Below are 508,892 nucleotides of genomic sequence, written 5' to 3' on the forward strand. Positions count from 1 at the left end.
TTTTGGGGGAGAACGGAGGTGTGGAAGTGTTTGTTAACTGCCTCTCTAGTTTTTTCTCCCCGCTGCAATTCCTGGGATTGGCTCTTGAGCTGGGCAGTGTCGTCATGAGGCTCATGCATGGCTGTGACTAGAGGTGGCCCGGTGCGTCTACTATCTGTACTGTCTCTGCCTGAGCCTGCCAGCCCCTCCTCACGTGAGCAAAACGAGACCACTTTCCAGTCATCTTCACCTCTGTGTAATACGTCTGGGATTCACGTGGACATGGCTTCCCTGAAAAGCCCTGCACAATGGACCTTGTGAGACTATCTGGCCCTACTGAGTATCCAGGGCCTGTTAGGAGTTTATCACAACTGGGGAAGGCTGTGATTTGTTTATTTAAAGATACTTTATTTATTTGAGAGTGAGAGAGGAGGGGGTCTAAAATCTAATAATGGAAGAGAGTGCCAGCAATGGTTCAGGAGAAGAAGCACCAGATATCAGTATCGGTAAAAAGACTGGGCTGGGCAAAGCTGAGGGCAAGCCATTGTGCCAAGCAGCCTGGAGATGGAGGAAGGAAGCAAGCAGTCCAGTTTCACCTTTTGGGTCTAATTCTTAGCTGCTGCCCAGGTGACAAAGGTGAGAAAGCAAGGATCAAAACTTACTAAGGCTGGGATTCTTTTTTTTTTTCGAAGATCATATATGAGTCTTTATTATTTTTTTTTTTTACTGTGTTATGGTAGTCACCAAACAGTACATCATTAGTTTTTGATGTAGTGTTCCATGATGCATTGTTTGCGTGTAACACCCCGTGCTCCATGCAATCCTTAATACCCATCACCAGGCTCACCCATCCCTCTACCTCTCCCCCCTCTAAAACCCTGTTTGTTTCCCAGAGTCCATAGTCTGTCATGGTTTGTCTCCCACTCCGATTTTCTCTGCTTCATTTTTCCCTTCCTTCTCCTAATGTCCTCCACGCTATTCCTTATGTTCCACAAACAAGTGAAACCATATGATAACTGACCTTCTCTGTGGGACTTATTTCACTCAGCAGAATCTCCTCCAGTCCCATCCATGTTGATGGAAAAGCTGGGTATTCATCCTTTCCGATGGCGGAGTACTATTCCATTGCATATATGGACCACATCTTCTGTATCTATTCGTCTGTTGAAGGGCATCTCAGCTCTTTTCACACTTTGGTTATTGTGGCCACTGGTGCTATGAACATTGGGGTACAGATGGCCCTTCTTTTCACTACATCTATACCTTTGGGGTAAATACCCAGTAGTGCAATTGCTGGGTCATAGGGTAGCTCTATTTTTAATTTCTTGAGGAAACTCCACACTGTTTTCCAAAGTGCCGCACCAACTTGCATTCCCACCAACAGTGTAAGAGGGTTCCCCTTTCTCCACAACTTCTCCAACATTGTTTCTTGCCTTGTCGATTTTTGCCATCCCAATGATGTAAGGTTTCTCAATGTGATTTTGATTTGAATCTCCCTGATGGCTAGTGATGATGAACATCTTTTCATGTGTCTGTTAGCCATTTGTATGTCTTCTTTGGGGAAGTGTCTGCTCATGTCTTCTGCCCATTTCTTATGTATTTGGGTGTTGAGTTTGAGTTCTTTATAGATCTTGGATATCAGCCCTTTGTCTGTAGTGTCGTTTGTGAATACCTTCTCCCATTCTGTGGGTTGCCTCTTTGTTTTGTTGACTGTTTCCTTTGCTGTGCAGCTCTTTATCTTGATGAAGTCCCAAAAGTTCATTTTTGCTTTTGTTTCCCTTGTAAGGCTGGGAAATTCTATTGTGAAAATTAGGTCCCTTTTCCTCACAAACCGTAACTCTTGCTAATGCATTTGGAATTGTTTGAAGGAGGTTAGAAAAAACAAGATTCTACAGTGAACCAAATTCCTGGGAGGTGTCAGATGTTCTGAAAGAGTGCTGCTCAGGAAAACGAATGTAATTCTGATGACCTGCAGTATCTTCTTGTGATTAAAGTGACACATGCTTTTCAGAGGTGGGTGACGGGTCTTGTCCATCTGTGTGTTAACTTAAGTGCTGGATCTCATGCGGAGTTTGGAGCACCTGCTAGCAAAGCAGGACCAGCCAATATAGCTGTGATGCGGTTTCTCAAAACGGAGGCTTCTGGTGCCACTGGTAACTGCAAAACTTGACTGAAAGTTCCTTCCTCAAGCCTGAAAATGTGTTTTTCTTACCAGACCAAAACATGAAAAGGGGAGAGGGGGAGAGCCTGCAAGATATTTAGGATGAAAATATTCCTTCCTAAGTAACTAGCAACTTGGAATTGTCACAGAAGGGAGCAATCCTGGTGTGTGGACAGCTTATACCTTTGGGAGCAGAAACTTAATTTTGTCTATTCACTGGAGACAACTCAAACTTAGGAAATAACACAAGTTTTGAGACTTTTATTTACAAGTAAATGAAGAATGTCTTCTGTGAACGCTAACTTGGGGACACAAAGAGCAATATAAAGAAGTAGTTGCCTGCTCCACAGTGGTATGTGAAAGGAGTCCTTGCCACTGATTTTTTTTTTTTAAACAATGATTTTTGTCATTAAAAAGGGGAAAAAAAAAAGCCACGTGTTTTCTTCATGTTGCACATGTGAAAGAATTCAAAATAAAAAGGACTTTTCAAAACTCTAGTCTCTAGTCAATGTGTGAGGTGACCAGATGTCACTTTCATTGGGTGACAGCCCCTGCTCCCCAAGAGCAACAGCCTCCCAGCAGGTGACTTAATACTCATCAAGAGTATCTGCCCGAGGAATGGAGAGACCCCGATCCTTCAGAGCTTGAACTTTCAGCTTCTCGGCTTCCAGCTTGGTCTGCTGTTCTACCCTTTGTTCTTCTAGGATTTCTTCAATAGACACTTGCTGGAGGGGTGTGTCACTCTCCTTTTCCAAGTCCTACAAAAGAAGCAGGGTTGAAAACCCTCAACTGACGACCGAGAATAGAAAACATTACAGACCTTTATGCAAATGGATTCCTGGGTCGGGCTTGGGTTATTTTTCATAATTGTGACAGGGCTGAAATAGCCTTCTCCTGGGGACAGAGTGGCTGCCAGGAGTGGCTGGCAACACCACCCAGAACATATACTTATGTGAATTTGGTAACAGGGAGAAGTATCAGTGTGTCTCATAAACTTTAAGTTACCTGAAGTCCTACATTACTCAAGGATTGTTTTTCTTAAACAATAATCAAATATATACATAAAAACAGCTCTTTCCCCAACCCCAAAGGATCCAAGAGAGAAGTTACTGAGACCAAGATGGCTTTATATAAGTTTTATATTTTTATGTTATCAAAATCAGCTTAATTTCTGGCAGTTGTGGCTAAGGAGGTAGAGAACACTGATTCAAAGCATCCCCCACCCAAAGACAAAAAACTGCCCCTCTGTTCCATTCACTAGGAGTCTTTAAATTATAATGCAAGATTCTTTGCCCCTCTAATGGTAGCAAATATACTAGAGAAAACCTCAGTAAACCAATTAGGTTACTAAACCAGTTTGGCTCCAATATATGTCTCTATATTTTGGTTTGAAAAAAATTTTTTTTTCTCTTATTCTAACAATACATGCTCACTGTATGAAATTTAGAAAATGGACAAACAGAAAAAAACATTTTTAATTACCCATAATTCCAGTATGGAACAATATTTTGGTGAATAGCCTTCTAATTTTCCCATGTATATACTGACTTAAAAAAAATCCTACAATGCAAATATTAACTGTAATTTTTTCACTTACTCTGGCATAATATGCTTCTTAATGTAGGCTCCACACCCAGTGTAGAGCCCAATGTGGGGCTCAAACTCACAACGCTGACATCAACAGCTGAGCTGAGATCAAGAGTTGGATGCTCAACCGACTAAGCCACCCAGGTGCCCCTATTCTTAATATTTTTAGATCTGAACACCTTACAAATTATCTGGTAGCTAATCTTATAATGCAGAACCTTGCTATAAAAGGATCTCACTATCTAGCTTCAACTTATTCTCCTTAAAATGAACATACCGGTACTCTTCTTGTTTCTGTAAAATGGAAAGATTATATATACAGGATATTCTTATTTATCTTCCTCTATGATTTTCAATTATAAAATTCTGGGAAGGCATCAACGTACACACAAACCTTCCAGGCACCGCAGCCTACCGCTGGGTACTAAGACGCTGTGTGCTGCCAAGGCCTAAGAACCCACAGGCAGGGACGTCAGGGGGAAGGTTTTCACCAGAGAGGTTGGAATGAAAGCCACACAAATTACATAAACAAGTCCTGCCTTGGCTGAAATGTTAGCTGAACCAGGCGAAATATATCTAATCAAGCATAATCCACCCTCACAATCCATGGGTAGCAGCTGAAAGGAAGATAATGTTCTTAGCGTGGTGTACTGCCTAGTTTTCAATATGTTACTCATCAAGCTAGTCATGTGGTTCTCATGATGCCAATTCCCAACACTCAGTCTTATTACTCAAGGCTGTGTGCATCACCATCCTTGAGGCAGAATCCAGGGACTTCCTAAACAACAGATGTTTACAGCCCTTAATTGGTTTCTGGGTATGAGTTTCTCTAGGGCTGATACTTAATTTCATCACACTGACCATTTTTCATACAGCTGTATAAGCACTCCTGAACCACAAGGCTTTAGTGGTTCCACTGTAAAAATTCTGCAGTATCCAAACCATTAACAGACACGAGTATTTTCTCCACAAACTTTTTCTTTCCCAAGACCAAGTGCAAGTTCCCTCCTTCTCCTCATCTACATGTGTACCATGTAGATGAGGGCCCATGTGTGTTGACGCAATGGCACACACAGCATTTTTGTGGTGTCCACGACTATAAAAGTGAAGCAGAGTATGTGTAAATATTTTAATTTAAATCTTTTCTCCTGAGAGCAAAGTCATGTTTCCTCTTTGAAAATTAAATTGAGAAAAGCATAAACAAAGGAAAAAATAATCACTCCTACTCCTACTATCCAGAGATGGGTCAGCCCTTCTTCATATACTGGCAGGGCACTTTACAGTCATTTGCTCACAGCGCTCCCCACACCTCATGGTACCACAGTGCTGTGTTTCAGTCTCTGTGTATTACAATGAGATGACAACTTCTACCGCTGAAACATGCAAAAAATGATCTACTGAACCAAAAATATCCATTGCAAAAACACTTTAAAAATTAGAAAAAAATATTTCCTCCATTTCATAGCAGCACGTAGCAATGCTGTTACTGACAGTATTGATTCGTCATTGTTAGTGTTTCAGCTAGAGGTCTCCAGGCCAACCGGACCCTGGCAGATTATCTCCTTACTTTCTCAAACAACTTAATGTTAAAGGTCACTACAGACCAAACCACTCCACTCCAAAGACTTCTGTAAACCTGACTTAAGATGCAGTTAGATATCGAGAAACTATACCGGAAACTTTACAAACAAGACAGAAAAGGATAAAAGCAAACACCAAAATTTTTTAGTTTGATACTCCTGGCAAACCCAATAATCAGAAGCAAAGCCAAAGGTTTTAATAAGGTATTTTTCTTTTTAAGTAAATATTTTATGTAAAACATGAAATCAAGTTTTATCTTCTTTTAAAAATGTTTGAGAATCATTATACTGTACACCTGTAACTAACATAACACTGTATGCTGGGGCGCCTGGCTGACTCAGCAGGAGGAGCATGCGATTCTTGATCTCGGGGTTGAGTCTGAGCCCCACGTTGGGTGTAGAAATTACTTGAAAATAAAATCTTAAACAACAACAAAAAAACTATTGTATATTAACTAACTGGAACTAAACTAAAAACCTAAAAAGCCCCCCACCCCAAAAAAGTCAGAGCACTTCTATTAGCTATATAATTTTCTAATAGTTTGTGTGTGTGTGTGTGTATGCCTAAATAAATGTATATGTGTATATGCATGGTTATGTATGTACACACACACACACACATGCACACGCCCCTAAACACTTTAGAAGACTTAACTTTTCACCTGCCAACTGGTCTCCCTGGCATACTGAGGTATCCTCTTTGGTTGTGAGCTAAGGCTCCAAGTGAGGCTGAGCTCCATTCTCAGGAGTTAACAGAAAGGCTTCTCCTACAGCCCCCTTCTTTCCTTCCCCTTCCCCCTTTAAAAAACAGGACATCACGATGTATATCCAATGTGTCTTTCCTCCAAGCATTGCTCATTAGCTCTATGTCATGAAAACCTACTTATAACCAATTGTTTAAATGACTGCAAAATATTCCAGTGTGTATAAATCATACTTTATTGAATTATTCATCTCTTGTTTGGTATTAAGTTTTTCAACTTTCTACTACTAAAGACAGAAAAAATAATATATTGATGAACATGTTTGTACAGTATGCTACTTCTATATCAGGTAAAATCAATGATACTTTGCTGCTAATGGGATCAAAATGTTTAAAATGCCAAGAGGTGGGGCGCCTGGGTGGCTCAGTGGGTTAAGCCGCTGCCTTCGGCTCAGGTCATGATCTCAGGGTCCTGGGATCAAGTCCCGCATCAGGCTCTCTGCTCGGCAGGAAGCCTGCTTCCTCCTCTCTCTCTCTCTCTCTGTCTCTGCCTGCCTCTCTACTTGTGATCTCTCTCTGTCAAATAAATAAATAAATAAATAAAAATAAATAAAATCTTAAAAAAATAAAATAAAATAAAATGCCAAGAGGCACTGAAACAAAGTTAATTATTCTCTGTAGTTTTCCTTTTATACCTGTAGCTTTCCTAAACTGATGTGGTAGTTTCTGTGAGAAGCTGGGTGCCATGTGGAAAATATATTTTTTCCTTCTTGAAAAGACAAAAAGAATCCTGACTAGTATGATTATCAAGACCCACAGCAGCTTAACGGTTTTCACTTACTATTTCTCCTAGTAGGACAACATTTTCTCCTCTGACCACAAAAATCCCTCGAGGAATATCACCGTATTTTTTGCCCACATGAATACGCTCCACAGTCTGATGTAGCACTAAATTAGCTATAAGTGCACAGGGAAGAAACAAAGATATTTAGTTCAAATTATCGGGTAAAGGTCCATAACTCAAATAATCAGTTATTTTGAGTAGAAAAGATTTCGCTGAACATGATTTCCAAACTTTCTAATTCTGGGAAAAGCTAAAATTTTAAATAGTCCTCCCCTGTTTTATTAAGACACACCACTTGTGAGACTTCTAAACAACTGTAAAAAGAGAATATTGGGGATTATGTTTCACTAATGCATGAATGATGGTGGAAATCAGTTACAAAAATTAAATTCCTTTACATCAGTGAGATTGTGAATACTGACATGACTAGAAGAAAATATAAAAGGGAAGGGCACCTGGAAGACTCTAGAACCTAAATAACTGCAGAGATGGAAACTTTTTTTTTTAGACAAAAAGCAGTTTTTCTATGTTGCGTGGTTATGTATATATGATGATTTACCAAAGATTTAACTTTGTTTCAGTACTTAGGATTCACATAATCCAGTGCAGGTATCCAGCGATTATGATACACAAAAACCTCTTTTTTTTACCTTGTCAGATAACAATACCTGGTAATCTGACAATAAAGTCAGGATTTGCTACTTTTCCCCCAAAGGACAAACTTGACTTAAGATTCAGAACCCCAGTCGTTTAAGAATAATTATTTTTCTTTTATAAATCGGTACTATTTGTCTTGTTTGAAGAAAACCAAGTATCTATGCTATCTTCTGTAATTCCTCTAGGCATTTCAATTATGTTGAAATCCACTAGCAGATGTCCAACAAATGTTGATATGAACTGAGAAGTTCCTTGAAACAAGCAAATCTAGATCTCTATATAGAAAAATGCCAGATGCAAAACAAAGACTGAGATTCTCTGAGTCTGATGTATCCCTAAAGTGTAAAATCTTGAGCTTAAAGTTGGGACCCCAAAAATGCTTTAGGAAATGCCTTCTACCCAAGTTTCACTGGACAGGGAGGGATCACCTTCAGTGCAGGAACTGCTTTCAAGAGTAGTCGCACCCAAGCCAATGTATAAAAGAGCAGCTTTTTCAGTGGGCTGAGTTTATGTCTATCATTTGGCTCCCTCTACTGGGGAGAATTAAAAAAGTCCAAAACACTAATCATATGTTCTAGTGAAAACCAGTTTTAGAAATACAAGCTTGTAAATATTAGCTTTTGAATCACCTAATCATAAAACAAAAAACAATGATGTAATGACTCCAAACAGTATTCCATTATGCCAGACACTTGAAAAATTTGAAGATAAATAAATTTCAACATGACATAACGCAAACATACAAAAGCAGCTCTTCACTACAGAGAGGTCTGTAACTAGTACATACCAAATTGATCAATGCTTCTTAAAAAACCTATGAGCGTCCTTCCATCTCGAAGCAGGACCAAATGCTTTTCTGGGGAGAGGAAAAAAAATATTTAAAAAGTGAGAACTGTTAGCTTCAGGGAGTTTACAGGATTAAAAATAAAACAAAGTTAATAGCAGGTTAAGCTCTACCACTTCTTCCAAAGTATTTAAGGCACAGTTTACTGGGAAATTAGAGGGAGGACCAAGGCATCCTGTGGTTTAGATGATAAGATTCCTGTGGTGGCAGAGTGGGCAAAGGACTGGGTGAGCAGCCTGGAAGCCTGACTCCCAGCTCTAGATGTTGATGTTGGCAGTTAAACCCTCCCAGTGTCATGTCAGTTTCTATATACACAAATTGAGAACTTTAGTCTAGATGACCTATATGATCTTAATATTAGAATTATTTTCCTCTCAACTTATAGAAGAGCTTCCATTTCACACTTTGGGAGCAGGGAAGGTTTTAAATAAAAACAATGCCTCCAACAGGTAAATGAGGATGCTGATAGTAGGTTAGAGCAAAAATTCAATTAATATTTATTGAGAGCAATGTGCTGGTCTGGGGCTTAGATATACAGTAGAGAAGAAGGCTCAGAAAGTCACCAACCATATCAACTTACATTCCTGGTGGAGAAAGGCGAACAAGTAAACACACACACACAAATACACACACACACAAGAACGACCTACTGTGATTAGTACAATGGAATAATAAACAAGACAGCAGGATAACATGAAGAGGAGAAGGAAGGTAGCTACAGAAGAGAAGGTGACTAGGGGAAAACTCTCCGAAGAGGAGTCTTTGAGCTGACACTGAAGAATGACAATAAGCCAGTTGCAAGAATAGCTAGCAAAATTCATTCATTAATTTCTTTAATGCTATGCATAAAGTACTTTCTAGAAACATAACAGAGAAATAAGACAGTGATTCTTCCCTGAAGGAATTTATAATCTTCTTTGCACTATAATTAAATACAACAAGAAAGCAAATCTTAATTATATGTAAGGGAAATTATCTAGCTGGTGGAGGTATCTGAGCTGAGCCTTAAAAGACAATTTTTGGCTCTGGGATGAATGATGGGGAAAGAGAAAGGGGAATCTGTAATTTAGGAAGCAGAGGGAAAAAAGGCAGGTATGTATCCATATGTTTGGCTAAAAGGTGGGGGTGTAAAGGGAAGTCACAGGATATGAAGTCCCCAAAGTACCAGAAGCAGGTTCAATTTGGATTATACTTCACAAGAAAACACTGAAGACTGAACTGGCAGAAAAGGGAGAGCAGAATGTGAGACACGAAGAGGAAACCTACACTAAGGCCAATGAGAAGGGAGAGTTGAGAGAACTAAGACTGTGTAGTTCTACTGTTTTTAAAAAATATATTTATCTTAGAAAAAGAGAGGACATGCACACTCACAGGGGGAGGGGCAGAGAGAGAGGGAGAGAGAGAATCCTCAAGCAGACCACACCGAATGCAAACAACGGGATTTCATCCTAGGACCCTGAGCTGAAACCAAGAGTTGGACTTTAAACGACTAAGTCACCCAGATGACCTAAGACTGTGTAGTTCTAAGTGATGGGAATCTGCAAAGGTGGGGTGTGACTGTGTGTGTGTGTGGGGGGGGAGGGTGCTGAAGAAATGAGTAAAGGACATGCAGGAATTTTTTTTAAAGATTTCTGATTTATTGGAGAGAGAGCAAGACCTTGTGCCAGTGCGCAAATGTGGGGGCGTATACTGTAGAAGGAGAGAGAAATTCTAAGCAGACTCTGCATTGAGCCCAATGTGGCTCTATCTCGTGACCCTGAGATCATGCTCGGAGCTGAAACCAAGAGTCAGATGCTTAACTGACTGCACGACCTAGGCGCCCCCACATGTAGGAATTTTGAGTCATCATGTCAGGGTGGATGATGTACCAGAAGTTGGCAATAAAAGAAGCTTAAGGTGGAAGATTATTAGCTATTTGTGATTCTGAAGTGCTGATCAGGTCACTGCCAACAAGCAGTTGGAAATTTAAGACTGGAATGTCAAAGAGGTCAGAATGAAAGCAATTTTGGATAAGTCCACGAAGAGGTGATATAATTATTAAAGTCCATGAAGCTCTCCTAGAGATTTAAAGAAAGAAGCATGGAGTACCTGGGTGGCTCAGTTGGTTGAGTGGTTGGCTCTTGATTTTACCTCACATCATGATCTCGGGGTCCTGGGATTGAGCTTCATGCTCAGACGTGAGTCTGCTTGGGATTCTCTCTCTCCCTCTGCCCCCACCCTATACATGCTCTCTTAAATAAATATATCTTAAAAAAAGAGGCAGACCAAAGTTAGGACCCAAGGAGCCACCTATTTTAGGGAACAGTGAGCAGGATAGGTGAGAAAATCAGCAAGTCCAGTGCTGCAGAAGTCAAGAAAGCAGAATTATGAATCCAGTGTTACTAGTATCACAATATTGCAGAGGACAGGGAAGAACCCATAAGAATGCATCAAACTGCTGCGTTTGAAGAATGCAGCTTCAGCAGTGTGATGACAACAAAACTCAGACTGCGGGAGAACAGAGGAGGTCTACTGCAGATGGTCAGGAAGTAGAGTCAAAATGGAGAGGATTCAAAAGGTTTGGTGGTAAAGATATGAAAACGGGATAGGAGTTTGATGAGGAGACATAACTGAAAAAAGTACGAGACGGATGGACAAGAATGAGGGGAAGGATCCAGGGAGAGAGAGACGATATGAGAGAAAAAGGGCATTAATGGAAGAAATAGTGGGAAGAAAGAGTAATAAAGGACATAGACTGAAAGGGAGGAATACTTCCTACTCAGATGAGAGGATGGGTGAATATGCAGAAAGATTGAGAAGAGGAAATAGTTTGTGTGGCTGGGGGGACCACGAAGGGTGCATAAGAAATGGTTTCAAACTTTTCAGTAAAGGAGGCTTGGAGTCTACAAAGAAGTGGTTAGAGGTTTTGAGAATAAAAATTATTTTTAGTAGACTGGCAGAATTTATTAGGGGCCGCACATAGTTCAGATACATAAAATGAGAGGTGGGGGCAAAAACGGCATCCATAGATGACTAAAAGTGAAGATTTCATAACATATTACAGATGGGGCGCCTGGGTGGCTCAATGGGTTAAAGCCTCTGCCTTTGGCTCAGGTCATGATCTCAGGGTCCTTGGGCTCTCTGCTCAGCAGGGAGCCTGCTTCCTCCTCTCTCTCTGCCTGCCTCTCTGCCTACTTGTGATCTCTGTCGGTCAAATAAATAAATAAATAAAATCTTAAAAAAACAACAACCATATTACAGATGGGCTTGTGCAATTGTTATTCATATACAAATATAGTCCAATTCACATTACATTTTCTTTCAATAGCAAAATCATTAATTTGGATTTAAAGAATGATTTCAGACAATGAGAAAAAGAGAATATGATCACAGACTCGCTTTTTATTATTACTATTATTTTTAAAGATTTTATGTATTTGACACAGAGACAGACCGTACAAGCAGGGGGAGCATCAGGGAGAGGGGAAAGCAGACTTCCTGCATAGCAGGGCGCCAGATGTGGGACTTGATCCCAAGACCCTGAGATCATAACCGGAGCCAAAGGCAGCCGCTTAACCAACTGGGCCACCCAGGTGCCCACTTTTTATTATTTTTTAGAGGATTTTAAGTAATCCCTACACCCAAGGGCTGAACTCACAACGCAGAGATCAAGAGTCCTGCATGCCCTGCTGTGTGATCCAGCCAGGTGCCCCACGGGACTCACTTTTTAAATTTGTAGACATAGTAACTGTGATTGTTGTAACTTGTTTGGAACTGTGTAAACCATTCTGCAGCAATTAGAAGTTAATGAGACAGATCACAGGATTAAAAGGATTAGAAAATGTTGCTCGAGGAATAATTCACAGATGAGAGTTTAGAAAAAGGAAAGACAGGAGTCTTTCTTTCGTACAGGACTGAACGCTTCTTCAGGACAATGACCAGGAAAAAGGGAGGTCTTCTTAGTACAAGTAAAAGAAAACTGTCGAACAGAAAAATAGGTTTGAAGTGATTCAGCCTTTCCAGAAAAGTCAGTATCTTTGTCTGGCAGTGATCTCTATCATCATAACCTAAAAGTGCTAAAGACTGCATCGCAAATGGCTACATGGCATAAAACCTATGTTTACTGCCAATTAAGTCCAAAAGCTGTTATCTGAAAATTTTCGTTCCTTAATGAACCATTTCTTTAAGTATTCTCATTCATCCACGAGTAACAACCAGGTACGTCGATATATTGCAGGTGGGAGATAGTGGACGTGGGGAGGGGCAACTCTCAAGTTTGAGTATTAGCAGCCGCGTCCCTCCAAAGCAGGAATGAATTCTACAGCTTGTGGCTTATCGGCCCGGGGACCGGTGGAGGCTGCGAGACGCAGGATAGAGGTAGTCGGCTAGAAGGTAGGCAAACGGAAGTGTCTTGTGGCTCTTCTCTCACGTGGAGGATGTCAAAGCCGAACACCCTGAAGTGTGCTAAAAACAGCCCCCCGCCCGCCCCAGACTCAATTCTACAAGCTCCTCCTGAACAGGTACCCGCCCAGGAGGAAGGATCTCACCCCAGACTTCATCCAGAGGAGATGAGCTACTCACTGTCGATGTCCTCTATGAGGCTGGCGGTGCCAGGCATATAGTTCATTTTGAGCTGAGATAAGGCTGCAGTGTACAGCGGCGGTGGGCCAGCGCGTCCAACACCTCCTTTCTCAGACCACAGTCGCCGCCTGGGCGGGACCGGGACAGGAACCCGGACCGGGAGCAGCACTTCTGCCCCGGCTTTCAGCAGCCGGGGCCTGCCGGAAATGCCTCCATCTTATTCCCACCCACTTCCGGTATCACGTGCCCATCCTCAGGAAGAGGCGGGGCTGTCGTGCGGTCCCGGGACACCCATTCCCCATCCCTGATAAAAAGGGAAGAGGAATCTAGATTGACTAGATGGTAAGGAAAACGTGTTCTCCCTTTTAAGAAACACGGTGCTCCCGCGCGTCTTCTTGTTTCCCAGACCTCCGAGTCACGGAACTCCGTCCTTCAGCCGAAGGGGCGGGACCGGGCTTGGGATTGGCTGTTGTTGTCCGACCCCTTTCCCTGCTGTCCAGTTCCTTTCCTTGGCTGGCGCCTGCGCTGAGAGCTGGTCGTGGGGGGGCGGGAAGCGCTACGGGGCAGTAGAGCCCATGTCGGCCTTGAGGCGCTCGGGCTACGGCCCCAGTGACGGTCCTTCGTATGGCCGCTTCTACGGGCCGGGAGGTGGAGATGTGCCCATGCACCCACCTCCGCCCTTGTATCCTCCTCGCCCCGAACCTCCCCAGCCTCCCATTTCCTGGCGGGTGCGCGGGGGCGGCCCTGCTGAGACCACCTGGCCGGGAGAAGGCGCAGGAGGCGATGGCTACTATGCCTCTGCGGGCGCCTGGTCAGAAACGGGTCGAGCTGGAGGAAACCACCAGGTAAGCTTTGCGCTGTCTATCCCGGGGGGTTCCGATAAGGGGAGTGTTTGGAGGGTGAGGGCCATGGGGATTGATAAACCTCCAGAGTTCGTAATGGATCGGGTTTCACATTTGTTTTCCTTATGCGGGGTTGGAGAGACGGACTGGATTTGTGGCTGGAGGGGATATGCTTGTGTTCTCTTCGTGTCTTCTTTTCTGCTTCGACCCTAATAAATGGGTCTGTTACTATTAAAAAAGGAAGAAAGATCCTGCGCTGACTTGCTAAGCTAAGTAGCAAGCTGCGGAATCTCTCGCCTTGGATTGAGGTTGGGCTGGAGTGACCCGGCCAAGCTTTTTGAGCTCTAACAATTTATCCTGCGTGGCTCATATGGCCGGCTCTCCCCGAGAAGGGAGGTGGCTGCAGCCCCCGCTGTCACTCAGCAACCCCTCCCTACGGGAAGGAACCGAGAAGGAAGAGGAGGGATCGGGCATTTAGCCCTTTGCCCCTAATGCTCTGCCCAGGATTGAATCACCAATGCTCACCTTTACTTGGATTGTTAAATTACGTTGCGGCTGCAACGTAATTGTCATTACAGCCTCCCTATTTTATGATTTAATAGTTGGCTCTGAGAGGTTAACTCACTTGGTCAGCAGAGATACCCCTGGCTTTTTGAAGGTCCACTTTTATTGCCACTTCGTTTTTTAGGAAAGACCTACATTAGTGTCTGTTTTTGCTAACTGAAAGAAATCTGAAGAGGAGTTTTTCTTTTAGTAAAAAGGTGAAAAGCGAAATTAGCTTCAGCGTTTGCTTTGCAGCAAGCAGTTGTAGAGGCGGTGCGCAACTGGGCAGTGAGAGTGGCGCCGCCACGCTCCTTCCCTGGGTACTGCGCTCAGCATCTCAGCATCACAGTGCTTTGAACTGTGTCTGTGAGCCTCGGCGCTTTATTTCTATTTATTTTGTGCATCCATTGGCAAGATATGTCCTAAGGTAGCAGAAAAGTCTAAGGAAGATTATTTTGGAGGCCTGGGAATGCTAAAACATTTCACATGAAAATTAATGGTAATTGCTTTTTTCCTTTTATGCCATTTTGGCTTACAAAAGATTTCATAGGGGAATGTTTTGCTTTCAGATAGCAGGGGAAACCTGTACACTTGGACTTATAACATTTTATTTCTTGACTTCCTGCCAGAACTGTACTTTTCTTTTGTTAATTCAATGTTCCGAGTAGTGAATTATTATACAATCGAAGTGGGGGCGGCATACCTCTCTTTCCGTTCAGCAATTTTAATATCCTCATGGGTTGAAAATGTAGTAGGGAGATACCCATGTACATTGCTGGTGGGGATGTAAAATGGTTCAGTGCTTTGGAAGATAGTTTGGCAGTACCTTAGAACGTTACACACACACAAACACACACACAAATATAACCCTTCTTCATAATTAATCTCTAACTACATGTAATATACTAGCTCTGTGTTGAGTTAGTATATTACTCAGCAAGTTTGCTTTTAGATATATACCCAAGAGAACCAAAACATGTCTACATAAAAACTTGCATGTTTTTATGAACAAGCATGTTCATGGCAACATTGTTCAAAGTAGCCAAAAAAGTGGAAATAACCCAAATGGCCATCAGTTGATGAATAGATAAAATATGGTACATTGATGCAATGAAATTATTTAGCTGTAGGAAGGAAATGAAGTATTGAAACATTCTACAAAATGGATGAACCTTGAAAACATCATGCTACATGAACAAAGATAGAAAGATCCCATACTGTATGAGTCCATTTATGTGAAATGTCCAGAATAGTGGTTGCCAGGGGCTGGGGGACTGGGGACTTTGAGATGATGGTAAAGTGTATGGGGTTTGTTTTTGGGGTGATGAGAATATTCTGGAATTAGATAGTGATGATGATTGCACAACTTTGAATGTACTGAAAACCTTTGAATTGTACACTTTAAAGGGGTGGTTTTGGGGCACCTGGGTTGCTCAGTCAGTTAGGTGTCTGACTCTTGATTTCAGCTCAGGTTCTGTTCTCAGGATCCTGAGATCGAGCCCTACCTCAGACTCTGCTCTCAGTGTGGAGTCTGCATGTCCCTCTCCCTCTGCTCCTCCCCCTGCTCGCATTCTCGTCTCTCTCTTTCAAATGAATAAATAAAAATAAAATCTAAAAAAAAAAAGGGATGGGTTTTATGCTAGGATAGTCTTTTAAACTATCTTTAAACATATCTTTTAAACAATTATATGAGAAACAACATGTATTGAGAGATTAATTGTGAAGAAGGGTTATATTTGTGTGTGTAAATCTGGAATAACTGGGCTGTGGAACTTTTATTCCATGGTAGATTAGAGTGACAAAATGCTTGGCCTATAAGTAGGCAAACTATACCAAAGATCAATGGGAGGGAAAGAGGAAAGGAATGATATACTGATGTCTTCTACTTGGACTTGCAGTATTCTTAAAACAAGAGTGTGTTTTCTGGGCAAGATTAGAGAAGTTAAGTTTTTAGACTCCTGTAGGGTGTTGTAAGATATGGTTAGAGTATAGGTGTGCACATTGTGTGGGTGGGTGGTGGTGCTCGAGTAGGAGTGATTGGAGATAAAGCTGGAATGTGTTACGAGCATTTGTAAACCATTTCAAGATTTTATCTTTCAGGTTAGTGTTTCTGAAACTTGAAAAGTATAGGATGGCAATTTCTTATGCAGCAATAGAAAATTAATATTTATTAATTATATTTATTGCATGTCATAAATTGCATTTATTGCATGCATAAAATTAATGCATGTCACAAATGTGTTTTCCAAATTCATTGTCTTCTAGCTTCATATGGTTTTGACATAATAGATTTGACATTTTTATATAATCAAATGTGTCAAACTAAAAAAAAAAAAAAGCATAGGAGATTTTTAGAACCTTACTACCCAAAAAGTGTGGTCCTTGGACCAGAAACTTCAGTGTGCCCTGGAAGTTGTTTGAAATGCAGAATCTCTCCTGCTCAGACTTAATGCTTCAGTTGAGTAAGATCCCAGGTGACTCATCTGCATGTTCATGTTTGAGAAACTCTGCTCTGTAGAACTGAATCGATTAAGGTGAAATTGCTCTGAACCACTACGAAGACTTAACTCTATGTTAACATATTTAAACATGGCAGGGGAAGAAAATGGAAATCTAACTCTCCCTGTTTTCTTTCTTTTCTTACCCTGTTAGCTATATTCACAGCACCGTACTTTGGTCCCTCAATTAGCAGCATCTGCATCACTTAGGAGCTTGTTGGAAACCATGTGTCTCAGGCCCTGTTCCTGCCCTCCAAAATCAGAATGTATATTTTAACAAGATTTAACAGTGCATGTTTAACAAGATCTCTAAGTGATCTACATGTTAACCACAAAAGTGCAAATAATAGCCGGCAGGGATCATTGGGGGCCATCTTGGATGATTACAGTGGGAAGGACTGGGGAAAAAGAGAGCTCAGTTATGCTCAGAATAGTTCAGAAGAGAGGTAAAGGCAAGCATTTGAACAATGTCTGAATATATACAGGTTTTTTTCAACATTTTACTATAAAAATTTTCAAGCATATAGAACAGTTGAAAGAACTACACAGTGAATACCTGTGTAGCTACCACCTAAATTGTGTAATTAGCATTTATTATATTTGCTTCATCACATCTATCTTACTTTTTTTTTTTACATCTTTTTTAAGTTAAATTTTTTTTTTACATTAATCTGTATACCCAACGTGGGGCTGAAACTCACAACACCAAGATCAAGAAGTCACATGCTCTTCCAACTGAACCAGCCATACACCCTTATCTGTCTTACTTTCTGAATGCATTTCAAAACAAGCTGCTTAGATTTGAAAGACATTTTTAAAGGTATATATCAGTTGGAAGTGAGGGAAGCCAGAGAAACATAAGGTGATTCTGAGGTTTTAGTATTTCCTAGGAATAAATGTTTCATAATAATAAAAAGGAAGAGGAACAGGTTTTTATGGGAAGATGTAATTTAGTTTTGTACCAGAAGAACTAGTGATTGGTGAATAGAGGAACTTAAAAAGATAGAAATACTTGGTAAGGATTTATATACTACCTTTATTTCATTTCTGTTAGAAGGCAGTTACTCACTGTGGTCACTATGTGCCAAGCTCTGGATGGAAAGTATGTGATTGATTAGAGAGAAGTTTGTGATTTTTCTCTTTTTGTTTTTTGATGCCAGATTTTAGTCTGTGGTATCTGGGAGTTGTCGTCTATAGGAACAAAACAAGAGATTGAGGTCAGATGGGTGATGGGAGATGGAGATAGTGATTTGAGAGTCATCAAATATAAGTGTATGTGAATTATCAAACTGGGTAATGTTCCCACAGGAGATCTTTGAGAGTCTATCAGAGGTGACAAAGAAAGAGGATTCAGAAGGAGACAATAAGAGAGAATACTTGGAAAGATAGTAGGGAAATCAGGAAAGTCATGCAATACAAACCAACCAAGGACACAGTTATTTTGAGCGTAAGTGATACAAGAACTGAAAAGACGCTGTTGGATTTGGCAGTTGAAAGGGTCTTGTTGATTTTCGTTTTGGGAGTTTAAAATAGTGGGAGGTTTGGGTGCCAAGACAACCAGTATAAACCATACTTCCAGAAGTTAGTAAATGAGAAATTGGTTACTTGACTGTGAACCAGGATTGGGGGAAGAATTTTTTGGATTAGATGATTTGAATATGTTTGTAAGCAGAAGAGAGTAAGAAGAAAGATGGGAACAAAATGATGGAATGTCACTTGTGGAGAGAGGGACGAAGTGAGGAAGAGCTGGCAAACCTTTTTCCAAGTTAGAGCTGGGGGAATCATTTTGGAGGTGGAGGGGAGGGACATTGAAGGAGTTTATAACTTTTTTTTTTTTTTTTAAGATTTTTTTAAAATTTATTTGACAGACAGATCACAAGTAGGCAGAGAGGCAGGCAGAGAGAGACAGGAGGAGGAGGCAGGCTCCCTGCTGAGCAGAGAGCCCGATGCGGGACTCGATCCCAGGACCCTGAGATCATGACCTGAGCCGAAGGCAGAGGCTTTAACCACTGAGCCACCCGGGCGCCCAGGAGTTTATAATTCTTGGTGTCCTTGGCAAAGTAGGAGGCTAGGTCATCTGAGAGGAGAGGAAGTGGAATAGCGTAAACTGGGAACTTGATATGATAAATGTTTGAAACTAGTGCTGGGGGAAGTGGGAAATTGTAAAGAAGCATGGGAAAGACCCAAATGAGACTGAAAATAAAAACTTGGGCTGGGGGCACTTGGGTGACTCAGTGGGTTAAGCCTCTGCCTTCAGCTCAGGTCATTATCTTAGGGTCCTGGGATCGATCCCCGAATCGGGGTCTCTGCTCAGCAGGGAGCCTGCTTCCCCCTCTCTCTCTCTGCCTGCCTCTCTGCCTACTTGTGATCTCTCTCTCTGTCAAATAAATAAGATCTTTAAAAAAACAAAACAAAACAAAAAACTTGGGCTGATGGCCAACCTAGGACATAAAGTGCTTTTGTAGTGATTTGGGCATTATAGATAAAAATAATTTTTAATGTATTTTTCTAATATTTTTTGTCTAATTCTTATGAACAAGGTAAACAAATTTGTAAATGGAATTTAGTAGCAGCACTAGTCAGATTCCTCTGCTGTTAGATTTATTTGGGTTAGGGTTATTCTTTGGAGTTATGTTCTTGAGTTACTTTGTAAATTTAATCATGTATGTACTTCCACAAAACTAGTTCTAAGGTATATATGAGAGAAGTTGACTCTAGCCTTCATTTGAGATTTAGGTATTTCTTCTCAAAAAGGAAGTAGATGAATTTGTTATCTTCTTGCATAATTTTGATCAAATTTCCAGTGCAACAAGAACTTAAATTCACATTAATTACTCCTTCTTGTGAAAACCTTTTCTCATCTTTGTCTGCTTTACATCATCTTTTAGCACCTTTGTCTAGTTTCAGACAACAAATAAAAAGTTTGGAAAGAGTTCAGCACGTGATAACATTGGCAACTTGGTTTATAAAACAGATTCGACTTCAGATAGCTTCCTGTGAAACCAAATGCTGTTTCATAGAATTATGTCATTCATGTTAGGAGAGCCTTGAGCTGTAGACTTTCATTATACTGGGGATATTTTTAGATTTGTTCCATTTTGTCCAAAGGAGAGGAAAAAAAGAATCGAAGACAATCTTTTTGTTAAGACTTAATAAAATTAATAATTACTGCCACTTCATTGAAGACATTCTCCCACCCAAGTACTAAGCAGTCCCAGCCCTGCTTACCTTCTGAGATCAGACGAGATCTGGCGTGTTCAGGGTGGTATGGCTGTAGACAACAATCTGTTTTTCATTTTTAAAAATTATGATATATTACATTCTATAAATTGTATCTTTTTAAAGGTATAGTTCTCTGAGTTTTGACAAATGCATATAGTCATTAACCACTACCATAATCAAGGTATAGATAATGACCCATCTTTTAAAAAAAAGATTCCTAGGATAAGATGGAAGATACCATTTTCATTCATTTCTAAACCCTATTAAAATTACAGAAAAGTAACTGTCATTTGTTGTTTAAAGTATCATCTCATTTGCATAATGTGTATATATGTATGTATACACATATAAATTGTATTCTGTATTTTGAATGAGTTTCAATCAGTAACAGTCCTTTTTATTGCTTAAATGATTTCATATAATGTGAATGGGCGTTCCTTCTTGGCTTCTGAATCCTTTTGACATAACCCATTGATTTTTGACAGCTTCCTTGATTTCTGGTACAAGATGTGCCAGGCTTATTTTGTGTATATTCTGTCCCAGACATATAATCACCCATTCCTTTAAGAAAACCTTTTTTTTTTTTTTTTAATGGAAGATTATATTTAGAAGCATATGTCAGGATCCAGACAGGAAAACAGAGCCTATTCTAGTTCTTTTAAAAGAGAGATTCGGGGGTACCTGGGAGGCTCAGTCAGTTAAGCATCTGACTCTTGATTTTAGCTCAGGTCATGATCTCAGGGTCCTGGGATCGAACACACATCAAGCTCTGTGCTCAATGGGGAGCCTGCTTCTCCCCCACCCCCCACCCCCCGCCCCGCCAAAATAAATAAATAAATCCCTTAAAAAATAAATAAAAGAGAGAATTTGTTTTAGGAAATTAGTGAAATGAACATTGGAGATCTCAAAAGGCATAAAGAGAAAGTGGAAGTACCACAGAAAGAGGATAACTAGGAAACATCTATAGTTCCTAGGGCTGGGAAGTAAAGAGAAGAGGTTGGGCTATTAAAACCTGCAAACTTGGGAGAATGGCCTGGTGGAGCTTGAACCGAGGAGAAAGTGCTTTCTAGCTGGCACAGGTCTCTCTGAGGGAATTCCAGAAAACCAGAAGAATCTGGTGATTGCCACTAACTGCCACCCCCAGGTTGAAGGGTGTTGTTAGGCTGACAATGACAGAAACAGCAAATAAGCAAACTGGAAGGAGTCTGGTCCTTCTCTCCTCCTCTAACCTAGTGCCTCCGATTGGCAGAACTGAAGAGTAAGCAAGCCTCAAAGGAGAAATGTTTGGACTGCCAATCCTGCATGACAGAGCCAGTTATGAAATGCTGTGTTTAGAGTTGAGAGATAGTAGTTTCATAAGTCATAGAGAAGTTAAATTTGAGTGCTAGATATACTGATTGAGGTTGTGTTACCACTGCTTCTAGACCTTTCAATGGACAGTTAATGAAATAGGTTTTTTAAATTAAAAACATTTTCTTAAGATTTTACTTTTAAGTAATTTCTACTCAGTTTGGGGCTTGAGCTTACAACCCCGAGATCAAGAGTTGCATGCTTGGGTGGCTTAGTAGTTAGGCATCTCCCTTTGGCTCAGGTCATGATCCCAGGGTCCTGGGATCGAGCCCCACATTGGGCTCCCCGCTCTGCGGGAAGCCTGCTTCTCCCTTTCCCCCACCCCCTGCTTGTGTTCCCTCTCTCGCTGTGTCTCTCTCTGTCAAATAAATAAATAAAATCTTAAAAAAAAAAAAGTTGCATGCTCTGCTGACTGAGCCAGCCAGGTGCCCTGAAATAGGTTTTTGTTTGTTTGTTTGTTTGTTTGTTTGTTTTCAGATAGAAAAAGAAATGAGTTCATATTTATATTAATTCAAATTTAACATTACAGATTATTTTTACTTCTTTGTATTTATTACTTTTCTCTTGTATAGAATATCTTGGTTACTAACAGTGTTAGGATAATTACAAATACTTGCACAATCCTACAATAATATATACAACAAGGCCAAAATAATGCCAGATTCTAGTTCTGGCATGACAGCATAAGGAGCTCTGTGGACCCAGTCCCCAGTGAAACTGGTGAAAATTATTTTTAAAAAACAACCAGTTGAAGTCTCTGTAAATGGTTTTAGGGTATATAGCAAATTAATAAATATTTATTCTATAAAGTTACTCAAACTCAGTGAGAACAGTGAGAGTCTGTGCCAAGACCTGCTCCATTTCTCCCTTCTCTCAGAGCAGTGAGACAAACTCCATTCCAGACTGCTGTAGCCAAGAAAACAGGGCTCCCTCTTCTCCCAGCTCCCAGTCAGAGGGTTATCATCCTGGGAGAGGCAGCACATCAACATTTCTCATCTTGCCCCCAGCTATTGTTGATGAGATCAAATTCCAGGCAAGAGTGGTTAAGTAATGCTGGTTCCCTTCTCTGCCCGGTACCTACTTGGGAATGGAGGCTTTACTTTGGGCAGGGCACTGTGGAGAATACTAGAGTTCTGATCACCCTTACTCCCGCTTATAAGGCAAGCTGAGAAGCCCTGAGGCTACTGCCCTTTCCTCCACAGGTGCTCAGCTCTTAGAGCAGGCTGTATCTTAGAGAAGTATACTATTGTCCCCAACACAGCTGCAGAGGGTGGCTCAGACATTTTATCTGGAGGCAGAAGCAGGTGGTAAAACATGTAGCTCCTGATCTTTTCCCAAAGGAGTTGTCTTTATTTGCAACAGAGTGTGGTGTGGAGAAGTTGAAGCCTAAGGATGTTCTCAAACTGTGGCGATTGTTGTGAAAGGCAACTGGGAGGAGATTACTATTCATTAGACATCTGGTCTAAACTGTAGACCGCCTAGTTTGCTAGAGAAAGCCAGGGAAAGAGATAGCTGGGAGAAGCCCTTTGGGGCTAGAACAATTCTTAAACACTGCCTTTGAGACCTGTCTCTTTCCAAATTTTGGTTGGGTCAGTTTGTGGAACAATTTTTATCCCAGGGTGTGGAGCTTTAACAGCTAGGTGTGGTGAAGGAAAGAAATACACACACATACATACACTCATTAAAGAAATTAAAATGTTACCGTAGAAAGTGTCCACCTAAGGCAAAAGAAAGCGGTAAAAGGAGAATAGAGGAACAAAAACAGATAAGAGATAAAGAAAACAAAAAGATCCAACTATATGCTGTTGTGAGATAATAGAAAAAATATACATATTGGTCTCTGTCCTGGGCTTCAGGCACATAGCTCCTGAAACCCTTGTAAATTCTGAATGAAAATAGCACTAGGAGTATTTTTGTTCTAATATTTGGTCTGTGACCACAGTTCCTGACACGGGGCTCCTAAACCCATTGGAATTTCCTGGGTGATAGAACTATTTTTTGTTCTAATGAGGTATCTCTGGGTGTTCTCTTGGGTGGCTCCTGGATGGGGCTGGTCACCAGAAAGGCCAGCCCATGATTAGATGTTTGGAGTTTTCAGTCTTGGTCCTCATTTTCCAGAGAAGGATTTTCCATAAAAAATCCAAACACAGTGGGGTTCAGAGAGCTTCCAGTTTGGCGAACATATCCACGTTCTGGAAGGGTGGTGTACCTTGACTCAATGGGGACAGAAGCTTCTGCACTTGGGGTTCTCCCAGACCTTGCCTGCCCTATGTATCTCTTTCATCTGGCTGTTCATCTATATCTTTTATCATATCCTTTAATAAACTGGTAATCGTAAATATTTCCCTGAGCTGTGTGAGATGTACTAGCAAATAATCAAGGGGAAAGAGGCATGGAACCCTACGCTTTGCAGCCTAGTGAGACATAAATTGTGGGTAACCTGGAGACCACGGGAACTGTTCCTTGCAGTTGGTGTCTGAAGTGGTGGGGGCACTCTCATGGGACTGAGCCACTAACTTGTGGGATCTGATGCTATTTACAAGTAGATAGTTTAATTGTAGGACAGCCAGCTGGTGTTGCAGAATTGCTTGGCATGGGGAAAAAAATCTCACATCTGGTATCAGAAGTGTTGTGAATGTGGTAATAGCAGGGGAGTAAAGGAAAAACATAGGAGCAGTAGGTTTTTCTTTCTCAGCTGTCTGTGGGAGATACACTTCAGATTTAAAGACACAAATGGCTTAATAAAAAGAGGAAAAAGAAATATGCAAACAGTAACTAGAAGAAAACTGTAGTGGCTATACAGTATCCAACAAGTAAACTTTAAAACAAAAGGTGTTACTTTGGATAAAGTGGGACATGATAAAAAGGGCGATCTATTAGGAAGATGTAATAACTATAAAAATATCTACCTAATAATAAAATACCAAAATAAATTAAGGAAAAACTTAAATAAAAGGAGAAAATAGACAGTTCAATAATAATAAAGACTTCAATACTTCATTTTCAGTAGTGGGTAGAACAACTAGGTGTAAGATCAACAAGGAAAGAGAATATGTGAATAACCCTGTGAACCAATTAGACCTAACAGACATCTACAGAACACTCCACCCAACAATAGACTCTACATTCTTCTCAAGTACCCATGGAACAGTCTCAAGATAAACCATATGCTAGCTATAAAACATTAATATGCAAAGACAGAAATAATACAAAGTATGTTCTCCAACCATAATGTAAAGACATTGGATTTTAATAGCAGGAAAGACCTTGGGAAACTCACGTCTATGTGGAATTAAATAAAACACTCTTTTAATATTTTATAAAGATTTTATTTTTAAGTAATCTCTATATGCAACATGGGGCTCAAACTTACAACCCCAAGATCCAGAGTTGCACACTCTGCCAACGAAGCCAGTCAGGTGTCCTTTTAATAAAACACTCCTAAATAACCAGCAGGTCAAAGAAGAAATCAAGGGGTGCCTGGATGGCTCAGTGGGTTAAAACCTCTGCTTTTGGCTCGGGTCATGATCCCAGCGTCCTGGGATCGAGTCTCCCACATCAGGCTCTCTGCTCAGCAGGGAGCCTGCTTCCTCCTCTCTGCCTGTTTCTCTGCCTACTTGTGATCTCTGTCTGTCAAATAAATAAATAAAATCTTTTTTTTAAAAAAGAAGGAATCAAAAGGGAAACTAAAAAATACTTTGAGATAAAGGAAAATGAAGATAGAGTATGCCGAAACTCTTAAGATATAGCTAGTACTGCTTGGAAGGAAACTTATAGCTATAAATGCCTATATTAAGAAAGAATAATGATTTCAGGGCCCCCGGGGAGCTCAGTTGGTTAAGTGCCTGACCCTTAGTTTTGACTCATGATCTCAGGGTGGTGAGATTGAGCCCCACTCATGTGGGCTCAGTGTGGAGTCTGCTAGTCCTTCTCCCTCTGCTCCCCCCACCCCAATAAAGAAATAAAATCTTAAAAAAAAAAAAAAAGAATAATGATTTCAAATCCATAGCCTAAGCTTCCATCTTCACACTGAAAAAAGAAGAGCAAAGGAAAACTCAAGCAAGCAGAAGGGAGGAAATAGTAAAAATAAGAGTGGTGGGGCACCTGGCTGGCATCTGGAAGGGTAGAAATTAATGTAGGAGAGAACAGAAAAACAGTAGAGGAAATCAATGCAGGGAAAGGCTGGTTCTTTGAAAAGATCAACACAATTGAAGACTCTTTAGCTAGATGGACTCTGGAGAAAAGAGGGAGCAATTACTAGAATCAGAAATGAAAGAGGGAACATTACTATGGATCTTACAGAAATAAGATCATAATGGAATACTGTGGATGATTATATGCTAATAAATTAGATAACTTAGGAGAAGTTGGACAGATTTCTAGAAAGATACAAAATACCAAAACTAACTCAAGAAAGAAATAGGAGATCTGAATAGACCTATAACAAATAAAGAAATCGAATTGGTAATAAACAAAACAAAACCAAAACTACCCACAAAGAAAGTCTGAGCGCAGGTGGGCTACTGAATTCTACCAAACATTTAAAGAACTGATACACCAATTCTTCACAAATACTTCTTAAAAAAAAAAAAAAGGTTTTATTTATTCATTTGACAGAAAGCACAAAGAAGGGGAGCAGCGGAGGGAGAAGGAGAGGCAGGCGCTCTGCGCAGAGCCCAATGTGGGGCTTGATCCCAGGACTCTGGGATCATTACCTGAGCTGAAGGCAGACACCCAACTGACTAAGCCACCCAGCCATCCCTTTTTTTTTTTTTTAAGATTTTTATTTATTTGTCAGAGAGAGGCCAGAAGCATAGAGAGCTGCAGGCAGAACAGGCAGAGCAGGCAGAGGGAGAAGCAGGCTCCCTGCTGATCAAGGAGCCCGATGTGGGATTCAATCCCAGCACCCTGGGATCATGACCTGGGCCGAAGGCAGATGCCTAACCCACTGAGCCAGCCACCCGGGCGTTTCCCTTCCCCACCACGTTTTTTTTTTTTTAGTAGGATTTTATTTTTATTTGTTTGAGAGAGATAGATAGAAGGTGAGAGACCATGAGCAGGGAAGAGAGGGAGAAGCAGACTCCCTGCTGAGCAGGAAACTGATGCCAGACTTGATCCCAGAACTCTGGGATCATGATATGAGCTATTGGCAGATGCTTAACCGACTGAGCCACCCAGGTGCCCCTAGAGTAGCCTTTTTTTTTTTTTTTTTTTTTAAAGATTTTATTTATTTATTTGACAGAGAGAGATCACAAGCAGGCAGAGAGGCAGGCAGAGAGAGAGGAGGAAGCAGTTTCCCTGCTGAGCAGAGAGCCCGATGCGGGGCTCGATCCCAGGACCCTGAGATCATGACCTGAGCCGAAGGCAGCGGCTTAACCCACTGAGCCACCCAGGCGCCCCTTTTTTTTTTTTTTTAAGATTTTATTTATTTATTTGAGAGAGAGCACAGAGGGAGCATGAGAGGGAGAAGCAGCCTCCACGCTGAGCGGAGAGACTGATGTGGGGCTTGATCTCAGGGCTTTGACACCAATACCTGGGCTGAAGGCAGACACTTAACCTACTGAGCCATCCAGGTGCCCCACAAGTATTTCCAAGAAATAGAGAACAGTTCTAAACTCATTCTGTGAAGCCATTTATTACCCTGATACCAAAACCAGACAAAGGCCTCACAAAAAAAGAAAATGGGCCAATATCTCTCATGAATATGGATGCACATGTCCTCAAAACAAAAACAAAAACAAAAAAAAGTAAACTAAATCCAGCAACATATAAAAAGAATTGTATACCATGATCAAGTGGGATTGATCCCAAGAATGCAAAGTTGGTTTAACATCTAAAAATCAATGTAATATACCATATAAGTCAAAAAATAAAACCTCTATGATTATTTCAGTAGATGTAGAAAAAGCATTTGACAAAATCCAATACTCTTTCTTTTTTTTTTTTTTTAAGATTTTATTTATTTATTTGACAGACAGAGATCACAAGTAGGTAGAGAGGCAGGCAGAGAGAGAGGAAGGGAAGCAGGCTCCCTGCTGAGCAGAGAGCCCGATGCAGGACTCGATCCCAGGACCCTGAGATCATGACCTGAGCCGAAGGCAGCGGCTTAACCCACTGAGCCACCCAGGCGCCCTCCAATACTCTTTCTTGATAAAAATCACTCTAGGAATGCAAGGAAATTTCTCCAATCTGATAAAGGGCATCTATAAAACACGCACAGCCAGCCACATATTTATGTAAGACCGGATGCTTTTCCCTAAGTTCAGGAAAAAGACCAGGATATCTTCCCTTGCCACTACTAGTCAACATTGTCTGGAAGTTCTTGCTAGGGCAATTGTGCAAGAAAAAGACATATGTAACCTATGTCTATATGGAATAGAATTGAGAGTCCAGAAATAAATTCATGTGTCTGTGGTCAAGTGATTTTTGGCAAAGATGCCAAGACCATATAATAAAGGGACAGAATAGTCTACAGCACAAAATACAATACCATGACAACTAGATAGCCATATACAATCGATAAAGTTGAACTCTCACACCATATGTAAGAGCTCAAAACGGCTCATAGACATAAATTGAAGAGCTAAAACTATGAAACTCTTAGAAGAAACAAGGAGTATATCTTCATTACTTTGGATTTGGCAGTGGTTATGTTACGTTTTTAGGGATTTAAAAATATTATTTCTCTAATTATGCAAAATATTTACAAGGCATATTTAAGGGAAGTCTACCTTGAGTCCCTGTCTCACAATGTTGTTTTTAACTTTTTTTTTTTTTTAAGATTTTATTTATTTATTTGAGAAAGAGTGAGAGAGCACAAGCAGGGGAAGCTGCAGGCAAAGGGAGAGGGAGAAGCAGGCTTCCTGCTGAGCAAGGAGAATGATGTGGGGCTCCATCCCAGGACCATAGGATCATGACCTGAGCCAAAGGCAGATGCTTAACCAACTGAGCCACCCAAGCACCCCATTTTTTAATTTTTTAAAAAAGAACTTTTTATATTATAAACTTTTAATTATATGTAAAAGTAGGGAGACTAGTATAATAAAACTCCCAGATAACTATCACTCACCTTCAGCAATTACTGGGTAGGTTATTGTTAATCTTATTGATTTATATGGTAGTATTTAAATATTTATTTAGGAGAGTCTTAAGGGCAGGTTTGTGTTGTAATGGGGATTATCTACTTGTCTAGGAGAAGTAGAGAAAAGATTGTAAGTTCAGGAATGAAATTCTTTAGAAGGTAAGAGGTCATGTTGTCCACAGCTATTTGGAGGGATTGGTCATTATTTAATAGGGCCAAAGGCACTTCATGCTTTCTGGGAAGACAATGGCAAATAGGGTGCCTTTGATTTAGTAAGTTGGAAGATGGAGTTTCTGTCTGATTGCTTCTCCTCTTTTTTTTTTCCCCCTAAGTGAAATATGTGATAAAGTTGTCAGTTGAAAAATGAGGGGTAGACTAAAAGAATATTGGAGATCTGGGGGTAGGGGTAAGAGTGAAATAGTTGTTCTGGAGAGTGAGAGGACCATCCATCCTAAGGAAGTGTTACAGTTGCTAGGCAGTGCTGTGTCTACTTGAGATTTGTGGTCTCTAATTGAGAAAGAAACCAGAGGGCTCTAGTGTTTCTCTCCACCAGTATTTAGAGGAAGTGCAGATGGGAAGTCAGTGGGCAGTTGGGTTTAAATTGGGTTGGGTTTTTGCAGGGTGAGTGAATTGGAGGGAAGCAGTGGCAAGGGATTAGGTGTTGGAAAACTGAGTTAAGGAAGGAAGTGAGAACATGGATGGGGTGAGGGATAGTAGGGTGAAGAAGTAGTGAAAATGTGGAGTACCAAGGAGAGTCAGTCAGTAACAGAGAACAGAAACCGGGGTAGTTCTAGGAGATTTAGGTATTCATTCACTACTGCTGGGGTGAGTCAGCTCTTCATTTTTCATGTCTTCAACTCTTGTCTTTTCATTTCTACTACTCAAGATTCAGATTCTTGGTAGGGAGAAATCAGTTAGTCAAATGTTTACCCTTTAACCAGGGAAAGGAAGGGAGGTCATTAACTGGGGGCATCTACCTGCTTGAGAAATTTAATGAAGATCTGAAGTTCGCCTGTAAAATTTTTTAAAACTTACTATTCTTTAGTTTCTATATTATGTAAATGAGATGTTACTTGCCCAACTTGTATAATATTATATGGAATAATTATGTGCTTTGAAAATAAAGCAGTATGAAACTGATAAGTAGTCCAGTTAAGCTAAGATGGTGATAATTAAACTCTCAGTGATTACAACTGCCAATGAATTTCTTTAGGAAACAGTTTGAAAGTTGCCTCCTTAGCGCAGTAGGCAGCGCGTCAGTCTCATAATCTGAAGGTCCTGAGGAAACAGTTTGAAGGTTTTGTTTAAGCTTAAAACTAAAACTAAAAGTTCAAAGCAAAATAACTTACAGGATAACAAATGTATACATTAAACTAGACTCTAAAAAGTTTTGAGTAGGGGCACCTGGGTGGCTCAGTCATTAAGCGTCTGCCTTCTGCTCAGGTCATGATCCCAGGGTCCTGGGATCAAGTCCCGCATCCGGCTCCCTGCTCAGCAGGAAGCCTGCTTCTCCCTCTTCCACTCTCCCTGCTTGTATTCCCTCTCTCACTGTCTCTCTCTCTCTGTGTCAAATAAATAAAAAACCTTAAAAAAAAAAGTTTTGAGTTGATCTAGTCTCTTGGAGTTTATTGGCTTATTGCAAATCATTGCATCAACTCTTGAGTTGGAGTGCAAACCTGTAGAGATTAGCGTTATAGCTAGATTTTCTTCTTGGAGTGGTAATTGTTCTTTATCAACTCCTGATACTTGGGTTAGTTGTAGGCTGCCAGCAGAAACATAGCCATAAACAGAAAGTAAAGGAATATGAAAAAACTAGTGTGACATGGGGCACCTGAATGGCTTAGTCGCTTGAGCAGCTGACTGCTTTTGGCTCAGGTCATGATCCCAGGGTCCTGGGATTGAGCCCAGTGTTGGGCTCCCTGCTCAGTGGGGAGCCTGCTTCTCCCTTTCCCTTTGTCTCCTGGCTCATGCTCTCACTCTCTATCTCAAATAAATAAATAAAATCTTAAAAAAAAAACCCAAAACTAGTGTGACAGGCAAAAGCATATTGGAGATTTATGAGTTTGAAGTAAAGTTTAGTAGTGATATTTTCAAGCTCCCAAGTTGTTGAGATAGGCAAGTATTGCTCTTAACAGTGGCAAAGAACTATAATCTTGTTGCACGAATTAAATTGGTAGTGATGGGGTTGGTGATTGGAGAGAGATAAAGAAATCCAGGTATCGGGGCACCTGGGTGGTGCAGTGGGTTAAGCCTATGCCTTTTTGGCTCAGGTCAGGATCAAGCCCCGCATCGGGCTCTCTGCTCGGCGGGGAACCTGCTTCCCCCCACCCTCCCTGCCTGCCTCTCTGCCTATTTGTGATCTCTCTCTCTCTGTCAAATAAATAAATAAAATCTTTAAAAAAAAAAAGAACGTTGTTTGTGTTTCTAAGTATATTCTACTGTATCTCCTTTAAAAAAAAAAAAGAAAGAAATCCAGGTATCTGGTTTTGCTAATTATGTTGGCATAGTAGAATTTTATATGTCATTTGGTATCATGATGCATAAGAACAGGCTTTTAGTACATAGTCAATAATTGCTTTTTTCTAGGGCATGTGATTTACCATATAGTATTTCTGGGTCAATTTGTTAATGAGAATTTAATAATGAGTGATTTTTATAGTAGGGTTCTATTGCTTTTTGTCTCTTGCTTTTTTTTTTTTTTTTAATAATTATAACTGCCTCTATCAACTTTTCTTTATGATACAAGAAATTATTAAAAGTGATTTTTTTCCCCCTTAGGACCAACCACCGTATTCTAGCTACAATTCTAACTATTGGAATTCTCCTGCACGACCTAGGGCTCCATACCCAAGTACATATCCTGTAAGACCGGAAATGCAAGGCCAGGTATGATAAAATTGACAGACTTCCTGAATTTTTTCTTTAAAGATTTAATTTGTTTTAGAGAGAGAGCAAGCACAAGCAGGGGGAGGAGTAGAAGGGAAGGGAGAGGGAGGGAGAAAGATTCTCAAGTAGGCTCAGGGTTGAGCTCAGAGCCTGACCTGGGGCTCGATCTCAGGACCCTGAGATCATGATCTGAGCTGAAACCAAGAGTTGGGCATTCAATCTACTGAGTCACCCAGGTGCCCCCTGAATTTTTTCTTAATGTATTGATTTATTTTCAATAATCTGTGAAAGATTATTTCAATAATCTGTGAGAATCTCTGAGGAGATTTCATAGTAGCAGTGTGTGGAGTTTTTTTATTTAATAGACTCTCTTAATGTTTTTGGCTCAGAAGTAAGGAAATATCTAGGCAAATATATCTATAGCAAAGGTAGCTTGAGGAATAATAGATTATTTCTTAGGACCTGGAAACAATAAGCATACAATGTACTTACGTTTTTAAGTTTGACCTTTTTTTTGGAAATATAATTGACATGTAACATTATATTAGTTTCAGGTATATAATGTAATGATTTGATATTTGTATATATTGTGAGATCATAATTAAGTCTATTTAATATCTGTCACCACATATAGTTACGATTTTTTTCTTCTGATGAGAACTTTTATGATTTATCTTGTTAGGAACTTTCAAATATGCAATACAGTATTAACTATAGTCACTATGCTGTATATTACATCCTCTTGACTTACTTATTTTATAGCTAGAAGTTTGTACCTTTTGACCTCCTTCACCCATTTGTACCCCTAGCCCTGCCTCTAGCAACCATTAGTGTATTCTCTGAATGTAGGATTTTTTTTTAAGATTCCACACGTAAGTGAGATTGTATGAGATTTGTCTTTCTCTGTCTTGACTTATTTCCCTCTATGTTGTCGCAACTGCAAGAATTGGTTTTTTTATGGTTGAATAATAGTAAATTGTTTATGTATACACAACATTTTATTTATTCATCTATCGATAGGCACTTAGGTTGCTTCCATGTCTTGGCTATTGTAAATAATGGTGCAGTGAACATGGGGATGCAGATGGATACCTTTTCGAGTTAGCGTTTTTGTTTTCTTTGGACGTATTTTAAGTAGTCGCATTGCTGGATCATTCTGTTTTTAATTTTTTGAGGAACCTCCAAACTGTTTTCTTTCCATAGTGGCTGTACCAATTTACATTACCACTAGCAATGCAGAAGGGATTTTCTTCATATCCTCACCAACACTTGTTATTTCTTGTCTTTTCGATATGAGCCATCTTTACAAGTATGCGGTGATATCTTGATGTGGTTTGACTTATATTTCCCTGATGATAAGTGTTGTTGAGCACCTTTCATGTATCTGTTGGCTATCTGTATGTCTTTGGAAAAGTGTCTATTCAGGTTGTCTGCCTATGTTCTAGTAAGATTGTTTTTTTTTTTTGTTTTTTTTTTTTTTTGCTATTGAGTTTTTTGAGTTCTTTATATATTTTAGATACTAGCTCCTTATCAAATATAGGATTTGAAAATATTTTCTTCCATTTAGTAGGTTGCCTTTTCATTCTGTTGGTGGTTTCTTTTGCTGTACAGAAGTTTTTAGTTTGATGTAGTTTTCCTTGTTATTTTTATTTTTGTTCCTTTCCTTTTAGTGTCAAATAAATGTACTCTTACGACAAATACTTAATTTTAAATACTACAAGTATACTGAAACAGTACAGAAAATTTGTCTTTTTATCCACTACCTAGCTTTGTCAGTTTTTCAGTTTGCTATATTTGTTTCAGATTTTTTTTTTTTTTTTGAGATTTTATTTATTTCTTTGACAGAGAGACACAGTGAGAGAAGGAACACAAGCAGGGGGAGTGGGAGAGGGAGAAGCAGGCTTCTCCCTGAGCTGGGAGCCCGACAAGGAGCTTGATCCCAGGACCCTGGGATCATGACCTGAGCTAAAGGCAGGTGATTAAGTAACTGAGCCACCAAAGGACCTGTTGTTTCAGATTTTTAAAAATAAGCAAAAAAAAAAAAACAGTTGAAGCCACATATAACACTTCTTTTATATTAATTTTCTCCTATGTGTTTTTATGCTGGTACTCCTTGTATGTGCATTTACATAATATTATTTACCATGTTTTTAAACTTGGTATGAGTGGTTTCATACTAGCATTCTCCTGCAGCTTGCTTTTTTACTCAACATTGTTTTTCACTTTTTTGTTGTATACATTTGAGGCAAGAACTTCCCTGGGGTATGGAATTTTGGGGTTTTTGTATGTATGCTTATTAAATATAGCCAAATTATTTTTCCACAATACCATTGTGGAAGTGAGGAATGTTTACAAAGTGACCCATAATCTGGCAACCTTAGTAAGGCAATAATTGTCAGAATTGCATATTTTCTTCCATTTTTTTCTGTCTAGAGTCTGTATTTCTATATGCAAATAATTTTTTTATTGTTTTTTTTTAAAGATTTTATTTTTAAGTGATCTCTTCACCCCATTTGGGGTGCCAGCTCACAACCCCAAGATCAAGAGTCGCACACTCTTCTGACTGAGCCAGCCAGGTGCCCCTGAAAATAATTTTTAAGAACATGATTGTAGTATATTCACATTTTTAAAAAAGTAAACTTTTGGGGTGCCTGGGTGGCTCAGTGGGTTAAAGCCTCTGCCTTGGGCTCGGATCAAGGTCTCAGGGTCCTGGATCGAGCCCCACATCAGGCTCTCCACTCAGCGGGGAGCATGCTTTCCCCTTCTTTCTCTGCCTGCCTCTCTGCCTATTTGTGATCTCTGTCAAATAAATAAATAAAATCTTTAAAAAAAAATAAACTTTTTACCCAATGTGGGGCTTGAACTTACAACCCTACGATCAACAGTCACATGCTCCACTGACTGAGCCAGCCAGGCGCCCCTGTAGTATATACAATTTTAAAGCAGCTACATTTAAAGCAGCTTTCAAAGATCTTGAATTTTATATACAGGTCAGAATTCTCTGTAAACTCATGTTCTCTGCAGAATTAAATTTTCAGATCACCATAAAGTTTACTAATGTAATTCTCCTGATAGTTTTCAGGTAGTCAAATACTATATTCAAATTCTGTTCTAATTTTCTGGTGGTATGGAGCCTGAAATGATGAAAATAAGTTTCTTGATGGGGCTGAGTAATTAATTCATTAAAAAAATCATGTTCCCGGGGTGCCTGGGTGGCTCAGTGGGTTAAAGCCTCTGCTTTTGGCTCAGGTCATGATCCCAGGGTCCTGGGATCGAGCCCCTCATCGGGCTCTCTGCTCTGTGGAGAGCCTGCTTCCTCCTCTCTCTCCCTGCCTGCCTCTCTTGCCTACTTGTAACCTCTGTCTGTCAAATAAATAAAATCCTTAAAAAAAAAAATCATGTTCCCTTTTTTCGCATTAATTTGGTGATACATTCCTTTAAGACTGATTTTGGGGGCGCCTGGGTGGCTCAGTGGGTTAAAGCCTCTGCCTTCAGCTCAGGTCATGATCCCAGGGTCCTGGGATCGAGCCCCACATCGGGCTCTCTGCTCAATGGCGAGCCTGCTTCCCCTTCTCTCTCTGCCTGCCTCTCTGCCTACTTGTGATTTCTCTCTCTGTCAAATAAATAAAGAAAATCTTTAAAAAAAAAAAAAAAAAAAAAAAAAAAAAGACTGATTTTGAACTAGAGGAGTTTATTAAAGTTAGAGCAAGCTTTACTTATGTGCTTAAAGAAAACATAAAAACAGTTGATTTTTCATAATGATTCTGGGTACTTGAACTTTTGGATAAGGTTGATAGGAGATTGTGGAATGCAAAATAAAGAAAAAAAAACATGTCACCGTGTAACACAAACTTCCATTTTACTTGTGTCATTTGCATTCCTGTGACTGAAATTGAGAAGCAGGCATTGTTATTAATGTGATATGCTTGTGGTTTGGCCATATTTCATAAAATTCATCCTTTAAATGTACAGTTCCGTTGTTTTTAGTCTATTCACAAGGTTGTGCAGCTATCATCACTGTCTATTCCAGAACATTTTCATCACCCCAATTAGAAACTATATACCTATCACACCATTTTTCTTTGCCCCTAGCCCCTGGCAACCTTTAATATACTTATTATCTCTACGGATTTGCCTATTCTGGTCATGCCACATAAAATCATATAATATTTGAAATCTATGACTGGCTTCTTTCTTGAAGCATAATGTTCATCCATATTGTGGCAACGTATTGATATTTCATTCCTTTCTGCGGCCAGAGACTATCTATTCTGTGGATCTACCACATTTATTTTAGCCATTCATCAGTTGATCGAAATTTGAGGGTTCCCCCCCACTTTTTGGCTGTTATGAATAATGCTGTTATAAACATTTGTGTGCTCATTTTTATGCAGACATAAGTTTTTTCAGATCTCTTCGTTATATATGTAGGAGTAGAGATGCTGGGTCATATGGTAGCTCTGCTGTGTTTAACAATTTGAGGAACTGGCAAAGTTCTCACAGAGAACTGAAGTGTTTTTTTTTTTTAAGATTTTTATTTATTTGAAAGAGAGCAAGGGAGAGACAGAGCACAAGCATGGGGAGGGACGGAGGGTGAGAGAGAAGCAGGCTCCCTGCTTGGCAGGGAGCCTGATGTGGGGCTTGATCCTAGGACCCTGGGATCATGACCTGAGCTGAAGGCAGAGGCTTAGCCAACTGAGCCACCCAGGCCCCCTAAAAACTGAAGATAGCATTCTGAATTGAGAAACCATGACACAAAAAGCCATTGGTCAGAACCTTTGACACTTTTTTCATTTAATTTGAAGGGGAACTGAGTTGTAAAGTACAGCCTCTTAAGAACTGTGGTCAGGAATTTCAGTGAGACAAAAATTGGGGTAGTTCTCTAAATAGAGATACAGCATGAGGAAGCAACCTATGGGTGATCATAGATTTAGCAATTTCAAAAATGAGTATTAGAGAAATTCGAGTTGATATCAACTGCTTATAATTTTGAACTCTTGGAGTACTTACTTGGTGAGACTTTCCATGTTTTTCATGAGAAGCATAACAACAGGGAGAGTGGCAGGCAGAGGGAGAGGGAGAAACAGACTCCCTGCTGAGCAGGGAGCCCGATGGGGGCTCCATCCCAGGACCCTGGGATCATAACCTGAGCCAAAGGCAGATGCTCAACTGGCCGAGCCACCCAGATGTCCCAGGAGTTCACATTTTCATTAGTTACTGATCTTTTTCCTTCCCAAAGTTTTCAAAATTGCATATTAAGTCAGGGCATTTCAGTTCTTCTATTCAGTCATCTTTTTTCCTATCAATTCTGCTTTTTAACAGAGTTTGAATTCTTATACAAATGGAGTATATGGCTCACCATACCCCCCCGGTCCTGCACCAAATACTGCCTCATACTCTGGGGCTTATTACACACCGGCATATACTCAGACCAGTTACTCCCCGGAGGTTCCAAGCACTTACCGTTCACCTGGCAATAGCCCGGCACCAGTCTCTCGTTGGCTGTATCCTCAGCAGGACTGCCAGACTGAAGCAGCCCCTCTCAGGGGGCAGGTTCCAGGATATCCTGCTTCACAGGTGAGCAGTTTTCTGTTGGGTTTTTATTTTTAATATTCTGTGAGTGAGGGGCACCTGGGTGGCTCAGTTGGTTAAGTGTCCGACTCTTGGTCATGAGTTCGAGCCCTGCATTGGGCTCCACACCAAGTGTGGTGAAAAAAAAAAAATTTTTTTTTTTTTTTTTGGAAAAAAATTCTGTGAGTGATACCCATATTTATTTTTCTCTCTGCTTTAAGGGGAGTTCTAATACATCTTTATTTATGCTTCCTTATAGCATATGGGTCCACTTAGTTGTAATGTCATGGGACAGACTTTATGCTGTGCTTTAACCTTTGAATTTTAAGCTTTCTCTTTATGAGTTTGATGGTCACTAAATCTGCCCCATGTATCTTTGGAACCAAGTTTTTTGGGGGGTTGGAGAAGTGACTACAACTGATTAGAAATGCTACAACTTAGCTTAGTAGCAGCTACAGTATACTTGGTTAAGCAGAGAGGAGGCATCGAAGTCTGTTTATACTAGAATATTTTCATTACTTTTAAGTGTTTTTGGCAGTGACCAGCATATTTCCTTCCTCTCAATCTAGAACCCTGGAATGACCCTGCCTCATTATCCTTATGGGGATGGTAATCGTAGCCTTCCACAACCAGGACCAACTGTACGGCCACAGGAGGACTCATGGGCTTCTCCTGGTACTTATGGAATGGGAACCCGTTACCCCTGGCCTTCAGCTGCTCCCTCAGCACCACCTGGGAATCTCTATATGAGTGAGAGTCCTTCACCATGGCCTAGCAACAGCTCTCCACAGTCACCTCCTTCACCATCACCCCATCAGCCCAAGGTAGGAGACCTTCTAAACATTCTTTTGACATTTGGGTAATTGAGAGAACACAGCATGGAAATTTTCCACACTGGTGTGTGTTAAATGGGGACTAATTGCAAAACGTTGGTGATTAATACCTATAACTTTATGTAGCCCAGTTTCTTCTTTCCTTTTAATAAACTTTATTTTTTAGAGCAGTTTTAGGTTCACCTCTTTTTTGTAAAAGCCAGAAAAATGCTCATTTATTGTTTGTTGTACTGTTAGCTGAAATTAAACAAAATAAAAAAATGTATTTTATTACCTCAATCTGTAGACAGAAGACGATACCAATGTGAAATTGTATAAACCATAGACTTGAACATCATTTGCCTGTGGCTAGGTTCCATTTTAAAATCTCTCTTATGGTTTTAACTCTTTAGGGGAAAAACGATCTAACTCCTCCTTATTAAGTCACTGTGGATTGTGAGGTGGGAAGGATAGATTATGAGGTATTCATAATGATGGGTGCTTCAGGGTAGATTCCAGCCATTGCACTTAGGAATGCTCTGCCTTTTACTGGACAGCGCACTCCTTTTATCTTTATAGGGTTGTGTTTTTTTCTCAAATGATTTAAGAGGGGGGTCCAGTTTTATTAGTGGGGAATCTTTTCATGTACCTTCATGGTCAGGTGAAAGATGTGGGCTAACAAATCTGATGTTGATGGATTCCCATTAAAACAGCTCTTTTCCCCTCTTTGCTCTCCCACTCCAAGGATTCCTCATACCCCTATAGCCAATCAGATCAAGGCATGAACCGGCACAACTTTCCTTGCAATGTCCATCAGTATGAGTCCTCGGGAACAATGAACAATGATAATTCAGATCTTTTGGATTCCCAAGTCCAGTATAGTGCTGAGCCTCAGCGGTATGGTAATGCCGTCAGTGAACACCCCGGCAATCAAGATGAAAGTGATAATCTTCCTGAAGAGTGTTTATCTTCAGATGAAGGTACTCCACCAAGTATTAAAAAAATTATACATGTGCTGGAGAAGGTCCAATATCTTGAGCAAGAAGTAGAAGAGTTTGTAGGGAAAAAGACAGACAAAGCATACTGGCTTCTGGAAGAAATGCTAACCAAGGAACTTTTGGAACTGGATTCAGTTGAAACTGGTGGCCAGGACTCTGTCCGGCAGGCCAGGAAAGAGGCTGTTTGTAAAATCCAGGCCATACTGGAAAAACTGGAAAAAAAAGGATTATGAAGGATTTAGAACAAAGGGGAAGCCTGTTACTAACTTGACCAAAGAACTCTTGATTTTGGTTAAAACCCTCTTTTTGAAATGATTGTTGGTGACAAGAAGCAATACATTCCAACTTTCCTTTGATTAAAACTTGAAAAACTGGTAAAGGACTTGAAAGAACATTTTAGTTATGAGTTGTTTTCAGTTTTCAGACCAATGAATGTAATAGGAAACTGTGGAGTTACCATTATTGCCAAGTAGACTCACTCCTTAAGAAATTTGTGGATATCTACAAGCTGCTTCTTATCAGCAGGAGGGAAACATGCTTTATGTAACAGGCTTATCAAAAATCTACCAGATGAGACTGGATATAATCTGAGGCCAACAGGCTCTGTTTTTTTTTTTAACCACCTGGATTACTTGTCACATTTTTGTACATTGTGACTGCTTTCAGCATACACTTCATGTGTAAATTACAGCTTGGGACTTTAGCCTTCTTGGACTTCTGTTTTGTTTTGTTATTTGCAGTTCACAAATATAGTATTATTCTCTACTTCTTGGTACGTTTTGTAGTAATATGTTTAATTATTCAAGAGACTATATTGACAGCCAGATAGTATGGCAGTTCTGAATGAATTTATATCTTTTCACCACTTGAACATATTGCTGTGTGTAGTGAGTTCTTGAGGTAAATTGTTTCTTTTTTTGTATAGATCGTTAAGGTGGAGTTTTACCACTTCTACTTTTCATGTTAATAGTGGAAGGCGAATTGGGAGATGGCAAGGGCAAAGGAATGAAATGCTTATGGCCATTTTCTTTTTTGCTTTTTTATTGTTTTTGGATAAAAATCCACCTTTATCTCGAAATTTCCTTCCCCCACCCCTTAATTATCTTTTCACTGCTGCTGCTTCCATGTAAAGCATTACGATAGATACAGATGAAAAATTAAAGCCACAGTGAGAAGAAATAACTGCAAAAGTAATAAATGTGACGATTTGGAAATGTGCTTCTCTATCTAAAATAATTAGCTTCACCATCAAGACCCCTACGAGCAGACTTCAGCTCAGTTTATATTCAGAAACAATGAGGGTAATAAAGGATTCATGCTCAGGGAATGAAAATCAGCCATAGAGTGGGAAATTTTCTTCTTTTAAAGGTAGATTTGATGTTTACCTTTATTTCCCTAGGATAAATTGTTTTATAAAAAAGATATTTATTACCATTAATAATGGTCATTTCAGAGCCAGATTTAAGAAACGGATATTGAAAGGGTCTTTGGTGGGCTTGCTTGGGTAGCTCTTTGCTGTGGTGTGGAAGAGATGAGGTAAATGACTTGCTTTTTCTATCTAAGTGAGTTCTAGTATACAGTATCTGTTATTGGGAAAACAGCTGTTTCTTAATAAGATGTCCAAGTGATAACTGTTTTTTCTAGACTGTCTGGCCTATTAGTGATAATAAATCTGTCAGCTATCTCCTTTTTTTTTTTTTTTTTGGTTCAGTAGGCACCATGTCCAGCATGGAAGCCCAAGGTGGAGCTTGAGCTTCCAACCCTGAGATCAAGACCTGAGCTAAAATCCAGGAGTCGGCTGCCCAACCAGCCGAGCCACCCAAGGCACCCCCATCCCCTCTCCTTTTAAACAAAACCAGACAAACACATGATGAGAAAAAATGGAGTAAAAATATTGGCTGGGTCTTATGGGTGGGATGAGTGACTTTATGAGATAATATGGTGACAGTTTTATTCTAAGATTTTTATTTTTGGCCTAATACAGGAATGTTAAAAAAAGGCTTTCCATGAAAATTAGAAAATTGTACTTGAAACTAAAAATTTAGAAGGGGGAGAACCTTAAAGCCAGCTTAAAGGAAACCTGTGAGACAGTGACTCAGTGACTAATTCAGGAGAGAACACTATTATTTAACTGAGGGCCCAAGCTACCAATTTCCACAAACTCTTGATTTTCACACACACACACACACACACACACGCAAACACACACACTGCAAATAAATGTGTATGTTTGCTAGCAGCTTTTTTTCTTGAATTTTGAGATTTTAGACCTCCCGAAGAGTTATAAAATTAGTAGTTTCTGTATGCTCTTCACTGAACTTCCCCTTATGTTAATATCTTCTAGAACCATAGAACAATTGTCAAATTAAGAAATTAGCCTTGATACAATACTAGAGTTAACTAGAGAATTTTAAAAGTAGAGATTTTCTTGTTTTTTTCACTGATGTCCTTTTACTGTTCCAAGATCCCATGCAGAATTCTACTTTGCATTTAGTTGTCATGTCTCCATAGTGTCCTCCCAGTCTGTGACAGTGTATCATGACACCTGATGTCATAATGCGTTTCTGGTGTTGTTAACCTTAATTGCTATCTAAGGTGGTATCTGCTAGGATTCTCTACTGTAAAATTCCTACATTTTTCTTCGTAATGACTAAATATTTGCTGAAGATACTTTGAGACTATGCAAATGTTTCTGCTTAAACTACTGCCCACTTATTTTCATGTCCACTGCCAGATCTTGCTTGTGTCAGTTACTGCTGTGGTGTTTTAATGGTGATTTTCTGTTTCTCTCATTTCTTCTACATTTACTAGTTGGAATTCTTCTGTAAGGAAGAGTTAACACATTTGGATTTATATTTTTAATAAGATATTCAGGTTAAGTACAAACTTAGAACTTAAAGATGTAAACCATGTTAAAATGATTCCATATACCACTATCAAAGAAAGGAAAGCTTTGGTAACTTGTTTCAGAAAATATAATGAGCTTCAGAAGGAGAATAGTATTTATCATTTGGGAGTTTGGTTCAATATTTGACCTGGTGTTGACTCCAGACTGAATTCAAAATTTTCTTGGAGTTTCACATCTGGACTTTCTAAAAGTATCTAAATTTATATTACTTTGAGGATAGTTTTTGTCAAAGTCTTGAATAAAGTTACCCAGACCCAGCATGTTAAATACAGCTATGTCTTCTTTATAATAAACCATTATTGTTTCAGCATAAATGTTTAGACAAATATGCCCTAATGAAGTATATGGATGGTGGGTTATGCTTGTCTCTACATTGTTGGTATGGAATTCTTCTAAATGCTTTCAAAAATAGGGTTTTGAAAACAGTTCTTTAGTGGTTACTGTAATACCGTTAAAGGTAGACAGACTTAAAGTTGAAGACTGTAGATTAAATTGTCATTTACAAAAAAGATTTTGGGGAGAGGGATAGTTGATGACTGGGATTTTTCTTTTTCATCCTTTTTTTTTTCCTACTTAAGTTATAACCTTAAAAACTGAAATAATTCTATGGAAGTTATAAGGGTAAAGAGTCAATTCTGTGACGAAGGCCATGCTCCTGCTCCCAGTCCCTTGTTTTCTTCTAAAAAAGCAAGCGCTTTCAATGGAGTTTTTAACAAATTCTCTCCATATTTTTGTGTTGTCCTATTGTTTTTTTAGTTGCTATATCACTTATTTCTGCTCTAATCTTTATTATTTGCTTCCTTGTGCTGCTTTTAGGTTTTGTTTGTTGTTTTTTTCCTTAGCTTCTTTAGGTGTTAGCTCCATATTTACAATTTTTATTTTTGTTTTAAACTTTTTTTTTTTTTTTTAAGTAATCTCTACACCCAGTGTGCGGCTTGAACTTAGAACTCCAAGATCGAGAGTTGCACACTCTACCAACTGAGCCTTTCCATATTTTTTAATGACACAATTGTATTGCTTCTTTTATTTATCCGTTTTTAGGTCATTTCTACTAATTTTCTATTATAGAAGCTGAAGGTTTAGGTTTATCTCTCTGTTCTTACCATACAAACATTAGTCCTCATCCCCCAAAACTCAAAATCCCCACCCCCAAATGTAGTTATATGATGATTTTGTTTTATGTTTGTTTTATATGATGATGTTTTATGGCCATGTAAATGCTAACCAGAGCTGTCATGTTGTAAACTGTGATTACTTTTCCTTTCCTGAACAACTCCTTTTTTCCCCTGCAGTTAATCATTTGTCTTATTTATTGAGTTTGCTCATGAGTACTTATAATTTGACCTCAAACCCTCCATCATTTGTGTAAATCATACAAGATGTTCAGACAGACATTTTACCAATTTCATACTCCTGGAGAAGTCTACCCTGGAGCGTTCTGACCAGATAACTGGTATGTTCTGATTGCTTATTATCATTCTGGGATCTTCTACTTATCTTGGGGATTCTTTTTGCTTCTCCTTTTGGTTTCCTGTTTTCTGTACTTTATGTCCTTCTCTTAATTTATTCCCTCAGTTTGGTGGAATGTGTTCTCCAGTAGCTCCTGCAAAAGGGTGCAGGAGAAATAGTTTTTTTTATATCTTACATATTTGAAAATGTTTTCATGATCCTTTGTATAAAACCCTTCCCTGTGGAAGCTTGTATGATATTTTTGTCCCCGGTGTTCTGAAATTTCCCAACAGTGTAGCTTTGGTGTGGGTCTGTTTTTGTGCATTTTACTGGGAACATTTCATTCTGGAAACTCGTACCCCAAGTCCTATGACATTGTCTTGATTTTGTTAATTTTCCGTGTCCATCACCCTCATCTGTTAACTCTTTCTAGAATTTTTGCTGTTTCTGTTATAGACCTCTTAGACTGGTTCCTTTTTTTTTTTTTTTTTTTTTTTTTAAGGGAGAGAGGGAGAGAGCACGGGGTGGGACAGAGGGAGAGAGAGAGAAGCTTAAACAGGCTCCATGCTCAGTGCAGAGCCGGGCACAGGGCTCAGTCTCAAGATTCTGAGAGCATGACCTGAGCCAAAATCAAGAGTCAGATGCTTAATCCAGTAAGCCACCCAGGCACCCCTAGACTGGTTCTTTGATTCACTTTTCTTTTTTACTTTTTGCCTTTCTGCTGTATTTTGTGGGAGGTTTATTCCCCTTTATCTTTTAAATCTTCATTAAATTTTACATTTCTACTATATATTTTTAAATTTTAAGAATTTTTTGGTTCTCTGTTTTCCTTTTGTGGTTGTAGCATCTTACATCTTCTTCCATCTCTGAGGACCTTTAATGATAATTTCTCGGTGTTTCCTTTTTTATGGAATAATGGATTCCCTCCATAACTGCTTTTTGCTTTCTTTTTTGATCTCCATCTCTATCAGGTTAGAGATATTTTCTCAGATGTCTGTTAGTTCTTGGTTGTGTTTTCCAGTATTTTACTAGAGACCCAAAATTGTTTCTAGAAGATACTTCCTCACTATTTCGTTTTTTTTCATAATCTTTGTCAGAAGGGAATAGCTCTTTTAAATCTGAAATTAGGAAGGGAGGATTATCTGAATAATTTTCATTCGTGTGTAAACGGGAGGTTTTATACTCCCATGTAGCTTTTCTCACCAGGAATAGTGGGCACATTTGTTGTCATGAAATGTGAGGCAGAGGAGGTACCAGCTCTGAGAGGGAGGGTTTAGGGGTTTCTGGGATCAGCACACATTTTCTGTCTGCCAACTCTTAAATATCCTTTTTTTGCAATATATACTTTGTCTTCATTGGCTAATGTTAAACGTAATATTGGCTGATAGATTATAGGACTCCTAGTTATATTTGGATTTCAGATAAATAACAAATCATTTTTTAAATGATTATGTTCCAAATATTGTATGGGCCATACCAATGTTACAAATAACTGTTTTCCTGAAATTCAGATTTACTGGAGGTACTGTATTTTTTGAAGTTCTGAGATAATGGTAGATTCCCATGTAGTTTAAAGAAAATGCACAGCTTTCATGTACTCTTCACCTGGTTTCCGGCAATGGTAATATTTTGCAAAACTTAACTGCAGTGTCACAGCCAGCATATTGACACTGTTACAGTCACGAAACAGAACAGTTCCACCACCACATTTATTCTTACTATTGACCTTCCACAGGCACACCTACTTCTCCTTTCCTGTAACATTAACCCTGTGGCAATCACTGATCTGTTTTCCATTTCCAAATTTTGCCATTTTGAGAATGTTATATAAGTAGAATTGTGCAGTATTGTAACCATTAGAGATTGGCCTTTTTTCCCTCAGGATACTTCTCTTGAGATTAATTCAAGTGGTTTCACTCAGTTGTTCTTTTTTATTGCTAAGTAGTAGTCTGTGATATAGATGTATCACAGTTTAACCTCACCTACTGAAGACATCTGAGTTGTTTCCTGTTTGGGGCTATTATGAATAAAGCTGCTATGTACAGTCATGTACAGGTTTTTGTGTGGACGTGGTTTTCATTTCTTTGGGGAAATATACCCAGGAATGCAGCTCTGGGCCATAGTGTAGTTGCATGTTTAATCTTGTAGGAAATTACCAGACTTTTCTAGAGTGGCTGTACCATTTTACATTCGCACCAGCATGGATGAATTTCTCTGCCAGTATTTGATGGTGTCACTATTTTTTATTTTAGGCATTCTGATAGATGTATAGTGATACCTCATTGTGGTTTAATTTGCATTTCCTTAATAGTTAATTATGTTGAACATCTTTGCATGTGCTTATTTGCCACCTGTGTATTCTCTCCCATGAAATGGCTATGTGTCTCTTTGCTCATTTTAGGGGGATTTATTTTAATAAGCTTCTTATTTTAGAATAGATTTACAGAAAACTTAGGATGCTAGCGTTCCTTGATACTCTACGTTCTGTTAAAACTTGAAATTAGTATTGTACCTTTGACACAATTAATGGACCGATAAACATAGGTTCTCATTAACTAAAATGCATACTTTTTTCAGATTTCCTTCGTTTTTACCTAACATCCTTTTCCTTTTCCAGGATCCCATTCAGAATACCACATTACATTTAGTCATCATATCTTTTTTTTTTTCTTTTTAAAGATTTTATTTATTTATTTGACAGAGAGAGATCACAAGTAGACGGAGAGGCAGGCAGAGAGAGAGGGAAGCAGGCTCCCCGCCGAGCAGAGAGCCCGATGCGGGACTCGATCCCAGGACCCCGAGATCATGACCTGAGCCAAAGGCAGCGGCTTAACCCACTGAGCCACCCAGGCGCCCCTAGTCATCATATCTTTTTAGGAGCCTCTTGGCTGTGACCGTTTCTCAGACTTTCCTTGTTTTCGATGACCATGACCATCTTGAGGAACACTATCAGATATTTTGTAGACTGGGATTTGTCTCATGTTTTTCTCATATACATTGGGGCTCTGGGTCTTTGGGAGGAAGACTGCAGAGGTTAAGTGTCCGTCTCATCATGTATCAAATAACTTACACTGTTGATGTTAACCTTAATCACCTGGCTGAGGTAGGGTTTGTTAGGTTTCTCCACCATAAAATTAACATTCTTTTCCCCTTTTTCATACTGTTCTCTTTTGGAAGGAAGTCATTATACATAGTGCCATGCTTAAGGACTAGGGAGTTACCCTCCACCTCTTCTCAATTTATCTACATAAATTATTTGGAATTTCCTTGCAAGGGGTATTTTGTCTGTTCTCCCATTTGTTTGTTTAATCCATTTCTATCAGTATGGATTTATAGATATTTATTTTATACTTTGTGTTATGATCTAATACTGCCTTAATTATTTTGTTGCTCAGATTGTCTTGCTTTGGCCATTTGGGAGCTCTCTCAGTTGTGTCCTTTTAACATACCTCCATCATTGTGTGTGACTTTTTTTTTTTTTTTAACCCCCTTCCCTTTCTGGCACTAGAAGAATCTCCAGGCTCATCTTGTATATTTCCTGTTCTAGTCTTAGAATCAGTTATTTCTCCAAGAAACCCTGGTTCCTGTTACTGAAAAATGGTATTGAAACCAAACTTGGGCTCCATCATCTTCACTGCTGAGTTTTCAGAATTCTTTTTTTTGGCTAGCGACAAGTCCCTTGTTGGATGTGTGGTTTGCAGATATCTTATCCTGGTCTGCAACTTGGCTGTTCATCCTCTTAACCAGAGTCTTTCCCAGAGCAAAACTTTTTAATTTTGAAGCAATCCTGTTTATCATTTTTTTCCTTTTAAGGAGTGGACTTTTGGTGTCAAGTCTCTTAAGAACTCCTGGTTTATTTAACCATAGTTCCTGAAGATGTTTTGTTTTTTCTAAAAGTGGTAAATTTTACATTTGCGTTTGCTACATTTACATTGGCTCTAAAGGGAAGGAAAAAGTCTTCCTCAACTCTCAAGGTCTTCCAGCTGGACTAAGAATTAAATTTACGTGGGACAGATTAATAGGAGAAAAACACCAAAGTATTATTATGTGTGCATGGAGGCCCCATAATGAAACTGAGACCTCAAGAAGTGACCAAGTCAGGCAGTATTTATACTTTTTAGACAGACATAAATTTGTGAGGAACTGACAGGACAAAGAAAACTTAACTTTAGGAGGTTCAGTTAGTGAGGAATTCTGAACAGAATTTGGGCTGTGGTAGTCAATTAGTAAAAAGTAACAAGGGTTGTTTACCCAGCCTTCTTGGCTGTAAATTTCCCATCTTTGGATGATAAGGATGTCTCTTGTACCTCCTGGTGCAGGGAGGGTCCCTTTCACATGGAAGACTTATTTCCTGCTTTCAGGGGGAAGAGGAAGGTCTGAATGTCCTTGCACAGCCTGTCTCTTAAGTAACTTTTATTTTAAAGATTTTATTTGAGAGCACAAGCAGGCAGAGGGGCAGAGAGAGAGGCAGAAACACAGGGAGCCCGATGCAGGGCTTGATCCCAAGGGATGAAGACCTGAGTGGAAGGCAGACACTTAACCAACTGAGCCACCCAGGCCCCCTTAAGTAACTTTTATTTTTAAATAGCAGTATGCCAACATGGCCTATGGTAGGGCTGCCTGCTTTTGGCCTCTGCAGCTCAGTCTGACAATCCTAGCCAACAGGAAGCTTTTTGGCTTGATGGAAACCTCCAAGAGCTAGAGGAGAGCCAGCCTGGCATACAGCTTAAAGTGAAGTTCTCAGGTTATCAGCCTCCAAAACAGCCCTCCTTGCAAGAAGACAGAAAAATCACAAGGGATGCATAAATCACTTTCCTCAAAGTAAAAACATTCTAAGATTATTAAAACTGAAGGCAGGAACTATTCAGTTGTGTCTATAAAGTAATACAATGCATTTTCATGAATGATATGTGGACTTAACAACTTTGGGTTGGAGGAGAACATCACACTATTAATCACTAAGGTTTCTTCTACTTCTAACATTCTTATTTTATAAACAAAGTGGTATAGCCAAAATTATAGCTCGGGTCTTCTGTTTCTTGATTTAAACACCTTGCCTCAGCAGCAGCCTGTATATTCTAGATTAAAATGTAGATTCATGACCCCTCTGATTAAACTCTTCTAGTCAATCAGAATCTCTAGCTGTTGGATCTAAAAATCTACATTTTAAAGAATCTACTTAGTGAGGCACCTGGGTGGCTCAGTTGGTTAAGCATCTGCCTTCAGCTCAGGTCATGATCCCAGGGTCCTGGGATGGAGTGCCTCATTGGGATCCTTGCTCTGCTGGGGAGCTTGCTTCTCCCTCTGCCTACTGCTCCCCCTGCTTGTGCTCTCTTTCTCTGTTAAATAAATAAATAAAATAAAAATAAAGAATCTATTTAGCATATTCTTACATTCATTGAAGTTTGAGAATCACTGTCACAGCCTGAAGTCCTGTTGTTCTTTTATAGTCAGAATATCCAAGACAACTGTGCCGTGTTCTCAAACTCGGGTTGCCTAGCTGTCCATCAGGGATTGAGGACTTCTGCCTCCAAAAACTACCTTATCCTTATACCTAATGCCTTGATAGGCACTCAACACATACAATTTGAATACTGAAATATGGTTTATTTTGGAAAGAAATGGGAATTCAAAATCGAGGCCTCACAATTTCTCCTACTTTGGATATGAAATCCAGTTGTTTTATGACCTCATCAGACTCTGCTTTTTGTTCTTTAGACAACTTACTGGCAATTAGCATTATCTTTTGTATTAGAGCATGGAGTCAGCAAACTGCCTAGCATGAGAGACCAAATGTAACCCATTGCCTGCTTCTGTAAACAAAGACACAGCCACACTCATCGCTTTACCTATTGTCTCTGGCTCCTTTGTGCTACAGTGGGAGACCTGTTCAGTTGTGACAGAAACCTTATGCCCCACAGAGCCTAAACAGTTAATCCGGCTCTTTACAGAAAAAAGTTCGCTGCCCACCTCCACTAGAGGGAAAAAAGAAAAAAGGAATTTGTTTCAGATTTTGCCTTTTTAAGGTTTTTTTTCCCTCCCCTGGTAAAAGATCTGATGTACAACTGCCAACAACAGCCAGTGAAAAGTAACTGGGATTTTTTTGAGCACTTTATAAAATACTCTCTTTTTCTGAACCTATCTACCTACTGAGCCTTCTTGGGAACCTAAAATTTATACTAGTTAAGGGAGTGTTCCTCAAAGATCTCAAGTAGATCCCGTACTCTCTGTCTCTAAATCATCTGGATGCAGATTCCCACCAAAGACCTAGTATGTGAGAATTTCTGGGGGGTATACCTGGACATTTGATAACTCCTTCTTTTGTAGCTATCAATGTATCTGGCTCCTGTCTCTGTTATGACACTCAAGATATATTTATTTGTTTACCTGCTTGTCTCAGGACTGTGAACTCCTTCAGGGTAGGTATTGTGTTATTCATTACTTTTATATTCAGGGCTGCAGGCTGGGCACATTTAATTGCTATAGTTCTCAAAAGGTAGTCCACGCATGCTGGGGCTCCTTTCAGGGATCATGAGATCAAAACTATTAAGACATGATTTGCTTTTCTTGCTGTGTTTCTGACATTTGCACTGTTGAGCAAAAGCAATGGTGGGTAAAACTGCTGGCAGCTTAGCAAGAATTAAGGCAGTGGAAATAAATTGTACTGTCATTGTATTGTGCACTGCCATGCATTCATAATAAAAATAGTGCCCATTTCACTTAAGAATACTGTTCATGAAGTAAAAATTACTAATTTTATTAAATATTAACCCTTGGGGCACCTGGGTGGCTCAGTTGGTTAAGCATCTGCTTTTGGCTCTGGTCGTGATCCCAGGGTCCTGGGATCGAGCCCCACATCAGGCTCCCTGCGGGAAGTCTGTTTCTCCCTCTCCCTTCCCTGGTTCATGCTCTCTCTCATGTGTTCTCTCTCTCAAATAAATAAATAAAATCTTTAAAAAAAAAAATTAACCCTCGCATTCACACCTTTTTCATATTCTGTGTGACAAAATAGTATGCATAAAACAGTTCTGCATATTGAAGTATGCTGGTCTGTTGAGGAAAAAGCACTTAACAGGTGATTTGAATTGGTAACTGAACTAGCTACTCTGTTTTTCGTGGATCTTCATTTTTACTTGAAAGTACAAAAGAGGGGGCGCCTGTGTGGCTCAGTTGGTTAAGCATCTGCCTTCAGCTCAGGTCGTGATCCCAGGATCCTGGGATCAAGCCCGCATCAGGCTCCCTGCTCAGTGAGGAACCTGTTTCTCCCTCTCCCTCTGCTTGCTCTTCTACTACTTGTGCTCTCTTTCTCTGTCAAATAAATGAATAAAATCTAAAAAAAAAAAAAAAAAAGGTACAATGGAGAATTAGGGCTAGTCAGATTTAGCTATTTGACAGAGCATCTCTTGAAAATAAAGTGAGCTTGTTACTTCAAGGAAAACAACTGATAGTATTTGTTGCCAATGATAAAATATGACCTTTCAAGACAAAGCAGACTTTAGAGAACTTTCATTTGCTTAGAGCTTGACAGCTTCCCAATACTTAAAGGCTCTTCTAATGAGACTGGTGATAATAAAAAAGTATATATATTATATAATGAAATGTGTTAACATTTGGGGGACTGAATAGAATAGTGAACTGATATTTTCCAAATAACCAATGCTTGATGTCCGAAATCATGTATAGGTAAAAAGATCCATTCAAAGTGCAAGATAGACCAATGGATTTTAATGTTTCGGAGTACAAAATATTCACTGATAGGTTTTCAGATTCCATATTGCAACTAACCTTTAAGAAGCCACCATTTGTTGAACTTTAGTGTAGCATTAAAAAGAACAGCCATAATTGTCTGAAGAGGCTATTAAAATACTTCTTCCTTCTCCAACTACATAGTTGAAGGAGGCTGGGTTTTCTTCATATACTTCAACCAAAACTAAAGTTGTAATTTGCAGAAGAAAATATGAGAATCTAACAATTTTCTATTAAACCAGACATTAAAGAAATTTATAAAAATGTAAAGCAATGTCCTCCTTTCCCCTGATTTTTTTCATTTTGGAAAGTTACTTTTCCATTAAAAAATTCATTTACAAGAAATGGGTTTTTAATGTTATTTTAAATGAATTAGTAAACATTTAAATTTGTTTTAATTTCTAGTAAACAGTGATAGATACAACCTAAATAACAATACACTTTAGGGTCCTCAACAAAGGAAAAAACACTGATATCGAGGATACAGAGATTTGGAGACAGGACCTAAATTCAAGGTCTGATTATGTCACTTAAACGAGTTTAGGTAATTACTTAGGTCCAGCCTCTGAAGACAAACACTATGTTTGGTATTTTGGCTCCATCACGTACCGATAGTATGACTTTGGATAAGTCATTTTACCTCTGTAAATAGGGAGGGCTATAGTCTGTACTTAAAGTTGCAGTGAGGGGGCACCTGGGTGGCTCAGGGGTTAAGCCGCTGCCTTCGGCTCAGGTCATGATCTCAGAGTCCTGGGATCGAGCCCCGCATCCGGCTCTCTGCTCAGCGGGGAGCCTGCTTCCTCCTCTCTCTCTGCCTGCCTCTCTGCCTGCTTGTGATCTCTCTCTGTCAAATAAATAAATAAAATCTTTAAAAAAAAAAAAAAGTTGCGGTGAGGACTAAATGGATTACACTTGTAAAATGCTTACAAGCCTACCTAGAAACAGTAAGAGCTCAGTAAATGCTAGCTCTTACTATTAGCCTATGATATTAGCTAGTCATCTGACAAGATCCTAGAGAATGGGACAACTCTGGTATTCCTTTCCCTCTCCCTGGAGAGAAGTTTTTTAGGTGTTTTGAGAACGTTTAAGTAAACTTGTGGATATCGGTGTGTGGCTGTTAACCTGTAAGAGAATTCATGTGTTATAAAAATTCGTTTTTCTTGGTTTCCGAAGAATTAACAAAACTGAAAACATCCCTGAATCCTTGCCCTATAGTTAGAAAATAGACAAGCGTCTTATTGAATACTCAAAGGAGCTGAGGTCTTCCAGAGAATTAAATACGCAGGACAGCAGGGCAGGACCATTAACTTCACTACTGTGGGAAATTCAAACTTTTCACTTCAATTATGTCATCGTGTTTGGACAAAAATATCTCGTTTCCAGCCTCTCGTGCAGCTTTTAAATCTGGTGAAGCTCACCTCTACATTTTTTTAGACGTATGTTTTGGCAGCCTCGAAATCCTAAGAAACGTAAGCGGGAGGGGGCAAAGCCCCACAAATAAAGTTTTTTTTTTTTTTTCTTCAAATGCCAACGGTATCCATTCTCTACACCCCAGAAATGGAAGCTGCTGCTTGCGCCCTATTGTCCAATTGCTCGCCAGGGGCGTGGCATATGCGTCTCTTTCGGGTTCTCGGCATCTTTCCTGGCCCTTTAGTACAGTTAGCCAGAGTAGTACCAGGGTCAGCGCGTGTCTTCCCATCTAGTCTTCTAGTCTACGAAGTGAGGGGGCTGGGCTGGTTAATTCTGAAGAAGCTTTCTTTCACTGAAACTCAAAATGTTCCCATACACCTACAACGTCTTATCCCCCATCCCCGCCTTTCAAAGACCTCCGACCTCAGACGGAGATTCCGCGCGCCATCCCGGAGCGAGGGCACGCCCCACGCACCGCCCGCGCGCCCAGCGCTTCGGCTCCCTGCCCGCAGGAAGGAACCACATCTCGCGAGATTCCTTCTACCTCTCGCGACACTTCCGGCCAGTCTCCTGCGGCCCTCCTTGCCCCACCCATCGTTTCCACGCCGCGGTCTGCACCACCTCACCTCTGCTCTCCGTAGCCCGACCCGCTGCTCGCCCGCTGGGAGCGCAGTGGAGCCTAGTGTTGGGCACGAGCCTGGCGGGGCCGCAGGCTCCGCCCTGCTGCGCTCCGCCCCTCCTGGGCTCGGGGGAAAGGCCGCCGCGGGGACATGTCGTGCCCCCCTCAGCGAGGGCAGGAGTGTGTGAAAGGCAGCGGGGCTGTCAGGTGAACCCGCGACGGCGTGTTGGGGTGGGCGGCTGGGCGGAGGGAGGCCACTGGGCTGCGGGTTGGAGGCATTGCGGGATGGGGATGCCGGTGGCGGAGGAGGACGCGATGCCTGAGGCAGAGAAGAGAGGTGCTTTGAGGACCACCACTGTGGCGGGGAGCGGGGAAGTGACCTCCATCCGGGTGAAGGGGCCAGGCTTGCCTTAGTATGGACTGCGCTTGTTCCATCGGTGGCTCCGCACCTCTCTACAGGGCTGGAAGCGGGAGGAGGCAAGTCCCCGAGATCTGAGGTCCCAGATCTGGGCTGCAGGAGGCCCAGGGTTGTGGGGGAGAAGGACGCGCCAAAGTGGCGGAGGTAAATTGGTGTCAGGAAGAAAGATAAAGCGGCCGAAAGCCTGGAGAGCGTTTGCCCAGAGGAGGCCAGGTGTTTGCCATCCCGCTGCTCTCGGTGCTGAGATACCAATAATGCTCACTCCTCTCAAATTGAGTACACTTGGGTGTGTGAAGTTCCTTGCCTGGTGGTCTAAGTGTTGAAGGGGTAGGACCACATAGGTCAGAGTCGTGTTTGAGAGAAGGAGGCATTTGAGGTCACTTGTTACTTTTCTCCTGAGACTTGGACGGTGGGAGTGGGTGCGCGCGTGCGCACAGTGGCTCAAACTAGGGTTCGTGTTTTCAGAATTTGTGTCCTAGTCACTAATTAAGTACACTTCAAGGATCAATAGAAGGTGACAGCGTCTTAAGTGAATAGTTTTACTTTCAGTATTTTAAGATTCTGATAAGCATGTAAGTGTGTAATGATAGGGGCCTGGAGCCTAAAATCTAGGTGTTATTAAGACGGAGTAAATTTTTTGCCTTTAGCAATAGGTTTAGATTGAAATTGAGGTAAGATGTTTTGTTGCAATAAGTTTTTGACCATGTGTTTCTTCTGATTCTGGGTTTGTCTTTTTTTTTTTAAGTCATTTTAATTTTATTATTTTAAAAATTGTATTTATTTGAAAGACAGAGAGAGAGTGAGCGAGAGCAGGAGCAGGGGAAGGAGCAGAAGGAGAAGGAAACTCCCCGCTGAGCAGGGAGCCCAGAGCAGGGCTCCAGAGCCAAGGGCCTTGAGATCATGACCTGAGCCAAACGCAGGTGCTTCACTGGCAGAATCATCCAGGGCCCCCTCTGGTTTGTCTATATTAAAGCCACGCAATTTTCTGAGAGAATTGGGAAATCAGTGTAAGGTGGTTGGTCTGACTATAAAAAGCATTTTGTTTAAACCTCCCCCTCAAATTCAGCTGTTAATTTGCATGTTATTTCTGTATTCAGTTGTGTGGCCCTTGAGATTTTCTTTTCCAGAAATGACACCTTAAAATGACCAGTTGTGTGTGTGTGAGAGAGAGAGAAATTTCACTTTTAATAGAAGAAAAATGGTTTTTCCCAATAGTTTTCTTGTATCTTGTCTTTTAGAGAGCGAAATGTCATCAGTGGAATCACACCAGGAACAATTGTCCCAGTCAGATCCATCCCCGTCACCAAACTCATGTAGTTCCTTTGAGCTACTAGACATGGACACTGGCAGTTTGTATGAGCCAGTTTCTCCTCATTGGTTTTATTGTAAAATAATAGATTCTAAGGAGACATGGATTCCTTTCAATTCTGAGGATTCACAGCAGCTGGAAGAGGCATATGGATCTGGTAAGATGGAAATGACTTCTGATTAAGACTATTTCTCTCAGTCTAATACAATAGTTCTTGTATTGAGTGCTATTAAAAATATTAGATTTTTTTCTATTTTTTTTTTCTGTAGCATTTTTTTGGGCTGTTCTCTTCTGTAGCATATTTATATAGAAATAGAAGTTTTGCATTACTAACCAGTTACATTATAATATTTAAGAATTTGGTTTATATTTGAAAACAGTACTTAATTTCTGCATAGTTATCTAATAATATTTCTTATATTCTAGCATGTTTCAATTTTTGTTTATGAAGAATGGGGGCATGTCACATTGCAAAAGAATGAATTCTAACTTGTTACTTGTTTTTTCTTTTATGAAACAAGAATGAACGGTAACTTTTATCATCATGACGGTCATGGTTGTTAATTTACTTTTTGGCCCCTCAAGAAAAAAATTCAGAAAGCCTTATATACTTTTTTTGTTTAATGGGACACTACTGTCTCAGAAAAAGAACAAAACAGCATTTGGGTATTATTTTTTTCATGTTTCATTAAAACCAAGAATGGTTTTGATGGTTTGTGAATTAGTTAAAAAATATCAATTCCAGGGGTGCCTGGGTGGCTCAGTGGGTTAAGCCGCTGCCTTCGGCTCAGGTCATGATCTCAGGGTCCTGGGATCGAGTTCCGCATCGGGCTCTCTGCTCGGCAGGGAGCCTGCTTCCCTCTCTCTCTCTCTCTCTCTGCCTGCCTCTCTGTCTACTTGTGATCTCTCTCTGTCAAAGAAATAAATAAAATCTTAAAAAAAAAATCAATTCCATTTTGTTTAATGTTTAGGCAAGTAGAATATGTTCATTCTTAGGTCTCATTACATTATTTAGAGTATAACTCAGAATTGTATTTTGGGAGGTTTATTTTGATATATGTACTTCTTTCCCCCTTTGCAATCCTTGATAGGAAAAGATTGTAATGGGAGAGTTGTCCCCACTGATGGGGGCAGATATGATGTGCATTTGGGGGAGAGGATGCGGTATGCTGTATACTGGGATGAGCTAGCATCAGAAGTGAGACGATGTACCTGGTTTTACAAAGGAGACAAAGATAATAAGTATGTTCCCTACTCAGAGAGCTTCAGCCAAGTATTAGAGGTATTCCTTTGAGCCCTTTTTACTTATTTTCATTTTTTTCTTCTTCTATTTAATAATCTTCTCTTGTGACTTGTTTTTGTGAAATTTCTAGAAAGAGTTTGGTTGTATCTGGATCACATTTGTAGCATTTCTTTTGTGATTAGTTTCAAGATAAAGTAGTTTTTATTTTCAGATTTTAAAATACTATGTAGAGTGTTATGCCTTTAAGTTAAAATTTTTTCCCTAACGGTGATCATTGTTAATAATATTTAAATTATGACCACAGGATTGGTCTTTTAGCCTTTTATTTTTCTGGCTCTGGAAACAGTCTGAAATTTGCTTTCTTTAAATTGGAGTAGACATTAATATTATTGAAAGAAGTATATCAGAATATGTATAGTGATTTTATCTAGTCTAGATGATAAAAATAAGAGGGAATTTTGTTTTATACTATTATCTGTTGTAATTTTAAAAGAATTTTCAAATATTTGATACATTGGAGTTGGATATTCTTACCTAATTGTTTATCTAGCAGTATTCTCGTAAAAAAAGTTCAGTTTTAATAGAAAAGCTATTAGAGAAATCTAATGAAGTGTGTTTTCTGTTAAGGAAACATACATGCTTGCTGTAACTCTGGATGAGTGGAAAAAGAAACTGGAGTCTCCTAACAGAGAAATTATTATATTACACAATCCAAAGGTAAAGCAAATTAAGCCTTTCTTTCATGTGGGATTAAAGGTTAATTGCATTACTAAGGAGAGCTTAATTGGTTTCTTTTTCATAGGGATTCTATTTAGGATATCCTTTGGAAATTTTTACATTGCATTCACAATTATGAAACTTGTAGCCAGTGCCACCATTTTTTACCTTCTTCACCTTATACAAAACAATTTTCTTAGGGAAAATTACAACACTATAAATTAAGAATATCACTGACACATTATGTGGGCATATTTTACGTGTGTAGGGTATTATTGAAAGATGTTAGCCTGATTTTTTTTTTCTTTTTTGGCTTTATTGAGGTATAATTGACAAAATCATAAGGTATTTAATATGTACAACATTGGCCTACTGTATTTTCAGGGTTCTCATTTCCAGCCATCAGAGTTGGGTATCAAAACTCTAGTTGAGATTTGACTATGTGTTCTGTCTTGAAAAACCTGTTCTTATCCCTGAGAATGTATAAATAGAGATGTCTATAATGCAGAATATATTTATTGCTTTGATCTTTTTTATTTAAGCTTATGGTGCATTACCAGCCAGTTGCAGGGTCCGATGAATGGGGTTCAACACCCACTGAACAGGGTCGACCAAGGACAGTGAAGAGAGGGGTTGAGAACATTTCTGTTGACATTCATTGTGGTAATGTTAAGTGTTTATTTTTTCTTCTGATGTACTTGTTTATGACTTAAATGTGACCTTTTTCTATGGTTTTGGATTACCTCAAGGCTTAAAAATGATTTAGTCATATGGGCTTATTATGAGTTAAGATTAGCATTACTTCATCTACTAAGAATCTTTTTAAAATTTTATTTATTTATTTTAGAGAGAGAGAGCATACAAGTAGGTGGGGCAGAGGGAGAAGGAGAGAGAATCTCAAGGAGATTCTGCGCTGAGTGTGGAGCTGGAGGTGGGGCTCCATCTCATGACCCTGAGATCACAACCTGAGCCGAAACTTAGTCACTGAGAATCTTAATAGATGTAAAAATCTATTTTAAAGTTGCTAAGTATATGTATTGTGGGATGGGTAAAATTTGGCAGTACTAATCAAGAAGTCACTTGGTACAAATAAACTGATTTAGTCCTAATTTTAAGAAGTGTGATTCTGCCTATTTGATTAAAATTAATCAATTATTCTGGTAAAATTAATGAATCAAAAATTAATTCTGGTAACTCCTGTTCTTGAAGATTGTGAACTAAGGAAAATTTTTTCAGTGAACTTTAGTGGTTATCCATCGCTATCTATCTGGGGCCATTTATGGTTGGTTTTATAATATATTTAACTGGATTACAAAATTCCTTTTTATCTCTGAGAGGAGATGGCTTATCTTAGTCTTACTATAATTTAAAAAGATGAGTTTAGGGGCACCTGGCTGGCTCACTCAGGGGACTGTATGAATCTTGATCTCAGGGTTGTAAGTTCAAGCCCCATATTGGGTATAGAGATTACTTAAATAAAAACTTAAATAAAAAGACGAGTTTAAAATTTTAGGGTTTATATATACACCAGACATTATTGGTATAATTGATAAAAATGGACTATTAGATAAAAGTATCCTACCAGTGTTATGTTGCCTGAATTTGATTACTGTGGTTATTTAAGAAAATATTCTTAGGAAATACATATTAAAGTATTTAAAGGGTTAAGTATTTAAAGAGGTAAGATGTATGCAGTCTGATAATAGATGCAACCTGCTTCCAGATGGTTCAGAAAAATGAATGTGTGTGTAAACACATATAGAAAATAAAGCAAATGTAAATGTTGAAGTATCGAATCTATAAAAAGTGTATGAGAGTGTCGATACAATTCTTTCATGTTTTTTGTAAGGTTGCAGTTATTTCAAAATGAAAAGTTTAAAGTCTGAAAAATTTTTTTACAGATTTATGTCAAGATAAATTAGAAACATGGTAAAATCATTATTTTACTAAGTAAAATATAGGACTGTTCGTGTCCTTTAAATGATCTGCTTGGGATGCCTGAATGGCTCAGTCGGTTAAGCGACTGACTTGAATTTGGCTCAGGTAATGATCTCAGCGTTACAAGATTGAGCCTCTGCTGAGCTTGTCTGTCTCCCTCTGTTCCTCTCCCTACTTCTCAAATGAATAAATAAATTCTTTTTAAAAAATGATTTTGTATTTTGCCCATTTTTATAACTTATTCTTTGTGAATGTTTGACTATAAACAGAGTTTAAGACTATTTATATGAAATGTTTTTTCTTTTTAATATCATTTACAGGAGAACCTTTACAAATAGATCATTTGGTTTTTGTAGTCCATGGGATTGGACCAGCTTGTGATCTCCGCTTTCGAAGCATTGTACAGTGTGGTAGGTTTGCAAAGCATGTAAGATTAAATCATTTAAGGGGGAATATTAGTCAGTGCTCCTGTGAGACAAGATAAAGTGTTGTTTTTAGTCTTTTATCTGCATAATAAGATTTGGAGAGCTAAAGACAGGTGGCAAGGTAGTAAAGCTTCTTAACTTAGACCTAAAGTACTGGTGAATTCCTTAGGCTAATAGTTTATACTCTTAACTAATAATTCTTGAATGAACAACCCTTAATCCTTATAAAATTGTTTTATGAATGTGATGGTCCTCTCTCTAACCACTCTAAATTTAAAGGGAACCAAAAAGGTGATATAGTTTATTTATTTATTATTATTATTTTTTAACATTTATTTATTTGACAGAGAGAGTGTGATCGGGGGAGGGAAAACAGATGGGGATAGAAGAGGGAGAAGCAGGCTTCCCGCTGAGCAGGGAGCCTGATGTGGGGCTCCATCCCAGGACCCTGGGATCTTGACCTGAGCCAAAGGCAGACACTTAATGACTGTGCCGCCTAGGTGCCTCGATGATATAGTTTAAATGAATAACAGAAACTTAAGTCATTTTTGTAATTCATAGTATGATAAAGCTCTTGATGTTCTACTTGGAATATTTAGGTCATTAGTATAAGTTGATTTTAAAAGGTAGTGTCTTCTAAAACTTAATAGTACATATTCAGAGTCTCCCAACTTGGGAATCTTCTACTGGTTAATGCTTCTAAGCAGAAACCTTCTGGAAGGTTAAGACTGTTGTAGTATGAATTTCAAATAGCAGTTTGTTTGTTTTTTTAAATCTAAAATATTGGTTAGAGGTTGTTTATAAGAACCAGAAAGTTAGTTAGGAATCTAACTGTAAGGCCAATTGACACAGTCATGTGATTTTTTTGTTTTTTAAAAAATTGAAATAGTTCCCATGACACAGAAGTTTTGAAGTTAACTTTTTTTTCTTTTTTTTTTTTTTAAAGATTTTATTCATTTATTTGGCCGAGAGAGAGATCACAAGTAGGCGGAGAGACAGGCATAGAGAGAGGGGGAGCAGCCTCCCCGCTGAGCGGAGAGCCTGATGTGGGGCTCGATCCCAGGACCCTGAGATCATGACCTGAACCGAAGGCAGAGGCTTAACCTGCTGAGCCACCCAGGCGCCCCTTAACTTTTCTTTAAATAAAGTGTTTTGTATAGTAAAATAATGTTCTGTGTTAAAGGAATAGCTTTTGTGCACTGATATTTCCTGAATACCACTTTGCTGTTTTTCACCTAAGTAAATATGTGTTCTAAGCAAACAGAGAGAGCATAATTATGTGATCTATTGCATCCTTATTCTATGAATTCATTGCTTCCCTGGTATGCATAAGTTAATGTCTTTTCCAGTTAACGATTTTCGCAGTGTTTCCTTGAACCTGCTGCAGACACATTTTAAGAAAGCCCAAGAAAATCAGCAGATTGGAAGGGTAGAATTTCTTCCAGTCAACTGGCATAGTCCTTTGCATTCTACTGGTGTGGATGTGTGAGTAATACCTTATGTCTTTGAGTTGTTAACTAAGATTATAATGCATTTTCTTTTTTTTTTTTTTTTTAAGTTTTTTTTTTTTTTAATTTATTTATTTGACAGAGAGAAATCACAAGTAGGCAGAGAGGCAGGCAGAGAGAGAGAGGAGGAAGCAGGCTTCCTGCCGAGCAGAAAGCCCGATGTGGGGCTCGAACCCAGGACCTGGGATCATGACCTGAGCCGAAGGCAGCGGCTTAACCCACTGAGCCACCCAGGCGCCCCTATAATGCATTTTCTGATCATTGATATGGTTGGGATATTTCTGCTATAGTTAATTGTATAAAAATTTGTTCAATGAGAAGTTTTTTGTACTTCTATGTCTTTTCTTAGAGATACATTATTAAATGCTGACCTGGTTAGGAGTAAAGAACTGTGTGTATTTTACAGTATGTCTTACTAGCTCATTAGTATTTTCTATTATAGCTACTATTATTTCTTTAGCATTAAAACCAAACATTGCTTTATTCCTATAGTGTATGAGCATTTCCATCTTAGATGTCAAAACCAGCCTACCTCAAGATGTACAAAGTATTTTGTTGTTCCTTTTGTGATCATATTTAGATAATATTTGTCCATGTTGGGGGAAAAAAAGGAAATTCCTGAACATTAAGTTATTAGCATTTATAACCTGAGTTATAATTCATACAACTTTTAAGTGATGGCTTTCTTAAGTCACAAACCCAGTTTTGTTTGTAGATTTTATGGTAATGTCAGAGAAGTTTGCCTTTTATTAAGGATATTTTGGAGAGCTGTAGGCTCTCCAGAAAGAAGTGTGTTCATAATATAGTTCTAGGATAGAATGGCAGATGCTTTTCCTGAAGATAAAGGAAGTAGTCAGTATTATTTCCATGTTGGTCTTGGAAATGGCTTTTTTTTTTTTTAAGATTTTATTTATTTGAGAGAGAGAGTATGAGAAGGGGGAGGGTCAGAGGGAGAAGCAGACTCCCCGCCAAGCAGGGAGCCCGATGCAGGACTCGATCCCAGAACTCCAGGATCACGACCTGAGCGGAAGGCAGTCGCTTAACCAACTGAGCCACCCAGGTGCCCGGAAATGGCTTTTCTGATTCTGTGTCTCTCAGTTCTTAATACCGTATGATTTGAGCATATTCCATATGCCAGATGTTGTAGTATGGTGTTGCTTTTACTAGGCATAGAGTTCACATTCTTCAGGTTTGAGCTGATGCTAAGAGGTTCCTAAGGGCAAATTGCTCCCTAAACTACAGAAGCTGTTGAATCTTTGAGGACTCTTTCTGGGTATTTTGAGAAAGCTTTAACTGGAAGTTGATTTGGATAATGTCAGCATGGTTTTTCTTTTTGAGATGTTCTGTTTGCCTTTGGCATCTGGTAGTCTCACTTTCTTTCAGTTTTCAGAAATTCTGCATTGAGAAAGGGAGCTGATCCACTTATCATTTGACTTGTGATCTAAAAACCTTAATGCTGAGAATTCTAGAAAAATCATCTTGTACTTTCTGTCTTTAAAAATTCTTTATTACAGAGAATTTTGTATACAAAAATAGCTTATATAATGAATCTTCATATACAGATTATGATTACCCAGGACAAACAAGCCTGAACACATGGTCAGTTCTGCTCTGTCCATTATTTTTCAACCTCTATCTACTGCCCATCCCTCCACCATATTATTTTTGAACCAAATCTTATTATATCATTTCATCTGTAAATGTATGTTTGTATATCAGAAAGGACTTTTACTTTTATTTTTTTATTAACATATAATGTATTATTTTTATTCAGGGGTACAGGTCTGTGAATCATCAGTCTTACACAACTCACAGCACTCACCATAGCACATACCCTCCCCAGTTACCATCACCCAGCCACTCTATCCCTCCCACCTCCCTCCCCACCAGCAACCCTCAATTTGTTTCCTGAGATTAAGAGTCTCTTATGGTTTGTCTCCCTGCCCGTCCCATCTTGTTTCATTTTTCCCTCCCTTCCTCCCATGACCCCCGCCCTGCCTCTCAAATTAATTATATCAGAGAGATCATATGATAATTGTTTTTCTCTGATTGACTTATTTCGCTTAGGATAATACCCTCTAGTTCCATCCACATCATTGCAAATGGCAAGATTTGGGGGTTTTTGATGGCTGCATTGTATTCCATTGTATATCTATACCACATCTTCTTTATCCATTCATCTGTTGATGGCAGAAAGGACCTTTAAAAATATATTAACCATAACACCATTATCACACCTAAAAAAATTATTTTTTAAAAGAGTTATTTATTTGAGAGAGAGAGAGAGCATGCGTGAGCAGGGGGAGGGACAGACGGTGGGGGAGACAAGCAGACTGCCTGCTGAGCACCAGGTGCCCCTAAAAAAGTTCTTAATATCAGCAAATATACAGTGTTCAAGTTTCCAGTTGTCTAGTAAATGTAATTTTATACACACACAATTTATTTTGGTTAAAGACTTTATTTATTTATTTGACACAGAGAGAGAGATCAAACACAAGCAGGGAGACAGGGAGGTAGAGGAAGAAGCAGACTCCCTACTGAGCAAGGAGCCTGACTTGGACCTTGATCCTAGGGCCCTGGGATCATGACCTGAGCCAAAAGCAGAAGCTGAACCAACTGAGCCACCCGGGAGCCCCTTGTTGATTTGTCTTTTAAGTCTCTTTTAATCTCTTGATTACCTTTCCATCTCTTAGCTCCTTGTAATTTATGTATTAAAGAAGTTGTCTTGTAGAGATTCTTACTGACTTTTGCTGATCACATCGTTTTGACTTAATTAAACATGTCTCTGAGTCCTTTGTGTTTCCTATTAATAGATACTGTCTCTTGTATCTTTAAATATCTAAGTCTAAGCTTGAAGGCTAAGCTGGATAATAACTTAGAGGAGGTTATAGAATGTATTAGGTTTTCTGCTTAAAATATATATGTGTGTGTATGTGTGTGTGTGTATATATATATATATATATTTTTTTTTTTTTTCCCCCACCCAGAGATCTGCAGCGAATAACTCTGCCCAGCATTAATCGCCTAAGGCACTTCACCAATGACACAATTCTGGATGTCTTCTTCTATAATAGCCCCACCTACTGTCAGACTATCGTGGACACAGTTGCTTCTGAAATGAACCGAATATATACACTTTTTCTTCAGAGGAACCCTGATTTCAAAGGGGGTGTATCCATTGCTGGTCATAGTTTAGGTAACAAATGAATTCTCCGTGATCAGAGAGGACTATCACATATTAAGGACACCTGATTTTGAAGTACAATGTCTTACCTGTATCACATTTAGAGGCCTAGAACTGGTCTGTGATGAAGAATTTGGAAGGGGTTGGAAGGGGGTGGTGGTGGATTGGAAAAAAAAACTTTCTGCTTCATAGATTTTGCTACATGGGTAATTGGCTTAATACTTCTTGTATAAAATCTGTGTAGTGCCAGTACTTAGAAATTGTCCCTTCTTTCTTCTGTTTTAGGTTCACTTATACTGTTTGATATACTAACAAATCAGAAAGATTCTTTGGGGGATATGGACAGTGAAAAGGTAATTTAGATATACAGATATACTTCTCTTGTACCATTTCTTAGGACGGATTTTTAGACTTTAGACTTACTTTTTTGTCTTTTTGCTTAGTTTAGTCCCATACCATAACACATTAATTTTACATTTATTTTAATTTTAATAGACTTATCTCTTGGTATCTTCTTGGATGACAGAAGCAAGATAGTCATAAGCTTCCACAAATATTTGCCACATTCTAAAATAACTATAGGTATCTTGTTTTCCATTATAAATATATACTTCTCTTCTGTTATTAGAATTATAGAATCATTGAACTGAAATGGAGTTTACATATGAGGAAATGAAGAATGAATTGGACACAAAGTGATATAATTTGTAGAAATTCCCTTTGAAAGCGGTGGGGGGACTTGGTGTTTAAACATCTTTTGTAGGGCGCCTGGGTGGCTCAGTCAGTTAAATGTCTGCCTTTGGCTCAGGTCATGATCCCAGGGTCTTGGGATCAAGCCCTGAGTCTGGTTGTCTGCTCAGCGGGGAGTCTGCTTCTGTCTCCCTCCTCCGCTCCCTCTGCTTGTGCTCTTTCGCTCTCTCACATAAATAAATAAAATCTTTAAAACATCTGTAAAATAAAGTCCTGTGACACATTATAGTTTTGAATTAGTATTTAGCATATACTATCTTGTATGTTTTCTCTTTTTATATAAGTGTCATTTCTATTGTTGGACTGTGAGTTCTTCCAGGACAGGGGCTTTAAGATTGTTTTATGTCTTAAATACTCTTTCTGTAATAAGAACTCCATGAATATTTTGTTAATGAAGATGAAGAACACTTTGATAATATTCATGCATTCATTTATTTGAAAACATTGTTTCAACTAAAGTTGCAAACTTAGAGATTAACTACTTAATTTATATTTTGTACAAATTACAATTTATTTAAAGTTATGTATATCTTTATATAGAACTCTTATATAGTACATTATTTTTATTGCTGATAGTACTAATAAAGGACCATCTAAATGAATTTAGAGAATATGAGCTTTACAATTTAATTTTTAGGATGCACCAAATATTGTCATGGATGAGGGAGACACACTGACGCTAGAGGAAGATTTGAAGAAACTTCAACTCTCTGAATTCTTTAATCTCTTTGAGAAGGAGAAAGTAGATAAGGAAGCGCTGGTAAAATAATCTTTTAAAACTTCATGCTAGGGGCACCTGGGTGGCTCAGTGGGTTAAGCTGCTGCCTTCGGCTCAGGTCATGATCTCGGGGTCCTGGGATCGAGTCCCGCATCGGGCTCTCTGCTCAGCGGTGAGCCTGCTTTCCTCTCTCTCTCTCTCTGCCTTCCTCCCTGCCTGCTTGTGATCTCTCTCTCTGTCAAATAAATAAATAAATAAAATCTTTAAAAAAACAAAAAAACTTCATGCTTATACCATTTTTAATATTTTTAGGTTTATCTTCATCTTAGTGCTAAGAACCTGCCCTTCAGAAGCATTTTAGTCATAAAAACTCTGTTATCATTAGTAATGTCCTTTAGCATTATTTATGTGTTTTTTATCTTATAAAGTGATCTTTGCTTTGTTGGAGACCAAAGTTCAGAGGAGCCATACTGACAAACATATAGTGATAGAGCAAAGACTAAAAAACAACATAGCTCAGAAAACAGAGTAAGAATAAATGACCACTTATCATTCCAGCTTATTTTCTCTTATACTTCAAGAGCCCTACTGTTGATATTTGCTTATTTGTTTTTGGTTTTCTGCCACTTTTTTTTTTTTTTTGCCTTTTTTCAGGCTTGCAATACATTCATTCATTTAATAGGTATTTAGTGAATGCTTTATATGAGCAGGCATGCTCTACCATGTACTAGACTAGAGATAGAGTGGTCAGTAAGGTATTATGTAAACCATAAACATCTTATATAAACGTAAACATTGTGTTTATGGCTTAGTGGGGAAGACACATGTCAAATAAACATAATTAATTACAATTGTGGTAAGTTCTAAATTGGAAAATTACATAGTAGTATTAAGAATGTATAATAAGACTAGTAGTCTGGAGGGTGAAGGAAAACTTAACCTAATCAGGTGAGTAGCACCTAAGCTGAGATCTTGATTGTTAGTTTGTTTCATGCTCAGTGTTTGCTGTATGTTCTTACTGCTTATGTCCATGAGTAGGGATAGAATCTTTCTCAGGACTGTGACATCTAACGTCTATATGTATAATAATACAATGTCCTCTGTATTACTGTAGTATTGATACTATAGTACTGATACCTTTTATTCTTCTTTAGGCTTTTATGAATAAAGTACTTTTTTCCCCTCAAAATTATTAATGAGGGGCGCCTGGGTGGCTCAGTGGGTTAAGCCGCTGCCTTCGGCTCAGGTCATGATCTCGGAGTCCTGGGATCGAGTCCCGCATCGGGCTTTCTGCTCAGCAGGGAGCCTGCTTCCTCCTGTCTCTCTGCCTGCCTCTCTGCCTGCTTATGATCTCTCTCTGTCAAATAAATAAATAAAATCTTTAAAAAAAAATTATTAATGATGTTGTACCAGTAGGGAACCCTGTTAATATAAAAAAGAATTGTAGTGGTTAGGTCTCATTCCTCTCAGAGAACAGGACATTTAATTCTTTTTATTTTGCCTAGAAATAAGGATATTTGATTTTCTGTGCCTAGGCTTTATGTACTGACAAAGATCTTCAAGAAATGGGAATTCCCTTAGGACCAAGAAAGAAGATATTAAACTACTTTAGGACCAGAAAAAATTTAATGGTATGTGTATAATATAGCTTGTAGGATTAAATGGTTTTTGACATCCTTATATCCTTTGTGATGTGGTTAGGCAGCTAAGCAACTTTGTTAACTGATCTTTGGCTCTCTTTAGAAATTAAACACATTTTCTTAATTGATATCCTTAAAAAATATTACTAGCTTCAGAAGTCTTGTCTCCCCTGGAGTCTTCCCACCATTCCATTTTTTTCCTTTTTTAAAAAATTTCATAATCACTTTGTTGAAATATAATTCATATCACATACCATAAAATTGACCCTTTTAAAGTATACAATTCATTTTTAGTGTATTTGCAGAGGTGTGTCACGATTACCACTATCTAATTTGAGAACTTTTACATCACCCTAAAAAGAAACCCCATACTCATTAGCAGTCACTCCCCATTCCTCCCTCCTGTGAACCACTGGTCTACTTCCTGTCATGGTGGATTTTGTTGTTCTGGACATTTCATCTAAATGGAATTATACAGTGTGTGGCTTTTTGTGACTGGCTTCTTTTGCTTTAGAATAATGAATTTGAGGTTTATCCATGTTGTAATAGTACTTTTACATTTAGTTTTTTCTCCCACTAAATTCCTTTCCATATCTTAGCAGTTATTTTTCAACTTTGTAGCAGATTGCTTAGTTCTTATTCAAGGCCCAGTTCGTGGCCCAGTATCTATATCATTTTGTATACCCATAGAGACATTCTACTTAAAAGGGAATTGTGCTTCATTGAAACCCTTCGAGGCCCTCGGTATTCCTCTTCATCATGCTCTGCTGTTGTTTCTCTCATAATGGATGCCTAAAGTTTCAGCTGCCGCCCAGATAGCTGTGTACAGCTTTCATTGATTTAGAGCATGTAAGGATGTCCGTTCATCACTTAGGACAACTTTTGTTTTCATCAGCTTTATCTTGTTTTCTGAGACTCTTCCTAGAATTATTCAAAACTTTCCCAAGTATCCTTTCAGACTGTGTATTTCTTTGGATATTTTTAGAACATAACAGCTCCACAGAATTATTTTATTCTTTAGGGTATTAATAGACCAACCCTGCAGCCAGCTTCAGGGGTGACTATATCCAACATCCTCAAAGAACCAGGCTTCTGCAGTAAAACCAATGCTACTGGAAATGGTGACTATCTGGATGTTGGCATTGGGCAGGTAACAATACTAATTACCTCGAGTCATTTCATTGCATGCCTTTGGTATGGTAGGAACAGAGGTCACTTTTGTTATCAATGAGAGATACTTTTTTATCTTTTTTCCAGGTGTCTGTAAAATACCCCCGGCTCATCTACAAACCAGAAATATTCTTTGCCTTTGGATCTCCCATTGGAATGTTCCTTACTGTCCGAGGACTAAAAAGAATTGATCCCAACTATAAATTTCCAACATGCAAAGGTTTTTTCAATATCTATCACCCTGTAAGCATTGGACAGCTCTTGTCTTTTCACCTGAATATTAGAGCTTATTGATAAAGAACATATACTTTCCTGTTGTGTTGATTTGCTTTCTCCTATACTATTTTATGGTAATGAGACAATTTACAATAGTATGAATCTGAAAGTGATGGGGCAAAACAACTGAAGTTTTTGTTTTTTTATGAGCTTATGATTATTCTTGCCTGATACACAGTTCCTAAGGTGGTCTTTCTTCAGCAGACGTATCTGTAGCTATTATTTTTCCTATGTAGTTTGATCCTGTGGCCTATAGGATTGAACCGATGGTGGTTCCAGGAGTGGAATTTGAGCCAATGCTAATCCCACATCATAAGGGCAGGAAGCGAATGCACTTAGGTAAGTCTGAGTACAGAACTTTTAATTCTAGATGTCTGGTCAGTGCAGACTGACTGGACCTCATTCACTTTGTTTAACTGTATTGGACCCTAAACTCTTTGTAAACCATATAATGTTCTTTATTCAAATATGTTTCAGAATTGAGAGAGGGCTTGACCAGGATGAGTATGGACCTTAAGAACAACTTGCTAGGTTCACTGCGGATGGCCTGGAAGTCTTTCACCAGAGCTCCATACCCTGCCTTACAGGCTTCAGAAACTACAGAAGAAACTGAAGCAGAATCTGAATCAAGTTCAGAGAAGCTGAGTGGTCAGTGATACTGTACACTTTGATTTCCTTCATTAGGTCTGATAAGAGTCCATAGTGTGTATTTCTTACTCATGGTATAGAACCAATACTATGAGCCCTAGTGAGCCTTTCCCTCTGCTAGTCTTTTCTATGGTCTCATAGCCACAAATTAGGGAGAAACATTATTTGTGAGGAAAAATGTCAAAAGAAGCTGAATATCTGGTACAGAGGCTTTAAAAGACATTCCTTACTTGGGAACTCTGGAAGTGAGGTTAGGAGCCTCTTCTGTGAAGCACCTTGCTTTTATAGGGCAATGTCATGTATTATTGGTCAGTTTTATTTTCCTGGCTGGGCACTAGATAGTATGCTCTCCTCTTAATTTCACAGTTAATGTTGCATTCTTTTTGCTTTAATTTTCAAATACTAAAGATTTCTATCCCTACTTCTATTTAGTTTATAAACCAGAGGCAAATGAATTAGCTGTCAGAGGTACGGGAAAGAAATGGGATTGAACAAATCAGTATGACCTGAGGAGAAGCTTTGAGGGGCTTGAGAGGAGGAAGGTGCAGAAAGCTTTCTGAGCAGAGAATACCTCATCCTACTGTAAACTTGGTAGTCTGAAGGGAAGTAAGGACAATCTTGGATGGCCTGAAGCTTTTAGATTGTTATTATGGGTCTTCTATGTCCAGATGTTAACACAGAAGAGACCCCTGTGACAGTTAAAGAAGAAGTCCCACCCATCAATGTGGGAATGCTGAATGGAGGCCAGCGCATTGACTATGTGCTACAAGAGAAGCCCATTGAAAGTTTTAATGAATATTTATTTGCTTTACAAAGCCATCTATGCTATTGGTAAGTGAGGTTTGTTTTTGTTTCTGAGTGTTGTTTCTTTTCTTTCTTTCTTTTTTTTGGGAGGGGTCTAATTGTTTCAAAGCTATTTGATAGATGTAGGAAAGGGAGGGTAGGCTAGTGTACATGTGGGATTAGAGTGATTTCTCATTTAGACAGTTATAAAATAACACAATTATATCATTTAAATAAATCTGATTTAAACACATTGTTTTTTTACTTTGCAGTTGGGTAGAGCATGGGCTGATGATGCCAGCAACCATGAGTTCAGCTAGTTTAGTTTTAAAAGTGGTGTCCTTTGGTCATTGGTGGGGGACAGGAAGGGTACATATTATTGAACTGGAACAAATACATTACTGTTGCTAAAAGTATTGTAAACTCATTTGAAAGTATTTACAGTAGCTAGATCAGAATTTATTATTTTCATTTTAAATTTATACTTTTAACATTTAAATGTTTTTTCCAGATTTATTGAGATATAATTTACACATTGTATAAGATGTTCATTGTGAAATGATTAACACCTCCATCACTTCACATAATTACTCTGTGTACACACACACTGTGTGTGATGAGAACATTTAAGAATTACTCTCTTAGCAACTTCCAAGTATATGATACGGTATTATTAACTCTAGTACCATGTTGTACATTAAAAACCCACAACTTATTCAACAGAATAATCAACTTATTCAACTTATTCAACAGAATTAATCATTATTAAATATGATTATCTGATGGGTTGTAGAATGGATACTAATGCTTATTGAAATTCATACATTATAACAGAAAAGAACTTAATCACCAAATAAATTGAAACTAAAGAAAAAGATAGCTAGGAAAATAAGATGGATGGGTAATAAGGCTTCAAAAATGCATGCTTTTAGGTTTTCTTTTAAGATTTTATTTATTTATTTGTTAGACAAACAAGCAGAGGGAGAAGACGACTCCTTGCTGAGCAAGGAGCCCGATGTGGGACTTGATCCCAGGAACCTGGGATCATGATCTGAGCCGGAAGCAGATGCTTAACTGACTGAGCCACTTAAATTACGATTCTTTATTATTTTTTAAAAGTTTTTATTATATTTTACTTTTTAAAGTTTTTTTTAATTCATTTGTTTGAGAAAGAGACCATGAGAGCGTGAGCAGGGGAGAGGGGAGGAGACACAGAGAGAGGGAGGGAGAGAGAGAAGCAGACTCCTTGCTGAGCAGGAAGCCCTACATGGGGCTGGATCCCAGGACAATTCCAGGACTGGGGCTCAATCCTAGGACCCTGAGATCATGACCTGAGCCAAAGGCAGATGCCTAACCAACTGAACCACCCAGGTGCCCTGTTTTTTTAAGTTTTTATTTAAATTCCAGTTAGTTAATATATAGTGTAATATTAGTTTCATATGTACAATATAGTGCTTCAGTACTTCCACACACCTGGTGCTCATCACAAGTGCACTCCTTAATCCCCATCACCTATTTAACTCTTCCCCTCATGTACCACCCCTCTGGTAACCATCAGTTTGTTCTCTATAGTTAAGAATCTGTTTCTTGGTTTATGTCTTTTTTTTTTTTCTTTGCTCATTTGTTTGATTTCTTAAATTCCACATATGAGTGAAATCATACAGTATTTGTCTTTCTCTGACTTATTTCACTTGGCATAATACTTTCTAGCTCCATCCTTGTCATTGCAAATGGCAAGACTTCATTCTTATTTGTGGCTGACTGGTATCACACTGTGCGTATATACCACCTATCACTATCCATTCATCTATTGATGGACACATAATTTGGCTGCTGTTGATAATGCTGCTATAAACATTGGGGTCCACGGTGGCACAGTTAGTTGAGTGCCCAGTTCTTGGTTTTGGCTCGGGTTGTGATCCTCGGGGTGGTGGGATTAAGCCCCATGTTGGGTTCTGTGCACAGTGCAAAGTCTTCTTGAGACTCACCCTCCCTCTCCCTCAGCCCCTCCTCCCTATACTTCCTTGCTCTCCCAAGTAAATATATCTTTTTTTTTTTTAAGATTTTTATTTATTTATTTGACAGAACACAAGTAGGCAGAGAGAGAGAGAGAAGGAAACAGGCTCCCTGCTGAGCAGAGAGCCCAATTCGGGCTCGATCCCAGGACCCTCTGATCATGACCTGAGCTGAAGGCAAAGGCTTAAACCCACTGAGCCACCCAGGCGACCTTCAAATAAATCAATCTTTAAAAAAATTGGGGGGCACCTTCGTGGCTTTGTTGGTTAAGCCTCTCCCTCTGGCTTAGGTCATGATCTCTGGGTCCTGGGATTGAGCCCAGCATTGGGCTCCTTGCTCAGCAGGGAGTCTGCTTTCCCCTTTCCTTCTGCCTGCCGCTCCCCCTGGTTTTGGTCTCTGTCAAATAAGTAAATAAAATCTTAAAAAAAAAAAATCGGGATACATGTATCCCTTTGAACTAGTGGGTTTCTGAGATTTTGGTTGTGATTGCGAATATTTTGTCTACAGATGAATTTGGGGAGAATTGACATCTGAATAATGCTGAGTCTTCTGATCCACAAACACAGTATCTCTCTGTATTTTGGTCTTTAATTTCCCTTAGCAATGTTTTGTAGTTTTCAGTGTATGTATTTTGCGTACTATAGTTTTTTTTGAATTCTGCTTATTTATTCATGAGAAATCACATGAGCATGTGAGCAGGGGGAAGGAGAAGGAGGAGAGGGAGAAGCAGGCTCCCCACCAAGCAGGGAGCCCAATGTGGGGCTCAAACCAAGGACCCTGGATCATGACCTGAAGGCAGATGGCCAACCTACTAAGCCATCTAGGCACCCCACGCTATAGTGTTTAAGTTGCATGCCTTGTATGCTCCTTTCTCTCTTCAGACCAATCTTTTGCCTTTTACTTAAAAAAAAAAAAAAATTGCATTCCTCCAGTTATGAATAAGATTGAGCATCTTGACTTATATTTCAGGACCATTTTTGTTTCCTTTTCTGGGAGTTTTCTATATTCTTTATTCTCTTTTATATTGAAATTTTTTTTATTGTTGATCAGTCTGTGATGAGTTGCAAATGCCTTTTCTCCAGGTTGTCTTTGACATTGAAAAGATTGATTTTTATGTGGTCATATTTGTTGATTTTTTTCCTTTCTGGCTTCTAGAATGTGTCATACTTAGATCTTCCTTATCCTCTGAAGAATGCCTTACCACAGTTTATTCTGATATTTTATGGTTTCATTTTTACATGTGAATGTTTGATTCACTTTGGATTTATTCCAGTGACAGGTATAGATTGGCTCAGGTCATTTTCCAGATGCCTCTCCATTTGTCACAACACCGTTAGTGGATTTGAGAGTCTCACTTTATTAAATTCCTATATAGATTTAGGACTATTTCTGAACTTCTTTTCTCTTGATCCATTTATTTATGCACCAGGATCACACCAGTTGAATATCTAGTTTAGCTGATGCCCTTAGATTGGCATAGGAGTTTCTTAACCTGAAGTCTGTGTATGGGGTTTCTGGGGGACAGAAAAAGCATATGAATCCAATGAAACTTTATTTATATTTTGGAAAAACATATAAAAAAATATATATATATATGCATATATATATATATATATATAATCTTTTCTGGGGAGAAATTCATTGGTTTCATTAGATTCTCAAGTAGATACATGATTCAAAAAATGTTAAACCACAGATCTAGAGAAATGTTTGCTGTATGTCCTTAAGGCAGTCCTTCATGATGTTAATCAAAGTTCTTTATGAACTAGATATAAGTAATTGCTTGGGCACACACAGAATGAGATCTGGAAGATGCATGAGGAATTGGTAACTTGATTGTCAGAAGATGGGAACTAGTGGTTAACAGAGGTGGAAGTGAAACTTCATTATAACACTCTTTTAGGGGTGCCTGGGTGGCTCAGTGGGTTAAGCCGCTGCCTTCGGCTCAGGTCATGATCTCAGGGTCCTGGGATCGAGTCCCGCATCGGGTTCTCTGCTCAGCAGGGAGCCTGCTTCCCTCTCTCTCTCTCTCTCTCTGCCTGCCTCTCCATCTACTTGTGATCTCTCTGTCAAATAAATAAATAAAATCTTAAAAAAAAATAACACTTTTAGATCTTGAATTATGAAATAAATGATTGTACTTTTTTTTTTTAAGATTTTATTTATTTATTTGACAGAGAGAGATCACAAGTAGGCAGAGAGGCAGACAGAGAGAGAGGGGGAAGCAGTCTCCCTGCTAAGCAGAGAACCCGATGCAGGGCTTGATCCCAGGACCCTGAGATTATGACCTGAGTTGAAGGCAGAGGCTTAACCCACTGAGCCACCCAGATGCCCCTGTAGTATATTTTTTAAAAAGGTAAATAACATTTAAAAAATTAAGGTGACCAACTGGATGGCTCTTCCATATTATTCCAAGAAGAAGCTCTGTGGAAAAGGAACAGTTCTTGGTTGGTTATTTACTACTAGCTTTTTTGTATTACCAGACATAATGCTAGACTTTTTAAAAAAAAAATCGTGGTTGACATACAATTTTATATTAGTTTCAGGTGAATTACTGCATAGTGAATTGGACAGTTCAGTGCTCACCATAAGTGTAGACGCCATACATTATCACAATATTATCAACTATATTCCTTGTGGTATACTTTTCATCTCCATGACTTATTCATTTTATAACTTGAAATTCGTACCTCTTCATCCCCTTCATCTATTTCAGCCATCCCCCCACCCCTCTCCCTTCTGGCAACCACATTGTTCTTTGTATATATAGGAGTCTGGTTTTTGTTCATTTGTTTTGTTTTTTAGGTTCCACATATAAGTGAAATCATAGGCTTTTGTCTTTTACTTCACTTAACATCCTCTAGGTCAATCCATATTATGGCAAATGGCAAGATTTCATTCTTCTTTATGGCTAAGTAATACTCCACTGTAAAATGAACTTTTGAGAAAAATGAACTGGTAAGGTGGTTGTGTAGATTACATGAGATAATATATGTAAAGCATCTAGTATAAAGGTTAGTTTCTTCTTACAACTTAAGTTTTCTCTTTACAGGGAGTCTGAAGATACGGTATTGCTGGTCCTCAAAGAAATCTACCAGACCCAGGGCATCTTCCTTGATCAGCCTTTACAGTAAAAGTGAACCATATATAGCTGCTTGATGTAAGTTTTTAAATGTCATGTATGCAGCATAGTTCCTACATATTGACACGTTATGAGGAACAGTGTAGCCTTGAGCTCTTTATAAACGTACTTTTCTGTTGCCTGTCACCAAGATCTAGGTTATTGTTCATTTTTAGAGGGACTCTGGTTAAAACTGCTGAGGAATAAGTGCAGTGGCCCATTTCGACCAAGAGTGTGTGTGTGTTTGCTGGTGACTTAGTCCAGTAACACCTGTCACGTTTTTAGGATCTAAACTCAGAATCTAAATAGTTCTGATCATTTAAGTTACCGTGGCAACAGTTACAATTTTAATGACGAAGAGCCCATCCTGAGATTTAAGTTCCTCTGCTTCTTAGATGTGTAACTAGAAAGTTCATGCATTAGACTCCCGAATTCTGCCCGGTCGCCTTCCAGTTGTGACTGCATCGTGACCTCTGTTCCGCTCTTCCCTAGACACTGAAGGACCCTCCCCCAGAAAACGCGCCCGCTTGTCGCTGCCGTTTGCCTCTCCTCAGCCGTGCCACTTCCTGCACGCTGCCTGCCACTCACTCACCGCTGGGTCTTTGGAAGATAATCTTGTTATCTCGGAAGTGAGAGGAAAAGCAAAGGGAAGACCCTGTTACTTTTTACCACTGGCTTCGTAGAAGCACTTGCCACTCTTCATAGTGGGGTTTGTTTGCATCTTTAAATCTGGATGACAGGTGCCGTCCTCTATTGCTTATTATTTGACATAGTATAAAGTCTGTTTTGAGTTTATTTTGGTTTGGTAGAAATTTTTCTAGGAAATTATTGCTTATCTTTAGGAAATGCTTCAGTTTGTAAGCAGGCTCCGGAGAGTCAGAAGGCATTTTGGGGTGCGCTCATCTCATCACTGTTCTCTGCATTTGGAGGCTAAGTGGGTGTGGAGTTGGGCAGCTTCCTTCGAGCAGCTTTTGTTGCCTACAAGTACTGTGTGAGGGACTGAAGTGTAGCTCACACTCAGCGTTGTTTACTCTCCGCAGCGGACCGCTGCCTGCAAGGAATCACTGATGCTATTCGTTGTTTTCCCAGCTGTTCGAGCTGCTCTCAGAGTCTTCAGTGGATAATTTAGTTCACATTAGGTGCATCTTTATAAAGCAAAGATGTTATATATTCTAGACCTGGCCTTTCATATCATGCTTCAAGTGGGGAGACTCGAGATGAAATCTTAGTTATTTGATAGTAACTTCTGTTCTTAAGTTGAGGTCAGAGTTATAAGGGCTGACAAAACCTGAAATCCCATGGCCTTGACAGCGGACTAAAATCAGTAGTACATTTAAGGTGAAATAGAATTTGTGCAAGTCAACCACGATATTCACTTGAGTGAAGGCAGTATTGTGTGTCCTCTTTGAAAACATTTTGTAAACACTATTGCCTCCTTAGGTACCCATAATCCAGAGAGCTTATCTAACAGCCTCATGGCACAGGTCGTGTTGGCTGGGCAGGTAGCTTCAGCTGGGAGAAATATTTCTTATTCTGAAAGAAAAATCTGTGCAGCCAGTGCAGAGTCCGTGTCAGAACATGCAAAGTGAGATGTCCGTACCTTGCAGACGGCGGGTGCATATGGACTGATATTTTCCAGGGCATCTGCTCACCGCTGTGCTGTATGTTCTTTCTCATTGTTCAGAGTTTGTCATTGACTTTGCAGTTCTCTTTGTGACAGTCCTTTACCCTCTTCGCCAACTTCTATAGGCCTCTCTGTTTATAAAGTGGAATAGGCAGGCAAGCTGTGTTTTGTTTTTTATAAAAAAAGGGTTTTTTTGTAAATGTATCATGGTTATCCAGTGCATTGGCATTTAACATTTACTTAAGCCATCCGTGTGACAGCAGTGATCTCTATCCCTTTCCAGAGAAAAGGAAAGGGAAGGTTGATCATTGTCACCTTAGAGATGGCAGAGGTAGGGCTGGGGTACAGAATCCATTCCTGGCCTTTACTTGTCCATCTGCTTATAGACTAATGCTGAGCCACTAAGAAGTGTCAGATATATGGAATACTTTTATTTTCTTTACTATATAAGCTGAGTTTGAAGTAAGGGCGCATTCAATTATATTTTAAAGGGGAAGCTTTTGTCAAGTTGTTGTCTTCAAATTTAAATTTATTCTTCATATTAGCAGAATAGCTTAAGAGTAAACCAAAGGACAAGCAAGAAAGAATGAGTCCCTATAACCAAAGATGAACAGCGTAACCCTGGATAGCTAGATAAACCACTGTTGGTACTAAGAAAAGTTTTCTGATGGTGAGGGGCAGGCGACTGTAAAAGAGCTTCCTATCTCGTCTCTCCACCTACGGTATCATCATGGTTGTGTAGTACACAGGTTAATAAGCTTGATTTAAATTCTTTATTTAGCTGTGTTCTTTGCACTACTTCAGTTGTATCACGTGCAATCTCTTGACCAAGCCTACTTTTAAACTCTGTAGAGTATCATTTTATACATAGTCCCTGCTACAGAATTTGTATTGCTTATCTCAGCAAGAGATTGTGTGCATGGGAAGATTAATAGCACTGATTAGCTTTCTAATATTTTGCACTTTTTGAAATGTTTGTTTTTTACATGATTCTATTTAAAAGTTTATGAAATACTGAAATAAAACCATATTGACCAGTTGCCTACTTTTACCTGGTTCTATCCATTATACAGAAAATGAATACAATAACCATTTTCTTCCCCTTTATGTTATTAAAGTTAATTAAAAAAGGAAGTTTGGGGTAAAGAACTAATATTTAAATTCCTTTCCCTTGACTGGTGTTTTCATGATCATAGGCAGATGTAGTTCAGAATTAAAAGCACAGCAATTACGAAGTCAGTGCTGAGACTATTCAATATTTACAGATATCAGCCTCTACTATGGCTTAGTTGTATCACTTACGTCAGGTGGGGAATCCAGTGTTTTACTTCGGAAATTTTCCAGCGCTTGAGTGATACTTTACGTACCAAAAACACCCACGTTCATCATTTTCTTTGTCACATTTATTGAAGGAAAAAGAAACATTGAAAATATAGAAAGAAACACATCAGACCAGGTCATATTTAAAGTATAATCACAAAGAGAAGGGCAGTTGTTGGTCCAATAGCATCAGTTCTGTTGATGTCCTGTAATTGTTCCTTATATCCCATTATGACGAAGGGACAGAAAAAAGTTCATTTGGTCTCCAGACAAGAACATTCTTTTCTGCCTTAGCCAGTTGCAGAACTGATGCATTTGGGCAGATCTTCAGTCATACATGGATGGAAAGCAGCTCATGAACACAGTTCAGGAGTGTGGTTTCAATACTAGCAACTAATGATTGCCACCTCACTTGTCTTTACCATTTTAAGTTAAATGTGAAACGCTGTAGATCCTGGGATACCAATCTGGTGGGCTACTGGAAGATCTTTTTATCAGAATGCGTGGCACAGAGTCGTGAAAATGAACCTTGAACCTTGACTCATGACAAATCCATGTGAGCAAAACTGCATAAACATATGGAGACAGAATGAAGTGCTTGTGTCCTCACCTGTATCTCTTACGAGTTAACAGGTCAGACATTCTTGGGCAGTTTAGAGGGGCTGACGCACCTAGTCTCCACTGAGGTGGTTCTAATTTCTAAATACTAAAATGATAAGGGTCACCAGGCTTCTGTGCCGTGGGCAGTCCAAGGCTGTCCTGAAACGGTTTATGACATTCTGCATCCGTCAGAGGAGGATAATACTGCCTGTAGCAGACATAGGCAAATGTCAGGCCAATCATGGATCCAACTAGTACATCTAAAAGAGAGGAGATAAGGTACTTTCTTAATCATACTGGACCCTTAAATCATGTTAAAACACCACGCAGTGCTGGCACACCGATATTGAGGGTCTGATTCCAAATCACTGCAATAAAGCGAGTACCTCAGTAAAGCAAGTAGGATGAATTTTTGGCTTCCCAGTGCATATCAAAGTTATGTTAACACTATCCTGTAGTCTACTAAAGCGTACAATTGCACTAGAGCTAAACAAAAGTATATACCTTAATTAAAAAATATTTAATTGCTAAAAAATGCTAACCATCATCTGAGCTTTCAGCAAGTCATAATCACTGATCATAGATCACCATAACAAATATAATAATATTTAAAACACTACAAGAGTTAGCAAAATATGATGGAGACATGAGGTGAGCAAATGCTGTTGGAAAAATGGCACTGACAGACCTGCTCAGTGTAGGGTGCTAGAACCTTCCATTAGTAAAACACAATTCTCTGTGAAGTGCAGTACAGTGGGGGACACCAATATAGAGAAGTTGGCCCTCCAGGTTAACTCTACTTGTTTGGGTGCAAAAAAACCTCAATTTTAGGTTTATGGTTTCTTTAGGCTTTCTCAATTTTATCATATAGTTAACAGGATTATCTTCAGGTTCTTTCCTAAACACCAAGTCAAAACACATACTTGCGGGCACCAGGGTGGCTCAGGTCATGATCCCAGGATCCACCCCCCACCCCCCCCCAAATTGGGCTCCTTGCTCAGCAGGGAGCCTGCTTCTCCCTCTGCCCTTTGTGCCTCCCCCCACTGTCTCTTAAATAAAATTTTAAAAAATCCACATCTTTAATAAGTCTAAACCTTTTCCCAAGGATAGAATACATTTTTTTAATTCAACTAGCCAACATATAGTACATCTTTAGTTTCTGGGGTAGACTTCAGTGACTCATCAGTTGCATATAATGCCCGGTGCTCATCACATCACGTGCCCTCCTTAATGCCCATCACCCGGTTACCCCATCCCCCCCACCTCCCACTAGATTGAATTTTTTAAACATTCAAAATAACAAAAGTTTCACTTACTGCTATTAACCCCTTTTTCACCACTTAAAGAGTTCTAGAGGAAGTAATAAACTGTACAGGAGTTGCCCTTCTTTAAAGAAAATCAGCTTATTCTTTAAAACAGGGCTCCTAAAGACTTCTGGGCAATATTATTAGCTTTTGTTTTTAATTACGGGTTTTTTTTTTTTTTTTTAAAGATTTTATTTATTTATTTGACAGAGAGAGATCACAAGCAGGAAGAGAGGCAGGTAGAGAGAGAGGAGGAAGCAGGCTCCCTGCCGAGCAGAGAGCCCGATGCGGGCCTCGATCCCAGGACCCTGAGATCATGACCTGAGCCGAAGGCAGCGGCTTAACCCACTGAGCCACCCAGGCGCCCCTTAATTACGGGTTTTATGTGAAGATGCTCTGTAATCTGATGTTTTACTGTATCATTCAACAAATTTCTTTGGTTTAACTACAATTTTATATTTTCTTGAATTTTAGTTTCTGAACAAAAATCTCATGATGATGAACTTTTTTTTTTAACAAACTTGATTTTTATTTTAAGACAGTAAATAAATTGACCTTTGAGTTTTGTTGTAAAAAATTTCTTAGAGGAAAAAAATTCTTAGTTTATTCTGAACCTATGATGCTTCCAAATAACGGAAAAATTGGGACATTTCTCCTTGGTAATCTCTTTAAAAGGAAACTTGGTTCAGAAACCCAGACTATCCCATACTCAACTGTTGATTCATTTAACAGAGTCAGCGTCTCGGTGCCGAATGCTAGGGCTACGGCGGCCGGTGAAGCACGCAGACTTACACGGCAGGAACGCGCTGCTTACCTTGCCAGTGATGCTTATAGTCACATGTGCGGGACAGCGCAATCACAGATGCAAGGAGAAGAGGTGACAGAAAGGCACAGAACCGCCAGGACTTCCCACGGCCTTGTGGTGTGAAGCAATGTAACTTCCCTGCCAGGTAGAAGGAGGAGAAGGCCAGACCAGCAAATGCAACTAGAAGAGGGAACACCAGTAAGCAGATGTCTTTCAAAGGAAGATTCCTTGCTCATCTGCAGACAGGTGGCTGCGGGCACACACGTGCTTTATCCTTTTTGGGTACACTTGTGGTACAGATCATCGATGAGGAAACAGAGGGAAAAATGAAGAACTTTATTGTGTGTCCCAAGTTAATAATATTTACCCTTGGGAATAGTGTTTGGAATACTAGCAGCAGGACTTTGGGTAGGGTTGCTTCTTGATGCCTTAGTTTCCTGATGTATAAATAGGAATCATAAAACTAATAGTATCCATCTCTTTGGGCTATTATGGTACCAAAAGAGATAAGAATAAAAAATGCTTTCCAAAGCACCTTCAATAAAGGTTAGTTAATATTTTCCTAACTAGTACCAGATTGTGGGATCTAGATAAATAATACAAGACTCATAAAATGTTCAAATCTAATGAAGGTAAACTACTTCCTCTATCCTTGAACATCTGTCCTAATATTTGAGGCTCAGGCTTATGGAATCTTGGGGTTATTAAAGGAGGGGATTCTCTGGTTTTTAGCAAGAGTAGTGAGGTGGCCCCATCCTCATAAGCTTCCTAAGCTAAAAGTGACCCCAAGAAAGCACCGATGCTGAGTCCACGCGGTATTCATACAGGAAGAATGTCCACTAGGGAAGCTCTTGCGGCCCTCATTCACCACGTCCTTCTCCCCTGTGCACGTCAAGTCGGAATGGGCTTGCCCGTCGGGGAAGCAGCGGTAGAAGAAGTCTGGGCGTGGCCTGAAAAAATAAACACGGTCTCAACACAGATCCCTTAACTTGGTTGTATCAGATACTGTAATCCTGTTCACAGTTGGTCAAATAGTGTCCCAGGTAAAATGATGAAACTGGATTAGGATAGTCACCATTAAAAGAAAAGCTTTATTTCCAGGGTCTACATTTAAGGCGGCGGGGGGGCAGTCCAGCACATGATTATATTTTAGGACAAAGAGCAAGGCACACTGCAGCTTCGGGGTATTCTAGTGGACACTGACCCCGCTGTGCTGGTCAGTGGGGAAACACTGTTCAGGGCAGGAAAGAGCCCAAGTGTCACCCACAGGACAGCCATAGGGGAGGGAGGTCATGTTAGGTGAAAAGAACAAGGTCAGACTGAGGCTGGGGATAGGGGGAGGAAGAATAGATGGGTGGTGCCACGCCATTAACTATCTCCTGCAGATGGGAGGCCTGAGGCAGGCACTGGGGCGCAGACTCCTGGTCACTCACCTGCCCACGATCAGTTTTATTGTGTTAGTAAAGACACCGTTCAGAGCCAGGGCAAGGCTGGCAGCTGGAAAATAAAGAAACTTACTGTTAGTGGGTTTTACCTAGGAGGACTTGCATGGTCATGGTCTCATCAAGAGAGCAGCTGTGGTCTTTTTTTTTTCTTTGAAGATTTTATTTATTGGGCACCTGGGTGGCTCAGTCATTAAGCGGCTGCCTTTGGCTCAGGTCATGATCCCACTGTCCTGGGATCGAGTCCCCTATCGGGCTCCCAGCTCAGCAGGGGGCCTGCAACCCCCCCCCCCCCCCCACTCCCACTGCTCGTGTTCCTGCTCTTGTTGTCTGTCAAATAAATATTTTTTAAAAATAAAAAGATTTTATTTATTTGACAGAGAGAGACATAGTGAGAGGGAACAGAGGCAGGAGAGTAGGAGAGGGAGAAGCAGGCTCCCCACGGAGCTGGGAGCCCGATGCAGGGATGGATCCCAGGACACTGGGATCATGATCTGAGCCAAAGGCAGCCCCTTAGTGACTGAGCCACACCGGCGCCCCAGCCATAGTCTTTTTGAGATAGGAACAATCAGGCTCCAGCCAGAGCTGAGCAGAAAAATCATTTAGGCCTGAATGTGGTGGAGTACAGAGAGCGCTTCTGGACTAGGCCGAATACGTTTCTGGGGTACCAGTCATTCAGCACATTGTTCACCTCGGAGGTCAACTATGTTCTCAGAGTGCCAGCTTTCTCACGGGTGACAACACGGGTACAGGGGAGACAGAATGAGTTTAGGAACATAGAACTCCGTGGCCTCCACAGAGGTCACACCTCCAGTGGCTGAGATGCCAGCACTGAGGAGACAGAGACCAGCCCAGCCAAGGAGGGCTCGTTCTTACCCAGGCAGGCTTGTTTGCTGTCTGTCGCACCAGCCTTCTTGAGACATCGGGCCAAGAGGATCAGGGACAGTGGGGAGAGAAATGCAATGACCTGAAACAGAAGATGGTAGAGGTTTAAAAAAAAAACCCCAAACCAAACCCCCAGTAAAACCACACAGCTAGTGGTTCAAGCAGTGCCGACAGGGAGGAGGGATGGAGGGGACAGCAGAAGTCACAGGTCAGACCTAGGGGGTCCCTGTCAGTGTATGCAGTGGCAGCGTCTGCGGGTTGATGGGGCAGGCACCTGCTCCACCGGGAATGCCACGGCCATCAGCCATTACTCTACGTGACCGGTTACCTCAGTCCATCCTAAGGAGCAGAGCTTACAGAACGTGTCTTTTGGGCCAAAACTGGCATCCTGCGCTCTCAGTTTGGATCGTTATCATAAGGAAACAAGAAGTTGAGCCCCTCATCAAAGGGAGCAAGACGCTCCCCACGAAAGACCTCTCCAGATCACCCTGGAGCCAGACGGACCGCCGCCTGCTCCCTAGCATCGAGCTCGCCCTAAATATTAAGGGTCGGAAGAAGGCTAGTTCTCCACGCACAAACATGGGCTTGGTGGGGAAGTACTCGGCTTCCACATACGGATTCCGGTAAAGCCACATCTCCTCCGGCTGGATCAGCCTCTGGAAGGGAGGGAGGAGCTCCGTTACCCTAGAGGGGAAACAAAAATGTGCAGAGCACGTTGGTTTGCTTCCGGCCTCCCGCCGCTGCCCCCACCCCGCCCCCTGCACCGGGAGCCCCGGGCAGAGGCGGCCGCCTTCGGGGAGGGGGGGGGCGGGGGGGGTGGGGACAGCCCAAGGGCGCGGGCCGCGGGGTGCGAGCGGCCGGATGCTTACAGGAAGGCCATGAACAGGGCGAGCCGCACGCCCAGCTCGGCACCGAGGGCCGCCACCTTCCCCATCCTGCCGTCAGCCGACAGACGCCGCGCTGACGTGGCAGCTCTTGCGGCGGCGGCGGGAGGCGAGGCCGCCCCGGGGAGGGCCGTCCCGGCGGTGGGGGGCCGGGCCTCGGCGGCTCGGGGGCGCGGGCTGGCGGACGCTGGGCGAACTGCACCCGAGGAAGGCGTCGCAGCCACTTCCCTGCCCAGGCGGGTCGGCCATCCCTCGGCGCCGCTCAGAGAGCCCCAGCTAGCGGCAGGAAGGAGGCGCCCGCAGTGCCATTCCGGCCATTCCAGGAGACACCGACCACGAGCGGGCGCCCGGCGTCTGGCCGAGCGGCAGGCCTCCGCGGAGTCTGCTAAGTCGCCGGGATAAAAGTGACGCACATCTCCCTTCCCGCCGTTCGCTCCATAGTCTCCCACCACACTAAGCAAGAAGCAACATTCCCCAAGGACCTTCCCTCTGTGAAAACACGACCAAACCCCACGTTCCCGGCTCCAAGCTTATTTGCGACGGCATTTTGAAGGGCCTCGGGTCATCGGCAGGCACCGGGTGCCTGCCCTCCCCATTATGACCTCTCGCCCAGCAGTTGTCACAAGAAACTGTAGGCAATGAACAAGTCCACAGTTCGATTTGGAACATACAGGACAATTTATTGAAGTCAATCTCAAGCAAAATCTGAAGTCAGTGGAATGTCATTAAGAACCTTTCCAAATTAATCCTCACGGAAGCAAAAAACACATCTGAATTCCAAAGTATTTGTAAAATAAAAAAAGGCAACATCTCAGTAAATATAATGTACAAAAATTTATGTTCCTACTGGCACACACAGTAGTAAGCTTAAAATTCCAGGCAATCCTAAATATACTATAACTAGTCAACAATAAGCTATCTATATACAGGTTAACCAAGCTTTACACGTTTCACACTATGCAGTAAAACATAGGCCATTCAACAAAACCCCCAAAATATCATATATCTTGAAGTCTATGTGGCAACATCAAGTCATTATACAGTAATGCCCTAGTGGAACGCCCCCCAGGAAAAACGAACACTAATCCCTTAGTGTCAAGAGCTTCTAGCCAAGTCACAGAAACTCAAAAGAGATTGACTTTAGTGAATATTGATGCTCTGTTATTAAAGACTCAAGTCTCAAGTGATTTAGGCAAAATAACATTTCACAGGATCTACAAATTTATTACAGATAAACAAAGTACAGAAATAACCAATCTACAAAGGTCATTATCATAGATAAAGATCACAAGAAAAAGAAAACAATCTGTAGGTATCTGTGTTTGCTGTGCAATATCACAAGTGGTTACAAATGAATTTCTCCTATCAATTCCAATTATGCACACACCCTTGTATAGAAAAAGGATCTTATTAGCTAGTTGTAATCATCATTTAGTATCAATCATCATTTAGTATCTTGGTCATCGGAGGCAATGTGATTTTCTTTTTTAACAGAGGGTATGTCACAACACAAATGAGATAAAGAGCACTATTAATGACAACAGAGTAAAAAGTAAATTGTATCCAGTCCACTCCTAACCCAACAAGAATACCTCATACGTACCTTGTCTCGGTGACCTGAGGGACACTGCGCGCCCCGCGTGCACACATCGAAGGTCTGTGGCAGGTGGGTGGGGGGACCGGCGCCTGAGGGGGCTTGCCTGCCAACTCGCAGATCCGGAGGGTCACACAAGAAAAGTAAGGACTGAATAAATGACTTTGGCAACTGTTCATCTTTTTCGCTTTTTCTTACACGTAACTGACTTTCACAGGCTACAGAAGGGCAGGCTGCTCTCCTCCTCCCCACCACACACACATCTGTGCCACAAGCACCTGAACTTGTCACTTAAGCAATGGACTGACAGAGAAAAGAACGGAAATCGTTTCTGAAACACACACAGACTACACCCTGCGTCTCAGGAGTGTAACGTAAGTGCAAATTTTTGTTTTTTCCCCTACACAGGCATATATATTAAAAGGAAAGAAGAGGTGCATGGGGATGGGGTTGACAAAAATACAAGAGAAAGAACACACATGGGAAATACTCATAAAAATGCTGGTATTTCATGCAAGAGTCTCTTCCTCGAATGTGTACATGAAATCTGAGCTATCTGCTGTGGACACTCCATCCCATTCGCAGAACTTTGCCTTTAATCCAAGTTGAAGAGGACAAGAGACTAGGCTATTTGTTTTCAAAACAGTATACAAAACAATGCTTTCTACTTCATAAATTTAAAAATAACTGTAAAATAAAGGGAATCTGAAGAGTTTCAAGTACTTAAAAAACCTGAATTCAATGAGGCAGAGGTCTCAATGTTAAAGTGACTACTTCGTACCTGTGGTAAACATTGTCATTCCCCCTCCCTCACCCTGTTCTAACCCCCTTTTCTTCCTGTACCCTGCCCCGGGGGAAAAGTTGGTAGATTTCAGTACGTACACATTTCCAACTTTTCAATATTCGTTAATACATGGCAAAGCCGTCTAATCAGATCTCTCCCTAGCTTAGCTGAAAATGGAGGCGAGTTCTCCTCTCGGTTTACAGACAACCAGGGACCAACTGCAAGTGGCCTAGGCCAACGGAAATCCTTCCAAATGATCACTTTGTGTGTGCAGCAACCTGGCCAACTCCGGAAGTCGAATCTGCTCCGCCCGGCAATAAAGCCACTTGCCAGTGGCATCGCACCTCCTCCCAGGTGAGCTTCCCAAGCCCGAAGGGCTCTACCACAACCTGTGTCCTTATCCTCTTGGGACATGGCATGTGGCAGCTCCCTGATTTCAAGGTGAATGCTAAAGGAAGCTTTGTACTTAACAATGAAATGAAGGACCAGCCATGAAGCTGGGGGGTCCAGCGATGACGTTCTGTAGGGCTACCCTCTGCCGTCCAGGCTGGCTCTGACCCTGATTAGAACACGGACTGCACAGCGAGGCCAAAAGGAAACTACTTCATGAGCTAGGAGAGAAACTTGTCCAACAGCCTGCCTGCTCTGAGAGTCCTTTACATGGTTATCTCAGAATTTCAAAACATTATTTACAAGCATGTTTCCAAGTATTATGTGGAAATAGCAGAAGGGAGCTCAGAGCCACCCCCATTATTATTATTATTATTATTATAGTTTTTACATTTGTTCCTGACTTGAACACACAGAGAGCTCCAACTTTCAGTGATTCTAAAAGTCAGCCTATTCTATATCTCAGGCCAGACCATTTCTGAGAATTAAGGTAGAGTAGGAACTTGTTAAGATAAAAATGAAAATAAAACCCACCTCCCTCCTGACTCTAACCCTGATTAGATATTAAAGAAGAGAATCGCTTCCTCCAGACATGCTGGCCTTCCAGGAATGAGGGGCGGGTGACTGCAACCCTCCTGACCCCACCACTGGCCACGGGCCAGCCCATCTGCACCGTGCATGCCGGGAGGGCCCATTTCCTCTACAGTTGTAACCCATCAGATTTCTGAAGCTTTACGCTGATTATCAAAAACTTTACATTCACTTTTTCCAAAGAAGTAACATGAGGCTAAAAAACAAACAAACAAAAACCACCATTATCCCATGATGCTTTAAGTTATCTCATTTTTGGACAAGAATAAAACCCAACCATTTCTGCTCTGACCACAGATTTGCAAGTGAACAAAACCAACTACAGACCACGAGAGAGCAACGTGTCCTTTGGCCCACCGGGTTGGTGAGCGCAGGCAAGCACGGCGCGTGCACATGCTACGCACGGGAAGCACAGCTTTCTCCCCCAGCTTTTTGCTTCCACAGCCTACGACGTGAAGACACGTAAAACAGGTCGGTCGTGACACCACGGACGTGTGAGGAGAGCTCTGGGCCACTGACGGGACGAAAGCCTCTTTCTGGACCACTAAAGAGCACTCCTGGATGAAGCCTCCAGAGCTGTAGTTAGTAGCTATTTTGTTTTTTACCCTAATTTCTGAAATGGCAGAATGATCCTGTTAGGTACCCTCCCACCCCCCCAAAAAAAGATTTAAAAATCTCAGCAGAGCCATTATGACAAAATGTGACATGATGAGGAAGCTGCATGAAAATACTGAAACCTAAGGTATTTGTAAGTATACGGATGGACCCTGGCTTACCATATAAAAGTCATCAGATATTAAATAGCACTAAGTCCAAAACAAAGCAAGAAGAGAAGATTTCATGTGGGATACAGTTTCAACAAGTTATATTTTGAATGTTAAAAGAAATCCTTCATATTAGTAAGTTTAAAAAAAGCAAACATTTATCTCATATATATATATACACACACACACATATATATATATATATATAAAATAAAGTTTTAGTATGATAAAACCTAGATTTTCTTAAATTATTTTTTAAAAGGATATCAAACTATATAATTGCTCAAGAGCAAAGTTTAGTGTTTTGGTACGCTGTGTTGCACGTTACTGGTAGCGATTCGATCTGGTAACATGCACAGCATTTTCCATTTTGCTCTTTCTCCTGGGACCATATCTAATCAAGAGAATTCCTGGAGGCTCTATAAGTTACCTCAGAATTAAATGCTGGAATCAGGCAAATGGCAGTTTAGGAGCTTAAGTAAAGGAATTGTAGTGTGATATATATTTTTTTGTTTTATGTTGTTTTTTTACAAGAGAAAATCCAGTTCAATTGCACATTTACATTAAAAAAAAACAGAGAGAGAGAGAGAGAGAGAGAGAGGCACAAAAGAGCTTTTTTTTTCTTTTTTCCAGAGAAGAACTCTAAATTGATAAGAAAAAAGGAACACACATAACTGAAGGAACGCGGCTGAGCATCTCCCCTCCCTCCCTTCCTAAGGTTCCTAGGTACTTCTTGAGGGAAAATAAATGCCACCAGGTACCAGCAATTGTAAGCAGTCAAAATTCACAGAGAAGGTTAACGTTCATTCAAGCTAGCCCTAGAATTCTACTTAGTACAGTGTGACAATGTCTGACATTACTAATTAGTTCATACAAGGACTACTGGAATATACATATCCCAAAGCATTAAATGCAAGTGAACTTTGTGGTTAGACATCTTGGTACATTGGCATCTAGGAGATCCAAGCATCACAGCCAACCATTTTTGCTAACACTGCTTTCTTGGGAGCTTCCCTAAGTGCTTCCTAAGACAAAGTGTGTTTGTGTGGCTCTTACACACCCTGTAGAAAGGCTTCCCTTTCCTCCGTGGGGCAATTTTAATTAGTAGATAATACTAAATAGAAACTGTTTGCATATAACCGGGAGATGTCCCTACCCCTTCCACCCCCCAAATGAGGAACTAAACCAAAAAGACCTACTCAGATACAACTGTGACTCGTTAGTGTTGTTTTCACCAGGAAACACGGCCAGCAGGTGGCCAGCAGACAGGGAATGTTTGATTCGGGGAGGGAAGCAGAGACAGGAAAGGAAACGCCCATAATACCCTCCAGGTCAGACTAGAAGCTCCGTTACACTGCACAGAATGACCCAACTCTGGGTCTGGGCCTTCCATCTCCCTTCAGCTGCCTCTGTCCACGTGTTGGAGCAACAGGCACGACCACTCCAACGCTGCATTCACCTCCACATAAACACACTTCATCAAAAATGTCCACTGTCAGTGGAAAACATTTCAAACTCAGTGAGGGCACCTGTTTCTATTTTTCCCCAGAACCAAAAACCACATTCTCTACCTTTCTAGGTAAAGGTATCCCATCACAAAGCTGGCGTAGGTGCAAACCACTGAGGGTAAAATCCACTGAGGCATTTTGTTTTCAAGAGGCCAGATTCAGGACTCGCACAGCACCCTTCTCTGAGCCAAGAAAAGTCATCTGGGAGGAAAGAGAAGTGAGCCTACCTACTGCTCAGCGGAGAGGTATATAAAGGTCATCAGAGCCTTTTCTAGAGGGCCTGCTCCAAATGCTACTTCAAACACACACGCACACGCACAATGAATAGACTACCTGAACTACACTTCTCCAGAGTTTTAAAAAATGAAAATAAATAAAGGAATGAGGGCTACTTTTTTGCTTTTTACACCCAAGGAACACATCCTAGACTTAAAATTTATCTCATTAACAAAATTTTTCTCTTCGCTGTTTTCAGAGTGAAGACATCTCTTTTTCCCCCCGCTGCAAAGGCATGGAAGCATAATAGAAGGCAAGAGAAGACCAAGGGAATTTGGCCGGCCACGAAAGAATCCCCAACCCACAAAACAGAAAAACAGCCCCAGGCCACGCGCTTCTGCCTGCGTGCTCCCGGCCCCAGCGCTCACGGCCACAAGGCGGCGCCCGGGGCAGGGGCTGTGCGCGCGGCAGCAGTTTTCTCCTGCCGACGTGCCACCGAGTCACTTGTTTCTTTTCCTTTTTTTTCATCTCAATAAAAAGAAAAAAAAAATCACCACCCATTTATTCTTTCAGTTCTTCACGATCTTGTGACTCCAATTTGCATTTGATCTTGCTCCAGTATTCTGCGGACACAGGAGACTCGGGGTCATGCTCGGAGCAGCAGAGCCGGCCTTCCAGAGCAGAGGGGACCAGAGCGCCCTCTTCATGATCTTTACAAAATGAGTGTGGGCAGAACTCACAGAAGGAGACGGCAGCACGGCTGCATTCCTCGCACTGATGCCACGGGCATTCCCACTTTCCTACGGAGGGGTGCGAACAGAGAAAAGACCCCATTAGTGCCCCCTCTTGATTACCCACAAAAAACCCAAGTTTGCACCATCTGCTGAGACTGGAGGCTGAATTCAATTAGAAAACAACTCCAAATTCTGGCCAAACTTATGTCTGAGTGTACTATTGAGAATGGATGCGCACTGCGTCCTAAACTCACCGCCAGAGAGAGGAGCAACTGCTCGCCATGGTAACAAGGCCCGAGAAACCAATCCTCCGGGCCTGCACCTATCCCACATTTGCAGACAGACTTTTCACTAGCATACTTGGTTTCTAGTGTTGGTTGTTCTGTTCGTTATCCATCCCATGGCTCCACTAAGGAGAGCAAAATACATTCTAGGTGACACATCACTGGCCAAGACGCAAGTCAGGAAAAGGGTCCCGAAAGGCTCACTTACCATATGGTGGCTGAGTCAGGTTAAGGCATAAGAGGTGGTATGCTTTGGGGCAGTCTTTTTTGTCACACATGACCAGCTCTCCACCATCTCCACATTGAAAACAATAGTCTTCATGCATCTGCTTTGGTTCTGCTTTGATTTTTCGCCTCTTCTGCTTTAACTTAGCATTTTTGGCTTTTTCTTCCGCTGTTGACGCACATGTCGACTGGCAGGGAGAAGGAGAACACAGCGTGTGAGGCTCTACATGGAAGGGAAGCTCCCATAGCTTCACACTCATCTGAGTTCTCTTAAGCTCTGTTGTTCAGTTACCTAAAAACCAGCAGGAGGACTTCTCCCATAACAGTACTGTAATAAAAATAAGGCTTCATTTTCACTGATTTTTGAATACCGCGCTTTGCTTTTTTTAAATTGCAAGGATTCACATACCACAGAACTCACCACTTCAAAGTGGCTCATCCAGTGGTTTTGGGTATAGTGTGAATTTTTAAGAAGTTTTTGAAAAGGATGTTGGTAACTCCAGATTCAATGAGAAATACAAACATCTCTTCAGAACCTGATGGATCTAAGATCTGCTTCACTGGAAAGTCAGAGAGTCTACACTCTGGTTAACATAATGGCTGCGAACTAAACTGGGGATCCATTCGCCGGCACTCGCTCCCTGCACCACTGACCTTGGGCCGCACTCCCAGGAAGCCGCTGCAGTTTTCTGCCCCACAGTGGCATTCCGTTCTGCCGTTGCCCAGACAATCCAGGTTATAATTAAATGTTAACTCCATCCCTAAAGTAAGAGAAATAATTACTCATACTCGAGTCACAGGGAAGAGATATGCTGTCACACACGCACTCTCATAATGAAAAGAGAGACATAATTCTGACCTGAAGGCTTTTCTCTCACCTGTGCTCCACACTGAAGAGCAATGGGGGAGAAACAATAGAGAAAAACACCCCCATCCACCAAATATTGCAGAAAAAAAAAACAGTTTATAAAAGCTGTCATATCCTTCTCATTGAAGTGGTCAGAAACTATGTAACAGAGACCAAGAATTGGAAATCTGTGCTCGGGAGAAAAGGGCTCTGGTTTATCTTGCTTTTGTAAAGCTAATTTACATGGCTTTCTGAATGAACAGTAGGGCCATGGAGTAGCAGCGACCACACGGTCTCTGATGATTAATGCTTTAGAGTGTGCCTGGAGAAGAGCTCACAGTGCGGATTTACTAGTCACACCAAAGACTCAGGGATCCGAACCGGGTTGTCCAAGCTTGCTGCTGGGCTGGTCCTGAACAGAGTCCCCGGGATCAGCTACAGCTCTTCCCTTCTCACCCATTTCTCTAAACCCTGGCAAAGAAGCAGCTAAGTGTTGCTGGTAGGATGCTGGGCGGCTGAGGGAACAGGGAAGCAGTAACTGCCTTCGGAAGCTTTTCGAGTCTAATTTGAAACAGACTGATCTTTCAACTAAAAAACAAACAAACAAACCCTCCCCCAACACAAACCAAGAAAGCAGCTGATGTTAACCCAGTATGTTAATACTTTAAAAGAACAAAAGCTTAAACATCTGGTTGTATTGTGCAGACAGCAATAATTGGGAGAAGTCATTCAGGAGGGTCGTGGACACACAGGATTCTGTAACATCCTCTTGGACAGAAAGGCTCTTGCTCAACTCCCTTTTGCAGGACACGGATTTTCACTTCTTTGTGGCAGATAACAATTCCAAATGTAACCCCATTGTACTTGAATAAATACTTGAGCATCAAACCTGGAAGGATATTCTGCCCAGAGAGGGGCACATGGAGAGCAAATAGCTTTTTTACCTGCAGGAATATCACAAAGGGCAAAAAGCCCCACTCGAACATCTCCATTCACTGTCCACTTTTGTGTTTCACAGTTTGGATTACAACTGTGGTTCATAAAGCGAGAATAATTTCCTTTGGGGCCAGCATCAATTATACGGTCCTTCAGAAAGAAAAGAAATGGAGGTAGCTTTTACATAAAATCAAGTACAAGCCTATCTCAGAAACATCCAACACAAGCCCAAGTCTATGGCAACTGCCAACTCCCCCAACACATGCTCTCAGGGCCGGTGACCAAGTTGTCTACTTTATTTGATGAGCTTCAAGCCAAGACAATGAAGATAAAGTGGAATTCAGTTTCTATTTTTTTAAACTTTGTTTCTAGACACAGATCACAGAAAAATGCTACGTAGAAAATGAACTGGCCGCGGGCATGCAGGAGCGCAGAGTTCAGCCAGCCGCCTGGGATGGGAACCACGCTGCTGGCTGTCAGCCCTCCTTTCCTGCAAAACCAGTGCAGGGGTAAATGGACAGGACAGCACGCCATAAAGAGGGACAGAGGAAGTATGGGAGACTTTCCTCTGAATGAAGATCTGGACGTTTGATCAATGGAAGGGCTATCACGTGAGACATACTCTGCAGCGGTTACCTGCTCCTCCTATTTTCACTTACACTGACGTTCAGAACACAGTAAAAAGCTCAACATTCTGGCCCTGAATTCAAACTCTGATCATCTGGATGAGTTCTGGAGGACGGAGCCTCCCAAGTTTCGTCAAGATGGCTGGAGGGCCTCCAACAGTGAGCAGTGGACTTGAAGGGCCACTCAGCCATCAGAAATAAATGGCATTTTATATTTATGAAATTTATGTTCCTGAAAGTGGTAAAACTGTCAAACAATGACATATCAGTTAAAATAGAGTTCTTGTAAGTGATTTCCAGTTCTTACTTTTTTTTTTTGTTTTTTTTTTTTGTTTTTTTTTTTGTTTTTTTTTTTTTTTGTTTTTTTTGTCCAGTTCTTACTTTTAATGCTATTCTAACTCAGTTTCAGGGAGAGCCTGGAACATACAAAACATGGGTACTGGTCTTAGCCCGTCACTCAACTGTGACAAGATATCCAACAGATCGCTTGTCAGGGCTGGGCATCAGCTTCCCATCCTCCACAAATCAGAGGGCTGCTGAAGAAATGACCAAGATAACTGATGTCCCGAATGTGCGGCAAATGGGACTTACGAGCACATGGATTAATCTAGCAGCTTTACTGTCATTTCATTTATGATGGCACCCATTTGTCCTAACTCAGACACAAAATTTCAGTACACAGAACGATTCAGAGTTAGAATTTTTGCTAAATCAGAACTTGAATGGGGCTTTAAAACTTAGCATGAGAAAGCTGACTGTCTCTGTCAGTGACGGAGAAACTGAGGGCCAGGTCCTTCAGTGACTAAGAAGAGCTGAGACAAAAAGCCCCGTATGTCCACGCTGGTCCTGGTCATCTGTCCACTCACATGCCAAGTGCAAGGCTTCAACAATCAGCCTTTGTGTAGCCTGCTATAATTAGCATAATATGGTGGCTAGCATACTGGCTACGGCAAAGCACCCTCATTCTCCAGAAAAAAAACAATCAAATTAGAGGAAATGGAGTTCAACCTAAGCCCATGAAACAAAGACCAAAAATCCTTTTTTTCTTACAAAAAAAAAGCAATTTTACCTTGGTAACAGTTAACATATAAAAATTAGTTACACTGTTCTCGTGGGCTCTCTTGATTCGCAATCTGCATTCTTCTTCATCAATTAATTCGCCAACGTATTCATTTACAAATTCACCCTGCAGAGAAGCATGCACTCTGTAAATGTAATACCAGTGTGTTCCCTTTGAGAGCGTTCCTTAACACCCATGTGTAATCCAAGAGCATTAACCAAAAAGAATCCTGGAAATCAAACGCTAGAAAGAAATAGTAGTTGTCATTCCCTGGCAGGCAGGTGGCACTATTTTTCTTGTAGCAGTGTCTCAAAAGGTGATAACCTGTCTTTTCTTGCGACAATATGATTTAGGACAACATGTCCAAGTGACATAATGGTGGGAGCCGGAGATAAGGCTAACTCAAGCCTTTGAGGGTGTATTACGCTGACTTTTACTAAGTGTACAGCATTAGGGTTAATGCCTGTTAAATGAATTCTTTTTTTTTTTTTTTTAACTTTTTATTTTGGAGTAAATCTAGATAGTCACAGGCAGTTGCAAAAATAGCGCAGAGAGGATCCGTGTACCCCTCACTTAGCATTTCCTGAAGGCAGCATCTTACAGAGCTATAGGACTGTATTAAAACTAAAGAGCTGACATTGGTACAAATTATAAATCTTACTCAGACTGCACTAATTTTATATGCACTATGTGTGTGTGTGTGTGTGCGTGCACACGAGCACCACAATTAGATACAGAACTGTTCCATCTCCACGAAGACTCCTTGTACAGTCCATAATGACACCAGCCTCCTTCCCTCCTCCACCCCATCCCATGCCTCATCTGTTCTCCATCGCCGTCGTTTGGAGGATGTTCTGTAAATGAAATCACACAGTATGTAATTTTTTGAGGTTGGCAAAAACCCCCTCACTCTTAATTCTCTTGGGACCTGACCCATTTGTTGTGTGTGTCCGCAGTCCAGTCTGTTTTCTCCTGCTAAGCACTCTTTCACCCTGTGGACGTACTGCGGTTTGTTTGCTGGTTCACTCTCCTGAGGCATGTCTGAATTATTTTCATATTTGGGCTATTACAAACCAAGCTGTTGTGAACATTCTGGTAAAAAGTTTTTGTGTACACATAGGTTTTCACTTCTCTGGGATAAATGGCCAGGAGTACAACTGGTTGGGTCAAATGGTGAGTTTATGTTTAGTTTTATAAGAAACTCTTTTCTGGAGTGTTTGCACCATTTCACATCCCCATCGTACTTTCCCACGGCGGGAGAGACCCGGGTTATCCATATCCTTGCCAGCACTGCCGACTAGTTTTCATTTTGCTGTTCTCACAGGTGTGCAGTGATTAGATTCTTTTATTATTTTTTAAAGATCTTACTTACTTGAGAGGGAGAACGAGAGAGCACAAGCAGGGGGAGGAGCAGAGGGAGAGGGAAGAAGCTCTCAGCAGGGAGCCCAACACAGGGCTCAATCCGAGGATCCTGGGTTCAGGACCCAAGCAGAAACCAGGAGTCAGACACTTAACTGATTGTGCCATCCAGGTGCCCCATGACTAGCTTCTTTTAACATAAGGTAAATACTATAATTCAACATCTTGTGTTTATACATTCATAGTCATTAACCCTTTCACCCCAAAAGCATGGCTGATTCAATCCAGGACAAGAGCATTACCTACAGAACTTTTTGTCATATAGAAAAAGAAATGTCGTAGGAAACAATGTTTCTTTTTTTTTTTTTTAAGATTTTATTTATTTATTTGAGAGAGAGACAGTGAGAGAGAGCATGAGTGAGGAGAAGGTCAGAGAGAGAAGCAGATTCCCCATGGAGCTGGGAGCCCGATGCGGGACTCAATCCCAGGACTCCCAGGATCATGACCTGAGCCAAAGGCAGTCGTCCAACCAACTGAGCCACCCAGGCGTCCCAGGAAACAATGTTTCACCAGACTTCTTGTTCTTCCCACCCTGACTTCCTCCCCTATACAAATTTTCATTAGTTCTTAGAATTCATGGTTTAATCACTTAGATTCACGGTTCTTAGAATCACAGAATTGATAGTAAATTTCAGTAATCTGAAGAGAAGTACCATATTCTCTGATTTTGGCAAATCATTAAGAACATAAGCCAACATTTTTACAAATATTTAATCTTTCTCTACTGATAAAAGATTGTCACTTCTATAATAAGAGAAAAAGTTAATGGGTCAAACTGGAAGGAACCAACCTAATGTCCTGTGCATGTCCCTTCCCTTGGAGGTCTGCTGTTAGTGGGGTCAGTGAGGCTCTGAGTCAGCCTCAAGGAGCTACATACTTGCTTCCACTGGGGAATGGTAGCCCCAAAAGTTGACCTCTGGGCTATGACAAAGAATTAGGTTAGAAAAAGAAATGTACAAATACCCCCCCAAAAAAAGAAAAGAAAAAGAATTATATTTAATTGATAACTGCAACTATGTTTTCCTTCCAGTCCTTTCTCACGAAGGACGGAGGAGGGTATGCACATTTGAGCCCCATGCTCTGTCACCTTACCAGGCTTTCCCTCCATCTAGCCTGGGCTGTGACACAGCTGATGAGCAATTCGCACCATCACGTGGGACCACCGCCCTCACAGGTAGATTTCCTCACCGCCCTGTGTTACTATACTTATTTAATGGCAGGGTCGGTTTTGGGTTTTTTTTTTTTTTTCTTAGAATAACTGACTGGATAAAAAGTCAGTCTAGGGGCACCTGGGTGGCTCAGTGGGTTAAGCCGCTGCCTTCAGCTCAGGTCATGATCCCAGGTCCTGGGTTCAAGCCCCACATCGGGCTTTCTGCTCAGCAGGGAGCCTGCTTCCTCCTCTCTCTCTGCCTGCCTCTCTGCCTACTTGTGATCTCTCTCTGTCAAATAAATAAATAAAATCTTTAAAAAAAAAAAGTCAGTCTAGTCTTTATTTACTTAAGACAAGGGAGGACTCTTTATATTGGAATTAGCCCAGTGCCGGTGCCATACATGCAAGACTGGGTTAATGGCAGGGTTTTTTTTAAACTGAAACCCATAGAGCAGAACTGCAACCAATTGGCTATACATCATCTTTTCCACATATTAGGATTCAAGGTAAGGTTTCATTTAAAGAAATGGTTCTGTGGCTGTGAAAGCTTGAGTATCAAGTATTACGGTTTATATTTACTGTTTTATGAAAATGAGTGAATACAGGAAAGTTAAAAGTGCTGATATCAATTTGATAACACTGTAAATAAATATTCCTAGGTATTTTGTAAAAGAAATATTTCAGACGTCCTAAACAAACCTTAGCCTCAAAGAGTTGCTCACCGGGGCGCCTGGGTGGCTCAGTCGGTTAAGCATCTGCCTTTGGCTCAGGTCATGATCTCAGGTCCTGGGATCGAGCCCCCGTAGGGAGTCTGCTTCTCCCTATCCCTTTGCCCCTCCACCCTTTGTGCACGCTCTCTCTCTCTCAAATAAATAAATAAAATCTGAAAGAAAAAAACGAAAAACTAAAGAGTTGCTTACTGGACTTAAAACCATTAACTGTGGGGTACCTGGCTGGCTCAGTTGGCAGAGCATGGAACTTTTGATCTTGAGGTTGTAAATTCAAGCCCCACATTAAAAAATAAATAAAGTCTTGTAAAAAGACAAACCCAAAGGACACCCATTAACTGTGAATTCAACTGTGAACAAAAATGACCAAATATAGAACTTTAAAAATGCTAGTAATCTGTCCTTAAAGACTATGGCAAAAAGATAGGGTATAATTCAGTATTTAATATATATATATTTTTTAATTTTTGAGAAAGAAATCACTCTGTAACAGGAAGTCTCTTACTTGGCTCTGGCACACATTTTCAGGAATCTGTTACATATAAAAAGGAGAGAACTGGCTGTGTACAATCAATTTCATATTTGGCTTCTGTCCCCTCAATTCACCACAAATCTTTCCTATGTTGCTACCCAGTCTTCGTGATTTTGCTTTTCAGGAATATATACTTCCAGCTATTTTGTAGAAGACCAACTGTCTTACATTAGGAATTCCTCAAGAGCTAACTGGCAGAATAATCCTAGCTGTATTTTTCTTTTCTCTTCATTATATCAATTTAATAAATTAGAATACATTTTAAAATAAATGCAATTACTCTTAAAAGATGTTAACACGATATTAAACTGGATAAATTTCAGGATAACCCCTAAAACTCCTCAAGTCACAGGCAAAAATTTGTATATGTGATATGCATGGCATTAAAGTAACATCAAAAATTTTGCATTCTCGGGGCATCTGGCTGGCTCAGTTGGAAGAGTGTGCTCCTCTTGATCTTACAGTTGTGAGTTCGAGCCCCATGTTGAGTGCAGACATTATTAAAAAAAATAATAATTTTTTTTGCATCCTATAATGACTTTTGTTTCATTAAGTAGGCTCCATGCTGTGTCCAGGGCTTGAACTCATGACCCTGGGATCAAGACCTGAGCTGAGCCAAGAGTTGGACACAACCAACTGAGCCACCCAGGCGCCCTACCTACAACGACATTTTAAATGCTAATGGCCTTTGGCCAATGGACGCGATCCATATATCTAATGCATTGGCAAATCCTGTTGGCTCTGCCTTCACAATGTCAGCAATCCACCCACTTCTCTTCTGCTACAACCCTAGCGGTCCACACCACCATCATCTCTCTCGGATGATAATGATCTCCTTTTTGCTACTCCTTCCCCATGACCATAAATTCCCCAGACTACACCCAGTTATTCTTCTGAACCCCAAGCGTGGCACACAGGTACTTAAGATGGCCCCCAACATGCCTGTCTCCTGGGTCTCATGCCATGGTGTGATCCTCTGTCCTTAAGTGAACGGGTCCTGTGACGTGCTTCTAACCCAACAGACCATGGCAAAGGTGACAGGATGTATGTGATTGAGTTTGTTACATCAAAACGTTAGCATCCATCTGGAATGGAGTGTCTCTCTCCATCGCTGGCTGTGAGGAAGCAAAAATCCATGTTGGGGAACCCTATATGGAAAGGAATCATGGGCAGCCTCTAGAAGCTAATAGCAGCAAAACAATGAAAACAACAACAAACCAAGACCAAGAAAACATCCAAAGCTCTCAGACCCACAGGAGCAAAGAGCAGAATTCTACCAATAGCCATGCAAGCAGGAAAGTGGACCTTTCTCCAGTTGAGGCAGAAGAATGAGAATCTAGTCCTGGACAGCATCCTGACTGAAACCCTGTGAGACCCTAAGGAGAGAATCTAGCCAAGCACTCCCTGACTCCTGAGCCCTAGAAACTGTGAGAAAATAAACTGTGTTACATTGTAAGTTCCCGAGTTCGCAGTATTATTGTTATGCAGCAACAGAGAATGAACACATCAAGTCAGATCAAGTCACTTCCCACTAAAATCGTCCAGAACCCTCCCTCTTGTGGCCTCTAAGGCCACACAGGATCTAGCCCCAGGCCACCCTCTCCTGCATCTCCTACCTACCAACTACCCCTTTCCTCCTCCTTCACCAGGTGCACTGGCTCTCCTGCTGTTTCTGGAGCATGCTAAGGCCTCTGTCCTTGCTTTTTCTTCAGTCTGGAATGCTCTTCTCCCTTATGTGCTTGCACGGCTTTCTCCCTCATGTTCACGTCACACGGCACCTCCTCAGCCCTCCTTACCCAAGCAGTCTGAAATAACAATCCCTGTCACCAGCCCTCCCCTTTGACTGCACTATTTTTTTCTGCAGCATTTTAGCAGTACTCAACATCATATATCTGTTTATTACCTGTCTCCAGCAGACCCACAAAGGTGTCTTGTGCACTACTGTTTTTCCAAATGCCCAGAGGAATCGCTGGCACACTGACGCAGCTTCACAAACACGTGCTTACTGCATGAGTCTCACGTCAAGCAATCTAACCTAGAGAAACAGGTGCCTAAAGGGGCGCCTGCGTGGCTCAGTCAGTTAAGCATCTACCTTTGGCTCAAGTCATGATCTTGGGGTCCTGGAATCGGGCTCCCTGCTCATCGGGGAGTCTGCTTCTCCCTCTCCCACTGCTTTTCCCTCCTCCCCTGCCCCTCCCCCTGCTTGTGCTTGCTCTTTCTAATAAATAAATAAAATCTTTAAAAAAAACCTGGGTGCATAGAGATAGATGATCAAGAATGTTCATTATAGAATGAAATGTATATATATAAGTTAATTAGAAAATAGGTGAAATAAGTTATGGTACATTTTACTATAGAATACAAAGGGACTATTACAAAGAATGAGGAGCAATCTGTATGTACTGTCATTAAGCTGTATTTATGATATATGAAGTGGAATAAGATACTATGTATCATATTTATGTTTTTAAAAACCCTATAAGTATAGAATATCAGAATATGTATTTGTATATACATTTACATTTATAACTGTGTAGAAAAGGTTATAAAAGGCTACATGATAGCCTCTTAACAATGGTCATGTCTGGTGAGAGATGGAAGGGATGAAGGAATTTCACTCTTTATTATCTTTTTTGTATTGTTTCTCTTTCCTACATTATATGGTACTTCTTAATTACAGAGGTGACTTTTTTTTTTTTTAACAGGTACAAAAATGTCAAGAGTAGCTTTAAATGCCTACCAGACCTGCCTTCTCTCAGTGGAAGCCTCTCTGCATTCTCTCTCTGTGGGCACTAGGCAAGTAGGGGGAGGGGAAGCGTGGCGGAGGTGTGAAGGTGGAGGTGGGCTGGGGGCCTGGTTTTAAAATGCACACTGTTCAGGCCTGTCTCAGATATTTCAGTAAGACATTATTCTTGGTAAAGATCCCAAGAGATTCCCAGGATTTCTGAAGTTTGACAGTCACTGTTCAAACAGTAGGATTTGCTGCAGATTTTCATTTTTCTTTAAGTTATTTGCATTTAAAAATTTTTCTACAAAGACACTGCTCTAAAAAACTGCCTCCAAGTATAAGAATAAAGATAATTTGTAAGGGTCAAAGATCTCAACTTTGGCCAGTTGCTTTTGCATACATAATCTAATCCGAGACTGGTAGCAACCCTTTCAAATATGCGGGCAGGGATTACCATGTCCATTGGAGAGGGGAGGAAACTGAGGCTCAGGGAGTTGTGATTTGGCCCTGCCTGGCCTCAGGGCCAAGGAATGGTGACAAAGGCACGAAGTCCTGGGTTTGCTAGCTTTCATTCCAATATGTTCTGACCTTTGCACTTTTTTGACTCTGCGAAGCCTTTTATAGCTCTTTTGCTTAACAAGTAAACAATATTTCACAGTGAAAATGACCACTGTCCCTTCTCCTTTTTATGCTTAATCACAGGACACCCAAAGTTTATGTGTATTTTATTACTGCCTCTTCCTACTGCTTCTGCTTTACTCGAGAAGTGCCCAACCCTCACGTTGGGATGTTTCAAAATTTTGCCCTAAATTCCTATGTATTCCATCCCTAAGAGAAGATAAAGCATCTTCTGAGAGGCACAGGCCCTCGTCTGCCCCTCAGTCCCTGTCCCACGCTACCTTCTTAATGCTCCTCTTGGTCCTGAGGCCCCAGCCCCTTCGCTCTGTTTTGATGACCTCAGCATCAGGGTAGAGCCTCTTGGTGAAGCACTGGTTCTGGCAGCGCTCACCGGCCGGGCACACCTGCGGGTGGCACTCGTACTGCAGCATGCGGTTCAGGCACTCCGACTCCAGGCCGCACGGGTTCTCATCGGCTGGCTTGCAGTTGCAGCGGGGAATCTCGGACAGGTCTGCAACGTGGATCTGTACCTTTCCTATCACTTTGTTAGCCTAGAAGACAAAGCCACAAAGAAGACCAAGAATTTCAGCGGAAACATCAAGACACATCCAGGTGATTTCTGGCTCGGCAACTGCTTCACGGCATGACTCTGAGAAAGGCTCTTTCTATCTTGACCTCAATTTCCCCTGAAAAAGCTAAGAACAAGATGGCCTCTCCCAAGTGGAGAGAAATATCAAAGTCTGACGTAAACTCTCCCGTATTTATCCTGTGTATTTCTTCTACCAGTTGACGGAAATTTCCTAACTGAAGACAACTGTGGGCTTTTCTGGAGGAGCTAAACACCTACATTCTCATTTGGTTGCAGGACAACCTGGTCGGGCAAGGATAGGATTCCACATGGAACACGTTGCTCCCAGCCATGAGAGGGCTTATCAATGGCCTCCTCACACCCCAGCAGCCCCAGCTCCCATTTTATGCTTCCAACCAAAGCTCCCGGTCTGTTCAACCGAAGACTGGGGTGGTAAGTGGCAAAAGTTTTCATAAGTCAGAAAGTGCCTTCTAATGACTAAGACAGTAATGCGTTTCCTGTTGCCTGTCAAATACTAATGTTTTCATGGGCAGAGACTCACTTTGATGTGTTTGTAAGGAGGAGGTTTTCTTGAGTTTTTTTCAGTCTCTAGCGCTTCTCTGCTTTCTCTTTGTGCTTTCAATTCCTGGAAACGTTTTGCAGCTTCTTCCAGTGCTGCCAATAAAGACCAAACAAAGTATATAAACACTAAAAAGAAAACCCAAATAACTTCTAGGAGAGCAGCTTTACGTTGCTTTCTCAATGCCCTGGATCTGGCCTGAGGCTTTCTTTTTAAAATTATTCGGGAAATGACCATTTTCCACCAAGACACTGAAATAGGATATAACTCATTTAGGCTAAAGTTGGGCTCTGTGCAAGCTGCTGCCTCAAGGAGGAGGTCCTACTTTAATAATCAGACCCTTCCAAGTAAAGCAAAAAGAAAAAAACAAAAAAAACAAAATACCCCCAACCAACCAACCGAAAATCTCCAGCTTTTTACATTGTACCAGATTTAAATTCATTTTACTCTTACCCAGAAAGCCAAACTTCCTGGAAACTTGTTGCAAAAACAGTTGTAAGGTTCTTTGTGAGAAGATTTTACTGCTCTTCTGTGGCAAGGGAGCTTCACTTGATTAAAAAGAATTATTTCCAAAATAATCTCTATGTTTGTAGAAAGATCGCAGAAGAAACTCCTTTCACACAGATGGCAGAGTCTACTATAATGAAATGCATTTCTCTAACCGACTGGATAAAATGTGGCTCTAACGTGACTGGATACGTAGGGGTGCTGGATCCTAACACCCGGTGAAAGTTCTCTACGCAAGTCAGGACATGGCGAGAAATCAACCGTGGAGTCTTAGTTTTGAGCCCCTATAAACATCATTCAACTTACCTTTCTTGAAGGTCTTGTTAATACTAGTCTGTCCCTCAGCAAAGCTTTTATCTCCTTCAACATAAGGGAACACTCTGCCCTGGTGTACCCAATAGTAGTCATGAGAACCAAAGAAGAACACAGGGAAGTCCCCCAAGTCATGCTTAAGGCCCTGGATGTTCAGTGGCACAGACCTGGGATTGCAGATCTCTGCTGGCCACCATCTGAAAACAAAAGCAATTTCAGATAAAGAGAATGAACAAACCATACCATTCTTTTACATGGCTAGTCCGGGGTAAGGGGGAGGTTTTGTACCTGCAGTTTTCATTCAGTTTCTAAGGACAAAAAATTCCTTGTTTATCTTTAACCCTACCAAACCACACATCATTTAAAAACATATTGAGGGGCTTCTGGGTGGTTCAGTTGGTTAAGCATCTGCCTTCGGCTCTGGAATTGAGCCCCACATCAGGCTCCCTGCTAAGTGGGGAGTCTGCTTCTCTTTCTCCTTCCCTCCGTCTGCCCCTCCCCACTGCTTGTTCTCTCAAATAAATAAATAAAATCTTAAAAAAAAACCCATACGTATTAGTGAATTAGTGAACACAGACTAAATAAACTATGCCCTAAACACCCAATCTAGTTTTTTCTTTAAAAATTAATACTTGATGTAGGGCGCCTGGGTGGCTCAAATGGTTAAGCGTCTGCCTTAGGTTCAGGTTGTGATCCCAGGGTCCTGGGATCGAGCCCCATGTCGGGTTCCCTGCTCAGTGGGAAGCCTGCTTCTTCCTCTTCTTCTGCTCCCCTGCTCCTGCTCTCTTTCTCGATCTCAAGTAAATAAATAAAATCTTTAAAAGAATAAAAAAAAATACTTGATATAAAGAAATATGTATCATGAACATACAAGTTATAAAGCATAAAAACAGAATAACAATGAACTCACTACCCAGTTTAAGAATCAGAATTTACCATTTTTACTATTTACTATTTTTTACTATTCCAAACCCAACTTCAATCCTAAAAACGTCATGTGTTCCTCCAAATTTGGCATTCTTAATACCAAGATTATCTTTCAAGGTATAAATGTTTATTTCTAGTAGTCAAGGGCATCATCTGAGAATAAACAGATGCTATAGTAAAGAATGACCACTTCCATTCAAACAAACATTTTCAGGGCACCTGGGTAGCTCAGTGGGTTAAAGCCTCTGCCTTCGGCTCGGGTCATGATCTCAGGGTCCTGGGATTGAGCCCCACATCGGGCTCTCTGCTCTGCAGGGAGCCTGATTCCTCCTCTCTTTCTCTCTCTCTCTCTGCCTGCCTCTCTGCCTACTTGTGATCTCTGTCAAATAAATAAATAAAATCTTTAAAAAAAAAAACAAGCATTTTCTTCTCTCTAATCAACCAGGGTAAATAATTTTTGGTCATATGTATGAGGTTTATGTAAGTATGTATTTCAGAATCGAATTCATCTCATATCATAATGTGAGATTTGGGGCAGGATGAAAACTAACGGTTTCATGCAATGACTGACTAGCACAACAATCACTAAATGAACTCTTTGTGAGGTACAGTTGACAATTTCCAACAATTGGGCCAGTGAAGGGTTAAGTTTTGGTAGTATGTAAAATAATCAGTATGAACAGTAAATACACAAACACTTGAATTTTTTCCATCTTTTACTTTACAGATGTCTGATAAAACCACTCACTTAATGAGTAATTATACTATTTAGAAGGTAAATAAAACATGATTATACTCCCAGATTTATTGTGCAGAACTTGAACATGTTTCATCTAAAAAGTACCCTATAGTCACCCAAGAATGAATTTTCAAAAAGATTTTATTTGACACAGAGAGAGAGCGCGTGCACAGGCAGAGCAGTAGGCAGAGGGAGAAGGAGAAGCAGGCTCCCTGCTGAGCAAGGAGCCCAGGAGGGCTTGATCCCAGAACTCAGGGATCATGACCTGAGCTGACAGCAGACACTTAACTGACTGCCACCCAGGCGGCCCTAAGAATTAATTTAAAATGTAGGCAAGAGAGGCTTAGCTGGGTGGCTCCGTCAGTTAAGCAACTGACTCTTGATTTCAGTTCAGGTCATGATCACAGGCTCACAAGATCAAGCCCCAAGTCAGGCTCTGAGCTCTGCCCCTGCTGCCCCCCACCTCTGGGTCACGTGCTCACTTTTTCTCTCTTAAAAAAAAAAAGTGAGAGGAAATAAAAGTAGGCAAGAGTCTGTGTTCAAATTATTAAAACACTATTTTGTGTAATCAGTATTTCAGGAAATGGTTATTTCTTTCTTAAGATTTTATTTATTTGAGAGAGAGGGAATGGGGGGAGCAGCAGAGCGAGAGGGAAAAGCAGACTCCCCACTAAGCAGAGAGCCCCATGCAGCCTGGGATCATGACCTGAGCCAAAGACGCTTAACTGACTGAGCCACCCAGGTGCCCCAGGAAATGGTTATTTCTAACTCATTTTAAGGTATTAAGTGTGTACACAATAACTACATTCACTAGGACAATTAGGAAGGGGCACACTTTCTGCCAGGGGTTGTTCTGGGTCCTCTTCACTTCCCCCAGGAGGCTTCGCATTGGGGTAACCAGTTATTGAAAAGAAACAGTTTCATGTGACCCAGCTGGGCCTGACTGGAAAAAAAAATACATTAAGAATTAGTTCATGGTGGGGCACCTGGGTGGCTCAGTGGGTTAAGCCGCTGCCTTCGGCTCAGGTCATGATCCCAGGTCCTGGGTTCAAGCCCCACATCAGGCTTTCTGCTCAGCAGGGAGCCTGCTTCCTCCTCTCTCTCTGCCTGCCTCTCTGCCTACTTGTGATTTCTCTCTGTCAAATAAATAAATAAAATCTTAAAAAAAAAAAAAAAAAGAATTAGTTCATGGGGAGGTGAACCATGAGAGACTATGGACTCTAAAAAACAACCTGAGGGTTTTGAAGGGGCAGGGGGTGGGAGGTTGGGGGAACCAGGTGGTGGGTATTAGGGAGGGCACGTATTGCATGGAGCACTGGATGTGGTGCAAAAACAATGAATACTGTTACGCGGAAAAGAAAAAAAAAAAAGAATTAGTTCATGGATGGGAGTCTTTGCAAAACATGTGAAAATAACCTGACCTGCATATAGAATCTCATTGAGCTATGAACCCCAATGAGAGCACTACTTTGGGCTTCTTAAAAATGTAATGTGATTAAAATGTAAGTAAGAAAATTAAATTGCAGATACTTTCATATTCATAACTTTTTATAAAGGAAATATATAATGTACACCATGGTGACCACAGTTCATAATACTGGATTGTATACATGAAAGTTGCTAAGTGAGTAGACCTTAAAAGTTCTTATCATATCTCTTCAGAGACTGTTGCCATGGAGGCATCATTTCAAAGGCATCTTGAAGCTATTAGAGCCACCTGGGTTTTTTTGTTTGTTTCTGTTTTACTTTTACTTTTTTTTGAGGCAAAATTCACCATTTTAAGCATTTTAAGTTGTATACACTATGGTTGTTAGTACATTTACAATGCTGTGCAACCCATGAGCATTCACCACCTACTCCCACCTACCGTGGCCCTTGACAACCACTAATCTGCTTTCTGTCCCTAATGATTTGCCTAATTTGGTCATTTCATATAAATGGAATTGTTCAATAACAACAAAAAGTTCTTATTACAAGAAAAAAAAATTCTGTAACTATGTGTGCTGCTTAACTAGACTTGTTGTGGTGATGATTTCGAAACATATGCAAATACTGAATCAACCTGAAACTAATATAATGTTATGTCAGTTATATCTCAAAAAAAAAACAAACCCCAAAACCCAAAAAAGGAATTTAAAAAAGTAGACATTCTGAAATTTATGGGAAGATCTGAAGGCTTCTTACACTGTTTTAGATATTTCTTATATAGGAATGTTTTATCAATTGTCAAACTCACACCCCTTCCCACACTGGAAAGATATATTTTTAATTATAAAAAGCAGTTGTGATTAAAAATTAAAACAATGCAGAAATGTATAATAGAAAATTTGAAAATGCCTCCCTAATCTTATGCCTCATACTTTAACATTAGATGTATTTCTTTCTGGGTCTGAAAAAAAAACCATATCTACATCTACAATTTTTAAAAAACATATAAACACATGGAATGATAACGTATACGCTGTTTAACATGCTCTCTAAATTCAACTATATATCGTGGATATCATCTCATGTTACTACAGAGACCAGCATTATCCTCTTATGGTTATGGATATGTTGTAATTTATTTGACAAATCCCTCACTGACTGGGCATTTGGGTTATTTCAAATTTTTGCAATTAAAAATAATACTGCAGGGCGCCTGGGTTGCTCAGTGGGTTAAAGCCTCTGCCTTTGGCTCAGGTCATGATCTCAGGGTCCTGGGATTGAGTCCCACATCAGGCTGTCTACTCAGCAGGGAGCCTGTTTCCTTCTCTCTCTCTGCCTGCCTCTCTGCCTACATGGGATCTTCCTCTGTCAAATAAATAAATAAAATCTTTTTAAAAAAAGAATACTGCAATGAACACTCCTATAAATACATTTTTGCCTCCTTGTCCAATTTTTTTCCCTTAAATTCCTTGAAGGGGAAGTGCTAAGTCAAAGCACAGACACAGTTACAGTTTTTTTTTTTTTTTTAAGATTTATTTATTTATTTATTTGACAGAGAGAAATCACAAGTAAGCAGAGAGGCAGGCAGAGAAAGAGGAGGAAGCAGGCTCCCTGCTGAGCAGAAAGCCCGATGTGGGGCTCGAACCCAGGACCTGGGATCATGACCTGAGCCGAAGGCAGCGGCCCAACCCACTGAGCCACCCAGGCACCCCCCCACAGTTACAGTTTTAATGTGATGCCAGACTGCCCTATTGAGGGGGGGGGGGCACTCCTTTCCCTATGCCCTCCCTAGCCAAAAAATCGTTACTCTTAAATCTTTGCCAATCTGTTAATTGAAGAAAAAAAAAACTTTTTGTTTTTAATGCACACTTATTTCTAGTAAGGCTCAACATTTTTTTTTTAAAGATTTTATTTATTTGAAGTGCAGGGCGAGGAGAGGGAAGGGGCAGAAGGAGAAGCAGCAGCAATCTCCCCACTGAGCAGGGAGATCAATGTGGGGCTCCATGTGGGACTCCTGTGGGACTTGAGACGAAGGCAGCTGCTTAACTGAATGAACCACCCACGTGCCCTGAGGGTCAGCAATTTTTACATGTTTATTTTCTCTTTGCTATTCTTTGGCAAACTGGCTCTTTCCCTTCTTTGTCTCTGTTCTTGTTAAGGTATTTGTCTTTTCTTATTAAAGTATAAGTGCAAATTTTTAACTCTGGCTTAACATTTGCCTTTCAAAACTTCCTATCTTTTGCCAGAAGTATAAAATTGTTTATGTATTTAACTGCCACTTTTTTTTGGGTGCGGGGAACTTTGAGGTTTTCTGTCATATGTTAAAAAAAAATAGTGTGTATGGGGGATTGCTTCTCAACCGCAAGGCCCCTTATCTCAGCTAAAAACAAAATTTTTAAAGTTAAATAGGTAAGCAAGCAGAGGTATTTAAAACAGAGAAAATGACATAGCCATTGCTAAAATAGTACAGTATGTTTGTTATATATATGTAATATATATATAGAAATATATTTTACTTAGTATTCTAATTGAATAGTAGATTCTCATTGTGTTCTCTTGAATAGTATCTATTAGTAAAATGATAAATGTGCCTCAAAATGTAAAATGTGGAGTTTTTTAAAAAATAAATCGCTATTTCTGCTCAGTGGAGGCTTGCTAAGGAGAGCATTCTTAAAAGGAGAAAGCTTTTTGAAAATAATGACAATCACACATTCTTAGTCTTAAGAACTAAAAGCTCTTAATGAAATAATTTCTCTCTTTAAATTCTAAAAAGCTCTCTCCTTGCATGCAGTTTAAAGCTTCTAGCAGGAACTAAAATGGGAAAAGAGAGCTATTTTGGCCAGGATATAAAGTCTTCATTTTATGAGAAATCAATATGAATGTATTAGAACACAAAGAAAACATCTTCCCTACTATCTACATAAGACATTTTATTCCAAAATCTAGTAGTACATAGTTCATTAGTATAAAATAACTTTCAGAACATAAAAACAAGCCAACCAACCAATCAAAAAAAAAAAAAAAAACAAACAAAAAACAAACAAACAAAAAAAACCACAACTAACCTCCCAGTCCTCTAAAAACTAACTCAAAACAGGTTTCTCTTCTGTTTCATTTTTTTTTTTTTTTTAAGGAAGTGGCTCTGTGTTGTTCTACCTATCTCCTTGCCAGTTTGTATACAGATTATGAACAACTGTGTCTGAATAATGATTGAATACTTCCTCTTTGTCCTTGGAAAAACTTGCCTGTAATTTCCCAATTTGACCCAAACAATCTGCTTGTAATGGAGCTTCTTGCCAGCTTTACAGTCATTACAGTTCCAGCAGCCTTCTGGCATTTCTATGCTCAGGCATTCCGGGTGGAAGGAAGCTGGACACGATTCACAGCAGAGCAATCTTCCACCTTGAAACAAATAAACAGTCTTAATAACTGAGAAAAGAGGAAAGAGAAAAAGAAAGAGGAAAGAGAAAGTTATCTTTTAAGTGCAGTAACTTTGATTCAAATTGGGGGGAAATAAAGGGACTGAGTCAGGTCTATAGTGATGGATTAAAATAGAAAGCAAATGAACAGATTTAGCTATTTCCAGTCCTTTTCAGGGCTGCATGTCCAGAGACTCAAAGCTTCTGAGGAGGATGAAAAACATTACTGAGGTCTTTACCCCTCAGAAAGGTGGGCAGTTGAGGTATCAGTTTAGCAGGCAGCTAAAACTCTTAACAGATGACATAACAAGTGCATACAATCTTTAGACTGAATAGATTTGAGAGCAGATTTTCAAAGAAATATGTAGCAACTTACTTTCTTTTCTCCTTGGGAGCTAAGAAAGCAAGCAGTGGTCATCTTCATATTTTAATCCAGTACCACAGTTAACTGAATCCCTTTATAATAAAATTAGCAAGAATGAAGATAGCCAATAGGTTGACAGGTACTTTTTTCTTTCCCCATAAAAGAATGCAAAAAAGCAAAGGATTGTACTTTCTCAAATTGGTGATTACATTATCATATCCCTTTCCAGTAAAAATAAAGTCAAACAAGCTATACAGCAGTGGTTTGCAACTTTTCATCACCAAGGATCCCCTTTCCCTTCCTCAGGGACTCATGTTTTTTTTAATATTTTATAAAAAAAAACAAACAAAAAAACAACAGCAGCAAAAAGAAAAAAACCCACAAAACCCAAAAAACAAAAAGCCAGCCCAAACAAACAAACAAAAAAAACAGAATCAAAACCCCTGTTAAAGGTAACAATTTCTCCTGTTTTTATTAACCAAAGAAATATATAACTGCCAATCAGAGGTTCTGATCCCAATAGTAAAATTAGTCTTATCACATTAAGTTGTTCAAATCATAGCCAAATATAAAGAAACATATGCAGCCTTATTTTGCGCAAATGTGTGATTCTGTTAGATTTTCTGAAATATTAAACATAGTTCAAAAATTGTTTACATAACTTTTTCTGACTTCATATTGAGAACCACTGCTTTATAGCATAAAACTAAGTAAATGTCACTGTAGAATGAAGTACCACACTCAAGGAGATCCCTCTCCTAGCAAAATCCTTTCCTTTGAAATACACAAAATGATCTCTGGATTAAGACCAAAACAAGTGCAGCAAACAAAACAAAAGAATATTTTTAAGTGCAAAGAAATAAAAGAGATTTGGGGGGAGGTTAGCTATTTCTAACAGGTATTTCAACAAGTGACAGAGAAGGATGTTAACCACTGAAGATAAAATATAACATAGACATTTACGAAAAAAAAAAATTCTATTGGAAAATAGGTCCGTAACCCATGAATATACTGAGATTTAAAATCTCATAAGCAAAAGGTTAAGAGCCCTCCACACAACTTTATGAAATCACAGCTCTAACCTTTTGAGGGTTTGCTATCAATTTTCCAGAAAATCTTTTCTTCCTGTAGACTTTCAAACGTCTAACTGATTAACAAAAAACAAAAAGAAAATCTATATACAATCAGGGATGAAATAAATTACTATATTTCCTCTGCTTAAAAGCTTTTGCTTTAATCATTGAGATTTTTTTCCCTTCGCAGTTTCAATATGGATTCATTGTTCCAATTCTCCAAGCTACAGATTAGCTGCCTGAATGCTCTTAGCCTAGGTAGGGAATTCTGTTAAATTTCAAGTAAAAATGAGGTAACTGACTTCTCCATCAGAAAGGAATGACCAGTAGGGAAAGCAGTCTTAGCAAACCGCGTTAGAGTACATGTGATTATTAGAGCTGATGTGGAAAAGTCAGCCTGGCCATTTTTTAACATAATGGAATAGTCCTTAATTAAAATTAAAACTTAAAAGTCTTATTTCAGAGGAAATACAGACCCAGAATCGTCAATGAAAATCACCACGATTTTTAGACAAAAAATACACAAGAAGAATGAAAATATGAACAATCCACCTTGGTGCTATGCAAGAAAATTGCTTTAGGATGCAAGAAGTAAGACATGGTTCAAGCTAAGCAAAGAGAGGGCTCAAAATAATTTCAATTCATGTCAAGGTCAATACTGAGTGCTGAAAACAACATAAGAAACAATTGAATTAATCTAATTTTATAAAGGCGCCAGTAGGAAACAAGGCATTTCCCAAAATTAATGCCTCGGGGAGTCTAATTTTATTGCATTATGGAGTTAGTCAGACCGCTCTGTCCATCTTTGTTTTAGAAGTAGGTGGTATCACCAGTCAGGTGACATCCTCTGACTTCAACGGAAAAGAAACAAACAAGCAAGCAAGCAAGCCAATACTCTCTCCGAGCTACTTCTCCACAGGTTCTAGTCACACTGTTTAGTTAGTTGTATTTTCTTTTAGTCATGGGTTGCCATTTCAGATGTCTGACAAAGAAAAAAGACACATCAAGCAGGCAACACAATGAATGAAAAAAAAATTTATTTCAAACATACCCAGTCTATTAGGTAGGTATTAATTTTTCTTTAAAGATTCTGAACCTGAACCCCAGATCATAAAGGGAATGTATACAGGAAAAGGCCTTCACCTTCGAGATAATTCATTTTACCCTCTGGGATAATAACTCCCTCAGTAATACAGTACTGTTAAATTACTTTTTCCCTGTGTTACAAGTAGGCTATGTAAAGCTAAATACAAGGAATGGGTTTCTTCTACAGGTTAAATTAACTGGGAGAATAGAAATATACATTTAGCTCTTGGTTCTCTGTAGATAAATTATCCATAAGCAATTCTTCAGCAGTTGAGCTGGGTCGCCTTTCAATACCCATTTGGGTCAATCTCCCCAGACTCCTAAGAGAAGGGCAACAAGTTTTCATAGCATCTTAATAAAAACATTTAAGAAACAAAAGGACAGCATAGACCCTAAAATCAAAATTTTAATATCAATTTCTTGGTCTCCCTCTCTTAATAACCTACCCTCGTTTTTTAGCTGAAAGTTCAGAACAATTTACGTCACATCTATTCTTTTCTAACATGAATGGTAGTTCTACATCAGGCAGAAGAGAAAGAGCCTTTGGAATATCTTTCTATATATAAAGCAAAATCCTAGCTTTTCAATTTTAATAACCCACAGATATATGGAATGTGTGAGAATTTATTCAAGGAGAAGAGTAAGTAGGTAAGAATTTGTAATAATGGAATTATTTTAAGCCCTTTTTAATAATGTTGCAGCCATATGAAGACACAGTCACAACCACCAAGGTAGAATTTACCAAAAGCAATAGATGGTGCTTGACAGGCATACATTTCCCCCCTTCATTTAAAGAGAAAAAAAAAAAAAAAAGGAAATGCAAAAATAAAAGAGATAAACTATTTTGATTATTACCTTTCTCACATTTCTTTTTGGAAGCTGACGAAGAAGGAATCATAGGTAATTTCATCAACTCTGCACGATTTGATTCATTCAGTAGGTAGTGGGACTTATAGGCATATGAACTGAACATGGGGTCTGAATGGTCCTGAACTATCAGCCCTATACGAAACAAACAGAAAGAGATGAGCTGCAATGAAACTACCCATGATTCCATGAGGGAAAAAAAATAAACCAACACCTATTACGTAGCTGTGCTAAAAGTTGGGGGTGGGGGAAAGAGAATATGAAGAAAAAGAAAGATCTAACGGAAGAGTGTTGCCAGAATTGTTTAAGGGAGTTTGAGCTACTCAGTGCCTTATCCCTTAAAAACCTACACACCCAGAAGAAAACTGCAAGTTAATTTGGAGATATAAACTGCATCTGACGTCATACTTAAAACCCCCTATGGAAGACAAAGCTACATTCCTTAATATTTACAAGTACTATGATGACAATCCAAAGAAATAAAATGACATATCACCTAATAGCAAATAAGAGTTATTTACATAACATGGTAGAGACACGGATCCACCTTCAACGTATCAAGTAATACCAAAAGGCAGAATTGAGTCTCTCCTGTTCTCTAGTCCTATCTAATCTCAAATAAATTCTAGCTTTCTCTGCCAGGTAATGAAGCTGTTCTCTATCAGCATGATACATGATTCTAAAGGAGCCACAATTTGTTGAACTTCACTAAGGTAACGCAAACCATTTACACTTTTTCCCTGCCATGATATAAAGTGATAACCAACCCAAGGGTTTATTAAGACAGTTCTTCTGATCTACCAATCCAGCTATCCTATGTGGAGGGAAATAGAAGATCTGCTCTAACCCACTTGTGACACCCACTTCTCTCCCTCCCATCCACTTACCCTTTGCTGAGTTCATTATAGGCCACTCCTAAACCTAGGGAAGTGAGACCAGGGAACATTTCTGTTTCGTGATTAGACAGTTTACAGTGATCTGGACTTCACAATACAGATCATGACAGCAGTTTTATAGAGATCATTTTGAGAAGAGGTAAGAGTTTTGTTTTTCAAGGGGTTACCATTTACTTTTTGCCATGGGTGCTACCCTACACTGAGAAAGATTTAAGAAACATCTCCGACCTGGAGGACAGAATGGAACTTAAAATTGCTAATGGGTAATAGCATAAAAGTCTTCTAAAAAAAGGTTATATAATGTCAAATGAATTTTATGCATTTAATAGAGAGAAGCAGTGTAGTGTAAAAAACAGTGGGACTGAAATGAGAAAGACAGGGTGCAAATGTTAGTCCCTCTATTTAAACTTCTGCGACCTTCAGGTAAATGATGTAATCTGTGCTTCAGTGTTCTCATTCACATAAAATGGGGAAATAACTCCTTAAGGCAACTGTGACAGTTCAGTCGGATTGCATATCCAGTAGAGTTCGATTTACAGATACCAGAAAATTGTTAGTATTTATTAAAATGAAAAGAAAGCCCTAATCTACCTTCTCCATTATAAATTACTATTACAAAGAAAGGGAGAAAATGTTAAGTAACTGGATTTTACAACACCCACCACTGCCACCATCCCCCACCTGCCCAGATTGGAAAGAATCCCTAAAGGATGTATGTACACTACACTGAAATATGACTGAACATTCTTCTACGGCAGTGTTCCTCTGAACCTTGAAACATTTCTAAAAACATTTCTAGATATTTATTCAGTCCTTAAGAATTAGCTGAATGATTTTAAACAACCAATAACCATGAACTAAGAAAATTCCTTTGTGAGGAGGGCAAAACTCCACATAAGGCAAGAAAAAAAGCAAAACAAAGTTTTCTAATACCAAAACATACACAATTAAAGCCTCCTTTTATATGTGTGGATTTAGTACAATCAGGTCTCTTTTTTTTTTTTAAGGAGACCTCTGTAAAAACTGACGAGAGAACACATATTATTTACTTGTAAAAACTGTTGACTTAGCCTTCTCAAATCCCAACATCTGATCTATTTAGAATAAATTTCTATAAACTGCTGGAAAGGAAAATGAAAGTTTCTCTTTACTGTACAAAGTTTCATAGTTAAAATATTTGAGAATTAAATAATCTTGATTACATAGGCATTTAAATACAGTATATCTTTCAGATATCTGTCAAATTGGTAAGATACAAATACAGATCCTGTAAAACATGAGTTTTCCCCTCATTTGCATTACTTCAAGCTTTTAATCATGGCATTTAAGCTAAACTTATAATGGTTAGTCTCTACAAAACTAGGCTCCTTGACAAAGGGCCATTTTTCTGCCTATCTTTAATTGAAAATACCGGTTTTAAATGTTTCTCAATTGTTGAATGAAAAGAAAGAAGTTAATATACTGATGGTACTTGATTCAGAACATACTCCAAGTAAGCCAACATGATAATTATAAAGTTGACACTTAAAATGTTGGCTTAGGGGTGCCTAGGTAGCCCAGTCAGTTAAGTGGCTGCCCTGGGATCGAGCCCCACATCTGGCTCCCTGCTTGGAGAGCCTGCTTCTCCCTCTGCCTCCCCACCCTGCACACTCTCTCTCACTCTCTTGCTGTTGCTCTCTCTCAAATATATAAATTTAATAAAATAAAATGTTGGCTCAGTTACACACTCTCTAGCATGAGCCCTAGTAAAAGCAAGTAATATTAAGTGCCCAGCAACAAAGAATAAAACGTTTACAAGGCGATAACAGACTTCATGTTATCATTGACACTCATCTGTGTAAAGTCTCTAAAGCTAGTCATTCAGTTGATAACTCACTATTTCCAAACTACCATTACTTTCTTGGGCATGGGGAGACCGTAAAGACATCAGGGGTGACTTTTTATTTCTTTGGATGATTTTGAATCCTTTCTGCCACCTATTATAATGTGGCACAAAACATTTCAGACCTACTCCTCCAGGTAACAGCCAGGTTTCAGAGCAGAATACAGCTGTTCTGGCTCTGCTAAAGAAAGACACAATGTTCCCTCTCTAATGGGAGACAGCCCCCAAGTGCTCACCACAAACTGAAGGCAAACTGAAGGCTGTACATACAATGGACTCAGCTGGCTGCCAGAAGGGCTGCCACTTACTTAATCTTTTACTACCAACCTCCTCTGGCTATTTTTTTTTTTTTAAACAAAAGACACAAAACCAAAACAACTCAAGATCTGTCACACTACCTAAATTCTATTTTAAAATACTTTAGAGTACTTTCACCAAATTAAAAGAACTATCTCCTAAAGCCAAAAAAACAAACAAAACCAAATAAAACCAAAACCAAACCAAACACCTCATCTTCAGTTTAGTCTAAATATAATTTAATAAGCTTGATACACCTTGAAGTCCTTTCAATTATTTCACCACTAGGGTACGTTCAGAAAACGTGGCACTTGTATTTAAAAAAACAAACAACCAAAACCAAAAACAAACCAAACTGCATTAGGGGATATTCATTAATTTCTAAAATGTTTAATAAATACTAGAAGTTGTTTTATTATAATACAGCTGAGATACTCTGTAAAACTGAATATTCTGTAATATATTCAACTAAAGAAATTCTATTTTATATTTTTCACAAACTCAAGTTCACTGACCCCCTCAAGGACACAATATTGCTCTTACTTGGTCAGTCTCTTGGCATACTTAAATATCAACAGGTGGCAAGTAAGAAAGCTTGTGTTGCTGGCTCTTAGCTACCACCGCCACATATGCTGTCTTGGCTGTATCCCATCAGGCCTTCCTCAATGCCAGACCAAAATATGATAAAATACAACATAAACAATTAAAAAATAAATGTGCTCCTCTTGCCTTCCAAGTGAAATCTCAATCAGGCAAAAACTCTGGATTAAAGAATATGACATGGAAAGAGTCTCCTTTGAATAGAATTGTTTGCAGAAGGGAATAGATTAATCTTTTGATGCTCCATACAGAAACACTAAGAGTTTATCTGTAATTCTAAATTATTCAAAAAATGCAGACATTAGTTTAGAGAAGAATTAATGTTCTAACAATTTGAACGTTTAATGTTACAAAAGGGACTACTGAAAAGTGTTACTCTGTCAGGGATATTACTGAAAGTCTAGTTTGATGGAGAAATATGCCAATGGACTCAAAGAAAGAAGGGGAAAGGACTGACACTCACCTCTCGCACAAACGAAACAAAAGCCTACATTTATGGCAGAGGAAGAACTGCTGCTCCGTTTGGAATGATTACTACAGATGAGCACGCAGGAGGACACAAATACGCTGCCAGCAGCAATGCAAGCATCTCCAGAGTGATAGGCTACTGGACATCTCAAACACCGCATCATGCGACCTGTTTAAAGACAAACCAGAAAAAAACAAAATCTACATAATTAGGAATCAGCTGGCTATAAATGAGCTTTTTGGATTTGGGCTCTTTTGGGTTCCGTGTGATGATACTGTTATGGTAAGATAATATTTTTCTCCATACATGTGGCTCTGTTATTCCTATGCAGGACCCTAAACGCAGGACCCATTGAGAGATCACTCAAAGAAAAACTTGTTTGCTCCAGGGCTGGAGAGATGGTGGTCTCAGTATCACCTGTGAAAGAAATTTTCAAGGGTAACTTTGAATGTATGGAATTTTCTTCTCATGATCTGAATTAGAACCTAATCTCTACTTACCGTGCTATTGTGGCTGAGCGGTCATATCTACAGATGCAGAGATGGATAATTACCTAATACTCTTCAAAATGATGTGCTTATTATTAGCTACTGCACTTGAAAAAAAACCTTAGTCCCCCTTTTTAACTCTGTTTTACCTTTACTTGCTTTGTAGATATCTTTCTCCATGGAACAGGCAGAGCAGCAGTGCTGAGGACAGCGGAACCCTTTTGATTCGAAGATGGCAGTGGGGAATTTGCGGACACAGGCTTCATGATAAAATTTCCCACAAGCGGCAACAGAACAACGCTTCACATCTGTACCAGACACTTTACATGAAAAACAAGGGTGCTGTCCTGAAAAATTGGTTGAGAAAACACAGATTAAATAAAGTGTATTCTTTTTAAATAGAAGCAGCAAATGACATCAAAGAGCTACTCCCCAAAGAGACGGTACTATTATGTGTAAGAATTTCACATACAAAAAAAAGGTATTGAAAAATAAGTCGCTAAGTTAAAAGGTTATTTATTTTAATTCATTTTTGAATTTTAGTTAATTTACAGTGCAATACTGGTTTCTGGAGAATTCAGTGATTCATCACTTACATGCAACACCCAGTGCTCATTATAAAAAGTGCCCTCTTTAATACCCATCACCCATCTAGCCTATTCCCCACCACCTCTCTCCATCACCCAGCAGTTTATTCTCTATAGTTAAGAGTCATTTATGGCTTGTTTCCCTCTCTCTTTTTAGTTCTCCCCTTCCCATATGTTTATCTGTTTTCTTACTTAAATTCCTCACGAGTGACAGTATTTGTCTTTCTCTGACTTATTTCACGTACCATAATACCCTCTACCTCCATCCACATCCTTGCAAATGGCCAGATTTCATTCTTTTTGATAGCTGAATAATATTCCATTTTACACACACACACACCCACATCTTCTTTATCCACTCATCAGTTGATGGACATTTGGGCTCTCTCCATAGTTGGGCTATTGTTGAAAATGCTGCTGTACACACTGGGTGCATGTATCCCTTCAAATCTGTATTTTTGTATCCTTTGGGTAAATACTTAGTAGTACAATTGCTGGATCATAGAGTGGTTCTAGTTTTAACTTTGTTAGGAACCTCCAAACTGTTCTCCAGAGTGGCTGCACCAGTTTGCATCCTAACAAGAGGGTTACCCTTTCTCTGCATCCTTGCCAACATCTGTTGTGTCTTGTGTTATTAATTTCAGCCAGGTGGTATCTCATAGTGGTTTTGATTTGTATTTCCCTGATGATGAGTGATGTTGAACATCTTTTCATGTGTCTGTTAGCCATCTGGATGTATTCTTTGGAAAAGTGTCTATTCATGTCTTCTGCCCATTTATTAAATGGATTATTTGTTTTGGGTGTGAGTTTGAGAAGTTCTTTATAGATTTTGGATACTAACCTTCTATCAGCTATATCATTTGAAAATATCTTCTCCTATTTAATAATAGGCTGCTTTTTAGTTTTGTTGATTGTTTCCTTCACTGTGCAAAAGATCTTTATCTTGATAAAGTCCCAATAGCTCATTTTTGCTTTTGTTTCCCTTGCCTATGGCAACATGTCCTATAAGAAGTCACTAAGGCTGTGTTCAAAGAGGTTTCTACCTGTGTTTTCCTTTAGGATTTCTATGGTTTCCTGTCTCACACTTAAGTCTTTCATCAATTTTGAATTTATTTTTGTGTATGATGTATGAAGCGGTCCAGTTTCATTCTTTTGCATGTGGCTGTCCAGTCTGCCCAACACCATTCGTTGAAGAGACTGTCTTTTTTCTATTGGATACTCTTAACTGCTTTATTGAAGATTAGTTGACCATACAGTTTGTGGGTCCATGTCTGGGTTCTCTATTCTGCCCACTGATCTATGTGTCTGTTTTTGTGCCAGTACCATACTGTTCTGATGACCACAGCTTTGTAATATAGCTTGAAGTCCAGAATTGTGAGGCTTTCAGGATTGCTTTGGCTATTTAGGTCTTTTGTGGTTCCATACAAATTTTAGGACTGCTTGTTCCAGCACTGAGAAAAATCCTGGTGGTATTCTGACAGGGACTGCATTAAATGTATAGATTGTTTTCGGGGGTACAGAAATTTTAACAATGTTCTTTCTTCTAATCCATGAGCATGGAATGCTTCAAGGGTTATTTAATAAATTTGGCTAGAATAATTGATTTGCTAGAATAACTGATTTGCTAGAATAACTGTTCATCAATTTGGAGATAAGGCACTAAAAAAAAAAAAAATTAGATCTTCACTTCTCACTCGATAATAAAATTAATCCATAGAAAACCCAGAACAGAATTTTTCAACATATGGGAGGTGAGAGTGGGAAGGTCTTCCCAACCAAGAATAAATAAAAGAAATTACCAAAGACAAGACAGATTCCATTAGTCACTTATAATTTCCATATGTAAAAAAGACATAAAACGAAAACTCATAATCCTAATGTAAAACAGAAAATCACAACTGCACATCTTATTCAAACTGTGATAAATCAAGAACAAAGAGAACAAAGAAAAATAAAATTTATTTATTAAAACAAATATTAATAATACCCACAGAAAAGACAATGAATGACCTTCTAAGAAGCAACAATAAGACTGAGAGCTGATAGCAAGGGAAAAATGGAAGTCAGAAAACAATGGGACATTATCTCTAAAGGGCTGAAAGAAAACTGTTACTAAGCCAGCATTTTATATCCAGTAAAAGCACTCTTCAAGAATGAAGTGAAATTAATATACATTGGGAAGGATTAAAAAACCCAACAATTGTTTTTTGAAAAAGATTAATAAAACTGATATCTCTGGCAAGAGTGACTAATAAAGGGAGAAAAGGCACCAATATTAACAATATGAGAAATGATACATCACTACAAATCCTACAACTATTAAAAAAACAAAAGGATATCACTACATTTTTATCAATAAATTTGAAAATTTACATGAACGGACAGATTCTTAAAAATGCATAATTACCAACACCCATGAATAGTTTTATAAATTATTTAAAAATTGAACCTATAATTAAAAGCCTTCCTACAAAGAAAACTTTAAGCTCAGAAGGTTCTACAATCTGCCAAACATTCAAAGCTAGAAATAATGTCAATTAGAATAGAACAGGTAAAAAAAAGAAGAAACAGGGCAGATGTGGAAAAATACATCACATACGGAGAAAATATATGCAACAAATAAGCAAAGGTACCTGAACAAGATTTATACAGAACTATGAATCAATATAGAAACAGAACAGCCTAATAAAAAAGTGGGCAGGAGTGCCTCGCTGGCTCAGACAGTATAGCATGTGACTCTTGATCTTGGGTGGTGAGTTCAAGCCCCACATTGAGCCAGAGGGCTTACTTAAAAATGACTGACTGACTGACTGACTGACTAAATAAATAAATAAATAAAGTGGGCAGAATATGAAGAGGCAGTTTACAGAAAGCAGAAGACAAACAGCCAATAAACACGTGAAAAAAAAAAAACCCTCAACTTCACTAGTAATCAGATAAATGTTAATTAAATCCAAGTAACATTTTAAAAATTCATCAAACAAGAAAAAAGTGTTTGATGATACAAACTGTGGATGGAGTACAGGAAACAGGTGCTCTGATATATTGCTAGTAGGAGTTCAGGTTGGAAGGAACTACCTTATAAGGCTACAGGGCAGTATCCATCAATTGTACATTCACTTTCTGTGACCTACAAGTTCTGTTTTTGCTGTCTATGTCGGGGAAGACTTGTACATGTAAAAGCAAGTTGACTGAAGCACTGTTTGTAAGTGCAAAGAACTGAAAGCAACTCGAATGTCCTTCAATAGGAGAATAGTAATATATGCATAGAACTGTAATATATGCATACTATGGAACACTATGTAGTAAATTAAATAGAACATATTTGTATTGACATAAAAAGAGCTCCAAGATAGTGAAAAAGCAAGCTGCAGAACAATTAATACATTTTTGTTACCATACACACAAAAATGTTACATAAGTGTGTGTAGGTGTGTGTGGGTGTACACACACCTGCTTGAACTATAATTATAACATTTTCTTAAGATGGTATTTATATACTATTTGCCTAATTAGAAATAAATTTAAAATACTAACAAATGCAAGGAAAATCTTTACTACCACAATACACAAATAGACAAACCATGAACTGGTCATTCACTAGAGACTCAATAAAGATACAGAAAAAAATGTTTAGTTGTAAACAAAGAACTGCAAATTGTAACATTTTTGTTATTTCTTTTGTTACTCTTTGAAGGTAATTGTCTTTTCTGTGGGTAATTTTCTGCCTCTTTTATTAGGATAGGAGTTTTCACTGTGTGTCCATTTTACGTACAGAATTTTAAGTGATTATTTACTGGCTATTTGGATATCATCTTTTGGAAAGTGTTCAAGTCTTTTGCCCATTTTTCTTATAATGCTATAAAAAATCTGAAAAAAATGGAATAGTTTTTTTCTGTTAATGAAATAGTTTTATGTTTTTTTTACAGAAAGATTTTATTTTGGAAGTACCTGACCTTTACAAATTGACTGAATTATAAAAATTCTTTAAAGGGGCGCCTGGGTGGCTCAGACAGTTAAGAATCTGCCTTTGGCTCAGGTAATGATCCTGGAGTCTCTGGATAGAGCTTCATATCAGGAGTCTGCTTCTCCCTCTGCTCTTCACCCTGCTCTTGTGCTCTAACAAATAAAATCTTAAAAAAAAAAATTCTTTGAAGTTAGTACTTACAATTTTGATGTTCAAATATGTATCTTTTAAACTGGCTTTGTTGTAAATAAAGTATGGTAAGGTTTTTTTGGTTGTTGTCTTGTTACAAATCTATAATTTCAAATTTATATTAACATGTATGTATATATGAAAGTGATAGTATCATTTTTAAAATAACTTTGAGAAATTTAAAAAATTTTAAAGGTTAAACTTTGCCAAAATGATTAAATTGCCCTATGTAAAGAAAAAAAAGGCTTTTATTTGCATAATGATCAAAATAGGTCTAATATAAACAAAAACTGTTATAACCCGTGACACTGTTATACTAATAGCTGAACTATCAAACCCCTTTAAGACTTAAGTTTAGAGGGGCACCTGGGTGGCTCAGAGGGTTAAAGCCTCTGCCTTCAGCTCAGGTCATGATCCCAGGGTTCTGGAATCGAGCCCCGCATCGGGCTCTCTGCTCAGAAGGGAGCCTGCTTCCTCCTCTCTCTCTGCCTGCTTCTCTACTTGTGATCTCTGTCTGTCCAATAAATAAATAAAATCTTAAAAAGAAAAAAAAAAAGAAAAAAGACTTAAGTTTAGAGCCCTAGGATATGAGTGCTTCTAATATCCTCCCTTCTCAGTAGGACAGGGTCTTCATTTATAATAATTAATAAGTAAACTTGATTATTATACATTTATTCACAAGGTCAAATGAAAGTGCTTTCTTTCCAGAAATCACATTTGTTTTAAACAATAATAAGTAATAGTATAAGGGGCTCCTGGGTGGTTCAGTGGGTTAAAGCCTCTGCCTTCGGCTCAGATCACAATCTCAGGGTCCTGGGATCAAGACCTGCATCGGGCTCTCTGCTCAGCAGGGAGCCTGCTTCCTCCTCTCTCTCTGCCTGCCTCTCTGCCTACTTGTGATCTCTGTCAAATAAATAAATAAATAAATAAATCTTAAAAAAAAAAAAGTAATAGTATAAGAACTTACTAGGTATGTATCCTATAATATTTTCTACATGCAAAGGATCTGTCTTTTGATAAACAGAAGAAAACTTTCTAAATGATCTTAAACGATGGTTTGAAACTTTTACTCCTAATCTGTTAGAAAAATAACAAATTAGTATCAAAGTAATTTTCATGTAATAATAAATAAATCGAAAGCAATTTTTTAAGTTTATTTATTTCAGAGAGAAAGTGTGTGTGTGTGTGTATGAGAGAGAGAGAGTGCAAGGATCTGCAATATGGCAAGGAAGGGCAGGAAAGAAGGAAAGTGAAAGAATCTCAAGCAGACTTTGAGCTGAGTGTGAAGCCCTACGTGGGTCTCAATCCCACAACACTGAGACCATGACCTGAGCCAAAACCAAGAGTGGGATGCTCAACTGACTGAGCCACCAAAGCATCCCCAAAAGCAATTTTTAAAAAATTAAAAAATAATTGTCTTTCAAATTGTTGTTTAAAATGTACAATATAAAATTTAACATTTTAACCATGTCTGAATGTACAGTTCCATGAATTAAATACTCACTATTTTGCAACCATCACCACTATCTATCTCCAGGATTTTTTCATCATCCCATCCTGAATTTCTATACCCATTTAAACAATAACTCTCCATTTCTCTCTGGTAAAAACTAATTAAAAAAAAAAAAACCAAACTCCAAACAAACAAACAAAACAAAACAATAACAAAAACACAGCCTTGGTAAAAACTGCTCTACTTTCTATCTCTATAAATTTTACTACTCTAGGTAACTCATATAAGTGCAATCAAATAATATTTGTCCTTTGTGACTACCTTATTTTATCCACAGTCATCTCCTTGAGGCTCATCCATGTTATAGCATGTATTAGAATTTCATTTTAAAAAACATTCTACAGCATGTACACACCACATTTTATCTATCCATTCATTCATCAGTGGACACTTGGATCATTTCCACCATTTGGCTATTATGAATAATGCTGCAGTGAATATGGGTGTACAAATATCTGTTTGAGTCTCTACTTTCTGTTCTTTTGGGTACACACCCAGAAGTGGAATTGTTGAATCATATAGTAAATCTATGTTTTAATTTTTTGAGGAACTGCCAAACTCTTTTCCACAGAGGTTGTACCATGTTACTTTCCTGCTGACAGCATACAAAAATTCCAATTTCTCCATATCCTGACCAACACTCCTTCTTCTTCTTCTTCTTTTTTTTTTTTTTTTAAAGACTTTATTTATTTATTTGACAGAGGGAAATCACAAGTAAGCAGAGAGGCAGGCAGAGAGAGAGGAGGAAGCAGGCTCCCTGCTGAGCAGAAAGCCCAATGTGGGGCTCGAACCCAGGACCTGGGATCATGACCTGAGCCGAAGGCAGCGGCTTAACCCACTGAGCCACCCAGGCGCTCCTTCTTTTTTTTTTTTTTTAATAATAGCCATTGCAGTGCCATCTCAGGTGATTTTAATTTGCATCTCCCTGATTACTAATGGTATTGAACATTTTTTCATGTGTTTATTGACCAATTTGTAGATCTTCCTTGAAGAAGTGTCTATCCAAGTCCTTTGCCCAATTGGGTTGTTTGGTTTTTTGTTGCTGAATCGTTAGTTCCTTACACATTCCGGACATTAATCCCTTTTCAGACATGGAATTTGCCAATACTTTCTCCCATTTTATGGGTTGCTTTTTTTTTTTTTTTTTAAAAGATTTTATTTATTTATTTGACAGACAGAGATCACAAGCAGGCAGAGAGGCAGGCAGAGAGAGAGGAGGAAGCAGGCTCCCCGCCAAGCAGAGAACCCGATGCGGGGCTCGATCCCAGGACCCTGAGATCATGACCCGAGCAGAAGGCAGCGGCTTAACCCACTGAGCCACCCAGACACCCCTATGGGTTGCTTTTTCAGTTTGTTCATGGTGTTCAAAATTTTTAATTTTGATAAAGCCCAATTTGTTTCTTTTTTTGTTTTGTTGCCCATGCCTTTGGTGTTGTATCTAGAAAATCAATGTCAAAACCAATGTTATGAAGTTTTTCCCATATGTTTTCTTCTAAGATTTTTATAGTTTAGCTCATATGTTTTGGTCTTTGATCCATTTGAATTAGTTTTTATACACTGTTGTTAGGTAAAGTTTCAACTTCATTCTTTTGCATATAGATATCCAGTTTTCCCAGCACAATTTGTTGAAAAGACTGTCCTTTCCCACTGAATGGTCTTTGCACCCTTGTCAAAAAATCATTTGACCAAATGTGTGAATGTTTATTTCTGGGCTCCTTATTCTATTCCGTCTTCATGCCAATACCACATTATTTTAATTACTGTAGCTTTGTAGTAAATTTTTATTTTTCAAATTAAAAAAAATTATTATTGTCATTATTTTTGCTTTGTAGCAAATTTTTAAATCAGAAAGTAAGTCTTCCAACTTTGCTCTATGTATTGTTTTTAAAGAAAATTTCTCTTTTAAATTTTCTAATAGATGTGTGCCAAAGTAGATTATATCTAGACTTTGTTGGCACAATTCTGCTCTGCTGAGTTCTAGAGTTAGGAGAAAAGCCCTCAGAGTATTCTAATACCACAAAATATGGTCCTTCCTATCAGTAGTTTATAAGAGAGATTGCAACTTAAGTGCTTAAAGGGGCCAGGCAGATTACCTAAGTGACTGGAGCGATAGTATTTTAGAAAAAGGAATGATAGAGAATGTGGGGAACCAAGAATATGTGCCTGATTCTTGTTCGCACACTGAAAACACATTTTGAAGGCCAAATAAAAGAATGTGCAGCTAATCTGACTCTGAGGCTGCCAGTTGGCAAACTGATCAAAAATTTTACTGCAGTCTAAATGTAATAAACAATATTTTATATGGGGGAAAATACAAGTTATATGCTCAAAACAGGTTTTATAGCTTAATTTGTCCATGTGTATGTACGTATGTATCTGTGTTAGGATATATGACATATGAAATAAAACCTTCACCCTACTTAGTCAAGTCAGTAGAAGGCAATAATAAAGTGTAAAGAATCTGGGGTTAAGCTACTTCCCGGGCTTAAATCTGTTTCATTATACGTTGCCTTTTGACTGTGGGTAAAGTGTTAAACTTTCTCCACAAATTGTTTTGATCAGCAGTAGTCTGTATGAGGTGGGAGATAAGAAAAAATAGTGAATCCAAAACCCCCAGTGTCCAAAAAACAACTTCCAATAGTTCCACCTTTCCAATAAAAATATAGAACCCTGGTTATAGATTGTGATTGACGCTTATTCCAGTCTTTAATATTAAAGTCAAGGGACTTTAACCCAATCTATTTAACACAAAACTCACAAACCCATCTAAAAAATAATTCAATCTACATATTTTGCATAGTTGTTTTGATACAAATCCACCTCAATGATTTGATAGATTCACAATAAAAGCACTGATAAGAGGGAATTTGACAGTAATACTGCTAACTACTCTTTGGATTTTAGGAATCTCAATCTCTGAATGGTCTTAATTTGTTGAAATATCTGTGGGAGTGGGGGATGAGAGCTACATAACAGTGGTAAGAGAACTAGATGTCATGGGGGATGCTGGCATGGCACATTCCTTCCTACCTGTCTTTTCGTATTGATCAAACTAAGTAAACTTACCGGTTTTACATTCCACACACATGAACTTTCCATCAGGGAGTGATGCCAATCCCAGGCACTCCAGGTGAAAGTGTTTGCAGCAGTCTCCCTCACAGGGGATCAGAGAGTCACCAGAGCTTTCACAGATCTGCAGTATGGCAAAAAGCAGTAGTTCTCAAACTTTAGCAGGTATCAGAATCACTTGCAGGGTCTGTTAAGACTCAGACTACTGGGTCCCTCTCCCAGTTTCTGATTCAGCAGATCTACAGTGGGGCCCAAGAATTTGCATTTCTATCAAGTATCCTGACAATGCTGATGCTGCTGGTCCTTGGTCCTCACTTTAAGAACCACTGAAGTTTTTATTTTTTTTTTAAGTTTTAATTTTAATTCCACTTAGTTAACACAATGCTATATTGGTTTCAGGTGTATAATATAGTGATTCAACAATTCCATACATCATCCAGTGCTCATCATGACAAAAATAATAAAAATATAGGAAGACTCCTATATTTAATACATTAAAAAAAAAAAAGAACCACTGAATTAGATAACTATTTCCAGACCCAATACAGTATAAAGTTTAAAAGGCATACTTGATCTTTCATGATTCCTTCTTTGAAATCTGCACTACTTGAACCTTTCTTCACAGGGCAAAGCAGTGTTTTTCAAAAAGGGCAAATATATATCACAAGAGGTAATACCAACTTAAATTTAGGAAAATGTTTTTTAAAATAAATCATCTGCCATTTACTTTTCTGGTAAATAAGCTCTAGACCCAACATGGGGCTTGAACTCACAAACCCAAGGATCAAGAGTTGCGTGTTCTACCGACTGAGCCAGCCAGATATCCCCCATTTACCTCTAATTGATAACTGAGTATCACAATGAAGATTGGCACTTGTGTGGGCAGAAAAGAGCCAGAAATGGCTTTTACCTATAGCTTTAAAGTAATGTAATTTAGAAAGATACTACTCTCTCCAGCTGAAGGATAAGTATATTACTGGCGGACTGTTAACAGCAATTATTTCAAGCTATCCGTCGCTGGCCTACCTGACACACAGTGTCCTTCTTACTGACTCCAACGCCTCTTCTTGACAAACTTGAATCCACGGACTGCACATCAGAAACATCTGCATCTGCAGTAGCGGAAGGGCTATCTACTTGCTTTCCAAAGCCTACCTACATAGAAAACATAACACTTTGTAAGAAAAATGAAACAAAAATTTCCTTCAAGTGAGGTGCTATGAAAATCCTACCAAGATTTGCTCAAATAAACCTTGACACCTCTTTTTTTTTCCTTTCTTTCTAAAACCCCTGGATACCATTTGCCTGATGTTTTGAGAGAAACAGTAGTTGAAATTTAAAAACACAGAAACTATGTTTGTTACATAAGAGATCAGCAAAATTAAGACATTCGTAAATTACAGGATAACCAAAATGATTCGTTCCGAGTATTTAAAAAATTCCGCAGTCTCCCCAAATAAGTCAGGCAAAGCATTTTGTACATCTTGCAAAGCAAAAGAGAGCAAGGTGCCCCAAGCCTTGAACATACTTACCTGCAGGTCACTCAGTCCTCTGGAATCGGAGTCAGAGGTGTCTCTGTACGCTGAGCTAGTCATTTCTACATCAGTTGAGGCGCGACTCCTTTTCTTTAGAGGTTTACAGGAATCTGAAATCTCGCTGGCACCTTAATACAACATACCGAAATTAATCCTAAAATAGTGCTTAAGGTTTGTTGTTTTCATTTTTGTTTGTGGGAGATTATTTCTTTCCCCAAACTCATCTGTAGTGTGGAAAAAGCACAGCTCTCTTTGTAATGCTGAAGTCACGAGTCAAAACTTCAGAAGCTTCTGACCTTCCTGATATTGAGTGATTTAATTTACAACCGCTCTATTAAAACATTTAATTCAGTGCTCCTGCTCTAAAGCTATTTTCAGTCAACAGAGCCTAAGTTTCAAGCTAAAAACCAATTCTTTCAAAACTACAGGACAGCCGATTGATTTGGAGCAATCCAAGGAACCATTCAATTTGGAGGGGGAAGACATAAAACCCAACACACTGTGTAGCTTACAAATATGGTCGCAGAGACATCTCCATCTTGTTTTTATTAGGGATGTGACAAATCTTTGATTTGTATTCGATTCGTACACGGATAGTGCCATTTTCCCCCGAATTTTGCCATTCAGTTGATTATTGCCCCCCGAATAAATTTTGGATGTTCATAATTGTTCATCTGAGACTTCCTTGGTGAAGTGGCATTTATTGTGACCATTAACAAGTGCTGCAGCACATCTACATATGTCATGCCATCTAGGAGGCACATTGCTGAGGGTTGTAATGGACAATCAATGTTCAAGTGCAGCCAAATCACGAAGAGCTGGATGAGAGGCCTCTATGTGGAATTTGTGCGGGAAGGAATAAATATGAAAAAAAAAAAAAAAAAAGGCAGAGAATAGTGTGGAATTTTTTTTTAAAACTGTGTGTAATACAAATCCAGCCAAAACAATAGTGCAAAAAGTTACAAAGCAACAATCTCTTGGGCTAATGCAGTATAGGCTATACAGAAACAGCCACGATGAAATGTGCAGATCAGGCACGGTGAATACCAGGGAACCAAGGAGACGGTTAATATTTCAACCCACAGTTTGTGGTTTGGATTTTTTTTTTCCCCCAAAATTTCCATACAACAAACAGACATCTAGATCAGCCCAGCAAGCTATGGTGGAAGTGTGCAGTCCAGAAGAGACCATGGAGAAACAAGTCTCCTGAGGCCATGGAGATCCGCAACAGGCTGAGTGAGAGTAGCACTTGGAATATAGCCATGTTCTGTGATGGAGGATGTGGGCCTCTTTAGACTGCTCAGATTACTGGAACCTTGTTATCACATCCCATTCTACAAGTTTTTTCACTGAATGTTTCCTTACATCTATAAATGAGGGTGCCTGCCCATGTTAACGCTGATTAAAAAACACAAGTACACAAATCTATCTCCTTCATTGCTGGTGTGTGGACCCAGAACACCACCACAAAGTATTTCCTTGGCCTAAAAGATCACTGGATTAACAAGGAGTTTTAACAGAGGAACAGGAGTGCTGTACTGAGAGGCTTTCGAAGGGAAAACACAGGTACCGCCATTTCCGATGAGTTTCTGAAAATGCTAGAAAAATGACAGACTGCCAAAGACAGCTGTCATGCTGTTCTCCATGATAACGGCACTAATATTAAAAAAAATAAGAGCTTTTAATGATTGTAATGTATACAGTTTGGGCTGTTTGGCAAAACCCTGCAGATGTGCATTAATGATGCTTTATTTAAAAACAAAAAACAAAAAAACAAAAACAGTCCATGTTGAAATTGATCAGTGTAAGTTAAACGGTGGTTTTTAGGCTGGACCCATGATTTAAGCTGTACCCATCCAGCTCAGACCAAAAAAAAAAAAAAAAAAAAAAAAAAAAAAAAAAATCATCTGAATGTTAAAGCAATTGTTCAGAGTCTTGAAGAAGAAACCAGGCAGGAAAATGCCAATAATGATGATTGGCGAAATCAAAATTGAAAACAAAGAAACTGTTTATCGAGCCGCCGACAAAGAAATCTTGCATGGAGACTCCAAGTCTGGAGTTTCTGGGATGAAATTGTACAGGAATCTCAGTCCACAGTTTCCTCAATCGCTGCGGAGACGGAGCTGTCACTGAATCTGACAGAGCCCTGCACTCCCCGGTCCGCCGACCCTGTGGAATGGTGGAAACACAACGCAATCAGGCCTCCTAATCTCGCAGCGATCGCGATGTCTTTTCTTGGAGCTCCGCCAAGCAGTGTTCCCTCCGAGAGGCTGTTCAGTTCTGCTGAGGATCTCCACGGAGACCATCGCTGCAGACTTCTCCCCGAGAATGCAGAGAGGCTGGTGTTTTTTTTTTTTTTTTTTTTTTTTTAAATAATGCAATTTGCCCAGAGTAAACTACAGGTATCAAATACAGTTTGAATGATCTCACCAAAAACGAACGAATCATGCTATGGAGTTTGTACTGTAGTCAAATTGCACACAGAAAATACGGATATAAGTTTAAGGTTTCTTAAACTTTGTGCATATCTCAAATAAGATTTGCATAAGGTCATCTAATAATGGCCATAAATATGCTACAAATCATTTTAATTAAAAAAAAAAGATTTTACAGCACTGTCAAAATAAACGTGGCAAGATTTTTTTCAATCGGGTTGTCTTGTCTGATTTGTCATAGTCCATGTTTGACAAACATTAATAGCTACTATTCGGTATTCAGTCGAATACCAAAAAAAATGGATTCGTCACATCCCTAGTTTATAAATCAGTGAAACCCCAGAATCTTATGGAGAAAAGTTAGAAACAGTATCAAGTCTACATGGTGTTCTCCAATTTACCAAAACAAGTAAGACTTTACACATGGAGGTACAGAATAAGATCAACTCTAAAACACACACACACACACACACACACACACATACACACACACCAGGAAATACTTCAATTTCACACAAATTTTGGACTGAAGAGCAACAACAGTGATTTACAGAGACAAACAAAAATACATGAAGTACAAATAAGTAATTCTTAAAAATTGGTTTTAATCAAGGAAATGCAAGGCAACATTATAATAACTCACCTTTCTGTAATCCAGTCTTCACTGTAGCCTGAGGAACTGTTTCAACCTGTTTGGATAGAAAAATATACCATTAACAAGGAATTTTTTCACTTTTAATTAACAGAGAGAAAAAAACAATACTTCCATCAATCTAAGTAATGATGAATGATTAATGTATCTGAAATCTGAACTCCGTCCCATCTTCTGGGTAAAGTTTCTCTGTCTCAAGGTCAGGGAGGGTTTAAATCCTAGCTGCCTATGCTGAATTCCAAGTGACAACACACAGCCACATGCTCTCTAGCAAAGACTTTTCCCACCATTCCCTTGGTATATGAAGAGAACAGGAATCCTTTCCTCAGTGTCTGGGAGGCAGGAGAGGGGTTGTTTCTGCAACCAGCCCCGATGTTGCTATAAACCCCTCCCACCCCAAAGACGTTAGGATAAATTTTTACTTACTATGATACTCAGGTTAATGTAACTCACGCCACTTTAAGACCCTTCCGCGCCTGCACTCACAGCTAAGTTGCTGGGAATCAGGACCCTCTCTGTAGAGAGTGCTACAGGGCTCCATACAGCTGGAAGCTCAATACTTTTGCTGCTAGTACAAACTTAAGAAAATAAGTTTGTGATATTGCAAAAGCACTTTCTTGAGTGTCTTATGAACAGTGTCTTGATCCTACATTAGGAGAGCGAGATCAGAAGTTATTCTGCCAATGTATATGTAAAACACGTGGTAATCTGCGGCTTGAACCATTGGAATTAAAGAAATGATGCTGTTTGGAGGAGTTCCTGTTTTAGCTATGAATTGAATTTTAGGTTTCTTTAAGATGTGGTGAGATATGCATGTTGAAACACATTTTGTAAATATTTAAGGATTGTTCTAAGCTTTTTAAAAAATTTTTTTATTTTTTTTACAACAGGTAAAAAAACATACAACAGAAGCGCTTTTATAAGATACAATTAGTAATACAAATATAAAATCTTCTAAACAGTCACTGTTATTGTTCTACTACTAACTATAACATAGTGGCATTAACAATTTGTCCCACTTTTTATATTCATTCTGCTAATTAATTTTAAACTGACTGGTCACAGACTGAATTTGGGAACCAGCTGGAAAAATCACAACCTCATTTTGGTAATGAATGCTATAGATTTGCAAGAGCTTAGAAAGATTTTTTGGAATATAATTTCCTAAGTATGAAAGTTAATTATGGTAAATGAATGAAAAATTAGGATATTATTTAAATTTTAGTTGAATGATCCTGGGAAAATTGTTTTACATGCTTGGAGATACCATAGAGCACCCACAAAATCACCTTTTAAGTTTGGAAGTTTAAATTGTGAAGGAAATAATTTGAATAGAAAAGTCCACACTTCCATATAAAGTGGTTTTAAAAATATAAAGCTTACTGGAACTAATACTATTCAGAATTCTTTTTGTTTAACAGCAGCTGTCTGGGCTATAAAAAATGGATATTCTTCCACTTTAAAAAGTTAGGAAAAATTCTTATTGTGAGTTTAATTTCACGGAATAATGGTTTCTAAAACTTTCTTTGAAAAGGTAATTTAATATGCATATTACTACATTGATTACACTGGTTTAATACCCTTGAGTCAAATGTCCCTCTTTTTTGGTTTTTACTTATTAAATGGTGTTTCTGATAACTCAATCACAGGTGAGTGCCATTCTACTGGGAAAATAACATTCCAAAAAATCTGTGATACCAACAGAAAAACCAGATCATCTATGATTATCTGTGTCTTAAATATAATTCTCATAGTTAAATTAATTTGATTTGTTTAAAAAATAAAAACAATACATACCAGCAGCTTAAACAAAAAATCAAAATTTAAAAGGACAGGGGAGACTAAAAATCATGAAAACATGAAATCATTTTGTTCGTAACAGAAATTTCAAAATAAATGTGAGGAATTCTTTAAGAATCTTAAACCACTGGCTTCCCATCTCCTGAAGCCTGACTATTTTCTGTGAAAATGCCTGAAGCAGAATCACAGGGATGGCTGTATTAGAACTGGGCACTGGAACTTACTAGGACAGAAGCATAAGATAGTCCAGAAAAAGGAAACCCAGTTTGGGGAAAGTTTCTCTTTCTTTTAAGATACCATATAAGCCACAACATTTACAAATACAATGTTTTAACTCTCTACATGTAGGAAGCCAACCTGCTCCTTTTTGATCTTCTTCTTTGGCACAACCTCGGTAGATTTCTCTGATTCAGAACGAGTTCTAATCGATCTTCTCTGTTGCTTCTTCTCTACTGAGCCTAAGAGGTGATTTAAAGGAACAAACAAAAACAAAAACTAAGGATGACTTGACATTCATTTAGTTAAGATTTGATCCAATTCCCTGCTTTTCTTATCCATTACTTTGTTTTATAATTGTTTTGTTTTACTTTTGGTCTTTCAACTGTAAATCACTAAAAGTTCAATCAGTACTACATATTTTTCATTTTAACAAATGAATTAAATTAACCCTATATGTAAAAATGTTTAACGGTGTTTGGTGTACCTATATGAATTTTTGCTACTGTATATTATTAACAACAGGGGAAAAGGGCACAAAGATGTGGCCAAAACCGCATCATTAATTTGGATGCCAAGGGGCTTGTTAAGCTTTAGAAATAATAGGTCATGAAAAACTTTCCGAAACAAGTGAGCAAGGTTTTTCATGTTAAATAGTAAAACAGAAACTAATAGTATTTTTTAAACAGTAAAATTTTTTTGGAAGTAAACAGAAAAAAAGAAAATACCCTCACATGGACCCCACTCTGGACAGGATAAAACTTAGAATGAAGATCACAACTGGAAAGAACGCTAAGTCAGGAACAATTCATTCTGGAATCCTGAGAAGGAATGATGCCTACGGTGCAGCTGTTCTCCATCTTTTCAGTGCTCGGACCACCTGCATGGTCCTTCCTACATAATAATCACCCTTCCACACCTTGCCAGGGGAGACAGCTCTTATCAAAGCAGGCAGAAGCTACTTCAATAAAACCTTCCCCATTACCTTTATCTTTTGTGGTTTCATTGTTCTTGTCTATGTGTAAATGGTTTCCTTCACCTTAGTTCAAAGCCAAAACAAAGGATCCAACTATGTCTGTTTTGGGGAAGAAGTAGGTAGTCTGATACTAATGTACTGTTCCTGAGCTGTGTTAATTTCTAGCAGAAAAGTCACAAATGAAGGTGTTGGCTCCTTCCTTCATCCTCACTCTGCTGCTTACACTGATGGAAACATTCACTAAGACAACAGATATCCTACCCTCACAGACACCTGAGTATCCCAGAAATCCAGACTTTAGTATAATCATCAATCACCTATCAGGAAAGAGCAAAATGAAAATAGAAATGCTTAAAACAAAATAGCTTCACTTGTTTTGAGGATGACAACATAACTGTTCCATTAAGTAGAGATGGTTATTTGATCTATCTTATAGAAAATAAAGCAACATGACTTCTTTTAATTGTTCTGAAAGCTACCAAAAGAACACATAAAATCTACCATATTAAAACCACTAAAAAGTACTGCATTTGTGTCCCGAGAGAGAGGAGGTGACCATCTCTGGATAATAGTTTAGAAATCTATTATAAAAGCAAATACAATTCTTCAAATCACAGAAATTAGCAGTGCCACACACTCTATGCGCCCCCTAAATTTACTAGAAAAGGCTCAAGAATTCTGTCTAGTAGTTGACACCAACTGAGATGATGATACAACTGGTTTCTGAAGGGAGATCAAGTCTTTTCTCTCACTTTTCAACTACTGAAGTTATTTCTACAAGAAGCAAAATGGTCATTTAAAAAGGCAAAATATGCTCATCAACCACAGCTGGTAACCAAATTTAAACCAATGTCAAAGCTTTAGAGCACTCATTAATTTACAACCTAAATATAGCACCTGCTTAAAGAAGGAATTGCACTTATTCCAGATATAAAGAATTAGAACCTTCCACTTTACCTTTCACTTACAAAAAAATAAATTTATAGCAAAACTTTAATCTTACAGTGAAAAGACTACATGAAAAGAAAATGTTCTGGGGCGCTTGGGTGGCTCAGTGGGTTAAAGCATCTGCCTTCGGCTCGGGTCATGATCTCAGGGTCCTGGGAACAAGCCCCACATCGGGCTCTCTGCTCCCCAGGGAGCCTGCTTCCTCCTCTCTCTCTCTGCCTGCCTCTCTGCCTGCTTGTGATCTCTCGCTGTCAAATAAATAAATAAAATCTTTAAAAAAAAAAAGTGTAGGGGCGCCTGGGTGGCTCAGTGGGTTAAGCCTCTGCCTTCAGCTCAGGTCATAATCCCAGGGTCCTGGGATGGAGCCCCACATAGGGTTCTCTGCTCCCCGGGGAGCCTGCTTCCTCCTCTCTCTCTCTGCCTGCCTCTCTGCCTACTTGTAACCTCTGTCAGATAAATAAATAAAATCTTTAAAAAAATAATATTAAAAAAATAAAAATAAAAAAATTTTAAAAAGTGTAATATTTAAGATCAATCTAATATGAAGAGTTTACTTTCTCCCTAAATAGGAGAATGTAGATATTTAAGTAGAGATCCCCCTAGGCTAAGTATAACACTTAAACCAGACAAATTACAACAGTTTAGTTTAAAGAAAGATAACAAAATTGATGTACCTGACTATGGAGAGCTGAGGCCAAAAAATTCTTTAAATCTTCAAAGAAGGAACAGATGTTTTCAATTATGGTTAATTAATGCAAAATCTTTTAAGTCCACTTACTCATTTCTTTAACATCGTAATTCCATTTTTTTATACAGTATTGTGAAATGATACAAGTTGCAAATCTGGTTCTGGACTTTGCTCCTCTCTCCTTACTTTAACACAGCTTCCCTTCCCAATTCAAATTTAGATAAAGGCATAACGTTTTGCATGCCCCATCCAATATATGGCCCATCTCCCCTGCCATCACCTCTCCCTATCTTATAGCACTCCTTCACCTTTTTTTTTTTATAGAAAAGCTAGGCCAAATTCCTTCCTGAACAATGATTGCTTTTATTTTAGCTCTTAAAATAATAGGAATCTTACTCAAAGTTTCCCTTACAAAACTATTTGCCCCTTTGTGCCACTGAGTCACAATTCTGCCTGAGTTACTACTGATTCAAGGCTACTACCTCAATTCTCAAGATTTTATTCCTTCTAGAAAATTATTTGGTCCCTTTGATTTGATTCCAAAAATTTTTTAAAAGAACAAGGTGAAACAAAGTCCTTTCTCCTAAACTAAGATTCTAAATGACCAAACCAGTTGACAATCTAACTCTTTTCTTGATGGCTGTAGGAAGCAGTAACACTGTTATATAAACCAAACCAACCAGAAACTCAGTTAAAAATAAGATACTTAGTATGTCAGTCCCTAAAAAAAAATTACTTTGACCATTCCAAAGGTACAACCTTACTAAATATAGGCATTTCTCTTTTAAACAAGAATAATATGGTTGATTTTCTATTTGTGGTATCTGTTAATCAGAGAACAGAATTATAAGGAGAATTAGGCCCTAAGTCCCCTACTTACTAACATCTACTACGCCTAAAAATAATAAAAAAAGCATGGGCATCTGTCAATTAGTTTCTAATAAAAGATTAAGAATGAAATGGTAAGAAGGTGTTAATAGAGCTAGAAAAGTAAAGTCATTTTCATGCAAAGAGAGATAATCAGATGGTGCATTTACTCAGATGTGTACAGATTTCATAACTATACTCTTTAATTTTAATTAAGTTTTAATTACAGAACCTTCTTATTAACTTAAACTCCTGTAAGAAAAATAACTTACTATGAATAAAGCTCCGTAGCCCCTATTCTTCCCTATTGAAATAAATGCTTTCATAACTTAATTTTTTAAAATATAATTTGATTTTGATAACTAAAAGTTTCTTAGGAACACAGTTACCATGTTATAGCAAAACAGAACTATGACCTCTTAAAATGGATCTACATACTCTTCATTCCTTACCCACCTGCAGGACCAGATGTTGCTTCAGGAGATGATATATTCTGAGTCGCCTTTTCATTTCTCTGGTTTGGTGTAGAAATTATAAGTCTTTCCTGTCCCTTGACACTTATTTCCGTTTTGTTACCAATTCCCTTTAAAATAAGGCAAATTAAAAATAGGTGATTACCAGGCAAATGGCATTAATTGGCTTACAAAGACAGCTTAAGATGGTCATGATTTGCTTGAATTTTACACACTCTTTGACTGTAGTTAATTTATCATCTTTGCCGTCACCAGAGCAATTTTATTAAATTATCGGATGTATTCTAAAATGTATAATGAGATTATGTGAGGAAAAAAAAAATGATTCCACATGAGGCATATCACTAAAAACTGAACCGGTATCACCTAGTTTTCTGTCAAAACCAAAATGTTTTCTTGACTGAATAGTCTTTCCCTTTACCTCATCACAGGAAAAGAACTTGAGTCATTTTCATTTGGTTAAGTACCTTACTACACAAATCAAAATGTCAGCATGTCTTCTATTTTTTTAAGATTAAAAAAAAAATTTTTTTTATAAACATATAATGTATTATTAGCCCCAGGGGTACAGGTCTGTGAATCGCCAGGTTTACACACTTCACAGCACTCACCATAGCACATAACCTCCCCAATGTCCATAACCCCACCACCCTTTCCCTACACCCCCGCCCCCGCCCCCCCCCCCCCCCCCGCAACCCTCAGTTTGTTTTGTGAGATTAAGAGTCTCTTATGGTTTGTCTCCCTCCCGATCCCATCTTGTTTCATTTATTCTTTTCCTACCCCCCAAACTCCCCACGTTGCATCTCCACTCCCTCATATCAGGGAGTTCATATGATAGTTGTCTTTCTCCAACTGAAAATGTCAACATGTCTCAAAAGACAAGAATATAGGGGTGCCTGGGTGGCTCAGTCGGTTAAAGCGTCTGCCTTTGGCTCAGGTCATGATCCTGGGGTCCTAGGACTGAGCCCCGCAGCAGACTCCCTGCTCAGCTGAGAGCCTGCTTCTCTGCCTACTTGTGCTCTGGCTGCTACTCTGCCTACTTGTGCTCTCTCTATAGCTCTCTGTCAAAGAAAGAAATAAAATCTAAAAAAAAAAAAAAAAAAAAAAAGACAAGAATATCCTTAGATACAGAAATCTGACATTCATGATGACCAAAATGTGTACCCAATAAGCAATTTGGAGCAGATAGAAGGCAGCTATAATTACAGCTCTGTCTCATTTTAGGTATTTTAACACAATGAAATAAAGGAGTGGTTTGCAAATATATGCATTTTTAAGGTCTTCATTTTAAAAAGATCAGTTTGGGGATGCATGGGTGGCTCAGGTAGTTAAGCCTCCAACTCTTAATTTTGGCTCAGGTCATGATCTCAGGGTCGTGAGACTGAGTCCCCCACCGTCCCCCCACACTAGGTGGAGAGTCTGCCTGAGATTCTCTCTCTCCCTCTGCCCCTGCCTGCGGACCCCTCATGTGTGGGGAGTGCTCTCTCTCTAATAAATAACTCTTTTTTAGAAATTTAAATAAATGAATAAGTGAATAAATAAATAAATAAAAAATAAATAAAAAGACAACTTTATCCTCAATTTCATTTAAATAGCACTCTTTGGAGCACGGTGACAAAGTTTGATTTGTATATCCAAATGCAGATAAAAACTAGCTCCAAGAATGAAGCCAATTTGCATTAAAAATAAGTAGCAAGGGGGGCGCCTGGGTGGCTCAGTGGGTTAAGCCGCTGCCTTCGGCTCAGGTCATGATCTCAGGGTCCTGGGATCGAGCCCCGCATCAGGCTCTTTGCTCAGCAGGGAGCCTGCTTCCTCCTCTCTCTCTGCCTGCCTCTCTGCCTGTTTGTGCTCTCTCTCTCTGTCAAATAAATAAATAAATAAATCTTTAAAAAAAAAAAAAAAAATAAGTAGCAAGGTATTCCTTTGCTATTCCAAGCTGTCAACAGAACCAAGTGGAGACTGTAACTTAAGTCTTTCCAAGTAGTTTAGTCTTACCGAAATTAGTTGAACCTACAGTCAGAAACAAATTAACAGAGAATCCTTATACTTCTCTCTAGTAAAATATTATCACTTGAGCACCGGGTGTCCTATGTCAGTGTTCAATCACTAAATTCTACACCTGAAACTAATATTACACTGTATGTTAAATACCTGGAATTTAGATAAAAACTTGGAAAAATATAGGACTGATGAGGCATACTTATATTTAATTATTTCCAGGTGCACATGACAATGTTAGGAAATAAGCAGAGGAAAAAAGGACACACACAAGGTGCCACTAAATTGAATTCATAAGCCTACAACTGTGAAGAGGTATATGGAATAAACATTACAAATGTTATCACACAATTTTAAAGTCTAAAAGCTAAAATATAAGTGTCCTAAATGGAGGTTCAGGGCTGGCTGATGGAGGTATTCAATTTGAAGAGGTATTTTTACCCATTACCTACGCTATCACCACAGTTAGTTGTTACAGAACAAACACAGTTCTGGAATTTCTCTAAAACACATTAGCTCTCCCAAGCCAACATGAACCTAACAAAATTGCTGGTGCAACCAGATAGATTAACAGCTAAAATTATTACAGTGGTTAATTCAGATAACTGAGAAAAATAATGTAATAAGCAGCACACTTTGCGGCTAAGAAAAACTAACTATACAAACTAGAAACAGGCAAAGTGCCGAGTTTTTTTCCACAACTTTAGGGAGCTAAGCTCAATTTTGGCTGCACAGCTCAAGATTAATCTAGTACAGATGGGATATTACAAAAGAGGGAGGAAAATGAAGGAAAACACAGTCTTTCTACCTTTTTTGCCCCCTCAGACACAGTAAACTAACCGTACATTTCAAATGCAGTGGTAAAAGGGTATTTAAATTAAGACCTTGGTTGTTTATGAGGTTTCTTTTTAAATACCAAGGTTGAAGACTTATTAAATAATATTCCCCCAAAACACCCATGAAGAAAGGAGGTACCTTTGTCGAATAAACAAACTGATCGATAAATTTCCCATCTCCTGTAGCATTCTGAAGAGCAAACACTTGTTCAATCTTCACAACTGGAGACATGTTACACTTCTGCAAATCCAGGCTCCCTTTGTGCATTGTAATGGAAGCTGGTAAAGATTTCCTCGCGGCGGCCGTTTTCCAGGCTATTTTAACAGGAGGTGGTTCTTCCTCTTCCACGCTAGTGTGCCGCCTCTGGCTCTGTCTCCGAATTTCAGTACTTGAGAGTGAGGAGGCCACTTCACCCGCATTGGTCTGTTCTGGCTGAGTATTCAGCACCGACCTTGGTCTTCGGGTTTTCTTAACTTCAGCTTTGGAGGCAACATTCTTCTTTGCTTGGGACAAAGCCTCCTCAGGCTGTTTATCAATATAGATAAAAGTATACTGTTCTATTCTTTCCTCTCGAGTCATTTTTAGTGCCTTCTCTGCATGGGCAATACCAATGTCCCACTGAGCACGTTCTCTCTGAGGTCGGGGTTTCCGAATCTAAAAAAAGACCCAGGCAGATAAAAGACAGGTATTATTGGATACATTTCAATCTAATTGGTACATTTATACCAATATGTATTTCCCACATGATCCTGACATCTTTCCAGGTAACATAAATCAATATATTCAGGTTCTTCAGTCAAATACATGAAATGTTCTAACTCCCTAACTTTGATAAGTCAGTATTACTATCAGATGACATGCAGGTCTACTCTCTTTCATATTTCCTTTTTTGTTGACCACTCTTCTGGACAAGTTACTCAAAGAGGTAGCCGTCCCTTCTCACATTACATTCATAAAAAACTAGCAATGAGGGAAAGGGAAAAGATTGCAGAACGATTATTTTCAGTGGTCAATGAAACACTAACATTAAAAAATGACACCCTAAGGCTCCAGGGTACTACAGAGATCACAACAAAGCAAATGGCAGAGTCAGTATTTGAAGCTGTGCTGGTAGTTTGTATCATAATGCAAATAGGGGCAGAACGCAGAGAAAGGAGAGAGCCCAGAGGAACAAATGAGGGTTGATAAGACATTGGAAAGAAAGAATGTATGAGAGAAAAAATAAACCCGAACCGGTTTCCATAGGTCTCCTTCACTGTTGCTCAGAAGACTTTGAGTTGCCAAGACAGATAAGAAAACTTTGACTGAAAGTATGAGAGATGACCAAAGCCATCAGGAATTATCTATGGCATTAGACTGAGGTAGCCCAAAATTAGCTAATGAAACTATGAGAAGGGATGGTATATGTGAAATGCTGATTTATAAATCTGTAAAATGTTGTCTGATAAAATTAATCAAAATCCTGTGTGATCAAATTTAGCTTTTAAAGAGTAAAAATATGACAAATTTCTGAACCACAAGAGACCCACCCTAAAATTAGTTAAGTTTTAAAATGTCAACCAGATAGATAATCAGGAGTTGCTGTTACAATTCTAAAATATCCACCACCACAAACATATTTCTTGGTTCCATCACTAAGTGTGTCCTTGGTTGAACAAGTTACTTAAGCTATCTGTGCCTAGTTTCTTCATCTGCAGAAATAGGAATAATGGTATCTATCCCACTTAAGTTGTTATAAACATTAAATGAATATACACAAAATGCTTAAAACAGTGCCTGTCTCATAGTAGGTACTCACTAAATATTTTAGAAACTTCACTGTCACAAAACAAATTTTACTAGATAAGAATAAAGGGAATCATATAAAGATAATGAAATAGGAGAAAGAATAGAACTCCCTAGCAAAATCCGCGTTTCACTAGCAGCTACTAGTCTTATGTACACTAACTAATTCAATTCAAAAACAGAATCCAATACTGTATTAAGGAGAGTTCAAGTTTTTAATAGTATTTTAATGTTGTTTATATGAAATACAAAACCTACTGGCATACATTATTAAAACTGAACTTAGTGGGGGGCGTCTGGGTGGCTCAGTGGGTTAAAGCCTCTGCCTTCAGCTCAGGTCATGATCCCAGGGTCCTGGGATCGAGCCCCACATCGGGATCTCTGCTCAGCAGAGAGCCTGCTTCCCCCTCTCTCTGTCTGCCTCTCTGCCTAATTGTGATCTCTCTGTCAAATAAATAAATAAAATCTTTTAAATAAATAAATAAATAAATACATAAATAAATACAGCTGAACTTAGGTTAAAATAACATCATTCTAACAACTCTCTAAGTTCAAGTATGAAAACTTGTACTAAATTAAGTCCTCTAAAAACCGTATTCGATTGGTAATGTTAGTATGTCAGATACCTTTTGTTTCTCAGAGTGATTGCTGGCTTGTTTGGTTGCTTCAGCCAATAATTCTTCATACTGTTTATGACCTTGGTACTCTCGTACTCGCTTTTCATGAACCCATGCCCTCTCCGGCTGGTTGCTAAAAAACTGGACGTGATATTCCCGGGCACCTGAAAGCAAAAATTCTTATTAACCATTTTAGAACATAAGCATCCACATATACTCTGCCCAAAAGATGAACCTATGCCAGCTTCCCTGGCATCGTTCCTATTAAAACTCATATGCTTTGGATTGTTCAAAGATCTAATCCAACACCTGCCAATTACACAACTAATAGTTACTGTAAAAAAAAATCACTCCCAAATGATTAAAATTTGTCCAGCAAGTTTTAAGAGAAAGAAAATCAGAAATTCTAATTATCAAATTTGTTACCTTGGTTACACAACTTATTTTTCCTTGTCTCAAACCTTTTTACAAACAAACTTGGGAATAAATAATTTTTTCTTCAAAAAGTGTGTAACAGGGGTGCCTGGGTAGCTTAATCGGTTAAGTGTCTTCCTTTGGAGGCAGGTCATGATCCCAGAGTCCTGAGATCAAGCCCCATGTTGCGCTCCTTGTTCAGCAAGGAGTCTGCTTCTCTCTCTCTGCCCGCCCACCCCTCACCGCTGCTCCCTAGCTCGTGGGTGCTCATGTCTGTGCTCTCTCTCCTTCAAATATAATCTTTAAAAAATATTTATAACATATTTTCTTGGACTTTAAAAGTGCTAGTCAAATTGCTTTTCTGGCTGTATAAAAGTGGGCTATACAGACGCAAGGGTGGAGAAGAGGCCACTGACTCTTTCAGGGATCCTGCGAGGTCAAAACTGTCTTCATAATAATACCAAGATGCTACTATCTTTTCAGTGTGGTGGCATTTGCACTTAATACTGCAAGAACAATGGTGAGTAAGACTGCTGGGATGTTAGCACAAATAAAGACAGTGAGTGACACCAAACTATACTAGTATCACATTCTAGTTACACAGAAGAGTAAGCATTTAGAAACTATGATAACTTGACATTATCATGACATTTAGGCACATGATCAGGGATCTTATACAACCATACACTGGCAGTTAAAACAAAAAGCCGCTTTTATTTAATATCCTTGATGAAGTGGTAAAATGATTAATTTCACTAAATTTCAACCTCTGGACACTATCTTTTTAATATTCTGCATGATGAAATGGGAGGTATGCATAAAGCACTTTTGTTTACAAGGGTGACAGTTATCTTGAGGAAAAGTACTTGTATGACTGATTGAGCTGCAAGATCACTGGTCACTTTTTCATCATTTTTACTGGAAAGAACGACTGACAGAAAAACTATGGTTACTTGAACTTGAGCATTGGCAGGTATTTCCTTTAAAACGAACAAAGCAAGTTTGCTATTTCAATGAAATCAACTGACAGTATTTGTTGCCAATGACAAAATTTGATCTTTCAAGCAAAAATTAAAATTTTGGAAAACCTGAGTCTTCCAACTTCCCAAAAATCAAAGAATTTTATGATGAAATAACTGGTCTTATAAACTAATGTGACTTAAAAAATATCTATAGAAGGGGCGCCTGGGTGGCTCAGTCATCAAGCGTCTGCCTTTGGTTCAGGTCATGATCCCAGGGTTCTGGGATCGAGCCCCGCAACAGGCTCACTGCTTGGCAGGAAGCCTGCTTCTCTCTCTCCCACTCCCCCTGCTTATGTTCCCTCTCTCACTGTATCTCTGTCAAATAAATAAATAAAAACCTAAAAAAAAATATATATATATATGCATATACACCCACATATATATATAAATATATATGGGGGGGATGGGGCCCCCCCTGGGTGGCCAGTCGATTAAGTGCCCAACTCTTGATTTCAGCTAAGGTCATGTCATGATCTCCGGATGGTGAGATCAGAGCCTTGCTTAAGATTATCTCTTCCTGGGGCGCCTGGGTGGCTCAGTGGGTTAAGCCGCTGCCTTCGGCTCAGGTCATGATCCCAGGTCCTGGGTTCGAGCCCCGCATCGGGCTTTCTGCTCAGCAGGGAGCCTGCTTCCTCCTCTCTCTCTGCCTGCCTCTCTGCCTACTTGTGATTTCTCTCTGTCGAATAAATAAATAAAATCTTAAAAAAAAAAAAAATTATCTCTTCCTCTGCTCCTCCCCCTGGCTCCTATGCACACTCTCAATCTAAAGAAAAAAGATCTATAGAAAATGTTCAACATTTGGAAGATATGTCTCACTTATTAAAGCCAATATTTTTTGGGGCGCCTGGGTGGCTCAGTGGGTTAAGCCACTGCCTTCGGCTCAGGTCATGATCCCAGGTCCTGGGTTCGAGCCCCGCATCGGGCTTTCTGCTCGGCAGGGAGCCTGCTTCCTCCTCTCTCTCTGCCTGCCTCTCTGCCTACTTGTGATTTCTGTCAAATAAATAAATAAAATCTTTAAAAAAAAAAAGCCAATATTTTTTATTTAAAAAAAATTTTAAAGATTTTATTTATTTATTAGAGAGAGGGAAAGAGAAATGGGAGTGGGACTGCATGAGGGGGAGGGAGAACAGGGGGAGGGGAGACAAGCATACTCTGTGCTTAGTGGGGAGGCCCATGGGAAGGCAGGGGTCAATCCAGGACCCTAAGATTATGACCTGAGTGAAAGTCAGACAATTAACCAACTGAGCCACGCAGGCACCCCAAACCACTATTTTTTAAATGGCCAATATGTAATGTTATAAAATCATGAAAGGTAAAAGATTCATTCAAAGTGCAAGACAGAACCAATGGAGTCCAATGTAACAAAATACAAAAATGTTATGGATATGATTTCAGATTCCATATTCCAACTAACCCACCACTTGTTGAGTTTTGGTGTAGTATCAAAGAAATATATACACATTACCTAAAAAGTCTATTAAAATACAGTATCCTTTTTCAACTACACATCTATCTGAGGTCAGATTATCTTCATATAGTTAAACCAAAACAACAAATTTTAACAGATTGAATGTAGAAGCAGATACAAGAATCTAGTATCTAGCCAGTCATTAAAGAGATTTGCAATGATGTAAAATGATACTACTCTTCTCAATATTTTTGAGAAAATATTTTTCATAAAAATACAATGACAACATATAATAATTTTTAAATGAATTAGTAAATTTTTAATTTACTAATTTATTTTTAATTTTCTTAGTTTTAATTTCCAAATTAAAATAAATAGTAATAGATACAACCCATGTAAACAAAAGCTTTTTAGAGTCGTCAAACTGTAAGAGTGTAAGGGGTTATGGGACCAAAAAATCTGAGAACTGCTGTTCTAGAACAGTGCTACTCTCCAAGTGTGGTTCCCAGAACAAGCCAGTCTGTGACAAAATAAACACAGAAGAGTAAGCATTTAGAAACTATGATAATTTGACGTTGTCATGACATTTAGGCATATGACCAGGGATCTTATACTATATTTTTTTGTGGGGGGGGGGGCCTTTCCTTTTTGTAATAGTTACTTTTAATGTATTTTACATAAGTATTGGTCCATGGTGGAATGGAAATTTTTTTTTTAATTTTTTATTTATTTATTTGACAGAGAGAGAGGTCACAAGTAGGCAGAGAGAAAGGCAGAGAGGGAAGCAAGCTCCCCGCTGAGCAGAGAGCCCAATGCGGGGCTTGATCCCAGGACCCTGGGATCATGACCCGAGCCAGAGGCAGAGGCTTTAACCCACTGAGCCACCCAGGCACCCCAGGAATGGAAATTTTTAAGAAACGAACAAAAACTGTTTTTTTCCATACAAAGTTTGAAAAACACAACTCTACAGAAAATGTCTCAGGTTAATAGAGTACTGTATAATTGGTCTTAGTGAATCCAATTCAGGTAGGCAGAGAAAAATAATAAGCAGATCTTGACTAGAAAAATACAGGTATAAGCTTAAGTTGAACTCAGTTATCTGAAATCGACTGTATCTTGCATTTGAAAATTTTTTAATTTTATTAGACATTAATGGGAGATTACCTAAGGAAGTACTTTGAAACCAGATTAAAATTTATTATGTAAAATAGCCTATAAGAGAGAAATACAATTCAATTTCCATATAATCTGAGAAGGAAGAGCTAAACACAAACTTGACTATAATTAATCAAAGAAGGTTTATCAAAAGTCCAAGGGTTTTTAGAGACAAAAAAAAGAAGAGGCGCCTAGGTGGCTCAGTCTTGAAGTGTCTGCCTTCGGCTCATGTCATGATCCCAGGGTTCCGGGATCGAGCCCCCCATTGGGCTCCCTGCTCGGTGGGAAGCCTGCTTCTCCCTCTCCCACTTCCCCTGCTTGTGTTTCCTCTCTCGCTGTGTCTCTTTCTGTCAAATAAATAAATAAATAAATAAATAAATAAAATCTCTTTCTCTCTCTATATATAGCATACGTATGATATATATATATATATATATATATATATATATATATATATATATATATAAAACCTAAACTAATAGGTGAGTTTGGAAAATAGGGTAGTGGGTACAGGTAACAAGGTTAAAAGAACATAAGGCATAATCTGTTTTCAAAAGTCAGTGAGTTATTCAGAATCAGAGTTTAAATTATAGTTAAAAACATGAAAACAAAAACACAGATGATGCAATCTCATTTTAATCTTTATTTTCAACTTCTTCCTCTACTACATCATTAGTACAGATGAAACAAATCAAACAATCTGCCTCTTTGTTATTATCACTTTATTTCCTGCTGGCCAAAGAACTATGAATGAAATAAAAACCTAAAGACCTGAAAAAATGAGAAGTAAGCAAATCTGTCTTTGAATAATAGGCTGAATTCCAAAAGAAAAATGCAGAGGAAATATTTTCTTTAAAAATTTATTTATTTTAGAAAGAGAGCGGGAGAGAGAGGCCGTACATGTGTGTACATAAGTGGGGGAGGGACAGAGGTAGAAAATCTCAAGCAGATGCCTAGCTGAGTGTGGAGCCCTCCAGGGGGCTCAATCCCATGACCCTGAGGATTATGACCTGAGCTGAAATCTCCAGTCAGATGCTCAGATGACTGAGCCACCTGGGTGCCCCAGAAATGTTTTTATTTAAGAAAAATAATATGAAGGTAAAACCATCTAGTTTCAAACTTTTAAAAAAAAAGTTAGGAACAGAAGTTACAACAGGGGGCGCCTGAGTGGCTCAGTGGATTAAGCCTCTGCCTTCGGCTCAGGTCGTGATCCCAGGGTCCTGTGATCGAGTCCCGTGCCGGGCTCTCTGCTTGGTAGGGAGCCTGCTTCCCCCCTCTCTCTCTCTGAGTGCCTCTCTGCCTACTTATGATCACTCTCTGTCAAATAAATAAATAAAATCTTAAAAAAAAAAGTTACAATAGGTAAAGAAGATTTGGTATACACATGCATACACACATACACATACAGTAGAATATTACTCAGTCATCAAAAAATGAAATCTTGCCATTCGAAATGATGTGGATGGAACTAGAGAGTATTAAGCTAAGCAAAGTAAGTCAATCAGAGAAAGACAATTGTATGATCTAACTCATATGTGGAATCTAAGAAACAAAACAGAGGAGCATAAGGAAAGGGAGGGAAAAAATAAAACAAGATGAAATCAGAGAGGGAGCCAAACTGTAAGAAAACCATAAGAAACAGACTGAGGGTTGCTAGAGGGGAGGGAGGAGGGAGATGGGGTAACTGGGTGATAGACAGTAAGGAGAGCAAAGGGTATAATAAGCACTGGGTGTTATATGCAACTGATGAGTCACTGAACTCAACCTCTGAAACTAATAATACACTATCTTAATTAATTGAGCTTAAATAAAATAAATAAAAAATAAAAATTTCATTAGGTATAATGATATCATTTAAAACTTTCAATAAAAATCTTTACTATCCGGGGCGCCTGGGTGGCTCAGTGGTTAAAGCCTCTGCCTTCGGCTCAGGTCATGGTCTCAGGGTCCTGGGATCGAGCCCTGCATCGGGCTCTCTGCTCGGCAGGGAGCCTGCTTCCTCCCTCTCTCTCTGCCTGCCTCTCTGCCTACTTGTGATCTCTGTCTGTCAAATAAATAGATAAAATCTTTAAAAAAAAAAAAATCTTTACTATCCTATCTATTAATTACAATATACATAAAGAAAAATAATTACTCTCAAATATTTCTTTTTTAGAGGAAAAGAGAGCAAGTGTGAGCACGGAGCAGAGAGAGAATCTTAACCAGACTGCATCCCCAGCACAGACTGAGATCATGACTTGATTAGATTAGATTAATTCCTAAATTTAAATACTTTCTTTGAAATACAGATGCAGTACAAATTGTGCTCTCACTTGTACCACCCAAAAAAGCTGTAATTAGGTTTTCATATAGTAATTAAATGTGAAATTATATAATCTCAAAATCACGCTTTTCTAAGGAGAGAGAATTGAAGAGCCACAACTCTCACATGATAGACTACCTCAGATTGCTGTAGAGACCCAGACAGGTACATGGATTATTTTATTTAAGAAGGCTTTGCCCTAACAGACATCTGAAAAGATGCTCATCATCACTGATCACCAGGAAAATGCAAATCGAAACTACAATGATACCACCTCACACCTATCAGAATGTCTAAAATTAACAATATAGAGGATGTGGGATTACAATGCTGGTGGGCATGCAAATGGGTGCAGCCACTATGGAAAACAGTATGGAGTATCCTCAAAAAGTTAAAAACAGGGGCGCCTGAGTGGCTCAGTTGGTTAAGCGGCTGCCTTCAGCTTGGGTCATGATCCCAGGGTCCTGGGATTGAGCCCCACGTCGGGCTCCCTGCTCAGCAGAGAGCCTGCTTCTCTCTCTTCCCCACTCCCTGACGTTCTGCTTACTTGTGCTCTCTCTCTAACTCTCTGTCAAATAAACAAATAAAATATAAAAAAAAAAAAAAAAGTTAAAAACAGAACTACCTTACGATCCAGCAATTGCACTACTGGGTATTTACCCAAAGAATACAAAAATACTAATGCAAAAGGATACATGTACCTTTATGTTTATAGCAGCATATATAGCATATATAGCAGCAGTTTACAACAGCCAAGATACGGAAGCAGCCCAAGTGTCCTATCGAACTAGTAAATAAAGAAGATGTGATACACACACACACACACACACACACACTCACACACACACAGGGAATATTACTCAGCCATAAAAAGAATGAAATCTTGCCATTTGCAACAACACGGACAGAGCTAGAAAGTATAATGCTAAGTCAGTTAGATATCATATAATTTCACTCATACATGGAATTTAACAAACAAAACAAGCAAAGGGAAGAAATAAGAGAGAGACAAACTCTTAATTATAGAAAACAGACTGATGGTTACCAGAGGGGAGGTAGGTGGGGGAATGGGTTAAATAGGTGATACGGATTAAGGAGTGCACTTGTGATGAGCACAGGGTGATGTATGGAAGTGCTGAATTACTACATTATACAGCTGAAACTTATAGAACACTGTATGTTACCTGGAATTAAAATTAAATAAGGCTTGGTCCTTTGGAAAATCTCTGTCCCTTTCTTCTCCCACTCATAGAAACATAGATTATTAAACCTGCAAGATACTTCAGAGGTTACTGAATCCAACACCCTTAATAATAAGTAATAAATGAAACAACTAGGACTGCCTTCCCCCAACCTTGGTAAATTATAACTAGGTGAATTCATTGTTTTCTTTTTAATATATAGTATGTTTAAGAGTAGGGGTTATGGGGGCGCCTGGGTGGCTCAGTGGGTTGGGCCTCTGCCTTTGGCTCAGGTCATGGTCTCAGGGTCCTGGGATCGAGCCCCGCATCGGGCTCTCTGCTCGGCAGGGAGCCTGCTTCCTCCTCTCTCCCTGCCTGCCTCTCTGCCTACTGGTATCTCTGTCTGTTAAATAAATTAAAAAAAAAAAAAATTAAAAAAAAAAAAAAAGAGTAGGGGTTATGGAATAAGGTCTCTCTGAAACTATTCACTTATTCAAAACATAAAGATAATAATACTACCTACTTTGTAGTGTTGCTGCTATGTGGACTGCATAAAATATATAACTGCTTAACACAGTGCCTTGCACGAAAGTTGATATTCAACAATGCTGGGTTGTTGTTGTTGTTTTCACTTCTGCTCCACTGATGTTTCCAGTTACCCAATCTTGAATCAGCAGGGTATAATGACAGATAACTGCTTTCTATACCAGGGCATATAACTGGCTATGAAGCACAAAAGTTACAGATATGGCTGATTCTGTCACAAATCTGACTTGCAAGACTTATGTAGATATTTTTTCTCTTTATAACAGTGAACAGGGAGCAAGACAGAAAATTTAAAGTAAAAGAAAAAAGAAATAGGCGCAAAGTTGTCACAAACAAGAAGAAATTCAACACATAACAAGTGAGTTCACAAAGCAAATATCCAGAAATAAATTCCAGCTCAAACCTTCCCCTGACTAACTAAGCAAGTCCTTTCCAAATGCTAGAATATCAGAAATCTAATACACATGTTTTAGACAAACCCATGGAAAAGAATAGAGAATAGTTAGAAAACATCCTTCCTCAACATTTATTAATATTCCTAAGGTAGGATTCTATAAATTCAAGCTGTAGTCTATGTCGTATTGAATGTATAAAGATGTCTCAGCAAATTTGCAGATTCAAAAATGGAGTGGAGGGAAAAAGCATCTTGAAAATTTTATCAGGATGAAAAGCACTTGTGTGGGTAAAAAATTACTACTCAAAGGAGTCAATGATGAAATAAGATGTACAACAAAAGCATGGCCCAAATGCCTACTAAGCTCTGTAAGACATCTTATTATTTACCCAACTGCTTTCTCTCTTTTGGAATTCACATGAGATGTCAGTCAGATAAAGGTTTTTAAAGAAGTATAGAAGAAATTATAAAACAAATGTAGGGTGTTTTTTTTTTTAAGATTTTATTTATTTATTTGACACACAGAGATCACAAGTAGGCAGAGAGGCAGGCAGAGAGAGAGAGGAGGAAGCAGGCTCCCCGCTGAGCAGAGAGCCCGATGAGGAGCTCGATCCCAGGACCTTGAGATCATGACCTGAGCCGAAGGCAGAGGCTTTAACTCACTGAGCCACCCAGGCGCCCCACAAATGTAGGATGTTATAAGGGAAAACAAGGACCATATCAGTTATAGAGACTTTCTGCCCATTAAGATGACCATGACTAGATCACTAGTTATTAAAAACTGATATTCTGGTGTCAGATTATATGCATATTCTTTTTTTTTTTTTAAGATTTATTTATTTACCTTAGAGAGAGAGAGAGAGCATGAGTGGGGGGAAGGACAGAGGGAGCGAACCCTCAGGCAGACTCCCCACTAAACATGCACCTAAGGCAGCCTCAATCCCATGACCCATGAGACCCTGAGCTGAAACGAAGAGTTACACGCATAACTAGTTGAGCTACCAGAGTGTCCCTTATGTGCATATCCTTACAGTCATATACAACATTTAAGATTCAATTTTTTCCCCTAACCTTTAATATCTATTTGTGCCTTTACTTACCTCTCGTGTTAATTTTGGTATGAACCTCGAGCTGGGGATCACTTGAAACCATGCAAGGCCACCAAGGATAAGTTCCCACCTTAGACCAAACAAGATCGCCAACCTGGAACTTAACACCAGCTGATGCTTCTGTTGTTGGAACAGAAGATAATATTGGCTGAACCTATAGGAAAAGGTTGTAAAACTTCATCAGCAGAGAAAATTTTAAAAAAAGAAAAGAAACTATGAACAAAGTACATTAAACATGCTCACCATGTAAAATTTATCTTCAATTATACTTTCCCTAATACTTAACCATAACTAGCAAAAAGGAAGAGAAAGAAAATAATAAGCCCCACTCCAAATACTGAAAATAGGACTGATATTTCTGATGTCAAATTACTGATAAGGCATCTTGAGAATTCACATAATCCATTAAAAAATGGTCAATAAATATATTTTTGTGATTTTGTATGGTGACAGTAACTACACTTATTTCAGCGGTCATTTTGCAATGCATATACATATCAAATCAATATGTTGTACACCCGAAACTAATATAATGATATATGTCGATTATATTTCAATAAGAAAAAGTGGTCATAGTTTTAAAAAGAACAATAATTCGGGGCGCCTGGGTGGCTCAGTGGTTAAGCCGCTGCCTTCGGCTCGGGTCATGATCTCAGGGTCCTGGGATCGAGCCCCGAATCGGGCTCTCTGCTCTGCGGGGAGCCTGCTTCCTCCCCTCTCTCTGCCTGCCTCTCTGCCTGCTTGTGATCTCTCTCTCTCTGTCAAATAAATAAATAAAATCTTTAAAAAAAAAAAAAGAACAATAATTCACTGAAAGTATCTACCTCTTAAACCAGCTCCAAGATTTATTTCAGTATAGTTTCTGAAATCCAGAAGTATGGAACTGTAATAATACGTATGGAATGTGTTATAATATAATCCCCCTGCTTTACCTCCTTACCCCATCCCTGGTTAGACAGTATTCAATACGGCAACTCACCAGGGGGTCCTCTTTTAGTACTGGCTCTTCTCTTGGTTTTTCGGACACAGTGTCAACCCTCTCATTTGGTCTCTAGGTGAAAAGGTATAGATAAAAAGAAGAAAATGGCAGCCAACCAAAGAACAGTGACATACACAAAAAGAATCAAAACTAAATAGGAAAGAGAATAAAGGACATTTATTAATTGAATAACACAGGTAATAAGAACACAACTGCTGCAGTACATGATGCTATGTCTTAAATTCATGTTCCATTCCACGCCATAGCTGTATCTCTCATTTCTTATTACTTTTTAAAACTTATGTGTTGATTGTTGTTGCTGTTGTTTTTTAACCTAACAGGGTGCAGAAAAATGAGCACTCTCAGACTGCTAGTAAGATGTAACTTGGAATTTTTCAGGAGAGCAACATGGCATGTATGAAAAACCTTAAATTTACAGACTTTGATCCAGCAAATCCACTTCTAAATGTATTATGTATACTGAAAAGCACTGAGAGGTATAAATACACAAAAAGATACGCACACTAGTGCTATTTATAAGAGCAAATACTAGAAAACAATCTAGATGTCCAGTAATTTAAATTAGCCTAATAAGTTATAGTATAACAAGATAGTGAAATAACCTACATTTTAAAATGACATGGGAGGGGTGCCTGGCTGGCTTAGCTGGTAGAGCCTGCAGCTCTTGATCTCAGGTTTGTGAGTTCAAGTGCTACATTGGGTGCAGAGATAACTTAAAAATAAAATCTTTTGAAAAAAATAAATAAAATGACATAGGAAAATAACAATATAATGTTATTTGAAAAGAAAAAACTGCAAAGCAGTTTGTATAATATGATTCCAATCTTGGAAAAATAATTTTTTTAATTTATTTTTTAAATTTTATTTATTTATTTGACAGAGAGAGGAGAAAGAGGCTCCCCGCTTAGCAGGGAGCCCAATGTAGGGCTCAATCCCAGGACCCTGGGATCATGACCTGAGCTGAAGGCAGACGCTTAACCCATTGAGCCATCCAGGCACCCCAAAATAATTTTTTTTTAATGTGCACAGAAATAAAAATTAGAATACTACCAGGTGATGGAAAAATGATTGTTTTGGTGTGCCTTTCTGTATTTTCAAATTGTCTATGATAAACATTACTTTTCCAATCATAAAACCCACACATATATTACTTAAAAATTAATTTCTATAACCCTTTGGGAAGGGTACTTAGAAGTATCTATCAAAATTGAAAATATATCATTCTTCAATTGGGCAATTATATTTTAAGAACCTACAGAAAACAAAAGAACATCTAAGCAGAAGATGGTTAAGTATAGCATTATTTCATGCCAGTAATCTACATGTCTATCAACATCTTCCAACTTTTTATTTTAAAATAGCCCATACATGCCTTAAGAGGTATTTGATACATTTTATACCAGAATGATAAAAGTAGTTATCTTTGGGGAATGAGGTTAGGGAAATGGTGAAGGAAGATCTATATTTTTGTGTTACATGTATTTCCTGTAAAAAGCAGAACACTTTTGTAATTTAAAAGATTTTTTTAAGTCTTCTCACTTGTCAAAGAACAGAACTTAATTTAGATGGCATAAAGAGAGATATATCCATCAAATTAAGTCTTAATTCCAATTTTAAAATATGGGTAATTCTAGAAGCTACTTAAAATTTTCAATTAATTGAAGACACTGTTACAAAAACAGCAAAAACAAAATTTTATTAAATAAAAAATTGTAGAAAGGTTTGTAACTATAAGGAAATGAGAAGCCAGACTAACATCCTAAACACCAATTATCAATCACTTATTCAGCAGTGCCTATGACTTTCCAGGCACTGTTCTAGTAGGTGGGTATGCAATGATGAAACAAATAGATTTGATCACTCACCTCAGAAAGCTTACAGTTGGGTAGGACAGACAGACAGTAAACAATTAAAAACATACACTTATACAATGTAAATATATGAAGAGAAATAATGTGGGAGTGTGTATCTTTATTACTTTTTCCTTTTTTTTTTTTTTTTTTGGAGATTTTATTTATTTATTTGACAGAGAGAGACACAGTAAGAAAGGGAACACAAGCAGGGGGAGTGGGAGAGGGAGAAGCAGGCTTCCCACCAAGCAGGGAGTCCGATGTGGGGCTTAATCTCAGGACCCTGGGATCCTGACCCAAGCCAAAAGCAGACGCTTAACCACTAACCACCCAGGCACCCCGGAGTTTGTATCTTTAAATATGAAGGTCAGGAAAGGCCTCTCTGAGAAAGTCCATTATGATCTGAGAGTCAGAGGAAGAGTAGTTAGTCTACTAAAAAGTGGGCAGAACATTCCAGAAAGAAGGCATGGCATGTGTGAAGTTCCTGGGGCTTAAAAAGTAGAAATTTCAGGAAGGCCTTTACAACTGACTTAATTACCCAAAGAGAGAGGTTATAAGATGAGAGAGGGGAGGCAGGCTATATTACAAGTAAGTATAGTCAAGCGTTTTATATTAAGGGCAATAAAAGCCACCAAAGAGGATTAGGTAGAGAAGTAACATACACCAATTTATGTTTTTTAAAAATCATGTTAGCTATTACACGGCGAGTATTTTGGAAAAAAAAGTAGTGACAAGTTGCTGATGGGCACAAAATTCACTGTCAGATGTGTCTGTGGTGGTATCATGACTATGTAATCTAATAGGAAACACTCGTTGAGCAAGGAAAGAAAAATCTATGTTCAAATGAAAACTGTTTTCCAAAATGCTGGTATAAGAATAAAGCAGTCTGGAAATACTGTCCCCATTTGCACAGGCTCTTTGGGTAGCTTCACTTCAATCTACAGAAGTAGTTTAAGCCTTCACCTCCACTTCTCATTCTCAAGCTACCACAAGAAGACAAGGCCACTTGAGGAAGTACATACGCGGCTAAGAAAGCGAGTCATCCTCCTCTGCACATTCAATCTTCATGATGTCTGGGTGTAAGGGATCTCCGTAACTCCTTTTGAGGGCTGATAGATAAGGAGTGACTCATCTTTGCCAAACAACAGAATCCTACTATTATTTTAAGAACTGGTCTGAAGTCCATTAGCCTTTTTCCCTTTCTGGATTAAAGACGGGATTTCCTTCAAAACTTTTAATTATTCAAATGTCTTATTTTGGGGGGGTTATAAATTGTTTCCTTTTCCTCCTGGTTTGCATTTGCTACATGCAGTAATGCAATACTGCATTCCATTTGCACCCTTCCCTGGAGAAAAACTTAGTGGTTTTCTACCTTCCAGAAGATAGTAAGAAATCTTGAAATAGACCTATGATTTTATTGATAATGTTGTTTTTTAGAATATAATATTCCTCAAGATTAAAAAAATGATGTAAATTGGGCGTGTGGGTGGCTCAGTGGGTTAGGCCTCTGCCTTTGGCTCAGGTCATGATCTCAGGGTCCTGGGATCGAGCCCTGCATCGGGCTCTCTGCTCGGCAGAGAGCCTGCTTCTCCCTCTCTCTCTCTGCCTGTCTCTCTGCCTACTTGTGATCTCTCTCTGTCAAATAAATAAATAAAATCTTTAAAAAAAAAAAGATGTAAAAAAAAATGTCTTATCTTTTTTTTAATGTATTATTATTATTTTAGTGGTTTGTTCCAGAATGCTAGCTTTTGCTTCAGGCTAGCTTAAAACACTGTTAAAATTGTTTACAGATTCATCTTAAAAGGAAAACAATGGCAAGGGAGAGAAATAAGCCTAAGATTTATTCTAAGCTTTCAAGACTATATAAATAAAAGAAAGAAATACAAGTCAAATAAAGATGATGCAGTGATAGAAAGGAAATATACCTTGTAAAATGTGCTAATGCATGCACAAAACAGAAATATCTAGGAGGCATTTAGTCTATAGTCATACCACCCTGAATGTGCCTGATTTCATCTGATCTCAGAAGCTAAGCAGGGTTGGGGCTGGGGTGGGAAAAATATCCAGTGGACACTGACTTGAGCTCAAAAGAAAGCAGAAAAGTAAGGAGATAAACCAACAGATAACATAGTATCATAAACACCAATTAAGGGGTGAAGTTTTTAAGACAACATGGTCAATGGAAGTCAAATACTGAGGAGTCAAGAAAAATGAGTCAGAAAATGCCAACAGATAAAATACTTCTGGGTATAACATCCATTTTCCTTTAGTTGCTGGAAGGATAGATAAGCTTAAAAGAGATTAAAATCAAGTAAGGACAAAAGATACCTTTTCTGGTACTAACAGTGATGCTTTAGCAAGAGAGTGTCAGAGAAAAAGATGACAATGAGTTAGCTCTCCACAGTTTTAAATATTTGATTTTATGGGTATATACCTCTTTTTTTACATTTTTAGCTGATTCTATACGGAAAGACCTATATTCCAGGAAAGAATAACAAGAAGTTTCTTAAACAGGAAAAAATACTTTAAGAGAGCAACTAAAATAACATTATCCAAAATATTCCTTTTAAAAAATTTGCCCTAGTGTTTTTATTAAAACGCAAGAGATCTGGGGCGCCTGGGTGCCTCAGTGGATTATGCCTCTGCCTTCGGCTCAGGTCATGATCCCAGGGTCCTGGAATCGAGCCCCACATCACACTCCCTGCTCAGCAAGGAGCCTGCTTCCTCACCTCTCTCTGCCTATCTCTCTGCCTGCTTGTGATCTCTCTCTCTGTCAAATAAATAAAAAAATTTTTTAAATAAAATCTTTTTAAAAAAAGAGAGATTTATTAGGATGAATAACATGCATCAAACCTGGCAGAATTCCAAATCCCTAAGAATTTTCAAAACATTAAGCAAAATTGTACATTAAAAAAAATCTTAAATCAACATTTAAGGTGGAAAAAAATTCAAAGGCAATAAATTATTCATGCATTTTTCTTTTACTTTCTGAATAACTTTAAGTGCATAACTCTTCTTTTAATAACATATAATGTATTATTTGTTTCAGGGGTACAGGTCTATGAATCATTAGTCTTACACAATTCACAGCACTCTCCATAGCTTAAGTGCATAATCTCAAACACTAAAACGTTTATCGGTACAAAAAGAACATTTTGCATGTGAAAAGTTTCTAAGAATTTTAAGACCTAATACTCTGAAACAAACATAAAGTCTAACTTAGTGCTGATGGAACAGAAGCCACTATTTGGCTTTTTTATAAGTGAAAATGGCAAGCTAAGAGTTAATGAGACTAGTCTTAGTGGATAAGCCCACTGAGGTGCTGGTGGAAGACCAATGTCTGAATAGGGCCTACACTCACTTGCCAGAGGCATGACACCTGCCAAGGAGGAAGACATGCAGAAACACTTCCACATGTTTCTAATTTGATAGGAGGAAAAACAGCTAAACGAGCATTACAAAATATACAATTTCAGTAGTGATCTCAGATCTCTTGCTGCCGAGATGTCTGGACACATTTTATTGTTGAGAGATATACTTAGGTTGTTCCAAATAATAGTCACTCTCTAGAAGGCCAAACAGCTCAGAATTGGAAATACTTGTAAAATCAAACACCAAGAAAAAGGAAAGAAAGAAGTAGTGAGAAATCACGAACTACTACCTTAAACGAGATTGTTCAAAAAAGAACCTATGAGTGGGCTTTGAAGGAACAAAATTATATATAAACGCAAATCCAGCTTAAGGACAAACGTTTCAAACTTTTTCTCCAAGCACTCAGTTCTCATTATGCTTCTTTAAGCATCTGGGGAGGGGAGCTGTCCAGTGGTATCAGCAGACTCTCACTTGAGCTCCTCCTTCATTTCTAAGCCCTCTATAATGCTTAACACCAAGTAAGGGCTTGGACCCTTAGTAACAACCAGGAGGCACAAGGGTATCAAAAATTGAACACTTACAAGAAACTGTCCTAAGGGAAACAAAATAAATGTTGTTCAAGTTGAAGAAACCTAATTAAAACAACAACAAAAAACATAAGGTTACAAAACCAATTAGTTTGTGAACATCACTGGTCCTCTGTACAGTGCTGAAGCATGGTACTAACAACAAGCAAGAGCCTTGGGGGCCCTAGCTTTAAAGTTCCAGTATCAGAATGGAGTACAACTGTTAGGGCATTCATTGCTTAAATTTGTAACTATTCCCCATGTGTGATAGATTTTAATTAATCAAAATTCAATTAACAAGAACTCTTTTTTTCTCTTTGGAAAGAAAGAGAGGAGGGAAGGGAGAGAGTAACAAAGAGAAAAAGGGAAAGAAGGATGGGAGAGGGAGAAAGGGGGTAAGGTGAAAAAGTGACGGGGGAGGGAGAGAAACAAAGGGGAGAGAGACAAACAAAACAATACAAAAAACCCTGGATTTTTCCCCAAAACTCAACTTTGTTCATACATTGGTACATATATATGTATTATCTTGTTCCTCTTACTAGAATATAAGCAAACTGAAAGTAGACATCTTTAATCTCATTTATTGCTATTCTTAGGTAAGAGTCTAGCACAGAGTAGGTACTTAATCAATAATTGATAAATGAATAAATAAAACTACAGAAAAATGAGAAAAACATTTTGAAATATGTTTCAAATATTACACTGAGACTTGGGAGAGTCTAGAATCAGTGTAGCCTTACTGATTACTCCAGAAAAGGATTACATTTGAGCTGTATGAAGTACCTGAACCCAGCTACCAAGGAAAAGGTGAGTTGGTATGAAGTAAACACTTCTTTAAACAGAAGATAACAAATTAACTTATTCGGGCATACCAGATATAAAAGCAGACTAATGCTGCCAAATACTTACTTATTTTTTCCCATCAATGTCTGGGAAATGTCTTCAATTCACACTATGTATTAGAATACTAACTAAAAACTTCACTCAAGCTAGACCTGCTTTGTTACATACCTATTAATAAGGAAATTCATACTAAACCGCAGATATACTAAAAAGAATTTGGCAGCATGCATCATACCTATGAAGGATGACTCATAAAAATTCCACCTGAAGTTTTAATATATAGGAATACTAACTGGTTTTAATAAAAGGAGTCCCTCTATTACTTCAGTTTATTTATTTATTTATTTAAAGATTTTAATTTATTTGATAGACAGCGATCACAAGTAGGCAGAGAGGCAGGCAGAGCGAGAGAGGAGGGAGCAGGCTCCTGCTGAGCAGAGAGCCTGATGCGGGGCTCAATCCCAGAATCCTGGGATCATGACCTGAGCTGAAGGCAGAGGCTTTAACCCACCCAGTTGCCCCACTTCAGTTTATTTTGTAGCAAACACATTAGTAATGAGTATTAAGTCATTAACACTGGGAAAAGTTGGCCTAAATAAAAGAAAAAACAATATAATTAACCATCTTCTCTTTGCCTTTCCTCTTCATCTTTAGAAACCAGGAGTTAATTATAAACAAATAAAAATAAGTGAAGCTATTAGACGAAGAAACATAAGCAGCCTTAGTATCCCATGTTTTAAAAATATTTCTTCACTCTAATGATGTACATTCATTTAGTCAAAAAATTTTACTCAGCACCCATTAGAATATCTCAAGCTCCTTGCTTGGGATTAGGAGAAAGAAGTTATCAGAAATATTTAAATTTGAAGGGATAAAAATGGGAAAATATCTCTTGGACTTCCAGTAAATCTGAATTATTACAAAATTTTTCAAAAATATGTTTCAACTTACATTTTGTTCCTCTGGTTCTAATTTGGGGATTTTGTGTGACTTGCGCTCTTCAGATCTGGATGAGTCATGCTTGTTGCTTTTTTTCCTCTTTTCTTTTCTGCTTTCATGCTTTGATTTTGTGTGCTCACTTGCCTGTACTTCATTTAAAAGGTCTCCACAAAGGGAAGACTCAAACAATTCCCTGCCATTCTGGATAGTTTTGGTTATTTTTAGTTTAATTTCAGGTGAGCCAGTCTTCTTTGGAATCACAGTTTGTGGTACCGAAGGAGGAGGTGGTGGCTGTGGAGGAGAAGGTTTTTCCAGAATTTCATGTGGTCTTGTGTTTGGAATTTCTGAATGGTAATAGTCAGAGGGGCTAAAGTTTCTAACTGCACCAAAGCCATTGGCCGACCCATTGGGATACTGATTATATGACTGGTATTTGGTTTGAGTTTCATACATGCTGATTGATGGGGGGTAGCCATTTGTGAGTGGAGGAAGATCTTCTGTTGTAGGTGGGTACTGAAAGCCTTGCTGCAAGGTAGCTTCATATGGTGTCTGGCCACCATCTTCAACAATGTCACTGTTGTTATCAAAGGCATCCTCCTGACGGATGTTGGCGGAGTCAATGAGTTGAGGTGGTTGCTGAATTGTGTTTCCCATGATCCCTTGCATGAAAGAGAAAGAGAAATCCATTGTTCTGCTCCAGCATCCTTAACTTTCCCTTTCTCTCATCGGGCCTAAAGTTTTAAAAGAGGAGATTAAAAAGTGTTAATATTCTCACAGGCTAGAGGCTTTTCAATTGAAAAAGAATTCACTAAAATATCCTGTACCTAGTTTTCATATCCAGATATACACAAACACTAAATATTTTTAAAACAGGTAGCCAATATAATTCTGATACAAGTCAAATGCTTTTTACCTTAAATACTTATCTATTTGAAACCTCAATTACTTCCAAAATTTAATAACAAAATATTATCCTCTTAGCAAACGTTCAAAATAGTTTTGCATTCCTTTCTGTTTCCAAAGTTAGAAATGACAAGTCTCAGGGTAAAACTGGTATTTGCAAAGTAAGCAGTGTTCTGACACATATAAATTAGGTTCCATACAAGCTTCCTTTAAATCACTCATGTTTTGTCCAGTAGTTCTTCTCTGTTGTTACAAAAAATAACAAAATCTTATTGCAAATATTTTAAATACAAACGTAAAAAGGCCTATTCCTTCCTCTTGATCATTCCCATTCTTCTGTCATGGATAACCACTATAAATACTTTGATGAGTATTCTTCCAAATCTTTATATAGTTACACATAAAATTTTAAAAATAAGGTTGATTCTGTGATTTTCTTATTCAACTTGACAATGTATCTTAAATATATTTCTATGTCAGCATGTATAATTTTCATATATACTTTATTAAATAGTAACACAGTAAACAACTGTGCTATCTATACCACGATGTACTTAACCATTTGTGTACTGACGATCATTTAGCTGCTCACAATTGTTTGAAATTATGAACTGGTCTATAGGAAACTTTCTTGAAACTACATCTTTGGGCAGGTATGTATTCTTATTAGACAAATTTGAAATTTTAATAGATACAGCACAGCCTATAGAATGGTTCTGCAGTATCAGTATACCATCATACCAGTAGTGAGGGTGCCTGATTCGCTATACTCTTGACAGTATTAGTTGTTTTTAACCAGTGGCATAAATATGATCATCTGGGGTAGTGTTACGAAATGTACATGTCAATCAACATCTATCTACTGATGAATCTGATTAGATACATCTGGGGTGAGGCCTAGAGTATGAATATTTTAAGATCACATTCCAGCTGATTCTGATGCACCCTCTTAGTTGGGTCACTGCATTACAATCTTTGCATTGTAGTTATTGCATTATACTCTTCTAATTATTGCACCTCCTCTAGAAGGTACCTAAAGATGTTAATGTTATGTAACAATGTTGTAATACAGATAAGCATCTATTAGGAAATATTTTAAAACCACTCTGTGTTGTCATAAAGTGACAAGTCCACATCTTGAGACAGGATTAATGGACAGTTCAGATATTATTTTGATTATCTCATGAACATTTCTTCTAGAAAGCCCTAAAGGCCGAGAGGATTCTCTACTGTATTGAGTCTGATGACTGATTTTAGCTGCATGGAACACTGTGAAGAAGGACAGTGAGGTTACAGTCCAGTTTGATTCTATGACCAATTAATAATGTCTACTATCTTGATTGTTGTAGGATTTACCAGAGTGATAAAGCACGTAACCCAAAACAGCAAAGAAAAGCTGACAATACACTTTTCAAGGTGGATCCAATTAAACAGCTGCTGTTTACACTGCTAAAATGGAAAGAATTTTAGAAGCTCTAAAATTGCAAACAAATGAATACAAGAGCATACAGGAAATCAAACAGCCCTTATCGCTCTACAGTGGAATGGGATGCAGGGGGGTATTAGACAGCACTCTCATTTTTTAGCATCTACTCTGGGCCAAGTACTTTTTACATTTTCTAATTTAATCCTCGTAACAAATCTGTAGGATAGGTATGGTGACTCTTGGTTCATAGGGAAAAGAAACTGAGCTTCAGAGAGGTTAGGTGCCTTGCTTTAAACTATAAAGCAAAAAGGACAAAATTACTATTTGTATCTAAGTGTGTCTGATACTACACCCCATGATTTTTACCATGCTACCACTTCTACTTCACTCAGCCATAACTTCTGAGAGGATCTGATTCTTCTGTTCATGTCCTTTATTCCCAATCACTGCCAAAATGAAAACTAACTATTCTATAGTAACTGCCACTAACTCTTTTTTTTTTTCCCTGCCACTAATTCTTAAATGGAGCTTAGTATGTACCAGGAACCAATCTCAGTGCTTTACATACAGTACATTCAAACCTCCCAACAACCTTCAGGTAGATGTTAACCTTAGTTCCCACTACAGACTGGGAAATAGAGGCACACTGAGGTTAAATGACTTGTTCAAGTGCACAAGGCTAGTCTTTTTTTTTTTTTTTAAAGATTTTATTTATTTATTTGACAGAGAGATCACAAGCAGGCAGAGAGGCAGGCAGAGAGAGAGGAGGAAGCAGGCTCCCCGCTGAGCAGAGAGCCCGACGTGGGGCTCGATCCCAGGACCTGAGATCATGACCCGAGCCGAAGGCAGCGACCCAACCCACTGAGCCACCCAGGCGCCCCCACAAGGCTAGTCTTTAATTGACAGGGCTGGGATTACATCTAGGCAGTTTGGTTTCAGAATCAGTAATGCTAACCAGTGGTAACATACTGGTAACACTGATAAATGTTAGGAATCACTTCTTTATGCATAGCTGAAGAATTGAAACATTACCCTAATCTGACCCTTGGCAAAAATGTATAGTTCACAGACAAAGAATGGTATGTTCTAAAATTCTATAAACACATGGGGCAATTGTACAGGTGGAATTCAGAAGTTCTTTGAACTTCCAACTTGAAGGCAAATTAAATACTGACACTTGACAAGATGCAACCTGTGTTTTTGGTTCTCATAACTGTCATATACAAGATCAGCTTCCAGATTAGTCTCCCAAATTATAATCTACAGAGGTTTTCAGGCATATGTATTCAGAGAACTAAGGTTTCTAATGTTTCTGATTTAGTTCCAAACACAAACTTTTAAGAAGTTTGGTATTTTCCCCCTTTTCTTCTCTAGCCATAGAACCAAATATTTCATTTTAGTTTGAACTAAGAAAGGAAATAACATTACCATCTTAAAATTATATAGGAGTTTACCATTACACAGTATTTTCACATGCATTCTTTTTTTTTTTAAGATTTATTTATTTATTTATTTGACAGAGATCACAAGTAGGCAGAGAGGGAGGCAGAGAGAGAGAGAGAGAGAAAGAGAAGCAGGCTCCCTGCTGAGCAGAAAGCCCGACTCGGGGCTCGATCCCAGGACTCTGGGATCATGACCTGAGCTGAAGGCAGAGGCTTAACCCACTGAGCCACCCAGGCGCCCCTTCACATGCATTCTTATTTGATCCTCAAAACAATCCTGTAAGGCTGACAGGACAGGTGTTAGCTTCATTTTTTAGATGACTACATTTAATATTTGAGATGCTAAGTTTCCAAGACCACAAAGCTCATTAGTGATTAAACCCGAAAAAGAATCAATCTCTTGCCCTCTTCACCACAATATCTAACTGCCAGAGAATATCCAGCTACCCAAAGACAACCACACTGTAGGAGTCAGATGTTCAAAACTGAATGAACTGTCCTTTCCCTAATTCATTTTTCCTTTCAGACTACCCCAGATTTGTCATTGCTTCCACTATTTCTCTAGCTTCCCAGGCTAGAAGCCTTAGTCATGTGGGTGGCTGATTCTCCCCTCTCAGTGAAGCCACAAAATGAGGCACTGAACAAATCTTGTAGTTTCTTCCACTGAAATCTCTGATCCATGTCAGGCCAAGCCCTCAGCACCTTAATTCTGAACTATGACAACTGATTTTCTAGATATTTCTCATCTTTAATTCCTCCCTGCACAATAGCTAGAAGATGTGTCCTTAAACCAAACTTTGATTAAGTCTACTCCCTTTCTAAGAAACTCTAAAGCCCCATACTATACCAAGTCCCTTCCAAACCTCTCAAAGTCTTCCATAATCTGACTTTCCTACCAACTCAAACTGTATAGGCATGAATAAACTTTTCTGAGCATTCTCAGGCCCAAATAACTACAAAATGTGGCCTTCCTCAAATATTACACTGTGTTTAATCCTACGAAGCAAAATATTATTCCCATTTTATAGATGTGAAGAAAGGGCACTCAAAAAGACCAAGTGATTTGCCCTTTTAACATATCCAACAGAAGCTGAAAAAAATGGTGAAACTCAGATCTTCTAATTCAATACTGTACTCTCTAGGGCAGCTGCCACCTCATCTACAAATTATTCATACTTTGCACTTCTTTCCAATTATGTTCCATAGCCGTCATCCAAATGTATGTCTGACAGTTTCCCTTGTATCTCACAAGTATCTTAAAATACCCAATAACCAACTTAGTTTTTATTCTACTTCCATGTGTCTTCCTATGAGAAAAAAAGAAATCCCTATATCAGTTGCCCAAGCCAGATACCTGGGACTGCGATACATCCCATACCCTCACTTCTACTCTTCCCCAATGTATCAGTAAACTCCTGGAGTTTTATCTTCAAAGTATACATCTCATAACTGCCTATTTCATTCCATATATTTTCTTCTTCACACTAGTCCAATCTCCTCACTTAGTCTATTCCATAGCTACTTTTTCAGTCTTCATGCTTCTTCTCCTGCCTATGATCTATTTTCCCATATAACAGCCAGTCTCCTTTCAAAAACGAACCCAATTATTTGACTACCTCTCAAAATACAGCAAGAAAAAGGACTACTGCTATACTCAATAACATGGATGACTCTCACAATGTCATTTTGAGTGAAAGAAGCCAGACACAGTGATTCCATTTATATAGTATACAATGTGATTTTATTTATATAAGGTTCAAAATAGGATAAAGTTAAGACTAACTCTATGGAGGGCGCCTGGGTGGCTCAGTCAGCTAAGCATCTGACTTCGGCTCAGGTCATGATCTCGGGGTCCTGGGATAAAGCCATGCATCAGGCTCTCTGCTAAGTGGGGAGTTTGCCTGAGGATTTGCTCTCTCCCTCTGCCCCTCGCCCAACTTGTGCAAGTTCTCTCTTTCTCTTTGTCTCTCCCATAAATAAATAAATAAATAAACAAACAAACAAACAAACAAACTAACTAACTAACTCACTCACTCACTCACTCTATGGAGATATCTGTCAAAACAGTACTTGCTTACTGGGAGGTAGAGAGTGGGCTATAAACACTGGATAAGACCAAAAGGGAGGTTTCTGAGCTGCTAGTTATATTTAACGTATTGATCTAGATAGTAGCTACATAGTCTTTTTTTTTTTTTAAAGATTTTATTTATTTATTTGACAGAGAGAGATCACAAGCAGGCAGAGAGGCAGGCAGAGAGAGAGGAGGAAGCAGGCTCCCTGCTGAGCAGAGAGCCCGACGTGGGGCTCGATCACAGGACCCTGAGATCATGACCTGAGCCGAAGGCAGCGGCTTAACCCACTGAGCCACCCAGGCGCCCCAGTAGCTACATAGTCTTAAGCAAAAACAAAAGAACAAACCTTCAGGGCCTTCCCAATGCACTCAAATAAAATCAAGACTATTTATCACAGCCAGCAAGCCCCTGCATGGTCAGACCGCAGTTCACATTTCCAAAGTCATTTACCAATACTCTGTGCTGTAAGGACTGCACTCCAGCCACATGGGCTTCTGTTCAGTTTCTCAAATACGCCAACTTCACCTTTGCAATCAGGATTTTCACATATGCTACTCCAGCTACCTGAACACACATAATCCCTCTGAGAGGCCTTCTGAGATTCCCCGCTCATTCTACTGACTAAGCCTATTTTTCTCCTTTATAGCATTTACCATGATCTGTGTTATACGAACCTGTGTTTACCTTCTTATTGTCTGTCTCCCTTACTCAACTGCATGCTCTAAAAAGGCAGATATGGGAAGAGACCATGTATGTCTTGTTCATTGTTGCTCAATTAATAAATGACAGAAACAGTCCCTATCTTCTGAGGGCTTATAATTAGTATATTCCCATTTACCTGCCAGATTTCTGGAGATATCACCCTATAGTATAACTTTACTCACCCACTAATTCCTTGCTTGGTAAAAATATGTTATACTCATTATAAAAAATAATAAATAAATACATACATATTTAAAATACTGATACCCATAGTTACATGGTCAACTGATCTACCACAAAGGTGTCAAGGTTATTCAAAGTGAGAGGAGAGTACTTTCAACAAATGGAGCTAGAACAACAGACTGGATATTAGTATGGGAAAACTGAGCCTTAACCCTTACTTAACATTATACCTGAAAAGAACTAAAATTAGCTCGTAAACCTAATACTAAAGTCAGAATGATAAAACTTCTAGAATAAAAACATGGGACAAAATATACCACTGGGTTAGGCAAAGATTTTCTTAAACAAATACTATGAATGAGAAAGACTGACAAAGTAGACTTCAAAATTTAAAACTTTTGCTTTACAAAGGACACGGTTAAAAAAAGAAAAAGGTAATTTAAAAATGGTAGCCATGAGGGACGCCTCGATGGCTCAGTCGGTTGAGTGTCTGCCTTCAGCTCAGGTCATGATCCCAGGGTCTTGGGATGGAGTCCCACATCGGGCTCCCTGCTCAGCAGGGAGCCTGCTTCTCCCTCTGCCTGCTCTGCCTGCTGCTCCCCCTGCTTGTGCTCTCTGACAAATAAATAAATAAAATCTTTTAAATAAATAAATAAATAAATAAAAATGGTAGCCATAAGAACAGGGGAAGATGGGGGAGTAGGAGGATCATGAGTTCCCCTTCTCCCACAGATATACCAGGATGACAACTACATGTCATGCAACTCACTCTGAAAACAAGCTGACTACCAGAAAGGATCATTCACAGCTAAAGACATAAAGAGAAGACCCAATGTGAAGGGTAGGAGGGGCAGACAACTGGTCAGAAACCAAAAAAACCCCTGATGCAGTGACCTTCAAGTGGCAGGGATATCACAGGCACAGAGATGCTCCTTGAGGAGGCGACCAAGTCCCTGCACCAGGAAGACAAACCCCCATAATGTCTGGCTAGAAAATCCTGAGCTTAACTCTGGGAGATCCAGAGGGCCACAGAAAGTCAAGATTTTGCTCTTAAAGGGACAGCACTATGTCACTTGGTCTGAGACCCAGCAGAAGCAGCAGTTTGAAAAGTGCCTAGGTTATAGTGAAGGAGATTTATTGGCATTTAGGACAAATGCCAGAGGGGCAGGGATCTGTAACAGCTTTCTCTGGGAATGGAACTGCTGGTGAGTCATTTTTCTTGCCCTCGTTCAGCCTAGCCAGCTAGACACTTGCAGGAGCCAGGCCTGAAACTCTCCATCTACCCTGCTGACTCCACTTGCCGGCTCTGCAGTTTCCCTTGTGAACCTGCCCCATCCAATCCACCCATCCTAGCAGGGGCCCCTCCAAAGCAGCTCTTACCCCACCACACCCAGCAGACAACCTTCATCAGGAGTAATACTTCCCAAAATGACTACCACCCACCACACCCTACAGACCAGCACCCCTTCAAAGTGACTTCTGCCCCAGGGAAGGGGGTAAGCCAGCTTTGCCCACCTGCACGCCCACTGCAGATGTGGTCAGGTCTCTCAGCCAGCTTTGCAGGGGGCTAGCTCAACCTCTCACATGCCCTGAGCAGCTACAGTCAAACTTCTCAGTCAGCTGTGCTGGGACTGAATACACTGCAACCAGAAGGCCTGGGGGTCAGCCCTGCCCACCAGTGCACCTGCAATAGTTGTGGCTGGTTACTGCTGAGAGCTGGGCTAAGGGATAGCCCCACCCACCAGCAGCACACCCACAGCAATCAGGGCCCAGTCACAATAGGAGGACAAATGCAGCCCACACAGGGGAAAACTCTGGAGCACCAGGTTCTGGTGACAAGGGGGACTGCACTACAGAATGTCTTCCAGGTAAGGCAATTACTTTTAAGACCAGGAGACATAGCTGACCTACCTAATACACAGAAACAAATAGAGCCAGACAAAACAAAAAGACAGGAATATATTCTAAATGGAAAAATAAAACAAAATCTCCAAAAAATAACTAAACAAAATACAGATAAGCAGTCTGATAAAGAGTTCAAAGTAATGGTCATAAAGATGCGAACCAGACTTCAGAGAAAAGTGGATGAATTTTAGGAGAACTTCAACAGAGACAGAAAATATAAAAAAAGAGCCAAGAGGATATGAAGACTAACTGAAATGAAAAATTCTACAGGGAATCAACAACAGATTAGAAGCAGAAGAATGAATCAGAGATCTGGAAGACAGGGTACTGGACAGCACCCAGACGGAACAGCAAAAAGAAAAAAGTATTTTTTTAAAAAGGATAGGCGGGGCACCTGGCTGGCTCAGTCGGAAGAGTGTGTGACTCTTGATCTTGGGGTTGTAAGATCAAGCCCCATGTTGGGTGTAGAGATTACTTAAATAAATAAAGTTTTTTTTTAAAAAAAAAAACAGGATGGTGGGGCACCTGGGTGGCTCAGTGGTTAAAGCCACTGCCTTTGGCTCAGGTCATGATCTCAGGGTCCTGGGATCGAGTCCTGCATTGGGTTCTCTGCTCAGCGGGGAGCCTGCCTCCTCCTCCTCTCTCTCTCTGCCTGCCTCTCTGCCTACTGATCTCTCTCTATCAAAATAAAATAAATAAAATCTTAAAAAAAAAAAACCAGGATGGTTATGGGACCAATAGAACAACATCAAGCATACTAACATTTGCATTAGAGGGATCCCTTAAGAAGAACAGAGAGAAAAAGGGGCAGAAAATTTATCTGAGAAATAATAGCTGAAAACTCGCCTAACCTGTAGAATGAAACAGACATCCAGGTCCAGGAAGCAGAGAGAGCCCCAAAGAAGCTGGACCCAAAGAGATCCACACCAACACACATTATTATTAAAATACCAAAAGTTAAAAATAGAGAATCTTAAAAGCAGCAAGAGAAGAGCATATAGTTATGGACAAGGAAACACCACAACACTATCAGCTGATTTTTCAGCAGAAACCTTACAGGCCAGAAGAGAGTGGCATGATGTATTTAAAGTGCTAAAAGGAAAAAACCTACATCTAAGAATACTCTCCCTAGAAAGGTTATCATTCAGAATTGAAGAAGAGACAAAGAGTTTCACAGAGAAACAAAAGTTAAAGGAGTTCATCACCACTAAACTGGCCTTACACGAAATGTTAAAGGGGGTTAGGAGTGGGGAAGAGATTTTAAAGAGAGTTCCTTCAGCAGAAAATAAAGATATAATGAGAAGAAAATTATGAAAGGAAAAAACCTTCACTGATAAAAGCAATACGTAAGTAAAGGTAGTAAATCAATCATTTATAAAGCTAATATGCAATTAAAAGACAAAAGTAAGTAAAGTCAACTTTATCTACAAAAATTAGTTAAGGGATACACAAAATAAAAAGATGCAAAATATCATGTCATATACATACAACATGGGAGAGAGAGTAAAAATGGAGTGCTCTCAGAACTATGTTTTAACTTAAGCAACCATACACATAGGATGTTATTTATGAAACTCATGGTAGCCACATACCAAAAACCTGTGATACACAAAGAAAAAGAAATCCAAGCAAAACACTAAAGAAGGTCATCAAATCACATGGGAAAAAAGGAAGAGGAGAAAGGAAAGGAACAGAGAACTACAAAAACAAGTGGAAAACAATTAACTAAATGGCAATAAGTACATACCTATCAATAATTACTTTAAATGCAAATGGACTAAATGCTCCAAATGACATAGGGTGACTAAATGGATAAAAAACAAGACCTATCTATATGCTGTCTACAAGAGGCTCACTTAAGGCTCACTTAAGAGTGAAAGTGAAGGGCGCCTGGGTGGCTCAGTGGGTTAAGCCGCTGCCTTCGGCTCAGGTCATGATCTCAGGGTCCTGGGATCGAGTCCCGCATCGGGCTCTCTGCTCAGCAAGAAGCCTGCTTCCCTCTCTCTCTCTCTCTCTGCCTGCCTCTCCATCTACTTGTGATCTCTCTCTCTGTCAAATAAATAAATAAAAAATCTTAAAAAAAAAAAAAAAAGAGTGAAAGTGAAGAAGCGGAAAAAGATACTCCATGCAAATGAAAAAAAAGAAAAAGCTGGAGTAGTAATACTTCTCTCAGACAAAAGGGACCTTAAAACAAAAAACCGTAATGAAACAAAGAATAGCATTACATAATGATAAAGGTGTCAATCCAAGAAGAGGACATAACAATTGTAAAAACTCAATGTACTAAGCATAAAAGCACCTAAATATATAAAGCAAATATTAACAGACATAAAAGGAGAAATTTGACAGTAACACAATAGTAAGGGACTTTAACATCCCCACTTACATCAATGCTATATCATCCAGACAGAAAATCAATAAGGAAACAGTGTCTTTGAGTGACACAACAAACCAGATGGACTTAATAGATATACACCTAACATCACACCCCAAAATGTCAGAATACACATCTTTTCAAGGGTACACAGAACACTCTCCAGGATAGATAACATGTTAGGTCACAAAGCAGTCTCAATAAATTTAAGAAGACCGAAATTATATCAAACATCTTCTCTGACCACAACAGTATAGAACTAGAAATCAACTACAAGAAAACAACTGCAAAAAACACAAATACACAGGGGCTAAACAACATATTACTGAACAACCAATGGGTCAAAAAGAAATCAAAGAGGAAATAAAAAATGCCTGGAGACAAATTAAAATGGAAATACAAAAGGTTGCAGGGTGCCTGGGTGGCTCAGTCAGTTAAGTGTCTGACTTCAGCTCAGATCACTGAGCTCAGGTCATGATCCAAGGGTCCCCGGATGAGTACTGCATCAGGTTCCCTGCTCAGCAGGAGCCTGCTTCTCACTCTCCCTCTGCCTGCCACAAAAAAAAAGAACTACACTGGTTCAAAAAGAGGGAAATTTAGCGCAAGATAGGCTTACCAGAAGAATCAAAAATTTCATATAAATAACCTAACCTTACATCTAATAGAACTGGAAAAAGAGGGGAAAAAAAAAAAGCCAAACTCAGTAGAAAAAAAGAAACAATAAAGACCGGAGCAGAAATAAATGTAATTTAAAAAAAAAAAATAGAAAAGACCAATGAAACTAAAATCTGGTTCTTTGAAAAGATAAACAGATTCATAAGCCTTCAGCCAGAAGAGAGAGAACTCAAATAAAAAATGAGAGAGAAAAAGATAACCAACACCAAAGAAACACAAAGGATCATAAAAGACTACTAGAAAAATATGGCAACAGATCGGGTAACCTAGAAGAAATGGATAAATTTCTAGGAACACACAACCTTCTAAAACTGAATCAGAAAGAAAAGAAAATCTCAATAGACCAATTACAAGTAATGAAATTCAGCTGGTAATCTAAAAACTTCCAACAAAAGTCCATGACCAGATGGCTTCACAGGAGAATTCTACCAAACATTTAAAAAAGAGTTAATACCTATCCTTCTCAAACTTTCAAAAAAAGACGAAGAAGAAGAGGAGGAAGGAATGCTTACACATTCATTCTATGAGGCCAGTATTATCCTGAGATCAAAACTAGACAAAGACACTATAAAAGAAAAAGAAGAAAATGACAGAACAATATCCCTGATGATCACAAATGCAAAATCCTCAACAAAACGTTAGCAAATCAAATTCAACAATTCATTAACGGGATCATTCATGGGACACCTGGGTGGCTCAGTGGGTTAAGCATTTGCCTTCGGCTCAGGTCATGATCCCAGGGTCCTGGGATCGAGTTTCACATTGGGCTCCTTGCTCAACAAGGAGCCTGCTTCTCCCTCTGCCTGCTGCTCCCCCTGCTTGTGCTCTCTGATGAATAAATGAATAAAACCTTAAAAAGGGGGGGGGATCAATCACCACAATGAAGTGGGATTTGTTCCATGGTTGCAAGGATGGTTCAGTATCAGCAAATCAATCAAAAGGATACACCACATTAACAAAATGAAGGATAACAATCATATGAACTTCTCAATAGGTACAGAAAAGAATTTGACATTCATTCATGATAAAAACTCTCAATAAAGTGGGTATCAAGAGCACATACTTCAAAGTAAAGACAATCTTGAGAAAGAACACAATCATCATATCATAATCCTTGCTATCACAATCCCAGATTTCAAACTATACTACAAAGCTACAGTAATCAAAACAGTATGGTACTGGCACAAAAACAGACACATAGGTCAATGGAACAAAATAAAGAACCCAGAAATAAACCCACACATATATGGTCAATTAATCTATGACAAAGGAGGCAAGAATATACAATAGAGAAAAGGCAGTCTTTCCAGCAAATGATGTTGGGAAAACTGGACAGCTTAACACAAAATACTGAAGCTGGATCACTTTCTTATGCCATACAAAAAAACTCAAAATGAATTAGACTTAAATATAAGACCTAAAGCCATAGAACTCCTAAAAGACAACATAGGCACTAAACTCTTATACATCTGTCTTAGGAATATTTTTCCGGATCTGTCTCCTAGGCAAAGGACCAAAGCAAAAAATAAATAATTGCAATTCTATTAAACCAAAAAGCTTTTCCACTGCAAAGGAAACCATCAACACAACAAAAAGACAACCCTACTAAGTGGGAGAAGATATGTGCAAATGATATATCTGATAATGGGTTAATATCCAAAATATATAAAGAACTCATACAATTCAATGCCAAAAAACCCCATATAATCTGATTAAAATGGGTGGGAGGACCTGAATTTTTCCAAAGCAGACATACAAATGGGCAACAGAAACATGAAAAGATGCTCAACATCACTCTACTCATCAGGAAAATGCAAATCAAAACTACAATGAGATATCATCTCACACCAGTCAGAATGGAAAGATAAGAAACAGTAAGTGTAAGGGTGCCTGGGTGCCTCAGTCTGTTAGGCATCTAACTTCGGCTCAGGTCATGACCCCAACGTCCTGCGACTGAGCCCACATCGGGCTCCCTGCTCCACACAGAATCTGCTTCTCAGGGCGCCTGGGTGGCTCAGTGGGTTACACCTCTGCCTGGGACTTCAGTTCAGGTCATGATCCCAGGGTCCTGGGATCGAGTCCCACATCGGGCTCTCTGCTCAGCAGGGAGCCTGCTTTCCCGCTCTCTCTGCCTGCTGCTCTGCCTACTTGCGATCTCTGTCACATAAATAAATAAAATCTTAAAAAAAAAAAAAAAAAGAATCTACCTCTCCCTTTCCCTCTCTCTCTGCCTCTCCCCACTCATGCTCTCAGTGCACTCTCTCAAAAATCTTAAAAAAAGAAAAAAAGTTGGGGCACCTGGGTGGCTCAGTGGGTTAAGCCTCTGCCTTCAGCTCAGGTCATGATCCCAGGGTCCTGGGATCGAGTCCCACATCGGTCTCTCTGCTCAGCAGGTAGCCTGTTTCTCCGTCTCTCTCTGCCTGCCTCTCTGCCTACTTGTGATCTCTGTCAAATAAATAAATAAAATCTAAAAAAAAAAAAAAAAAGAAAGAAAAAACGAAAAAAAGAAAGAATTATCCGTGATGTAGAGAAAAGGAAACACTTGTGTACTGGTTGGAGAGAATGTAAATTCGTGCAATCACTATGGAAAACAGTATGGAGGTTCAAAAAATTAAAAACAGAAATACAATACAATCCAGTAACACCACTCTAGACCAAAGAAAAACACTACCTTGAAAAGATATAAGCACTACATATACTGCAGCATATTATTTACAATATAATATAGTATATATGTGTATATACTATATACATATATTAATATATACATATATACATAAATTATATGTATATACAATACATAAATTTACATATTATTTACAACAGCCAGGATATGAAAGCAACCTAACTATCCACTGATAACATGAAGAAAGATGTGACATATATACACAGTAGAATATTAGCCCTAAAAAATAATGAAATCTTGCCATTTGGATAGGGTATTATGCTAAGGTTGAAATAAGTCAAAGACAAATACTATATGATTCCACTATGTTGTATTTAAAAAAACAAAGAACAACAACAAAAAAAATGAGCAAACCAAACCAAACCCAACCAACCAACCAAACACACACACAGAAACTGCTCATAAATACACAAACTGCTGGTTACCAGAGAGGAAGAGGGTGGGATTATAGGCAAAATAGGTGAAGAGGATTAAGAGGTACAAAATTCCAGTTGTAAAATAAGTCAGAGGGATAAAAAGTACAACATAGGAAATATAGTCAATAATATTGTAATAAATTTGTGTGGTGACAAATGGTAACTATACTTACTGTGAAGAGCATTTTGTAATGTAAATAACTGTTGAATCACTGTGTTGTGCACCTGAAATTAATATTTTAGGTCAACTATATTTCAATTAAAAAAAAATTACAGGAGTGCCTGGGTAGCTCAGTTGGTTAAGCATCTGCCTTCGGCTCAGGTCATGATCTCAGGGTCCTGTGATCCAACCCCGCAATGGGCTCTCTGCTCAGCAGGGAGTCTGCTTCTCCCTCTCCCACTGCCTCCTCTCCCCTGCTCATGCTCTCTCTCTCTCTCTCTCAAATAAATAAATGAAATCCTAAAATTAGAAAAACCAAAAAATATTACAGAGACAAAACAAAAAGGTACACTATAGGCAGGGAGAAAATATTTACAAGGCACATATCTTACAAACAACATCCTTTATTCTGACATTCTGGAAAATGCAAAGACCCACTAAGGGTTCCCCGGGGTAAAAATGGGGAAAGGGTTTCCCAGGCAAAAATGGGGAAAGTGAATGATAATTTAAATATTTGTTACTCCACAGATTACATACTAATTCCAAACAGAAATAGATGCAATAGACCTGGCAGGCATCATTTTAACCAAGTGATTAAACACGGCTTTACCAAAAGCGGGACAACCTGGCATTATGAGCCTCATTAACACATCATCATCTCCTAAGTATTCTTCCCAATGCTTAAATTGAATCTCACAATGAGGAAACAATGAGACAAATACAAAATGTGGAACATTCTCTCAGACAACTGGCCTGGGGTCTTCAAAAAAGCTAATGTTAGGGCACCTGGGTGGCTCAGTGGGTTAAAGCCTCTGCCTTCGGCTCAGGTCATGATCTCAGGGTCCTGGGATCGAGCCCCGCATCAGGCTCTCTGCTCCGCAGGGAGCCTGCTTCCTCCCCTCTCTCTCTACCTGCCTCTCTGCCTACTTGTGATCTCTCTCTCTCTGTCAAATAAATAAAATCTTAAAAAAAAAAAAAAAGCTAATGTTATAAACAAACAAAAAATGGAAAGATTCTTCTAGATTTTTTAAAAAGATTTTATTTATTAGGGGGCACAGAGGGAGGGTGAGAGGGATAAGCAGACTCCCCACTGAGCAGAGAGCCTGATGTAGGGCTCAATCCTAGGACCCTAGGTCATGACCTGAGCCAAAGGCAGATCCTTAACCAACTGAGACACCCAGGTGCCCAGATTCTTCTAGATTTTAAAAGATTTAACCACGAACGTAATGCATGAACTTTGACGAAATCACAAATTTAAATACACACACATAGGTTTTAAAAAAACATATTTTTGGACTGGCCTTTAATAAATGGAGCTATTAATTTTCAAGGGTATGATAAAAGTGTTTGGTTGATATAAAAGAATGTCATGTTCTTAGAAAAGCCATTGCTGAAATATTTAAATTGCCATGGGATCACAACTTTCAAATGTCTTGGGATTAAAAAATGACATATAAAGAGGCAAAATGTTAACCACTGGCTAATCTAGGTGTTGACTAATATTCTTTTAACTTCCCTAAACCTTAAAAGTGAAAAGCTGGGAAAAAACAAAATAACTTGGCTAAGGTTTGGAAGAAATTTTGAAAAGAAAAAGCTACCGCTACTTAAGGCTGGCTCAGTTGGTAGAGCATGTAACTCTTGATCTCTAGGTTGTGAGTTCAAGCCCCGCACTGGGCATAGAGTTTACTTAAAAACAAGACAAAACAAAACAAACTTGACACCAAATTCTGACCAACTACGCCAAATATTCCACATTATTATCTTTTCTAGAAAGTCAAAGTGTGAGAATAGAGCCATGCTTTTTTATATTATCCAAGTGATATAACAATGCAATCAGGAAAGCAGTTTTGGTAATTTTTAAAAGAAAGACATTTTAGGACTATAAATTCCTCTACATAGTGATTTTTGTGTGTACTGGAGTCTGACAGCTAGGGAGTAAACAGCAGATACACTGATCTAAATAGTTAAGACCTTAAAGAATTAGATGGCTCTCCAGTGGGCACTGTGGTTGAAAATACAGGCTCAGAATCAAACTCCTAGGTTCAAAACCCAAATTTAAGGCTGTTAGCTTCGTGACTTTGGCAACTTAATCTCCCTAAATCTCAGTTTCCTTATCCAGAAACTGAATATTTATAATTGTCTTCTTTGTACAGAATTGTAAGAATTAATAGTTAATCTGTGAGCAGTACTTTGGACACTGCCTGGAGTATAGTTAGAACTCAATACTTGGCTATTATTATCAGCCAGTGTGATGCTGGGTACAAAGAAATTGTGAAACACCTGATCTCCAACCTAAAGGCATTTACAATGTCTTTAGTATACCAGATGAGATTTTATGGGTTAGAGTCATAAAACAGAGGTAAATAATGGGAGCAATGCGAATCAGAAGGTGACTAAGAATTAAACTGTGTTACCATCACAATATAACCGACATCTGAGAAGATCATGTTAACTAGGAAACAAGGCATTTAGGCCATGAAAGACGGGGAGGATTTGGAAGTTAGGTGTTTCACACCCTCTAATTTCAAAACCCCTCAGTAGAGGCCATCAAAAATTCTCACACCTTTGTCTCTAATAAATCCCTGATAAAGATGGTATGTTTTAATTTTTTTTGTATTACTAAAATAATAATAATAATAACGGCTAGCATTTGAGAGCTTACTATATGTCAAACCATTCTAATTGCTTCATGTTTATTTTTTATTTCTCAAAACAAACCTCTGAGGAAATATGATGCTTAATTTACAAATGAAATATGAAGACCAGCATGATTAAGTAACTTGCTCATAATCAGACATCCTATAAATCCAAGCTCTCTGTTTCATAGCAACGACTCTTTTAAAAAAAATTTTTGAAAACAGAATTTTATTTATTTGACAGAGAGAGACAGCAAGAGAGGGAACACAAGCAGGGGGAGTGGGAGAGGGAGACACAGGCTTCCCACGGAGCAGGGAACCTGATGTGGGGCTTGATCCCAGGACTCTGAGATCATGACCTGAGCCAAAGGCAGAAGTTCAACGACTGGGCCGCCCAGGCACCTCCATAGCAATGACTCTTAATATGTAAACTAATTTCTCAAAATCCCTAAGTATATAAAGTAAGTAGCAACAACAACAGAAATGCTTACGTCTTACACTTCACACTTCCCCAATTCCACTCCCCAGAGTTAACAGTTTGGTGGGAGACTAAATAATGGTACTAGTCTTCTACCCACTTTAATATGTACTTCCAAGTAAATGAAACCACCACAGGCAAACAATTTATGATAAATTCTTCCTCTGACCCATTTTTTTAAGATGACATAAGTCAGTCAATGAATACCTTTTTCTTAATTTGGTTGAAACTGTTGACAGTTTTAAAAGGAAAAGTGTTGAAATTTGTCAACTAAAGCTTTAGAGCTCTTATGTATTTATTTACCAACATATTCAGGACAAGAATAATAGAAAGTTTATACACTCCTTAAGTCAAATCTTAGACAAAAGCTTAAAAAAAGAAGTGTGCTGTGTGTTTCAGATGAACAGGATGAAGCTAGGAACATCAACTAAGTATTCATGATGTGTTAAATGTAAAAAGTCAAAGATTTATATGATCTGTCATGATGCGTTTAATGTACAGTTTAAGTTACTTTCTACCACAAACTAAATAAAAGATAATGTTAAGAAAATCAGAAGATATATAGTACCGCACTGTATTTATCAAGAAAAATCTACATGCAAGTAGAGCCTGCAGACACGAGTATTTTTGTTGTTGTTGTTGTTGCTACTCACCTTATATACTTAAAGGATTCCGAGAAATTAGTTTGCTAAAACCCATGCAGTGTAAAGACATATTACTCAAAGATCAACTATATTTTATTATATGTCAAAACTCCTTATGGTGATATCATTATTCAAGCTTTTTGGAAGTAAAAGTGGTTCTAAGGGGCACCTGGGTACCTCGGTTGGTTAAGCGTTTGCCTTTGGCTCAGGTCATGATCCCGGGGTCCTTGGACTGAACCCCAGCACCAGCTTCCAGCTCAGTGGAGAGCCTCCTCCTCCCACTCCCTCTACTGCTCCCCGTCCTTGTAACTCTTTGTCAAATAAATAAATCTATTTTTTTTTAAAAAGTGGTTCTAAGATGTCATCACATTGCCTATATCTGTTTTCAGACTCAACTACCCCTTAAATACATTCCTGGGTCAGTTAATTTGTAAATCTAAGCATATCATTTACCTGATTAAAATCCTTCAATGATTCCTAGAAAAAGTCCAACCACTCTGGCCAACGGAGCACTCGAAGCCCTCAAAGCAAGGTCTCTACCTAGGTCTCCAACTTCCAGTCACTTTGGTATGCTAATAAGGTTAAACTACTGGGAATTAGGGGCACCTGAATGGCTCAGCTGGTTGGAGGGTCTGCTTTCCTTTCAGGTTGTGGTCCCAGGGACCTGGGACTGAACCCCGCATCAGGCTCCCTGCTCTGTGGGAGGCATGCTTCTCCCTCTCCCACTCCCCCTGCTGTATTCCCTCTCTCACTGTCTCTGTCAAATAAGTAAAATCTTAAAAAAAAAAAAAAAAATACTAGAAATTACTGTCTACACTATTTCATACCACTATGCCTTCAACAATGTGATCTCTAATACCTAATATGCCCTTTTATACCCTTTTTTGCTTGACTTTTAACCATCTTCTGAGCTCAGAAAGTCATTTTCAAGAAGTAGTCACTTAAGCTCTAGGCTAGTCTGAGTAACTCTCCTCTATGTTCCTTAGATACTACTATGCATACCTCTTAGGAATCAGGAAACAATCAGTTTATGTGATTTTCTCAAAGTAGGAAGTAATTTTATTCATCCATATGCTCCTGGAGCCCAAAGTGAAGGCTAAGAGGTGGGGCTTAATGAGTCTTTTAAACTGAAATCTGTAAATTTAAGGGGGTTATTACATATAAATGAAATGTTTTAAACAGTTGTTGAGGATCTTTCCATGCAGAATACAAGAGAATATAAATGCAGTTATAGCCTTCTCAGGTAACATCCTTGGCAAAATTTGACTGATAACTGCTTACCTAGCCACTATTGAGATTTTACTTCTGGGCTAACCTTCCCTGCAAGGCTTAAAGCCCCAAGGGACTGGCATGAAATTAAATGAATTTCCAGAGTCTATTAACTGAAAAAAGACCAAAAGATATAAAAAACTTCAAATAAGCATATCTACTTAAAACCCTAGAGTTATCAAAACTGTAGAACTGAAATTCAGAATGTAGAAGCTCTCAAAAAACAATTTTCACAGTTATAGTTAACTGAATTGGCATGAACATCAATCTTAATTTTCCAAACCTATTCCAGTAATTATCAATCATAGTAGAATACAAAGTCTACTTGATATATCAACATTAGAAATTTTATGGCTAAAGAAAAACAGTGGAATATAATAAATGTGGTTTCCAGAACACTGAGGAAGAGAATGGTCTTCCTTTACTCCAGGTAAATAAGGGATCCAGATTTTTTTTTTTTTAAGTGAAGTGCTGCAAGGAACATTTCTCAAGGTTTACGATAAATCCACAGTTTATGGGTGTTTCTATAGTAACAGGAATGGAGTGCACGCAGTCTCTACAGTAATGAACCAGCTATGCTGGTTCTTGAAAACCTGGCATTTTTACTGCTTGGTGATTTCTGCAGTAAAACATTATTAAGAAAAAAATTTTAAAACACATGTTAAAAAATTAGAGGGTAATTTTGTCTTAGAGCAAAAACTTGAAGTGCAGTACATAAAGCCAAGCTTAAATAGACACTCTTTGAGGTATAATAAGAGAAAGCTACCAATTACACTCATATATTGATTTCTAACTGAATAATCATTCATGTTTGACAGAACTTGTATCTGAAATCAATTTAATACATACGCATATACCCATTTCTGCCCCCCAAAAAACTTTCAACTATGATTCATACTTAATGATAGAATAGCAAGATTTCCAGAAGACAGCATCAAGGGAGATTTTCATTACACTTTTTTTAATCCCAAATTCACACCAAAAGAAAAAAAAATGGGAAAGGGTAGTTCATTTTTTAAAAATATGGTCCATTATTTTCTGTAGATAGGTTTGCATGGGTGAAACCTGATACTCTTTTAAAAACTTGAAAAACATGTTTAATCTTTAAGAAAAGAGCCCAAATCCATTAATGCAAGGTTTTAAAAGAGATGCCCTTCTTTTTGGTTCTGTGTTCTAGTCAGAATTTAATTTAATGATATGATCAGAGTGATCCTTTGACTAGAAGTTAAATCCTGCACTGCCCATTTTGGTTTTCATAATTTAAAAATTATTTGTTAGTAATGTAATAACAAAGGTGTTAAAAACAACAGAGGTGGGGCTCCTGGGTGGCTCAATGGGTTAAAGCCTCTGCCTTCGTCTCAGGTCAGGATCCCAGAGTCCTGGGATCCAGCCCTGCAGCATCAGGCTCTCTGCTCAGCAGGGAGCCTGCTTCCTCCTCTCTCTGCCTAGTTGTGATCTCTGTCAAATAAATAAATAAAATATTAAAAAAAAAAACAGAGGTATGTTATTTTGCTTTATTATGTCTATTTTAAAATGATAAGCTATTCAGAGGTACCTGGGTGGCCCAGTTGGTTTTAAGACTCTGCCTTTGGCTCTGGTCATGATCTCAGGGTCCTGGGAATGAGCCTGAGTGAGCCCTGCAGAAGCATGAGTCTGCCTCTCCCTCTACTCCCTTCCCCACGCACACCTGCACGTGCTCTCTCTCATGATCTCTCTCTCTCTCTCTCTCTCGGGCTCTCTCAAATAAATTAAAGAAAAATAAACCAACCACACCAAAAAAACTATAAGCTATATGACCTTTTTGGAAGTAAGTAGGAGATAAATATTTTTAGGAGGCCAAACACACACCTTTAAAAATCAGCAAACACAAACTGCTACTATTAAGTACGAATAGGATACAAATTACACTAAAAATCAGTATTCTTCTTTCACAAGTCTTCCTACATTTCAACTTTAAAAAAAATATATATATATATATCAGGAGCACCTGGGTGGCTCAGTTAAGTGTCTGCCTTTGGCTCAGGTCATGATCCCAGGACTCCGGGATCAAGCCAGGTCTGGCTCCCTGCTCAGTGGGAAGCCTGCTTGTCTCTGTCTTCTCCCCTCTTGTGCTCTCTTGCTGTCTCTGTCTCAAATAAATAAAATCCTAAAAAAAAAAAAAAAAAAAAAAGTCAAGGGTGAGGGTGGAAGTTATGGCAAAAAAACAAAAACAAAAACAAAATCACCCTTTTGGTTCTAAGAACTTGACCACGCCTCTGTAGCACCAAAAAGGAAGTGAACAACAATGTTTACCTTTTATTCACTAAAAGCAGCCAGACTTGATAACATCTAATCTAGCTCTGTTATAGACAAAAAAACAATACCCAAATCTGGTACAGTAACTACAGAAGTCAATGTCAATCTTTCAAACAAAATGGATCCTGCTTGAACATTTCTAGCAAGGAAATACAAATAAAATTACATATAGAAGTGGTTGTTCTATTTGTCTTTAGACGATCTTATCCTTTAAGGGTACAAAAACTGTATCAGATTGTAAGATTTACTCTTTTATCCACAAACAATATAAAGCACTTTTATTAGTACCTAAGTGTTAAATAGTTGTTGGGCACAGCCAACCACAGCTGTAACCACAGTGGTATAGCAGCACACTATTTTCCATGGAAATTTCGGCATTTTCTCTCAATTTGTTAAATTCCCACAGTAATGCAAATGGTTGGACTTCTAAGACTTTGAGGCCATATATAATGATACTACCTCTTCAGATACTTCACAAATTTTTAGTTTCCTTATGACTTTTTTTAAGATTTTTTATTTATTTATCTGAGAGATCACAAGTAGGCAGAGAGGCAGGCAAAGAGAGAGAGAGGAGGAAGCAGGCTCCCCGCTGAGCAGAGAGCCTGATGCTGGGGGCTGGATCCCAAGACTCTGGGATCATGACCTGAGCGGAAGGCAGAGGCTTTAACCCACTGAGCCACCCAGGCGCCCCTATGACATTTTTAATGAAAATTTGAGGATATCAAAATTATGAGGTTTGGAAAGACTGCTGGTCAAACTTCTGAAGCATTTAAAGATATTTACTACCATTCTGGTTGAGGCTAACTCTGAAAGTTTAATGCTATGACTCAGGGGAAAACATCTTCTTTTCTGAACTACTGTTCAGTCATTATACTAATAAAGCATCAATTCTCCAAATGACACAAAAGGTTTACAACATTTTAGTATGTTAAATAAATGTTCTATATTAGTAAACCTTATCTGGGTATCTTGACTTAAAAGGTACTTTCCACAGTAGCCTTTTAAAAAGAACTCTCAGCTGCTGACTAATTTCTGGGTTAAAGTGGAAAATCTGCTTGTGTTAAAAAATAAACAATTCAGGAAAGAATGTATTCCCTTTATACGTTCATGGGATTTTACTCACTTATCCACAAAGATATAAAGCAAATTGTGTCATTTGTATACAATTACAGACAATAGCCAAATCAAAGTAGTCTCACTCCATCTAATTGAATAAACTCAAGATGTATCAAAAGAACAAAATCCTTGTAGAATTTGCTACATGACATTTATTCATTACCAACTAAGCAAAAGCACAAGATAAGCTACATTCTTCAATAATGGAGAAATAAAATATGAATTTAATGCTTAAACAATAAAAACAAAACAAATAAATACTGGTAATATTTTCTCTTCTTTCTCTCCACTACGGTACAGTATTTTTGTCCTACTTTCTCAGACAATATTATTCCTAGAGAATGCCCTGCAATCTATCAATTGTACTCAATTTAAATAGAAAGCTGTCATGAAAGGCTACATATTGCATGATTCCATGTGTATGAAATGTCCAGAATAGGCAAATTCATAGTGACAGATGAGGGACTGGGAGAAGGGAGAAAACAGAGGCTGACTGCTAATGGGTATGGGATCTCTTTCTGAGGTGATGGTAATGTTCTGGAATTAGTGATGATGGTTGCACAACCTTGTGGATATACTAAAAACCACAGAAATGTATACTTTAAAAGGGAGAATTGTATGGTATGTGAATGATATCTTGAAAAAATGCTGTAAAAACAATCAAGAAAGCATCCGTGTATGTTTCCGAACAATAAAGTCTACAATATCCATTCAAAGAATGACTGGTTCGTACACACGTTAAATGTGCTTAAAATAAAAATTTTTATACTTATTAAACTACAGTAATTAAAAGGTGAAGTACTGGCAAAGGTACAGACAATGAAACAGTAAGATCCTAGACACAGATCCAAGCCTATATGGGAATCTGGCATATAACAGAAGCAGCACTACAGATTACTGAGGAAAGGAAAGAAGATTCAAAGAATGGTATGGATAACTGCTTATCCATGTAGGAAAAAAATTAGATCCTCACCATATAGTATACCAACTCCAGGTAGGATAAAGATCAAATATAAAAAGAAAAACTTAAAAACTTTTATGAAAAAACAAAAGTACAGAACAGGAGATCTTCATGAACTTAAGGTGGAAGGACTTCTTAAATGATAGAGTATAAATGTGATTAATAAAATCAGCAATCTTAATTTAAAAAAAAAACTGTATGCCAAAGTTACAACACAAGTGAAAAAACAAGCCCCCAGATTGAAAGGAGATCATCTCAATGCATAAAACGAAGCTGGATTCTACCCTCAAACTTTCTTCCAATTCTAACTCTTGCTATGTTCACTGCCTCTGCTTATCATTTATCGTCTGGATTACAGCATCAACTTCCAAATTGTTCTTCCTGCTTCCCAAGCTGTCCACCTCCAATTCTGCTCCTATAGCACTGACAGTATTGCAAAACAAAGGCGAAAAAGCCCTTTTATAACCTCTTATGGCTCTCCGGGCTTTAGGATAAAATCCAAAAAGCAGAAGACCTTCCTTGATTTGCCTACTGTCCAGCCTCATCTCCTGGGGCTACAGCTTTCCCATCTTGCCCTCCACCTTTATGGCATCTCCTCCTCTCTCATCAACAGCTTTAAGATTCTATTCAGATGTACTGAAATACTCCAAGAAGCTTTTCCAGACCACCTCTCACACATTATACACACTCTGAAGCCAGGTCAAGTAACCTCTTCTGCTGGCACAGCATCCTACCTATGCTTTACCACAGCACTTAATTCACTGTAAGGAGCTAGCTTAACCTACAGGAAGTGTGTGTGCATGTGTGTGTTCATACACGTGTGCATCTGTGAAACTCTGGATACCAGCTGCTGTTACTTGTCCTCTGTGGGCTGAAACAAGGTTGGGCCAAGGTTCCTGCCAGCTCCTCCTTCTTTCCCATTCTGGTGCTACTGCAGTGGGAAGGAGAACAAAAGTTACTGCCAGGTTGTCCCCACCCCAACCTATGCAGGCTTCTCTAACAAAAAACAACAACAACCGAAAAAAAAAAACAACAATTATTTACTGACCATCTACTATTTACTAGACACTAGGCTAAGCACTAAAGTTACAGGGAAGAAAATTCAAACATGGCTCCTGAAATTGTACAGTTACATTATTACTGGAGAGAGAAAAGCAGTAAAAGGCAATTGCTAGAACTGAGGCTCAGAAATTGCTCCTGGTTAAGATTCATTTATTCATTTCATATCGAGTATTGTATTATGTTTAGTCTTGAGTACTAGAGATAAAAGATGAGCAAATCAGAGTCCCTGGTGACAGAAAGGGACAAACGCCTGGATGGCAAGAGAAAACATCCAGGGCTAAGAAGCTGTGGGATGTGGGGACAGAGAGAGGATACTGGGGACCTCAGACATTTCCAGACTTAGAAAAACAAAACAGTTTTAACCTGTGGAAAGGGAGGAAGGTGCCTTTCCAAAAACCTACATTAACCATTACCTAAAAGGGTTTCAGCTAAGAACTTTCTTGGTTTCTTGGGGCACATGGCTGGCTCAGCTGGTGGAGCATGGGACTCTTGATCATGGGGTTGTGAGTTCAAACCCAACACTGGGCATACAGCTTGCTTAAAACAACAACAACATCATACAGGGCGCCTGGGTGGCACAGTCGGTTAAGCATCTGCCTTTGGCTTAGGTCTTGATTCCAGGGTCCTGGAATGGAGCCCCACAGCGGGAATCCCTGCTTAGCAGGGAATCTGTTTCTCCCTCTTCCTCTGCCCCCTATGCCTGTGTGTGTTCTCTCTCTCTCTCCCTCTCTCAAATAAAATCTTCAAGAAAAAAAAAAAAGAAAGAGAAAAGATCTTCTTTGGCTTTTTAATATCACAATTTCCAAATATCTAGATTATTAGAAGGGTCTTTCTTGATACGCTGCAAAACTAAATCATAAGCATTTAATGAAAGCACACTACATAATTCATGTAAATAAAAATGACTCAGACGCTAGACAATATGAAAAGACTGGAAGTCTATGTTAAGGATGTGGGACTACTTCACCTTTGAATCCCCAGACCAACTACTGTGCCTGACACATTATCAATAAACAAATCAATTATAAACCAAAGGGAGCATCACAATAAGGGCCCATAGGATTGGCTTAACAATCTAAATATTTCAATATAAATTATAACCATTAACTAGTTTTACTGAAATGCCACTTTATGAGCAGCAGGCATTTAGAACTGACTGTAGAGGTTTGCTTCTTCCATTCTTAAGAAAGGTCATGAATAAAGCTAGTAAGTATCAACACTGTGATTATATGTCCAAAGCAAAACCAAACTAGCAGTAGGTAACTCAGGTCACTAAGAGGAAAACACAACAGAAAAATTTTGCCCCAATTATTTTTAAATTTTTTCAAAAGTTATGTAAACTTATTATTATCAAGTAATCCTTCCATTAGAAATTGGAGAAGATAGTCTTTTTTTTTTTTTTAAGATTTTTATCTATTTATTTGAGGGAGAGAAGGGGGAGGAACAGAGGGAGAGAGTCAAGCAGACTCCATGCTGAGCATGGAGCCTGAGGCGGGGCTCAATCCCAGGACTCCAAGTTCACAACCTGAGCCGAAACCAAGAGCTGCATGTTTGACTGAGCCATCTAGGCTCCCCTAGAGTAGAAGATACTTTATTACATGCTGGAAGCACAGAGTATAAACACATCACACAAGATAGTCATTGACAGACAAGAGATTTTTCTCTCAGGATACTAAACATTTAACATAACTACATTTAATACAAAGCTCACTACCATGAATCAAATAATTCTATGGGCATATATAAAATATTAACATATTAGGGTCCACATTTATTAAAACAATAGATATAGAATAAAATGAATCTTTTCTGTCTTTTGTTTTAGTGTATAAAAATTGCAGTCACGGGACACCTGGGTGGCTCATTCAATCGAGAGCCCAACTGACTCCTGGTTTTGGCTCAGGTCATGATCTCGGAGAGGTAAGGTCAAGCTCTGTGTGGGGCTCCACGCTCACTCTGTAGTCGGCTTGAGATTTTCTGTCTCTCTCTCTTTCTCTCTCTGCCCCTCCCCTGGCTTGCTCTCTCTCTAAAATAAATAAATAAATCATAAAAACAAAAACAAAACGCCTGCAATCACTACTAATGATATCAAGAGAAACTGTCACAATATTATCACCATTGAGCATAACACATAAGAATCTGAACCTCTAGTAAAATGACTTTCCTTTTTTCATTCATTCATTCATTCATTCATTTATTTATTTGACAGACAGAAATCACAAGTAGGCAGAGAGGCAGGCAGAGAGAGAGAGGAGGAAGCAGTCTCCCCGCTGAGCAGAGTCCGATGCGGGGCTCGATCCCAGGACCCTGGGATCATGACCTGAGCCAAAGGCAGAGGATTTAACCCACTGAGCCACCCAGGTGCCCTGACTTTCCTTTTTTCAAATTATTTATAGACAAATACAAAAACCTGTACTAAACACAAAATCAATTTATATGAGAATGACAAGCTATATTTGAGGTGTCTTTGAGTAACATTAGCCTCCAGAGAACTGCCAAATGTGTTCAGGTATCTGAAATTCATGTTTATCTTTAATTTTAAGGCAAAGGGTAGCAGTGCCATCTTTAATCATGGAAAAACCAACCATTAAAACCAATCTAAGCTCACCCCTGAACAACACAGAGGTTAGGAACTAACGCCGAGTGCAGTCAAAAACCTGCAGATAACTTCTGACTCCCCCAAAATTTAATTACTAATAGCCTACTGTTGACCTTACTGATAACATAAACAGTCATTTAGTACATGTTCCATGTTACACACATTACATACTATATTCTTACAATAAAGCTAGAGAAAATATTAAGAAAACCACAAGGAAGAGAAAAATATACTTACAGTACTGTATTTATAAAAAAAAAAATCTGTAAGTGAACCTACACAGTTTAAATCGTAGCAATCAATGGTCAACCGTACTTCAATTCTAGAAAACGTACAAGGAACTTACGATGTTTTGTTCATTGCTGTGCCCTATCCCCTGGTACAGTAAGGGAATGAGGAAGACTGCTAAATGAAAGGCTGCTAAATGAATACAGAGATGGCAGGAAACAACAAAGGAAATTACAACTGCTGTTTTACTAAATACTCATTTCCAACCAATAATGAAGGCAGAAGAAAATACATTTGGCTATCAAATAGAGCCAAAAGCATTGCCCAAAATCACAGCACTACTGTTTGCTGTAACAGGACTTCAACTTCATAATCTAAAATTATGCAGATAATTCCAGTATGTAACCTTCTTTGGAAACCTCGTCGAACTGCTGTGTTATGCTAACCTCTAAAATTACTAACATTTCTCAAGAGTCAAATATGACTTACCAAATCAAATTTGGTCTTTTGTATCTAGACTTTACGTAACTCACTGATCAAGAAGTGATCCAAAATTTAAATACATGACTGAGAATTAGACTAAGAAGGCAATACATTTACCAACAAGTTCACACTCTGAAAGGGGTTTTTCCAACCTGATATCAAGAGAAACTAATATTTTGGCCCAGATAACTTATTCTGGAGGGGCTGTCATGTGAATTGTAAGACATATAATAACAACCTGACCTCAACCCACTAGATGACAATAGTACCACCTGTCAGTATTAACAACCAAAAATGTCTCCAGACCTTGCCAAATGTTCCCTTGGGGGGCAAAATACCCCCAGGGTTGAGAACCACTTTCCTAAAATGATGTTAATTAAAATGTAAATGCTTACTATCTCTGAATGGAATTATGGATGAGTTTTTTTCTTTTTTTGCTTTACCTTTTGCTTCTCTCTAGATTCTATAATAAGCATATAAAAATTTTAATATATTTTTCAAAAGAAAAAAATACCATCCACTAATTATAAACCAAGAAAATATTCGTATTTATTCAGCTTGTACCCAATTTTTAAAGACTAATGGGCACAGATGGTTTTTCCAAATATGAAATATTTGGAGTATCTGGATATAAGTATCAAAATGTTAAACAAAAAACTGCAATTCAATAGACCCAGATTTTTATCTATATAAGAATCTCTTGAGGGGCGCCTGGGTAGCTCAGTGGGTTAAGCCTCTGCCTTCGGCTTGGGTCATGATCTCAGGGTCCTGGAATCAAGACCCACATTGGGCTCTCTGCTTAGCAGGGAGCCTGCTTCTCCCTCTCTCTCTGCCTGCCTCTATGCCTACTTGTGATCTCTCTCTTTCTGTGTCAAATAAATACACAAAATCTTAAAAAAAAAAAAAAAAAGAATCTCTTGAAACTTCAAATGAAGAATACTTTAAAGATGCTTTAAGTAGAACAGTGTCATTTACTGAGCACTTATGTCTTGTTCCAAGTGCTTTATAAGAATTACAACATTAAGCCCTAAGAAAAACTCTGTAAAGTGAATATTAGCATCTCCATTTTACAGAAGAGGAAACTGAAAAACAGGTTAGGTGGCTTGTCCAAGGTCACACAGATATTAAGTGATAAAGCCAGGAGTCAAACTGAGACAGTCTTACTTCATGACCTGCACTGTTTATCACATGCTGTACTGTCACTGACCATTAAGCCACTTTTCTGTCATGTCTGTATTAGTTTAGAAAGGCAATGCTTATTGCTTCAGAAAACATCCCTTATTACTGTAATTAACAAAGACAATATCTTCAACTTGAATTGAGGCTGTGATAGAATAATGCCCCCCTACCACATGCCCACACTCTAACCCCTGGAACCTGTGAATATGTTACCTTATGTGGTAAAGGGGACATTGCAAATGTAATTAAGGATCTTACAATGGAGAGAATATCCCGGATAATCTAGGTGGGACCAAAGTAATCACAAAGATCCTCCTAAGTGAAAAAGGGAGAGAGAAGATTCAGAGATCTGAAGACACTATACTTTTGGCTTTGAAAACAGAGAAGGGGGACCATAACCCAAGGAATGTAGGCAGCCTCTAGAAGCTGGAAAAGGCATGAAAACAGATTCTTCCCTAGAGCCTCCAGAAGGAATGCAACCCTACCCATATCTTGATTTTAGCCCCATGAGACTTCTGACATCCAGAACTCTGAGACAGTAAATCTGTTGTTTTAAATTTTGTTGTGTTTAAGCCACTAGGTCTGACATCGTTTGTTACAGAGGCAACATATTAGAGTCTTCACGGAAAGCATTTCCAAACACTCACTTTGTTGTCCTTACTTCCACTAACATCCCTATAAAGCATATAAAAGGGAGAAGGGAAATTACCATAGATTCATTAGCCTAAGATTTGGGGGAACTGAAACAAATATCAGTTTAAAAAGTCTTACCTATCACAACATAAATACTCCTACCTATGGATATAAATATACTAATGTCACCTAAATTTGTCCCTGCACAGCCAGAAAAAGCCATTAGTTGCTACCTTTTACATATGCAGAAGAAAAGGAAATTATTTCTTCCCATTCTGAAGGCACAGTCACTGCTGCTTTCGATGCTCTTGAGTTAACTTTCATTCTAGTCATAGATGTGATGCAAATAATGAAAGGGCAGTAAAGCCATTTCCATACATGACACAATGTTATGAGTCCTTTTATTACTAAAATATATTTTGTAAAAGATTTTATTTATTTCAGAGAGCTCTTGAGTGAGTGCATACAAGTGGGGGAGAGGGGGGCAGAGGGAGAGGGAGAAGCAGACTCTCCACTGAGCAGGGAGCCCGCTCACATGGGGCTCTATCCCAGGACCCTGAGATTATCACCTCAACCAAAGGCAGACACTTAACTGAGCCACTCAGATACCCCTAAAATACTGTGTTTAAGATTTGCAATTTCTGATAACTAAAATCACTGGACCATACTGGATATTGTGAACAATTTTCACAAAACTATGGAGGGGGGGAAGCGTGGAGAAAATTTGCAGTAGTAAAGACAGCACAATGGTAAGAGCTATTTAAAAAAAATCTTTCAATTTAAACACAGGATAGCCAATTAAAAAAGAAAAGCCTCACATAGCTGTTCTAAAAAACTGTATTACACCAGTATTTTTCTAATGAATAACCTCTAGGTGGAAATGAATCTTGTAAAGGCAAGTAACAATAAGTTCCCTAAATAAAAAGGCTTTCATTTACATCTTAAAATGCTGTTTAACTATTTAAGAAAATGTACAGATATAAGTAAAAATAAAATCCTTCCCACACCTACCATGTTGGCATTTAAAAATCAGAAATTAAATCACCTAACTTACTGTAAAAGAATATTTGATTTCCAACTACTTTTTTTTTTTTTAAGATTTTATTTATTTGAGGGGCGCCTGGGTGGCTCAGTGGGTTAAGCCGCTGCCTTCGGCTCAGGTCGTGATCTCAGGGTCCTGGGATCGAGTCCCGCGTCGGGCTCTCTGCTCAGCGGGGAGCCTGCTTCCTCCTCTCTCTCTCTCTGCCTGCCTCTCTGCCTGCTTGTGATCTCTCTCTGTCAAATAAATAAATAAAATCTTTAAAAAAAAAAAAAAAGATTTTATTTATTTGAGAGAGAGAGTAAGCAAGAGAGAGAACACAAGCAGGGGGAATGGCAGAGGAAGAGGGAGAAGCACACCCCCCAGTGAACAGGGAGTCTAATGAGGGGCTCCATCTCAGGACCCCAGGATCACGACCCAAGTTGAAAGCAGACACTTAACCAACTGAGCCACCCAGGCGCTCCAACTACTTGCAGATAAATCGTAATCAGCCAAATACTGTTTACATCAGTTAAAGTGCCTATGTCTGCTACACAGCAATGTTTGTTCATAGACCCTAAGTCAAAACAACACAAAGGAAAATCAGAAGTAGGCAGTTCTGCTGGAATGGTTCTCCTACCATTCCAAACCAATGGTATACAAATGACTTTCAGTAAACCCCTTAATCTCTAAAAGGTTCAGAAATGAGTCTCAATACTCAAAAACTGACTATGGAAATTTTTCTCTTTTCCCCTCTACTTTGTCAACTCTCTGATGCTTTATGTGGATGGGATTTATTTAGTACATATATGTATGTCTGGACTAAAGTTTGTTTTTAAAATAAGAGTCCCCAGAGAAACATTTCTATACAAAATCATTCTAAACTAATCACTTTAATTATCCACACCAATGTCGCTAAGATAATCAAAAGCTGAGGCTCACCTTGCTGATTTCCACATTTCACATGGTATGTTATTCCAGATATATATCTCATTCCTCACAGAATCCTTTTTGTTTGTGACATGGTTCATTACTGAACACCAACTATATGCCAGACCCTGTTCCATGTCCTGGGAAATCAAAGGAAGTAAGATTCTGGTCTCATGGAGCTTAAATAAGCAAGAAAATTTCACATAGTGATAAGCTATATATAGTAATAAAGCAGGGCAATAGGATGCAATGACCGGGGGACTAGATGGTATAAATAGGATTCACAGATTCAAATCTGGGAATTAATCATATACAAAGATTTGAAGAGGGTAAGTGAAGAGGTGATCATTAGGTGTATCTTTTATTTCCTTTCAATTTGTTTGTTTCAGAGGCTTCTGAGCTATGGCTGTAGTAAAAAGATTTAAATAATAGTTTAGTCAAGTATTCCATGTAACATGAAAAGTTTAAGCTTTAAATATTATTAAACTGTAATATTCCAAAATACTACTGAAATGAAATTATTCTGTTCTGAATTCTTCAAAATAGCTTTCAAATAGCTATTACTAAGTTGTTTTCTCTGACTGGATTTCTTCACTAAGACAGTATTTTGGAAAAATGAGATTTTATTTTTTTTTTTTAAAGATTTTATTTATTTATTTGACAGAGAGAAATCACAAGTAAGCAGAGAGGCAGGCAGAGAGAGAGGAGGAAGCAGGCTCCCTGCTGAGCAGAAAGCCCGATGCGGGGCTCGAACCCAGGACCCGGGATCATGACCCGAGCCGAAGGCAGCGGCCCAACCCACTGAGCCACCCAGGCGCCCCGGAAAAATGAGATTTTAAAACCCAACCCCACAAAAACACAGAAATACAGTAATCATAAGAGCAAAGAATGTGAAAAATCTATTTAATTCTTTCCTTTATTAGAAGTGTCTAGGAATGGGGCGTCTAGGTGGCTCAGTTGGTTAAGTGTATGACTTCATTCAGCTCAGGTCATGTTCTCAGGGTCCTGGGATCAAGCCCTACATTGGGGTCCCCTCAGCAGGGTTTGTTTGTCCCTCTCCCTCTGCACACCATCCCCACCCCCAGCTCATGCCCCTGCGGTACAAGACTCGCTCAAAAAAAAAAAAAAAAAGAAAGAAAGAAAGAAAGAAAAGAAAATCTCGGGATGGTTGGGTGGCTCACTCAGTCAAGCATCAACTCTTGATTTTAGCTCAGGTCATGATCACAGGGTCATGAGGTCTGGCTCCGTGTTGGGCTCTGTGCTCAGCTGGGAGTCTACTTGAGATTCTTTCCTCCCCCCTCACTCTCTCTCTGTCTCTAAAACAAAAAAATAAATCTTAAAAATATATATCTAAATCTGTGCTGGCCAAATGTGACTACTTAATTTTAAATAAGCCACCCAGGCGCCCCCCATCTTCTTTTTTAAAGTAGATTTTATTTTTAAATAATCTCTACACCCAACGTGGGGCTCAAACTCACAACCCTGAGATCAAAAGTCACATGCTCTTCCAACTGAGCCAGCAGGCATCCCTAGATGTTATCTGAAAGAGCAAACAATTATATGAAATTCACAACCAGCATCTATTTACATAAACAAATAAAATTGTAGAGGGTAAGATCAGCACCACTGTATTTCTTTCTACAAAATTCTCTAAGTAATCAAGGTGTGTTAGACAAGTGGCACATTTTAATTTTTATTTTTAATTTTTCTGAGTCTAGGGGCGCCTGGGTGGCTCAGTGGGTTAAAGCCTCTGCCTTTGGCTCAGGTCATGATCCCAGGGTCCTGGGATCGAGCCCCGCATTGGGCTCTCTGCTCGGCAGGGAGCCTGCTTCCCTCTCTCTCTCTCTACCTGCCTCTCTGCCTACCTGTGATCTCTGTAAAAAAAAAAAAAAAAAAAAAAAAAAAAAAAAAAAAAAAAAAATTCTGAGTCTATACTACTAATAAAAGAGCAACACTGTTTTTAAAAGCATAACCGTACTACCTCACAATCTGTTTAACTCTAGTGTTGCCCCAAATATTTTTGAAATTTACACTTAAAAATTTTCCATGAAAGGGACGCCTGGGTGGCTCAGTTGGTTAAGCCACTGCCTTCGGCTCGGGTCTAATCCCAGAGTCCTGGGATTGAGTCCCACATCGGGCTCCTTGCTCAGCGGGGAGCCTGCTTCTCTCTCCGCCTCTGCCTGCCACTTTGCCTGCTTGTGCTCTCTCTCTCTCTGACAAATAAATAATAAATAAAATCTTTAAAATTTTTTTCCATGAAAACTGTGTGGATGACAGTTAAGGATATTAAAATATCCTATATTAGGAAGTGACCTGCATGAAATTAACACAATGAATGAAATATAAACAAACAAATCACACAACCCTATATTTCAGTGAACTAGACAGTGTATCACTAAATACAACTACACAAATTTCATTCGACTATGATTTCTTTATTATAGAATGTTTTAGGTTGCTTCGTAGTTCTTATTTTTTCCTGACTAAACCACAGTACTACTGAACTGCCTTGTATCAATACAAAACTTACTAGTAATATACCCTGTTTCCCTTATCTATTTGGTTTAACCTCAACTGTCTTCACTTTGTTCTTGACCACACCCAGCAAAAACAGACACAGTAATTACCACTTGAAGAAAATTTAAATTATTTTTCTATCCCTTACATCAAGGGTACTGGCTCACACTGAAAATTACTCAAACTAATTAACTCCTATCAGTCATCTTGTTCCATTCACCATGAAATCTAGTAAACTAACAAGCTGATCCATGTATCTTCCTAACTCTTTCACCAACAAACTTCTAAGTTATGGTACAGTAGTTTCTTGAGATTAGTTCTTAAAATTGTGCAAATGTTCAAACTTGACTTTCTTTTACCTTGTATTCTCCATTTCCCACAGCAAGGCAAAAAGAGAATGTATCGCAGAAATGATACATAGTTTTTGAAATACTAAGTGATTTATTGTAATATCTAAAATCATAATTTTGGGGCGCCTGGGTGGCTCAGTGGGTTAAGCCGCTGCCTTCGGCTCAGGTCATGATCCCAGGTCCTGGGTTCGGGCCCCGCATCGGGCTTTCTGCTCGGCAGGGAGCCTGCTTCCTCCTCTCTCTCTGCCTGCCTCTCTGCCTACTTGTGATTTCTCTCTGTCAAATAAATAAATAAAATCTTTAAAATAAATAAATAAATAAATAAATAAAATAAAATCATAATTTACTGAGTTTATCTTTCCTCTAAAGACCAGTTTTTGGTTCATCAGGTTTATCACTTTAATACCTGAGGATCAACAGTATTCAACATTTCATCTTGAAAATAAGCAATAAAAGAACATAAGTCACTTCATAGCATACACTCAAATTTTACACTATCACCTATTTGCTTAATCAGAACACTAAGCATTGGTGAAGCTATAGCCATTATGCTGTTGTAATAACAATAGTGGAAGTAAATTTGGACTGGAAAGTTAACTTCGTGTTCGTACTTGCACCAGCACAAATTCTTACAACTGGGAAACACTCATATAACCCATGAAAAGATTCTGTTCAAATATTAGTCACCATTCAACTTTTAACTTCTGTGAAAGAAAACGTAGGCCAACTGAGTTATTTCTTCATCCATTAAACATGGGACTAACAGCTAGCTCATTTTGCAAATATTTTTCTTATATTAAAAAAAGTCATTAGTGGGCGCCTGGGTGGCTCAGTGGGTTAAGCCGCTGCCTTTGGCTCAGGTCATGATCTCAGGGTCCTGGGATCGAGGCCCGCATCGGGCTCTCTGCTCAGCAGGGAGCCTGCTTCCCTCTCTCTCTCTCTCTGCCTGCCTCTCCATCTACTTGTGATCTCTCTCTGTCAAATAAATAAATAAAATCTTAAAAAAAAAAGTCATTAGTTATCACCTATATGCTGGTACAGTTACAGGTACATTCTAACGATTCTGCTTTGCATCCCTGTAATTCCAAGAAGCAGTCATTTTCATCTCCAGAGATGATAACACTGAGCCTTTGTTGTTAGGATGGGAATAGGTCTCCTTGATTCTTGCCCTACACTCCACTGCCCACTGAGTTGGGAGAAAAAAAAAAAGATGTTTTGTTAAATGGCTTAAAGCAAACAGAATGACAGAACAACTTTCAGGGTGAAGGTCAGTGCAAAGCAAACCTCTCAATAAGAAAAAAATAGTTCCTATAAGATAACAAGTTTGTGGGACGCCTGGGTGGCTCAGTTGGTTAAGCAGCTGCCTTCGGCTCAGGTCATGATCCCAGCGTCCTGGGATCGAGTCCCGCATCGGGCTCCTTGCTTGGCAGGGAGCCTGCTTCTCCCTCTGCCTCTGCCTGCCACTCTGTCTGCCTGTGCTCACTCTCGCTTCTCTCTCTATGACAAATAAATAAGTAAAATATTTAAAAAAAAAAAAGAGAACAAGTTTGTTACCGTTAACTATATAGGTATAGAACACACTTTCTATAGACATTTTCTAAGATAAAATGCTTCTAAATAAAATATGAATGAAAAGAAACATTTTAAAGTACATAAAACCTCTTTCAATAAAGCCATCTTGACTGGGCAGGAGAATGATTTTATAATTTAAAAAAATCTGCCACATATTTAGTTTCTTAAACTTGAAGAAACTTTGCATGTCAGGTTTTCTTTTTTCTTTTTAAGATTTTATTTATTTGACAGATAGAGATCACAAGTAGGCAGAGAGGCAGGCAAAGAGAGAGGGAGAAGCAGGCTCCCCACCCAGCAGAGAGCCTGATGCGGGGCTTGATACCAGGACCCTGAGATCATGACCTGAGCCGACGGCAGAGGCTTAACCCACGGAGCCACCCAGGCGCCCCAATGTCAGGTTTTCTTAACACAGGAAATATGAGCATCTTCTTTTCATCAGTGACTTTCTAAACTCACTCATAAATGGATGTGGAGTATATTTCAGTCAATTATATCTCAATAAAGCTGGAAATAAAATTTAAAAAATAAATGCTAGTGATTACAAAGAAAAACTGTATCAAACAAGCAACTGTGTTATCATATATTTGTACTATACTTTAAAAATCAAATATTTAACAAAGTTTTCTGATACTGCTGGGTGTTTAAGTTAACTCAAAACTTTCTGGAAATATTCTAAAATTAATTGTGGTAAGGGGCGTCTGGGTAGCTCAGTCCACTGAGTGTCTGACTCTAAGTTTTGGCTAAGGTCATGATAATCACAGTTATGAGATCAAGCCCTGTGTGGGGCTCTGCGCTCAGCGGGGAGTCTGCTTGGAGATTCTCTCCCTCTGCTCCTCCCCCAACTCTCTCCCTCTCAAATAAATCTTTAAAAAATAATAAAATTAATTTTAACTGTGGTGATGGTTGTATAATTCTACCAATATACGAAAAACAGTGCACTGTATACTTTAAATGGGTCAATTACATGGTATGTGAATTATTTCTAAACAAAACTTATTTTAGTACTATGTTGAATAGCAGTGGTGATAGTGAACAGCCCTGCTGTGTTCCTGACCTTAGGGGAAAAGATCTCAGTTTTTCCCTACTAAGAATGATATTTGCGGGGCGCCTGGGTGGCTCAGTGGGTTAAAGCCTCTGCCTTCGGCTCAGGTCATGATCTCAGGGTCCTGGGATCGAGTTGCGCATCAGGCTCTCTGCTCATCAGGGAGCCTGCTTCCCTGCCTCTCTGCCTACTTGTGATCTCTGTGTGTGTGTGAAATTAAAAAAAAAAAAAAAAAAAAAAAAGAATGATATTTGCTGTGGGTTTTTCATAGATGGCTTTTATGATACTGAAGTATATATCCTCTATCCCTACACTGTGAAGAGTTTTTGGTGTTTTTGTTTTTTTTTTTAAGATCCTATTTATTTATTTGACAGACACAGATCACAAGTCGGCAGAGAGGCAGGCAGAGAGAGGAAGGGAAGCAGCTCCCCGCCAAGCAGAGAGCCCAATGCGGGGCTCAATCCCAGGACCCTGAGATCACGACCTGAGCTGAAGTCAGAGGCTTTAACCCACTGAGCCACCCAGGCACCCCGTGAAGAGTTTTGATCAAGAAATGATGTTGGACTTGTCAAATGCTTTTTTAGTATCTATTGAGAGTATCATATGGTTCTTGTTCTTTCTTTTATTAACGTATTGTATCACATTGATTGATTTGTGGATGTTGAACCAACCTTGCAGCCCAAGAACAAATGCCACTTGGTCTTAGCCTCAGCAATCAGACACCAAAAAGAAATAAAAGCATCTGAATCAGCACAGAAGTCAAACTCTCACTCTTTGCAGATGATATGATACTTTTGTGGAAAACCCAAAAGACTCCACTCCAAAACTGCTAGAACTTGTACAGAAATTCAGTAAAGTATCAGGATATAAAATCAATGCACATAAATCAGTTGTATTTCTATACACCAACAGCAAGAAAAAAGAAAGAGAAATTAAGGAGTCAATCCCATTTATAATTGCACCCAAAACCATACAATACCTAGGAATAAACCTAACCAAAGAGGCAAAGAATCTGTACTCAGAAAACTATAAAGTACTCATGAAAGAAATTGAGGAAGACACAAAGAAATGGAAAAATGTTCCATGCTCATGGATTGGAAGAATAATATGAAAATGTCTAAGCTACCTAAAGCAATCTATACTTTTAACACAATCCCTATCAAAATACCATCAATATTTTTCAAAGAAATGGAACAAATAATCCTAAAATTTATATGAAACCAGAAAAGACCCCGAATAGCCAGTTGAAAAAGAAAACCACTGTTGGCGGCATCACAATTCCAGACTTCAAGCTCTATTACAAAGCTGTAATAAAAAAGATAGTATGGTACTGGCAGAAAAACAGATACACAGGTCAATGGCACAGAATAGGGAACTCAGAAATGGACCCTCAACTCTATGGTCAACTAATCTTTGACAAAGCAGGAAAGAATGTCCAATGGAAAAAAGACAGTCTCTTCAACAAATGGTGTTGGGATAATTGGACAGCCACGTGCAGAAGAATGGAACTGGACTATCTCCTTACACCACACACAAAAATAGACTCAAAATGGATGAAAGACCTTAATATGAGACAGAAATCCATCAAAATCCTCGAGGAAAACACAGGCAGCAACCTCTTCAACCTCAGCCACAGCAACTTCTTCCTAGAAACATAGCCAAAGACAAGGGAAGTAAAGGTAAAAATGAACTATTGGGACTTGATCAAGATCAAAAGCTTTTGCACAGCAGAGGAAATAGTCAACAAAACCAAAAGACAACCAACAGAATAGGAGAAGATATCTGCAAATGACATGTGAGATAAAGGGCTAGTATCCAAAATCTATAAAGAACTTATCAAATTCAACACCCAAAGAACAAATAATCCAATCAAGAAATGGGCAGAAGACATGAACAGACACTTCTGCAAAGACATCCAAATGGCCAACAGACAAAGAAAAAGTACTCAACATCACTCGGCATCAGAGAAATACAAATCAAAACCACAGTGAGATACCACCTTACGACAGTCAGAATGCCTAAAATTAACAAGTCAGGAAATGACAAATGTTGGTGAGGATGCAGAGAAAGGGGAACCCTCCTACACTGTTGGGAATGCAAGCTGGTGCGGCCACTCTGTAAAACAGTATGGAGGTTCCTTAAAAAGTTGAAAATAGACCTACCCTACGACCCAGCAATCACACTACTGGGTATTTACCCTAAAGATACAAATGTAGTAATCCGAAGGGGAACGTGCACCCAAAAGTTTATATAGCAGCAATGTCCACAATAGCCAAACTATGGAAAGACCCTAGACGTCCATCGACAGATGAATAGATAAAGAAGATGTGATATAGATATACAATAGAGGGGCGCCTGGGTGGCTCAGTGGGTTAAGCCACTGCCTTCGGCTCAGGTCATGATCTCAGGGTCCTGGGATCGAGCCCCGCATCGGGCTCTCTGCTCAGCAGGGAGCCTGCTTCCTCCCCTCTCTCTGCCTGCCTCTCTGCCTGCTTGTGATCTCTCTCTGTCAAATAAATAAATAAAATCTTTAAAAAAAAAAAAGATATACAATGGAATACAATGCAACCATTAAAAAAAAACAACTTGCCATTTGCAATGTCGTGGATGGAACTAGAGGTTGTTATGCTAAGCAAAATAAGTCAATCAGAGAAACACAATTATCATATGTGGGGGATCATGGTGGGGTAGGGAGGGAAAAAATGAAATAAGATCGGACTGGGGAGGAAGACAAACCATAAGAGACTCTTAATCTCAGGAAACAAACTGAAGGTTGCTGGGGGGTGCAGGGGTAGGGATGGGGGGCTGGGTTATGGACATTGGGGAGGGTATATGCTATGGTGAGTGCTATGAATTGTGTAAGACTGATGAATCACAGACCCATACCCCTGAAAAAAATAAAACATTATATGTTAATAAAAATAAATATATATAAATTAAATAAATAAATGTTGAAAATGTAAAAAAAAAAAAGTATTTAAAAAAAAAAGCTGGATGGCTCAGTCAGTTAAGCGTCAAAGACTCTTGGTTTCGGTTCAGATCATAATCTCAGGGTTGTCAGAGCAAGCTCACATGGGCTCTGTGCTCACAGAGAGAGTCTGGTTGAAACTCTCTCCCTCTGCTCCTCCCCGCCCCCCCCCCGTTCTCACCCACAGGTGTGTGTGCGCACAAGCATGCGTGCTTTCTCTCTCAAAATAAATTTTTTTAAAAAAAACCTCTGAAATGTTCATATCTGTTATGTAATTCTACTTTTAGGAATTTATTGTAATGAAATAATCATAGTCATACAGTTTTTTATTTTTTTAATGTATAAGGATGTTCATCAAATCATAATATCCAAAAATTGTGAAGTGCCTAAAATACCATCAACAGAAAAATGGTAAACAGATATGGCACACCCATACAACAAAATTATATGTGAATTTTAAAAAATCACATTCTTAGTTAGAGGGTGCCTGGGTGGCTCATTCATTAAACGTCTGCTTTCAGCCAGGTCACAATCCCAGGGTCCTGGGATCAAGCCCCACACCCGGCTCCCTGCTCAGCAGGAAGCGCCCCTAATGATCCATGTTTAATTTTACAGATGATAACACAGAAACCATGAGTTGGCCAAAAGCATATCAATTCTACTTCATACACAAAGCCAAATTACCTAAGTTAGGTTTAAAAAAGTATTTTAAGGGGCACCTGGGTGGCTCAGTGGGTTAAAGCCTCTGCCTTTGGCTCAGGTCATGATCCCAGGGTCCTGGGATCGAGCCCCACATCGGGTTCTCTGCTTCCTCCTCTCTCTCTCTGCCTGCCTCTCTGCCAACTTGTGATCTCTGTCAAATAAATAAATAAACTCTTTTTTTAAAAAAAAGTATTTTAAATCATGTTTGCTTCCACATCTAGGAAAATACAACACATGTTCATTTCAAAATCTAAAATAAATATTTTTCATCTTTGCTAGGGGAAAAATGAGCTAGAATAAAAAAGAACAACATTCTACTGCATTATAGAAAGGAATTCAAGGGTATGGTAAAGCACAGCAAGAAGTTTCTCATCAGGGTGCCCGGGTGGCTCAGTGGGTTAAACCCTCTGCCTTTGGCTCAGGTCATGATCCCAGGGTCCTGGGATCGAGCCTGGGACCTAGCCGATTCTGGGCTCCCTGCTCAGCAGGGAGCCTGCTTCCTCCTCTCTCTCTGCCTAGATGTGATCTCTATCTCTCAAATAAATAAATAAAATCTTACAAAAAAAAAAAAAAAGGAGTTTCTCATCACAATCAATATGAAATACTATGTTCTAATGTATTTGGATCCTGCAGAAATCATAAAAGAAACAAACAGCTTAAAGTGACAAGATTACAATAACCAAATAAAGGCTTTAATTTATGTACGTAAATGAGTTGTAAAAATGTCTTTTTCAAAACCACATTGCAGGGGCGCCTGGGTGGCTCAGTGGGTTAAGCCGCTGCCTTTGGCTCAGGTCATGATCTCAGGGTCCTGGGATCGAGCCCCTCGTCGGGCTCTCTGCTCACCAGGGAGCCTGCTTCCTCCTCTCTCTCTACCTGCCTCTCTGCCTGCTCTCTCTCTCTCTGTCAAATAAATAAATAAATAAAATCTTTAAGAAAAAAAAAAAAACACATTGCAGAATGTTATGCAAATAGACTGTATTTGTCAGGTAGAAAGGAAAAAAATTCAAGTTTTTCTGCTATCAAAATCCTCAAAAACGAACATTTAACCCTACTGAACATAAAAGAAAACAGTCTAGTAAGACAGAAGCAAAATAAAGCTAAGTTTCTCCAGTTTTAAAAAAAACTTGATTCACCTAGACAAAATACAGAAAAGGTAAGAATCAAGAGGCATCAAGGATGAAGTGTCAAAATAGATTGTCACTACTGATTACTTCTCAGGTTAATACTTCTTGAATGGTTACATTAATGTGAAAGCAAGAGAGTCCAAGTAGTTTTTATAAAATAAGATAACTTAAGTTTGAATATTAATATATAGGCAAATTGGATATTTTCTAGGCAAAAGTCATTGCTAGAATCTGCGCATCAATCTAAAACTAGTCATTAAATTCTACCAAAAACTGCAACAGAGATGAACTCTGAAAAAACAACACTTTGTATAAAATGGCATGATTCTTACAGAATTTAGTGTTATTTTTTATTTCACATTCATTAAATTTTTTATTTCACATTCACTAATATAGCACTAAGATTTCAAATCCCTAAATGACTACACTGCTAGGAAACATTTTTTTAAATTATCTAGATAACACTTTTGATAATAACAAAAACTGATGATTCAGTTTTTACATTTCCTGACCCCTCATGGGTTAATTTTTCAGGTTACTTTCAGCATATTGTTACCCTGAAACCCTGACTACCACCAAGGTAATACCAGCTAAAGGAATGAAGTGGTTTCTGTAGTTTTCCTTTAAGGGTTTATTACCTAGGCGGTGACTATATGATGTTTACTTTCTAATTATTTGCTTATACTGTACACTTACGTTTTATGCTTTTTTTCTTTATATGGAATGTTTCACAATTTAAAAGTTTCGAAATGTTTCTTTTTTAAGGTGTTTTGTGTGTGTTTTTAAATGTACAGTTATTCTTAAGACTCTACAGTTAAGAGGTACTAGTAATACAAGACTCAACAGACACAATACTATCTTGACCACAGCTAAAATGCCATTAAGTAAAAGCAAGCCTCCATATAAGACTTCTTAACCTCAAATTAATTTGATAAACTAAGTTTTGTTTTACTTAGAAAATCAGGATACAGGGGTGCCTGGATGGCTCAGTGAGTTAAGCCTCTGCCTTCGGCTCAGGTCATGATCCCAGGGTCCTGGGATCGAGCCCTGCATCGGGCTCTCTGCTCAGCAGGCAGCCTGCTTCCTCCTCTCTCTCTCTGCCTGCCTCTGTGCCTGCTTGTGATCTCTATCAAATAAATAAATAAAATCTTTAAAAAAAAAAATCAGGATACATACATTTCTTAAATTAAAAATATCTACTTCTATATTTTAAGATGTTCACACATTATACCAAAATTTTAAAAGTATGTTCTACGGTAGAAAAATACTTTATTGTTAGTTAGTGTTTATTAAAAGAAGGATAATGCAGGCTATGAAAAAAAAAGTCAAAAAAACATACATATTTCTAAAAAAAGTTTTTAAATAAGCTCCACCCTTAATGTGGGGTTTGAACTCACAACCCCAAGATTAAGAGTCACGTGCTCTACTGACCACCTGCCAGGCACCCCTGAAAAAGTTTTTTTTAAGTAATCAGACAAAAATCTGAAAACCTTATTCTACTTAACACATCAATCTATTTGGCCTGAGGATTTCCTGAAATCTCAATTTCTCCATCTTTAAATTTGGGTTAAATAATTCTTGTGCTTTCCAACTTCACATTTTAAAACAAAGTCAAGTTACTGTGTAAGGATGCAATCAAACATCTCAGAAAATGTAGTTAAGTGCAAGGTATTATTAGATAAATGTATCTATTTATTTATATTTATATATCATATATATAGAATTCATATTCTTATATAAAATTTTTTCATTGTCCTATTCACTTTCTCAATATAGCTCTAAATCTACATGGAAAAAAGGGAACCTGATAAGAAATAAGAGTTATCATTGTAGATCAGTCAATGATGACACAGATGCACATCTTAAAAAATTTAACAGCCAAGAATCATTTTTCAAAGAGCTTTTCAAATTCAAATCTCATCGATGGGCTGATGTACTTCAGGAGTAACAACACATATCCATCTAGTAAAAACGGAACATTCTCTAAATTCACAAAATTTTAAATATGCCTTTTACTTTTTATGCCACACTGTGCAGGTACAACATAATACATAAGTGTTTGAAAGTACTTATTAAGTACTCAGTAAAGTCAACAATAAAAACCAAAATGAAAACCCTGTAAGCTTTTTAAAAATGTGTTAGGTAGTTGTAGTATAGATAGTTGTAGTATAATCAATTTCCTAAATTTAACTTTATTAACATTTATAAAAACATTAGCCTGCAGAAATAAGGTCACCATTCATTTAAAAACTCAAAAGCTGGGCATGTTGTTTATTAACAAAGGAATAAATCATTTCAGTTGATTTCATTTCATTTCTTTCAAAAAATAACAGACTCTATTTTTTTTTAAGTAAAACTAAAAACACCACCGCACCAGGAAACAGATTTTATAGATACCAAATTCTAAATCTTCTTAAGGTTTTTATGACTTTAATTTTTTAAGTGTCTAAAACAGACTTTGTTTCAAAAGAACCCAATGAATAAGTATCCATGGTAACTTGTTTTCTTCCTGATAGACAAAAATAATTAAAAATAATCAGTGGTGCCTGCTAAGATCTTTTAAAACTTGTTTTCAATGAGCTATTTTTTAGCTCATTTTAAAAAACTTAACAGTGCCTCAATTTTCTTTCCAAGTTTCTTTCCACAACCATAATGGACCTCTTATTTTTTTCATTTCATTGTTATCTTATTTCATTGATAATTTTATTAAAACAGAAAAAAATTCTGCCAAAACCGCTTCATTATCCAAAGCACAAACTTTAAGATACTTGTACAAGGTTCATTTACGTATGAAAAAATTGTCTGTACATATGCTATACGTACAATATGGTGAACAAGTATGAAAAAAGCCAAACAAGATCCTTTGCCTCACTGAAACTTAATCCCCTTGCACTCATTATGCTAAACATGCCTAACCTTGAATATTCCCCCTCACCTTGAGCTTCTACAGAAAGCTCAAATACCTTCATAATAATGAAGTAATGTAGTGTGGTATAAAGACCCAGGTAACAAGTCTGTTACCAAAGCCTTGAACTTAACTTCCTTAGGCCTCTGTTTTCTCTCTTATAAAATAAAGTAGTTGGACGGTGGTATCTCCTCCATTTATTTATTTTTTTTAAAGATTTTATTTATTTATTTGACAGACAGAGATCACAAGTAGGCAGAGAGGCAGGCAGAGAGAGAGGAGGAAGCAGGCTCCCTGCTGAGCAGAAAGCCCGATTCGATTCGGGGCTCGATCCCAGGACCCTGGGATCATGACCTGAGCTGAAGGCAGTATCTCCTCCATTTAAATGGGCTGTTAGGGACTTAATTCAAGACCTGTTATATTAATCAAAACAGCAAAAAATCTGTTAACATCCTGATGTTAATCAATATTCCAAACAAAGGAATACTATATGACCCTTAAAAAAAAAAGTTGTAGGGGCGCCTGGGTGGCTCAGTGGGTTAAGCCGCTGCCTTCGGCTCAGCTCATGATCTCAGGGTCCTGGGATCGAGTCCCACATCAGGCTCTCTGCTCAGCGGGGAGCCTGCTTGCCTCTCTCTCTCTGCCTGCCTCTCTGTCTACCTATGATCTCTGTCTGTCAAATAAATAAATAAAATCTTTAAAAAAAAAAAAAAGTTGTAGATCAATATGTGCTCATTTAAAAGGCTGTCCCAGGTAGCCTATTAAAACAGAAAAGCAATATGCAGACCGTAGGTATGACCCAATTTATATGCATTTGAAGACAAATCTGCATATGTATGTACAGATATTTTCTAGGAAAACTCAGAAGAAACTTCAAAATGGTTATCGGGGGAAACAGGGTGTCAACTATTTTCCCCTCTACCTCTTAGCCTTTTATAATATTTGAAAAAAATTTAAATAATGAACATATATTATCTTCACACATTTTTTTTTAAAAAGAAATGAAAAGTTCTGCAGATCCAGGTTCTATAAATAGAAAGACCTGGGTTCAAATACTGACTTGGCTAGTTACCATCTGTGTGGTGTTGAGTTACTCAACCTCAATTTCTCCACCTGTAAAGGGAGTTAATAGTAGTAACCTCATACAACTAGAGTGGAAGGATAAAAAGAAATCATACACGTGAAACACTCAGCATAGCACACTGTAAGAAGATGACTATTAGCAGCTTTGCTATGATTATTATAAACACTATAAACTCCAGAAACAGAATAGACTTGACATTCCACTCGATGATGGCCAATCTCAAAGGCAACCAATTTCCTTTACCCAAAATTCAACCAATCTGATTACAGTAAGAAAGAGCGTATTTATTAAAGTTTAAAGGGAAAAAAAAGCCATCGCAGGTAGCAGGTGTGCTGATGGACACAGTAATCGGAGCAAAGTCTGAGTTTTAATAATTATCATCTAACTAGAACAGCCTTCTTCATTATATGGATACCCATTCAAGGAGCCAGAATACTTATAGCAAGGCAGGAGACCCTGATCTTGACCACTGAATACACAGGAATACACTTTTTTTCTTAAGTAATTGAAGCTTCCAACATGAGTTTTTTCTTATTTTAATATACCATAATTTCTTATTTTCCTAAAAGTTTATGGCACTGATAGTTCATGCACACAATTTACCAATTAATTATAAATAACATGTCAATTGAGTGGAAGACATAAACATGAAAAATCTCTATAAATTCCAAAAAGCATATTGAAAGGCATTTTTGAGTGAAACTTCTCCTCACCGAATTCTTAAAGATTCAGACTGAGTATCATCAAACCAAAATACTCCAAGTTGTAAACCTGGCCTTCAAACTAGCAAATACCCTCACAAAGTACTACTCTAACAAAATTCAATTTCATTTTTCTAACAAACCAAGAATACATCCTAAACTTCTTTATAACAACTGAAAGGATGTTGCAGTAAAACAGGTTAAATCAATATGTAGTACAACTGGTTTGAGGCCATCATAGCACAATTTTAACAGGACTTTCTGGTATTAGACAACAGTTTCAAAATCAATATGATGGGTTAAAGTTTGGATCACCCCAATTACAAGTATAAAACAAAAACAAAAGGTCACACACACACACCACACACACATTTAATCTCTTTCAATATGAAAAGAAAATAGGCTACACTTAATTTATCTACTGTTAAATTTGTCAGGATTTAAACCCTTAGAACAGTAACCATTTCAAATTACCTAAGAGTTACATTTTGATACATTAAAGAGTTACTGTAGCTTTCCTCAGAGCAACCTGAAGTTCCCACCAAAAACAAGCAAACAAAACAAAGAAAAAACCAAAAACTGGCACCTCACTGAGGCTCTAAGAACTGCATGCCTACTTCATAGATCATTACACTGTGCTGAACTGGCATTTGGAGACTGTACTGAGCTAGACACATGAAAGCAAAAGAAGGGATGGAGGAGAGAGAGTGCATAAAAAAAGAAAACACTTCTTAACACACCCATCACCTATAAGCGTGAACTACCAAAAACAGTATTTTAAAATACATGTATTTCTAATTTTCCAACATTCAAAATACAGCAAACACATAATCTACCACGAGCAGATCTTTCTACCCCTTCTCACCCCCACACGATGCTTTGCCAAGAGCACAAGCCCAAGAAAAATAACCAATGCAATTTCCTTGTTTATGTAAAGAATTTCAGAAAACATGTTGACTGCTTCTGAAGCTTCTAAAACAAATGAATTTTCAATAGTTAAGACTTTTCATTATCACATTTGAAATATGATAGTAATGATTCCTTCAGCTAGTAAAAATATAGTTTCCACTTTATAAAAAGGGTTAATATTACACTGCAGCTCATTAGCATGCCTTGTTTGCAACCAGAAGGAAGAGGGAAAGGGGGTGGGGGGAGCAGCAAAACACACAAGATGGAAAACATCACTACCTCCTTTGGTGGTTATGAATAATATTAAATTACCACAAGATGTATGGGTAGGGTTCATGAATAGAAAGAAAGGGGGTTAACAATATGAACTGGCCCCTTCCAGATTCACACTGATGTCGGAAAGAAGGAATTTATTTACACTGCAGTGCCTGGCAGCAAACATGGCTGCCCCTACCCCCTTTAAATCTGAACAGTCTTCACTCCCTTAGCAAAACCATCAAATTATGGCCATGTCTCTACTGTCTTGCTACCATAACACTAACACATCTCCTCCTCCCTCAAAGCAGTAAAACCCACACCTCCCCATTTCACAACAATCACAACACCATAACCACTAGCTTCTATGTTCACTAGCCTTGAAAGAAAAGGCCCAGAATACACAGAAATACAGGAACAAAAGGCTTTCTCTTTCTTTACAACCCCCTTCCCCTTCTTTTCCACCCACTCTGTGATGCTTGGTCGATAGTTCTCATCCTTCTCAACATTCAGCTAATTTCCTTCCCTATACCAATCCTAGGTCTCCCAGTTTCCCGAGTCCATTTCCTATCTTCCTATGCATCCTGTCTCAACAATTTCTTATCCCTTTTCCAAATCCACCTTTTCCTCCACTTCCATTCCCTCGTTTGTCTCTTGATGCCCCATATCTCCATCAAATTCTACCCCCTTCCCCCAGATTCTTCTAGTTTCCACACTGCACCCCCAAACCTATTTCTCAGTCCACCCAGGTCTCTAATCTTCTCCAAACCTAACTCTTCTTCTCTTCCCCTGCCCCTCCCCCGTTCCATCTCTATCCCCGCCCCCATCCCACCTCTACTCCCAATTCCCAGCTCAGCGCCACTCCATCTCTTACCCCAATCCTACCTTCCCTGCCCCACCTCCCTATCTCCTCCACAACCCCTACTTGGCCCTCTGCTTTACCTCCTAGACTCCCCCAGAAGCCTTTCCGGCCACCCGCTGGTCCTCCCATCCCTGTTGGGGTCTCTCTACCCGGGTCCCATCCCTAGGTCGCCCCCTCCTCGTCGTTCCCTCCTCAGCCCTTCCTTCCAACACACACACACACACACACACACACACACACACACACTCTCTCTCTCTCTCTCTCTCTCTCTCTCTCTCTCTCACTTTACCTTCAGTTTGTTCCATTCTAACCCCCCGGCCGTGTCAGTACGATCACAGGAGAGACACGGAGGCCCGGAGTGGGGCTGAGGTGCGGGCAGCCGCCGGCGCCGCGGGGGGAGGACACTGAACCGAGCTAGGCCGCATGAAATCCCCGGGCTAGATTTTCCTCGCGCCGGACGCCTCTGCCATGGCTGCCGGCACCGAGAAGGGCCGCGGCCGGACCGGGCCGGGCGTGAAGCTGAGAGGAGGAAGGCTGCGGGAGGTGGGGTGGGCAGGGGCGGTGGAAGGATGGGGGGTCGCCGCGCAGCTTCTGCTGCTAGAGAGAAGGCTGTGGCTGGCGGCCGGGCCGGGGCAACAAGGTCCTCGGGGCTCGACTTGGCCTTCGCACGCCTCTCCGCAGCGACCAGCGGACAGTCACCTTCGGCCTCCGCCTCCGTCCTGGCCGCCGCTCCCGCCGCTGCTGCCGCCGCCGCCCGCTTGCGCCGCCGCCGCCGCCGCGCACAAAGCCCCCCCACCCGGCTCTCGGAGCGCCGCCGCCGCCGCCGTCGCCGCCGCCGCCAAATCCTCAGCCCCTCATTGGCCGCTAGCCGCGGCGCCTGCTGGGAAATGCAGTCCTGGGTTTGTGGCGCGGGCGGGGTTGGGGGAGCGAAAGGAGGAAGAGGGTAGTCAGCCGGGCGGAGAGGAGGGGCCCGAGAGAGTCTAGACAAGAAGTGAGACCGCAGGCAATAAAGGTAGAGGCAGGAAGAAATGATACGATGGAAAGTCAAAAAAACAAAACACACACACAACCAGAAGACAGGTTAAAGGTTGGGCCTGTGAGGTAAAACTGCGTCCGTGCGTGTTCTTTGAGACTTATTCAGTTAACAACACATATTAAACACCATATGGTCCTCCTCAGAGGGACCCTGCTGCACACTTCCTAGACGTCAGAAATAACCTACAAACGAGGGCCGGGCTAAGATGACCGGGAAAGAGAAGAACACTTTGTGTGTCTCCTCGGCTGCCTTCTGTCCGACAGCTGTCAGAGTCAGAGCTTCCTATTTCACATGGGTCTGCGTCTGAAACCGTGGCAGCAATTTCAGACCTGAGCCGTGGGAGACAGCGTCTCTCTCAGCCTCGGATGTGAGTCCCGGATGCCCCCCCCACCCCCGTCCCGCCCCACAATCGCAAGCCTTGGCGGCATCTCAGTCGCTGTGAGGAAGCGCCGACCTCCCTGGCGGGCACCGGGCCCCACACGCCTTCTTCCTGCTCGCCCTGCGGGCCCGGAGGCTTGTGGGTAAGGAGGAGGACGTCAGCGCCGACTGCAGCCGGGACCCCTTAGGAAATGAGAGGGCTCCGTGCCCGTCACGTGCCTGGGCCGTCTGCTGCTCACTGCCAGGCCTTCCCTTCGAGGGATGGGAGGGCATTTGCCCTCGAGAGAGCTCACACAAGAATGAGCGGAGGAAACGAGAGTCAAAATTCTCTGTAATCCTCTGAGATCTCCCCATCCTAGGAAATTTATGTTAAACAATAGAAGGTGGGCGCCTGGGTGGCTCAGTGGGTTAAGCCGCTGCCTTCGGCTCAGGTCATGATCCCAGGGTCCTGGGATCGAGTCCCGCATCGGGCTCTCTGCTCAGCAGGGAGCCTGCTTCCCCCCCCCCCCCCCCCTGCCTGCCTCTCCATCTACTTGTGATCTCTCTGTCAAATAAATAAATAAAATCTTTAAAAAAAAAAAAACAATAGAAGGTGTGTGACACAATAGAGTAGCCTTAACGGAGTGTGCAAAATTTTGTGATATTTCCTGGGGCCTGGTGGTGATGACTTAGAACGTTACGGCACAGAGGGCTGCCTGGGTGGCTCAGTGGGTTAAGCCTCTGCCTTCGGTTCAGGTCATGATCTCAGGGTCCTGGGATGGAGTCCCCGGGGTCCCAGCTCTCTGCTCAGCAGGGAGTCTGCTTCCCCCTCTCCCTCTGCCTGCCTCTCCATCTACTTGTGATCTCTGTCAAAGGAATAAAAACTTAAAAAAAGAAAAACGTTGTGGCACAGAGACTTGAATGTAAGAAGGAAATACAGGCAACAGCAATCAGATGAGGAAACCTATCCTCTGTGCTCTGTTCTGAGAATAATAAAGCTATGTTACTACTAGATGTTATACTCTGCACTGACATTGTAGTTCTGGATCTGTTTGGCACAGCCACAAGAAATTTCTGATATCTTTGTCTTTAAATATCATTTAAACAAATTAAAAGATTCCTACAGATCAATTATTTTAATGACTACTAATTATGTTTCAGGTTTTTAAAAACATAAACCTTTTATTTTTTTTTTAAAGATTTTATTTATTTGTCAGAGAGAGAGGGAGAGAGAGCAAGCAGAGGCAGACAGAATGGCAGGCAGAGGCAGAGGGAGAAGCAGGCTCCTGCTGAGCAAGGAGCCCGATGCGGGACTCGATCCCAGGACGCTGGAATCATGACCTGAGCCGAAGGCAGCTGCCCAACCAACTGAGCCACCAGGCGTCCCTAAACCTTTTAATTATACTATAGATGATATTGAGAATTAAGCATTCCCATTACTGTTAATCATTAAATATTTCCTTCTTTCCCTTAAAGATTTATTTATTTATTTATTTGACACAGAGGGAGAGGGTGCAGAAGCAAGAGGAGAGGCAGAGGGAGCAAGAAAAGCAGGCCTCTTACTGATTCTGGGATCATGACCCGAGGATCATGGGATCCTGGGATCATGGGATCATGACCTGAGCTGAAGGCAGATGCTTAACCAACTAAGCCACCCAGGTGCCCTATTCATTAACTATTTCTAAATGTATGCTTATGTAGTACCTGTTTTGTGCAGTACCAAGAGTTAAAGGAATCAGTAAAAAGCACATTTTTGTTTGTTTTAAATGTCTTTTTAGAAACAGACCTCTTTTAAAATTATATTGATTTGATGAGACACAGCAAGAGAGGGAACACAAGCGGGGGAGTGGGAGTGGGAGAAGCAGACTTCCCATCCAGCAGGAAGCCTGATGCGGGGCTCCGTCCCAGGACCCCAGGATCATGACCTAAGTGGAAAGCAAATGCTTAAGGACTGAGCCATCCAGGTGCCCCTGGAACACATACCTCTTAAAGGGGGCCCCCTGAGCTTATTTCAGTTTGATTGTGTCTCCTGGAAAGACAGGTTAAATTGATCTTTTTTTTTTTTATTATTATCTTTTCCACCTTCATCCTTCCTCTCCATCTTCCTGTATATCCCTTGTTTTGTTGATAAATTGTTGCCTTGACCAGATATCTGGACTTTTTCTTGAGGAGAATTTGGTAAGTTGTCCCCAGGGATTTTATTTTAATCTGTTTCTCTGCTGACAAGAGTTTAAAATTAAAGTCCTGGGAGGTAGATATATAATCTCTTCCTGTGAAACAAGAAAACATACTGTTAATAACATTTGATCTTGAGCTATATTTAGGGAAATGACCATTAAAGTTAATAATGTACATTTTTAGCATCTAACATCTTCTGAGGTTCAGATCACACTTTGTCTTCTTCATACAAAATGAGCAAACAATTCATTAAGACAGCAATCTAACACAAATCCCAGGGCCAGAGTTAAAGAGAAAGGAATTTTTTGTTTCTCTTCCAAAGATTATATCCAAAAACTCCTTACATGATAAATCACTTAATCTTGAAAGTCAAAAAATTGCCAGACCTGATAGCAGAAAGCAAACATTGCGTTGAACGAATGGATTTCAACAGGAAGGTTCTTAACCCTTCCCTTTTTATAATAGGATTGCTGACACGTGACTGTAGTAGAAAATCTAGCTCATCTTTCCAATACTGAGCTTGGAATCATTCATCTGGTTTATGAATACTTAATGATTTTACTGTGCCTGTTTGTAAGTGAATACAATGCATGAATAAGAATATTTCCTGGTATAAAATGTCTCCCAGGGAACCGAAAGGCATATTTTTGTATCTTTATGATCTTTTCCAGAAAAGTACATGTTCATGTTTGTACGGTGATTAATTTGTGGAATTAATGTGAAAATTAGAACTACCTAGACTCTTAAAGCTCAAAATTTGCCATCGGAAATTTTCAGGAAAGGAAAGGGAGAGAAACCAAGGCTTTGTAGATTTTGTTAATTCTAGTAAACATAGAACGTGAAGTGAAACCTTTATGTGGAAACTCGGGTGTCCAACATGCACAAAGGGCCCTCTAGTGGCCAAACTGAAAAGTTCTGCCTATTTAACACGGTAGATCCATTTGGTTTTAAACCGAAAAATGCTTTGTAGATTAAAAGCTGTCTACATAGACAACAACAACAACAACACAAAACCTTCAATTGAATACCCGCCATCTTTCATTCTTACAAATGTGCAGCCCAGATGAGTGAGTTCTGTGGTCAGCTCACATGTTAAGTACTCTCCCTGTGAAAACGATTCCTTGTTGTCTGGTAGTCACTAAACATTTTGTTTTCTTTCTAGAGCCAGATGAAACGGATGGGTAGAGATAACAGGAGAGCGAGAACATTTCTATATCTATCACTTTTCCAAGACGGCTCAGTTACCCAACCTAGGAACTGAAGTGCCCCCAACCTGCAGTACCTACGTCACTGCACAGTTAGAATATATATCTTAAATGTTATTTGAGATTTCTCCACAAACTACTGATCACAAACCATACCTGTTAAGCGAGCATTTATAAAGCAAATTACTTTAGTGGAATTCAGATTTCCATATGAGGATTTCACAGCATTCCTCTCTTAGGCCCCGGAGAAGGGAAAGCGATGTTTTCCTAACCATTCCCGCCCTTTCTGCCACTCCCTCTCCGCGGAACTCTCCGCGCCATCCCAACCCCGGCAGTTGTTGATTTGTAAGGGTTGGGGGTGGGGAGAGTACATCAAAGTGATGTAATTCGTGACTTTAAGATGGTTACCATGGCGACTATCAGGCATATTACGCTATCGGTAGGGTGAGAGGTTCTTTAGCCTTCAACGAGCATTTTCGGGGACATTAGCCCACATGCCAGAGAGTGGAGACAGGCGGAAAAGCGTCAGTCTTGCCCCCTGCCGCAAGACAGACTCTGCTTAAACTAAACCCAACAGGGAGGTCATTTTGCCGGTGGGAACTGGACCCTGGCTACCTTCAGGGCTACCGCACCGAAGGACGCCCTCCCGCCCCATAATCTGAGAGCTCATTGGTGGGTGGTGTCGTCACTCAGAGTGACGTAATGGGAGAGGAAAGAGGCGGAGCCATAGAGACTTCTGGGGCCCTTCTATCTGGGGACCTGGGCGAGGGGGGTTTGGGAAGGGACTGGAGGTCTGAGGCAGCCGTTCCGGGGAGCCCGCCCTAGGAGGTAGGGGTGGGCTGGCCAAGTCCTTAGGCTTTGGTGGACCTCGCCTGCCTTTTTTCCTCCGGAGCCCGCTCCCTCCGCATCCTGCTCTTCCCATCAGGGCCCAGGTTTCCCGACAGCTTCCAGTTCCCCACCGCACTCGCCTTAAGCCCATGACCTCGTGCCCCTGCCCGCCCCCCAGCTTTGGAGCTCAACCTCCATTTTCCCTCCTTCCGTGCTTCGCTTCTTCCTTTCTCTTCTGTACCCGGCGCCCGGCTTCTCCTTGTCCTCCTTCCATAAACCTGGATCGCCAACAAGGTTGTCCTCCCCGTGCCTGCACCATCCCCGCACCCAAAAACAAAGAACCGCCCCCCCACCCCCACCCCGCTGCCGCATACACAGTCCACCGACCCACTACGTGCACAAAAGCCGGCGGCGCGTTTTGCCCCTGTGTCGTCAATGGCCAGAAGCAAGGTAACCCGGGGAGCCTGGGGCCCCGCGTGTGGGCGTGGGCGGCGCGAAGGCGCAGGCCGGGCTCCCGGCTGTCCACGCCTAGGAAGTGGTTACCCACCGCTCAGGGCGGGAGTGCCCAGGGGCCAGAGAGCAGGTTAACTGCCTGATCTGGTGTGGCTTGCCTCCAGCCGGAGACCACCCTCCCTTAGCCTGGGTTTAGATGTTCCGAAGTATTCTTTGAACTCCCGTTCAAAATGTCAGCTCTGTGGTTGAGGTTTCCGTCCAGAAGAGGACCCTGGTCTGCGCCTTTTCCAACTGCAGGAAAGCAAAGTTGACGCTAAGAGATACTACCAAAAAACACCTTGCTGCCCTTGGCTGAAAAGGACTACAGGATGGAGAAAGGTTTTGATAAAGCTTGTTTAAAGATAGCTCAGTTTGGACTCTGGAGAATCATCAGTACAGGAAACCGATTTACCTCCACTTGAATTATTAGTAGGTACCAAGTATTATCTTCACTGCTACATAAATGTGGTTAGTGAATACTTTTTTTGTTTGTTTGTTTAGTAGGCTCTGTGCCCAGCATGGGGCTTGAACTCATGACCCTGAGATCAAGACTTGCATGCTCTACCACCTTAGCCAGCCAGGCACCCCTGCTTTTCATCTTTAAAGTTTGGGGCAACTTGGCCAAGTGTGGGAAAAAGCTAACTGAAACAAATTCAGGATATTTTATCCTACCTGTATTTTTAGGCTACAAATAAGTGTGTATTGCTTAACTTCTTAAATACCTGGCAACTGGGGCACCTGGGTGGCTCAGTGGGTTAAGCCTCTGCCATTGGCTAGGGTCATGGTCTCAGGGTCCTGGGATAGAGCCCCCCATCGGGCTCTTTGCTCAGCGGGGAGCCTACTTCCCTCTCTCTCTGCCTGCCTCTCTGCCTACCTGTGATCTCTGTCAAATAAATACATAAAATCTTAAAAAAATAAAATAAAATACCTGGCAACCATTCAAGTAAGTTACTAGGTGTTATTGACCAGAAATTAAAAAGTCTTTAAAGACCATATCACCATCATGAGCACCATGATGTTAGAGATCATTTCTATTTGTTGAGAACTCAAAAGTACAATTCTCAAATCCAAGCTGAGAAAACATTCAAGATTGTTGGAAATGATCTTGAGAGAGATTTTACACCTTGAACGGAATATGGAAATTTTCTACCTCTGCAGTAGTAAACCCTGAAATCCTGGTATCTTTATAACTGATGTGTTCTTAAAATACTGAATTGTTTACTTAATCCTTCTGTCTAGGTTCCTATGTTGGCTAGTTGAGACAAATATAAGTATGGCCTTCTACAATTATAAAACAGTCTTAGCTATTGCCCGGACAAGGTAAGCCATGGAATCCCCACTTACCCTGCAATATTTATATGAACTTTTTTCTAGACCAGAAAGATATATGTAAAAAGATAGGCTTGTTCCACAACAAATGAAAGTTTTGTTGGCTTTAACTCTACTGCTTTTTAGGAAGCTGACATTTTATTGTATTTAAACTTACCCCAGCTTTTCTATATGCCTTAGAACTCAGACTGAGTAATCTTTAGATGTATGGCACAGGTAAGAGAGAAGATCTAATGGTTTTAGAGTGACACCTCTGTAACTGATGAATGTTGCATGGGCCCTTAGATAGAAAAATGAGCAAAATGGCTGTCAAACAAGCCAGGCCTGGGCATATACCTGCGCTTGTAGGCCTGTTATCACTTATTTATTCTAAAGAATATTCACTGAGAACTTACTATGTGCCAGATACATTGTACATTTTCCCTTTTGGCCCTTCAAAAAGTGTTTTATCTTGGCATGCTTCAAAAACAGTCTGAAAGAATGGAAAAGCCATCTCTTTGCCAGAAGAAATGTCTTTGCCAGGAACTTTCTTTGCCTAGATGGGTCTTATTTTTATTTTCAAACAATCTGATGTGCTAATTTAACTGAAGATTGTGAGCTGTTGCAAAACTAGAATATAGAGATCCCCAGCTGGGGTGCCCAATTTTAGTTCTTATTCCTAACATTCTTAAGGAATTGTAGGTGAAGGGCATTTGGGACATAAATGCCTCTCATTTGAGGGAGTCCACGGGCACCACACAGACAAACCAGTATTATGTTTGGTTAATTTCCGCAGAGACTGTGAAGTGTTTTGTTCAAGCAATATTCCTATTGTCAGCAGAGTAACCAAAGATGCAAGTGTTCCACCTGTTTTATTATAGTAGATAAAGACGACACTTTCAAACACAACCTCTGGCGGAAGAATGTTTGCTGTTAGATTTTTAAATTAATAGTTGCAGAGTTTTGTGCTCATGTCAGCACTGCATATACTAAAATTAGAACAGTTCAGAGATTAGCATGGCCCCCGGCACAGGAACAATTCCAGAGTTTCTAACTTGTATCATAGCAATTATTTTTAGGAATTAACTTATTAATATTTCTCATAGAGTCTATCACTCAAACATAAAGTGACACTGTTCTTCAACTGGGGTAAAAAGTTATATTTCCTTCATTTGTGAATATCATCTGCTTTTAAAATATGGCTTAAAAGCCGCTGCTTTATTTTAACCATATAAATATTGATTTCTTTAGTTTGTAAGTTGATAACAGTATGTGCTCAACTCAGAGGATGTTGCTCTTTATTCCAGATTCCCTAGCTATTTTGTCCATCCTACCAGCTCTTATTCCCCATCATTTGCATTTCTTCACTTGCCAGATTCCCATTTAAATAGAACATACATCAAGAACTGTGTAAGCAAGAAGTACTCGTATCCTAATCAGTCAGGCAATAAAGTACTTCACCTACGAGCTAGAATAATACAGAAGCTGCACACATCAACTTGCTGGTTCCAAGAGGTCCCTGGTAAACCTCAACTGCTCCAAACCCCAAAAAAGCCTCAGGCGACAAGCCCTCAGCCCACAGAAGGAACTGGCACGAAGATTAAGGAGGAAAAGCGATCTTACAGACAAAGAATTATGGATGAACTTAAATATTATTACAATGGATTCTACTTGCTATGGATTGACACCAAAGTTGCTGCCAGAATGGTTTGGAGGCTGTTGCATGGACAGGTGCTGACCAGACGAGAGAGACGAAGGGTAGGCACGAATCATATTTGAGACAGAAAATGTAAAGTTAAATTGAATTATTCGGGAACCAAGTTTTTTTTTTTTTTTTTAAAGATTTTATTTATTTATTTGAGAGAGAGAATGAGAGAGCATGAGAAGGGGGGAGGGTCAGAGAGAGAAGCAGATTCCCCATGGAGTTGGGAGCCTGATACAGGACTTGATCCCGGGACTCTGGGATCATGACCTGAGCTGAAGGCAGCCGCTCAACCAACTGAGCCACTCAGGTGCCCTGGGAACCAAGTTTTAAACTCACTTGAGAATTCATCCCAAAAATCCCAAAGTAGGAATAGTAACTGATAGTGAGAACCACAGTTTCTTCCGGAGTTTCTTATTTGTCTGAAACGGACTTACTGTGCAACCTTAGGCAAGATTCTTGAGATTTGTGCATATTTGCCTACAAAGTGGTTATAATTGCGTTCTGATCTCCCCAAGGGGTTGAGAAGCTTCAGGTTTGATCTGTGCACCTGAAATAGAAAGTAGTGTTAATATATTAAGTATATGCTTTTGGGAAAAATCAGTTTTTGACAGATACTGAACTATTAAAGTACAGACTGCTAACATAGATGAACGCTAACAAGAGATGACGCCAGCAATGTTTTGATCATCATAGATTTCCTTGAAGGTGTCTCATAGATGTTACTTCAGAGCAATGGTAAAAAGGAAAACTCTACCTTTCCATTTTATGCACAGCTGCAGAAAATATGTCTAGGGTTTTTAACACTTCAAGGACCAAGGTAGGCTTTTTTGGTTTTGTGTATTTGTTTGGGGCATGTCCTAAAATAATGAATATTGTGTATGCATTTAATTCTTTAGCTTTTGAGGACTTGTGCTGATTTCTTCCGCCTGGTTCCATTTATGGTTTTCATAATTGTACCCTTCATGGAATTCTTATTACCAGCATTTCTGAAATTCTTCCCAGAGATGTTGCCATCAACTTTTGAAAGTGAATCCAAAAAGGTATGTAGGATTTTTTAACTTAAAAAAAAAAAATGGACTCTATTCTTTAGTTTTAAGTTTGTAGAAAAATTGAGTAGAAAGTACAGAGGGTCTTGGATACTCCCCCCATTTTCCCGGTTGTTAATATCTTGCATTTATGTGATCTGTTTGTTACAATTGAAGAACCAATATCTAGATAGTATTAATTAAATCTCCTACTTTACATTAGGCTTCACTCTTTGTGTTGTACTGTTGTATGGGTTTTGAAAAATGCATGATGTCATGGTATCTACCATCACCCACTGCCCTAAAAATGCCCTGTGCATCATCTGTTGTTCCTCCTACCTCCTCCAACCAATGGCAAGCACTCTCTCCATAGATTTGCCTTTTCCGGAATGTCATAGAATTGGAATCATACAGTGTATAGTATCATTTCTTTCTATCACTGCATAATATTTCACTGTATGGATGTGCCAGGGGGTGTTTCTCTGCTCACCCGTTGAAGGGTATTGTGTTTGATTCCAGTTTTTGGCAATTATGAATAAAGCTGCTATAAATATCTGTGTGCAGGGGTTTGTTTTTTTATGATCATAAGCTTTCAACTCATTTGGATTCCTAAATACACAGGAAAGCAATTACTGGATTGTATGGTAAGACTATGTTTAGTTTCATAAAAAAATAACTGTCTTCTGAAGTCCCTGTACCATTTTTCATTCCCACCAGCAGTGAGAGTTCCCATAGCTCTGTATCTTCATCAGCCTTCAGTGTTGTCAGTGCTTTGAATATCAGCCATTCTAATAGGTGTGAAGTGATTTCTCATTGTTATTTTAGTTTGCAGTTCTCTGATGACATGTGATACTGGGCATCTTTTCATATGCTTGTTTGCCACCTGTCTTCTTTGTATGTATGTTTGTATGTCTTCTTTGGGGATGTATCTGTCTTTTGCCCACTTTTTAATGGAGGTATTCGTTTTCTAATTGTTGTCTTTTAGGAGTTCTTAATACATTTGGATACAAGTCTTTTAACAGATATGTGTCTTGCAGACATTTTCTCCCAGCTTGTGGCTTGTCCCTTCTCTTAACTGTCTTTCACAGAGCTAATGTTTTTGATTTTGTAATTAAATACAAGTTATCAGTATTTTTTTTCCCCCAGATCATGCTTTTGGTGTTGTATCTAAAAACTCATTGCCAAATTCAAGGTCACTTAGGTTTTCTCCTACATTTTCTTTTTCTTTTTTTAATTTTAAGTAGGCTCCACACCCAATGTGTGGCTTGAACTCATGACCCTGAGATCGAGAGTCCCATGCTCTACTGACTGAGCCAGCCAGGCGTCCCTCCTACATTTTCTTCTAAAAGTTTTATAGTTCTGAGTTTTACATTTAAGTCTCAGATCCATTTTGAGTTAATTTTGGTAAGAGGTGGAACATCAGGACTAAGATTCATTTTTTTCTTATTTATGTGTGGATACCAAGTTTTTCTAGCATCATTTGTTGAAAAAAATGATCCCCTTTCCATTGAATTTAACTTGTTTTTCACCATTAAAAAAATAAAGGGAACAAAAATCAGCTGTTATTTCAGTGACTAGTTGAACAGTGGGCATGATTTAGCCAGATAGACCCTTTCTTTCTTGAGAGTAGTCCTAGAGGAGATGGGTCCTCGTTGGATGGTCACTGTGATGGTGACAGACTGGGAAAACTAGGGGGCCCCTTTGTTCTTTCCCTTCTGTGCCACTCTACTGGACCAAGGTCTGAAGGCACAACCACATGATGAGAGGATGAACAGGACAACTTTTAAATTGGATCAGGAAATGTTTTCTAGAAGAGGTAACTATGCAACCGAGACTAGAAGGATGGTAGAATTTTGCTGCAACATTTGAAAGGCTTTCTGGATAGAAAGAGTAGCACCTAAAATGGCTTACTTGTGTGAAAGAGTTGGACATAATCTGAGACACTGAATGCTGCTTTGTGGGTGGAGCAGGGAAGAGACAGAAGTGATGTGTTGGGGTCAGGTTGGAAAGCGTCTACCACTCTAAGAAATTTAGACTTTGCCTTTGACCATGGTGAATAATGGAAGGTAAATTTAAGGAGAGGGTGGGTAACACGGTTAGATCTGTATTTTAGAAAAAACGATTTTGCTGGCTAAAAGGATAGAAGAGGGCAGGGCCAGAGGAGTGATTTCCCGATTTCCGGCTGGCATGCTATTATAGTAGCGCAGGAGAGATTAAATTATGAAAGTGGCATTAAGAATAAAAACTTGAAGATACATTAGAGGTACATGTAAGGGGTAGAATCGAATTGGCATATTTGACTGGCAATGGTTTAGTTTACTTACATTTAAGATAATCAGGACCTAGAATTAATACCGTGGGATTCCAGGGAATGTGTTCATGAATTCAGGAAGGTGGGGGAGAAAGGAAGTGGTTTATCTAAAGATTCCTCATTCCTCAATGCTGCTCATTCCCCAGATACACATCCATACACACCATGGCTACAGTTTTAGAAGATACGTTCTCTCTCTTTTCTTTCCATGGACTAAAGCAAATGAGAAAATGAGAGAGAGAGGTGGTGTGGTGGGGGGAGGAAGTAAAGGGGTTGGGGGATGGGAAGAAGCAAGACTTTCTATTTATGTCAGATCAGAGAACCCATGCATTTCTCTTTCGTAGTACTTATTATACTTTAATTTGTAGAATTACTGGATGATCATTAGTCACTAATGTGTGTCTTTCCCATTAGACTAAAAGTCCCATGAGGGCAGGAATTCTTAGCTGTTTTTGCTCAATTTATCCCCAGTACCTAGTGCAAGGTAGATGCTCAATAAATAAATGAATAGATGAATGGATATGGATATAGGAAATGGATAACTAAATGGGTTCTAATGATGGTATTGCCACTGGCATTGTGTAATTTTTTTTGGTTGAGTTTTTTTTTACAGACAGAGATCACAAGTAGGCAGAGAGACAGGCAGAGAGAGAGAGAGGAGGAAGCAGGCTCCCCGCTGAGCAGAGAACCCAATTCAGGGCTCGATCCCAGGACCCTGGGATCATGACCTGAGCCAGAGGCAGAGGCTTTAACCCACTGAGCCACCCAGGCACCCCTTGGTTGAGTCTTTTAAGATTTTTCTAAAAATTCATGATTGCTATGATTGGCTAATCATTAGAATCTCTTGGGCAACTTAAAAAAGAAAACAAACACAGAAAATCTTATTCCTCTCCATCCCCGAGTCCTGACCATGGTTATTATTTTTTTTTAAAGATTTGTTCATCTATTTTAGAGAGAGAACGAGCGAGCACATGAGTGGGAGTGGCAGTGGGAAAGGGAAGAGAGAATCCCAAGCAGACTCTGCACTGAGCATGGAGCCTGACGCAGGGCTCAGTCTCATGACCATGAGATCATGACCCAAGCCAAGACCAAGAGTTGGATGCTTAACTGACTATGCAACCCAGATGCCTCTCACTATGGTTATTTCGACAATGCTACCACACTGCATTTCTGATAATAAATGAAGTTTTAGAAGTACGCATTAACATCATGTCTTAAGAGTATACATTTAGGGGCACCTGGCTGACTCAGTCAGTAGAGCATACAACTCCTGATCTCAGGGCTGTGAGTTCAAGCCCCACCTGTGGAGTAGAGATTGCTTTAAAAATAATAATAATAAAAGGAATGTACATTTAATTCTCTTTTGTGTAGTACATTGTTCATACCTGTTATAACACTTAAGTCAGTGTATTATAATTAATTGTATCTGTTTTGCACTGAAGTTATATGCTACTCTAGCATAGAGTTAATTTCCTATTATTAGTTAATTTCCCATCGTATTAGTAAGAGATAAACGGTAAGATTAAGGTGGCAAGTTGCAGATAGAGACTACTTTTTATTTGGTTCTCACAAAACCCATTTAACTAGGTTTGAAAATAGTATTAAGTTGCAAAATAGGGATGAACGATAACAAGGGTGACAATTCTTTTCCTCTCATTTTTATCTAAGAACTTGTAAACCTGAAGGATCGATTAACTTTCTCCTCTTCCGTTATTAAGGAGGAAAAACAGAAAAAGAAAATGGCTGCGAAGTTGGAACTAGCAAAATTTCTTCAAGAAACGATTACAGAAATGGCAAGGAGGAACAGGGCCAAGCTGGGAGACGACTCCATACAGTTCTCCTCCTATGTCAAACAGGTGTCAGTCTCTTGTGGTTACACTTCTAGGTACACACCTAGGTTGTGGAAGCAACGTCTAGGCTGGCGGTTATATGAAAGTTTCATGTCATTGTGGATCGTCCAAATTGTTCACAGTCTCTGATGGCAAATATATAAGTTATACACATACAATATTGCAAACATTTACAGTAGTGTGTACAAAAACCTACCTTAAAGCAGTCATTATTGGAAAGAACCGTAGATTTAGAGTCAAACTTCTGAACTACTCCTGATTGTTCAGCTGACTTAGGCTGACTTGGAGACTACCTTATGCCTCTTGGCCCCACAGGGCCCATTTCCAGATGTAAGACAGAGTCTATGAACATGCTTTGGTGTGTATTTCAAATAGTCTGCAGAGAAGGTTAAATTAAGAAATACATTTTATAATTGATATCTTTTTAAAAAAGATTTATTCACTTATTTTAGAGAGGGAGAGTGTATGTGAGTAGGGAGAGGGGGCAGAGGGAGAGAAATGATCTCAAGCAGACTCCCATATGAGCTCAGAGCCCAACCTGGTGCTCCATTCCATGGCCCACGAGATCATGACCTGAGCCTAAAGCTCAACCGACTGAACCACCCAGGAGCCCTACAAAATACATTTTAATGAACCTCTTTGTCCCGCTGCCTAGGTCCAGACAGGCCACAAGCCCAGCACAAAGGAGATAGTTCGATTTTCCAAGCTATTTGAAGATCAGCTAACCCTGGAGAGCCTAGATCGACCTCAGCTGGTTGCCCTCTGCAAGCTTCTAGAGTTGCAGGCCTTTGGAACCAACAATTTGCTCCGCTTTCAACTTCTGATGAAACTAAAGTCTATAAAAGCAGATGATGAAGTAAGAGCTGAACTGTAGCCGTCAGGGAATTAGCCCAGCTGGGAGATCCTTTAGGGTGACTTCGTGATAAAGAGCTGTATCTTCTCTTAGATCTGCCACTGGACGGGTTCTGGCAAACCACTGAGCAGTTTAAACAATCATTACCATGACAATCTGAACCCAGATTACTCATTTTAGGAGTTGTTTGTCATACTCTGACGCACTTTTCTGGAGAATGCCCTCATAAGCAGTGATTTAGTAATCTACATCAGTTAGGACCCGCTAGAAGGAACAGCAGCCCAGGAGGCTCCTGAGTCTTCCATTGCTAAGGACAGGGCTCTGCCCTCACACCTCAGCTCCCCTTCCTCAGAGCTGGTGCCGACATAAATATTCTGCTGGGTGTGTTAGTTTGATAAGAAGGATTGGCAAGACGTAATGCAGGGAGGGAGAGCCCAGCTTAGACATCTGACGGGGAAAGGCATCGTTAACTACTAATTAGACTCTTAAAAAATGGAAAGAATGTTTCTTGAATCAGAATCAGCTGCTTTCAAGCATTCTGCCTGAGGGAGCAAGATTCCCAGAACTGAGAAAGCATGATCCCGGTGGCCTCATTTAGATTTCAGCTGTTGCTTTCAGAATTTTGGAATAAACAATACTGGTCCCAGGAGCACCCTAGTTTTGGGTCACACCAAGCAGAAACCGTATTATGTATCAAGCGAGTTTTGTGGACCAGAGTTAGGGCCGTTCCCGGATGGAGGTAGGAGGATGGTAAGGGAAAGGGCGACACTGGGACATCCAGCAAATGGTACACTGAGAGCTTTTCAAGTGGAATATTTTCTAATGAATCCTAAAGCTGCCATGAAGGGGAAACACGCATCGAGAGGGGAGAGGATTACTTTGGTGACAAAGTGTTGGAGAGGAGTTATGGGACTATTTCTGATAGTGTTAATACCAGTTGGCAGAATTCCCTTCATTTTCAGCTGCTGCACCTTTAGCCAGCGAGAGGACAGGTGTTGCCCCTGATTTGTTGGAATTTGGGATTCGGTAAAACCGGAACCAAAAGGGCCAATACCATTCTTTATGTTACTTTCAGGTAATTGCCAAAGAAGGGGTGAGCGCTTTGAGCGTGTCAGAACTGCAAGCAGCCTGCAGGGCCCGGGGGATGAGATCCCTGGGTCTCACTGAGGAACAGCTGAGACAGCAGCTCACAGAGGCAAGTCACAGCTCTCCGGGGCCCTTTCCACTAGAACTCTGTCCCCTGCGCTTTGTAGACCTCACTCTGATTTCTATTTTTCAGGCGAGCCGTCCCACCTAATTTGCCTTCTTTAATTGAGCAGTGGGACGCTGAAGAAGCTAGATTTATTTTTGATGGAGACAGGGTACTCTATCAGTTTTCTTTCTTTTTTTAAGTTTCACTTAATTGACATACACTGCAATATTGGTTTCTGGAGTAGAATTCAGTGATTCACCATTCACATACAATACCCAGCGCTTGGCACAAGTGCCATCCTCATGCCCATCACCCATTGAGCCCATCCCCCGTCCCCCCTCCATCAACCCTCGGTTTGTTCTCTATCCTTAAGAGTCTCCTCTGGTTTGTTTTCCTCTCTCCTTCCCCCCTCCCCCATACGTTCATCTGTTTTCTTTGTTAAATTGCACATATGAGTGAGATCATAAGGTATTTGTCTTTCTTTGACTTATTTCACTTAGCTTAATACACTCTAGCTCCATCCGTGTCCTTGCAAATGGCAAGACTGCATTCCTTTTGATAGCTGAGTAGTATTCTATTCCTTCTTTATCTAATCATCAGTCGATGGACACTGGGCTCCTCCCATAACTTGGCTATTGTTGATAACGCCGCTGTAAACATCAGGGTGACATACGCCTTTGGATCTGTTGCCGCATAAACAACTATCACAAATTTAGTGGCTGAAAACAGCACCCCATTTATTAGCTTACAAGTTCTTTTTTTTTTTTTAAGATTTTATTTATTTATTTATTTATTTGACAGACAGAGACACAGCAAGAGAGGGAGCGCAAGCAGGGAGGGTGGGAGAGGGAGAAGCAGGCCTCCTGCTGAGCAGGGAGCCTGTTGCAGGGCTTGATCCCAGGACCCCAGGATCATGACCTGAGCTGAGGGCAACCGATTAACGACTGAGTCACCCAGGCACTCCAGCTTACAAGTTCTGTCAGAAGTGCAGGCTGTGTTTTTTCTGGAGGCTCTGAGGGAAGATTCACTTCCAGGCTCATTCAGTGTGTTGGCTGAATTTAGACTTTTGCAGCTGGAGGACTGAGGTCCCATTTCCTCACTGGCTGTCAGCCCCAGGCTCCTCAGCCCTGCAGGCCCCCTGCATTCCTTACCTCTAGGTCCAGTCCCTCTGCAAAGCCAGGAAAGGAGAGCTTCTCACACTCTAGCCCCCCATAGGCCTCACATCTCAGACTTCCCCTTTTTGAACTTTAGCTCCAGATTTAAAGGCCTCACATGATTAGGTGAGACCTCCTCAAATAACTTCCTGCTTTCAGTTCTGCTGACTTGGGGTCCTAATTATTTCTGCAAAATCCCTCACAGCAGCACCTAGATTCATGTTTGAATAACTGGGAGAAGGTGTGGGTACACTAGGGACTAGGAATCTTGGGGCCACCTTAGAATTTTACATACTCAGGGTATTTTAAGGGCCTGGGCAAAATTCTTGAATTCAAGGCCTGTTGTTTGTGAATCCATCTGGAGGTCTAAGCCTTGCCTGAGGGCTTTACCTGGGACTACTTTCCAGTTAGTACCCCAAGCCAATATAAAGTGTTAGCTTTGGCAACAGATGTTTAATATTTTCCCACTGACAACATATTTTAACTAAGAGCATCAGCGTTTTTTTGTTTTATGATTTATTTATTTTAGAGTGAGAACACCTGCACACATGAGTTGGGGGAGGGACAGAGGGAGAGAATCTTAAGCATGCTTGAGTCCCCGCTGACCACGGAGCTAGATGTGGGGCTAAGGTGGGGCTTGATCCCATGACCCATGAGATCATGACCTGAGCCAAAACCGAGTCGGATGCTTGACTGACTGAGCATAGGCATCCCAGAGCATCAGTGTTTTCAATCAAAGCAGTAACTCCTATTAATATTCTCATTCTTGGGGCCCCTGGGTGGCTCGGTTAGTTAAGCATCTGCTTTTGGCTTAGGTCATGATCCCAGGGTCCTGGAATGGAGCCCCATATGGGGGGGGAGCCTGCTTCTCCCTCTCCAGCTCCTCCCTTGCTTGTGTTCCCTCTCTCACTATCTCTCTCTGTCATAAATAAATAAAATCTTTTTTAAGAAAATAAAAATAAATTTTAAAAATGAAATTCTCATTCTTGTAACTGTAAGAAATGCTATAAAGCATACACAAATTATTTTGGAATAGGAGCCACTGTTGTGACTTTGAAACCACGTCAGGTAGCTATTTCCTTTTACATGTTGGACCTGCTCTGGCTGGAAGATGAACATATTGTAGGGAAAGTTTCTTAAAATCACTTATTTCTTTTTTTTTAATAATTTTAAAAGATTTTATTTATTTATTTGACAGAGAGAGAGATCACAAGTAGTCAGAGAGGCAGGCAGAGAGAGAGGGGGAAGCAGGCTCCCCTCTGAGCAGAGAGCTGGATACAGGGCTCGGTCCCAGGACCCTGAGGCCGTGACCTGAGCCAATGGCAGAGGCTCAACCCACTGAGCCACCCAGGTGCCCTAAAATCATTTATTTCTTGAACATAGAGTATTAAATGGATTCATACTGTCAAATAGCTTTCTTGAAAGAGTGTACATTTTTCCCACAAAGGAGTGAGGATACCGATCCAACAACATGTGATAGTCAACACTACGTATTACTCAGAAATTCCTGTGTTAGGATACAGGCAGGCATTTCACAGAAGGGAAACTCTTAAGATGATAATCATATGAAACATCTTAACTTTGTGAGAAGATAAAACAGATATCACATTCACCTGTTAAGTTGGCATAGATCAGTTTGATAACACACCATGTTGTTGAGGGGTTAGGGAGAGGGGCACTCATGCATTGCTACTGAAAACCTCCACGGAATCTTTCAAAATTTAAAAATGCATTCACTGGGCACCTGGGTGGCTCAGTGGGTTAAAGCCTCTGCCTTTGACTCAGGTCATGATCCCAGGGTCCTGGGATCGAGCCCTGCATCAGGCTCTCTGCTCAGCAGAGAGCCTGCTTCCTCCTCTCTCTCTGCCTGCTTCTCTGTGATTTCCGTCTGTCAAATAAATAAATAAAATCTTAAGAAAATAAATAAAAATGCATTCACTTTGACCTAGAAATTTCACTTGTGTAGTATGACATATCTATAAAATTATCCACTGCAACACCATATATAATAGCAAAAGACTGGAAATAGGCTAGAGTTCATAAATAGGAGAATAATCAAATTATGGCCTTTCCATGCAACAATGGGATCCTTTACGGATGGTTAAAAAGGAGGCAGCTCCACAACCACGGATATGAATCAATCTCCAAGATATTTCAGTGAAAAAAGCAAAGGACAGAACAGTGTGTATATATCACCTTTTTTGTGGAGATGAAAAATATACAAATGTGTGTTTGTTTATCCACAGGATACTTTGGAAGACTATGTAAGGACCTGGTGACAGTGGTTGTTTCTAGGGAGGGAAACAGGGTGGTTAAAGGATAGGAGTAGAAGGCAGGTTTATTGTTATTGATCATATTTTATTTACTTTCTGAGTTTTGTCTCATACATGTATTATTTACCTATGTATATATGTATATATTATGTGTCTATTTTTTTTTTAAAGGTTGGCTGTTTGGTACTTGAAAATTACATCTCATTCTCCTTTTAATGTCTTTGGTTATGAGTGAGGCTTATTTATTCTTTCCCCTCACCTGCTCTGTGTCTAAGAGAAGATCCTCGGCTCCTTCGATCCGCAGTGGATTTGAGAGGTGACTGGAACGCTCCCTCTCCAAGAGGCTCCCACTGTCACGAAGGGGGTTACAGACTCCAGCCACTGGTGCCAAAGCCAGGAGGCTAGTGTCTCACCCTTGTCCTGCCGCTGCTCCCCAGCATGTGCCTGGGGAAGCTGATGAAACTAGGGAAGCAGTCGGTGATGGTGGGTCACGCCCAGTTTGAACATGCTGGAATTCTGTCCTGTGTTATTCTCCTCCCATCTCCAGTGGCAGGACCTCCACCTGAAGGAGAACGTCCCTCCTTCTCTGTTGCTTCTGTCACGAACCTTCTACCTGATCGATGTGAAGCCAAAGCCAATCGAGATACCACTAAGTGGGGAGGTGAGTACCCGGGATCTGGATTTCCATAACTGGGGCCTCTCCACAAATGTCTTATTTCCTCTTGCAGTTAGGGTGGGTATTTCTTTTTGAGTATCTTTTGGCACTTGGTCCAGTGGACTTTAAAATATTTTTAAAAATTCCTTAAAAAAATTAAAATTGCTAAAGCTAACTCTAGCTATAGGGCTCTTTGTCCCAGCTCAATTTAGGAATCCAGTTTATTCCTTCTCCTGAACCATCTGGAGTCTTCGTTAGCGGCCTCTTGCTCTTCTGAGACTGAATGGTTCCTCGTCTTTCATGTCCATTTCATTTGTTGAGATTCCTATTAATTTTGAAGTGGTGAAAGGCCAGTCGAGAATGTAAACTTTTTGTCTTCCTTCCACTCATTTTCTTAGTCGTTTTGTGTTGCCTTTAATTCAGTAGCTCCCCGCCACCCCCTCTCTACCCTCAGTGTTTTACCGTAAAACTCAGGATTGGCCCAATCACTAGAGCATCTTGCTCTGGTCAGAAGGGGCCTCTCACTTCTCTGCTTTGTGGCTCCATATCTAAGTCAAAATCTGCACAAGTGAGAAAGAGAGACCATTGTGGAAGATGCTGCATGTGTGGTGTAGTGGATGAATCCAATTTCTCTGGAGTGGGGACCCATCCGTTTTAATTTAGTTATGCTAGTGACTCCTTAGACAAGCCAAAGGAAATGATATGAAGTCCAGCATGAAGAATATACTTCGGGGAACACCCTCTTGCTTTGCCTTTCCATGTTTCCAGAGACTAATCAGATTTGGGCTTTGTCCAGGAAGGATTCTAGGGAGAGTGGAAGCAATTCCGGAACCCATACCATCTTTTAAAAGGCAGCCTACATGTTTCTTACTCTATGTTTGGTCTTTAAGACTGACCAAATTTGTCATTCTTAGACTGCTCTCAGGTGCAAGGAAATCTTCAGATAGTACAATATCTCAGAGCTTAATCTATGTTCTCAGAATTTTTCTAGTGGGGCATAAACACTTTAGCCAGATGTCGCTTTCTGGAATGTTTGAGAAAGACCTAGAAATTAAGGACAAAATGACAAGCTCCTAGGCATTTTATTCATTGCTTTTTTCTTTTTTTAATCCATGCTTTTAAACTTCTGTTTTCCATATATACAGAATGAGAATAAGTAGCATGCTAGGTTCTATACAGAATTTAGGGACATCAAGTTAAATATACTATAATTTAGGATATATGTAGCTCTTTTCCCTCCCAAGTACACAAAACAATTACTTATTCCAAAGAGCAGTGACATATTTACTTTTCAAATATAATTGTAATTCTCGAAGATAGGTTAGCTAGCTGTTCTCAAAATACCACGTCTTCCATTTTCCTCATGCTGCAGGAGCTTCTGTTAAGCAGCACCTACCATTTTAATAAATCAGACAAACTTACCATTATTAGACACCAAAAATGATAAAGGTATCAATTTTGACTAAGTTGTATCAGTACTATTAGAAGCTGATGAGTAACTGAGAAAAGGCAACTTTTTTTTTGCCAGAATGAAAACCGGACCAGAATTGGCAAATCAGTAGCTTAATGACCGCAGACTTTTTTTTCTTTTCTTTTTTTTTTTTTTTAAGTAATCTCTACACCCAACATGGGGCTAACTCAAAACCCTGAGACCAAGAGTTGCATGCTTCACTGACAGAGCCAGCCAAGCACCCTGACTGAGGAGTTTTAATTCTAGAATCTCATTCGAGGGCCACTTTGCATGTACGCCACTCAGTGCTACTAAGTTGCTGCTTCAGGGGCCTGCTTCCTACATTCTCCTAAAGGGCAGAGTTGGAAGAAGTTAGGGATTCAGTGAGTAGAAAGCAAGTTGCGCTAGAAAGCATTAACTACTGCAAAAGTTGAGTTGCAGGAATAGCAGAAAGCTGATGTTCATATAAAATACTTCTCTTCCTAGTCTTCCAAAACAGATATTCCCGTGGAATCACCTACTTCTCCTGGATCTAAGGAGATGCTGGTGGATTTAGCACCTCCACTGAAGGGAACTAAGGTTAGACTATTACTTTTCATTTGATTAATTAGGTTTCCACATGAAAATAAGTTAATTTATCCTTTTTTATTATTTTTTTAAGATTTTATTTATTTATTTGACAGACCAGGGGGAGGGGAGCAGGCTCCTTGCTGAGCGGAGAGCCTGATGTAGGACTCAATCCCAGGACCCTGGGATTGTGACCTGAGCTGAAGGTAGAGGCTTTAACCCACTGAGCCACCCAGGCACCCCAATTTATCCATTTTTAACTCTTAATGAAACTAAATTTCAATACCATGGTGTTCTTTAATCAGGACTATTATTGTACTATTAGTACTATTGTGGTCTATTAGTACTATTATACTATTAGTACTATTAATAGTACAATAATAGTACTATTAGTACTATTGTACTATTAGGTCAACATTTGGCTCTATGTAATTAGGTTCCAGATTTAGCCTTTTGAATCCTGTCGTGGAAGAGGTGGTAGTTACACGTTCCTGGGGGTCACAGCAGTGTGACTATAGATCTAAGACCCATTCTGTTTTAAATCAGTAACCCAACTCTCAGTTCTGCTGTTGAAGGATGAAGAATTTATGCAGCCGCCGCTGGTTCCGTCATCCCCCATAACGCCATCGACACCTATCCCGTTACCTAAGGGACCCATCGCTTCTGCTAAAGAAGCTGTGAGTATCTGAAAAAAGAACACCTTTGGTCTAGTTATTTTTAAGGGCAGTGAGGATCTAGAATTGTTACTATTGCAAAACACCACATGCTTCTTCCTGTCATCCAAACAGGAAGTTGTAGGCTGAACTCTCATCGTGGCATAACCACTACATTTTTAAAATTCAGTTATCCAAAAGCCCCCCCCAAAAAACCCCCCAAAAACCCCAGCTTATCAACCAATACAGTCATGGATGAGGCCTCAACACGTGAAGTCTAGAAGCTTATTTTCTTTTGTGCCAGATGGAAATAGTTCCCATATGTTGTGTATTTCGCACAGGCTTCAAATGTCAGGAAATACTAGCAGGAAAGCAATTTAAATCTTAGGAGAAATGTATGTAAATAAGAAATTACTTATTTATCCACTTTTCCCCTTTGGGTGAAAGAATCTGGGACAAGGGCAAAAGCCTGACATAAGGAAGTGGCAGGGGTGTCCTGGGAGAGTTTGACTGGCTCTACTGGCCCCCAAGGGCCAAAGAAGAGAGCCAGCCAACACAGAGACACCCAGGGCTGGACACACAGGGTCCTTGCTTGCAAGTCTTTTTAAATTTTATTATTAAGGTAAGTTGCATACTTGGAGTTGACTTTGTGCTCTGTCATTTGACTAAGAAAACAGAAAAGGGGCTCTTGAGGAACTTCCACATCTCGCTGTGAGCAGTGCCTAAAGTCCTTATGTTTTATACCTAGACACTCCAGGCCGAATCACAAAAGACAACGCAGAACAGCAAGGCGAGTTCTAAAGGTGCATAAGGACCACGGGAGATGAAGCTCACTGTCGTCAGCTTCCTGCCCACAGCGGTGGCATCCACGCAGGACCACCCAGCTGAGACAGATGCTCTGTGTCTGGTTTAAACAGAGATCAGCCGCGTCGTCCTTGGGGCAGTCCTTTGAGGCCTTGTAACCTTTCCAGATGATGTCAGCAGTGAGACCAAGTTCAGACCATTTAGAAATGTAATCTCAAAGCCACCTTCCTCTGTACCATGACATCATCCCACTAAACTGTGTGAAGCCCCCTCCCCGTGGTATTTTTGAACAGCTTCACATTCGTGTGCATGTCCTTTAAGGGAGGACATTTTTTTGCATAATGGAATCAGCTTGGCACCTTAGATTCCAGTAAGAACTTGGAAACTCCAAAACCACCGGGAGACCACCTAACTTTTTCAGGGATCCATCAGTAAGAATAGTGCCCTGGAAACAAAGTACCTTAATGGGATGGAATGGGCATATTCCCCAGTAAGGCCTTTCCGGATATGAAGAAGAAAAAGCTTTCTGGAGAAGAAAACAGGAGTTCAACAGACTGGCGATCCACAAGGCCTGGCTGCTGCTTGGCTGCTCAGAGGCTCCCCCTCTGGGGCCCCCGGAGCCTGCAGGAATCTGGGAGGCTGCCATTATTCCAGCACACGTGGCTTTCATTAGCCACCATTTTGCCAGGAAACATAATTACGGGTTTAAGATGTAACCATTTGTCTGTGCTGGGTGTATGCTTTTCTGGTGTGTGTGTCTTTCACAGACAAGACAATTTGTTAGTCATCGGGGTGGTTAAGAGTCTGACATAATTCCTGTGCTACCCAGTAACGAGTATTATGTTCAGATACTTATGTTCGGGGTTTTTGGGATGGTCAGTTCTGATAAAACTTAATACCTTGCGGTGCAGCTGACCCAGAGCTTTCTTCCCTTGGGGAGTGCTTAGAAAGAAGAGGTGTTTCGGTTTGTGGGTGACGAGATTGGTTTTCTTCGCTCTCGGTGAAATTGAAAGCAGTTAGATGGGAGTCATTGAAACCTAGTGCAACTCCAGTCTTCCTGTCTGGGATCACCTAAGTGAGGACTGTCATCAGTGCTTCCCAGCAAGATCTGTACTTTACGATGCTTTCTAAGCCTCCTCTCCACCAGAGGGAAAGCCCCACCCTGGCCTGCTAACGCACTCCAGTTCCTCAAGAATGATGAATCCCTACTACGCAGCATTCGGTGGGTCTCCTCATTGGCCTAGCGAGGTGATTCACAATAAATTCTCTCATTTTTAAAACCATGGGTGTTTATTTTAATTAGCTCACATTTCAAGTGTTGAATTTGGGCAAGGGATTAGTTACTTAACTTGTTCAATCCTGTTTTAGCTGAATGATTTATAAGGACTGCTAGGCTGTTCCACAGTTCTTTCTGGCTTTTCCTACAAGGCAGAGTGGGAATGGTTACGGCAAGGGGCCCCTGGTCAGTTCTGGCTCCAGCTGGCTGGCCTTCACCTTTTTTTCTACATATAGGCATCTGAGACACTGAACATACTCCTCTTCCCATTCTTTGGATCATAGGTCAGAGAAGTCAGGATGTTTCTTTGGTCTCATCACCTAGAGCCCTTGGCTGTTGGGCTCTATGGGATTTTTACATCTAGCCCCTGCTGAAACCGAGCTAGCAGTGTTCTGGTAAATAGTTACCAACCAACTCTGGTTGGGGCACAGCCCTGGCTTATAGCATTTGCCTTCAGGCTGCCAACGAGAGGTCACTGAGGGAGTCAGGAAGAGGGGTGCCCCATTAGCACCAGCACGGTCATTAAATGGGTCCCTTCTCTGCTCCAACACAAACATCTGGGAGGCAGTGTCCTTTATGTGGCCCTGAAAGCTTTTAGGTGCCAACCTGGAGGGACCTTGCCCCAGACTGAATCTTCCTCAACAGCTGGGTTCTTGCTGACCTTCCATCCCCTTGGCTCTCCTCACCTGAGAGAGTGGGGTGGGAGGATATACCAGCGTGCTACAAAGCTTTCTCCTTCCCTGAAGATGCCTAGGCTTTGCTGTGCCATCTGCGAATCATCCCACTGGGTGGGACTGCAGGCAGTTTTTAAAGGCCAGACCTCAGTGGTGCTGTCCGATTTGGCCGGCATCCCATTCAGAAGGCATTCTGCCCCAACACGGAGGTGTTGGTGGCACCTGACATTTACGGACCCACACCTGTGCCACATGTAATTCTGTCCTTCAGTTGTTACGGCACCAGTCACACTGGTGACATCAAATACACTGTCATGCTGTCAAACCTAGGCTGAAGATTTCCCAGTCACTACCAGTTAGCTCCCCAGAGGTCAGGTCAGACCTAGGGAACTTGGAAGCTGAGGGGCGCAGCCCCCTACGTTGACTGAGATCTTGGCCTGCTGGCTCCTCCCAGTGGAGACTGCAGGGCATGGCGGCTTCACCGTCACGGAAACAGATTTCTTGCTTCATCTGAAGGTCAATCTTCCTCACTTGAGGATCAATATAGTACATTAGTGGTGCCTAGGGACTGACGCTCTCCAGTCTATGGCAATTAGAAAAGGTGGAAAGGCAGTATTGATTAATGGCATGACGATCCCAGACCCTAATCTTTGAACCCTGTGGAAACCAGACAGATTCAGTGCCTCCGACAGCACGACGTCTTCATTAGATAGACTGGACTCCTTTCCTCAGGAGACCCCATCTGGTTATCTAAGTAAAATGGCCATTTCATTTTCTCTCAGGTCGATTTTACTATCTTTTATTTTAGACAGCCAGCTCCGTCTGGGGGAATTTGTGGGTGATTGGAGTGGTAACAGCAAGGACACTATGGCCTTAGTAACAGCGCCTTATGTTCTCCGGCACCTTCCCTAAGGCAAGGAAATCCTCCATCCACTCACACAACACTGCTTCAACGGAGGGCTGAGGTGAGATGATCGTCAGTATTTTAGAAGGAAAGACACCACTCTAAGGTCTCCAAGCAAATGATTTTAAGAGCAGAAATTCATTTCCTGGCTCTGTTCACCAAATGACGCCTTCTTTAAACACAAACACAAACCGTAATATGTTGACAAGACGCGTATTTACAGAGAGACAACGAGGGTAAGAGAGAACTTTACAACAGTGGCCAACACCACAGCTGCCCCCCAAAGAGCTAGTTCAGAAAGCAAACTTAAAGCAGCAATCCCGTTTGCCCTGCAGAAATGAAAGCGAATTGAACTTTCTTCTGTATTTCATGGTAACTGCACAGAGAGTAAGCCTGGGGGGTGGGGGGGTGGGGGCGGAGTGCCTGCAGGTTCAGGGCTGAGGTTGTGAGGAGCAGGGACCCACATGCTGAGTGCAGCGATCACCAGCAGGTGGCAGAGAAAGAAAATTTCCAAGCAGCCAAACGCCAAACATTCAGAGAATTTTTCCCCTTTCCTGGGGGATGGGGTGGAGTTTATACAGGAAGAAACTTATAGGAAGCCAAAATCTGCAATAGTTTCAACACACAAGTCTGGTCACAGACACAGGAAGAATGGGGGGGGGGGGCGCAGGTGAGAGAAGCATGGCCAGAGGAAGCTGGGAGACATGAAGCAAGGGGTCCGAATGTCAAACTGATCTTAGGTGACAAGTTTTCCTTCACACAGAAGTACAGACAAAACCACACCCACATAAAGGGGGAGACGCATATCTGGGTTTGAGTTTCTGCCTCCCAAGCAGGCCCTTGGTCCTGTAATCCGTAGCTTTCCTTTTAAATCCCTCTAGCTCCACCCCTTGGCTATTCCCAGGTAGGCCCCCAGCTCCCCTTCTGACCCTCCAACCCCACCCAACCCCACCAGTTTCCTCTAAGGAAACAATCTGTGGTTGAGGGCGGCGGTAGGGCCTTGGCTCGGGGCCCAGCGCCTCGGGTGCACTGAGGTTCCTGCCCACTACACAGACGTCGTCTTCTCTTCCTGCCTTTCCGAAAAGCATCAGAGAGGTAGGAGGTTTGTCCCGGAGGTCTTGGTGCAGGACCTAAGGGGAAGCGGTGAGGAGGCACTGCAGGGAGCTTGGGCGCCCTTGGCACAGACACAGCCCCAGGGCCCGGGAGGCTCGCTCCTTTTCAGCGGACATCCTCTCCCTTGTCACACAGCCCATATAAAAATGAAGCAGCAGCAATTTTTATTGAGGGACCTAAACTGAAAATAGGTTTAGAACATAATTTAAAAAAATAAAACAGCAAAAGTAGCAAAAAATATATGACCTTTTTAAAAACATTTTCCTTTTTTTTTTTTTTCTTTTTCGTTTTTTAATATATAGCAACTGATGCCTCCCAGCCACCAGGAGCATCTTACCCGATGGGTAAATCTCTGGTAACGACCCTTTTAAAAAGACATGTAAATATATACTCAGATTTATACACTTTGTGTTTTCTTCATAGCTATATACAAAGCCCCCAGCGTGGGGCTGGGCCCCAGGGCCACGACACTGCTCCCAGCCTTCGCCTCCCCATCCTCTGGTACCAGGTATTTGGTCAGCAAAGCAAACTAGTATTAGAATTAATAAGCCCCTGGCACCATCTCTCTGGAGCAGAGGCCGCCTTCAGCCGAAGCCTGGAGCGCTTGACCTCCCCTCGCTACCACTGTAGCCCTGAGGACAAGGCCCCCACCACCAGAACTCAGGCTTACGGGTCACGGAAGCAGACAAAACCAACACAGGAAAGCTCGGTCCGCTCTCGCTGGCACGCCTGCTTACCTCCCACTCCCCAGCCTCCAGGCACTGCGCCAAGGTGGCGGGGAGGGGTCTTGGTCCAACATGTGGGAGGGCATGAACTCGCCGGGAACAAGGCCCTGCCGCTCTCCACCTCTCTCTCACAAGCAGGTTGTGAAGAGGAGGTGGAGGAGGAGGAAGAAAGGCGAACTCCGGGGAGGGGTGAAGGCCTCAGGTAGGCAGCTGGCTCCTGCCAGCAGGAAAGGGGCAAAGGGGAAGGCAGTGAGACCCGCAGGGAGGGGTTAGGGGGTGAGGATTACAGCGGCCCGATGGAATCTGGGCAGGGGGGATGGGGGTGCTAGTCAGCGTCGTTTGAGTCCACCATTGGCAAGCTGGGCTGGGTGTCGGGGCAGACAGGGTTCCTCCGGCAACGGCTCATGAGAGAAGACAGAATCCTCCCCCGAGGAGCAGGTAGAGCTTCGGGTGTCGGGAAAGCTCGGAGAGTACTGGTCCAGGGGCACAGACAGGTCCAGGTACTCCTGTGCACGGAGAAATAGAAGATCTGGCACTCTCCTCCCCACGGCAGTGCTCACTCACAGAGGTGTGCCCGGGGGATGGTGGCCAAAGCTAGGATAGGACAGCCTCACCTGGTTGGAGGTCAAGGCCACAATGCGGTCCAGGTCTTCCACCAGCTGCTTGAAGGTAGGTCTCTGAGAGGGTACCGCATGCCAGCAATCCCGCATCATCATGTACCTGGGAGAGGACTGTCGAGTCAGGGAGGGAGGACCCAGGCAGGGCCGCTTTATCTAGCTAGGCCCCTTTCTCCCTCTGTTCTTCCCCCAGGGCCTGGCCCAGGACCTCAGGCATCCTCCCACACTTACAGCTCATTGGTGCAGTTACTGGGCTTGTCCATCCGATGACCCTCCTTCAGCAGCTTGAAAAGCTCCTCCACAGGCACGCCAGGATACGGGGAGCCTCCCAGAGTGAAGATCTCCCACAGGAGCACCCCAAAAGACCAGCTGTGGAGGAGCACAGAGCCAGCAGGTCTCAGGGGCACAGGGCAAGGCCAGCCCAGAATCCTTTCCGTCTCCCCGGTGGCGTGTCACCCTGACCCCACCCTCCCTGAGCACAGACGCTTACGGGGAATGCGAGGGCCAGCGCTGGAGCTCGCACTGGAGCTCGCACTGGCCTTCCAACCTCCACCAAGTGAACAAGGTAGGTGGACACGTCCAGTGTTTTGTTTTGTTTTGTTCTCTCCGAGAGGGAAGTAGACCCCCGTCAATCCAGAGGGGCACCCAGGACTTTACTACGCTGGAATGTTCTATCCCATGTATCCCTGGCAACTGCCACTTTGAAACTCACACATCACTCTGGTGGGTGTAGATCCGGTCAAACAAGGCCTCGGGGGCCATCCACTTCACAGGCAGCCGGCCCTGTACGTGACATAGGGAGACTGCGGGTAGCCCAAGCCCCGGTGATGCGGGGACAAGCGGGGGCAGCGGGGGGGGGGGGCGCAGTTGGGGGGCGCACACATGGGACCAGATGTGGGAAGGAGGACATGTGCTTGGCTCGTCCCACCACACCGCCTCTCAAGCAAGGCCACCTGTGCTGGGCCCTAGCCCAGAGATGGAAGTAGGAGAAAGCCCAGTGGAGTCCTGGGCAGAAGACCCATGGCCATTTCTGTCCTCAGCACTTACGTTGGTTGTCTTTTTATAGTAGTCAATGTGGTGGATGTCCCGCGCGAGGCCGAAGTCTGCGATCTTCATCACGTTGTCCTCGGTCACCAGCACATTCCTGGCAGCCAGGTCTCGGTGTATGCACTGTGGGGAGCAGAGGCCGTGGTGTGGGTGAGGGGCCGCTAGCCGCCAGCCTGCCTGGAGGCCTCGGCTCCAGCACCCACGCTGCCCTGTGCCGCACGGGGCATCCTCCTCCCGCCACACCACTACCCCTGGACCTTTCTAGGCCGGGTGGGAGGTCCCTCACTTCCACTTCAAAGGCAGCCATCGAGCACCTCCAGCTCCAGGACCCTGAATCATCGGAGCAAGCCCTCTGTATGGGGCTCCCCTGCCACTCCTCCCAACTCATAGCTCTGGATTCGCACCCAGGAAGGCTGAACCTGGATGCTTCAGGCCAGCCAGCGTAGGAGTGTGCTCTCGAGCCCTGGCCCCCAGCTGCAGCACATCTGCACTGCGCTGGGGCTCAGACAAAGCCTCCGTTTACTGAGTACCCACACTGTACTTCACACCATCACACAAGACTCCATCCTGCCCCGCAACCATCGCACAACATATGGCTTATCATTCTTTCTTTGTGTTTGGAGATCTAGAAGTAGCTGCCTGGGGCTATACCAAGTGGCAATGCACAGATCTGAACCGTATCCAGTCGGGCCCGAACGCCACGCCCTACTCTGGCTCTCCAGACTCCAACATCCCTGAGAGCCTAAGAGAGCACTGGCAGGCACGACTCCAGATGCCTCTAACCCCACCAGAGGACGCAAAGTCATGAACTAGAGTACCTGGAAGGCTCTGTTCCCACCCTGCTTCAACCAGGGGAACCCTCAGATGCCATACCTTCTTGGAGGCGAGATACTCCATGCCTCGGGCCACCTGATAGGCACAGGATACCAGGTCCTTGGAGGAGAGCTGCTCCTCTGGGTTGTGGCTGGGGTTGTAACAGTACTCCAGCCCAGGGGGCCTCCGGGCCTGCAGGTACTCTCGTAGGTTGCCTTTGGAGGCATACTCCACGATGACGTACAAAGGACCTGGGAGCATGGGGGTGGACTTGCCATCATGGAGGGCAGGCAGGTGCTTGGGCTCAGGTTCACCCCCAGGAAGTCCCACCCTCAATTGCATACCACATGTTTGTTCCCTAGGCCTACCTGCACCTTTAGGGAGCCTGGGAAATTCATTCCACTACCCCAAGAAAGCTAGGGAAATGATTCTTCCCAGCATACTCCAGGAAGCTCCTGAGCAAAGCTGGGAGGGGGGCTAATTTAAGCCATAGTGACTCACCTGGTTCTACCCACACACTATGTGTATGAGTCTAGATACCTGACTTCTCAGACGAATGCCAGAGGGCATCAGCCCAGACCCTGAAAGGTAACTCCAGCTACCGCTGAACTGGTCTCCCCTCTTAACCCCCTTCCCTAAGCTTTGCTGAAATGCCTGGCCACTGATTACGATCTCCTCCCCGAAACACACTGTTATTCGAGGGGAAGGCCCAGGTTCTCAGCAGAGCCCCTGCGCTGACCAGGGCAGGAGAGTTGGCCTAGCTTGGCACCTACCGTCTTGCGTGCAGGCACCCAGCAGGTTGATGATGTTCTTGTGCTTCCCGATCATCTTCATCATCTCCATTTCCGAGATTAGGTCTGACAGGTCTTTCTCTGTTGCATCCGCTTTACACACAAACCAGAAGGGCACAAGACTCAGTTACTTGGAAGGGAGGACAAGAGGAGAAAAGCGAAGGGAGGGGACACGGGGTGGATGCCCGAGGAGGCCCTGGTCTCAGGGACTTGCTTCTTTTTCCTCCCCATTTCACACCCCAATCAATTTTCCCTTCCCCCTTATGAGAGCTGTTGGCAACACATGCTAGGGTGTGGGACGGAGGATGGATAAGAAAAACCAGCTAGCTACGGTATCTAGAATGAACCCCCGACCACAGCCCAGACTGATGTTAAGAACAAAGTGAGAATGTGGCCATGGCAGGGATCAGAATGATGAATCCAGGCAATGCTATGCGGGCTGGGTGGCAGGTGTGCACCGTGACAGGGCACTGCACAGAATGGTGGCCCAAGGCCCACAGTTTGCTTGGACAAGGAAGGGCTTGTTTTTGCAAGGACAGAGACATCACTTACCCTTCAACATCTTCACAGCCACTTTGGTCACACGGTTGGGTTTGTCCTTGTCCAGCCCAATGGCCTCCGCCAACACCACCTGCCCAAAGCAGCCCTCTCCCAGGGGTTTGCCTAAAACCAGCCTTTTGGGAAAACAAAGGGTGATGTGAGATGGGGCTGGTAAAATTTCAGCCTTGGAGGGACATCCCATCTCCACATCTCCAAATTCCACCCAACTGAGAGCAGAAAGTGTCAACTACTCTTTCTGGATGCATCTGGTACATCTTCACTCTGAACTGGGGGGCTTCCTCTGAAGCTGAGAGTTAAAGTATTACCTATCTCGAGGCAGCTCCCAGCGAGGGTCTTCAGGAAGCTCGTATTCAGAGACCCCGGCCAGCATGGGGGTTCCACTAGAGGAGAGCCGTGAGGGCCGAACCAGCAGAACCCCAGAGTTCATGGATGCACTGGAATCTGCTGACACCTACAGGGAAGTGTGGGGTCACCCTTCTAGCGAGGATGGGGTGGGGGAGGGGAGTGGGGGTACTGAGCCGCAGCCGATTCCCACAACTCCCCGTCAGGGCTTTCCACCAGTGGCAGGGGTATGTGTCTGTTATTTGATATTCTTTCTCCACACAGAGTGGCAGAAAGACCACAAGAGGTCTGAAGATCTAAGTTCAAAAATAGACTTATTTTTGCCACCAGCTACCCTTTTCACTCACCTCTAACAGGAGCAGACCAAATCTATCTCTTCCAGACTGACATTTTGTAACCTATCATTGCAATCACAACTCTACTCTTGACCCCATTCTTTGTGAAAACCCTGCCTCAAATTATGCATCCCTTCCCCCTTTTCTGAAGATTTTATTTATTTATTTCGGAGAGAGACAGCAAAAGAGAGCAGGAGCAGCAGGGAGGGGCAAAGGCATAGAGAGAAGCAGGCTCTCTATGGAGCCTGGGAGGGGGCTGAGCAGGGAGCCCAATATGGAGCTTGATCCCAGGACCCTGGGATCAGGACCTGAGAAGGCAGACACCTAACCTACTGAGCGACCCAGTTATCCAGAATTATGGATTCCTAACTCCCAAAGTACCCTCCAGAATCAGCCCAGCTCCAAAGGAATGTTCCCTCCTTTCACACGCCTTCACCCTCTCTGTTCCATTTCCTTGGACAAGAGGAGGGTGGCATCCTGGCACCTGCCTCAGGTCCTCTCCTCTCTCTGTACCTCTAACTGGCCCTCAGGGGCCCTTTAAAAGTGCAACCAGAGTTGCACATTCAGCCCGGGTAGGACCTTCTCCCGATCCATGTGCTGGGTGAGCAGGGGGCTTGCAGCTGGGGTATGGTGGGCACCGAATTCATGGGCTAGAACTGCTTGGAACCCAACCCTGGAGCACTCGGGACAGTCCCCTGCCCCTGGCCCAGAAGCTAGGAAGCAAAGCTAGAAGTGGCAGGTTGGGGACAGAAGAGAGGGCAGGGCATCCACAGGTCCTGGAGGAGCCCCCGGGGGGCACAAGGATAGAAGGCGGTGAGGAGTGTGCAAATCCCCTATCTACTTTCTGTTACCTGTCTGCGCAGAGGGATGCTCTTGGCCAGCTTGTGCACGGCCATCTGGCTGTGGAAGTCGCTCTTCTTGGTGCCACTCTTCATCTTGTAGATGATGACAGAGCCCACCATGCAGGAGATGAGGAAGGCCCCTGTGCAGTAGATGATGATCTCCAGGTATAGGGGCGAGGTCATCACCGCGGGCCTCTCTTCCAGGGCTGAGTCAGTGTGAACAGGGTATTAGCAGGCTCTGGAGGCCCAGATCACCAGGGTCCCAACTTCGTAAGAAAGACCACCCCCACCTCTTTTATCTGAGAATTTTCAGGGCAGGAAAGAACCAAGCCAGGTCCCAGCTGGGACTGAGGTCTGGCACTGAGCAGATCAGTCAGCTTGTGATCTCTGAGTCTTCCTGATCCCGACTCGAATCCCCCAAGGGGGATGGACTAGAACTATCTTGCCACTTAAGGCCCATCCTCATTCATTCAGGAGTCCGCCTTGCTCAGCTGGACTGCTGAGATTGCCGGGGACCAGGGACCCCACAAGGACTTTCTCAGTCTCTTCATGGAAACCCGGTCCTTCTCCACAGAGCCCCAGCACTACATGTAACCCCTGGTACATGGGACAGAGGAACCACTTAGGAGTCTGTTGTCCCTGACAGCCCAGGGGCATCTTCTCCATTTCCATGTGCCATAGCACCTGACATACAGCAACGCATTGTGAGTTCAAGGAGGGAGAAGAGGGAGGGACCCAGTCTGTGTCCTGGGTCCTTGTCTTCTGCCTATGCCACCTGGGTCAGGTCAGACACATAAATATTTGTACCTAGCTAAACCACAGGCAAAACTAAATTCATTTCCCACCATGTCTGGACTGCTTGAGATGACCATGTCCACTTTGCTGCGCTTAAGGATCCTACTCAGGCCCCAACTCCTAAAACCGAAGGAGGAAATTGGGGAGGGGGCACTGTTTTCTTCTCTTCTCCCACCTTCCATTTAGAATTCAGCCTGCTCCCACAAAAGCCCATCCAGCTGAAACTCCTGTTCCCTTATACACGGGGGACAAGGAGGCTTCCCAGACACCCCTTCCCCACCAGCTTGAATGCCCCTCTTCCTTGCATGGCTTTCTTCTAAAGAAACCAGCCAGCCACAGAGGCAGGCACTCCAGGGACCTCCCCAGAGAGGCACCAGTGTGACCCCAGATGGAGCCTGAAGGAACCCCCGGAAGCCCAACAAGGAGGCAGCAGAGCTGGTAACAGGAGGAAGTGTTTCTGTTTTTCTCTCTCCCCAGTATGGACAAACGAAGACAACCAAGTGGGAGCACACACGGGACAAAGACAGAGACGGGATAAAAACAGAACACTTCTCTGCCTCAAGCAGGGGTCAGACCCTGCTGGCCAGGCAGGGCCGAGGAAGAGAGAGGGAGAGAGAGGAGGGCAGTGTCAGCACTGTGCCCAGACCCACGTGCAGGACACTCAAGAGGCAGTGATCACCAGCCCCACCACCTGAGCAGGCTGTAGGCTCCTTCCTTCCCAGCCCAGCACACACAACTCCCTTCCGGGAGCCCAAGAGGATACATGGGCAGCACGGAGTCCCCTATGGTTTCCAGAGTCAGGCCTCACTTAAAGCTCCACTTCCCACATCTGGATGGATGGAGCCTCTCCTCCTGAGATCAGAGGATGGCGCGGCGGGGGCTGGCCCTCTTCCTGATTAGCAACAAGCCTCTCTTTAGAGAATGCCTACATCCGGTTAGAGGCGGCGGCCCAGGCCTCTCTTGAGGCCTCTGGAGCCAGCAAAAAAGGATCAGACTAGTCGGGGAAGGCTGCTGGGCCCAAGGAGGGAAGGAGCCTGCCCTGCACGAGAGCCCGGCTGCAGGTTAGCTCCAGATTCCACGCATGCATTGCACTGGCCAAGGGGGAGAGCCAGATGCGGGTATGCAGGTGGGAGGCCTCCATGTTCCTGCAAAACGAGGACAGCTCCTGGGAGAGCTGAGGGGATTCGACCCTCAAGCTTTCAGACAAACCGCCAGGGCCACCTGCTGGCCCCCAGGAGCCCACCCCTCTACCTCTCCCGGCTCTGTGTCTCCCCCAGCCCCACAATGCATACTCCCCCCGTGCCCGTGGCGAGGGCAGGACATCGAGAGGAGAAGTACAGTGTATACCTTCCAGAACGGTCAACCATGCAGAGTGATGGGACAGTCCGATAGAGTTACCCGCCAAGCACGTATACTCCCCCGCGTCCTCAAAGGAGACATTCCTTAAGTGGAGCACTTCCATCTCTTTGTCGGTGGTATTAACTCCGGCAGTCTAGAAGAGACAACGGAAGCAAAATGGACAAGCACAGGACATGAGACCTCTCAGAGACACACAGAGGAAGGGAGGGAGGAAGAGAAGTTGGGGGGGGGAACCGGAGGAAGGAATGCTCCCCAGCGTCTCCTTTGCAACAAGGAACCAACAAAAACCACCAGGCAGCGAGACCTGTTAGAGGAAGACAGTGAGACCCTGAGGGAGGGGCTCTGCAGACTTGAGACGCCGCTGGCTGGTTACGACCCTTCACCAGATGCTGGCAGCCCCTGGCCCGTCCAAGCATGCGGGCGGGCGGCGGGCAGCATGGAGAAATGGGGCCCGGCGACGGGGGCTGTTTGGTTTCAGGTAGAGAAAGTCAGAAGGCACACACAGGAGGGATGGATGGGTGCTGCAGTCACACGTGCGTGCACACACACGCACACACACACGCAAACGCACGCACAGCCTGCTGGTTTGCAAGGGGACGCCCGGCCCCTTCCCTTCTCCACCACTCAAACCTCCGTCTGCACTGTTGTTCAGCACGTGGCCAGACCGAACCCACAAATGCACACATAGCCAAGGAGCACACACAAGGCACAGAGGGAACAAACACCAACACAGGACCAAACCAAAGCAGCCTCCCAGGCCGGGTATTTTTCCATGGCTCTGGGCTCTAGAAGTACAGCAGGGTGACAGGGAGAGTCGGGTGCTGGCTTCCCCATCTGCCCCAGCAGCATGGGGCCTGAACCACACTCCCAGCACAGGGCCCCATCCAGCTCCCCATTACCTTTTGCCACAGGTCTGGTGACAGTGAGCCACGCAGACTGGCTAGCTTCACCAATATAATTGGAAACCTTACACACATACTCCCCGCTCTGGGCCTCTGTCACATTGAACAGGGTCAGCACCTCCGCATCCGAGCTATTAATCCCCGAATGCTAGAACAAACCAACGACAAGCCAGTCAGTGGGGCACACAGAGACGTGGCCAGACTTTGCTCCCATGTAAGGTTAAGGCAGGCCCAGGGAGCTGAGGCAAGGGAAACGGTAGTGAGATTTACCATCTTTCCCTTCTCAATAGGACAAAACTGGACTTCGAAGGCCCAAAGCATCTGACTGAAAAAATAAACTTGAAAATGGCTGCCCCTAGTCACACGTTGTATCTGTGTCAGGCCCACTCGTCTGGGTCTAGGGCAGGTACTCTGAAGGGAGCCAAAAGCCAAGGGCCAAGGCCATGGCCTCGTTCTCTGACACAGCGGTTTCAGCACCAGTAGTGAAGAGAAGGGATGGCCGTAAAACTCTGGGAGGGCCAAGCCAGGGGAGGAGGAGGTCTAACTCTAGGACCAGAGTTAGCCAGCCCCCGGATACTTCTTGTTACGAGATCCACTGGGGGAATTAGGCAATTACCTTCCCTGGATTAGTGGAGCATTCAGGGACAATGACAGTCTGGGAGTGAGAGGAAAAGGAAGAGAAGGCCATTACTCCTGATGCTGTTTACAATCTACCTGCAGCCCTTGCTTTTCCAACACAATTAAGAATCATGCCCTTATCGTTCACTCACTCGCCAGAAAGGACATGACTTGGGAGATAGGGTGGAAGCTGGGAAATGCTTGCTGGAAAGGCTTTGGTCCTGGGCAATGGAAAATCAGGAGTCCAAATGCCTTCCCTGAAAATAGCTGAGCCAAAAGCCTGAGCAAAGTCACTCTCATGGCTCTCCAGAAACCAGCAGTGGCCTCCCCACCCCTCAGTTCCCACTGCACAGCCACTCTGTGACCTGTCACTAGCTCTGGGGAATGTGGCTAGGTCCCTATTTAAAAAATGAAGCATGTGCCCGAAGGGTAAGTGATGCATCCCAGTCACTGGTACTAAGACTGACCATAGCCACTGGGGACCAGGGAGATACAGGTCTCCTTCCCAGCACCCAGCCCACAGGGACCGGGGCCTAGATTACCTTCAAGATCTGGACATAAGGCAGGTTGTCTGGACCAATCTTACTCCCATTCACCTCGATGTGCTTTAGCCACTGGATATGGGGCTGTGGGTCACTGTACACCTTACACATGAACTCCACATTGCTGCCCAGGGCCACGGTCTTGTTGGCAGGCAACCCTGCCTGCAGGATGGGCCGGTGAGGGGACCGCTCTGTGGAGGAAGAGACAGGAGAGACTCATGAGGCCCTGCCATGGCCCGCTTCTGGCTGGGATGCTGACAGAGGGCGTCCCCAAGACCGCCAAAGAGAAGTGAGCTCCCCTTGGCTTTTCCAGTGAGCAGAGCATTTCCAGTCTCTGCCAAGCCTTAGCCCTATGACTCAGAGCCGGGAGAGGGAAGAAGGTCGTCCTCCGCATGGCCACGCATCCATTTTCACAGGCACCAGAAGTCTCTCCTGCCTTAAATGGAGACCCTATCACTTTGGTCACACCCCCAGTCCTCCCTAACAAAAATTACACAGAAGAGCTTAGACTTGCTCCTGCAAGTGTGGCCCAAGAACAGCAGCACCAGCAGCACTCAGAGCTCACCAGCAGTGCCGAATCTCTGGTCTTTTCCGGCTGGACCAGAAGCTTCTCTTTATGCCATATCCTCAAAGCCAAGACAGAATGCTGGCGGGGCAGCTCTTTACCGTAAGATCTCTAGAGAACGAGGGGCTGCCGCAGCAGTACGGAGAGCCTTGCTGGGCCTCCTAGAGATTCCTGCGACGCCCCACAGTTGGCACAGGGCTGGGGTCCGGCACTACTGAGCCTCCGTCTGCTCTTCTGTGGAGCAGGAAGCATCGTGCCAACCTCGCAAGGCCCATGAGAACTGCCAGGGCCCAAGCCCCCACCCCCCAGCAGACTGTCCACGAAGCAGCAGCCACCGGAATGCTTTGTGACCCCCTCTCTGGTCACCCCTCACAGGACACCAGCCACAACACATTTCACCTTTCAGGAGCCAGAGCAGCGTCCAAGCCTCTCAACTAAATGCACAAACCGGGCACGAAACCGGCTTCAGGTGACAGAGCTAACAGATGTCTGTGTCAGCCTGGACACTCTGGCCATTCTCTCCAAGCCCTGCTCTCTTTCCTTGCAGCTCCTCTCACCCTGTCGTCACGGCCTTCTTACCCACGACATCGAGCTGGTAGGTGTGGTTAATGCTGCCATATTCATTCTCCACGATGCACGTGTAGTTGCCCTTATCCGAAGGCACCACGGAGTCCATTATGATGCTCCAGGTGGCGTAACGGACCTGAGGGGAGACATGCCAGAGCGCTCCACTGCGGGTCTGGAGAGGAGAACGGAGGCAGAAGCGCCCGGTGGCACTTACCCTCCAGTCCCAGCCCGGGGCCCCCTGTGGCATGTGGGCCAGGACAGGGCAGAGACCACCCCCTGGCCCTGGCCCCGCCCCCCGTCCACGTGTACTGAAAGAACCCATCAGGCGCATGGGCGGGTGGGTATAAGGACCTCTGGACATCCGCCTGCAGCAGCCAGGGCCACCTGCTCTCTGACCTATGTGCCTCCCGCCTTCTCCCAAATGCACCAGGCTCTTCCCACTCTGCCTCTCCCGGAGTCCAGCCCAGTATGCCTCTGACCTCTTCTTCCAAGAACCCTCTCCTCCTGCCCAACCTTGGGTCAGAATGGTTCTCACTATCCCTCTGGGCCCCTGATCGCAGCCCACTTTTTGTGACAAGTGTTTAAGGATGCATGACCTCCTGTTGGACTGGAAATTCTCTGTAGTCAGGAACACTGCCCTATTATCACATGGCAGTGCCTTGCACACGGCAAGTGTTGCATAAATTACTTTAAAATGTTTCCCGATTTTTCCTGATCTCTGCGCTTTCCTTAGAACTTAAAGATTTTTTTTTTTTTTTTTTTTTTTTTAAAAGTAATCCCAGGGTGCCTGGGTGGCTCAGTGGGTTAAAGCCTCTGCCTTCGGCTCAGGGGATGATGCCAAGGGCCTGGGACCCAGCCCCGCATCAGGCTCTCTGCTCAGCAGGGAGGCTGCTTCCCTTCCTCTCTGCCTACTTGTGATCTGTGTCAAATAAATAAATAAAATCTTAATAAATAAATAAATAAATAAAGCAATCTCTACACCCAACGTGGGGCTCGAACTTACAACCCTGGGATCAAGAATCGCACACTCACCAACTGAGCCAGCCACGTCCCCAATCTCTGCTTTCCTTGTACAAGATTAATGGCAAAAAAGCAGCAAGGTGAGATGGGACAGAAGGATGGTCAGAGTCTAAAGAAGGGATTAAGGAGGAAGAAGTTCTTCCTAGAGACGTAAATGAGCAAAGGATGCAGACAGACCATTCACACAGCAGGAAACAAAAATCGGTGATTAATATATGAAAATCTGAAGTCTGCTAACAAGCAGAACAATACATAAGAGAAGAGTGAGGTACTTTTCTCATCAAAGTTGTTGGCTCAGGTATGGGGAACTTGCCATTCCCATTGAACTAATTTTTTCTTTTGGGAAAGTAATTGTTACCATAATAAAATAAAATTAAAAAATAAAATCACACTCCTGCTAATTACATCATCCTCCATTAAAGCAAATATCACAATAAATAAAATATCAAATCTTCCTGATGTACTTGGAACTCTACTGCCCAGTACACTTTCTGGAAAGACATGTGTTCAGGAAATGTTCATGTAAAAAGAAATAAATGAATGAGTAAAATTACCTAATTACTGGAGGAGAAAAAGGTGATGCAAAATATGCATGAAGGGCTTAAAAAAATTCTTATACTTGGTTTAGTAATTTCACTCTTAAGCCATCTTTATTTTTTTTATTTATTTTTTTTTAAAAGATTTTATTTATTTATTTATTTGTCAGAGAGAGAGAGAGAGGGAGAGAGAGCAAGCACAGGCAGACAGAATGGCAGGCAGAGGCAGAGGGAGAAGCAGGATCCCTGATGAGCAAGGAGCCCGATGTGGGACTCGATCCCAGGACGCTGGGATCATGACCTGAGCCGAAGGCAGCTGCTTATTAACCAACTGAGCCACCCAGGCATCCCTTAAGCCATCTTTAAAAACACAAAGATTTATGTACAAAGATATTCACCATAATATAATTTATAATAGTGAAAAACCAGAAAATGACAAATACCACAAAACAGGTCGTTACATTATGAGACATTTTAGTAATGAAATACTATGCAGCCATGAAAAATTATCTCTCAACCACATGGCGAAAGACTCATGTTATAATGTTAACAAGCGATAAGAAATTATATACACTGTGATTATATAAAAACCATATACATAGAAAAAAAGACTGAAAAGGTTTTTGTTTTGTGAGAGCGAGCACACAAGGTGGGGGCAGGGCAGAGGGAGAGAGAATCTCAAGCAGGCTCCATGCCTAGTGTGGAGCCCGATGAGGGGCTTGATCTCCCAACTCTGAGATCATGAGCTGAGCAGAGTTGGACGGTTAACACTGAGCCACCCAGGTGCTCCAAGACTGAAAAGATTTTAAAGCTTCATTTGCAGTTTCTTGTACCTGAAATTTTTCTAAAGTGCACTGCTTTTATAGTTAGAAATCATTAAACAATTAATGACACATAACATGGATTTTCCAAGAAGCTTCTCCTGTTCCTCTTACACCAACTTTCATATACACACGTACCTTGTAGCCTCCAATCCTGTGGTCAGGTTTGAATTCTTTGCCATTTTTCAACCAGCGCAGTGTGGGGTTGGGAGTCCCACTGGAAGGGCATTTGAACTTCACAGTTTTGGCAGCCGGCACCGCATGCAATTTCTTTTCCATCTTTTCTGGGGATGTCCAGTATGGAGCCACGGCTGCCCAGGGAAAGCCAACAGAGAGAGAGGCAGGGGCCAGTCAGGCTCAGGAGCAGGAGCCTAGGCCAGGACCCGGGGGTGTCCTGCCTACCTGCCCAACACTTGTGAACAGTGCCTGCTCTAACCAGGGCACCCCAGGGCTAAGCATCATGACCCCATGTGTCCTCTCCTCCCATTCTCCCAACAATCATCCAAGCCTCCCCCTTCCCACTCAAACCCAACGCCCGGCCCAAAGGGCAGTAAGGTAGGAAACAGTGTCTCACGCATACGGTTTGGTTTGGTGTTATCTGTCTCTTTCTCCTCTGAAGAGGAGTCATCATCATCGTCGTCATCCTCCGAGGAGGGGAGAGCATCTATGGGAAGCAGAAGGGGGCACTGAGGTCCCTTCGAAGGAAAAGGGCTAACTAGGTTTCCATCCATATCAACAGCCGGCCATGGACACGAAGGCCAGTCCGGTTACAGACGATTGCAGGTGCCCATCCCCATACTGGACCCCAGTCCCATACTGCCCTCAGTGACAGTCGCTCTGCAGGATGGAAACGTCATAGAACTGCAAGCTCTATGCCTGTCCCCCACCTTCCCCATCCCAGCACAGTGCCCCTCTGTCCAGAAGCCTCGAGACTGGCCAGTTCCATCAGGGGCAGCTGGTCCTCTCAAATTCCATCCCACCCTGCATTCAGAGGTTCTTGAACCTCAGCACCACCTGCATGTGCTGGCTCTCAGGACGAGCAGCCAGGGAAATGATGTGTCTCCTTCTTGAGAAACCCAGACAGGTCTAGGCACACTACAGCCAGAAGCCATTTCTACAGCCACGGACCAAATAATTTCTAGTTGGGATTTTTCCACCACACGTGTGCTAACGTTTGGGGCTGCCCTTCATAACCAGAGCAGAGAGGGAGCCCACCACAGTCCGCAGCTGCCAACACTTCTCCACAAGGATCCACTCCTTTTAAAAGGCTTGACACACATGTGGTCACCAAATAGCGTTCATGCCAGATCTTTTTCCAGTCCCTCCTAATGCTTTTGGGGGTCTGGAGGGAAATAAAGGAGGCAAGTCCTTCAACTGGGGGCAGGTTCTAAATGATGCCTGGAGGAGAGGTGATGCCCAGCCCTCACCCTGGATTTGCACACATGGTGTAAAGAAAATTTCAGCTCTTCTTTATTTAACCCTAGAGTTGTATAAAAGTCGTGTTCTAGAAGTGGCAGATTCCCAAAGTCACAGAGCTCTGGGGTTCCCTGGCTGCCCTTAATACAGCTCCAGAAGCTGGAGGACAGATGTTTTCCATGAAGCCTGGGAGTATGGCGGTGCACCTGGATCCTTCCCATCACAGTAGGGACCCACCTCACCACACAGTCCGGGGCTCTAACCCCTGAGCCAAGTACCAAGTCCAAATGGCAAGGGAATGACAGAATGGAAGCTGGCCGAGTCCCAGGTAGCACCTGGAGATCTGGGCAAGCAATGGTGGAAAAAATCAGTGTCTGACTGACCCAAGCATATCAGCAGTCACTTCTAAGGCGGATCCTGGAAGGCCAGATCTCTGATCTGAGGCCTACACCAGCCGGTCACCCCTGAGGCCTACACCAGCTAAGCCACGCGGCGGGCGGGGAGCAGTGTTAGTGGGCAGCAGTTTCCGAAGCAGAGTGGGGGCAGATCTTGAAGGGGCGGAGGTTCACCTCCCCCTGAAACCAGCAGAGAGGATGGGAGGGATGGATCTGGGGAGAGGGGGAGGGCAGGCTTTGCTACCAACCTGAGACATTGACGGAGAAGTAGGTGGTGTCACTGCCCGAGGGGCTGCTGGTCACACAAGCGTAGAGGCCGGAGTCGGCAGGCACGGAGTCCCGCACCTCCACCTCCTCCCCTGTGATGCGGGTACGGTTGCTTTCCACCAGCTGCACCCCATCCCGCAGCCAGTTGATGCTCTGGACATCGTCCCGCAGCCGACAGCGAAGCTGAAGCGGGTCACCAGGGTGGACCAGGAAGGACTCCACTTCCACGGGGGCTCCCCAGGGCTGGGCTGCAGCCACCCACGGGGGCCGGGAAGAGGAACCGAGGATGGGGCAGGAAGAGGGGGAGAGGGAAGAGGGAGAGAGACAAAGGGAGTTAGGCTAGGCGAGCCGCAGGGAGCTGCGACATCCCGGGGCTACAGAGCTAGGAGGAGGGAATGGGGTGGGGGTCAGTGGGGGACAGCTGGCCCCTGGAACCCCACCTCTTCTTCTCTACCTGACTCCCCCACAAAGGGCAAAAGAAGAAAGAGGCAAAGCCAGGAAGCAGCCACAGCAGCATTAAGCAGTTGACTTTCATTTCCCTCCATTCAAGGGGGGTGGGGAGGGGAGGAAGGCCAGTCCCCCCCACAACCTCCCCACACCAGGGCTTCTTTGTGTCCAGAATGCCCCTCCCTGCACACTCGGTTCTTTGCCAAGAGTGGTCACTTCCCAGGAGAATACCCCATTCCTTTGGGCTAGGCCAGCCTCAGCACTTTCCCTAGTAACAGCTGAGCAAACCCGGTCCCTCAAAAATCCAACAGCCCCCACCTAAAGGAGAGAGAAGGTAATTTGTCAACAGGGGCTCTCGGGTCCAGTGATCCGGCAGGGAGGGGTCTGGGCCCTCAGTGAGTCCGATGTGTAAGACGTGAAAGTGGAAGAGCTGGCCCAAGGAGAGGTCAGCTCAGGGGAACCTCTGGCTAACAGGTGTCAGGCCAGAGGATTCAGAGCTTTTGAGTCTATTAGGAGCGGACGCCTGCAGCTGCCACCAAGCCCACACTTGCTCTGGCTACAGCAGCCCTTGCACACAAAGCTCCTTTCTCCTCGTCCCACTGCCGGGCTCCCCCCCTCAAGCCCCCGCCTTCCCGGCCCCCAACACACTGTCACACACATTTGCTCCCCCTCACCTCTCCTGCCCTGGATCCTGGGTGCTCCACGGCTCAAAAGATCTGATGCAACCCGGTCACCCATCCATCCCTCTCACGACCAGCAACTAGGCACTGGGCACTGACAAAGAAGACCTGAAGCCAGGCACGCCCTGGAGGCCACTGTCCCAGACTGTTACCTGCTCCTGGGCACCCACTCTTTACTAGCCAGGGGGAAATGCGGCTTCTATTTCCATTCAGGATGCTCAGGGGCGCTCCCTCCCTGCATCTCTGCCCATCGAAGCCCTCTGACCACAAAAAAAGTGCACCTGGGGGCGCCTGGGTGGCTCAGTACGTTAAAGCCTCTGCCGTCCGCTCAAGTCATGATCTCAGAGTCCTGGGATGGAGCCCCACATCGCATGGGGCTCTCTGCTCAGCAGGGAGCCTGCTTCCTCCTCTCTCTCTGCCAGCCTCTCTGCCTACTTGTGATCTCTGTCAGATAAATAAATAAAATCTTAAAAAAAAAAAAAAAGTGCACTTGTTTTGGCTCCTATCCACCACCTGACTTATGTCTCCTGGGAGCCTTCTTTCATTCTCAGCCCCCCACGCCCCAGTTAACCATCAGCGGGCTCAGCCAGGACTCCTTGCAGGTCCCCAAAGTAGGAGCCCCAGAAACACACTCTTTCTCCCATCCCCGCACCCCAGGGCCCTTGGAGGCCCATGTCCTGCCAGCTCTCAGCTGCCCTCCAGGCCTCTGCCTGGCTGGGGATTCTGCCTCAAAGCCTCTTCTAGCTCCCAGTCTAGGTCAGGTGCCTTCCCATTGCACTGCACACTGAAGGACAGTCCCCAGGATGGGGATGACACCCAGTACAGTGTCTGGCACTCATAAAGAGTTGCCTAATAAATGCTTGTGAACAATGCATAAAAGGACATAGGCACTGCCTCCTCCTCTTCCTTTCTAAACCTTCTTTTCTCCTTCTCCAATCCTCACTGTAACCAACTCTGGAGTTTATCCAGGTTTTTGCCAGAAACCTTACAAATGAAGGAAATGAGCCCCTCGGGCGTCAGCCAGCACTGGGGACTAACAGCTGCTTTCCTCAAAGGGGCCAAGGCAGTAGGCCCTGACCCTCTTCAACCCAAGGGCTGTCTTAAATACTGGTTATGTGTGAGTCATCAAAGTGGGGGCGCTGCTTCAAAAGGGTTTGGAAGCCACTAGGCTAACCGTCATTTATATTTCTGTGAATCAGGTCAAGAGGAACACCACAAAGGTGAGCAGAGACCACATAACTGATTAAAAATAAGCTTTTGTGGGTATTAAAAAAAAGTTATTCTTTCCATTTTTAATGGTTTGTGGTTTTGCCAAAAGAAGGGAGAAGAAAAGCAGTTCAGACTTGACCCTTAAGGAAAACAGGAGACACTCCTATTGATCAAATCTCCACTCCCTCCAATGACCTCACTGATTAAATATTTTGCAGCTCCTAATCTGTACAAGCCGTTGGTCAAATCGTCAACTCAGTAAACTCAAATTCTTAGCCTCTGGCATCACAGCCTCTTTTGGCAGGCTCAAGGGACAAAGAGGTGGTAAGGACAACATGGGCACTTCCCTGAGAGAAAGCAGCAAAGGGACACTGGCCTGGCTGAGACCAGCTCTGGCTGATTCTAGTTTGGATCCCCAACACAACTTACGGGCATGTATGAAAAGTCTCAAGGACCAGCTTTCTTTTCCCTGCCACTCGGAGTTCCAGCTCCCTCGGAGGCTCTAAGCCTTGGTGTGCTCTGTCCCTTTATTCTCATCAAGATCCTGCACCATAAAATCAAAATCCCTGCTTGCCATTCAAGGCTCTCCTCCCCCACAGAGCCTTCTTCTCCCTACCTTCCACTTCAAGGCTGGCTGTTCTCCAGACCAACTGCACTCTCTCCTCACAACAAAACTGACTTTGGCTCAAGACCTTCAGCTCTGTGATGCTCTAGTCCTTCCCCCACTCCACCCTACCCGACACTGCTCAAAGCCACCATCAAAGCCGACAGGAAGGGGCGCCTGGGTGGCTCAGCGGGTTAAAGCCTCTGCCTTCGGCTCAGGTCATGATCCCAGGGTCCTGGGATCGAGCCCCACATCAGGCTCTCTGCTCAGCAGGGAGCCTGCTTCCCTTCCTCTCTGCCTACCTGTGATCTCTGTCAAATAAATAAATAAAATCTTAAAAAAAAAAAAAAAGCCGACAGGAAGCCTGCTGTTGGCTCCAGTGTTGCTACCCTAACTGTAACACAGTTTCTGTACAAACCACACAAATTCACACTCGATTACATACCATCTTGTATCGTTTCTTTTAAAAACATCTTTGTTGAGATATATTCACCTACTATAAAAGTCACCCATTTAGAGCACACAAGTTCAATTTTTTTTTAAAGTATATTCACAGAGTTACGCAACCATCACCACAATCTAACTGTAGAACATTTTCTAATCATCCCCAAAAGAACCCCCCCACCCACAGCCAGCCACTGCTGCTTTGTTCCTGAGATATCTGCCTGGCCTGGGTATTTCACATCAATGGAATCACACACTAATGATCTTTTGCAAGCGTCTTCTTTCATTTAGCGTAACGCTTTCAAGGTCCTTCCATGTTGTGGCACATCTCACTACTTCACTCCTTTTCATGGCCAACTAATATTCCACTGTATGGATGTTCTACATTTTATGAACCCGTTTATCAGTTGATAGACATCTGGGTCTACTGTTTCCTAAACAGTCCCAAGTGCCGATGTCTTCCTCTCCTAAGAAACAGCAACCAACTCAGAGCAGAACTGCCTGTTGTCATTTTCCCACGCTGCCTAACAATGCCAAAGACAGAAAACACCCAATGAGGTCTTCAACTGAATTTAGCACCTTGGAAAAGCTAATTTTTTTTTTTTTTTTTTTTTTTTTTTTTGGAAAAGCTAATTTTAAGAGGAATCAAAAATCAGCCCACAGCTCCTGGGTTATGGTAGTTTTGTTTTTTTTGTTTTTTTTTTTTATGGCTAAGAGTGCTCTTGATTGTGTGTCAACATCTCTATTTACAAAGTAGGGATAATGCCACTTTCTTCTAGGAGGCAATGGAAAGGTAACCAAGCAATTGCTGGTTTCCTGGGCCCTGCCTGTCTGCATCGCTGCCCTGAGTAACAGTCCTGACCTGGGGGAGTCCTATTTATGGTGGCTGATGCAAGGATGTCCTTGCTCACCGGTAGCCTCTAACAATTCAGTCCCTACCCTCCATTCTCCTTTTGGTCTTTCTACTGTCCCCCATTTATGTCCCCACTGGGAAAGGCCCTTGTATCTGTGGCCCCAGTTCCTCTGAGCTGGCCTTTCTCTGGTCAAGACCAATGGGCCAGGGTTACACTTGTTAGGTTTCTGATAGCAAGAGAGGAGTGGACAACTTTATTGCGCTGGTCACGGAAGATGAAGGAAAGAAACCCAGTTTATCGCTTGGCCCCCTGAAGCCATGGTTCTTCCAATCTTGGAGAACCTGATTAGCTGGAATGGGGTTGCTGTAAGGAAAGCGGCAAACCAGAACACTTACTTGCTTTTAGCATCTTGTTTCCCAAGAGATGAGGTGGGAAACAAGAGGCTGGAGGACATTTGGTATCTGGATTCTGTGATGACCTTGCCTGAGGCTGGAAGTGTTGGGCAAGGAGTCAGGTCACAACATTCACTCTTACAGGTTTGAGGTGCATGTGTTCAAAGCACATTGTGGAAAAAGGTGCTCTGCATTCTGCTGCTCAAGGCACAGGGTCCCTGTTCTCGTCACTGGGCGAGGGAAAGTTAGGGTTAGGGTTAGGGATGGACCTGAATATCCCTAGAGGTTAAGACTGCCAACACCTTGGTCAATTCTCCAGAAACCAGAAGTGAGCAAAAACTCCTGCTTGGCTGCGTGAATGAGACCACTGTGGAAGGCTGTGTAGGCGGGATCCAGGACCTCCTTTAACGAGAGTAAAAGGGATTCATAAGACCAATCACCAGTCCCTTCTTGTTTCTCTAACAGAGCCTCTCTATCCCCCAAGGAAAACCAAGAGCAGATCAGGGACCCACACTTTAGTAATCCTCAGGGAACCAGCCAGAAAAAGAGGAGCTGGGAGGGGCGGTGTTTCCCACGAGCTCTCAAGTCCAGGAACAAGATGAATGTTGTTAATGGAGCCTTACTGAATCCCTCTTCCCTTCCTATATTCCTCCAAAATTCCAGGGCTTTGTAGTCCCCAACAAGCCAACAGGAGGTAGCATTTTCTGATGGCGCGACTGGCCAGAAATGTGCTACTGTTCCCCAGCAGGCAGTTCCGCCCTGGGTACATCCCATCAGAGCCAAGTGCTGGATTCAAAATCGAGTCTTCTGCCAGCCGTGGGCACTGTGCCAGGTAGGGGAATGGGGCCTGTGATGAGGCCCAAACCCATACACAAACCTTGTCATTCTTTTTTTTTTTTTTTTAAAGATTTTATTTATTTATTTGACAGAGATCACAATTAGGCAGAGAGTGCGCGAGAAGCAGGCTCCCTGCTAAGCAGAGAGCCTGATGTGGGACTTAATCCCAGGACCCTGAGATCATGACCTGAGCCGAAGGCAGAGGCTTAACCCACTGAGCCACCCAAGCACCCACAAACATTGTCATTCTTAGGAAACAGTTCCTATGATAGTGACAGGCTTGGGACCAAGAATAGTGCCCTGTTTTGGTATGGCACTTGATACTCCAAAAGGCAGGTTTAGGGCTCCCCAGTGGCTCAGTTGGTTAAGCATCTGCCTTCGGCTCAGATCATGGTCTCCAGGTCCTGGGACGGAGCCCCGCATCCCCCACCCCCCACATCCCCCCATCAGGCTCCCTGCTCAGCAGGGAGTCTCTCTCTCTGCCCCTCCCCACTGCTCATTCTAATTAATAAATAAAACTTAAAAAAAAAAGAGGCATGTTTATTCATGTTCATTCCCATTTAAGTATGAAAAATGGAGATTCAGGGATTTCTCTCAAAGTCACACAAAAGGGGTCAGCACTGGCTCTCGATGCTGGTTCTGCCCGGCCTGGGCCCCTCCAGTGTCTCAATTTTCACCTAGCACCGGGTAGAATGACAGGTGACCCACTCGAGGTACTTCATGTGGCTTTCACCACAGGTAGACAGCACCATCCTCCCCTTCCCGTGTCCCTGGCTCCATTCTGGATCAGTCACCAGACACCTTCTCTGGCTCCTGAGACCCTCACCTCTGAATAGTTTACAGCCGAGCTGATGACCTCTGTGATGACCCCTGCCTGACTCGCTGAGAAAATTAAAAACATCAGGCAAAGGGGATTCCCCAACCCTCTCCTTGGGCCAGCTCTCCTGCTCACACATCAGCACTCAAACCCTGACTTGTCTGCAAGGGCACCAGCATTCCATGCCCTCACACCTCCTAGGCCCTCGATGCATTTCTTCCTCCTCCAGAATCTGGAGCCACCCCCCCACCCAAGCTCAGCTGTCCAATCTCTCAGCCAAGCCAATGCCCACCCTGTCCCTCTTCTTTTGCTTCCTCCTAAAGTGCCTTTTCCCTCTGCTCTCTCCATCACTCCTCCAGTCGTGAAAATTCACTCCCTGAACTGCAGTCTTCAACCCTATTCTTAATGTGCCCTCCCAAGACATACAGATTCTCCGGCCTTATCTTGCACTTAATTCATGCTGCTTGGCTGTGGGCTGGTCCATAAACGGGCATCTTCTCTAGCCTCTGTGCTGTCACCCACATCCTGCACTCCAGAGGATAACCCGCCCAACAAAGCCGGGGCTTGTTGTCTTGGGGTCACATTTTCTGTCATCCCTATGAAATCCTTTTGATTTTGGATTTCTGGGTCAAGAAAATTAGGGGAGAATGGCCATTCTCTTCAGGAACGTGGGGGGAACTGGTGGTCCAGCAATGTTTACAGTCTTGGCACAAACTCCCCAGAGATAAATGAGGGGGCAATTGTGGGTGGGGGAGGAACTCGGGGTGGCTTTGAAGGCAACTTAAAAGGAACACAGAACAGCGCGGCAGGGCTCCGGGAACCCTCTGCAGAGGTTTTTTATTACGTTATTTTGGCTTTGAAATGGAACTGAAAACTTACTTTCATCTGGCAAGGCCAGGCCGGAGCATGGATCTCACCGAAATCCCGGGGAACAACTATCCTCCCACAAGAGTTGGAGCAGAGAGGAAGCCCTAAAAACAGGGGATTCCCTGAACTCACGATGTCCCCAATATCTGGGGAAAGCTGCAGAAATGGGGGACCAGAGGCATGTGTGATAGAGGAGAAAGAACACACCAAATCAATTAGCAGGGTCCCACACCCTCATGGGGCAGCACTCACCAGTCCCCCAACCCAGGGGATTTGGAGTGTAAGTTGGTATTTTTTTTTTTTCCTTAAATAGGAAAAGGGAAAGAAGTAAGAGGGAACATTTTGCATGCAAATGGGCCACTGCCAGAAGAACCCATTAAAATGTAAAAACTCCACATTCAGCCTGACAAAACGGTGCAAACTGCTGTGTTTGCCAGAGGGGCAGCAATACAGCTCCCGACAAAGGGGCCGAGGAACAATGGCGGGCTGAATGGCCTCTGTCAGCAGGTCCCCTCGCGCGTTGCCATGGGGACCCCACCGGGGCTTACTAAAGGTATTTCCTGAGGAGAAAGGCAGTGCACACAAGCCCAGGCAGCCCGGCTAATCCTGACAGGAAGCCATCGCCATTCAGCAGCCCAGGGGCTTGGGGCCGGAGTTTTGTTTTGTTTTTATTAAAAAAAGATTTCGGTCTTTTGTGTGTCCCACCTCATCACTGTAATTTAGTGCAGAGCCGCCGGCGCTGGCCAAAGCCTCAGCCAGGGCCCTGCGCCCGCCCAAAACAGACCCCCCAAAACAGCTCCCCAGTAGCTGGGCCAGAGGAGGCCCAGGCACACGGAACCCCACTTGGGAGACCCAGGTCGAAAGTGCCCTGGGCTCAGAGAGGTCTATGCAAACTTTCAGACAGATGTTGTGAGAGGCATCAGGATGGAGCCCAGGGCTGGACCGCGTGTGCAGGCTTCTATCCCATACCTCCTACCTGTGGTTTCCTCCCTCCTGGGGATGGTGCTCCTCTCAGCACCAGCATCCCCCATGTCCCCCCTACCTCCCACCACAGGCAGGGTGCTCTCCCGTTGGGGAGAAGGACTGTAATTAAGTGATTAACAAAGGAATGTGCCCAAAGAGTTGTTTTAAAAGAAATTTCCCTTCTTCCTCTCTTCCAGCTAAAGCTCTCACTCCAAGTGTTTACTGACACGCTCCGGATGGAGCCGGGGAGAAATCTCTTCCTATATCCATTTCCCAAAGTGATTCTCGGTATGTTTTGCTTCCCTCCCGCCTACCTTACCAGGAAGAAAAGAGCTAATCAGGAAAGAGGGAAGTTCACCAAAGTCATGCTAGGAAGCCTAGAACCCACTCACCCCCACCCCCCAGCAAAGGGAGACACCCTGCAGCGGTGGGGAAGGGCGGTCTATGCTCCCAGTTCCTAGAAATTTGTGTCACCATTTCACATTTGGCACCAGAGGAATCCGGCCTTGGCAGATTCAGGGAAGAAAGCCAACAACACAGCTGGCGGTGGAGACAGAAACTCCTGTGTGACAACTGCCCCCCTAGGACACAGTTTAGGGTAAATTAACATTTCCTGAGCAAACTTGTAAGTGGAAGGAGCCATCCCCCAGGAAGATGGTCAGATGAAGGGGGCTCTGTTCATTCGCTGTGATTTGAAGCCAGGCCCGTGAGTTTGCAAAGCTCGCAACTACACCGTCCCCCAAAGGAGGTTCTGAACCTTGCATTTTGGTAGAATCACAGAGGACAACGGATCATTTCGGAGGTATTAAAACTGTGCCTACTAACTCCCCTGGACACCCGGGAAGCTTCTAAAGCCATGTTAGATGGGTCCTATTTTAGGAAAAGGTGCTCAAGAGCCTCTGTGTAATGATGGAAAACTCCGCCCCAAAGAACCCCAAACCCAGTAAGGACCACTTATGTGGGCTATAAGCTCAGGCAATCTGGACACAGAGGAGGAAGTCTACTCCTGCCTTTATTAAAAATCACATCCTGGGGTGTGCCTGCGTGGCTCAGAGGGTTAAGCCTCTACCTTCGGCTCATGTTATCAGGGTCCTGGGATTGAGCCCCGCATCGGGCTCTCTGCTCGGTGGGGAGCCTGCTTCCCCCTCTCTGCCTACTTGTGATCTCTCTCTGTATCAAATAAATAAATAAATAAATAAAATCCGTTAAAAAAAAAAATCACATCCTGAACTCAAAGCAAAAGTACAACCAGCACTAACTGTTACAACACAGAACACCTTCCACTGAACTTGCTGGTGTGTGTGTGTGATTGTGCCTACGCGTATGCGCGCAGAGTCCCCCTGCTGGAAGGGGAGCTCAGACCCTCCCACCACTGGCCCGAAGCCCAGGCCTCCCAGCCATGTGTCTGCAGCTGCGACCTGTCATGCACTTCCTGGTCTGGGCTCTGTAATGGAAAGATCATTAAGGGTGGGGGAGGAGGAGAGTGAGATGAATCAACAGGGAAGAGGTAACCCTGCAGCTCCCACTCTGCTAGGCTCTGACCTTAAAGTCAGGTCAGGTTCCTTAAAGAATGTACTGCCCTCCCCCCCCACCCCGCCCCCTACTAGGGCCCCTCGGAGGGCTTCCCCTCCCCCATGCTCAGCAGAGCTTCTTTGGGGAAGGAAGCACCAGCAGCTGGGCAGGAAAAAGTTGCAGCTCCCTAAACTTGCTGATGAATTAGTGGAAGACTCAGCTGTTGCAGAATTTGCCTTTTCACTGCACCCCCAATCTCAATGGATGATTGAAAGCACACTTCACCAAGGCTCTCAGCACCCCAGGGTACCTGCGATCTTCCCTCCCAGTCCAATCTGATCATGGCATGGGGGGACCGAGTCATACAGCATCCCGGGGTCACCACTGGCTGCAGGGGGGCAAAGAATGGACTCTTCATAAAGTTACTTTTTCTCGATGTTAAAGAAATGCCTTTTGGGGCGCCTGGGTGGCTCAGTTGGTTAAGCACCTGCGTTGGGCTCAGGTCATGATCCCAGGGTCCTGGAATCAAGCCCCGAAACCCACCCCCTGCTCAATGGGGAGCCTGCTTCTCCCTCTCCCTCTGCCCATCCCCCACCCCGCTCATGCTCTCTCTCTCTCAAATAAAATCTTTTTAAAAAAATGCCTCTTATCTTACAATATGAGAATAAAGGTGATAAACATCCTTTTAAAATGAAATGGTGCAGAAAGGTGGTTGCCAGGAGCTGGGGGAGGGGAGAATGGGGAGTTCACGTCTAATGGGAACAAGAGTTTCAACTGGAGAAGGTGCGAGAAAGTTCTGGAGACATATGGTGGTGAAAGTGGCCTGACAACATGAATGTACTTAATGCCACAGAACCGTACGCTCAAAATTGGTGAAAATGATCCATTTTATGTTACGTATATTTTTACCACAAGAAAAAAACAAGGGTAATAGCAGTGAACAGTGCTGGACTTTAAAAAAATGTTCTTACATGGCAAAATAGGTTGTTACCTTATGCAGGTTCCCAAAACCTGGGTCGGTGGCGGGGGGCAGGGGGTGGGAGGATTGTACTGGCCCATGAAATCTAAAAATCTGGGGCCACTGGTCTGTTTCAGATCTGCAGGACAGTGAGGACCCAGAGGCACACGTGGACCATATATTCATTTTCCTCTCTCTCCTTCACACACACCCTGAAAGGCGAGCATTTAGTCCTCTTTAAGAAATTGAAAGAACATGGGCGCCTGGGTGGCTCAGTGGGTTAAGCCGCTGCCTTCGGCTCAGGTCATGATCTCAGGGTCCTGGGATCGAGTCCCGCATCGGGCTCTCTGCTCAGCAGGGAGCCTGCTTCCTCCTCTCTCTCTCTCTGCCTGCCTCTCTGTCTACTTGTGATCTCTGTCTGTCAAATAAATAAATAAAATCTTTAAAAAAAAAAAAAAAAAAAGAAATTGAAAGAACATGGTTCAGGGATTTTTCTACTGAGATACTATGTCAGGTAGAGAGCCGGTCCAAAAAAACAGGACCAAAGGCTTGGGGATGGTAGGGACCAATATCCACACTGAGGATTCTTTTGCTCAGACAATCTGGGGGATCTTGAACAACCAGAACCCTGCGGGGGAGAGAGAACTACTCTGGGCAATGTCAACATCCTGGATCTGAAATCCTTGTAAAAACCACAGTCCCCAACTCTTCTTGAACCACGGGGGTAATGGCTGAGTACAGCGGAAAGAATACCTGAGTGAAAATCACTCAGACGACTGGCCCTACCACTTATGGCATGACTCCGATGGTGGAGTCATCTCTAACCCCCTCCCCGCCCTGGCCTTGGACCTCCATTTCTTCACCTGTGAAACGGGAAGGCTGACTGACTTGAGACGCTCTGAGCCCCCTCTGGCTCTAACCAACATTCTACTTTACAGCTGGGCCTTAGGAGGTGGGCATCACTCACTGCCGCCCCCTGGTGCCTCCCTGAGCACACAGCTCCCTCTGGTATGAGGGAAAGCAAGAGACCTCAAGATAATTTGCCTTAAGAAAGGGGACTTCTGTTTTGGTCCCAGAGCTCCAGCCACTGGTACCTTCTCTTCATGTCTTCTCTGGGACTCGTGTTGTTACCAGAAGAAGCCTTAGAATGGAAGACAGAGAATTGCCAAGAAGCTGTGACTGGCAAAGAAAAAAACTGGAAGCCCAGGTTTTCTAGAAGAATTTATTTCACTGCCTTTTTTGATTCATGACAGTATTATCCCAGGAAAACTAGCTAGGCAAATAAATCTTTTAAAAATGGAGCAGGAGCCAGAGGGTAGTAAAAGAAATGCCACTTCCAGATGTACCCATCAGGCATTTATACAGTCCTGATTGCTCAAATGACATTGATGAAGGTTTGGAATGCCACAGGAAGAACTTCATTCAGTAGTTAGTTAAGGAACCTGACTCTTTTAAGGTTCAAGAGCTAATTCCTAAAACCAAAGGAAAATAAACCTTAATTCCCAAGTTTATATTCTAAAGTTTGACAATAAAGGAGCAGAGATTTCTGAATGCAAAAGGACCCTTCTAAGGGGCTAGAGAGCAGATCAGCATTCCAAAGGCGGTGATAATTGACTTAAAGCCCCACACATCAGAGGAGAGAAGAGAACCTCCTTCCCTGGGAGGAAAGCTTTCAGACCAACCTACTCCCCCCTCTTCCACCCCAGCGCCCCCCCACCAAATTGACTCAGGGCTCTTTCCCCTCTCCCACCTGCCTCCTTGCCAATCTTAATCTTTCTCTGTCCAGCCTCCCTGATAGCCCACCTTCTAGTCCAGGGGTTAGGGCTGTAGGCACTGTACCAGCCAAGACTCAAGTCTCAATCCCACCACTTCCGGACGGTTTAATTTCTGCATTTAATTAAACTTTTTGTTTGTTTGGCCTCTGAGTCAGATGCCTAAACAGTGAAATGGAAACGACAACCACCTTACAGACTTTTTTTTTTTTTAAGATTTTGTTTATTTATTTGACAGAGATCACAAGTAGGCAGAGAGGCAGACAGAGAGAGGGGGAAAGCAGAGTCCCTGCTGAGAAGAGAGCCTGATGCAGGACTCGATCCCAAGACCCTGAGACCATGACCCGAGCTGAAGCCAGAGGCTTAACCCTCTGAGCCACCCAGGCGCCCCCACCTTACAGATGTTTTTGAGAGATTAACTGACCCTGGTGGTTCTCAAAGTGTGTGGTTCCCGGACCTGCAGGGAACATGTTAGAGCTACCCAGCTTCACAACCAGGAGCTCTGGGTTTAAACACGCCAGCCAGGCGATGCCGAGCCTCACACACCCAAGAACCACTCTAAAGGCTGAAATAGAGTGCTCCCTATGTGGCAGCAATAGCTCTTTCTCATAGTATTTTCCTTATCTTTCTGCTGACAAGGGTTTTATTCCCACCGTCTCCTTTTGCAAACTAGAAATATTAGGGATCTTTCGGCGCTGGGTGGCTCAGTCGTTAAGCATTAAGCATTTGCCTTCGGCTCAGGTCATGATCCTAGCGTCCTGGGATCGAGCCCCACATGGGGCTCCCTGTTTGGTGGGGCGCCTGCTTCTCCCTCTCCTTCTTCCTCTGCTTGTGTTCCCTCTCTCGCTGTGTCTATCAAATAAATGCTTTTTTTAAAAAAAGAGAAATTTTAGGTATCTTTTTAAAAAAATGGATGGTTCCCTGTGTTCATGCATGGATTCATTGTTCAGAAAGTATTAACTGAACACCTAATGTGTAAATGAGATGTTCTAAGATGCTGATGTGAACAAAAGGCAAAACTAAGCCTCTGCCTTCGAGATGTACATACACACCCACAAATGATGGTCACTCTGTCCCTTCGCTTTAGGAAAAGGCCTTGTCCTCTGGTTTCAAATGTCCTCATAACCTGGGTTTTATGTCTTTACTTGACACAGTTTTTTGTTTTTTTTTTTTTATTTTATTTACTTATTTGACAGAGATCACAAGTAGGCAGAGAAAGAGGAGGAAGCAGGCACCCCGCGGAGCAGAGAGCCCAATGTGGGGCTCGATCCCAGGACCCTGGGATCATGACCTGAGCCGAAAGCAGAGGCTTCAACCCACTTAGCCACCTAGGCACCCCTTGACACAGTCTTTTGATGATATTTCTTAAATGGGTCATTTACTGTGTCTGCAAATGTCTGGTAAGAATAATACTGGTCAGGGCTGGGCCTCACCCACAGTGAAGCTAGGGGCAGGGAAGGCATTCAGCCTCCCATATAACAGGCCCTTCCAAGACTTTCAATGTCTTTTTCCCCAAAAGGTTACAGAGTTACCAACAGAACTGGAAGAAAATATTTACCAAACAACTTTTAATAAATCTATGCCCTTTTCCTGGGGGCATACTTCAGACAGCAGACCACAAATTAATATTTTTAAAATTATTTTGTGACGAGTTCATCTACATTACTATATTTTTGTTTAAAACATTAATGTGTTGGGGCACCTGGGTGGCTCAGTGGGTTAAGCCTCTGCCTTGGGCTCAGGTCATAATCTCAGGGTCCTGGGATGGAGCCCCATAGCTGGCTCCATCTCAGCGGGGAGCCTGCTTCTCCCAACACGCCCCTCCCCGCCTGCCTCTCTGCCTACTTTGTGATTCTGTCAAATAAATAAATAAAATCTTTTAAAAAAACATTAATGTGTTGAATGTAAACACTAAGGTAACCAAAATTTTCAAGACTCTCCCTCCTCTCTGCATTTCCTCATGTCTTACAGATATATATACTGTAGCCTCAAAACAATGTCAGTACTCCGGCCTGACATGTTTATTTCTACCCATCAGACATTGTTGGACCACAAGCACTTGGGAAGCAATCTAGATGGTTTATGTGTCTGCACAACCCCACTACATTCCAGAATAAGTGTGACCTACAAAGAAAATTCCCATGTGGCATCTGACACTTTGGGAACCTCTGATCCTAGACCTCCTCCGAGCAGGAGGGCTGGGCTGCAGTGGAAAATGCAGCTTCAATGGGGTTTTTGTTCTACTGATTATTCTAGGCTAGGGAACCCCTTCCATTAGGGCAGCTCACAGACCTATGACCCAGGCATAACCTCTGAGGAGAAAGCAGAATGTCACATAAGAAATGGCATAAGGGGGCGCCTGGGTGGCTCAGTGGTTAAGCCGCTGCCTTCGGCTCAGGTCATGATCTCAGGGTCCTGGGATCGAGCCCCGCATCGGGCTCTCTGCTCTGCGGGGAGCCTGCTTCCTCCCCTCTCTCTGCCTGCTTGTGATCTCTCTCTGTCAAAATAAATAAATAAAATCTTTAAAAAAAAAAAAAAGAAAGAAAAAAGAAATGGCATAAGGCGGGCGCCTGGGTGGCTCAGTGGGTTAAGCCGCTGCCTTCGGCTCAGGTCATGATCTCAGGGTCCTGGGATCGAGTCCTGCATCGGGTTCTCTGCTCAGCAGAGATCCTGCTTCCCTCTCTCTCTCTCTGCCTGCCTCTCCATCTACTTGTGATCTCTCTCTGTCAAATAAATAAATAAAATCTTAAAAAAAAAAAAAAAAAAAGAAATGGCATAAGGCAAGCATGTCCAGCTGCCCTTACTCCAATCACACATATGTTCATAACACCCCAGAAAGGGAGACAGAGGGGCGCTTGGGTGGCTCAGTTGGTTGAGCATCTGCTTTTGGCTCAGGTCATGATCCCGGGGTCCTAGGATAGAGTCAGGCTCCCTGCTGAGCAGGGAGTCTGCTTCTCTCTCAGCCCCTCCTCCCTGCTCATGCCCCTTTTCTCTCTCAAATAAAAAAAATATTAAAAAAAAGAATGGAAGGAAGGATGAAAGGAAGCAAAGGAAGGTGGGAGGTAGAGCCTGATTCCTGTGAGATAAAGGGCTGACCAAGCAAATTCAAATGTTTAAATTCAAATGTTGGTCAGCCTGAATTTGGGGAGGGAAACCGGATTTGACACAGGGACAGTTTACCATGCTGGGAAAAAATACTGAAGTCAGATCAACTTGAGTCTGAATCCCAGTTCCATCTCTCACCAACTATGACCTCAGACAACTTACTTATTAACTCCCTGAATCCCAGTTTCCTCATGATTATGAGAATAAAACCTATAGTCATGATATTAGACTAAAGATGTAAAAATGTAAAGCATGCAGAGTGTGAAGGTACAATAAATAATATTTATTATTATTTTTAAAAGATCTTTACTGGCATAACCTTTCTGGGGCAATATGGCAGTATGTTTTCAAAACTTAAAATTTAAATATCTTTGGCTACATTTGTCAAGTATGCTCATTTAAGTGGAAACTACTGAAAATAACCTAAATGTTCAACAGTGGAGGACTGGGTAAATAAATAAATTTTGCACATCCATACAATGGAATACCATATAGTTATTAAGCATAGTGAAAAAAACTTTCTTTGCATGGCAATAAATACTACATGCTTGGGGCACCTGGCTGGCTCAGTTGGTAGAACATGAAACTCTTGATCTCGGGGTCATGAGTTCAAGCCCTACATTGGGCACAGAGCTCACTTAAAAATAAATAAAAAATCCTACTATATGCTTAAGTTAAAAACGATATATACAAAAAAAAAAAACAAACCATATATACCATACAAATCCCATTTTTGAGAAGTCATGTTTGTATAAATGCAAGAAAAAATAGTCTAAAGAAATAGATTCACAGTTAGCAGTAATTATTTTTATTTATTTATGGATTTGTTTATTTATCAGAGACAGAGCACAGAGGTGTATGTTTGCAAACAGGGGTAAGGGCAAAGGGAGAGAGAGAGAATCCCAAGCAGACTCTGCGCTGAGCACAAAGCCCCACACGAAGGGGTCAATCTCACAACCCTGAGATCATGACCTAAGCTGACATCAAGAGTCAGATGCTTACCTGACTGAGCCACCCATGTGCCCCAAGAGTGATTATTTTTAGGTAATGTGAGTGTTAAGGTTTTTTTTTTCTTTTCATATGTCTGTATTTTCTAAATTTCCTACGATGAACCTCAATGACATATCAAGTATCAATGTTTTATTTTTTTTTTGAAGATTTTATTTGAGAGAAAGAGCACGTACACAAGGGGGGGGCACGGAGCAGAAAGAAGAGGGAGAAGCAGCCAGGTCTCTGTCTCGGCACTGGGATCATGACCTGAGCTGAAGGCAGATGCTTAAGCCAACTGAGCCACCCAGGTGCCCTAAATATCCATGTTTTAAAAGAGCAATGAAGAGGCGCCTGGGTGGCTCAGTGGGTTAAAGCCTCTGCCTTCAGCTCAGGTCATAATCCCAGGGTCCTGGGATGGAGCCCCACATCAGGCTCTCCGCTCAGCAGGGAGCCTGCTTCCTCCTCTCTCTCTCTCTCTTCCTGTCTCTCCGCCTACTTGTGATCTCTGCCTGTCAAATAAACCAATAAAATCTTTCAAAAAAAATCATAAAAGAGCAATGAAAATATTCTTTCTGAATGCCCAGAACTTTCCTCTATGGGAGGAAAAAACGAAGTGTTAAAAATTCCATATAATGTAAAGCCAAGTACTAGGTTAAAGTTACAGAGAAAGGGGGAAAAAAAAACAGTAATTAATCTGGAGCCACAAGAAGGCTTCAAGCTATGCCTTAGGCTAAATCTAAGCTAAACCCTCAGCTAAGAGTAGGAATTACAAAAAAGTAGGAGAAAAAGATAGTGACAAACAGTTCCTGAACAGTTCCTACGAAGGAACCCAGATAAACAAGGGTTCTGTATGAATGAATGCATTGTATAAAACAAGGAAAAAAGAAGAGTCTTGTTTGGCCAGATGGGTGGATGGACAGAAGAGAGAAAGAAAGGGGAGAAGGAAGGAAGAAGGAAGGAAGGAAGGAAAGGAGGGGGAATGGGGAGGAGGAGGTGGAGAGAGGGAGTTAAATCTGTGAAGTCTGTGAACAAATACTGAAGGGACCATTAGCCAGAGGCTAGTTTTCAATCCTACAGAAAATTTGGGAAGGGCTAAGCTCTAAACTCAACTTTCTTCGTTGATTAGATAGCTGGAAGTTGTGTTGGTGGATTTTAACCTCTCCCCCTGTCCAAGCTTGTAGCCACCGAGGCCCACCTTCACGGAACTCCTTGACCCTCTCACCCATTTGAGGCTCCACGCGCCTACACATCCAAGGCCAGGAAATTAGAGCCACAGTCACTCAAATGGCACTGCCAGCGGCCCCAACATTCACTTCCTTTCACACAATCCATCCCAGGAGGCTCGAGCGCCACAGCATAGTACGTGGGATAAGCAAGGAGCAGGGATTTTCAAGCTCTGCCAGAGCCAGTCCTTCTCAGGGCTTGGAACTAACTGGACAGACGTCTCATCCCAACAGTGCACACTATGCAAAGAACACGCATCTGGTGGGCACCTCGTTTGACGAGGGGAAAGGCGACAGTCCAAGCAGAGTGAGAACTAGGAAGGGGCGCTCTGAGGATAGGCGCTACTGTGAAGAGGAAACAAGCCTACCATGGGGGCCTTCCAGTAATGGTCACCCCTACTTGGCTGCTGCCAGCTGGAAATCAGAGCAAACCTCCAAGTTCGGGAGCAGCCCAGACTCCAGAAGGCTTCTCCTGAGAGGAAACAGTTTGGGATTTACTCCAGGCCCTCAAGAGCCCAGGTAGAGCACTTAGCTTACAGCTAAACCACTTGGGGCCTGAGGTAGGGGGGCAGGGTGGACAGAGGGAGGAGAATGTCTGCCGTAAGTTGTAAATGAGCCATGATGTTTCCAAAATGAATAGCGAGGCTTGGGCAGCTGAACTCGAGAGACCGGGAGTGCCAGAGCAGCTGGACTTTCCCCGGTCAGCAGGGACACAGCGGTCTCACTTCCAGGCTTTGGGGAAGGAAGCAAGAGGCAAAGGTGGTGTCCACAGGGTGAGCTGGGAGCCCCCAGCAGTCCCAGAGGAACAAGGCACTGTGAAAACAGGGGGCAGCTGCTGGTCAGGCTCTCTGACCCTGGACCTCACCCTCCCAGATAATGACTCCCTAGAACTCACTTCTCCCGAGGCCATCCATCACCGCCCCAGACACAAGCCATCACTCGCTGCTTCTGCCTGCCTGAGAGCCAGCACCCTGGCCGAGCCCTGCTGACCCACACACAGGCTGGGGCCACAGACTCCAGAGGAATCCCTGGTACTCTCTCTGCAGTTCCTACCCACGCCAGCCTCCAGGTAGTCCCAGAAACCAGGTGACAAAATCCAGGCCTGGTTCTTTGTCTGGGCTCCCTCCCCTCCCCCACCCACAGTAGAGCTCTGGACAGCCATTTGTTCTTCCCTGAGAAATTCCTCCTCCCTGACTTCGGGGAGCTGGCTGGCAAAGCCAGAGTGGAAAATCAGTGAAGCTAATAGTGTAGCAATGCCGAAGCCAGAGCCAAGAACACAGCCCTGGAGTGGCTTCGCTGCACTTGCCCAGCATGGTCAAGCAGGACACGTGAGCGCTCCTCCTTCGCGTTCTCCCATAAGCCCAGGAGCACTGAGTCTGCCCTACCCCCACCCTGCTCAGCTCAGCTCTGGGAACACTGGCAAGCACACCCTTCCAAACGCATTCTAGCCTCCAGTCTTGGGGAAGAGAATGAAGGGCAGAGCAGATCCTCTGGGGAGACCTGGTGGGTAAGGTGCCTTCCTCTGACCTACAACCCTCCACCCTTGTCCCCAAGTGGGTTACTGGACATCACTTCACTCGCCTCCTGGCAGAGGGCGTAGAAACTCCTCTTGAACATCCAGTGTGCATTCGACGTAAACAGGTTCTTTTCACAAGAAGAAATTAATGTTGGGGGCAGATTGGGTGGAGGAACGCCCCTGAATGTGGGTGCCCAGGCAGCCACCGGCCACACCGATCGCTGCAGCCTGAGGCCAGTACTGGGATACCCTCTGCTGCCTACTTGTAGCCCCTGCACCCAGGCTTAAATGCATACCCCTTGGGGCCCAAGACCGCTGTGGGACCCGTTGGGGGGGTGGCCTGGGGCAGCCGGGGCCCTACCACCTGAAGCCAAGGCCACGTCTCTGGCAGTTCTTGGAGCTTCTCCCCCACAGGCACAGGTCTCCGTGGAACACAGACAAAGCCTTGCTTTGTGGCTCCCAGCATCAGCATCGAGGGGGCTTGCAGCCAGAAATGGAAACGCGCGGCTTTTCCATTAAGTCTAACCTCTCCCCCTTCGCCGAGCCACCAGACTCCTTCAAATCTGGGTAAGTGGGAGGAGCTGTAAAACCCCAGCCCATTAAATCACTTATTAGTTGCAGGTTTCCGAGTAGGTAGGCAAGTATTTTGAGACTGCAAGTCTCGTACTGTACCCCTTGACCAAGGGGGTCTGGGGTGTTTAACCCATGTTTCAGGACTCCCACCCCCAACTGCAAGAGGCAGCCTAACAGCCAGTTTTGGACTCACCCACTCGCTTTTCCCAGTCTTATTCTAAAGGAGAGAAAGATACACAGACACATCCCTCCTCAAGTGGAAAAAGGTCTTCCAAGCTGGTGCTTATCTTCTGCCCCTCCACCCACGACCCAGGTTCTGTCCATCCATACAACTCCCTCCCCTTCCCCTCGAGACTTGGATCTGAAACAAGCTTCGCCTCTTTAAGATCCCAAACTAGAAAAAGGAAAGGAGAGGGCAGGACAGAGGGAGGCTGGTTTTCCTGGAACCCTTATTAAATCAACTTTCCAAGGACAGCCAGAAACTCCAGGCCCTCCCTACTCCCTCAGGAGCATTTGCAGGCTGGGGGAGGGGCTCCCAACACACACACACACACACACACACACACACACACGCACACACGCACACTCTCTCTCTCCCTCTCTCACAGCAAGGACTTTCTAAAGGGGGAAAAGCTCTCTGTGGGAGCCGAGTTTTGGGTTTAAACTTTTGGACAAACCCCTTAGACACAGATTACAGTCTTTTCTAAGGACAGCAGCAGCATTATTATTTAATAATCAGCAGGGCCAAGACTATGTGGTGATAATTTACATCTGTGAGGTACCTTATGGTTTATAAAGCACGGAGGCAGATTTTCCCTTCTGACTTCCCAGCAGTTCTCTGAAGACTGTGGGGCATGGGTTTTGCCATCACAAAGCTCCGGAGGGATAAACTCCATGAAGGGCCGCCCGGCACCAAGATGGGGACTGTGCAGATTTCCACATCTGCGTCCTAAGGCATCCCATGCCACCCAGGAACAGCAAGGCCCTCACCATGTGGTGTCTTCTGTGTGGTCCCAGGACAAAGGACCCACAGCCACCATTTACTGTTCATAACCCACAGGCTGGCCACTGTTCTAAGAGCCTTGCATACACTCTTACTTGACAGTCACAAGGATCCTGAGGGCAGAGCTCATTACTGTCATGTTGTGTATGTTCCACAAAGACCAACCTTCCCAAGTCAACAGTGAGAAATGGTGGCATAATCAAAACCAAGGCAATCAAGCAAACCTTAGGCCCACACCAGACTTACACACAGATGTTCACAGGAGTTTTATTAATAATAACTAAAACCGTTAACCCAAATGGCCATCCACAGGGGAATGGCTACACATTCGCCACGTAATGCCATTGTATGAAATTCCACAAGAGGCAAACCTGGTCTACAGTGACCGAAAGTAGACCGCGTTCGATGCGGTCAAGGGCTGGGGGTGGGGGGGTGGGGGATGGCAAAAATGCTCGCTCCCTTGACTGACAGGACATCAGAACACAATGAACCATACCCTTAAAAATTGTAATGTAAATTATACCTCAGTTAAGTTGATTAAAAAAAAAAAAAAACAAAACAGTGGTCTAACTTTAGTCTTCACTGCAGCAGAGCCTCCTAACAGCCCCCTCCACTTCTCCTGCCCCCTCCCTGCCCTTCCTGGCCTGTGCCTCCTCTGCCTCAAGACCTTCAGCCCCCTGGTTCCACCCTCACTGCCTGGCCTTCCTTTCTAAGTCTGGATCCATGACCAGCGGCTTCTGGGACCCTCACTCACCCCACCCTAAAATTCCTATGCTTGTACCCCCGGCCATGCCCTTCCTGAGTACAGGTGCCCAGGCCTGAGACCCGCAGCATTCACTTTCTCCACCCTCCGGGTCTCAGGCGCAAAAGGGCCTTTTAGAGAAAGTGTTTAAAAAAAAAAAAAAAAAAAAAAAGGTACTTGAGGTGCCCATTGGAAATTCATATTCTCAAACCTCATCCAAGCCCTCCTGGCTTCCTGGACTCCCTTGTTACCATCTACACTGTGGCTGATCCAAATCTCTATTCCTCACAAACCTCCTGCCCTCTGACTCTCATGTTATTTTGTCTCTGTCTCTGGTCTCCCAGAGTTGACAGCCAACCTACGGAAACGCATAAATTCTATTTCTATAGTGTCTGCTAGTTTTTCCTTCCTTCACAAACTCACGCCGCACACCCTGGTTCCCCCCAGTAGCTGGACATTCAAAACAAACATCTATCCAGCAGCTGTGGGAGCAGCCATCCTCACTACCTAAACTTCACCTGTAGCTGCTTTATCTGAATGACCTCATTTCATGCTTTATTATTGTACCCATTTTTAAGCTGAGCAAATGAAGTTCAGTGCGCTTGAGTCATGCGTCAAAGCAAGTAATGCAGATATGAAATGGCTGAGCAGGATTCAAACACAGATGCCTTCCTCCCATTCATCTAAGTTCAACTGCCAGGTTAATTTTCTGAAAGCTTGATCACATCACTACCCGCGCTGAATCTTCTGAGATTCCAGTACAGTTTCCTCAGCAGGGTGTCAAGGCCCTCCATATGCGAAAAGCCCAGTTTCTCTAGGTCTTACTTCCCACTACCACCCGCTCACCAGGCAAGTCGGTTCTGTACACACCTGATACATGCCGCCTCAGTACCCTTACTCATGTCAGTCCACCTGGAATGCCCTTCATCCCCCCTTCCAAACCCCCACCTACCTCCTCTTGACCCATGTCAGCGGCTCTGCTCTCCTCTTCCTCTGCGTTCCCATTGTGTTACGACTCCACTGTGTGGCTTAAACAGGGTCTACCTTGCACTTAGTTCCCCCTGCATCTGTCTCCCTGACAACAGACTCCCCATGGGCAGAGATGATCTCTCCCACTTTGGGTCTCCGGCATGTTCTAGCTCAGGTCTAATGTTCAGTTCTGTGACTGAATGCACCAGTAATCTGCTTGCTCCAATCAAGTGCACCTTTCAGAAAGTCCCACGTGCCCTCCCTACCACTCTGTGAGCGGACAAATATGCTCACTCATGATTTATCACTCCAACGGGTCCTGACAGCTGAGACCGATGGCCTTTTCAGCTCAGCGACTACATCACGTGCACACCTGTCTCTCACCCGCTGCCTGCCAACCTTCTAGACTGATGTGATCAGCCGCTGAGTCACAAGCTACAGGACCCTCTGGCAGCAGTCAGTTCTCACAGGCCCCTGAAAGTGCGTTGCACCTGTAATTTCCATGAAGCATTTTCACAACTCCAGTAAATCCCATAGGCAGGTCCTTCCCATTACTAATCATCTCTGAATTTCCAACAAGCCATGGCTCTCCAGCAGCGTCCATGCACCATAATGCTCCCTGGCTCTCCAGCTCTTCAACATCCCTCCAGTGGTGCATTTCCAAAGCAAACCTCCCCACAGGCCTCCAAACAGATGTGGTCGGATATGGTCAAGGAAGGAAAAATGGCAGGCCCTCGGCCATGACTGCCCGCCCTCACAGAAGATGGATCTTTGGAACAATTTTCTAGAAGCCAGAGGTGTTTACCAAGCTCCCACATCCTTCAATATCCTCTGATTCAGGTTCTAAACAAACTCATAGGTCCCTTGTGCCCCATTTTATAGATCATCAAGTTGAGAGAGCCAGCTCTTGGATTCCCATCAGTTCTATTTCAGGAAGAGAAAAGCATAAACCCATCCTAAGCATGTCACCTCTGCAAATGGCTGTCACTAGCCTTTGTGACCCCAACCCCTGCTGGAGCTGGGTATGTTTCTAGGCAGGCCCAAACCAGCCCAGGAATTGTGGAAGCCTCTCCTACAAAAAGGAGCCCTTTGCTCTACCTGGGCTGGAATCTCCCCCATCAACACATCACCTCTGTCCTAGCCGGCTGTGTTTCTGAGGCCCTGAGTCCAGAGCGACCCCTCCGCCCATGCCTTACCTTGTTCAGGCAAGGTCGGGGCTGGCCTGGCGGTGCAGAGTGTGGCTGTGACCAGCACAGCCCAGAAGAGGAGGCACTTCCAGCTCCACATCCCAGTGCTGCTGTTAGAGGTTGGTGACCAGGCTCCACGTCTCCATGGAGACACCGTCCTGAGCTTGATCCTCCTTTTCAAGCTGACTCTGGGGAAAAGAAACCACCAACAGGTTAGGAAGGTCCGCATGGGAGGTGGGAAGGCAAGGAGAAAAAGAAGTGAAGGCATGTCACATAGTCACCCTGTCCAGAAGGGCGCTCAAAGCAGTAACTTACTTCTTAAGGCACCACGAAGAGAACTGTGGTCCTGCCCGAATACTGCATTTGGGGTTATAGGCCTTCATTAGACAAAACAGTGCTTCAGCTCTAAAACTACTTCCTGAGCATGGGCAACATGCAAGCCTTGGTGGGAAAAGTGTCACGAAGTCCTCCAAGGCAAAAGCCCTGCAATCGTGTGTGTGCTGGGCAAGTGAAGAGGCTCATGAAAGTCCCAAAGAGTTCTGCACTTCGTGGGCAAGGGCTCCAGAGCATGGGGGCGCTGCAGGAGGCCTGAGTGGGCTGGTGTCTCTCCCAGGACAGACTATACTTCCTCTAGAGCAAGTGAAGGGTAAAGAAGGTGAAGAATTCTGGAACAAACCAAGGACTGGGAAGCGGGAGCCAAGTACCCTGCTGACTGACCCTCTCCAGACCTATGCAGCCAGGAAGCTGAAGTAAGTGGTCTCTTGGGTTCTCTCTTTTGGTCTCTAAAACTACACGCATCATGGGGACCTCTGGTCCTATCAACTTCCCATGCAGATAGAACACAACTCTCCCCAACTTATAAAGGACCTTAGGGTACATGCATCCATGAAATGGACGCAGCCCTCCTTTCCAACGCTGAAAGGTGACAGCTAATGTCCAGCAGAAATGGATCTAGAAGTAGGGCCAAAAAGGTCATACTGAAAAATCAAAGGTCCTTGCCAGGGCCCACTCAAAAAAGCACCCACTGCAGCCCTTTACCCTTCTCAAGTCTGGCGTGGGAATAACATTTAAAATAATCTCCGAGGGTCTTAAGGAACAACACCGTTGCTGCTATGCACTGACTAAGTGGTAAAACTTTTGGGGCCCTGTTTGGGCTATGTAGGGCGACATCTCCATCTTCCTTCCAGGTGGTATTTGTCCTAAATGCTCCAGGGAACCGTCCAAGTTATTTAGAGAATCCGCTTCCCCGGAACATGCCCTAATGTGGTGCTTCAGCCCTGCCTCCCCAGAGCCAGACAGGGCCCCTCGTGAGTCAGTCCCCAAGAGTGAGTCAGTCCCGGTTGGCAGAAAACCCCCCAGATTCTTGGCTTCATTCATATGCGCTTGCCAGCAGGAGTACACATGTGGCCCCGTGGGCTCCATCCCAAGGCTCTACTAACATTTTTTAATGATTTCAAATCACAGGAGAAATAAGCATTTCTCTGTCGATTTTCTAAATTTAGGGAAGGGACTTGAAGAGACAGAGCATTTACTGAATACCTACTATGCGTCAAGCAGGTACTCGCAAAATTTATACCTATAAAATTTCATTTCTTCTTTGCTCTAGCCTTGTGGGGGTAGGAATAATTATTCCCCTTTAGGCAGTGGAGAAACTGAGACTGCCCGAGGTCAAGCACTTTGCTCAAGGCCATGCAGCGGGTAGGCAAAAGCACCAGGACTCCCATCACGCGTTTTCGGCGTTGAAGGACAGGGCACAAGGAAGCAAATGGAGGTGATGGAATCCAGCTCTGTCCAGTACAAGCTCTTTTCTCCAAAGAACATCCCTGTGCCACAAAGAAATCAAGGAGACACAGGCAGATCCAAGGTCACTCTGCAGATGGGAGCACCCTCACTCCTCTGGTTGAGAGAAGACTCTTGGAAGCCAATCACAGATGTGTCAGCTAGGACACAGGAGCCGGCACAATCCCTGGCCTGAGACAGACACGATGCTTTGATAGAGGACAGCGCTAAACCACATTCCACATCTCACCATGTCCCCCAAATACACCAAACCAAAGATGCACCAGAAAGGTGCACCTAGCTAAGAACCCCAGTCCCACAGGAACCAGCAGGGTAATGAACGAATCTTCCGTATCCAGTGGGAAAAGGTGTAGCATCCCGAGGTGATGAAGCTTGCTTTCACTGTAGCAGCCCAATAGCCTCTACCACCGCTCAGCCACTCTGTCCCCAGAAAAGCCTTCCCACTTCCTTACAACTGTGGGCTGGCTGCAGAACTCCTCTCTGCGCTCTGCTAGCAGTGTACTTCCAACTAATAGGGCTGCTTCTCTGCAGCTCATTCCCCCCCCCCCCCCCACCCAAAAGATGCATAAGTCCCTTTCCCTCCTTCCCTCTGGGCCTTAAGGCCGGCATCTGTAAAACAAAGGATGTCAAGAAAACCCAACCTCCCAGCACTGGCTCCTGGAATGAGAAGGTTGGTGGGCAGATGCCCCACTCCACAAGCCTAGAGAAAACAGTGACCCAAACCACATACTATCTGGGACCTTGGAACTGCCACCCGCTCCTTCACTACACCTTCTTCTCCTCCTACTAATTAATGAATTCTTAAAATCCCAGAGGGACAGTCTCCTTCTTTCACTGCTGGACAGATGTGACCTATAGCCTTGCAGGTGTCCTCGGAAGCTTCCTCTGAGACCCAGCAGCTGGCTTCATGCTCAGCCTCTCCCATACCCAGCAGGTCTCTGGGGACTCGAAGCCCCACTCCACCTGGGCACGGAGGTCCTCATGACAGGGGAGGCGGGGGGGACAGACACACAACCTCTCTGCTTTCCCACTTGTCAGAGTCGGATGGCTGCTGAACCATCACAGGTGGTTATGAGGATCAAATGGGCAGCATCTGGTGAAAGTCCCTGCCGTCTCCTCTCTGAGTGCTAATCCATGTAAGAATTATAAACATTGTGCTTTGAGTCTCTCCTTGACAGCACTCTCAGAAGGCTTTGGTAACTGGCAGCAGGAGGACACAAACTTCCTATCTTTACAAAGTTATTTCTCACTACCCATCTTCAAACCCTGTACTCTAGAAGTCCCAGGCAGTAGCCACTAGCCATTCTGAGCCTCTGGAATGTGGCTAATGCAAATCAGGACGGGATAGACATGGGACATAACACTGCAGGCTTTGAAAACTTGGTGTGGAAACAAAGAAGGTAAAGCAGCTCATCATTAATTTTTTATATTGGTTACATGTTCAAATGATAGCATTTTAGATATATGGGGCTAAATCAAACAGATCATTAAAATATCAACTGACTGGGGCGCCTGGGTGGCTCAGTGGGTTAAAGCCTCTGCCTTCGGCTCAGGTCATTATCCCAGGGTTCTGGGATTGAGCCCCGCATCGGGCTCTCTGCTAGGCAGGGAGCCTGCTTCCTCCTCTCTCTGCCTGCCTCTCTGCCTACTTGTGATCTCTGTCTGTCAAATAAATAAATAAAATCTAAAAAATAAATAAATAAATAAAATATCAACCGATTAATAAAAGTGAATTCCACCTGCTTTTTACTTAATTTCAAACGTGGCTACTATAAAATCTAAGATTACATGTGACTCGTATTCGATTTCTATGGGACAGCATGACTTTAGGCAATCTCCATGTTCTGCCCTCTTTGTCTTTCCTTCATCCTCAGTGGGCCAAACTCTCTTAATCTCTAAATCCCACGCCAAATAAGTAAGTAAATACATTTCATTTAATTAAAAAAAAGGCTATCTCTTCTACAAGTCTGAGCCTTCTCGCCGAGGATCTCATTCCTCTGAATTTCCAAAGCACCATGGGATCACAAGCTCCTTAAGAAGCGGGGTTGGCGCCTAACTTTTGCTAATACACTTAGCACCCACACCATACACAGCAGATGCTGACACATTTGTTAACTGGGTGGATAAGTGAATGAAAGAAAGGCTGATTCAATAGAAACTGATACAGATACTCTTGCAAATGAGACATCTTCTAAACATTTTGATTCTTCAGAACTGAGGAAGTCAACACCAACACATTTCTTTGGACAGGAATAAGACTTACTAATGTTTAAATTTTAAGTCTTTGTAAAAAAAAAAAAAAGGGGGGGGTGTCCAAATGTCCTGGGGTGAGGTGTACCAAAGATGAATAATAGTAAGTGAAACACTAACTGCTCCACCATACTCTGGGAAACACTGCTTTTGAAGACAAAATGGACTGGTGGACCATCACCCTCTTCACGGAGTTGTTCACCCAGGCGACAGCTATTTACTTGGGTGGCTATTTACTTGGGTGGCGGGGTGGGGAGGACCAAATATATCTTCTTTAATTGCAAGGAGGAGTGGTGGTGAGGAGAGAAATCTCTGCTTCAGACAGAGGGGAAAGGGGGGAACCTTAGGGGGGAAAGCATATCCTAGACCAAGTCTGGTACTAAATCCTCTCTGGAAACACCAGAATCTTCTCTAAAGCTCCACATCTGGACTCCCACCAGCCCCTGGTGCATTCAGCCCTTGAACAAAACTCTTGGGAAAGCAAATGCAAAACAAAATTTCCCAAGAGGAAATTAAACTCATCTCAAGGGATAAGGCTTTTTCAGAACAAGACATTTGAATCAATTCTACCTCCTTTGCCCGCAGCAGCAACAGGCTCAAACTTTTCCAGGAAGCTCTACCCTAACAGCCATTTTGATGAAAGAGATTTAAAAATGGAGGCAAAGAGGAGTGTGTTCAGAGAAGCTGGCTGCTAACAGGAGCAAATCTCCTGTTTTAGGAGCCTTTTTTTTTTTTTCAGGGCAACACCCCAAATACAAAGCACACAACTGTAAAAACCCATGGGTTTTCCTTGGGTCTCCATGGCTGAAGGCTGCCTACCCAACGTTCAGCGTGCTCTTCCTGCCATCTGGAGTCCAACAGAGCCAAAGCCAGCTGAGGCGGAGGGAGGCCTGGATGGATTCTAATCTCCAGGACAGGTGGGACAATAACAGCATCTGCCATGCTCCTAACTCCATTTCCTCCGGTGCTTTTGCTTCATTCGCTATTTTATTGAACTTTCTAACATCCTTCGTGGCCAGAGGCCAAAGGAAAAGAAGCACCCAAGACTGTTAACTTTGGAACCAAAATTAGCGATGCCCACTCTGGCCTAAATCCCACTCTCGAAAATGCCTACAAAATGGGTATTTGGACCGGTGTAGTAAAAGCAGGCAGTGGAAACACATGTCCAAGATGCTCTCCACCCGGATGGCCCTCATTAAAAAGCTGACACTTGGTGATGACTAAGACTGAATGCAACAGATATTTCAAGGAGCTCGTCACTGATGCAGTCCATAACCACTGCAGCTGGAGCCAGGCCCCAGCAACCTCCCTGTCCCCAAACACCCTGGGCTCCTCTAGGGGTCAGCGGCAGCCCTGGAGCCTCACCCAACCGACTGGGGGGAAGTATGTAAACAAGTCAGCAGAGAGGCAGGACAGACAGTCGGCAATGGCTCTCCCTTGGTCACTGAAAGGAAGGGAGATGACCCAGGCTTGGGGGTAATTAGGCAGACCGAGACACGTCCCACGGGGCCAGGCTACTTAGCTTTTAAAGCCTCAGAGAGGAAACCGGGAGCCTGGGCCAACAGGGAAAATGGCCACTTTCTGCTAAACAGTCTCAAGGCTAAGGTTCTACAGTTTAGACGGGATTCCAAAAAAAGCACTGGTCCGGAGGTGCAAAGGGCAGGGCACATCTGCAGAGGAAACAGTCACCTTAATTACCATGTCTAGAGAAAGTGCGATTTCATTTCAGCCCCCAAATCTACCGCCCAAAGGAGGAAACCAGAGAAGTGTTTTCAATTTGAAAGAGACTGGAAAAGAGAGGGTGAGAGCAACTGATTCTCCCCACCCTCTTGTAACTTTGGACCATAGGGTACTTGCCTACTTCAAAGAATATTACCAGAAACAAAACAAAACAAAACAAAAAACCACACACACACACACACCCACCAAACCCACAAAACCCTCAACAATCCAACACCCGCTTTCCAAACCTATAGCCGCTAAGAGGTAAAATGTCCCACTTTAGTTTCCAAGGGCTGCAGCCCACGTTAACTCCTTTAAAACGCACAGGGAGAGCCCCTGGCAGCAACAGCATCCGCCCCCCTCACATGCCCCCTGCAGCTGCGCCCGGGGCTCGCTCATGGGAGGGTGGAAAACGGACGCGTGACGCCACCACCGGGTGGCTAGACACCCGACGGCGGACTCCGGGACGGGGTCAGACGCTCCGGCTGCTCCAGCTACCACTGAAAGGACGGAGAAAGCAATGCTTTCGTTCCAGAAACTTCCGTCAGGGTCAGTTCCAGGCCAAACCCATGGCCAAAGAGGCCATCTCCAGCAGATGACTCCTTCGCAAGTGCCACCCCCCCCCAAAAAAAAACGGTTGGCCCCATCTCCTACGACGCCTTTTTCTGGCACAATCCAGAAAGCACCGCCACCATCAGATCCTAAATAACTTAGGATCCAGGGTAACTTTCTTTTCTCCCCGAATCCCAATGCCTCATCTCCAAGTCTCAGAAAATGTTAGAGAGGGAGGTGGGAAGGACAAGTTTAAGAATCCCAGTTTTAATTTGGGTGAGGGGGAAGGGAGGGAATGGGATGTTAATGTGGCTGCGGTGTGGGGTGAAACGGAACCAGATGCGGCTGCTACATCTGGAAAATGGGGGAAAAAAAGTGTTGGGGGAGAAAGACACCGCAGTCATTTTTTTGGTGGGCCAACAGCTTCTGGGCCCAGAAAGGAGAAGCAAGCTTCACCACCGCCACCCCCTCCACACCCCGCCCGAAGGTGTCTGGCTGCCTTCTTGGGATATGTGTTAAATGAACTCCATCCACAACGTCAATGAATTCCTCTACAAACGACGGTTCCTCTCTTCCCAGCCCCAAACATAGCGGGAGATGGGAGCGGGGTGGGCAGACGCTCTGAGCCGGAGAAGCAACAAACAGCGCTGCGGACTGAACCGCACCGGGCAAAACCCTCATCCCTTCCCCCACCTCCTAGAACCAGATTGGAACTGAACGTTCCCCTCCCCCAGACCCCGTAATGGGGCTTAACATCACCCGATGGGCGCCCTCCCTTCCACAAACTTCCGACCCTTTCGGAGATGGACTAAGTAGAAGATAACCCCTTCTGGAAAAGGGAATTCCTTCCTCGCTCTCCGCTACAGCAGATTCGGCCATTTGGTGACGACACCTCCTTAAAACCTATTCCAGGAGAAGCTAACCTATCCCTCCACTTCCTTCCCTCTTCAAGCCCCTATCCACCCACCCCCAATCTCGCCCCCATACTTTCCCCGAGGTGGAAAGGACTTAGAAATACCCCGGGTACTCAAAGCTACCTGCTGAATTGGGGCGAGTCCCCAGTAGTGGACTAAAAAGAGATGGATTGGAATGCCACACACACACACACACACACACACACACACCCTCACCTCGCTGCCCACTCCCGCCCAGCCTCCCCAGTCCGAGGAAACCGAGGGCCGCCGCCGCCTTCGCCCCGGCCCTGTCCCTCCCAGGACTCACCGCGGAGCCGCCGCCGCCTCGCCAGCTCCCCGGCGCGAGTTGGCGGAAAAGTTGGGCTGCAGGAGGAGCGGCGGGACGAGCACGGGGAGGGGGCGCAGAAGGCGACGCGAGCGGGGAGCTGGGAGGGGAGACAAAAGGGGGGCGCAAAGCGCTGGGGAAGGAATCAGGAGGTGGAGGGGGGCGGGTAACGAGTGGAAGGAGGCGCCGGACCCGACTGGACTGCGGCTGGGAAGCACGCAGCCGGGAGGCTCCGGCGCCGGGGGCCGCTCGGGACGCCAAGCCCGCCCCAGATCTGCGGGCGCCGCGGCTCTTACCTCACTCGACGCTGCGGTTCCGCTTCTGGAGAGTCCGCCGTGGCTCGTGCGGGCGGGCGAGCGCCCGCGACCCCAGCTCCGGCCCGCCGCCCCCGGGCTCCTTTCGGGTCCTGGCGGGGCCGCTAGAGCCCCGCGGCCGGCGCTCGACTCCCGGTGGCGCTCGACTCCTGGTGGCTCTCGGTGCTCAGCGCCTCCAGCCCGGGCGGGAACAATGGAGCCGAAGCTGGTGCCCCGGAGGCGGGGCGGGGGGAGGGCTCCCGTCCGCCGCCCGGGGTCTCCAGACCCTGTGGCTCCCCTCTCCGGAACCGGGCGGCGGCGCCTCACGCTTCTCGCAGACCCGGCTCCATCGCCCTGCGGGGGCCCCGGCGCCGCGGCGTGCCCGACTGCAGCACTAGGACGGTGCGCCCTGGTGGGCGCCCCTCGGACCAGCCAAAAGTCCTCGGTCTCCGCGGCTTTTCCAGCGGCGGCGCGCGCTCGCGGCCGGGGAAGGCGAGGTCGCCGCAATGCGCTAAGCAGAGTCTCGGTCCAGTCGGGACGTTGCCGCCCAGCTCCGGGCACAGCCCGGGCTCCTCCGCGCGCTGCGGCTGGACCAGAGTTCGGGCTCCCGCTCGCCGCCGCCCGCTGCCCAGGCCGCCGCACCACCACCCGCAGGAGCGCTCCGAGCGCTGTGCGCCGGCGAGGCGCGAGGGCTCGCTCTCTCACTCCCACCCGCGTTAGTCCCACCCCCCTCCTCCTCCCCCTGCTGCTGCCTGCTGGGCGTTGTAGTTCCCAGCCGCGGCCCCCGAGAAGGGGGAGCCGGCTGAGCGGCGCGGTTCTCTGGCGCTCCTTTCCTGCAGTCTGGTCTCCCTGCGAGCGCGTGCCCTTGCCAGGAGGGCGCCCCAATTTCAGGTCGTAGACACCCGAGCCATTTGGCGGGTGAGGTGGGGCGACGCTGTGGTCCCGAGGTTGTAAGTGCTAGCTCCGGCTTTGGGTCGCACTGACTGTGCCTTGGAGAAATGATTCTTCTCGCTCTAAATCTCAGTTTGTTCATCTATGAAAAAGAGGATAATAGTGCTTTTCATATAGAGTTGAGGATGGAGGGAGGGCCTGCCACATAGTTAACACTCAATGAATACAAGCTGTTTTTATTCATGAGAAGGTTTACCCCCTCTTCAGACTCTTCCACCCCACGGTTCCCCAGCCACAGAGTTCAGGTTTCGTGGTCTATGGGAAGCAGGACCCTGTGAATTCTGCAGCACCATTCTGGGCCTCCAGAAGTCTTCAACCTGCAGTGAATTTTAGGAAGCAAAGAGTGAATGGTGGGAGTTGGGCATGCTGTTGGTTTGGAACTTAATCAGAACCCTAGGAAAAGGTTCTGTGGAACCCGAGGAAAAGTGGCTAAAATGCCCTTTCCTCTGGGTCCTTCCACTATAATCTAGTGGCTCCCTAATGAGTCCTCTGGGAAACTTGTAAAAAAATACAAATTCTTGGACCTGCTCAGACCTAAGGAATCAGGCTGTGCCAGGAAGGAGCCAAGAGTCTGTATTTTCTCTGAGGTTCCCAGGGTGCCAGGTTGGAGCCATTGGTAGGGTATGAAAGACACCTCCATTCGGGTCTCCTGCTTATGAACTGTTTGATTTTGGACAAGTCCTACATCTGAAAAAAAATAAGTCTTGTTCAACTATTTCCCCCTCCCCCCCATACACACACACAGGTTGGCTGAGACTCCCTCAAAAGGTTATGCAGAGAATCAAATAAAATAATGAATATCAGTGCACTGAAGTATTACACAAATAGAAGTCACTATAGAGGGGCCCCTGGGTGGCTTAGTTGGTTAAGCATCTGACTTCTGGCTCAGGGTCATGATTTCAGGGTCCTGTGATCCAGTCCCACAACAGGCTCTGTGGTCAGTGGGGAGTCTGCTTGGGATTCTCTCCCTCTCCCTCTACAAACTCCCACTTGTGCTCTCTGTCTCTCCCAAATAAATAAACAAATAAAATCTTTTAAAAAAAAGTCAGGGTCGCCTGGGTGGCTCAGTGGGTTAAAGCCTCTGCCTTCAGCTTACGTCATGATCTCAGGGTCCTGGAATCGAGTCCCGCATCGGGCTCTCTGCTCTGCAGGGAGCCTGCTTCCTCCTCTCTCTCTCTCTCTCTCTGCCTGCCTCTCTGCCTACTTGTGATCTCTGTCTGTCAAATAAATAAATAAAATCTTAAAAAAAAAAAAAAGTCACTATGTAAGTGAACTTAGGGCCTCTACCTCATTGCCACCCCACCAACCCCTCAAACTTATAGAAGCTGGAATACTGAATGAGATAATCTTCTGCCCCTCAAATTTCAGTTATTTATTTGACCAGCAAGCGAAAGAATAGTGACCATCACAGTGTCATTCACATAGTAGGAGTTCAATAGCTATATATTGACTTACCAGAGTAAATATTTAATAAATATCTGTTGAATGGTTGAGTAAATTTAAAACTAAAGAAAGAGCAGGAAGTCACATATTTGTAGAATCAAGAAACTTCAGCCGGCTTATAGGGTTATTCTCCCTGTAAGCCTATTCCCCTCATTTTTAAGCCTTATAACTCCTGATCAGGATATGTTTATCCTCCCATATAAGCTGCTCACCCTTTGGGCCTTCCTCATTTTTCTTTAAAGTAGGTTCCACGGCCAGTGTGGAGCTCAATGAGGGGGTGTGGCGGGGGGCTGGGGAGACTTTACCTCACAACCCTGAGATTAAGACCTGAGCTGAGATCAAGAGTCTGATGCTTAACCGATCAAGCCACCCAGGCACCTAGGCCTTCCTCATTTTAAAGGCTCATTTAAAGACTCATTAAGAAGGTGAAACTCATGTGCTGCCCCCTTATAGAGGCCTTCCCTGCCTCTCCCAGCCCTGACAGTCCCTGAAACTCTCCTGACTTTCTGGTCTAACCCATTGATCTGATACTTAACTTTGCTAGTCATCTTTTTTTTTTTTTTTTTTTTTCCCAACTCTCTCTTTCTAACTAGTTTCCAGACTGTATCAGGGCAAGGAGCTCATCTCTGTATCTGCCTAGCTGAGGACACTCTTCAGGAGGTGTTCCATATGTATTTGGATTTGATGAGAGTAGCAAACCCAGGTTAGCAGAGGAGGAAATCTGACTGGAGGGAACAGAATTGGAAAGTCAAGCCATGGAGAATCCAGTGTTTATGTTAATATCCAATGACTAATTTTCCCACTCTATTACTGAAAGGGAATCTATCCCTTTCCTTTCTCTGAGTAAAACAGGGGTTTTTCAATCTAGCCCTTTTATTCTTCAGATTTGGAACCATTTTAGAAGTATCTTGAACCCAAAAGAGGAGCCTGAAGGATGTGTCCTTGATGAAAACAGAAAGAGAATGATCTAAATGCCTGTCTGCTGCTGAACAAATTTCTCTATAGATTTAGCAAGAAACCAAAATGAAAGCAAGCAGCCAACTTGATAGCTCTCCTTCCTCCAGTTCTCAAGGAAACAGCCAAAGACAGCAGAATGGAGAAGGTGAGACACCCAGAAAATGAATGGGCCATTCAGACCAAAGACATGGATCCAGAAAAACGGAGAGCTGGTCGCTTTCATCCTTCCAGCCCAACTCCCCTTCCGTGCTGCTCTTCCCCCCTCCTCTTTCTGAAAAGCAGACCCTCTACATCAGGACAGCCCCGGGCCATTGAAGGGAGAGCATTTCCCCCCCCCCTCCCGCCCCGGGCCATTGGAGGGAGAGCATCCCCAGGGCAGCCCTGAGAGGCTCCAGGCAACAGGGGTCAGCCAGCCAGCAGCTCTGCCTGCCTCTGTCCTGCTTTGTGGACTCCTGGCACCTTGCCTCCCCACACAGAAATGTAATCTTCCCTCTGAGATAACAAAGACCTGGGAGGGTCAGGGAGGATTTGTAGGCCCCTTGCCCTGCCAGCTAGATGTCTGAGGGGGAGACAAAGGCCCTCATGCTCGAGGACCTGATAACCAGATGGGGGCCTGTTGCCTCCTGGATCTGTGGGAGGAGGGAAATGGTGCTGAATGAAATGGAGGGAAACAGAGCTCTCCCCAAAGTCCCATCGGTTCTCTTTGTTTCGGAACACTGCAGAAAATCCCTTCCTTCTTCCCTGGAGCAACTTGTGCCCTCAGAGTTCTTTTACTGGTCAAGACAAGGGAACTCCTCCTCTGGCCCCAGCACTCCCCTGCTCCACTGGAGTTTCGTTATCTCAGGGCTCAGCACCCCCACTACATGGGCTGGTAGAAGGTAGGGGAGACAGGCGACATCTATACTGGGTCTGGCCTGGGTGAGAGAGCTGATCCAGCCGGCTTTGGGAACCCCTCAGACCCAGGACTGGATGCAGGATGGGATGCAGGATGGGATTCAGGAAAAGCGATGAAGAACCCTCTGGGATTCTAACTACAAAGTGGATGTTCACAGGTCCCTGGGAGCAGGGGGGTGGCCAAGCCTTTTGCCCCAGGCCCCCGGAGTTAGGGAGCAGCAGTCACTTACCATCTGGCTGCCATTTGGTGACCCCTGGCTGTTCTCAGCACAGCTTCAGCATATCAGGAAAGGGAGGGTCTTGTTTGGCTTGGTGTTTTTGTAAATAACATTTCACTCTCTCCTACCAACTGGGAGTGGGAAAGGGACTTTGCAGTAATGGGGGCTCAGCTGGCCCTAATGCAACATTTATTCACTGAGCATTGGGGTGCAGAGAGGGCATGAGAGATGAGGGCACAGTCTCAAGGGGCACCCAGTCTTGTAGTGGACACCCAACGTTACAAGCTGTGCCACACCAGGCGCGCCTACAGAGTGTTTGGGAAGGAGAGATCAGGAGAGGAGTCAACTTGGGGCACATGATGATGGAATCTTAAAAGATGACAAACAGCAGCATCTGAAAATATACAAAGTCATCTGGGATCATTGAGGAGGACAAGACTGGACAGTACACCAGAGGCGTTGAAACTTCTCTATTATCTTGCCCTGGAGGGATGAACTTGGTCTCTGGGAACCAACAGATCTGGGTTTGGTCGCAGTTCTGCCACTTCTTTCTGGTTGTGTGATCTCGGGCAAGCTCCTTACCTCTTGTCTCTTTCCTCAGTGGTGTAATGAGGGTCACAACAGGACCTGTTCTTTGCAGAACTGTTGAAAGGATTAAACAACATAATGTGCGTAGTGCACTTGTCACAGTGCCTGGCACATAGTACCTGCTCAATAAATGGGAGCCACTGTGGAGGTATTTGAGCTAAGGAGCTTTCCTGTGGCTCAAGACACCTCTCTTGGAGCCCATTTCCCAGGTATCTTTGTGGTGTTACCACCTCCCTCAGATTCTCTGTCCCACCAAGACCGATATATTCTGCCCTCCCTCCCGCAATCTTCCCCTTTCTTGTTGACCTCATAAGATAAGCAGCCTCTTTTCCTATAGGTTTTACTGTGAAACAGGGAGAGAACAGCAAGAACACATACATAAAAGCTGACCAAACTTATAAAACCTCAGCGATCCTAAGAGCCATGGTCTCTTGTCTGGCTCTCAGACTCCCTTGAGAATGTTCACTAAGAACCTTAGCTGGCCCTTTGTCCTCTGCTTTTCTTCTGAGCTCCCTAAACTCTTCCCTTTCTGACTCCAGCTTACAAACCCTCTCCCGGTAAAAGCCAAAGCACTGTCCTGGGGGACTGGAGAGGTGACAGGTGGGCAGTGGCAGAACTGTGGACAATTTGCATTTCTGAGGACTCCCCAGGAGTAAGAGGATGGGGTTCCTGGGCTTCTGCCCTGCCTAGGGACAAAGATCAAAGTTGCAGGGTTGGACGGGAATATTTGAGGATTCAACTTTGAAGTGGATTCCATCCAAGGATATGCTAACAAAGTTGCAGATGACTTCTCCTGGGTTGTTAAGAACTTTTGGTGATATTGGAATGGGTGGGGTCAGAGAGGAAGAGAATTTAAAAATAGACCTTGTTCCCCCAAACTGGTTAAAAAAGATAGATATGCATTTTAAAAGACTAGAAGATAAAGGTGTTTGGGAGGGTGTGGGAAAATGAGCCCTTGAAACCATCGTTTGTAGGAGTACTGATTGATAGCCTCTTTGGGGGGGTCTTTGATTATGTTTATCAACATTTAATCAGTATATGTTTTACATACTCTTTGATTCAGTAATTCTTCTAGGAATTGAGTAGATAGATGTCCTTGCATATGCATAGGAAGACTATATACATAACATATATACAAAAATAATCATCACAGTATTATTTGTAGCTGCAAAACACTGAAACAGTGTACATGTCCACCATCTGACTGTTCCATAAGGGACTTGGTGAAATAAATCATGGTACATCTATAAATGCAAAATTGCACATCTGTTAAAAGGAAAAAGATGGATCTGTATGTACTAATATGGTGGGGAAAGAGCAAGAAGTTTTGTACTGTGGATATGAGAGATCATTTATGGGGCCCCTGGCTGGCTCAGTTGGTAGAGCTTGCAACTCTCGATCTCCGGGTTGTGAGTTCAAGCCCCACGTTGAGCGTGGAGCCTACTTAAAATTAAGAAATAAAATACGGTTCTTAAAAAAGAGATCACTTGTGGAAAAAAACATGGGCACACACATACACTCACGTATGCAGACACTTACACACAAAGATGCTTATCTATATGTAGATTACTGACAAGGAAACATACACATACACAGCTGGTGAACTGAATGACTAGGAGTTCAAGGGGTAGGAAGTGGACTTTTAGACTAAGCCCTTTGGCACTATTTAAAAATTTCATCGTGTACCTAGGCTTTTCCTCCCTAACTTTTAAACAAAGCCAAGGTCTATTAATTAAACTGTTAAGAGTGGTTTACATGGGCTCCTGGGTGGCTCAGTCAGTTAAGCGGCTGCTTTTGGCTCAGGTCATAATCCTAGGGTACTGGGATCGAGTTCCACATGGGGCTCCCTGGTCAGCAGAGAGCCTGCTTCTCCCTCTCCCTCTGCCTACCACTCTGCCTACTTGTGCTATCTCCCTGTCAAATAAATAAATAAAATCTTTAAAAAAAAAAAAAAAAGAGTGGTTTAAACGGGGCACCTGGGTGGTTTGGTCGGTTAAGCATCTGCCTTCGGGGTTCAGGGATCGAATCCCACTTTGGGCTCCCTGCTTGTGTGCTCATTCTCACATTCTCTCTCTCTCTCAAATAAATAAATAAAATCTTTTTTAAAAAAGTAGTGGTTTTCTTTGGGATGTGATTACAGGAGGCTTACTTTTTTTTTTAATATTTATTTACTTGAGAGAGAGAGAGAGAGTGAGAGCAAGAGTGAGCATGAGAGGGGAGAGGGTCAGAGGGAGAAGCAGACTCCCCGCTGAGCAGAGAGCCTGATGTGGGACTTGATGCCAGGACTCTGGGATCATGACCTGAGCTGAAGGCAGTTGCTTAGCCAACGGAGCCACCCAGGTGCCCACACTTTTTAACATACATTTGTATCATCTGAATTTTTTTGTGAGGAGCCTGTTCACAGGGTTATGTGTATAGTTGAGTGGGTTGTGTCCTGGCTGTGAGTAGGTCAGGGACTGGCATTCTTTGAGCTGCTACAGAGTTATGCCTGTGTGAAGGAAGAGGTTCCTTCTTCAAACTTGCTCAAAGGCATGCTGGCCCTGACTACTTCTGTATCAGCAGAATAACAATAGCGTATTTAGAACAAGCAAACATACAGTGAGTGATATAATTTTAACTTCAGGCAAAAGAAGAATCACGGAGAACTGCTCTGCCAGGTACAAGTCCACTTGGACAACAGGTTTTTCTTTCTTTCTTTCTTTTTTATTTATTTAGTTATCTGGCAGAGAGAGAGAGAGAGAGAGAGAGAGAGAAAGTGCCCGGGGTAGGAGCAGAGGGAGAGGGAGAGAGGGTCTCAAGCAGATTCTGTGCTGAGCATGGAACCCGATGTGGGGTTCAATTTCACAACCCTGAGATCATGACCTGAGCAGAAACCAGGAGTTGGATCAGGGGCCCAGCATGGAGCCCCACATCAGGCTCCCTGTTAAGTGGGGAGTCTGCTTCTTCCTCTCCCTCTGCTCCTCTCCCCAACTCATGCTCTCTCAAACGAATAAATAAGACCTTTAAAAAATTATTTTTCTTTCTTTTTTTTTTTTAAAGTAATCTCTACACCCAAGGTGGGGCTCAAACTCATGGCCCCATGATTGAGTCCCATGCTCTACTGACTGAGACAGCCAGATGCCTCCCCCCTACTCCCCCATTTGGACATTTAAGCAGCCACTCTCTGGCCTTCACAAGACAGAGAGGGAGACAAACCATAAGAGACTCTTAACTCTAGAAAACAGACTGAGGGTTGTTGGAGGGGAGGTGGGTGGGGGGATGGGATAACTGGGTGATGGGCATTAAGGAGGGCACTCGATGGAATGAGCACTGGGTATTATATGCAACTGATTAACCACTAAATTCTACCTCTGAAACTAATAATACACTATATGTTAATTAAATTGAATTTAAATAAAAAAATAAAAATAAAACAAAGCATCGCGAAGGCCAGGAGAAAAAAAGATATCTTTAATCCTCACTGCTGGTGGTCACCAGCCCAACCATCCTGCCAAAAGTCCCCTCCTTTGAGGAGAGACAGAGACAACATAGAAGCTGATCTTCGGAAACCTCAGATGTTTGGATAATGCTTTTGGGTTCAGGAAGGGCTGGCGACTCCTCTGATCATTAGTCTTTCTGAGACGTGCTTTTCTTTTTGCCAGCCAGGGCAGAGCCCATGCAGGACACCTGTGTGAGGCCCACCTGAGTCAGAAGCCCAGCCCTCTCCCATAATGCCCTGTGGCCCATACATGGCTTTGGGCAGCAGCTGAAGGGAATGGTCATTATGCATTTCTTTGCTAAGTCAGGTGGGGTGCATTTCTTTTTCTTTTTCAGGTTTTATTTTTAAGTAACTTCACTCAACGTGGGGCTCAAAACCACAACTCCAAGATCAAGAGTTGTATCCTCCACCAACTGAATCAACCAGCCAGGTATTGGTTCAGAAAGCAATCTTAAAGGTTCTAGAAAGCAATCTGGATGGGTGCTGGATCCTCTTAGGTCCTTCCAGGAAGCTTCTTCCTCAGGCTAGAGAGAGGCTAATAATTCACCGTTGTGTTCCTATAGCCACTTGTTTGACTCTGATAGGTTTCTAACACGTGAGCTTATTTTCTAAGAAGCATATAGAAAATAGAATTAGCTGTGTTAGATTGGATCTCTCTGCTGGAGGCTTTTTAAAAAATGTTTTGTTTTGAGGTAACAATAGCTAATATTTAATGAATGTTTGCTGTGAGCAGGCACCTTGCTTTTACACAGCTCATCTCATTTAAACCTCACAACCATAAGGCAGACACAATTTTTAGTTTCCATTTCACAGGTGAGCAAACTGAGGCTCAGAGAGAATCAACAGACCCACAAGTGGTCAGGTAAGGAATCAAGGCTGAAAATCTGGACAGTCTGATTCCAGAGCTTTCATTGCCGGCCATTTCACCTTGGGAGAAGAGGCTGTCCTTTTTATTTTTATTTTTTTTAAGATTTTTATTTATTTATTTGACAGACAGAGATTACAAGTAGGCAGAGAGGCAGGCATGGGGTGCGGGGGAGGGTTTGGCGGGGAGCAGGCTCCCTGCTGAGCAGAGAGCCTGATTCGGGGCTCCATCCCAGGACCCTGAGATCATGACCTGAGCCAAAGGCAGAGGCTTTAACCCTCTGAGCCACCCAGGCACCTCTAAGAGGCTGTTCTTTTTTTCTTTTTTTTTTTTTTTTTAAGATTTTATTTATTTATTTGACAGAGAGTACAAGTAGGCAGAGAAGCAGGCAGAGAGAGAGGAGGAAGCAGGCTCCCTGCCGAGCAGAGAGCCCGATGAAGGCAGAGGCTTTAACTCACTGAGCCACCCAGGCGCCCCCTAAGAGGCTGTTCTTGATTAATAGTGTCTCCCGAAGGGAATTTAAAATTGTTCTTCCTTTTAAAATTCAATCTCTCTCTCTCCCCTGATTTCTCTCTCTCTCTCTCTCTCTTTCTCTCTTACACACACACACACACACACACACAGAAATCTTTAAACCACACCAAACAGAATTGTAACAGTTTGAGCACAAATTTGTTACTAATCTGCTTGAATCAATAGGCCTGCCATTTTTCTAAAACAGTTCGGCCTCATAGGATGATGTTGTGAGTGTGTGTGTGTGTGTGTGTGTGTGTGTGTGTAAGGAGGGGTGGTAAGAAGAAAAGCTGCAATCTGACACCTGTGGGCCCAAGTCTCAGTGTCACTTGGGGATGTCACTAGGTTTCAGAATCACTCTGCTGAGAGTTCAACTAGTCCTGTGGAGGGGTTGTGCAGGAATTAGGAGTTGAGGCTGAAGCAGGGGCTAGTGAAAAACATGGAGGGCGTTTTCAGGGGGACTCAACTCTGCCAGTGCCGAGACTGTATTTTAAGTAACCGTATCTCTCTTATGAATAGGCCCACAGAGAGTTGAGATGGAAAGACTTTTTCTTTTTTTTTATTTTTTTATTTGACAGAGAGATCACAAGCAGGCAGAGAGGCAGGCAGAGAGAGAGGAGGAAGCAGGCTCCCCGAGAGAGCAGAGAGCCCGATGCGGGGCCCGATCCCAGGACTCCCGAGACCATGACCTGAGCCGAAGGCAGCGGCTTAACCCACTGAGCCACCCAGGCGCCCTGGAAAGACTTTTTCAAATCAAATGTGCTTTCTGCTAGGTATGTTTCAAGTTTATTTTTCATTTTCATCTTTTTCCACATCCCGCACCCCTGCCTACTTAAAATTCCATCTCCTTCTGCCTTTCGAACTTTTGAGGAAAAAGGGGCAGTATTCTGATGAGAGGAGTGGCTTCATCTTTTACCCTGCTCCAGGCTTAGCTTTACCAAGAAACCTGTTTGCCTCTGGCACTCCCTCCCCTCTGTAAAAGGTCTCCAAAGCAGCCCTTGGGCCCCTGCCTCCTACCTTTTTTCTAGGAGTCTAATTCCTGTCCCTGGTTGTCCAGGTTAGAGCTGAGATTCATACTGTGATTCCAAACCAAGGTTTTTAATACAGTAAGCATGGGGGGCCTGGCTGGCTCAGTCAGTTAGGGGTCCAGCTCTTGGTCTCAGCTCAGGTCTTGAACCCTGGGTCATGAGTTCAAGCCCCGACTACTTAAAAAAAGAAAGAAGTGCAGTAAGCATGATTAAAACAATCGGAGAGAATGTTTGTTGTGGCAAAAAGTTGAATATTGCAGGGGTGGGAGGAGGAAGAGAACAATTCAGGAAGACAGGTGTTCAGCTTCTACTTATGTCCCTGTCTGTCACAGGAGGGCTCCCCTCCACGGTAGCACCCTGGCAGGCAGTACCGGGGACCTACCAAGTCCTTTCCTGCGGGCTTAAGGGGAGACTCAGACAGACTCGCTGATGTGGCCTCAGCTCTGTGACTTCTTCCTTCCTGCTTTTCCGTTGACGCTCCGGGAAGGGAGCCAGGACGTTTGATGGTGTTTGTTTCTGCAGATTCTCCTCCACTCCCTTCTCTGCCTTCCAAATCAGTGAGAACCAGAGAACTGAAGACAGGTAAGGAATTGCTGGGAACACACGGGGACCACGAATGCACGCCTGACTTTGTCCAGAAGGTGGGTTGTGTTGCCTCTGGCCCTGACTAAAGGAACTTTGTCCCAGGACTGATAAGTGGTCATGCCCTCTGCCTGCCCTCCTTTTCCTGTTTCTGCTTCAGGTGGCCTTTTATTTAAGCTCTAAAGCCTGTTGGAGGATCTAAATGAGACTTTCTCAAGCCTTGATCAAAAATACAGAATAGGCAGAGAACTCTTCAGCCTTTTGCTTCACTGACTTTCCTTATTCCCCGGGGCTAGGTAAACATTGGTCTGTCCAGCTGGTGACTTTTTTCTTTTGTCCCCTTGGTGAGGTTAACAGTCTCCCTGGGCCTCAACTTCCTCAACTGCAAAATGGATGTATAGGGTTGTGAGGACATAAAAAACAATCCATCTAAAGCCCTGTGCCTTGTGCCCAGCGCATAGTAGGTGCTCAGTAAACGGTCTTGACCTGAGCTACTCGACAGCGTGCTGGGAGTCACCAAGGGGAGAGAAGGTCTGCACATTGCTCTAGCTTAAAATTCAGGCTTGCCACCCCAATGAGCAATTTTAAGGCTATCCTTGGGTTTTATCCCAGTTTGGGTTTAAAGAAGTAGGGGTGGGAGTGGGGTGGTGGTTCCTGTTTCCTTTACCTTCCTTATACTCACTTACCACCATCAATGGCTGTCATCTGCAGCACCATACCCACACAGCATTTCATCCTGAAATGCACCCACAGCACCCAAGTCTCGTAAAGACAGATAGATATCGAAGAAAGTGATGGAGGCAGAGAAAAAAAATGGTAAGCAGTCAGGGAGAGTGAAACAGACTGGTGATCTTCAAATTCCTTTTTCTCAATAAACTCCTTGGCAGTCTGTCTCTGTCTCTGTCTCTCTCTGGCTTCAGATTGTCCTCTTTGTGCCTCACAGCCAGCTTTTAAATGAATGATGTAAAGCTGAAGATTTATGAAGTGTCCACAGTGCTCCTGTCCCTGGCTGCTGCCCTTTCCCTCACCTCTCTCCTCCCGGCCAGAACCTGCTGCTCCTCCCCCTTTCAGTCCCTCCTCCGTTGCATTATCCTTCTCTAGGGGATCTACCAGTGAACTAAGGAGGACCCTCAGTATTTCCTGACCACGTTTTGTAAAACACAGAGCCCCATAATCCCCATTCATCAGGGCTGATTTTTTTCCACAGCTCTGGTTCCTAAGAGGTGGGGTGGGGGTGGGGAGGGCAGGCTGAGGGGTGAATGGAGAAGAAAAGGCAGACATGGCAGAGGCTGACCCTCCCCAGCCGTGGGGCTTCTTACAAACCCATTGGCAGCCCCAAGCCGGCCAGCCGGTCTGTAGGTGCCTTCCCCTAGGAGATACCCTCATGGGACCTCATGCCCATGACAGACCTCTCCAATTCTTAATGGCAGAGAAAAGCCATTTTGCTGGTACCTGGGAACTTTAAAAAAAAAACAAAAAACAAAAACTTGGGGGGACCAGCAGTAGTTACAATGAACTTACATGATAGGTGCTTTTTATTTTGGATCGCTAAACCTTGCTGACTCCCCCACACTCCCAGCAGCAGGGAAGGCATGCTTTAAGAGCAGTCTCCTTGGGGAAGGGGTGGCAGGGAAGGGGGAGGGGGGGCATGCCTGGAGGAATAGCTGTTCAGCTATGATGAGATCTAGGAGTAGAGTGGTCACATGGCATAGGGAAGGGTGTTTTTGTGTCTAAGACAGCGTGATAGGATGGAGTGCAGAGGGGTGTGGAGAAGGAAGCAGTCCAAAGGGAACGGGAGAACTGAAGTAGTTAAAAGACAAAGATGACAAGGAGGAAAGGAAGAGACTGACATGGGGTGTCTGGGTGGCTCAGTCAATTAAGCATCCACCTTCCGCTCAGGTCATGATCCCAAGATCCTGGGATTGAGTCCCGCATTGGGATCCCTGCTTAGTGAGGAGTCTGCTTCTCTCTCTGTCACTTGCTCTCTCTCAAATAATTTAATTTAATTTAATTTAAAAAATGCTATTAGAAAAAAAAAAAAGGAAGAGAGGGACAAGAAATGCAGGAGGAGAATGAGAGAGGAGGTTGCCGCCCAGACGCTGCTGAGAAGAGAGAGACCTATTCAGGGAGCCTCTGCCACTTGGCCGTTGTGGGATTCCAGAAGGGACTCATTAGGGCCTGTCACATGGGCTGCATTGTCTCCAGAAAACAGTTCCCCCAGACGATCACGATCCCAGGGCGGTCTGGGCAGCCAGGGCAGCTGTCCGGCTGCCGGGCTCAGGCTCCTGGGGCTGTGTGGGGAGCTGCTCCTCAAATTGTCTCAGTTACTAAATGACAGCCCTGGAGCAAAGCAGACCCCTCACCCCTGGCTGATGGGACGTTAAATTCCAGAGCGGGTCACCTCCTTGGGGGTGGGAGAGTCTATTAAAACTGTGCACATAGAACTCAAATCTCTGGACCTCAGAGTACAGAAATTAAATCCCGTGCCTATCGATGGTAAGACTTTCTGCAAAGGTGTCCAAGGTGAGTGAGACACAGCTCTCCCCACTGAGTGGCTTACTGCCTCTAGTGGAGGAGACGAGTCACTTCTTGGATTGCTGCCGCCAGCACTCCACCGGGACACGTCACAGTGACAGAACCTCCAGGGGAAGGTTCCTTGGCCCCTAAGGAGACAAGGAGAAATGATGGGTGGCTAAAGGAGAATGAGAACTTGCAGTCCATGCGTCGGCAATCACCAGCCCAGAGAGTGTCGGGCTCCACTCGCAAGCGTCGCTAAGCTTTAGGCTATGGAAAGCACCAAGCTTGGGTCCAAGGGAGGGTGGCTAATTTGTCCAGTTGGGGTTCCAATCGCAGGCTCTTAGGAGATAGGAAGCTGCTCTGGAGTCACCTATGAGTTCCCCAGTTCTGGAACTGGCTTCCCTCTGTGATGAAGCTCTCAACAATCTGCAATGAAATGAGAAGAGGAAGATCATGGAGTGGGTTTTTCTCTATTTCTCTAAAGGACTCTCCTTAGTATTCTCAGATTGTGTCTCTACACCTTTGTTCATACTGAAACATGTTTTCTTTTTAAGGTGAGAGTAGAGGGTGCTGTTTAAAAAATATTCTTATTGGGCAATAAAATTTAGTCAACTTCGAGTCAACTGGACTTGTCCAAAATTTACGAATCATTTGCTCAAATCCTTTACGAATCATTTGCTTCAGACCTTCCTTAAGTCTGAAGGAAAACAGGTCCTACAAGTGCAAAGGACTTCTCCAAGGTCATGCGGCAGGTAAGCAGCCTCTGCCCTGCTGGGCCTGTTTTCCTCATGTTTCCCTTCATAGGGATTCCGTGCAACAGGGCCCGTGGCACGTGGGCACATGGGAAGAATGCTGCGTGGTCCCAGGAAGTGCCATGGCCTCCTTCTGTCAACTACTTACCCTCTCTCTTTAGGTCTGGTACCGGAGCCCAGTCCTTCTTTTCTAACCCGCTGCCACGGGTTTTGGCTCCCCGCATTTGCTCCTTTGCAATGTTCACCTTGGCTCCCCTTCGAAGCAGGACAGCAGCCTGGCACTCCCCTTCATGACCTCAGAGTCGTGGGCGTGGGGGCATTTCCTCAGAGTCCCCCCTGAGAAGGAGAAACGAAACTCCAAGTCAGCAGTGCTCGCAGGTCCAACCTGCACTAGGTGGGCTTTGTGCTATGCTCCCTGGCTCATAAATTCTGTATTTATCTGGCTTAGCTTTGTGCTCACCTGATCTAAATTAAACTTCCTGAGAGGGGAAAAAACGTTTCTTCTCTTTGTTCTAACTCTCCACCCCCTTGGGCCTATTATCTATCTCTAACAATGCAATGCACTCTGTTCCGTTCTATAAAGGTCAGATGGATTGAAGAATGTGGCAGACGGGAACAGGGAGGCGAGAAGTGAATGGTGGAGGGAAAGATGCTTGAAGCAAAGCTTGAGATGAAAGAGGAAACCCTAGTCCTAGGAACACCCAAAGCTTAAAGAGCCCCCATATGCAGTCCCAGAACAGGGTTGCATTGGAAAGGACCTACGTTCTGATACTTCTGAACATGGTGGAGGGAGTTTGAAGCTCCCAGAAGTCAGAGAGAGGCTGAGAGAGACGGAGGAAGGCTCCTTCATATTCTGGAACCTGCCCAGCTTTCTCTCTCTGGCTAGGCTACCGAAATGGGGAGTGGATTCACCCAGCCCTCTGGCTCCTAAGCAAAAACAATGATCTCGTTCCTCCCCCTTGGCATTACTGGGGGAACCAAGGCCAGCTTTGTGTTTACTAAAAGGAGGGTGGGGCTCAGACTAAAACAGAAGTTACATTTTGCCTTGGGGCAAAAAACCAAAAGTTAAAAAAGAAGAGCCTAGAGCACTCCCCACTCCATGGCCTGCTTCTCTGCCAGCTTAAAGGGCTCTCAGCCCAGTTTGCAGATCAATGAGGACTGAATAGATCATTCAGCTTGAAATGGGGCCCATTCAGGCCTTTGTGCTGTGGCCAGAGGTACCGCCCTTCTCTGCTGACAGATTCTGCCAGAAGTGGGCCCATACTATCTTCTGAAATAAAAGTGTTCGGAGAGGGAAAGAGGAGAGAAGAGTATCAGGCACACGGAAGCGCTAGTTATATTAGTAGAGAATTTCGTTATGGAGGAGCTTAGGTGCAGGGCAGCAGGTCTGGTCAGAAGCCAGGACTCGAAATGTGGTACTTAACCTTAGGCTGAGAAAGTGTCCATTGTCCAAATTAAATATGAAGGAAACACCCCCACCCCCAACACCTCCTGGCCCGTAAGTCCTATTCGGGACAACTTGTTTATTCTGGGTTTTGTACTAAAGGACAGTAGTCTGGATTTACAGAAATGAAAACCAAATTTTTTACATTCCAATATCCATTAGGTAACAAGAGCGGACGGATTTTGGAATCAGGCAGGCGTTGGCTCAGATACCGGGGTTAGGGAATTTGGTCAAGGTCACCGCTATGATTTAGCTTCGTAAGCTTGGACAGTTGCCTGGCCTCTTTGAGACTCAGCTTCCACATCTGTGGAGTGGAGATGAAGAAGAATGCTACAGCTGGAGCTAAGGCAAAGCATTACATAACTTGAGGCATATGAAAGATCGGGTGAAGATCAAAATTGCTCGCTCCCTCCGGTTTTCTACGATCTACCTGGCTGTAATCAGACCTCTGAAAGGGGAACCTGAAGATGTATTTAATTCTCTCATTTCAAAAGCTGCATACTCCCTGTCCCCGTGTCTTGTCCCTTGGCGGCTGAGTGAATGCTATCCTGTCTTTACAACCCGTTTGTCCGTCCACTAATCTGTTTAGAGGCAGCTTGACGTTGTGGAAAGAGAATCAGAATCCAGAAAACAGGCTCTGTTCCTGGCTTCCTACTTACTAGTCACCTGGTCTCAGAGATGTCACTGACTCCCTGGGTAGGAAGGGCCCTTCAGTGTCATGTCCTCCAAGCACACCTTGTTTGGAAGCTTGACCCTCATTTCCTTAACGGACACTGACCCCACCCCCAGTGTGGGCAGGTACGGTTTCCTCTGCGGCCTCTCCCCTTGGCTTGCAGATAGCCATCTTCTCCCTGTGTCCTCACATGGTCATCTGCCGGTCTGTGTTGTCTGTGTTCTCATCTCTTCTTTTTTTTTTTTTTTTTTTAAGATTTTATTTATTTATTTGACAGATAGAGATCACAAGTAGGCAGAGAGGCAGGCAGAGAGAGAGAGGAGGAGGCAGGTTCCCTGCTGAGCAGAGAGCCCGATGTGGGGCTCGATCCCAGGACACTGGGACCATGACCTCAGCCGAAGGTATAGGCTTTAACCCACTGAGCCACCCAGGCGCCCCTTCTCATCTCTTCTTTTAAGGACATGAATCAGATCAGATGAGGGCTTACCCTATAGAGTTCATTTTAACTTAATTACCTCCTTAAAGACCTCATCTCCAAATATGGTTGCATTCTGAGGTATTGGGAGTTAAGGCTTCAACCTATGGGTTTTTGGGGAACACAATTCAGGCCATAACACTCACTGATGTGTTGTTAGCAATTTTATTTGTTGTGACACTATTCAGATATGGTATTTGTGTGTTTTGGGGGGAGAGTGGGGGACCCTTTGCATGTGAGAAATGAGATACTATAGGCCCTTTTTAATAAATAAATAAATTATATATATATATATATATATATATATATATATATATTTGAGTAAGTAAATATAGTCACATGTTTCATAGGAGAGGAAACATGAATGGATGATAAACATAAGAAGAGGCTCTTGATGTTACCGGTAACTAGAGAAATGTAGATTAAGCTCAAAATATCACAACATTTTGTCCACTAGATTGGCAAAAAAAAAAAATTCAGTCTATTAATATCAAGTATTGGGGAGAAGGCAGAGAAACAAAATCCCTTCATGAAGCTGGTGGGAATGTAAATTCGGACGACTACTTTGGAAACCATTTGGCAAATGGTCATTGAGCTGAAGGCGTATCTACCCACTGACCCAGCAAGACCACTGTGGGGATCAAACCCTAGGGAACCTTTCACCTGTGCACCAAGAAGCAGGACTAAGATGGCTTGTAGCAGCAAGAATGGGAAATAACCTGATGTCTAATGCCAGGAAAATAGATACATAATGTGGGTATATTCACTCCATGCATTGTTAGATAACAATGAAAATGAATTCATATTGTAAGCATCAGTGTGGATGAACTTTGACCATGGTGAGAGAAAACAGGTAGTCACAGAAAAATACAGACAATGTGACAGGATTTTATTAAGTTCTAAACAAGTAAAATGAAATAATGTTTTAATTTGGGATGTGTGCATTTGTGTTAGTACCTGCAAGCCAACAGGACTGAGGTAAGAAGATGGCGGCTACCTCCGTGGACTTGGGGAAGGAGGTGCAGAAGTCTCTATGCTGCCGGTAATGTTCTGTTTCCTATGGATGGTGGTTCCGCAGGGCAGAATTATTATTCTATCTCAATAGATACATTGATTTCAGGTATTCTTTGTATATATGAAGTAATTCATTATAAATAAAAAAGTTTTCAGGGGCGCCTGGGTGACTCAGTGGGTTAAAGCCTCTGCCTTTGGCTCAGGTCATGATCCCAGGGTCCTGGGATCGAGCCCCACATCGGGCTCTCTGCTCTGCAGGGAGCCTGCTTCCTCCTCTCTCTCTGCCTGCCTCTCTGCCTACTTGTGATCTCTGTCAAATAAATAAATAAAATCTTTAAAAAAAAATTAAACTTGCCATAAAAAAATTTTTTTTTCAAAGTTCAAAAGGTAGAAAGAGGTATACAATGAGAACTTTTCTGGGGCCCCTAGGTGACTCAGTGGGTTAAGCCTCTGCCTTCAGCTCAGGTCAAAATCTCAGGGTCCTGGGATCGAGCCCTGCATGGGGCTCCCTGCTCAGTAGGGAGCCTGCATTTCTTCCCACCGTCCTCTCCTGCTCCCCCTGCTTGTGCAGTCTTTCTGTCAAATAAATAAAATCTTAAAAAAAAAAAAAAAACACGATGAGAACCTTTCTCTGAGGCAACTAATATTTTCAGATTTTGGTGCATTGTTCAGAGATCATGTGTATTTATAGAGACGATTTATATTTACATCATCCAGAGATAAGCTATATTTGACAGCAAAACATGCCTGCACATGCGTGTGTATGTGTGTGGGGGTGTTCTACCTCCCCTCCTTTTTATGCAATGGTAACATTTCTGCCAACTCCCTTTAAACAACACTATTAAAGCGCTTAGGTGGCTCAGTCGGTTAAGCGTCTGCCTTTAGCTTGGGTTGTGATCTTGAGGTCCTGGATCAAGCCCCATGTCAGGCTTCCCGCTCAGCAGGGAATCTGCTTCTCCCTCTCTCTCTGCCCCCCCCAAATAAATATAGTCTTTAAAAAAAAAAAAACCAACAACACTATCATTAGATAGTAAAAGATCAGGGTAAGTAGAAAGTCTGAGGAAGAGAAAGATGGGCTTGTCTGTCTGTCCAGGAATTGAGTTTAAAAAAAAAAAAGAATTGTCAGTCATGAATAAGGAGAGTGTCGGGATTACAGAAACTCAGCTTTGTAGCCCAGGCAGATGAGACATGGAATTTGGAATTTGAACCTGTTTAAAGCACAGGGCATGGAGTCCAGTCACCTCCTGATTGAATTAACAGAAGGGCAGGGGCAAGCAATTCTCCCTTCTTGATAATGAGACCCCTGGATTATAAGTGTCTCAGACAAACAACACAGACATGAAGAAATAAGGAGAGGGCAGGCTCGTGACCAAATAAAAGCAGAAGGCAAATACATCAAGAGTCAATAAAGTATCAACGTCAAATCTATGTCAAGCGCATGCCTGGAATTAGGGCAGATTGGTCCCCCAGGGCGGGGGCAGGGGGGCCGAGAAGGGGTGAGTGTTCCTTCACCGAAGGCGGGAGAGGAGACGGAAGCCTGGGAGTGGCGGACAAGGCTGAGTGCCCACTGAGGTGGAAGGTGGGTGAGGAACACCCCGGGAAGTACTCGGTTCAGACAGGGCCAACCCACAGAAGCTGCCAGTAGCTTAGTTGATCTGGGAAGACTTCCCAGAGGAGAGGCTTTCAGGAGCAGCTTGAATGAGGAGGGAAACAGGTTGGTGAACAGATTGGGGGCGGGAGTTTCAGGCACACTGCCGATCCACGTTGGCCAAACTCCAGAGGAACACTTGGTTATCATCTTTTCTGTTGTGTCTTTCACTCTTTTGTATTTCCTTAAAGATCCCAGAATCTGGCATGGGTGTTTGGTTATATGATAAGCTGTCAAGAGTGGGTGTGTGCTAAAATGCAAATGAAGTCTGTGGGACCGGTGGTTGATGCTGGAGGTGAGATGTAGATTGGGGTTCTGTACGGATGTCAGGCCCTGGCAGGAGCCCGCAGTGTGGTGCAGTGCACCAGCCCTGGGTGGGAGTCAGGAGCCCGGGGCTGCAGTCCCACACAGATACCAGCTTGTGCCGGGACTCTGGGAGGTCACCAAATCACGCGCTCCAGCGTTGCTCAAGGACGAGAAGGGTATGTTGGACTAAATGAGCCGTAAGACTCTTCCCAATCCAAGCAATGCAGGAACTGACAGCCAGAAGAAGCCAAGTTTCCCAATTCAGCGGAACTGAATATCTCAACAGTCTCAGAGCTTGCAGTATAAACATCGTTTGTAATAGTCAGGCCTGCCATGTGCTCGACTCAGGGCCTTCCCGTATACCATTCTGCTGCACCTCAGAATGACCCACGAGGCAGGTGGGGCCAGTATACAATTAGCCCCGTTTTACACATGGGGAAATTGAGAGCAGACTCACCTGTTCAAGGCCCTCCGTGCTAGACGCTGGTGGCACTGGCTGAGCCGAGCTAGACCCTCTAGACCCCCCGACTCCCCCTACTTGGAGTGTTACCTGATGTTCAGAGCATGTCCCATACTGGTGCTGGGACCAGGGTGTGAAGCCCTGAAACCAGGTTCACTCTCCCAGTGTCCACTTCAAGGTAACATTGGGCCGCGTCTGAACCTGAGTACCACCACTGACAATGACAATATGTCTGCTTCACCTGGCATGCCCCTCTTACTTCCAGAGGGACATGCCCCGAACTAGCACCCAGCCCCCAGAGGACCCATCCTTTGGGCTCCTGAGGCGGAGGCAGCAGCATGCCTGGCAGCCTCTGGGCTCCAGCGTGAGGGGAGTATCCTTGCTTTTCTCTCAGCCTGGCTTCCTGTCTAGACATCTCGAATGGTCCACTGGATTTAGCATGCTGAGTTTGCCTGCCAGCTCTATCAAACCCACACAGTTCAGTGCCCAGTGGCTGCCTCCCCCTCACCAGGGCTGAGTCCCAGGAGGAGTGGCTGGAACCAAAGACCAAGGCTAAGAAACTATATAATGAAGGCACCCGGGGGAGGATAAAGATGACAACACCCTTTGAGGCAGCTCAACATTCTAGAATTCTGTCCTTTTAAGAACTCACACAGGCACCCTCCCTTTCTCTCACACACCTGAGGATGGGTTGTCAAGGCAACTTCTCCCCGGTCCCAGTATCCATAGTCCCATCCGTTTTCATGGCCACTGAAGCTGGCTGTGGAAAAGAAGGCTGTGCCTCAGATTGAAGACGTGAGGAGAGATGAGTCCTCAGGAATACCCAGTCCCAATCCAAGACTCTCTCCCTCTCGGACCTATCCTTGCTGAAGGCTGCTCCTTCCACATGAGGGGAAGCTGAGAGCAACATCAGTCCCAGCTGGTTCTGAACAGCCCTTGTACTCCCCCAGAGCAGGGCTCTACCTGCCTTTCCCGCCTCCTCTGTTGCCCTCACAAGAGTCTTCAGAATGGAGGCCAGTGGAGGCACCTCCCCCTCACGCCTGCCCTGGGGAAAGAGGTGTCAGCTCTGGGGCTCTACTGTGATTCAGTGACTTGAAATCAAGTTGAGAGAAACACATCAGATAAATCCCGAATGAGGGATTTTCTACAAAATACCTGACCAGCTCTTCTCAAACCCGCTACGGTCATCAAAAAAGAAGGAAAGTCTGAGCAACAGTCACAACCAAGAGGAGCTTGAAAGAGACATTAATATGTCCAGTAGCCATATGATAGGAGAGGATGTTCACTGGTCTGGAGCCTATTATCAACACTAATAAGATCTAAGATGGGCAGAGTGCTCTTATGGCTTCAGAGCACAATTTTTTTTAAATTAAAAATTTCTTTTTAGAACAGTTTTAGATTTACAGGGAAAAAAAAAAGATAGGACAGAGTTTCCATATACCTGCACACGGTTTCCCTGATTAGTAACATCTTTCATTAGTGAGGTCTGTTTGTGACAATTAATGAGCCAATGTATGCTACCTTATGAGTAACAAAAGTCCAGACATTATTCTGATTTCCCCAAAGTACTTTTTCTGGTCCATCATCTCATCCAAGGATCCGCATTACATTTGGTGGTTGGGTCTCTTTAGCCTCTTCTTGGCTGAGATGGCTTTCTCAGAATTTCCTTGTTTCTTGATGACCTTGGCCCCTTAAAGAATATTGGTCAGGTATTTTGTAGAGGGTTCCATCAGTTCGTCTGATGTTTCTCTTATGATGAGACCGGAGTTAAGAGCTTGGGGAGGAAGAGTGTCACAGAAGAAAGTACCATTTTCGGTACATCACAACCAAGGGTACATCCTATTGGCATGACTTCCCAGTGTCGATGTTGACCTTGAGACCTTGACTGAGGCAGTCAGGATTCCTCAATGTCAAGTTACTTCAAAGCACAGTTTTGTTTTTTGTTTTGTTTTTTTTTTTCAAAGCACAGTTTTAATGTATGATTTCCTTTGATCTAATCTAATCAACCTTTGGGACTTTGTAGAGCCAGTTCCTATCTCTAGCCTCTGGCTGCAAAAAGAAGATATGGGACATCTCTGAGGTCTTAATTCTAGGATCTAGACTGCACCCCAGGACTGCCCTCTGACCTACATAGTAGAGGATATCCTTAGGATTGCCCAGGGTAGTATTCCAATTTTTCATGGCCACCTTCACGTAGCTGGGAGCAGGCTGGATGTGGCTCCTACTTTTCTAAGACTGAAGAAGCATTCCTAGAAGCTCCACCAGTAAGCAAGCAAACAAGTAGATGTTGAATGAATGAACAAGGTAATAAAATTATCGAGGACTAACTAATGCATAGTTACTAATGCAAATACATTTACTAAAGCGTAATTCTGTGGTAGGCACGATAGGCACAAAGAAGCATAAGACGAAAACAAAATTTTGTGTGGGAGACAAGATGTAAGCTGATGAATGGGGAAAGAACGCATTCCGCTGGCCCTTGGACACCACTTCCTCTATGAAGCCTTTTGTGACTGTCTCATCTTGATATGCTCATTTCCTCCTTTGAACCCTTATCATCCCGTATCAAGAAATGGCTTTAGTGCCACTAACAAATGTAGCTCTTAGTTTATATGACAGGCCCTGGCCAATAGGGATTCTGCTCTTAAATCAGGGGTTTATGATCGAGACTCACTAACAAGGTACTGAATTGGTCTCAGTCTGAGACCACAAGAAATTGAAGTTTTGTAGGCAACACATGTGCTGGGCTCTGAGAAGGGAGAGATCTCAGGTGGCTTTTTAGAAGAGGCAAGCCTGGAAAGAGGACATGCAGAGGCCTTTCTTCTTCTTAGATGAGGGAAGACTCTTCGCCTCAGTGCAACCCAGGGGCCAGACCCTTACCACTCAGTTTCTCAAGGCTGGCTCCTCACCAGACACCTTCCATCGTCTTACCCTTAAATCTTAGCTCACAACAGTCTCTCCACCGCCATGTTCTTTCCCCTCCTCCCAGATCACTCCAGCCCACAGTGACTCCCCCTCTTGGAGTGTGCACAGTAGCATTCTGGTTTGAAAGTCTTGTTTAGCATATCCCACACCGCCCTGCACTGTGGGTTAGAACGTGAACTGGCTTGATGTCTCCTCCTGGCAATCTGACTCTGGGTCTCCTGGGGACCCCAGCTCAGCCCTGGCATAGAGGGGAGGCCTGGTCAAAGTGGCTGAAGGGTTTATTGGTTTCACAGTCTTCGGGGGCTGAAACCTTTCTTTCCCACCTGGCAGTTTATCGTATTTCCAATGCCCAATTGATTCTTCCTGTTTGGTTTCTTGTGCCTCATTACCCTCTGCCCTTCCACTGGTGGGAAGATGGTATGGAAGGAAACATGACTCTCATTTCTCCCATCATTGCTCCCAAGGAGCCTGGGAACTTGTCTACCGGTGCTACAGTAACACCCACAGATTCTGTTTCCTAGCGACTCTGGCAAGTTGCATCCCCAAGCCTTTCATAAATGAAGGAAAGTTCCCTTCTGTGGCTTCGGAAGTGATACTGGATTGTGACTGTGTGTACATGCGTGACTCTGTGCGAATGAGTGTGCGTGAGGGTGCATGTGTGCGCATTACGTGTGGGAGTGGGAACTGGGGATGTGTGTTATATAAGCACGTGCTTACTGTGGGAGCGTAGATGTGTGAGGGGGTGAGTGTGTGTGTTGCAGGATGCGTGTATTTGTGTGGGTGTGAGTGGGTGGGGGTGAACGGCGGGTGTGATCAGGGACGTGTATGAGCATGGTGTGCTGTGTGTATACTGTACGTATGTGAGTGAGAGTGTGAGAATGTGTGTGTTGTGTGTGTGTGTATGTAAGTGTGGGGTTATAGCTGGGTTGTATGTGTGTATGTGTGGGGGTTGTGAGTGTGAGTGGTACAGGGATATGGGTTGGACATGCCCGTCTGCGTGGGTGTGTATGTAAGGGAGGAAAAGTCCTCCAGACCAATGCTATTGGAAGACTCAGGACTTCACTTACCCCCAGGGGGAAAAAGCTGTGTGGCTCTGACCCTCCTTGACTGAAGTCTGGGCCCCCTGGGGCAAGGCCTTCAGTCCCTCTTCCCTTCCCACTGCAAGCCTCTCCCATGAATCACTTGTGCTCCAGGGGTCACCAGGGCATCTTTAAAGAGGTCAGTCACTTCTTTCCCAGCCTGGCCCTGCCCTCTTCTAGCAGGAGCAGGACAACCTTGTAGGATGCCAGGAAGTGGCTTCCCCATCCAGTCAGGACACGTTCCAAACCTTCGGAGTCCCCGGGCCCCCCAGCAAGGGAGATGAATTTGGCATCAGACCCCGGATGACAAGAAACTGCTGACACAGGCCCGAGGTTGTGCAGGCCCCACTGGGGTGATGGATGATGAGTTTCCAAGTGAAATCTAATAGAAAGTCCATGCATAATACATCTTTACGGGAGCACATTCCAATTTACATCCTATTAGCCGCAAAAGTCTCAGAGGCCCAGCAGCACTGCCTGAGCCTTCCCTGGGAAGGAACCCAGAGCAGGGGGTGCCGATGCCAGCAGAGGCGGGACCCCACTGGGGGCACAGCGGCCACCACAGGACTTGACGTCTCCGGAGGGCTATGCTCTCCCACACGTCTCTGGCTGCCTTCCCCCAGGTGGACTCAGGGTACCTCCACATGTTCTTTATGAATAAGATCAAAAGACAGCCCATCTTCCCGGTGCTGCCATACTTTATACTCACTGCCGGGCTGGCGGTCAAGGATATGGAAGAAAGTAAGCTGTGCCCAGTTTCCGAAGAGATAAAGGAGGCTTAAAGAAGAACAGGGTCCCTCCTGCGAGGGCTTGGGACCGTAGGGGACGTAGGGAGCAGATCCTGGTCCTGGAGCCCAGAAACCTGTTTTTGGATTCCTCCACCTTCTCTCAGTCCTCCAACTTCTTCTGAGGCAGGGGTGGGGCAGGTGGACAGGTGAGGCACAAGGCAGTGGGTTCTAAAAGGTGGGGGGGTTAATCTGAGAATGCAGTTTGGTTTTCCTTTTGGGGCGGGGGGGCGGGTCCAGTGCAGTTAAGCTGGACCTCTTGATATTTTAAGAAGAGAAAAGAATTCTGGAAAAACTGGGCTGGGAGCCAGGCTTGGAGGCGGATGGAGTGAAATCTGGCCCAGGAGAGGAAGACCCAAGCTCTGTGGCTATGCAGCGAGTGGCTAATTCTTCCTGACAGTTACTGGGGACTCCCCAGGCCCCTCAAAATACAGCAGAGGCCACACCTACTGCCTCCAAAGAGGTCTCTCCTGGTTCTTCATTGCGACAGGCACATGCTGTGGACAGGGGTCTCTGTGTCCTCGGATGGAGTCGTCTTGTGAGCACTGCCCAATTCCAGCTTGGCCCTCTGCTTGGCTGGCTGCTGGCCTTTCCTTGTCTGCTCTGCAGCTCACGGCTGCCCTGATCGGAGGCCTTGGCAGTTCTGTGGGGCCTTCCCTCCCCATGGCCCGACTGACTGACTGACACTCCAGAGGCCCACACTCCTAAATTACTCCCTGTAGTTCATCGAGAGGCAAGGGCTGTGGTGAGGTGAGTCAGAGCCCAGGGCAAGGTCATCCTAGAGGGGTGTGTGCCCCACTGGGGATGTGGCCGGGCAGGGCACCGGGTGGTAGGGAGGGTCTATTCTACTATCTCTCAGAGCCAATAATCTCTCTCTCTCAGACACCAAGTAAGGTGGACATTTGGCCATTGTCTAGCAACTTGGGGTCCCAAACATTACTGGTTTTCCCTCTCAATTATTGCTGTGATTCAGGGGAAAGAATGTAAAGTGTTGGAGAATATCATTTGGATAATACACCCTGACCTGTAAGTACATGTCCATGAAGGGGTGAGTGTCCCAGTGTAGCTACAGGGATGGACCAGGTCACAGAGACAGGCCGGGAAGGCACTGGAAGGCCCAGATGGGTTTAGTTTTCTCTCCTGTAGAATGCTGCCTCTCTAGTCCCGTAGCTTTCTTGGGATAGTAAAAAGGGAAAAACAAAACAGAAATAAAGGGATAGAAAAAAAAGTATACGTGTGATAAAAGGTCCAATAGTGCTTTAAAAGTACTGTATCTATGGTAAACCATTTGAGTATGACATTATTGTGTTTATATAACCTATTAGGCCAGCCTCCGCTGTATTAGCCAAGAACGTGAAAATGATCTGTTGTTGGGACAGGAATGTCATACTGATATGGCAATCGTCTGGACGTGCTGCCTTTTGAACCGATGCCAAATCATGTTAGGGCCTGATACCTGAATGATGGGCAGTGAGTGTCTGGGTACCTCTCCAGTTTCCAGAGGGTAGCAGATTTTACCACACGAGTTTCTCAGGTTCCATAGCCTCGCTGGAGCCATTCTGCCAGGGACACCCATTTTTTTCTTTTTCTAAATAGGTTTTGTGATGTTTCTCCCAAGACTTGGGTGCTTCTGTCAATAACTTCCACAGTAATAATTCATTTTCTCCAACAGACAGACTGTTTGCTCAGTTGGACAGGATTTGTTGAGGTGCTGTTAGACTCAATCCCAGCACATTCTGTGGTGGTTATTTTCCAGAGCATTCTGCAGTGTGTGCTGTCGGAGTGCACTCTCCATTTATCAGCCCACATATGAGGGCTGACTGCCGCTGTGTAATCGTTCTATACGTGTTGTATGACCTGTGGCAGACAGTGCTCATGCCCTCCAATTATACCTTCCATCATTTCCTCAGCTGGTTGTTGGGGAGCGAGTTTTCAGTTCTTATGCACCTGTTGTAATGTTTAGAGGTAAAGGCACGATCCTGGATCAACTGAAGAGAATTTCAATCTAGACCAAACACCTCGCTTTATTTCGGTCACAAGTCAGACATTGCTTCACCCATATGATTTTTTTTTTTAAATTTAAAGATTTTTATTTTATTTATTTGACAGACAGAGATCACAAGTAGGCAGAAAGGCAGGCAGAGAGAGAGGAAGGGAAGCAGGCTCCCCGCTGAGCAGGGAGCCCGATGTGGGGCTCGATCCCAGGACCCTGGGATCATGACCCAAGCCGAAGGCAGAGGCTTTAACCCACTGAGCCACCCAGGTGCCCCCACCCATATGATTTTTTTAAAAAGATTTGGGGCACCTGGGTGGCTCAGTCATTAAGTGCCTGCCTTCAGCTCAGGTCATCATCCCAGGGGCCTGGGATCTAGCCCCGCATTGGGCTCCCTGCTGGGTAGGGAAGCCTGCTTCTCCCTTTCCCACTCCTCCTGCTTGGCTTCCCACTCTCGCTGTCTCTCTCTCTCTCTCTGTCAAATACATAAATAAAATCTTTTAAAAAAAGAGATTTGTTTATTTATTTGAGAGAGAGAGAGCACGAGTGGGAGGGGTGGGGGAGGGGGGGAGAATCTCAAGCAGACACTATCTGAGCGTGGAGCCGGACGTGGGGCTCTATCTCATGATCCTGACATCATGACCTGAGGTCAAACCAAGAGGGAGACGCTTAACTGACTGCACCACCAGGGTTCCCTATCCATGTAATTTTTGCGATTCAGTAGATACCTGAAGGTCTTTAGTTGTCCAGTTTATAATTTGCTAGAGCCTTCTTCCCCTCCCCCATCTTTTTATTGTGGTAAAACACAGGTAACCTAAAATTTACCATCTTAACTATTTTTAAGTGTACAAATCAGTGGTATTAAATACGTTTGCAATGTTGTACAACCGTTGCTACCGTCCATCTCCAGAACTCTTTTCAGCTAGGAAGACTGAAACTCTAAACCCATTAAGCAATGACCTCCACGTAACTGTTCTCAGCCTCTGGCAAACACCCTTCTACTTTCTGTCAGGGATATGGGTTGACAATTCTATGTACTTCCTACCAGTGGAATCATGCAGGATTGGTCCCTTTTTTTTTTTGTGGCTGGCTTCTTTCACTTAGCATAATGTCCTCAAGGTTCGTCCGTGTTGCTTTGTATGTCAGAATTTCCTCTTTTAAAAAAACAACTTTTGGGGCGCCTGGGTGGCTCAGTGGGTTAGGGCCTCTGCCTTCGGCTCAGGTCAGGATCCCAGGGTCCTGGGATCAAGCCTCTGCATCCAGACTCTCTGCTCAGCAGGGCTTTCTCCTCTCTCTCTCTCTCTCTGTCTGCCTCTCTGCCTACTTGTGATCTCTGTCTGCCAAATAAATAAAATATTTAAAAAAAACCCAAAAAACCACCTTTTTCCTAACCGATTTGGCTTTGCAGTTTTCAGGTTTTCGTGCAAAACTGCCATAATTTTCACAGACCAGCGAGGTTGCTATGATACTCACTGAAGACTTGCCTCATTCTGTGATCGTGCAGATCGTATCTATTGTCAGTGTGAATTACTTCCTTTCCACCTGAGAAACAGGGAGGTTTTCAATAGGAGCATTTCCACAGATAGTTAATCATTAACACTGGGATGTTCTTTTTTTTTTTTTTTTTTTTTTTAACACTGGGATGTTCTAAACAATGTCTGGATCAGACTGTTTTCTCATACTGTGAATTTGTTCAAACAGACACATGAATGGCGATGGTTGCCTCAATCTCATTGCTTGTGTTGAGGGAAGTTCTTAGTTTTGTTTTTCCATGGGAACTAGAAGCGTCCATCAGCTTTGCTTTCTTATTCATCTAGATGGTATCTACTGCCCTCAAGGCAGTGTGCCAAGTACCAGGGGTACAAGGGAAAGAGAGGCCCAGCCACTCTCTACACATCTGCTGGGACAGATGGACAAGACAACAGGTCGGATGGTGCACCCAACTGTTATAAACACTCCCTCTTACACGACTTCGGGGACTTAACTACCCTCCTACAGGACCCCGGAAAGTTGCAAGTCCTTTTGTGCAGGGACTAAAATCTTCACATTTCCCCCCAATAAAATCTTCCAGTGTTTTAAAATTTCTCCTTGTACTGAATTTTCAGTCTCCATGAGGGTTTCTCTTTGGAGTAAGTTAGGGGGGGCAGAGGGGGACACCTCCAATTGGGACAATGCTGTGTCATTTGAAAAAGCTTTTCTATGTTATTCTATGATTTCGTATTTATGAAATTAAAGAAAAGAAGCACTTTCAGAGTACAAGTCAGGGAAGGCACCCTGTCTTCTGAGAGGAGGGTGGAGAGCTGTAGATTCTGTATCAGCGGTTCTTGGGGGGCAGGAGGAGCACCCCATCTTCATCACTGAATGTTCTCTGGTTCTGCTTACATTTCTTCTCCGCATAGTGCATCTGCCCTTGGAGCCTGGGGATCTGGCTGACCTGTCAGGTGTACCTACTGGATCTGGAAACAAACCATCTTCTGGCAGACTGGGGAGAGTCATGCAGGTCTGTGCTGCCGTTTCCGACTTTTCAAAGTAGAGCCTTTCCCAGCACCGTCTCTTTGAAGATGGGGGAAGCCACACAGAGGATGGATGCCTAGTTCCATTAGGTCTGGAAGGCAGAGGCAGTTTGATTTAGGGAATACAAAATAGCCAGGAAAAAAAAAAAAAAACCAAAAAACCCAAAACACAACTTGAATACAGAAAGGATTCCTTTGGCGAGGAGGGGCAGGCGGTGAATTGCAACCTTATCCCCTGGGACTCTGGCTCAGGACCAAGCCTCGAGGTTCAGTGAACCCGTTAGTAACATGAACTTGGTTGCCGTATTTCTCAGTCCAAGCTCATGCATTATTTACCTGGCATAAGTAAACCTGCTTCTCCCACTGTTGCTGGGGAAACCACTTTGATTTCGCGAGTTCTGTCTTACTCTCCGACTAAAATACTGCAGAATGGGAGGGAGCGAGAAGGGGGATGTCAGGTCCCAGAGGCTCAGGGTGTGGATGGATAAGGGGATTCCCTGATTCCCTCCTGGGAGCCCCCAGTGGTGAGTACAGAATTGGGGAGTCCCATGCGCTACCAAGGCCCCCTTTCCTGAGGGCCCCTCTCTCTTTTGCACACCGTCCAGGAAGAGGGGGAGTAAGGAGCAAATCCCAAGGAGCCAGGCGTACCTCTTCTGAGGCCCTGGTGAAGGCCACTTGCTGGTCTCACACTGAGGGCTTTCCCAGATACACATCAGTTTGTGCGGGGGTGAGGGGAGAGGGAGGGAATCAAGTTTCCCCAGAGGCTGTTTCCCAGGTGAATCAGCCTTGGGAAGCCAACTCCAGAAACACAGGTAAAGTGGTCCTCTCCCCTTCCAAACTCCTCCAGTTCCTACTCCACGAGTTCCCCTCCTGGACCAGACAGGACGAGCTTGGGCTAAGGGTTTGGGACCCTGGGTTTTAATCTCGGTGCCTTTATTGATACTGTGAATTGAAGCCAGTTACATAATCTTTCTGACTCTCCATCTCCCATAGGTGGAAGGTGGGTACTAGTGACGGCCATGCAAGGGATTTGTGCAGACTCTCCAGGCAGTGATTGGGAACTGGGCACCTGTCCCAGGCCCTGGGACACGAGAGGGCACTGCCCCAGGCCGCTGCAGGTTTCCCTTTTCTGGCCAGCACGATGCAGACGTCAGGCCTGGCTCCCTTCCTCCTCTTTCCTGTGTATTGATTTTTCCTTTCCTCTCTTTGTTCTATTTGTGGCTTCTCTGGCCCCTCACAATTGCATTATTTCTTCAGAAGTCACCGGATGAGGAGGTCTGTTTGTGTGCATCAGTGGCTCGGGGCCCCCTCCACGCCTGCCAGCCTGTGTTGCAATCCTGCTCCCTGACCTTGCTCATTCTCCGGGCTAAAATGGCACCTTGGAGAGCCTGTCCTGCTCCTCCCAGGTTCTCTCTCTGCTTTCACTGGGAGGAAGCGGCTCTTTGTCAGGTGAGTGTGGGGGTGTCTGCTTGGATGACGCAGACCCAGGATATGTCAAGAATATACTTATATGTGCATTTACAAATATTTAGACCACAGCCATAAATTGGTGAACTTGGATTTTTTGGTAAACTACAATGAAACTATATGTTAAAAGAAAAAAAAAAAACAACCCAATTACTAGGTATCACTAACTTTACTATTTTTAATCTTTCCAGATTTTCTTTCTTTTTTTTTCAAGTTTATGTTTAAGTCTGTGTTTAGCTGCTACTGAGATTGGAATATAGGTGTTAATCACCTCTTTAACATTTCTGCTTTTGCATCAGGTGCTAAATGTCCCCCAGTGACTTGGTTTCTCTCCACTTAAGCCAGATCACCTGCTCCAGGCTCCTGCGCTTTCTTCTTTCTTTTTCTGAAATGGACAGGAAATCTATGTGTGTCACAGCACTAGCCCCCAGTTCTTGTAACTTTACCCCTCCAGAACTGTTCCCGTGGGGTCCCAAACTGGCCTCTTAACTGGAGAATGTGCCTTTCCAGCAAGTTCCCAGAAGATGCTGATGTTTCTGGTAGGAACCACTGTTGGAGGCAGAAAGGACAGACAACAAAGGCTTTGAGGCAGGAAAGCTTGGTGGCTTCGAGTACTGGAAAGGAATCCCGCATGGCTGGGGGGTGAAGGACAAGGACCGGAGAGATTGGCAGGGGCCACAACAGGCAGTGAGGACACACACAGACACAGACACAGACACACAGACAAACACACACACGTGTGAGATTTTGAAGTGAGGTGTGTGGGGAGACTTAACAACCTGATTTGCTTCACTTACCACACTGTAAGCTCTGTGTCTTTCATCTCTAGAACCTTCCACAGCACCAAGAACAGAGTAGATACTGGACAAATTTTATTATGTGCTAGACACTGCTAATCTCTTTCTAAGTACTATATATCTCATTTAATCCTCCTAATGACCATGTGAAGCCATAGTTCTCATGAACTGTTTTAATCCCATTTTACAGATGAGGAAGACTGAGGCTTCAAGAGAAGTTATGTAACTTGCCCAGGATTATAACATAGACATAACTAGGAAATAGCAGACTAGTATGTGAATCTAGGCAGCACCATGCAGGAGCTGAGCCCTTGACCTCCATACTGCCATCCTTCTACACCATCTTGCCGTCCTTATAAGGAACGAACAATCCTGAGAAACAGCCAGATCAGACATCATTATTATTGTCAATTTAAAGATGGGAAAACTGAGGCTCAGACAGAATATTGGTCCAGTTGGAAGAAGAGTATTGACCTAGATCTCTGGATTCCATCTATCGAGGTGTCACAAAACCAGCTGCTAATAAACCACAGACTCTCACATGGGAGAGTCTCCCAAGTGCCCAGTGCTGAACTAAGGCAGACAAAGAAGTTTACCGAGAAAGAGAAGGTCCCGCCTGGCAGGTGTGAGGGCAAGACTGGTACCCTGCAAAGATGGAGCTGATAGCTTTGTTCTTAGGAAGGGCGTCTTGTCAGTGGTCTCCCTCCCTCCCTCCCTGGGCTGGGCTGGGGCAGCAGCTGGGCTCCTGGGCCTGGGGATGCCAACAGGACCAGATATTCACAAAGCTACAGTCGGGTTTTGCAGCCATAGAGAAAGATACAGTCCTTCTCTCTGGGGAGGAAAGTTGATACTGTAAACACTTTGGGCTTTATCTTTGATCTGGTGGGTCATAGAGCTGCTTTTCTGCCCAGGTAGAGTTACCAGGAGAGGGCTGACCCAGGGCTTTGGAAAGCTGCACTCTGCTAAACAGATGGTGTGGATGGGGATGGGGGAGGCAGTAGACACACGTAGGTGGGGTCTGAGAATTACCCCCAAATCTGGAACCCAGACACTAAATTCCAAGCCTCAGGGAAGTTCCCAGGTTTAAAATAAATTCCTGGGGGTTGTAGCTTTTGCTCTTTGGCTTTCAAAACAGTTCCTTTCTAGATAATGGAAAATAACAACATGCATAATTTAAAAAGCTCCAAACATCCTTAAACTAAAAGTATGTGAAGGCTAGTGCCAGGCCCCGAAGATCTCTAAGTGTGAGATGATTGATGAAGGGTCCAGCTCTGGAACACTCTTCTGTCTTCCAATTAACTGTTCTTGATTTGGGGTCCTTTCTCGGGCAATGAATCATAGTTCTATTATTATTATTTTCAAGCTAACTTTTAATAGTGAAAGTGGCTTCTCTTATTCTGTGTCCTCTGCCTGTAACACTTTTGCTGCTTTTTTTTTTCTTTTTTGTCTCTGTGAACTCCTATATATCCTTTAAGACCCTATTCAAGCATCACCTTCCAAACTGACATCTCCAACTCCCCATCCAACTCCCAAAATCATTAAAACCAGCAAATTACCCTTCTATTGTCCTCCATCCAAAAGTGCCTCATTCCCAACTCCATATAACATGTGAGAGATTACAATAAAGGATATTTTTCTGGCCAGATGGACCACGGACTTAAGGAGAAGAGGTTATTTCCTACGTATCATTGTATTCCCAACACCCAGCACTATGCCTGGCACTTAACAAATGATCTCAAATTAATACGGTTGAATGAAGGCTCTTATTTTTTCTGTATCAGAAGAAGAGCAAGGGGAAAGAAATATGTTTCATATAGACCAAGTACTATATAGGGGTCATTTACATATTGTTTAATTTCATCTTTATAAAAAGTGTTTTTGTTTGTTTAAATCTTAACACAGTGACTAAGGGAAAACAATTGACTGTTGGAGATGCAAAAAAAGACAATGTCTCTAGGAGTTTCAAATCTTATTGAGGGTGGAAACCTACATATCTGCTCATACACACACATATACATACGCTGCTCATACACACACATATACATACGCTCACACACACACCCTACATTTGCTCAAAGGTTATTAACATTATAAAACACATTAACTTAAAAATACAGAATACAGCTCTAAATGTAATAGAAATGGAAAAATGAGAGGCTGCTGTGGGTGTGATGTTTTTCAGGGAACCACAGACAGTCTCTCCCAGTGGCCTGTGTTCTCATATGCCACAAGACCGGGAACAGATTAGATACCTTCCAGCCCTCTGTTGGCTGGAGAACTGCAGAGCTGTCCATTTATGACTTTTCAAAAAGTGCTGTAACATCCATGATCATATTTTTAATCCCCAAAGTTGTGCAGCTGATAATCGCATGGGACCTGGATTGTATTCTGTCTATGTCACTTATTAGCAGGGTTTCTACTTGCCCAATTGGTATCTCTGTGTGGATTAGAGAAAGGTGCCCCTCCCTCCAGTAAGATTTGGTTGACTTTGGTGTATTACTGCACAGTGTAGAAGCAAGTGTAGAGGGCAGTTCTATTCTGGCAGAGAGCTTTCCTAACCTCAGCTTTCCTAGCACAGCAGTCCTAAGGACACATGTGTGCCCACACCCTCGCTTTCTCATACTCCCTACCTTCTGCACACTGCCAGTTACATCCAGGCCCCCGGCAGCCATACTGCTGTGTCCACCCTCATCTTCCCACAAATAAAAGGGTGTACCAGATTCAGGGTAAGGATGGTTAAGGAATCAGGTCACCAAGATTGGAGAGCCAGCCAGAGATTTAGCGTCAGGGGACACCTGAGGTATGGCTGGGATAGGCACAGCGATGCATATGAGAGTGTGCCAACAATGTATGTCTATGCCCTTTGAGCGTGCACCCATTCCAGTGTATGGCCGTGGCTTTTAAGTAGGAGAGGACTCTCTCCTGCAGCTTCAGGACTTGGGAGCTGGGGTCTCCACCTTCCTTTCACCTCCTCATGTTTGCAGTGTGAATGACTTCCTGCTACCAGATCCTTTTACAGGGCTCATTCTGAATAAGGGTATACAGTGCCCCCTTGAACTTGAAGAAGTTTCTCAACTGTTTTTTATTTAGAAAGTTACAATAGTGTAGTTGTACCATAATTTATTCAGTCATTTCTCAGTTTACGAACATTGAAGTCTTTTCTTTTTCCTTTTCCTCTTTTTTTGGTGGGGAGGCTACTTCAAATAATGCTCTAAGGGCACCTGGGTGGCTCAGTCAGTTATGAATCCAACTCTTGATCTCAGCTCAGGTTTTTTTTTTTTTTTAAGATTTTATTTACTTAATAGAGAGAGAGAGCACAAGCAGAGGGAGCAGCAGGCAGAGGCAGAGGGAGAAGCAGGACTCCCACTGAACAGGGAGCCCAAGGCTCTAGGGACCTCGAGATCATGACCTGAGCTGGAAGTAGAGACTCTACTGTCTGAGCTACCCAGGTGCCCCTATCAGTTTGCATAAATATTGCTCATACACATATTATACTTGGACCAGAAAACTTGGTCTGTTTTACTTAATATACTTTTTGGTTTATAGCCTACTTATATATTTTATTTTTTTTAAAGATTTATTTATTTTAGAGAGAGAGCCCAAGCAGGGGTACGGGCAGAAGGAGAGGGATAGAATCTGAAGCAGACTCTCCACTGAGCATGTATCCTGACCTGAGGCTGGATCTCACAACACTGAAACCATGACTCCAGCCAAAATCAACAGTGGGTTGCTTAACTGATTGAGCCACCCAGGCCCCCCATCAGCTCAGGTCTTGATCTCAAGGTCACATTGGGAGTGGAGCCTACTTAATCAAACACACAAACAACCCATGCTTTGTAAACATTTTAACCTATTTCATTAGGCATTGGTACTCTTATATCTATAACTTAAATTCCTTAAAGTTGGGTTATTATGTCATTGTGTATGTATATCTTTAATTTTAGTAGCTTTTTCCAGATAATTCTCCAAAAATGTTTTAGTAATTCTCATTTCTACCGGCCTTGTATATGAATGATTACCACCCCACCCCACCCCCCCGCCACTCTCACCAGCATGGCAGTCTCCATCTTTCTGGTATGCTGCCCATCTAATGTGTTAGATAATTGTATCTCATCATTGTTTTATATTGCATTTCTCTAATGGCAGCCAACAAGGCAAGTTGATTGTGTTTCCATACAATAATTGTCCACTTGCATTTCCTGTTTGACAAATTGCCTTTATAGTCTTTCTCCTTTGTTTTTGGTTTTTTTTTTTGTTTTGTTTTTTTCCTAATCTATTGGTGGACAGTATTTGTATATTAGGGCTATTAATTCTTGTGCTATAGTGGTTGTAACTATTTTCTTTCAGTCTTTTAGCTTTTAATTTTACTTAGGGTATCTTTCACCATATTTTAAACTTTAATATAATCAAATCTGATTAAAAAAGTTTTAAGTTTTATTTAGTTAACTCTACCTGCAACATGGGGCTTGCACTCATGACCCCAAGATCGAGTCACGTGCTCTTCACATGGGCAGCCATGTGCCCCTCAAATCTGCCTTTCCCGTGTCTTCTGGTACAGAGGCCTGGCCTGGGCAGGTCTCTGATGCCCAGAGGTTTTAGGAAGAGCCACCATTTCGCATTCTAAAAATACACTTAAAATCGTGTTCCTTCCTCGGTCGGTGCTGGTGCTGTGGCTGGTGGCGTTGGCTGCTGCTCCGTTTTCATGAACCACGCGCAAGGCAGAGAGATTGAGGCTGCCACTCTCCCCTCCGGGCCCTGAGGGCTGGTGTGTCTAATCGGGAGAGCAAGCCCCACTAGAGCAGCACCGAGGCAGAGATTGGGGTGCTGGAGGGGAGGTGGACGGCCCTCCAGAGGGTATTTGTCTAAATGACTGGGGGTGTCGAGCGCCCTCGGCTGTAGTGCTGCCGGAACTCACGCCGTGTCTGGGCCTCCCCCGCCCCGGAAGGAGTCGTGATCGACTTCCGGTCCAGGGCGGACTCCCTCTGTTAACACAGGGTAAGAGCTGCAACTGCGGTCCACGGCGGAAGTCAGGGTGCCGGGCTGCTGGCGGCTTCCAGAGGTTCCTGTTGGCTCTTGCAGCCACCTATTCCGGGGAACCAATGGGAGAGTTTCAAGAGGGAAAGCAGGACGGGAAGGAAATCCTGGGGTCTCCGAAGCACTGGAGGCGGGCGTTGGGGTCTCCACTCGGGGCTGGAGAGTGGACTCCGTAGCTGGCCCTTGGAGGTCTTGCTCACTGGATCGTGCACACCTTCGGCTGCAGCCAGGTAGCTGCCCACGCGTGCATCCTCGTCCATGTTCAGTTTCATCACTGATCCCAGTAAGGCCGTTTGTGACCATTTCTTCCCTGGTTTAGAATCTGATCCAGGACCACACACTGAGCTGCATTTCATGACATCTCCTCTTTAGTCTTTTTTAAGCTGGACACTTCCTTAGCCTTTCTTTGTATTTCATGATGTTGACTTTTAAAAATTTTTTTTAAAGGAGTTCAAATTAGACCTTGACATCTTAAAGTAGTATCAGTCAATCGTGGAGTAAAATATCCCTCACTTTGGTTTTTCTGATGTTTCCTCCTGATTAGATTTAGGTTATGTATTTTGGGCGGAAAGATGCAGAGGGGGTGTTGTGGCCATCTCTGTGCTCTGTATCAGAAACACATGAGGGTGGTTTCTCCCAGGATAGGTGATGTCACCTTTGATCACTGGGGAAGGTGGTGACTTCCAAGTTTCATCACTCTAAAGTTGCTGTTTTTACCCTTTGTGATTAATAACTAATCTATGAGGAGATGCCCAGAGACTTTGTGAATATCCTGTTTCTTTCTTTCTTTTTCTTTTTTTTAAAAAGATTTTATTTATTTATTTGACAGAGATCATAAGTAGTCAGAGAGGCAGGCCGAAAGAGAGAGGAGGAAGCAGGCTCCCTGCTGAGCAGAGAGCAGGAATTGGGGCTTGATCCCAGGACCCTGAGATTATGACCTGAGCCGAAGGCAGAGGCTTTAACCCGCTGAGCTACCCAGGCGCCCCGAATATCCTGTTTCTTACCAAACTTTCACCCACTAGTTTGAGCGTTCATTGATGGTTTTCCAACTCCATTATTCCTTCTGGCTGACATTTTACTGTAGAGAGGAACTTTTCCTTTTCCTTCTCATGGATGAATGGATAGATGGATATTAGTATGAATTCATGGATTCTTATTTCAGCTATGGGTTATTTTCCATTACTATCATGACTGATTTTGTTGTTCAGATTGTCCCAGATTTGACCAATGGGTGTGGTATGGTTCTTCAGCCTACTATTATCTCACTTATTTATTCACAGAGACACCCATAACCTTTTTCCAACTTGTAAACTTACATTTTTTTCTGACCTAGAGTCATAATTTTAAAGGTGGAGATAACTTTAGACACCATTTTGTCTTGCCCTGGCCCCTTTATTTTACATATGGAAATTCTGACCTCAGAGAACTTAGGACACTTGTTCCAGGGCAATAGCTTGTTGGAGGCAGAGCTTGAACTGGAACCCAGGTACCTGGCTCTTATTCCAGAGTTTTTCCCAGAACACTTCTGGTCTCTTTGTCATCAAGGACCTTCTGTCATCACAGCTCTTCAGGCCACTGGAATTACCCACAGTCTGTGCAGGGAGGGCATCAGGAACTGATGGTTCCAGGGTCACTGACAAGATTTCTCAGATTTCTTGGGCATTTCCCCAAACCCGTAATCTTGGCCATGGGAGAAGGGAGTTCTTACAGTCTGCAGAACTTCTATCATTGTGTTGAGCAGTGTTCCAGGGTCTTAGGGTTAGGACCTTAGGACCTGTTTCTCAGTTTACAGCTTGCTTGTAGGTTTTGTCATCCATGTTGGATATCTGTGGTTGGCTTGCATAGCATCCCACCTTTGGTCTTTGGTGCTATCCCTACAGTTTTGGAGGGGGAGACTAGTCCCCTATTCCTAGCCCATGGGATCTAGAACTAGTCAGTTGGGTCATCATCAACTTAATTAATTAAGGAATGGCCTCATGACACCAGCTTGGGCCTCCGACAGTCATCCCTGGCACTTTGGCTCAAACTATTAGAAAACAAGGACTTGGGGCGCCTGGGTGGCTCAGTGGGTTAAGCTGCTGACTTCGGCTCAGGTCATGATCTCAGGGTCCTGGGATCGAGTCCTGCATCGGGCTCTCTGCTCAGCAGGGAGCCTGCTTCCCTCTCTCTCTCTCTCTCTCTGCCTGCCTCTCCATCTACTTGTGATCTCTCTGTCAAATAAATAAATAAAATTTAAAAAAAAAAAAAAAGAAAGAAAACAAGGACTTTCTTTTCATTGCAATAAGTAGCGGCAGAGAACTAAATAACCTGGGATTTCTGGGATAGTTTTTGCTGCCATGTCAAAAGAATCTGCCTGAAAAATGAAGCTAACTCAGAAAACAGGAAAACAGAGTTGAGAAATACAGAGACAGAATGAGTGTTGATTGACATTAGTTGAATTCTGATCCCACTGAGCCATCTACTCACAGATATTTTTAGTTGGGTGCCAAATAATTCAGTGTCTTTCCTAAGCTGATTTGTTAGGTTTCAGTCACTTGTAGTGAAAGTGAATAAGTTTCCCTTCGTGCTTAGACCTCTTCACCCAGAGCTACAGTCCCCCAAAGGAATGAAGTGGACCCAGGCGGCATCTCCTGGCTGAGGTGCCCAAGGGACCTCAGAAACACTACTCTCCTGACTGGATGGGGAGCCTGCCTGGTACCCAATGTAAGGCCAAAGAGGTACGGCTTCCCTGAGGCATAGGCTCTCCCTCTGTTACTTTTCTCCTCTTGCTTCGTTCTGTAGTTTCCAGCTCATGCTTGTGTGTGTGTGTGCCCTTGTGCATGTCCCCTTTTTCTCCCACCTTGCTGGATTCTCCTAAGGATCAAATGGGCCGATGTAGGCACAGTGCCCAGCTCAGGGCCTGGCACTTACGGCAAAACCTCTTTCTCATCCCTCCTCCGGATTCAGGATGTGATTTAAGAATCTGTGACGTATTCCAATTTTCAGTGTCCTGGATAAATAATGGGGAGTTGGAGCAGAGCTGCCAGAAAGTTGCACTAGATTTTTAATTAATTTTATCTGTTTAGAGTGAGATATCTCAAAGTCATGGACTAAATCTGTGTCACATATGTGTATGCAAATCGGTATTTTTCTTTGGAGCTGACAGCTGAAGTCCTTGTTTTGTTCCATGACGCGGCAGCAGAGGCAAAATGTGCCATGTTTTCTCAAGTGATGGCTGCCAACTCTCCAAATGTCACATTGGGTGAGGCATTTCATGTGGGGGAGAGCTCCAGGGTTGAGTATGGCCAGTAACCACCTACAAACCTGTTTTTAGTCTCTTCATTTTACAATACATTTATTTTTCTTTATCAAAGTTATAAAATAATTCATACTTACAAGTCAAATCATAGAGTATGTTAAAAAATACCATTCTTAATCCCTACTCTCTAAACAATGTAAGCAGATTCCTATGTAACCTGACACGTATTTTCCATATGCAGTTTTCTACATATACACATTTTCCCCACATTTTCTACGTATACAAACATATATAAACATATATATATATATAAAGTCTACCCCTTTTAATTTTTAAATACAAAATAAGAACATACTCCGTAACTCGCTTTTTTTAACTTGATAATCACAGATCTCTTCTCAAGTCAACGTATGTAGATAGAACTCGTTGTTCTTCATGGTTGCATTGTTTTCTTTTTTAATTTGTTTTGTTTCACTTTTAAAAATTTTATTTTATTTAAATTCAATTAATTAACATATAGTGTATTCTTAGTACCAGAGGTAGGGTTTAGTGATTCATCAGTTGCCTACAACACCCAGTGCTTATCACATCATGTGCCCTCTTTAATGCTTATCACCTAGTTACCCCATACCCCACCCCCTCCCCTCTAGCAACCCTCAGTTTGTTTCCTATAGTTGTTTTTTTTTTTAAAGATTTTATTTATTTATTTGGCAGACAGAGATCACAAGTAGGCAGAGAGGCAGGCAGAGAGAGAGGGGGAAGCAGACTCCCTGCTGAGCAGAGAGCCTGACGCGGGGCTCTATCCCAGGACCCCGAGATCAGGATCTGAGCTGAAGGCTTAACCCGCTGAGCCACCCAGGTGTCCCCTTTTGTGCTATTTCTTATGATCCACATATGAATGAAATAATATGATAATTGTCTTTCTCTGATTGACTTATTTCACTTAGCATTAATACCCTCCAGTTCCATCCATGTCATTGCAAATGGTAAGATTTCTTTTTTTTTTGATGGCTGAGTAGTATTCCATTACATATATATTGTACATCTTCTTTATCCGTTCATCTGTCAATGGACATCTGGACTCTTTACATAGTTTGGCTATTGTGGGCATTGTTGCTATGAACATTGGGGTGCAGGTGCCCCTTTGGATCAATACATTTGTTTCTTTGGGGTAAATATCCAGTAGTAGAGTTGCATTGTTTTTTTATTTTATAGTTGTACCATCATTTAACTAATCTATTTTTTAAAAGATTTTATTTATTTGAGAGAGAGAGCATGAACTGGTGAGGGGCAGAGGGAGACGCAGACTCCCTGCTGAGCAGGGAGCCCAATGTGGGACTCAATCCCAGGACCCTGGGATCATGACCTGAGCCAAAGGCAGATACTTAAAGACTGAGCCACCCAGGCACCCCTTTAACTAATGTATTAATAGATTTTTCAAGTTATGGACAGCTTTTTGCTATTCCATATAATGCTGAAATAAATACCTTTGTGAATATATTTATTTATATTCAAGGAAACATTTGGCTGTTAACTTTTGGCCCATGTGCTACATGTGAGGGAAACTTGCTATATCAACATTTACTTGGCCTGTCTCTCTGTCCACTGCATGAGACAACATCCTCACTCACTTTCCCAAGGCCATGTGCTAAGCAGAACACTATTTGAAAAATACCATTCTGTGAGTGTAGAACTTGGACTCTGATGTAAGACCAGCCTTCCTCCAGACATGACCTGGAGCAATGACTTCTCTGTTCCTTTCCTTCACCCTGCCCTGCTATGCCCTCAGTGTCCTGGCCACCTCCACAGTCAGTGACAAGATGCTATTGGAGTCAAAGGGCTTTGAAGTCCAGATAAATGGGGTGATCAATCTCTGCTCTCCAGGGATGCAGGGGTGAGTCTGTGCCTTCTGAATGGCCTCAGTGGTGCTGGATATAGAGTAAGTACTTAATTAATATGAAATAAGAACAATAAATCCAGTGGCAGAAGTGATCCCTTTGAAGTTCAGGTCGACTCTGAGCCATCTGAGAAGGAATGAAATGGATAATTGAAATTCATAGATAATCCCAAAGCTCATCCTAATGTGTTCAGCCTCTCTACCTATTAAACCCTTCCTCAGAACTGCTAAAATAAATCCCTTCCTGTATTTATTTTTTTCATTTTTGTGAGGCAAGTGAAATTGAGCAGTGAAATGACCATCAGGAATGTGAAAAGAGAAAGAATCAGAGACCTAAGTGAGACATTCATAGATGTCTCATAGGCATCTTCTGAATCACAAAGTGTTAATAAGTCTGCCAAATGGTCTAGCCAGTCATGGACACAGAGACCTAGGAATGGGAGCTCCCCGGGGCTGCTGCAGACCTGGGTGGGGTGCAAGTCAGGCAATAGGAGAAGAGGTAAGATGACTGTCAGTCTATGGCCATCTAGAGATGTCCCAGCTTTGCTTTTGAGGTAAGTCATGGATGTCAGCCTTTACGCTGGACATCGGTGTTTCTTTCCGTGGGAGGGTCTAGGTGCATTTTAGTTAAAAGGAGTGATCTCATCACATCCCTAAGGAAAATGGAAAAAGAATGCACAGTGTGGAGGGGGATGGAGGTCTGGGCAGTGAGAGGTGGCTGTGGTTGGTGGTCAGGGTGGTGGTTGGTGGGTCTGCACCTGGCTTTGCCTACAAGCTAACAGCGTGACTTCAGGACCTTGGCGTCAGCATTCCCTGTCACAGTTCCTCTCTCTTTAAAACAAAGGGGTTGAAATGTAGGATTCTAAGATTGGGCCATCTCCGACTCTGAAACAGCCCCACAAGCCTGAAGAATTTCACACTGTCTCTCCATAGGGGGGTTTCAGCAGGAAGGGGGGACAGATGGCTTTCTCTGGAATGGGTTCAGAAATGTGGTGTGTGATGTACGGTGTGAATGAAGCGTGGTGCCCTTTAAACACAGCTTCACCCTGGGAGTGCTCTGCACTCCACTGTGCTGTCTGGCTTTCATTCACATTCCAGCGTCACTCTGGGCATGGGCAGCCCTCTCAGGTGGACTCATGCACTGGAACACACGTGCGCGCACACACACACACGCGCACACCAGCTCTGACACACACTCGATGACTCATGAACTGACAGGAGCATTACACACACAGGCTGATTCATCAGGGACATTTACACACACAGGCTCACACTCACTGTGACGTGGAGATGTGCCTGAGCCACTGTAATAGTCACTCCCCCAGGAGCTTGGGTTGACTATCACACCAGCGTCTGCAAATGATTTGCGTTCTTGGCTCCTTAGAACTGCCTGTTCTTTGTCTTACTGTTCACTGTTCAACCCTTTCCTTCCCTTCCACCCGCTACGTGGCTACTTTTGGTCTCTTGCTCCAATGCTCCAAGGCCAGTTCCCTGGACTGAATCCCAGCATCTCCAAAGGTCTTTTCCAAGTCTGAGGCTCTGTTTCTGATCACTCCTCAGCTGTGCAGAGTCCTTTCCCCATGGGGTCCCCTTCCCTCTCTGACCTGGGCATCTCTTCCTGGCCTCCCTCAGAGGGTCTTGGCTCAAGGGTCTCCAATATCTGGGCCATTTGAACCAGCGCCCTTCCCTCGATGAGGGGACCTCAGGGTTGGTTACATGATATAACACTCTAGCACCTTCTGGAGTGTGGTCTCCAGCATCTCTGAGAGCATGCCTTCTCTTCCCAGCAGTCCAGGCAGAGGGAAGTGTTGGGACACCCTGAGAACTCAGCTCTAGGAGTTGAGCAGCACAGCTGTTTCTGAGGGTGCAGAGGAAAGAAGATACTGCACATCCAAAAGCAGATAATGGGCTGTCAGCCTTGGCTCTTTCCAAGTGCCTACTCCAGAGTAGGAACAGGCCAGAGGTGGGGAGAGATGGCGGAGGAAGGAGGGGCTCACTGAGCACCAAGGTCTGTGTGGAGTTGTCACTGACCTGCCTTCACCTGAATATGACTCCTGGCCATGGTTCTAGGAGGAACACAGGGAAACCAGTTCGGTGCTTGCAGGAGGAGTGGAGTGCTCTCTCCCTGGTGGGTCTTCAAAAATGAGAACGAGTATAGTGGAGTCTGGTGACCAGGCCAGGATCGGGATGTTCAGCATTTATTCAAGCCTTTAATATCTACGTTCTCCTGGGCATGTTGCTCGTCACTGTGAGTGGCTGCTTCCTTGGCTATTAAGCGCCCTGATGGCGCTCCTCTTTCTGCCCCAAAGATGTGGTCCAGGGAATCCAGTGAGATTCTGCACAGGACTGTGCTTCCACAAATTCCTCTCTCCAGGAGGGAAAACAGTTGGGGTCTTCCTTGTGGATCGCGCTTCTACGGCTATGCTCTGGGAGAGTTCACATCTAAGTACGTGCTGGTTCAGTGATGCTGAGAACCAAGGGTCCCTATGTACCTTGAAGCATGGAAACTCTTGACTAGCTGTTTATGGCTGAGAGTTGAAATGCCTGCTTTCAGCTCTGAAATTTTAAGGATCTAGTAACCTTGAGAGCATTTCTCCCTGTTTCTGTGTGAGAACTTAACTCTGACCACCTTCTATCCATCTGAAGGACTAGAATCTGGAGGGAACTACCTGCCTCAGTTGTAGACAGAGTCTACCTCAAGCCCGTACCCCTTGAATATCATCTGGGCCCCTCCCCACTTCAACCCTGGAGAAGGCCTGAGCAGATATAGTAAGAGAAATTTCCGGTTAACTACTTCCTTGCAGCTGATTTGCCGACTTTGGATTTAAAGTTACTTTGCCTAGAAGAGCTAAGATTATGCTGGAGACACCCTGGCAGGCTAAGAAGGTCCCAGCCTGATTGTGCCAAGACCCCAAACCCTAAAGGGGAGAAGCTCTAAGATGAAGAAGACAGAATTGATCTGAAGGTGCTATGTTGGGCTTGCTTTTTCTCTCTTTTTTTTTTTTTTCGATTTTTAAAAATTTATTTGACAGAGAGAGACACAGTGAGAGAGGGAACACAAGCAGGGGGAGTAGGAGAAGGAGAAGCAGGCTCCCCGCGGAGCAGGGAGCCCAATGTGGGGCTCCATCCCAGGACCCTGGGAAGGCAGACACTTAATGACTGAGCCACCCAGGTGCCCTCATATTGGGCTTTCAATAGAAGTATCTGGATGTTTTCTTCACAAACTCTTAATCCCCTGGGTATAATCTTCTGGAGGATATACTACAGAGACTAGAAAGACTACCCTGTATTTAAATATGCATTGATGTGAAGGAGGACCAATTCTTGTAACCCAGCAAAGAATCCACAGCGTAATGTCATTTGCACCTCTGTTTCAGATAAATTTAATATATGGAAACCTAACATGATGTTTATTGAACTTTCAGTTAATATTTAACTTATACAGCACTTACTATGTGCCTGGCACAGTTCTAAGTATTTTTCTACAATATTAATTTATTTAATCTTGGTGATACCCTTATGAGATGGGTACCCTTATCTCCATTTTGCTAATGAGGACCCCAGGAAAGAGCTACCATAGTCTGTTCTACTCGTGAGTGGTGGGCATGGAATTCCAACCCAGTCATCTTGCCTTGAGGAAGTAGCCAGACGCTTGCTCTTGGCCCCCTGTTGTGTTGACAGCTACTATGACAGGGTCATAATTCTCCGATGGTTTTTTGAGGGCAGCAGGAATTCTTGATTTGTTGGCTGTGAGGAGAAACAGGAAGATAGGCCAGAACTCAGCCTGGCCCATTTGTTCAGACCCAGGTCCACGACCTGAGGAACTGCCTCTGTTCTCATCTCTTTCCTTGGCCCCTCCATTGGGTGATGCGTCCACAGAGAGAAGCCAGGGATCTTTCCCTAACTGCCCTTAACCCGCTCCAGGGGAGTCCTGTGGAGTCATTGTTCTCCCAGCCTCAGCTCTTGGGCCTCTTTTGGCAAGGGCCCTGCGGCTTCTCTTATTTATCCATTAACAATTAAGCTCCAGGCATTTAACATATAAACACAGAAAACATCAGCATAATTACAGCAAAGTTTCAAAAGCTCTTTGGCAAGGAAGGGCCTGAATATTTACTTAACAAAAGAATTCCTGCCTTCAGTCTTTAATAAAGAATTCACAATAAGATTTAACTAGCCAGCTTCTCCAGTAAATTAAAAACATTTTTTTATCCACGAGAAATATGATTTGTGCTCTAACACATTGTGACTCACACACAACTTTTTAAGAGAACATTCACAACTTTTTCTGAGAGCTCTGTTGCCCACATTTCCTTCCAGTAGTTCCCACTTGTTGAGAGGGTCCCTTCCCCAGCTCAGACAGACGGCGCGTGTGTGTGCACGCACGTGTGTCCCTGCACCTTTGGGCCTGAAATTCTATCACTAGAGACTCTTCCCCTTGTTTTTTTTTTTTTTTTTTAAAGATTTTATTTATTTGACAGAGATCACAAGTAGGCAGAGAGACAGGCAGAGAGAGAGAAAAAGGAGGAAGCAGGCTCCCTGCTGAACAGAGAGCCCGATGTGGGGCTCGATCCCAGGACCCTAGGATCATGTTCTGAGCCGAAGACAGAGGCTTTAACCCACTGAGCCACCCAGGTGCCCCCTTCCCCTTGTTTTTAAGCTGTCTTTTACACTTGGGCTTCTTTTCTGGCCCACGAGGAGTGTTTGTTCTGAGTAATTACATTTCACTGAATATTTCTTCTGTGATTAAGCCTGTCTGTGAAAGCCCAGGGCCCTTGGGAAGGGGATGGAAGAAGGGGAGAAAACACTAGTGGGTTTATTAGAGACAGGAGGGACTTGTTTATTTGTCCGATTTCTTAGTCACCCACAACGATTCTTATAGTCCTACAGTGGGTGGACATTTGGGATACAAAGATACTTAAGAAAATAGGATAGTCAGGGAGACAGAGAATGAAACTACACAGCTAAGCCAGGTGGAAAATCAGGGTGGAGTTCCCGATTGTCCTTGGCAAAGGGCTGACGGGTTAGACATGGGAACAGTGTCGGGGAAGCTTTCACGGAGCTGCTGACTGTTGAGTGTCCAAGGTGGAGGGATAATAATGATAAAGAAAAAAACCTGACACACATTATTTGTTATGTGCCCAATGCTAAGCTAAGCATCTTACATTTTAACTCATGTAACCCTCACAAAAATACTGTAAGGAAAGTCCTATTACTATCCTTATTTTACAGGAGAGAAGTTAGGTAATTTCTTCAAGTCCCAAAGCTAGAAAGCTGCAGAACTGAGATCAGAGCCCGAGGAAGTGCTCATGGCAAGTGCCCTAGCCGCTAGGAGGCAGTACTCTGCGCAGTGGTAATTATTTTGGTTATGAAATACTTCAAATATCTAGAAAAATTGAAAGAATAACATAACAAGAGGCATCTGAATGGTTCATTGGGTTAAGTGTCTGCCTTCAGGTCAGGTCATGATCCCAGGGTCCTGGGATCCAGCCCTGAGTGGAGCTCCCTGCTTAGTGGGGAGCTAGCTTCTCCTTCTCCCATCCGCCCCTCCCCTCTGCTCCTGCTCTCTCTCTCAAATAAATAAATAAATAAATAAATAAATAAATAAATAAATAAAATCTTTAGAAAAGGTGCCTGGGTGGCTCAGATGGTTGGGCATCTACCTTCGGCTTGGGTTTTGATCCCCAGGGTCCTTGGGAGGGTTTGCAGCCTGGCATCGTGCTCCCTGCTTGGCAGGGAGCCTGCTTCTCCCTCTCCCTTTACTGCTTCCCCTGCTGTGCTCTCTCGCTCTGTCAAACAAATAAATAAAATCTTTAAAAAAAAAAATCTTTTACAAAAAGGAATCACATAACAAAGTCCCATGAATCCACCATCCATATCCTTTGAATTCTAATATATTGCCTCGCTTGCTTAGTTTTTCTTAATAGAAAGAAAGAAAAAAAAAGAAAGAAGAAAAGAAATTACAGATACAATTGAAGTGCCCTTGGATATTCTACACTGAACACATTCCTCTCCTTCCCCTGAGGTTGTACCTAACCTGAATTTGTTTTTCTAGTTTCCCAGACATGTATTTTTATGCTGTTAAGGCATGTGTATATATGTCCATTAACAATACATAACATTGTTTTGCATGTTTTCAAACTTCATATAAATGGTGTCATTTTACAACTGGCTTTTACATTCCACATTTTTAAAAAAGACTTTATTTTTATGTAATCTCTACATCCAATGTGGGGCTCGAACTGACAATCTCGAGATCAAGAGTTGCACACTCTACTGCCTGAGCCAGCCAGGCTCCCCTGCATTCTTCATTCTATCTTTGAGATTTTATCTGTTTTGATTTCACATAGTTCTAAGTTCATTTATTTAAAATAACATATCATGAAATACCACTTAAAAAAGTATAGTATTCCATTGTATAAATAATACATTATCTATTAATTCTCTAGTTTCTAAAAATATTTTACTCTTACAGACAGTGCTTCAGTTAGCTCTCTTGGCTATATCCCTTTTCTTCCTTTCTTTTTCTCCTATGAGAATTTTAGAAGGAGCATTGCTGGGGGGAAGAACAGCCCATTTTTAGCTTCATTTTGTGAAATTCCACTCCGTAGAAATTGGTCAGCTGTATTCCTACCAGTAAGTGAGAAATCCTACTGCACCCTCCCAATATGATCAAAAATAGTCAAACAAAGGACTTTTTTTTGTTATTTTAATTTCATTTTCTGATTACTAGGAAAGGTGATCATCTTGACAGTTTTTGCTTATTTCTTTTGTGAATTTCCTATTTACTTTTGTCCACTTCAATATTTATTCTTTTGGCTTTTTCTGAATGGATTTTTTTTTTTTTTTTAATTTTAAGAATTAACAGAATAAAATTGACTTTTTTGGGAGGGTTTGCAGTTGAGTTTTAGCACACATATAAATTGTAACCATCAGTACATAGGGATATAAAACAGTTTCATTACCTCAAGAAACTATCAGAATACTTTAAATGATAATTTCATTTCTTTACTAGGTATAGAAGGGTTATCTGTGTTTTCTTAGGTAAGCTTTGGTAATTTGTGGCTTTCAAGGAATTGGTTCATTCTATCTAAGTTATGAAATTTCTTTCTGTGAGTGGTTCATAGTATTCTCTTTTTATTCCTTTAATGTCTGTGGGGTCTGTAGTGAGAACCTCTCTTTTATTCCAGATATTGGTAATTTGTGTCCTCTCTCCCACCACCCTCCCCTGTTTTTTGTTAGTCTAGCTAGAGATTTATGAATTTTATTGAAATTTTTAAGGAATCAGTTTTTAGTTTCATCATTGATGTTCTCTATTATATTTGTTTTTAATTTTATTGGTTTCTTTCTGGTTTTTATTCTTTCCTTCATTTTGATAGTTTTGAGTTCACTTTGCTTTTCTTTTTCTAGTTTCTTAAGGTAGGAGCTTTGAATATTGACTTAAGATCTTTCTTTGTTTCAAATATAAGCATTTAATAGTATACATTTCCCTCTAAGTACTGCTTTAGCTGCATCCCACAAATGCTGATATGTTGTATTTTTATTCAGGTCCAAGTATTTTCTAATTTCCCTTGAGACTTCCTTTTTGACTCATGGATTATTATGTTGTCTAATTTCCAAGTATTTGGAGCTTTTCCAGTTATCTTTCTGTTATTGATTGCTAGTTTAATTCCATTATGGTCAGAGAACATACTTTGTATGATTTCAAGTCTATTAAATTTATTAAGGTTTGTTTTATGACTCTGTATCAAATTTATCATAATGAATGTTCTATGTGCATTTGAGAAGATTGTATATTTTGTTCCTGTTGTATGGAGTATTCTGTAAATATCAACTGGATCCAGTTGGTAGATGGAATAGTTCAGTTCTTCTGTATATTTACTGATTTTCTGTTGGCTTGTTCTATCAGTTACTGAGAGAGTACTGAAGTCACCAAGTATAATTGTGGATTTGTTGAATTCTTTCTATTCTGTCAGCGTTGGTGCATGTATTTTAAAGCCCTTTTGTTAGGAGCAGGCACATTTAAAATTGTCTTCTTAGTCAATTGACTTTTGTTATTATGTATTGCCCTTTTTATTTCCGGAAATTATCCTTGCTATGTAGTCTCTTTTCTTTAATATTAATACAGCCACTTTAGCTTTCTTTTGGTTAGTGTTTACATGGTATATCTTTTTCCACTCTTTTACTTTTAACCTACCTGTCTTATAAAATTATAGACCGCAAATAGTTGGATGTTGTTGGTTTTTTGGTTTTTTTTTTTTTTTAAGATTCTGTTTGTTTATTTGACAGAGAGAGATCACAAAGTAGGCAGAGAGGCAGGCAGAGAGAGAGGAGGAAGGAGGCTTCCTGCTGAGCAGAGAGCCCGATGCAGGGCTCGATCCTAGTACCCTGGAATCATGACCTGAGCCAAAGGCAGAGGCTTTAACCCACTGAGCGACCCAAGCACCCCTTGTATTTGTTTATTTATTTATTTATTTATTTATTTATTTAATTTTTTTAAAGATAAAGCCTTTATTTTTTTAAAGATTTTTTATTTATTTACTTGAAAGAGACCAATAGAGGGAGAGAGAACACAGAGGAAGAGGGAGAGGGAGAAGCAGGTTCCCTGCTCAGTGTGGGGCTTGATCCCAGGACCCTGGGATCATGACCTGAGCCGAAGGCAGACACTTAACAACTGAGCCACCCAGGTGCCCCTGTTTTTTGTTTTTAAATCTAATCTGACAATCCCTGTCTTTTAGACAACTTTCTTTTTTTCTTTTTTTTTTTTTTTTAAGATTTTATTTATTTATTTGACAGACAGAGATCACAAGTAAGCAGAGAGGCAGGCAGAGAGAGAGAGAGGTGGAGGCAGGCTCCCTGCGGAGCAGAGAGCCCGATGCGGGGCTCGATCCCAGGACACTGGGATCATGACTGAGCTGAAGGCAGAGGCTTAACCCACTGAGCCACCCAGGCGCCCCTTTTAGACAACTTTCATTTCATATAAATATTGATGCATCTAAAATTAGGTCTTTATTTTTATTTTTTATTTTTATTTTTTTTTTAAAGATTTTTTTATTTGTTTGACAGAGAGAAATTACAAGCAGGCAGAGAGGCAGGCAGAGAGAGAGGAGGAAGCAGGCTCCCCGCTGAGCAGAAAGCCCGATGCGGGGCTTGAACCCAGGACCTGGGATCATGACCTGAGCCGAAGGCAGCGGCTTAACCCACTGAGCCACCCAGGCGCCCCTTTATTTTTATTTTTATACCCTATATTAATTTATCTGTTGAGTTTTAAACTGTATCTCTGCATAGTTTAAAAAAAAGTGCAGTGGTTGCTCCAGGGATTATAAATACATACTTAATATTTCACAGTCTTCTAAAAATTAATATTTTATTACTTCACGTAGAATGTAGAAAACTTACCACCATATAGGTCCCTGTACCCTACTGCCTTTGTTGTGTGGTTGTTACATGTATTACGTATATGTACACGTAAAAATTTATTGCACCTTGTTATCATTTTTCTTCCAGTTGTCATGCATATTTTATTTTATTTTTTTAATTTTAAAAAATACTTTATTTGCAAAAAGATAGAGAGCACAAGCAGGCAGAGTGGCAGGCAGAGGGAGAGGGAAAAGCAGGCTTCCCACTGAGCAGGGAACCCAATTTGATCTGGGGCTCCATCCCAAGACCCTGGGATCATAACTTCAGCTGAAAGCAGATGCTTAACCCACTGAGCCACCCAGGTGCCCCTGTCATGCATATTTTAAAGAACTTAAGAATAGTCTATTATATTTAACCATACTTTTATCATTTTTGTTTCTTTTACTTCATTCCTGATGGCCCAAGTTTCTTTTGTAGGCATCGTTCTTCTTGCATCTGAAGAATTTTCTTTAGCATTTATTGTAGAACAAGTCTGTGATGACAAGTTCTCTTAGTTCTCTTTTATTTGAGAATGTCTTTATTTGACGCATTTTTAAAGAATATTTTCAATGGATATAGAATTCTTTTTTTCTAATTAAGGTAAAATTCATGTAATATATAATTCTCCACTTTAATAATTTTATTTATTTATTTTTAAATTTTTATTTATTTATTTGAGAGAAAGAGTATGTGCAAAAGAAAGCACAAGTGGGGAAGAGGAGCCTAGGGAGAAGGAGAGCAGACTCCTTGCTGAGCAGGGATTATGACACAGGGCTTGATCTCAGGACCTGAACCAAAGGCATATGCCCAACCAACTGAACAACCCAGGGTCCCAATTTTAGTCATTTTAAAGCATACAGTTCAGCGGCTTTTAGTACATTCATTATGTGCATTTAGTACATTCTAACTGCAGAGTCTTTACATCACTCCCAAAAGAAACTTCATACCCATTAAGCAGTTACTCCTATTTCTCCCTCCCCCAAGCCCTTGGCAACCACTAATTGGCTTTCAATCTCTGTGGATTTGCCTATTCATGACATTTCATATAAATGGAATCATACAATATGTGACCTTTTATATTTGGCTTCCTTCACGTAGCCTCATGTTTTGAAGGTTCATCCGCATTGTACCATGTAGCAGTACTTCATTCTTTTCTATGATTGAATAATGTTCCATTGTATGAATATATCACATTTTGTATATCCATTCATCACTTCATAGACATTTGGGTTGTTTTCATTTAGAGGCTGTCATGAATAATGCTGCTATGAACATTCATGTACAAGTTTTTGTTTGAACACCTGTTTTCAATTCTCTTGGATATATAACTAGGAATGGAATTGCTAAGTCATATATATTTCTATGTTTAACTTTTTGAAGAACTGCTAAGCTGTTTTCTGCAGTGGCTGCACCACTTCACATTCCCACCAGCAATGTAGGAGGGTTCCAATTTTTCTACATTCTAACCAACGCTTGTTATTTTCTGTTAATTTAATTTAATTTAATTTTGGCCATCCTAATGGGTGTGAAGCAGAATTTCATTGTGTTTTTTTATTTGCATTTCCCTAATAACTAATGATATTGAGCATTTTTCATGTGCTTTCTGGCCATTTGTAAATCTTCTTTGGAGAAATACCTATCAAAGCTTTCACCCATTTTGAATTAGGTTGTTTGTCTTTTTGTTGTTGAGATGTAATAGTTCTTTCTATATCTTAGATACTAGATATGTGATATATAAATATTTTCTCCCCGGGCGCCTGGGTGGCTCAGTGGGTCAAAGCCTCTGCCTTCGGCTCAGGTCATGATCCCAGGGTCCTAGGATCAAGCCTCTGCATCCAGACTCTCTGCTCAGCAGGGAGCCTGCTTCCTCCTCTCTCTCTGCCTGCTTCTCTGCCTACTTGTGATCTCCGTCTGTCAAATAAATAAATAAAATCTTAAAAATAAATAAATAAATAAATAAATAAATATTTTCTCCCATTCTGTATGTTGTCTTTTCATTTTCTTGACAATGTCTTTTATTTTTTTTAAATTTTATTTATTAATTTTTAAGTAAGCTCTACACCCCACACAGGGCTTGAATTCACAACCCTGAGATTAAGCGTCACATGGTCTACTGACTGAGCCAGCCAGGTGCTCCTTGATAGTGTTTTTAATGTACAAAAGTTTCAGATGTTGATAAAACCTAATTATGTATTTTTTATTTTATTGCTTGTGCTCTTTATGTTATCTGTAAGACTCCATTACCATATCTAAGATCATAGAGATTTATACTTATGTTTTATTCTAAGTGATTTATTGTTTTAGTTCTTATATTTGGATCTTTGATCCGTTTTGAGTTGATTTTTTCATATGGTATGATGAAAAGGCCAACTTCATTCTTTAGCATCTGGTTATCTAGTTGTTCCCAAGCATTTGTTGAAAACTATTCTTCCCCATTGAATGGTCTTGACACTTTTGTGAAAAGTGAATTGACCTGGTACACCTGGGTGGCTCAGTCGATTGAGCTCCCGACTCTTGGGCTGTGGTTATGATCTCAAGGTCCTGAGATCAAGCATCCCACCCCCACCTTGGGCTGTGTGCTCTCAGTGGAGTCCACTTGGGATTCTCTCTCTCTCTTCCGCCTCTGCCCTTTCCCCCACTCATGCTGTCTCTTTCTTTTTCTAAAATAAATAAAAGAATCTTTAAAAAAAAAAGTGAATTGAATCCACTCTATTTGTGGACTCTTCAATTCCTTTGATTTATATGTTTATACTTATGCCAGTACCGCACCATTTTGATTACTGTACCTTTGTAGTTAAGTTTTCAAATCAGCAGGTATGAGTCCTCCAACTTTGCTCCACTTTTTCAAAATTAATTCGGTGATTAGGGCTTCCTTGCCATTCTGTTTGATATTTAGGATCAGTTTGTCCATTTCTGCCAAAAACACAGTTGGTATTTTTTTTTAAAGATTTTATTGATTTATTTGACAGACAGAGATCACAAGTAGGCAGAGAGGCAGGCAGAGAGAGAGAGGAGAAAGCAGGCTCCCCGCTGAGCAGAGAGCCCGACGCAGGGCTCGATCCCAGGACCCTGAGATCATGACCTGAGCCGCGGGATTCGATCCCAGGACCCTGAGATCATGACCTGAGCCGAAGGCAGAGGCTTTAACCCACTGAGCCACCCAGGCGCCCCCACAGTTGGTATTTTGATAGGAACTTCACTGAATTAGCTGTAGAATTCTAGGTTCACAGATGTTTTCCTTTTAGCACTTGAAAAAATGTTGTTCTTCCTCCTGGCCTGCATGGTTTCTGATGAGAAGGCCATAGTCATTCAAATTAGAGATTAACAAACAATGGGAATTTGTGCCACATTCTGGGGACCAGAGCCACTGTGTGTTCCTCTGAGTTAGGGAAGTCCTTCTGACCCTTAGCAGCTCTCTTTCCCTTTCTTTAGACCAGAAAAAGAAAGTTTGTCTTGCAGCTCTTTCTGTCCTCACCTAGTATGTACCTGTGGGTTTCAGGCTTCCTTCTGGTCAAGTGATATTGAAGGGAAAAAAATGGTAACCTCACCACTAGTTGGGTAGAACTTTGAGTTCTAGTATCCTCTCGTTTACTTATTATGATTTACTTTCAGTGTCCTTAAATAGCTAGTTGCTCCATAGAGTCTGTGTAGGATTCATCGTTACATTCAATGGGAGAGACAAGATAGGGCATGGTTATTCCATCTTGCTGAAACTGGAACCTCTCTTAAATCAGTCTTTAAGAGGCCCATATAAAATGTGGATATTCATTTCTTTGTCATTATGTATGATGCACATATTTTCTAGTCCTTAGCTTGTCTTTACATTTTTAGAAGTTATCTCATTTAAACTGCAGTTTTACATTTTATTGTAGTCAAATTATCAATCTTTTCCTTTATGCATTAGGCTTTATATTTTAATGAAGTATTCTTTTTCAAATTGAGGTCATAAAAGTATCCTCTAATATCTTCTTTTATTTTTCCTCTTACATTTTCTTCCAAAAGTTTTTTTTTTTTTTAAGATTTTATTCATTTATTTGACAGCGAGAGAGAGATCACAATTAGGCAGAGAGGCAGACTGGGGGTGGGAGTGGGAGGAGCAGGCACCCCGCTGAGCAGAGAGCCCAACAAGGGGCCTCTATCCCAGAACCCTGAGATCATGACCTGAGCTGAAGGCAGAGGCTTAACCCACTGAGCCACCCAGGTGCCCTCTTCGAAAAGTTTTAAAATTTTCTCTTTTCATATTTATATCTTCTGAACACCCAGAATTTATGTTTTTTGTGTGGTGTGAAGTAGACATCTAATCTTTTTCTAGGTGGATAACAAGTGCCCTAGTACCATTCACCAAACAATCCCTTCCTTTCCTACTTATGTTTAGGGATATCTCCTCTGTCATTTATCAAATTTCCAAAGATATGTGGGCTTGGGAGCTCTTTATTCTATTCTAGTGGTGTTTTTGCCTATTACTCTTCAGTTATCATCTTGAATTAACTATTAAGGATTTAGAAAGGGTCTTGATGTCTGTAGGGCAAGTTTTCTCATCTTGCTCTTCAAAATTGTCTTAGCTTCTCTTGACATGTGATCTTTTATGTGAATTTTGGGATAAGCTTGTCAAGTTACAAGAAAAAACTAGTTGGGATTTTGGTTGGAATTGCATTGAATCAATATATTAATATTGGTATAATTGATACCTTTGTAAGATTGAACTTCCTATCTGTAAACATGATATAGCTATCCATTTATTCAAGTCTCTTTCTAAGTTCTTTAATAATGTTTTGTAATTTTCTTCAGAAAGCTTATCTTTCATTAGATTTATCCCTGGATACTAGATCATTTTTGTTGTGAGTAGGATACTTTTTCTTTTCTTTTTTTTAAGTTATATTTTATTATTTATTTATTTATCTTTAATGATTTTATTTATTTATTTCACAGAGAGAGAGAGAGAATGAGCAGGGGAAGGAGCAGAGGCAGAGGGAGAAGCAGACTCCCTGCTGGGCAGGGAGCCCGATGTGGGACTTGATCCCAGGACCCTGGGATCATGACCTGAGCTGAAGGCAAATACTTAACTGACTGAACCACCCAGCCACCCCTAAGATTTTGTTTTTAAATAATCTCTACACGTAACCTGGGACTTTAACTTTCAACCCCAAGATCAAAAGTCATGTGCTCTACCAACAGAGCCAGCCAGGCATCCCATAAATATGCTTTTTCTATTAGATTTCCTTGCTGAGCTTTACTATTAGTTATAATAGTTTATCAGGTTTTTTTTTTTTTTTTTTACATTTTCTATATGGTACCATATGATCTGCAAATAAGTGGAGTTTTGTCTCCCCAACCCTCAATTCTCACACCTCTTCTTTCTTTCCTTATTTATTGTATAGGTTAGGACCTTCAGTATGGTGTTAAGTAGAAGCATAGGCATCTTCTCATTCTTGATTTTAATGGCAGTGCTTTTAAGTTCTACTACAGAAGTGACTTGACCACTAAGATTGATAAATGACTTTCCTCAGGTTTAGGACATTGACTTCTGTCCCTATTCTCTTTTAAACTCATGAATGAGTTTGAATTTCCTTAACTCTTCACTAGGAAAATTAAAACACCCACAGAAGTAGGCAAACTAGTATAATAAGCTTTTGTCTACCCATTACACAGCCTCAATAGCTGCTAGCTTGAGGTCAGTCTTGTTTTTGCTAACTTTTCCCTGTTCAGTGTCATTTGAAACAAATTCTAGACATTACATCGTGTTATCTGTAAATATTTCAGTCTGAATCCCTAAAAGATAATAATTCTTAAAAAAAAACTATAGTACCATGATCAAATTTAACAATAATTCCTTTGCATTATTAACTATATACTCCATGTTTATATATCCAGTTATATGAGCATTGAATTTTAGTAAATATTCTTTTCTGAATCTATTGTGTTATTTTTCTCTGTTTTATCTGTTAGTGTACTTTTATAGATTTTCTTATGTTGAACCATTCTATTCTTGAATTACTAAGATAAACATAACTAAGTCATCCCATATATATATATGGCATTTTTATATAATATATATATATAATTCTTATATATATATAAATTTGCATTATAGCAAATTTATTTTTTTTTAAAGATTTTTTTGTTTATTTGACAGAGAGAGATCACAAGTAGACAGAGAGGCAGGCAGAGAGAGAGAGAGAGAGAGAGAGGGAAGCAGGCTCCCTGCTGAGCAGAGAGCCCGATGTGGGACTTGATCCCAGGACCCTGAGATCATGACCTGAGCCGAAGGCAGCGGCTTAACCCACTGAGCCACCCAGGCGCCCCACATTATAGCAAATTTAATTTGCTAGTGTTTTATTTAGAGGCTCTGCATTATGGTCATAAATGATATTGCTTTATAATAGTTTTGCTTATTCTGTGCTTATTGGGTTTTGGTATTAGAGTTTAGATTCTTTTTGTTGTTGTTGTTGTTGTTGAGTTTATATTCTTATAAAGTGAGTTGGCAGCTGTATTCTTAGGGTAAAAGCTAAGTCCCTATAACCAAAACACCATTCAAATATAGTTGCTTAAATAAGGTGAAAGTACATTGCTCATTTATAGTCTGGAAGTGAATGGTTCAGGCTGGTGGAACAGTTCTGCTCCATGTAGTTATCTGGAGGCCCAAGGTTATTCCAAGTCGTGTCTCTGTTTTCTCCTAAGGTGCTTGTCTTTGTCTACATGGCCAAAGGTGTCTCTACTCTATGTCTGTGTTCTAACCATAGAAGGGAAAGGGGAAAATAGAGAAAGTGGAGGACAAATAATTTCTTTTTAGTAAGTATTATGCCCCCCCATTCACATGTTGAAGTCCTAACCCCTGTATTTCAGAATGTGACCTTATTTGGAAACAGATTAGTTAAGATAAAGTAATACTGGAGTAGGGGGGACCTCTAATCTAATATGACAAGTTTCCTTATAAAAAGGGGAAATTTAGACATAGACACACCAAAGGGAGAATGCCAGGTGAACATGAAGACAGTGATTGACCATGGAATACCACAGATTTCCAGCCAAATATAGGAAGCTAGGAGAGAGGGATAAAACAGGGATTTTCTCATGTAACTCTCAGAAAGAACCACCTGTGATGAAACCTTAATCTTGAACTTCTATTCTCCTTCTACTGTGAGAGAATACATTTCTGTTCTTCAAGCCACATAGTTTGTGGAACTTTGTTACGGCAGCCCTTGGGAACTAATATAGTGAATGATGAAGAAGTAGCACACCACTTGTGCTCATAACTAAAGCTGAGCACTTAGTTACACCGCCCCACCTAGTCTCAAAAGAGGCTGAGAAATGTAGCCTGTAGGTGGGCAATCCTATGCCTTGCAAAAAATCTTTTCAGAAGAAGGATTTAGCAATAAACTGCCACAGGGACTGAAAACATTTAAGAGAGTTTATTTGTGGTGTGTCTGACTGACTCAGTTGGTAGAGCATGTGACTCTTGATCTTGTGAGTTTGAGTTTGAGCCCCATTTCGGGTATTGAGATTTTTCTTTTTTTGGAAGATTTATTTATTTACTTTATATATATAAAGAGAGCAGAGTGGGGGCAGAGGGAGAAGGAGAGACAATCCCACCAGACCCTATGCTATGCACAGAGTTTATTGCGGGCTTGAGGCAGGGTTTGATCTCATGAACCTGAGATCACAACCCTAAGATCAGGACCTGAGCTGAAACCAAGAGTCGGACGCTTAACCAACTGTGCCACCCAGCTGTCCCTATAGAGATTACTTTAAAAAAAGAGTTTATTTGTGCCTTAAATGTTCAAGAAAATGAGTTTCTAATATCATCTGGACCAGATATCTTTTAAGGTGAGAAGCCTTTTATTATCAGTGCAAATTTTTTTAATAGTTTATTTAGACTCTCTAGTTATTTTTACACTAATTTTGATCATTTATTTATATCTAGAAAAGTATCAATTTTATCTGAGTTTTCTTTCCTTTTTTTTTTTCAAGATTATATTTATTATTTGAGAGAGAGAGAGAGAATGAGCAGAGGCAAGTGGGAATGAGCAGAGGGAGAGGAAGAAACAGACTCCCCACTGAGCAGGGAGCCCAATGTGTGGTTTGATCCCAGGAGGCAGACACTTAATCAACTGATCCACCCAGCTGCCCCTCAGTTTTCAAATACATAAAGCTGTTTGTAGTATTTTGAAAATTTTCTATGTAAGTAGAGACTGTATCTTTTTTATTCTTGTTATCGTTTGTTAGTGAACCTTTCTTCTTCTAATGGCCACACTTGCTGGAGATTTGTCCAGTTTAATGATTTTCTCCCCAAGGACCAACCTTTTACAATGATCCTGTCTATTTGTTTCTTTGTTTTTTGTTCCATTAATTTCTACTCTTCTTTTAAAAAAATGTTATCTTATTTTAAGTCATACATACATATAAATTAAAAATTTAAATAGTCCTGTAAGACTTGTTATGAAAAACAGCAGTCCCCTACTCCCTGCCTCTCACTTCCCCTTCTTCAGAGGCAACGTTTTTCAATTCTTTGAACTAGTTCTTTTGGTGTTCACCTCTGTATTACTAAATAACATGCTTATATTCCTGCCTCTTTGTATTTCAGCAAAAAAGTAAGTATTATTATCAGGCTTCCCTCTATGGACAATAAGGCTTTAGCTCTCTTTCACTGACTTTCCCCAACCACATACACATCTTCTTTTGTCCCTTAACCCAATCAGTATCATAGTTATGGTACAAAATATTTATATTATAACTATGTTAACACTGAGCCGTATTATTGTGACTGTGTTAGCCCAGAGCATAGCCACACCGTACACCAAGATTAATTCTCCTTTTCTGCACAGATTTTTATTTTCTCAGGAGCTCATGATTGTCTTTCTTTTTCATTTGCTTAGTGTTCTATATTCATTTTACTAATTCAACCCCAGTTATGTAAATCCTTTCTCAGTATGTTCAAACATGAAGTGGTCTATTACATGGAGTTTCCTGAGGAAATCTTTGCTGGAGCATTCTGATCAGCTCCAATCCAGACTGACTGACGTCTACATTTATTACATATTCTATTATCCTGTTATCTGCTTTCCTCACCAACCTAGGAACTTTCATCTTGGGGTAGGAGGTGGCGTGTCTGATTTCTTGTAGGCCGTGCTTTCCTCTTTCTTGGTTTGGTTCCTTACTTTCAGTAGAGCACATCTCCAGTATCTTTCTGAGAAAGGGTACTTAGGAGATTCTTTAAAAATATTTCTATGTATGGGACGCCTGAGTGGCTCAGTTGGTTAGGTGGCTGCCTTTGGCTCAGGTCATGATCTCAGTGTCCTGCGATCAAGTCCCACATCGGGCTCCTTGCTCAGCAGGGAGCCTGCTTCTCCCTCTGCCTCTGCCTCCCACTCTCTCTGCCTGTGCTCGCTCTCTCTGACAAATAAATACATAAAATCTTTAAAAAAAAATTTCTATGTACATCTAAAAATGGTTTTTTATCTGGCCTTACATTTGATTGTTACTTTGGCCAAATGTGGAGTTTTATGGTAGGAATCATTTTTTAGGATTTTGAGGGCATTGCTGCATTATCTTCTAGATTCCATTTTTATTTTTGAGAAGTTTATTCATTCTGACTCTTGATACTGTGTGTGCTACTGGTTTCGCCCTCTCTCTGGAAGCTTGTAGAAGTTTTTTTGTTTTTGTTTTTTTGCGATTTTATTTACTTATTTTAAAGAGACTTCACGAACAGGGGGAGGGGAAGAGGGAGAGAGACAGGGGAAGCAGACTCCCCACTGATGAGAGAGCCTGATATAGGGCTCACTCCCAGGATCCCAAGATCATGACCTGAACTGAAACCAAGCATCAGACTCTTAAACCAGCTGAGCCACCTACATGCCCCTGCAGGAGTTGTTCGGTAACCCTAATGTTTTAAAATTTTATTATGATGTACCTTGCTATGGGTCTCTTTTCATCCTCTGTGCTGTGCATTAGGCGGGCTCTTTCAGTTTGCAAACTGGTATCTTTTAGCTCTAGGAATCATTGCTTGAATGATGTCTTTGTTGAGTTCCTTCCCTCAGTTTCCCCTGAGTTCTGTTTCTAGAACTCCCGTTGTTTGAGTGTTGGACTTTCTGGACTTGTTCTCTAATTCTCTAATCCTTCTCTCTTATTTTATAACTTTTTAAAAAAATCTATTTTATGGGGAAAAGGCGTATATCTCCAAACACAGCCATATATCTTTATCAGTCAGGAACGTAGAAACCCTCCTGGGTACTACAGGTAGAAAGGGGATTTCACGTAGGGAATTGGGTGCTAACGAAAGTTAGCAGGAAAAGCAGGGAATGTGCCTAACTTTCAGATTCAGCACCAGAGCTGTGGCCCTGAGAGTAAGGAAATTGGTGTTATTGTACAGATGTCCAGGAACTACAGAAATCTCTGCTCTCACTCTTGTCCTACAGGCCTGGGACAAGTATGATGACCAGCAAGGCAGTGGAGTCCAGCCAGACTTGGCATAAATTATGTCTGACTGAGCCTGGGTACCTCCGTGCCTCAGCTGGAGGAAGAAAATGACTTCAGGCTTTAATCTGCCTTCTGAATCTTTGGTACAAAGATTGGCAAGAATACCGATAGAAATGAACAGAAATGGGTCTGGAGCACCTGCATGGCTCAGTAGGTTAAGGGTCTGCCTTCAGCTCAGGACATGATCCCAGGGTCCTGGGATCGAGCCCTATGTTGGGCTCCCTGCTCAGTGGGGAGCCTGCTTTTCCCTCTCCCACCACCTTACCCCGTGCAGGTACATGCTCTCTTTCTCTCTCTTTTAAATAAATAAATAAATAAATAAATAAATAAATAAATAAATAAATAAAATCTTAAAAAAAAAAAAGAAAATAAACAAACAAAATAGCCTTGGGGCTGACCCAGTCAGTTAAGCATCTAACTCTTTTTTTTTTTTTTAAAGATTTTATTTATTTGACACAGAGAGAGAGATCCCAAGTAGGCAGAGAGGCAGGCAGAGAGAGAGAGGCAGAAGCAGGCTCCCTGCTGAGCAGAGAGCCCGATGCGGGGCTCGATCCTAGGACCCTGAGATCATGACCTGGGCTGAAGGCAGAGGCTTAACCCACTGAGCCACCCAGGTGCCCCAAGCATCTAACTCTTGATCTCAGCTCAGGTCTTGATCTCAGGATTGTGAGCTCAAGCCCCCTGTTGGCTCCATGCTGGGCATGGAGTCTACTTAAGAAAAGCAAAATGAAAACAACCATATGACCATTTTTTTCCATTCTATTTCTTGTAGATCTCCTTTAGATAGAGTCTTTCAGTCTACTTACGTCTCGATGTCACTCTTTTCCTCTTGATACTGAAATTTGGATGATTTTCTTTTTTATCTTCCAACTCATTATTTTTTCTCTTTGACCATACTCAATCTTGAGTTAACCTGAATATTGAGGCTTTAAAAAAGTTCAAGGGCAATTTTTTACCTAAGATTTCTAATTGGTTCTTTCTCCCTGCCCCAATTGGTTGGTTGGTTCCTTCCTTCCTTCCTTTCTCTCTCTCTCTCTCTTTCTTTCATTTTAAAGATCTGTTTTATTTATTTTAGAGAGGGGCAGGGTAGAGGGGCAGAGAGAGAGGCTCTCGGGCAGCCTCAGCCCACGTGGGGCTCAATGTCACAACCCTGACATCATGACCTGAGCTGGAATCAAGAGTTGGTCACTCAACCCACTGAGCCACCCAGGTGCCCCAGGTTGGTTTTTTCCTATGCCCACTTATTCTTGTTCCATGTCCATCTGTTTTCTTCTAATACTTCTTGCTTATTTTTAATAGACATTATGCCTTCATGATTTCTTTGAGGAATGTAAAAATACCCGACAGTCCTTTTCCATATTATTCTATAAATTGATATCAACTGGAATGGACTAATGTTATTGACTAATCTTACCATCTTTCTTCATTTTTAAAAAATGGTTTTGGAGTTTTGGTTTGCAGATCCATTTTGAATGTCAGTTTTTCCCCTTCCTGATTTGTTTTTTTGTCTTTTTTCCCCTCCCCTTCCTGAATGAGCAGTTTATTCTTTTGTAGTTGCTTCCACCAAATCTCCTAACCCTGCTTCCAGAGCAAAATCTTATTTTTTTTTTAAGATTCTATTTATTTACTTGAAAGAGAGAGAGAGAGAAATAGTGAGCATGATTGGAGGGAGGGGCAGAGGGAGAAGCAGGCTCCCCACTGAGCAGGGACCTGACATGGTGCTTGATCCTGGGACTCCAGGATCATGACCTGAGCCAAAGCTAGTCGCTTAACTGACTGAGCCACTGAGGCACCCCCAGAGCAAAATCGTCCATGCTGTTTTCATGGTTCCTGCTCCTGTGCCAGAACAGTGCCAATGCAGATGCAGAGCTAGTGGGCAGTTTGGCTTGGTTCCTCATTGCAAGACCATCCTCTGTTCCAGCCCTCATACTTCCCTACCCTGGTCCAGAGCATCTGGTAGCAGGGGCCCCAGTAGCTGGCTGGCAAACCCATTCTCTATCCAGCCTCTTTTCATACACAGGAAAGCCAGAATGAGGCTCTTGGTTTCAAGCCATGGATCTGGCTCTGGTCCTTTATCTCCCTGGAAAACATTGTAAAAATGGAGGGCAATGCAGGGCTTGAACTCGCAACCCTGATATCAAGACCTGAGCAGAGATCAAGAGTCAGACACTTAACCACCTGAGCTACCCAGGTGCCCCAGGAAAACATTTTTTAAAGTAAACTTTTTAATTGAAGTATAACATCCATATAAAAAAGCACACTAATCACAAGTGAGCAGCTGGATACATTTTCACAAGCGAAGGTCCCTGTATAACAAGGACCCAAATCAAGAAAGAGAACATTAAGCCCTGGCGTTCTTGCCAGTCACTACCCTTCCAATGGTAACCACATTCCTGGCTTTCATAACAACAAAAGAGAACTTCGAGTCTCCAGGACGCCATAGGAGCCTAGCCTGTGGCTACCACTGGGACCTAGAGCCCAGCAACGCCTTCAGTCATGGCACCATCCAGTGACTTCTGTCTCTGTTCTGTTTCTGGTTGACAGTTGTCTTGTTTTTGAGCCTAGATTCGTGTGCTGGGTTATTTTCAAAAATGTTTTATTCTTCATGGCTTTGGGGTTGGAGCAGAGAACTCAACACTTCATTAAACAAGAAAAATCAAGATATAATTGACAAAATTGCCTTAGTTTCAGGCATCCAACATCATGATTCAATATTTGTATGTATCATGAAATGGTCATGATAAGCTTAGTTGACATTCATCACCACCCGTAGTTACAAATATTTTTTCTTGTGATGAGAACTTTTAAGATCTACTCCATTAGCAACTTTCACATACACAATACAGTATTTTTTTTTTAAGATTTATTTATTTATTTATTTGACAGAGAGATCACAAGTAGGCAGAGAGGAAGGCAGAGAGAGAGGGGGAAGCAGGCTCTCCGCTCAGCGGAGAGCCCCATGTGGGGCTCGATCCCAGGACCCTGGGATCATGACCTGAGCCGAAGGCAGAGGCCTTAACCCACTGAGCCACCCAGGCGCCCCCACAATACAGTATTAATAACTGTTGTCACCGTGCTGCGTGTTATACCCCTGGGATTTATTTGTCTTATAACTGGCATTTTGGACCTTTGGACTTCCTTCACCCATTTCTCTTACAGCCACCAGTCATCTGTATCTACGAGTTTGCTTTTTTTTCAGAATCCATGTGTGAGTGAGATCATATGGAATTTTTATTTCTTCGTGTGACTTACTTCACGTAACATGCTGCCCTCACGGTCCATCCATGGTGTCACGAATGGCAGGACTTCCTTGATTTTACAGCTGAATGTATTCCATTGAATATATACCACAACTTCTTTATCCATTCAGCCATTCCTGGGACTTAGTACTGGCCTGTCTGGGCTACTGTGAAGAATGCTGCAGTGAACATGGGGGTGCAGGTATCTTTTCACGTTAGAGTTTTCACTTCCTTCAGATAAGTACCCGGAAGTGGAGCTGCTGGATCGGTCGCATGGTTGTTCCATCAAGAATTTTTTTGAGGAAACTCTGTACTATTTTCCATCATGGCTGTGCCAGGTTTACCATTCCATTCTGACTGGAGGTCCAGTGGGACCTGTTGCGGGAATGCACTGCTGGCTGAGGACCAAGGAAATGGTAGCACACAAACTGGACTGATCGGGTGGAGAGCTTTGCACACTCACTGATAAAGTCAGGCTTTGTCCTCTAAGTAGTGGATGGATGATGGAGAAAAACATGCAGGCAAGTGAAGTGATTTTACACCTATGCCATGTAGAAATACTTCTCTGGCTAACCTAGAGAGGATGGGATGAAGAAGAGCCACATAAAGGCAGGGTGACCAGATAAGAGGGTAATTCCAGTAATATGGGTGAGACATGCCCAAGGCTCCGTGAAAGCAGTGGTGGCGAAGGTGGTGAGATTGGAGAGACACACTGGGAGAGAAATAGGAGATGGCAAATTAGATGGATGGTCAAAGGTGATTTTCAGGTTCTGGAAAACTGGTGGGAGAGGTTGCAGTTTGTTGAGCTCATGGAATGCAAGGGAAGGAACGGTTTGTGGGACTTCCCTGTATTTCACAATTTTGTTAGTGCCTGGCTTTGTTATGTTCTCTCTCAAGGTTTTGGTCCCATGGCTCACCTGACAGATACATGTTTTCAAGTCCCTGCCGAGGAGGGCTGGAACCTGGGAAGAGAGGAATGAGTCAGTAGACAGCACTACCCTCTGGCTGGGTCTTGTTAGAGTAGGCATTCCTTGGGGTTCACGAACTGCCAGTCCACAGGAGGCTGTGTGGGTGCCCAGATTCCACCACAGCTTGGGCCCCTTTGAGAAAACAAGGGGGTAGGAAGCGGAGAAAGCCAAGTAAATGAGAAATAAAGACACAGAGAAAGACAGACCCCAGGGCAAGGAATTCCAGTCTTTCCTTTCTTTTGGTTAGTCAGAATTCAGTCCTTTACCCCCAACTAGAAACTTCTGCTCTGAAAGGTTCTTTTTTTTTTTTTTTCAAGATTTTATTTATTTATTTGACAGAGAGAGATCACAAGTAAGCAGAGAGGCAGGCAGAGAGAGAGGAGGAAGCAGGTTCCCTGCTGAGCAGGGACCCCCGATACAGGGCTCAAGCCCAGGACCCTGGGATCATGACCTGAGCCGAAGGCAGAGGCTTTAACCCACTGAGCCACCCAGGCGCCCCATGAAAGGTTCTTTATTACCTAGAATCCAGCCTCCTACCATCCCTGCCCACAGAGAGATCCACAGGAGGGCTGGATAACTGGATAATTCGGTGGCTGGATAGAAAGGAGTCTTGGAGTTAGGAGGATAAATTTTGCCTTCTCCGTGACCCTGCAGAAGATGTTTGGGAGGTCTACAATGTCTCCTTCTGCCCCTTCTCTGTCTTTTACCCTCAACCTCTCCCTGAACTTCAGTCCTCCTCAGCTTTCCCATGAGCCAGGCTGGGTGTGGTCGTCCTTCCCCTGTCCAGACTGTTATCTGACTTCCTAGCAGTCTGAGTGGGTTCCAGAAGCACGTCACTGGAGTCTGGAGCTTCCAGAGCCAGCTGAGACCCTGAAAGTTTACTCTGTGGAGGGCCAAGACACAGAAGGCTGAGTGGGGAATAAGCTGGACTACATCCCCTTATCTCTCTAGGCGTCACGCTAAGCTCTTACAGAAACAGATGGGTCCTGCTGTCATAGTCTTGCTCACACTCTTATTCTCATTATTTATTTTAGACAGAAACAGAATAATAGGATGTTAAGGACTGTGAAATCATAATCCAACTCCTGCATTCCATGCACGAGGCTCAGGAAGGTGAAATCATTTGTTCAAGGTCAAATCAGGAACATTCCACTTTGTTCTCCCCTTCCTCACCCTATCCTTGGCTCCCAGAGGGCTTTAGGGCCAACCTAGTGAGCTCTGTGATGGCTTTACTCTTGCCAGGAGAGATGCTGACAGCCTTTGTGGGGAGGGCTGGGAGCTCCTAGGTCTCCTGGGGATGGGCAGTGTAGGATCTGAGCTTGAGGTCTCATCAAATTCTGGGGTCCTCGCCTTTCTGTGCAGCCATGAACACCAGACAGGCTGCTTATATTCAGTGGGTCTCACCCCTGCAGGCCCCTGCACCTGGGATTGGAAGAATGAATAGGGACCTTGTTTGGTAGGAATTTCTTTCCTCTGCTGTTTGCTTTGGGTTTTTTCCCTCTCCATTCCTGGCTGCTAACCCAATATTTGGCTTTCTGTGAGCACTAAATATAATTCTTCATTTAACCCCCAGAATCATGGTTTCCTACCTGCTTCCCACTACCGGATCCACAGCCTGGAATGAAAACAGAACCCAGAGGGCATCAGTAACTCAGGGCTGGGGGTGGGGGTGTGGGGACAAGTTCCGGGGAGGGGGAGGAGGAACAGAGGCAGTGAGAGAGGGAGGGAGCACTCACCCACGCTGGGCATCTCTCAGACATCCTGAGAAATAGAAGGACAGAGCAAGGGAGGTGACTCATTGGCTTCCGTACTGCTCCCCGCAACCAGGACCCTGATCCTCTTCTCCCTACCTCAACAGAAGCCTCATCCCCACCCAAAGCACCTCGGGGCACCCCAGCATTCTAGGTTCAGGAAATAGTGAGGTCAAGTTGGGCACCATGAAGAGAAGCATCCTATCCCTACCACCCCCCCTCACCCCCGCCTTCCACACGCACCTCTAGGCCAGAGAAGCCCTGTGGGATGGAGGGCCTCTGTGCAGGCTCCCCACCCTCCTGCTCTCCTCACCGGGAGCAGCCAAGGCAGCCACACAGCAGGCAAGAGCTAAATCAAACTGGGCAGTGGAAAATTCCCCTCTGGATCCTCCTGGGAAGAGATGTAGCAGCTGCTGTTGACCAGGGCCTGTTAGGCACCTGGCTTTCAGGTCTCATCCTCAAACCCCCCCACCCCCGCCCCCTGCCAGCGGAGCCCCCCAGCGGAGGAGGAGGTGGCTGGGCCCAGGAGCCCTGCTCCCCCAGCACTGGCCCATGGGCATGCCTGGTAAAAGTCTCCTTTTCAATCAGAGCCGGTTTTCCAGATTTGGGAGCCCGTGGCAATGCATTCCTTCTCCCTCCGGTTGAGCAGGAAGACAGGAGACAGAACTTTCTACCATCCGATTTACAGCCTCAGCTTCGGTGTCTTTTTGACACACAAATCACTCCGGAGAGTGAGGCTCAATTATGGCCGTGCCCATGCGGTGGCGGCTGGGGCGCTTCCTGCCTCGGTGTGTCGAGGAGAGGGTGTGTGGGGAACTGCTGTGCTCAGCCTCACACTTGGCCAGCAGAGGCCAGACCCTGCGCCCTGTGGAGTGGGAGCCTCTGCCCTGCCTGAAACCCTGTCCGCTGCCGGCTCCCACATGTGCCTGGCACCCCAGTGGACCATGTTGCATCCTGGAGTTGGCAGTGGGGGGGCCAGGCAGGAGGCGGGTGGGTAATCAGGCCACTCTGACCGCCCTCTGTCTCCTTGACCTCTTCGTCGCTTGGACCCGACTTCACTTCTCTGCTAGGCGCTGAGCACTGTGGTAGCTGCTGAGGACACAGAATAACAACAATAACAACAACAACAACAATAATGTCCTGCTCTTAGTGCCATAAGGAAGATGAGACAGGAATGTAAGTGCTTGCAACAAAAGGCAGAATGCAGTTAGGGCCACAAAGCACGTTCCAGATAAGGGCTCTCGCTCCCCACCTGGGGGTAGAGGAGGCTTCCCTGGGAGGTGACAGCAATGTTTGCACCTGGGACAGGAGATTTCCTCCCTATGAGGCTGATGTGGGTCTATGGGGATTTCCTGAGGAATGCCAGATCTAGAACTTTCCTCCCTGTTTTCTCTCTATACCCCACCCCTAACTAAAACCTGCTCACAGCACCTGAGAGCTCGTTTTCACTCTTAGATTAGTCAAACTCAGGTGCAAGGGTCTGCCCTTCTGTCAGGAACCACCGGGTTTCTTCAAGGCTGACACGATGCGGGCATCACCCCTCTGTCTGCCCCAGGCCCAACACGAGTAGGCTCAGCTCTCCCTGAAAAGTGAGAAGTTCTTCAGGCATTCATTCAACTCTTACCTCTTGTGAGCGGCTCTTTCTGCAAGACCTCAATGGATTTGGCTGAGCTAACTGGCTAGCTTTGGTTGTGGGGGAAGGGGTCTCCTTATCTCCTTCCCATTCCTGGAACTGGGTGCTGGTTCTTTGGCCAGGGTGGTCTGCCACATGGTGCTGGTTTCCCTGCCACTCCCCTGAACCCCACAGACAAGGGGAATCTTCCCCTGTGCTCTCCATGGGATGTGGTCTGGGTGCCGCTCTATTCCATACCAACATCAGTAATAGGGCACAGGTTATATCCGGGCTGATCTGGGTGCTGGGGTCACAAAGATAAAAGAGATTTCCCTGCCCGAGATGGAGTTATAGCCCATTAACATTTGGATGTTGCTTTCCAGATTAGAAAGCACTTAGACTCACTGGGCTGCATTTGGCTTCCTTCACAGGGCTGGGAGGTGGCTTGGGGTTACTACTCCTGAGATAGAGACAGGTGATACCAAGCTGAGGTTCTTGCTCAGATCTTGCCATCAGCTGGGGGACTTTCAGTTCCTACTCTTGCTATGGTGATCTTGGGTCGTTTTCCATAAAAGCCCAACCTCACCAGGTTCTTGTAGAGATCGAACACGTGACATAACATTTGTCTGGTGTGTAGAAGGCATACACACCATATGGTTAGTTTTCCTTTCTTGGGCACATTGGAGCATGTATTCATATTTATATTTTATATTTATATTTTATGTTTTACATCTATGTGAGTCTCCCTGAACGCTGATTGCGATGGAAGTCCTTGCTTCCATCTCTCTCTCCTTCCCTTGATTCTTTATAAGGGTGAGGGGCCTGGGATGAGTCTGGGGCACCGGAAGACGGTGCTGCCCAGAGAGGAGAAGAGAATCTGGGACTTTACTAACACAGGAACCGCATCCTTGGCTCATCCCAGTGGGCGGAGGCTGGGCATGTTGGTATCCTGCCCCGCCTACTGGTGGAGGCAGCTTATGGATTTGGTGACAGATTGCTCTGAAGACATGAATGAAGCAATTGTGCACTTGGCGTAGAAAAGATTCCAGATAGAGGAGATGTTTTCAATGGCAATAACCCTGAGATGAAGTATTTCGCCGAGTCAACAAACAGAGTTAGCGGCCTGGGTTCCCTTTGATGGTCCTGTGAGCACTTGTAAGCCTCCGAAGCTGTTCTTGGCACGGACGGACCATGTCTGAAAGCTTTTATTCTCTTCTTCATTTTACTCACCCCTTCTACCTCCTGGGGGGATTCCTAACTCAAATTCTTGGACAACAAAGGCAGCTAACGGAATCCTGGTAGGTGAGGTCCCAAAGCAGAAAAATAATTTCCAGGCGGCTCCATAGACGACTTTCCTGGCTCAGCACTGGTTTCAGAAACATCGGATGACTGGATTAAAAGGGGTCTCTGAGGAATTTGGGGGACTTTGTTGGGAGAAGGGCCCCCCCTCACCTGCTTATATCAGAGTTTAAGAGGATAGGTGAGGGTTGGCTGAGGGCCGAGATGGTCTTACAGGAAGCTGGCTTAGTGAATACTAGATTTTTAAAAAATGTTCTGGAAGCTGGCCGTGAGGGTGGGTGGGCCAGAGTGGCGGAGAGCCCAGAAAGGCTGTGTGCCCCAGGCTTATCAGCTGTGAAGGGCAGGGGGTTTGATGCTGCTGAGGACTGTATACCACTAAGCATGAAGCAGTCCTGGGGGACAGCCACAGAACAGAAAGAATGGGGTGCAGGTGGGGGTGGAGGGTGAGATTTGGAATTTGGAGGAGGTGACAGTGCTGGTCTGGAGATTTCAGGCAGGGGGTTACCTGCCTATCTAGTGAAGACTTACAGTCCTCTTCTATCTTGGCCTTACGAGTTCTTAAGAAGGTACCTTCAAAGTGAATATTCTGCATGTGCCAGGGATTGCCTGTGGGATTGCTGTGAGAAAGGGGAAGCTTGGCAGTGCAGATGACCCCCCGGTCCTCCTCAAGCCTCCCTGGGTGGCACCTGGGCCTGTGGTGGTCATTAGCCAGGCCCGTGCCCTTTCACTAACACCACAGCCAGGCAGGGCAACGTGGTGGCCCTTGTGCGGGGAGCGAGGTCAGAAACAGAAACTGTAATTAAATCTTTTTTTACCCACCCTCACCCCCAGCAGGAAGTTATTCTTGGTGCTTAGTGAGGGGGAAGAAGGGGCGGAGAGTGAGCAAAAAGGTTGCTTTTGACCTTGTGGCCTTCCTGGTGATTGGGTGGAGAGGTTTTTAGACTGAAGAAGAGATTTCCTAGAACATTTTCTGAAAATAGTGACCAAGACCTTTAGCTTGACTCTTGCCAGACTCTACTGCTACTCTGAGGCCGAAGGAAGGCCAGAGCATGGAACCTTGACATTCTCTGGCTAAGTCCAGCTCCCCGCTCTTCTTCCCGTGGACGTCAGGGTCGAATTCGGACAATACCCTGGGGATACGCATGTTGTCACTGCTCTCGCGTGGGCGGAGGCAGGTGTGGCTATGTGGTCAGCCGGGGTCTTGTGTTTTCCAGATTGGGGGCCTGTGTGTTGGCCATGGTTTTGGAAAACATGCTTCATCAGTAACTCCTCTCCATCTCCACCTCTCCCGCTGCAGTCGGACGAGGGTGGGAACTCCAGGCCTGAGGATGCTGAGCGAGAAAGCAGAGACAGAGGATTAGGTGTTTGTCAGGGCTCCCCTTCCTGTCTCTGCTTGCAGGAGCTGTTGGGAAGAGCTGTCCATTCCTCTTGTGTGTTCTCCACCCCACCAGCCCCCCAGGCCTGTCCTCTCCCCGTCACAACCTGGAGCCTGGGCCAAGGAAGCGTGGCCAAGGCTGCAGCTTGGGGTGGTCTCCTGCGGATAGGAGTCTAGCATCTCTCTTTTGGCAACAGCTGGAGTCCACAAGATATAGAACGTGGGGGTTCAAGCTCTTGGAGCAGGGACTGCAGACGCTTCACCTTCAAGAAGAAAAATGACCGGCCACGCAGGGAGTTGCCCCCAAATGAAGACTCAGGATCTTGTTCTGCACCAGCTGCTCTTTGGGGCAAAATTCTCTTCCACTTGCATATATATATATATATATATATATATATATATATATTCTCCATCTCATGGGGAGCATCTCTCTTCTTTCCTTCCCCCTGGAGCTCACCCTCACTTTCCTCTTAGCCCCCTATGGGGCCAGCTGCAGCCTGAAGCATTTCCCACATGTGCATATTCAGTTTCCTTTTGACCAAAAAGGGTTCGTCGTCCTAACCGTGGGAGCACGTGTTGACATCGCTGGCATCTCCGCCGAAGATCAACGGGTTGGGAAGGGGAGGAGAGTTCAGGCAGGACGCTTATCTTGAACAGTGGCTCGGGCTGTCCAGCTCTGCCCTCATGCCCAGGATGCTTCCCCCCATCCCCCTCCACCTCTGCCCACTGCCAGTCCTGCTGCTATCCTGTCTGTGTATGCAGTGTGTGGGTATGAGGGGCCCCACATACAACCACGCATGCTCGTGTGTGCACATGCCATCCAACACCTATGTGTGGTTTGCCTCCCTTATGGGACTACAATTTCCGGGAGGAATTTCCAGATGGACCCTCATGCCCCCCAGCCGCCACCATCCCACCTCATCCAAAACATACTCGGCCGGTTTAGGTGTCCCTTGATCTCCCTCTTTTTTTGCTGCTGTTGGCCACTTCCTCCTCGAAAACTCTCATCTGTAATGCTTTCTGTTGTGATTCCCCACCCCCAACATCTATTCTATTTTTGGTAATATGGTAATTACCCTGTTATTATTATTATTATTACTATTTTTAAGTAATCTCTACACTCAACTTGGGGCTCGAATTTAAATCCCCAGATCAAGGGCGCCTGGGTGGCTCAGTGGGTTAAGCCACTGCCTTCGGCTCAGGTCATGATCTCAGGGTCCTGGGATCGAGTCCCGCATCGGGCTCTCTGCTCAGCAGGGAGCCTGCTTCCCTCTCTCTCTCTCTCTCTGCCTGCCTCTCTGTCTACTTGTGATCTCTCTCTGTCAAATAAATAAATAAAATCTTTAAAAAAAAAAAAAAATAAAAAAAATAAATAAATCCCCAGATCAAGAGTTGCATGCTCTACTGACTGAGCCAGCCAGGTGCCCTTACCCTGTTTTTTATTTAAGGACTTGACTTCTCTATGTGTTTTGTGGAAAATCAGCTCTGTCTTGTGCTCTGCATCTGGGGAAAATGGTTTTGGCATAAGCTGATCAGAGTTACCGAAATTGGTTCAGGGGTGGGGATGTGACCAAATTCGAGTCAATGAACTTGGGAAAATTTGGTGTGTTGGTCTCTTTGCCCTGCACTTGGAGAGCGCAGTAGGAAACCTAGGAGCCTGGGCTGTTGGCATTAAAAGAAAGCTACTCCTGCAGAAGGCAGAGCCAACAGACTGGAAGAAGCTGGATCTTTGAAGTCTGTTGAGCAGCTGAATCAAGCTGAAACTGAAGACTCTATACATGTACTTTTTTTTTTTTTTAGATTTATTTGTTTATTTTAGAAAGAGAGAGCACAAGCAGGAGGGGCAGAGGCAGAGGAAGAGAGAGTCTTAAGCAGACTCTGCTGAGCGCAGAGCCCTTTACAGGGCTCGATCTCATGACCCTGAGATCAACGACCTGAGTGGAAACCAAGAGTCCGACACTTAACCGACTGCGCCACCTGGGAGCCCCTACATGTACCTTTAAGTCGCTTTTATTATCTAGGCTAGTTTGAATTGGCTTTTTTGGTTGCATGGAGAGAAAGTCCTAATGCATTCACTCTCTTGCTCCCCTGATTTTTCTTCTATCTCTCTGGTCACTCCTTTCAACTTTTCCCAGGCTTTTCTTCCTTCCCCTTTCTATTATATGATGATATTCCTGGGGGGGGCTTATCCTTGTTGTCCTTTACAAACCGGATGACCTCAGTTACGTGTATGATTGCATTTGCCATTGTCTTCCAAACCTATAACACCCGAGGTCCAGGTAGGACTATCTAATAACTTTCCAGAATCTCTTACTCGTCCCACAAATACTTTGAACTCAACAAGTTCACAACTGAGCTTTTCATCATAACCCACAATCCTGTTCCTTGTCTGTGCTTCTTACCTTTGTTAACAGCTTAACCTCCCTGCTGCTGCCCAAGCCGGAAGCTGGGCGTCATCTCCCCTCTTGCATATCCCCACATCCGCTTAGTCACCATGTCCTGTCCATCCTTCCTCCTGAGGTCTACCCAATCTGCCCCTCTGTCCTGTCCTCACTTCCACTGCTGTTCTTTAGCTGTCCATCACCTCTCACCAGACACAGGCAGGGTCCTCCACCTCCGGGCACTATCTAAAATGTTTACCTGACCATGCCTGCACTCTGCCCAATACAGACGTGTTCTCCTTTCCCATCTGAGCTCCAGCTGCCAGAACCATCACTGTTCTAGACCTTCCCATCTTCTGGAAGGTTCTGGGTCTTCTGGCCCTTTGCCCGTGGTTCTTCCCCTGTCATTAGCTCTCACCCTCCCCACTCTCCTTTCCTTAAACTCTTACTATTCTTCAGGCTTAGGTCTCCCTGCCCACCCAACCCGGGCTTGCAGCCCCTGAGCTAGCTGTTCACTTTTGTGTCCAGGAGCCTTCCATGCCGACCCCTCAGCCTTGTCATGTTGCCGATCTTTGGGACTATAAGCTCCTTGAGGGCTAGGACTGGAACTACCAGTCCTCCCTACAGTGCCTCACAGAACTGATGACCTATATCCCAATACCTGCTCCTTATACCCCACCTCTGTCCATGAGCAAAGTGAAGATAAAGCCCTTGGCCTTTAGTAAGTGCTCAGTAGCTGTCCAGAAAGCCAATAAATGAACAAATGAATGAGTGAGTGGGCCAGGGGCTTTTGGGCCTTGGAACTTTGCCCCATGACCCCACCACCTGCAGACCTGTCCTCATTTGTGAGGACAGCAGCCCCATTCAGCCCTGAGATGAGCTTCTTCTGGGCCTCCCTGAGCCTGAATTGTCCCCCAGGCTTAGGTCATCACAGGACACTGGTTCAGGCTGGAGCAGGAGGGGGAGGGTGGAGGACCCTGGAGGTCAGTCATCCAACAGAGGTGGCAGCAGGTGTGAAGAGAAATGGAGATGTGTTAACCTCACTCCCTGGGATCTAGGAGGGAATTCTAGGGCCAGTTGAGACCACTTTGATCCCCCGGATCCCCAGGAAGGTCCTTTTTGCTGCTTTTGGGGCAGATACAGAGAAACTTCCAGGCTACTGAGGAGTACCAGGCAGGGGAGCAGGGGCATAGGCTTCAGGTGGACAGAGAATCTCCAGCTGCTTTTGCTGCTCTCCCGCTCCCCCATATCATTCAAGTGCTCCTGCCCTCATCCTGCCAGGCCCAGCTCTGGCCACCTCCCTCCTGAGGCCTTCCTTGACCACCAGCACTTGATCCACCCTTCTGGGGGAGGGGAGCCTCCATTCCTCTTTCGGGCAGGTCCTGAGGCCTGGGCACTTGAACCTAGGAGCTGGCAGATTTGAAGTGGGAAGGTAGGTATGGGGGAGCCTGACCCCGATCAGGGGTTCCCAGGGCAACTGCCATGGGCGAGAGGACACCAATTCTGAACTGCGAGTTCTGAATTATGAAAACTACTGATAGTAACAACCACATGGTGGGAACTCACTGTGATGCCTAATCCTCTTTCCAGCAGGCCCTCTTAATGAGGTCGTGCTCTGTGGGGTGGGACGGGATTTCCAGTGAGATTTGGCGAGCCCCTCCCCCCTCCCAGACCCTCCTGGCCCTGCCGGCGCCCTTCGGCAGTGGGGTGCAGCGGGAGACAAACAGCACAGCCCCCATCATCCCCTCCCACCCACTGGGAATTTTGGTTTGTCCCTCCTTCGGGGGTGGGTGGGGAGGGCCCCGCTCTTTGATGGCCCTGGCAATGAGAGGGGGGGATGCGGGATGCTGGGCCCAGGAAGCCATTTTGGATAAGCAGAGCTCTGTGGTTCAGAAGCCCCTCACAGCAGCGCCCACGACCATGCAACCACACGGGGCTCTCCCCACTGCCGCTGCTGCTGGTGTGTTCCCGCCCAGGGCCCCCCGTCAGCAGCAGTGCTCTGCACCCTGCCTCTCTCGTCCCCCTTCACGAGGCTCCAAGCACCACCCATTTAGCTCCCTGAAAGAAAGCTCGTAGAATTACCATTTCCAGGGTCGCTTGTGTTTCGTTAGTCCTCTTGAAGAAATGAAATAATATTGGTGGAATCTGACCAGTTATTTTGAAGGAGATTAAAAGAGAAGAGGGTCTCTCTCCTTCCTCCTGCCCTCCCTGCTTCTTTCTAGGGCTACTTTGGGTTAGACCCCTGCCTTAACTTTGGGATGCAAAGCGGTCTAGCCTAAGACCTGGTTCTTGCCTTAAAGAAGCCCTCCCTCTCACTCCACACCAGACTCCCTGCTTTAATAAAGGGCTGATTTTCCCAGAGGAGGAACACGGCTTCTGCTGGGGATGAGTTTGGTGGGGATTTCTCTGGATCACACAGAGCCTTCCGTGGACTCCCTCTGGGGTGGGCTCAGCCGTGGCGAATCGGGGTCCCAGTCCCGGCTTGCTGTGGGGGGAAGGCACCCAGCCAACAGCAGCAGTTTCCTTAGAGTTGGCTTGGTGACGGCTCGGGCTGGAGGCCTTGCCCAGTCCTGGTGGATGGACAGAAGCGTATTAGTGCGGGCAAGAGCTACCATGGCTCTCCTGGTGCACACCCAGCGCTGGGGGGGAGGGACACTTTCTGACATCCTCCCAGGGACACAGGAAGACTCAGAAGCTCTCAGCTCAGTGTTCTCTGGCTTTGGTGACTTGGAAAAAGCCAGTGGCCTTCCAGCAGTTTCTGCAAGCTGCTGTGGGCTCTGGCATCCTGGGTTGCATAGCCTGAAGGGGGACCGTGAATTTAGTCCTTTCTCAGGGACAGCCCTGTCAGCCCTTACGGCCCCCTGCTACTCCTCCCCCATCAAGAGCTGGTCCTATCCTGTATCTTGTTCCTGAAGAATCTTGCTCGCCTCGTATCCCCAGGACCACCTGATTGCAGGGCCCAGCACATAATGAAAACACAGGAGACTGTGGGGCCACCTCAGAAAACAACTCTCAATGAGAAGTTTCAGGCGACGGGGCAGAGGAGTCAGTCTTGCAGATACTCCCACGTGGCACCATGGGGACCTGGGACCATCCTCTACAACTCCCTCATGAAAGGTAGTTTCTTTGGCTTTTTCTGTCACCTGTGTTCTGAGTTTTCATGTCAGGGGGCCCAGGAAGGAGGGGGTGACCTATATCTATAGGGGGCTGTGTGTGTTGAGGAGCTGTAGGAGGCAGGGGAACAATCTGAAGAGGGAATGACTGCATGTGACTGGGGTCCGGTTTTCTATGAACCTCGGCTCAACCCTGTTCCTTGGGAGGGGGGACACAGGACTAGGGGGCAGTTCCAGTTGTTTGGGCTCCAGGTCCAGTCTCCTGCTTCCCGGGGCTGAGGGGGACCCTCGTCTCACGTGCAGCTGCTAGGTAGGGAAGACAAATACCGCCGAGCGCGGGAGCTTGAGCTGAGAGCAGAGATGGGGTTTTAATGGGCTCGTTACCAGGCACCTGCTGTGCTGCACGTCCCTCTCCCAAGAAGACAGGACATAGAGATAAATGACCTGGCAGAGCGGCCTTCCTAGTGGGAGGAGAAATGCCTCAGAGCAGGAAGATGAATTTACAGCACGGGTGGGTCACAGGGTTCAGGCAAAGAATCAGTGGGACTGATCGTGGGGGAGAAGAACATCCCTTCCTGTCAACCATGCAACTCAGCAATCAATCCGGAGATGTTTGCTATAGGCTCCTGGGTTGCCGGTGAGGGGCTGAGGGCTGGGGGAGTTACAGAAGGGTGTCCATTAGGTTCCTGCCTCCAGTGAGTTCACAGTCTAGTTGGAGACACAACATGGGTGTCCTCTCCTTGAGGACTGGTGCTGTGGGTTGGGCATCTGGCAGGTCCTGGCCCATGGAAGGTGCTGGAAAAAGGCTGGTTGGCTGAATGAATGAATGAATGAATGAAATTATAAAGTGGACGTGAACTCTAGCAAGGACAATAAGCTCTCCGGAGTGTGGACAATAAAGATTCAGAATGATGTCTGATGACTTCTGTTTGGTTGAAGGTGGGGCACTGCTGGAAGAGATAGGATTGGAGCTGCATCTGGGTGGATTCAGAATGCTGGGGGCTAGAGAGAGTGGGGGTGTCGGGGGCAGGGTAGGGATTGAGAGCAGGAGCGCTGGAATTAGGATGGCATGGTTTCCAGTGCTGGCTCACCCTTGAATAGCTGTGTGGCTTTGGGTAAATCATTTAACCTTTCTTATTACAAAATTTGCTGAGTCACTGGAACACATTTTGGACCATCACCAAGTGGCAGTTGTCATCTTTTTTTCTTTTTAAGATTTTGTTTATTTATTTATTTGACAGACAGAGATCACAAGCAGGCAGAGAGGCAGGCAGAGAGAGAGGAGGAAGCAGGCTCCCCGCTGAGCAGAGAGCCCGATGTGGGGCTCGATCCCAGGACCTTGGGATCATGACCTGAGCCGAAGGCAGAGGCTTAACCCATGGAGTCACCCAGGCGCCCCGCAGTTGTCGTCTTAACAGGCCCTGACTGAACTGCAGTCCTCTTTAGATTTGTCCCTGATGTTGTGGGCTCCTGCTTCTGCCCGAGGCCACCAGGTCCCATGGCTTCACCTTTCTGAGCTTCCTTCTTCCCTATGTATGATGGGGAGAAATAGTACCTACCTTACAGATTTGCTGTTTAAGGATTGCCCAAAACATCCCCCCAAAAGCACTTAGCAGGATGCTTGGGATATAATAGATGCTCAAGAAATGGTGACAACTTTTTTTAAAAAAAGATTTTATTTATTTGGGCCCCTGCATGGCTCGGTTGATTAAGTGTCTGCCTTCGGCTCAGGTCATGATCCCAGGGTCGTTGGATAGAGTTCCATATCCATATCTGGCTCTCTGCTCAGCAGGGAGTCTGCTTCTCCCTCTAACCCTCCCCACTGCACATGCGCGCGCGCTCTCTCTCTCTCTCTCTCTCTCTCTCTCGTTCAAATTTGCATGACAGAATGAGAGATGAATGAGAGAGAGCGAGCATGAGCTGTGAGCTGGAAGGAGCGTGAGGTGGGGGATAGAGGTGGGGAAAGGGCAGAGAGAGAGGGATAACTAGACTTCTGGCTGAGCAGGACCCTGGGGTCATGACCTGAGCCAAAGGCAGCCGCCTGAGCCATCCAGGCGCCCCAACAACTTTTTATATTAATCACGAAGACACAAAGCAGGAAAACACAACGTGTTTGAGGGACAGGCAACTTCTCCTGTTTCACTAGAGAAAAATGGTGTTTACTTAGGGGATATAAGGCTAGACGATGTAGGGTCTTCAATGCCCGGTTCAGGAAATGAGTTTTTCTTGGAGTCAAAGAAAACAAAATATAATTGACCTTTTAGAATCTTGGAGAGTTATTCCTTTTACTCTTGCTGGTTCTACCAAGCCATTCTCACACCGGTGCTCACATGCCAGACTCTCTCTGTGAGTACCATACACTGTCTTATGTTTGTTTTCAGACTTTTGCATTTTGTCTAAATATGAAAAGAACCACAAAGTCTTTGGGCTTTATCAGCAAAGACAGTATTAGAAATTGAAAGGGGAAGCCCTTGGAATCTTGGGATTTAAAACATAGTCATTCAGGGATTTGCCTGGTTTCCACCTGTGCTAAGGCACAAGAAGGTGTGCAAAGATACGATGTTCCCATCTGCTTCCTGGTGGGAAGTGACTGGGGAACTGAGTGGAGCCCTTTGCTATTCCCCTGACTCTTGATACTCAAACAGGGAAAATGCGTTTTCATAGAGGATCTTCATAATTAGCTTCCTTTCTAGAAGTGATCTATGAATATATGTCAAAATATAAAATGCACAACTCCTTTGGCATGGGATTTCTTCCCTTCCTGGGAATTTCTTTCAAGGAATGTCCATTGTCGTCTTGTTTAGAATAGCAAAAACATGAAAACAGCTTAAATGTCCATCAACGTGCTCTTGGCTAATAAAACTGGGCCGTTATCTATTTAATAGAATATTAAGCAGTTACTGAAGATTATGTTGTACATCTATCTGTTTGGTCGTTGAAAGCTATCTACGATAGCTTTTGTTAAATGTTAAAGAAAAAACAGGTTTCAGAAGAGCATATTTAGATGATCGAGTTGATAACAAATTATATCTATATTTATATATGCATTAAATCACAGAATGCTATAAACCAACCTGTTATAGTGGTAATCTTTGGGAAAGGGATTCTGAGCAGATATTTGGTGTTTGCTATAATATTTCTGCATTATACAAATTTTTCACCATTGATTTACTTTTATAATAAGAAAAGCATTTTTTTCAAATTTGAAGAAAAAAACTTTGTGCCTTTTTTTGTGGGCTTGAAAGGGGGAAAAATTAGTAAATGCCTTGAAGTAGCTGACTTGAGGCTAAATGGTATGACAAAGAGTTACAGTAGAAGAGATGTCACAAGGGTTGGCATAAATCAAATCAATATCATTTATCTATCTATCTATCTATACATATGTTTTTAAAGATTTATTTATTTGACAGAAAGAGAACACAAGCAGGGGAAGCAGCAGGCAGAGGGAGAAGCAGGCTCCCTGCTCAGCGGGGAGCCTGAAGTGGGGCTCGATCCCAGGACCCTGAGATCAGGACCTGAGCCTAAGGCAGGCACTTAACTGACTGAGCCACCCAAGTGCCCCATCAATATCAATTATAAAACAATTATGTTCACTGCAAATTACTTTTAAAGATTGTGTTTATCAAACTGACAAGTTCTGATTAAAGCTAAATACTTAAGATTTGCACACATGTTACTAGGATGTATACCTCAGGCTCCCAGGGGCCCCTGTGAAGTAGGGATTCAATGGGATTTGGGACCTGGGTGGTGCTCAGTGGCCCTTTCTGCTGGTGACACATTTCAAGACAGCAGGATTTCACAGGGAACTAAGGAGGTTCATGAGAAATGTGGTTACTTTGATCCTTTGTCAGTCCTTGTCTTGGTACATGTATCACATATATTTAGTTGGGATCTTAGTACATGCCCCACTGAGCTGAGCAGAAAAAAAAGAGTTCTGGCTCTCAAGGAGCCTGTAACTGCCCCTGTCTAGGGCTTCAGTGAGAGCTAGCTAGCGGCATCAGAGCAGCAATTCACCCAGCAGGTTTTTGACTAACTGGCACATTAAGGACATCAAGGCATCAAGGAGAGGGAATGGTCAAGTGAGCAAGGATGTCTGTTCTGGAGGCGATGAAGATTGGGGGGTGTAGACTCCCTGCCCGAGAGGCAGTTGCTATGATTTCTGAGGTGAGGTGTGGTCCCCTGAGAGTGAGAATGTCTGAGGTAAAGTGGGGGGCAGTGCCATGTGATGGCCAACCAAAAGCAGAAGTAACTTGGGTTTGGATCCTGGCTCTGCTGTTTTACTAACTGTGTGGATTTGGGCAAGTTACTTAATCTTTAAACTCAAATTTCTTCACTTGTTGAAAAAAAAAGGAATAATAATGTGGGAACATGTAAGTAGAGCACTACACATAAAGTTAGTTTGTTTTTTTTTAAATAGCTTTTCCAGTTAGCTATGATCATACCCATTTTACAGAAAGGGAAACTGAAGGTAAGGGAGAAAAGTGAGGTCCAAAGCTTAAGCTCTTCCCTCCCTATCAGCCTCCCTCCCAGCCTCCTCATTACACCTACCCCGATTTGTTCAGCTCTCCTGACTGTCCAGTCTACCCTGCTGCCCTCTGTGTGTAACCACACATTGTCTTGGCTCATCCCCCGTCCATGTTTTGTGTGAGAGACAAGACTGAACTCTAATGTTCTTGAACAGGTGTAATTACAAGCCTAGAGAGAAGAGTCAGGAGGAGTCAGGCAGGAGGAATGGGAAGGGAAAGGCGACTCAGGACTGGCAACGTCTGAAAAGCAGAGGGACAATGGCATCTGTGGGATGGAAGGTTTGGGAGAAATGGGGCAGCAGTCTGGAGGACCCGTCTGAAGGGCTTCCTATCGCCTTGGCTTGGGAGAGACTGGGTGGGCCAGAATTAGAGAAGGGAAAGCAGGCGCCTTGTCAAACTCTGGGCCGAGGGAACCAGGCACAGTGAAGGGGGCTGCTCAACAGACCGATGGACAGCAAGAGGCTCTGAAGTGGGGACAAGGCCAGAGTGTCACAATGTCATGTCCCTACCATTGGGGGACCCTAAACTCTAGGGTTACATAGGATACTTGTCTGTGGAATGAGGCATCAGGAATTTATTATTTTCACTTTTTGAACTGATAAGGACCTAATGTCCAAACCTGATTTTTTTCTTTTCTTCTGTGTCTTCTATCACATTCACTTTCTCTGATGTCATGCGGGCCAGCACCTCTCTAGGTAAACAACACAAAGGTGTTGCCTGTTCAAGGATCCGTGTATTATTTTCATTAAAGGAAGAGTATTCGGGAAGTGTGTGAACACCTGCTCCCAGCCTGGCCTGCCCACACAGGTGCTGAGGAGGACAAGATGGCGGCAGGGGATGGAGGCCCCTCCACACCCAGCGGCCTGAGGGAGTGGCCAGGGAGGAGCAGCTTCAGCCCTTGGTTTGGCTGGAGGAGGGCGGGCTGTCTCCAGGAAGGGCTGGTATGTGCAGGCAGATGTGGGCATGGGGTTGTTGTCGGTTTTGTATCTATGAGCTTCAGTTTCCTCTTTCAGTGGAATTACCGGTAACATTCGAGAAGCAACGGACCCATTGTCTGACCGAGTGTGGATACCCTGTACGCGATTGCTCCCCTCCCCTTTTGAGAATTCTCTGAGACCAGTGTCTTTCTGTGGCCAAACTCTCCTGCCTGCTGATAGGCCTGGAAACAAGTGGATAGTTAGTCAAACTGCAAAGTTGCCAGAGTCCTCGCCTGCCAGCTCCTGCTTTCTGACGAGGCCCACCGGGCTAACTTCCGTCTGGGCAGGTGAGATGGCAGGCGGCAGATGGGGAGGTTATTTTTAGCATTCTGCTTAGGATGACGTCTGTGACTTTCAAGGCCACATAAGTTGTATCGGCTTCTTATCAGACGTATGCACACAGAGGCCATGTGCGGTGAAGAAACTCCAGGAGCCTGGTGCCAGGAGAGGGGCCTCCTTCTGGACCTGGCAGAGCACAAGCGTTCTGTGGTTGGCCCAGCTGGACAGGCAGGTGGAAGTCCCAGGCCGCGGAGTTTCTTCTTTTATTTTTTTTAACTTTTAAATTTTATTTATTTATTTATTTTTTTAAAGGTTTTATTTATTTCTTTCAGAGAGACAGCATGAGTGGAGGTGGGGAGGTGGGGCAGAGGGGGAGCAGACTGCCTGTTGAGCAGGGAGCCGGAGGTGGGACTTGATCCCAGAACCCCTGGGATCATTACCTGAGCCGAAGCCAGATGCTTAACCGACTGAGCCCCCCAGGCGCCCCCAGGTGGGAGTTTATTCTTGAAGGTGCCGCCTTTTTACACACACTGCAGCTTTGCACGCACCACTGATCCCTACACTTCTTGTTCTTAGGTCCTGGTGAATTTCTTCCCACAGCTTTTCCACGGAGAAGCCATAGTAGCTCTGTTACAGTCGTTCATACACACACATTGTCACGCACTGGGACAGTCCTCTGCCTATTAAACCAAACGGAGACCTTCCCAAGGCCGGTGCCCTGCCTCATTCTTATTTCCACCTCCCAGACATAGGATGGCACTTGGCAACTGGTGGGTGTTTGTTGAATGAATGAATGATTTGAATTTGTCGATTTTGTGACATTTTCCCTTTCTTTTAGTTCCCCCAAATATTCTACGATTAGCATTAATTTATTTTATTTTATTTTTTTTAATTTATTTATCAGAGAGAGAGAGAGAGAGAGAGAGAGCGAGCGAGCACAGGCAGACAGAATAGCAGGCAGAGGGAGAAGCAGGCTCCCTGCAGAGCAAGGAGCCTGATGCGGGACTCGATCCCAGGACACCGGGATCATGACCTGAGCTGAAGGCAGCTGCTTAACCAACTGAGCCACCCAGGCGTCCCAGCATTAATTTTTTTTTAAATGACAATGAATTCAAATTGCTTTTGTTTTGAGAGTTTCACAGCTGCCCATGGAAGCCCCTGGAGATCTGGGGAATCCAAAATATGAAGAGGAGGATCCTTGTTTCTCATCCTTGAGTTAGAAAATGCTTTTTTTTTTTTTTTAAAGATTTTTATTTATTTATTTGACAGAGAGTGAGCAAGCACAAGCAGGGGGAGTGGCAAGCAGAGGGAGAAACAGGCTCCCCGATGAGCAGGGAGCCCAATGCAGGCCTGAATCCCAGGACCCTGCGGTTAATGACCTGAGCCTAAGGCAGACTGGCTTCGCCACGCAGGCGCCCCTAGAAGACACTTCTCAGTGTTACCTCCTGTCCATAGGGTGGGGATAGGAGCAGAGGAGCACAGAATGCTGGAGGCTGGGGCAGACCTGCTCCTGATGAAAGGTCCTAGGATCCCTGGGTCCCTGGTGGGCTGTTGTGCCGGGCTTCCACAGAAGAGCCACCATCATAATGGGAAAGGCTGCACCCCTAGGAATGAGGGCCAACCTGCAGTCTCCTCTCAGGGTTTGGGTTTTCGTTTGGTGTGTCAGGCTTCCCCCACCCTGGGCTTGGTGAACTCTGATTGGATTTGAATGTACAGAGGGCTTGGACCGATATATACCCTTCTTCCCCCAGAAAGCTGAGACTAGGGGACGCCTCAGCTTCCCCTAGGGCCCTCATGGGGACAGCCTGCCCGTGTCTAGACTGGAGCAGTTGCTGGGGTCCCTGCTAAGCTCGGAGGCCCCCACTCTGGACAAGTGCATCACTTCTGTTCTGGTGGCCAAGTTGGACTCATGGGTAAATTGATTCCATTTTCATTGCCTCTGAGGGGTCAGGATTCACTGGGTTTGAGTTTCAAAGATGCTCTGATGAAGGTGCCCAGAGAAACGAACACTTCAAGGGGAGGGTGTGCAGATTACAGTATGCCAAGAAAAAGAACAATTAAGCCCTAACTTGGGATCCGAAACATCCTCCTTATAAAATATCAGAGCTTGATTTTGAGGAGCTTAGTAATCACTAGGGCACCAACAGCTGCGGGGTGAGAACTTGCCTTAAGTCCTGGCCCTGGATTTTCCTCGTTGCATCAACAAAATGAGATACCAGAAGCTCCGAGAACATGTTACTTCAGAGATTGAAATTACAGACTCGTAGCAGCCAAAAAGGCTATTTGCGGTAATAACTATTCTTGTGCACATTGGAAAAGCCTAGTAAATGTTGCCCTTGTTTGAAATCTTCCCCTGATCTCCACCCTGCCACCTCCCCAGTGCTGAACAGGTTGGGAGGCAGAGTGACTATTTTCTGTTTGTTTGGGTTTCAGAGCCAAGCTGTCTGGAGATACTGTCTGGAAGAGTCTCTTTCCTATCCCAGCAAGCGTACCCGGCAATCAGGAGCCACTGCCGGACCGGGGGGTTGACGGGATAAACATTTATAAGATCCGGAGGGATCATTAACAGGGGGCAGAGGATGTCTTTGTTTGAACTTCCAGCCATCACCCAGAGTGCCTGGGTGATGGTTCAGATTCCATCCTTGAAATCAGTTGTTGTCCTTTCAGGTGTAGGAATTCAAGAGATGCGCTGAGGAAAGAAAACAATTGAAACCAGAGCTTCAAGACATTGTCTGCATCTCGGCATCATGGTGGGGCTTTGAGTAATCTGGTTGCCTGGGGCTGTGCTGCAGAAGGTTAAATCAGAACCTTGGGGGTTTTGGTGGGAGGTGGGGAGACGAGGCAGGTGTCTGTTGTTCTTCTCCCAGGTGATTCCGTTAGGTTGAGAACCTCTGACTTAAATGGAGCTTGGCATTTCTGCCCTTTGTTCTACCTCCACCTGAAATTTCGGAGAGAGGATGAGATGGAGGGCAGGACTCTTCCACTCCTGCAGGGGGCCTGGTTCCTCATGTTTCTCATGTAGTGAGCAGATGTCCATGCCGAGTGTGATTCTGGTTGTGTGTGTATGTGTGTGTCCTGGCTGACTGCCAGGGCTGGTGTTGATTGCATGGAAAGGGGGTGAGGGGAGCACGTTGGGGGTATCATCAGGACATTCATCACTACCATGCCCCACCCACCTAGTCCAGGCTCTAGCCAGGACTGGGTGTGTGGTGCTGAAGAGAGCTGGGTGAGCCGGCTCCAGGAGGTGACCATGGGCCAGCTGCGTGGACAGGGGCTCGATGGGACTCGCAGGAAGCTGGCAGGCCAAGTATTGCCTTTGAAAGCAGCATTCTCATCAGGTAGTTCTGGGGTTGAAAGGTCATGTATAACAAGGGCCTGAAAGTTCCTCTAAAGCAGCTGGACTTTATCGGCAATCCAAGGGATTTTCAAATAGAGCTTTGACCAAAGGAGATTTTCCTTACCTGCAGCCTTTGAAGCCTAATCCTGCATGGCTCCCCAGCATTCTCTTTCTCAACAGAGAGGTAACCATTCCCCGGTGGCCCTGCGGGAAATCCAGACATTGTCTTCCTCCCCTGACATTCTCTCAGCCCCTACGTCCTCGGTCCTCAGGTCTCATGGATGCCGCTTCCCAGTCTTTCTCTGTGCCCTCTGCCCCTGCTTTGGGTCTGTCTTTCCCATCGCATCTATTACTGTCACCTCCTCACTGGCCTCCCCATGTCTGGTCTCATTCCCTCTGCTCCATCATCTGCTGCCTTTAGAGCAAAGGATCCAGGTACACACTGTGATGTAGGACCCATCAGTAGCTCCTCGTGCTCTCCTAAGAAAACTCAAAAGTCTGGGCATGACCTTCAGCATCTGACTCTCAGATTCCAGCCTTATCTCCCAACATACCCCTTTAAGGACCCGATATTCCAGCTAAGGAGAACTTTGCTTTCTCATGAGCTAAACTTAGCATAGACTGTTCCCTTTTCCTGTCCTGCTAGACTCCTTACTTGTCTCTCAATCAACCCTGTGACTGACCCTTCCCCTCCCGCAGACTACATCTTGTCCCCACTGTTCACCACGCCCCTCTTCTGTGTGAAGCAATGTATCGTGAACACTGATACCCTTCGCATTTCTCCCAATTAGACTGTGAGCTCCTTGAGGGCAGGAGGCTTGGGTCTTTGCATCCTTGGTGCCTACATTGTCCGTGGACTCAAGGAGGCCTTTGAGTTCAAGGCCTGAACTTGTTCTAGTAGATCCCTCCCCTTTCGCCTGTTGCTGATTTGAGACCTGGCTCAGATTCACTTGGCCTGTACAAAACTCTGGGACAGGGCAAGTGTGGCTTGGGCTCTCGTCCATTTTTCTATTCTGCCATTGTTTCTCCTTCTTTGAGGCTTCTCTTAACCATTCCCAACTCCCTTACTCTCAGATTATTTCTCTTCAATTCTTTCTCTATCAAAGTGTGTTCTCAGAATAAGTACATTTGTCCTGAAACACAATGCTGTTACCTTCTCCCTGACTATTAGTCTTTTAATAGAAAAAAGGGCAAACAAGTTAATTTCTAATTGTGGAACTATCTGGCAATAGGAGGAGAAGCCAGAGAAAAAAAATAAGCGTGAGACAGCTTTCTGTGGTGATTTTCTTCAAAGACTGTCATGTATTCTGCTGTACCAGAGTATGGATTGGAAAAGGTTGAATTCCACTCTGTGGTGGAAAGAAGTACAAAGAGAGGAAATATTTTTCTTGGTTTCTCTTCTGGCTCACCCCACACACCTCCCTGTGGGGACTCTACATAGGGACAGTGTGTCCTAGGGCTTGCAATAGGTGCAGGTCATGATGGTTATATCTTCCCATGGAATTAACATGGTAATAGCCAAGAACACGAAAGCCAAGAGGATGAAATCACAACATGAGAACAGGAAGGGACCCTGGCTGGGTGCTGGAGGTGTAGAAGCAAGACAGCTTCCATCAGGGAGCAAGCAGAGTGAGAAGTGAGCACAGGGGAGGAGGGCTGCTCATGATCTAGACCTCCAACCCTGGCCAGTGTGGGGTATGACTTTAGGTGGGTGGGGCCCCGCGAGATTCACCTGCTGGGTGAGACTGTGGTCTGGGTAGGGTTCAGGAGTCACGTTCTATAGATGGGCCATAGCAGACCTCTGCTTTCACAGTCTCCGACTGAGATGTGACCCAAGGCCCCAGAAGCTGTGACTCCTATGACCTGGAGACCGTTACCGGTGGGTAGCTTGGTGCCCCAGTGGGCTGAGTCCTTCTGCTGTCAGCCACTGTGCAGTTTTCAGATTCACCCTTGGACTTGCAGCCAGCACCCAGTGGTCTTTAGACCAGGTTATTAGGGTGACATGCAGCCGCTGGGGGTGGGGTGGGGAGGTGTCCCACTTTGGTCACTTATTGAAAGATGCTTTTACCTACTTGATCCCTATTATCCCCTTTGGGGCAACTACAGTTTCCTCTCCCCTCCCCACCCCACAGTTTAGAGGCAGAAGGCCGCCTGCAGGGCAGATAGATGTGGTGGGGGAGGCATTCAGCTTCAAGGGGCTCCACCGAGACCCCTCATGCTCCTTTCCCCATATTCTCATACAGTTTGCTAAACCCACCAATTGCTTGTTAGGGTTTCGCCCTAAAGTGAAAATGCAAATTACCCGACGTGGTCTTCAGCCTTTTAGCTTCTGGATGAGCTCACAGGGTCCTATCTGAGGCAGTTTTCATCAACGAGGAGGCAAGAGATAATGGAGTGGGTGGGTAGCAAGCGGCAGGAAGCCGCTGAAAAGGGGCAGGGGGACATTATGAAGACCAAACACACCTTTCCAATCAGCCTTAGCTCCAGTGATCCCAGTTTCTGAAACCCAGCCAGGACATACGGGCTGATAAACACTTTCGTACCAATTCGCAGTGTGAGGAGGCAGTTTGGAAACTGAGGTTTGGACACTGAAATGTTACCATTGCCAGGCTGTTTGGATTTTTTAGGGGGTCAACACAACATTTTAATTGGAACTGTCCTAGAAAACCCAGACTGCCCAGTGGCTGTTGTGGCGGTAGTGAGAGATGACAGGTGCCCTTGGCCCGACCTTTGTCTAATCCTTTGTTCTGTAAGCCTTTAGAGGGTCGGGGTCGGACCTGCCCACCTGGAGTCCTCTCCTGGTCAGTCGGACCCTCCTCTCTCCCCAGGGAGGAAGCTCCCTGTTAGGGTATTAGGGCTCTGGCTCAGCCCTAACGTGAGCCATTGTTGTCCCAAGAATTCAGTGAAATGCGTGAGAATCCGGGAGGTTCTCTGCTCTCGTCTTAACGTCTAATCATACGTTTTTCTTCTGTGGGAAGGAAAAAAAGAAAAGGGGGGTTGGAAAAAGTGCTGGGTGGGGTAAGCAACCAGAAAAACACAAACAGAATGGGGACACACTAACCAGAATCTCTCTGAACTTCTTGGAGGACACTGCAAGTGTCTGGTTTTTAGCAAACAGCTTGGAGGCCCGCCATAAGCTTACTTTGCTTTTCATGGGGGAAAGGCAGGAATCCTCTAGTTCTCAGATCGAGAAAGAAGTTGGAAAGAATAGGGGGTGTCCTGACAGATTGTGCAATGCTCGGGGTTTTTATCTAAATCCCTCTGACCCGTGGACACACAGGGGAAGGTCTATAGACTCCTTCACACCCTTCCTGTTGGATGATGTCTCTGCAGAGTGTTGTGAGTTAGTCTCCCGCTGATTGGTAGACCTGGGTCTTATCCACCTTCTTCCTCCCTGACTGTGCCTAACAGCGCTGTGCATACGGCAGGCGCTCGGGAAGCTGAACCACGGTCTCACTGGCTTATCTTTAGCCACAGAGGCTGTGATCTTGAAGCTACGCGGGACCTCCCATAGCATGACTCCCTTCAGAGTAGTGATTGTAATCAGGTGGGAGCGGCACTCTCCAATCCACCTGTGTTTCCATGTGACCTTGGCAGAGGCGCCTTTTCTCTCTACCTTGCCCTTCCTGGCCACCACCCCCCCCCCCCCCCCCCCCGCCCCCTGCAATCCCACCGCTCCCTGTGCACACACAGGCTCTCTCATCGGGCACAAAATGCTCCAGATTCTGGGATGAAACATAGGCTGCCCAGGTGCAAATGATTGCTACTTTACTACATCAGACGTCCTCCCTTTTTCCTTTTAAGTAGTCTGAAATTAAACGAAAAAAGAAATATTTGCGCGGAGATTTCCCCAAGGCCATTTTTAATACACCTGGTAATCAGCACTGGCTTTCAAAAGTATGGTTATTATTGCCTTAAAACTATTGCCTCATTTGACTAAGATCCTTTGGTGAATGTTTCTGATAACCGTTTTTTTTTTTTTAATTGAAAAAATGTTTTCTAATGCGCCAATTTTCTCCCCTTTTCACCTGCAGGGCAGTTACCTCACTGTTTTTGCTTATTTAAATGGCAAAAGGCTTTGTGGACCATATCCCACGCTTTTTTTATGGAGGACCTTCCGAAGGTGATTTCTGTATCCCAGAGAAACTTGAGTTTTTCTTGAGGCTCTGATGATGGGTGGGAAATGCTGTAAAGGGCTTTGCCGAACACCTTGCAGTGGTCAGTCCTAGAGATTTCCCCAGTCTCCACTGGCTTTTCTTAGGAAAGTGTCTTTGGGAAAATGATGATGCAAGAGAGATTTATCAATCTCACCTTCCTTGTTCTAAAATCATTCTTCTCACCCAGCCCACACTGTCCTCTGGATGTTTGTTAATTGGTAGACCTTGTTAACAGTCCACTTAGGAGTAGTTCCCATTTTGTCTTTTTCTTTCTTAAAATTTGAGCAGCATCATGATGCCCTTTTGCAAAATTAACTCTCCTCCACTGGATCTCTTGCGTTGGTGAATCAGATGCCTTTCCTGCTCCTGACCAAGGTGTAAGGTGCACGAGATTTGCTGGGCCAGCAGGATGCTTGTACTTCTGGGTAATATATATATTTTTTTAAAGATTTTATTTATTTATTTGACAGACGGAGATCACAAGTAGGCAGAGAAGCAGGCAGAGAGAGAGGAGGAAGCAGGCTCCCTGCTGAGCAGAGAGCCCGATGCGGGCCTCGATCCCAGGACCCTGGGATCATGACCTGAGCCGAAGGCAGAGGCTTTAACCCACTGAGCCTCTGGGTAATATTTTAATATTCTCATAGAACTATTATTTAACCAGACTACTTGATATTTTCTTAATTTTGCCAAGTTTAGCAAATAAAAACACATCACACTCAATAATGTGTAAATTTCAGGGGTTCCTGAGTGGCTCAGTCAGTTAAGCGTCTGCCTTCAGTTCAGGTCGTGATCCCGGGGTCCTGGGATGGAGCCTGGCATTGTAGTCCAGCTCCCTGCTCAACAGGGGAGTCTGCTTCTCCCTCTGCCCCTCCCCTAGCTTGTGCTGTCTCTCTCTCTCTCTCTCTCTCACTCACTCTCTCTCTCAAATAAATAAAACCTTTAAAAATATGTGAATTTCAGATAAACAACCAGTGCTTTTAAAGTATAAGAAGGTTTCCAGTATTGCATGGGATGGATATACACTAAAAATGTATTCATGGTTTATGTGAAATTCAAATTCAAATGAGCATCCTGTATTTTATTTTTTTTTTCTGTATTTTATTTTTAAAGATTTTTATTTATTTATTCATGAGAGACAGATAGAGGCAGAGACAGAGGGAGACAGGGAGCTTGATGCAGGACTCGATCCCAGGGCCCTGGGATCATGACCTGAACTGAAGGCAGATGCTTAACCTTCTGAGCCACCCAGGCACCTGAGCATCCTGTATTTTAATCGGCCAACCCTCTTAGTATGCTGAGATGCACTCACTCCTACAAAAAGTTCAGCTGTCAGATGGAGCCCCAGCAACCTCACTTACCTCCTGCTAGGTAAGAGCAGGGTCTGTGTGGAAGTACAGTCCCTTTGAAAGGCGAGACAGCAAATCCAAACAAAACAGTGCCCCTTCTGTTAGTAAGGAAGGTCAGGACTGCCAGTAAAGGCAGGTCAAGGATTCTTTTTTATTTGGTCAAGTTTCACAACCAGAGGTGGAAGGAATGTAGAGGCTTAGAGATGTGTTCCTGGCTATGAGGTGAGGGATCTTTAAGAATAAAGAACCATTAGATGCCAGTTAAAATATTGGCCATGGGGCCAGAACATCATGACTTTTCAGTGTTAGGGCAGCAGTGAATGGGGAGCTGGGAGAAGTACAGTGGGGATCAGAAGGGAGAAGGCCCAGAGAAGACTGGTGCCAGACAGAGGTGCTGGGGTGTGCTGCTCCGGGCTGTGGAAGAAACTGGAGATGAAGCTGTTCTGCAGTGGGAGCTGTGGCCAGCATCTCCAGGGAGCTGGGATCTCCACCAAGGCCTGTCACAGATGGGAGGGACAGTCGTCTGAGCCAGAGGTAGGGCCCCAGCACTGGACTGATGGATGTTCTCTACAGATGAGGTTTCACACAGGCACTGAGGCACAGACAGGCATGGTCCTCAACCCTCAGATGGCAGACTGTTACCTCACCACTCAGCTGGAGCTGGAGTTTCTTTTTTTTTTTTTTTTTTAATATTTTATTTATTTATTTATTTGAGAGAGAGAGAGAGAGAGAGAGAGACAGTGAGAGAGAGCATGAGCGAGGAGAAGGTCAGAGAGAGAAGCAGACTCCCCGTGGAGCTGGGAGCCCGATGTGGGACTCGATCCCGGGACTCCAGGATCATGACCTGAGCTGAAGGCAGTCGCTTAACCAACTGAGCCACCCAGGCACCCTGGAGCTGGAGTTTCTTTTCTTTTTTTTTAATATTTAAAAATTTTTATTTATTTATTTGAGAGAGACAGAGTGAGAGATAGCATGAGTGGGAAGAAGGGAGAGAAGCAGACTCCCCACTGAGCAAGGACACCGCCCCCACCCCCCCAATGCTGGACTTGACCCCAGGATCATAACCCAAGCCAAAGGCAGATGACTGAGCCATCCAGGTGCCCTCACTGGAGTTTCAATAAATCCTGTAATCTATCGTCTTGTGAATTTCACAGTGATATTGAACTGTAGGTTTATTTGGGCATTAAATGTGTCTGCTTGCTGAATGTCAACATTTATGATAAGCTCCACTTTTGGAGATATTTTCAAAACCTGAAAGTGGCCCAGACCCACCCTGACTTCCAGAAAGGCCTACCATCTAGGAGACAGCCCTTGAGAACCCGGTGCTCCTAACTTTCCCACCTCAGCTGTTGAAAAACAGTCAAGAAGTCAAGACCCCAAATAAAGTCCAGTATATGTTCATGGTCAGCTGGGTCTGCCTGGAATGGTCAGAGGCCCTCCCCGTTGGCTCCCCCAAATCTCTGAAGCTTCTGAAGGCTGACATTATGTTCTTAGGCAAGGGAACAAGTCTCAAGGTGAATCAGGGTAATGAGGAGGAAGTGGAAGACCCGAAAATTGGCACCCAACTGGTAGAGAAAAGTTTCAGAAAAAAAAGGAGGCTGAACCCAGAACACTGATTCTGAGTCTGTGCAAGTCGCCCCACGTCATGCAGTGCAGTAGTGAGTACAGATTCTGGGGCCCCACCGTTGGGGTCAATCCAGGCTCTGTCACATTCTAGCTATGTGACTTAAAGCAAGTTACCCGACCTCTCTGTGGCTGTTTTCTCATCAGTGAAATGAGGATAATAACATCTTCTTTATAGGTTTGTTATAAGGAATGAAATAATAAATATATTGCAAAACGCTTATGACATAGCCTGGCAGAAGATAAGCATTATTTTAGTTATTAAAATTTGGCCCCCACTGTTTACCTTAGTTGTTTGCTCAGGTATTCCAGTATAAGGCCACCAGCTGGATCTTACCCAATTTAGGAAGATTTAGGGGGAGTTAGTTTTTTTTTAACAGGCTCACTCTCCAGTAACAAACAACATTCCCACAGGATTGATTAATTGATTTAAAGATTTTATTTATTTGAGAGTGAAAGCGTGCACACGAGCAGGGGGGAGGGGCAGAGGAGGCCGGAGAAGCAGGCTCCCAGCTGAGCAAGCAACCTGGCGCAGGACTCTGGACTCGATCCCAGGATCCTGGGATTATGACCTGAGCTGAAGGCAGACACTTAACCAACTGAACCACCCAGGCGACAACCCTCTACGATCTATTTATTATCTCTACAAAACAGGCAAAATACCTCCTGAGACATTTGCATTACAACAGATCAAGAAAGACTAGGGTTCAGGAATGCACAACTAGGGAATTTTAGGCTTCGCTTCGGCTTCCCTTCGTTGTAGCCTCTGGAGACACCACGGGTGCTGGAGGGATGGCTGGGGTCCCACTAGCTTAGGAGACAGAATTAGGATTCCATGCGGCTGAGTTAGACTGGAATTTTTGCAGATGGGAGAGCTGTGCCACACCTACAGCTGTGGTTCTCAGAGTGGCATCCCTGGGCCAGCGCCAGTAGTGTCACCTGGGAACCTGAAATGCAAATCCTCAGTGCCCACCCAACCCCTATTTAATTTGAAATTCTAGGGATGGAGACCAGCAATCCGTTTTAACAAGTCCTCTTGGTAATTCTAATGGTTGCTAAGGTTTGAAAACCTCTCTGGTCTTTGGGAAAAGTAAAGCCAAGGTTCAAATAACCGAGGTGAAGTCAGAGCCAAGAGATTGGAGGAGGGTGGGATGGAATCTGAGCCAAATCAGAGAATGGAGGTTCTGGGAACTGACTGGGAACACCCGTGGCTATTTCCAGCTGGCCTTTATCTCCTGCAGGTGCAGCCTGGGGATGGGTTGGGCTAACTTAAAGGGCCAGAAGAGAAGTGGGGAGGTAGAGAAGGCACTGCAGGTGTTTTTGTGGGTCATTCAGATGGTTTTGGAGTGACAGGTTGTGGTCTCTCACCTTTTCTGCATTCAAAGGGATTAGGTTTTTTCTGAGAGAATGGGCCTGCCTTGAAAATAGTATTATAGAACCAGAATTTTGCCATCAAATAGGGCCTTGCGGGTCAGAGTCTAGGGATCTTCTCCAGTGCAGAAGTCAACTCTGGTGTATTCTGGATGTGAGGGCAGGGATCCCCCTCCAATACTACAACTCGGTGGAATTATTTTATTTGTTGCAAAGCCTTTCCTTGGGATGGCCCCAGGCAACTCTCACCTTATAGGTAAGTGCTTATGCACATGAATTGAAACACTGATGCCTTGTCTTGAACAGACATCTGATTCTTGCACTCAGCTCTCCGCTCCAGTTCTCATACACCTGCCTGGAGCTACACAGGACATGTGGTCTCCCTCTTTCATTTGGAGATGCCCATTACTCTTCCATAGTCTCTTCTCCAGGAGGAAATGTTTCCTTCTCTCCTTCTGAAGTTCCTAGCATGAAGTGGTTTTGGAGTCTCAAAAGACTACAAGGGAAATGACTAAGGAGTGGAGCTGCGAAGGGATGGTCCAGGCAACCAGATTGTGCATAAAAGGAGAGGGATTAGGTTGGGGTCTAGAAGAGAATGGGCAGAGGTCAGAGTAAATGTGGGGCTGATGAGGCAAAGTAATTTAGGTTGGAGCCCATGGGTGCGAGACCACTGGGGAGTACTTTTTCTGTGGGCTCCGTGTGTCTCCTGAAAGCCAAAAGGGTGTGGGTCGGAGTGGAGCAGGACCAGCTGGGGTCAGGTTGAAAGTACGGTCACTAAAACCCCCAGGTTCTTTGTCCATGGATTGCTGCCAAGCCAGGGCACAGCAATCCTGCGCTTCACAATTGGTATTTTGGACCTAACTTCAGGGCTTTACCTAATCCTTATTAAATTTAATCTTGTTTATTCTAATCAGTTGAAACCATTTGAACCTCGCTTCTGGAATGTGTTATCTGTCTCTTTCAACTTTGTGTCATGCATCGAATTTATAAACTGACTTTGATCTCTATTTCTAAGATGCTGACAAAAATGTTGACCAGCAGCCCATTAGAGACAGCCTTGTGAGCTGAATCTGTATTAACCATCACCATTGGCCATGAGCTCTGCAACTAGCTATTTGTCCATTTATTCATTTGTTCTTCGGTAAAATCCTACTCAGTGATGGTGGTATCTTGTTCTGGATGTACTGGAAGGAAGTGTGTTAGAAACGTCCATGGCAGTGCCTGCAGTATCCACAGGTCCTTCCGAGGAAATTATCCTCCTTGAGGCAGCAGAAAGCGATAGTATTTTATCCCGTGAGGCCCTCACTCCTCCTCCAGTGGGGTCTGATTGGACCTGGCTCAGAAACAGTCAGTTCGTGGGCAGCCCATGGTCTGTGTGAGTCTTGGAGTGAAGAGTGCTGCCCACACAGGGTGAGTTGGTTCAGTCAAAGACCTGTTCCTGGGGTTTGAATAAAGAATGGCGGAGATGTAGGTATTTAGCAGGAGGAGCTGAGGCTGACATATTGCCTAGAGAGACAATAAAAGTATTGACAGTTTAAAAATTATCAGAATAAGCAAACAGTGGGGACAATTAGAATTTACTTTGTCAATATCGTGAACTAGTATGATTTGGGAATGCTTTTGCTACAAAACACCCTTTTAAACACATAACTGAGCTTATAAAAAAGTAAAAGAAATCCGCAGAGCCAAAACCGAAGAGCAAACTGAAAACCAGACTGGTAAGTATATGATCAAGAACCGTGGCAGCCTCGGAGGAGGATGGTCTATGGTCAGACCTGGAAATGGCTCCAGGTTGGATCTGAACCTCAAAGAATGCAAAGCCTGGAGGCTGTATCACACAGAGGGCTACAGGTTTAGTAAAATAATGGATTAAGAGATGTCTTCTCATTATCAGAGGGAGCCAATAAAGACATTTGTCTGCTTTGGCTTGGGTCTGGATGGGAAAAAGTACCCCATGAGAATTTGTAGTCACAGCCTGTACCCTGCCTGAATTTGGTTCTAATTTATACTATCTGGGTGGTCCAGGAATCCTCAACTTAAGACATTGATGCTCAAGTGGCCCAAGGCTGATAATACCTCTAGGGAGACTGGTATAAATAAACACAAAATCCCACTGAAAGGACATACCCCAATCCCAAGCTTTATAAGACTTCCACAGATGGAGGTCTGCTGAATATGGGCTCAAAATTAAAAACTCACAGGGAAACAATCCATCATGAACATGTGTCAGTGGACATGACTAAGAATTTTGGAAAATATAACTATTAGATACAAATTCTTGAAAATGTGTGCTTAAAATGATTAAAGACATAAGTAAAGTAATAAAAAAATGCAAGAAGAAAAGAGAAAAATTGACAAAATATGACAAAAATATAGTAGGCATATGAAATGAAAAATATCACTGAAATTAAAACCTAATAATTATATGAAACAGCAAATTATACAAAAGAATAAATACATTGAAAGCTAGAGATGAAAAATTCATCCAGAATTCATTGCAAAGTGTGAAAAAGGCATAAAATATTAAAAAGATGTTAAGAGATGTGGAAGATAGACTAAAAAATTTCAATATATATTGAACAGAATTTCTAGGAAAAAAAAAATAAAAGAATGAAGGAGACTCAATGTTTAAGGGGGTCAATGACTGATAATTTTCCAGAGTTGTTGAGAGACATGAATCATATATTCTTAAACCACATGAGCTCTAGACAGAATAAATTAAACTAACTCCACAATAAGACACATTATGGTAAAAATGCAGAACTTTGGAGACTAAAAGGAAGTATTTAAAAGCAACCAGCACAATCTACAAAAGAACAATTAGACTGTTACCAGATTTCACAATAGTAATATAGAAGCCTGCAAATCATGCAGTGAAATTTTAGAATGCTGGTAAAAATTTCTATACCTGGCTCAACTATCATTTAGGAATGAGGGCAAAATAAAAATATTTTCAGAACAAAGACCGAGAGACACTAATACACTCTCATTGAAAGACTTTGATGTACCTCAAGAAGAGTAAAATCGAAAAGGAAGGAAGAAAGAATGTGCACAAAGAAAAAGTGATGGACAAAGACATTATTAAATTTGTACAAAAAATCTAAACAAGCATTGACGATATAAACAATAATAGCGATTCATTTGGAGGCACCTGGGTGGCTCAGTGGGTTGGGCTCTGCCTTTGGCTCAGGTCACAGTCTCAGGATCCTGGGATCTAGCCCCACATCGGACTCTCTGCTCAGCAGGGAGCCTGCTTCCTCCTCTCTCTCTGCCTGCCTTTCTGCCTACATGTGATCTCTGTCAAATAGATAAAATCTTTTAAAAAAAATAGTGATTCATTTGGAGGGTGTAATAAAGGGTAATTACTGGACACTTACATAAAAGATAGAAATTACTGGTGTTAAGATGCTAAAACCCTAATGTTATTTAGGAAGGGGGGTAGAGGTATGGAGGAAGGCAAATATACATGCCAAGGCAGACATGGAAATGTATAGCCTAACACTTCCTTTTGGAAGAGACTTGCTGCCCAGCTGCTAGGATAACTGACAGCTTTCATCCTAGCCCTCTCAGGATCTACCTCAGCTGTCAAGCCAGACTCATGCTACTCTCAGAGCAGCCTCTGGCCAATGACTGAGTGAAGTGATAGGAGCTAAGGTGGTGGAACAAGAGTGTGGCTGTTTCTGCCCGTTCTGGGGCTCCCCAGCTCCATGTTGGCCTGGTAGAGATTTGTTGAACCTACTTGACAATCCGAAGACTCCTCTTTGCCCAGTTCTGTTTCTTGTTCTTCTTTTTCACTGTGCTACTTCCCCCACGTCCTGTTGTGTATCTAATTCCATCTCTGCGTTTCCTGGAGAACCCAAGCTTGTGACACATTACAAATTTTAGAGAACAACTCAAAGTAGAAATATGCAATACTCTAACAGTAGAGAGGAAGAACATTAAATAGATATGGAAAAAAAATTAGTGAACTAGAAACATAATTAACATGGTAGAGAGAAATCTAAATTTATCAGTAATCATATTAGCTATAATTGAATTTGCTTGCCAATTAAAAAACAGTTTGTTTTAAGGGGAGAAAAGCAAAATCTGCTGATATTTTCATAATAAGCACACCTAAAATATTAGTCTGCAGGAAAAGTTGAATGTAAAGGATAATACCACCTAAGGAGGGATGGTGGAGCTAGATTGATGACTGACAAAATGGGATTGAAGGCAAAAAGAAAGATGATCAAGGTGAAGATACGTAACAGTAAGGTGCCAGTCCTTGGGAAAATAGCAATTCTGAACATGTACGCATCAATAATCTAGTCTCAAAATATATAAAGAAAAATGGACTGACTTAAGAAAATTGTTATTTTATAATTGTAGTGGTAGCTTTTTACATGTCTCTTTTGATAATAGATTAATCAGACCAAGAAATTAGTAACAGTATAGAAGATTTGGATAATATAATTTTAAAGCTTGATCTCGTGGACATATATAGAGATCTGTACCTAACAAAGAACACTTTCTTTTCTTTTCTTGTCTTGTCTTTTTTTTTTTTTTTTTTTAAAGATTTCATTCATTTATTTGTGAGAGAGACAGTGAGAGAGAGCATGAAAGGGGAGAAGGTCAGAGGGAGAAGCAGACTTCCTGTGGAGCTGGGAGCCCGATGCGGGACTCGATCCTGGGACTCCAGGACCATGAACTGAGCATAAGGCAGTTGCTCAACCAACTGAGCCATCCAGGTGCCCCAAGAACACTTTCTTTTTGATCACACATAAAATCTTTACAAAAATTGATATGTACTTGTTTAAAAGACAAGGAAATCAGCCAGTATCTAGAGGAGGATCATGTATGCTTGGGGAGAAATAGGCATGTGAGGAGTAACTGAGTTTCATTATTGACACAAATCTTCAGAGGAGGACCATGAACCCTTGCTGGATTTTTTTTTTTTTTTTTAGATCTTCTTTGTCTTACGTGACTCTTATAAACTTCCAATAACCCTTCAATACTTGATGTAGTCAGAATTAAGTTTCTGTTTCTTCCAGCTGTAAGAGACCAGCTACATCAGGATGTTCCAAAGGGAGTCAAGAACATCTTCCAGGAGGGCTGTGAAGACATTGTCCCACCCATGAAAACCAAGTGAGAGAAGGAATGCATGTTGGAACTTTTCAAGGAGAAAATCCAAATTCTGAGATATATTCCTCCAAACTCCATACTATGTTTTCCACTGCTAACTCATGGTCTGGGAGAGAGTCCTGGAGTCTATTTTATCCTTGAGCTTATAATCATATCACTTGTTTCTTTAGTTACTCTCAGTTGTGTCACTTTGCTCTTATCTCACAATCATGGATTTCTGCTCTTATCTCGCAATCTTGGATTTCCAAACTAGGTATAGCCTTTCTTGACACAAAAACGGTGAACTGCTCTTTGATTTAGAAAAAGATCTATTTCTTTTGAACAGCTGTATGTTCCTCTTTTGCAGTCCTGCACATCTGGGTCCTACACCATTGTCTTCTTGACTTAAACTGCAGATTCCCTTCTTATGGCCTATATTCCATTCACAGACATGTGGGCATTTTGGGCCTTTAATTAGTCTATTTCTTCTTCTTCTTTTTAAAAAAATTTTTGAATTTTAAAGTTTTTATTAACATATATAATATATTATTAGCCCCAGAGGTACAGATCTGTGAATCGCCAGGTTTATACACTTCACTCACCTAGCACATACCCTCCCCAATGTCCAACACCCAATAGCCTATTTCTTCTGAGGGTGTAGTAATTCAATTTACTTTTCCAGTCTTACCTTCCACAGGTGTACTTCCTCATCTGCATTATGTTTCCGTCCCATTCCTGATAGTACCTCATTGTTACTTCCACATTTTGTTTTTTTGTATGTGTGCTTTTTCCTGGGCCCCTCTCCCTACCCCTTCTTTACCCGTCAATTACGATAGTCATTTAATGGGAAAGACCATTCTAAGCACGATACAAAGTCCGGAAGACAGAAAAGGTTGAAAAACACAGTTACATATAGGCTAACACTTTCTAGCAGCCTACACTCCCACCCACCAAGATATAAACAGCAAACAGAGAAAGATATTTACATCATAAACAACAGACAAAGGACTAGTTTCCTCAATATATATAAAGATTCTATAAATCAAGAGACCAAGATGCAAGTTAAAGGAAATGCACGGAAGATTCACAGAAAAGGACATTTACGTAACTTTTTAAATAATATGAGAAGAGGGCGCCTGGGTGGCTCAGTGGGTTAAAGCCTCTGCCTTCGGCTCGGGTCATGGTCTCAGGGTCCTGGGATCGAGCCCCGCATCGGGCTCTCTGCTTGGCAGGGAGCCTGCTTCCTCTCTCTCTCTGCCTGCCTCTCTGCCTACTTGTGATATCTGTCTGTCAAATAAATAAATAAAATCTTAAAAAAAAAAAATAATAATATGAGAAGATACTCAATGGCACTTGTGGAAAAAAAACGCAAAGCCCATTGAGATATTATTTCTCATGTGTGGACTGGCAAAGATCCAAAAGTTTGACTTTTGGTTTTAGAACAGGTATAAAGAAATCGGCACTCTAATATAATGTCGGTGTGTGGGTGAGAGTATAAACTGGTATGAATTGTGTTCTGTGAAATCTATCATAATAGCCCATACCTTTTGATTCAGCAATATTTCTTTGTGGGAACATATCCTGTAGAGATACTAGCTCACTCATGCAAAGGTGTATGTGCAAGAACGTGAATTGCAGCATTGTTTGTAAGGACAAAACATGAAACAACAAATGTATCAATTACCTACCACTTTGTAACAAACCATTCCAAACTCAGTGGCTTTCCATAATCGTTAACTGTTGCTCTTTGGCCAAATGATCAGCTGGGTAATTCTTTAGTGTCACCTGGGTTCTCTTGAACAACTGTGGTCAGCGGCAGGATGCCTGCTGTGGTGCCAAGGATGACTGGGCCTCTGTCTCTCAACACCTAACAGGCTGGCCCAGTTTTGTTCATATGGTGACAGCTGGGTTCCAGAAGAATAAGTTCAAATGCGTATGGGCTGGCTCCCTGGTCTTTAAACTACCACAGTGTCATTTCTGCTGTGGTCAGCTGGCCTAAGTGAGCCACAGAGCCAGCCCAGGATCAAGAGGTGGGGTAGGGGTGCCTGGGTGGCTCAGTGGGTTGAGCCTCTGCCTTTGGCTCAGGTCACGGTCTCGGGGTCCTGGGACTGAGCCCTGCATCCGGCTCTCTGCTCAGCGGGGAGCCTGCTTCCCCCTGTCTCTCTGCCTACTTGTGATCTCTCTCTCTGTCAAATAAATAAATAAATAAAAACCTTTAAAAAGAAGTTTAAAAAAAGAGGCAGGGTAAAGATGATAACTCTGAATCTGAGAAACTGAAATCACATTGCCAAGGGGCCTGGATTGGAGGGAGGAATGAAGACTTATGGCCGTGTTCGCATCAAGAACAAACACAAACATCCATCAAATAGAGTCTAGTTAAAACAAACCAAAGAAACAGCCAGACAGTGAAATCTATGCAATCTTTTGAAAGAATAAGGCAACTGTATGTATCGAGATAAGAAGTTCTTCCAGATTTACTATTAAATGAAAAAAGGAGAACTTCCTTTATAGTATTCTAGTTTTGTTTTGTTTTGTTTTGTTTTTTTCACAGAGATCACGAGTAGGCAGAGAGGCAGGCAGAGAGAGAGGAGGAAGCAGGCTCCCTGCTGAGCAGAGAGCCCGATGCGGGACTCGATCCCAGAACCCTGGGATCACGACCCGAGCCGAAGGCAGAGGCTTAACCCACTGAGCCACCCAGGTGCCCCAGTATTCTACTTTTTGTAGGTATTTCAAAATAGACATACACAGTTTTGTTTGTGACATGCATAGATCTGTGGAAGGATACAGGAGTGATGCCCTCGGGTGATGGTCATTTGGAGGTGGGGGTCATGGGTAGGAGGAAGTTACATTTCACCCTATACACCTTCATATTACATTCCTTTCCTTTAATTTTCAAAATTATCTTATAAAATTTACTTTTTTCTTTTTGGGGTACAGTACTATACTGTAAGCCCATATAAAATGTGTATAACCACCACTGTAATTAACATATAGAACAGTTGCAGCACCCCCAAAAAACTCCTTTGTGCTACTCCATTACATTCCCGTCCTACTCCCACCCCTAGCCCCTGGCAGCCACGGATTTGTTCTCGGTCACTACAGTTTTGTTTTTTCTACTTTGACCTTTGTTCTGCAAAATTAAAAAAAAAAGGCTTATTTAGGTTTTTTGGCGGGGGGGTGTTTAGAGCAGTTCACAGCAAAATCGAGCGGACGGTACAGAGATTTCTATATTCCTCTTGCCTCCACACATTCATGGTCTCCCCATTCTCAACATCCCCCCAGAGTAGAACATTTTGCTATTGATCAAACCACACGATGTGTCATGTCCATGGTTTACCTTATGGTTCATTCTTGGTGTTGTATGTTCTCTGAGTTTGGACAAATGTATAATGACATGTATCCATCTTTATTTTTATTTATTTATTTATTTATTTATTTATTTATTTAAAGATTTTATTTATTTACTTGAGAGAGAGAGAGAGAGAGATCACGAGTAGGGGGAGGGGAGGGAGAAGCAGGCCTCCATTTGAGCAGGGAGCCCAATTCAGCGCTCGATCCCAGGATCCTGGGATCATGACCTGAGCTGAAGGCAGATGCTTAACCCACTGAGCCACCCAGGTGCTCTGTATCCACTTTTACAGTATCATACTGTATTTTCACCGTCCTAAAAACCCTCTGTGCTCTGCCTACGTGTCCCCCTACTCTCAACGCCTGGCAACCACTGATTTTTTTTTTTTATTGTTTCCATAGTTTTACCTTTTCTAGAATGTCAGAATGTCCCATACAGCTGGACTGATACGGTATGTAGCCTTTCCAGATTGACTCCTTCCTCTTAGTAATAAGGTTCCACCTTATTTCTTTTTTTTTGTGCGAATATTTTTCCATTGTCTGGTTGTGCCACAGTTTATCCACTTTCCTACTAAGGAACATCTTGGTTGCTACCAAGTTCTGGCAATTATGGATGCTATAAACATCCATACATGGGTTTCTGTGTGGACATCAATGTACAACTCCTTTGGGTAAACTCAAGTAGTGCGATTGCTGGATTGTGTGGTAAGAGTATGTTTAGTTTTATAGGAAACTGCCAAATTATCTTCCAAAGTAGCTGTACCAGTTTGCATTTCACCAGTGGTGTGTGAGAGTTCCTGTTCCACATCTCTGTCAGCGTTCCAGATTTTGGCCCTTCTAATAGTTGAATAGTGGTATCTCCTTGTTAATCTCATTGCTTTTAATTTGCATTTCTCCAATGACATATAACATGGAGCATCTTTCCAAATGCTTATTTGCCATCTGTATGTCTTCTTTGATGAGGTGTCTCTTAAGGTCTTTGGCTCAATTTTTTTTTTGGGGGGGTCAAAGATTTTATTTATTTATTTGAAAGAGAGAGAGAGCACGAGAAGAGGTAGGGTCAGAGGGAGAAGCAGACACCCTGCCAAGCAGGGAGCCTGATGCAGGACTTGATCCTGGAACTCCAGGATCATGACCTGAGCCTAAGGCAGTCGCTTAACCAACGGAGCCACCCAGGCGCCCCTCTTTGGCTCAATTTTTAATTGGGTTGTTTGTTTTTGTGTGTGTGTATGTGTGTGTGTGTGTGTGTGGTTTTTTAAATTTTTTATTTTTTATTGTTGAGTTGTAAGTGTTCTTTGGAAATTTTATGTAAGAGTCCCTTATCAGATGTGCCTTTTGCAAATGCTTTCTGCCAGTCTGTGTCTTGTGTTCTCATACTTTCAACAGTGTCTTTTGCATAGCAAAAAATTTTAATTTTAATGAGTCTAGTTTGTTAACTTTTATTTTATGAATTGTGTTTTGGTGTTGTTTCAAAAAGTCACCTCCAGGGGCACCTGGGTGGCTCAGTGGGTTAAAGCCTCTGCCTTCAGCTCAGGTCATGATCCCAGGGTCCTGGGATGGCGTCCCGCATCGGGCTCTCTGCTCAGCAGGGAGCCTGCTTCCTCCTCTCTCTCTGCTCGCCTGTCTGCCTACCTGTGATCTCTGTCAGATAAATAAATAAAATCTTTAAAAAAAAAAAAAAAGTCACCTCCACACCCAAGGTGATCTAGATTTTCTCCATATTGTTTTCTAGCCATTTTTTTAAAAAGATTATTTATTTATTTATTTATTTTAAAATATTTTTATTTATTTTTATTTTATATTTATTTTATTTTATTTATTGAGAAATCACAAGTAGGCAGAAGTAGGCAGAGAGAGGCAGGCAGATAGAGAGGGAGAAGCAGGCTACTTGCTGAGGAGAGAGTCTGATGTGGGGCTCGATCCCAGGACCCTGGGATCATGACCTGAGCTGAAGGCAGAGGCTTAACCCACTGAGCCATCCAGGTGCCCCTTCTAGCTGTTTTATGGTTTTGTGTTTCATATTTAGATCTGGAATCTACTTTGAGCTAATTTTGTGAAGGGTAGAAGCTCTGTGTCTAGATTCTCTCTCTTTTTTCCCCTTCACATGTGGATGTCTAGTTGTTTAGCACCATTTGTTGAAAAGACTATCTTTGCTCTATTGTATTGCCTTTGCTTTTTGTCAAAGATCAGTTGACTATATTTATGTGGGTCTATTTTTAGCTCTCCCTTCTATTCCATTGGTTTATTAATCTATTCTTCCACTGACCCTATACTGTCTTGATACTGTAGTTTAATAGTAAGTCTTGAAGTTGGGTAGAGTCTGTCCTCTAATTTTGTTCTTCTTCAATATTGTGTTGGCCATTCTTGGTCTTTTGCTTCTCCATTTCAACTTTATTTACTCATAAATATTTATTCGGATTTTTAAGTAAACTCCACTCTCAACATGGAGTGCTCACAACTCTGAGATCGAGAGTCACATGCTCTACTGACTGAGCCAGCCAGGTGACCCTAACTTGCTGGAATTTTGATTGGGATTACATTGACTCTGTAGGTCAAGTTCAAAAGAACTGGTATCTTGACAACACTGAGATTTCCCATCCATGAATATGGAGTATCTCTCCATTTATTTAGCTCTTCTTTGATTTTATTCAATAGAGTTTTGTAGTTTTCTTCATATAGATCTTGTATGTATTCTGTTAGATTTATAACTAAGTATTTAAATTTTGGTGGGTGGCAATGTAAATAAATGATATTTTGCTTTTAAGTTCAAATTCCATTTGTTCATTGCTGGTATATAGGAAAGCAGTTGATTTTTGTGCATTAACTTTGTATCCTACAATCTTGCTGTAATCGCTTATTAGGTTCAAGAGTTGTTTTGTTGTTTCTTCCATATTTTCTTTAGCATTTTTATTTATTTATTTAAGTCATCTTTACACCCAATGCGGGGTTTGAACTCATGACCCCAAGATCAAAAGTCACACGCTCTTCCTACTTAGCCAGCCAAATGACACTCTTTTAGATTTTTAATAGACAATCATGTTATTTGTGAACAGAGGCCATTTTATTTCTTCCTTCCCATGTACATACCTTTTGTTTCCTTTTCTTATCTTATTGCATTGGCTAGAACTTCCCATTACAGTGTTGAAAAGGAGTGGTGACAGGGGACATCCAATCCTTGTACCTGATCTTAGAGGGAAAATTTAGAATTTCTCACCATTAAGCATTATTCTTTTGGAATTTAAAAAAATGTGTGTATGTATCACCAATTAAAAAATAAATCTTTGACTTCTTTCAAAACTGAAAAGCCATTAAATGAGAAGCCAGAGGCAACATGATTTAAGGGAATGGAAGGATCATTGTTTTAAACATCTCAAAATAGAATGCTTTTTATAAGAGCAAGGATCATGCTTTATTTCTGAATGTCCAATGCCTAGCTCAACATCTGCTAACAGTAGGCACTCAATAAATGTGTCTTGAATGAAAAAAAAAAAAAATCTTGTTGGGCGCCTGGGTGGCTCAGTGGGTTAAGCCTCTGCTTTCGGCTCAGGTCATGATCTCAGAGTCCTGGGATCGAGGCCCACATCGGGCTCTCTGCTCAGCAGGGAGCCTGCTTCCCCTTCTCTCTCTCTCTGCCTTCCTCTCTGCCTACTTGTGACCTCTCTCCCTCTATCAAATAAATAAATAAAATCTTAAAAAAAAATCTTGTTATCCATTGTCCAAATACCATCTGCTTCCTTAAGCATTTCCTGATTCTCTCAAGCAGATTTCTCCTTCGTTGAAAATCCCATGCCATTAATTTTTATCTTTTAGACATATATTAGAGCCTGCCCTGTTTCTTAGTGACTTACAGACTTTTTCTAGGATCTTGTTCTGGATTTCAAGCTTGAGAGCAGAGACCCTGCCCTGCTCATCTTTGTATTCTCAACTGTGCCAAACACTATGCCTAAAACCACTGGGTTCTTCATAAATATTTGATGAATTGATTCTAATTGAATCATTTGACCACATACTCCTGCAATTTTTATTTTGCTCTTGCTGACTGCTAGTAGTAAGCAAACTCCTTCTATTCCTTCTCCCAATGCATTTCCTTAGAGCAGCATCTATCAGAATGCCTTCTTCATGCCCTGGAGGAGTAACAAGCTCAAGAAGTCATCTTCCCACAGCATTTTTTTCCTCCCTGGTCTATGTCATTCCAAAAACCTTGGTTCCGGGGGTGCCTGCTGGCTCAGTCAGAGGAACATGTGACTTTTGACTTTAGGGTCCTGAGCTTGAGCCCCACAATAGGCATGGAGCCTACTCTAAAGCAAAAGAGAAAAAATAAATCTTGGTTTCATGAAATACACGGTAGAGCTGGCTTCTTGGTAGCCCAGCAACCCTTACTTAGCCATGCATCCTTGGATAAAGTTTCTTGATTTCTGACACTTACAATCTAAGGAGAGGGGTATTGAGATCCTCTGAGGACGACGAAGACCTCTTGGTGCTGCTCCAGTGTCAGTTGGTGTCTGGCTTTGGAGTGATGAGGGCTGGGACCTGCTCTCACTTTGGCACATGTCTTTTGCAGGAAGACGGCTGTCTGAACTCAGGTCCCAAGCGCGTGATGAAGGGCACGGTCTACCTAGTGGGGGCAACAGACTGTATGTGACACTTTTACAAATCAGATTCAGAGAAACTCACTGTAGCTGGTAGATGGAGGAACCTCTGTTGAAGTGTCATCTTGAAATGGCACGATTTTTACCCCATCACTGCTCTTACTGACACACTGTAGACCTTACGTCCTGTTGGTTAGCACATCCCTTCCTGACTCCTTGGGAGGGTGCCGTCTTTCCTGTCACTTTGAGTCATTTGCACATTCTCCAGCCGGCATTTAAGACTCAATCCTGTTTACTTTTCAAAACTTCAATCTTAAGCATAATGCAGTCCTTATCTCCTCTCTGCTGCTGGGCTGGCAAGAGTGTTGGCTCCCAGTTGCTTAGAGAGCAGGGGCCGGGGTGTAGTCTGTTTCTGAGACTCTTCATTCTTTTCTTTTTAAAAAGATTTTGTTTATTTGTCAGAGAGATAGAGAGAGCACACAAACAGGCAGAGGCAGAGAGAGAAGCAGGCTCCCTGCCGAGCAAGGAGCCGGATGTGGGGGACTCAATTCCAGGACCCTGGGATCATGACCTGAGCCAAAGGCAGTGGCTTAACCAACTGAGCCACCCAGGCGTCCCACTTCCTTCTTTTCTTTCTCCTTGAAGGGGTTGGGGGGCAGGAAGGAGGGGTAGAGGAGGTGGAGATTTCCTTACCTTAGCAGCCCTGTGTCAATGTGGGGAGGCGTTCCAGGCCTATGGCCCCTTTAAGGTGTGGAATATTTTTCAGGAGGGTGGCAGAATTTCCCTTTGGGCAGTCCAGTGGAGCGTGCCCCACTTCTCGTTTCGATGTCCTATTATTCAGCTCTGTGGCTGCCCTGGAGCCCCTGGTTCCTGTCTCTCCGCTAACCACACGTTCCTTCATGCACAACCACAGGAATCCCTGGGTTTCCTTCATATCCTCCGGAAGCCATATAGCACTAGAATAGATAGATGTGAGTTACCCACCTTCCTTTTAGGCACCCTAGGGTACAGTCTCTTCAAGTCCAGCTGACACTGCCCAGCCCAGTGAGCCTCCCACTCTCCCACTTTCAGAAATGTCTGGTCCAAAAGCAGTACACCACAGTATCTGTTATGATTTGACTTGTGCTCCCCCTCAAAGATATGTCGAATCCTGACCTCCAGTACCTCAGAATGCCACTGTGTTTGGAAATAGGGTCATTGCAGATGTAATTAGTTAAGACAAAGTCATACTGGAGTCACATGGACCCTTAATCTGATCTGACTGATGTCCTTACAAGAAGATAAGCATGTGAAGGCACACACACAGGGAGAGAGCCACTCGGTGACAGAGGAAGAGACGGAAGCACTAGAGCTACAAGCCAAGGAAGACTGAGGAATGCTGACACACCATTGGAAGCTAGGGAGAGACGAGGAACGATTCTCCCCGTAGGTTTCAGAGATAGCACGGCCCTGCCAACACCTTGATTTTGGGCTTCTGATCTCCAGAACTGTGAGACAACAAATACCTGCTGTTTGAAGCCACTCTGTCTGGGGTTCTTGGTTACGGCAGCCCTTGGAAACTACTAGAGTGTCTGCTCACAAGTGTTTCCAAATACAAAGGAATACCAAGCACCCTCTTTTGGTGTCTGTAGGTGGAGGGGAGCCAAAATGCTATTGCACCCTGCTGCTAGGCTCCCAGAATGTTCTCTGCAGAGTTTCCCATAACCCTGCAGTCTAACAGGTTCTGTAACTCAGCCATTATCGAGTAGGGGGGATGAGACAACGGTCTTTCCTTCTCTCAGACATCTCTAACTGATGAGTGGTTCTCTTGGAGTCCTCCTCACTCCTCTTTAGGGCATAGGAAGCCCCTTCAAGATGACTGCAAGACTCTGAAGTCCAATAGCCCTGCTTCTTGTCCTGGGACCCTTCTTATACAGATTAGGTTGGTGGTGGGCAGGTTGGTTTAGGCTCCTCTCAGCCCATCCTATATGACCTGATTGGTAAACTTGAGCATAGAATGTGAGGTTCTTATTGTAGTTTGCCTTTCTTGTCCTCATGTTAGGTCCTGGAAAACTCGGAAGAGCCCCATTCAACATCTTGTTCCCTCATTTAGTCCAGACCCTTCGCTTTACCAAAGGAGTCCAAGTGGCCTAGGACGTGAGACTGACTGCTTCTGGTTCTCTAGGGTGAGAGAGCAGATGTCTTTCTAAGAAGAAGGCATGTGAAGACAGAGACAGTTTCCCAAGATCTAGGTGCCTCAGAAGGACACTCACCTAGGCGACCTCCAGGAAGAGCTGGGTCTCAGACCATCTCTGAGGGGAAATTGGAATCTCTCAGTCAGTATGTTTTTAGTGAGGAAATCCCACTACTGTGAATCAGGGCAGCACTGAATGTAGGAAGGGTCACAATCCAGGGTGAAGCCTGAGATGGGTGTGGAGATGGGGAGAGCCAGGCCTCAAGCCTTGCCTTGGTTCTAGTAGATGAGGAGAGGAAAGGTAGCCTGTGCGATCAGTTTTCCACCCATGCCTTCCCCATATTCATCTCTGAGGGGCTGCCTGCTTTTCAGGGAGTGGGGCTAATGGTTTGCTGAACCCCAGATCTCTTTCTTGTCTGGGTTACCCTGACAACCATGGAGACAGATACTGATGTCCTGTGGGGGGCAGAACAGGCCAGATTGGCTCTACTTTGAGGTGATGGGATGTGGGGTGGCCTTGTCCACACATCTGCCCCACCCCATTCCATATCTGGAGGAACCATCTGGAAAGAAGTCAATTTAGCTAAGGTCTGGTTTTGCTTGGCTCTGTGGTTTGTTTGCAAGGAACCACCTGGAGAACCACCGGGCTCATGCTGCCTCAGAAGGAGCACCAGAGAGCTTTAGTTGCCTGGAGGCTCTAAGAAGTGGCTCCCCACAATGCTCCCTCGGGCATGTGGCCTCCCTATGGTGGTGTGCTCCCTTCTCTCTGTGGGTCTCACTTCTGACGAGCTTCCCAACCTTCCCCACTTTGTATACCTTGCCGGTCAGATAGGCCGAATTCTTTACTTCATGCTGCCTCGAGGGTGGCTAGCCGGCCTGTGGGCGGGATGCCCTGGAGTCAAGTGCCCAACTCTGGTCCTGTTATAGGCCAGCCCTGGACAAAGAGCAGCTTAGGTTCACTCCCTGAGCGAGACCGGCAGACCGAGCTGACAGGCCAGGGCGGGCTTGGCAGTTCGTAGCTGACACATTTAGCTTAAGTGTTTATTTCACAACCATCTATCTGTCCCTCTGTAACTTCTCTTTCCCGTCCTAAATCAGTCTTCTGGTTAGGCTAAGGCTGTAATTTCTCTCAGTGTTAAGTTCCTCGGGGGACAAGAGAGGCAACAGGAGGACAGTGGGTACTGGAGGGAGAAGGGGGTGCTGAACAGGGTGAGAGGATGGCAAGGCCCCTGTGGTGACCAACCCATACCTTTTCATCCTGCCCGGAAGTGTGAGACCACAGGCTCGTTCAAGGTAACAAAGTCCCAGGAATTCCCCCTCCACCCACGTCTGTGAGATGAATAACTTAAGGCAGTCTACTGGAAGTGCTGTGTGGGAACCGGCACTCCCATCTTCTTGCCCTGGCTACAGTGTCCCCAGCCCTCATCCCACCCTTCTGAAAAGAAGCAGCAGGAGTTAAAAAGCAGCAGGGTGAAGGGTGACACCAAGCTTATGCTTAGATCTGGAGACCCCAGGACATGCCTGTGTAGGCTGGGGAAGGGGGTTAAGGAGATCTTGCTGGAAGAAGTCAGAGAATGTGCCCTTCTCTTCTGGGCCTCATAGTGGGGGTAGGATCAGTACCAAAATTCCCTGGGGGTTTAAAAAATTATAACAGGTTTCCATCTTGTCTTCTCTTGAATTTGTGATGGTTCTGGGCAGGAGGACAGACAAATGTATTTTGAAAAGCTTTTCTGCAAGGCATCCTGATTCTCTTCCTCACTTCCCATGGATCTTTTTGAGAACCACCGCACTATAGCTGTCGTCTCGAAACTTTTGATCAGGCATTCCACCAGCTAAAAAATTTTAAGTAGTATCTTTGATGTTTGGATATTTATTTTAAAATCATAATACTGTTATTAGTCATCTAAAGACTTTCATTAACAGAAAGCGAGCTTAAAATTAAATAGCAGCAGAACTTGTAATATTTTCTTACTGACCCCTCACTCACCCGGTGCCCCTCTCCAGGTGTGTGTGCACCCTTTTTGGAGACCTCTGTTCTCAGTTCCTATTTGAACCCTCCATGCCTAGCCCAGGGCCTAACACGCAGTAGGTGTTCTGTAAACAACTTTGTGAAAAAGATGAATCGCCAATGGTTGAGTGAGGGCTGGATCTTGGAGAACATGAATATTTTGAAAATCTGTAAGTGAGGAGAGGGAGTGAGTGAGCTGAGAGGTTCCCTCAGAGATTAACATTATGATTTATTGAGCTTTCTTAACAGAAACATTAAAATCAGACCTTGCAGGAGGTAGTTTGTTTGAATAAAGATTGATGGCTTAGTTACTTAAGTTACGTGTGTTTACGAATCCCTCATCTCCCATTCTAGTTGCGTGACTGTCTCTTGGCTGGGCCAGTCCGCCTTGGGAGACAGGTTCTATGAGCAGGACAACGAAGGGCAACAAGGAAGCTACTCTGGGGGAAGGGATTCAGTGAGGAGGCTCCCGGGAGAAAGATGCCCCAAATCTCGGCTATTAGTTAATTAGGTGCCGAATAAAACAGGCTGGAAGGGCCGAGTGAAAAGGATTATTACAGGCTCTTAATGGCCGGGAATTGATTTATTAGCACAGCACCCCATTTGCGTGCAACACAGAAAGTTGGTAGTAACCCAGGTTTTGGAGGCAGAGGGATGGAGAGTTCAGGGCCCCTGGGATCACTTCTCAGAGGATTTCTTTGAACTTTAACCTGCTCACCCATTCCAAGAGCCTTTGTTGGGGGCGGGCAGGCACCAAGAGGTAGTCACTTTCCAAGTTCATTCTCAAAGTCCGCCTTCAGGAGTGCCACACACCTTACCGACAGAATGCCAAGACTGCCCTTCTTCCTCCTTTGTTTTGTAGATGGTAATTGCAAAATATGTATGTTGCTTGCTTATAGCTTCTGTGTTGGACTCTGTTCCCAAAAGGCTTTACACATGTGTTGACTGACTTAATCCTTGTAACAACATGGGGGGATGGTGCCACGGGTCTCTTTCTTTTAAAGCTGAGGCAACTGAGGCACACAGTGGTGAAGTAACTTGTCCAAGCTCATTAGAGTAGAGTAGGGAAGAGTAGAGTAGGGAAGCTCCTGAGTGTCTGGTAAGTGGCAGCTCTAGGAGTTAAACCTCAGCTTGTTGGCCTCAATGACATGCCCTCACCACGGTGACATCGGTGAGGGAGTGGAAATTCCCCAGACTTAAAACGATCTAGTTGGTGTTGGGCTCAGTTCACGAACTTCCTCCCCCTCAGAGCCCTGATGTCTTAGACCCCTACCCCCTAATCTTCTAAATTAATCTGGTCCCAGATCCCTCGTTCACACTAAAGTGTAAATGATCGAGGATCTGTTAAAGGACTACCCCCTCCGGGAAACTTTTTAGCAGGATCCAGAATGTTTAAAGGATGAAGCCTTGGAGGTGGAATCCAAGGCAATTTCCGGGACGTTTGTTGTGGGTGTTTGATTGTTCAGTGTCACACTCTGCAGCCTGGAGGGCAGGCAAATGCTTTCTCATTTGGGGCCACAGCGGTCCAGAGGCTGGAACCACGCAGAGCCTCTGCCTCGCCCCTGCCCCGGCACAGGCTCAGGTTCATGGTCTCCGCGGGAGCCGCTGGGGAGCAGAGCAGAGCAGCTGCCACCATCAACTCCATCGTTAGAAAACCTGGCATGACGTTTATAGCCTATTTCACAGTTTTAAAAGTGTGTGTCTGATGTCAGTCTTCTCAAACTACTCACCCTCATGGAGCAGGGTGGCTGGGTCCTTGTGCCAACCGTGCAGCCGTCCTGGACCCATGGAACTTTGAATAGCAGTCCCTGCAGCTGGGATCAAAGGCAGGGGTGGGAGCGTGCTGGCAACAGGCATGGCCTCTTGGAAGATGTGGGGAGAGAACAGAGACCCCACTGAGTGGACGAGAGAGGCCCAGGTCCTCAACAGGTGTCATTACGCATGTGGTTTGCAGAGAAGAGTCTTTTGATGGAGTCGTGGGGAGCCCGGAGTTGCAGGCAGGGATCACAGAAACTTCTAAAGCTCCCCTACAAGGGAAGCAGGCCCTGCCCTGGCCATGACTCGTGTGTGGCCTTTATGGGCCGTGACCAATGGCTCAAGGCTTGGGCTGGCAGCCGTCAGCCTTCATCCTAGGCAGGAATTCTAATTAAACTGGGACTCCTGGGTCTCACTTACAAAGAACTCAGCCCCAGACTCTGCCTTCCAGGCACCACCCGCTGGTCACACTCTTGAATGCCACCTGCGGGGACGCCCAGCTCAGGGATGCCTGGCTTGCCTTCGAAGTGGGCCGCAGAGGACCTGAGCCAGGTTGAGCTTTGGGGCAGGCCCTGAGCTTTGATCCTAACAGAGCTTTATTCATTTATTTTTAATTTTTAATTTTTTTTACGATTTTATTTATTTATTTGAGAGAGAGACAGAGACCATGAGAGGGGAGAGGTCAGAGGGAGAAGCAGACTCCCCGCCGAGCAGGGAGCCTGATGTGGGACTCGATCCTGGGACTCCAGAATCATGACCTGAGCTGAAGGCAGTTGCTTAACCAACTGAGCCACCCAGATGCCCCCATTCATTTATTTTTTAAGGATTTTATTTATTTATGGGAGAGAGAGAGAGCGAGAGAGAGAGAGAGCGTGTGCACAAGTGAGGGGAGGAGCAGAGGGAGAGGAACAAACAGGCTCCCCGCTGAGCCCAATATGGGGCTCGATCCCATGAACCTGAGATCATGACCCGAGTTGAAAACAAGTTGGACATTCAACCAACTGAGCCACCCAGGCGCCCTGATTCTAAGAGATCCTTAGAGGAAAACATCCGATGGCCTCTTGGATGGTTCCGGTCCTTCTCGTGGCACTCTCCTTGCTATTTGTACCGCTCTTATGTATTTGTAATGGGCATCTCTTGTCTTCACAATGAATTGGGTTGGTTGAGGTATTCAGGGATCTAGGGAAATTCAGGGTGGTAGAACCCCCATCGGGGCTTCTCCAAGGGACCCGCGGGTGGGGGCTCATTCATAGAGACCTGGCTGAGTACCGGGCAGACCATGAATTAGCGTCCGCATCAACGTCCGCAGCTCATGAGAGACGGATGCCAGAGAAGCCGGACCCGGAGCTGCATCAAGGGACTGGTATGATTTGTGGAGGCAGAAAGGAAGCCCAGGGCACAAGGAAATAGCTGCCTTGCACATTTGAAATAAAACAGGAGGTTTATCTGCGCATTAGAAATCCTTAATTCCCAAACTTGTCTAGTAATTCGGAGCTAATTCCTAAAGGGAGCAGTAGGAACAACCCTGCTTCTTTTCTATATTCAGCAATCAGATTGTCCTCTCCCTGCATGGTTCTGACTTTCAGTGATGTCCATTTAGGTCTAACTTCAACAGTATAAAATGAGAATGTGTGTGCGTGAGGCTGATGATGGCCGTGGTGGACGGCCATGGTGGGGGGTGAGGAGGCAACATCCCCCAGGAGGTTTGGCTGAAGTTCTGTCAGTAAATGTATCACTGTCGTGGGTCTGCCCCATGGGGCCTCCCGTCCTCTTCACAACACCCCCCACCCTAACTGAGGGTCTGGGTCTTCAAGACCCTCTCCCAAGACCCATTCACTGGTGAACAAAATGGTGGAAAGAGAGCGGAAGATCAGGGGTAAAAGAAGAGATCCAAAGGGTACCTGGTGCTGTGTTTGGAGAACCAAAGCTCCCCAGGCTCGGTGGGTCTGCACAAGCTAAGTAAGGCCTGGGTTCTTGGCTGACTTTCCTGCTAGTCCAGAAGACACCCACACACCCAAACCGCGGAGAATGCAGCTTGCTGACCTTGGCAGGAAGGAGGGCTGACTCGGCCTTTTGCGTAACGTAAATACTCAGCACAGCTGCCTATGACCTGCCCATTTCTTGTCAAATCCAAGAGGGAAAGACCTACTGGCCAAGCCCTTTACCCCACTGCACCTCAGACCCCAAGAACTTGGGCTCTGCTCAAGTTAGTAAGCTGGAGCTGCTCCCCTCCCCACAACTGGCTGCTGGTGGAGGAAAAACTTGGGTAAGAAGGACAGTAAGGAAATGTAAGGAGCTGCCTGGTCTAATGGGATTAAAAAAAAAAAAAAGGTTTGCTGTTGATAAACGTGCTTGGGAAGCCTCCTATTAGGGAAGCTCTAGGCCTTTCTGCTCTAGCTGATGGGGGATTGGGGGAGAGGGAGGAAAGAATGAAAGAATTTAACTTGGCAAAAGAGATGGTCTCTCCCAGTGCTTTTCTCACCCATCCTCAGCACTAAAGCTGGACCCCTCACCACCCTCCCAATCCTATTCCCGGGGTTGACCTAGATTCAGTCCTTTGGTCATAACACACTGTCACCAGCCCCCAACCCTGGCCATGACTGGCAGCACCTCCTTCTTCCCTCTGCCTAAGTCCCATGAATCCTTCTAGACCTGACTGGAGTCCCATGACTTCCATGAAGCCTTTTCCCACTCCCCTGACTCCTTGCTTCTTGGAACTCTTGACATCCTGGAGTTAGTCCCACACACTTTGTTAGCACTTAATTTTTCTCTAATAGTTTCATGAAAATTAGCTGTCTTACCAGCTTGTTGTCATCACTTAGAGAGCACCACCCAGTTGCATCCTGGAATGGGCTCAGAAAGTACAGGATTGATGGATAGGTTCTTGGAAAGATGGCAAGTTCTTCCAACATATAGCCGCTGTGGCCTTTTTCCAGGGCCTACCAGACCACAGGGTAAATTGGAAGGAGGGTCTTTGGTCTTGAAATTTGGAGATGAGGCTCCAGCAGGAAGAAATGAGCTGCTAGATGTATATATGCTTTTTGGTTGGAGCCCAGCTCCATTCCAGTGTGTCATTGGCAGCCCTTATGTGAGGGCTTGTCAGGAGGCGAATGGGCAAGATGTTGCCTCAGTATTTTAGGTCCACAGTTTCCTGGATAAATGGTTTGAGTAGGTTATCACCAATGTCTTACTGCTATGAAAACTAAATTGTGTCCGCCCAAAATTCATGTTGAAGCCCCAGCCCCCAGTGTTATTGTCTTTGGAGCTAGGGTTTTTAGGAAGTACATGAAACACTGTGGCATAATGGAACATTACTAAATTGGAAAAGGGGAGCCTCCTCTCTGCCATTAACCTCTCTGGGTTCCATTGTCTCCTGCAAAAAATGTGGAAAATAACCCAAGCTCTGATAAAAGAGACGAGCTAGGTGATTGCTTGAGGGTCCTTCCTACTCAAAGAACCCCTAATATAAGTAATAAGGAGGGAGACAGCAGACTATCACAGAGAAGAACACTTCTAATCCTAAGTGCCATTTGACAAGGGAATGGATATTGTGTCAATGGTGCTGTTCAGTAGGAACTGGGTGACATCCAATGGGGATACACTAGAGGCTAGATGATTTCCAAGGTCTCTTCCAGCACTAAGGGCTTCCTACAAGGCTATGACTCATGCCTCTTTGTGCTCCTTGCCCTTTCTTCAGCTGCCAGCAGCCACTCGTAGTCAAATGTGACCCCATTTTATGTTTGAGTAGAGAAACGGAAGACAACACAGAGCCAAGTTCAACTGTAAGGTTCTCCAGATTCTCAACTTGATAGTTGTTACCATTTGTGTCTTGAGGGAGAGGTAGTTTGTGTCTCAGGCCCTGGGACTTCTAGTCACATAAACTTAAAAAGGGTAAGATATCCTGGCAAAGGCACCTAGTGAGATGTGGCTTTGGGGTAAGGATATATGATGGGAGGGAGCCAACAGGTCCTGAAACTGAAGATGCTTCTCAAGAGAACCAAGGGGCCCTTTGCCCCTCTTGGGTTCTTTTCAGAAATGCCCTTGCCTCTCTCACTTCTCCATTAACTGCCCACCAATCTTCCTCTAGAGTCTCATCTGTGCTCTACTCTTGTGGGTATTTTTATGAATCCACAAAATCCTAGCATTTTCCATTTGGAAGCTTCCTTTGAGAATATATAATTCAGTGTTTCCCCAAATGTCAGTCTTTCACACACCACTTTCACAGTTTTTGACAAATACATATGCCAACTGTTCTATTATTTACTCATAGCTTTATTTAAATTGGGACTTTAAAATCCTGCATGTTTTTAAATTACCAACATAAATGGAAAACCAGCCTTACTTGCATGCATTTAAGATAACCATAATTAATATTCACCATTAAAAGGAAAAAAATGTATCCCCTTGGGGCGCCTGGGTGGCTCAGTCTGATCCTTGATTTCAGCTCAGGTCATGATCTCAGTGTCATGAGACTGAGCCCTGCATCAAGCTCCACCCTCAACCAGGAGCCTGCTTGGGATTCCCTCTCTCCCTCTGCCTCTCCCAACTCCCTCCCTCCCTTCCTCTCTCTCTCTCTCAAATAAATAAATAAATCTAAACAAAACCAAAAACCAAAACCCAAAAAACAAAACAGGTTTCTTAAAAAAGAAAGTTTCCCCTTGTACCCATGTAAAATTATCCCAAGAACCTTACCATGGTATGAACTTTTACAAACATGAATCTGCTGCAACCCTCTCTCTGAACATTCATTGGGAACATTCACATGGAAGCTAAGGCCCAGAGAGGTTTAGCCACTTGCTCAAGTTCAGCAGAAGATGAGTGGCCTGCACTTTTCACTTTCAGAGACTCTTGGTTCATTCTATCTCATGCTTCTTTAGATGAAGCTGATGGGGTTAAAGATATTTACCATTTGTATTAGTTTCCCAGGGCAGTGGTAACAAAGTACCACAAACTGGGTGTCTTAAAACTTTTTGATCTCACAGTTCTGGAGGCCAGAAGTCCAAAATCAAGGTGCTGAGGAGGCCATGTTCCCTCCAAACCCTCCAAGGGGCGGATTCTTCCCTGCCTCTTCCAGTTTCTGGGAGCCCCAGATGTTCTTTGGCTTGTGGCATCATAATTCTAATCTCTACCTTTGTCTTTGCCTGGTGTTCTCCTTGTATGTTTATTTCTGTGTTGCCTGTGTGGCTTAGTTGGCTGAGTGGCTGCCATCGGCTAGGTCATGATCCCAGTGTCCTGAGATAGAGCCTCACATCAGGCTCCTTGCTCAGCAGGAAGTCTGCTTCTCCCTCCTTCTGCTCTTGTGCCTTCAATTGCTCTCTCTCTCTCTCCCTCTGAAATAAATAAACAAAATCTTTAAAAAAATTTTTTAAAAAGAAAGTCCCTCTCAGATAAATAAAATTAAAATGATGGAATTACATACATTGATAAAATAATAACATGCATTGGACATTGTTGCATGCCAGTACCATCTCATTTGATCCTTACTTAGCTCTCTGAAGGAAACAAGTGTGGTAGATTCTTAGAATAATGGTCCCCACTGAATCGTTCTTCCTGTATCCATGTCTTTGTGTAGACCCTTGGACAGTGATTCTGGGCTTGGTCTTATGACTTGCTTCAGCAGATGGAATACTAATAAAAGTAGTACAAACAGAGACTTCAAGCTGATGGGGGGTTTTGCCTACTTTTGTTGCTGGGAACTCTTCTACTATCATGTGAATAAGCCAGGACTTGTCAGTGGAGGACAGGACTTTGTGTCACAGAGAGAGATTGTCTCAGTTGAGGCCCTACACAACCAACCTCTAGCTGATCTGCCAGCTGATTGCAACTACGTGAGTGACTCCAGGAAGAACAGAAGAAGAAACACCAACTGAACCCAACCTAACGGCTAACTTGCAGAATCATCATGAGCACATAAAATGGTCTAAGCTCTTATGTGGTTTGTTACTCAATGATGTGTAATTGACACAGAAGATATTGTTTCTATTTTATAGATGAAGAAACTGACTCTCCAAGGATTTGATTGACCTGCTCATCATGACAAAGACTGGAAAGAAAGAGAAAGCCCTATCCTTCTTTGATGCAAGAATCTAGCAGTTGAACACAGTGCTATGGGCATTTCTGATCTTCACTGATTAGTAATACATGACAGAGCTTGGGAAATTCTAGAAGAAAGGAGCAAAGTATTCTAGGGGCTGAAGTCTGACCAAGTGCCAAGAGACTACAGAGATGAGGCTCTTTTTGTCTGGAAAGTCAAATATGTGTGAGATAGGAGATGTAAAGCCTGAAAAAACATGGTAGAGAGGTAGACACAGACTAATCCAAAAATCTGAAAACTTGGAGAAGGACAACAGCCTCCAAAGCTTGAAAAAGGCAATTTTAGGACAAATGAAGGATAGGGCTTCTCTTCGCAGTGAGCATTCAGTTAATAGGGCTCATTGTTTTGAAATGTGGTATAGGATTAAAATGTAAATGGTCTTATTTACTTATTTATATATGCAATCACATTTATTGAAGACATACTATATAGTAGGCACTGTGCTAGGAGACGGGGATTCAGAAATGAATAGTACACAGTCGGCTCACTCATATTCTAGCAAGAGGCAGACATGTTGATTATTCAGTCCACATATGCTGATTGAGCACCATGGGGGCCAGATCCTGTGCTAGCACTGCAGATAAACTGGTGAGCAAAACAGAAATCCCTCCTGCTCTCCTCGAGCCCACAGTTTCTTAAAGAAGGCAGATGTTAGAGAAATAATTAAATTATAACACACAACTAATTAGTCACTAATGAGCATGATGTTGTAAGAGAGGAGTATGGGGAGCTTTAGGAATATACAAAGAGAGGTCATTATGTAGTCTAGGGAGTCATAAAAGATCTCCTTGAGGAGTTTAGGTGTAAGCTGACAACAGGAGGCTGAACAGCAGTGAAGCTGGCAACAAGGATGGGTGGAGGTGGGGGAGGAAAGAACATTCATAGAGGGAACATCGTGTGACAAAGGGTGGAAGAGAGTTATTTGAGGAACTGAAAGATGTCTAGTATGGCTGTGTTGGAGGAAACAGTAGGGGCAAGAATGGGCTAGACTAGGTTCTTTTCTGTTGTGCTCTGTTGTCCCCAGAGGCTGAACACTAAAAATTGCATCATCTGGGCTATATAGCCCTCTGGCTTCTAGTTGGGTCTGCACGACAGAAGCATGAGTAGGAGATCAGAGATCATAGGGGAGAGAAGGCATGACATTTCTCTTATTCTGCCCTGTTTGGGTGCTGAGGTTCTGGCAACTGTTGTATCTTATAACAATAGTTCCTGTTGGTGGCCCTACTTCCATGGCCCCAGTTTGATTAGTTTTGGTAACACCCTTTGTTCACTCTGTGCATTAAAGCCTACCAGTCACAATGACTTCCCACTTTTGCTAGTCCCAAGTACCTTAATCTCCCTTTTTCTTCCTTTAACTTTTGTAAACCTTCTCTTTATTAAACTGTCTTTAAATTCCAGTTGAGGGTGCCTTCTGTTTTCTGCTCAGGAGACTCACTGAAGGTCACAATAAGGACTTTGGACTTAGTCCTGGGCAATGATAAGATGTTTATAAGATTTCAGCAAAGGAGTGCCATGGTATTTGCTCTTTAAAATATCCTGGGGTTTCTACTTCTAGTAATGACAGAGTAAGATCTTACTAGACTGTCTCTCCTATAAAAATCAACTAAAAATCTGGACAAGTAGCAGAAACTGTAGCTATGTGAAGTAACAGAAAGTCAACAGTAGCAGACAGACTCTTCATGGAAGTATAGTCAGAGGAGGGGAGTTTTTTTTCAAAGCAAGTTCTCATTTTTGTGGCTTTTCTCCTGAGGACAATGTGGTGATATGATTGCTGGAGGTGGCAGGGTGCTTTTGGAAAAACTGGAATCTCTCTGGGCTGGGAAACCAGAGAGATTTCAGAGGTTTCCCAATTTCCTGGGAAACCAGGAAATTGAAGCCAGAGAAATTGTGTCTGCTGAAGAGAGTGGAGGAATCACAGAAGGGAAAGAACCAAAGAGGATCCCAAATTCTGACTATCCATATCTTCCTGTGACCCCTTATACAGGCGTTTACAGAACAAACTGATAGTGATTCCGATAAGGAAAAAACATTTGAACAGACACAGGAACACAGGAGCTGCTACGCAAGAAAAAGAGTTAGTGGTTCTTATCAGAGGGGGAAGAAACTAGAATCAAGGATTTCTGTAACATTCCATAAACATTTACAATGACCAGGATACAACCCAAATTTATCTGACTTACAAAAATCCATGAATTTGGAACACATTCTTGAGAGAAAAGAAAATGTGAACATGACCCCGAGATGACCTAGATATTGGAACTAGCACAGAGGGATTTAAAAATGGTAACCATAACTATCCTCAGTGAAGTAAAAGAAAATATGCTTATGATGAATGAGAAGGTAGAAAATCTTAGTAGAGAGAGAAAAATGATTTTTTGAAAAACCTAAGTGGTTAGAAAAAGAAAAAAATTTTAAATGGAAACTTCAGTACTGAAAAATACAATATCAGAAATGAATGGACTTGATAGCCAGTGGAGATGATAAAGGAAATAGTAAGTGAACTTGAAAATAGAGCAATAGAAATTATCCAAGGTGGAGAACAGAGAGCAAAAAATTTAAAAATTAAAACATTAAAAAAAACACATCACGGGGGACCTGGGTGCCTCAGTGGGTTAAGCCTCTGCCTTCCACTCAAGTTATGATCTCAGGGTCCTGGGATCTAAATCCCACATTGGACTCCTTGCTTGGTGGGAAGACTTCTTCTTTCTCCGTCTCTGCCTGCCAGTCAACCTGCTTGTGTGCACATGCTCTCTCTCTCTCTCTCTCTGACAAATAAATAAATAAATAAAATCTTTAAAAAAAAAAAAAAAGGATAAGACGGGGTGAAGGAATATGGATCAACACAGAAATGAAGTTGTTTTTTTTTTTTAAGATTTTATTTATGGGGTGCCTGGATGGCTCAGTGGGTTAAAGCCTCTGCCTTCGTCTTGGGTCATGATCCCAGGGTCCTGGGATCGAGCCCTGCATCAGGCTCTCTGCTCCGCGGAGGGCCTGCTTCCTCCTCTCTCTCTGCCTGCCTCCTTGCCTACTTGTGATCTCTCTCTCTGTCAAATGAATAAATAAAATCTTTAAAAAAAAAGATTTTATTTATATATGTGAGAGGTGGGGAGAGCACATGAGCAGGGGGAGGGGCAAAGGGAGAGAGGGAGAGGGAGATAATCCCAAGCAGACTCTGCACCAGGTCTAGAGCCCAACCCTATGACCCCAAGATCATGACCTGAGCTGAAACCATGAGGTGGTCACCTGACTAAGCTACCTAGGTGCCCCTTGCAAGGTTTTTATAAATTGTGTGAAATACAACCATGCTTACTAAAGCATTTTGTAAAAAAGTAGGGATGTATATTATAATGTCTAGGGTAACCACTAAAAATAATGCAAAGAAGAAAAGCTAAAAAGCCAACAGGATAATTAAACTTAAATCTTAAAAAATATTGAAACAATAAAAAAAAAATAGGAATGGAGGAACAGTAGAACAAAAGAAAACAACAAAAACCAGAGGAAAAATATAAAAAATCTAAATGGTGGCTCCAAATCCAACTATACCAATAATTACATTAAATACTAATGGATTAAGATACTCCATTTAAAAGGTAGAGATTGTCCTATTGAAGAAAACAAGATCCAACTACATGTTGTTTACAAGAAACACACTTAATATGAAGACACAGGTATGTTGAAAGTAAACAAATTAAAATACTCCATTTAAAAGGCAGAGATTGTCATACTGAAGAAAACAAGATCCAACTGTATGTTGTCTTAAAAAGTTAAAGTTAGACATACTTAAAAGCTAGACATACTTAAAAAGTTAAAAAGTGTGTCTCTTGTGGAGACACACTTAATATAAAGACACAGATATGTTGAAGGTAAATGGGTGAAAAAATATAATGTGAACACTAAGTATAGGAAAGCTGAAGTGGCTATATTAATATCAGAAAAAGGAGAATTCAAAACAAAGAGTATTTTTAGAGGCAGAGGGAAACATTTCACAATGATAAAAAGGGTCATTTCACAATGACTTTACTTGTAAATATGTATATGCCTAATAACAAAGCTTCAAAATATATGAAACAAAATTGATGGCATTGAAAAGAGAAATAGACAATTCCACAATCATTGGTGATTTTATCATCTCTCCCCAGCAATTGATAAAATGAGATCCCCCCCCCCCAAAAAAGAGAAAAAGAACCGTGATTTTGAACAACAGTGTCAATCACTCTGGTTGAGTTATTTTTTTTATAGAATATTACACTGAATGATGACAAAAAAAAACACATATTTTTTTTTCAAGGACACATGGTGTGTTTACCAGGACAACTGGGCCATAAAGCAAGTCTTAAATTTAAAGATTGACATCATGGCTTTTTGGCTTTTGCCTGGGAAGAGGTGAGGGTGCAACTGTCTTTGGTTCTCCCAAATCTGGGTTCATCTAACACCAACTGCCTCCACCATGCCACCTAAGTTGAACTCCAACCAGATCAAATAACATACCTGAGGTGCACTAGTGGGGAAGTCAGTGCCATGTCTACCCTGGCCCCCAACATCAGCCCCCTGGGTCTATCTCCAAAAAAGTTTGGTGATGACATTGGAATGGTCAAAGATTACAATGAAACTGACCATTCAGAACAGAAAACCCAGACTGAAGTGGTGCCTTCTGCCTCTGCCCTGATCAACAAAGCCCTCAAGGAACCACAAAGAGACAGAAGGAAACAGAAAAATATTAAGCACAGTGGAACTGTCACTTTTGATGAGATTGTCAACATTGTCTGATGGATATGGCACTGATCTTTACCAGAGAACTCTCTGGAATCATTAAAGACATTCTGAGGACTGCCCCGTCTGTGGGCTGCAATGTTGATGGCTGCCACCCTCATGACATCACAGATGACATCAATAGTGGTGCAGTAGAATGTCCAGCTAGTTAAGAACTACAGAGGAAAATCTTTCAGTAAAGGATCATTTAACAATCAAAAACAAAAAACAAACAAAAAAGGATCAACATCATAGAGAATATGTTCTCTGATTATGGTGGAATTAAATTAGAAATCAATAAGATAATTAGGAAAACTCCATATATTTGGAAATTGTGTACCACACTTCTAACTAATCCATCATTTAAAGAAGTCATAGTGGAAATTAGAAGATATTTTGAATGAAATGATAGTGAAAATACACACATCAAAATCTGTGGGATGTTGCTAAAGCAGTGCTGATTGTAGGACCACAACAGGAAATATACAAGATAAACCTAGAACGTCTTGTGCCAGAGAGTAAAGAAATGCTCAAAAATCAAGAGGATAGGGGCATATTGAAGGGATACAGGAGTAACTTAAAAAAGCTCCCATGACCAAAGCTGGGACAGTTTGAGTTACAAGATCAATAATGCAATATTGGATTATAACCCAAAATAGAAAATGAATATCCATGGATCTGTATTGATATAAATCAATGACTGAATCAACAAATGTGGGAGAAGAATTCCAGATAAATTAAGTGAATGCTACTGCCCACCCCTTCGAGTATGAGCTGTAAAGTACGGAAAGGGATGGCAGGGGGCGAGGGGTGGCGGAGAGGAAGATGAGAAAATCACTTTACAGTGGAAAAACTTGACAGTGGAAAAACTGATTGAGATTAACATTGTCATTGATAAGCCATGCTGAAACATACCCTTCACATGATATGATGAGAATGGCACGTCATCTTCACGGTCTTTCTCCTCAAAACCCATTATACCAGTCTAACCAGAGAAAGACAAACTGGGAGTCTCCAGGATTCCTCAAAACAGTCGAGGTCACCAACAACAAAGAATCTGAGAAACTGTCACAGTCAAGAGGACCCAAAAGAGACCAATGACTAAATAGATTGGAACATCTGGATAGGATTCTGGAAAATGAAAAGGATGTTAAGGAAAAACTTATAAAACCCAAAAAAAGTATTGATTCAGTTTATGGTAATAAACTAATGTTGATACCTTAATTGTGACATGTACCATAAGAATGTGAAGTGTCAGCAATAGGGGGAACAGGGTGAAGGGTATATGGAAACTCTGTGCTATATTCACAACTTTTCTGTAAATCTAAAAATATTCTAAAATTAAAAATTTGTTTAGAAAATTATGGGATGGACCTAGAGCAGTGCAGAGAGGGAAATTTATAGGTTTAATGCTTATATTGGAAAAAGGTTCCCTAAAATCAATTACTTAAGTTTATCACTTTAGATGTTAGAAAATGAGAAATTAAATCCAATGTAAATAGAAAGAAGGAAATAATAAAGGCCATAACTTAATGAAATAGAAAATGAACAAACAATGAAGAAAATAAAAATAAAAACCTAGTTGTTTGAAATGATCAGTAAAATTGGTAGGGCTCTCATCAGATAGATTAAGACAAAAACGGAGAAGGCACAAATTAATAATTTGAGAAATGAAAGAGAAAACATTACTATAGACCCTAGAGTCATGAAAAGAATGATAAAGGTATGTTGTGGACAACTTTGAGCCAATAGATATGACTGCCTATAAGAAATGGACACATTCCTTGAAAGACCAAAATTGCCAAAGGTGATTTAGAAAGAAGTAGAAAACTTTAATAGACCTATATAAAATACAGAAATTGAATTCATAGTTAAAACTTTATCCAAAAAGATAACTTCAGGTCCAGATGGCTTCACTGGTGAATTCTATTAAACACTTAAGGGTAAAAAGTCGTACTAGGCTCACAAAAATTCTTTAAGAAAATAGAGGAGAAGGGAACAGTTCCCAACTTATTTTATGAGGCTGGTATAACTCTGATTCCAAAACCAGATAAAGACATTACAAAAAAAGAACTAGAGGCCAATATCCCTCATGAATAGAGACATAAAAATCCTTCATAAAATATTAGCAAATAGAAATCAGTGGCATATAAAGAAGGTAATAGATCATGACCAAGTAGGATTTATTCAAGGAATGCAAGGCTGGCTTAACATTTCAAAATCAATCAATATAACTCAACAAATTAATAGAATAAAGGAGGAAAGTGTATGATCCTTTCAGTAGATGCAGAAAAGCTTTTGTTAAATTAGACATGCTTCCATAAAAACAAACAACAACAACAAAACACTCAGCAAATTCAGAATAGGAGAGAACTTTCTCAACCTAATTAAAGAGATCTTCTAAAACTTACATTTTATGCTTAGGTGAAAGGTCCAGTGATTTCTCCCTTAGATGAGGAAGAAGGCAAAGATACTTTCTCTCACCACTCGTATTCAGCATTGTACCGGGGTTTATAGCCAATGTAAAAAGACAATGAAAAGAAATAAATGCATATATATTGGCAGAAAGAAGTAAAACTGTCTTTATTTGCAGATAACATAATTGCATATGGGGAAAATCCCAAAGATTCTACAAAAGAGCTGCTAGAATTAATAAACATAGCAGTATCTTAGGATATAAGGTTAATATACAGAAATTAATCTTTTTTTTTTTTTTTTTAAGAAAGCTCCACACCCATCGTGGAAACCAACACAGCGGCCCAAATTCACGAACCCGAGATCAAGACCTGAGCTGAAATCAAGAGTCAGAAGATTAACTGATTGAGCCACCTGGCACCCCAATCTTATTTTTATATACTAGCAATGAACATTTAGAAAATACTTTTTTTTTAAATCTCCATTTGCAGTAGCATGAAAAATACTTAGAAATAGATTTAATAAGAGATGTGTAAAATCTGTATGCTGAAAACTAGAAAACATCACAAAGGAAGACTTAAAAGCATTGGAATATTTGATATGATTCAGATGGCAATTCTCCCCAAACTGACCTATAGAGTCAGTGCAATCTTAATGAAAATCTTAGAAGGTATTTTTGAAGAAATTGACATGCTGATGCTGAAATTTATATGAAAAAGAAAAAATGCATAGAAGAACCAAAATAATTTTGAAAAAGGACAAACTGGATGAACTACATTATCTGATTTTAAACTTGTCATAACTTACAGTGATCAAGATGTGTGGTATTGAAATAAATATAGATCAATGGAACAGATGAGAGAGTCAGAAATAGACCCACACTTATATATAGTCAATTGATTTGTTTAAAAAAAAAAAAGTAGACTAAGTGTGCCTGGATGGCCCTTGGTTGGTTAAGTGTCCAACTCTTGGTTTTGTTTCAGGTCATGATCTTGGGGTCCTGGGATCCAGTCCCGTGGTGCACTCTCTAGCTCAGAGCAGGTTCTGCTTGGGATTCTCTCTCCCTCTCCCTTTGCCCCTCTTGCTCATGCTCTCTCTCTCTCTCTAATAAATAAATAAATCTTAAATAAAATAAAATAGAGTATTTTTTCTCTTTTTAACAAATAGCTTTTATTTTGTAGAGCAGTTTTAGGTTTGTAGAAAAAGTGATTAGATAGTCAAAAACGTTCCCATACATGTCCTACTCTGACACATACACAGCCTAATCTACTATCAACATCCCATACCAGAGAGGTAAATTTGTTATAACTGATAAACCTACATTGATCTCAACATTGTCACCCAAAGCCCATAGTTTACATTAGGTTTCACTCTTGGTGTTGTACATTCTGTAGGTTTTGACAAGTGTGTGGCAGGTACTCAACGCTAATTATCATGAAGAATAGTTTCACAGCTTAAGGATCTTCAATTGATTTTTGACAAAGGTGGTGAGGCAAGACACTTGGAAAAAATAGTCTTTTTAACATATGGTGCTGGGACCACCAAATATCTGTATTTTAAAAACTGAACCTTGCTCCTTACCTTAAACCGTGTGGAAATATTGACTCAAAATGAATCACAGAGCTAAACATAAAGTGACAACTAGAAGGAAACATAAAAGAAAATCTTTGTTGAATTAGATTAAGTAAATATTTCACAAAGATCCAGAAAGTACACATCAGTTGATAAAATTAGCTTTTGGGGCACTTGACTGGCTAGTTGGTAGAGTGTCTTGATCTTGGGGTCCTGAGTTTGAATCCCACATTGGGTGTAGAGATTATTTAAGAATAAAATCTTTTAAAAAATGAAATTAAAACCTTTTGCTTTTCGCAACAGAATACACATTCTTCTCTAGTGCACATGGAACATTCTCTAGAATAGATCACATTCTTGGTCCTAAATCAGGTCTCAACCATTATCAAAAGATTGGAATCATTCCCTGCATATTTTCAGACCACAATGCTCTGAAGCTAGAACTCAATCACAAGAGGAAATTTGGAAAGAACCCAAATACATGGAGACTAAACAGCATCCTTCTAAAGAATGAATGGGTCAACCAGGAAATTAAAGAAGAATTGAAAAAATTCATGGAAACAAATGATAATGAAAACACAACGGTTCAAAATCTGTGGGACACAACAAAGGCAGTCCTGAGAGGAAAATATATAGCGGTACAAGCCTTTCTCAAGAAACAAGAAAGGTCTCAGGTACACAACCTAACCCTACACCTAAAGGAGCTGGAGAAAGAACAAGAAAGAAACCCTAAACCCAGCAGGAGAAGAGAAATCATAAAGATCAGAGCAGAAATCAATGAAATAGAAACCAAAAAAACAATAGAACAAATCAACGAAATGAGGAGCTGGTTCTTTGAAAGAATTAATAAGACTGATAAACCCCTGGCCAGACTTATCAAAAAGAAAAGAGAGAGGACCCAAATAAATAAAATCATGAATGAAAGAGGAGAGATCACAACGAACACCAAAGAAATACAGACAATTATAAGAACATACCATGAGCAACTCTACGCCAACAAATTTGACAATCTGGAAGAAATGGATGCATTCCTAGAGACATATAAACTACCACAACTGAACCAGAAATAGAAAGCCTCAACAGACCCATAAGCAGTAAGGAGATTGAAACAGTCATCAAAATCAAAAATCTCCAAACAAACAAAAGCCCAGGGCCAGATGGCTTCCCGGGGGAATTCTACCAAACATTTAAAGAAGAACTAATTCCTATTCTCCTGAAACTGTTCCAAAAAATAGAAATGGAAGGAAAACTTCCAAACTCATTTTATGAGGCCAGCATCACCTTGATCCCAAAACCAAACAAGGATCCCATCAAAAAAGAGAACTACAGACCGATATCCTTGATGAACACAGATGCAAAAATTCTCGCCAAAATACTAGCCAATAGGATTCAACAGTACATTAAAAGGATTATTCACCACGACCAAGTGGGATTTATTCCAGGGCTGCAAGGCTGGTTCAACATCCGCAAATCAATCAATGTGATACAACACATTAATAAAAGAAAGAACAAGAACCATATGATACTCTCCATAGATGCTGAAAAAGCATTTGACAAAGTACAGCATCCTTTCCTGATCAAAACTCTTCAAAGTGTAGGGATAAAGGGCACATACCTCAATATTATCAAAGCCATCTATGAAAAACCCACCGCAAATATCATTCTCAATGGAGAAAAACTGAAAGCTTTTCCGCTAAGGTCAGGAACATGGCAGGGATGTCCGTTATCACCACTGCTATTCAACATAGTACTAGAAGTCCTAGCCTCAGCAATCAGACAACAAAAGGAAATTAAAGGCATCCAAATCGGCAAAGAAGAAGTCAAACTATCACTCTTCGCAGATGATATGATACTGTATGTGGAAAACCCAAAAGACTCCACTCCAAAACTGCTAGAACTTGTACAGGAATTCAGTAAAGTGTCAGGATATAAAATCAATGCACAGAAATCAGTTGCATTTCTCTACACCAACAACAAGACAGAAGAAAGAGAAATTAAGGAGTCCATCCCATTTACAATTGCACCCAAAACTATAAGATACCTAGGAATAAACCTAACCAAAGAGACTAAGAATCTATACACAGAAAACTATAAAGTACTCATGAAAGAAATTGAGGAAGACACAAAGAAATGGAAAAATGTTCCATGCTCCTGGATTGGAAGAATAAATATTGTGAAAATGTCTATGCTACCTAAAGCAATCTACACATTTAATGCAATTCCTATCAAAGTACCATCCATTTTTTTCAAAGAAATGGAACAAATAATCCTAAAATTTATATGGAACCAGAAAAGACCTCGAATAGCCAAAGGAATATTGAAAAAGAAAGCCAAAGTTGGTGGCATCACAATTCTGGACTTCAAGCTCTATTACAAAGCTGTCATCATCAAGACAGTATGGTACTGGCACAAAAACAGACACATAGACCAATGGAACAGAATAGAGAGCCCAGAAATAGACCCTCAACTCTATGGTCAACTAATCTTTGACAAAGCAGGAAAGAATGTCCAGTGGAAAAAAGACAGCCTCTTCAATAAATGGTGTTGGGAAAATTGGACAGCCACATGCAGAAAAATGAAATTGGATCATTTCCTTACACCACACACGAAAATAGACTCAAAATGGATGAAGGATCTCAATGTGAGAAAGGAATCCATCAAAATCCTTGAGGAGAACACAGGCAACAACCTCTTCGACCTCAGCCGCAGCAACATCTTCCTAGGAACATTGCCAAAAGCAAGGGAAGCAAGGGCAAAAATGAACTATTGGGATGTTATCAAGATCAAAAGCTTTTGCACAGCAAAGGAAACAGTTAACAAAACCAAAAGACAACTGACAGAATGGGAGAAGATATTTGCAAATGACATATCAGATAAAGGGCTAGTGTCCAAAATCTATAAAGAACTTAGCAAACTCAACACCCAAAGAACAAATAATCCAATCAAGAAATGGGCAGAGGACATGAACAGACACTTCTGCAAAGGAGACATCCAGATGGCCAACAGACACATGAAAAAGTGCTCCACATCACTCGGCATCAGGGAAATACAAATCAAAACCACAATGAGATATCACCTCACACCAGTCAGAATGGCTAAAATTAACAAGTCAGGAAATGACAGATGCTGGCGAGGATGCGGAGAAAGGGGAACCCTCCTACACTGTTGGTGGGAATGCAAGTTGGTGCAACCACTCTGGAAAACAGCATGGAGGTTCCTCAAAATGTTGAAAATAGAACTACCCTATGACCCTGCAATTGCACTGCTGGGTATTTACCCTAAAGATACAAACGTAGTGATCCGAAGGGGCACGTGCACCCGAATGTTTATAGCAGCAATGTCTACAATAGCCAAACTATGGAAAGAACCTAGATGTCCATCAACAGACGAATGGATAAAGAAGATGTGGTATATATACACAATGGAATACTATGCAGCCATCAAAAGAAATGAACTCTTGCCATTTGTGACGACGTGGATGGAACTAGAGGGTATCATGCTTAGCGAAATAAGTCAATCGGAGAAAGACAACTATCATATGATCTCCCTGATATGAGGGATAGGAGATGCAACATGGGGGGTTAAGGGGATAGGAGAAGAGTAAATGAAACAAGATGGAATTGGGAGGGAGACAAACCATAAGTGACTCTTAATCTCACAAAACAAACTGAGGGTTGATGGGGGGAGGGGGCTTGGGAGGGGGGTGGGATTATGGACACTGGGGATGGTATGTGCTATGGTGAGTGCTGTGACGTGTGTAAACCTGGTGATTCACAGACCTGTACCCCTGGGGATAAAAATATATTATATGTTTATAAAAAATAAAATTAATAAAAAAAAAACCTTTTGCTTTTCAAAAGACACAAGTAAGAAAACAAAAAACAGGTCACTGAGAAAAAATATTTGCAAAGCATCCTTATGAATAGGATTTATATTCAGAATATACAGAATACATTTGTACTCAGAATATACACAGAACTCTTAAAATTCAATAAGAAGACAAGCAATCAGTAAAACATGGGCAATTGGAACACATCATTTTCAAAAGAAGATGTAAGAAGGGCCAGCAAATATATGAAAATATGCATCACCAGTTATGATGTAACTTCATAGTAAGCCCCAGCGAGATGATCCTGCAATGCCCACTAAAATGGGTCAGGTGAAATACACCGATGAAATCAAGTGCTGGGGAGGGTGTGGAACTACTAGAACTCTTCCACATTGTCAGAGAGAATGCAAAATTGTACAGCCACTTCAGAAAACAGTGTGGCAATGCTACGAAAGTAAATAGATAGATAGATAGATAGATAGATAGATAGATAATTAATTAATAATCACCCTATGACCTGGCAATCACACTCCCGGATATCTACCCAAGAGAAATGAACACATATGTCCACACAAAGACTTGTACCTGAATGCTCACAGAAGCTCTATGCAAAAATCATTAAAACTGGGGAAGACATCCAATGTCCATCTACTGGCGAGTGGGTAAGCAGATTGTGGAGTACCTATGTGCTACTCAGCACCAAAAAAGATGAAACATGAACCCATGCAACATGGAGGGATCTCAGAAACATGACAGAAAGTGAAGGACGTCAAAAGAAAAGACTACATACTGCTTCATTCCATTTATCTGGAACTGTAGAAAAGGTGAAACTATAGGGACAGAAAACAGATCAGTGGTTTCCTGGGGTGAGTGTTGGGTGTCGAGGGGAGAGTATCAACAGTGTTGATTGCAGAAGAGAAGTTTTTATGGTGCTGGAAACATCTATGTCTTGAGAGTGGTCATGTTTACAGGACTGTGTCTGGTTACTTAATTTTCATCAGGCTTTGCACTTAAAGTGGGTGAATTTCATTGTATACAATTATCCCTGGTTGCCGTGTGCTGAACCCTTTGAAAGGAGCAAGAGTGGGTGCCAAGAGGTCAGTTGGGAGGCTGAGGTGTCTCCCCATCCCCCACCTTTCAAACAGTGCCCCTTTCCAATTGCTTTGCAGCTGGAGAGTCTGACGGAGCACACGTTGGGGGAGCTGGTTAGTTTCCAGCTCACTATGAAAGGAGGGATCAAATCACCACCAGGGCTCTGGCCACTATCTCCATCTCTGGCTGGTTCCCAAGGATGCAAGGATGTCATTGGGTTAACTGAGATCTTGTCTACAAAGCAATCCCACTTCCATGGAGACCAATATCCACTAAAGCCCAAGGAGTTTACAGGGTTCATCCATTGCAACTTGATTTCTCTTGGCCTCTGTTTTTTTGTCTGCAAAGGGGAAGGCTTAACTACGTGGCCTCCGAAGACCCTGTGAGCCCTAATAGCTTGTGATTTAAAGTACAATGCAGACTTGATTTGAGTTTTTATTTATAGTTTTCATATGTATGCTCCTCAGCAGGAATGCCCTCTCATCCTAGCACCTGATTACATCTTCCTCAGCCTGCAAGAGCCGGCTCTAGTTTTCTTCAAACCCCATGAAGCCCCTTCTTACTAGTCTAAGTCCTGCTGATCTAGCCTCCTATTGGTCTGTTCTGAATAATTTAGCACGTACATGCACTGTAACACAAACCCTTTTGGCTGTGATTTTATATATGATATTGGTCTTTCCTCCTCAATCAGGTTGCAAAAGCCTTGGGGGTCTTATATTTCTCAGGTTTTCCCCTTCCCCAACACCCCCTGCCCTACACACACACACACACACACACACACACACACACACACACACTTAATGCTCACACATTGCTGTGAGCTTTGAGCATTAGGTAAATCCTCAATACAGTCTTGATAGGTTCCTGTTGCTCTCAATCTGCTTCTAGAATTTGCTTTTCTTCACTTCTGCCGAACTGTCTGCCTTCAGGACTAACATGGGCAGCTCTTGCTCTGGGACCAAGCCCCTGACCTACGGCTAGTTCTCAGAAATCATTAGGAAGCTGAAATCCTCTCTGGCTGTCCAAATGCCACCCACAGTCCTTACTGTTTGGAATTTCACTAGAAGTTGACAGTATGTATACTCAGAAATCTTCCCACCAAACAGATGCCTTGGCTGAAGATGGGGGAAGAAGAGATCTAGATGAGAAGACTTTTTTCCATGTTCTCTCAGAGAAGATCACTGGCCCGATAGCATAATTTCTTTTGGACGTAGACCAATTTCTATCTGGTCTTAAGCACATGGGCCCCAGACACATGTAGATCAAGGCTCATTTCTAGGGTTTTATAGAAATAAAACCAATTAACCATATGTTGAGATGTATGGTCTTGGAAGTCAGCTGGACTTAGGGTCAAGTCCTGGATTGCCACCTACTGGCTGTGTGACTTTGGTCTAATGACAGAACATCTCTGTGCTCCCATTTCTGTATATTTAAGGTCTGAGAAAAACAGCGAAAATGAAACATGAATGGTGCTTTGTGCAGGGGCTGGCATATATTTAATTACTCAACAAATGGTCCTCATTATGCTCTTTGTGTCGCTCCCAAAATGCAGGATGCAAAGCAAAAACGGTTCCCCTTTTGCACAGGGGAGGCCTGGGCTGCGTGAGTCCCAGAGGGGAGGGTGGTGGGACACACTCTGATTCTCAACGAGTTGCTCTCCAGGGCCTTGCGGGGAAGTGTCGCCTGCGGCTGGAGGCCGCGGTATTCAGGGCGGGTCCCTGCAGGCTTCAAAGGCTCAGCCCTTCCTTTTGAAGGGGAGTATTTGCAGCTCATTAGCTCTGTGGCAGAGACCACCAACCAAAGCAAATCAGGGTTCTGGTTTAGCCTGCACAAGATCCCCCAAAGACCTCTGCAGCTTTTTAGAAAGAGACGTTTGCTTTGCCTAGACTGGCTCCGCGAGGAGAGGCGGCGGGCCATAGAGCACGACAGTATGAGCGCATAACTGCCTGGGCTCTCCGCGCTGCAGAGAAAGCTTCGAACACTGTGGTGGGGGGGAATGTGATGCTGCTGCTGCTGCGATAACATCATTCTCAGAAGAACTCTCAGGCAAGATACACATCAGAAACCAAGACAAACGCCCTCCTGCTATTCCAGCCACACACGCGCCAGGCCCAGGCCGCGCTGCTGTCCCGAGCCCGAGCCTTAGAACGAAGAGGTGGGGCTTCTTGTTTCCAGCACCAGTCGAAACCATGGGCTGGCCCACAGAGAACCCCACAATCCCAGGGCTCCCAGGAGCTCCAGCCCGGGATTTTGTGTCGGGGCAGAAATGTGTGTAGGTTAACCTAGTTGTAATGAGCACACTGAGTTCTGTCTCTCCAGACCTTTAGGGGGTCAGAGCGCCCTCACTCACTGCTGGGGGCATCTCCTAGCTCTTTTTCTACCCCAGAAGTGTGGCCCAGAAGCCTCTTAACTTGGCTTCCGGGCACTGGGCTCTAGGCTGGTCTCAGAGGGGAAAAAAGTCTACAGTCTACATCAGGAACAGGGAAAGAGCCCTTTGCCCCCTTAAATGCCTTTCCCTGCGTGGGTGCCGCCTGCAGCAATTTTAAAGCCTTTAATTCTGCAATTAGGGAAGACTGAAAGGCAAATCTCTCTAGGCTGACCTAACACAGGGTTTTAAATTCACACATAAGTACAAATACTGGAGGTTAAAGATACTTCCCTGGGGCATGTTTTACTAGGCAGACAAGACATGGTTAAGGTACTAGGTTTTACAAAGCTGGCAGGAGGGCTGTGAGGGAACCAGGACCCGCTGGATAGTTCTGCCCAAAGCTTTCACTTGGGGTGGTGGATTAGGGGCCGGGGTGGACCAGAACGACCCTTCTCTTTTGGAAGTCAATAGAGGGTAGATGTGGATTGATTGGCAGAGTCTGTGATGTCCTGTGGTGGGTGCTTAATCCAGACCCCGATGTACTTGGTCTGCACCAGGCTGACCTTCTGGTGAGCTTGGAGGGACAGACCTTTGGTCTTCTCTGTTCATTTAAGCAGCCTGGACGTCCCTAAGGATGTCAACACTCTTTGTCATTTAATTAGGAGCTTTATGGGGAAGGAGAGTAGGGTGATGCTGAGAAAGGGGCAGTGATTGATGGACATGGAGAGACCCATTTACTCAGGTTCTGGGGAGTGTCAAAGAAGCGGGGTTGGGATGGAATTTGAGCTGGGGGGGGAATTGGGGGGGTGAAGGGTGTATGAAGTAGAAGAGGGAAAAGGAAGCACAAGAATGCTTTTATGTCTTTATATTTTAAATGGCAATATGTGGGGTGGGGGGAAGAGAAGGGGGAGAGAGGCAGAGCTTTTCAGACACTCAAAAATGGGCCTTTTATTCCCCCTCCTCTCTCTGCAGCTAGGACTCAAGATGTTTTTCAGGAACATGCTTCCATGCAGGTAGGTCCCACACGTCACTCCCATGTCCTGGCCCCTTTTCTGAGACAGAGACAATTTTCTAAAGCTTCTTTTCTTTTTTCTCAGGCTTTGCAGCTAGGCAGCAAATAGTTAAGGTTCTCTCACTTTTCCTCCCTTCTCCTCTATTCCTTTCCTTTCCCTCCCCTCCCTGCCACCTTTCTGCACTGCCAGCTCTCTCTCCTTTTCCTCCTCCACGCCCCTGCTCTTCCTCTTCTCCTCTCCTGGGCACTCCTGGCCTCCTGCGTGAAAGGGCAGACAGGATTCTGCCAAGCAGCCCCCAGCTCTGGCAGTGGAGACAACTCAGCCAAGTGGCCCAAACTAATGAATTCAAGACCTGCTGGGCTGGCCCCCAGAAATTGCTAGGCCCCAGCCTTGTAGGAAAAAGCAGAAAACTGACCCCTTGTTGGGAAGATTTACACCCTGAGGCCCAGCAGGCCCTATTGCATCAGGCAAACAATTACTTGGAAAACTACATTTTGTTGAAACAAAGGACACTCAAAGAAATCGTTTAATTCCTTGTTGCTGCCACACACACCCCCCCCAACAGCTTTGCTTTCCCAAGTCACTGGCTCCTTCCTCATCCTCATTGTGTCCCAGGGCCGCAGAGAACCTGGGTTTGGCTGCTTTGAAAACAGATGAGCAGGCCAAAGTGAGGGGAGGTGGGGGAGGGCTGGGGTAACCGGGTGATGGGCATTAAGGAGGGCACGGGGTATAATGAGCACTGGGTGTTATGCGCAACAGATGAATCATTGAACACTACATCAGAAACTAATGATGTACTATACGTTGGCTAATTGAATTTAAATTTAAAAACGTAAAAATAAAATAAAAACAAAGCGCTGTGTCCAAAGGACGAGACACCCCTCTAGGAAGGGGAGCTGGCAGGAGCAGAAAACCCAAGCCCAGGGCTTGACTCCGGTTTGCACCCTTCACCCCTCCTGCAAAGACGCTTTGGAATTCCCTCCCGCTGGGGTGGGGCAGCGCAGCACAACCGACTCCACTCAGAGAGGGAGTTCCCAGCATTGCGGCCCTCTACGTGATCCAGAGCCACCCAGCGCTGCCCGGCTCCAAGATCCCAGCTCATTAGGGGCAGCCGCAAAACACAGTCCCCCCTAAAGTGGCCACAAGTCTTGGAGAGCTCTCTGTGGGACTTGATTACTGTTTTCAAGGACTTAAAAGCTATCATTTGGAAGAGAGATAGATTTATCTGGTCTGCAGCCAGAGGAGAAAATTAAGGCCAAAAGTGGGAGTTATATGAAAACAGAGGTAGGATGCAATAAAAAAGTAGCACAGTGTTGCTGCTGGTGTCATTGGCCAGGGTAACGTGCAGCCTGGGGAGGCGGGGGCCCCCCAGATCTGGATGTGTTCAAACAGAGGGAATTTTGAGCTGGGCATCTCCCCACGTGTTACTGGAAGAAAGGTACTATTTTTTCAGGGCTACCTACAGTGCCTGGCTTGTACACGGCAGGTACTCAATGTTTTTTGAGTGGATTGATGATTGCAAACCATGGGGCAGAAAGTTGTGGTAAGCAGTACCTAAGGTGTTTTCCAGCAATGACTCTCTGGGAGTCTCTGAAAGTTTTCTAACTTTTCAGAGGCCAGAAATAGAACAAAGTTTGGAATCTACGAGAGCTAGGTGCACACAGGGAGCTCGGTGGGGGTTGTGGCAGGAACAGGAGTGAGGCTGCAGGGATTCTTCCCTGTGGCTCCTTCCCTGTGGCTTCAAACACCGGGCTGCTTTCTAGCAGGACCCAGGAATCACACCCTTCAAGGGGCTGGGAGCAGTGAGCTCTTTCCTTCTTAGCTTTGAACCTAACTCCTCACAGTGCTCCGAGGGAAGTCTGGAGGCCTGTGAGCCCTCTCAACACAGGGGTAAGTTGAGAGCCTGGGTGCGGGTGGGCGGATGTGTGTTCCAACTGCCTAGGTCCAGCAGAGCCACTTTGCTCTTCTGTGTCTGATGTACTGGAGTCCCCTACAATATTTTTTTGGAGACAGGGCTATATGCTGAGAAGTTGGAAAATCATAGGCCTATAGGATTCATGCATTTATTGAGCACCTACTATATACCAGGCATTGTTCTAGGTACTGGGGAGATGACAGTGAAACATGTGGACAAAATTGCCTGCCCTCAGGAGCTTGTATTCTAAGGGAGGCAGACAAACAAACAGCAAAGTAGAGGGTTTCAGAAGGTGGTAAGTGCTGTGGAGAAAAAATAAAGCGGGGAGAGGGAAGAGGGGCTGTGGCGAACTGTTTTTGAAATTGGGCCGTCAGACAAAGCCTCACTGAAGAGGTGATGTCAGAGCGAAGACTTGAGGGAGGCGAATCAGCCATGAGGGAGGTGTGTTCCGGGCTGAGGACCAGCTGGGACAAAGGCCTGTCTTCTGTGTTTGAAGAACAAGGAGGCCGGTGTGGATGAAGAAGCAGGGTGTGGTGCGCAGGCTTTCACAGTGGCTCCCCTGATCTCTGCCTCCTGGGATCTGTGCTTTTGTATAATCCACTGCCCTTGAGTGTGGGCTGGACCCAGCGATTTGCTTCCAACAAACATAATACAGCGAAACAGATGGGCTGTCATTTCCGGGAATAGGTTACCAAGATTCTGGCTTCTGCTTTGCGTGCCTCCTCCTATTGTCTCATTTACTTGTACCTGCCATGTTGTGAGCTGCCTATGGAGAGGCCCGCCTGACACAGAAGAGGGGGAGGCCCAAGGCCAACAGCCAGTGAGCTGCTGAGGCCCTCAGTCCTGTGACCACCTGCAAGGAAGGAGTCCTGCCCACAACAAGGTGAGTGAGAGTGAGCTTGGAAGCAGATTCGCCCCCAGGTGAGCTATGAGATGACCACGGTTCTGGGCAATATTTTGATTGCAGCCCTGTGAGAGACTCAGAGCCTTCGGATGCACCTCTGCCACATCCTGCCTCCTGACTGGAAACTGTGAGATAATACATGTCTCCTCTCTTAAACCACTAAGTTTGGGGGTAATTTATTATGCAGTCTTAGATAACTAATACCCAAGGGGCAGCTAGTAAGAGATGAGCTCACAAGGCTAACGGGAGCCAGATCATTTCCAGTTCATTGTTCATTAAAGCCCTTTGGCTTTTCCCTGAGGGAGGTGGGAGCCATTGGAAGGTTTAAAGGATAGGGGGGATGTAATCTGACTTAACAATCTTTAAAGAAGATCATTTTGGTTGTTGCCTGGAGAATAGACTTAGAAGAAGGGCAAGTTAGGAGACTTGTTAGCAGGTCATTCATTGCCTGCTCGTATCCAGGTGAGAGATGATGACAGCTTAGACCATGACAGTAGCAATCAAGGTAATGGTCAGAATCTGAATTTATTTTGAAGGAGAGCCAATAGGACATGATATATGAGTGAGAACATGAGTCAAGAAGACTCTAAGGTTTTTGATGGAACAGATAGAAGGCTTGAGTTGCCATTAAACGATATGGAGAAGACTTGTAGAAGATTAGGTTTGGGGACAGAAGTTCTCGATGCCTACTGGATATCCCGATGGGGATAGAAGTACATTGTTGGGAATTTAAGTCAAGAGTTCAAGGGAGAGGTGAGCTGGAAAGGTAAATTTGGAAGCCATCAGCAAACATGTTTTAAGTCCTGAGACTGGAAGAGATCACAATGGTGTGGAGAGAAAAGTGACAGGGTACACCCGTATGATCAGCAACCCCACTTCAGGAAATACACCCAAAAGAACTGAAAGCAGGGTCTGGAAGAGCTAGTCACACACCCATGTTCATAGTAGCATTATTTCCAATAGTCAGAAAGGGGAAACAACCCAAGTGTCCATCGATGAGTGAAGGGATAGAAAAAATGCAGAATACACATATAGTGGAATATGACTCAGGCTAAAAAAGGGAAGGAGATCCAGTTATATGTTACGATGTGGATGAACCTACAGGACATTATACAAAGTAAATAAAGTAAAATAAGCCAGTCACAAAAAGACAAATACTGTATATTTCCACGTATATGAAGTACCTAAATTAGTTCAATCTGTAGAGACAGAAAGTAGAATGGTGATTGCCAGGAGCTAGGTAGAGAGGGGAATGGAGGGTTGTTGTTCAAGGGGTATAGAGTTTTAAAGAGTTCTAGAGATTGTTTTTATGATAATGAGAGTGTGAATATACTTTTTTTTTTTTAAAGATTTTTTATTTATTTATCAGAGAGAGAGGGAGAGAGAGCAAGCACAGGCAGACAGAATGGCAGGCAGAGGCAGAGGGAGAAGCAGGCTCCCCGCCGAGCAAGGAGCCTGATGTGGGACTCCATCCCAGGATGCTGGGATCATGACCTGAGCCAAAGGCAGCTGCTTAACCAACTGAGCCACCCAGGCGTCCCGAGAGTGTGAATATACTTAACTGTACCCTTAAAAATGACTAAGATGGCAAATTTCATGCTATATATATTTTTATCACAGTTAAAATGTTTTCAGTGTTACAAAAGACACTAGCTTCAAAAAAACAAAAAACCAAAACCAAAACAAAAAACAAAACAAGGGCAAGGTGGTCCAAGTCAGAGCCCTAGGGTACTTCAACATAAGGAGGTCAGGGAGTTGGGGAGGAAGTAGAAAAGGCTGATGACAAGGAACATCTAATGAGGTAGGACGAAAACCTGGAGAGGGTGGTACCTGGAAGCCAAGTAAAGTAAGTACCTCAAGGTGAAGGGGGTAACTATGTCAAATGCCTTTGAGGGTCAAGAAAGATAAACATTGGATTGGACAATGTCAGGGCCATTGGTGATCTTGGCAAGACTAGTCTCATTGGGATGGCAGGGATGAAGTCTGAATGAATAGATTGAGAGGAGGAGAACTGGGGACTTTGTTCCAAAGGGGAGCAGAGCAGTGGGGTCAAGGAGGTTTATCTGTTTTGTCTTAAGGCAGATGAAATAATAGTATGTTGTTATGTGGGCAGGAATGACACAGTGAAGGAAACACATTAATGAAGCAGGAGAGGAAGGGGAAATTGCTGCAAGGGTGTCTTTGAGGAAGCAAGGAGGTTGTGATCTGGTGCACAAATCTCCTCCCTGAATGAGCCCCCAACTTTCCCGTTTCTGGACCTTCTGTTTCCTCCACAGGGAATGCTGTCCTTCACTATGGCACACCTAAGTCCTCCCCTCAGTGCCCAGAGGACAGGGAGTTTCTCCCTCATCTCCCCCCCCCCCTCCGCCACAGTTGTTTATCATGCCTTCCTGATTTCCCTTTCTACCTTGAATTGCTGTGTTCCCTCCCCTTCTAGACGGAGAGCTCTCTGTGGGAAGGAGTCTCATCTGATACTTCATGCGCCTCATCATGGCTTCTGTCAGGAAAGCTCACTGCCGTGCTACGCTAAGTGCACTCTCTCAACAGAAACATCATTTTCCAAAGGAGCCAACAGAGGCTTGGAAGAGCTTGTGTGAGTCACAGAGACAGAGTGATTCACAGGGGCTCTTCCCCCTGGCTCAGGACTGCCCCTGCCCTCCTCCCTCATTTCCGCTGCTCAGGACAAGGCCCACAGCCGAGCTCCCTCAGCCTCCTTCCCTCCACGGACAGCTAGATCTGGAGAAAGCCAGGCTGCCTCTGCAGGAACGGCTCTGCACCTGCAGCTCATTCCTCCTCGTGTCTGAAGCCTCTGTTTAGAGCAGGGAAAAAGGAGAATGGCCCAGCCTGGCCTGCTGTGGGCCCTGGGCCCCTGGGCCCTGCCATGTGCAAGGTGTGGGCCACCCAATGCAGCGAGGAGAAGTCAGGCTGGGCTCTGGGAAGGATCTTGCTTGGCTCAGCTCTGAGAACTCCTCAGGATGAAGACAACTGCCAGAGAAATGCTCTGTGTGGAAGAGGAGGAGGAGCAGAAGGAAAAGGGTGGGTGGGGGGGAGAGAGGAGAGAAAGCAGAAAAGGGAAGAGGGGAGAAAGCAGCCAAGGAAAACAAGGAAGGGGGTGGGGCATGAGCTGGGATGGAGAAAGAGAAGAAGAAAGCAGGCTGGGGGAGAAGAACCACAATTCCTTGGGCTCTTTGACTGTGTGCTCCTGGCGGGTAGCTCTTACTATCCCATTGCCTCATTCTAAAGAAAAGGGTCACAGTGGCTTTTCCCAGGAAGCAGAGAGGGGCCCCTTTCCATCCCTCTCCATCCCTCAAGGTAGGTCGGTTGTGCTGTGTGCAGGCCAGCAAGTAGGGAGGAGCCAGGCAGGGTCAGAGCTGGGTATTAGGCCTGTGGAGAGCACTCTTGGTAAGAGGGGCTACCCTGGACCAACGCCTCTGCCTCGCACAGGCGTGCCTCACGGGGCTTCATCGAGCACGGGCTCAGTGTCCTCCTCAGAGCCACCATGTCTAGCAGTTAACTACAAAACCTGTAAAATGATGTCATTTTGGAGAATGTGCAGTTATGGAACAAATGTTTCTCCTGGGCATCCCACTCAGAGTGATGTCCCTTTTGATAGGAGTGCTTTAGGTCAGATACAAGGGCTTCTCAGACTCTCTCTTGAGAGCAGAGCGGCTTATGGCTGGGCAAAGAGCCACAAGGGAACACGTTGGTGGGGACCGGGAGAACAGAACAGAGTGTAAATCCAGAAGGAGCCAGAGTTGCGCCAGGAACACACCCATCCTGAAGGTCTCCAGGCCCCCTGGTCAGTGTGAGCTGCTCTGGAGCCTGGAGCTCTGAGTACTCCAGGACTCGGGTAGCAGACTTTGGCCTTTGTTCTGGTCCAGGAATACTCTGAGGCCTCTTTGAATGGACCAAACCCCTCCTGAGGACGCTGGCCTCTGACATGTGGGGAGGGGAGATGGCCAAGGCTTGTCTGAGTTAGGCTCCAGGGGAAAACATCCCGGCACCACTGTATCTCTGGGCCCATGGCCTAAGGCAATGAAAGAGAGGGGGAGTGTCCTAGGGCAGGGCCCTGCCCTCTACACAGAGGATTTGATTTCGGGCCTGGACCATTAAGGGAATGCCATGGCGGAAAAAAAAGAGTTTGAAGGTTTCTAAAGAGCTGAAATAATTGGCCATCCACGCCAACAGCTCATTAGTTCAAGCCGAATGCTTCAGTGCAGACAGACTGCCTCGCACCCTGGGCAAAGGGTGCCCTGAGTTCTGCTGGCAGCTGGGAAGGGGTGGTTACCGCGGGGCTTGCCTTGGCAACTGGCTCCATATCCAGCCTAGGAGGTGAAGCAGACGGCCATTCCTCAGCAGGATGAGAACCTCAGCACTGAAACACCTCCAGGTTTCACACTCTTGGCTTCCAACTATCTGGTGGAAGAGCAGAAGAAATAGAAATGCTAAGAGCCCTGGCTGGAGGTTGAGATCCTGTCCCCTTAGAGAAGAACAAGAGCCTTAGAAAGTGGCTTTATGGGTTGCCTGGGTGGCTCAGTGGGTTGAGCCTCTGCCTTCGACTCAGGTAGTGATCTCAAGGTCCTGGGATCGAGCCCCACATCGGGCTCTCTGCTCAGCAGTGGGCCTGCTTCCTCCTCTCTGTCTCTGCCTGCCTCTCTGCCTACACTCTGTCAAATGAATAAATCTTAAAAAAAAGAAAGAAAGAAAGTGGCTTTATTCACAGCTGGAGGGGATCTCCATTGGGGGCAAGGAAGTCTTGCCATTTGGAAGCATGCCTGCCAGGTTTATCTTCTTGTCCTCCCACCTTCCCACTGTGACGAACTCTGTATTTAGAGTCAGAAGGCCTATTCTTCCTGTTCACGAGAGGTGGGACGTTTGGAAGCCCACTGGGCCTTTCCAGACCTTATTTCCTCATCTGTGTATTGGGATTGTGATTTGAGGAGACCAGGTGAATGAAAGGGCTTTGTAAATAATCAATAAAAAAGGAATTCATAAATGTGGGTGGAGTTCAAAGTTAATGAATGTCATAGTCGGGGCCTCGTAAAACCTAATTAATCAGGTCTTGCTACCAGGAATGTTTTATGAGTCAGAAACGGAGAAGACATTTCTGGGGCTAGTGGTTAAGCCTCTCCTTGAGAGTAGGAGTGTGTCCCGGTAGGAATGGTAGGACCTAGGACCTTAGAGAGCTCACCCAGAGTTAGAAGATGTCTCAACACAGGAAGAGGAGACCATGCAGTGTTTGTTCATTCGTTAACTATTTCCATTCCAGTGGCCTCCTCTTTTTCTATATAACACTGACCAGAGCATCTGAGGTCTGCTCTGGATGGGTCAACTCTGAATTCCAGCCTCCAGAACCACTGGAGGCAGAAAAGAAAGAGCTCCCATCTGGGGGTTGGAGCCACCCTCACTGACATTCCAGCAAATTCCAAAGAGGTAGAGTTTCAAGAACTTATTATATAAGGCCAAGACAGTCTCAAGGCCAGAGACTCCTGAAAGCCTTGGGGCCAGTGTCCCACTGACTCCTGAGGTAGTCAAACCCTGTTAAAGCACATTGACATGCTCAGGATCCAGGCCCCCGCCCCCCTTTCCTTCAAAGACAAATCATTTTTCATGAGATGCAAATTCTGCCTAAGAAGGAAGATTGGCGCTAGGAGTTAATAAATATTTGTTTAAATGAATGAATGGTATGACCTTTCATCTTGCTTTTTATTTTTATTATTTTTCAAATTTTTAAAAAATAATCTCTACACCCAATGTGGGGCTTGAACTCATGACCGTGAGATCAAGAGTCACATGCTCTGCTGTCTGAGATAGCCAGGTGTCCCTCATCTCGCTTTTTAATCTCTTCCCCCATATCCTGTTCTTTTTATTCTAACCCATCCTTACTCCAGCTTAGGAATCCATATGGATAAATGAATTATATACTGATAAATAATGGGTTTTTGCCTACCACACATTAGACATAAAAATCAATTCCGGACAGACCAGAGACAAATGTGAAGGGTAGAACAATAAAGCTTCTAGAAGATAACATGTATGAACATTTTTGTGACCTTAGGATATGGAAAGATTTTAGAAACAGAACACAAGAAACCCTTGTCAAAAAGGAGGAAACTTTATTAAAGTTAAGAATTTCCATTCTTCAAAAAATACCATTAAAAGAGTGATAAGTTAATGTTCTTGTATTACATACATCTGACAACAGACTTATCTTCAAAATATACAAAGGATTCTGACAATTCAGTAAGAAAAAGAAAGAAAGAAAAAGAAAGATGACCCAAGAAAAAAAGAATTTGGCAAATGACCAGTATGGCTAATTCATAAGAGAGGATCTCTAAGTAGCCAATAAGCTTATGAAAAATTGCTTGCAGGAGAGGCTAAAGTGTGCACCCCAGAGTACTACCCACTTTTCAAAAAGGTTTATTTATTTTAGAGAGGGGTGGGGGGAATAGCATAGGGAGAGAGAAACTCAAGCTCAGCATGGAGCCAGATGTGGGGCTCCATCCCACAACCTGAGATCAGGACCTGAGCTGAAACCAAGAGTCAGACAGTCAGCTGATTACACCATCCGTTGACCCAGCCCAGATCCCCTTTTAGGACTAGAGCACTCATTCCCCAGCTTCTGGGAGTACCGCTCTCAGCTTTATCCCTCTCTGGGCATTGCCCTTGGCAAAAGAGAACTTCTACCCAAAGTCATACTCCTTCCCAGGGACAGCCCACATCCAGTGATTGGTCAGTACTGGGTATAAATTCCTGGCCCCTTGCCTCAAGGCAGGACAGCTTGGAAGGGTCTGACCAGCTCCAGAGCCACCCACAGGATCAGCTGACGCCCACTGCAACGGGATGTCAGTCCTGCCGCCTTCACTCTCATCAAGGTATTATTCTCTAATAAACTCACTGCATATAAATCTCCATCCTGGTTGTTCTCAAGGAACCTGACCTGAGACTGTACTCAGCCTCCTTAGTCATCAGGGAAATGCACATTCAAACCTCCAGGTGGCTAAAATGGCTAAAAATAAGATATTGAGAATAGCTGTAGGGGTGTAAATTGATACAAGTACTTTGGCAAACGGGCATTACTACTAGAGTTAAAAAATGCAGATACCCTATGGCCCATAAATTTCACTCAGGTATATACCCAAATGAAATATGAGCATATGTTCACCAAAAAGACCTGTATAAGAATATTTATAGCAGCAACATTTGTAATAGCCCCAAACTGGAAATAACACAAATGCTCACCAACAATGAAATGGATAAATGAACTGTGGCATATTTATGCAAAGCAATTTGAAAAGAGCAAATTACTAAGATATCAGATGAACCTAAATATTAAAGAAAAAAAAATCAGAGACAAAAGAGTATGTGCTGGATGATTCCATTTATTTGAGCTTCCAAGACTGGCTTAAACTATTTATGATGTTAGAGGTCAGCATAGTGATAATTTTTAGGTGGCGTGATAAAAATTGGGAGGGGAAACTAGGGCTCTGGGCTGCTGGTAATTGTCATAATTGATTTGGGGAATCACTTTGTAAAAAATTCACTGGGTTTTAATGTTTATGTGTTATGATTTGATAAAAAAAATAGATTGAGTGATAAAGAGACATTAGCTACCAAGTTACAGAAAGACACAAAAGAGTATATATTGCTAAATGAAAGAAGCCAATCTGAAAGGCTATGGACTGTAGGGTTCCAACTCTATGACATTCTGGAAATGGCAGAACAGGAGAGAGTAAATAGATCGGTGGTTACCAAGTGTTGGGGTGGGAGGAGGGATAAAGAGGGGGAGCACAGGAGGTTTTGAGGGCAGTGAAACATTGTATGTGACAGAGCAATGGTGGATACCTGTCATGATGCATTTTTAAAACCCAAGGTTCTGGAATACCAAGAGTGAAGATACTGATCATAGGGAAAATTGGGTGTGGTGGATGAAAGTGTATCAGGGAACACTGTACGGTCTGCTCAACTTTTCTGTTAACCCTAAAGTGTTAAAAAAAAATAGCCTATTGAAAAAAAAAAAAGAGTGAGGAGCCCAGAGAAGTAAAATAATGCTCCAGTTTCCACTCAGAAGAAATGGTAGAATCTGGAGGTGAATCCAAACTGTTTCATTTCTCTGCTCTGTGCTCTTGCCCCCAATCGCTATTCTGGGTGCGCACTCGGCTTGCCTTCCCTGGGGAACGTACCTGTATTCTGAACCTTCTCTTTTAATATTGTGATGCTGCACCCAATTCCAGCGTGTGGGGTTCTTTACCCACACCGAAAAATTCTCAGACACCAGCTGGGGGATCCTACGATTTAACTTAATTCTGACACTCTCTATCAGACACCCTGCAGTCCTACAGGATCGCCCTTCTCCTGCTGCATCCCCCTTCAGATGCCAATGGCAAGTCCAGGACCCAGAGAAATATTTTACTTGCTAGGTTATCAGTGTATTTGTAGAAGGATACAACGCAGGAATAGCCAGATGGAAAAGACGGAAGAGGAAGGTATGGGGAAAGAGTCATGCAGCTTCTGGGTCTTCCCTGGCCTGCCATTCCATTCCCATGCCCAGCTGTTCACCAGCTCAGAAACTCTCTGAACCCTGTTCTTTTGAGTTTTTATAAAGGCTTCATCACTAGGCTGATTGATTAAATCACTGGCCATTGGTGTTTGAACTCAACCTCCGGGTGTATGTGGGCAGGAATGACACCAAAAGTTCCAACCCTCTAATCACACGAGTGGCTCCTTTGGCTACCAGCATCATTCTTAGGTGACCTAGGGGCTTTCCAAAAATTACTTCATTAATATAACAAAAGACACTTTTCAGCTCTCATCACTTAGGCAATTCCCAGGGTTTAAGAACTCTGTGCCAGAGACAGAGAAGAAAACCAAATATATAATTCCTATTGTTAGTCATAACCTCATACATATTTATCCTCACAATGTTGAGAAGTTAGAAAGCAAGGATAATAGAGCATCCATGCAAAGAAAGAGCAGATGAAGACTGTGCCTCTTTGGGGGATGTTTATTTAAGCCCAAAGGAATGAGGCAGAAGGAACAGACATGCCCCGAGAGAGGGGAGGAGCTCCCTTCATCCCCCAGTCCCCCACTGTCCTAGGCCACTGCTGCTCGCTGACCTCCACCTTTTGGGCTATTTAAATGATCTCTGCGTACCAGCCTCCCTCCTTCCCTTGCCGTCATAGCAAAAGTGTCTACCATTTGAAGGGAGGAGAGGAAGGAGGCAGACAGGGTAAGGGGTAAGAAGCTAGTTTTTGACCCCAGAATCACAAGCTTTTGAGGTAGTAGTTATTTGGGATTGATCCCCGGCCATAGGAAAGAGACTTCACTTGCTTCCGAATTTCGAAATAAACTCAACTGATCATCAGCACGGACGCAAACTACCCGACATGTTATCTGGCATACAAAGAATCCTCAATAAATATCAAATTTCCTTTTCTCATGAGGGTTCGGCACTGTTGGAGGCTCAGTTTGGGGAATACAAAGATCTACAAGGCCCCGACCCAGCCTTGAAAGAGCTTAGTGATAAAACAACATTCGGCTAGGGATCCAACCCACCGGAATGAAGAAAAAGGCACCCAGATCCCTCCCCACTGAGCCATGGCCTCTTTGAAAGGTAGGAGTCAGAGGCCTTAGTAGTGGCTCACTAAGTCCTCTGCCCCTCTCTTCCCACTTCCCAAATTTAATCTGTTTAATTATTTCTTCATGTGTGCTCTAGAGAGCCTGTTATTTTTATGGGCCTGTGTCTATTAATTTTTCTTCCCCAAACTTTCCTCTTTCAGCACAACCAGAGCCGTGCAGACAAGAGAGCTAGAGTCAGGCTCCAGTGAACAGAGATTACGTCGATATATGGAGAGACGAGAGGAAGCAGGCACAGGCGGTTACCTCTGAGGCTGTAGAGAAGCTGTTAAGTGCTGGAGATTTAAAGCTTCATTCACCTCCGTGCTAACTCCAAGCTGTTCTAAGCCCAGTCCCCCAGACGGCCAAACTCAGACCAGCTGCGAGAGAAAGGATATTACTCCCCCCGGAGCCTCGGGTCTGATTTAGAGGGTGCTTAGAGGAGGCAGGTGGGAAGGAAAGAGTAGAACCGTCAGAGTTTTATTTCTGGGGAAACTTTCTCTGCTGAAGAGAAGGCAAAGGACAGAAAGAAAGCTCTCATCTGTCATTTGTCCCGGACACAGTGAATGAGATGACAACTGGGGCCTCAAGGAGGGCAGGCAACACTCCAGTTGTAAGGAAGAACTCCTCACCCACAAGAAGGATTAGAGCGCAGCATTGACTGTCAGGAGTCCCGGGGTAATACCCGTCTTGGTAAGATTCAGATAGTCACCTGTCCAGGAGCAAGAGGTGGGACCCAGTGAGCTCAGAAATTTCTGTTCGTCTCAAGAGCAGGGCTATTAGGTTTCCAAATAAGATAGGATTTGGTGGAGTGGAGTCAGGATGCCAGGCTGCTGAGTTGGGGGATTTACCTGCTTAGCCCCCCACCGCTGGAGCAGGCAGAAATAATTCCAAGGATCCTGTAGTAGAAAAAGGCCTGAATCTGAGAAAGGGAACAGCAGAGAAGGAGGAGGTGGGCGGGCACGTAGGAGCTGAGGAGGCGTGAGGATCAAGAGAACTTCCCCATCTGTTGGGAAACCCAGAGAATTTCAGAGATCAAACCGAGAAACCTCTCACGCCAGTGCAACTGGGGCTGAACTTGGACTTGACAATGAATCCCAAGGACACGCTTTGGGACTCTGAGGGGCAATGGCTGACAGATTCATCCCCGAGTCAGGTGCAGAAGCTTTATGTAATGAGGGGTTCTCTGGGCCAGCTCCGCAGCACTCAGCTGGCGAGCACTCAGGCCTAAGAGTCTGTAGGTAGAGAGTTGGGGTTTTGTTTTTGTTTTTGTTTTTTCTCTTCCAGAAGTGTGTGTTTGGGTAAAAGGGAAAATACTACCTTCTCCTCAAAGAAATGTCTGGCCTACAGATCAACATGGAGCTTCCCTCCTGGAATGAAAGCACTACCAGGAAGCAGCTGGGCGTGCCTCCAGTAGCCTGCAGAGTTACCCGCAGGCCTCCTGTCCTGGAGTCGTACTGGTGGCCTGCGTGCAGCATGGGAATTTCTTGGAAGGGCCCCCTCTTGGCAACAAGGTTGAAGGTTGTTTTTAGGGTTCTCCCTTTGTGGAAAACCTTTCTAGCCACCTACCTTGTTCTCCTTTCTTCTAGGACTTCTCTATCTGTATTTTGCCTTCCCAATAAGGAAGGGGTGGTTGAGTCAATGAAAAAAACATTTATTGAACCCACTTGAACAATCCATTCCTATGACCCCTTACGCCTTGGTTGCCAGAGAAACAAGGGCCAAATTTGCTAAAATATCATCAGCAGAACATTCTGTTCTGGAAACCATCAATTCCTTCTGATTCCTTCAGATGAAGTCCATTTAAATTGATGCTGAACTGTATCCTTCTTTAGAGGTACCTTGAGTCATATCAAAAGTAGGTCGAGTGCAAGATTAAATCAATTGCATATTAATTTTCATGCTCTGGACAGTGCTCTGTGAGTGGGTGGGGCCGGAAAACAACACGCTCCCGGCATCATCCCTTCAATACACACGTGTAGAAAGATAAGTTGCACAAAGATGATGTATCTCAGGGTGGTTGGATCCTATGTGGTCAGAACTGGAATCAAATGAAAAACTGTTCAGACTTTGCTCTTCTACCAGTCCTTCCAGTCAGAGCTCATCCTTGGGCCTAGCCAGATTTTCCCGCTGCAAGTTAAAGTTATACTTCTCTTAGTCCTCTGGCAAAGGGGGAAGCTGCAGCCCAGAGAGGAAAGGTGATCTGCCCAAGGTCACAGAGAAGTCACTGGATGAAAAGTACCAGAGAAGTCACATGATTGCTAGGATTTTAGAGAAGGGAGAGAGCCCTTTACACAGAAGAAGATAGGGGACCCACAAGTCCAGTCGAGGTTCTTTCAAGGCTCCCAAGGAATCTAACAGCAGAATCAAGGAGAGCATGTTTTGTTGTTGTTGTTGTTGTTTTATTTTGAGAAGGGAAGTTCTTCCTGGAACCCCTCAAATTGCTTGATGAATGTAAGGCACCCGAGCGGTTAGGCTGCAGTGTGGAGCACTTTGTTTCCCATGAGAATGGAGGTTTCTGGAGCTTCACCCTCAGGAGAGCACAGGAGAGCAATGTGAGAGGACTGTGGAGAGGGAGTGAATCTGGTGAGAGGTATTTTATACAGAAAGCAAGAGGTCCACTTGAGACAGAAGAATAGTTCAGGGAGGGAAGAAAGGGGCAAGATGCTCAAATATCCAAGGCCAGCAAATGGGAGCAGAGGGACATGAACTTTGCTCTCGATGCCTCTCTGGGTGGAGAGTGAACTCTTTCTGGAAAGCTTAGTTCCTCTCAGCTAAGACAATGATTGCATAACCTTTCATTTTCAGCTAGCTAATGGGCTGCATTAATAGCCTTTTTTATTAGCTTTTTATGAGAGGATGATATAGTCCTGGATCTTTAGTAGTTAGTCAAATTGTCAAGTTGCCCATAAACTAAGACAAATTAGGAGTGGCCAAGTGGCCATGATTTTTTTTTTTCTGAGTGTTCAGACAGGAAGGGGTAGCTGAAGATAAAGTGGAGGTGAGAAGATTTTCCCCTAGAGCTTATGCACTTTTAATTCGACAGCCCCAGGGATGGAAGAATTACTCAATTCTGGACTCAGTAGCAAGAGGCCAAACGCAAAAGCCAGGAGTTATGATTTAATGAAACTTAATTAAGTATCCTTTCCATTTGAGGAAGATTTTCTGATCATTATTTTGCAATCTTCCAATTACAACAGATTTCTCTCTGGAAGGAGGGGAGAAAATTTCTTCTTCCTTTTGAAGGAACGGGGCAAAAAGATTTCAGGAATTTAATGCCTAGAGTTCCCTTCTATGAGGGTGTCGCAGAGCCCCATGAGTTCAGGATAGAGTAGGACTGGGATTTAGAATTTAGTTAGAAGTGATATGCAGCTTTGGGCTAGTGGTTTCTAAATGAATTATATAATGGACGAGCTAACAGACCTTAGAGATCAATTGACCTTAGAGATCAATTAACCTAAGTGCTTCATTCTACAGATGAGTGTCAGAGAGGAAAATGCACCTGCCAACCCACAGAGCAGAGCGGTCGAGGTCCACTGAAACCCTGGGTCTACTGATTCCCATCCCCTTCTTATCCTGGAACACGGCCTTTCTTAACATGGAAGTTAAATATACTCCTTGGCTGGGTGGCCCAACCAGCGAGGCATGGTTTCTTTTTTCTTTCGTAGTACTCTCCTCCCATCCATTCCCTTTATTTCTAGATCCTACTTATTCTCCTAAATCATTATCCATGCCAGATAGCAAGGCTCCAGCAGTGAATTTTGGGTCCTTAGCAAGGCACAAAGAAGGACAAAACCCACGAGACTCCCTCTATGACTGGGATGCCTAGTCTTTCCCAATACTTGCTGCAATGGCTTGAGTTAGAAAATGTTGGGACACTCACAAGGGCTAAATCTTGCTCCTACTCATGCTTGCCTCCCTTCCTTACTCTGCTCTTTCTCCAAGTCATTTATGCACCCATGTGGGTGTGGCGCTGGGCAGGTGAAACACTGAATGGTGGAGTTCATTGCTTTCTAACTCCAGAACACATCCAACAACAGTTGAAAAAAGTTGCTTTGTTAGGACTCTGTCTCTTCTCAGGAAAGTGGCCCAGCTCTGCCCATTACCAGGAAGAGGATATTGGCCACAACCCACCGTTTTTACAGAGAGAAACTGGAGGCATAAAGAAGAGGTAAATAACAACCCAAGTTCACTAAGCAAGTCAGGGGCAAACTTGAGAATAAGATTCACATCTCCCGACTTGTACTCTTTGTTCTTTCTTTCCAATGCACTTCACTTTTAAAAAATCAGTTATCAATGCACACTAGCAGGCAGAATTCCACTTTGATGGCGTCTCCACTTGACTGATTTCTTCAGGTGTTATTATCTCTCATTTACTAGATTTTTTTCAGCCATCTTTCCAAAAAATTCAAGACACATTATATACAGACATTGACTCTTGTCATGAAAGGGTAATTGAAGGCAAGGAAATTAAGTGGAAAGGACAGGTGATAAGAAAACTCTGATTCATGCTTTTATTTGACAGGTGTTCATGGAGGGCTTACATTCTTCAGCATCCAGTGCTAGCTGCTGAAGGAGATCTAAGAAAAATGCAAACCAGTATTTCCTCTCCTTAGGCTTATCCTCAATGAAAACACACAGAAGGAAAGATCATTGGAGCCCTGAGTGGTCACGAAGGGTCTCATTGATGAAAACTAACGAAGTAGACCTTGAAGGGTTAAGAAGTTTGGGGCTAGTACGAAGAGAACTCTTCTACGAAGAGAAGAAAAGAAAGGTTCCAGGCAAAAGGCAAGGTTGGGGTCAGAATAAGCATAACTTATTTCAGCTTTAACCAGGAAGTAGTATTGGCCTTAGGAAAGGAATGGAGATGAAATTGAATAGGTAGGGGAGGGCTAGAGCATTGAATGCCATGAGAAAACGGGTTGTAAGCAGAAATGGAAGGACTAAGCAATATTTCATTTAAAACTTCCAGCAAACTGAGATCAAAAGAAAAGAAAAAGAGTCATCTTAGCCCAGCCTACCCAGGACGAACAAAAGATTCAGGCACGCAGCGATGAACGCAGCCCGGAGTCTTACCATAGCGACAACCCCGGTGCCTTGGGTTGGTGGGGGGCGGGGTGAAGGACCCTAGGGCTCTTAGCGCCCATGGGCATCACAGGGAGAGAGGGAGGGCACCCTAACACGGTTGCCATTTTCCTGCATGTGTTCGAAATCTGGACTGACAAGACGAGCTGGATAATTTTGCTCAGTTACGTATTGAATTCTCCTCTCTGTGGTACAGGATCCCCTTGAAGCGTGACAGCTGCAATGACTTCCAGATGTTCGCCTCCTCTCTTCTAGCAGACTAGGGTGGATGTGGTAAACTCCACGATGGAAACCAAAAACCCAGCCAGATGTACCATGTCAATGTCAGCAACACACACATCTGGCTTCAATACCGGCAGTGATAACCAAACAAATGGCTGTTATTCCCGGTGTATTCGGCTTGTCAGCGTTCCCCTTTAAAAGGCGGTGGGGGCGGGGACACACAGACTTTGCACGAGCTACGTGGCAAGGCTGGGCTGGGAAGGGGGTGCGGGCCCCAGCCCCCCGGCTTCCACGGCCTCTCAGCAGCCAGGGTAAATATTTGCTTTGCTGGCCTTGGACGAGGAGCCTCGGCCTCCACGGGAAGGCGTTGACCATGGGGTTCTAGCTTTTCTTTCCCTCGCAGAGGGTCTCTGGAAGGGCAGCCTCCAGGAGGGCGGACCTCCACAGAGTGCGCCTCTGCAAGGAGCTGCCCTGCCCAGGGTAGCTTGCTTGGTGGCCCGGACCAGGCCTCCCGGGCCTCCTCCTGGCCTCCTCCTGGCCTCCTCGGCCTCCCTAGCCTCCCTCAGGGCCTCCTGGGCGGGCTGGAGCTGGGTTCCTTCCTCTTGCCGTTGTAGTGGCCCCAGGTGGGAGGCCAGAACGCTGACCTAGTGGGAGGTGAAAGTGAGCCCAACTGGACCTAAGGCCGAGGCCAGGCCTGGCTCTCTTGTCCGTACCCCACCCCCTCCCGCCCCGAGCCCTAAAAGGAAGCTGGGAGCCTCGGTGTCTGCCGGCTGGAAGGGCCCAGGGCCCACACCCTGAGCATGGCAGGCAGGTGATGTGGGAAACAAAGGCAGAAGAAAAATTACTAAATCGCCTTACTACTTATATCCCATTGACAAGTCCTTGAAACAGGCAAAGTGACAGTCCTCTAGGGACTCAGCTGCCTCCACGTTAATACTTTGCTAAGGGCAATATATAATCTTAGTCCACTCTCCAAGTTCCTGTAAGTCTACTTTAACGTATAACAATTCCTTTAGAAACTTCCTTTATCTCTACGCGCCCCCCCCACCCCCAAGATACATGTTTGTAATCATTCCCCAAGCATGTAAGCCACTGATATACATCTGAAGGGTCTCATGAAGACGACTTTATTATATGGTAATAAATGACCTTTTCTTAACAACAGCTAGCCCCTCAAAGTCCTGGAATCCTTGCTTCCAAAATTCCTTCTAGACTTAATCTATCCCTAACCCCCTCCCAAATTGAAAGTTTATAATGGGCCACCCCTCGTGACCCCAGTGCAGCCCTTTCTGCCTACTGGTCCTGTCCCTGTGCTTTCAAAAAACCACCTTTTTGCACCAAAACCTTCTCAGTAATTTTTTCTTGGCCATGGGCTTCGAACCCTAACATCTTCCCTCCATCAGCAAGGATGTCAGTGGAGCCCAGGGCTGCTCTGGGAGGGAAGCTGTGACCTGAGATCTGGGCAACCACGGGCCCTCTTGCCAAAGCCAGACTCAGCTTTCTCCCCTCCTAGCCCCTGTCTCCCTCTCATCCTGCATTGGTCAACCGGGCTCACCACAGTTACAGTGCCTTAGTAAATCTCAGCTGTTATTATTTCTATGATCACATTTTCTAAATAAAAAAAAAAATTAGGCAAATGGATGTCTTTGAAAACAGGAGACAGTGAAATCTGGACTTCCTGGGAAGGAGGGTACCTGTGTCCCCATGAAGTCAGGGGAGGAGTTAGCACTGGTATGCTTCTGAGCTCCTGCTCTCTACCCATGCTTTTGGGTTTCAGTCCTAGTTCCGATGCCAACCAGCCAGGTGATGTGAGACATATCATGGTTTTCTTCTCTATAAATTGCCTTTTTCCCCCCATAGAGTTTCTGTGACTCTTAATTGAGACAGTGGTTACAAACAAAAAAGAACTATGTGTCCCGCTATTAACAAGTTGTGTAATTATATGCTACTCGCTTCATTTCCCTGAACCTCCACTTTATCTCCTAAGAAAATTAGCTTGGGGAAATGGAAAATGAAAAGTAGCTCTGAAAGGTATGATGTATTATACATATGCAGGAGTTGTTGTGTATTAATTTTTCATGGCAGAAAACCTGAGCCTCAGAGAAATTAAGTAACTTACCCCAAGGACACAAAATAGACAAACAAGTGAAGTTTTATTACTAATTTTTAGTTTGGCTTAGGTTGACACATAATCAGGTGGGAGGCCAGTCATCTCAGTATTGGCTTTGCGGGTCATCGTTCCTTCTACCTTCAGTTTTAAGGCCAGAGCTGTTTGTTTTAGTTGACGGAGGAGTCTAGAGTTCGCCCAGGTCAAAACAGCTCTGCATAAAGACCCTGGAGGGCTAACTCAGTAGCTTCCCTGGATTCAACTCCCAGAACTTCCAAGGACAAATGTTCAGGAGTGATGTCTCTGCCCAGTCTCATTCGAACTCTTCCCCTCTCCTTCTCTCTGGCTTCCCTCACTTTTGACTTATCACTTTTTTAAGAATACCATCCTTTGGGGTGCCTGGGTGGCTCAGTGGGTTAAAGCCTCTGCTTTCGGCTCAGGTCATGATCCCAGGGTCCTGGGATCGAGTCCTGGGATCGAGCCCCGCATCGGGCTCCCTGCTCAGCAGGGAGCCTGCTTCCTCCTCTCTCTCTGCCTGCCACTCTGCCTACTTGTGATCTCTGTCTGTCAAATAAATAAAATCTTAAAAAAAAAAAAAAAAAAGAATGCCATCCTTTTCTTTCCATTACTTGTGGAAATTCCTCTCTCTCTTTTTCTGTAACTTTCCCAGTTGTTTCCCTTGCATAATTACCCATTCGGGTTCTCTTGACCTTCTCTTCTGGGTCTCCCTCCATTCTCTAAGTTTACTTAGGCAGGCACATTCTTTCTGTCATCTCTCTTTTTAAAAAATTTACTTTGGTCAAAGTGATGTTTACTTTATTTTATTTTAAAAATTTATGTATTTATTTTAGAGAGATGGAGGGAGGGGCAGATGGAGAGAATCTTCAAGCAGACCCTACCCCTGAGTGAGGAGTCCAAAGCCAGGCTCGATCCCACGACCCATGAGATCACGACCTGAACTGAAACCAAGAGCTGGATACAACCAACTGGGCCACCCAGGCAACCCCATCAAAGTGATGTTTAAGGGGCACCTGAGTGGCTCAGTCAGTTGAGCATCTGCCTTCCGCAGATGCTCAGGTCATGATCCCGGGGTCCTGGGTTGAGCCCCACATCGGGCTTCCTGCTCAGCAGAGAGTCTGCTTCTCCCTCTGTCCTTCCCCCTGCTCATGCTTTCTTTCTTTCTCTCTCTCTCTCAAATAAATAAATAAAATCTTTAAAAAAGACAGTGATGTTTAAAAGATTTAAAAATTCAAACATTACCACTGGGTTTATAACAACAATAACAAGAAAAACAGTGATTCTTTGACCACTCCCAGTTACTCCCTGACCAGAAGCACTCACTTTAAATGCTTATCTGTTTTGTCTTGGTACTTATGTCTTTATTTATTAATAAGATGCTTATCCTGTATTTCTCAGTTTATTGATTTTAGGTATTGTCTTTTGACTTCCTACCACAGGAAGTGAGACTATGTAGCATAATAGTAACTGAGAACATAGACTTTGGACAGAAATTACCTGAGTTTAAATCCCAAGTCCAGTTCTTACTAATTGTGTGACCTTAAACAAGTTACCTAACTGCTATGTGCCTCAGTTTCCTCATATGTAAGATGGATGATAATAGAATCTACTTCAGAGAGTGATTAAAGATTAAAAGGTGAATATATAACGAGCTTAGAATAATTTCTGATACACAGTATAATATAACACAGCTGTATGTTTATCATCATTAAACTGGTCTGCATACACTTTCTGCTCATTCTTCCAATATAGTTACATCACCATTTTAGTTAAATCAGTATTATTTACACTCTGACTATGTAAACATTATTCCCAGATAAGCCACATAGAATCCTATAATTTTGTTTCCTTCTTCACTCAGCCTTCCATTTTCCCTGTAATTAATACTTTTCTTTCTTTCTTTCTTTCTTTCTTTTTTTTTTTTTTTTTTGTATTCTGTTTAGTTTTCTATGAACCTATTATTACTTTATCTGGAAAATCTCCTGTGAATACATTCAAATACAGGTATTCTCTTGGTTTTGTTATTTTCCTTGGGAAAGCTCCTGGAACTTCTGCTGTGTTCCTGTTCCCATCTGGACTGGTTGCTCTGTGGCCTGATTCACAGTTCTAGTCTGTGAGTGGAACATTCTGGGTTGTCCATTCAGCAACATCCTGGACTCTATCTTTGTTGCTCTTCAGTATTGGAGTTCATATTGCCTGGATTATATAAATGGTAGAAACTGCTGGTTATCTTCTTAAATTCATTCTTTCCTTCTTCCACAGTAATCGAATTGTAGCTAATATGTGGTTGCCCAGCTGAAGATTACATTTCCCAACTCACCTTTGAAGCTAAGGATGACCACATGACCAGGTTTTGCCAAGTGAATGGAAGTGGAAGCAACATATGCCACTTTCTGGCTTTCTCATAAAAACCTCCACACCTTTTCCCCTCTGGTGACCTGGAACATGGAAGTAGCTGCCATCAAACTTTGATGATACAGAAAAGGATAATGCCCTAAAGTGGTTTTCAAACTTTACCAGAATTACCTGGAAGGCCTGTTAAAACAGGTTTCCGGCTCTACCTCTAGAATTTCTGATCCATTAGACTTGGTGCTGGGACTGAGATTTGGCATATCTAACGAGTTCTCAAGTGATGCTAGCCAGGAGATTACATTTCAAGAACCATTGCTTTGAAGGGTGGCAGAGAAACAAGACAGAAGGAATCTGGTTCCCTGAAGGACTAAATGGAGCAAAGTTGCCCTGCAGACCTGGAATGTTTACCTTAGACTCTTATGTGAGGGGAAGAGATAAGCTTATGTCTTCATTAGCCACTAAATTATTTTCCGATCTCCAGGTTATAGCAGTCAGTTTTGCTTGCTTGTTTGAAGAGAGAGGAAGAGAGATAGGGGAGGGGCAGGGGAAGAGGGAGAGAGAGATAATATTAAGGAGGCTCCACACCCAGCACAGAGCCTGACACGGAGCTTGCTATCATCCTGAGATCATGACCTGAGTCAAAATCAAGAGTCAGATGCTTAACCAACTGAGCCACCCAGGCACCCCAGCAATCAGCTTTTTCATTGCCATTTCTTCGCCTTTTCTTTACTCTGCCAGTTTTAGCAAAGCATGTCCATCAGTAGCTTCCTGAACAAAGAAGATACATTTCTTGAGACTTCAAATGTCTGAAACTGTATTTTTAAAATTATGCTTTATGTATAGTTTGGCTGGGTATAGAATTATTATTTAAAATAATTCCCTCAGAATTTCTCCATTGTTTTTCATTAGTTCTTCTGAGTCTGTCTTTTTAAGTAACTTGTTTTTCTTTTTAGGTTTCTTTTTGGAAATGTTATGTTCTTTTTATCTGTAATGCTATTAAATTTCAGAATGATGTATGCTGGGTATGCCTTTTCTTATTCACTGTACTATGTGTCACTTTCCTTTAGGTCAGATCCAATATTAATTCTTAATTTCCTCCCATCTGTTTTCTTGGTTTCTCTCTTACCTCTGTCTCAAAATTTCCTATCCTTTACATCTTCTTTAACTTTTTGTTGTTGTTCCACTCTCTGGGAGAGATCTTCAACTTTATCTTTCAAAAGAAAACCATATTTAATGACTTAGAGCATTTCCCTGCTTTCTAATTTTTTATAGCCTCTTGTTCTTATTACACATATGTAATATTATCTCTTTTCCAGAAATTTTCTTCTGCTTCCTGCCCTGTTTTTTCTGAGTTCCTCATTTTGGATACTTTTGTTTTGGCGTGTTTCATGTTAGTGGCTTTTGCCAAATGTCTTGTGATCCTTTTCTGCATGGGGCAGGGGCATAGGGGGCCCTTGTCAGTCATTGAACTTCACCTTAGTTTATTCAGAGAACTGACCTCTTTGGGGTCCTTTCTTAGTCTTTTCTCTTGGATCTATAAATTGCTTGTAGAAGAATTCTCCAGTCCCCGTCTGAGGTTGGGAAGAGGGATAGAGTGTGCAAGCCTGGCTTCCAGCACTCTGGGAATGGAAATGGGAAAGGGGGCGTTCAGTTGGTATGTCAACTTTCACTGAAATGCCTTACCATAGCTGCCGCCTCCCCCCTCTCCCAGTGTCTGATGTGCCTGATCCAGACCTATCTGGCTCAGTCTCTCTAGAGGGTAAATCTTGTCTCCTTTCAGGGTCAAGGCAGGATCTGGATGGTCTAGCTGCTGCTTCTTTTTTTTTTTTTTTTTTTAAGATTTTATTTGTTTACTTGACAGACAGAGATCATAAGTAGGCAGAGAGGCAGGCAGAGAGAGAGGAAGGGAAGCAGGCTCCCTGCTGAGCAGAGAGCCTGATGCAGGGCCAATCCCAGGACCCTGGGATCATGACCTGAGCTGAAGGCAGAGGCTTTAACCCACTGAGAAGTCCAGGCACCCCTCTAGCTGTTTCTTTTAAAGCCAGTCACAGCTTTAAGTCATGGCATGGATTTTCATTTCCTATGATCTACTAAGTCAGTTATCACTCATCTGGTTTGCTTTTCAGTTCTCAAAATTTTTATCCCATCTTTTGGCTGTTGTCATCTCCTTTTCCATTTTCTTTTTCGTTGTGGGTTCATGCTTTTCTTTTAGTTCTTTATTGTCACTTTAGTGGGTTTCAGAAGAGAGCAGAAATAATAAACATCTGTCCATCTTTTACTTGAAGCTTCTATTCTTCTAAGTAAAAAGGAAAACATCAGAATATCTTAATCACCCAAATTATATTAGTAATTGTATTAATGTGGTAGAATTGTATTTTTTTCCCTTGCTCTATTTTCTGTAATGTGTTTATATTCTTTTTAGAATGTTTTAATTGCATTTGTTTTGATTTAGTGGTTCTAGTTCTGGGAAGTCATCCTAAGGCAACAACCAAAAATGTGTGTAAGAAAATTCTACAGGGTGGTTTCTCACTGGATATTTATAATATCAAATATTGGAGACACCTATGTGGCTCAGTTGATTAAGCATTTGCCTTTGGCTCAGTTGACCAAGCATCTGCCTTTGACTCAGGTCATGATCCTAGGTAGGGTCCTGGGATCGAGTCCCATATGAAGCTCCTTGCTCAATGGATGTCTGCTTCTCTCTCTGCCTGTTGCGCACCTTGCTTGTGTTCTCTCTCTCAAATAAATAAAATCTTTTAAAAAATGAATATAATATCAAATATTGGAAACAACCTAATTTGGAAACAACCAATAGGAGATTGTTTAAATATTTTAGGGTACATTCATGAAATGGCATACATGGCAGCCATTAAAAATGATGTTTTGGGAGGCTAACATGGGTTAAAATGTTAATAATGCATTGTAAGTTTAAAAAAATTATCAAAATAGTACAGGAAGTATGTCCTTTTTTTAAAAAAGAGTGTGTTGTAGCTGGTGAATTTTGTTTATCCTGTGTACATTGTGAAAAATTATAGAGTCAAAAGATACTAGTAAGCAGAGAGATTGGAAAGTTACTGAAACTTATAAATAATTTGATCGTCTATTCATTTTATGACTGTACCTAAACACATTGAAAAATGGAAGGTCTAAGCAATAAGTGCTCGAAACTCCATACACATACACATAAAGAGTGGTGTGTGTGTTTTATGTATACAAAAATAATATGGTAATGATATATGTATATATGATAATGCTTATATTAATAACATTATTGAGCACTTACTACCTGGTAATATTCTGAGCCCCCATGTGGATGGCCTTAGTTCATTCTCACAACAATTATATAAAGTTAATGCTATTATTTTCATTTTGCAGATGAAGAAACTGAGGCCTCGATAGTTAATGTAATTGACCAGAGGCACAGAGAGCCATGATTCACACTCAGGCCAGGCCTGCTGACCCCACAGTCTGTCTGCTTATCATTATATGGCAAAATATTTAAAGGTCAGTGGTATTTCAAATGACCTTTATTTTCTTTGTGTGCTTGGGAAATGAGGAAGAAGGTGAAGAGTTAAGACGGGATTTGAAAAGTTGACCTTTGCTGCAATGTTTTCTTTGCAATTCATCAGTGGAAAACTGCCCCTTTCCTCATTTATTATTTTCTGTTTGGGAGGTCTGAGATTTAAAAAGTTTGTCTTTAATACATGTTTAGGGATAGTAATTTGTTGGTGCTTGTCACATACCATTAGATGATAAATTGCTTCAGGACACAAGCTACCTACTTTAAGTCAGATGCCATTAGAAACCAAACCCTGAAATGCAAATCAAAACCACAAAGAAATATCATCTCACACTCTTAGAATGGCCATCATCAAGACGACAAGAGATAACTGATGATAAGGATGTGGGGAAAGGGAAACTTGTGCAGTGGTGGTGGGAGTGTAAATTGGTGCAGCCACTGTGAAAAATTAAAAATAGAAATACCCTATGATCCAGCAATCCCACCTCTGGGTCTAAGTCCAAAGGAAATGAAATCATTATCTTGAAGAAATTTCTGTACCCCCATATTCACTGCAGCTTTAATGCACAATAGCCAACCTATGTTGGAAGCAACCTAAGAATCCATGATGAATGGATAAAGAACGTGTGATATCAGGACTATGTGATAATGGAATATTATTCAGTCATTAAAAAAAAGGAGAGCCTGCTTTTTGTGACATCATGGATGGACCTTGAGGGCATGATGCCCAATGAAATAAATCAGACAGAGAAAGATATACATATAATCTCACTTACATGCAGAGTCCAGAAAAGACTAAACTCAGAGAAGCAGAGAGTAGAAGGTGGTTGTCAGAGGCTGAAGGTTAAGGGAAGTGAGGAGATGTTGGTCAAAGGGCAGAGATTTTCATTTATAAGATGAGTAAGTTCTGGGGATCTAAAGGACTGCGTGGTGAATATAGTTCATAGTTCTGGACTGTATATTGGAAGTTGCTCTGACAGTAGAGCTTTCAATGTTCTTCCCATAACACCACCACCAAAATGGCAATGATGGGATGTGAAAGCTGTGCTAACTACCCTTATTGTGGTAAACATTTCACAGTGTATTGGGTTTAAAATCATCATGCTGTACACCTTCAACTTACATGGTGATATATGTCAATTAGATCCCAATAAAACTGGAAAAAACACAAAGAAGAAACCAAATGCTGGCACAAGAAATCCAAGTGGCAAAAAGACAAGCAAGTGCCATTTATTTTGAGCAATATTCTGTCGTCTTAAGTTCCAGAATAGTAGAATTTGCCCCCTCCTTTTTTGCTTGTGTTTTTCCATCGTACCTAGTGCTGAGTGGTTTATAGGCTCTCGATAAAGGCTGTTGGTCTGCTGACTAGTTGTCCTGGGCAGTAATCCGAGAAACCTACTGCTTCCCCTCCCTGAGGTGTGCACCTACAGCCTAGGACTCAAGGAGCTAGGTTTACTGCCTTTGTTGGGCTATAGTCAAGGACAGGTGCGATCGAGATATTTGTGAGATGCTTGTGTCTGTCATCCTCTCCACGAATGCTGTGGGTCCCAGCTGAAGCTGATTAAATGTTCTTCCTGATGGATGGCGCCCCACCCCCACCCCTCCCATTCTCACCCGTACTGCTTGAACTACATCATTAAGATGCAGCAGGTGTTCAATATTGTTTTGCTATAAAACTAAATGGGCTTAAAGTGTTCGGAGATAATGCATTCCCCTATCAGAGTATTTATGAAGGAGTAAAAATACTCTGCTTTGGCCCCAGTCCCAATGCACGCTCTTCTCCAGACTCCACACATTAAAAACTGGTTTTTTCCTTTCTTTTTCTTTTTTTTAAATGTCCCTTCTGCAATGTTTGCCTCTGATTAATATCCTTGTGCTCTCTGAGCCCTTGAATGTGGTTTAGTTTTGCTAGGACACTTGAACAATATCGTGATTTACGGAGCAATTCATTGGAGCCAGGGGGCAATGTAATATAACAAAGCATTTTTCACAGGCTTTCTCCCAGAGTTACCACAAATGCAAAACCACTGAGAGGAGAAGCTGAGGTGCAGACAACTCAGGAACTAAGGTGAATTCACTGAAAGGACAAAAGGCACTGGTTTCCAAAGGCCATTTTGAATAATGAAATATTTAGTAAGGACCCATTAACCCCAGGTAAACCCAGGGCAAGTGAAGAGCAGGTGGTGGGGAGCTCTCCTCGCTGTGATTGCAATCTGAGATATTGGTCTTGCCACTTAGTGATGTCAACCACAGAGTGCATTCAGTTGGCACCACTGCATAGATCTTACTAGCAATGGGGCAGAATTCATCTTCCTTTCCACATCACCAACTGTTGTATGACTGTATGATCTGGTGCTAAGGAGCAGACTAGAATCGGATCCATAGCACTGATTGGTGTGTGCTGATGACATCATGTGAAGCAAGTGGCCCTTCCGCTCGACCTGCTAGTTCAGAGCCATGTCACAAATTATGGAGAGATTTAAAAGGAAGTTCTGCTTGTTAGTGACCATTTTCTCTGAAATTGTTAGTGCCCGCCTGGCAAAATGCACACAACCAGCCCAGGCTGTGCAGAAATGAGGCCTCCAACAGCCTCATGAGTTATTCCAGAGATCAGTGCGAGAGAGGCGTGATCATTAGCCCCAGCTTGAGGCAGTCGGCAACCTCCGAGCCTGGGACTAAGAGCCAGGCTTCCTCTTCCAGCTGGGATGAGCAGCTGCCTATGGCGTCTGCTCTGGACTTGACTGATGATTCATCTGACCGAGTGTTTTCCTTGCTGACTCCTCAACTTCCCAGACTATAAAAAGGAGGCTTTGAGAAGGGCATCCGAATCAATCAGTTCAGCGAATTGCTCTTGATTAAACAGGTCCCATGTGTCCTGCATCGGGTTTGCTGCTATGGCTGTTTACAAATAAAAGGAAGACCTATGTTCTCGTCTCATAAGGAGCCTACAGTGGAGTTAGGGAAACCATCTAAGGACACATGAAACAATCGGGACAATGATGAACTGTGCTGAGCTGTAGAGCGTTGAGTCTAAATGCAAGTCTGAGTCTAGAAGGCGAGAGGACTGCCGTTGTTAAGGGTTCATGAATGGGAATGGGATGGAAATGCTGGAGGTCAAAACGCAGGCAACAACATTCACATGCTTTCCTACACTATAGTAAGGTGGCAAAAACCAAATGGAGAGGAAGTCTCAGGGGTGGAGCTGTCTTTCCTTCTGGCTGTGAAGCGGGTGCACTATGGGATGGAGTGCTCACCAGAACTTTCAGTGTGGTAGCCATTCTCCGAGGCCACCCTAGTGACCCCTTAATGACCCCTGGCTTCTGACATTCACTCTTGGGTGGTTCTGTCCATTGTACCAGGGTTGGTCTGTGTGACCAAAATATGGCAGACATAATGATATGCCGCCTCTGAGATTAGAGTTTAAAAGACACCATGGCTTCCTTTTGCACTTGTAATCTCTCTGTCTCTGTCTCTGTCACATGCACTGGGCAAAGCCACCTTCCATGTCATGAGCAGCCCTGTGGAGAGGTCCACATGGCAAGGAACTGACACTTTTTTTTTTATCCTATGAATTTATTCCTGCATGTAGGTAATTACAAGTTCATACAGTTATACACTATAGCATTGCTTTAATATCACAAGATAGAAAACAATCCAGACAACTATCAATAGGGACTATTTAAATAAATTATAGCATATCTTTGTAATGGAATATGATACAGCCATAAAAAGTGAAGATACTCTTTATGTACATACTTTGAAAGCTCGCCAAGATATTTTGTTACGTGACAAAAATTAAGGTACAGCAAATTGAGTAACAACAGAAGAGAGAAAGAATACTTACACTAATATATATTTGCTTGTGTGTGTGTCATGTATACATATCCAGGAGGATATGTAAGAAATTGATAACACGCAGTACCTTGGTGGAGAGAAACAGGGTATCTGGGGGATAGAGTAGGAAAGATAATTTTTCTTTTTTTTACTTGTACCCCTTTTGTTCTTTATGGAAATGTCCTACCAATCCAAATTAGCAAATAAAAACATTTTTTTAAGATTTTTTTTTTTTTAAATTTGACAGAGAGATCACAAGCAGGCAGAGAGGCAGGCAGAGAGAGAGGAGGAAGCAGGCTCCCCGAGAGAGCAGAGAGCCTGATGCGGGGCTCGATCCCAGGACTCCGAGATCATGACCTGAGCCGAAGGCAGCGGCTTAACCCACTGAGCCACCCAGGCGCCCCAATAAAAACATTTTTAATAAGAGGAGTACTCTGACATGGAACTGACACTTTCTACAAAGATCGATATGAATGAGCTTGGAAGTGGATCTTCCAGCCTCATTCGAGTCTTTGGATGACTGTAGCCCCTTGCCAATGGTTTGACTGCAACCTCATGAGGGATGCTGAGCCAGAACCACCCAACTAAGCTTTTCCAACATTCCTGACCCACAGGAACTATGTGGAAAAAATCATGTATTTGTTGTTTTAAGCTGCTACCACTGAGCATCATTACCTCTGGGCCAACCCAACTCTGTACTTGTCTTCAGCTCAGGCGGTGCTTAGTTCAGGCTCAGCAGAACCAGGACATCTAACTGCAATGCTCTTCTTCCTGGTACCAAATTTGTACCGGCTCTTTCAAATTGAAGGCTGTGAAAACTCCTCCCAATAATTGAATCAGTCTCTGCCACTGCTCTGGGTTTCCAGGATCAGCCAAAGAGTCCCCTGGCTGTGGGTACACCAAACAGTACCACTGAGTAAGTACTGTACAAGCTCAAGTCTTCAGCCTGCTGATCAGACAAGACTTGCAGTCTTCCATGCGGTTTGTGAAAGCCACAGCTGGAAAAAAAAATCTGCAAAGGAACCGCATCCCCTGCTCCACTCCCAGTCTCCACGGTAGTGGACATGAGAGCACAAGATGCCCATCCAGAGACATTTCAGTGGCTTCTGCAGTTCAGAGAATGGTCTGGATCAGGAATCATAAAGCTGCCCGCAGACATTATGGTGAAATCCTGTTGTAGGCAAAGCACTTAATGAACCCACTGTTTTCTCTTGGCCAAAGCTGAGAGATGATGATGTCCTCAGGGTGCCTGGACTATGTCAGGGCTTGTCAAACTGTTGGGAGGATAGCAAACACCAAGTTGGGAAAGCCCAGTAGACCACAGCGGGGGAGGGAGAAGAGCAGTGGTTCAGTGTCATAGACACTCTGCTTTATGGCAGTTACTGTCTTCTAGCATTTTCTGCCTTGGCCAGTGGCAGGAGAACCCACTTGGTTTTCTAAAGCCATGGGACTGAATTGTTTTGTTCAGCCATCTGGTCTTGCAGAGGACCTCCTCCTGTTTGTTTGCCTCTTCTCCTTTCCTCCCTTCCCAGTGCACTTGCCTTGGTTTGGGCCTTTCTCACTTCTTGTCTGGATTATCATAGTCACCTTATATCTGGTGATCAGAGTTCTCTCTCCAAGATAAGTTTCCAAGAGTTATCTACCCAAAGACCTGCTAGTGTAATACCTCTGCTCAAAAACATTCTATGTCTGTCTCCTATAGGATGTAACCTAAACTCCAGAGCATTGAAGGGGGCAGAGTTCTAGTTCCATTACTGAAAAACTGAAATAGCCCAAAATAGGCTTTCCACACATAGTATAAAGAGCTTGGCTTGAATTCTATTTCCACCACTTATCAAGGTTTCTAAGGCTCAATTACCTCTTTGTGGAATGAGATAATAAGGCTTGCCTGCTATAGAGTCTGGCACACAGTAGGCATGCCAAAAATGATTGCTGAATGAGAGTGTATATTCTTTATAAACATGTAATTATCTCTTGTGTGCGGTAGTAGGGTTGGAGAGAGAGAATTTATGTATTAAATTGCCCTTTTTTTTTTTTTAAATTTTATTTATTTATTTGAGAATGAGTGAGAGAGAACACAAGCAGGTGGAGGAGCAGAGGGAGAAGCAGACACCCCGCTGGGAGCAGAGACTGATGGGGAGCTCGATCCCAGGACCTTGGGATCATGACCTGAGCCGAAGGCAGATGCCTAACTGACTGAGCCACGCAGGTGCCCCAAACTGCCCTTTCCCTTAACTATAACCATCTTCCTGTCAGTGTGTGTGTCACCAGTTACTGAACAATTTCTTATAGACCCTGACTCTATCTTTCCCTCCATGTTCAAGCACATACTTATTCTTCCAACTTGTCCTTGACTGATTTGCTTTCTCTTCATATGGTAGTATTTTCTTCTTTCTCCTTGTGAACTTTTTTTGGTCTCTTTGGTGTTTTTTTTCCTCCCCCCCCCCCCCCCAGATGTTTACTGAAATCCTTGTGAAAAGGAAGCCTATCCTCCTGAATATTGGTCAGGCCTCTCCACCCTTCTCTTCTACAACATTAGTAAATACACTTTGTGCCCTGGTGACTTGATAGAAATATCCCAGATCCATCCCTACAGGTCATTTTTTAGATATTTCTTCCTTGGCAAGGAAGTTTTCCACATCTTTTGTTGGTTATGAGTCAAGAAAAATCCATTTGCAAAGCCTTGGGTGAATAGAACCTCTCCTCTGCTTCTAGAAACCCCAAGACCAAGAGCAGAGAAATTACGTGAAGACAGCCCCACCCAAGATAAATTTTATGTCTGCAAAATCATAGAAAGGAGAAGAAAATAAACTAATGTACGTAAGTAAGTTCCTGGGATAGAAGAAGTATTGACTCCACCTCTTACTTTATTACTCTCATATTTATGTCAGAAAATGTTTTTGGGTTGCAAACAATAAGACCAAATGTAGCTAACTCAAGGAAATGGGATTGAATTGAAGAGATCTTGCCCAGGCACTATTCTGGAATGAATGTTCTCTAAACATTTTTTTTTTTTTCCTGGTTTTCTCCATTCTATCTTCAAAGTTCTGGGAGAAAGAATTTTGGTATTCCTAGCAGGGTCTAGTTTATGACAAGTGCCCAACCTGTGGGTGTTATTAGGAGTGGTGAATGGAAGCTGGATGGTCAGAAGGTCAACATACGTGTGTTACAATGACATGTAAGAGCCTTCCCAGCCTGACCTCAATCTGTCCTCCTGCCCACATGTGCTCGGGTCTTTCTCACTCACACCTTTTTACCTCATGGGTCTTTTGTTACTTTATTCCTTCTGCTTGGTATCTCTTTCCCCATCCCTTACTTTACATGTCCTATTCATCCTTCAAAACACAAATGTTAGGGTGCCTGGGTGGCTCAGTTACTTAAGTGTTCGTCTTCAGCTTGGGTCATGATCTCAGGATCCTGGGATTGAGTCCTGCATCAGGCTCCCTGCTGAGCAGGGAGCCTGCTTCTCCCTCTGCTTGCCACTCCCCCTGCTTGTGCTCTCTGACAAATAAAGAAAATCTTTTAAAAAGCCCACAAATGCCGAAAAACAAAACCAAACCACAAATGTCATCCCAACATGACAAAAAGATGAGAAATAACAAATGTTGGTGAGGACGTGAAGAAAAGGGAATCCATGTGACTGTTAGTGGGCATATAAATTGGTGCAGCCAGGATGCTGGATGGCATTTCCTCAAAAAATTAAAAATAGAACTACCATATGATCCAGCAATTCCACTTCTGGGTCTTTATCCAAAGAAAACAAAATGACCATCTCAATAAGATACCTGTACCCTCATGTTCATTGCAGCCTTATTTATAAGAGGCAAGACATGGAAAAAACCTAAGTGGTCCATCAACAGATGAATGGATAAAGAAGATGCAGGGTATATATACAATGGAATATTGTTCAGCCATAAAACGAAGGACATCTTGCTGTTTGCTACAACATGGATGGACCTTGAAGGCATTATGCTAAGTGAAATAAACCAGACAGAAAAAGACAAATACTATATGATCTCACCTGTATGTAGAATCTGAAAAAACAAAACTGAACTCACAGATACAGAGAGGGTTGCCAAATGGGGAGGAGAGCAGGAAAAATGGGTGAAGATTGTCAAAATTTACAGACTCCCAGTTATCAGGTAAGTTAAGTCCTGGGGATGTAATGTACAGCATGGTGACTATACTAAAACATTTTTAAAAATTGTTTTTAATTTTTAAAAAGGGTCACCCAAGTTTTATAAGCTACTTCCTCACAAAACTAGGATGGATATATATATGTGTGTGTGTATGTGTGTGTGTGTGTGTGTGTACACACACACACTATATATGTAAAATAAGGTATCCTTTGATAATTCCTTTCAAAGAAAGTCAAAATTTAAATAAAGACTTACATTTTAGAAACCTCAAATGCTATCACATCCTAAGTACTTCTAGAAGAGTGGCTCTAAAGTTGGATGACGGTTCTCAAAATTTAGTGTGAATATGAATTATCTAAGAAACTCCTTAAAAATATATCTTCCAGGGGTATCTGGGTGGCACAGTTGGTTGAGCATCCAACTTTTTCCACTCAGGTCATGATCACAGTGTGGTGAGATTGAGCCCCAAGTCAGGCCCCACGCTCAGCATGGAGTCTGCTTAAGACTCTCTCTACCTCTCCCTCTGCCCCTCCCCACCTCTCCCTCCCTCTCTCTTTAAAACAAATAAATAAATCTTTAAAAAAATACATCTTCCTGGGCCCCCCTCCCAGAGATTCTGGTTTAGAAGGTCCTGGGATGAGACCTTGGAATCTGCATTTATAACAAGTCTGCTTTGTTTCAGATGGTCTGTGCACAGTCAGGATGGTCTTTCCACAACCATAGCTCGATGGACACAGGACTAGAGCACTAACCTCTGGCTCCTTACCTGGAGATGAGTCTGACCTCAGGTACCTGCAGCCCTCAGGCCCCAGCACAGTAACTGGCACTTAACTTGGTGTATTCCACTTCCTGAATGAATCCCTGTCTCTCAAACCATGATTGCAATTGCTAATCATCGAAAGAGACTCATAGAGCATAATATCCGAGGAAAGACTGCTCTAGAAATGAGAAGCACTGACCTAGTGCACGGAAAAAGCCACAGACAGGGCAGTCCCGCTCTTCACCTGGGTGAGCTTCGCTGGCGCTAGAGACCGTTTCAGACCCTGCAGGGGAGGGTAGCTGTGATTGGGGGAGATCTGCAGAGACAAGAAGATGAAGTTTATCAGTAGAAATAACCACAGAACTGAAATACCAAACCCACAAAAAAGGGAGACAGAATTGACCATTTAAGGGGCACCCGGGTGGCTCAGTCAGTTAAGCATCTGCCTTTAGCTCAGGTCATGATCCCAGGCTCCTGTGGCTCCCTGCTCAGTGGGGAGTCCGCTTCTCCCTCTCCCTCTGCCTGCTACCCGCCCCTGCTTGTACTCTCTTCTCTGTCAATCTTTAAAAAAATAAATAAATAAAAATAAGCATTTTTTAAAAAGAAGACGATGATGACCATTTAAGGTCAGGAAGTATAAAGAACCCTGGCTTTCCTGAAGGCTTCAAAGGAGCCACTCAGGAAAAACAGCCCTGCCAGAGAGGCCGGGAGACACGCTCAGGCAGTGCGAACAGGCTGGGGGTCTGCCAGCCCCTGGGGCGGGCCTCTCCACCAAGCACGGGGGGGGGGGGGGGGGGGGGGGGGGGGGGCGTTGTGAGGAAACAAGAACAGAGAATAATCCTGGCTGGCAGGGCACTCCCTGAGGAAGTCGGGAGGCTTGCCTGTTCGCCGCCCTCACTTCCCATATGCCGGTGTGTTTGTTGGCATCGAGCTCCTGTTAATTAAAGGAAGTGTGTATGCCTTCGGCGCTGGTGCCCTGGCCCAAACATCATTCTTTTCAGGGGTCTCCAGCACAGTGCCGCCACCGGTAGAATCAATTAGGCTCCCTCCCAAAAGGCTGCTTTTCCAAGCCCGGAGGTGAAACAACTCCGCCTCCCCGCTTCCCCGCTGCTGCTTGGGGCTCACATGTCAGCCCCACGTTTCTCCCTATGGCCACGGCTTGGCAGCACCAGAGCCCGCTTTGGGGGGAAATTGCCCAAATGAATAGAAAAATAACTCTCGGGGGCAATCCACCAGCCTGCAGATCCAGGGGTGAGAGGGAATCCGCTTGTGTACAGGCTGGAGTCGTGTAACCAACCATCCCTACCACCCTGCTGTATTGTTTTAACTTTATTTGAGCTTGGCCTTATAAACAATATTTTATGAAGCCAGAGTAAGGGTGCCCGAAGCAGAGGTAAGCAGGCTTCCCTAGGCGTCAGTAAAAGTTACACCTGAGGTATAACAGTCTTCATTAAAATGCCACCAGGGAGCTTCCAACTGTCCGGCCGACCCTCCAAGAAAGAGCCAAGATGGCGGAACCTAGCAGCACCCGCCGGTGGGGGCGCCACAGAGCGACGGGCTGCGTCGGACAGGCTGCGTCGGACAGGTCCCGGATGTAGGGGGAGACAGGTCCCGGATGTAGGGGGGTGGGAGGGGAAGACCCTAACAAACCGCGAGCGCTCAGACCTTTTTCAGTTCTTAAGCATCATCCTGGAGAAGGCTGATGGGCAGTGAGTTGCCGGGTGGAGTCAAAGGCTCGCTGTTGGGAAGTTCATTAGGACCCAGCACTGTGGTAAATCCTGGGGCCCCATCTTCTTTCTCCTTTCTCGTGGCCGCTGCTCTCAAAGTCACAAAGTGTGCTGACGTTCATAGAGTCATTACAGAATATGTTCATGGGTACACACACACACACACACACACGTATTAAATCTTAATCACTGCCTTACAATGAGATAGGGATGGTTATCACCAATTTACAGATGAGGGAATTAAGGCAGAGAAAGACAGTAGAGAGAGAATTCAATCTGTTTTTGGACTCCAAGCGCAGCGTTCTTTCTGCTAAACTACATCGTTTCGCTGGGCTTCCTGCTCTAATGAACTGATTTACATCAAGGGTTTTGGACTTGGCATGCTTTGATTTCCAAGAGTATATGTCTTTTACAAGTGTGTTCCAAATTCCTCTCTTTTCTTCCTCCAGCAAACCTAACACAGACGAGATGGCTATTAACATTTAGGAATGGAATGACAGATGTCACCAAGGGATATTATAGAGAGGAGGTCACCCCTAACATTTTGCCACATAAGCATTTCCTTTGAGTAATTCCAAGCTTAAAGGCGGGGCTTCAGAATAATGTAGAAAAAAGCAGCCCTCTGGTAGTTTTCAGCTCTGATGATGCTTTGTAAGTGGCAAGATTTGACTCTTTCCTTTGATTGGTCTTTGCAGTCCCTGCTTTTTCAAAGTTAGCTAAGTGAAATGAGTAAGAATGTGAAAATATGAGAGAAGATGTGTTTTAAATCCCTATATCATGAGCAGTTGTCAAGGAAATGTAGAAACCGTGGGGCCCAAAGTCACAGACTGAAAATTCTTTCCAGTGGCATGATTCTGCATCTTGGAACTAGTCTGTGGGTAAATACGTGACAAGGCTCTCCACCCGAGGCTGGCTGAGATTCCTGGAAGTGAGGTATACCACAGAACTGTTCAAGCCACCGAGTCAGCTGGGACCATGTGCTCTTAGCCAGCAGAACTTGAGAACGTTTGAAGGAAAATACCCTGCTGCCCATCCTGGCTGAATCCCTTCCTCTCCTGGAGCCTGTGGGACCAGGCTTTGCTTAGCAGAAGAGTCTGAACCACCAACAGGCTGCTGTGAGGTTTGCCACTGTATAATGAGGTTGGGTGGGGTTCTTCTTGCCACCTAAGGAAACATAGTTTGGAAACTGGAGTCCTGTTTCCCAGCCCTGCTTCAAATGCAGCCATTGTGCCTGAGAGCTGAAATGAGGACCTGTTCATGCTGGCATTGAGCACAACGATTTTGTTGACAGAGCTAAGCCTGATGCCCCCTGGCCTGGATACATTGCCTTTGACCGCCAAGGAAGAGGAGGGAGAAAAGCACAGAGACCTTATCCAGCAGGTTCCTAGCATCTGACCAAAATCTTGGACTTTGGGTAGAGAGAGAGAGATGGAAACAGAATCCGTTAAAAAAGAGCATCTTTTGACAAATTGTTCTAAATTCACAAAAAAACTCCCAGTATGGTGTCTCTTAGAGGAATTTGTTGTACATAATTCAGAGCCACATGGATTGAATTTCCCTTAAAATATACATCAGTTTGAAAATTAAAGGGGAAAGTACCCAAGACAAGACATGTTTGAATTTCTGTTAAACTCAGAGCCCTTGGAAGGCAGCATGGAAGGCAGGATGTGGCTTTTTAGGACTTTGCCTGTCATCTACTGCTTCCATTTATGTCTGTGCCATGCTTGGGCCCATACTCTCCCCTCCTTCTGGGAGGAATGTTCGATGTCCAATATCAGCTGCCATATTGTTTTCAGAGCTGGACTGAGACTGCCCTCAGAGTTTCAGAAGTCTCTGTACACTTAGCCCTGCCTTTCTCAAGAGCCCTGGCCTCATGTCTCCCCCACTTTATCCAACACTGTAGAATGTCTGAGGAGAAGGATCATCGGAGACCATTAGCTCCAACTCTGTGCTGCAGAAGAGGAAACTGAGGCCCAGAAAGTGACTCATTTCCTTCAAAACCTCTGGGATGGTCTCTATGTCCCCTCACCAGTGTTGTTTTTTTTTTTTTTTAAGATTTATGTATTTATTTATTTGAGAGAGAGAGAGAGAGGGAGGGAGCCTGTGTGCTCACACATGAGTGGGAGGAGGGGCAGAGGGAGAGAGTCTTAAGCAGACTCCACCTGGGGCTCTATCTCACAGCCCTGAGATCAGGACCTGAGCCAAAACCAAGAGTTCCATACTTAACCAACTGAGCCAGTCAGGTGTCTCTCTCCTCACCAAAATTTTAATTAGCTCTTCATTCACATCTCTCCTCCATAAATCTGTAATCTTTACTTCAGCTTCTCTGCCGTCACCACAGCATTCATCATGCCGTCCATCACAGACTCCTGGGCTTCCTTTCCTCTCCCACAGACCCATACCCCAACTCTTCTCCATCCCCCCACCCACCCCAGCAAGGCCCACCCCTTTTTTCACTGCTGCTTCTTGTATACCATGTCTTCCTTCTGGAATCAGTTTCCTTCTTTTTTCTTTCTTTTTTTTTTTTTTTAACCTTGAAAATACCTTTATTTCATTTTCAATCATAAATGGCAGTTTATCTGGGTATTGAATTTTAGGTTGACAGTGATTTTCCCTTAGCACCTTGAAGACATTTTCCTTTCTCTTCTGGTCTCTTTTGTTGCTATTGGGAAGGATCCTTGCTGTAAGTCTAATTATTTTCCCCTTGTAGGCCATATGTCTCTCCTTTCTGTTGCTTTAAGATTTTAATCTCTATTGTTCTGCAGTTTAGTGTGGGTGTCTAGGTATGGATTTATTTTTATTTATCTTCCTTGTGATTCTTTCAACAGTTGTTTGAATCTTCTACCAACATGGGATAATTCCCATTATTATCAATAATAGCCACATATCTTATAGGTTTTTTTTTCTGTGCTGTGTTCTACATGTCATCTCATTTAATTCTCACAACACGGTACTATAACCAGTCATTCTACAATTGGCGAAACTGGATCAGAAAGAGGTTAAATTTTTTGTCCACACTAAGACCGTAATTAGCAAGGCCATGTTTGGAGCTCTGATATTAGAATTTAAGTATTGTTTCTTCTTCTTCCTATTGTCTACTTCTGGCACTCTGAGATGTACGTTGGCTCTTTTCTTTCAAACTGTTTTTTACATATCTAATCTCTTTGTCTCTCTCTGGAGCATTCTGGACTATTTCCTCAGATCCCTTTTCCATTTCACTAATTCTCTCTCCTGTGTATCTAATCTGTTATTTATTGTATCCCTGAACCTTTTAGTTTCTGTAACTATATTTTTCATTTCTAGAAGTTTCTACTGCCTCGTTTAAGATCTTTCTTTTATTTTTAAAATAGTGTCTTGTACTGTTTGTAGACATATCCTTTGACTTTTAAGACCATTTAAAAATACTAGTTTCGGATGTGAGGGCGATCTGGCTGCGACATCTGTCACCCCATTGATCGCCAGGGTTGATTCGGCTGATCTGGCTGGCTAGGCGGGCGTCCCCTTCCTCCCTCACCGCTCCATGTGCATCCCTCCCGAAGCTGCGTGCTCGGTCGAAGAGGACGACCTTCCCCAATAGAGGAGAGGACCGTTCTTCGGTCAAGGGTATACGAGTAGCTGCGCTCCCCTGCTAGAACCTCCAAACAAGCTCTCAAGGTCCATTTGTAGGAGAACGTAGGGTAGTCAAGCTTCCAAGACTCCAGACACATCCAAATGAGGCGCTGCACGTGGCAGTCTGCCTTTCTTTAAAAAAAAAAAAAAAAAAATAGTTTCGTAGTCTCTATCCAATAATTTATTTATTATCTAAAGTTTTGAGGAGTTTAACCCCTACTGTTTGACTGCTGATTCTTATACATGCTAGATTGTTTCTCTCTGTTTTTATAATTTTTTATTGTAGGCAGGGCTTTATCTTTCCTTTAGGAATTCTCTGTGGCCTGCAGTGTTGAAGTTTAATTCCAGTAGTTTTTTATTTGCTTCTGCCAGGTATCTTAGGGGTATCATTGGCTAAAGACCAATTTTATGTTGATTTGTTGGCTTGGGGTTTCCTTCTGATGCAGGTAGTAAATATTTGGGCTCTAAACTTGTGCCAGGCACATGACTGGGGTTTTGATTTTTCATAGGGGACTGTTTTTTCCCATTTAGATGCAGAGCAGAGATGAGCTTCCTTGATGTCCTTCTGGGTTGATGGGTTTTTTTGAGAGCATCTGAGCTTTATGTAGGGGACTGTCTAACCCTCACTTCACCCAGGCTTGAGGTATCATCCTGTTCTGCATGGGTGTGAACAGCTAAGCCCTTAGCCTTTGTTAGATCAGATCATCTGCCCTTGACCCCAGCAGCATAAATTCCAGAGTCTGCTGTTTGAGATATTTCTTTTCACTTCAGCACCTGGAGATTTCTTTTTCTACCTGTCCAGCTCATTCATGCTTTATCTATTTATTTTTATTTTTATTTTTTTTAATTGTGGTAAAATACACATAACATAAAATTTACCATCTTAACCATTTTTAAACGTACCACCATTCAGTGGCATTAAGTACACTCACGTCACTCAACCATCCCCATGGTCCATCCACAGAACTATTTTCATCTTGCAAAACTGAAATTCTGTACCCATTAGACAAGACAGCTCTTTATTCCTCCCCCACCAATCCCTGGCAACAACCATCCTACCATCTGTCTCTATGAATTTGTCTCACATAAATGAAATCATACAATATTTGTCCTCTTGTAACTGGCTTATTTTGTTTAACATATCTTCAAGGTTTATCCACGTTGTAGCATATGTTAGAATTTTCTTTCTTTCTTTCGAGAAAGAATGAGTGTGCTAGCAAGTGGGGTGGGAGGGGCAGAGGGAGAGGGAGAGAATCTTAAGCAGTCTTCACATTCAGTGTGGAGCCCAAAGCAAGGCTCTATCTCACTACCTTGAGATCGTGACCTGAGCCCAAATCAAGAGTCAGATGCTTAACCAACTGAGCCACCCAGGGTCCCCATGAATTTCCTTCATTTTTAACACTGATTAATATTCCATTGTGTGCATATAGCATATTTTGCTTATCCATTCATCCATCAATGGACAGCTGGGTTGCCTCCACCTTTTGATTATTGTGAATAGTGCTGCTAGGAACATGGGTGTGCAAATATCTCTTCAAGACCCTACTTTGGGGGCGCCTGGGTGGCTCAGCGGGTTGAGCCGCTGCCTTCGGCTCGGGTCATGATCTCAGGGTCCTGGGATCAAGCCCCGCATCGGGCTCTCTGCTCAGTGGGGACCCTGCTTGCTCCTCTCTCTCTGCCTGCCTCTCTGCCTACTTGTGATCTCTCTCTGTCAAATGAATAAATAAAATCTTTAAAAAAAAAAAAAAAAGACCCTACTTTTAATTCTTTTGGGTATATACACAGAAGTGGAATTGCTGATCATATGGTAATTCTGTTTTTAATTTTTTGAGGAGCTGTCATAGTTTCCCACAGTGGCTTTACCAATTTTTCTACACCCCTGCCAACACGTGTTATTTCCTGTTATGTTTTTGTTTTTATGTTATGTTTTTGTTTTTGTTTTTACAGCAGCCATCCTATGTGGCCTTCCGATACAGACATCCTAATGGGTGTGGTATCTCATTGTGGTTTTGGTTTGCATTTCTCTAATAACTAGTTGAGCATCTTTTCATGGGCTTATTGACCATTTGCATATCTTCTTTGGAGAAATGTCTATTGAAGCCTTCTGTGCATTTTTAAATCCAGTCATTGTGGTGTTGTCATATATTTAAAGAGTTTTATTTTATAAGACATTTCTGAATGCTTATATGGGAAGATTCTATGCTGTCCTATGGTTATTTTGCTGTATCAGAAAGTCTCCAAGATTCCCTTTCTGATGCCTTTCACAGTGCCCTCTGCAATTTCCAGTTCCACAGCCAAGAAATCTCTCTTTCTAGAATGTGCCTTCTCTGCTTCCTTGTCCTAATTGGCCTAACTTTGCCCTATTGATACCACTGTCCCTAAAACCCTCAAGTGAAGGACACAATACTCCCTTCCCACCATTTCAAAACACACAGGCTTCTTGGATTCAGGGGTAGAGCTGAGCATTTTTTAAAGATACTTAATAATGTCTTGGGGTGCCTGGGTGGCTCAGTCGGTTACGTATCTGACTTCTACTAAACTCATGATCTCAGGGTCTTGGGATCGAGCCCTGCACTGGGCTCTGCACTCAGCGGGGAGTCTGCTTGTTGCTCTGCCCCTCTGCCTGCTCATGCTTTCTCTCTCAAATAAATAAAATCTTCAAAATAAATAAATAAATACTTCTAGTCTTTCTCCCTACTCCAGCTTCTGTATCCCTTTCAGTGTCCACTAGGCATGCATTAACCATGGGAGCCTCGGCCTCTGGGTGGGGATAGAAACCCAACTTTGGTGATGGAGATATGGGACTTCAAAATTTCATTTCCCTGATCACCATGGCTCCTAATCACTCTGCACTTTAATCTTCTCACCAACAAAAAAAAGATGGGGTAAGAAGCGTATCTTAAGAGGTGGCCATAAGAATTAAATGAGGTAGTGCACTTCAGATGCCTCACCAGTTCCTAGGGCCCGTGAGCACTTAGGGATTTTATTTCAATTCACTTCCACTCTACCTTTAGCAATCACGTGGCTCCCAGTTGATGTTTATTCTCACCCAGAACAACTCTCTCCTCTTGTGCTGTGGAACTCTGTGACCCTATCTTCATAACCAGTTGTATAAGCTTTCTGTGGCTGCTGTAAGAAATTCGCTCCAAACTGGTGGCTTGGAACAACAGAAATTTATCTTCTCAACATTCTAGAGGCCAGAAGTCCAAAATCAGTGTCACTTTGTGTTGGCAAAACCACATTTCCCTCCCTCTAGGGGCTATAGGGGAGAAAGCTTGCCTTTTCCAGCTTTCTTTTAAAGTCTCAGATCCCTTTTTATATCTGCCTCTGTTCCTGGCCCACCCTCACAAGGTATACAGTTAGTTAGACCATTTTTCTGGCCAGAAGATGAGTGGTAAGGCATGTACCTATTGAGGCCATCTGCTTGGGTTCAAATTAAGAATGACTGCTTTTGAAGCCTACAGACTCCATCTTGAGGAGGGCCCATCATCCTGTGATAATGACATACAACAACCCTGATACAAACCCCAGTTCAATTCTTTGGTCTTTTCATTGACTCAGAAACCTTATCCCTTCTGCCAGCTTCCCTATTCCTTTCATCTTGCAAGGAGGAGCTGAAGCCAGCTCTAGCACTTGGTGCGGAGGGAAGGAAAGAATCACACAGAGAATGATCCTCCTGTCTCAGATGGGCTTGGGTTTTCTGCTGGGCAAACCTGAGAAAGCTCTGGCTGGCCTCACCTAGACCCAGGGAGGTCAGTTTAAGCCAGAAGGTGGGTTCCCAGATCCTCAGTCAGAACCAGTAATGAAACAAAGAACTGTCCTATTTGTCTCACACCCTCTACTCTGCCTTTATATATGTATATTCTGTCTCCCACGCTATTTCTCATTCCCTAACTTCCTGACCCCTCGATTTCTTCCTATGATTTCATATTCACTGCTTGGATCAGACGCTTAATACTATTGCTCTAGTACTAATATTAATACTCAGTGTTTTCTTTTGTACCAAGTAATCCTTTTTTTCCTGGTCCAGCTAACCCTACCTTGGCCAATACCCCTGCCAGAAGTCACCTATTGTTGACATAGGGATCTGGACATTGCCAGCCTTCTATAACCAGTGCCTCCTGGGTAGCTTCCCCAAGATGTCTTCTAGGCATTATCCTCCCCTCCCCCACCCCGCCAAAAAACTGCCCTCCATCCTATATTCTTTCTCTTTGTTAATAATGTCATTAATGATTCAGTTATTCAAGCCAGAAACCAGAGAGCCATCCTAGACCCATCTTTTCATTTATTCTCATTTTCAGTTTCTTATTAATACTCCCTCCCAGAGTCTTTCAAATCTATCCCTCCTCTTCTCTCTTCACTCTCCTACCTTAGTTCAGGCTCATAAAAATGAGCCTTTACCTAGACTTCCTTACTGGTCTTTTGACTTTAGTCTTGACTCATCCGATCCTAATGCATCTTCCACAATGCCACCATTTGGTGACTTGACCCTGTCTGCTTCCCAACTTAAAATGCACCCCAATTACTGCAGAACACAGTCCAAAATCCTTAGCATGGTAGAAAAGATCCTTCATGTTCTGATAGGTGCTTTGCTCTCCTGCCTTATTTCTTACCATTTCCTCCTGAGCACACACAACTTCCTGCAGCTTGTGCCCCAAACCTGCCACATGATTTTATCTTCCCTTTTTGTATATTTCCTTTGCCTTGAATTCTCTTTCCAACCTCAGCCACCTCTCGTGTCAGGCAAACTTCCATGACTCATTTAAAATATCGATCAAGGGGTGCCTGGGTGGCTCAGTTGGTTAAGCATCTGCCTTCAGCTCAGGTCCTGGACTCAGCAGGGAATCTTCTTCTCCCTCTCCCTCTGCTGCTCACCCTGCTTGAGCTCTCTCATCACCTCTCTCTCTGTGTCAAATAAATAAATAAGTAATCTTTAAAAAAAAAAGAATATTTTTTAAAAATCAATCAAATATCATCTCCTAATCGACATCAAACTAGTATCATTCATCTTTTGGTGGGAAGAAAGTTATAGTGATTACTCACATTCTTTGTCACATATTTTGTTTGAATCTTCTTGAAACAATGTATTACTCTCATAATTTTTTTAAGATGATTTTTTTCACCTTCTCTTGGAAAACTTCACTGCCTTTCCCCTCTATATAATTCATTATGCCCTCTGATTATATTTCAAGACATATATTCGTATATTACTTTTATAAATGATTCTTAAAAACTGCTTTTTATTATTGTTTATATCTGTCTTCTTAGGCAAACTAAGCAATTTAAAGACAGAAATTGTGTCTTATCCACCTTAATACCTCCAGCACTTAGCATAATACCTAGTATGTAGGAAGGGCCCCCAAAATGTTAGCGGAAAAGAAATAAATTGCCCAAGTTCACTTAATTGATTAGTGGTAGAGTCTAGATTAAAATCTTTGTCTCTAAATTTCCACTCCACTGTTTTTCCCATTTTGCTATATCTTTGTCCATGGCAAAGTGTGATCACACAGTCACATGGAGTCTTTTTTTTTTTAATTATTTTTATTTTATTTGACACAGAGAAAGAGATCACAAGTAGGCGGAGCGGGGGGGGGGAGCAGGCTCCCCACTGAGCAGAGAGCCCAATGTGGGGCTTGATCCCAGGACCGAGAGACCATGACCCGAGCCAACAGCAGAGGCTTAGCCCACTGAGCCACCCAGGCGCCCCAGTCACATGGAGTCTTAGCGAGGCAGCATGTATGGAGGAAAGAGCACTGTCCTCATTTGTTAAATGGAAGAATTATCTGCTTGTCTGCTCAATCTTTATGATACCGAATGGGTCAATGTGAACACTCTTGGTAAAATGAGAAGTTGCTTATTTAAAAAAAGGGATTATTATAAACATTTAGTTCACTACAGCTTTCATCTTTAGCAAATGGATTATAAATTAGAACAAATGTTTCCATATTATTTGAAAGCAATCATAAGAGAACTTATCCATTATTCTCTAATCTTCAAGGACAAGAAGTCAGGGATGAGAAGCTTCCAGCGCAGTCAGGAGACAGTCCCTTTCTGGGTTTGTGCACTGTTTTTGTACATATATTTTGCTGGTAACACCTCCCGTCCATCTCTTGAAGATGGTCCACTATTCACTTTACCTAGGTGTATAACTCTGAGCCCGAAAGATGGTTTTACATGTAGGAAGTAGCACCACACATTGCCCTGGGGACTATGGATTTCCAAAGTCCCTGATGACCTAAGATACTCCACTCTTGAAACAACAGAAGCCTCTACATATGGGATGTTCTGAAAACAGACCTTAGAAATTAAAAGTAATATTGATAAAAGAGATGAAAGATTTAATAAAAGAGTTGGAAGTGAGAGATGAAATCACCAAGGAAGTAAAACCAAAGGACAAAGAATTGGAAAATAGAAGAGAAAAAAATGAGAAAATTACAAGACAAATCCTTGGGATTCAATGTCTGAACAAGAGGTCTAAAAAGAGAGAGCTGGAAATGCAAATCAAAACCACAGTGAGACATCACCTCACCCTTGTCAGAATGTCTAGTATCAGAAAGACAAAAAAATGGAGGTGCCTGGGTGGCTCAGTTAAGTGTCCAAACCTTGATCTCAGCTCAGGTCTCAATTTCATGGTTGTGAGATCAAGTGCTGCATTAGGCTCCAAGCTAGGCATGGAGCCTACTTTAAAAAAAAGGAAAAAGACAAGAAATGACAAGTGTTGGAGAGGATGTGGAGAAAAGGGAAACAGTGCGCGCTGTCACCGGGAACATCAACTGAGGCAACCACTATGAAAACCAGTATGGGGATTCCTCAAAAATTAAACATAGAAATACCATATGATCCAGCAATTTCACTTCTGGGTATTTATCTAAAAGAAATGAAATCACTATCTCAAAAAGATATCTGCACTCCTGTGTTCATTGCAACATTGTGTACAACAGCCAAGGCTAAGTGTCGGTAGATGGTCAAATAGATACAGATATGGTGTGCACATACAATGGAATATTTTTCAGTCATGGGAAAGAAGGAAATCCCCCCATTTGGGACAACATGGTTGGACCCTGAGGGCAGTATGCTAAGTGAGATAAGTCAGTCAGGGAAAGAAAAATACTCTATGATCTCACTTACCTGTAGAATCTAAAGAGATAGATGGTTATCAGAGGTGGGAGTGGGGAATGGGCAAAATGGCTGAAGGGAGTCAAATGGTAGAGACTTCCAGTTATAAGATACACAAATCCTGGGGTGCCTGGGTGGCTCAGTGGGTTAACGCCTCTGCCTTCAGCTCAGGTCATGGTCTCGGTCCTGGGATCGAGCCCCGCATCGGGCTCCATGCTCAGCCTGCTTCCTCCTCTCTCTGCCTGCCTCTCTGCCTACTTGTGATCTCTGTCAAATAAATAAGTAAAATCTTAAAAAAAAAAAAAAAGATACACAAATCCTGGGGATGTAATGGATAGCATGGGGACTGTACCAAAAAATTTTAAATGAGAGAGTGAAAAGAATAGTGGAAGGATGAAATTTTTAATGAAATAATTCCATTTCTCAGACTCTGGGGCTTGCCTTTCTTTCTTTCTTTCTTTCTTTCTTTCTTTCTTTCTTTCTTTCTTTTTTTTAAGATTTTATTTATTTATTTGACAGACAGAGATCATAAGTAGGCAGAGAGGCAGGCAGAGAAGGGGGAAGCAGGCTCCCCGCTGAGCAGAGAGCCTGATGCGGGGCTCAATCTCAGGACCCTGGGATCATGACCTGAGCCCAAGGCAGAGGCTTTAACCCACTGAGCCACCCAGGTGCCCCTGGGTCTTGCCTTTCTTGATTAAAAGGGCTCACTGAGTACCTGGCACAGTGGATGAAGAAAATAAACCTACACCAAGTACATTTTCATGAAATTTCAGAGTGTTGGGATCAAGGAGAGGATCCAACAAGCTTTCCAGGAGAGAAAGAGAAAGAAAAAATTTCATGCAAATTATCAAGTATCAAAATGGCATTGAATTTCTCAATAGCAACCAGAAAGTTAGAAGACAACGGAGCAATGCCTTCCACATTCCGAGGGAAAATTATTTCCAGCCTAAAATTCTATCTCCAGCCAGACTCCAGGAGAGACAAATGAATTTTCAGATGGTTAAGGTCTCAAAAGCTTTGCTTCTATATACTCTTCCCCAGAAGCTCCTGGTGGATAGACTCCATAAAAATAAGGAAGGAAACCAAAAAAGATGACAATAAAGACAATAGATCCAACACAAGAGGAGGGGTAATCCCTGGGCTGAAGGTGAGGAGGGTCACCTTGAAGCTATTTGACGGAGTGGCAGTCTAGATTGGAGGTCCCAGGGCAGCAGGAGTGATTTCCTCAAAACATTTTGCTGACTGGGAAGAGAGCAATTTGGGGAGAATGTGGGGTTGAGTTATATAGGTAAGTACATAGAAAAACTAAGCAAACAGAGAAGATAATCAGAATGTGAATATTGATACAACCAAATTATAACAGTATTGGGGATGATGTGGGGGGCTGGGCAGTGTGAGCTTTTGAGGTATGGGCACAAGTGGTATAAAAGAGTTAAATCCCATTTACCATGGTGGGAAGTCAAGAAATGATCAATGCTGGAAAATGAAGCAGCGGCAACATAATCATGTAATTTAGAAATATGAGGGTCGGGGTGCCTGGGTGGCTCAGTCACTAAGTGGCTGCCTTCGGCTCAGGTCATGATCCCAGGGTCCTGGGATTGAGCTCTGAGTAGGGGCTCCCTGCCTAGCAGTAAGCCTGCTTCTCCCTGTCCCACTTCCCGGAGGTGCTTGTGTTCCCTCTCTCACTGTCTCTTTCTGTGTCAAATAAATAAATAAAGTCTTTTTAAAAAAGGAAGAAAGAAAAAGAAATATGAGGGTAAATATCAGATGAATCAGCTCAGATAGTTGAATTTTATTATTTCTGGGAAGTCGGAAATAAGGGAAGTGAAGCTTGGGGAGGAGGCAGCTGCTGTTTGCTTTGGGGTGGTTTTAAATACGCCTTGTAGGATGACCCCCTCAGACCTCTGTCAGCAGCTCACACTGGGTCACTTGGCTTCCTCACAAGCCCCCTACTTGGGCCATCATCCAAGACATTTTTATTTAACTGGTCTGGAGTGATGTCTAGGTTTCAAGATTTTAAAACATTTTTTTCCAGATGAGTCTAAACTTCAGACACGTTTGAGAAGGTATCTGTATAACTTTGATAGAAATTAAGACTAACTGTAAAAGAGATTAATATATAAATAAACCTAGGATTGTTCTGGGTACACTATCCTTAAATAGTAATACTTCCAGTAGGACTTGGGAAAAGTTCCAGAGAAGGGTGGCCTGAGATGCTCAAGGCAGGCCTTGCTCAAAACCTCCAGCATCTGAATTTCTTACCAGTCCGGAAAGCACACGGTATTGTCAATCTGAAATTCTTTAGCAGAAGAGAGCCTTTCTTGGAGGGGCATGGCTAAGGCAGAATACCTGGGAGATGCCAGAGGACGAACTTTACATGGAGGTGTGAATGGCATGCATCTGATCCTTCCTCGGAAGGGTCAAAGGGCAGAGGTCATGGGAGTAATGAGAGCCTGAGATGGAGAGGGAAGGAGAATGGAGAGGGGGGAGGGGAAGAAAGAGGAGACCAAGACAAAGCAGTCAAACTTCAATGACTTGTTATCTACTTCCAAGCAGCCTCTCCTTCTGCTCTCTTAAGAAACCCTTTAAGAAGCCAATTTGAGCCTGCGCATTAATTAGCGGCCCTGGCTGTGGCTTTCAGAAGGGAGGATCTCTGTTCGCTGTTCTCTTTTCTGGTCCCTGGGTCAAGGAGAGCTGTGTTCCAGCCCCTGGAAGGGGGCAGCTGCCCGCCGCTGAGGGTCACCTTAGAAGAATGGCCTTATTATCCCCGCAGTCATCACTATCTTCCCGGACACATCTACAGGTGTACCCTTTCTGAGGGTGCCCCTCGAAGGTTTCTTTTTACCTCTGCTCTTGGCCGCGTATGGACATAGGAGCCTGCCTGTTATTCACCATGTGGTGTATTGTTACCCTCTTTGATTTGCTGCTGTTCGAACCAGATGCTGTCTGTCTTGTAGCATTTAATCCCTTGAAAGGTTGAAGGATGCAATTTATGTGAATGATGGCTCTTTATAAGAAGGCAAAGTCATATTGTACTTCATGCTTATCTTGAACAGATTTCCCTGTCTCCACTCCCACCCTAACGAAGAGATTAATGAATCAAGAAGTACCTTTTGGTGGCTTTAAACTGCCGGTCTCCTGGGAAATGCCAGCACATTCTAGTGATCACTAGGCTTTGGTCGCACTGAGACACCTCAACCATATCCTGCATCATAAATCTAAGGGAGTGCGAAGCCTCTGTGTAGAGAAATTGTGCTCTTGTGGCATTTTAAATTTCTCTATAGGAACAGACATGGGCCAGAGAGGTGGCTTTTAAAATAAATTTCTTTATATCTAATCACTTAATGTATTTTGAATCATTTCTCCCTCATTGACTTCTATTCAGATTTTCAGATATATATAGGCAGACATAATAAAATCACCCTTCAAGTTACTCAATTAGCATTTTTAAAACCTACAAGATGGGGCCTCTGGGTGGCTCAGTCATTTAAGTGTCTGCCTTCGGCTCGGGTCATAATTCCAGGGTCCTGGGATCAAGCCCCACATCAGGCTCCCTGCTCAGTAGGAAGCCTGCTTCTCCCTCTCCCACTTCCCCTGCGTGTGTTCCCTCTCTCACTGTGTCTCTCTCTGTCAAATAAATAAAAATAATTTTTTTTTCTAAAAACCTACAAGAAAAAAAGAAAAAAAGAAAAAAATCCCACTCAGATGAATGAATCATAGATACCCAGCTTATAGCTTGCCTCCCATAGGGGTGAAACCCTCATATCAACCAGAGACAATTGCTTTTATTGACTCCTAGATGCTACAATTAAAAGTGCATTGCATCCTCTGAAACCTGAGACATTATACTCTACAGACATGAGATCATTTTAAATAATCAACATCAGAAAAAAAACAGCTTATACAAACAAGCCTAATAGGTGGGGGAAAAGGTACTTAAAACAGTGCCTAGCTTATAGGAAACAATCAACATTATCACTGGTATATTATTTTAACACACGACCCTGACATAAGATTGACCATAGTCCTTTGTCCAGGAAAATGTTGGATTGCGGCTCTGCCCTCCATCTCCACTACGTGGGCCTGGACCCCATGCAGGTTCTGAGGAGACATGACTCCTGATTTGGTTAGAGAGAGAAGACATTGCCTAAAAAGAAGGAACAATCCAGTCCGGGGGTTGGGGGGGTGCGGGGGCGATGGGGACGGTACTGGAAGAGCCTGAGATGTTTCCTGCTCAGTCCTGAAGGAGAGTAGGTGTTCATGCAGCAGATGGGCCCAAGGGAGGGTTTTTCCAGGCAAAGGGAGTAGGTCTCGCCTAGGCATGCAGGGAGATTGTGGAAAGGGTGTTTTTCAGGGAAGCAGGACCCATGATGAACCTAGAGGTCTGAAGTGCTCCTTGGAGGAGTCTGGACTTGACTCAGTGGAGCTGCAAGAGGGTGTTCAGCAGAGGCTGTGTTTGCAGGTGTAAGCATGTGAGTGGACTGTGTTAAATCACCAGAATCATTGAGGCTCTCTGGAGATCAAAGGCCAATTCAGGGAAGAACTAGAGATTAGGTGAAAAGGCTGAATAACAGAATCGAGATCAAAAGGAACACAATAATCTAAGGACTGGGCAGATGGCAAAGATCAGGAAGGAAGAAGGTAAGAATGGGGGAACTCTTCCAGGAAGGGAGGGATAGGTGGGAGAGGGGTAGAACATGGGAACTGCTGAATGCTACAGAAGAGATAGAGCAGTTCTCACATGCCTTTTACTTGGTCCCACAGATTCCCTGGGCTGAGTGGGGAAGGAGAGAGCAAGCCTGGCAAAAATGCAGACCCCTGAGCCCTGCCCCAGGCCAGAGAATTGGCATGTGCTACCCAGTTTGTAGATGACTCTTAGGCATACTAAAGTTTGAGGACCCGTGTGTTCCTCATTGGAACTGGCTGGGCTCCACGCACCCTCTCCTGTGGCCCGTGTGTGGTCTTCATCGTGATGAGGTCTCACTCCAGTGGGGCATAGCTTTGTGCTCTTCTGAAAATGGCCATGTCTGGGCAGTAAGTAAAGCCTAGGCAGAAGAAAGAGAGCCAAGAGCAAACCGGCAGGAGCTGGGTTCCAGCCATCGCACCATTCTTTACTGCTGTGTGGCCAGAAACAAACTGCTTGACTTCTCTGAGCTTCCAGCTGATAACTTTTCAAAAGAAGACAATGGAATCTGCCCCAGCTCCCTCACCCACCTGTCTTGGCTGTTGGCGGTCTGTTTGTCTGGAAGGTGTCTCGAGGAGAGAAAGATTGGCATATGAGCTGGTGGAAAGCCAGAGAGGCAGTGAGGCAAGACACTCCCAAGTGAGGAGAGCGCTTGATAACACGAGATATTCATAGAGGGACTTTAAACATGCAGTAACAGTAACAGAATAGGCACAAGGAGATTCCCTAGGGTCTTGGAAAAGGTCTATATTCTTGATTTAGACGATAGTTGTTTGATAAATATAAATATAAATAAATGCTTAGGATTTGCATATTTCATTGTATGCAAATTATACCTCCATTAAAAACACACACACACACACACAAAACAAGAAGATAAAAACATCCAAGCAGAGTGGTTGGCTGTTTTCATCTGAGGCGTGGCAGCAGGCAACGCCACAGGGAAAAGCCTGCGGCCCACCGAGCATCCAGGGCCAGAGCCCCCTTCTCCCAACCTTCAGTCATTTCTAGTCCCTTCGAACTTGCTGCTCTCAATACATTTTGGGAAAGTTTTTGGCTTTTTGAGACAAATAGGATGACCTGAACTGGAGGGAGGGGGATACTCAGAACTACAGCTGAAGTAATAATGAAAAACACAGCCACGAGTTAACTAGTGGAAGAACAAATGCCCTGGAACATTCTGGCAGAGGGGCCTAGAGTTCTGGAAAGTCGCTCATGAAACGTTTATCGGTTCACTGATTGGTGCCTTCCGCAAGGAGGTTTCTACAGTGAAGTTTCTGAACACGGACGTGCCACCAGCCTAGTGCCCGAGGCTGTTTATAGCGCCCTGATTTGCACTTGACAATGAATGTCATTTCCCCTTGGCTCCCCGAACAGTGCTCTCTGTTCAGAGAGGGGGTTCTGTCCACGAGGTTGCCTGGCCATGTCTTGGTGTCCTTAGCTACCCACAGAAAAACACATCTTTTCTCTCGAAGCCACATGACCTCCTCTGCTGGAACAGAACAGTTACCTAAGAGTTTACAGGACAAACATTACAAACCGCCTCCCTGAGGGGGTGTTAGAATCGTCACTGGTCCAGGCAGGAAGCTTGGAATCCAAGCAGCCACCCTTCCTGCAGAGAACCCTGGGGACCGAGACCAGGCCCACGCTCATCTCCGGAGGCCAGAACCCTGCGGAGGGAGAAAGAAGGGGGGCGTGCGGGGGGACGGTTAGGGGGAGGAATCCAGCTCTCTCCAGAAGACAGGAACACAGGGAAAATGATCCCACTGCTGCTCCTCCTGGGAGCCGCTGTAGGGGTAATTTCAAATTCTCCTTTATGGCTGCTATAATTAAGACAATAACTCAAAAGTTTTTCGAAAGGCAGCCAACATGAAAAGTCAAGGACCTTAGCCATCCAAATGTGGCTCCTCCCATGTGTTCTGAAAAAGGGAACTTTTCAAATAAAGCAACAGGAGAGATGCTGGATGCGAAGGCTGAAGTAGTGGGGGACCAGGGGTGGATTTGCGGGGTGGCACCAAGCCAGTCATGGCCCCACCACGAACATCATTCCACCCCTGTCCCTCTGAGCAATAGCTCTCCTTTAAGTTTGCTGAGAGACACTGACACCCCTCTGTCCCTCTGGGACCTCTCAGAGTCCAGGGGCTTCTTCTGGTTCACAAAGGGCTCCCGCCTTTCTCTGACCGGTCAGAGGGCTTAGCTCCTCCTTTATTACCGGAATGTGAATCCCATAATCACTTTGCTCCCGCTGTCAAGTTGGCTGACCCCTGTGAAGCGGTGGTTTTCATCAGAGAAATACTGTGAGCTGCCTTGGTATTCAGAAGGACATGCTGCCAAAACCAAGGGGAGAAAGTTGTTCAGGGACAGTTCACTGATAGAAAACTGTCTGGGCCTTAGGGGAACAACGGACAAGTTCATGGTCCCCCTCCTGAGGAACGGCCAGCAGTAGAGGCTGCAGGCATGTTCCCATGTAGTTCCAATGACTCTCATGCTTTCCTCCCCATGCAGCCCCAACCGGTTCTAATTCTGGAGCTCAACCAATGCTTTCAGCTGCTTTACCAGCTATACACACAGCACAACTACGTGCACACACACACACACACACACACACTCTCTCTCTCTCTCATGCCTTCCAGCCCTGGCAGCCTGTCCGGAGTTGCACAAAACGTCTTTACGTGGCAGCAACCAGATTTTATGGAGATTAACCCCAAGCTGACAGCATGATGCCTGGTGTGTTTACATAGATGCTCCTGCAGAAATTTCGGGTCACCTGATTGCAATAAAGATAGGTGGCAGGGCTCTCGTGCAATCTTCTGCTTTCTGTTATGACTTAGTAATGCAGTCCGAGGGCTGCTTTAAAGTCTTTGGGATAGGACTGGTGCCAAAGTGCCCAGTTCTTTCATTCGTCCATGGAGTTGGCTGCTTGCAAAACATGTCTAAAATTATCCCTAATTCCAAGTCCTCTCTACACAATCAACCTCTCCAATATAATAATTCCAAAACCTTTCTTGATTCCTGCTTTTAATAAAGTACATTTACAGAGGATATGAATTCCAGATTTGATTTCAGACTCTGGGGATGTATATTCCTCTTCTGGAACTTGTATATCCGGTCCTGGGATACCAAAAAAAAAAAAAGGAAAGAAAGAAAGAGAAAGAGAGGGGGAGAGAGTCCATAGCATAACAAGCATTCCTCGTATTTTTGTCTTTTACCCGCTGAGCGTGGAGGAGAGAGACAGGCTGATACACAGCATCTGGTTAAAGTCAGGTAAGTAACACTCTGGGGGGAAAGCCTGAAGTCAGTTGCCAACGTCTTTCTCTTTCTAATATGTTTTTGCAGATGGATAGAAACTACAGCCAATAAAGTTTTCAATTTTAGGTGATACTTGGGAAGAAAAACAAGAGAGAAATAAAAAGAAACTATTCAATCAATGTCCTGTCAGGTCTGTTCCATTTCAAAGACTGGCATAATGAAAGGGACATAGAATCATGCTGCCCCCACAGCACCCCCAGATGTAAATACGCCCCGAGAAACATCAGCAGCCACAGGATTCTTCTGAACAAAGACGAGAAGGTAGGACTGGGGCCCGAACCCAGGAACTGAAGGTGTGCTTCAGAGCATGAACGCCTTTCATCATTGTGCCACTGACCCATTTACTTGGGCATCTCCTGCAGTGTCGTGGGTTCTACACGAGGAATGTGGGGCTGGGATCAGGAGGTCAAACTCCTACTGTAGATTTGCTGCCCAGTTGCCTTTTGACCATGGAGAAGACATGTCATCGCTTGACCATTGTTTCTACATGTGCAAAATGAATATAGTAACATCTGCCTCCCCGGCCCCCTGGTCCATATGAGCCTTTTCCTGCTCAGAAAGGAGAAGTTCATGCGAGGAAGCAGAGCCGCTAAAGCACTCATCTTACTCTCCAAGTCAAGTATGGAAGACTGTGGAAATGCCCTCATTTGTTCCCTGAGCCCCCCTCCCACTGTGCTGTGGGAAACCAAGTTATTCCAACCCTCCAATCTCAGTCCCATCCCAGGCTCTGGAGCAGTCTTCTTTAAATAACACAGTTTTTATTTTGTTTTGGTTTAAGCAAGATGACCAACATTTCACAGGTCTCTCTCCTTTCCCTCCTCTCACCGAGAAGGTGCCTGGGTGCATGATTGGGCTTCTTGTGGTCTCAAGGGTGGAGAGGGGGAAAGCCCTGAGGTCACAGGTCACACTTTCTCTGGATCCTCCCATGTCTGCTGTAGGGTGGCTTATCTGGGCTGTTCCCTGGACTGGTTACCACGGATCTCCAGCTTGTCCTAATTCCCGGCACTTGGCCAGTATTTGCTGCTGAAGGCCATGGGCCAGGTAGTTTGTGGTTCCTCTGAGTCAGAGCCCAGCCTCCTTTTTTCTGACTGTGGCCCCCTTTAGCTCTCCCTTGGCTTTTGGACCCCCCGGTCTGGCTGTGAGGTCAGAGCTAGGTAGTTTTTTCACATCCCTTGGCCATGGTGCCATCTTTCCCCACTGCGGTCATCCCTCTCTGGTATGTTTTCTAGCCAGATTCCAAGCAGCATCTGTGCTTCACCACCACCCCTCCCCCCAGAGGGCACACAGGAGATGCTGAGTCCCTTCCACACCACACAGGAACTGAGGGTAGCTTGGGAAAGCTAAATTCTAGCCCTTCCACTGCCTAACCACGCTGTATGGCTGAGTTTACTCTGAGGTAGCCACTCCCAGATTGGTGTGGGGAGCCTTTGTTTCCAAGCAGTCTTAAATGGGGGAAAGGGCTTGTGTTGATTTTAACTAACACACCTTCTCTCTGGGCAGTGTCTCTCCAGTGTCTGTCTCCATTTTACTTCTCATGGCCCTTTGAGACCAGATATAGACAAGCTTCCAACCTCTACAATTCATCATTCTCCTCTTACCCTACACCACCTAGCCTCCCGGCCCACCCATCGTAGACAAAATCAGTACTTGTATACATGGAAACAGTTCTGTGATCTGAGTCCCATCTCTAGACTTGGTACTTGCTATACTAAATGGAAGCTAAAGAAATTTAGAGAATCCCATTATACTCTCAACAAAGCCTGGTTTTTACAGCCATTCTTCCTACAAAAATCCCACTTTAGGTCGTGAGAACCTGAATATTCACTTTTTTTTTTTTTTTTTTTTTGCATTCATGCTGTAGAAATCTAAAGATAGATTTATGTCCCCGACAAAATAAGAGAAAAGTATATAAATAGTATTCAAAAAAAATGTTAGCCCTGTTTCAACCAGATAACCTTCAGAACTCCTTCCAGCTCAAAGGGTTTGATTCCTAATGGTGCGGGAGAACATAGTTCGGAAAGTATGACACACTTTTCAAATGTGTACATATATACTAACTTTATTATTATCGTTATCATATTTCCAAAGTACTAGTCTCTCAGAAATCTGCCTAGGGCAACTTAACTTTGATAAATGGCCATTTAACATGCTGATTCTGATCAGTGCTTAGCTGTATCCAGCAACTTTTCTTCTGATCAAAACTGTTTCATGAATTATTTTAAAACATCTGCCTTGAGCTACTTTCCAGTAGTTTTAGTAGAAAGAACTACTTTCCACTCTCTAATGTATCATTTTGGAGATTATAAATCAGCTTCCACTTGCTGTGGTCTTTCACTCAGATAAAACTCATTCTCCCCTTACTCCCACCCCTCCATTATCATACATCCTTAGAGAAAAGTTACTGTGACTTGTGAAAGGAATCAGAGAAGGTGGGTTCCTCAGCTGTTCAAGAAAGTGGGCAAACAGACAACTCCACGACAGAAAGTGAATTGGCCTTCTTGTAATTTCCTGAACGTCAAATGAATTTTTTTAAAAAGATTTTATTTATTTATTTGACAGAGAGAAATCACAAGTAAGCAGAGAGGCAGGCAGAGAGAGAGGAGGAAGCAGGCTCCCTGCTGAGCAGAAAGCCCGATGTGGGGCTCGAACCCAGGACCTGGGATCATGACCTGAGCTGAAGGCAGCGGCTTAACCCACTGAGCCACACAGGCGCCCCACGTCAAATGAATTTGATGTTGGCAACATGTACTGGAGAAGTAGCCGTCCTACAGCGAGGCCGCTGGATTGTTCATCAGAACTACTGAACCAACCCGTGTTAGTTTGCCTTCTGGTCTGATGCCCATGACCTCCACCAAACGACATCAGCCAACCAAACGATTTCCATCTCTGAGTTCAGTACTCTGTTGCACCCAGCAAGGATCATGAAACAAGCTGAGAAGATCCTTGACCTTGGAAACTGACAATCTACTGGGGAAAATGACATTAGTATAAAGACAATTAGAAAACATCATCAAACACTAAACTCTGGGGCACCTTCTATAGGAATAATAGGAGTCCAAGAAGAAGGGTACTCTGAAAACTTTTCCTAGAAGACTGGACAGATACCTAGTTTGGAATAAACTTGAGAGAAGATAAATAACACAACAGGGAAAATAACAACAGAGGCACAGAGATGAAGAGATTCACACATGTTGGGAACTTTGAGGAGACCTTCTTGACAATAGAAAAAAGGAGAGAGAATGGGTTGGTTGGAAAAGTAGGCTAGACTGTGTAGACAACAGGGTGCCATTGTGGTTTCTTGGCATGCAAAGTAAGAAGGACAGCTGTCCTTTTAGGATGGTTGGGGACAGGTTGGACTCTACAGTGAAAAGTGCCTAACACTGGAGAGGCAATCATCTGGTCATTCAACCAGACTATGGTAGGGATGGTGGGACAGAAGAGGGAAAAGCAAGTTCTAGATGCACACACAACCAGGAACTAGGATCCCTGATAATTGACTGGATATGAGAACTGAGGGAGAAGAGACTTTATTGTTTTTAGGATCAGAAATAAGCGGAAAAGTGGTGCTGTTGTGAAAAAAAAATTAGCTGATGGGAAAGGAGGGCTCTCATGGGGTGGAAGAGTGGCAGGAGAAGAACCAAATCTAAGAGTAGAGTGATTGGTTTCGATTGGTTATTTGTTTTAGATCTATTGGTTTTTAGTTATGTCTGTTGGTTCCAGCTTAGCCCCGCAACTGTTAGAATCAACAAGGACTCAAAAGATGCTGAACATCTTGGCAATGTAGGTAATTCTGTGTAGTAGCAACTGGACCTATGGTTCTTCGATCATTAGTTAAAGAGGTCACAGCCCTGCCTCCCTCACCGGATGGATGCGAAGATAGGAACCTGCTCAGCACTGTAGTTAAGGCGCCGGAGTCATGCTGACTGTTTCCAAATCCTCATTTACTAGCTGTGTGATTTGGACAAATTACAGAAACTTCTCTGTGCTCAGTTTCCCCATCTACAGCAATGGGGGCAATAATGCCTCCCTCATAAGTGAGGAAAATTATGTCAAGCACTTGATAGTCAACACAGTGACTCAACTGAGTAACAAGTCAACAAACATCAGCTATGTTTTCATTCCCATCAAATAAAATAGTAAGTACTAAATTTATAAATTTCTAAGCTTTCCAGAAAGAGGAAGATTTTATTTGTTTGCTTGTTTATTAGAGACAGTGGGATGGGTTGGAAAAAGCATTGGACCTGGAATCTTTGTCCTAATCCCACATCCAGACCATCAGTTAGCTGGGTTACTCCAGATAACGCTCTCCAGCTCCAACTCTCAGCTTCTTATTCACTTAATGTAAATAATAATAACACATCCCACCTGCCACACCATTCTGAAGACAAAAGGGAAGCTGCTTCACGTGCAACCATTTTGTAAGCTATGAATGTTTTACAAAGGAAAGCCATTAATTAGCTGTGATCCTCATTAGTATGTCCAAGAACTGTACTTCATTTACATGTGACAGAATAAATACTCAATTCATTGCAAGTGCTTTCACCGTGTCTGGAACTAGCATTCCATTCCAATCTTATTTGCACAGGTTCCATGATTCAGTTGCCTCAGAGGATGTTGGGTAGCCTCTGGAGGAGAAGTGAGGTCTTGGGTTGCTTTCCATCGGCCTGGGTTTTGGAAATGGGTGGCAGTAACTCTGAATAGAATCTCTGTTGAGCTTTACACATTTATTATTTGTTCAGGTTAAGGTAACCAACCGCGCGGGGGTGGGATTTGATGGGATGGAGGTAGAGTAGCCTGGTAACAGAATTGCAGTTCTAATCAGTCCTTTTAGGAACAGCCCCAGCTTCCTTGTTTCTAAAGAATGTCCGTTCTGAATTGCATCTCCGCCAAGGCTCCCGCCCCCTCCCCCCTTCCCCAGCCCAGCAGTGCTGAGTCATTAATATGGATGGTTCATATAAAAACAAAGCTTTGAAAGGTAGGACAGAAACAAATTCGGACTCGACCTCAAACTGCTTGCGAAGACCAGGGTTTGCGTTCCCACTCTGCACATCAATCTCCGCTTCCCCGGGGCTGGCGGGGCGGGAGCAGAGTTCGTGCGCCCTTCAATCAGGTGTGGTGATGATTCAGGCAGAGAGGACAGCCATTCATTATGCGAGCTCGTTAAGAGTCTGTTTCTTTAGTCTCTTTGTGTTCCTTCCCAGAACTTAGTTCTAATGGCCTTGGACCAGAAGGAAGCAGAGATGTGAAGTCGACATCACCTTCCGCCGGCGTATGTGAAAGACAACTTCCTCTCTCCTTTCCTTTCATTGTTTGTGTAGTTTTAATTGTTTGGAGATTATCTTCATTTACTTTAAGTTCTATGTAGGCATGGAAAATTCTAACTGTTGCTTGCAAAAATGGCACACGCCTCGTAACTTCTGCCGTGAATATGGGTTCAGTAGAGCCATGGTGCTCTACCTCAGTCAGGGACCGATGTGAAATAAAGGTATGTTTTCTACACACGAGGTACAATTTACAGCAGGATCAACAGGGGCCCTGGTCCTCCTGGCCTGTGGCAATAGTAGTTGAGGGAACTGGCCCCAGGTCTGGCTCAGGTCTTGAGGTTCTGAGCAAGGGGCTTTGCGTGCTTCCCAGCTCCCGGGGATTTTTCTAGCAGCAGCCTCTGGGAATAAATCGCTCTCAGAGGGCCTGAAAAATAAGTGACTGTGATACATCCCAGCATCTGGGACTTTTTCTTTCATTTTACAGAGTATTGAGGTGAGATTTGGAAACCATAAAGTATACTTTTAATACTGTGAATATGGATTTCAAAAGGTAGGGAACCACTGCATAGGCTCTTGCCAATATTTTTCAACTGACACTATTCAACCTCTCCAAATCCTTTATTTAGTCTGGGTGGAGGTCAGAAACCTGGCTTCTATTCTAAAATACAGGCTCGCTCTTTCTTTCTTTTTTTTCTTTCAAAGTGAATTTTATGTATATTATCTGCATATAATTATAAGCAAACAATCTATTCATTCTTGTGGTTCACATATAATCATATGTAAGTTTCTTCTCCAGCTTTTTTTTTTAATCCAGTTTAGTTAACATACAGCGTTATATTAGTTTCAGGTGTACAATATAGTGATTTGACAACTCTATACATTACTCAGTGCTCATCGTGATAAGTGTGCTTTTAATCTCCTTTGCCTGTTTCACCCAACCCCACCCACCTCCCCTCTGGTAACCAGCAGTGTGTTTTCTATAGTTCAGAGTCTGTTATTTTGGTTGATCTCTTTTTCTTTGTTCGTTTGTCTTCTTTCTTAAATTCCACACAGGACTGAAGTCATATGGCATTTGTCTTTCTCTGACCTATTTTGCTTAGCATTATACACCCTAGCTCCAACCACGTCATTGCAAATGGCAAGATTTCATCCTTATTCATGGTTGGGTAATATTCCTGTATGTGCGTGTGTGCGTGCGTGTGCGCGTGCACGCGCGTATAGACTACTTCTTTATCCATTCATCTATTGACACAGGTCGCTTCCGTAGTTTGGTTATTGTAAATAATGCTATGATAAACATAGGGGTGATTATATTTTCTCAAGTTAGCATTTTCAGATTCTATGGGTAAATACCCAGTAGTGAAATTACCAGATCATATGGTAGTTCTATTTTTAAGTTTTTGAGGAACTTCCATATTGTTTCCACAGTGGCTGCTCCATTTGCATTCCCACCAACAGTGCATGAGGGTTCCTTTTTCTCCACATCCTCGCCAAGATTTGTTGTTTCTTGTGTTTTTTATTTTAGCCATTCTGACAGGTACGAGGTGATAGTTCATTGTGGTTTTGACTTGCATTTCCCTTATGATCAGTGATGGAGGGCATCTTTTCATGTGCTTGTTGGCCAAAGGATGTCTTCTTTGAAGAAGTGTCTGTTCATGTCTTCTTCCCATTTTTTTAAAATCTTTTCTTTCTTTTTTAAAGATTTTATTTGTTTATTTGACAGACAGAGATCACAGGTAGGGAGAGAGGCAGGCAGAGAGAGAGGAAGGGAAGCAGGCTCCCTGCTGAGCAGAGAGCCTGATGTGGGGCTCGATCCCAGGACCCTGGGATCACAACCCAAACCGAAGGCAGAGGCTTTAAGCCACTGAGCCACCCAGGTGCCCTCTTCTTCCCATTTTTAAGTTGGATTATTTGGGGTTTTTTGGTGTTGAGCTGTGTAAGTTCTTCATATGTTTTGGATACTAACCCTTTATTGGATATGCCATTTGCAAATACCTTCCCCCATTCCATAAATTGTCTTTAGTTTTATTGATTGTTTCCTTTGCTGTCAGAAGCTTTTCATTTTGATCTAATCCCTGTGTTTTATTTTTGTTTTTGCTTTCCTTGCCTCAGGAGACCTATCTAGAAAAATGTTGCTATGACCAATGTCAGAGAAAGTACTGCCTATGCTCTCTTCTATAATTTTATGGTTTTAGGTTTCACATTTATGTCCTTAATCCATTTTGAGTTTATTTTTGTGTGAGAAAATGGTCCAGTTTCATTCTTTTGCATGTAGCCGTACAGGCATTTTCTTTTTTTTTAGGTGCATTATATTTAAAGTAAAAATATATTTGCATTTGGGATTTATCTCCATTTAAATGGATTCCCCACGATAACATCTGATGTAATTATTTTACAGCAGTGTACCTGGGAATGAAACTGTGGTTTTCAGTCTTCTAGCTAGCCTTTCCAGCAGAGTAGATTTAGACAGAGGAAGCAGAGTGACTTAAGTAATTTGTAACAAGATCCCATTTCTCTGGCATCAGGAGGTTTTCAGTAAGGGAAACTACACCTTTTTGACTTTGAAAATAATTACCTTGTAAAAATTAGAAACCCTGAGAGACTTTAGCATGAAAGTTCTGCTAAGTAGCAAAGTAGCAAAGTAGGGGGAAAAAAAAGAAAAAGAAAAAATTGGGTTCCAGGGAACACTTCCATCTCATTGTTGCCAGGTTCCTGGCTCTATATTCCCAGTGAATTCAGAGAGGTAGGTTTCTACAAAGACAACTTTACAGAGAAGTATAAACACTTAGCAATTCCTGCCAAGGGAGTCATGAGAAGATTAATCCAACATCGTTCCTTCTTTCTTCCAGTTCCAATAAGAAGGCAGTTGGGCACCATGAGGAATTAGGTTATGCGCATCATTCTGCTGCTGTCAACTGAAAGCCAGCTTGCCTCAGGCTGGTTGGTCAGAGGAGAGATGATAAGTTTGACTTCCACTCACTAGAAGCCATATTGTCAGTGATGACAAGAAAGAAAACTTCTCCTCATTCCTTTCCAGGTTCTTCTCTGTCCAGTTGACTCAACCAGGCATGGCTTTGGATGGGGCAGCTGCAATTTCAGGTTTAGAAATGGAAAGGGTAGCACTGACTCTCCTCACACCATGGTTGTTTGTTGTTTTTTTAAAATATTTTATTTATTTATTTGACAGACAGAGAGATCACAAGTAGGCAGAGAGGCAGGCAGAGAGAGAGGGGGAAGCAGGCAGCCTGATGCAGGACTCGATCCCAGGACCCTGAGATCATGACTTGAGCTGAAGGCAGAGGCTTTAACCCACTGAGCCACCCAGGTGCCCCACACCATGGTTGTTAACTTTCGTTTATGGTGCATTTCAGTGAGCCTTATGTGGTGGTTATGTGTGTCTTAACTCCCATGGGGGATAATTTTGCTTAAAGCCCAGAAACACACAGAGTCTATGCAAAATAAAACAAACAAAACAAAACAAAACAAAAACCAACCAACCAAACAAAAAAACCCCAAACCCCCCAAACAAAAATACAATACACACCATTGATCAGTTTTCATCATAGTGTAACAACCTGTGCACCTACAGTGACCCATGAAGCATCTTTCATTTTCTAGGGAACTAGGGCTCTGAACCAATGAGGCCAAGGTACATGGTCACTTGCAAGTGGGAATGCTTTTTGCATCTTTGGGGGTTGGGTAGCCATGCTCGGCTGACCTGGTTCTGGAGTCTGATGTGCCTGAGATAAGCACCTCCAGAGACTGAACATCACCTGGAAGTTTTACGCTGCATCCAGGCATCCCCCAGTAGACTGTGGTGTAGTCCAGTCCCCTTGAACGTGCTCATTTGAACTGCTGCTTTCCTTTTGTCCTCCATCTTACACTATAGACAGCCTTGGCCTACTCCCAGGGACAGGCCCGACAGGAGAACCGCACACAACTCTCAGTACGACTCATGTTCACTAGATAATTGCATTAGTCAGAGTAGGCTAGGTTGTGCTGGGATAACAAATTAACCACCAGATTCCAACGCTGGAGACAAACAAGATTCATTTCTTGTGTATGTCCCTTGCAGGTCAAGGGTGGGGTTACGTGTGCTGGGAAAATTCAGCTCCAGCCATCACTCAAGGATCCGGGCTGACAGAGGCTCTCTCCTCTGTAGCTGCAACACCTAGCACACAGGACCCTTTGGTCTCCTCACTAGGGAGAAAGAGGCTGGACCTCTGACCTGTCCCCAACGCTTCCACACTTCAGTCGGAAAGAGAGATGTCACCACAGCTAACGTCCTGTGGCCCTCAACCAGCCGCATAACTGTCTAACCACAGAGGGCTGGGCAGTCCAGCCTTCCCTGCGCTTAGAGAGGAGAGCAGACATTGGCGAACATGCTAGTAATATTTACCACAATGTTTATGCTTTGTTCAGCCATGAATTATGTATGCATGTATATATGTAATGACTAAACAAACGCAGGCACCCAGAACAGTGAGGTGTTTCATAAATCCCAAAAATTTGGCTTCTGAGCTTCAAGCTGGAATAGGCCAAATTCAGAGGGTTTTTTCCTCCCAACTGAAGAGGTCAAAGACCAAAAATATTTTGAGGAGTGCTGTTTGAGATGGCCAGGCTGAACAGCAGCCACAAGAAAAATCCGAAGTGGGGGCCCCGCCACACCGAAAGGCCTCCGGCTAATTAATCCCATGGCGGTGAGTGGTTCCATCCAGCCGCAGGCCTGAGGGTTCAGCCTTCGTCCGCACTCAAAACTCATCTTGAGCGTGGCAGTCTGTGCCAGTTCGGAGATGCCAGAGTTTAACTTACTGGAACAGAAACCACATCAAAAAGCCAGTCACATGACAGTGCCAAGGAACTCAAACCCCACATCAGAACACTTTGGCGAGTGTAGAAGTCCTGAAATGTAATGTGTGTTCTTCACTGGAATTAAGAACATGTGGGCCCAGGCCTAAGTATAGCCCACCCTTGAAGTGTTTCTAATTAGGAATAGAGACACTTGGGCGTTAGTGGCCCAAATCGACCAGGCTCTGAGATGAAGCCTACACTTTGTGTGCCTATTCTAGAGAACTTAAATGACCTGCTGACAGTAGGTATTCAGAAGGGCTTTTCTTCATGATGGTAATATGTTGTGTGGTAGGGATAAAACTCGGTTGAATTTACTCTGCCAGTTCTCTCAAGGATATGGGCACGTAGTCAGGGGCTGCTTTAACTTCTAGACAGTGAGCAGGAAAAACTGGTCATTTTCAGGAGCTGAGAATCACCATCAGGTGTTAGTTATCAGCTAAACAATCATATTAAATCATATGTGATTTAATGAATCATATGTCATGTTAAAAATCATAACATCCATTGTATGGCTTCTCAGTTCTATTTTAAAGATTTTATTTATTTATTTATTTGACAGAGAGAGAGAGTCAGAGGTCACAAGTAGGCAGAGAGGCAGGCAGAGAGAGAGAGGGGGGGAAGCAGGCTCCCCGCAGAGCAGAGAGCCCAATGCGGGCCTCGATCCCAGGACCCTGAGATCATGACCTGAGCCAAAGGCAGAGGCTTAACCCACTGAGCCACCCAGGTGCCCTGGCTGCTCAGTTCTAAGACACTGTCTGAAGAACTGCATGCACATAATTTCGTACATTATCTCTCATGCAAATGAGGAGGCTGAGGTTTTTTTAAATTAACATATAATGTATTATTTGCTTCAGGGGTACAGGTCTGTGATTCATCAGTCTTAAACAATTCACAGCACTCACCATAACACACACCCTCCCCAATGTCCATCACCCAGCCACCCCATCCCCACCCCCTTCCCCTCTAGCAACCTTCAATTTGTTTCCTGAGATTGAGAGTCTTTTATGGTTTATCTCCTTTTCTGGTTTCATCCTGATTCATTTTTTTCCTCTGTTCCCCCATGATCTTCTGCCTTGTTTCTCAAATCCACATATCAGCAATATCATATGATAATTATCTTTCTGTGACTGATTTATTTCAATTTGCATAATACCCTCTAGTTCCATCCACATCGTTGCAAGTGGCAAGATGTCATTTCTTGATGGCTGCATAATATTCCTGTGTGTGTGTGTGTGTGTGTGTGTGTGTGTGTATCACGTCTTCTTTATCCATTCACCTGTTGATGGACATCTAGGTTCTTTCCATAGTTTGGCTATTGTGGACATTGCTGCTATAAACATTGGGGTGTACATGCCCCTTCGAATCACTACATTTATATCTTTAGGGTAAATACCCAGTATTGCAATTGCTGGGTTGTAGGGTAGCTCTATTTTCAACATTTTGAGGAACCTCCATGCTGTTTTCCAGAGTGGCTGCACCGGCTTGCATTCCCACCAACAGTGTAGGAGGGTTCCCCTTTCTCCACATCCTCGCCAACATCTGTCATTTCCTGACTGTTAATTTTAGCCATTCTGACTGGTGTGAGGTGGTATCTCATTGTGGTTTTGATTTGTATTTTCCTGACGTCGAGTGATGTGGAGCACTTTTTCTATGTCTGTTGGCCATCTGGATGTCCTCTTTGCAGAAATGTCTGTTCATGTCTTCTGCCCATTTCTTAGTTGGATTATTTGTTCTTTGGGTAGAGTTTGATAAGTTCTTTATAGGTTTTGGATACTAGCCCTTTATCTGATATGTCATTAAGGAGACTGAGGTTTAAAAAATCAGGGAACTTGTTCAGAATCACAAATTTAAGAAGTGGAACTGGGTTCTAACAGATCTGTCTGATTCCAAAGGCCACATATGTTTCAAAATAATTTCCTTTTAACACAACTAATAGCAAAATTTAAAAATACAAAAAATGATGGGGTACCTGGATGGCTTAGTCAGTTTAAGTGTCTGCCTTTGGCTCAGGTCATGATCTCAGGATCCTGGGATCGAGGCCTGCATCAGGATCCTGGGATCGAGGCCAGCATCAGGCTCCCTGCAGGGAGCCTAATTCTCCCTCTGCTGCTCCCCCTGTTTGTGCTCTCTCTCTCTGTGTCAAATAAATAAATAAAATCTTTTTAAAAATTTTTAAAAAATGAAGAGGGAATGAAAGAAATATCCTTCGTAATCCACTACCCACAGGTATCCACTGTCATGATTTGGAGTATGAATATATATCTTGGACTTTTCTTATTCAGATGTTATTTACAAGTGACTCGAACTTGCTTCGGCTACCCTTGTTCTTGGCCTGCAATTACCTTCAACACATTTATGCCAACGTTAGCTGGAATCATCCCCTAAAGGACACAATCCCACACCAAAAAGAATTGTCAGTCAATGCTATTTTACCAGAGGGTTTATGACACAATGGAGGAAAGTCCCCTCAGCCCACACAGCAAAATTATCCCCGACTCACACTTTTAAACTAGTCACCCTCTCTGCCTCTGCCGCCTTCATGTAGCTCTTCCTTTTCTCCTGAGAAACAAATTCTCATCATCTCACTTTTTCTAATTTGCTCCCTCGCCTGTCACCATGCTTGGGAAAACAACGTGTTCTTCTCAGGATCCTTTCTTTTTTAACAGTAGCGGTTAAGGGCCCCTGGGTGGCTCAGTGGGTTAAGCTGCTGCCTTCGGCTCAGGTCATGATCTCAGGGTCCTGGGATCGAGTCCCGCATCGGGCTCTCTGCTCAGCGGAGAGCCTGCTTCCCTCTCTCTCTGCCTGCCTCTCTGTCTACTTGTGATCTCTCTCTGTCAAATAAATAAATAAAATCTTTAAAAAAAAAAAACAAAACAGTAGCGGTTAAGATCATGAATAGTGAAAAATTTAACTCTTATCTCTCTCACACATATTTCCTTACAAAAACGGGTTTGTACTGTTTAGTAACACACTTTGTTTTCCTTCTTAAGGGTATGTGTTATGGGAGAAATCTTAAAGTTCTGTAATTGATTATTTTACTTGATTAATGTGAAAGGCAAAGCAGGTGTCAGCCTGTGCACTGGGAAATTTCTGGTAGAAAGAATATTGTTGCAATCATATCGTTTGAGTCATAAAAGTCATTCTGAGTATATTTAAGTTAATTTTCAATATATTTTGGTTTAGAGTATGCTGTCATAAAGGAGACATTTTTTAAAAGGTCATCGAAACCAGAACAGATAAACATTTTATTTCTGCTATTAGTCAAACCATTTTATTCAACAAGACAAAGCAGTGGTGCCAGTAAGGGTTAAACTCTATTTTTCCCCACATTGTCCTGCATATATTCTTCTGTCTGTACTTTTGGATTAAAAAAAGCCATTAAGAGAAAAGCCTGAGCCTCGTTTCTGATGAGGGAGCTTTGAGGAGGTGCACAGTGGAAGCAGACGAGCTTCTGATGGCTAGGAATCCCTTATGTGAGAAAGCTGAGCCCCAGTCTGGGGGGCAGAGCTGCTAGGAGGCATTCTCTTCACCTAAATTAGTGGCCTTCAGACATTTTTGATCACATATTATGTGGTGAATTAAAGATGGCCACAAAAATACCTAAGGATATGGGGCACCTTCGGCTCGGGTCATGATCTCAGGGTCCTGGGATCAAGCCGCACATCGGGCTCTCTGCTCAGCGGGGAGCCTGCTTCCCCAACCCCCACATCTCTCTGCCTACCTCTCTGCCTACTTGCGATCTCTCTCTCTCTCTTTCTCTTTCTCTGTGTGTCAAATAAATAAATAAAATCTTTATTAAAAAAAATACCTAAGGATAAATTTAACCGAGGAGGTGAAAGACTTGTACTCTGAAAACTATGAGCCACTGATGAAAGAAATTGAAGACGACACAAATAAATAGAAAGATCCACTGTGCTGGGATTGAAAGAATTAACACTATCAAAATGTCCATTCTTCCCAAAGCAATCTACAGATTCAGTGCAATCCCTGTGAAAATACTAAGAGTATTTTTCCCAAAACTAGAACATTTACTCCTAAAGTTTGTATGGAACCACAGACGACCCTAAATAGCCAATTATAAAATAAGTCATGGGGATGAAAATTGTAGCATAGGAAATATAGCTAATAATATTGTAATAATTTTATAAGGTGACAGATGGTAACTAAACTTATAAGCAATTTATAATGTATGTATGTAATTGTGGAATCACTATGTTGTATACCTGAAACCAATGTAATATTTTATGTCAATGATACTTCAATAAGAAATGTTAAAAAGTAGGCTAAATTGATACTTCTTTTTAAAATGGCATCTAATTTTAAAAACCACATTTTAAAAAAGATTTTATTTGGGGCGCCTGGGTGGCTCAGTGGGTTAAGCCGCTGCCTTCGGCTCAGGTCATGATCCCAGGTCCTGGGTTCGAGCCCCACATCGGGCTTTCTGCTCAGCAGGGAGCCTGCTTCCTCCTCTCTCTCTGCCTGCCTCTCTGCTTACTTGTGATTTCTCTCTGTCAAATAAATAAATAAAATCTTTAAAAAAAAAAAGATTTTATTTATTTATTTGTCAGAGAGAGAGAGAGAGAGAGAGAGAGCACAAGCGGGGGGGAGCAGCAGGCAGAAAGAGAAGCAGGTTCACCACTGAGCAAGGGCCCCCAATATGGGGCTCGATCCCAGGACTCCAGGATCATGACCTGAGCCAAAGCCAGCCTCTCAACCGAATGAGCCACCCAGGTGTCCCTAAAAACCATATTTTCTTGCTGTGAAATTGAACATGTAAGTTTTCCATTCTTGAGTGACAGAATACATATTTACAAAGCCAGTCACAAAAAAAAGAGAAAGAAATTTTAAAATTAAGATAGCCATAATTTCTTTGACAAACCATTCACTGAGAGATAGGTTCTATGCCTTTTTCCTTGAATCTTGAATAGACTCCTGAATAGCTTTTACCAGCAGAATATGATGGAAATGACACACTGGTATTTTCTTGCTCCAGGCCTTAAGAGACTGGCAGCTTCTGCCTCCTGTCTTTTAAAGTATTTCCTCTAAGGGAGCACCTGGGTGGCTCAGTCAATTAAGTGTCTGTGGTTCAGGTCATGATCCCACCACGGTCCTGGGACGGAGCTCCTCATCGGACTCCCTGCTCAGCAGGGAGTCTGCTTCTCCCTCTGCCCCTCCCCTGCCCTCATACTCTCTCTCATGCTCTCACTCTCTCAAATAAATAAAAGCCCAGGTCTATTTGAGCAGATTTGATGGGATTTGGCCAACCTACAGCTCTCTCTGGGTTGTAATGAATGGTGATTTGATACGATAGGAATAGGGTCGAGGAGCCAGGAAACCTGGCATTAGTCCTCCCTTTTCACTACTACCTGTGGAAGCTCTCTGAGCTTCAGATACTTTATTGATCAAAGGGAAACATTAATCCCCACCTCACCTACCTCAGATGATTCTGGTAAGGCACAAATGAGATTGTGAATGTAAAAGTGTTTGCCAAAAATAAAATTTCATGCAAATATACCTCACCTACAAATAAAAATAAAACCAGGAAATCGTGTGTGTTCCCAGTTGTGGTTTTGCCTGAGCACCCCCGTGAGTGTCAAATGAAAAAAAGTTCATGTATTGTCGATCTGAGGCCTCCACACCCCCCACCCCCCCCCACCCCCACCAACCTTGGCTCGGTCTAAGCTGTCCACTTTAATTGTGCAGGAAGTCATATTGAACTGTTGTCCTCAGGAAGCAGGAAAGGGTGGTGGCCATAATCACCGCTAAAAGTTGAAAATGGTACTGACATCACACTTGCTGGTGTGCTTCTAGGAAAATTTATATCCTGTCTGTCTTTGCTTTCTGTCTAATTAACAAGCCTGTGACCTTCCCTAGCATAGGAATGATCCACAGCCCAATGGGAAGCAGCAGGAAGCCCCAAAGGGCATCTGGGCAGCCATGGAACTGAGGTCCTGCTGAATCCCAGTTCAGGGCAGGGCCGGAGAGAGGAGCCAGGCATGGAGGCTCTCCGAGAAGCTGAGGTCTTCTGCCGGGGATGTTCCTTTGGAAGTAGCCACCCATAGGCAGGGAGTTATGCACGAGGCCTGTTTTTCGCCCAGTTACCCAGGGAAACCTGCACTCATTGCTCTCCACCAACAACATAGGGTCATTTGTGGGAGACTGTCACAGATATTCCTGCTCACACCAGCCAGGATATGCAAGGAGATGAGAGGCCACGCCAGAGGGAGTTACCTTGAGCCTCAGACCAGGGAATGCGCATGCGCAGGCAACTGTGCCGGGTGGTGACTTGAGAGGTGTCCCGACTGCCAAGATGCATCTCTCGCCCCTCCAAGCCCATCAGGCTGTTGTCTGAAATGCCCACAATTCAGACAGTTCTTTTAGATAGAGGTTACAGGTATTTCCCCTGCCCTCATATCTTAAAGTAGAGTGTCCCTATGAAACCTTTTGTAAGCTGAAATGGTGTAAAGCAAAAAAACAAATCAAAAAATAACATCCAACCCCCCCCCCCAAAAATCCAATCACCGTAGGTAAATTTGAACATTCCCAGACCCTGAAAAGAACCTATCTTAGGCTTTTCTGCTACCTTAGGACACATTTAGGTAATGAATGTACAAAATAAATCAAGATAAGCCCAGATGTTCATAGACATAGCTCGAACTCTGGCTACTTGATGTTGAGATGTTCAGTGTGACCCCTGGGGAAGGCGCTGAGTGGGGCGGCCCTCCTTGCTCAGGCGGGCACCGCCTCTAACGGCTTGCTGCAACACACACACTCAATGCTATATATTATTTCACTTTCCACCTTCATTCACAAAAGCAAAGATGCTCTGAAATTTTTTTCACTTAGTGGAAACAGGTCTTTTTCCTAAAAGCAAGGTGGTGTGAGGTGAACTTTCTAAAAGCAGGAACACCTGTATCTCCAAAAAGCCCCTTTAAATGTCAATATGGGGAGACAATAAGGTAGTTGAGGAAAAAGATTAATGACTCCAAGGGATGCCTGATTGGCTCTGTTGGTTAAAGCAGCTGCCTTCGCCTTACTTGCGTCATGATCCCGGGGTCCTGGGATCAAGTCCTGCATCAGACTCCCTGCTCAGCGGGGAGCCTGTTTCTCCCTCTGCCTGTACTCTCTGTCTCTTTCTCTCTCTCGCTGACAAATAAATAAATAAATAAATAAATAAAATCTTACCTCCCCCCAAAAAGACTGGTGAATCTATTAAATCATTTTTTTTTTTCAAGAACAGAAATCTGTGGGGGCCAGAATGAGGGCCCTAGATATTTGGAGGGGAATGAAGTCTTGAAGATAAATCTTGCCTGTGAGGCTGGGCTCCACGTATTAAAACTTATTTAAAATGCAGCACCGCGGACTATCACATCTCCACACACTTGGTCACATCTGACCTCATGTCTTGACTTCAATAAAGAGGACAAGACAGCAGCCTTCATCTGTCACTGGGACTGCGGATTTTGCTAAATGGTTGTTTATATCTTAGTGCCCCGTTGGAGACTTCTGAGGTTTGAGAGTTCCTGGCTAGAACTGGTTTTCAGAGCCAATCTGTAAAAAACAAAATCTGAGTTTTGTTGATTTCCAGATGGTATCTGTTAATGTTAACACTGCTGCCTCAGGAACGCTTTCGAGCTGATTTTCTCCTCCTAAACAAATGAAGTTCGGGGCCCAGGGGCAGCTTCTCTCCATTTTGAGCCCCTTCGATTCTTCGCTGCCTGGTCTTTTGCTCTCTCTCTCAGCAATTGCTTTGCCTCTGATTAGTGACCAGAACTGCATTTGATGATGGTCACGTCATGGCTTTCATTGGCTGTGGCGCCCCTGTTCAGAGACTCTGTATTACCTCATGACATGTGGCACAGTGCACACTTTGAAAGCTAAGAACTGGAAAGTTTCTCTTTTGGCAACGTTTCCCCCAGTCGCCCAAGCAATTTCCACATGCAACACTTTCCATACTCATTGAGCACAGAGTTGAGAGGGTTTGAAATAAAAGACTCTCAGGTTGGCAGGCCTGGCCGAAACCAGCCATGTCCCCCAAATGCCAGTGTAACTGGTCCGCTCGAAAGATTGGGTCCGAAGCATCGTTCCACATGGGGGAGTTCCGGGGGCTCGTGTCTCATTCCATGGGTAGCCTTAAGGGCAAGTTCCCCCCCGCCACACCCACCCCTACCCCCAGGCTGACATTTAGCCCAGTTATAAAATCAAGCAGTGAGACGGTCAACTTTTGTAACACCACAGCCTCTGCTACTGAAAAGGAATGTGACCAGCAATGTTGCTGAGAGAAAGACAAGAGTTATTATCACTGGGATGGGTGCCCTGTAGCCAGGGCAGCAGAGCTGAATCTTGGCACTGGAAGCAAAGGGCAGTCACAGACAGTCCTCTGAGGGGCATGCGGCAGGCAACAGGAGAGCCAAGTCAACTTATTCGGGAATACGCTGAGCTCTGGTCAAGCCAAGAGAGGCCATATCACGTAATGAACAGCCCCCCTTCACCTGAGAAGGCCCTCGGAGCAAGTAGCCACCAGGAAGACACAGGAAAGTTCGCGGGACCCCCCAGGATGCTGAGGACGCCTCTAAGGCCCTCCTTCTTGCGAGCCATACCGGGCTCTTCCTCTGTGACTCAGACGCTGTCTTAGGGTGAGATGTAGGACGAGGGGTGTTTTATCCACAAGGACTGAAGGCTACTCAGAGGGGACTGTTGAAATTACGGAAGCTTTAAACTAAGTTGGGGGCGCCTGGGTGGCTCAGTTGTTAAGCATCTGCCTTTGGCTCAGGTCATGATCCCAGGGTTCTAGAATCGAGCCCTACATTAGGCTCCCCGGTCAGATGGAAGCTTTCTTCTCCCTCTCCCACTTCCGCCTGCTTGTGTCCCCTCTCTCACTGTGTATCTCTCTCTGCCAAATAAATAAATAAAATCTTAAAAAAAAAAACTAAGTTGGACAGTTAGTAAATTTTTCTGCCTTCTAAGCAGTGGGTGAGGAGGTCTGAGGAGGAAGACCAGCAAAGTTACAGACAAAATAAAGTAACTGTAGCCTCTCCCCACAGCCCTGCTGCAGGGTGGATTGAGTCTGCCGGCCTACTACAGGAAAGCTGACAGGAAAGCCGGACTGGCCTCATTGCTCCTCAGCCCACACTGTTCCTACACCTCCACCTGAAAACAGAATTCTCTGGGCTTTAGCTCTGGCTCAGATCCTCCCTGTTGAGGACTGGCCATGACATCGCTCAGTTACCATGACACTGCTAAAGACGTGGGCTTTTGAGCTCTTCTGTCCCTCACTTGTACTCACTACGACCTGCTCACACATTTGGTGTTGGCTTATTTCTCCTCTGCACGTACTCTTCCCCAATCTTGTCCCCTAGGGAGTTCTCCGATATTCTCTTCCACTGTTCCGGGGGCAGGCCAGACCTACAGCTCGGACTGAGCCCACAGCAATGAATTTGAACGCAGAAAGAAATCCTTGAGAAGAGAGGTAGCAAAGCTACAGTTACACACAGACTGACAAAAGGCAGACTCCTTTAGGCCATCTTCTACAGAAACAGTGTCTGAATTAAGCCAACAAGAGATCTAGAATGAAGGCCACAAAAAGAAAAAGGGCTTATAATGTTTCCAAAGTTGCACTGCTAAGCTTTTAAGGACAGCAACCCCTCTGTAACCTCACCCTCAGTTTACCCCTCCCTGGCGAGCTGTCCTTCCTTTTTGTTTGCGTATTTTGTTCCTAAGGACTCTTAATAAAACTAGTAACAATAGCTAACTTAGTGAGCACTTACTATGCACCGGCTCTGTGTTAAGTACTTGTTGCATGAAGCCACATAATATCGTCTGAGGTTGAAAAAATACTTAGGATTGAAAAATAAGCAGCGGAAACTGTGGTGGGGGGTGTGGGAAGGCAGACGGAAGCTGCTGGGCTGGAACACGAACAAGACACATACTCACACACACTAATGCCGGACTCTCCTCCTTTCTAGCTGATTTCCAGACTTTCGTATCCCTTTTGCTGCCAAAATCCTCTACATTGCGGCCGACACTCAATGCCTCCATCCCCTATTCCCTTAACCGCGGACTTCCGCCCCCACAATTCTATTGAAACTTCTCTTGTCAAGGTCATGATGACTTTCTTCTGCCCAAACACAATGGTTTTCCTCCTTAGCCCTCATCCTTTGTGACCTCGTGGCAAAATTTAATGTTGTTAGTTACTCACCTCCCGCACAGTCTTCCCTACCTTCTTCTTTCTTGCTTGCTTACTTGCTGGGTCCCCAAGCCCACCCCTGATTGTGGGGGTTCTGCCAGGGCTCCTTTCACTTGGGCATCCCCTAGCTCCTGGTTTCAACCAGCAGATCTCTGTGTGACTCCCAGATTTGCCTTTCCAGCCCAGACCCTGCTCCTGTACTCCCAAATGCTCCTCTGGTTATCCCACACCCCCCACAGCCCTCAAATCAGTTCCTCTTCCAAACGTGCCCATTTCCAAAGGGTGTCCAAGGCAAATGCAAGCCCAAAGCCTACTCCTCCCCCATTTCCATTCTGCACACCCAGACCTGTTTGCTGCTGCTTCTAAACGCCTCTCACTCCGACCCTGTCTCCCCTTCCTTCCTCTCGCCCTTTTTCAGTCTCCTCCCACCTCACATCCCCTTGTTACATGGGCCTTCTAACTCATCTCAGAGCTTCTACCTCTCCTTGCCCCATTATTTTCCTAAAACATTTCACTGAGGGGCACCTGGGTGGCTCAGTCAGTTAAGAATCCAACTCTAGATTTCAGCTCAGATCGTGATCTCAGGATCCTGGGATCAAGCCCCAGGTTGGGCTCCCCCACTTAACGGGGAGTCTGCTTCTCCCCTTCTCCCTCTCGCTCTGCCCCACACCTCATTGGCTCACAGTCTCTCTCTCTCTCTGTCTCTCTCTCCCTAAAATAAATAAATAAATCTTAAAGCAACATGATCTTTTAAAAAAAAAAAAAATCTGTTCTAAGGAAGTAATCAGAGATATGTGAGAACAAAGATTCACAAACAAGAATATTAAGTGAGAACAACTTAAGTGGCCAAGGAGTGATGGTTGGTAAATACATTATGATGAGTCCATTGCCAGGGAACATGGGGCTGCCATTAAGAATTATGCTTTGGGGACACCTGGGTGACTCAGTTGGTTAAGCGGCTGCCTTCGGCTTAGGTCATGATCCCGGCATCCTAGGATCGAGTCCCACATTGGGCTCCTTGCTCGGCAGGGAACCTGCTTCTCTGTCTGCCTGTGCTTGCTCACACACACTCTCTCTCTCTGTCTCTGACAAATAAATAAATAAAATCTTTAAAAAAAAATCATGCTTTGAGGGCACCTGGCTGGCTACTCTTGATCTCAGGGTCATGAGTTTGAGCCCCATCCTGGGTTGTGAAGATTACTTAAATAAATAAATAAATAAACCTAAAAGAAAAGAAAAAAAAAGAATCATGCTTCAGATGGATATTGGGTGATATGGAGAAACATTCACCCTATATGGTTAAATGAAAAAAGCAGGCTATAAACTGGAAAGTACGCCATGACCCCCATCTCAACCACTCTCCTCCTTGCTCATTACATCCCAGCAACATTCCTCTTCTTTCAGTTCTAGTAACCTCTTTTCTTCCCCAGGGCATTTGCACATGTCAGGAAAAACTGTGAAAGGCTTTGAAAGGAAAGAAAAAAATTCATGGGTGTCCTGATTAGCTTCCCCGTTCTGGCTATCTCCCTCTTTCACTTTCTGTGAGCTAGTTTACAACTCTGAAAACTGTAGATAACTGAGGGCAGTGCGAATGATTATTTCAATGTGCCAGTAAATTCCGTCCAGGGGAAGGGCAGCTGGTTTTTCTCCACCCAGTTTGGCACATCTATGTCTATATACTTGGAATTCTCTTGTGGAACAGTTGTAACATCTTAATGGTTCCCTCATTAATGAATGAGTTAAAAATAATCTTTGGCACATGTTCATTTTATATTTGTTTGATTTACCTTTTTACGTATTTTTAATTTTTTAAAAAGATTTTATTTATTCATTTGACAGAGAGAGACATAGCAAAAGAGGCACACAAGCAGGGGGAGTGGAAGAGGGAGAAGCAGGCTTCCCACTGAGCAGGGAGCCTGATGTGGGATTCGATCCCAGGACCCTGGGATCATGACCTGAGCCAAAGGCAGATGCTTAACGACTGAGCCACCCAGGCGCCTTAAGATTTTATTTGTTTATTTGAGAGAGAGCACACACGTGCATGTGTAGGGGGAAGCGGGCAGAGGGAGAGGAAGAAGCGGGCTCCCTGCAGGGAGCCCGACTCGAGGCTCAATCCCAGAACCCCAAGATCATGACCTGAGTTGAAGGCAGACACTTAATCAACTGAGCCACCCAGGGGCCCCTGATTTACCTTTTTAAAAACTATATTCCCTAACACACACCTGCCTCTTATCCTCTCACTCGTCTCTTCACCTGTCCAACCCCTGCCCACCCTTCAGTCCCAGCATAAATGTCCCAGCTGCAGAGAGACCGCCCTCCTCTAGATCGGGTCTTCCATTTTTCTTTTATGCATCCATGCCTTCCTAGCTCTTGTCACAAGTTTATAATTATATATCCTGTCTGTTTACACATGTCTGGGAGTCAAATTATCTGTGATTTAAATGTTCTGCTTTATGTTTTTATTTTTACAAATTTTCCGTAATGAATATGTATACTTTTATAATTTTTAAATGTTATCTTTAATCACTACTTTCAAAAGGAAAAAAAAAAAAAGAACCAGAGCAACTTTACTGTCGATTGCCTCTTGCATCTCCAGTGAAGTCTCCCCCCTCCAGCTCCTCTTGCCCACCCAGATTGCTCCCTTACACTGACCCCCGCCACGATCATGTTCTGTTCTACACAATCACACTTAACTGGGGCATTCAGTAACAGCCTAATGGGAAGGTAACTGTGTATACGGCACTGTTCTAGAAGCTGTGTGAGTGTCTGTGTGTGTGTATGTGACGAGACAGTAAGAAAAGTAAGTGGTGCTTCCTACTCTGGAGGGGTTTCTAAGTCACAGGGTGATGCGGGACAAATTCAATAGCAATGTGAGATATTCTTTAATGAAGTCTCAGGCTCGAGCTCACTGTGGGCCTTCTGTTAGGGTCTCAGCCTTGCACGTTTGTTGGTCTTGTGTGTGGAACTAGAACACAGCCTTCCAGAAGCCAGGACTGTTTTGACCTCTTTTTTTTTTTTTTTTTTTAAGATTTTATTTATTTATTTGACAGAGAGAAATCACAAGTAGGCAGAGAGGCAGGCAGAGAGAGAGGAGGAAGCAGGCTCCCTGCTGAGCAGAAAGCCCGACGTGGGGCTCGAACCCAGGACCTGGGATCATGACCCGAGCCGAAGGCAGCGGCTTAACCCACTGAGCCACCCAGGCGCCCCTGTTTTGGCCTCTTTAATATGACCGACAGGACCTGACACAGCCTGGACACATGGCAGACGTTCTTGTCCGCTCATTCATCTGTTGTCCATGATGACTGGCTGGGTCAAGTCGTGGCACCTAGTTTATCTGGGAAATGGAGGCTTTACTGAGAGGTCTTCCTCACCACAACAGAATATGTGTCCTGCTACCCAAGTCCAAGTTGTGGCAAAGGTATGTGTTTGTGATTGCTTGATTCTTGTTGGGTCTGCTTAAGAAGAAGAAAGACATTCATGCAGAGGCTGATCAAAGTGAGAAGTCTGAGGCTGGGCGGGGGTTTTCATGAGCTCCTCCTCGGGGCCTGCCACAGTGGGTATTTCCTGACAGAGGTTCTGATACAGCAGCCCAGAGCCCAGATGGCAAGAGCATCTCCAGGAAGGGGGGGCCTTTGCTGAACCAGAAGCTGGAGACCAACCCCCTTCCCACACCTGGTAGGGCATTCTAGTCTCTGGTCTGGTCACAAGGGTGTCAACAGTTGGAAAAGGACTTGCTTATGACTCTAGTTCAGGAACACTGAGGGCGGAGCTCCTCCATCCTCCTGTTGGTTCACCTCACGCAGAAAATGAGTCTGCTCAGGGCCCTCCTTGAAAATGTCCCCACTCTCCACAATGGAACCGCTGGTAGGGAGACAACCCCGGCCCCTTCCATGCTTGCATTTGCAGAACAGCTTGTGACAGAGTAAGGGGACCTGAGGGACAGTGACTGAAGAGAGGGTTACTTTTTAATCAGAGTGGTCTACCAATATGCATATCCTGCTTCCCCCAGGAAGCTTTAGAGACTGGCTTTAAAATGTTTCTTAACCTCTGACTTCAAACTAGTTTGCTACCCCCTACATCCTCCCTCTGCCCCCCACCCCCAAAACCTCCTGGTCTGCACAATCTGATCTTCCTTGTGAAATAAGATACCAACCCCGTGATATCTCTCCATTTCATTTTTTTCTCTCTCAGTTTTGGGAGGCATCCCTTCCCGTTAAGACTGACATCAAAGAAGTCTCTATATCATCCCCAAAATTTTCTGTGATGCTGCTTTCAGGAAAGAGTCCTGGGGAGGGCGGATCAGGGTCTACCTGGAGTGGCAGTGATTCAGTTCTGGAGAGCAACCACTGGGTCGAGATGCCGGGCACAGAAGCCAGAGGGGCTAGGTGGCCACCGAGAAGAGCAGCCAGGGTCCCCAAAAGCAGACTCTGAGGCACAGTTGGAGTCTCAATTCCCTCGTGCCCTAAGAACACGGTGGGTCGTCTCTTTCTGAACGTGCAAGTCCAGAGTGCAAGGAGAGCGGCCAGATGTGGGACAGGATGCCAAGGCCATGGTGCTCCCATGAGCAGCCTTTGATCCGAGGCCAGGAAAGGATCAAAAATAGTCATGTAAGTTCTGCAACTTGGCTGTGACAATTTCTGCCTCATGTGGGTCGCATTGGGCTGGTTCTCCTGGCAGATCTTTGGCTGTCAGAGTGGTGTGGTGCCCACAGCCCTCACTGGCTCCCTGCGGGTCTCCCTGCCCGTGGGCTGGGGTGTGGGGGTGGGGGGCTGTATACAGCCTGATTCATGCAGCCGGGCTCTGCCCAAAGATGCCTGGGGGCGGGGGGGGGAGTGGAATTGAAGTCGTTCTAACAGCGTAATTGATCACTTTTATTTCTCCTTTGCTGTGGACTTCCTGTTTACGGGCCCTTCCAGCTTAGACGAAGCCATTTGCAGCCGCACGACGTTTCAAGATTCTCTTCATTCGGGCAGAGCCAAGAGACAGAACTGCAGTCTGCCTGACAGAACAAAAGAAGCACAGGCTCGGCGCAGCGTCTGACTCCCCGGTGCGGGGGTGGCTGCCGACCGCTTTGCCCCGCGATGTGATGATTGCCAGTTATTAAGCCTGTCTGGTGGAGGGGGAGGCCAAGCGAGGAGCGGCGACAGCAAAAGGGAGATACACGACTCCCAGGGACTAAGAACTGTGCAGACAAAACAACCACCACCACCACCAGAATCCCCGGCACTCCTCTGACAGTTCATGGCCAGGAGGATAAACACCACTTAATTTGAGAATGATTTGCCGTTTGGAGATGATTAAAAAAAAAAAAAAAAAATTCAATGTCGCTGGAAGAAAAGTTTCCACGGAATTCGCGAGGTCCTATGCTGAGAGCGTTTGTGAATTCCCGCTCAGCCGTCTCCGAAGCACAGCTCACAACCGGACCCCCTGGTATCCGGCCCACGGGCAGGCTGGGTTTGTGTTTTATAATGACCCAGGGGTTCTCAAACCAGGGTGATCGGGTGACTTCACCGCCCCCTTCCCTGGGGGCATTGGGTGAGGTCCGTAGACATTTTCGCGGCCGTGGGGGAGGGCAGGGAGACGTGTGAGTCCTGCGGGCGACCGGGGTGCAGACGTCCAGGACGCTGTTAAACATGCCACGATGCCCAGGGCAGCCCCTCCCCAGCAGAGCGTTTCCAGTCCGACATGACAGCGTCGTGGGGATCGAGAACCCGCGGCCATCAGGGATCTGGAAAGCAAAAAGCAACAGAGACGCGTTGGCTTTCAGTTCGAACCTTCGGCTGGCACAAAGACGGGTACACGCGAGGAATCCATCCTTTCCGGGAACACACACAGAGCTGACATCTCCAGAGCCAGCACCGCAGCCTCGGTGCGATCGGCAGGTCCCGCGGGGCTTCCGAAATCTACGCGAAGATGAAGATGAAGATGCGGGCGCTCACCGCCGCCTTCCCAGGGTCGGGCCGGCTCGCTCAGACGCCCATGCGTGTGCAGCCACTGCCCCCTCGGGGAAGAAATGCGCAGGGCGGCTCGGCGGGGGTTCTGGTTCCCTGCGGTGGGCCGAGCCCTCCAAGCCCCTTCTTCCCTCTAGCGGTATACAGGAAAGAACCCTAATTCTAGGGTTAGGAGGCCTGGTTTCAGGCCCCAGCTCTCACACTGGCAGACCTCCTAACTTCTCAGCCCCATTCACGCTGTTGGGACTTCCCAGGTTAGGAGCAGGGACCAGCTAGAAGGAAGAGACCTTAAGAACACCGTTACCCTTGGAGTAAGGCAGTGGGGGGGTGCCCCTGCCCTGGGCCTCCTGCTGTGAGGAGCCCAATCATTCTCCTTACTTAACGTGGGACTCCAGAGACATGCTTTTCCAGCTCTGCCCCCACATGCAAACTAGTTCAGAGAGAGTAAGCATGCAGATGCTTAGGTAAGAGAAAGAGAAATTAATTTGTTAAGTCCTGTTTCTCAGATAGCATCAGTGCAATAGATTGTTTCATAAAGAATTGTTTCCCAGGGGTGCCTAGGTGGCACAGTGGGTGGGACACTGACTCTTGGTTTCAGCTCAGGTCATGATCTGGGGGTCCTGGGACTGAGCCTCGCTGTGCTCAGCGTGGAGTCTGGTTGAGATTCTCTTTCTCCCTCTCCCTCTGCCCCTCCCACTCAGGTTGTCTCTTTCTCTCCCTAAAATAAATTTTAAGAATCTTAAAAAAAAAAAAAAAAATTGTTTCCGAGTTTCTGAGCATCTCTCTCTCTTTTTTTTTTTCTTCTCTTCTTTGTGTTTGGGAGATGCTCATGGATTACAGCGGTATTTGCAACTTTTGCACACAGTTTGGGAAGAACGTTTTACAATGTTGAATAATTCATATTTCTCTTAAATTCCTATATATGTTTGTCTAGATGCAAGATGCCTGAAGCTTACCAATTCTTTACCCTAACAACCATATGGACATTGAACACTAATAATGAGAATCATATATTTAATAAGAATATTTAATGTAATTGAGTAAATTTTCCAAAAAACTTCTTCAGTTCTATTTAAATAATTCCAATTTTAAAATTTCACACTTACTAATTATAAGATCCATTTGTTTACTTTTAAATAATTTTGAATGTTTGAAAAGAGAACTTTTTGAAAGCTTATGTGAAAACCATTTTAATTTTTTATATATACCTTCAGTTGTGTTTTTTTTTTTTAAAGATTTTATTTGTTTATTTGACAGAGAGAGATCACAAGTAGACAGAGAGGCAGGCAGAGAGAGAGAGAGGGAAGCAGGCTCCCTGCTGAGCAGAGAGCCCGATGCGGTACTCGATCCCAGGACCCTGAGATCATGACCTGAGCTGAAGGCAGCGGCTTAACCCACTGAGCCACCCAGGCGCCCCAGTTGTGTTTTTTTTATCATTTTTAAAAAGATTTAATTTATTTATTTGACAGAAGTGAGGGAAAGAGAAAACACAAGCAGGGGGAGGGGGAAAGGGAGAAGCAGACTCCCTGCTGAGCAGGGAGCCCTTTACAAGGCTTGATCCCAGGCACCCCTTCAGCTATGTTTTTAATGATAATACATTCAAGTTTTGTACACTTTGAGAACAATAACATTTTAAAAATCTTTTATATCATTCATCTCAATAGAACACAAATTATTTGAAAATGATTACATTAGTGATTTCACTTAAATGAAAACAAAGAGTGCGTTTCTGTGGAATAAATATATAACAAATTATGAATAATGTATGCCTCTATTTTGTTACTCATTTAAATATCACCAGCTGGCCAACAGAACACTCAAATACGAGAATAATAATTAAATTCAATTGTCTTTTTAGTTTCCTAATTTACAGTCATGAAAACCATACATTTACACATATTTTTCAAATTTGCCATCATGAAGGCATTTGTCATGGTAAGAGGAGAGAACATATCTTACGTAACAGTTCTTAGTGGTGTGTGGGTCCCCATTTATTTGTACCCTTGCTCTGGGCCCCACCAATGCTAGGACTGGGCCTGTGTATGAAGATCTGGGGGAGGAGGCAGGAGCATGTTCAAAGGCCCTGAAACAGCAGAATGTTTGGCATTTTGGAGGGGTAGAAAGGCCAGCATGGTTGCAGCCTGGAAGGTAAGGTTGGAGAAGGGGACAAGGTAAGGTTGGAGAAGGGGACAAGGGCCTTGTTCAGATCCTCCTCTAGTGACAGTGGAAAGCCACTGAAGGGTTTAAGCTGGAGAAGCTGGTTCTGGGTGCCATGAAAGAGAATGATGGCAGGAGCACAGGAATAGAGGCAGGCACTCGATTAGAAAGCTGAAGCTTTAGTTCCAGCATGACCACAACGACTCTGACCTGAGTTCTCCCCGTGAGAAGTGGTCAGACCAGGGATGACCGATTTACAAATGGATTGAGTGTTAGAGATAGGGCTAGGAGAGAATGATCTCCCGGTCTTTGGTTTGAGCAGCTGGCCCATGATGGCGGGAAGCCCAGAGCGGGTTATGGGGAAGGAGAGAATACCTTGTCTTTGGAACAGAAGTTCTGCTTCTGTTGAGGTGCTTACATTACTCATAACAGCTAGAGGAGAAACTAACCAAGTAGACTTACTAGCGTACCTCCTTACGCCCCTTCACCGGGTCTCATTGGGGCTTGTTGGCCAGCTGCCATCACAGCTGTCCCATTCTAGTTGCCCATCAACCACCTCTGCAAAGTTTTGATGGGATAGCTGAGGTGTTACCTCTAAATTCTTTTCTGGCCTCGAGAAATCCTCTGATTTTAAGGTAACACAAGGTGGGACCCAGAAGTCTTTGAATTTTAAAGGAGGACTTTTTAAAGATAGAAGAGGAATCAATCTGTAATGGTAGAAATGTTTGCATGGCAGTGATCCAGTTGGCCATCCTTGCTGACATCCTTACCCACCATCCTTGTCTCGGTACATACACATGTGTGTCCTGTTTTCAGAACGAGCATGTAGGAGGTACTGAAAGGTATCTTCGTCATAGGAATGAGTGATAGGAATGCATCATAGCGATTCTTTGCCTTGTTTTTCTCCTTGAGTTTTCTCTTATTTGCCAGATCCCACATCTGACTGGCTGGGGCATAAGGGAGGCGAGCCCCAGAGGACTCTTCGCACTGTTGTGCCTCACTGCTTTAGACATGTCCTTTCATCCCACAGCACCCTTGTAATCAGTATCACAGGTCTGTGAGCTCTGAGCCAAAAGCCAGGTGTGCTGCAGTACCCTGACTGTTTTCAGATTTGAGGAAGCTCATTTTGCATATTGTACCTTTTATTAGATCAAATCCACAGTGGGTGGGGGGGAGGTACTTGGTAATTTAAAATATATAAACCCTTTTGCAGGGAAATGTAAGAACATTCACACTCAATAGGAAAATGCATCACTTCAGGTCAATTTAGGTCAGATCTTGCTGCCAAGTGAGTTATGAAATGCTTCTGGTTTTCTGAGTGTTGGGGATTGGAAATGTGGACAAAAGATTCTGAATCTGGGAAATCCTCACTTTTTGGATGAGACAGCTGAGGTCCAGAGAGACAAAGCAGCGTGCCCAAGGTCACTGTACTAAGGTAAGGAGTCTGGATTAGGATAGGGCTGCTCTTTCTCTGGCATAATTCTGGGCTGTTCTGTCTGCCACCCGATGGAAAGGAGTAAGTGGCAGCCACAACTGGGGCTTAGCTCCTATACCAAGTTTGGAAAGTTTTCTTTCTGGAACAGCAATGCCTCCATCTACTGGACAGATACAAGAATGATACCTGACCCTTGCAGAGACGTGAAGTTTATTGTGCTGCTCCAGGATTCTAAAGAGCAGCTGAACTGTCTTTCTCTTCTGTGTCGGTGTCAATCCTATTTCAGGGACCAGAAAGCCGCTACTACCTTACCCCTATATAATCCATCCATTAAAATAAAACAACAGTGGGGTACCTGGATGGCTCAGTCAGTGAAGCATCCAACTCTCTTGATCTGAGCTCAGGTCTTGATCTCAGGGTCATGAGTTTAAGCCTCACCTTGGGCTCCACTCTGGGCCTGTAGTTTACTTAAGAA

General features: G+C 43.0%; 7 protein-coding genes, 4 long non-coding RNA genes and 1 pseudogene across 30 annotated transcripts; 5 read left to right on the plus strand and 7 right to left on the minus strand.

The window, feature by feature from the left end:
* Window positions 1-2,373: 2,373 nt before the first annotated feature.
* On the minus strand, window positions 2,374-13,337 carry LSM1 (LSM1 homolog, mRNA degradation associated). The gene is made up of 4 exons (XM_047717100.1): window positions 12,916-13,337; window positions 8,299-8,367; window positions 6,852-6,967; window positions 2,374-2,898 (listed from the first exon to the last, which is right to left on the minus strand). Exons 1-4 carry the CDS (start codon window positions 12,959-12,961, stop codon window positions 2,728-2,730), a joined length of 402 nt encoding a protein of 133 aa, XP_047573056.1. The 5' UTR covers window positions 12,962-13,337; the 3' UTR covers window positions 2,374-2,727.
* A 96-nt stretch (window positions 13,338-13,433) lies between these two features.
* BAG4 (BAG cochaperone 4) lies at window positions 13,434-39,483 on the plus strand. Its single transcript, XM_047717099.1, has 5 exons — window positions 13,434-13,760; window positions 31,230-31,337; window positions 36,660-36,914; window positions 37,478-37,732; window positions 38,466-39,483. Exons 1-5 carry the CDS (start codon window positions 13,491-13,493, stop codon window positions 38,949-38,951), a joined length of 1,374 nt encoding a protein of 457 aa, XP_047573055.1. The 5' UTR covers window positions 13,434-13,490; the 3' UTR covers window positions 38,952-39,483.
* Window positions 39,484-52,835: 13,352 nt separating this feature from the next.
* Window positions 52,836-81,571, plus strand: DDHD2 (DDHD domain containing 2). Of its 4 annotated transcripts, none has more exons than XM_047717109.1 (18): window positions 52,836-53,057; window positions 54,507-54,734; window positions 55,669-55,859; window positions 56,448-56,537; window positions 57,080-57,200; window positions 58,796-58,885; window positions 60,250-60,385; window positions 63,396-63,604; window positions 63,878-63,945; window positions 64,980-65,102; window positions 66,596-66,691; window positions 67,722-67,850; window positions 67,958-68,113; window positions 68,383-68,485; window positions 68,624-68,794; window positions 69,463-69,625; window positions 74,646-74,757; window positions 81,561-81,571. In XM_047717109.1, the coding sequence occupies exons 2-17, from the start codon at window positions 54,515-54,517 to the stop codon at window positions 74,725-74,727; spliced, it is 2,148 nt and encodes a 715-aa protein (XP_047573065.1). In that variant the 5' UTR covers window positions 52,836-53,057; window positions 54,507-54,514; the 3' UTR covers window positions 74,728-74,757; window positions 81,561-81,571. The 4 variants fall into 4 exon arrangements, with proteins under 4 accessions (XP_047573065.1, XP_047573066.1, XP_047573064.1 ...); XM_047717110.1 differs by lacking the exon at window positions 81,561-81,571 and adding an exon at window positions 80,295-80,901 and having other exon boundaries at window positions 74,646-74,753; XM_047717108.1 differs by lacking the exon at window positions 81,561-81,571 and adding an exon at window positions 75,110-77,387 and having other exon boundaries at window positions 74,646-74,753.
* PLPP5 (phospholipid phosphatase 5) lies at window positions 77,727-84,103 on the minus strand. Of its 2 annotated transcripts, none has more exons than XM_047717111.1 (7): window positions 83,564-84,103; window positions 83,270-83,378; window positions 82,686-82,776; window positions 81,801-81,864; window positions 81,193-81,317; window positions 80,377-80,547; window positions 77,727-78,518 (listed from the first exon to the last, which is right to left on the minus strand). In XM_047717111.1, the coding sequence occupies exons 1-7, from the start codon at window positions 83,626-83,628 to the stop codon at window positions 78,358-78,360; spliced, it is 786 nt and encodes a 261-aa protein (XP_047573067.1). In that variant the 5' UTR covers window positions 83,629-84,103; the 3' UTR covers window positions 77,727-78,357. The 2 variants fall into 2 exon arrangements, with proteins under 2 accessions (XP_047573067.1, XP_047573068.1); XM_047717112.1 differs by lacking the exon at window positions 83,564-84,103 and adding an exon at window positions 83,453-83,471.
* A 129-nt stretch (window positions 84,104-84,232) lies between these two features.
* NSD3 (nuclear receptor binding SET domain protein 3) lies at window positions 84,233-210,934 on the minus strand. 5 transcript variants are annotated; one of them, XM_047717103.1, is made up of 24 exons: window positions 210,826-210,934; window positions 161,080-161,798; window positions 153,477-153,548; window positions 152,489-152,651; window positions 142,976-143,130; window positions 140,703-141,218; window positions 137,713-137,839; window positions 133,919-134,019; window positions 131,753-131,798; window positions 128,672-128,802; window positions 128,166-128,294; window positions 127,137-127,263; window positions 117,964-118,161; window positions 117,321-117,494; window positions 113,171-113,317; window positions 109,619-109,775; window positions 103,274-103,476; window positions 102,443-102,555; window positions 101,594-101,863; window positions 94,147-94,263; window positions 92,460-92,601; window positions 91,323-91,429; window positions 90,652-90,856; window positions 84,233-90,225 (listed from the first exon to the last, which is right to left on the minus strand). In XM_047717103.1, exons 2-24 carry the CDS (start codon window positions 161,752-161,754, stop codon window positions 89,987-89,989), a joined length of 4,314 nt encoding a protein of 1,437 aa, XP_047573059.1. In that variant the 5' UTR covers window positions 161,755-161,798; window positions 210,826-210,934; the 3' UTR covers window positions 84,233-89,986. The 5 variants fall into 5 exon arrangements, with proteins under 5 accessions (XP_047573059.1, XP_047573060.1, XP_047573057.1 ...); XM_047717104.1 differs by lacking the exon at window positions 210,826-210,934 and adding an exon at window positions 181,051-181,072 and having other exon boundaries at window positions 94,180-94,263; XM_047717101.1 differs by lacking the exon at window positions 210,826-210,934 and adding an exon at window positions 181,051-181,072.
* Window positions 210,935-216,055: 5,121 nt separating this feature from the next.
* On the plus strand, window positions 216,056-235,709 carry LETM2 (leucine zipper and EF-hand containing transmembrane protein 2). Of its 4 annotated transcripts, none has more exons than XM_047717125.1 (11): window positions 216,056-216,590; window positions 217,872-217,952; window positions 219,248-219,698; window positions 220,542-220,685; window positions 224,700-224,837; window positions 225,487-225,687; window positions 226,760-226,879; window positions 230,851-230,964; window positions 232,895-232,987; window positions 233,551-233,652; window positions 234,377-235,709. In XM_047717125.1, the coding sequence occupies exons 2-11, from the start codon at window positions 217,906-217,908 to the stop codon at window positions 234,437-234,439; spliced, it is 1,473 nt and encodes a 490-aa protein (XP_047573081.1). In that variant the 5' UTR covers window positions 216,056-216,590; window positions 217,872-217,905; the 3' UTR covers window positions 234,440-235,709. The 4 variants fall into 4 exon arrangements, with proteins under 4 accessions (XP_047573081.1, XP_047573082.1, XP_047573080.1 ...); XM_047717126.1 differs by having other exon boundaries at window positions 216,065-216,140; XM_047717124.1 differs by lacking the exon at window positions 216,056-216,590 and adding an exon at window positions 216,603-217,065.
* A 2,831-nt stretch (window positions 235,710-238,540) lies between these two features.
* On the minus strand, window positions 238,541-285,938 carry FGFR1 (fibroblast growth factor receptor 1). Of its 9 annotated transcripts, none has more exons than XM_047717117.1 (18): window positions 285,799-285,938; window positions 277,949-278,127; window positions 254,257-254,523; window positions 252,778-252,861; window positions 252,336-252,508; window positions 249,833-249,956; window positions 248,689-248,879; window positions 246,615-246,759; window positions 244,482-244,678; window positions 243,259-243,404; window positions 242,945-243,066; window positions 242,375-242,485; window positions 241,662-241,852; window positions 240,789-240,911; window positions 240,454-240,524; window positions 239,973-240,110; window positions 239,739-239,844; window positions 238,541-239,630 (listed from the first exon to the last, which is right to left on the minus strand). In XM_047717117.1, exons 2-18 carry the CDS (start codon window positions 278,037-278,039, stop codon window positions 239,454-239,456), a joined length of 2,457 nt encoding a protein of 818 aa, XP_047573073.1. In that variant the 5' UTR covers window positions 278,040-278,127; window positions 285,799-285,938; the 3' UTR covers window positions 238,541-239,453. The 9 variants fall into 9 exon arrangements, with proteins under 9 accessions (XP_047573073.1, XP_047573072.1, XP_047573070.1 ...); XM_047717116.1 differs by having other exon boundaries at window positions 244,476-244,678; XM_047717114.1 differs by having other exon boundaries at window positions 252,772-252,861.
* LOC125092761 (uncharacterized) lies at window positions 255,859-260,071 on the minus strand. The gene is made up of 3 exons (XR_007125063.1): window positions 259,982-260,071; window positions 257,573-259,782; window positions 255,859-257,392 (listed from the first exon to the last, which is right to left on the minus strand). It is a non-coding gene; the product is annotated as an uncharacterized LOC125092761 (long non-coding RNA).
* Window positions 285,939-382,658: 96,720 nt separating the features above from the next.
* On the minus strand, window positions 382,659-387,595 carry LOC125094331 (uncharacterized). Its single transcript, XR_007125464.1, has 3 exons — window positions 387,341-387,595; window positions 385,292-385,413; window positions 382,659-382,990 (listed from the first exon to the last, which is right to left on the minus strand). It is a non-coding gene; the product is annotated as an uncharacterized LOC125094331 (long non-coding RNA).
* A 23,438-nt stretch (window positions 387,596-411,033) lies between these two features.
* On the plus strand, window positions 411,034-411,541 carry LOC125094268 (60S ribosomal protein L12-like; annotated as a pseudogene).
* Window positions 411,542-441,640: 30,099 nt separating this feature from the next.
* On the plus strand, window positions 441,641-458,166 carry LOC125092762 (uncharacterized). The gene is made up of 3 exons (XR_007125064.1): window positions 441,641-441,709; window positions 449,251-449,379; window positions 458,051-458,166. It is a non-coding gene; the product is annotated as an uncharacterized LOC125092762 (long non-coding RNA).
* Window positions 453,661-459,637, minus strand: LOC125092763 (uncharacterized). Its single transcript, XR_007125065.1, has 3 exons — window positions 459,559-459,637; window positions 458,135-458,444; window positions 453,661-454,503 (listed from the first exon to the last, which is right to left on the minus strand). It is a non-coding gene; the product is annotated as an uncharacterized LOC125092763 (long non-coding RNA).
* Window positions 459,638-508,892: the final 49,255 nt, after the last annotated feature.

This window comes from Lutra lutra, chromosome 2 (assembly GCF_902655055.1).
Source record: "Lutra lutra chromosome 2, mLutLut1.2, whole genome shotgun sequence".
Lineage (NCBI taxonomy): Eukaryota > Metazoa > Chordata > Mammalia > Carnivora > Mustelidae > Lutra > Lutra lutra.

Excerpts from the sequence above, each read along its gene's own strand:
- PLPP5 (XM_047717111.1), bottom strand. The coding sequence starts at position 83,628 with ATGGGGAAGGTGGCGGCCCTCGGTGCCGAGCTGGGCGTGCGGCTCGCC. Across the intron at positions 83,379-83,563 it reads GCCCTGTTCATGGCCTTCCT|GGTAACGGAGCTCCTCCCTC; the intron begins GTAAGCATCCGG and ends TTTCCCCTCTAG. Across the intron at positions 78,519-80,376 it reads CTATAAGCATCACTGGCAAG|ATGTACTAGTTGGATCCATG; the intron begins GTAAGCAGCGCG and ends CCTCTCTTTTAG.
- FGFR1 (XM_047717113.1), bottom strand. The coding sequence starts at position 278,039 with ATGTGGAGCTGGAAGTGCCTCCTCTTCTGGGCTGTGCTGGTCACAGCC. Across the intron at positions 252,862-254,256 it reads CTTCTCCGTCAATGTCTCAG|ATGCTCTCCCCTCCTCGGAG; the intron begins GTTGGTAGCAAA and ends TGCTTCCCATAG. Across the intron at positions 249,957-252,335 it reads ACAGGATTGGAGGCTACAAG|GTCCGTTACGCCACCTGGAG; the intron begins GTACGTGTGTAT and ends GTCTCCCCTCAG.
- LSM1 (XM_047717100.1), bottom strand. The coding sequence starts at position 12,961 with ATGAACTATATGCCTGGCACCGCCAGCCTCATAGAGGACATCGACA. Across the intron at positions 6,968-8,298 it reads AAGAAGCATTGATCAATTTG|CTAATTTAGTGCTACATCAG; the intron begins GTATGTACTAGT and ends GTGCACTTATAG. Across the intron at positions 2,899-6,851 it reads TTGTCCTACTAGGAGAAATA|GACTTGGAAAAGGAGAGTGA; the intron begins GTAAGTGAAAAC and ends CTTCTTTTGTAG.
- NSD3 (XM_047717103.1), bottom strand. The coding sequence starts at position 161,754 with ATGGATTTCTCTTTCTCTTTCATGCAAGGGATCATGGGAAACACAATT. Across the intron at positions 153,549-161,079 it reads TAGAACCAGAGGAACAAAAT|AGACCAAATGAGAGGGTTGA; the intron begins GTAAGTTGAAAC and ends CTTTTCACCTAG. Across the intron at positions 131,799-133,918 it reads AGAAGATCAAAAAGGAGCAG|GTTGAAACAGTTCCTCAGGC; the intron begins GTTGGCTTCCTA and ends CTATCCAAACAG.
- DDHD2 (XM_047717109.1), top strand. The coding sequence starts at position 54,515 with ATGTCATCAGTGGAATCACACCAGGAACAATTGTCCCAGTCAGATCCA. Across the intron at positions 60,386-63,395 it reads CATTCTACTGGTGTGGATGT|AGATCTGCAGCGAATAACTC; the intron begins GTGAGTAATACC and ends TCCCCCACCCAG. Across the intron at positions 63,605-63,877 it reads CATTGCTGGTCATAGTTTAG|GTTCACTTATACTGTTTGAT; the intron begins GTAACAAATGAA and ends CTTCTGTTTTAG.
- LETM2 (XM_047717125.1), top strand. The coding sequence starts at position 217,906 with ATGGCCTTCTACAATTATAAAACAGTCTTAGCTATTGCCCGGACAAG. Across the intron at positions 219,699-220,541 it reads CCAGACGAGAGAGACGAAGG|CTTTTGAGGACTTGTGCTGA; the intron begins GTAGGCACGAAT and ends TTAATTCTTTAG. Across the intron at positions 225,688-226,759 it reads CTATAAAAGCAGATGATGAA|GTAATTGCCAAAGAAGGGGT; the intron begins GTAAGAGCTGAA and ends TGTTACTTTCAG.
- BAG4 (XM_047717099.1), top strand. The coding sequence starts at position 13,491 with ATGTCGGCCTTGAGGCGCTCGGGCTACGGCCCCAGTGACGGTCCTTCG. Across the intron at positions 13,761-31,229 it reads GAGCTGGAGGAAACCACCAG|GACCAACCACCGTATTCTAG; the intron begins GTAAGCTTTGCG and ends TTTCCCCCTTAG. Across the intron at positions 37,733-38,465 it reads CATCACCCCATCAGCCCAAG|GATTCCTCATACCCCTATAG; the intron begins GTAGGAGACCTT and ends TCCCACTCCAAG.